Raw genomic sequence first — 576,716 nt, forward strand, 5'->3', positions numbered from 1 at the left:
AAGCCGTTTTCTATTTATTGAGATTAAATCCTTTCAATACTTTCAGAATTAAATGACTATTAAGAAAGTTTTTATCATTTTAACACCAATGGCGTCGCTTCAACAATGCACTTACACAAAATGGGCAGGGCAACATTTAATCGTTACGTAATTAAATAAGGGACAGGGAAGGTACTTTCTTGCTACTAACAAAAACACATGCTACATTGGATACTGACGTATATATTTAACAAAAATTATAATTACACTACATATAGTTAAATTAATTACAGGCTGTGATCTATATGCGACCTTCAGCTAGGACGTCAGAACCAAGAAGCCAAAAGAGAAGTAGAGCACAAAGAAACAAAAGTTCTTTTCTTATATACTAAGAGACACAGATCATGCTTATTACAATTCTAGGAGCGCATATAGCGCTTAAATTGTCGCTGAATATCGATTACTAGATTTTATATTCCTTTTTTCAAGAAGCAATGCTACAAAAAGCCCTCTGGAATGCCATTTGCATAGTTACATTCAGTCTTGTAAATGGCATTCTATGGCACCATAATTCTGTGTATAATGTTTACGTTCAAACAGGTGATGATAGAAGTATTTGATTTAATCAGGGCATCAATAGATTTTAAGTTTCTCTGCGTCCAAACAGGTGACGACAGATATTTCAGTAGTTGTGGTAATACAGGTACTTTCTTACAGTTGCAGTTCTTATACGTAATTGATTTTTCTTTGAAGTTGAGTGCAGTCTTTTTACTATCTCTCCTCGGAATGGTGAGTTTTATGCTCCCCCATTCGGGTAAAAGCACTGGGAAACCGAGGGAAAACCAGGACAGAGCTATAAGACTGTACTCTGATCAAACATTTTAAGACATGAAACTGTCTGGCAGATTAAAACTGTGTGCCGGACGGAGACTCGAACTCGGGACCTTTGCCTTTCGCGGGCAAGTGCTGTACCTTCTGTAAAGTTTGGAAGGTAGGAGACGAGGTACTGGCAGAAGTAAAGCTGTGAGGACCGGCCGTCAGTCGTGCTTGGGTAGCTCAGTTGGTAGAGCACTTGCCCGCGAACGGCAAAGGTCCCGAGTTCGAGTCTCGGTCCGACACACAGTTTTAATCTACCAGAAAGTTTCATATCAGCGCACACTCCGATGCAGAGTGAAAATCTCATTCTATTTAAAGACATGGTATTTACATGGTCATTTTCTGTTCTTTAATGGTTTTGCAAAAATCAGAATGTTCATTAATAGGTTTGCAAAATCAGAATATTCATTGTTAATCTCCTTCCGAGGTGAGCTGGTGAGGTGGTGTGGGCATTGGCACCGGATTGCGACCCCGACAGCGCGTACTGCAGGTCGTGACGTCACCGAGTCGAACGATCAGCTGACGCGCGACAGCGACGTTGTCTTCCACCATCCTTGCAGGTGTTCACCGCCACCACTTCACAGCAAAATTTCATTAAATTCAAGAACAAAGGCAGTATCATCTCATTACAAATCATCCTGTAGATGGGGAAAACGCATGATTATTCATCCTGTCTTATTGTGTCATCCAGCATCAGTTTATGTCGGTTTACGTATGAATTAATCGTTTATTTATTAATACATACGAAGTCCACTGTATGACACTGTTTAAGTACAGTTCGTTACACTTTTTGTTGAAGTTTACATTTCAGTTTCGTATTGCTGTATGACACTATTCAAATGCACAGTTTGTCACACGTTAACCTTAGCTTCACACATTGTTGTGCCCCGTAGTAGGCTGTTTATACAGTTTCACTACTTCGGTCACACACCACACTGTTTCCAGTGTCACAAACAGGTCTTTCCGGACACGGTTGCTCAGATCAGCTGTTCTGTTCGCTTGTGCGGGCGGATTCCCGTTGTTGACTTCCACCGGTTCCTTCAAAAAATGGTTCAAATGGCTCTGAGCACTATGGGACTTAACATCTATGGTCATCAGTCCCCTAGAACTTAGAACTACTTAAGCCTAACTAACCTAAGGACAGCACACAACACCCAGCCATCACGAGGCAGAGAAAATCCCTGACCCCGCCGGGAATCGAACCCGGGAACCCGGGAGTGGGAAGCCAGAACGCTACCGCACGACCACGAGATGCGGGCCCGGTTCCTTCACTCAAATCAGATGGATCTGAGCACTATGGGACTTAACATCTGAGGGCATCAGTACCCCAGAACTTAGAACTACTTAAACATAACTAACCTAAGGACATCACACACATCCATGCCCGAGGCAGGATTCGAAGCAGCAGCGCGGTTCCGAACTGAAGCGCCTAGAACCGCTTGGCTACATCGGCCGGCGGTTCCTTAATTGATTTGCAGACGTCCGTTTAAATCAGCTGTGTCTCGACTGCTTTAAATAACGTCCTTGTCCGAAACACACTTTTTAGTTCGCCACGGTCTGTAAACTATTCACTTCATTAAAACTTTAGTAAAACCAAAGTCTCTGGCGTTGTACCGTTCATATTGTTTCATGAACACTGTTCATCATTATAGTTCCCATGAATGACGTTGTTTTTGGTCACACTGAATACAGTTTATTGACACAACGTTCATTTGGGTCTATGCATACACAGTCACTGTTCTTTACAGTCTTTTGTGGTACATTAAACTCTTTACGAAAAATTTAGCATTTTGTCTACATCACGAAATACTCACACAATGCATTCGTATGCACATTATAACTTATTACAATGTACATTAGGTTGATAGCATAAGTACCTTCCTGTTACTTTTGCTTGGCCAATTAGACCATTTCTTGGACTTTTCGACACTGGTCTGGTTTTTACAATAACTGAGTTTGTTACATATTAGGATATATATTTACATGTACACTGAATACAGAACTTCTGAATATGTCCCTGCTTCCGTGATTTTTTTTTATCACTGTACTTGACAGTTCAGTTCACTCAAAACGTGATTGTAACTTAGTGACATTTTATCTTTATAAATTCGATAGATAAAACTACCTAGATTCTACCTATTGTTCTCTTTAGTGGATTCATAGCTTGTACAGTTAAGTGTATTACGCTCACGACCAATTAATAAATTCTATAGTCTCTTTAAAAAGGCTAGATATACCATTGCATTTGTCATTAAATATTTCCAAGAAATTCTGTTATGACATTAAGTGCATAAAACTTTTGATATATACTAGCAAAAAAACTTTTATTTTGATCATCAAGTGAAAATTCATTAATGAAATGAAACATTCTTAAACTTAAACTCACATCTATTAGATGTATACAAATAATTCATAAATTTTTAATTTGTGGTTCAGTTATTCCCCATTCTAGCATCTTACGTATTTCTCGTTTTACTGCCTCCTTTTTCGATCATGGAACGGAGTAAGTAGCATCACAAAATGTTTTGGGTAGTATCACATCTGTGTTGTACGTATAACCTCTGATGACCCCTGGTCTCTCTCAGAGAATACCTCTATATGTTCCGTTATTAGTTGAGATAACTGTAATTGTTGCTCTGGTGTCAGATATGTGGATTCCTTTACATTATCATTTACTGATTGACAGGGCGCTGTGGTACTAACATTCTCTCTACTGTGATGGTTATAATTTTGCCCCCAAAAACACTGCTGCATATGCAGTATTTTTGGCAGGTTACACTTTACTTTGACGTTGTGACAATATTTGCCATGTACAGCTTTAGTGAGCAACAATTCCAGTTGCTCTCTTGCTTCTCCATTCTCTAAACTGCAAATAGCTTGAGAGAGGTCCACATAGGCATTCCTTTCTCTCTAAAACTCCCAACCCAGAAAACAGACATCTCTCAATCCCTTTACAACTAGGGACGTGCAATTAAATGCTCCATTTCCCATAAATACGTCCACATGTACCTCGCTCTTAACTACCTGTACCAATGGCACCTGACACTTTGCAATTTTGAACTGGCAGCACTGACACTTTATGTAAATGGCACAACTTCTTATAGAAATCATAACTCATCACATTAACAGTGGCTCCTGTATCAATTACGATATTGACAGGTATACTAAGAACTTTAGCTTGAATCATAGCCTGTATCAACTCATTATCTACTTGGTTACATCTCTTATTCTCTCTTAAAAGTTCCTCCTACATTCCAACACCATCGTTATATCTTAACACATTGACTATATCCTGTTTCTCCTTACCTTTTTTTGTGAGTTCTCCCCCTGTCCCACTGCCAGCGATGGAGAGCTAATTGCGGCCGTCTTAGTTTGTCGAATCAGTTGATGTAGGTCGATTGTCATTTGTCACATCAAGTATTCTCACACTTTGATTCTGGTTATGCCAAGCTGGGATGTTTGAAGTACCTGCTTGACCGTGTTCGTTCCTATTATTATTATTGTTAGAGTATATTTTGGGGTTATTCTGATTATCCTGTCTTGGATACCAGGGCATTGCAAACCTATTCTTTCCCTGTGGTCCTGCGTCTCGCATTGGCTGTTGATTGCCACCTCTTGGGCCAAACCTTTCCTCATATCTTCGTTTTCGTCTGTATTGAGGTGAACTGTTTCCCCAAGCCTGTCTAATGTTATTAGCTTCGTCATCATTCGGATGGTTGTTAAATGACTGATTTCGATTCATAGGATTACCAATGTGGGTTGGGTTGGGTTGTTTGCGGGAAGAGACCAAACAGCGAGGTCATCGGTCTCATTGGATTAGGGAAGGATGGGGAAGGAAGTCGGCCGTGCCCTTTCAAAGGAACCATCCCGGCATTTGCCTGGAGCGATTAAGGGAAATCACGGACAACCTAAATCAGGATGGCCGAACGCGGGATTGAACCGTCGTCTTCCCGAATGCGAGTCCAGTGTGCTAGCCACTGCGCCACCTCGCTCGGTGATTACCCTTGTGGTTTCGCCCATTAGAACAATTGTCATAGTTATTCCAACTATTTTGCCTATTATTATTCTTTTCTTTATACTCATAACCATTTCCATTGCTACTTTGAAACTTTAAGTCTTCCTGGGCCAAGTCTATTGAATCCAAGACAAACAAGAAGTTATCCAAATCATTGTCTGGTACACGGATTAGTTTTTCTCTAATACTGGGTGGAAGTCTGGATTTTAATAGTCTGATCACATCGCGATTTGAGATCGGTTCGTCCCAGTATCGTGTTTTGTTAATATATTTCTCGAAATACTTTCTTAAGCTTCCTTGTTTAGGACTATATGCCTCTGGACTGTATACTTCTTTTCTAAGTCTTTCTTGGATACAAGGTGACCAGTATTTGTTTATAAATGCTTTCTCAAACTGTTCACAGGTGTAGCTAGTTTCAGCTGCATCTTTTGCCCATAGAGCAGTATCTCCTTCTATGTGCGAAACATAAACTGTATCTTTTGTTTCTCGGTCCATGCTCTGGGCAGTATATTTCGAAAACTCTTTATGACTACTGCAGGGTGAATGTTTTTCTTATCGGTGGAAAAGGTTTGAAACTGGCGGTGTTTGATTAAACTCTCCACCATCATTATTGAAGATACGGTAGGCACAGCCCCCGCACCATTCAGTAATTCACTGTTAGGACCACACGTCCTTGCCTGTACCTCACAAAGTGTGTTATAGGTGGCAGCCAACGGCGGATTATCATGTGAAACATGAGAAGCAGGTATATAACTGTCCTCCTTTCTCGTGTTGTTTACCCTTTCCTGTTGTGTCTGATTAGTTGGACCAGTTGAGTGAACTGCGCGAATAGCGTGTGTCACTTCTGTCTGCATTTTCTCATCTATTTGTTTCTCTTTGTCATCTATCCACTTTTTTTACTTTTTCTACGACCTTTTTAGTGTGTTCTGCTAAGCAAATCTGTATTTTTCCTTCATTTCCTATGTCTTTGTTTTCTACCCTTTCCGTTAAATTTTAGATATCATCCTTCATACTATTTTGCTCTATCTGCAGATTTTGTTTATCTGTGGTTAAACTAGCTCCCAAATTTGGCAATTCTGGGTACACTTGTTTTAAGCTGGCTATGTCTGCTTTCAGCACTTAGAAACTTTAAGTTGTTCATATATTCTGTTTTCCCTCTCTTTTTCAGTTTCTTCTCTCTCTCTTTCTCTCCTCCTGCTGTCTCTCCCTTTCTAACCATATTCTTTCCCTCTCTTTATCTCTCTCCTCGTGTTGTCTCCACATCTCTAACTGTATTCTTTCCCTCTCTTTATCTCTCTCCTCCTGCTGTTTCTGGAAATGATTTAGTTTCATTAAAATAGCAGATACGGCGTCGTAACTCAGCGCGGCGCACTTAACTTGTTGCTTAGTTGCAGGCGCGGCAGTTTCACTTGCAACCGTTTGCAACACACTGCCATAAGCGCTACGCTCTCTCTCTGCGTGCTGATTTGCAGTTTCTGTTTCATGATTAGTAATATTGTCTTTCTATGTGAGGTAGTCCCATGGGAATTTCCTCTAATTCATTATGACTATCCTCTCGTGAATCTGCTTCTATATCGATCTCTCTCTCTCTCTTAATCTTGCTACGTAATCTTATGGATTCTGAATGAGACATTATTTTAGCAGAACTATCTACACACGGTAATCACCAAAAAAAAAATAGTAATAATACAATCTACAATTTCTAATTCTACGCAAAATCTACAACATGTATAAATTTCCTTGCCTACTGGAATTACTATTTGCCAAACACTACCACGCGGTACAAACCATGAATACTGGCACACAACACGACACACGAAAGCAAGAGATATTTTCAGAAGCCCTCACCTCCACTTTTATTGTCGGTTCCAATCTTATTCAAATCAAGAGTGGGTTCAAGGTCTTCAGTTTCTCTTAACATCGAAAGTACTAATCCTTGTGCACATGAAACAAATTACATATACAAGCATTAATTTTATTATCTTAAAAATATATTCTTTACAGATATATAAATTTTCTGGAACATCGAGCCCCACGGTAGGCGCCAGTTATCGCGTAACTTTCTGAAAAGTGAATGAAATGAATTATTGTGTTAAATTTGGAATAAATGTTTTGTTAAAAAATCTTTTACGTGCGTTAAAAGCCAAGAGCTGTTGCCAGAAATATCATACGTATTATAGCATGAGGACATCCGTCTTACATTGGATAAAAAAAAATCTTTCTTTGATGTTACGTGATAAGCAAATTAAACACAATACTCAATTAACTATTTATTTTTCTCTGTTAGGCTTGGTGCTCCAGTATAGCCGCCTATGTGCAATTGCAGCATATGCAATTGCAATAACTGTTTTTAATAAAACTGTACCTCTGGCCTAAAATGAAATGAAAAATATTATAAGACCCCATTTTCTATTTATTGAGATTAAATCCTTTCAATACTTTCAGAATTAAATGAATATTAAGAAAGTTTTTATCAATTTAACACCAATGGCGTCGCTTCAACAATGCACTTACACAAAATGGGCAGGGCAACATTTAATCGTTACGTAATTAAATAAGGGACAGGGAAGGTACTTTCTTGCTACTAACAAAAACACATGCTACATTGGATACTGACATATATATTTAACAAAAATTATAAATGCACTACATATAGTTAAATTAATTATGGACTGTGATCTATATGCGACCTTCAGCTAGGATGTCAGAACCAAGTAGACGAAAGAGAAGCAGAGCACAAAGAAACAAAAGTTCTTTTCTTATATTCTAAGAGACAATGATCATGCTTATTACAATCTTAGGAGCGCATATAGCGCTTTCAATGTCACTGAATATCGATTACTAGATCTTATATTCCTTTTTTCAAGAAGCAATGCTATACCCTCTTCCCTCCCACCACCCCTCCCAAAGAAAATGGAGGGAAGTTCAAATTTTCGCGGGACAAGGTCGTTGCGCTACCTCCACTAACCTAAGAAAGTGGCGGGTAAAGTTTGGCTGGAAAATAGTCAGTTGGGGTGTCTCCACTAACCTAAGCCATCTTACCAACACCATCCTTGGAATTGGCGGGAAAAGGACTCAGCCTGTGCTGGGTTGCTGGATAGGATGGACGTAGGGCTTCATTTTGCATGCATTGTTTATTTAAACAATTTGAGTTGTCATAGGCAGTAGCTCCATCCAGTGTGGTCACCATGAGGTTCGAAGTGCAGTTGACCTAGTACACAGTACTGCCACCAGAGGGCACTGTCGTCTCATGGCGGTCTGGGGAAAATGGCGGGAAAAGGACTTAGTCTGTGTCCAGCTGCTGGAGAGAGGATGGAGTGTACTTTATCTATTTGCAGTGGGAAGCTGGAACAATTTATTTAGGGTCAGATTTGATGTAGTTTATTTATTACACTGGTACAAAACGCCCACCCTGACTTGGTTGGGGTCGCAATAAATAGCCTACAGACCTGCAAACCACTGGTAAATTACCGAAATAATGCAGTACATTGATGTATAGACATGAAAACAACTCATAAATTGTCAAAATAATGTATGTAAAACGCTCTGCAAACACTCTCACTAATTATAAACTGTCAAAATTATGCATTGCACAGCATATATGCCTGCATGCTGCTCGTAAATCACCGAAATAATGCAGTACATTGATGTACAGACACGCAAACAACTAGTAAATTGTCAAAATAATGCATGTATAACGCTCTGCAAATACACTCACCAATTATAAACTGTCAAAATAATCCATTGCACAGCATGCATACCTGCATACTGCTCGTAAATCACTGAAATAATGCAGTACATTGATGTACAGACACGCAAACAACTAGTAAATTGTCAAAATAATGCATGTATAACGCTCTGCAAACACACTCACTAATTATATATTGTCAAAATAATGCATTGCACAGCCCACAGACACGTTCACAAAGTAATACAACAAACACGTGTACTATGCACAAAATTCGCAAACTATTCATGTATAAGGCTCTGCAAACATGCTTAAACAGCCGAAATAATTCAGTGCACAAACACTCACTGTATGTAAAAACGCTTTCGCACTGTCGTTAAGAAATTCGACTGCAATGTGTCAGTGAACTGTTCCCTACAGAGTTCCAAGGCAGAATGATGACTGGATGCATTCTTCCTAGCGATCCCAATGGGACAGCCCATCACACATGTGAGACACCTCTGGTTGCACACGTGTTTACCTAGCCACAGTGGCTGATGCATAGCTTTCATAGTTATGGCTCACCCTCGCATGCGCAGCTAAAAGGTTGTCAGTGTTATACTGACATCACATGTCAGTAAATAAGAGTTAAGTCTCCCTCTCGGAAATCGTAAACTGCCACAGAAGTAGTTAACGGTCGCTCTTGTTAATGTAGAAGCTTTCGTGATGTCTCAGCTTTTCCACATGGACAAAAATATCCCAGAATACCACAGGATGCATTCTTCCTAGCGATCCTAACGGGACAGGCTGTCCCACATACGAGATGCCTCTAGTCATGCACGTGTTTACGTACCCAGCTTGGTTGACGCACCGCCGCAAGATGTTCGCGTAGCGTGGCTGGGAATTTTCCGTGTCCTACAGCTATTGGTCTGGAGATGTCTAATGCCACAATGGCAGGTGAGGGACAGCATGCCAGAGATGGATGTTCTGCTTCAACTTGTCCCTCAGAACTTTCCATAGATAACTTGCCCCCATCTTGTTCGAACCAGTCTGTAGAGGCTCCTATGTCCCAGCACAAAGGATGTCTTGTGAATGAATGGAACTTTCCGATTGACTCTTACTGAATTTACATGCCAAACTGCTCCTGCTGCTGGTGTGGGAGCAGTCAGCCATTCTTTTTCTGCAGATGAGGCTTTCAGCATCAAAACTATTTTGTACAGATCGCCACATTGCACTGACAGTTAAACCCTGCAAATATGGTCTACAGATCGTCAAATACTTGCTCAATTACACTGCTCTGCCACTGACAATGGAAGCTTGAATATTACAGCTATGTATCACCATGTTCCATATCGATGTAGAAAACACACAATTCGTATCCTGCGTCATACAAAATCTCCACTTCTGCATCCTGAATATAGCTATCGACCACCAGACCCTCGTACATACACCGTGAAGACAGACAGCATAAGCAGATGCACTGTATATACGCCTTGCAGCACTAGATATTGCCCGCGAGGTCAGGCGGTCATCCACCACAGCCGACCATCAAAAGTCATCCGCCCCCGCATGCACACTGGCCTGATGCATGACCAGAGGACTCCCAGCAGACCGAGGTCACTCTCCGAACTGCTGTAGAAAGGCTGGGTCGGTTCCCTTCGATGCAAAGGTTATACTGATCCTGGCGCTGACCTGCTTCCTTGCCTGCTTTCTACATTCATCTTCAGACTCTGGGATTACAAGATGTATTTTCACACGGTTTGCCAGAATATCATACTATTTATGCGACACTTTTCGATACCAAACACATAGCAATATCACTTACATAGCAGTATAGCTCACGCAACATAATTCTGAAGATATAGATTGGAAATTATTTCTCTAGAAACCCGAAACTTTAACAAGGTGGAGCGTGCTGTAAATCACTGAGTAACTAGAGACTTATCCCGTCTGCGAAGATCTTACGTGAAAACTCGAAAACAATAGCAGAAACTGATATTTCCACCCGCGACTACCAATGCCAGTGATACAACAGATTTCAGACCATCCCTATAATTTACAACGTCACTTAAGGTACTTCTCATGTCTAGAGAACCAGCAAATGTGTCTTCCACCAGTCATTCACTTGCTAGATGTCCAAACCAAGTGGGAAAGTACTCACATCACATACGAACGTCAGCTGATTTTATCAATAGACTGGGGGCTCTTCGTCTTAGCAGTGTAGACCTTCTAGTAAGTTTTGATGTGGTCTCACTTTTTACAAAAGTTCCTCTTGCGGATTCTTTGACACTGATTGGTAACATGTTTCCTGTTGATATCACTGCTTTGTTTAGGCACTCTCTTTCCTCAACTTATTTTATGTTTAATCAAGAATATTTTGAACTGTTTGACGGTGTCGCCATGGGTAGCCCCCTATCTGCCTTGGTGGCCAACATTTTTTATGGAGGATTTTGAGGAGAGAGCTGCCCTGAAACCAACAGTTTTTTGGCGATATGTGGATGATACTTTCGTAGTGTGGCCTCGTGGAGAAGACAAATTAATGGAGTTTCTACATCACCTCAACTCCATTCATAGCAACATCCGGTTCACCATGGAAATAGAGAAAGATGGTTGTTTGCCTTTCTTGGATGTCCTGGTTCGAAGGAAGAATGATGGTTCTCTAGAGCATTCAGTTTATTAGAAGCCCACTCATACTGATTTGTACCTGCAAGCATCGAGCTGCCATCACCTGTCGCAAACCATGAGTGTGCTTAAAACACTTGTTCATAGAGGTCATACTATCTCAGATCTAGATAGCTTACCTCAAGAACTCGCCTATCTAAAGACAGTATTCAGTGAAAATGGGTATTCTATCAGGCAGATCAACAGGCCACTAACAATTAAAACTAAGAAGCAGGTAGTGGATAAAGAGGAGAACATGCTGGAACAATCTTTAGCTTTTCTTCCTTTCGTTGGCAACACTGCGTTTAAAATAGCAAGAATCCTCCGAAAAATTCAGGCCAAAGTGGTTTTCCGCCCATCATCAAAGATTGCGGACCTTGTGGGATCAGTAAAGGAGAATCTGTTACTACGAAAGGCCAGAATTTACAAGATACTGTGCCAATGTGGTATGGCTGACATAGGTCAAACCACACACACTATGAAAGAACGCTGCACTGAACATCAAAGTTACACCCACCTTTTGCAGCCAAGCAAGTCTGCTATTGCTGAACATTGTATTTCCACTGGACCTTCAATGGAGTATGAGAAAACAATGATTTTGTCCACAGCGACATCTTTCTGGGACTCCATTATTAAAGAATCCGTAGAAATACGCCTGACAGAAAATCTGTTGAATCGTGACAGCGGCTTCCAGCTGAACAGTGCTTGGAACCCCATCATCTCCACGATTTGCTCAAGTCGAAGACGGCAGAGTGCACCGACGGCCGTGGCAAACAGCAACGCAGAGGGCGACTGAGTTCCGCTATTCCACCAGCGACGGCGCTGCCGATGGGCAGTGTGATCCACCTATCAAGTTTTGGACACATGCGCAGAATAGTTACAGCGCGCTTTATATTGTGGAATGATGGACGTTTTCACCAGTCTGCGACGGATCACCTGAAGATGACTGGCAGGTGCCCAGTTGAAATACCGTGCAGGGTATTGAACAACGACCGGCTGCAAGTCCGAAATTTGTTTGAACAGTAAATTAGCCAGGATAATTTTAAAATTCACACCACAATCGATGTTCTCTCAACCAACCAAAGGTGGGAAATGTGCGGAAGCAGTAAGCCTGACAATTTTCATAGGAGAGAATAATGATGCAGCGCAAACACATGCCCATATTGAATGTTCTCAAATTTTCACTGAGAACACATGCGATCACGAAAGCTGTCCAACACATAGAAAGTATTGGTTCACTATTCATTTGTCTAGAGGGCGACACAGTTAAGTCAGCTACATTCCTGTACCCCTTCTGGTCTTTCCAATTGGACGGCTCCTGCCGTTAGCTAGAAACGTCAATCATTCCCGCCACAGGCCACTGCCACCAGGTACTGCTTGCACACCAGACAGAATCGTCCTGGACAATTGGCCACATGTGTTTTATCGCTGTACTTACAACTAAATGTTACGACGCAGTCTCAATTGGACGACATTCGACAATGATCAAAGTATCGGAAATAACGCTTGCTGATGGCAGTGGCTCTGGAAATAGAAATATCTGTACCAGTCTTATGACCTGACATATTTTTCCAAGTAAAAAAAAAAATAAATCTTCCATTCCCTTTGCGGCTATCACAGTATTCCACGTCAAATCAAATTCAAATGGTTCAAATGGCTCTAAGCACTGTGGGACTTAACATCTGAGGTCATCAGTCCCCTAGACTTACAACTACTTAGTCCGCAACTCGTGGTCGTGCGGTAGCGTTCTCGCTTCCCACGCCCGGGTTCCCGGGTTCGATTCCCGGCGGGGTCAGGGATTTTCTCTGCCTCGTGATGACTAGGTGTTGTGTGCTGTCCTTAGGTTAGTTAGGTTTAAGTAATTCTAAGTTCTAGGGGACTGATGACCATAGATGTTAAGTCCCGTAGTGCTCAGTGCCATTTGAACCATTTGAACTTACAACTACTTAAACCTAACTAACCTAAGGACATCACACACAGCCATGTCCGAGGCGGGATTCGAACCTGCGACCATAGCAACAGAGCAGCTCTGGACTGAAGCGCATAGAACCGCTTGGTCACAGCGGCCGGCCATGTCAAAACCATACCTTCTTTACGAATGGACATAGTCATTTTCTTTGCATATGCCGGAACGCACACACACATACTTTATAAGCCTGATGCTCAAGGTGAACCTATCACGCATCCCCTACTACTAAGTATAATACTTCGTCAATAACTGTTTGCTGCCGATAAGAAACAATACTAAGGGAAAATCAGCGATGGATGGACGTGTCTCATAAGTTTCTGTGTCATAGAAACAGTGGAGTAATCGTCTTCCAAGCCGCCAGATGTTAAAAACACGATCGTAACGACCATATTACAATCAGATTCGGTCTTGGTTCCACAATTGCTCACAAGTATCACTAACGAAATCCATATTAAAAACTATACAAGCCTTATAAATCGAGGTATGGCATTACCTCTGAATGAAGTGCTTTTTCCAGACTGCTACCATGACACTGAAATTAATATAGACGGCGATCGCTGGAGTGTGTATTATCGGACCAACTGCGCAGTTACACATTGCCGACAGTGTAAGCTCGTAATAAAATCATCGAACTTAGAAAGTGATTAGGCTAAGGAACATGGTATGAAGCCGGTATTTGCAACTCTCTCACGCCGCCACTAGATATTTCTCCAGTATTTGTAATGCATTCTGTCTTGATGCCACGTCAGAGGTTCTACGATATATCCACTTGGTTATAGGCGATGGTTGATTGAGAAGGATCACAAATCGTAGATGGTGTGCTGAGTGAGGTCGTAAGAAATGTACACAGGCTTTTCAGATCTCTAGTGCTACGCTTTCTGGTAGAAATGCAGTCTGCGATTTGGAATCAAGTCTTTCCATTCAAGCACATTGGATCCTATAGAGAAGTCTTTCAATGATTACGGCCAATAGTGAATCATATTTCTAACACTCTCATGAAACGAGTCACCTTTTTTCGAACCTATCTGCTACAGTAAAATTTTGGGTAGTTGCTTTGCATCTTGCAATTGCCCTCAGACTTTGGACTGCCAACACTGCTGCTTTGTACATATGATCGTTCCAATTTAAGTCGGAACCGAGCAGAAGTCGGAGAAAGCTATGTCTACCACATTCTACAGCCAGTGTAGAAACAGGCTAAGCTGAGTTAGTAAGACAGGACCGTGTTTTGACCATTCGATGGAAATGGGAACATGTTGTAGCACCATCAACTGTGTACTACGTGTAAGGGTGGCGCCAAACGAAGCCCACTCCTGTAACACGAAGTGGTATAAAGACAGTACGAACAACGCCTGTACTGTAGGAGGAGGTTGACCATATCCCGCAGACTATACTGTCAGTCGCAAGAGAGGCTCTCTATTTTGTTGTTTGAAACATTGTTTTTTTTTCTGCTGTAACACGCTTTGTACACTGCCATACATTTTGTTTTTTCCGCCACGACTTTGAGGTCTGTGTCAGGTTGTAAACTGGCATTAACGCATTCTGATCCTTTGCCTCTCAAAGGAAATTAGACATCGGACATTGTAAATCATGTTGTTGCTGCTGCTACCACAAAACACACACACACACACACACACACACAGACACTGGATGATTTTACATAAAAGACAGTCACAACATAAGGAAACTGGAAGAGTCTTGAGGCGTTGTGGAGCGTCTCCAAACTGCTGTCTCAAGATGATTGGCAGCCTCTACATTTAAACTCATCTGTCACAGCGATGGGATAGCTATGGCTCAGTGTTCTATTTCGACTAATTCCTCACACTGCAGTCATGAACACGATCACTGTTTTGGTGCTAGCCATCCCCAGTAGGTGTTGCCCCTCCACCAAGACTCTTTCCCCATCTCAAACAAGCGATGTCAGTCAATCATTGCATGGTAATGGATGGGTGGCATGGAGAAGACATCGTCGATGTACTGTAATGATAAGCATTACAGTTGATAGTGTGAACAATTTTGTAGTAATTTCTACACTGACCAATGATGTGACAGCAAGCTTCCCAATTTCAGTATCATCGCTAAACCACCCCTCCTTTACTCTGCGAGGACCATTGCTAATGCAGATAGACGACTGTGCAGTATGTCCATTCACTGTTAATTCTCGAACATATACATCATCAAAGTATACCAGGCAGTGATCTACATATTTCTAGCATCTCGAGCATAGTGCATAATTTACGATCATTCTCTATGCGAATGGGAGTCACATGGCATTCTCGCATTCTTAGGATAAAGTTAGAGACTGAGAGATCCTCTCGCACTGTCTTTGGTCAATCCGCCCTGCAGCACCGTTACCGATTTAATATGCAGCTGACCAGAAGTAGACTGCTACATTCCGTGTGAATGAATGAAGCTTGCCAAGTCCATAACTACTGTTCTGCACCCATCCAAGTGCACAAGAGTTCTCCAGATGCGCGTATGTCGAGGCGGTTAGCACCCCTTATAAGCTTGTGGTAGTAGATTTGAAAGTATTGTGATGTAATAACAGATCGTTAAGAAGGACGAGAAACGGGTGGTTTTTATGCATGATGGAGCTCCAGAAGAATGGAGTTTGAAGCATTTTACATAAATCAACTACGCTTTCAATTCTAAAGTATTTTTCTAGTGTCTGGGATCAGTACCAGGAAGGTATTGGTAAGAGATAACAAAAGACAGGTACTCCTAAGGCTGCACGGTTCTGCACTTAAAACAGGCTATAATGTTAGATCACTTCAGCTTCCGACCAATTAGTCGTGTGGAATGCAACACTATCAATATTCCAATGTAAGAAATATATTTCCAGCACATGACACACATCCTTCTTGCAGGTTTCTCTACGATAAACTATGGTAACAAACTATAAAATGAAAAAAGCTACTTCCTTGAAACATCGATTATGTGTGATACATGCACAATATAGGTTTTCAGATGTAAAGCATCCACTGTTCACAACCGATCACAGTTCAGAGATTATACTATGCCTGCATCAGTCCTATATATCACGATTGTACACAGAGATGTTTTATGTCTCAAAAATATATGATGTATCCCGTGTGCAGACTCAAGGGACAAGTGGAAATTTATACCAAGGTCAGCTTTTGAATTAAGGTCTCCTGCTCACTAGGCAAATGCGCTAACCACTACCCCATCCTGGCGCAGCGGCTTTGTGCAACTGGCCAAACTATCCTAGCGCACTTCCCTCCTCAATCCAATTTCCCATTCACGTCACAGCCCACTTGGTATTCCCCCTAAGATCAAACAGCGTTGCAGAGGCTTTCCAACTGTGTTGGAATAGCATAAGACGAAATGGGGGAACCTTCCTGAAATCAAGGTGTAGGGGCTTCAACCATTTAATTAATCTTTGGCTGTGTTGAAATTTTATGTAATCTCTATTTTGTTTAAGTTATCTTTTTGGATTTTTTCTTTAAATAACAAGTATTCGATTAAATTAACTGCATTATTACAAATCGGTAACAGTCACCTAAATCCTGAAAATAAATTTCAATCTAATCATCAGAAATAAAATTATTATAATTTTATAAAATGTATCCCACTCATTGCGAATTCAGTAGATTGTATAGTAGCAGACAAAAGTGCATAATAGAGATAGATCTTTCTTTTTTATTTCTATGTACCTCCTCATTCCAAAATAAATAACGAGATGAGAAATCTTCATTGTTAGTACTATAAATCTTACAACCCATAGTAAATGAAATCATTACTTTTACATAATCATGTGTATCATGTCAAACACATATAAATTTCTATTGTATGGGAATTTGCTAGCCCATTGAATATTTCCGACTTATTGCAGCTTTCTACCCTCTGTTACCTTGTCAAATACAGTTTGGCAGCCAGCTTCAGTCATCATCCATGTGTGAAATGGACTGAGACAATAAGATCCATTGGCACCTATACTACTCAACTTGGCCCTTGAAAAAATATGCTGTGACACTGGACAAATCAGAGAGATGGAGATGGCGAGAGCAGACACAATCCTGGCATTTGCGGATGATGTTGTGATTCTTGATGACACCCTGGAACAAGTACGCTTTGATGCTTCCCAATTTCTCCTCAATGTGAAGAAAACTCAGCTGATGGGAAATGATGATAAAACAAAATACCTCTTTTTATACCACTGTAAACCTCTTCGCCCTACCATTGCTTTTGATGGGCAAACCCTTAAATAAGTGCAAGAATTCAAGCACCTGGGATCCATACTAATGAAAGTGAAGTGACAAAAGAAGTGCATAAACGAATAATAAATGCTAATAGTGTGTTATGTAACGAGAACAGTTTATTCAAGTCACGACTAACACCACAGAAGAAAAAGATCTAGCTGTTCATAAAACTAGTATGGCTGGTACTTTTATATGCTTGTGAAATTTGGGTGACATCAGCAACAACTGAAGAAACAAGCTCTGCCTTCTAGAGTAAAATACTTCAAAGATCAACAGACCCTTCAACAATAATATGGGAGGTAAATGGGAATGGGGAACGAAAGAAAACCTGTACCAGTGGTTTGTAAAGCCACACATTGACTGACTATTAGAGGAGAAGAGTTTACAGTGATTTAGCCACGTATTTCGAGCTGATGGATCCCTCCCATACCGAGTCCTTCATTCTCAACCAGCTGGAAAACACCCAAGAGGATTTTTCAGGAATCAATGGAAGGATCGAGTGTTAACAGTCCTTAACCAAATGAAGCCAACAGCGGTGGAAGTGAAGCTAGAGACCGACAACAGTGGACTACCTTTTGAAGTAGATAACTCCTCATTGTGACTTTTGTAATGTGTACTTTTATAATTTTTTATAGTGTGATGTATTCTTTAGTTTATACTGTGTTCATTTTTTTTTATTTTTCTGCTGTAGGTTTTAAGGACCTGTCAAAGCAATAAAGGGTTATTATAATGACCATAAAGTATGCCAGAGATTGAATCATGTACTTTGTTAAAGGGTTTTTTCCACCTTCAGATAGATTTCACTCAATAGAAGTGCTTTAGTTAATACAGTAGCAGGCATTTCCCCTCGACTACAGGTACTTAACATCGTCGCCTCTTTTTATACATTGTCCAATAAAACGATCTTTACCTTCACCGCAAGACATTGTGCTCTGATTGTCATGAAAACCAATTACAGGATTTTGATGCTTATTATTTAACAGTTCTTCTGTCAGCTGTCTCAGACAGATTGCCTCTTTGGTTGCAGAATTTAAAGCTGAATATTCATCTTCAGTAGTTGATGCAACAGCATCCTTCAGTTTCTTGCTCTTCCAGGAAACTATATTTTCCCTCAACAGAAAAGCAGTCGCATATGGTGACAACCCAATAGTTAAAACATCTACGAAATTCGAGTCAAGAAAACCAGTTACATGCAGATCTTTAAAAACCTGTTGGTTAGACACAAAGTCATATTTCATAGTACCCTTGGTATAACAATGGTCTAAGCATACTGGCATGGTCAAGCCAGATGGGGTATTTATGGCAATGTCAGCATATTTGGAAAAATTGCACATGATGCGGAATGTGCGACGTAATTGAAAAACATCAGTCCCTTTCTGTCTATGTTGGTTTGTTAAGAGGCGCCTTGTTTGTTTGTGGAAGTGTTGCATTCATCACAAAAATTACGCAAAATGTTGGTAACTGGTACACACTGTTCAGGTACATGTGAGTAATTGCTGAAACCACTGGCACTGCACAAGAAAATGTCACTTTCACATTTAACCAAAAGCTCTTGCTGCTTATGTGAAGGACTGAATTCAACATTGTGTGAGTGACTCCCTTGTATACACTTGTCTCGGGCACTAAGTTCGTAACATGGCTCCATTGGTGTTGAAAGTCGGAGAATGTAGAATAATCCATATCTGGTAGTATCGTTCGATGCAGGTTCACCGGTGACGAATAGACATAGGTTCAGATGCATCAGGTTAAATAATGGAGAGCGTGAGGTGGAAATATGGTTTTAATGTGTTTGTTTCTAGTTACACAGTGGTCTAGAGCACGCTCCACGTAGCTAAGGTTTCGGGTCCATAGAGAAATAGTTTCCAGATCTTCGGAATCCTCCCCCCCCCCCCCCCCAAGAACCATAGCCATAGTACACAAGATACCCCCACCCCACCCCCCACCCATCCCCTCCATGAACCATAGACCTTGCCGTTGGTGGCGAGGCTTGCGTGCCTCAGCGATACAGATAGCCGTACCGTAGGTGCAACCACAACGGAGGGGTATCTGTTGAGAGGCCAGACAAACGTGTGGTTCCTGAAGAGGGGCAGCAGCCTTTTCAGTAGTTGCAGGAGCAACAGCCTGGATGATTGACTGATCTGGCCTTGTAACACTAACCAAAACGGCTTTGCTGTGCTGGTACTGCCAACGGCTGAAAGCAAGGGGAAACTACGGCCGTAACTTTTTCCCGATGGCATGCACCTTTACTGTATGGTTAAAAGATGATGGCGTCCTCTTAGGTAAAATATTCCGGAGGTAAAATAGTCCCCCATTCGGATCTCCGGGCGGGGACTACTCAAGAGGACGTCGTTATCAGGAGAAAGAAAACTGGCGTTCTACGGATCGGAGCGTGGAATGTCTGATCCCTTAATCGAGAAGGTAGGTTAGAAAATTTAAAAAGGGAAATGGATAGGTTAAAGTTAGATATAGTGGGAATTAGCGAAGATCGGTGGCAGGAGGAACAAGACTTCTGGTCAGGTGAATACAGGGTTATAAATACAAAATCAAATAGGGGTAATGCAGGAGCAGCTTTAATAATGAGTAGGAAAATAGGAGTGCAGGTAACCTACTTCAAACAGCATACTGAACGCATTATTGTGGCCAAGATAGACACGAAGCCGACGTCTACTACAGTAGTACAAGTTTCTATGCCAACTAGCTCTGCAGATGAGGAAAAAACTGAAGAAATGTACGATGAGATGAAAGAAATTATTCAGGTGGTGAAGGGAGACGAAAATTTAATAGTCATGGGTGACTGGAATTCAAGAGTAGAAAAAGGAAGAGAAGGAAACGTAGTAGGTGAATATGGATTGGGGCTAAGAAATGGAAGAGGAAGCCGCCTGGCAGAATTTTGCACAGAGCATAACGTAATCATAGCTAACACTTGGTTCAAGAATCATGAAAGAACGTTGTATACATGGAAGAGGCCTGAAGATCCTGACAGGTTTCAGATAGATTATATAATGGAAAGAGAGAGATTTAGGAACCAGGTTTTAAATTGTAAGGCATTTCCAGGGGCAGATGTGGACTCTGACCACAATCTATTGGTTATGAACTGTAGATTAAAACTGAAGAAACTGCAAAATGATGGGAATTTAAGGAGATGGGACCTGGACAAACTGAAAGAACCAGAGGTTGTACAGAGTTTCAGGGAGATCATAAGGGAACGACAGGAATGGTGGAAAGAAATACAGTAGAAGAAGAATGGGTAGCTTTGAGGAATGAAATAGTGAAGGTAGCAGAGGATCAAGTAGGTAAAAAGACGAGGGCTAGTAGAAATCCTTGGGTAACAGAAGAGATACTTAATTTAATTGATGAAAGGAGAAAACACAAAAATGCAGTAAGTGAAGCAGGCAAAAAGGAATACAAACGTCTCAAAAATGAGATTGACAGGAAGTGCAAAATGGCTAAGCAGGGATGGCTAGAGGACAAATGTAAGGATGTAGAGGCTTATCCCACGAGGGGTAAGATAGATACTGCCTACAAGAAAATTAAAGAGACCTTTGGAGGAAAGAGAACCACTTGCATGAATATCAAGAGCTTTGATGGAATCCCGGTTCTAAGCAAAGAAGGGAAAGCAGAAAGGTGGAAGGAGTATATAGAGGGTCTATACAGGGGCGATGTTGTTGAGAACATGGAAGAGGATGTAGATGAAGATGAAATGGGAGATATGATCCTGCGTGAAGAGTTTGATAGAGCACTGAAAGACCTAAGTCGAAACAAGGCCCTGAGAGTAGACAACATTCCATTAGAACTACTCCAGCCTTGGGAGAGCCAGTTCTGACAAAACTCTACCATCTGGTGAGCATTATGTATGAGACAGGCGAAATTCCCTCCGACTTCAAGACTGGATGAGGTATCGAATATATTGCTTCCCCCTACTTATACCTCCCGAGGAGATCACGAATGTAAAATTAGAGAGATTAGAGCGCGCACGGAGGCTTTCAGACAGTCGTTCTTCCCGCGAACCATACGCGACTGGAACAGGAAAGGGAGGTAATGACAGTGGCACGTAAAGTGCCCTCCGCCACACACCGTTGGGTGGCTTGCGGAGTATCAATGTAGATGTAGATGTAGATGTAGAAATATAATAATTACAATCCCAAAGAAAGCAGGTGTTGGCAGATGTGAAAATTACCGAACTATCAGTTTAGTAAGTCACAGCTGCAAAATACTAACGCGAATTCTTTACAGACGAATGGAAAAACTGGTAGAAGCCGACCTCGGGAAAGATCAGTTTGGATTCCGGAGAAATGTTGGAACACGTGAGGCAATACTGACCCTACGACTTATCTTAGAGGAAAGATTAAGGAAAGGCAAACCTACGTTTCTAGCATTTGTAGACTTAGAGAAAGCTTTTGACAAAGTCGACTAGAATACTCTCTTTCAAATTCTGAAGGTGGCAGGGGTAAAATACGGGGAGCGAAAGGCTATTTACAATTTGTATATAAACCAAATGGCAGTTATAAGAGTTGAGGGACATGAAAGGGAAGCAGTGGTTGGGAAGGGAATGAGACAGGGTTGTAACCTCTCCCCGATGCTATTCAATCTGTATATTGAGCAAGCAGTAAAGGAAACAAAAGAAAAGTTCGGAGTAGGTACTAAAATCCATGGGGAAGAAATAAAAACTTTGAGGTTTGCAGATGACATTGTAATTCTGTCAGAAACAGCAAAGGACTTGGAAGAGCAGTTGACCGGAATGTACAGTGTCTTGAAAGGAAGGTATAAAATGAACATCAACAAAAGCAAAACAAGGATAATGGAATGTGGTTGAATTAAGTCGGTTGATGCTGAGGGAATTAGATTAGAAAATGAGACACTTAAAGTAGTAAAGCAGTTTTGCTATTTGTGGAGCAAAATAACTCATGATGGTCGAAGTAGAGAGGATATAAATTGTAGACTGGCAATGGCAAGGAAAGCGTTTCTGAAGAAGACAAATTTGTTAACATCGAGTATTGATTTAAGTGTCAGGAAGTCGTGTCTGAAAGTATTTGTATGGAGTGTAGCCATGTATGGGAGTGAAACGTGGACGATAAATAGTTTATACAAGAAGATAATAGAAGCTTTCGAAATGTGGTGCTCCAGAAGAATGCTGAAGATTAAATGGGTAGATCACATAACTAATGAGGAGGTATTGAACAGAATTGGGGAGACGAGTAGTTTGTGGCACAACTTGACTAGAAGAAGGGATCGGTTGGTAGGACATGTTCTGAGGCATCAAGGGATCACCAATTTAGTATTGGAGGGCAGTGTGGAGGGTAAAAATCGTAAGGGAGACAAAGAGATGAGTACACTATGCAGATTCAGAAGGATGTAGGTTGCAGTAGGTACTGGGAGATGAAGAAGCTTGCCCAGGATAGAGTAGCATAGAGAGCTGCACCAAACGAGTCTCAGGACTGAAGACCACAACAACAACAACAATTGTATTGTAAAGTTATTGTGGCTTACATTGTGTAAAAGGTGTATATATTGCATTGTAAAATTAGAATGGTTTATGTTATGGCATGACTAGAGAAGATGACTGTGTGTCCTATCGTGAGGGACGCATAGATTGAGGAGGCTGATAACGACGAGGTTATGAGTGAGAGTTTTTAAGTGGAAAATTATATTCGCTATAAATACCGAAGTACAGTCGTCAAGAGGAGAGATCACCTGTACATTGGTTGGTGTCAGAATAGCAGCAATAGTAATATTTAATTGTAGTTACAGTGGTAAATATGTTCCTGGCTTGCAATATTCTTGCGAGTCTGATATGTATTTGATAATGTTGAGACAATTTTGAAGGTTTATCAGTGAATGCAATTTAGCGATCTGTGTAATATAACGGCTGAAAGCACCAGAAAGAATAGGTGCTGAGTCACCACACAGCGTGGCGGGAGCCACGTTGGGGCGGCTACGCATGGCTGAACGCGTGACGTATGTTCCGTTAGATGGAAGCAGGCTGCGCTATTCTGCCATCCACGGTAAAGACAATGCTGGCCTGAGGTATCTCGAGTATGGGGCTGTGCCTTGAAGTTCTGTGACGTGGGTATAAGGGAAACTGTATAGACACAACTTTCGCCTGTGTTTGGGAACAGCTCGCGGATGCGCTCCTGACCGATCACGTCAGGATGTGTGGCTAGGTGAACACATATTTGGATAGGAATTTCTCAGAAATGAAGTATGAAAGAGATGTGGCCGCCTCATGCCTAGCGCAGCCCGAGTAATTTTAGCATAATTCTCGCCCCTACATACCACCATCTGGGATGAGGTCATAGGAGGGATGACAGTGCGATCTGATGGCAGTAATGTGCACTATGTCAGTTGGACAGTAAATCTCCTGGTGGAGACACCGCCTGCAAAATAAAGACTTGTGTTCAGATCTGTTTTCCCACCTTTTCGCCCCACCATCTTGGATGACGTCATGCGCTGTGCACGTTAGTACAGGTTAGTGCACGTTAGTGCACATTAGTAGACGTTAACCCGCCAACATGAGCCGGTAAGGGGGCGTGGTGCTGGGTTGAGGATCGTGGTGGAGACCTTAACTATTTGATTCCAAGTCCAGGTGGGTGTGGCGCTGATGAAAATTGATTCCAAGGCCTAGGTTCTATGAAGTCGAATCATGTGACTAATACAGTAGCCAATAGTAGTGCAACATTCTAGGGGTGGGGGGTGCTAGGTCATGAATGAACACGGCGCTGATAGTGGGAAAATGTGGAATTTCTCATTTGATCATTGAATATTGAAATTGTAAATTGACTTATTGAATATGATAAAAATTGAAATGGAATTAAGTACTTAGGTAATTGATAGGTTAGATGAGTGATGTTGGTGTGACTTGTGTTCAGTAAAATTCGTTAGCATATTTACAGAAGACTATGTCCGGAGCGAGTATAACGGTGCGAGCTTTAGGCTGTGATGTAAGCGGTCGCTCGTTCACAGGCTGCTGACGCAGCACTTGTCCAGTTGTAACGTGCGTGAGAGAGAGAGCACACGATCTTGTGTCATCACACGACTTCACGGTAGCGTCCTCTGGTGGCCATGATATGAACTAAGTCAGTTGGGCTCTGGAGCTTGTGGTGAACACACTGGGTATGGCCATCTTGTTAACGCTACTTGCGTCATCACCTGACGTCAGGGTGGCGTCCTCTGGTGGCGACGATATGAACTAAGCCAGTTGGAGTTCAGACCCAAAGGAGAACACACCTGCTTGAAATTGGTTAAATAATAAAGACAAGTACTTTCTTCCCGCCATTTTCTTTGCTTAGTAGAGATAACAGGGGTGTGGTGCATTATCCAGCTGGAATTTGAATTTCGCATCATTTTTCGGGGGGGGGGGGGGGGGGGGGGGGGGAGCGGCATGTCAATTTCCCGCCAAAATTCAAACTTCACGCCAAAATCTGCCATCTAGATTGACCTTATCGTCCCCATATTGTTTAACGTCATCGCCGCCATCTTGGATGATGTCATCGCCGCCATCTAGGATAACGGTACTTTGTCGCCATACACAGGTTGTTCCACTACTAATAGCCACTTGCTGGAAGAGCTCCACCTTGGGTGTGTTGGGCATGTACAAGCAATAAAACAGTGGGCTGAGGACTGACCCCTGGGGCATCCCAGCATATACCTCACATTTTTGTAAGAAAATGCAGGCGCCCATGTAATGTCAAGACTACATGTAAGAAAAGTTTGTACATGAGGCTGTCATGTTGCACAGAATATAATGCTCTGGAGACGTCTAAGAACACCGCCCCAAGGTACTTGCAATGCCCCAGGGCTCCCACGGCCTGTACCAGTAACCTCAGCAGCTGATATGTTGAGTGAGTGGCCCCTCCTAAAGCCGAAGTGCCTGTGTGAGATGAAGGCATCTGCAGTGACATGTTGAGGGAGACAACTGAGGTAAAGCCTCTGAAACACTTTAGATTGGGGGGGGGGGGGGGGCGGGAGCTGGCTGATCAAAGTGGTTCAAATGGCTCTAAGTACTGTGGGACTTAACTGCTGAGGTCATCAGTCCCCTAGAACTTAGAACTACTTAAACCTACCTAACCTAAGGACATCACACACATCCGTGCCCGAGGCAGGATTCAAACCTGCGACCACAGCGGTCGCGCGTTTCCAGACTGAAGCACCTAGAACCGCTCGGCCACTCCGGCCAGCGCTGGCTGATCAGCCATTAGTTCTTGTGTCAAGTGAGGATCCTTATTGCCCTGTGGGATGGCTACCACTTCTGCATGTTTCCACATGGAAGGGTAGGGGCTGGACTACAGGACACTATTGAAGAATGCAGCCAGTGTGTGATGAACATCAGGAGACTTGCTGGTTCTGGGGTTGCCATTCCGACTCCTCCTCCATGACAGGCTTGATCATATCATCTTCGTCCATGGCTGTCAGGAACCCAGGCAGCCATTCCTTCACCAGATAGATTTGTTCTTGGTTGACCATGTCTGACATCAGTATAAGATTGTCTGGAATGGCATCAGTCAAGGCACTAGCCTTGCCATTGGTTTGCAATACCATTGCCGGATGATGGGTAAGCTACAATTGGTAGAAGACCTGATTCTTCCATGTGATGGCCTCCAGGGTGTTGTGGTTTGCTGCTGTGAGGTCATGCGATCTTGGTCGGTGTCTGACTGTGGGTGGTGGCTGCATCCACCACTAGCATTGTATGCTGGGTGAGATGGAAAACACTCCATGCCACCTTTAACTGGTGGGTTTGCCTCTCGTCATATCTAGGGTCAAATTCGAAATACGTAGCAGTTCTCTCATCCTTTTGATTAGATAATGTAAGTAATATGATGCACCCCACTGTAATTTTTACAAATTTGTTATAAGGCAAATCAATACTTCAGTATAATAATCACCAGTGATCAGTGAAATTTCAGTAAATGATTTAAATGGATAAGATAAATTAGCAGAAAAATATCAAATTCTAGATTTAGCGTACAAGATCCATACAGGATGTTTTTTTAACATTCAAATATGGGAAATCTCATATGACACAGGGCGGTTGGCGTTACTGGTTCAATTATTTGGACAGTGTGGTAGGTGCCACACATGTTTTAACCGAGAACTGAACTTTAACATTTTAGACTAGATAGGCTGCTATACCTCCTATCATCAAAACGATCTAATAATACTGGTAATGATGGTACCTGGCCTTGCATTTTCCTGCAGGAAATAAACGTAAGTCTTTCCATTAGTTGTTAGTTCTCTGAAGTTTGCAGCTCGTGGTCTAGTGGTTAGTGTTGCTTCACTAGATCATTGGAGTCTCAGGTTCGATTCTCAGGTGGGTTAGAGATTTTATTCACTTGACGCCTGGGTACTGAGTTGTCATCATTTCATCATCGTTATTAAAAGTAATAATTCTTTTTAATGGCATTGATCAAAAAAGATATGTAAGTGTCGCACGATACTTCATTCTTGTTTTGGAGAATTGAGACAGGGACACATTTGTCTATAATTATGTGTATATAAATCCAAGATATTATGAACACTTGGAGAGCCTCGAAGTACTTTTTACACTGATGTAAATGTAGACGTAAATGTTATGGTATTTTTGGCTGGTGTATCGCACAGAGTCGGTTCAGTTGCCTGTCTAAAAGGGTATGTTTCGTCAGCGCTTATTTGCACCTTTATTTGCGGATATATGTGAGAGTTGTGTCGTGTGTATCTTTTTACAGGGTAGATGAGTGTATTGAATGCATACATAGTATAGTATATTTCTTTTGGATCATGTTGATGATGAGAGATTGGTTAGCGGAGAGTGCTAGCACATTGCCTACTCGTTTCGAATTGCACCAAGGGGGCCGCCGAACTTAACGTCCCCATCCAACGTATGGGTCGCGATCAACAGTATCACATGCCATCACTTCATGATACACTGCAGAGAGATTAGAAATTTAATGCAGGACATTGGCGCAAAGACGGGTGATCGGAAACTTTACTCCATTACCTCTTCTCCCCTTGCTGGCTAAATACTGGCAACAAAACTTACCCCACCAGTATTCGATCCGTCTTACCTCTGGGTCGACCACCACCTCACAGGCTTGCGTTAACGACCTCGACTACACTCATGCTACTGGTAATCAGATACCCGTTCTTCACATCATTTGCGTGCTTTCTATGGAAATTGTAAGTAACGATTTCATGTTCCACATTTCCAAGATTTGTCTGTTTGTATGTCTGTAAGCTGTTCATTTAATTATTGCTAAACACAACAGTGGCTTAAATTCAATGACAATGTACGTATTAATCTTTGTTGTTATTCATACTGAAAGTGAAGCTCAAATTTAACGAGACAGCAAATTTATTTGCATACTATAGGCCCATTACACATACTACCAGAGTTTAATTAAATATTAGTCTATAGTACAAAAGGAGTTATTCAGAGGAAAAATTTAGATTAGATTTAACATTCCCTTTGTAATGTGTCAGACACTTTATATTATTGGGGAAATGATCAAAGATATTTGCGGATGCCTACTGAATTCCTGTCTGACGTACTGACAGCGTCAGTGGTGAGTAACGAAGGTACTTGTTCCTTGTAATATTGAGGCTGTGGATATTACTGTTCTTCTTAAGCCGCGATCGATTATTTATGAAGTATTTCACTAGCAAATTCACATGCTGTGAAGATGAAGTCAGAACGCCTAACTGCTTGAAGAGTAGGTTACAAGGTGACTGTGGGTGAACACCACATACTTTTCCTACTGTTCACTTTTGTGTGATGAATATTTTATTACTAAGTGGTTATTTACAAATGAAGAATTATGTTAAAGGCATTATTGAGTGGAAACATTTTAAATATGTAGTGATGTTGTTAGTGTTTCTTATGGATCTAGCAATTATGTAAAGAACAAAACTTGCTAACCTTAGCTGATCGAAAAACTTCGTAAAATGTTTCTTCCAGTTTTCCAGATCAAATTTTCGTCAAAATATACACCAGAAAATTTGGGAAGTTGTGCCTTATTCGTGACTTCTGTTCATGTGCCCCATTAATTGTTGATGTTAATCTACTTTTTGTACAGCATGGAATACGTTACGGAATGGTCACCTCCCAGAGAACAATAAATAAATTCTCTAAAAAATATTATTATCAATTTCATCTGATGTTGCCACTCTACATGGCCATTTAAGGAAAGTACCAACTCTTTTGCATATATATTGCATGTTGCTCATTCACCCATGTGCAGAACAGGATTGGACCCAACACTAAACCCCATAGGCTTCCACTCATGTTTCCTCTCCAACCAACTGATATTTTCTCACCTTACTGAATCGCGTTAAGTTACTCAACATAATGCTGATTGAAGGTCTATTCTGATGATGTTGAAGACTTCGTTATTGCTGCAACTATGAAAAATGAGGTTCAGTGCAATTCAGTGACGAACCACACAGTCACACTAATTCGTCCGCCTCAGCATGTTGAGCTGTGTATCAAGTGTTGTACACCTGTGCTTGCATAGTGACAAGGTGCTACGTACTTCACCTGTGCACACAGACATCCCTTTTGCCCGCAGAACAGCTTCTGGGGATAGGAAAAGTCAGTGGAACAACATGCTTCACGTTTTTTCGGCGTGAGTGATTAGTGGTGTGCTTTTGGCGGTTCTGCCGAGTTGTTGTTTCTGCTTTATGCTCAATATTTACAGGCCAACAGGAAAGGTTGGAGCCCACGCAACGAGTACACATAACAGCAAAACTCTCAGCATCTAAAGAAGACAGTTTGTCTGGAAACAACAACTCGCCAGAACACCAGGGCCCATTAATGTACTTCAAATTTCTGAATACTTGACGTATTGTCAAGTGAAGAACATCCGCAACTACTGAATTATTATTTACTTTATTGTTGCATTTATTTTCACTATGATTACCAGATTAGTTCTTTTACGGTATCTGATCAAAACTATCCAAACATCCATGTAATGTGTAACTGACCACTAGACTTCATAGGTTGGGGGGGAGGGAGTTGAGGGCGTGGGAAGGGGGGTGAAGGGGGGGGGGGCAGTACAACGGCTGAATTACTTAAAACTTGCACCGCGAACATTGTGGAAATGGGAAATGCTATTGGTGTGCTGTTTTCACAGAAGGGATGGGTAGTGAGGGGCTCGTTAGCAAGTATAATTTTTGTAGAATGAAACTTTCACTCTACAGCGGAGTGTGCGCTGATATGAAACTTCCTGGCAGATTAAAACTGTGTGCCGGACTGAGACTCGAACTCGGGACCTTTGCCTTTCGTGGGCAAGTGCTCTGCCAACTGAGCTACCCAAGCACGACTCACGCCCCGTCCTCACAGGTTTGCAGGAGAGCTTCTGTAAAATTTGGAATGTGGGAGACGAGGTACTGGCAGAAGTAAAGCTGTGAGGACAGGGCGTGAGTCGTGCTTGGGTAGCTCAGATGGTAGAGCACTTGCCCGCGAAAGGCAAAGGTCCCGAGTTCGAGTCTCGGTCCGGCACACAGTTTTAATCTGCCAGGAAGTTTTATAATTTTTGTGCTAACATATACTTTTCAGTTGAAACAATACCCACTGACACTAACAGATTAAAAGTAGCATAAATTAGAATGTCAGTGGTGTTTCTTGTGAGATTCTACTGCGAGTCGTTTACGAGATATCGTACGTATTTTGCAAATTCTCCACACCGATACTATCTTGTACCATTGAACCTGCGTAGTTGTTAGGTACTATGTTGTTATACAGTGTGCTTCTGTGTTCCTTGAGTTCACTGCGACTTGCTAATCAGTGTATGACAGTCCAAGTGGTAGATCGTGAGTGGTCGCTGGAATGTGCCAATTCAGAAAAAGCCGACATGCTCATGGTGTATACGGAGTGTAGGAAGAACACAGTTCGTCCTTGTAGAGTCTATGTGGCAAGATATCCCAACAGATGTCAACCATCTCGCCTATGATTTATCAACCGCTTCAACCAGTTACGTGAATGTGATAGTGGGACCTAGACAACGTAACAGAATGAAACAAGTGACGACAGAGGAGTGGGAAATTAATATTCTTCCTGCTGTTATAGTTGACTCCCACGTTAGGTCCTGCGCAATCGCACGAGGAAGTGGCGTGAATCAGCCAAGTATCCTATGCACTCTCCATCGACATAGGTTCCATTCCCACCACATCTCTTTTCATGAAGAGCTGCATGGAAACGATTATGAGAATCGTGTTAACTTCTGTATATGGGCATTAAGACAGGATACTTTATATGTGTCATGCGTCTGGTTTAGTGACGAAGCCACATTTTCGAGTACCAATCATGACCAGTTAAACTGCGGAAACATACATTACTGGTCTGTTGACAATTGCCGTTTACTTCATCAGGTGGAACGTCAGCATCCATGGAGTGTAAACGTGTGGTGTGGGTAGTGAATCGTCAGCTCATGGGTCCATCTGTCACAGACAGAACACTAAACGCGCACAAATATCGCAGCCTCACAACAGATTGTCTTCCACGGATCCTAGAAGACGTTTCTCTGCAGGCTAGGAGGAATCTGTGATCCAACATAATGGCTAGCCAGCCCATAGTGCATAAAGTAATACAGCATGTCTTCCCGACTTGTTTCCAAATCGTTGGGTTGGATGCATAGGACGTACCTTGGCTGGCCCATTCCCCGGATTTAACGCCTGTAGAATTTTTCTGTGGGAAAAACTGAAAGACGCTGCCTACACGGACATGTCAGCTGCAACTGATGATATGCAACGGTGTATGACTGCAGGCTGCTTTGACATCTCTGCTGAAATGCTAGCACAAGTGCAGCAGTGGTTCCAGTCTAGGCTGGAAAACTGAATCACCACAGCTGGTGGTCAATTTGAACACATCCTGTGATGGTCAGTTGTCTCGTTACTGGTCACAAATTCACATAACTAGTATATGGAGTTGTATTATTCTTTAGCATGTGCTACCACAGGTATTGTACAAGTGTCAGTGTGAGAATTTTTCAAAACGACTCGCACTAAAATCCTATACCAAACACCACTGGTATTCTAATTAATCCTACTTTCAGTTTCTTAACGCCAAGGCATTGTTCCATTTGAAAAAGTGTTCAAAAATGGTTCAAATGGCTCTAAGCACTATGGGACTTAACATCGGAGGTCATCAGTCCCCTGGACTTAGAACTACTTAAACCTAACTAACCTAAGGACATCACACACACCCATGCCCGAGGCAGGATTCGAATCTGCGACCGTAGCAGCAGCATGGTTCCGGACTGAAGCGCCTAGAACCGCTCGGTCACAAGGCCGGCTAAAAAAGTGTGTGTTTGCACAAAAAGTACACTTTCTAATTAGTGTCACAAACTGTATATTGGCTAACATACAAGCCCCTGACCACCATTCCATTCTGAGAAAAGCGCGCATCTATAGCACTTCCCATTCGGCAATATATGCAGTTCAAATTTTTCGTGATTCACCCTGCATAAGATGGCGCGAGGTATTGGGTTGTCCATCGAAAAGTGATAATAGCAGAATTGGTTTGTGAGAAGAGCTCAGTGACTTCGAGCAATGACTACTCATCAGATGTCACCTGAGTAACAAATTTATCCTTCTAAAGCTGCTAAAAGGCGCTGCTGGTGACTGGACTGTGAAATGGAAACGCGAGAGAACAACCACTGCTAAACCAAAATCAATCAGACCTCATACACTGACGAACAGGGACTGTCTAGCGTCTTGGAGAGTGAGTGTAAAACATCGCATAAAATCAGCGGAAGGAATCACTTGCGAGTTCCGAATTGCTACCAGCAGTCCAGCAGTGCAATTACTGTATGTAGGGAGTTAAAAATAATGGGGTACAGTGGTCGAGCAACTCCTCATATGCCACACATTTTCACACGGATTCCAAACCACTGTGAATCTCGGCATTTTTCACAACAACAGACATTGACAGAGTTGAAAGAAGTGAAAGTCACAGATTACAAACCTAGAATTGCGCATTGAGACATTTGGATTTGTAGTCTGGACAGACAACTGTAAACGTGTGGTTTGGATTGATGAGTCATTCTATACCCTGTGGCAATCTGATGGGAGGGTTTGGGTTTGTCGAATGCCTGGGGAACAATAAAAAGAGACCACGTACTCGTGTAGTGCCAACAATGAAATACAGAGCAAGTGTTGTTACAATGTGGTGGTGTTTTTCGTGATTTTACAGCTTTTTGTCGCATACAATGAAGGAGTTGTATCAGTATGACAGTGTTCAATGTCGTAAAGCTGTATCTGTAAAGCACTGGTGTGTCGACAGTAACATTCCTGAAATGGACTGGTCTGCCCACAGTCCCGACCTACACCGAATGGAATACCTTTGGGACTAGTACCCAGCACCCAGCATTACTACCTTCCCTGGTTTACCATAGATTGTGAAGAACAGCCAAACATTCTAATAGTCAATGTTTTAACAGTTAAATACATAATCTCATGAGCCATCAGTAGAGTTTGACACAGCACTGTCAGCAACGTGATGAAAATCTCTCACTGTCACCATAGAATTCAAAACAACTGTACTGATTCGCTATGAAAATGGCAACAACCATGTCCAGAACGTATCAAAAGGTTTAAGATCTATGAAACTTTTGCTAAAACGAATATTCCATATGGCGAATGTAGAATAAATAATAATGCCAAGGTGCAGTAGTGAGACAGTCGACTCGCGTTTGAGATGTTGGCAGTTTCAAATCCACAGCCCGCCATCCAAATGTCCGTTTTCTGAGTTTCTCTGAATCATGCAAGACAAATTCTGGTGTGGTTCATAAGAGTAGACCATGCCCGAATTCCTTCGACATCGTTCCCCAATCCGAGTTTGTGCTCAGTCGCTAATGATAACGTCGATGACGGGCTGTTAAACACGAATCTTTCCTCTTCCTTTCCAATGTAATAGCCATACCCTGAAGTAATTATGGCTTGCAATCTGAAACAGTCTACCTCGACTATCCCAGTTTACTGAGAACGCAAATCAAAAAGAAAAGGAAAGCAGTCAACAATCCGAAGATTGATTTGAACAACACAGTCCTTTATTAGGCTGGTCCTGTTGGAAGTGGTATGCCTTTGCCTTCCTCTAACCTTTGAACTGACTTACACAGCCAGTTATAGGGATCCTACAGTTTCACACGGATTCCGAACCACGGTGAATCTCGGCATTTTTTACATCAACAAACACTGCCAGAGGTGAAAGAATTGAAAGTCACAGATCAAAAACCTAGAATTTCGCATTGAGACATCTGTATTTGTAGTCTGACATATTACCACCTCCCCCCCTTTTTTTTAAACCACTGTCACTGAGTTATCGAGCCACTGCAGCCTAGCAAGCTGCAAAACACTCACCAAATGCTCACATTACATATACAGTAAAAGCGTATCTCTACAGTGACTGTTGTGCTGAAAACACGCTTTTACGAAGGCAACGAGGTGGCTCTAAGAGCACTGTAACTCAGTTTATATTGTTCTCAGATTTGTACTGCTCATTTAGAGACTGGAGCATCGCCATGGGGTAAGGAAGACTATTACCATTCGAAAGGGTCTAAGATCTCATGTATCAACGATCAACTAACAGAGAAACTAGTTACGCACGTTACGAAACAGATAAAACAATAGCAGTTTACGAAACAAGACTCGGTAGTTGTTATCATAACTATCAGGCTAGCCATGGTGACATGAGTAGCGAATCTCGATAAATAAGAATTACTCGGATTGTTTAAGTATAATTTATTTTAGTAAAACTTTCACTACAATGCAATGGAATGCAAGGTTCTTAACTAGCAGTAGAGATACACTGTAGGAGGAACTGCACCAAAGAAAGATATAGTTGCGGTAATAGCGAAAATTTTGGCATTTGAAGATACACTATCATGATAGAAGATAGAAAGATGGAAAGGGAAGTGTAGCTTTGATGATCCAAACAGTTGTTCTATGTAAAGAGTGGATAATAAAGTTTGATTTCGTTTAAAGCACTCACGCATTATCTGGTTGAATTAGGATTGCAAGCATCACTGCAGTTTCGCTGTAGTGTTCTCCCAGGACGGAAATATGGCTCGATGAATCGTTCGTTCTTTTGAGCCATTTCGAACTCCAATTGTACGCGATTTTAATGGCTGTAGTACATTGTGAGACTGTGAATAAGTGACAAGATGGATGAGTCCATGTTGGAAATAATGAGAGAAATTCTTCTTCTTCTTCAGTAGCGCTACAGCCCTTGGTGAGCCTTGGCTTCTTCAACAACATTCCTCCCCACTTCTCGGTTATTTGCTGCTCTTTTCCACCCCCTGACTCCTATGTTGGTGATATCCATTATTACCTAGTCGATCCATCTTCTTCTAGGTCTCCCTTTTCGCCTAACTGAATGGATCATACCTTTCATAATTTTCTTTGGAGTTCTATCCTGTGCCATTCTGTCCAAGTGTCCTAGCCATCGTATTCGCTGTGATTTCACAAATTTTACTATGTCCCTGCCTTGTATTAACTCTTGTAATTCAGCATTGCAGCGTGTTCTCCAGCCTTCTTCCTCCCTTATTGGCCAATAGATTTTGCGTAGTATTTTCCGCTCAATGCGTCTTAGTGCATTTTTATCGCGTTCTGTCAACGTCCATACCTCTGAGCCGTATGTGATAACTGGGCGGACTAGGAAATTATATATTACGAGTTTAGTTTTTCTTGCAACAAGGCTATTTTTGAACAGCTGCATATTTGCAAAGTAAGCTCTGTTTCCTGCTTGTATTCTTTCCCTTATAGTCTTTCCAATACTGTTATCATTTGTTATTAGGGCTCCCAAGTAGTTAAAAGAGGACGCTCCATTGAAGCATTTCCCATTGATGTTTAGGTTTTTAGGGGTTCTCCTGGCCTCAGATTGTGACATTACCATATATTTTGTTTTGTTTTCATTTACTATGAGGCCAATTTTTAAGGCTTCTGTTTCCATGGCCCGGTATGTTTCTAGGAGTGTATTAGTATTTCTTCCTACCATAGCAATGTCATCAGCGTATGCACATATCTGGCTAGTTTTCATAAATATGGTGCCTCTTTTGTTGATTTTATTTACTACACTATGCAGGGCTATATTGAATAGGACAGTGGAGAGACTATCCCCTTGCTTCACACCTTTATTAAAGTCAAAGCTTTCACTTGTTCTGCTAAGGACTTTTACTTTTGCTCTCGTCTCTGTCATTGTCATTCTCATTAGTCTTATTAATTTAGCACATATACCAACTTCTTTCAGTACTCTGTATAGTTCTTGCCGATTTAATGAGAGAAATTAACCAATTCATTCCCAATGATGGGTCGCCGATAACGTTACCAATTCCTAACAGACAGGGGTCTTTTCGTCACGTGGTCCAGGGACAGCGTCTTTGAGCTTTGGCAGTACATACTCTAGCAGATCAAAGGTATGAGAATGACCATTACTGTGTCTTCTCATAATACTACCTCTTGGCAGCACCTGTGGCAGTGGAGATGACTAGCAGTGACTTCTCCCTTGCATCAGGTCACAGCATTGCTCGAAGTCTAACTCAGGACCGGAAACAGGGGAGCAGTGGAGGGTTGCTGGCGGATTCCAGCAGTGGTGAGTGCTCCCGTTGAGACGGCGGCAGAGTGGTGCCTGCCAGGGTGTGAACAGTCTTGCAGGGCGCTCGGATCACAGCCCAACTATGGCAGTAGCAGCGGTGACATAGTTGTGCTATACACTACAAGGCTATCTCATTAGAGCGCATGGTACTGTGCGTGTCCCTGCAGTGCCGACGATGACCCACTTCGTTGGAGTCGGTTTTAAATGCTTCATGAAAGGGACTGCATTTCTGAGTCACTGGGTAAAACTCTGGCATAGGATCGGTGACGAACGTCTGTCAACTGTCACGTGGCATTGTGTCAGACTGCAAAGATTTCCTGGAGATTGGTCAATGTTATAGGTCATTAGCACCCAGAAGCGGCAGTGTGAAAGCAGCAGCTTCTGGCGAGTTGCTGAAATGGCAGGGGCTTCGACCCTGCGGCTGTCAATGCTTGGTCCCAGCTTTCTGTCCATGGCTCTGGAAGTATCTATTCTGCTACAACACACTAAAATTGAAATGAAACAGAGAAGACTAGGCTGTTGTGCAACATAAAAAATAATCAAAAACCAAAACTCACAATTCCTAGATCCCAAGCAATGCTTAAATTGTGAGTAAAATTCGTCATTAAAGGCAGCCAAAGACTTCCAGTATGAGTCAACCTCATTCTGCCAACGGCTTTGCCAAAGAGAGAGGATGGACAGAGGTGCATGGCACCCTCTTGTTCTTAGTATGGGAAACTACCCAAAAAGGTGGGAAACATCAGCAATGATCAACAACATGAAGGTGTAGAAGGCAATGGGAGCCACTGCATTGAAGCTACGTAATGTGTATATGCAGGACATCCTCTAAGACGACAAAAGTCACGGGACATCTCCTAATATGGTGTAGAGCCTTCTTTCGCCCAACGTGGTGCAGCAACACGATGTGGCGTGGACTCAGTAAGTCGTTGGAAGTCCTCTGCATAAATACTGAGCCATGCTGCCTCTATAGCCCTCCAACATTTCGAATGTGTAGAAGGTGCACAGGATTTTGAGCACGAACTGACCTCTCGATTATGTTCCATAAATGTTTGAAGGGATTCATGTTGGGCAGCCTGGATGGCCAAATCATTTGCTCGAACTGCCGAGAATGTTCTTCAAACCAATTGTGAACAATTGTGGCCCGCTGACATGGCGTAATGTCATCCATAAAAATTCCATCATTGTTTGGGAGTATGAAGCGGCTGAATGGCTACACACGATCTCCAAATATCCGAACATAACCAAGACCCAGTCCATTCCATGTAAGCACAGCCCACACTATTCTGGATGCACAATCAGCTTACACAGCGCCTTGCTGACGACTCGGATCCATTGCTTCGTGGTGTCTGCGCCACACTGGAGTCCTAACACCAGCTCTTACCAACTAAAATTGGGATTCAGTTGACCAGGCCACAGTTTTCCAGTCGTCTAGCGTCAACTGACACGGTCACGAGCGCAAGAGAGGCGCTGCAAGCGATGTCATGCTGTTAGCAAGGGCACTTTGCCGCCATAGCCCATTAACGCCACAATTCACCACACTGTCCTGATGGATACATTCATCTTAAGTCCCACACTGATTTCTACGGTTATTTCACGCAGTGTTGCTCGTCTGTCAGCATTGACAACTCTACATAAACTCCGCTACTCTCAGTCGTTAAATGGTGATAGGTAATGCCTGGAATTTGGTATTCTCAGAAAAATCTTGACACTGTTGCTCTCAGAGTACTGAAGTCCCTAATGATCTCCAAAAAGGAATGTCCCATGCAGCTAGCTCCAACTACCATTCTACGTTCAAGGTCTGTTAATTCCGGCCGTGCAGCCACAATCACGTCGGAAACCTTTTCACAAGAATATCTAAGTACAAGTTACAGCTCCGCCAATGAACTACCCCTTTCTACCTGTATATGTGCATATCGCTGTCCCATGACTTTTGTCACCTCAGTGTATAGCTTGTAATAGAAAAATATGTCATGATGACCTCTCCATTTGCGAAAGATTTCCTGTTAGCCCCCTTTCGGTTCTCCAGGAGGGGACTGCCAAGGGAGAGGTGACCAGCAGAAAGCCGCGCAGAGTGGCCGCGCGGGGTGAGGCGCTGTGTGACGGACTGCGCGGCCCCTCCCGCCGGAGGTTCGAGTCCTCTTTCCGGCATGGGTGTTTACGCTGTTCTTAGTATAAGTTAGTTTAACTAGTGTGTAAGTCTAGCGACCGAACACCTCAGCAGTTTGGTCGCTTAGGAATTTACACACATTTCAAGATTTCGTGACCATGAGAAAAAGATCGAATAATCAACGAAAGGGTTACATTTTATGGGTCGGAGCGAGGACTATATGTAGTCCAAACGTGCCAGAGAAGTTAGAAAAAGTGAAAAAGGAAATGCAAAGGTTCAGTCTAAATATATTTGGAGTCAGTGTAGTCAGACGGACAGTAGATAAGGATTTCCGTCCAGATGAGTCTAGGCCAATATCAACAACAGCAAAAAATGGTGTAGTGGGAGAAGGATTCTTTTCGAGTAGGAAAGTATAGCAGTGACTGAACAGTTCGTGACAGGTTCATTCTCCTCAGAATCAACAGCAAACCAACATCAGCAACAATATTTCCGGTATATATGCTGACGTTAGAATCAGAAGATGAAAAGATAGGATATATGAAGACATTGGACGGGTTACTCGCTATGTAACGGAAAATGAAAGTCTAATAATCATTTACTCTGTAAGAGTGGAAGGAACAGCATGTTGCTATACATGTTTTCAGTGGTATAATTTATGACAGTTCCTGTTCTTCCGCTCGTTTAGTACTGCGTCTTATTTTTATTATTGCGATTGGTGACCAAATAGTTTTTCTAAGCTCATTATCAAAAAATTATAAATGGACATTATAAATACTTGTTGTAATTTTGTGAGTGTGCTATTCTGCACAGTCCAGTCACATTAAAGTGACCAGCTGTCAACAGTTTGAATAACCACCTTTTTGAGTCCAGAGTACTGCAATATGTGCACGAAGAGAGTCAATGAGGTTCTGGAGGGTATCGACATAGATGTGGAGCCATGCCAACTACAGTTCCATATTCAACTGCGATAGGTTTCTCGTATGGGGACCCATGGCTTGAACAGCCCGAGCGAGGTGGTCCCACATATTCTCGATTGTGTTTAAATTCAGGGAGTTTGGTGGCCACGGAAATGTGGTACATTCATCCTCATGCTCTTAGAAACATGAACTTAGCCCGATGGCCTTTGTGACATGATACATTCTCCTGCTGGTAGATGCTGTTGTCCTGAGAAAAAAATTTCATGTAATGATGGATATGGTCCCAAAGAATAGATGCATACTGTGACTTCCAGAATAACGAGATCACCCAGGGAATTCCACGAAAATATTCCCCAGACCATAATGCTTCCTCCTCCATCCTGGACCCTTCTGACTATTGTTGCAGGGCTTTTGCTTTCACATATTTCACTCCGTAGAAGCCAACGGCCATCTGGGTAATGCAACATCAAACGCACTCACTGAATAGGCCATCTGTCACCAGTCACTGAAAGTGGAGTTGCGATACTGGCGTGTAAACTCCAGCCTTCGTTGCCGATGAACAGCAGGTTGTAAGATGCTCTCTATATTTTTTCTGTCTGTAATTTAGCCCAACTTTACATAAGCTAATACCAACTGAACTGTAATTGATCTGAATGCAGTTTGTCTTTGTATTAAATGCGCAACGGAAGTAAAGAATTATTTCACCCTAATCGAAATTTCCACTTATCTCGCCTCCTGACAACATTGTTGCAGGTTTCTCGTAATCACAACAGCAGACAGCAAGCACGCAGCACCTAAGCTGGATTTCTGTTTCTAAATACACATTCAAACTGTTGCATGTGGCAATGCATAATGGTAAACAGTGGAGTAGGGAGAGTAACTATTCCTATGAAATTATATTCCAAGATAAAGATTTTAGAATGAAATATATACATTCAAAAAGACAGAGTAAAACTTCGCGTGGTCTTCACGCATAACATTGATCTGAACAATACTATGCTTAACCAAGTGAACAATGATTTAAAATGGGTACAATGTTAACAGAGAAGTTCTATAAAAATCAAACAGCTTAATCAATTAATATGTTAATCCATGATTCAGGGAAGGGGATGAATTTTTTCTAAGTTAACTAGCTCATAATAATCATTCTGATAAATTTGGTGCGCAGTGCAGCAGTCGCACCTCAACATCTTCTCTTAAAAAACAACCACATTATTCAAAATTTATATTCCTTTCAACTTTCATTATCTACATCATATTCATCCTTGCCTTGCTTTCTTCATCTAACAGACACAATCAAAAGTGCACACAGCACTATTAAATACATCCATCTACCACACTTCAACTCAGAATTTATCACACTGTGCAGAGGCAAAGATGTTTCCACGACAAGACCAAAGATTGTTTAACAGTAACGTAACTTGCTCCCTTTGATGTGCACATCAATGACACACAAAAGCAAAACGACATGACCACCTTAAATATCCTCCACCTTCCCCCAGTAGAACTTTGTACAAGGGTCAGTTCAGATACGAATGTAACGAGGAAAAAATTCTAAACACTATGGATAGGAACAAACAAAATACACTAGAAATAAAAAGAGAAAAATAGTTGTACAAGAATATGAGTTAAACAACCATAAGTAAAAAATTTGTACTGAATTCAGGAAAATGTGAATAGTTATCAACAGAATTCACCACTGGTTCAATTTTTTATGATGTCTATGGGAACATTCTGCAAAGGGCTATTTTGAAAGCTTATATGTCATATTTTGTATTGTATTGGTGATCTACACTGTTTTTGTAACACACAGAAAGTAGGTCAGAGTGTCTCTACTACACAGGGCCTACATTTCTGAAGCCCAGTTACATATGACACTATTAATTTGCGTGATGAAAGTAGGTAGAAGAGTGTCCTTGTCACAAATGACCAAATTTTATTTAGCTCATTGCAATAATGCCACTGTTGTGAGAAGTTATTTGAAAGCACACTCAATGAGACTAAGCATAGTTCTCAGCTGACAACCTCACACATGCATAAAAAGTAAAAGGTCATAGAATCTGCTTGGAGGACACTGTAGATCCATTGATAACTCCAAAGCCATCTTGCAGTACCAATGAGGTCCCTATGAAAGTTAGTCACAGGTTGTATCAGTGGAGTATGCCAACATGTGGCACACAAAGTTTCAATATATAATCCTAGATGTATTTCTTCTGCCTTGGCAGGTCTCAATCATTTGTGGTGAATTTACAATTTGTTACACTTACAGTATACAATTACTTATATTAAGACAGCAATACTAAAGTTTTACATCATTGTATATATGGAATGCACATATTGTGTGATAGTAACAACTGATTCATTTGTCTATATAAAAAAAACTTAGAAAAAATAGCATAATGGTTTTACAATAATGAAGTACACAAACATCAGACAAGCAAATCATGTGAAATAATGTGCAGCAATGGGTATGATAATAAACAATTATTATTTGTGTAGAAAATGACCCACAGAAAGTTCTAAATCTATTGGATTAAGTATGTATGCATAAAATACGGTAAAAATACACAAAAGTATAGGCAGTAAGATAGAAAGAGACACATTCGGAGAGTGATCACACACAAGAAATAAACATATAAGGATAGTGGTCACACACACACACAGATATGGAGAATATAAATATATAATGAGGAAAAACGTAGGTTAAGGAGTAACCAAAGTTCACATCAAAGAATACGTCATGCAGTCAATCAAACATCAGTTTATTACTATACCTACATGGTCCATATTTAGCATGCTACCTACTTATATTTCATTCGTGCACCTTTCAATCCTTTTGCCCATAATTTCATCAAACTTTCAACAAATATCACTATTTACTTTATTCTTTACTTCTTTCTGTCATACATTTCATATATTTTCCTAAGTTCATATTATTTAGCTTCATTGCCCCACCTTACCATTTGTCATCTTTGCTCTACCTAGCCATTTCTCATCTTTGCCCTACCTAATCATTTCTCATATTTGCCAAACATAACTATTTATCATATTTGTCCTACCTAATTATTTCATCCCACATTTCTTTGTAACCATTTCTTTGCTCATGTGCTTATGTGTATGTTGCACAACTTCCTTTCTTACCTTTTCCTCTTTGCTTCCTCTTTATACATCTTTAATTACTTCTTACCCATCTTTCGTGCCTTCTGAGAGCTTCCTACAGTACTGACTTCACATAATTATTATACTATTAGTGCATCCTATAGTAACATTTTATACAAAGAATATGTATTATAAGGAAACTCAGTACATAAGTGTGAAAGAGTAATACAACCTGAAAATTCCTTCAGCTAAAGCAATGCATGTTATTAATGTTATATAATCTGTAAATACGAGTACAAGAAGACCGTTACTCTGCAATGTCACATATGGTAGCAGAAAAACAGATATAAATGAATCTTATCTTACACCATGGCAAAAAGCGTAAAGCTGAAAAGAAAAGAAATCATCTTTAATGTTCCTTATACTTCCTGCATATTATTTGTCCATGTCACACCTCGTGAGTGATGAATTTGATCTTCACTTCTCAAAGAATTAAAATTTTCCAAACACCTAGACTATTATGACGTCATTTATACGTATGTAAAGTTGATCTGTTAGACAAAGAAAAGGCAGATCTGTTCTACAGAATTCAGTAGAAGTTAAATTTTGAGTGCGTGTTTCTATAAACAAATCAGAAAAATCAATGTCATTCATTAGCATAAACAAAAAATAGACACTACCACATAGACAAGTCACAAAAAATTCCATGAGGTACCATCAACAAAAAGAGTGTGTCACAGTACAGATGGCAATCAATGCTGAACCACATCTTTGCAAAATATTTTCCGTGCACAAATGAAAACTAAAATACACACTTCCAGAATTGTTGTAAAGGGTAACTGTTACATGTCGTGTTGCTCCAGTGGCAAAAAATTACAGTACATGTTCAGTAAAAGGATTAAATAATTTGCATCAGACAATATGAACTCAAGGAAATAGTAACTGTGTTGCGTTAAGTCACGTTACCTTCGTCCAGTGACATCCTTTCAAAAACTTACCTTTTATGCTTACAAACACGAAATGCATTCACATGGCATAAAAATTGATTCTGCCAAGAAACAGGATGCCTATGTCCTAACCATTACTCACTCACTCTTTCTCTTCATTAATCGTCATAATCACTGCCTCATTCTATTACAGTATGCATCATAAATCTCATAACTGTCATCTCATGTACCTGACCAACAAAAAATGTTATTACTGTATTACAACATTAATCATATTCGCTGCCTTCATCTCAATATAAATTTCCTGCTCTGTTTTTGTCCTAATTTCCATATAAAATACATTTCATAGCTATAATCGCAAATATCACAGTTCAGTAAACACACCGTCACTGCCTCACAATAGTTCCTGAAAAACTTCTTACATAGAAGTACTTATCACTCTTCTTCCCAGACAATTACCATTCTAACAGTCTGTATATCTCATCAAAAGTGGAGGAAAGTGTTAAATGTCTCTGTACTACCATCACAGTGTGCAGCCAAAAATATTTCTCAAGTGAACAACATAATGCTGGTAGCCTGTGTAACCTTCCCGAACTGGTTTAAAAAATACTGTAAACGATCATTTTATTAGAAATTGTATGTTCTTATTGAGCTTCTAGATGAAATTTCGGAGTTCGTAGCAGTTTGCCTAGCGTACGCGTCATGGCAGCAAATCGCTCAGTTGTTGCCCTATAATGAAGTTTGTTGTTCGACGATAGCCGCCCGCTTCATTTTGAAACGTCACCTGCCGCGCGGCGGGAGTCGTTTTGGCATACGGTGCCAATTAGCAATGTTTATCGCTAACTGTTGCTCTTCGCTGTGACACCAGAAATATTTTAGAAACAGGTGACATGTAGGTCATCATCTGCGTACAACTTAAGTGTATAGGATTGTTCTATACATCGTTTGATGTGCGAAACGTGATGAAATCCCTTCCTCTTATTTGTCCGAATCGTACCAGTCTCCACGGCATTCTCACGTACAATTCAACGACTCCTATACGGTACATTATGTGCAAGAAAGAATTTGTGACTAAGATGCTTGCTTGTAGAAGATAAAGGGTGAGATTCAACCAGAATTTCCTGTCCACCCTTTAGCCTTTTCATGTTGACTTGTCCCTGATTTCTTTCTGGTTTCTGCAACATTTTAAATGTTGTTTAACGCTGTATCTACTACATCCATATGTTGTAATTTTTTTGAAGCTGGAAATGGTATTAACTCCCTCATATAATCTGGCGATTGCTGATTTTTGAGTATAAGTAACGTAGATAAGGATGTAGAACGTGTGGTAAATCATTGAGAACCTCTTAGAATGTGTTTCTCCCGATTTTGGTATTGATGATGACAATATATTCTGCACAGTTTGTTAATATCTCGCATAATACGTTCTGAAGGATTGGACTGAGGCCAATAGAGTGAAATAAAATCAGGTGTAACTTTGTGACGTCGTAAAGTACGTTACCAAAGATTTGAGCGAAATTGTGGACCGTTGTGGAAAATGACTTTGTCAATGTGACAATCTTCTCGTAGAAAACTGACTAAGGCTTTGGATACTGTTTTGGCAGTAACATGTCGTAAAGGAGTGAATAAAACGAATTTTGAACCTAAATCAACAGCAACAAAAATGCATGAGAATCAACTGAGTGATCTGACAAGAAGTGGTAACTGGTCTACTGAAGCCAAGACTCTTAGTTTAAAAGGAATTGTAGGAAATAATGATGCTCGATGTGTATTGGTTGGTGGTTTGGCGTTCTGACACAATTTCATTTTGCTAAAACTTACTGTATTCTTTTCTGCGTGCTACTAAAGTAACAAGTGGTGCAGATTTTGTGAAAGCATTTTCTCGTACCGGAGTGAGCATAGTTGAGAGGTGTATACCAGATAAGCTTATCTACAAAATCATTGGGTATGCACACAACCCAAATAGAGTCACTGACTGCACATCTTTTGAAAAGAATGTTCTTAGGTATCAAATAAAATTGTCGTATTGCAGTGCTTGTTTTATCATACAATTTACATTGTACATCTTTCTAGATGGGTCGTTATCCAGTTCATGTGCTATGTCTCGCAAAGAAGAGGAGATAAAGTTCTCAATGACTACCTTTCGTATATACAGCAAACTGAATGTGTCTCCGTAAAATTTCCCAGCGTTATAATTAGTTGTATTCATATAGGGTCTCCAGCCGGAACATCTCGTCCTCTAGACGCAATATTTCGGCGATCCACATGGCCGCCACCTTCAGGTGAGTAGGCCATCGCACTATCTCACCGGAACTGAAATCAAACACGCCAAGGCAACTCCTTCATACACCGACCGTGGGTCGGGCCCTCTGGCGACAGGCACAACAGCTCAACGGTGGTGAAAGCTTGCGGAAACGACAAATCGAATTCAGACACTAGAGACAGTTTTTGAAGGCCGAGACAAGGACCGTTGTTTTTTAGCTTCAAGCAGAACAGGGTTCAAACTATCGCTTAAAGTATTCCCCTCCGTTTGTAATATTGTCACATAATCGGATTTCAATGGCTTCTTTCACCACACAACCCCAATCCGCGAAGCTGGGGCAACCACTTGTGTCTGATCGTATAACATTTTATATCCTTCCGTAAGGCATAGTTCCGCCACTGCAGATTTTTCTGGCTAAGTAAATGCGTGTGGCGATGATGCTCCACGCAGCGACCCTCGTTTGTCCAATTCAGACTTTCCAGCAATTGCAGGGAATCTTGTAGATTCTGGGCTTTCTCAAGCCCAAATCATCCTTCACTGAGTCCAACAGGGCTCTCGTCCTAGCTGGCGGACGGAATACACTTTCAGTAATAAGTTTCTTTAAAATTCGACCATCTTCCGTTGGTTCCGGCCAAGGTCCAGTCTGCAGAGCACGACAGATCTGATGGCCAGTATAGCCATTCTGTTTGAATACAGTTTTTAGGTGATCCAGTTCCTGTGTCAAACTATCTGCATCTGACATGGCGTAAGCTCTTTTTACTAAGCTATGTAGAACCCTGCTGCGTTGGTACCATGGGTGACAACTTCATGCTTGAAGATATTGGTCCGTATCATGGGTTTCGATAAACACTGCCTCCTAATGTCCCATCATCGCTCCTGTAGACCAAGACATCAAAAAATATAAGTTTTTCATCCTTTTCAACTTCCATCGTGAACTTAATATTGGGATGCAGGCGATTGAAATGATCTAGGAAACGATCTAGAGCATCCCTCCCATGTGGTCATACCATAAAGCTAGTTGGTTTTAAGAATGCCATCTTCAGCGCCATGTGCTCAAAATCTTCCATAAACAAATTGCCGACTATGGGAGATAATGGACTCCCTATAGCCACTCCGTTAGTTTGTTCAAAGTATTTGTCATTAAATAAGTGGATGTCAGCACTGGGCGACAAAGATTAGTTATTTCTTCGTCCAATTTTTCACCAATTAACTGCAAAGAATCTTCAAGAGGAACTCTGGTAAGCAGAGACACAAGAAAAAAACTAACGGGCAAATTTGAGGGACTGAGACACAAAGACTTCAAACGCTGAATAAAAACCAGAGAATTGGAAATATGATGTTCACATTTTCCGTCATGGGGACTGTGAATGGACGCTAAAGTAGGAGCGCCCAAATTGCTAACAATAGGCCGAAGAGGAACTCCTTGCTTGTGTACTTTAGGCAAACCGTATAATCTCGGCGGGACTGTAGCACCAGATCGAAGTTTTTTAAGAACATCGTCAGATAATGAACTCTTCTTCAAAAGAGAAAGCGCCTTTCGTTTTATATGTTCAGTTGGATCGTTCTTAAATCTTCGGTATGCCGACTCTGCAAGCAAAAGGTCCGCTTTATCCACAGTGAAGCACCTAGGCATTGCCCTTATCTGCTGGAAGAATTCATAAATCCTGGTCCTCTCTGATGAAGCAGATTTTGGCTCTTTCAAGCGAGGAGACGTTACATCGTGGTGTGTGGCACCCGACGCAACCTGTGAGAGACATCTTGCCTGACCTCATCAGCTACATCGTCAGGAAACCTGGTCACCACTTGATCAACGGCGGGAATTAATTCCGTAATGGGAACATTCGTGGGTGTGGGGCCAAATTCAATCCCTTTTCCGGTACTGCCAGCGTAGTATCGTCCAGTTGTTTGGTTGTGAGACTGATCACAACATGGCGATGGGTGTCATCATCCGTTATTGTAGACTGAGAAGAAAGTCATTGAAACTTCGAAGATTGCCTACCGAGTGCGTTTGCATGGACCCAGGACGAACTGTGAACCCAATCTCAGTAGGCAGCAGACAGTAACGCCGAAACTTACAAATGCAAATAAAATAATTCCTTGGATGCGAAATCCGGTTGTCTACGAGTCATACGAATGAGCTCCCTTACTGAGATAAAACCAGCACGATTCTTAATGTTCTTGGTGATTCTTGTTCCAATGTAATCAACAATCCTGGCGAATTTAGGTATTATACCTTCACTCCGGCATCGCAGCAGATAAGCGAGGGCTCTCAGCAACTTCCCCTTCTTCTTACGAAGTTTATCAAACTTCCTTACAAATTCAAACATCTCCTCCCCGTAAAGGCTCTTGAATTGGATCCGTAAACTTTCCCAAGTCTCCAGCAGAAACATCTCGTTCTCTGGACACCATTTTTTTACCGATCCACCTGGCCGCCATCTTCATGTGAGTAGGCCGTCGCACTATCTCGCCGGAACTGAAATCAAACACGCCAAGGCGGCTCTTTCATACACCGACCTTGGATCTCCCCGCGCGTGCGCGAACGTAATTGCCCTCTAGCGACATGCACAGCAGCGCACCGGCGGGGAAAGATAGCGGAAACGATAAATCGATATCAAACACTATTGACAGTTTTTGAAGACAGAGACAAGGACCGTTGTTTCTTAACGTCAAACAGAACAGGGTTCCAACTCTTACTTAAAGGATACCCAATATCTCTGTTTATAATATTGTCAGGGAGCCAGATTTCAATGCTTCTTTCACAGTCCCAGTACCGCGACACTGGGGCTACGACTTGCGGTCCCATCGTATGACATTTTATGTCCTTCCGTAAGACAATGTTCCGCCACCGCAGATATTTATGGCTGAAATAAACGCGTGTGGCGATGATGCTCCATGCAGCGATCCTGTACCTTATGAATCATTTGTCCAATATAGCTTTTCCACCAATGGCAATATCAGACTGTGTCCATGCTACCGCAGTCAGTAGGCAATCTTCGAAGTTTCAACGGCTTTCTTCTGAGCCTACAATAACGGATGATGACACAACCAAACATCTGGACAATGCTATGCTGGCAGTACTGGAAAAGGGATTGAATTTGGCCCCTACACTCACGAATGTTCCCATTACGGAATTCATTTCCGCCATTCAACAAGTGGTGTCCAGATTTCCCGACGATCTAGCTGATGAGGTTAGGCAAGAGGTCTTTCATAAGTAGGGTCGGGTGGCACACACCACGACGTAACATCTCCTCGCTTGAAAGAGCTGCTATCCGTTCCGTCAGAGACCAGGATTTACGAATTCTTCCAGCAGACAAGGGTCATGCAATGGTTCTTCATTGTGAATAAAATGGATCTTTTGCTTGCAGACTCGGCATACCGAAGATTCAAGAATGATCCAACTGAACGTATAAAACGAAAGGCGCTTTCAATTTTGAAGAAGAGTTCATTACCTGACGATGTTCTTAAAAAATTTCGACCTGGTGCTGCAGTCCCGCCGAGAGTATACGGTTTGCCTGAAGTACACAGGAAATGAGTTCCTCTTCGGCCTATTGTCAGGAATCTGGGAGCTCCTACTTACAACTTAGCCAAGTATTTAGCTTTTATTCTTTGTCCCCCTGTCGGAAAATGTGAATATTATGTTTCCAACTCTCTGGATTTTATTAAGTTTTTGAAGTGTTTGTGTCTCAGTCCCCTGGATTTGCTCGTTAGTTTTAATATTGTGTACCGAGTGAGGTGCCGCCGTGGTTGTTAGCACATTGTACTCTCATTTGAGAGGACGACGGTTCAAACCTGTCTCCAGCCATCCTGATTTAGGTTTTCCGTGATTTCCCTAAGTCGTTTCAAGTAAAAGCCGGGATGGTTCCTTTGAAAGAGCACGGCCGGCTTCCTTCCCCATCCTCCCCTAATCCGAGCTTGTGCTCCGTCTCTAATGACCTCGTTGTCGACGGGACGTTAAAAACTATTCTCCTCATATTGATGTTGTATCTCTGCTTACCAGAGTTCCTCCTGAAGATTCTTTGCAGTTAATTGGTGAAAAATTGGACGAAGAAACTATTACTCTTTGTCGTCATGTTGACATCGACGTATTTTTTATTAAATTTCGAATACTTTGAACAAACTGATGGTGTGGCTATGGGGAGTCCATTATCGCCTACAGTCGTCAGTGTGTCTATGGAAGATTTTGAGGACATAGTGCTGAAGACGGCGTTCTTTGAACCAACTTGCTTCTGGAGACACGTCGACGATACGTTTGTGGTATGGTCACATGGGAGGAATACTGTAGATCGTTTCCTATATCATTTTAATAATACAGATTGGACCTTCGCGGGAACCAACGGAAGATACAAGGCATTCCTACCTTTTGCGGGGAGCATATCTTCAAAAATAGGTAGAATATTAAAGAACTTTAATATATACCCTTTCACTGCGCATTTACTCTCGGCGGCTCCCGCTCTGTGCGTGTCATTTTCACCCGGTGCGTATAGATACGACTGTAGCAGTCTACCGTTATTATTGAGATAAAAATGAGACGCAAAATCCAGTATTGTCGGTGTAAATTGTATCCTTTTTTTAAATCTTTGTTCAGATAGTCTTATTTTGTTCAAAAAAGGTGATTTATTAGGAGAAAAAAATATTACATTAGTAATACTTCAAAGTGTGGTATTTCTCGAAACAAAAATTCAACCATAAAGGCATATTACATTTTACACAGATGTATCTTGTGTCACTTCGTTTATCATGTTTTGCATATACAATACACCTTCTCTGGGCGGCCTTCTTCTTTGAAGTTCCTGGGATTAGAGAGATAAAGTGGCACTCCGTTAGGCGTAAGGGATTGTCACCATCAGCCGATCTCCTTCCACGACGTCCCTCTGTTTGCGGTTGGTGGTGAATCTCTAGGATTTCCTTGATAAGTTTCTGTTTAAAATCAGATACTGAAATATTTCGTCCCGTTTGAGTTTTATATAATGCATGCGCATTGAGCAGAGACAGATCCACCAAATGAAAAAAAATTCTTCTTTATACCATTTTACAGTTTTTCGTACACATTCTACTGAACTTAGCATCATGTCGCTCCTGTCGACGGCCCCCATATTTTCAGTGTGGCTTACGATGCAAGCTGGTTTTGTTTTTGGTTCTGTCAATTTTGTCAGTCGCTGTAATTTCGCTTGTATGAAGAGTTGATAGCATCCTAACTTCCCGCTTGTCCTGCCACTTCAGAGCAAGAAGTTTATCTGTTGACATAAACTCGATCTCGCCTTTCCTAAGTTTTTTTGATAAAGCAGGCATGCCTTTGCGGTTTGTTCTCACAGTTCCACAGGCATTAGTCACTCTGTCATGCAAATAAGAAAATAACGTTGGGCTAGTGTACCAATTGTCAACATATAATGTATGACCTTTACCAAGGTAACGTTCAAGTAAAGTGAGAACAATGCTTTCAGGTATTCTAACATTTACACCAAAGTCAGTTTCTTTTTTTATGTCTGTTGCTGCACCCACATAAATAATAAAGTCAAGAATATAACCAGTTTCACAATCACATAACACAAAAAATTTTACACCAAATCTGTGGCGTTTGGAAGGAATGTTCTGCTTGAAGAAGACACGACCTTTGAAGAGAACTAAACTTTCTTCAATGCACAATTTTTTAAAAGGATAGAAAGCACCTGGAAATACTTTTCTTAAGTGATCCACAATTCGACGTAATTTCCATATTTTGTCATCTCCAGGGTCCTTACTGTTTTCAGCAAAATGTAACATTCTAAGTAACAGAAGATATCTATCTCTCGGCATGATTTGCGCAAACATTGGAGTAGACTCATTGGTCCAATAATTGTTTATTTCATTTTTTCTCACTTGAGCCATCAGAAAATTTACAGCAAGGAAACAGTAAACTTCGTCACTGTTTGTGTTTTTCCAACGTCGCAGTCTTGATTTTTCACTGGCATCATTGCAAAGGTGTTCATAATATAAATCACATTACTCAGCTATGTAACTCACAATTTCTTGGCTAAAAAAACTTGGAAGCAGTCGTATACAGTACACAAGTCATCTAAATTGACGATTTTGCAACCGGAACCACTGTTATCGAAATTATACACTTTAGGGTCAAAATCAGAGTCTTTCCATCTAAAATCAACTGTTTTGTGTCTCTTAGGAGATCTTTCAGGCATACGCTCAGGCTCTTCTTTGGGATCGGAGAAAGAATCGACGATAATATCAAAATCTGGATCTGCATTTATGGTTCAACGTTTGTTGGTTCACAAATATTTTTTATATTTGTGGTGACAGATTTATCTGCCAGCTCGTCGTCGTCATTATCTGTCCACCCATAATCAGCTGGATTTGGCATGATGATGTCCTCGTCGTCACTTTGGTTTAGAATACTTAGCAGCTCATCGTCTGTAAACGGACGGTAATTTCGCATCATTTTATTCGGTAACGCGGAAACGGCCGCACACAAACTAGGTAATATAGCGATACTAATGAACTCAGCAGAAAGATAATTCAGCATTCAATAGTCGTTCAGGTATTTCCTAGTATTCCAACAATTAAACTGCATACTTGCGCAACAATTACATCCGACTCGCTAGCCCGATTGTCGGCGTTATACGTAACTATACGACTGTACCAGGGAACCACTGTCAGCATTTTTTATAGCAAATAGTATATATACGTCTGGAGCACTGAAACGATTAGCGTATATTTACGGCTGGAGCAGTGAAAGGTTTAAAAGTGTATTCCGTCCGCCAGCTAAGACGAGAGCCCTGTTGGGCTCAGTGAAGGACGATTTGGGTTTGAGAAAGCCCGGAATCTACAAGATAGTGAAACGGCCTGCTCACTTAAAGATGGCAGTCAGGTGTATTTCCGAAACATTGTGTCCAGAAGATGACATATTCCAGCTGGAGACCCGGTACGGATACCATTAATTATTACGCCGTGAAAGTTTACGGAGCCACATTACGAGCCTCTAGGGGAGAGGAGATGTTTGAACTTAAAGGAAACTTTGATAAACTTCGTAAGAAGAAGGGGAAGTTGCTGAGTGCCCTCGCTGATATGCTGCGATGGCGGAATGAAGGAATAACACCTAAATTTGCCAGAATTGTTCGTTACATTGGGACAAGAATAGCCAACCACATTAAGAAGCGTGCTGGTTTTGCCTTAGTAAGGCAACGCATTAGTTTTACACGTTGACAACAGGATGTCGCATCCAAGGATTTATTTTATTTGCATTTGTAATTTTAGGCGTTGCTGACTGCTGCATCCTGGGATTGGATTGACAGTACATCCTGGACAATATCAGACTGGGTCCATGCAAACGGGGTCAGTAGGCATTCTTCGAAGTTTCAGAGGCTTTCTTCTCAGTCTAATGTAACGGATTATGACACCCATGGACAGGTTGTGATCTATCTCACAACCAAACAACTGGACTGGAAAAGATTGAATTTGACCCCACACCCATTACGGAATTAATTCCCGCCGTTGAGCAAGTGGTGTCCAGGTTTCCCGACGATGTAGCTGATGAGGTCAGGCAAGAGGTCTCTCATACGCTGCGTCAGGTGCCACCCATCTCGACGTAACTTCTCCTCGCTTGGAAGAGCCACGATCGGTCCATCAGAGAAGACTTGGCTTTAGGAATTCTTCCAGCAGACAAGGGCAATGCAATGGTTCTTCATTGTGGATAAAATGGATCTTTTGCTTCCAGACTCGATATACCGTAGATTGAAGAATGATCCAACTGTACATATAAAAGGCAAGGCCCTTTCACTTTTGAAAAGGGGTCGTTATTTGACCCCTTTCTTTAAAAACTTCGACCTGGTGCTGCAGTCCCGCCGATATTATAAGGTTTGCCTAAGGTACACAAGCAACGAGTTCCTCTTCGGCCTATTGTTAGAAATTTGGGCTCCATCCTGCGTACAACTTAGCCAACTATTCAGCGTCCATTCTCAGTCTCCCTGTCGGAAAATGTGAACACCATATTTCCTATTCTCTGGTTTTTATTCGGCGTTTGAAGTCTTTGTGTCTCAGTCCCTGGATTTGCTCGTTAGTTTTGATGTTGTACCTCTGCTTACCTGAGTTCCTCTTCAAGATTCTTAGCAGTTAATTGGTGAAAAATTGGATGAAGAAACAACTAAGCTTTGTCGCCATGTGTTGACATCGACATGACAAATACTTTGAACAAACTGACGGAATGGCTACAGGGAGTCCATTATCTTCCATAGTCGGCAATTTGTTTATGGAAGATTTTGAGGACATGACACTGAAGACGGCATTCTTATAACCAACTTACTTTATGGTATCTTTTTGATGCAATAATTTACCAACAGCCGTATGATTTGTAGAAGTTTATTTCATTTTATGAACTTCTGTGTGCTACCAGTTTTGGCATTACATTGATGCCATCTTCAGGCCCCATTCGTCATAGTCGTAAAATTGCTATACACGGAAGGAGCCATATAAGTGGATCCGTGAATCAATCGTCCTGCAACAGCTCTTTGTAGCCAGGCGACATCCGTACTGGGTCTCCAGCTGGAATATCTCCTCCTCTGGACACAATGTTTCGGAAATCCACCTGGCCGCCATCTTTAAGTGAGCACGCCATCGCACTATCACGCCAGAACTAAAATCCTGAAATGAGACACGCCACGGCGGCTCCTTTATGTCTCAGTCTGTGTCGCCTGGCCACCAAGAGCTGTTGCAAGACGATTGATTCACGGATCTAGTTATATGGCTTCTCTGCAGTCCAGGAATGGGGGTGTTGGTTGCTGGTACTGGGTTCTACTAGGTCTGCAGTAAGAGGTGCTTGTGTAGCTGTTGCACATGATAAATGGTGTCTATAAAAATTAACCATTCCTTGGGCCCAGGCTTCAGTTGTATTGAGTCTATCTCATCCTGTAGGGGAGCAATTCTCCCCCCCCCCACCCCCCCCCTCCCACATAAAAAGGCAAGACTAAATGTCCTAGGAATTGTGGCAGAGTATGCAGTTGTGTTCATTGATCGCCAAATGATATTTTTTGAGTCTGCTGAAATCGTAAAAGATTTTTGTGCTCCACTAATGTTTTCAAAAACATAAGCACACCAACATAATAAGCAAAACAGAAAAATCAATGGAGTACTTTGTCAAAAAAGTGCTGCCACATTTGAGTGTCGTTCTTGAGGCAGAATGGCATAGGTAAGTATTCAAACAGTCTGAAAGGAATGGTGATAGTGACTTTAGGTATGTCTATGGATTCCACTAGAATCTGGTGGTATGCTTTCTTGAAGTCAATCACGTTGAACACCATTGTCCCTGTTAACACACTAATGAAATCTTGTATTTTTGGCACTGGGTAACAGTTTTGGAGGGTACATGAATTTAACACATGGTCCCCGAGGTCCATCTTTCTTTTTTATGAGGCATAAGGACGACACTCAAGGGCTGTTTGAATGATGGATTACTCAGGGCCTGTTTGAGAGCATTTTTCCACACAAGTGACTCAGCATTTGGTGCTGCCATCACCCTCCCCTCCTCCTTTTCTCTTGTACACTTTCATCTGTCAGTTTTTGTTATTAATCGCGATATACATTGTATAAAAGTCTTGCGCTTACCAGCCCCTAGCACTCCTCTCCACTTGGCATCACAAGTAGTGGCTTGTGTTGCTTAAGCCTTAAGCCAGCCCTGGGATACTCCCCTGTTTAATAAGTTGTCAATCTCTTTCTTGGCTGCTGTATACTTAACAAGTACGAGTCTATGAGGCTTCAAAGTGACAACAGGATTGGGCATAGTCTGAATGTGGTGCTAAGTATTGTCCACAATGGTGCCAGCAGGTGGACATTGTCCATTAACAGGTATAATTGGTGACTTGCTCAAGTTATACCAATAAAGCCTAACCTAATGTATAACCTTCATCAACTTTGGGTGGAGTTACGATGGCAGTCTGCTGCTTGGGCATACACAACAAAATTGTTTTAGATTCATGTATAAGTAACTATTCTTTGTTGTAGACTAATGCTGTTACTGTAGAACCATCTGTTCTGGAACCAATGACGTAAATCTGAAGTTGAAATGACATACTCCACTACAATCTGCAAACTGATGAAAAGGAGTTAGGGCTTAGCCCTATGTGAAGGGATTATCTGACTTCTGTTGTATGCGTTACATCAGCTGTTATACTATTGTAAAAAACAAAAAGGTTCTAGATTCTACGGTTCAACCTGTATAAGGTCAGCGAAAATGCAGGTTTTCATCCCAGTTGCCATCAGACAGCTGACCATCACAGAGTTTCAGCACCATCCTCATATAGAGCACAGCTCCTGGTTGTGACAACAGTATCACATAAATTGCTATATATTGTACTGTATGCTTAGTAGAGTCATGTAGGCATCAATTTGGCCTAATGCCATTATCATATAGTTCACAATGTTGGTCCATACTTTGCTTTCATTAGCATCTTTTATGTCACATCAATAAAATTAATCAAATTGTTTCAGACGTAGATGTAGAAACAGTTGTTTTCTAGAACACAATTTTGGGAATTTTTCAGAGAACTTTCTACCAAGACCAGTTTTCTGGGTGGTAACATTTTTCGTCCTTATTATGAAACTGCCCTACAATCTGTGATCTTCTGTTCAAAATAGCTTTTAAGAACTACAGTTCATGACAATGTATCACAGCTGACTGACAAAAAGGATATTCAGTTTTTGATGGTGAATTAAAGATGAACTGGTATTAAATTTCTTCAGAAACCATCTTATATCTCCCATGACTGCCACAAAGTAGAGGGACCGATGACCTGGCAGTTTGGTCCCTTCCTCTCCCCCCTCTTTAAAGCAACGAACCAACCACAAAGTACAAATTATGCACATCTATCATTTTGTTCATCACCTTTTTTGGCCCCTTGGTTTGTTTTCAAGGCAGCTTGCAATGTGAATTAGTTGCTATTAGCAATCCATCTCAAAGTCTCCTGAGTGTATTGCATTTCCTATTGCTGCTAGTTGCTTGAGCATTGCAACTAAACTGTGCAAAAGAGGATAATTTCTTTTAAAAAATTCATATAGATGTTCAACATTACAGGCCTATGTTATGCCTTCTTGTTAAACATACAAACATTACATAACTACAAAATTTTATGTCCAATTTGTTATTTTATGGCATACACAAACCATCTTTGGATGTAATCGAATCATACTTAAGTAACAGGAGACAGTTTGATCAATTAAAAATGGATGCTCCTCACTGAAGGAAGTTCGGACTGGAGTGCCTCAGGGCTCGGTCCTAGGTCCTTTTCTGTTCATCATTGCAATTAATGACTTACCTTACCATGTAGGAACAAATTCAATTGTGTGTTATGCAGATGATACAACATTGCTCAATACACAACATGACAACAGAACTGCATCAGGCAACACAGGAAAAACTAGAACTAGTAATGGATTGGTTTTCTTCTAATGAACTCCTGTGAATGAACTCCCGACCTGGTACAGAAGCAAATAACCAGAGCCACATCCTCATCTCCTCAAACCCGGAACCTTCCACAGAAGAACCCCAAAAGTGCCCCACTTGTGACAGGATACTTTCCGGGACTGGATCAGATTCTGAATGTGGCTCTCCAGCAGGGATACGACTTCCTCAAATCCTGCCCCGAAATGAGATCCATCCTTCATGAAATCCTCCCCACTCCACCAAGAGTGTCTTTCCGCCGTCCACCTAACCTTCGCAACCTCTTAGTTCATCCCTATGAAATCCCCAAACTACCTTCCCTACCCTCTGGCTCCTACCCCTGTAACCGCCCCCGGTGTAAAACCTGTCCCATGCACCCTCCCACCACCACCTATTCCAGTCCTGTAACCCGGAAGGTGTACACAATCAAAGGCAGAGCCACGTGTGAAAGCACCCACGTGATTTACCAACTGACCTGCCTACACTGTGAAGCGTTCTATGTGGGAATGACCAGCAACAAACTGTCCATTCGCATGAATGGACACAGGCAGACAGTGTTTGTTGGTAATGAGGATCACCCTGTGGCTAAACATGCCTTGGTGCACGGCCAGCACATCTTGGCACAGTGTTACACTGTCCGGGTTATCTGGATACTTCCCACTAACACCAACCTGTCAGAACTCCAGAGATGGGAACTTGCCCTTCAGCATATCCTTTCTTCTCGCTATCCGCCAGGCCTCAATCTCCGCTAATTCCTAATTTCAATTTGCCGCCGCTCATACCTCACCTGTCTTTCAACTTCATCTTTGCCTCTGTACATCCGCCCCGACTGACATCTCTGCCCAAACTCTTTGCCTTTACAAATGTCTGCTTGTGTCTGTGTATGTGTGGATGGATGTGTGTGTGTGTGCGAGTGTATACCTGTCCTTTTTTCCCCCTAAGGTAAGTCTTTCCGCTCCCGGGATTGGAATGACTCCTTACCCTCTCCCTTAAAACCCATATCCTTTTGTCTTTCCTTCTCCTTCCCTCTTTCCTGACGAGGCAACCATTGGTTGCGAAAGCTAGAATTTTGTGTGTATGTTTGTGTTTGTTAGTGTGTCTATCGACCTGCCAGCGCTTTTGTTTGGTAAGTTTCATCATCTTTCTTTTTAGATATATAGAACTCCTGTGTAATCCGGATAAAACACAAGAACTAATTTTGGGTTTAACTACAGCTGTTGAAAGCAAATCAATAAAATTGTTAGGATTCCACATTGATTCAAAATTAAACTGGGAGGAACACATCAGCCACATCTGCAAGAGAACAGCAAGAGTGTATTATCTCATCTGGAGACTGACAGATGTAGTCACTGATGAGTATCTAAAGGTGGTATATTTTGGCCTATTTCAGTCACACATTTCCTACGGCATATTGTTATGGGGACATTCTTGCTTTGTCAGTGAAATTCTGAAAATTAAAAAAAAAGTAATCAGAATAATGAGCAAAGCTAAGCCCAAGGAACACTGCCACCCCCTCTTTATCAAGCACATGATATTAACTGTTGTGAATCCATACATCTACACAGCACTGCTTTATGTCAAAAGCAACTTAAACGAGTTTGAGACCAGAGAGAACATACATCCCCACAACACCAGAGGCAAACTGGACTTCGACATACCAAGACACAGACTCACAAAGACTGCAAACTCACACAAAATAATGAGTTTAAAACTCTTCAATAAACTTCCAGCATCTGCTCGGTCACTGACCAGTAATATTTTCAAACGTAAGGTTTATGACTGATTACTCAAACACCCATTTTATAAGATAACAGAATATTTTGAAATAATTGTAAAAACTTTACTGTAAAGTTATTGTTAATTACATATTTAATGTTCAGACCTATTCCGCTGTAAGTGGTCAATGGAGAATAAACTAAATACTGAATACTTAACAAATAAACCATACGTCAGCCAATAATTTTGTTGTTTCACTACTAATTTCTGCTATAGAAATAACTTCTTGTTCAGATCAGTTATAATGTATGGCATTTAAGCAAGCTTGAACTGGATAGTTGAGTATTGTAAGTTAGTAGCCTTCTACTACAGAAAAAGTGTTTGTGAATAATCATATAGTCAGCAATAATGATACACTCATAAAGTAATGGGTTTGCATTTTATTGAATAAAAAATAAACTGTAAAAATAACTGCTGCTTTCTCTATTCTTTACACTCAAAATTAAGTCACTAGCAAATAACATTTGTACCTGCGTGCACACTTAAAGGAAATATGAAAAATTTGTGCCAAAACAGCTGAAGGGAGTAACCACATTTAAAGTACATGCCTTCTTCATAAAACAATAAAAACACCGTCACACACACACACACACACACACACACACACACACACACACACACACACAAAACACGACAGATTTGTTATACAAAGAAGGGGAAAAGAACACCATTAAAGCTTTTACATGCACACATCAAATGCTTTTCAGTTACAAATTTTCTTCAGTGTTCCTGAACTTCCATTGGTCAGTCTTTTCCATATCTTAAAAATGATCAATTCCATATTCATATCCAAGCCATTATCTTAAATTTTTAAGTTTTATTCAACTCATGTCTTTATGTTTCTCATGATTTTGTATAAAAATTACAGAGAAAAGAAATGTACATCTATAAACAACATACTGCCCACATAAGAAGTAATATCCAAGGAAGGCACTTCCTACTTCTGCATACATCAAAACATAAAACATACTGCCATTATGACAATGAAGCTTGATAACTATTTCTTCTCTTCGGTCAATAGGTTCTAAAATAAAAAAAATCCAACCATTCTTCCATTAAAGAGACTACTGTTTGAAGCACGTCGTACAGGAGGAGAGTAAAAATGGCTTTGTTTGTTTCATTGAGGACTACAGAATGCTGCTTATTTGTATGGTTTTATAAAAAAAAATAAAGTGAAGAGGCAGTCATGTTAATATCGCAAAACTGACAAACAAAATAATTTTGTAAACAAAATTTCTCTTGTGATCAAATCATTAAGAAATTTCTGTGGATTACTGGTATCTAAATATTAAGGTATACTGTACAAAATGAGACAGTTACAACAGTTCACATTTTCCTAATAATAAAGTTAAATCAACAGGATTGGCAGTGGAAAATAACAACTAACATTTTCATATTTTTCTACTCATTTTAAAAAGGGTAGTAGTTATTTATTAAACATCTGAGAGTGGTATGTCATTCTGACTGTGATACGACCTCTTTCATTAAATTAAATTTCACTGTAATTAATGAAATATCATTTCCAGCTTGTTATGAAAATATAAATTAATTAAGACTCAAAAAATGCTATTACATTAAGAACAATGATGGAACAAACAGAGGGGAGAAGGAACATTAAGAAGACAGAAAAAAATTAGTGTGTGAAACAGATGCTGTTGAATTGTCAGCTCACAGTGAAGTCTATTTCTACACAAAATAATGGGTTAAAAGTTTTCTATTTTCAGTATTTTTCCTGCATTGTTTTATAGTATACCAAAATTTAACATCTAGTCTTAACGCTCTGCAGTTTTATCACATTGCAATTGCACCATTATAAAAATGACTGACATAATTATTTTAAAGAAAACGTTTCTGGAATGTAAATTTTTCAGTCATAATTTCTACTTTATACAGCTATTTTGATTTTCATACTGCCATTTTAGTTTGCAGTAATAAAAATAAAAGTAAATGAATAATTATATATTCTTCGAACTTCTGAGCCTAAATGAAATATGTATAAAGTACATAAAATTGTGTGCCAGTCCGTAACTTTAAACTGAAACTTTATATGTTCTGTGAGAACACTGTACATTACAGTTGGTTTGTTATGTGGGTTTGGATATCTGACTGCCAGTTGATGTGAGTTTTGCTCACAGAAGGCAGGGATTTAAGTTTGAGTTCTAATACAGAATACAGCGTCAGCTTCACACGAGCTTGTATTGAAGTACACATCCTGCTGCACAAAAGAAGTTTCATTGTATGTTTCTCATGATTTAAGTCACTTACAAGCTTTTACTCAACTCATACAAGACATCCATTGCATAACACCTTTCTTTTACATCTTTATAGAGTTATAAACATTCAGTCTTTGTCTGAAACCCAACCTCATTCTGTCTTTAATGACCATGTTTTGCCTTGGTCCTTTTAAAATGTGCACTGTAAGCCCTCATACGTCTATGAGTTTATGAATTTTACTATACTCTGAACACATTAGTTTCCATCAGAGAAACAACCTGATATGTAAAATAAGTTTCTGGTGTTGATTTCTGTTAAAAATATTTTGGTTAGATATTTTAAAAAATTATTTTTTACCAATAGGAATCCATATATTCTTAAAACTGACATATATTACAACAAATGTAGCATGTCTATAACTTCAGTCATTTTACATTCATGTTCCTGTCCTTCACTGAAGGAATAAAACACTTATACTTGACCTCACACTCAGTCCGTGTTGATGGTAACACTTAACACACTTTTCACATTATTTTAAAGTACAAAATAAACTATGTATCAACTTCAGTTTCTGTGTAAGAGCAGCAATTCTGATTCAGCTTTTGAGGAACTTCATCCTGTAGTAGGTAATGTTTGCTGAACTTTGATTTCTCTTTCCTTCATGCAGTTTAACCTTTTAAACGAGAAATGTTTTCTAGAATCTTATCTTTCCATTATTTATTTGTGAGAACACATCCTCTGTGAGAAGCTCATATGTCCCATTGGAAGAGAGGTAATACAATCTATCTTTGATGTTTGTAGGATCAAAGCCTTCATCCTGAAGATCTTTTTTCTTCAGTTTATAGGTACCTGAAAAATATTAAAGGAATTTAATATGAGTGAGCCACTTCAGCTTTGGATGTGTATTTAAAACTATTGAAATATATAAAAACAGAAAATGTAAGTGGCAGTAAAACAGTTATGCCAAAAATAAGAATTAAATATCGGATTTTTTAAAATAAGAATATGCTTCTGTAAACTTGAAGAGAAGGTTGTATCGAATAATAAAAGTTGTATTTAAAAAATAACTGAGTTGGGGAAGTTATTAAAGAAAGCAAGTAAGAAGGAGATTATAGAAGTAGTGGAGAACTGTTTAACTTAATATGACAAATGAATTTTACATGGTTTAGTGGCTAGTATCATATGACAGTCTTAGTAGCTAGTATCATATGATGGTGTGAAAATAAATGGAAAGGAAAAAATATGAGTATTTGCAGTTGTTCCATATTAATTACTCAGTGGACATAGAACAACTAAAATATGTTGAGATCTTCACTCTCAGGAGTTTCAATTTGGCTGATATTTTACCTAGACTATCCTAATTAGAATGAGTTATAACTAAAGTAAATTAACTTTTTTACTATAAGATGATATGAAATAGCAGGTACTACTAAATAGGGCTTAGTAGAGGAAGGAGTAGAGGAAGTGTGAATTTTTTTAGGAGGATCTGTAGATTGAAACACTTCAGACATGATGCAATCTGGCAAATGCTCTCGTTGTATGGTATAATGTCAGTCTGTTGAAACTGAACAACAGGGCAGTGCATTTGTGGAGCTTCATTTGTACTCAGTTTCATGTGCAAAAGTGTCCGACATTATTATGGCTGCATGATGGGAATTAACAGACTTTGAAGCAGTCTGGTAGTTGGAGGTAGATGCATGGGACATTCCATTTTGAAAATTGTTAGGGAATTCAAAATTCCAAGATCCACAGTGTCAAGAGTGCATTACCTCTCACCACACACAGCACAGCAGCCAGCGGCCTGCACTTAACAACCGAGAATAACAGTGTCAGTGTAGAGTTGTTGGTGCTGTCAGAATCAATGCTGTGTGAAATAACTGCAAAAATTGATGTGGGATGTATGACGAATGTATCTGTTAGGACAGTGCAGAGAAATTTGTTGTTAATGGACTATGGCAGCACATGACCAATGCAAGTGCCTCTGCTAATAGCCTGACATCACCTGCAGCACCTGTGTTTGTAGCACATTCTGGACAACTTGAGTGAATAATTTGCCCACACACATCTATGGGACGTAATTGAGAGGTCAGTTCATACTCAAAATGCTGCACCGGAAACACTTTTGCAATTATGGACAACTACAGAGGCAGCACATTTCTGCAGAGGACTCCCAGTGACTTGTGTAGTCTGTGCCACGAGGTTGCTGCACTATGCTGAGCAAAAAGGGGTCTGACATGAAGTTAGTAGGTATCCCATGACTTTTGTCACCTCAGTGTATATCTCTCGCAGGAACTTTAAACACTTTTCTCTGTGCAGGAACACGTAAAGGAACTGTTGCTCAAGATCTTGATATGATGGTGCAAAGATTGGAAACTTACTTTGAATATTCAGAAATATAAAACTGCACACTTCAGAAAACGGTAAACCAAACAAATTGATTCATATTCTAATACCTGTAAACAGCAATGCACTGAAGAAGTCAGTCTAAGAAATTTACCTGTTTCACCAACATAATCACAAAAGAACTGTTAACTGTATCCGAATCAGTTTGTAATGCTTCTGTCAATTCTTTATTTATGTTTAATGCATTTCCTACAGTGTGAGAGGCTATATATTTCTACACAGTACTTATGATCCTTGAGCAAGGTGATGCAGTGATTAAGACAACTAAGCTATATCACAACCTTCCTTGGTGTGCTAATGACTAAGCATCAGATACTCTCAACCAAGTCTTAAGTCAGACATATAAAAGAATCAAGGCACTGGCACAATGTCAAATATTATTGTATCTATGTACAAAAGGATGAAGAGTGTCATCCACTACTCTGCAGATGAGATACAGAAGCAGATAATCACACATAAATCTCAACCTTCAACTGATCTCGCCCCATATACTCCATAAACAGATCCCCAATGTCTTTTCTTCTCATAACTGCAACAAATCTTCTTTCTATGAACCAGCCAATGATGAGTATTGGATTGAAGAGTTTCCATCAAATATTTTGCCAAGACTGATGAATCATTGTAGGAACCCAATGGATAACAATATTTTCATTCCCCAAAGTGACGGTCCATCATTCACTGAAACTATGAAATATCATGGTCTCCTTATGTCCCTATTGATTTGAAACAGATTCACCAACAATGGCACAAAAATGTTATTGCTGTTCTTCGCAGTGAACATGCAGTTGTAGCTGCCACAAACAGAAGATGTGCTTCGTTGGTGCTGTACAACTTTGAAGAAGATAAATTGACATGCAGCATTCTTCTTTGGCATGCCACTGAAGAAATTGTCACATATTCAATTAAGTGAAAAAAAGAAAAAAAAAATCAGTGCAGTTTGTACAATTATTTACATGGGTACGCCGACTTAGGAATTTTTTATTTGTGGGAGACTGCGTTAGCCAGACAAATCTGATTCAAGGTTCTAACATTCTACTGTTCATGTTGTTTTCACATACATTACACTGATTGGGTCAGTACTCATGTGCATCATGATATATGGTGTATTTTCAAACATTTTTGAATGCTGTGAAAAATGTACCACAGCTTTTAAACTTGACTTGCACATTTTAGGCAGTTTGGCTACTGTATTCTCATTCAGAACTAATTGTTCCATGATTTCATTATATGTTGACAAGAAAACATGTATATTTTTGAAACCTGTCAATATAATGTAAAAAATTTTTGGAAGTTACCATAGTCGGATCCACAAATGATGGCGTCTTGCACATGTCGAGGCATGAATATGGAGTTAGAAAGCTCAGACATACCAATTATGGGAGACAATGTAAAAGCAAAGAGCCTGCAAGCATAAAAGTATGTCAATATGCCTTACTTTGAACAAGGAAACAGCTACAGCACTTTATTCTATGAAGAAAATGAGAAGCCACTCAAGTGTAACAATGGTCAGCAAATGGGTCATACCACATCCAATGCAGTTCATGGTCAAGTACAAAGGAAAGAAGATATGAAGCAAATTGCCCAGGAAGAGAACTGCTAATCAAAGTAAGGCACTCTCCATTTATTACTCTTTTGCAGTAACGAGTAAAAGCTAACCAGAATTAATATTTTATGGTGTTACTATTTATTACTCTTTTGCAGTAATGAGTAAAGGCTAACCAGAATGGATATTCTATGATGTTACTATTAAGACACATATGGATATATCTACTGTGGATGGCTCTAAGTTACAATGTCAGCTTGCTAGGAAAGTTTATCGCAATGGAATTTTAAACAGAGAACCAGAAAGTGTGGTGGTGGTGGTTGTTGTTTGGATGTTTAAGGGGGACTAAACAGCTAAGGTCATCAGTCCCCCCATAGAAAGTGTTATGGCACATGATGTTTACTACGTAAAATACGTTGCAACTAACTTGTTATCTGTAAGTGAAATAGCCAAGAAAGGCAACAGAGTAACCTTTGGTAGAAATGGAGTAACAATAGTTAACCAGTATGGGAAAACTGCAGTAATGGTGACAAGTGAAAGGGAAATTTTCAAGTCAGATACTGTTTAAGACATAGATAAAGTTGCAAGCTATTCTTTATACTCTCCAAAAGGTTCCTTATGGCACAGAATAATTGAGCACCTAAACAGAAAAGGCATATCATTATTAAAAGACATGTGACAGGAATGAGATATGCTGAAAGAATACGAGAGATGCTGAGTGAAACATGTTTCGTTGTCAAGACAGCAATGTGTGAAAACTTCAGTGACTATCATAGCAGAATATTCTACAAAACCCAAAGAAATTCTGGTTATACGAAAACACTGTTAGTGGCACCAAAGTTAGTGTCCAGTCCCTAGCGAATGAGACAGGAACTGAAATTGATGGTAGCAAAGCAAAATCTGAAATACTTAACTCTGTTTTAAAATGTTCCTTTACAAAGGAAAACCCAGCATCAATTTAATCCATGTACCACTGAAAAGTTGAATGAAATAAGTATTAGTGTCAGTGGTGTTGAGAAACAGCTGAAATCATTAAAGTTGAACAAAGCACCAGGGCCTGGTGGACTCCCTATCAGATTCTATACTGAATTTGTGGCTAAGTTAGCCTCTTGTCTAACTACAATCTGGTAATTCTCTCTGCTAGTTGCAACAACTCTCCATCCAGTCTAGATAATAACAGCAGCATGAAACCCAGGAGTATCAGTGTAATATCCAAAGACATATGCTCCTAGTGATTAACTGCCGAAGCATTCACATTTAAGTGCTAGAGTTTGAAGCACTCCTGAAAGGTTGTGAAACTAACATAGTACCAGGTACAGAAAGTTGGTTACAACCTGAAATTGACAGTAGTGAGAATTTTGGGGAAAATTCAAGCAAGTGGAGAAAGATTGGGAAGTGTAGATGTTGAATTTGTCAAAGTAGACAAGGAACTCACACCGACCAAGACACACACCGCACGTGAGCTTGTTTGGACATGACTCAATGTCTAGGGTGATCGAAAATTGTAAGGGGATCCTTCTAACAACTTCCAGACTTGCTTCCTTATGTAACCAAAAACCTCAGTTCACTTGTATGAAAATTCCTTAACCATATTGTAGTTATCAGAGGAGACTTTAGCCATTTAACTATTAATTGGGATAATTACAGGTTTTATTTAACAGTGGGCATGCCAAGACATCCTGTGAAAATTATTTGAACACACAGTTCAGAACCCCACTCATGATGGAAATGTGTTGGGTCTAATGGCAACAAATAGACCAGTCCTCTTTTAGGAAGTCCACATCAAAACTGGTATTTGTGACCATAAGGCAGCTATAGCAACAATGAATATTGAAGTACACAGGCCAGCTACAACAGGCAGGGAGATCTGTATGCTCAGTAAACTAGACAAAGAAGTTGTAGTGTCATATCTCAATGAAGAACGTGAAACATTTAGCTCAGGAAAGGAGTATGTAGATGAACTATGGCTCAAGTGTAAAAGAACAGTTGATGATGCACTGGCTAGATATGTAACCAGTGCAACAGTTCATGATGGCAAAGAATTGGTATTAAAAAGAATGCAGGAGTATAGGTAGAGAGATACTGAGTGAAATGCGTTTGGCTATCAAGAGAGCAATATGTGAAACTTTTAAACACTACCATAGCAGAATAGTTCTGAATGATCTGTCTCAAAACACAAAGTAAGTCTGGTCATGTGTAAAAGATGTTAGTGGCACCAAAGTTAGTGTCCAGATACTCACAGAAGAGACCAGAATTGAAATTATGGATAGCAAAACAAAAGCAGAAATGGTTAACTCTGTTTTAAAATGATCCTTTATAAAGGAAAATGCAGGAGCATTGCCAAATTTAATTCTCATATCACTGAAAGGAGGCTTGAAATATATATTAGAGTCAGTGGCATTGACAACATCTGAAATCACTAAACTGAACCAAGCCCCAGAGTCCCATGAAATCCCTATCAGATTCTATACCCAACTTGCAGCTTAGTTCCCCACTCTGTTAACTACACTCCTGGAAATGGAAAGAAGAACACATTGACACCGGTGTGTCAGACCCACCATACTTGCTCCGGACACTGCGAGAGGGCTGTACAAGCAATGATCACACGCACGGCACAGCGGACACACCAGGAACCGCGGTGTTGGCCGTCGAATGGCGCTAGCTGCGCAGCATTTGTGCACCGCCGCCGTCAGTGTCAGCCAGTTTGCCATGGCATACGGAGCTCCATCACAGTCTTTAACACTGGTAGCATGCCGCGACAGTGTGGACGTGAACCGTATGTGCAGTTGACGGACTTTGAGCGAGGGCGTATAGTGGGCATGCGGGAGGCCGGGTGGACGTACCGCCGAATTGCTCAACACGTGGGGCATGAGGTCTCCACAGTACATCGATGTTGTCGCCAGTGGTCGGCGGAAGGTGCACGTGCCCGTCGACCTGGGACCGGACCGCAGCGACGCACGGATGCACACCAAGACCGTAGGATCCTACGCAGTGCCGTAGGGGACCGCACCGCCACTTCCCAGCAAATTAGGGACACTGTTGCTCCTGGGGTATCGGCGAGGACCATTCGCAACCGTCTCCATGAAGCTGGGCTACGGTCCCGCACACCGTTAGGCCGTCTTCCGCTCACGCCCCAACATCGTGCAGCCCGCCTCCAGTGGTGTCGCGACAGGTGTGAATGGAGGGACGAATGGAGACGTGTCGTCTTCAGCGATGAGAGTCGCTTCTGCCTTTGTGCCAATGATGGTCGTATGCGTGTTTGGCGCCGTGCAGGTGAGCGCCACAATCAGGACTGCATACGACCGAGGCACACAGGGCCAACACCCGGCATCATGGTGTGGGGAGCGATCTCCTACACTGGCCGTACACCACTGGTGATCGTCGAGGGGACACTGAATAGTGCACGGTACATCCAAACCGTCATCGAACCCATCATTCTACCATTCCTAGACCGGCAAGGGAACTTGCTGTTCCAACAGGACAATGCACGTCCGCATGTATCCCGTGCCACCCAACGTGCTCTAGAAGGTGTAAGTCAACTACCCTGGCCAGCAAGATCTCCAGATCTGTCCCCCATTGAGCATGTTTGGGACTGGATGAAGCGTCGTCTCACGCGGTCTGCACGTCCAGCACGAACGCTGGTCCAACTGAGGCGCCAGGTGGAAATGGCATGGCAAGCCGTTCCACAGGACTACATCCAGCATCTCTACGATCGTCTCCATGGGAGAATAGCAGCCTGCATTGCTGCGAAATGTGAATATACACTGTACTAGTGCCGACATTGTGCATGCTCTGTTGCCTGTGTCTATGTGCCTGTGGTTCTGTCAGTGTGATCATGTGATGTATCTGACCCCAGGAATGTGTCAATAAAGTTTCCCCTTCCTGGGACAATGAATTCACGGTGTTCTTATTTCAATTTCCAGGAGTGTATAATCTATCATAAATCCTTCGAACAAACAATGGTGCCCTGTAGCTGGAAAAAAGCACAGGTCACACCTTTGTATGAGAAGGTTAGCAGAAGTGATCCAAGAACTACCACCCAATATCCTTGAGATCCACTTGCAGAATCTTAGAACATATTCTAAACTCAAACAAAATGAAGCATCACAAACAGAATGACCTCCTCTATACCAACCAACATGGATTTCAGAAACACAAATTATGTGAGACATAACTAGCACTTTTCTCACATGACATACTGAAAGCCATGGATCAATGCAGTCAGTTAGATGCAGTACTTCTAGATTTGTGAATGCATTTGACTCAGTACCACACCAATGCTTATTATCAAATGTACAGTTGCACAGGGTATCAAGCAAAATTTACTCGAACAGTCCATGGGTATACTGCTGGTTCATAGTGTCTAACGGGCACAATATTTTGGGGATAAGACATGTTGCCATCATCAGGTGCGCTGACGAACTAAGCTCCTGAGGGTGGGCGGCTGATTTAAATCCCCTCCCCCCATGGGCCGCTCTCATCACCTTCCACGCCCGCACGCCGGCAGTCGCACAGATGTGGGCATCGGAGTCTGTCGTAGCATCCAACCTGGTCGCCAGTTCGTACTTCTTGCTAGGAGTCGACGTGGTTTCACTATTCACCAGGGTGCATCTCGAGAGTCAGTCGAGCTTATTGGGCAGAAATTTGACGAGAAGACCACCGTACTCTTTAGGCATGTCTTGACCTCAACGTATTTTCTGTTTAATGTGGAATACTATGAGCAAACAGATGGAGTCGCAATGGGTAGCCCACTCTCGCCGGTGGTCGCAAATTTGTACATGGAGTACTTTGAGGAGGAAGCCTTGGCATCATCCAATTGGAAACCTACTTGTTCCTTCAGTTATGTCGATGACACATTCGTCATCTAGCCCCATGGTAGGGACAAGCTCCTGTATTTCCTTACACAACTAAACTCCATACATCCAAAAATCAAATTCACTATGGAGACTCAAGCAGAAGGAAGATTACCATTCCTGAACGTCATGGTCAAGAGAAGAGCTGATGGTACCCTGAGCCACGGTGTGTATGGGAAGAAAACCCACACTAACCTGTACCTGCATGCAGACAGCTGCCACCACCCTTCTCAGAGGATTGGAGTACTAAAAACACTAGTACACAGGGTGCGCAGCATCTCAGATGCAAAGAATCTGCCCCGGGAATTCTAGCACCTCTAAACCATGTTCCGAAAAAACGGGTACTTGGAATGGCAGATTAGATGCGCTCTCTGTCCCACCACCACAGCACAACCTGTGGAGATGGATGAAGTCACGGAAGAAGACATAGCCACTACCTTTATTCCATACAATGGCACACTATCAGTGAAAATCGGCTGTATATTAAAGAAACATCGAGTTAAAACTGTCTTTTACCCACCCAATAAAACACAGGCATTACTGGGAAGTGTGAAAGATGACCTTGGTTTGAGGAAGGCTGGCATAAACCAAATTCCCTGTGAGTGTGGGAAGACTTATATTGGACAAACAGTACGCACCATCGCAGATCGTTGCCGAGAACATCAAAGGCACACTTGACTGAAATATCCAAATAAGTCGGTGGTAGCAGAGCACTGTTTGTCTGAGAAACACAAGATGGATTATGAGCATACCAAGATCCTGGCTCAGACCTCTCAATATTGGGACAGTGTTATAAGGGAGGCTATCGAAATTCACACCAGGGAAGATCTTATCAACCGAGATTGCGGCTACAATCTCAGCAAGGCTTGGGACCCAGCATTGAATGTAATTAAGACGACTCCTAGCAAGAAGTACAAACTGGCGACCAGGGCGGACGTAGCAAGCACATTGACGCTATGACAGATTCCGACGCCCACATCTTCGCGACCACCGGCATGCGGGTGCAGACGGCGAAGGGAATGGCCTGCGGGGGGGAGGGGATTTAAATTGGCCACCCGCCCTCAGGAGCTCAGTTTGTCAGTGCACCTGACGATGGCGACATGTCTGATCACCAAAATATTGTGCCCGCTGGACACTATGAACCAGCAGTATAACCGTGGACTGTTCAAGCAACAAATACACCGGTAGAAACTGAAGAATCACAAGCAAAATTTGTCACTGGATTGACGATTTCTTTGTAGGGACAGTGTAGCAAGCTATCTCAAATAGTGTGTCATCGACAGATGTAGAGAGAACTTTGGATGTATCTCGGGAAAGTGTGTTGGGTCCCTTGCTATTCATTTCGCAGACAACACTGATAGTACCCTTAGACTTTTCACAAATGATGCAGGTATCTATACTGAAGTACAGTCTGAAAGAAACTGCACAAAACTGGCAACTTGCTATAGGTGTTCAGAAATGTAAAATGTATTAAAAAAAAAAAAAATTGGTATCCTGTGACAATAATATCAATGTGTCAAAGTTGGAAACTGACACAAATATCTGGGTGTAACATTTTCAGAGGTTGTTAGATGGAATAGTCATGTAGGGTCAGTTGTGGGTGAAGCAGATGGCAGACTTCAGTTTATCAGTAGGAGATGGGGCAAATCTTGGGAGACACACTCAGTCACAGAGGAGATTGCTTACAAATCACTCGTGCGTCCCATCTCAGAATATTTCTCAAGTGTGTAGGACCCTTACCAAATAGGACTAACAGGAGATACAGAATGTATATTGAGAAGGGCAGGCTTCCTTGTCACAAGTTTGTGATCAGGGGTATAGTGTCACAGAGATGCTGAAGAAAATGAACTGGCAGACCCTTGAATATAGATGTAAGCTATCATGAGAAAGCCTACTTACAAAGTTTCAAGAACCGGCTTTAACATATGATTCCAGCAATGCCTATGTGTCACTTCCATAGGGATTGTGAGGACTAGATGGGATTAATCACAACACGAACAGAGGCACTGAAACAATCCTCCTTCCCCTGCGCCATATGTGAGTGGAATGTGAAAAGGCCCTAATAACTGGCACAATAGGGTGTACCCTCTGCCATGCATTTCACAGGGGTTTACAGAGTGTGTTTATAGGTGTAGATGGGTGGTGATTTTTTAAACTAAACTTAGCGCTACAAGAAGTGAGCCATAATATAGATGGCTTCTATCCCTCACTAGCTACAAAACAAACATTATGATTTGCATCTCTATCAAACAATATTTGCTTAGTGGGGGTCAAAGTGTTCAGGACACGGTGAGTCAGGCTGCTCAGGTAACTCAACACACTACATAACAGGCTGAACAAGAAGAACTCTGCACAGCTAGTCACATAAGCTGAAAACAATCTAGTGCTGAAGACGAACTGTAGAAAGCACATTTTTTTTTCCCTGTCACAAAGCCTTCTGTCTTTCAGTACTGAGGGAAATATTTCACTAGTCTCAATATCCTTCACATGTCTTCCCCCTCTCATGCTGCTGTAATCGTCCTCTTCCTTCTGTCCCACCTGCAAGAATTTGCCACAACAACCACTCAGCTGTCACGGGGCAGAGGGGAGGAGGAGGGGGGGGGGGGGGTGTCATGTGTGACTGTCCTTTCAGTCACTTGCAGATGAATGGTTGACTGTCTTTATTTTATGTTTTGTTTTATCATCCTGGAAATTTTTTACCTATAACAAAATAACTAATTTAAATGACAATAACTTTGCAATTTGATGTAGCAATAAATGTGTAACTTACCTGTCATGTCAACCTTCTTCAGAATTCTGAGAAAAATAGGTCGAGCATAAGATGGCAGAGACTGTTTCAAGCCTTCAGCAAATGCTTTTAGGTCTAAGGTGCTATCTTCATCTAAAATGGCTACCATTCCTGCTCTGCCTTCCATCCCTGGCACCTACAATGTGTTACACTTATTGTTAGTATAGTAGATACACACACACACACACACACACACACACACACACACACACACACACACACACACACACACACACACAAGGAGCAGTCATGAAACTATAAATTAAGTTAGAATGAAATATTTCACTTATTCACTAATTCATCCATCATTTTCTATAGATTCCATCATGAAGAAGAGCCAACAGGAATGTGAAATACATGGAGTTAAGCAGCTGTTACAAACTGCACTAATAATTAACTTTGTCAATCCAATTATACAGGGTGATTCAAAAAGAATACCACAACTTTAAAAATGTGTATTTAATGAAAGAAACATAATATAACCTTCTGTTATACATCACTACAAAGAGTATTTAAAAAGGTTTTTTTTCACTCAAAAACAAGTTCAGAGATGTTCAATATGGCCCCCTCCAGACACACGAGCAATATCAACCTGATACTCCAACTCGTTCCACACACTCTGTAGCATATCAGGCGTAACAGTTTGGATAGCTGCTGTTATTTCTCATTTCAAATCATCAATGGTGGCTGGGAGAGGTGGCCAAAACACCATATCCTTAACATACCCCCATAAGAAAAAATCGCAGGGGGTAAGATCAGGGCTTCTTGGAGGCCAGTGATGAAGTGCTCTGTCACGGGCTGCCCCGCGGATTCTCAGTGCCCCATACACAGACATTGTGATGGTTGACTTTCCCGTTAGTGTGGAAAGTTGCTTCATCACTAAACACAATCTTTGAAATGAAAGATTCATCTGTTTCCATTTGAGCAAGGATAAAATCACAGAAATCAATTCTTTTAATCTTATCAGCTGCAGACAGTGCTTGAACCAATTTCAGGCGATAAGGTTTCATAACTAAGCTTTTTTGTAGGACTCTCCATACAGTTGATTGTGGAATTTGCAGCTCTGTGCTAGCTCTGCGAGTCGATTTTCCTGGGCTGTGAACAAATGCTTGCTGGATGCGTGCTACATTTTCATCACTCATTCTCGGCCGTCCAGAACTTTTCCCTTTGCACAAACACCCATTCTCTGTAAACTGTTTATACCAACGTTTAATACACCACCTATCAGGAGGTTTAACACCATACTTCGTTCGAAATGCATGCTGAACAACTGTCGTCGATTCACTTCTGCCGTACTCAATAACACAAAAAGCTTTCTGTTGAGCGGTCGCCATCTTAGCATCAACTGACGCTGACGCCTAGTCAACAGCGCCTCAAGCGAACAAATGTACAACTAAATGAAACTTTATAGCTCCCTTAATTCACCGACAGATAGTGCTTAGCTCTGCCTTTTGTCGTTGCAGAGTTTTAAATTCCTAAAGTTGTGCTATTCTTTTTGAATCACCCTGTATCATGTTTCTTGTAAAATCTTACTTTAGTATTATTGAAAGAAGGTTAATTTACCTGGACTCCATAAACAACAGAATCCCTGTAGTTAGCAACATTACTAATAACAGCTTCTACTTCTGTTGTTGAAACATTTTCACCCTTCCAGCGGAATGTATCTCCTGTTCGATCCTTGAAAAATAAATTGCCCCATTTGTCTGCTACAAGAACATCACCTGAAAATATAATATTTGTAAAACTATACAAATTAATCTTTTAATATTCCCTATCTTTATTGAATTATAGTATGAGGGAGTATATTATAAATGCTATACATACACCTTAAGATTGGTACAACAAATGTATGTGGTTATGGAGATAAGAAAACAGATAATGGAATTACAACAGAAAACGATTTTGTTGTGGAGAAAATTGTGGTAAAATGAAATAGAAAATGGTAGATGATGTGACTAAAATTCCAAAATAGCTATTTATAGCTACTGTAATATCATACTGCTAGATGAATTTTCAGTTTGTGACCTGTTCTTTCATCATAAACACATTTTAAAAATGTGTGTTGCTTGAATACAAAATGCATTGTTCTACTAACAAAATTTGCAAATTTCAACCCATTGCCTGCATCTCATTGATGAATGGCACATAGACATCTGCAACCACAGGTCTAATGGTACTTGCTTATTGATCCTTCAAATTTGTGATGTTATAATTAATCATTATTTTGCTGCTGTTGTTGTCACCTATTTTTGCTGCTTCCTGCCTCTTGGTACTTCATAACCTCTTATGTCCCTTTCACTTTTCACTTCCCTCCCTACCCCCCCCCCCCCCCCCCCCCCCCCCACACACACACACACACACACATACAATTTCCATCCCTCTCATCTGATCCAGCCACTGCAACCAAGATGGGGGAGGGGAGATAAAAAGAGTGTGTGTGTGTGTGTGTGTGTGTGTGTGAGAGAGAGAGAGAGAGAGAGAGAGAGAGAGAGAGAGAGAGAGAGAGAGAGAGAGAGAGACAAGAAATGGATATTGACATTTTGTGTCCTGTTAATTGCACAGTTACGCTGTGCCCATCACTCAGCTGCAGCTACCTGTCCTATTTTTGTATGATACTGCATATACACTAAATTTTTGTGGGGTACAGCTCAACTTTCATGTGCTCAGAAAACATGTTAACTTGTAAATAGCAAAATATGTCAGTTCTTAGCTTAAAGGCAAGCAAATTCATGCAACCTCCTGAAGGGCTTTGTTTAGTAGAGCACTGAGATGCTGAAACTAATTTTTAAATTGAGTGTGTTACTGTATTGGGTTATTATTATCAGAAACTGGAGATTTATAGAGAAGCAGAAGTTAAATGAAGTAAATGAATATGAGGTGAGTTGTAAATGAGGCATTTAACAATTGGAAAGGAATTTTTATCCACAGAACTATTAATAAACTGTCAGAAGTCCCACTCATGAACAAATTGGTTAAAAAATGAATCCCACTGTTGAGTTGACTTTGATGAGACTACTATCAAAGGGAGAACATTAAAACTGAGGCTAAAAAGTAAGTTTTTTCATAAACTTATAAAGGAGAAACTCTTGATGTCATGTGATTGTAATGGAAGAAGGAGAATGAGAAAGAGGAGGTGAAATAATAGCAGCTCAGAAGAACTTAAACATAATAACTTCTATTTCTGATGAGGCTTGTAGGAATTGCACAACTTATTTAAATAAGCCACAGAATTCTTGTAACCCTGCAGTGCAAATGTCCACTTCAGTGGGTAGCCTTTGGTGTTGTGAATCACTTCTGAGGCTGCAAATGCCCACAGGGCACAGCAGCAGTAGTGTGTGTCCACTGGAGTGGACTTAATGCTGTTGCAGCCTCAGGACTGATTAAAAATGCCAAAGATGTGCCATTAACAGCTGTCTATTGTAGTGGACATGTGCACTGCAGATTTGATATATGATTTACATTTGATAACTTTTTTTTTTTAAGCTGGAACATACTTTTCCAGAATGAAAACTAATTCCAGAAAAAAAGGAAGGAAGGAAAGGAGGGGTGGGGGGGGGGGGGGTGAATAAAATATTAAATATAAAGTCCTAACACTGAGATCATTACAGCTAGAGAGCAAATCAAAATGGGCCAAGATAGTGAAGAAAACTGGTCAACTACAATCTCAAAAGAATCAGTGTGCCATTTGTTTTAATTGATTATGGGAAAGCACAGAGAATCTAAAACTAGATGGACAGAGAGGGATTTTTAACCTTAGCCATTTCAGATGCAAGTCTAGTGCTTCAAAAACAATGACTGTGTGGAGCTTGGCTTATTCTCATTTAGAATACAGGTATGTGATACCTAACAAAAACGAAAACTTATTAATTTCTAGAAACTATTTTATACTTTTCTATACTATCTTTTAATAAAAAATAATTCATTATATTTGCACCCGAATCAACAATTTCCATCCACACAGGATTCATTGTTGTGTTTCTCAGCTGGACTCTGTTTGTACCTCATGCAATATGACTTATGCTATTAATAATACACAAAAGGGTAAGCAGATAAAGTTGGCATTAAAGACTATTGCAGGCTATATAACCGTTTATGAAGAGGCGGCATCTCACTATAAAAGATGCAGAATCTGAGACACACAAGAAATTAGCTGTTGGTCATGCGACTGAGGACTGACTCCTCTATTTAAATAAATGGGTCCAAAGAGAGAAAAAGATGGTACTTGGGTACAGCATCTGCTGGACTACATTAGCAAAATATCTTTAAGTAGCTATCTGTGTCATACTGAGAAAGAAAAATATAATTTTGGTTAACGTCAAGGCTGCTGAGACTTTAATGATTGTCCATTTAAAAAAAATCTTAATAGGCAACTGAAATCTTATCTTCAAAACTGCTCATCTATCTACAATCCTTCAGGTTGGAATGAATGAAGAGATCAATGAAGTTCTCAGAAGAGTAGTGAGAGTCTAGATGGGTTTGTTCATACAGCACAACAGCTTTTCAAGTATACCCAACAACTCACAATAATTAATCATGTTAAGAACTACTCATCAAATTCTACAATGTCTTCATAACAATCTACAAATACTTTACCAAGGATCTGTCTTCTTCTATATACACAAATGTCATTTAAAATATCACACTTAGACTTGATATAGTCACTGTCATCAACTGAATTGATGAAATGATGATTTTAAAAATTAATTTCAAGATGGGTTTGAGTAAAACAGTTCACTGAGTGAAAATGTGAGAGTCCAGCATCTCCTCTCCTTCCACAGCCTTGGTAGACCTTATTCAAAAAGTGAAATAAATTTGGCTATCAAACAAAATCTGCTGCCACAGAAGATTTACTTTTAATTTAGAGACTTAATGAGTGCTACTCGTTTTACTAATAATGGGGTAAGGGCATTTTTTTTTCTAGGGGGAAGGGGGAAGAGTGGGAATGTAACATTCCAATGATTCATTGCCACTGTAGGCAGCTAACATACAATTTCAGTTTGCTTTACGCGGTGCATAGTGTAAGATGGTTTAGAATAAAATTAAAATGGTTTTAAGCTGTACTAACCAGAAATTCCTTAAGAGAAAAAGAAACTTTAAATTCCTTAAGAGAAACAGAAACTTGAGAAGTATGTCACATTCAGATTTTCTGACTTCTAATTTCATCTGCATTCTGCAACTTAATATATGTCTAATTTCAGCCTACTGCCTCACATTTGCCCTAGGCAACACTTACGTCATTCTTAAGAATTTATTTCTACTGTTTCAAGCAATGCCAGATTCTAAACAGTTAAGTTAGTTTTTCCTTGAGTGTAACTGGCACCCCTATTACATTCTAATTGTAAATGCATAATTTTTTATTATTTTTATTCAGTATAAGTTAAAATTTTGCTTTTATTACCTGATATAAATGCAGAATCTCCTTTTCGCAGTACATTGTGTATCACTTTCTTCTGTGAAGCTGCTTTGTCCACATAGCCAAGAAATGCTCTTGATGGGTCATTATGAATTATTTTACCTACGAACACACCTGGTTCTCCTGAAACATGTCATTTTACTATAAGATAAGTGTGCATCTCAGCTTTAAATCTCTTTGATGCTAAATTCTTTGCTGTTACTACTACTAGGAAAAAAGTGCACACAGAATGTGGTCAGAAGATGCACAACCGGCTGGGCAAGCATGTGGAGCAGGTTAGTGGTGGGGTTGTGGGCAGGCTGTTAATGTGTTGTTGGGGAGATGCCATGTTCTGGATGGGAAGTACCATTCTAAATTGTAGCCTACATTCATAATTTTCTTAAATATTAAGTGGAGCCCCTGCTCGCCCACACTTTTATGGTAACCACCCAAAAAGATCTAATGTCACCTCTTCTTTGGTTATTATCTAAATGTAATTCTGCTCAAAATCAAACAAACACAGTGACTTATTTTTGGCTGACTTATGCACGATCTGTAATTTTAACATTAACATGATGAGTGGTAAATTGTAAGTAAAACCTGCTTTTCTCTTGTCACTGTGTTAAAATTTGCTTCTTTTGGCAAAACACACCCAGGATTACATGATGCCACCTCACTAACTTGTTGTGCAAATGCACTTGCAATAGAATCCTGAAACAGTGGTTTATCAAGTTTATTTAGTGATGAAGTGAGGAAAAGTAGGCCAATAGATTATGAAAAAGCACACCCTCGGTACAATAATAAACATGTAACGTCTTCATTTATGCGCCTCCAAAATCCCAGCAATTCTTGTTTGACCAGCTATCAGTGACACTTGAAAACTTTATTGTTTCATCAAATCTCAAAATTTTTATGAGATATGAGGAATGCTATGGATATTTCACTTGGCACACATGATTGAAAATGAATGCACTACATAAAATCAATTTTCTCAAGATTGGTAACAGAAAGATACCTCCACCCAAGTAAAAAAAAGAAGAAGAAAAGTCTATATGTTAGCTAAATTTCATATGCAGCAACGTATGATGCTACATGCACCAAATCCAAAATCATAGCATCCCCTGTTTTTCACTGCGAACTTTTTCAGATTTTGTGCAGAGTCTTACTTAAATGCAAATACCACAATAACTATGACCAGCAGTAACGAAATGATGGTCACTTCATCATGAAGCTCCATGTAAAGCTGTAAGCAATGCAAAAATGCATTTTTTTCCCCAGGTAGTTTCTGTAAAATCATTTCAGAAAGATTTTATTGCGTGTGCCATGATTCTATCACACGGCGTGTTGCCAACCAGCCAAAAGCAGGCAAACAATTGCTGTCTCTCCTTACAAATAAATGAATGAACTCACCCAGTGCATCAGACAAAAATTTGTCTCTGTACACAGGCAACCATATCCGACATGGATTATACTACTACTACTACTACTACTACTACTACTACTACTACTACCTACTATTACTACATTACATACATTTATCAGTTTCTGATTATATTGTAAGTCGCTTATCAGAATCATATATAATGGTCAAATACCTGGTCCACATTCTATGCAGAGGCCCTTTGCATTTCGAATTGGTTCTCCAGTTGCTGGATCCACTTTTATAATGGATAAAGGATATACAGATGGGATGATTCTTGAGACAAAACCAATTGCACCAACAGTGTTGTCAATGTTCACTGTTGGAAAGCGAAATTCATTATACCATCTTTCAGATATGTGATATACAGAGGATGTATAAAAAAATTGTAGAAACTCTATATATTGTTAAATGAATGATTAAGAAGGCTTAAAAATTTTGTATCTTTAGTGTGTAATTTTCAATAATTTAATTTCATCCTTTATAATTTTCTTTGATATACTCACCAATATTAGCATTTCCTTCTGTTGCTCCATAAAATTCAGCCACTCTAGGAATATTAAATCTTTTAACAAATTCTTTCCATATTTGTGGCCTCAGACCATTCCCAAATATCAGTCTTATTGTATGATCTTTGTCCTGTTGCTTTGGTGGCACAGCTAAAATATAGCGACACATTTCACCTATGTACTGCCCCACCTACAACATTCAAAATTGATAAAACCCAAATGAGCCTGTGGTTGACTAAGTATACTTAAGTACATTAAATGTATTCACAATTGTGAATGTGGACAAGCAATCAGCTGTGGAATGGAATGATGGCAGTAAAAATTGTCTCGAATCCGGATTTCCCACTTATTGAGAGCAGTCATCTTACCATTAGGCTATCTGCACATGACTCACAGATAGACCAGAACATCCATGTGTGTGCAGTCTGCATTCATCCGTTACACATATTACTCTACAGGTGACGCATTTTATTTGATACTCGCTTGCCCGGTGTTGGCAGATAGATATGATACTGCAGTGCCACTGTTACTCCACATTACATTCATGTCCAAAGGAACAGGCACTGCAGTGACTACAGCCAGTATGAAATACATTAAATGTATTTACAATTGCAAGTATGGACAACCATCAGCTGTACAGTGGAATGATGGCAATGAAAATTTGTGCCGGACTGGGAATTTGTGCTGGACTGGGACTCAAACCCGAATGTCCCGATTGTAACACCTATGGAACTGCTGCTGCACAGCAACACAGGAATCCTCACTTTAAAAAAATGCCTCAACAACAAACGGGCAATGCTCAACCAACTACTGCTCCATGGCTACTGAAAATCTCCATGTGTAGGCTCTGAAACACACCTGTTCCAACCACCCCATCCCCCACTCGCTCAACCGTGTCGTGGCAAAAGCCATCAGATCATATTGCTGCTCGCTGTATGTTTTATGCAAAAATTCCCAATAAGAATCCGAATCATGTGAATACTGGCATGCATCACTTTAGACTAAGTTTGTCCCAGAGGCTTGCAATAGTAACCATCGTCAATGAAACTTAAAATTTTAACTTCCATTTAGGACTAAAACATGTGATTCTGCAAGGATCTACACGTCAGAATGTTTGATATTTACAGGGTGTTTCACAATTCTTGTTACACACTTCCAGACGTTGTAGAGGGGGACTTAGCAGATCAAGTTTTACATAGGAACCCATGTCCATAAACATCATCCAACAATACAACAGAGGTTAAAATTATAGGCAATGGTGCCTGTAAATGAATGTATGTATGTATATATACAGGGTGATTCTATGATGGTGTTACAAGCTTTCCAGCATGATGGAGAAGGATAAATGTATCAGTTTGAGGCAAGGGCCCCTGTACCAGAAACAAATGAGTCAAAAGTTACAAGCAAAAACCATTCTGATACCTCTGACAGTGCAATACATGTACTGGTGCTGTTGTTATTAAGAATGTAGGGTAGGCGACTTTCAGAGGTGATAGTATGGACCAAAATAAGGAAAAAATGTCAAGTAAACATGGGCTCTAAAATGCATACCTGAGGAGCCATGAGCACTTGTTCAATAGAGCTGTGTTCCACAGTAGTTAAGATGAACAAGTGCTCATAGCTCCTCTGGTATGCATTCTAGAGCCCATGTTCACTTGACATTTTTTCCTTATTTTGGTCCATACTATCACCTCTGAAAGCTGCCTATTCTACAGTCTTAATAACAACAGTACCAGTACATGTATTGCACTGTCAGAGGTATCAGAATGGTTTTTGCTTATAACTTTCGACTCATTTGTTTCTGGTACAGGGGCCCTTGCCTCAAACTGATACATTTATCCTTCTTCATTATCCAAGAAATTTTGTAACATCATTACAGAATCATCCTGTTTATATACATACCTTTACTGGTGTAGATGTCTACAACTTTGATGCTCTGTAGAGTCGGATAATGTTTCCAGACATGGATTGCTGTGTAAAACTTGATCTACTAAATCCCCTCTACAACCTCTGTAAATGCATAACATGAATTGTGAAACACCCTGTATATGGTCATGTCTTGTGTAGCCAAGAGACTAGTACTTGCACTTCATCGAACTGACTGATCCATTAATGTCAAACAGCAAGGAGATAAGACAAACATTTACTCTCCGCATTGATCAACATAAACAACCATTCTAAAGGTTTTAAGACACTAAATGGCTAAGAATAACCTAATACACCATGTGGTTTGATGTGTTAAATTGCACATCCTTAACACAAACCACAAATTTTGTAAAAGGCCTAGCAGATATCTCATTACAACTTCCACTTTTAAGTTTCTATGCTTTCTATAGTTTTCTGTACATTCAGGTTATGAGAAATAATCTCTTGGTCTATCAAACAGTAATTTCATTAATTATGTTTCTCTTATCTACTTTTTGATACATCTTAAAGCATTTTCAGTAATTTTATAAACATACCGTGCACTTGTATTTCTTCACATCAGAAAAGTATGCCGAGGCAGAGAATTTTTTACGTATGACAACAGTGCACCCATATAGAAGTGCCTGGCCAATGGTCATCACACCTCCTGCAGTATGGTATAATGGAAGAGGTGTGTAGAAACGGTCTGAGTTTTTAAATCCAGCAAGCCAACTAATAGCAGCAGCAATGAACTCAAATCTGAAAAATATAATTTATGGTTAACTTACATTTATTATAAGATAGCAGAGTACAAGAAAAGTATGTTTGTTTGGAAACAAAATGTTTTTATTCATATCAGAAATAGACTACTCACAAAATTCACATGTTGTTTTATTCCTGTAACATCTCTATCTTTCAGTGTGCAGCTATTTTTCCCCCTCATGATAAGCAGGACATGAGGATTCAACATCCTGTCAGTGACAAGGTCATTAGAAATGAAGTGCAAGCTCTGACTACGGAAGGAAACTGAAATTTAAGTTATTTAGGGAAATCATGGGAAGCCATAATCTGGATTCTGAGTATGAGGAGTCCAGTGTCTTCACCATTGGTCTCCCCCCCCCCCCCTCCCCCCACCACCCTCCCCCACCTTTATGTTCATTAAGAGTAGAATACAATCAAAATAGAAAATCCCACTACCAAGCCCAGAGAACTATGCAATTCTGATTGGCTGCATTGTCATCCTCTGCCTTGTGGCATCATCTGGATGCAGTTGGGAGGGCATGGGATTAGCACATTGCTCTCTCATCCATTGTCAGTTTTCCAGACCATGGAGCCACCACACATTTATAAAACTCCTGAGTTGGCTTCACAAGGTAGAGCACCTCATTATATTGAAGTTTATGAAAGATAAAATGACATTGTCAGGATAAAGATAGACAAGAAATGTGAGAAACTAAAGGAAATAGTTTCGAATGTGGGAATACAAAAAAAATATACTCCAAAACTCAGGCCAGAAGAGATAGTGTATGTATCTTCCCATTGTTCCTGTTTCAGAAACAGATTAGGTTAAAGTCCTCTTCAGTATCAGTAAAATTAATCTTAGGATGCAACCACAGATACACTTCATCTAAGTGTCTGTACTGGAAAAGCAATCCCATTGAATTATTTTCCATACTGTAGGCTCAAGATATTAATCATATAACAAGTTCACATCATTAATGTTTTACAGTTGTTGCTGCCGAGTGAGATCATTCTTTTTAATAACACAGGAAAGGAAGCTAAAGTAATTTATGCTATGATGCATATGAACTGCATAAGCCGAGCTTGGAGACACGTTGTCAAATAACAGCAGTGAGATTCTTTCAAACTTAAATTTATAACTTCAGAGACATTTTACTACCAGCAGCACATAACATAAAGATGATTTTGCTCACAAAAAAGCATGTACACAATTCAGCATATTGTTAGGTTCATTTTATTCAACTGTGTTCATGTTCTTTACCTTAAGTTAATATGAAAATGATTTTGCATGTAATTCAACTATTTACCTTGCATGGCTTATAACAGCAGCTTTGGGTAGTCCAGTAGTGCCTGAGGTGTAAATGTACAGGAGGGGATCATCATAGGCTGGCTTGTCTACCACAGTGGTTGGTGCGGGTGAGGCTGCCGCCAGCAGCTGAGGGAGGTCTTTCTCCCCAAGTGCAGCAGATATGTCACTGCTAGCTGAACCAGTGTACCACTGGTAAAGCTGCACACTGGCTGGCAAACTCTCTTTTATGTCTTTAATTGCTAGAAAATAAAACGGTACTTCTAAATTATAACAATCTAGTGGATGGTATCAACACACAATTTCAATAATTTGAAGCATGGAAACTCTAGATACTAATCATGGATAATTTAACTCATTTATAGCTACATCCACTCATACATCTACACTCTGTGAGCCACTTTATGGTGCATGTATGAAGGTACTTTATATCAATATTATTGATTACCTGTTCTATACCTTTTTTGTATTGAGTGAGGGAAAAATGATTACCTATATGCCTATGCGAAGACCCTTATATCTGATATATATGATGATGACAACATTATGATTGTACAGTCTACTTTAATTACAGATTCTCTAAATCCACCCGGCAGGATTTAACAACACTACATTGTCTTTCTTACAAGTATTTCGAGTTAAGTTCCTCAAAACACCTGTTACGCTTTTGTAAGGGCCATACTGATATGTTATCTTCCTAATAGGGGGCCTCTGAATTCATTCCATGTCTGTTCCCATGCCTATTTCATAACGAGTGAAAACACTGGGATAACAGTCTAGAATTAAGAAATTTTTGCAACTTATTAGAACTTAAACAAATTTTACCTTACATAAGAGTGAAAAGTAATAGTCTAAATTACAATTTCCTTTCTTTCTATTGGTGAGGACCAGTTTTGGTTATCATTAACCATGATCTGACCCAAATTAAACCATCCAGACTACATGAGGAGTTGCTGCTCAGAGCCACTGCAAACCACCAAAAGATATCCACTCTCAACTGTTAGTGATAGATACCTTTCAGCATTACACAGTGGCTCTGACTGGGTAAATTAATTTTAGTCAGATGTTGTTTATGATAAATAAAACCAGTAACCACCAATAGAAAGAAAATAAATTATATTTTAGACTGTTACTTTTTATTCTTACTCAAGAATCGATCATACTAGTATCTTGTATGTGATTACCTACAGACATGGATTGCACTTTCCCAAAACCCTTCCAAGAAATTTAAGTCTTACATTCACCTTCCCTAAAACTGGTTTTATACAGAAATTAGAAGTATTTGACATGAAATCATCCAATTTGTTCAAAACAAAGCTACCTTAATTAAATTTCTATTTTATGCACTTCGGAAATGCACAGAAATTACATACGTAGTAAAAACAAATAAGAGAAATGTTTTCCATACATCAGACAATAAATCGTTTTCTCAGTCACATCTTTCTCTGTACTCTAAGAGCCCTTTATGGTCTGCATCTCTTAGATGGGTATATTTATTACGCTACAAGTTCATTTAATTTAATTTTAATCAACTCTTCTCAGTCTTTTATTGATATTTTTTAGCTTTAGTTATTTAGCTTTGGTACAAAACCATAACATCCATACCTGGTGCAAGTTCCCTCTGAAATATGACTGCTGTACAGTTTGAAGCCTTTATTGAATGTACCAATGGATACTGGCGCAAGTTGAAGTTTATGAGAGGTGCAATAACACCTAATTTTGAGAGGCCCAGCCACAGACAGACAAATTCTGGTCTGTTTTCTAGGAAGATGGCAACTGCATCGCCCTTCTTGAATCCAAGACTTGCAAATACACTTGCTACACGATTGCTGTATTCTTCCACCTGAAAGAAATTCAGAATGTGACCTTCTAAATAATATGCAAAGTCTCAAAATGATTAAACAGATGATCCTTTTCAAGTATGTACTCTATGAAACACGAAATTGTCACCCTTAACTCAAAAATACAAACTGTACAGTGGAAAGATGGATCATATCATATCAGAATATTTTCATAGCCACAACGAAATGAAAATTCTGTAATGGAACCTTCATCTTTCATGAAGGAAACTTCCTCTCAGAGCTAAAACCTAGGGAAAAGAAAATATATAAAAATGCAATAAAGGTGTTCTGAAAAGTGACAAATTAATCATGAATGTTGTCACTGTTATCTTATATAAATGGCATTTACTTTTCTTGTAAAATAAAAATTGAAAAATATAGAAATCTTAATTTTTCTGATAGACCTTCATAGTAACTGACAATGAGAGAGAGAGAGAGAGAGAGAGAGAGAGAGAGAGAGAGAGAGAGTGTTGCAATGTGAGGAAAGAAACCTGTGAAAAAAGGGACAGAAGAAAAAAATTGCGCTAGATGTGAACAACATGCTAATGATAGCTCAGTAGAGCTGAGAAATATTGAAACACTTCTCATGAAGCACTTTTTTCCCTGTTTTGCACTTGGATAAAATTTGAGAAAACATAATATTGCCCGTATCCTCATATGAGAACTAGGACTATTTTTAAACATGGAAAAAAGTGTAAATGTTGTCTTTTGTAAACTAGTCCATGGCATTGTGTAAATGTGTGTTGTTCTTATACATCAGTTATTAAATTGCTCAATATATCCCAGTCATTTCCATAGTCAAAGACAAATGTGATTCAATATGTAAGGTAACAAAGAGCTCTCATTGGTGTATAAATATCTCATATGAATTAAATTCCATGTCTAGATAGAATAGAGAATCAAATCTTTCAAATAGCACTGATAGTCAGAGGTAGTTGTGGCATTATACTTCAAAATACAGTTTCAAGATGTAGGCATTGACAGAGACATGGTTAGAGATTGAAGTGTGAGATGCAATAAGACTTTTGCATGTAAAAAAAATTTGCCAGCTCTAATTAAGCATCAATTCGTGGAAGCTTGCAGAGAATTTAAAGCCCGAAAAACAGTTGTGGTCTGGTCCCAGGAATTTGATAAAAGCAGAACAGATGTCCAAGACAAGTAAAACCATGTTGAAGGGTTGATTGAAGCTGACCATCATATTCATACAAGGTTCACTGCACACAAATTCGACATTGGCGGTGTAATGGATATCATATATAACACACTGGACTGCTGAGAGACATGGCAATAACTGTCAGACAAGAATAAAGCCAATCAAATGGTGTTATTGCTTCAGCACTTAATATGGTATGAGGGACAGGATGTTTCGTTCCTGAACTCTGTCATCACAGGGATGACATACGGGTGCAATGCATGACACTTAAGATGAAGCATGCATCAGTGTCATGGAGACATCTTACTCCTCAACCCCCATAAGAACTTCTAACCAGTCCACATAGGAAGTAAGGCTACAATGTTTTGGAACATGCAGAGTATGCTACTGGTCGATTTCCTCACCCATGGACAGACTGTTAATGATGTCAGTTATTGTGCCACGTTAGAACAGTTGCAGAAGGCATTTCAGAGAAAATAACCAAGATTACTTTGAAAAAGGTGTTGCATTGTTAAACAACAGCACATGGGTGCATGCCTTAGATACAAGTGATTTAGTGTGACATTTCTGACTGACTGTATTGGAACTCACTTTGTACATCCCTGATCTTGCATCAAGTGATTTTCGTTTCTTTGGATTATTAAAGAAGCACCTAGCCTGTCAGCTCATCAGAAGCAGACATTCGAAAGGCTGTAGTTTAGTAGCTTCTAGATCTGGATGCTGATTGCTTTTATGCCAGTTCCAACAGATTGATTTTCCAGTGGGGCGAGTGCTTACACTTTGTACATCCCTGATCTTGCATCAAGTGATTTTCGTTTCTTTGGATTATTAAAGAAGCACCTAGCCTGTCAGCTCATCAGAAGCAGACATTCAAAAGGCTGTAGTTTAGTAGCTTCTAGATCTGGATGCTGATTGCTTTTATGCCAGTTCCAACAGATTGATTTTCCAGTGGGGCGAGTGCTTAGACAATCCTGGTGACTATGAGCAATTTATTACGTATTAGTGCTTTAATAACTTTGTGTATCTCTCTGATTTCCTGAATAAACTTTTTCTCACAGCACTATTGTTGTTTAACTTTTGATCCACCATCATATTTCACTCCTGAAAATATCACACAGTATAACAGCTTAAAACCAGTCTGTTAAGGGGGACAATTCCACATGCTTTCAGAATGAGAGCATGCCATACCTAGCACATCTAGTTTATTTTTCAGATCACATTCTCAGAAATTTTTCATTGTTTCAAATTTGCAAAATAAGAGCTACTGCATGCATAAAATATAATTATGATTCACAAATCTAAACTACCATACTTGTGTGTACTACCACATCATTCAACAATTACAATAAGCTATTTCTTTTGTTGTCATGAGTGTTGATTTATTCATTAATTCTAGTATTTTGGATTGACATTTCGACAATTATTTGTGGAAATAATGAACTAGAGGAACTGGTTTTGTGGCAAATAAGACAGTCAATTTTAAATCTCACAGAACTTCTGTGAAACAATGAAAGCTATTACATTCAGAGGATTGCTTTGTGAAAGAAAAAATTGTAAAGATGCAAATGATTTTTCAAGCATGAAATTAAGATGGCATTATTTATTTTTCACAAATGATCATCATGGTCATAGTGTGGAATGTTTACAATCCCTTATTTAACATCTTGCCATTTCAATTATTTGCTTGTTTGATATATTTGTATATTATTTTTAATTATAATTGAAATAGTATTCTAATTATGTATAAGTGTAATATGACTAGCATACTGTACACAAATTTATTCCATGGAAACAATTACAACTTGAACACAGTATTTAAATAACATTCAGCGGGAACTAATTATGTTCACAAAGAGCCGTAGCAATACACATATAAAACTGAGGTCAAGTGTAGCTCAGCTAGCCTTAAATAGACTGGGGCTTGCGACGATATAATAATGCTGCAAGCGTGACCTTTTGAAAGTATGCAGGTATGTCACTGTGTTTCTCCTCTCTTAGGGAGATCGCAGAGCCTTAAAACATCCTCCTTGTTCTCTGGGTGTTCTGGTTAAGGTGTTGTGCTGCAATGGGAGCATACGGTATGAAGCAGTTTGGCTGCAGACACATTCTGTGTCCACCTTCCAGTATAAAAAACCAATGGCAATACTGGCTATGCCGGGACTGTTTCCATATTGACCTCGGGCATCAGGTCTGGTGATGGGGCTCGGAGTGCTGATGATACTGGTATCAGCGGTCGCTCAGGAACGGGTGGTGGAACCCCATTAGTTGCAGACTTTGTCTGGCAGTGACAGCTGGAATCCATTTAGGGCAACATCTGAAACTGTGTGTGGTGGCTGCATGGATTGATGTCCATTTGGAAGATGCAGGAGGTGTATCACTGTCCTCAGATGGCGTTTTGTTGAGTGGCTCCACCGTGAAATGGTATGAGTAGAGAAACTGATCTACAGTAATGTCAGATGAACAATTGGCAACATACTTTAAATTTCAATTTTGAACATTTTCTTTGGGTAATCTACCTCACCATTAGATTGTTGATGGAAGGGCAGCTCCAGGATGTGACAGATACCACAGGAATCGCAAAATACTGCAAGCTCTTACAATGAAAATTGTGAACCATTATTGGACCCTAACATCGTGGGCAAGCCTTTGAGTGAAAAAATTCTGAGCAAGGGTGGAATGATGGCAGCTGCGGATGTGGAAACACAACAAGCAACATGCAACGACCAATGGCCAATAAGCGTTGAGAAAGGTGCCATTGAAATGTGACGGCCTCAGTCAAGGAGACAATGATGCCTGCGGACCTGCTTGGTACATTGCACGCTGTGAACAGGAGGCATCCATGTGGTTAATGCCACCAAATAAGCCATGCCGAAACAAGTGACAATGGGCCAACACTTTTGTGCATGACACACCCCAAAGATCTGCACATAATAAACAGAATGTCTAAAAGCTAAACACTGTACACAACAGTGAATTGATGTCAAAATGTGTAATAATTATGGGTGTTGTGTGTTTGTGTGTATGTGTGTGTGTGTGTGTGTGTGTGTGGGGGGGGGGGGGGGGGGGGGTGTTTGTTGGACACACAAGAAGGTGGTGAATATGGCCAACCATGTTCTACAAATGTTATGATCTTCTGCAAAATGGGATCTGAAGCTGCAGCCTTCGCAATCTGTGTGTTAGCTACAGGAAAACCATTACCTGCCTGCTGTGCGGTGACATCAATGTGGAAACAAAGCAATTCCTCCTGATAAAATCCTAGGTCTGGACTGATCAGCAGGCGGGAAAAGGTTTGGGATTTGCGTATTGATTCATAGGGTGGAAATGAATCTCGTAGTTGTAATGCAAAAGCAAAAGAGCTGCATGTTGAATGTGATGTGCCACTTTATTTGGTAAAAATATGGAACAACTGAATTAGGAAGTCAATAATTTGTGAATGGTGGCAGGGTGGAATTTAGTAACATAGGGAAAAATGTGGAATTTCTTCACAGCAAAGCTTCCTTTTCTATCTGAGAGTACCTAGTTTTAGCAGGAGTCAGTGGTTTTGAGGCATAAACAATAGGCTGCTTGGAGCCGTTGGGATGTCTGTGAGTTAGTATTGCCCCAATCCCATACTATGAAGCGTCCATTATGAGGACCAAGTGAAGGCTTGGTTTAAATGTCATTCAGCATGGCACAGACTGCAACATGGTCTTAAACGTGGAAAACACAGTTTCTCAAGCTGAAAATCAGCAAAACTGAGTCCGTTTGTGCAGCAAGGCATGTAATATCTGCCAATTGTCACTGCCTCATGCAAAAATTTATGGTAGTAGGTGACTCTGCCTAGAACAACCTGAAGTTCTTTGACTGATATAGGGCATGGAAACAACACAATAGCAGAAACATGTTGATGCAGGGGTTTGAGAACCCTGTAAGAAATTTCAAACCCAAGATAAATGATAGAAGGTTGAAAAAATTGACATTTTTCTAAATTACACTTCATCCTGGATGCTTGAAGGACGGAAAAAAGGAATACTGAGATTTTGTAAATGTCCCTTAGCGGAGGCATTGGACACTACAATGTCACTGAAATAGCTTGCACAACCTGGCACAGATGCTCTAAGTTGTTCCAAAAAACAGTAGTGCTGCTGACTGCAAAAGGCAACTGCAAGTATTGGTACAGTCGAAAAAGTATATTGACAACTAACATACAATGTGACTCTGTATCTAAAGGGAGTTGTAAATAGGCACCGACAAATCAATTTTTGAGAAATATTGACCACCTAATAACTTTGCAAAGTGTTCACCCTGGCGCGATACTGGATATGTATCTGCTATAGACTGTGCATTAACAGAAACTTTTAAAATCCCTGAAGAGGCATAACTGGCCTGACATTTTCTTTACTATAACTAAGAGGGTAGGCCATTCACTTGATGCAATAGGCCAAACGATGCTAGACACCGTAAGGCTGTGTAATTCATCATAGACGTAATCTCTGAGTATCACTGGAACCGAATGGGCCTGGAAGAAACAAGGCCAAGCAGAAGGCTTCATCATAACGTGTGCCTGAAAATTGTTGGCAAATCCCAATCCAAGAGAGAAGACAGCAGAAAACTCAGAACATAATGCATCTAATGGTGTGTACGGCACTTGTCCAAATACTTCATCTGAAGTGGTAAAACCAAACAACCTAAAAGGATCTAATCCAAAAAGATTCTTTGTGCATACAATATCTGCAACAAGAAATTTAAGTGACTGGACTACTGACTTGTGGGTCACTCGGGCAGAGAATTGGTTGTGAAGAGGAATGCTATGTTTATTGTAATTTACTAACTTTCGTGACACAGGGAGAAGCAGAGGGGAGCCTAAGTCTATATAAGCTTGTGAATTTAAAAAGGTTACCATAGTTCCTGTATCCACTTGTATGTGCAGAACTTGATGAAAAACCGTAACATCAATGAAAAGTTTGTTTGGTGCTGCAGAAATAGCTCGTACAATATTTATGCCCATATCCACATCCAGATTATTGTGCTGAATTTTTGCATTACAAACAGAAGCAGTGTAACCTTTTTGTTGTAATTATGATATATAACACAGTATTTTGGGCAGTCTGGGCCCTCAAGGTTAATGAAACAGTAACAGCAGGACAGTAGTGTGGAATGTGTACATTGCTGTTTACTGGTCTGTTTACTTCGTTAATGTGGCTGCTGCCTCGATGCTGCGATTGTGTACAGATCGTTGCGACCATGTCTTCCCCCTCCAAACTATCTAAAGCTGGTGTGGAGAAGAGGGTCTGATTGCTGATACCTCACACCATGACTCAATTTGGTTAACTGCAGCTCGCGACATCTCGATTGACTGTGAAATAGCCTAAAACCTCTGAGATGGATGGATTTTCACACTGCAGGGCACACACACACACCTCATGAGCCAGACTTAAATGAATGATTACATCTCTCATCATCTAATCAGCATAGGGCTCTTTATGTGCATTGGACACAAAATGACAATGGTGCGTAACCACTAGAATTCAGCCACCCCTGCCCGATAGGGTTGATGTGGTTGCGTCCTACAGTGATAAAACTCAACCCGGGATGCAATAACATTTATTTTGAAAGAAGTTCACATATTTGGTCAGACATTAAAGAAGACAGATCCTGCAAAGAGGAGAGTTGACATAGGACTTTATGCATTCTTGGCAATATCCATTAAAGGAACAATCATGGCATAAAAGAGTGTCATTGATCCCAAAACCTTGAAAGTGCTGCTGTAGACATTTTTCATGCGTGTCCCATTCCTCAACAGATGCCCCATATATAGAAAAGGGAGGCAGGAAAACCGTGGTTGCTGGGGAGGGCAAAACAGCAGGTGACACAGACTGAGGTGCATGCTGACTAGACAAAACAGAGGCATCTGCAATTGATGGCACAATGCTGTGGCAAATGGTTCTTGCAGTTCGACCAACTGACATTAAAATGTCCTCTGTAACTCCATCAGCCATCGTGAGAATAAACAGAGGACCAATCAGTGTAGAAATTTGCACAGAAAACAGGACCACACTTGTCACCAATTGTGTTGTAATTAGGCACAAGCACAACAAGACCAGCAGACTGGACACAACTTTATTCCACGGGATCATTAACAACTTGAACACAGTATTTATGTAACATTCAGCAGGAACTAACTCACACACTTAACTATGTTGTCACCTGCCACTCATTAACAGACTAAAGTATAAAATGGAACCAACAATGAGATAACAAGATAAGAATGCAGTGCAAGGGTTAGCACCAGACTGAAGCTCTTGAGTTAGTCCATGAGATGTATTGGCTTATCTCTTTGGGTAAAGTACCATCATCATATAAGGCCAGGAACTGCATTCCGCTTACAGCAAATGATTCTTGCATTGCGACCAACCGACATTAAAATGTCCTCCGCAACTCCATCAGCCATCATGAGAATAAACAGAGGACCAATCAGAGTAGAAATTTGCACAGAAACCCATAACATTTGAATAAAATTTTCAAATTACCTGACAGGTTCAGTTTTTATGTAGTTTATATGTGTCTCCCATCTTTCTTAGTTTAGTACCAGTAATGAGTAATGTTAATTTGAGTTCCCTGCATCCAAATTGTTGCATCAATAGTTCCAGATCTAATATTAATATTTATTACTATTGACAGTTTGTAGTACCTGGCCAAATGTCCATTCCTCATCTTCAAACAGCAGGCAAGGCTTGTTTGGGTGCTTCTTGGCATGCTGCTGGAAAATTTCCCCAATCGATATGTTCTTCTTCATATGACTACGCACTTGCAGCTTCAAACAGATGAATCTTGTCAAGGCTCTGGAAGGAAAAATGTACTATTTGTGCTATTCATGTAATATCATGCATATGACCGGTAGACTATGATGCTAGTTACCAAAATATGTCAGTAACTGTTGTAAGATTACGGTGTATTATTAATTTTTACTTATGGGCCGTCTGACAGCAACTGAATAAAACACAATTTTAGTGCCATACGCGTTTCGCCTTTATTTTCTGCAAGGCATCATCAGTGGCAGGTTGCGTGGACAATTTCCTACATATTACGCTCCTGTTGCATTTTTGGTGTTGTTGTTCTTCTTATGAACGCCATTTTGCGGTTTTTTTCCCATTCCACAACACTATGCACTGAACGCTTGTTTGCAATGCTTTAAAACAAGCGTTCAGTGCATAGTGTTGTGGAATGGGGAAAAAAACTGCAAAATGGCGTTCATAAGAAGAACAACAACACCAAAAATGCAACAGGAGCGTAATATGTAGGAAATTGTCCACGCAACCTGCCACTGATGATGCCTTGCAGAAAATAAAGGCGAAACGCGTATGGCACTAAAATTGTGTTTTATTCAGTTGCTGTCAGATGGCCCATAAGTAAAAATTATTAATATACCATAATATTACACGCAACTGAGGAAGACAGGACTATAAAAGTTGTTGTAAGATGTTGGTATTTATATACACTATGTATCTGTATTTGAACTATTTATTTTCATTTCATTGTGATGGCAGATTTTATATCATTAATCAGGTCATTGCTGGATGAATAAATAAATTACACAAAAATGAAAATTACCAAAATCACTATTTTAGGATGAGTCTGACAGTCGATGGATAAACAAGAGAAGTAAGTATTAGATTGAAAAAATTGGAGATAAGTATTTTTGTGTCTCCTGTTTTCGCAATTGGAACAATGTGCAAGGGAATTGAAACTTAACAGAATGCACTGTAGAGGTGCATACTGTTATTTGAAGAAAGGAAAAAGGGACAAGGACAGTAACAAAGATAAAGAGATAGAGGATCTATGACAGTATCAATACAGTAAAATACAATATGCTATTTTTGCCCACTCAAAGAGCTTGAAAATTATCTCCTATTGAAAGTACTACACTGTGAACCATGCTGCTTTTCATACATGTGCCCTGTAAGTAGCACGTACTTTATTGGTTCACCATGGAGCTTATTTTGCTTTCACTTGCTGCTATCTCAATAAATTGTCTTATGAAGGCAATGCAGCTACAGACAGTATTCTTTCTGGAAAAGTAAATTATACTCTGTAATATTTATTATGAAGTAACATGTACAGTATGCCAGCAAACAAACTTAGAGGTAGAGTCTACCAAGGTGTTTCTGAACCTTACTTAACAGTATGAAATTACAATATGGAGAAACTAACAGCAATACCAAAAAATAATTTTTGTAACAATAAAAAATTAGGATTAAAAAAACTTACTCATGCATAACTGCCTTGCAAAATACAAAAATTTATAAACATTTCCATCTCTGTACATGACAGAATAATAGTTCTTTTAATAATAAGGTAATACGTTACAAGTAATAACATCCATTCAAATGACAAATGTAAAGCTAAGCCGTGAAGTATACCACACAAATAGAGTTGTTAATAAAGGTCCTTCATATGCAAGTGTTCATCTTGTAAAGTACCTTCCAAAGATGCTTATGCATAATGGCATGAAAGAGAAGATATTCCAAAAAATTTTGAGGACTGAAACTTCTTTGTAGATTTAAACAGTGAGCTACCCCTGGATTCAAACACAAATTCAAATTGACACTGACTGAAAAAGCCTATGAACTTATAATCCCAGATGTTTTATATATGATTGAGATTAAATGATTTTGTGGGACAGCCAAGCTGGGATGGGGTGCTTGAGCAACATATGGGTGCAGCCCTGTGAACACAGCCTCCGTCATCTTGAAAGGTGGGAATGTCCTCAACATACTTACCATGACTGCACAGAAGGTGGTTTGTTAATGGAGAATGCTGAAATAAATATCCTGGTTCTTGTTCATGGTAATCCAAAGGTATGGCCTAAAGTCATGGTACCAAAAACAGCCCAAAAATATCACATAACCACCACTGTCCTGAACTCCACACACTTTGGGTTAAACACCTCATTGGGTCATTGGTGACCCTGATCTCTTGGATCATTTGAACACAGGCAAAAACTGCTCCTCTTTGGACAAAATTAGCCTCCAGTCTGCTACTGTCGAGTTTCTACATTGTGCGGCCCATTGGAGGCAGTGCAGCTTCACCTGCTGCTGCAAGCAATGGCCATTTGCAAGATAATTGACTCGAAATGTTCATTGCATGCAGTTTCCTTCACAATGTTTGCCTGGAAACTGGCCAAGACAGGCCTGCATTTACTGATGGCAGCAATTCCTGTTGCATTTGAAAATGATTGTCAATGATCAGACTCAAAACTCATCTCTGTCGTGTGTCAGTTAGGATATTTTTACAATTCCTGTTCTTATGCTGTGTTCAATTGCTGTGAGTGATACACCATTTCTTGTAGAGCTGTTGGACAGCGTGCTGATAAAAAAAAATCAGGCTAGTTCATTCACAGTGACAATGGGCACAATAAAATATAACAGTTCTTTCTGCCACCAAGTTAGGTGGTGCATTGGTCAGCACACTGGACTTAGATTCAAGAGGACAACAGTTCAAAATCACACTGGTCATTCAGATTTAGATTTTCCATGATTTCTCTAAATTGCTTCAAGCAAATGTTGGGATGGTTCCAGTGAAAGGGCAAACTGATTTCTTTCCTCATCCATCAACAATCCGAGCTTGTGATCCATCCCTATTGACCTCGAGTTAATAGGATATTAAACCCTAACCTTCCCTTCTTCCTGCATGTCTATGACCACCAGGGAACTGAAACCTGGATTATCACATTTGTAATGTAGCATTTAGCCACAGAGCCACAATTTGAGTATGTATTGTGCAAAGTTCAAAATATGCTGAAAGAGAGCAAATTGCAACAATGAAGGAATGAATGTAGAGTAATGGAATTTCTGAAATATATTTGTACAGGTAACATATTTAACCGTCACAAGATCACAGGTTAATCTAAGCAAGAAATAAGCCATTGCAAATGTGAAATGCTAGTAAAATAATAACTGGTGTAACTGCCAGAATGTTGAATGCAAACATGCATACATTGTAAATGTGATGGATGTTAGTTTGTGGGAGGGAGTTGCGTATGTGTTGTACTTGGTCAGTCAATACAGGGACAATTAATGCCCGTTCTGGATGATGCTAGAGTTGTTGTCTGATGATGATGATGATGTCCCATATGTGTTAAGCTGGAGACAGAGCTGGTCATCGATCAGCCCAAGGTGACATGCCGGCATTCTGTAGAGCATGTTGGATTCTAACAGCGGTATGTGGGCAAGCGTTATCCAGTTAGGAGAGCCCCTGTGTTATACTCTTCATGAATGCTAGCACAACAGGTCGAATAACAAGACTGATGTACAAATTTGCAGTCGGATTGTGTGGGATAACCACGAGAGTTCTCCTGGTGTTGTACAAAACTGTAACCCAGACCTCAACTCCAGGTGTAGGTCCAGAGTGCCTAGCATGCAGAAAGGTTCGTTGCAGCCCCTCAACTGGTCACTTTCTAATCAACACATGGCCATCACTGGCACTGAGGCAGAACAGCTTTCATCAGAAAACACAACAGACCTCCACCCTGCCCTCTCGTGAGTTCTCGCTTGACACCACTTAAGTCACAAATGACGGAGGTTTCGGGTCAGTGGAATGTGCACTATAGGGTGTCTGGCTCAGAGCTGTCTTTGAAGTATTAACCAATTTGTAACAGTTTGTTGTGTCACTATGGGACGAATTACTGTTCAAATTGCCACTGCAGATGCAGTACAGTGATCCAGAGCCACGCACTGAACACGATAGTCTTCCCCTTCAGTTGTGTCTTGTGGCCATCCAGAGCCCAGTCTTCTTGCGACTATACATTCTCATGATCACCGCTACCAGTAATCGTGTACAGTGGCTACATTCCTGCCAAGTCTTTCTGCAATATCGCAGAAGGAATGTCCAGCTTCTTTTAGCCCCATTACGTGATCTCATTCAAACTGTGTGAGGTGTTGTTAATAGTGTCTTTGTCACTTTAAAAGCGTTCTTGACTAACGTCAACTCACATCGTAAAATCTCAAAGACAACTGACGCTCACAACCATTACAGCATGTATTTAAGCCAAATCCGGTTTGTGCTACTAGCGCACTTTTATGCAACTGGTGTGAAATTCGAGTAGACATCATCTTTTAGACACAAAAAGAGGCCTACCAATTTTCGTTTATGTTAGACAACTCCTTCTTGGTGTTACAATTTTTTTCTCGTCAGTGCATTTGCAACTGTAGCAGAGTAGGCGAAAGAAGTTCACAACTCGTAGCGTTGTTGCCAGCTTTCTACTCCTCAATGTGAATGGCTGTGCACAGATGTCTCTACAGCTGCGACAACACTGTAGTCAGGCAATCATTGTAGGCAAAACCACCCCCCTCCCCATCTCCGGGTGATTCGAGCCAAGGCACATTCTCGACTCCGCCTCTTCAAACTCCTTTCTGACCGCACATGGGGTCTGGACCCCTACATCATCCCCGACACTTACAAAACCCTCATCCGCCTCATCCTCTGTTATGCCCATCCCGCCTGGATCTCCGACCCTCCCACCTACTATAAGTCCCTCCAAATCCTCGAGTGCTACATGCTCTGACTCGCCTATCGCATCCGTCTCCCATGCGCCAGGCGGATTCTATATGACTTGATTCCCTTCCCGCACCTTCTCCTTTTCCTCAAACAGGTACGGATCCTTTACACCTCCTGCAAGCTCGACCCGCTTGTCTCGCCCATCCCAGCCTGCTGCCGCACCTGTATTCTTGCACCTCACCTGCTCTCCATCTTCACACCCTCTCCCAAGGTGGCTTCTGCCAAGTCCCCCTCCCTGATGATGTCCTTGTCCCGTCCATTTACCCCTCCTACCAGCTCTGACTCTCCCCTCCCATTCCCCCCTTTTTCCCCCAGGGCTCCCTCTCTCCCTTCTCACCTTCCTTCCTCCCCCCTTCTCTCCCACGTTTCCCGCTCCCACTCCTCTCCCCGGGTTTCCAATGGCTCCCCTCTCTCCACGCCCCTGCTCTTCCTTCTTTCTCCCACTGGCTCCATCCCCTCCTTCCCGCCCTCCTACCTCTCCCTTTGACTTGGAGGCCCCCCCCCCCCTTCGTCAGTGCGAGTGCTTCGCCGACGATCGTCGCCCGTGTTTTCTGTGCGTCAGTGTCTCTCCGTTTGTGTACAGTGTCTTCATCAGTGTTTTCTACTGCGTTCACGTCTCCACGTGGATGTCTACGTCTGTTCAACTGGTGCCCCTGTTCACGTACAGTGCCTTCCGTCGAACGACTTCTGCTTTCTTGTACAGTGTTCATCATGTGTTTACCATGTTTTTTTTACGTTTTCTATGTCTTCCGTGTATGTATGTTGTGTCTTTTGGCCGAAGAGTGGCGTATGTAGGCCGCTGCTGGCCCGCGTCAGCTGAGGAATGAAATGACAATGAAGGAAAAAAAAACACTGTAGTGTTGACATTGGGAACCATGTAAAAGCGCATTATATGATGCGTTCAGGTAGAAGTGCGAAGCAGCCGCGCCAAGCCCATTGAAACTGTCAAGGAGCTTCTCTCGCCGACTTTACTATCGGATCGAAACCTGTGCTACTGAGAGGAGTATTTGAAAAATAAGACTACTGACTTGATGTCCCTGGGCGCCGTAAGCGCGGCGACGTAGAGCCAGTGGAAGCCGCCGCTGGCCGCCAGGTAGGCGACGGCGGCGACCAGCACGAGCTGCACCAGGTTGATGGGGCCGAGCAGCAGCCAGACGGCGGCCGCGCACGCGCACGCCGCCGCGCCCACCACCAGCATCACGGCCGCCAGCCGACACGCGCGCCCCCGCCGCCCCGCGCAACACCCACCGCCTTCCAAGTCCCGCTCCTGCTGCAACAATGCGGCGCCTCATCGCACTCCGCTTCTGCCTAATCGTCGGAGGAAAAGCTGTTATTTTCATATTATTTTAGGGTGACCAGATGCAATTGTTTAAAAAGGACAAACAGCTTCAAAAAGGAGGACAAAGGAAGAAAAAAGAGGACACATCAAACGGGTCAACTGCAGATGAGGATACCACCGGTCAGCTTTGGACAAGTCACGTGACTGCCGGGAATTCCCGGTAAAACTAGTAGTTAATTGTTACTGATGGTCAGGTGGTGGTTAACTGAGCAATATAAAAAAAAAAATTTAAAAATTTGATAGTGGTGACAGTGTGGAGTCAATTGCTTTGTTATGTCAACAACACGGAATTGTTTACAAAGCGAAAAACGTAAGACCATTCACCTCCCTTCATTCGACGCACCGCTACCAACATCTACAGTTCAAGAAACAGCTGACGACATGTAAACTGTACTTTAACCTCCCGAGTACAAATAAATTGAATGACTATGAAACAATGAAATAAAACCATGACAGTTAATCTCTCGAGTTATTTCTTACCTTTGTTGGCCACTGAGACGTATGTTCCAGCTCCACATATCTTCCATTCTGCTTCAAATTAATTTCTCCCCTTCTTGAAAGCCGGATATTTGCAGGAAAGGACATTAGAAAATGTACACTTTCGTTTACGCATAGCCAAATATTTTACGTAACTCATTCGGTTAAAAATTACAATAAAAAATCACATGTGCACTACAGGAAGTCAAGCCAATACAAAGCAAAGATACGAAACGAAAGTTTTAAATAATCGATATTTGCATTCACTTATAGGTCGATCAACGATAACATAGACGATCCTGGTGAAACATACTAACACCGCCTTCGTGCGTGTTTATCACGAAGGCTGTGCCAATAGTTAAAGTATTTAAGAAAAGAGCAGTAGAACGGGATGAATTGTAAATTTAACTGTGTTACGCTCAACTTTGCGAAAAAGCCGGACACTGTAAAAATCCGCCCGGACCCCGGACAAAGAGCTAAAAAGGAGGAAGAGACGCACGTTTAGTTACAGGTTCATTTAGTAAGTGCGAAGCTTCACAGAGCTGCAAAGCCAACTCTAGTGACAGGTGCTGCAAGAGAGGCGTTCTGCATCACAGTGTGATTTGCTGTTAAAGTTCCAACCCTGACGTTCTTCGAGGAGTCAGCCAGTATATTGCTTTCTCCCAAGTATGTCCCGGAAAAAGATCAACAAGATAAAATTCGAGCTAACACGGAGGCTTACCAGCAATCGTTCTCTCCGCCAACCATACGCGACTGGAACAGGAAACTGGGAAGGCACACTGGTACACAAAGCACCCTCCGCCACGGAGTACAGGTGTAGATGTAAAACAATGGCAAGAAAGGGGTACGATAATAGTCTTTGTTCTCCACAGCAAAATTGCAACTACAAGTTCCTTTTAACACTACAGTTGTATAAAATCATCCAGTCTTTATATCAGCTGGTTTACGTTCCCTCTTTACTGACTTCTGTTTTGTGATTTCTCTCTTAATGTATACAATTCAGCGCAAATCATAGCATTTTCAAGAAACCAAAGTCGCAAATTATGATAACTATACACACACTAGTATAAGAGAGATCGCCGGCCGGAGTGGCCGTGCGGTTCTAGGCGCTACAGTCTGGAACCGAGCGACCGCTACGGTCGGAGGTTCGAATCCTGCCTCGGGCATGGATGTGTGTGATGTCCTTAGGTTAGTTAGGTTTAATTAGTTCTAAGTTCTAGGCGACTGATGACCTCATAAGTTAAGTCGCATAGTGCTCAGAGCCATTTTTAAAAGAGATCCAGTTCAAATGGTTCAGATGGCTCTGAGCACTATGGGACTTAACTTCTGAGGTCATCAGTCCCCTAGAACTTAGAACTACTGAAACCTAACTAACCTAAGGACATCACACACATCCATGCCCGAGGCAGGATTCGAACCTGCGTCCGTAGCAGCCCCGCGGTTCCGGACTGCAGCGCTAGAACCGCACGGCCACCGCGGCTGGCAGAGATCCAGTATGATGGGATAACAGTGCCGGAAGAAATTTTGTTGAAAAGGAAGCAAAATTCCTTGGCGTCAGTGGTGTCGAGAAACAGCTGATATCGTTAAAATTGGACAAATGTCCAGAGCCCTATGGAATCCGTACCACACACTATACTGAATTTGCGGCTAATTTAGCGCCTCTCCTAACTATACTCTATCGTAGATCCTTCGAACAAAATACTATGCAATTTTTTTTGGAAAAAAGCGCAAGTCCCATCCGTCTACAAAAACGATAGTGGAAGTGACCCACAAAACGACCGTGCAATATCTTTGACATTGATTTGTTGCAGAATCCTAGAACATATTCTGTGCTCTGCTACATGCCAAACAGCATGGATTCCGAACACATCTATCATGTGAAGCGCAACTCACACTTTTGTCACGTGACATGCTGAAAGCCATTGATTAAGGCAGTCAGATAGATGCAGTGTTCCTTGATATCCGAAAATCATTTAACTCAGAACCATTTCTAGTCTTATTTTCAAAAGCACGATCACATGGAGTATCAATTGACAATTGTGACTGGATCAAGGACTTCTTGGTAGGGAGGACACAGCATGTTATCTTGGATGGAGAATTATCTTCATATGTAGAAGTAACTTCTGGGAAGTGTGTTGGGACCCTTGCAGTTCACGTTGTATATTAATGAGATTGCGGACAATATTAATAGTAACCTCAGGCTTTTTGCAGACAATGCAGTTATATGTAATGAAGTAAGGTTGAAAGAAGCTGCAAAAATACAAGCTGTACATGAAGTCCGGGAACATTTTCAATTATTTATTGCACAAGAACTAAACATTGTACAGATGTCATACATACTGCATTTTGAAGAGAAACTCAGAAAGTTTTATTTACAAACATTCGATATGTGAACCATGAGTGACCCGGCAGACGTCAATACGGTAATCGAATTCTTGCCATGCCCGTCCCAGCATGGCATCGTCGACTGTGGCAATCGCTTCCCGTATTCTCTCCCGGAGCTCTGCTACATCACGCGTTAGAAGCGGTACGCACACCAGTTCTTTAACGTGTCCCCACAGAAAAAAGTCACACGGAGTGAGATCTGGTGATCGGGGAGGCCTTTTCATGAAACAGCTGTCCCCTCCTGTAGCACGGCCGATCCATCGATGCGGCAGCTCCGTGTTCAGGTACCCACGAACTTCACGATGAGAACGGGGCGGAGCCCCATCCTGCTGAAAGATGAACGGAGAGTCCGATTGCATTTGAGGCATCAGCCATTGCCGCAACATGTCCAAGTAGGAATATCCAGTGACAGGGTTCTCGGTGAAGAAGAATGGCCCGTACAGTTTTCGACGTGACAAGGCACAAAAAACATTTACCTTTCGGGAACCACGCTCAAATTCAATGCATTCGTGTGGATGCTTTGTACCCCAGATTCGACAATTATGCCTGTTCACTTTCCCATTAGTGTGAAAAGTGGCTTCGTCGCTAAAACTTAAGCGATCAAGAATGCCATCCCCATCCTGATTCAGTTGTAGCAAGTGTGAACAAAACTCAAAACTCTTGTCTTTGGCGTCGTCATTGAGCTTCTGCACTAGCTCCAATTTGAATGGTTTCATAGACAGCTTCTGTCGCAGGACTTTCCACATTGTTATTGGAGCCATTTCGAGTTCATGGGATACACGACGCACAGACTTCTTTGGGCTCCTTATGGATGTCTCGTACTCGCTCCGCATTCGCTTCACTCACACTGGGACGTCCGCTTGTCTTTGCCGGGCATAAGCAACCCGTCGTAACGAATTTGCTGTGCCAGTTGCAAATGGCCTTCCTTGTTGGTGGCTTCTTGCCGTACTTGGTTTTAAACATCCGCCGTGCGGTTTGAGGTGCCGTGCCACGGATTGCGCGGCCCCTTCCGCCGGAGGTTCGAGTCCTCCCTCGGGCGTGTGTGTGTGTGTGTGTGTGTGTGTGTGTGTGTGTGTGTTCTTAGCATAAGTTAGTTTAAGTAGTGTGTAAGTCTAGGGACCGATGACCTCGGCAGTTTGGTCCCTTAGGAATTTACACATATTTGAACAATTTTTTTCTAAATATCCGTTGAAGAGCTGTAGCACACGTGTTTTTGTCGAATTCAAAACACACAGAAAGGTCGCTCCGCACCTGAACTCGCCTTGTTTGCGGCTAGCGCTGACTATCGAAAAACTACCAAACTTCACTGTGGCGGTATACACGGAAAAAAAACTTTCAGGGTTTCTCTTCAAAATGACATATATATGATATCTGTACAATGTTTAGTTCTTGTGCAATAAATAATTGAAAGTGTTCCTATACTTTATGTAAATCCTGTATTCAGTCAGATCTTGATCAGATTTAAAAGTGGTGCAAAGATCTTCAGAATAGTAAAATTTTGCGCTTCACAAAGCAAAAAACTTTGTATCCTATAACTATAATATCAGTGGGTTACAGTTGGAATCGGCCAGCTCATACAAATACCCGGGTGTAATACTTTGTAAGGATATAAAATGGAATGATCGACATAGGCTCAGTAGTGGGTAAAGCAAGCGTAAACTTCAGTTTATTGGTAAAATGCAGGGGAAGCGCAATCAGTCTACAAAGGATATCGCTTACAAATCATTCGTGTTACCAATTCTAGAACTCTACTCAAATGGGTGGGACCTGTACCAAATAGGGCTAACAGGAGATATTGAATGTACATAGAGAAGGGCACCACGAATGGTCACAGGTTTGTTTGACCTGTGGGAGAGTGTCACAGAGATGCTGAAGAAACTGGACTGACAGGTTCTTGAAGATAGCTATAAACTTTCCCGAGAAATGCCACTAACAGAGTTTCATGAACCAGCTTTAAATGATGATTCTAGGAATATACGGCAATCCTCTACGTATAGCTGACATAGGCATCGTGAGGACAAGATTAGATTAATCACGGCACCCTCAGAGCCATTCAGTCGTTCTTCCCGCGCTTCGTACATTAATGGAACGGGAATAGCTCCTAATAACTTGTACAATGATTTGCAGAATATAGCTGTAGATGTAGATGTCTTGCAATGATATGGACTTTCTGCTTATCTACTTCCCTTATCAGTCCTATTTGGTACGGATCCCAGCCTGACGTCGGCCGCGGTGGCCTAGCGGTTCTAGGCGCTTCAGTCCGGAACCGCGCTGCTGCTACGGTCGCAGGTTCGAATCCTGCCTCGGGCATGGATGTGTGTGATGTCCTTAGGTTAGTTAGGTTTAAGCAGTTCTAAGTCTAGGGGACTGATAACCTCAGATGTCAATTCCCATAGTGCTTAGAGCCATTTGAACCATTTGAACCCAGCCTGACGAGCAACACTCAAGTATTGATCGAACGAGTGTTTTGTAAACTACTTCCTTTGGTGATGGACTAAATTACCTGAGAATTCTTGCAATGAATTTCAGTCTGGCATCTGCCTACCCGCGATTAATTTAATATGGTCATTCCACATCAAACTGTCCTGTATGCGTACTCCTACATATTTTATGACGGTAACAGCTTCCCGTGATTGTTCTGTACTTGTGTGATCATACAACAAAGGATCTTCTGTCTATACATTCGCAGTATTATACATTTGCTTATGTTGAGCGACAACGCCCCTCCTTGCACCAAGCATCAGTCATCTGGAGATCTTCCGCATTTCGGTACAGTTTTCTAACGTAACGACTTCTCTATGTACGACAGTAAGATACGCTAATAGCGTCGTGAAACTTCCGATGTTATCTGCTAGGTCATTTATACAGGGTGTTACCAAAAGGTACGGCCAAACTTTCAGGTAACATTCCTCGCACACAAAGAAAGAAAATATGTTATGTGGACATGTGTCCGGGAACGCTTACTTTCCATGTTCGAGCTCATTTTATTACTTCTCTTCAAATCACATTAATCGTGGAACGGAAACACACAGCAACAGAACGTACCAGCATGACTTCAAACACTTTGTTACAGGAAATGTTCAAAATGTCCTCCGTTAGCGAGGATACATGCATCCACCCTCCGTCGCATGGAATCCCTGATGCGCTGATGCAGCCCTGGAGAATGACGTATTGTATCACAGCCGTCCACAATACGAGCACGAAGAGTCTCTACATTTGGTACCGGGGTTGCGTAGACAAGAGCTTTCAAATGCCCCCATAAATGAAAGTCAAGAGGGTTGAGGTCAGGAGACCGTGGAGGCCATGGAATTGGTCCGCCTCTACCAATCCACCGTTGACCGAATCTGTTGTTGAGAAGCGTACGAACACTTCGACTGAAATGTGCAGGAGCTCCATCGTGCATGAACCACATGTTGTGTCGTACTTGTAAAGGCACATGTTCTAGCAGCACAGGTAGAGTATCCCGTATGAAATCATGGCGGTGAATAGAGGAAGTACAGTACATACTGACGAAACTAAAATGGGCTCTAACATGGAAATTAAGCGTTTCCGGACACATGTCCACATAACATCTTTTCTTTATTTGTGTGTGAGAAATGTTTCCTGAAAGTTTGGCAGTACCTTTTTGTAACACCCTGTATATACTGTATATACGAGGTGTATCAAAAGGTACGCTACAACCTCACTGCGTTATAGCATCCAAACAAATAAAGATTTTCACACCATGTATGGCTTATGTGACAAAATTTTGTTTCTGTTTGTTCCGGGTTGTCGCGAGTGAAGCATAATGACAACGGTTCAAGGAAAGGCTCAGTGTGTGGAATGGTTTATTCAGACCAGATAGGGCGCTTAAGTTCACGAGAATTTGCGAACACGGTGTAGGAAGCTCCCACTCTCGCGGACGTCGATACGCCTGTGGTACTGGGATTGTATGCAGCCAGGAAGCGTTTGGTGTGAAGCATCATGCTGGACGTCCTGGAAAAAGTGAAGCCGATGCAGAACGGATATGACTGGCTTTTCAACGTTCACCGCGGACGTCTGGTCAGAGGGCGTGACTGCTGGTGATATCCGTGTCTGTGTACCACATGTAGACCGTATCACCATAGCAGTTTGCTATTTTACGTCCGCATTAATTTTTACACGTCTATACATGCGAAGTTACTAAGCGTCCGAATAGGATGTACCGCTTCAAATCCCGCCGATGTAAGACATTTTTATCGCGAGTGATTGCCGTCATTCAAATCTTATAAATAGTGTTATCTCAACACTGTGAAAGAGGGTCAATAAACATTAAGCTGAATCAGCGAACAGAGAGCGTGACGACTTCACTACAAGACGGCCTTATCTGCTTGCCAACCGATTATAATTTTAATCATTAAGGTTTATGTGAAACAAAGAACTACGTCGATTTTCCAAAAACTAACAAAGCGAAAATTTGCAGTTTTTCATTTCTAGATTTGCCGATTCTTGACCCAGAGTAACCGTTCTCCCCATTGCAAGACGGATGTTTCTATGAGCGTGAGAATTTAGTTACATTCTGCATGAAAATGAAATGATCGTATGGCATTATTGGCCGGGAGGCCCCATGCGGGGAAGTTCGGCCGCCGTATTGCAAGTCCTTTTTAGTTGACGCCACTTCGGCGACCTGCGCGTCAATGATGATGAAATAATGATGGACACACAGCACCCTGTCCCCTGCAGGGAATCGAACCAGGGCCCCCTGCGCCATAGGTGGAAACGCTACCGGTACGCTATGGAGGCGGACTACGTTCTGCATACTCAGGATGGAAGAATGAAACATTGTTCACAGTATTGATCATGCAGCTGCGGAGTGTGCGGTGTGTTTGTGATGGGCAGAATCGAGATCAATGAATCTTCAATCATGCTCTAGAGAACCAAAAGGAATTGAATAGGTATCCGAGAGCGTTTATTAGAAGAACCAACAACTATTCTTGTTCTAGTTTCCAGTGCTGCCGTTACCAAGCGATCCAAAACGTGAAACAAATAAGAGAGAGAGAGAGAGAGAGAGAGAGAGAGACAAAGGAAGAGAGAGAGAGAGAGAGAGAGAGAGAGAGAGAGAGAGAGAGAGTTGACGTATGGACATATCCGAAAGAAAACTCACCAGTGTTAGTGAAAAAACGATCTGCTAGACCGCCGTTGACACTAATAAACCGTCGCAATACCTCGTCAAAAATTCGTCACATCAGAATATTTTTAAAAGATGAAGAGGAGCTTCATTTACACCTGCACTCTGCGCTGCACAAGCTGTCGTTGTGAAAGCTCTGGTGGTCCCCTGCGCAATGCGTCCACGCGCTGTAGTCGACCGGAAGAGAGGCCCTAGTCGCTTAGCAAACAATGTTCTGACTGACCGACCGACCTGCTGGGAAAATACTTATCGCTTTTACTTCAAGCTTCCTCTTTAACTTCGAAAACCCGCACTAGCTCGCTTGTTTTCGACTGCGCAAATAGAGCAATCTCTTCAAACGTGACAAATACCCGTAACTTATAGCACGTAGTGTTGATAATTTATCTTCAGCGACTATTTTTGTTGTGAAGAACTGAACGGGAAAGTTTGGAAGGTAACCTCCCACAATAAGGCGTTGTAGTTTTACTATTAATTATTTCAATGCATACGATTTTTTACGTATTTCAGCTAAAAAGTAGCCTACATTCCCATTCTATGGGCCCGATCAAAAATACGCATTTGTCGCTTTGATGTGTACGAAGGCTCCACATGTCAAAAGCTCTCTCTCTCTCTCTCTCTCTCTCTCTCTCTCTCTCTCTCTCTCTCTCTCTCTCTCCTAACACACTTTTCCAATTTGTACTGTTTCCTCATGTAAATTTACCTGTCTCCTATTTATTTTAGAATATTCTTCGAGTTACGGAAATAGTAAAGCAAGCGTCCTTGATGGCAAAACGTCTATTCTCTCTACCTGCGAACAGAATCACTTTTGGTGGTCACCAGCTTCTGTTTTCATTGTGGTGGCCATTTCGATTCTTTCGATTTTTTTATAAACATTTGCTATCCCCCGTGAGCACAACCCTACGCTAAGGTCAAAAACCAGCCACATGACGTAATTATATTCGTCGTCGTAGTCGTCGTCGCCCGCCACAGTGGTGGTGGTGGTGGTGGTGGTGGTGGTAGTAGTAGTAGTAGTAGTAGTAGTAGTAGTAGTAACTCATTTTATATGCACAACGTATTGTCAACCATGAAGAGAATCCATAAGAACGTCAGATTAAATGTTAGATACAGCCCGAAGGTCCTGGTCTTGCTAGGTAAAATAAATACATTTATAAAACAAATAAAATGGACAAAGATTCAGCAAGTGTGAACTCTGCAATACCGAGATAACTAGAGGAAAAGAATATTTTTCTTTGTAGAAAGCCATTTACCGCATGGCACAGACACAATATCACTTTGATGGTCTCCCATAATGCTATGCTAGGAAACGTTTGCACGATTATGTATATTCTTAGGAATTCCTCTGTATTCCTAGGGCGCTTGAAATATTTATCACGGTATTTCAGACCATTTTATCTCTCCCGTTATCAACGGCAACAGTCACTGCACTTGAGCTAATCTCACAAAACGCCCTTACTTCTATATACGCGTATGCAAGCACTAAAGGGGCTGAGTTAGCGCACGATACAGTAAACGGAAGGAGCTAAAAGAAGAAAATGAACGTTACTGCGATAGAGCAATTATTATCAGTGCCCGTTTTCAAAGTCAGCTCCTTTTCCGTCTGAAATGAGTCACGAGAGTGCAGGAATAAGACAGCGCTGTAGAGGGCCAAATTCAGTGTGACACAAATTCAGAGAAGAAAATTATCAGGAATAGAGCCATTAAGTATACAAAGAACATAGACTAAATATATGATTAGAATATTCAAAGCAAAATGAAAGAGACAGTAGCAGCGTACCTCTTTATACATTTGTGGTTGCTGGTTTACGGATTGTGGTTATATGCTACTCTCCACCTACTGGTTGGTTGGGAGCTTGACGGACTAAACATAAAAATGAGAAAAGCTTGTTTTACTCTGACCTGGCAAAAGTCATGGAATAGTGGTATGCAATTATACAGATGACGGTACTATCGCGCACAAAAGGTATTATGAAAAAGGGCAGTGCATTGGCGGAGCTGTCATTTCTACTCAGATGATTCAAGTGAAAAGGTTTCGGCCGCACGACGGAGATTGTAGATTCTGAACGCGGAATAATACTTGGAGCTAGACACATAGGACATTACATTTCGCAAATCGTTACGGAATTTGATATTCCGAGATCCACAGTGTTGAGTGTGTATCGAGAATACCGGATTTCAACCGTTATTTCTCACAACGGACAATGCTATGGCAGACCACCTTCAGTTAACAACTGTGAGCAGCGGCTTTTGCTTAGCGCTATTGGTGCTGACAGACCAGCAACACTGCCGAAATAACAGCAGAAACCGCTGTGGAACGTACGATAAATATGTCCTTTACGACAGTGCAGCGAAATTTGGCGTTAATGGGCGATGGCAGCGGACGACCGAGGCGAGTGTCTTTGTTAACAGTGTGATATCGCTCGCAACGCCTCTCCTAGATTCGCGGCCGTATCAGGTCGACCATGGACGACTGGAAAACTGTAGCCTAGTCAGATGAGTCCCAATTTCCGTTGGTAAGAGCTGGTAGTATGGTTCGTGCGTAGCTCCAAGCCTTGGACCCAGGTTGCCAGCAAGGTACTGCCCCTTTGCAATCTAGTGGTGGCTCCATAGTGGACTGGTTCTTGGTCGAACTGAGCACATCATTGACTGGAAAACTGATATGTTCGACGATCATTTGCAGCCATTCATGGACTTCATGTCCCCAAACAACGAAGCAATTTTTATGGACGACAGTGCGCATGTAACCGGGCCACAATTGTTCGCAATTGATTTGAAGAACATTCTCGACAGTTTGAGCCAATGGTTTTGCCATCCAGATCGTCCGGCGTGAATCGAGGGGTCCATTCGTGGAAAAAATCCTGCACTGACAACACTTCTGCAATTACGGAAGCAGCGTGGCTCAGCATTTCTGCAGAGGAATACCAGTGACCTGATAAGTCAAATGGTTCAAATGGCTCTAAGCACTATGGGACTTAACAGCTGTGGTCATCAGTCCCCTAGAACTTAGAACTACTTAAACCTAACTAACTTAAGGACATCACACACATCCATGCCCGAGGCAGGATTCGAACCTGCGACCTGATAAGTCCATGCCTCGTCCAACTGCTGCACAACGTCGGGGAAAAAGGAGCTCCGACACTATATTAGGAGGTCCTAGGGGTGGGAAACTACCCCTAAAGGCGTAAGAATCAGCAATGATCGACGGCATGAGGATGCAGAAGGCAATGGAAACCACTGCATTAAAGACACATAACGTCTATCTACAGGACATGTGGCCTGTAATTGTAAAAGAAGTGTCAGGATGATCTCTCCATTGGCAAAAGATTCCGGAATAGTCCCACACTCGGATCTCCGGGAGGGGAGTGCCAAGGGGGAGGTTACCATGAGAAAAAGCTTGAAAGGATAACGTTCTACGAGTCGGGGCGTGGAATGTCAGAAGATTGAATGTGGCAGGGAAGCTAGAAAATCTGAAAAGAGAAATGAAAAGGCTCAATCTAGATATAGTAGTGTTCAGTGAAGCGAAATGGAAAGAAGACAAGGATTTCTCGTCAGACGAGTACATGGTAATATCAACAGCAGCCGAAAAGTGGTGTAACGGGAGTAGGATTCGTTATCAATAGGAAGGTAGGGCAGAGAGTGTGTTAGAGAGTGTGTTACTGTGAACAGTTCAGTGATAGTATTGTTCTTATCAGAATCGACCGCAGATCAACACCGACAACGATAGTCCAGGTATACATGCTGACGTCGCAAGTTGAAATTGAAGAGATAGAGAAAATGTATGGGGATATTGAAAGGGTAATACAGTATTTAAAGAGAGATGAAAATCTAATAGTCATGGGGGACTGGAATGCAGTTGTACGGGAAGGAGTAGAAGAAAAGTTTACTGGAGAATATGGGCTTGGGACAAGGAATGAGAGAGGAGAAAGACTAATTGAGTTCTGCAACAAATTTCAGCTTGTAATAGCGAATGCTCTGTTCAAGAACCACAAGAGGAGGAGGTATACTTGGGAAAGGCCGGGTGATACGGTAAGATTTCAATTCATCATGATCAGACAGAGATTCCGAAATCAGATAGTGGATTGTAAGGCATATCTAGGAGCAGACATAGAATCAGATCACAATATAGTAGTGATGAAGAGTAGGCTGAAGTTTAGGACATTGGCCAGGAAAAATCATTTTGCAAACAAGTGGGATACGGAAGTACTAAGGAATGACGAGATACGCTTGAACTTCTCTAAGGCTATAGATACAGCAGTAAGGAATAGCTCAGTAGGCAGTACAGTTGAAGATGAATGGACATCTCAAAAAAGGGCCATCACGGATATTGGAAAGAAAAACATTGGTACAAAGAAGGTAACTGCGAAGAAACCATGGGTAACAGAAGAAATACTTCAGTTGTTCGATGAAAGGAGGAAGTACAAAAATGTTCCGGAAAACTCAGGAGTACAGAAATGCAAGCCGCTGAGGAATGAAATAAATAGGAAGTGCAGGGAAGCTACGACGAAACGGCTGCATGAAAAATGTGAAGAAATCGAAAAAGAAATGATTGTCGGAAGGACAGACTCAGCATACAGGAAAGTCAAAACAAGCATCGTTGACATTAAAATCAAGGATGGTAACATTACGAGCGCAACGGGAATTCTACTGTTAAATGCAGAGGAGAGAGAGCGGATAGGTGGGAAGAATATATCGAAGGCCTCTATGAGGGGGAAAATTTGTCTGGTGTGGTAGAAGAGAAAAATAGGAGTCGATTTAGAAGATACAGGGGTTGCAATATTAGAATCAGAATCTAAAAGATCTTTGGAGGACTTAAGATCAAACAAGGCAGAAGATATAGATAACATTCCATCAGAATTTTTAAAATAATTGAGTGAAGTGGCAACAAAACGACTATTCACGTTAGTGTGTAGAATGTATGAGTCTGGCGACATACCATCTGACTTTCGGGAAAATATCATCCACACAATTCCGAGGCCTGCAAGAGCTGACAAGTGCGAGAATTATCGCACAATCAGCTTAACAGCTCATGCATCCAACTTGCTGACAACAGTAATATACACAAGAACAGAAAAGAAAATTGAGGATGTGCTAGTGACGATCAGTTTTGCTTTAGAAAAGTAAAGGCATGAGAGAGGCAATTATGAAGTTGCGGTTGATATGGAATCAAGACTAAAGAAAAATCAAGACACGTTCATATGATTTGTCGACCTGGGAAAAGCGTTCGACAATAAGGTTCAAGCTGTTCGACTTTCTGAAGAAAACAGGGGTAAGCTATAAGAAGAGACGAGTAATATTCAACGTGTGCGAGAGGCAATAGGGAATAATAAGAATGGAAGACCAAGAACGAAGTGGTCGAATAAGAAGGGTTTAAGACAGCGATGTAGTCTTTCGCCCCAATTTTTCAGTAGTTACATCAAAGAAGCAATAACGGAAATAAAAGTTCAAGAGTGGAACTGAAATTAAAAGTGAAAGGATATCAATTAAGATTCGCTGGTAACACTGCTGTCCTCAGTGAAAGTGAAGAAGAATTCCAGGAGCTGCTGAATGGAATGAACAGTACGTAACATGGATTCAGAGTAAATCGAAGAAAGACGAAGGTAAAGAGAAGTAGCAGAAATGAGAACAGCGAGAAACTTAACATCAGGAGTGATTATCACAAAGTAGATGAAGTTAAGGAATTCTGCTACCTAGGCAGTAAAATAACCAATGGCGGACGGAGCAAGGGGGACATCAAAAGCAGACTAGCAATGGCAAGAAGGGCTTCCTAGTCAAGAGAAATCTACTAGTATCAAACATAAGCCCTAACTTGAGGAAGAAATTTCTGAGAATGTATGTCTGGAGTATAGTATGGTATAGTGGTGAAACATGGACTGTGAGAAAACTGGAACAGAAGAGAATCGATGCGTTTGAAATATGGTGCTACAGACGTATATTGAAAATCAGATGGACTGACAAGGTAAGGAATGAGTAGATTCTGTGCAGAATCAGAGAGGAAAGGAGTATGTGGAAAACTCTGATAAGAAGAAGGGACAGGATGACAGAACATCTGTTAAGACATGAGGGAATGACTTCCGTGGTACAGCCGGCCGCGGTGGTCTAGCGGTTCAGGCGCTCAGTCCGGAACCGCGGGACTGCTACGGTCGCAGGTTCGAATCCTGCCTCGGGCATGGATGTGTGTGATGTCCTTAGGTTAGTTAGGTTTAAGTAGTTCTAAGTTCTAGGGGATTGATGACCACAGATGTTCAGTCCCATAGTGCTCAGAGCCATTTTTGACTTCCGTGGTACTGGAGGGAGCTGTGGAGGGCAAAAACTGTAGAGGACGACAGAAATTGGAATACATCCAGCAAATAGTTGAGGACGTAGGTTGCAAGTGCTACTCTGGGATGAAGAGGTTAGCACAAAAGAGGAATTCGTGGCGGACCGCATCAAACCAGTCAGAAGATTGATGACTCAAAAAAAAAAAAAAAAAAAAAAAAAAAGTCCCATGATCAGTGTATTGAATGATTATTTCAATTTTAAATTCTAACTAACAGCAAAAATCACAATAAAATTAAAAAAAGACAAATGTCGAAAAAATACCATATTATTAATAATGTTTTGCGGAGCACAGTTTGGGAAATCCAGGTCTAGAGTCCCAAGAGACACTGAATACAGCGGGAAGCGTCCTTCCCAGAACCGTCGCACCACCGATCCGATATAGTCGAAGTGTTAAAAATGGGAATGTAATCCACTCTCTCCGAGGAACATAAGCTGTTTAGATGTTCTTCCATCAAGAGCTAGCATCAACTATAAGGTATCCTTAACGGCTTGACTTCCTCGGAGTGCTATTTGAAGGGGCACTCCTAAAACAGTGAAACAGGATGCGTTCGAAAAAGTGACTATCTGAATCTAAAAGTAATAAGAAAAACAGTAAAAAAGGAATGATCAGGTCGGCTGGAGCCGCGCGGGACTAGCCGAGCGGTCTAAGGCACTGCAGTCATGGACTGTGCGGCTGGTCCCGGCGGAGGTTCGAGTCCTCCCTTGGGCATGGGTGTGTGTGTGTGTTTGTCCTTAGTATCATTTAGGTTAAGTAGTGTGTAAGCTTAGGGACTGATGACCTTAGCAGTTAAGTCCCATAAGATTTCACACACATTTGAACATTTTTTTTTTTTTTTTTTTTTTTTTAGGTCGGCTGGTGGTGGACGTAGGGTCGAGGATTTCCGGGTAACACATCCCTAACAATTGTTTTAATTACGGCAAAACCACTTCGTAGTTTAGTGATGGAAGCGATTTCTCCAAATACATTTTCGATGTAACCTACGAAGAACGTAGGCTTAGTGTCAGGAAGGAGCCTTCGGAAGTCCGCGCACAAATGAGAAACTCAGAGGAGTAAGTTTCTGCAGCTCGCTTGATTTTGCTTTTCGCCCATGGCGTGGCGAAAGAGGAACAGTTTTTGGTGTCATGAACATTCAGGTCTGTCTGGAGATACTGCCGGAGTGTCACGTCCACTGTCTGATAAGCGGAGTCTTTTCACTATATCCGCCACGATGCCGTCCACTCCATTTGGCTGCGCTTCCTATGGGTGCGACCAGCCGTTGGGCGGAGTTCCTGTGCCATCAAAAGGACGGGCCTCTACTCCCCAACCCCGCACATGGACTGGCTACTAAGCTGGTATTCCCTGCATGGTCAGCACTTTTGTTAAAAGAAAAAAAAGTGAGTTAGCCGAAATGTGTGCTGTAAAACAGCGATCTTTATTTTAAAAAAAACACTGGAAAAATCGAATCTATTTTCTGTAAACGGGCCATGTTATCGATAAGGAATGTGTCCTATGGGTCAAGTCAGAGAAAAGATGCAGTCAGAGAGTAAGGAGTAAGACTGTAGCACACGAAAGAAGGAAGTACTGCAATGACGCGGGTCTGCATCACGCCTCGCACGTACACACAAAGTGTTGTGTGCACCCTAAGGGATTGGCCACTGGTAATGCATATACGAGATTAGGAAACGATATCATTTATTAAAATTATATTTAGGTATTTTTTATATAACTTGTGGCATAATTTCTTAATTGATCCAGCATATTACTCATTATTTTACTGAAATCCCTATATTGCGATTTGGAAACAGTAGTGTGGGTAGGCTATAAAACATTGCTTGAGACTATGAAACATCGTTTATGTTTGACAGCTGACATCACATTTAGCTTTATGCTTCATAAACTTGGGGCTACATGCATTTACTGCTACGTTAAACAGACGCTAATGGTTAAAGGCTGAATGATAATCACATCATCATCATGTCCAAACGTTCGCTATTTCATCGCCGGTAGTTCTATTGGGAAAAATGTTCAACAACATTTACATTTTTATCTTAAAGCGCATTATATGAGACATGTCCAGCTGCCCGCCAGAACTTGACTGCCTTCGCTTGCTAGGATCAGCTTCGGTGATACACTATTACTGAAATGAGCCTCTTCTTAGGCGATGTTTCGATTCCCGCATTATTTAAAGGGGAATCCTAAACCTACGTAGCCTAACAGTTCACTTAGATGTAAACATCATTATTATTACTATTACTAGGTTATTATTATTGTAATTATTAAATATCACGAATTAAAAATGCTAACATATTACTACAGTCTTAAGACATTTCAAACAGCAAGTTACTTTTGGAGGAAACCAAAATTGCCCCCATACAGATAATTAATTGTGCTGATTTAGCTGACAGCTTTGAAACTTGTGTTTTCCAAAGAAAAAATTAAATTAAGGATGTCTGAATTCAAAAGTTTAAGGAACATATGTGGATCCATATGAGAAAGCAATACTAATGACTGGAAAATACTAAATTACGAAGGCGTTTATAATGTACACAGATAAACAGATATAAAAGCAAAAATTAAAGTCAAAAAACTGCAATGGCGACAGCGCATATTATCAGAGCGCTACCAAACAGGTTCATTAAGAGACTGACAGAACTCTCTAGAAGGCATCCTCTTTGATTACGGCGTAAAAATTACCTTGACGATATTGAAAGCGATCTGCGAAAACTAAGACAGTATAGATCTGGAAAATTTTATAGATCTGGAAAATTACTTGTGGGGAAAGAGCAGAGTGGCTCAGTATTGCCCACTCTGCAGAGAAGACGCTCCGTGGGTTGTAAATAACAACAGTGGAAAGATAGGCTCGCTAATATTGGGTTGCGACAGCTGATTTATATTACTAGCGCGTGTTAGATCGCGTGCATGCGTAATCGCTTGCTACACATAGTCGTGTATCTGCACGCGTCGTTTAATGGAACAGCCCCTTTAGTAATAAGCCCTATAAAATGATGCCCTACGACAATTTTATGCATGTGAGTTCAATTAAAAAATAAAGCTTTGGCTTTGAATGCGTCCTCCGCACCATGGATAATGGTTGTGTCGGATCATGCTTAATATGGTGCTACGTAATGTTTATTCATTGCGTCACTGGAACTTTGTTACCAAATGTTACATAAATAATGAAAATAAAAAAGATGTTACTTGTTCTGTCTTTCACTTTATTTTTATTTCTTTAGACTGGGTTCGAATAACATATAATAAAAAAAGGATATTTTAAATTTCAGTATTAACTTTCTATCTGGAACGCAAAATTTTTGGTATTTTATTATTATCTCAAGACAGGTAGAAATTTTTTATCTTGCAATGAAAATATAGGGATGCATGTCGGAAGGCGCACTAGTCATTCCCTCTGCCTTTTTATGTTTAATTTAGATGCTGCATTATTCTTTAAAACAAAATTCTTAACATTTTTGTAATGTAAAATGATTGTTTTTATGTCATACGAATGTTATCAATAACATAGTAAACTCATAGGCAACAATATATGAATGTGCATATGTACAAAGGGCGTTCAAAAAGTTTTGCACAGTCGTCTCTAATTTTTTTATTTTTTGATGGAGGAGAATGAAATTTTTTGTGGAAATACTTGGAACAGGTAGCTGTAAGTTGGTATACAAAAGTATTTTCTTTTATTTACAGGTGAGCCAATAATGGACCGTGAAGTAGATGTCAGGTTGCGACAATGGTCGGCGATGGAGTTCCTCTTCAAGACCGGCGATGACTCTACCACATCGATTCACAGGAAGTTGCTCCATTTATGGTGAGGACACAATGGATCGTAGCAGCATCCAGCGGTAGTTGCAGAGGTTTAATGAAGGTGATTTCTATCTACTGGACAATCCACGATGCGGTAGACCATCGACGGCAGTGAGTGATATGAATGAGGAAACCATTGGAACCTGGCTCCACAATTAACCGGGCCCATAATTGTTTGTCATTGGACAAGCTGCGATGTGTCATCGAGACCCATCAGACTACACCATGACAATGCCAAACCCCATACAGCCTAATGACACAAGAGAAAATCAGGAAGATAGTTTGGAAAATTGTTCCTCATGCACCTTACAGTCCGGACTTGGCTCCGTCTGACTTTTACCTCTTTGGTCGTCTGAAGGCCCACCTGCGCGGTAAAACATTTGATACTGAGAAAGACCTTATTTCCTGTGTCAAGTGATGTTGTAAAAGTTAATCCCCAGTATTTTCCCAAAGTGCATTTACGTCATGGAAAGATTGTTGGGCCAGATGCATCACAGCTGATGGAGGCTACATTGAGTAAGCTCAAAGTATAGCTAAATGTTCCAAGTATGTTCACAAAAAATTTCATTCGCCTCCTGCAATAAATAAAAAAATTAGAGACGACTGTGCAAAACTTTTTGAACGCCCTTTGTATGAGGACGACACATACACTGACCACTATAAAATATATTTCTCAGTTTGGTTGTGTCGTTCAGGTGTAAGAGTGGACACATAGGCTGTCTTATCCATGAGAGTATTTATTGCTCATAGTCCGATTTTCTTGTACAAAGCTATTTGTGCCTTTTGCCACCATGTTGTACAACCAGTTACGGTTAATAACAAGGAATGTTTATAATCATATAAGTACTTGTAATATGGACATACATACTGCATGTAAATTTTCCTGTGCAACATGTACTTTCTAATTTTTAGATGTGTGGTTTCAGAATGAGGAGTCAGTCTAAAACCGGTAACCATTGCAGCAATAAATTGTATATTCATACAACTGAGATGGACAAAATAAAACTATAAAATTTTCATTAATTATACACTTGCGGGCATACCACCTCGAAGCGGCATGCCTCGAATCAACAAGCTGATTTTAACATACACGTTGAACATTTTCGTGTAGTGGAAAGTCCTCTGGATTCGAAAAGATAGAAATGTTCGTGTTTAACATCGTGTCTACTAGCAGGTCATCAGAGGTGAGAGGCTAGCCCAGACAGGGCAAAGAGATGCGCCAAGATCTGCCAGTGTCATGTCCGACGATCAATCCCAGAATTCGCCTAAAGTCTTGTCGGAAAATTTCGGAATTCCTACTGGAGGATGACTGAGCGGGATTCGAACCTCGTTCGTCCGGAGTGCGCGTCCGTTATCGTAAGCACCGCATCTCCTTCCCTCGGTCTGGATGAGAACCTTCTTGCTGCAGAAACTGTAAGATGAGTTGGAAACGTCAGCATCGCAACACCGCCTGGCTGTTTTTTTTCTGTTGCAGTTGTTTAATCCGCGTAAAATGACGTTCCAGGCTTCCAGGAATAGCGAAACGCCTGTAATTGGCAGATACGCGACTAGTCTCGGGCAGGCAGTAACTCTTCATCAGAGAGTTTTATCGGCGCGCGGACGACTGTCGCAGCCTAGAGCTGCACGGCTCTAGCGATCTGTCGCCCATCGAGCCTGGTCCACTTCAGGCGTACAAAAGTCAATTGGAGCGCGCACTTTGTCGTCACCGCGGTCGGCGAAGCAGTTACGGCTGTCGCCACGCTAACACGTTGCAACTCGGCTGTGGCGTGTGCGACGGCGCGCAGCCGCGGGTAGCCAGCTTCCCATTCAATAAACTCCGACAGAACAACGTGGTACAAGATTTGTCGCGTGTTTTTCTGTCATTCTATCGACGAATTATATCAAAAAAATTTGTTTTTGGAAGGAGACCACCTTGAGGAAAAAAACATCTCTTTCTTTTCATATATTACTTAAAGGACACCTTCCAACAACAAATTTATTTGTAAGCAAAAACGGACTGAAGAACTTCAACCTCAAGATGATTATCGATAGAATTGTTTAATGTGGGACTTACAATAAAGAATCGGTTGGTATCCTTTCGCTAAACCGTGAATCTGCAAAACAGTGTCACAAAAATGTTTCCCGAGACTGCATCTTGGGGCGTACCTACATTGCCCATCACAAGTATCCGGGCAGACCTATTGGATGTGGATTTGACCGCTAGACGTGACGAGAGACGGAGTCGCCTGTATAAAAGAAGGCGAGGAGTACCGTGTTGTCAGTAGAGGGGCAGTAACAGCAGAATGTTCGGTCAGATGAGCTCAGTGACGTAGAACGTAGACTAGTCACTGGATGTCTCCCCAAGTAACTAATGTATCAGGATCATCTGAACACGTGTAAAGCTGCCGTGACGACTACTGATAGTGTGATTGTGAAGTGAAAACCAGGCAGACCTCGTCCACTGATGAGCAGGGACCGTCAAGCATTGCGGAAGATGGTTTTAAAAGTCACGCGAAATCAGCGGAAGGAATCACTCCTGAGTTCTAAAATGCTACTGGCAGTCCAGCTAGAACAATGATAATGATGTTTGGTTTGTGGGGCACTCAACTACGCGGTCATCAGCGCCCGTACAAGGTCCCAAATTTTTCACAATCCATTTTTTTTTCACAATCCATCTAGCCACTATCACGAATGATAAGGAGGCGGCCGGAGTGGCCGAGCGGTTCTAGGCGCTACAGTCCGGAACCGAGCGACCGCTACGGTCGCAGGTTCGAATCCTGCCTCTGGCATGGATGTGTGTGCTGTCCTTAGGTTAGTTAGGTTTAAGTAGTTCTAAGTTCTAGGGGACTGATGACCACAGCAGTTAAGTCCCATAGTGCTCAGAGCCATTTGAACCATTTGAATGATGAGGATGATGATGAAATGATGAGGACAACACAAAATCGCAGTCCCCGGGCAGAGAAAAATCCCCAACCCGGCCGGGAATCGAGCACGGGGCCAGAGATAGCAGCTAGCACAACGCTAGGGAGTTGCGTAGGGAATTAAGGGGCACAGCACTCGAGCAGCTCCTCGTAAGCCCCATATTTCTATAGTCAATGCTAAGCGACGGCTGAGGTTACGGGAAGCGCGACGCCACTGGACAGTGGATAACTCGAAACGAGTGATATGGAGAGATGAATCGCGATATATCTGATGGCAATCCGATGGAAGGGTTGAGGCTTGGCTAATGCTTGGAGAACGTTGTCTACCATCTTGTGCAGTGCCAACATTGAAGTACAGAGGAACTGGTGTTACGGTCTGAGGTGTTCTTCCAGTCTGGGGTGTGGTCCCCTTATTGTACTTAAGAAACACTAAATGCAGAAGGATTTGCACACACTTTGCAACATTGTGTCGCATACACTAGAGAAGGAGTCGAGAGATGACTAGCCCTTGTATCAGCATTACAATGCACCCAGTCATAAAACAACATCTGTGGGGTTTGTGGACAATGACATTCCTGAAATGCATCTACCTTCCCAGAATCTCGACCTACATCCAACGGAACACCTTTGGGATGAGTTAGAAAGTCAAGTCCGTTCCATACGACAGTGTCCAACATCAGTATCTCCTATAGTTCATGCTCTTGAGCAAGAATGGACTGCCATTCCTCCACCGACATTCAGACACCTCGTTGAAAGTATCCCCAGCAGATGCCCAGCAACAGTTGTCCAGATGCCTTTGATCAGATGTGGCAGCTATTTCGAAGTGCAGGCATGATCTAGCTTTCATATTCCACCCACATACGTAAGTTGATTGTGGCTCGGTCACTCGGGGGTAAAAGTCAGACTACAAATTCAAGGGCTTGGTGACTAGACTTCTCCAGTTCCAGCATTTTTTTAGTCAGTTATTGCTTTCTTCATCTGTAGCAATGGTTTGTTACAGTGAAAAATGGTAGTGCACTGTGCCTCAGGCATAACTGACTTTGTAAGTTGGTTCAGGGATCAGTGGAAGGTTGGGGTATAGCATGTCCAACATGGACATGCCTAGTAAAGTACTGTAGTCCTAAACCATCTTCCGTACAGACGACAGCTTGACTTTTACCATCCAATGGAAATCTTGCCGTTGGTTTCAAAATGGTTCAAATGGCTCTGAGCACTATGGGACTTAACATCTGAGGTCATCACTCCCCTAGACTTAGAACTACTTAAACCTAACTAACCTAAGGACACCACACACCTCGATGCCCGAGGCAGGATTCCAATCTGCGACCGTAGCAGCAGTGCGGTTCCAGATTGAAGTGCCTAGAACCGCTCGGCCACAACGGCCGGCGCTGTTGTTTTCCAGCAATATAGATTAATTTGGTAACGTTTTCGTATTAAAGTGTGACCACAACATAAACGTTTTGTTTCGAACGCATCCAAGCAAGAGATGTCGAAGGGAGAAAGCTCTGAGTGACAGTAACAGGTGCAAAAGTCGTTAAATCAAAATGCCGTTGGTTCTATGAGGTACTCAAGAACAAAAAGAAACCCCAAACAATGCAGACGGGGTGAATTTAGCTGTAAGGATGGACAGTTTTCTGTTCAAAAAGGCGATAAGTAATATTCCTTTTGATACATGATCACGAGTTTTTAGGAACTCTGAGATTAGGTAATTTGCTGAACACAGCTTTCTCTGACACATTTTGATTAATGAAGGATCTTTAAAATTATGAATGTAGGCGAAGGGTCGTAATTACCATTATTACTTTTTTCAATTCAGACAAGCAGTCAAAATGGAGATCGTTAAAAAGAAAGGACTATTTATGAAAACGAATGAGGGAAGAATCAGGTGTTCTCGTGAAGTCTTTAAGAGAAGCTCCGGAAAACAAACATCGAGATGACCGGACGGAACTTTGAGCCCCGTCGCTTCCAAATACGACTCCGCTTCCAATAACGCTCCACTTGCTGCGTCTTAATGCGGAGATAAATAATTTTTCATGTCCGGGAAATTAATTTTGATGCCGCCGCCTATTCCCCATAGCCAATGACTATGTTACGCTCTTCTACCCTAAGACTTCGTTTCATTTACGTCCAGATTTCCCACTGGTCGAACAGCGTAGAGAAAGAAAAGAAAAAATGCGTTCTGAACAAATTTTATTTAGACGTCTAGGGAAGGGGGATACTATCAAAAGCAATCCGAAGGTTGTGTCAGTGCTATGATGGATGCATTAAAAATGACATGGAAGTCACAGGCTGTGTGGTGACTACTTTATTTAATGAAGCGTTTCGATTTCTACATTTCCATCAGATTAACAAAGGGTAAGGAGAACACGTCATACATAGGTATGGAGTCATTATCTTATCCATAAAGTTCGCATTGTCTTATAGATAAGAAACATGACTCCATACCTAAGTAAGATGTGTTCCCCTTAACCTTGGTTAATCTGACGATGGCGTATAAATCGAAGCGCGTCATTAAAGTGAGTAGTCACCACACAACCTGTGACTTCCACGTATTTTTATGGCATCCATTACAGCACTGATACAGCCTTCAAATTACGTATAAATAGGTGCATACATCTTACGTGACTTCACGTCACACCCCTGTTACTATCAAAACTGTCAGCATATTTCACATTATTATTGTTGTTGTTGTTATTAAACACTGCAATTCAGAATGACAGTGTCACCGATAAATTTGAAATAAAAAGCAAGACACAGCTTTATCTAATCACTATTAGATATATCAGGGCTATTCAGTGGCATAAAACGCCTAATTAAAACCGCCGCAGTACACATAAAGTCGTAGGACGAAAGAGCATGTTTTGTGATGTGGCAGATATGGTAATCTGAAGGTAAGATTAGATCAGACACACGGTTCGTTTCACAGACCATTAGTGAGGAGATCCACGTGCACGCGGAAAATTTTAGAAAAACATGAAATTGCATTCATGGTTATGCAACCAGAATTAACATTAATGAAATTAAATGAATGAAATCAATGAAATGCTGTGGCATGAAATGAAATCAGTGAAATAGGTTCAGAAATGTTGAAGCTGTAATGTAATTAATGTCCAGTCAAATAAAATGTTTCTGCTGCTATCCCCTAATACTCGGTAGTAAAACCTCTCGTCTGCCGAAGTAAGAGAGAAAGAATCGGGGTCAAAAAATTCATTGTCGAACTTGTGTGTGTGTGTGTGTGTGTGTGTGTGTGTGTGTGTGTGTGTGTGTGTGTGTGTGTGTGTGTGCGCGCGCGCGCGCGCATCCATTGAAAACAAAATTGAAACTCACTACTTTAATAATGATAATGGAAAAATTCATAATGCATTCTTATACGGAATCTTGTAGCAATATGCTCTATTCGGGATGATTTTCAAAGGTAGAAAACATTTAGTGTAAATCAGTTCTTTCACTAATAGTAGTGCGCTATTTGTATCTTGACCTCCTGCCATCTTTACTCAAAATTTTTTGTGATTGGTATATACACTGCTGGACAAAAAATTACAACATCCGTTAAGAGTTTTCCAACTGACTCAAAATTTCTTGTACAAACAGTGCATTTGGAGCACATGGAATGATTACACTTTAGTGTAGCGAGAGTTATGTCGCGCGAGTCACATGTCGTCCCATCATACCCCATACATGCTCGATTGAAGGCAAGTAAAACGATCATTTTGGTCAGGGGCAGTGTGTGGGCAAGCGTTGTCTCGTTGGAGTAGTACATCCCTTTCTGTTGCAAGAACGGCATAAGAGCTGGTCTAACAACATTCTGCATGAATGGAGTGTTCGTCAGCATTTCCTCTACGAACACCAAAGGTCAATGAGAACTGTAGCTCAGACCATAAGGCCTGGGGCGCGTCTCAGACGTAGGCACTGTTCGGGACAGCACTCACCGAGTGTACGTCGTACTAGCGAACGACCATGACTTGCATGGAAACAGAATCTGCTTTACAACTGAAGACCACGATGCGCCATTACACCCTCCTAGTGATCCCCTGACAGCAACAGTCGAGCCGTACGCCTCGATGCTATGACGCTGATGGGTGAGGGACTAGAGGTGTGCGGGCCCGAAGTGCCACTGCTAATAACTGCTTGGCAACAGGTCACGCTGACACTTGTTGATCTCATTTGCTCGTATCTGTGTTGTGGAGCCTGTATGATCTGCCAAAGATGCCCTTACAATACGACGGTCTTGTGTTCCGTGGACGTCCAGAACCTCGTCTACGAATGTGAGTACGCTAACGTGTCCACTGTTGCCAGCATCGCTGCACAGCTGACATGCCACATCCATATTGTGTGGAAATTTTAAGAAACAATATTGCCTCGCGTGTTCCTAAAGTTCTTCAAAATCCAAACTGATCTTCCCCGAGGTCGGCGTCTAGCATTTTTTCCATTTTTTGTAAAGAATTCTTGTTAGCATTTTGTAACCATGATTTATTAAACTGATAGTTCGGTAATTTTCACACCTGTCAGCAACTCCTTTCTTGGAATTATTACATTCTTCTTGAAACCTGAGGGTATTTCTCCTGTGTCAAATATTTTGCACACCAGATGGAAGTGTTTTGTCATGGCTGGCTCTCCCAAAGCTATGGGTAGTTCTGACGGAATGTCGCCTACTCCCAGGGCCTTGTTCCGACTTGGGTCCCTCAGTGTCCGCCCGGCTAGCCGCGCTATCTAACGCGCTGCTTCTCGAGCGGGAAGGCGTGACGGTCTCCGGTATGAAGCCGCCCGACGGATTAGTGTCGAGGTCCGGTCTGCCGGCCAGCATGTGGATGCTTTTTAAGGCGGTTTTCCATCTACCTCTGCGAATGCGGGATGGTTCCCCTTATTCGCCCTCAGTTCACCATGTCGGCGACTGCTGCGCAAACACCGTTTCCACGTATGCGTACACCATAATTATTCTACCAAGCAAACATTTTGGGTTACACTCGTCTGGTACGAGACGTTCCAGAGAGGGTCCACTGAGGGCTGAACCGCACAGTAACCCTGGGTTCGGTGCGGAGCGGCTATGGGGTGGGTGGACTACTGTGGCCTGTTGTTGGGTTGTGAACCACTGAGGGCTATGGGGGACGAAGCCTCTCCGTCGTTCTAGGTACCCGGTTTAATACATACATACATACATACATACATGCATGCATACATACATACATACATGCATAGGTTCCTCAGTGCTCTGTCAAATTCTTCTCTCTCATCTCACTGTCTACGTCATCTTTAGTTTCTATAATATTGTATTCAAGTTCATCTCATTAGTATAGACTCTCTAAATACTCCACCCAACTTTCAGCTTTCCCTTCTTTGATTAGGACTAGTTTTTGGCTTCTTTAGCTTTCCTGTAGGTGGTATGTATCTTTTCCGTAGTGAAATAAGGTTCTAAATCCTTACATTTGTCCTCTAGCCACTCCTGTTTAGCGCACCATATTATCTAACACGATTTTTTGTTACACGCAAGCTACTGCAGTAATTCGTCGACCGACATTGGGTAATCTCCCTATTTTAACGCTGCAGTTACTGCGAAGTCTCACAAACGATATCGTTTACGCGTATACCTTTCGGTACTGTCATAGATTAGAATTTATTTCATTATCCCTTCCAAAGGTTACAGACGGACACAGTCGTCCCTTCTATTGCCACGTTCGGTATCCCATTCCGGCACTTACTGTTCCAGTTCCAGTGCCTTGGAGGTGGTATGATAACTACGTGCTGCTCGAATACTAGTATCTATTGCCATAGGCAAAGGATTAAACCAGCTATTATTAATACTGCTTTGTCGTCCGTATGAGATCAAGCAGTACTATCGCTTTCTGATTATTTACAAAAGTAATGGCATTCAAAACTAACCGATTCCATAAAACACTCGCCTGGCGTTTAATCCTGTGGGATTATTTTAACATCCCTATGCTCACTTTGTAAAGTGCAATAAGCAGTTTAGACCATGTATATTCTCAAATTTACGATCTTATTTGAAATGTTTTAAACTCCGACTGTATAGTAGTGTATGTCGTGCTAACACAAATAATCCCTGTGATTAAAACACAAATTTCATAAAATTACTGTACTACAAAAAAATAAATTTTTGTTTATGTGAATATATATTATCATAATTGTTCTATTGTGTTGATGAGTGAATTTCATTTTCTGTAAATTATTTCTGATTTAGTGTTCTGTGTTTCGATATTAGTATGACTATATCTTTACTGGTGTACTTTGGAAAGATGTTAACTGGGGGCGAATTGTGTTGTGTGGTCTGGAAGGAAGGACGGAGGGAGGGATGCAAAAGTTTTTCTGTTGTACTCAGTTATTGGACTAACTGTAAAATTCGAGTTGCGTTCAAATGGAATGTATTTCGCTGAGTGAACATTGTAATTGATGGCAGCAAGGCATCTAGGATTATTAAATATGAAAATTACATACGAATCAGTTTCTCGTCCATGTTATTCAAGAAACACGTAGACCTATTAGGTTTCCAGACCTACAAGACAGTCTGGGTTCCAGACAGAAGAAATTTAAGCAATGGATTGAAGGAGATAAGTATTTTTCTTTAAAACTACCACTAGACCCGACCAATATTTTTTACTCCATGAACATTTATAACAATTAACGGTCATCGAATTGTGCGTAACAAAGGGGTCATTAAAACTTGCCGGCAGATAAAATTAGTGGATGTTATTAACAAGTACTCATAATATCTCTGCCTTTCTCAGACTCCAGTCTAGCTGATAAAGAGACCATAATTCATGGCATTGCCCCTCTGCTCACTAATCGCCATTCCCGACAATCAGCTATGATTATCTATCTCCCCATATTTCTTAGCTCTCTCTCGCCCTAACAGTTGCTTATTTTGTATAAAGAGAAACTAAACTATCTTTCTTGCTGCTGCATCCTTGGGACTAACAACGAACGAACCAAAGCGCTTCACTACAAGTCCCATTAGACTCTTGCTCCTTAAAGCTTTAGAAAGTTCGCAACCCGGTCGCTGTGACCGAGCGCTTCTAGGCGCTTCAGTCCGGAACCACGCGGCTGCTACGGTCGCATGTTCGAATCCTGCCTGGGGCATGGATGTGTGTGATGTCCTTAGGTTAGTTAGGTTTAGGTAGTTATATGTCTAGGGGACTGATGACCTCAGATGTTAAGTCCCATAGTGCTTGAGCCATTTGAAGTATTTTGAAAGTTCGCTACAGCAATCATGGTATTTACAGTAAGAGCTGAAATCATCGGACCTGATGCAACTTTACCCTGTAGCCACTCAAAACACTGGGTTAGGACCTACTATATCGAAGTTTCCACTGACATCCCTGGAAACACTGCTGGTTAGTCCTGATGCCCTGGCCAATAGGAAAATCGCCCATGAGCTTATTAGCACAGCTCTCCAAGTAAGCTCAACTGACGTCGCATCTGGAGCAAATTTCCCACTAGCTGACGAGTGTCCCATCCCTTGCTCTAAACACAGTAACCCATTCCTCAGGCGGGAAATTCCACCTGCGTAGCGCTGTAATCAGCCACGTGGCTGTAATTGCCGCAATCTGTACTCTCACTCTTAATTGATTTGAAGCCTATAAAATAAAATTACTTATCACTGTTTTACTCTCCTACCAACGTGCTAATTTATGTGCCACAGACCCTTTCAAGTGACAGCAGGACCGCTACAGTATTGGCGTATAATCGACCGAAATAGCACACATGCGATCATAAAGCGGTGAGGAGAGTAAATTTGTAATATGTTGACAGAAATTTGAAAAATGATACATAGACTAATACTGTTTTCGAATACTCAGTGGTCCATCTTCCTTTTCGAAAAATGGGTTTCTTTTGAAAAATAGAGGTAGCATGTATGTCCAGAAAAGTCTCAACAATAAGTAGCATAACCCTTGCTTCAACGATTTTAGTGATTATCTTATTTTTTAAAACAATGGTAAAGAAAGATATTATTAACTATTATTCGTATTTTTAAAAATCCGACTAAAAGAGTGTAACTTTTGTCACCAACTGAATTTGTTACATAAAGCTGATTTTCGAAGAATTAGTGGCTTATAACAGAAGAGTCTAAATGAAGGTACATGCAGAGAGATGTGGAATACAGAACGGTTCAATACTTGTATTTCACGCATGTATTTCCAAGTAATCATTATACTTATGTATCACACATCATTGTATAATTTCCGAAACTAGATGACGCGCAGCCATGTAACCAGTGTTTAGAAGTCACCGTGCTGGTTCTGCCTGTTTTCAAATGATCAAAACATCTCAGATACCCTGGAGGTATTCACCCGGTTGATAATTACGCCCATTTAATGGGGGAAACAAAAGGTAAGCGACAGCAAAGTTTTTGCGCATGATTATGTTCGCTTCACAGACGTGAAGGTATAATAAGCGAGAGATATCGTGACGTCAAAAACGTGAAGCTGACGTCCGCCATGTTAGTTGCCCCATACATTAGTTTCTAATGGAGGCGTTTCGATGAAAATGGCCACCTTTCGTCATTTAGGGGTGTACTAATCATTTTAATTGTAGTCTAAAGTGTAAAGGAATGATTCAAATGGCTCTGAACACTATAGGACTTAACTTCTAAGGTCGTCAATCCCCTAGAACTTAGAACTACTTAAACCTAACTAACCTAAAGACATCACATACATCCATGTCGGTCGAACCTGCGACCGTAGCGGTCGATCGGTTCCAGACTGTAGCGCCTAGAACCGCTCGGCTACACCGGCCGGCTGTAAAGGAATCACGTTTCATTCATACAAGGACTCGTTCAATCTATATGCTCTTTTATACACACGACTTTTGGTTTTGCTGTTTTCTTTTCCTGTCATGGTTTTATTTCTGTCATTTGACTTTAGATTCCCCATAAATTCAACTCTAAAAGTTCTCTAGGTGAACACTGGAAGAAGGAAAGAGTGGAAATGGACCGAACACAGCAAAATATATTGACAGCAATTTTTGTGGAAGAGGACATAGGCCGAACATCAGTTTTGTCAGTCCATATTGAGGAGCGCGCTGGATTACGAAAGTAGGCTTTTCACACCGCATACTTTCCTTCTTGTTGTTCGAAATATATAATAAAAATCAAGTTACATTAATGAGTCGAATTGCGTCGCATTACTTGATCGAATATGTTTTTAAGATCATAAAAACGTCTGATAAAGCCTTCCTGCGACGCTGTGTTATTCTCGACAGAAATTAAGAACAAGAAGCTATTATAAATATTAGCCTGCTAATGTTCTGGAGAACCTGACATGGCGGCACCAGCTGCAAAGCAACGTACGGTGTAAGTCTGTTGCGCAATCTCCATTATTATAACTCCTTGTTCACAGAATTAATTACTAACCAATTATTTCTTACTTTCGCTAATTCCTATCTCATCGTGTATAAACATTTTGTACAGCTGACGTGTGCGTTACAGTTTGAAATTATCCAGCACGTTGAGTAAAGATCAGTGCTTCTGTTAGCGGAACTGGTTCTGCACTGATACTGCGAAAGACACCTGAGGGCCATCTGCAGGTTCATTGCCAAGGTGGAAGCAGATAGCACCATTTCTTTACGTAACAGTAAAAACAGAGTATTCAAAAAAGTGACGCAACCTTATGGAACAATGTTTCTTTTTTGTTCAAGTATGATTCTTATGTAATTAAGGAAAAGTTTTCATTGTAACTGAATGCAACAATCCAGTTATATCAGCTTCTTTTATTCCCACTAAAATATTAGATTAAAACGAAAGAGGGTGTATGAAAGAAGGACCTTTTAGTAACAATAAGTGATAGAAAAAGGGAAACAAGCTCGGAAATTCATATTATCTATCTATGTTTTAAAATGATAAGGAATACCACTCAATCCATGATAATAAGATTGCAGCACTGCATTGATACCGATGGTCATCACTTCGAACTCCTTCTGTAAATGCCACGTTTTTTACCTTCGTTAACCTTCAAAGACCTTACTGTTACACATCACTAGATTCGTCTCGATAGCGGCTATCAGAAAATAAGAACCAAACTGTAGCATCCCATTAAAAAAAACCAAAGTTGACCTTCATATCTCTGAAGCGACCCCACCAAGCAACAAAAAACTAACGTCATATTATGGCCCCCGTTGTCCTATGCAACTTTTGTCACACAAACTTTTCAGCTCCTATCATACTTTCGGGGCTATTCTTGGTGGCAATAGTTAGTGACTCGCCCCGTACAATTGGACATATATTTTATTACGAGCATTATCACTTGGGATCAAGGCTATCTATTGCATTCAGAAACGTGTAGAGGAACTGCCACACACTACATTCCATATCCCAGTTATGTCGAGACACGGGAAGCTTTCACAGTAAAGTATGGTAAAGAATCATCAAACAAGTTCACTACCAGGCGGCTGCACGACAATTTTCAGAAGACAGAAAATCCGGTAGATGCAGCTAGAAGTGGTCAACCGACAGTGACAACACCAGAAAAGTTGACTAACATACGAACTTCATATTCTTCGATTCGCACAACATCTGTGATGACGTCTGTCTAGCCACTGACAGTGCCCACGTTACTTTGGCCAAGTGTTTAAAGCTTATATGTACAGAACTGGTAATGTTGATGAAATGCTTGAGGAAGAATATGGAATATGTTTATCATTCTGTCAGTGTTTCATGTCGTCTTTAACTCTATGATTGGTTCTGATGTTACAAAGGATAATTCAATCCTGTTTGATACGTGAACAGACAGAATTTACGAATTTGGCTTATGGAAAATCCACATCAGCTGTACGAGTTCTCTCGGCAAAAACATAGGTTGTTCGGTGTGCACTGTCATGCAAACGATTCTTCATCACAAGCTGTCATGACAACATGAAGAGTAAGCACCACATTCAAATTATGGAACTATGTCTGAAGACCTGCCGCGCGGGATTAGCTGAGCGGTCTGGGGCGCTGCAGTTCGAGTCCTCCCTCGGGCATGAGTGTGTGTGTTTGTCCTTAGGATAATTTAGGTTAAGTAGTGTGTAAGCTTAGGGACTGATGACCTTGGCAGTTAAGTCCCATAAGATTTCACACACATTTTTTTCTGAAGACCTGCTACAATACAAGTGATTCCAGCAGGTCAAAGCTGTGGCTCATACAGCTAACACCATGACTTTCTTGGAGCAGTTTTTTAGTGGCCAACCGATTCCTAAGGGGCAGAGGTTCACTCCGTCTCTTGGTTTACTTCCATTGGACATTTTTGTGGGATTAGCTCATGGGTGCTGTTTCTAAAATTCATCCACACACTGTTCCTGAGCTGTAGAAAGAATGTGAACGATTCATTGCTCCAGTTCTTCAACAAACGTCACTATATATATACACTCCTGGAAATTGAAATAAGAACACCGTGAATTCATTGTCCCAGGAAGGGGAAACTTTATTGACACATTCCTGGGGTCAGATACATCACATGATCACACTGACAGAGCCACAGGCACATAGACACAGGCAACAGAGCATGCACAATGTCGGCACTAGTACAGTGTATATCCACCTTTCGCAGCAATGCAGGCTGCTATTCTCCCATGGAGACGATCGTAGAGATGCTGGATGTAGTCCTGTGGAACGGCTTGCCATGCCATTTCCACCTGGCGCCTCAGTTGGACCAGCGTTCGTGCTGGACGTGCAGACCGCGTGAGACGACGCTTCATCCAGTCCCAAACATGCTCAATGGGGGACAGATCCGGAGACCTTGCTGGCCAGGGTAGTTGACTTACACCTTCTAGAGCACGTTGGGTGGCACGGGATACATGCGGACGTGCATTGTCCTGTTGGAACAGCAAGTTCCCTTGCCGGTCTAGGAATGGTAGAACGATGGGTTCGAAGACGGTTTGGATGTACCGTGCACTATTCAGTGTCCCCTCGAGGATCACCAGTGGTGTACGGCCAGTGTAGGAGATCGCTCCCCACACCATGATGCCGGGTGTTGGCCCTGTGTGCCTCGGTCGTATGCAGTCCTGATTGTGGCGCTCACCTGCACGGCGCCAAACACGCATACGACCATCATTGGCACCAAGGCAGAAGCGACTCTCATCGCTGAAGACGACACGTCTCCATTCGTCCCTCCATTCACGCCTGTCGTGACACCACTGGAGGCGGGCTGCACGATGTTGGTGCGTGAGCGGAAGACGGCCTAACGGTGTGCGGGACCGTAGCCCAGCTTCATGGAGACGGTTGCGAATGGTCCTCGCCGATACCCCAGGAGCAACAGTGTCCCTAATTTGCTGGGAAGTGGCGGTGCGGTCCCCTATGGCACTGCGTAGGATCCTACGGTCTTGGCGTGCATCCGTGCGTCGCTGCGGTCCGGTCCCAGGTCGACGGGCACGTGCACCTTCCGCCGACCACTGGCGACAACATCGATGTACTGTGGAGACCTCACGCCCCACGTGTTGAGCAATTCGGCGGTACGTCCACCCGGCCTCCCGCATGCCCACTATACGCCCTCGCTCAAAGTCCGTCAACTGCACATACGGTTCACGTCCACGCCGTCGCGGCATGCTACCAGTGTTAAAGACTGCGATGGAGCTCCGTATGCCACGGCAAACTGGCTGACACTGACGGCGGCGGTGCACAAATGCTGCGCAGCTAGCGCCATTCGACGGCCAACACCGCGGTTCCTGGTGTGTCCGCTGTGCCGTGCGTGTGATCATTGCTTGTACAGCCCTCTCGCAGTGTCCGGAGCAAGTATGGTGGGTCTGACACACCGGTGTCAATGTGTTCTTTTTTCCATTTCCAGGAGTGTATATATATATATATATATATATATATATATATATATGAGCTTTCCAGGAATGCCTCTGCCTATAGATTGCAGAGAAGCCTTGCTACGAGCACTATATGGTTGGTTATCTGTGGCCGAGGAGGGAGTGAAACAGCGTCGGCTTCTGCGAAGTCTCAATCACCAGTCTGCCTGTGAACGAGGAGGTGAACGTCCAGTCTGCTAGAGTTGCTCGGCGAGCAAATAGTCTGTGTACAGGAGTTTCGGATGGACGACCGCTGAGGTAGAGGGCAGTCCCGAGCTACAGGTACATCGAGTGCAGTGCTGTCTGCCTGCCCGCCACTTGTCGCTACAGTGTACAAAGAAAGGCGCCCGGATTACTTCGCATTCCATAAGGATGGATGCGAAAGTGATGGGATAATGTTAGCATGGCTCCCTGCTGTGGTTCCAAGAAGATGGATAACAGCCACGCCAGTAATCGCCGGAGCGATGACATTGTCTGCTTGTTGTGTTTCATCGTGCATTCTGCTCTGAGAGGCTATTTAGTCTTTGTTCCGCTTTACTGTTGTGGGATGGCGTAGCAGTGTGACAGTTACGTATGGTGTGCTTCCTTAGTGTTTGAGGTGGTTGGGTTGTTTGGGTGAGGAGACCAGACAGCGAGATCATCGGTCTCGTCGGATTAGGGAAGGACGGGGAAGGAAGTCGGCCGTGCCGTTTCAAAGGAACCATCCCGGCATTTGCCTGGAGTGATTTAGGGAAATGACTGTAAACCTAAATCAGGATGGCCGGACGCGGAATTGAACCGTCGTCCTCCCGAATGCGAGTCCAGTGTGCTAACCACTGCGCCACCCTCCCTCACGGTATTTGCGGCTCATAATATGAACTCGCTCAAAAGGGATTGCCACATTCGCTATATAAACGCTGGACGGATAAACGGTTTGCACTTTGAAAACACTTCCTTAACCATTGTACACCAATCTGCAGGTTTCATTCTCAACGTCAGTTTTAAAGGGTGCTTGCACCTCACTCATTTTATCCTGCATCCATTGCAGTAGTTCAGAGTTTTGCTCTGTAACATATTTTGCATTGTATATGCTGTTCTTCTCATGGTTTTTTTAATGTTTTTATGTTTTCCAATTTTTAAATTTTCTTGTCAGCTTTCTGCAAATTATGCAGTGACTCCATCCATCAAAAAAAAGCTTTGGCTCGGATAATTGACAATTATTGCACTAACAGCTCTGTTTATAACCATGGAGCAAGATCTTGACTGATCAGTCCCTTTTGAGCGAGTTCATATTATGAGCCGCAAATACCGTGAGGGAGGGTGGCGCAGTGGTCAGCAGACTGAACTCGCATTCGGGAGGACGACGGTTCAATCCCACGTCCGGCCATCCTGATTTAGGTTTACAGTGATTTCCCTAAATCGCTCCAGGCAAATGCCGGGGTGGTTCCTTTGAAAGGACACGGCCGACTTCCTTCCCCATTCTTCCCTAATCCGCTGAGACCGATGACCTCGCTGTCTGGTCTCCTCCCCCAAAACAACCCAACCCGTGAGGGATTATACATACAGCTCGTTCTGACTGTCCGTTTTCGGCCAGAAATAGTCTCTACGAATGCACAAAATTATCCCATAATGTGATAACAGGAACAGCTGTCATCATCAAATTTATCGTAGTTTTTTTGAAATTCACATAGTCCCAACTGCTCACAGTAAAGGGGTAACATCACTGCAGAATTTAAAAAAAAACATTTTTATTGGCTTAAAAGATGCTTTGAAACTTCTAAATTATGAGGCAAAAAGTCTTAATACTGAAAAAAAAATTGTTTTATGGAATTTCGAGCTCCAACTGTAGCCCCTCGGATGATTCGAAACGGCCTACCTGCGCCAACTCGATACCCCCCGTAGTGTCTGGGTACAGTTAGCAGCATTTCACAATAATAATACGTTAGCTTGGCATCATCAAAACATCAGTACGTGAACGTAAGAGAGAATTCTTTCGCTTCGAATCTTGATTTTTGTGTGCAGAACAGACTTTTGGTAGTGTATTAATCGTGTCTTCTAGTAGACAAAATGGTTCAAATGGCTCTGAGCACCATGGGACTTAACTGCTGAGGTCATCAGTCCCCTAGAACTTAGAACTACTTAAACCTAACTAACCTAAGGACATCACACACATCCATGCCCGAGGCAGGATTCGAACCTGCGACCGTAGCGGTCGCGCGGTTCCAGACGGAAGCGCCTAGAACCGCTCGGCCTCACCGGCCGGCTATAGTATACAGTTTTGTCTTACAAGTAAGAATCAGTAGTAAGAAAGTAGGCCCGGGCAGAAAAGGTACCGTATCAAACGCAGCATCGAAGTTGTATGTGATCAGAGCGTGCAAAAAATAGATATGAGACTGAGAGCAGTTCAGAAGAAGTCAGTGCCTCTGCTACGAAATTGGAAGGCAGTGACCAGGATTTTGATATGAATTACGGATTGAGCTATAGCATTAAAATATTCTTACCTTTTCTTCTCTCTCTCTCTCTCTCTCTCTCTCTCTCTCTCTCTCTCTCTCTCTCTCTCAACACGTAAAATGCAAAACGTGCAATGCAAACATGTTGCAAGGACGAAGAATTAATACTTGCACAAACTGCCCAGAAGTTGTTATACCAAGCAGTAAGTTTATGCGGAACGCATATGAAATCAACCGCCGTCGAATCGTCCTAGCAATGCGCCGTCTTGAAGTAGGCTAAACGGAATTGTGAAGGTTTTTTGCGTGCATGCAATTGCCACAGTTGGCGTTTCAGTCGTTCTGCGATAAACTAGTGGAAATGATTTCGATCGCAATGGCATTAGTACGACAGACTGGTCCTAGAGTAGCAGATTAATGGTAAGAGTTTTCTGAAAGTAGAATTTTGTCATTGGTTCATTTCTAAAAACGCATTTCGAAACTTGAGATACGTTTTTCTCTAAACATGAATTATCAAAACGGCACACAGTATAGCTACAACAATTTTATTGAAAGTTTAAATGCGACTTTGAAACGTTTCAAAGTGAACCGCAGAGGAGATTTTCGATTAGTTACTTTAAACAGTAGTTATTAACAAATAACTGTCCTTTTGTTGTTGAAAATCGAACGACTTTATTCAAACACTCGCCAATTACGGATAAATCAATATGTCTAAAATCCCGTACGTGTATCACTATCTACACTCATGTAGATTACATAGATTTTTTCCTTTTTCCGGATTCAAATTGTCACCAGTCACAGTGTGTGCCGCAGATTGACACTATATAATTCAACATGCCTCGGGAGAAGTCCCGCAGTGTCGGAATTTTGTAATATTTTCCGACAAATTTTTTTTGTAATGTACATAAATATATGCTCAATAATTACCCCGCGTTGTATTTCTGTGTCACCTTTCCTTCCGCCCAAACAAAATTCTCAAGAAAATGCTTTATTTTAGGCCGTTACAGTGGTGTTACCCCCTAACGACAATATGCAGATATTTGAGTTCTAGTACAGCGAAGGTGTGAGGCGAAGGTGGGACAACAGTGCCGTTACGGGCAGCGAAGGAAAAAATCTGCTGAAACACACAATCTGAGCGAAGTCCTCCCACCGCTGTACTCGCAATGCTGCGGCTGCAAGGATGTGAGTCAGGCGCCAGCCAGCAATTTGCACTGCACGCACACAGCGGCGCCTGCAAACTAATGCTGATTCACTCGCTCCGACAAAGCTGCAGCCGTCAGCTACTGGACGCCGCTCCCTGCTTACCATTTTATCGCTACAGAACGCTTGAGTTGTACGGATCACAATACAGCTGCCAGTATCGCTGTCAGTTTCCCGCAGTGCGTTGGATCATCTACCTCGTCGCTTTTGGACTAGTTACGCTTTACCAAAGCCACAGTTCGACTGTTTTAGTGATGAACATAAATAACGCAGTAAATGGTAGAATTGCCGGTAGTACTGGTAGCACTGGGAGGAAAAGAAAGGCACATAGATGAATGTGCATTAGAGAAGTTGAGAGCCGACGACTTATCTTTGTCGTTTGTTTCTTTTGCACATAATTAGAACCGCACATCCTTCAGCGTTAGTTCATTTTATACGGTTACAAAATATAACTGCATTTTATAAGCAATAAAAATTAGTTGATCGCGCAGCTTCTGCGCTATTACGTAAACAGATCAATTACTTCCGACCCAAGTACTGTGTACATGCACAAATATGAAAATCTATGGCCGGCCGCTGGTAGCCGCGTGGTTCTAGACGCTTCAGTCTGGAACCGCGCGACCGCTGCGGTCGCAGGTTCGAATCCTGCCTCGGGCATGGATGTGTGTGATGTCCTTAGGTTAGTTAGGTTTAAGTTGTTCTAAGTTCTAGGGGACTCATGACCTGAGATGTTAAGTCCCATAGTGCTCAGAGCCATTTGAACCATTTGAGCCATAAAAATCTATGTAACTTGTTATTCTGTGCTCAACAGAACATTCATCATTATGATCAAAGGTGAACTGCGGATGTAGATTACATTGTGTGCTGATAGGTCTGCTGATATTCATGAGAGAATATATCACATCCTTGACAGAAAAAAGTCACTATAAATAAGTAAACAGTGCTACAATAATTCGTGTATACAAAAGAAAATATTGTTAGAATTGCTCCACCTACGAATGAAATGTGATTCCTTTAAACGAACGGATCGAGTAGTATGCCCGTAAACAAAGCAATCTGGCATTTTCGATGAAAAAACTACGTCTCTACACTATCAAAGCATCCAACAGGTCGAAACTGCGCACGAGCACGTCAGAGTGACGTCACGGGGAAGTATCACCGCGGTGAACTATGGGGGTATGAATGTGGTGAAAGTAATGTTTTGGGCTAGTTAAGATGGCGGACATCGACGTCAAGTTTTTTAAACTACATGGCTGCGCTCATAAAAGATTAATTACATGTGCTAATATCACTGGTTGTCTTAGCAACGGACGACAGTTACATGTTGAGCTGCGAAAAATACGTTATTGTTTGAGGTTATGAGCAAATTTATTTATCGCAATTAATGCGCGCTACTCCTATTAAACAAGAAACTGCTCGGATGAAGTATTTCTTCGGAAGACACGACGGTGATATCGACTCAATCAGTATTGGTGGAACAGTTTGCAACTTTCTCGTAACGTTAAGGCTTTATTTAGCAGGATAATCTTATTAGCCAGTGCGAAGACTAGCAAGCCGCTAAGAACATTGAAAGATCGAATTGGTCAACATATAGCATCATCGTTGATAATACAATTGCGAAAGTATTGTTATTAGGGAATTACATGATCAGGTCGGTTATCAGTATAAAGAAATATTGTGTGAATATCGATCTACTGTAATTGGAAGTTCGAAACAAAGTTGCCAGAATACAAGTCTGCAGAACTTTGGTCATAGATGCGCGATTGTTTCTTTGATTCTTTCTACTGACACTTAGCATTTAATTGTATGGTTCAGCTGATGAAAGCTGAATGTGGTGTGTGATAGTTATTCATTTCATTTTTAAATTATGATACTTCCTTCTATGGACCGTATTTTTCTCTTTGATAATGTGTTTCGAAGAGAGGATGAATACAGAGATTTAGTGGAGGAAATAACTGAAAAATTTTCGGAAACAGCTGCACCTCACCCTAATGCGGCTCGTCGACTTACTGAGAAACTAACTTGATATCCCGGCATTTCTCAGGTATTCATTTTGCCAAGCTTTTTTTTGTTTGAGACAGAAACAAACAATTAACTGTTTGTAGTATAATATAGAAAAAATTTCATTTCCATGTGTTCGTAAACACGTTCGAAATTATGAAACTGTCGTACGTAGAAATACTCATAACGTACAAATGTATAAGTACAGCTGCTTCGCGTGTCTACAATGCGATTTTGCAAACGTCTGTATGGTAACGGCTCTACATAGCTCTATAGACTGTTATTGTTTGCGCCTACAGTAATTTGTGTTTCGTAGACGGAAGCTGTCAAAAGCGCTGCCAGGTGTCAGGAATTTTCTTAAATTGACTCAACTGTAGGAGTATCTTACTAGTAAAGAATGAACGTATTAAAACCTCATAATGCAGTATTTTTTGACGCTTAACCGTGTTTATGACGTCATTTCTCTTTAACTATGCATCGTACAACGATGTCTGTGTTGGTACATTCAGCGGCATATGTCCCTACTGTCTGCGAGGAGGTTTAGTAGCAGATAAGTAGTAAATTTAAACGTCATGCATGGTGCGGCAGTTCTTCACGCATCTCAATATTTGACTTCATATCTCCTGAACTAAGGTAGGTAGGTGGTTCTTACCCCGACAGTGGTTATTGCCCGACAGTAAGGGATACGTGTAGCAAAATCACTGCGCAAGTTGGCATAAGAAAAAGATATCGAACTTGCATCGCTCATAAAGCAGTCGCGCAAACACTGAAGCTGTTCCTGCGTATAGCATCAGTGTAAGAACTAAAAGATGCAGATCATGAAAAGCAAATACACTACTGCAAATGTTCATCATTTGGATTTGCAGTTCCTTGTGTTTTCCGTGTTTGCAGTTAAAATTGTTGGATTTAAGGTCTGCCAGTTATGCAAAACACCGTTTTTTCCAAGTTCCCAAACATGTTCAGCACCTCTGTGCCATTATCAGTGGGTTTCTGTTTTATTTAACCTGTAATGTGAATGCTTTTACTAAATAATTACAAAATTATGGGAATAGATACTGTAACTGCACAGCACCTTTCCGAAAACCCTGCAGCACTCTTCAACTCGAGCTGTTTCCCGCCACGACATCGAAAATTTACTTCCTATGGATACTGGAAAACATCTGCCGTTATGAGAGAATCACTCTTCCTTCAGTCAGCACAGTAGGCCTAGTTCACAAGCTATTTTGGTGGACTATGGACTGGCCCACCACCTCCTGGCTTAACAAAGCCAACTTTTCCCAGGATACCGGAAACCGATTCTGGTGTCCATAGTAACCATGAAGGCAACCCACTGATGCGGCCTTGAAGTGATGTGTTACACATTACGCCAAGCTCACACCAATGTCACCAGTGGCTGACAAATTTCGGTGCAAATCGACCTTTTGAGCTTCACTCGAAAGGTCGATTTACACCGAAATTGAGCTGTTATAAGCTTTTCAGATTCAGCAATCTATTTTAATATTTCAAATTACTGTAGGGTAAAGAGTAGTAAAGTAGCATCTTGAACTTTTGTAATCCTGTCGTCCTCAGTTGCGTATAATATTATGGCACATTGATAATTATTACTTTGGGGACGTCTAACCACAACAGAATAAGAAACATATTTTGTGCCAATAGTCGATACGCCTTCATTCGTCGCAAAGAATCCTTAGTGGCCTGGTATACGCACATATATTTTTGTTTACACTATTTAGTTTACATTTAGTACGTTTTATTTATAGGTTATAAACAGGTCTAGCACTTTTGCTATGATGTAGTAATAATTTAAAGTTCTGCTCACAGATTCTGCTCTTCTTCCTCTTCTTCTTCTTCTTCTTCTTCTTCTCCTCTTCCTCCTAATAATTGCGGTTTTAAAATTCGTTGTTTACACATTAAGACATTAGGCACTGAATGGTTTGATGTTATTGCCAATCACTGAATGTGTGTATGTGCGTTTAAAAACAAACACACACACACACACACACACACACACACACACACACACACACACACACACACACACACACACACAGAGCGAGAGAGAGAGAGAGAGAGAGAGAGAGAGAGAGAGAGAGAGAGAGAAGACGTAACAGACACACGTTCAGTATTTTGCAGTAACATTCAACAGTTGATAACACAACGTATCGAAAAGTGTTTTCAATTCCAAATGCTGTGAAATGTAAAAAACGGACTTTCAAATGACAATTACAGAAGAACAACTATAACAAAGGAACAAGAATAAATTATGTCGATCAATATCTACGAAATCTTTGAGGAGAACTTTAAATTATTAATATAACATAGGAAAACAAAGCGCTCGACCTGTTTGTAGCCTATATCTACAACGTCGTAAACATAAACTAAATAGCAGAAACAAAAATACGTACATATTCCAGGCCAACGATGATCTCTCGTAAAACCTAAAGGCGAAACGAGTATGACACAAAAATTCTTTTATTCAGTTGTGATTAGACTGTTCCAAAGTAATAATTAACGTACTGCAAAACAGTAAAGTGGTTGCTCATGGATGGTCGAAGGTATTTAACGCCAAGACCAAGGTATTTGTGGGTGGCTTGTCCCGTCTGGTTCGCCTGAGACACTATCCGGAACGAAAGCGTGCCGTCTTGGCGATTGCTTGCCGGTTTCTCTTCTCTGGAGGCATTCGGTGGCCAAGTGGCCGATGCTCACCAGGGCTTCCTGGGTTGTTCGGGAATCATTCTGCTCGTGACGCGGAATATGGCGCCTCATGTTATCAGAGTGACCTGCTGAGCCTACCCTCTGTTTTATTCTGAGGCACATATTGTCGATAAAGGCAGATTTCCCTACATCTTCAAAAGGCTAAAAGGCTTAAATGTAACGTATTGCTGCCTGAAAGCACCCTGAACGGTGTACTGCAAATTTTATGGTCAGTTTGTAAACACTGATTATTTTTGATTTCCCGATAAATAATGAAGTGGTAAGGTAGAGCCAGATTAATATCCTATTAGTCGCTCATATTTTACAATTTTCCTAAATCGCTAAAGGTTAATTCTGGTAAAATCCTCTGGAGACGCGAGGGCCGATTTCCTTGTCTCTTTTTGTCCAGTTCGAGTATGCGATGAGTTATAATAACCTTGTCATCGACAATGGAACATTACATTACAATATACTTCCTTTTTGGTGATGCGTTACATTGCTATGTCCTTCTCAAAAATAGTTTACAGTAATTCGGTTTATTACATGCTACAATGCCGCAGTGTGCTTAAAATAATCTATGTCACACATCACTCTCCTAAATAATAAATTACCTACAGAAACGTTCATTGAAATTTAAGAGTTGAACAAAAGACTAATCATAAAGAAAAAGCCTTATTTAAGCCCAAATATGATAAATACTAAGACAATACTACTTGTGGAAATTTATACAATGCGAAGGAAGCATGTAAACGTCTCATTTAAAGCAGAGGTTTGTGTTCTGGCCAGACGCCGAATATACTCATTAGCCTTCACAGCCGCAGGAGCTGCCAGAGACCTTCCAGAGCTGGAGATTGTCTTACGTGCGTCAGTAATGTCGCCAATTAACGCGGTGACCGGGCCTTGTAGCGGACGACAGCATAAAACATCACATGGAGAACAACTGTACTGAAAGCTGCCTTCCACTCATTCCCATCCATGCGAAACGATCTCTCCTCTTCTCGCCCCATCCTTCCGCCTGCCAACTAGACAGCGAAACACTTAGCAAAAAATGTAACGCAATATATTTGTGCAAAAAGACGCCTGGACTGACAATTGACATGCAGCAAACTCTTTACAACATTACTCTTAAACTCAGGTGTTAGACTTTCCCCGACATTCAGGCCATTATACAGCTTCGCACCGATCGTATCACACGACCTAAAAGCCATCTTTTTGGGGGGATGGCTTACCACTCTCTTAAATGATGCGCCCTTTGTATTTTCAAGAAAACCTAGGAAATCTGTAACATCTTTTACATGAATTTGATCGCAGGGCCGTGAAAGGTCTAAAAAAATTCTCTTCCAGAAAACTAACAAACACCCCCGCGAAAAGTTTTCCTACCATTCCCTCCAAATCTTTCAATGACATGAACGCCTTTTAGCAGTACATTTCCTTTTCCCAATTGTATAGTTTACCATCTCAAAACCCCCAAATCCTCAGATACCTAGAATACGTATCTGTCTGCATCTCCAACGAACTTCAATCCCAACACTCCGTTGTTTCCTTTTATCCTTGGGAACTCCAGTGTGACTTGTCTAAAACCATCTTCCACGTTTCTTCTACAAACTCTCAACATAAATATTTACATGGATACTCTGCAAATCACATTTAAGTGCCCCGCAGAGGGTTCATCGAACCACCTTCACAATTCTCTATTATTCCGCTGTCGTATAGCGTGCGGAAAGAATGAACACCCATATCTTTCCGTACGAACTCTGATTTCCCTTATTTTATCGTGGTGAACGTTCCTCCCTATGCAGGTCGGTGTCAACAAAATATTTTCGCATTCGGAGGAGAAAGGTGGTGATTGGAATTTTGTGAGAAGATTCCGTTCGCAACGAAAAACGCCTTTCTTTTAATGATTTCCAGTCCAAATCCTGTATCATTTATGTGGCACTCTCTCCCATATTTCGCGATAATACAAAACGTGCTGCTCTTCTTTGAACTTTTTCGATGTACTCCGCAAGTCCTATCTGGCAAGGGTCCCACATCGTGCAGCAGTATTCTAAAAGAGGACAGTCAAGCGTAGGTAGGCAGTCTCTTTAATAGATCTGTTACATTTTCTAAGTGTCCTGTCAATAAAACGAAGTCTTTGGTTAGCCTTCCCCATAACATTTTCTGTGTGTTCATTCCAATTTAAATTGTTCGTAATTGTAATTCGTAAGTATTTAGTTGAATTTACGATCTTAAGATTTGACTGATATATCGTGTAACCGAGGTTTCACGGATTCCTTGTAGCACTCATGTGGATGACCTCACGTTTTTCATTATTTACGGTCAAATGCCAAATTTCGCACCATTTAGATATCTTCTCTAAATCGTTTTCCAATTGGTTTTGATCTTCTGATGAGTATACTAGACGATAAAGGACATCATCATCTGCAAACAACCTAAGACGGCTGCTCAGATAGTCTCCTAAATCGTTTATTAAGACAAGGAACAGCAGAGGGAATATAACGCTACCTCGGAGAACGCCAGAAATCACTTCCGTTTTACTCGATGACTTTCCATTAGTTAGTACCAACTGTGAACTCTCTGACAGGTAATCAAGAATACAGTCAGATAGCTGCGGCGGTATCCCATAAGCACGCAATTTCGCTACAAGCCGCTTATGTGGTACGGCGTCAAAAGTCTTCTGGAAATCTGGAAGTATGGAATCAACTTGAAATCCCGAATCAATAGCACCCAACACTTCATGCGAGTAAAGAGCTACTTTAGTTGTGATTCATAAGTACGATGCTTTCTAAATCCGTGTTGACCGTGTGTCAATAGACCTTTCTCTTCGAGGTAATTCATAATGTTCGAACACAATACAGGGTGTATCAAAAAGAATCATCCGATTTAAGGAAAAAACATAACTAATGTGTTATTTGAGATATGTGCGCGGACAATGCACTGTTGGAAAGAGAAGACTTGAGTTTTACATGGTTCCCGCTAGGTAGCAACTATGTGCGCCCACTTCAGTTCTAGTAAAAATGGTGTCGGTACAACAAAGCGTTTTGTTCAAATGGCTCTGAGCACTATGCGACTTAACTTCTGAGGTCATCAGTCGCCTAGAACTTAGAACTAATTAAACCTAACTAACGTAAGGACATCGCACACATCCATACCCGAGGCAGGTTTCGAACCTGCGACCGTAGCGGTCGCTCGGCTCCAGACTGTAGCGCCTAGAACCGCACGGCCACAAAGCGTTTGTCTTCTACGTTTTACGCAGTGCGTCTCAATAATAACTGTTCAGCGTGACTTTCGTACTAGGTATGGTGTGGATCTCCTACAGCACAGAATGTTAGCCGATGGCATGAACAATTCCGAGAACAGGTTGTTCGTGTAAAGGCAAATCGCCGGGCCGTCCCCGAGTGACTGACACACGCGTCGTACGCATCCGCCGTTGTTACAAAAGGAGGCCGCAGAAATCCGTTTGCCGTACAGCTCGACAGCTCAACAAGCTACCGATGTCCGTCAGGCGTGTGGTGCGTCGACGGTTACACATGAAACCGTACGAAGTTAAGCTACTGCAAGCTCTTCGTGAAGGTGACAAACAACATCGTGTGGCGTTCTGTAGTTTCATTCTTGGAAGGTGGAGGATGGCAGTTTTCTTCCACGCTTAGTGTTTAGTGACGAGGCAACATGACATTTAAATAGAAAAGTGAACCGTCATAATGTGAGAATATGGGGTACGGAACAACCACATCTACTTGTACAACATGAGAGGGACTCTCCATAATTTAACGTTTTTTGTGTAGTTTCACAGGTAAAGGTGTATGATCCATTTTTCATTGCCGAGAAAACACTGTTACAGGAAGCACATATCTCGATATACTTGAGAACAATCTTTTCCCACAGTTGGAGACTGATTCAAACTACTTCATTTACTAACAGGATAGGGCACCGTCACATTGGCATCTGGAAGTGCGGAATTTTTAAATCAAAGGATTACTGAACGATGGATCGGTCGCACTGGATCAAATGATTCAGTCTTACGTTACTGGCCTCCGAGGTCATCGGCCCTGACTGTGTTATTATTTCTTGTGGGGGTTTATAAGAGACTGTTTATGTGCCTCCGTTACCAACAAGAAAGAATGAACTGAGACATCGCATAACAGCAGCTGTGAAAGCTGTAACCCAAGACATCTCGCTGCAGTGTGGGAACAATTTGAATACCACTTTGATATATGCCGTGCATCTCAAGGGGGGCGTATTGAACACCTATGAAAAGGTATGGAAGAAAGATTTTTGAGTTTACATTCATCAAAAACAAATTCATTGTACATGTTTCTCAGTTTCAGGAATATAGACGTGCCAAATCGGATGATACTTTTTGGTACACCCTGTATACGTTCCAAAATCCTGCTGCATATCAACCTTAATGATGTGGGAATGTAATTTAGTATATTACTCTCCAGCTCGTGGTCGTGCGGTAGCGTTCTCGCTTCCCGCGCCCGGGTTACCGTGTTCGATTCCCGGCGAGGTCAGGGATTTTCTCTGCCTCGTGATGACTGGGTGTTGTGTGATGTCCTTAGGTTGGTTAGGTCTAAGTAGTTCTAAGTTCCAGGGTACTGATGACCATAGATGTTAAGTCCCATAGTGCTCAGAGCCATTTGAACCATTTGAACTCCTACCTTTCTTGAATGGTAGTGTGACCTGTGCAACTTTCCAGCATCTAAGTAAGGATCTTTTGTCCGGTGAGCCGTTGTATATGATTGTTAAGTATGGAGCTATTGTATCAGCATACTCTGAAAGGAGCCTAACTGGTATACAGACTGTGCTGTAAGACTTGCTTTTGTTAACTGATTTCAGTTGCTTCTCTAGTCAGAGGACCACTACTTCTAAGCTACTCATGTTGGCAGCTGTTCTTGATTCGAATTCTGGAATATTTACTTCATCTTCTTTGGTGAAGGAATTTCGGCAGACTGTTCAGTAACTGTGCTTTGACATCACTGTCATCTATAGTATTTGCATTGCTATTGCGCAAAGAAGCATTGATTGTATCTTGCCGCTAGCATACTTAACATACGACCAAAATTTCTTTAGATTTTCTGCTAGGTTTCGAGACAGTTTCGTTGCGGAAAGTGTTGTAAGTATTTTGCATTGAAGGCCGCGGTAAATTCGGAGCTCTGTAAAAGATTGCTTTCGTTTAAATTTGTCATGCTTTTTTCGTTGTTTCTGCAACAGACTTCTGACCCGTTTGGTGTACTGTGGGGGATCAGCTCCGTCGTGTCTTAATTTATTTGGTATAAATCTCTCAGTTGCTGTCGACACCACTTCAGTGAATTCAAGCCACATCTGATCTACATTTACATTGTTAATTTGGAAGGAGTGGAGATTGTCTCTCAGGAAGGCGTGAAGTGAATTTTATCTGCCTTTTTGAATAGGTATTTTTTTCGTTTATTTTTGAATAATTTGGGTTTTACAATATTCAGTTCCGCTACGACAACCCTGTTTTCCATAACACCTGTACCCATTTTGATGCTCGTTCTTAGCTCAGGATTATTCGTTGCTAAGAGTCAAGTGTGTTTTCACAACCGTTTGCTATTCGCGTGGACTCATGAACTAACTACTCGAAATAATTTTCAAAGAATGCGTTTAGCACAATTTCAAATGATGTTTTATGGGTACCTCCGAATTTAAACATGTATTTTCGCCAACATATCGAGGATGAATTAAAGTCACCACCAACTATCATTGTTTAATCGGGTACGTGTATAAAATTAAACTCAACCTTTCTTTGAACCTTTCACCAATTGGATATCTGAGTTGGGAGTTCGGTAAAAGGATCAAATTTCCTTCAGTGTAATTTGTATCCTCTTTCTCTCAAAGACTATAAAAACCATCTCTGAAATCTACTCACTCTGTTAACCATAATGTACGCAGTCCATCTCATGTCAAATGAAGCTTCTTTCTCTGTCCGTGCTTACGTGGAAACCTACAGATTGAACATTTACGTGTCATCAATCGCTCCTCCCCTCCACCCTTCCTAGACACACACACACACACTCCTTCGTCTCTGTCATATTATGTTCTTCTATACTGCCATCCAGATGCCTTACCTACAATTATCAGGAGACCTGGCCAGAATGATACCAAAATGTCACAGAAGTTCACAAAACAGCAGTATCACGCCGGACACCCCATCGTAACAATATTACTTTATAAAATTTTGTTTGTGTGTGTGTACACTGTTTAATCAACGGCTGATGACTGGGAGGCCAATACGAGGTATATAAATACCAAAGTAAAAAAATTCCATTCCGCGTCTTTGGAAAGGAGAACTATAATGATACCGATCTATGTATGTTCGCAGGATGTAGTGTTCTCCTTTCGTGTGCTATACTTGTAATTTGTTACGTAATGACGTTGGTGCCGGCCGGAGTGGCCGAGCGGTTCTAGGCGCTACAGTCTGGAACCCGCGACCGCTACGGTCGCAGGTTCGAATCCTGCCTCGGGCATGGATGTGTGTGATGTCCTTAGGTTAGTTAGGTTTAAGTAGTTTTAAGTTCTAGGGGGACTGATGACCTCAGAAGTTAAGTCCCATGGTGCTCAGAGCCATTTTGAACCAATGACGTTAGTCACTCCAGGTGAGACCTACGAGAAAGACAGGCCGCGGCTAGTACGTCACGAAGGTAGTCCTGTGCTCGCTCGCTCGCTCAATTCAGCAGATAAACTACGTTTCTAAACCTTTAACTCTTAACTAGGCGTGTCCGTACAAACGAAAACGGAATCTTCTACTGGAATCCGCTATTATGGAATCTTACTGTTATTATTCCTATAATGATGGGAAGTCCATGGGCCTACTTATAATTTGTTACGGCTGTACTGGCATACAATAAAATAAAATCTTGTTGAAATGATTATCAATTTCATAAGGCACCACTTCTAGCATGTAATGAGTACTGTTAAGCAGAAGAGACTAAATGCTATAAACAAGCCATTATACCATTATATCGAGTATTGGTCCAAAATTAAATTTTCCTGTGGTATCGTTAATCAGTAAGACTTCATAATAGCAGATTCTAGTGGAAGATGCAGTTCTCGTTAGTACTTGCACGCCCAGCTGCGAATTAACAGGTTTAGAAACGCATTTGTGTCTGCTGAGCTGAGCGAGCGAGCGAGTTCAGGACTACCTTCGTGACGTACGCGCCGCGGCCTGTCTTTCTCGTGGGCCTCGCTCCAGGACACAAAACTGTACAAGTTTTATGTTAGGATTCGTCTGAAATGCTGCTCTGTGTATCTTATTCATGACGGGTAAACAAAGCTCGACGTGTACTGAACATAATAATGACAGAACGATTGTATGTGATCAGGATGAGCAACGGCCGCTGTGTTATGCAATGGGTGTGAAGTACACAGCACTGAGCACCGCAGACAGACCATAGGTGGTAGAGGGGGGAATGTTGTTAGCTACATCATAGAATATCATGTAGTACTGTTTCACTGTGACCCACACTGAGAGGACGAGTGCCGAAGAGAACTGGACGCGGCAAGTAAAGTGATCATTCGCAGAATGAGACACCACCGCAACAGCACGACAGACACATGCACGTGGCAGTGACTGACCGTAAAACTTAATTTCTAGTGTTGGCACAATTTCGGAACACTTGTACAGGTGTTTCCTCGCAGACAGGCTGTCTCTGCTGTGTCATGGACAGCTTGCATATATCCCAAAGCTCAGTATCCAACGTTAAATCAAAAACCATTCTGGATATAATGTGCTTACCAGTACAGGAAGTGGTACGCTAAAAGGAAAAAACTAGTACTTCCTGGCGAGTTAAATTTGATAACACTTCCCTGACAACTGTACAGAAAGGTGTGCTCTATTCTCCGTGTTTCGATTTTAATCGGCTTCCAGCAGAACTGAAAATCTAGTATGTACAACCCTACATTTTCAAACTTAAGTTTGAAGTTTCCTTGTAGCACACTCCATTTATTCTGAGCAGGGCTTTTTCGCCATAGTTTACCGCTTTTCAATGATCGAGGTATTTGTTTAAAATATTACTAATCTCTTGCTTTCGTATTTTTTAATTTTTTGTCAGTGGTCTGTCGATTATCTAGGAATTCGTTCCATGAACAACTTACATTCACATAGATACTGTGGAACTAAGAAGAAATATAAAAACCAATCAACTCTGACCTTAATTTCGATTTCAAGTGAAATGCTATTGAGATGAATGCCATGTGGCAGAGTGGATTAGACTGTCTCGCAACCGAAAGAGACCTGATGCAACGGTGTCGGTACCAATGGGTACCTGTAAGAAGTACGTAGCTTCGCATTGCAGTTGCTGGCATTATCTTGTATTTCAACAGAGCCGTGTTCATCAGCATGCTGCGTGGACTGCACAAGACTTCTCTTTGCGACAACCATCGATCCGCCCGTTTGATTGGCATGCTTGTCATTGAATGTGTTTCAAACTACATGTTTCGCCAGCTCTCCACTTATGCGCCTCCAATAGCCAACATAGGTAAACTTCGGACGCTGATAGAAGCTACTTGAAATTCTATGGCTCAGGTACATGTTAAAAGCCTGATTCGACCATATGGCCTGCAGACGCTCTTATTGCATTGTGTGGCTGCTTTATCAAACACTGGGTTTTGACTCATCGCTACGTATTATAAATTAAAGCCCCCCAGCTTGGGTTTTTCTGTATGTGAAGGCTAATCTCAGGAACTACTGCAGAGATTTTGGTTTCCAGTAATGAATACGAGGCATGTCCAAAAAGTAAATACCGTTTTGGGAAAGCTGATAAAAACATTGTTTCAAACGAAAATTTATATTTACAAGAAAGAACATACTTTAAGACAATTTTTCTACATAGTTGCCTCCATTGGTCAGACATTTGTCATAGCGGGAAACCAACTTTTCAATGTCCTCTTCATAGGAAGATACCGCCAGTGAAGACAGCCACCGCTGAACACCGTTTTCTGAGTTGTCATCGCTGTCAAAGCACCTTCCTCCAAAATCGCACTTGAAGTTCAAGAACAAGTGGTGGTCAGAAGTGCGAGATCAGTGCTGCAACGGCACTGAATGCTCAGTCAATACAGTCATGACAATGCTGGTCCCCATTCTGCTGGTGTCACACAACACCTTATTCAGCAATTCGGTTGGGTGCAGTTCGATCACCCGCCGCACAGCCCCGAACTCGCACGTTCTGACCACCACTTGTTCTTGAACTTGAAGCGTGATTTCGGAGGAAGGCGCTTTGACAGCGACGACACAAAAAACGGTGTTGGGCTGTGGCTGTCTTCACTGGCGATATCTTTCTATGAAAAGGGCATATGGTTCAAATGGCTCTGAGCACTATGGGACTTAACATCTGAGGGCATCAGTCCCCTAGAACTTAGAACTACTTAAACCGAACTAACCTAAGGACATCACACACATCCATGTCCGAGGCAGGATTCGAACCTGCGACCGTAGCGGTCGCGCGGTTCCCGACTGAAGCGCCTAGAACCGCTCGGCCAATTCGGCCGGCGAAAAGGGCATAGATAAGTTTGGTTCCCCACTATGACAAATGTCTGAACAATGTTGGCACTATGTAGAAAAATAGTTTTAAGATATCCTCTTTCTTGTAAAAAATAAATTTCGGTTTGAAAAAGTGTTTTATAAGCTTTTTCCCAAAACGGTACCTACTTCTCGGACTCATCTCGTACACTGATTAAAAATGGCGGTTCGTGTATATAATTTGTAAATATACGAGCAAACTGGTTGTGAACTCTGATGATTTTTGTCGGTTAAATCGTGTCTCCCGAGAACATCCTCGAGTGCGCTGCCTAAGTCGTTTGTTATACTAAATTTTGGAGTTAATGCCCAGTTATCGAACGTTGTTTTCTGAATTTTCATCATAACTCTATGCAGTAGCATGTAAACAAAATTACCGCCACGCCAGAGATGTCGTAGATAGCGCTACCTAAGCGAAGCTGGGGCGGGTAATGAATATCTGACACTATGTGGTACATGAAATGTGTTCGCAGTTGCAATGTGAACAACCGTCAGCTGTATAATGAAATGACGACACTGAAAATTTGTGGCGGCCCGGAATTCGAAAGCTAGTATCCCGCTTATCGCGAGCGGTCGTCTAACCATTAGGCTCCACGGCCAGACCCTAATTTCCATTTGTCGCTAGCCATGTGTCACAGCCTGCTCTCTTAACATTCATTACGCGTATTCCAGTGCAGGGGAGATATTATAACAAAGTCGCTTGCCTGGTGTCGGCGAATAACATTACAGTGTCTGTGTTGTTCTCGAATACAGTCGGAGGACTAGAAATGAACATACTGAGCATCGTGTAAGACACACCAAGAACTAACAAATAAACTAATCTCTATTACACGACCGAAAGTTTAGAAGTTCATGAAAATTTCCAGTTCATCTGAAAATCACACACACACACACACAGTTTTTCTGAGCTGTTACGTCAACTCTTGGAGGTGTTTTCGTGCGCTGGCAGTCCTGGAGCGAGTGTGCAATGGGCGTGGTGCAGAGGGCGGGACAGCTGGCCGGCTGCGTCGGCGGCGGAGCGACCTGTGCGGAGGCCGTGGTCCGCCCACGCAGAGCGGGCGGCATCTCGTCCCGTCTGGAGCCAATCAATAAGAAGAACCGACACTCACCTCTCGTCAACACGGCTCGAGGGCTCCGACCGACCCCCGAGGCTGTTGCCCACAGCTCGAGCCGAGCACTCTGGCATCAACGTCATCTGTTATTACGCTGCCTGAGCGCATTAGAACGATTCTCTCCGTTAAAAAGCATCGTTTCTTTAACATCAGATATGGAAATTAAGGTTGCATAATCGGTGACAAACTGAAAACGTGTCCAGTGTTAGCCAGTGATAGTAGACAAGTGCTTTTTCTCCAGGGTCTTTTGCCAGCCATTCAGTACCTCAGTAGTTTCCACTGCTGTTAAGTCGTGGACAGAAGTTGTCAATACAGCCTCATCACGATTTTGCGAAAGAGATTATAAACAGAAGCAAAACTTTTAGGACGAGTACAGTATACTGCTGATCTGACGGAATTTGGAACTCATTCTTCCAGAATAAGAGTCCAGTACCTTAACCCCTTCAGCCTGAAGAATTATAAGCGCAGTCGACTCTCATGAGGAATAAAACTAATACCGTGCAACACGGCCTCAAGCCTTGATGACGAACTTAACTTGGAGAGGAAGAGTTCTTCAGCTATGCCGTATCTAGTTGAAGCGCTCGTTGATGGTTAGACCCCGTATAGTTATCGACTTGTGGGGATGCTGATTGCTACGTTTAACCCACTGTTCAAAAACGCTCCACACGTTTTCTTTTGGATTATTCCTAGAGCACAAGAGGGGGAAAATGTTACATTATATATGAAGATGATATCGGTGACCACGCAGTTTGTTAAAAAAAATGGCTCTGAGCATTATGGGACTTAACATCTGAGGTCATAAGTCCCCTAGAACTACTTAAACCTAACTAACCTAAAGACATCACACACATCCATGCCCGAGGCAGGATTCGAACCTGCGACCGTAGCAGTCGCGCGGTTCCGGACTGAGCGCCTAGAACCGCTAGACCACCGCGGCCGGCGCAGTTTGTTAGAATGAACTTACAATGAAATTAAAATTAAATAAATACCCTTAGCTGCATACAGGCATTGATATAAGTCAACGGGGACAGCTGAAAGTGTGTGCCTCGTCCGGGTCTCGAACAGATACCATCTTCATATATATATATATATATATATATATATATATATATATATATATATATATATATATATATATATATAGTTAAGGCTCACCAGCCATTTGACCATCTTCTTCTGTGCGAATGTACAAACAGTGCCCGAACACTTACGGGAATCGGCAGTAAAGCCGAGAGTAATGAGTATGATGGGCAGGGGCACTATGAATATAGTGCGGGACAATAAGTTGAGAATGTGGGTCTCACGGGAGGCGTGCCAGAGATAAGTCCCTGCAGCTGCACTGTCCTCTGCCTTCTCGGTGGCTCAGATGGAGCCGGCACGGTAACTCAGCATGTTCGGTCAAAGAGCTGGTCGGCCTCTGTAATACAAAACTGAGTGGAAGGGTCAACAAAACGAGCTTGAACGGATGTCATGTGATGTCCGCAACGACCAAACACACCGATAAAAAAAAAAAGAATGGATAGAGCGTCTGCCATGTAAACAGGAGATACCGGGTTCGAGTCCCGGTCGGGGCACACATTTTCAACTGTCCCCGTTGACTTATATAAACGCCTGTATGCAGCTAAGGGTATTCATTTCATTGTGAAATGTTACATTGTCACTAAACCATCGTAAATTTTGCTCCTCCGAATGTTATTCAAAGGAAGTCATACTTTATAGGTTATGCATTATTCGGTTACAATTATTGCATGTCCAGTGGTATGCTACAAGTGAAGTAGGTAAAAAATGTTCTGTTCTATAGCCTGCAACAACAATTTTACTGCTGAAAGTGATATTGGAAAAGCAATCATCATTTATAATAAATTATTATAATTATTATAACTTCAATAGTATTTTACACACACAGTGAGTAGAGAGTCTTCTTATTTAGGGAGTAATTACAATCGAAGCAAGACCTCGCTCTGTCTTCCACAGCTACGCCGGGATTCTTCTTCCTATTCGTCATGTTCCTCCTTTGCTACTTTAAAGTCTGGGTAAACATCAGTGTCATCTGTACATAACATTATCTTCAAGAAAATCTCTCTCTCTCTTCACCAAATCGTCGGTTGCCTGCGTCCTTATCAGCTTCTTCAAGCAAGTCATCCAGCATGACAGTGTCAAAATCAAACTCAGCACCTTCTGTATTGTGCTAATTTCACTACCAAAAGACGAGATTAAAACTCTCTTCTGTGACTGTTTTATATTTCACCTAAGATGACACACTAAGATAAATTATGAGCGATAAAACAAATATGTCCATTATTCGACAACAGATACACTATTATTAAATATCTATGTATACTGATAATAAATCTACAAAACCGTCGTGTCTGTCTGTCTCTCTTTGACCACGCTAATCTCCAAAAATACTAGACGAATTTTCGTGGGGTTTTCCCCAGTAACGAGATCATAGTCTGGGACGCCGTTTAGGTTCAATTGATCAACATCTGATCACGAAAAAAATATTCATACATATAACAAAAATATATGTATGTATCACATCGCCCTCTCAACCACTGGACCGATTCCAACCAAAGTTGGTACCAAATGTCACTTACTGTCTGAAAAGAATCGCAGTGTGTGGGTGAGAACCACCTCCCTATCAAAGGGTGGAGGTAGGAGTGAAAAAGAAGTGTAGACAACGACGCGCGAATACCCATATTTTATTCAAACAGTATTTGAGAACGAGAGGACTTAGACACTTGCAACAAACTTTACACATAATTTCAAACCGTCATGAAATTTTTTCTCACTGACAACCCCCCCCCCCCCCCCCCACAAAATGAAGAAAGAAAAAGTATGTCTCTTACTGCATTTTCGCTGTTCATTTAGTAAAACTGTCGCATCAAATCTGACGTCATTACGTTTAAATTTATTGTTTCTTTGCCACTAAATCTATCTGCAACACATTTAGCAGGGTGTATGCTGCTGAAGGTACCTACAAAATTACCCTACTGGCCAATAAAATTGCTACACCATGAAGAAATGCAGATGATAAACGGGTATTCATTGGACAAGTATATTATACTAGAACTGACATGTGATTACATTTTCACGCAATTTCGGTGCATAGATCCTGAGAAATCAGTATCCAGAACAACCACCTCTGGCCGTAATAACGGCCTTGATACGCCTGGGAATTGAGTCAAACAGAGCTTGGATGGCATGCACAGGTACAGCTGCCCATGCAGCTTCAACACGATACCACAGTTTATCAAGAGTAGTGACTGGCGTATTGCGACGAGCCAGTTGCTCAGCCACCACTGACCAGACGTTTTCAATTGGTGAGAGATCTGGAGAATGTGCTGGCCAGGGCAGCAGCCGAACATTTTCTGATCCAGAAAGGCCAGTACAGGACCTACAACATGCGGTCGTGCATTAACCTGCTGAAATGTAGCTTTTCGCAGGGATCGAATGAAGGGTAGAACCACGGGTCGTAACACATCTGAAATGTAACGTTCACTGTTCAAAGTGCCGTCAATGCGAACAAGAGGTGACCGAGACGTGTAACAATGGCACCCCATACCATCACGCCGGGTGATACGCCAGTATGGCGATGATGAATACACGCTTCCAGTGTGCGTTCACCGCGATGTCGCCAAACACGGATGCGACCATCATGATACTGTGAACAGAACCTGGATTCATCCGAAAAAATGACGTTTTGCCATTCGTGTACCCAGGTTCGTCGTTGAGTACACCATCGCAGGCGCTCCTGCCTGTGATGCAGCGTCAAGGGTAACGCTGCCATGGTCTCCGAGCTGATAGGCCCTGCTGCTGCAAACGTCGTCGAACTGTTCGTGCAGATGGTTGACTCACGGATCGAGACGTGGCTGCGCGATCCGTTACAGCCATGCGGATAAGATGCCTGTCATCTCGACTGCTAGTGATACAAGGCCGTTGGGATCCAGCACAGCGTTCCGTATTACCCCCCTGAACCCACCAGTTCCATATTCTGCTAACAGTCATTGGATCTCGACCAACGCGAGCAGCAATATCGCCATACGATAAACCGCAATCGCGATAGGCTACAATCCCACCTTTATCAAAGACGGAAACGTGATGGTACGCATTTCTCCTCCTTACACGAAGCATCACAACAACGTTTCACGAGGCAACGCCGGTCAACTGCTGTTTGTGTATGAGAAATCGGTTGGAAAATTTCCTCATGTCAGCACGTTGTAGGTGTCGCCACCGGCGCCAACCTTGTGTGAATGCTCTGAAAAGCTAATCATTTGCATATCACAGCATCTTCTTCCTGTCAGTTAAATTTCGCGTCTCGTCATCTTCGTGGTGTAGCAATTTTAATGGCCAGTAGTGTATATCATTGTGAGATATCAGGACAGAGATACTGCAGCAATTGCGTCCCGGTAACCATAACAGAACGTACGTATTTAGCATTTCTCCATGATACGACAGAGAACACTTTTCCTAACGACTAATCTTTTCAGACGAATCGACGTTTCATCTATCCGGTAAAGTAAGCCGCCATATTGTAAGAATCTGGGGGTCATAAAATCATGGCGTCGTCGAAGACGAAAGAGGCTCACCGAAAGCGAATGTGTTTTGTGCCGTTTCTGTTCTGAAAGTTTATGGAACTTTCTTTTTTGCGGAGGAAACTGACAGGAATGTCATACCTGGACATGATACAACATTGGTTGTTCATTAAACTTCACGAAAGTTCGAATGATTACATTTTCAGAGTACAGAAACAACATTAGGCTATGACTAACCCAATCTCTGCCACATTCGTTGCCGCCAGGAGAGCTAATCCACGAGATCTTATAAGTGTTTGGAAAAGAGAATAGATGCCCTGTCGAACTGAAGTTATAAACATCTCATTTTTACCTTGATGTGTGGCGTTATCGTAACAATACCATCCCAAAACGTTGGGCTGGAAGAGCTGGACAGCAAGATCTTGTTCATTGCTTTTGGTTCAAATGGCTCTGAGCACTACGGGACTTAACATCTGAGGTCATCAGTCCCCTAGAACTTAGAACTACTTAAACCTAACTAATCTAAGGGCAGCACACACATCCATGCCCGAGGCAGGATTCGAACCTGCGACCGGAGCGGTCGCTCGGCTCCAGACTGTAGCGCCTAGAACCGCACGGCCACTACGGTCGGCATTGCTTTTGGCCTACCGGGTCACCAGACATGGGGAACATACAAGGCATTCTGAGACACCTACTCTTCAAGAGCTGAGAAATCGAACTGTTAAAGTTGTCGATTCAGTAAACTGATCTTTTGTTCGTGTGTGGAATGAAATGGACTACCGTTCCGATGTTTCTCGAGCAACACATGGCGCTGATGTTGAGTGTACGGTGTAATGTTTGTGCGAACACAAAAGTTTGAACCTTCTTCTATCCAGTGACATGCGCAATTTGTTTCTATCTTTCGTAGTTTTGTCTGTAATAAACAAGTGAAATCTATTCTTTCGTTTTGAAACACTTTGTACTTTACCCGACAAATTAACGGGTGGTGGTTGGGAACGATACCCTTGTAGAAAGACGGACCACCTCCCCTTGAACTCCTCACACAGCACTACCTAACGCAAACAGTAAACAGGTGATGGATAACTTGAGGTGATCCACTAGTAAGGCCTCCCCACTGTCGTAACCTTAGCATTTCACACTTCTGCCTATGGGTACATTTAAAGATTACTGTACTCCACACCTGATAATTAAGTGCACACGTCACAGGTGCATGTGTTCCACTCACGTAACCAAAGTAGAAGACAACCAGATGTGTTCGAACGCGACTGTGGTTTTTCGATAAGGAAACTGAAGAATGTGTAAGGATGAGTGGTGACAACATTCAGCGCCTCCTGTAGTGTAGACACACTCTGTCCCAGGGTAGAATTAGCATACTTCATCAAGTATTTGTTTCCAGTCGTATGTATCTAGGTTTTTTCCCTTATTTAGACCTTTATATCTTCTGTAAGAAAGTACAATACATTTGTTCCAACATCCTTTATAATATCGTGCTTATAGGTAAATTGTGTTCGTATGTAGCTCTATACATGCAAAATCTCTTCGCAATAAAACACATGCCGCTCGAAACTTCCTGACGGTTTAAAAAGGTGGCGGACAGATACTTTGATCCAGTCTCTGTCCTTTTGTTGGAAAGACTAACTGATCCATCCAGGATCAACTCTCAACCCATGTTTATAGCTTCAGTTCGCCAACATATCTATTCTCTTTTCCAAACATTTATAAGCTCTCGTGGATTAGCTCTCCTGGTGCAACGAATGTGGCAGAGAGTGGTTTAGTCATATCCTAATGGTTGTTTCTTTACTCTGTGTTTCATTTTGCCTTCAGACACCACTCCATAACATTCTTGTTTTGGACGGGAGTATGCCCGAAAAAATACTCCGCAAAAAAGAAACAAAAATTATGGGAATACTAAGAGTTATAACACAATTATCAGTTATATCTCCATCGAAGATTTTCTTCAGAATTTAACACCATCACTGAGGAAAAGTTCTCTGGGAGGCCTTCGACTTACGATTTTCAAATGAGGAAACGTGACAGTGTTCCCGTGCTAAATCGAGTGAATCAAACGCAGGGAGCACAACTGCTGTATTGTTCGCAGTGATAAAGCTTCGAATCAGAAGCACCAAATGTGCGGAGACATTGTAGTTCAGCACTGAGCAATAGTACGTTAGAAGTTTCAAGTGCTATCTCTCTTAATCGTCGCGTCACTCCAGAGGTGTTTTATTCTCTGTTTGACATTGACGAACGTACGTATGATGGTCAGTATTAAAGTCAAAGATGGTCTAAGTCACTAAATCCTTTCAGATATTTAGTAGGCGTTGGTTATGCGCTGTTTTTCCGTCTTGCTATGACTGTGCTGTCACATCATATTCGAATATCCAAGTTCCATTACCTGTAATATTTACGAGAAATTAACTATCCTGATCCAAAACTCCTTGACTGGTGTCAGCTCGCACTTATCTTTGTTCATCGTCACAAATTTTGTGCTATCTTAATGTTCCAGCAAGTATAACAATGATTCCTTCACTTCCGCATAAGACTGTATTAAGCAGAAATTTCATTTCGATTTCTGCCTCAGCTTCACGTTAGGAAACAGAAACCCATCTCTGTCAAAGAGTCTTCGTTATCATCCACTCATATTCTCGCTCCCACGTATGGAAACAGTGTTGCCCAACAGCTTAAACGATGAGACGTCAGCGGAATGTCATGCACGAAACGGTAAACAGCATCTGAAGAATGCCACTACGCGTTGGCATTAAGTAGAATGTTCATTTACCATGCGTTGGAGCAACAATTCAAAAATTCAGTTTCGCTTGGACAGACATAGTATGCGACTGTCTGGTAGCCAATCCAGCCACTGATGTGAGTGGACATGAGTTTTAATGCAATATCACAAGCAAAGAACACAATTAATTGGTACGTAGTAAACTTATATACTCTAATGTGCCCGTGTTATCTTCAAACAGTGCGGTACTAATTTATCGTTATTGCTGTTAACTGCACATCATACAAGCCTCATGCTTTTGAGGGAGTTGCTTCGTGACACGTATTTGCTATGAGGAACAATGCATAGAGAGTGAATGTTAGCTATACCGATATTTTTTCTATTCCATAATCACAAGGTAAAGTATGGAGGGATGAAATGTTTCTTAAATGAAGAGGCTAACAGTGTTGTAATGGAGTACTGTGGAGCTTTAGGAATAACCGCTACAGTGAAGGAAGAAAAAATTAGAATCTCGCTGGATGAAATGCGCTGAGCTGACTTGAGACTATGCTGACAAATATTTTTCTGCTTGTTTTAGCAAATATACGTTATTTGCTTTTTACCAATCTAATCACTCCACCCTCGTAAAATAAGGCTTCATTACTTTTCTCTCCTTCAAAGTAATGTTCCACAAAGTTAATACGCCACTTCCTGAGGTAACAATTCGCTACATCACACCCAACACAACGTGAGTGTGGAATGGATGCAGAAAATGGTTAAGTGCAATTAATAAGATTTAAAAGCCGGGACGTACGCGTGATCAGGTGTTGGGTACCTCCAACAGAAGATTCAGTAAGGTCAAAAAGCATATGTAAAAAAAGTTCAGAATACTATATTTTCACATGTCTAATGTACTCGTATAGAGGTTGAACGGGAACTCAACTGACAAAATTTCAGAGGTTGTTCAGGGATATATCGTGAGTCTTTTAGTATAAGGGACTCGTGCTCTCCTGTGGCTCGTTACACGGAACTTGCATTTAGTCTGATTTCTTAACCTCATTAATCTTTGTACCTGAATTGCGCTGAATATATCTGCCACAACAGTGCAAATACCGACGGCATGCGCTGTGTATCGCGTTTGGAAACAAATTAGTTTCATTCACTCACAGTACCTGCTGTTGGAACTATACTGTCCACCTTACTCTTCGCCCTCAAGCTTGCACACACTACTGCTCGATTCTGTCTCGGGTTTGTCTTTCTGCGGATTTAGTTGTATCTTAACAGTGATGCACAGCAGTGTGAATGAGTTTACTGAAGGAAGATATGCATCTTGTTTATGCTGAATGCAACTTTATTCATTGTGTGGCACATGGCAGCAGCACTCATATAATTATAAATAGAATAATAAACAAGAATACGAAAGTGCAACACATATGAAAGAAGATAAGGGACTTAAGGAGTATTACATAACAGAGTTAAGATATATAGCATGTGACAATATTTGTCGATTACACGTCGATCTCCAGATCTTATATGCAGTTCACAGCAAGAGGTGTGGCTTTTATAAAGTCCTCGGCTGGCCCACCATAATTTATTACAGTGCTCTCTTGTATGACATGGTCCAGAGTATGCTCAGATGCTCCACTGTCACAACTATTTGTAGTGCGACGTGTAACATTCATCTGTCATTATATCCGGCCATCTCACATTTAAAATACGCTGGAGACAGCGGTTGATAAAAACTTGGAGCTGGTTTTTGATGTGGTTAGTTACCCTTGAAGTTTCGTAACCATACAACAGAACAGCCTTCACATTGCTATTGGAAAGCCGGAGTTTAGTCTTCTTTGAGATGTTCCCATTTCTTCAAACAGGGTGAAGTTGTACAAACGCACCATTTGCTTTGCGGATGCGACTACGGACGTCCTCTTCAGCGCCTCCTTCCGAGACAGAGGAAGGATTGGATCTGTTCTACGTCCTCTCCATTAATGGCCAATCTTGTAGTGATGATCGAATCTATCAGCATTTTTTTGGTTTTGCGAACATTTATCTTGAGGCCTGCAACTTCTGCCTCTCTCTGTAACCTGGCCAGTTTCTCTTCGATGTCTCGATATCGTTGTGCCATTAAGCAGATGTCGTCTCCGAAATCTAGATCCTCGAACCTATCCCGCATCCCCCATTGCACACCTCTCTTCCGTCCTCCTGTCACTCTCTTCATCACGTGTTCCGACACCAACAGAAACAGTGTTGACGAAAGAATACTCCCTTGTCGTACTTCTGAATTAACTTGGAAAGGCTCTGTTAGTTCTCCATTATGTAGTAATTGGCATTCATAGTCTTCATACAATTCCTTGATTATGTTAATAATCTTCGTTGAAATGCCATGTTTTGCAAGTGTATCCCACATGACTCTTCGATTGACAGAGTCGAAAGCCTTTTCAAAGACAACGAAGGTAAGGTATAGGGTGTGTTGCCATGCCGCAATTTGTTCCAGAATAATTCTGAGAGTATTGATAAGGTCCAAATAGCTTCGATGTTATCTAAAACCCACCTGCTCTCTCCTCAGTTGTGCTTCCACAAAATCCTTAATGCGGTTTAAAGTGATCCTCGAAAGTAGTCGGTACTAACAACAGGGTATTGCCCCGCTAGTTGTTGCAGTTAGCAATATCTCCTTTTTTTGGATGTTTTCACGATAATACCTTGTTTCCAATCTGTTAGCAGTTTCTCCTTTCTCCATATCTTCTCTAAGAGGATGTACAATAACTCGACAGTGGTGTCCAGGTCTGTTTTCAGCATCTCAGATGTTGTATTATCTGGTCCTGGTGCCTTCCCATTCTTGATCTGCTTCAGCCCTGTCCGAATCTCTGCTTTCGTGGGTGCATTTACACCAATACTGGGACTAATATCATTGTATTCCGTTTGTTCTTGCTCTTCTACCTCACCGCCAAGATCTCTATTTAGAACTTCGTTAAACTGTTCCTTCCACCTACGTGATTGTCCTTCATGTGCAGTTAGTATCTCCCCTTATTCCTTACTGGTCACTTCCTCCGGAAGCTTTTTTTGAGAGCATTTTAGTGATATCGTATAGTTCTTTCACATCCCCCTTCCGCATTGCCTGTTCTGCCCTACCAGCCTGTTCATCTATCTATCTTCTGTGGTCTCTTCTAAAGCTCCTTTTCACTTCCTTATCTGCTGCTCTTTAATCAGCTTGTGCCTGTGCTTTTTGTTGCCTGGTCATGCTCTGGTTTACTCTTCCCTTGGTCTCCTTTCTGTGGGTGATCTGCCGGCCGGAGTGGCCGAGCGGTTCTAGGCGCTTCAGTCTGGAACCGCGCGACCGCTACGGTCGCAGGTTCGAATCCTGCCTCGGGCATGGATGTGTGTGATGTCCTTGGGTTAGTTAGGTTTAGGTAGTTCTAAGTTCTAGGGGACTGATGACCTCAGAAGTTAAGTCCCATAGTGCTCAGAGCCATTTGAACCATTTGTGGGTGATCTTCTTCCAGGTATATTCCGACAACCAACCTCGCCGCAGGCAATTTTTAAAGCCAAGTTGTCTCTCATTCACTTGCACACAAGTATTCTTAACTTCTGTCCACATTTCGTCCATGTCCTTACCCTCCGTCTTCTCCAGCTCCAGCGCTTGGTATCTATTCGGAATTCCAGCAGGAACCCTTCAGCTATCTGTGGATCTTTCAGTTTACCTACTTCGAATCTTCTATTCCTTGGCTCGAATTTGTTTCTGGGAAGCCACAATCTTCATTAGGAAACTGGCAGTAACAAGATGGTGGTTGCTACTTGCGTCTGCTCCTCTTCTGTTCCGCACATCTTACAGGCTCCTCCTGAACTTCCTGTCTACTGCGATGTGGTCAATTTGATTTTCTGTAATATGATGTGGGGGATACCCATGTTATCTTATGACATCTCCGATGAGGAAACTCCCTCCTATTACAACGTCATGTTGCGCAGAAGTCATTAAATCTTTCCCCATCTGCTCCAACCATTATTGTTATCTCTACCCTTGGCATTTATGTCTCCCATAACAATGAGGATATCTTTCTTGCTCACTTTCCGTACAGTCTCTCGTTACAGGTAATAGAACTCCTCTTTCTTCTCAATCTCTGATGTCTCTGTGGGGGCATAGCATTGGATGAGCGTTACGTTTCGGACCTTCATCTTAAATCTGGCAGTCAGATCCTTCTGGTCTCCATTCTAGAAGCCTCTTCTTTGCTGCCTTGGTCAACAATAGCCCACCTCCAGTCCCGTGTTCTTCTTCCGCTTCACACTCTGAGCATAAAAACGTAATTACATCCTATGTTTGCATTTCACCATACTCTGGCCAACTCACTTCACTCAATCCCAGGATAACAAGCTTTTACTTATTCATTTCTCTGGTTACTTGTTTCAGCATGCTACTCTCCCTCAAGGTTCGTATATTCCAAAAGCCAATTTTCGTTTTCCTTTTCGTGCCAAAGGTCGTCACCAGTTTATCCATCTGGTTTTGTATTCACGTCTCGGTTTCTGTAATCATGACTTAAGAAGGGCGGGTGACTGGCCCACCGCTTCCGATTGCCTTGGTGGGGCTGTCACCTTATCGCCCAGGTACTGACGATTCACCAGATGTTCGGCATATAGGCTTGGCATTTCCTCCGCACCCCTGTACGTGGTTTAATCGGCAGCATCGGTTAAGTGGGGAAATGGAAAGGAAAAGAAAAAGGATGGGCTAGGGGTAGGAAAAGGATAGGTTTTCGATAGGTCGCTGTGCGACACACTTGGTCTGGCTCCTTCCCCTTTGTCCTGTCCGGCATGGTTAACCCCGCTGGTGGCTACGCTGCCACCGACATAGCCCTCCAGATCCAGAGGACGCAAACCTCCCTACTCGCACGGACTGTGCTACGTTAAGGCGGTGTCCCCTGAGGAGGTTCACCCTGTGTAGCATATTCTAATTATGTGTTACAAACATTGAAGATCCTTCTAAAAGTGATGAAGTTGGACGCTGGTCGTTGATATGTAAAGGTTTTAATACAAAGTACGGACTTCAAATAGTACTAAGAAAACGCAGTTATGTCTCTGTTAGCAGGTAAGTCGGTGATGTTGTCAGTATGCGCTGCTCGGCTTTTTCTTGTACAGATCTGGGGTGGAAAGTTCGTTGTACTATTCCAGTGGTGAGGACGACAGTATCGGGAAGAGGCCTTCTCCGCTGTGGAGTGACAGAGGAGAAAGGACACACAGCTCGTGGCGCGGGTCAAGAATCGAGCCGACCTGCTGGCAAACTGGTTTGACGAGCTCGGCTTGCTGCCCCCCTTTCTGGTTTTCTATTAAGGCAGCTCACTTGGACGCTATTGCGTTTCTCATTGACAGCAAGGTCAGGTGTGGAGGTAGAGGAGTTATTTCCGCATTAAGGAATCCTGGCTCTTGAAGCAGGGAAGTTCTTGATTCAGTGGGGTGTGCGGACTTTGTATAGAAGTAGTTCGTGTCGCTCGCTCCATGACCGAGACTTCACTGCCATTCATTCAACGTACGCTGGTTGGGGCAGAGTACAGTACAGTAGGGTAGGGTGGGGTAGGGTAGCCGTGCCGGCGCAGGGGAACGCGGGAGCCAATTACCGTGTGGGGTGGCAAGTCGGTCCGACGATCTTCTCGCGGCGATATGGCGGAAGGTCGTCTGCTGCACGCCAATTCAGCGACGAAGAAAACAGCACACAACTGCCCGAATGAAAGGCGAGCGCTACAAACAGCTGAACTGTCTGCTTTCTTATTAGAAGCCTTTAAGCCGACCCCCTCTATAAACGACGGTATTTTTAAGGAACGGAAATAAACTTCCATAAGACCAATGCATCTTTATCCCCTTTAAAATGACCAGCCCTTTTCCCAACCACTCTTTAACTAACCATGTTCTTAAAGACGACCACAAACAATCATAGAAGAGGGAATTCCAAGGGGTGTGTCACCGTAAGGTTTCTTGTCGACAATGTGACGCAACAATCTCTAAAATTTCGTTGTCGTTTGTACTTCTGATGACACTGTTCTCATTTTTCCTCTGTAGTGAACAGTCATGGCTACTTCAAATGATGTCTTTCACTAGAACAACGAATTTCTCTTATTAGGGAGGGAGAGAGAGAGAGAGAGAGAGAGAGAGAGAGAGAGAGAGAGAGAGAGAGAGTGAAAAACGAAATTCTCAGCGTCAGTTAGTGAGTGAGTTTCACTGTGGTAAAATTCAAATACACAATACAATTGCAAATCGCGGCAGGTATGGTAAGGAATTGGAAGGAAGTATCAACAAAAATTCAAAGAAAAGACGTTGGCAATTATTTGAAGACGTTAATAATACTGGTTTAGAATGGTTTAATAGAGTATGTGCCAAAGGACTGCCTATTAGTGGAGCGATGCTACAAGAAAAAGCTCTGAAATTTGCTTCTGATCTTGGAATTCCTAATTTCAATGCAAGCAACGCCTGGTTGGACCGGTTTCGTGTTCGACACAGTATAGTTTTCCGAGCAATCTGCGAAGAAAGTGCAGAAGCTAATCAAGATGATGTATCCGACTGGAAGTCGAGACTTGGTGTAATTACAAGTGGTTGTTGTGATAGTGACATCTACAACTTGAATGAAACTGGTCTATTTTTTAAGATTTTCCGGAAAAAACACTAACTATGAAGGGTAATCAGTGCAAAGGCGGAAAAATGGCGAACAAACATTAACAATCGATCTTTGTGTAACGTCTGCGGTGTAAAAGAACCACTATTGATACATACAGCAAATCGTCGACCGTGCTTCAAAAACAATTACAGTAATGGAAATAAGTATTCATACAGTACAGAGTGGAAAAGTAAACTGCCTTTATTGACAATACGAAACCAAAAACACTAATTGGATGTGCACTATACGCATTTGCCAGTCGCCAATGCAACTATGCTGGTATATAGAACGATAATGAACAAGCCTTTACAAAACAACAAACAAAAACGTCTGCCAAGTTCTCTACTGCGCTGGGAATTAAGTATTCATACACCAACAGGAAATGACACTCACAACAAAGCCAGAACATGTTTAATACTTCCTATGCATACCCTTCCGATGTAGTACTTCTCGCAACCTCCGTGGCATGGAATGAACCAATTTACTTGTAGTTTCCGACGTGATACCTTCCCATTCTCGAAGGAGAGCCTCTTTTTAAAGAGGCCTTACTACGGATGTCGTGTTTTCTCACTCGTGTTTCCAGCTCACTCCACAAGTGTTCGATGGGATTCATGTCCGGACTCTGAGCTGGTGGTTTAAGAGTGTGTGGAGTGTTGTAGAGCAACCATAGCCGGACAGTTTGCGCCGTATGTTTGGGATCATTGTCCTGTTGGAAGTAATAATTTCTAGGAATTTGTAGGTTCTGTTTGAAAATGTTCATATACACAAATCTGTCCATGGTACCTTCCATAAACATTAATTTTCCGACACCGGAGGCTGACATACAGCCCCATACCATCACTCCACCACCTCCGTGCTTCACCGTGGGTTGAATGTTGTTTCGGTCGAGGTCTGTACTCGGTCTTCTCCAGACCAAGATCCTACCATAATTGTGCACGATATTAAATTTGCTTTCATCTCTAAACAATACAGTATCCCAGAAGTCTGCTGTCTTGGAGACATGCTGTTTCGCGAATTCCATCCGCCACTTCCTGTTCTTTTTGCTGATGTAGGGCTTTTGTCTCGGGACCCTGGCTCTGTAGCCCGAACGATTGAGAATGGTGCGAACTGATCTTGGAGTGATGACCTTTCGGAAGTGGTCATGTACATATGCGGATAGTGCCGACGCTGTCGTTTTCGGGTTTTTCTTGATAATTCTTAGTAGCATTCTGGTCTCTCTTGTTGTAAGCTTCTGTGGACGACCGTGTCGTTCACTGTTTATTACTACATGTCTGTCCTTATATCGTTTAATGATAGATTGTACGGTCGCTCGGTTTCGTCCTAAGATGTTCACAATTTCGGCATACGACTTGCGTTTAAGATATCGGGCGACAACGATGTTTCGTTCCTCAATGGTAGTTTCCTTCCCCGTGTGGCCCATTCTGCTGTTCCACAGTACCCACGTCCGACGTGCTGTTGCTTCACGGCCGCCACACGACTACACAAGTGTGGCATGCACTCCGGGGCTGCGTCAGCCGTTTGCTTGGTTGAAAGTAGTCCTCTGTGTGAATACATTTTGCCCTGTCGTAGACCGTGCTGAGTGTAACATATTTTATTTTCTCAGAATAGATTCATGGCATACGGGAAGCTTCATTACCAAGAACATGGTTATCTGACGCTACATCGTCGTACTTACTCGTATCGGCGCTGTGAGTAATTTACTATCCCAACACACCGTCGTAGTTTGTCACCACCTACTGTACGAATACTTATTTCCATGACCGTATATTTCCTTGTTTGGTCCCTCTTCGCGTGAAAATAAAAATACGTGGATGACGTGTGAAATTTTTCGTTCTTGGCTGAAAACTTAAATTGAAACATTAACATCAGGAACGTAAAATCATACTTTTCGTAGGTAATGCTCCGTGTCGTGCAGTAAAAAATTATCGAACGTGGAAATATTTTTTTTCCTGCCAACACAACATCGTGTGTTCAGTTTCTTGTCCAAGGAGTAATCCGGTCTTTTAAATTAAATTACCGAAAGAAGCTTCTGCGTTTCATAGTTGCGGAAATGGACAACGCCACATCCGTGTGCGACCGTATGTGATGCTGTCAGCTGGATTAAAAGTACAAGGAATTAAGTGAAAAATGAAACAATTAGAAAACGCTTCAGTAATTCTGGTTTTCAGTCTTCACAAAATGTGAATGCTGGAGAAGAAGAAGGTGGCGGCGATTAATCAATAAACATCCACAGTCACCTGTGCGATACTGCCAGTCCGGATCCGCGCGACTGCTACGGTCGCAGGTTCGAATCCTGCCTCGGACATGGATGTGTGTGATGTCCTTAGGTTAGTTAGGTTTAAGTAGTTCTAAGTTCTAGGGGATTGATGACCTCAGATGTTAAGTCCCATAGTGTTCAGAGCCATTTGAATAAAGCCATTGCATCTGTCCAGACCAGTACTCGCCACAAAGGAAGAGAGAGAAAAAAATTATTCCTTTAATTCTGATCATAGATTTGAACTCCATATAAAATTCTGAGTAAACTGATATCTAACTTCGACTAGTCGAATAATTAACAATTCATCAAACTTGATAATTGAATTAATACGATAAATTAACTATCCCAAGTCCACAGATACTACAGTGTTTTGTCTATTGGGGGCCATTGCTTAGAGGGGCAGGATAATTTTAGCACTCCCCATTTAATTAATACAGAAAACGCCCTAAACGGCGAAATCTGTCTTACTGTTCTGGCCGTAGTTTCAAGTCGTCCTTCAAGACACGCGGAGGCGGAGGCACACACGGTTTGAGCCTGTAAATAACCTGGAGCGCAACTGTCCAGGCATTTCCGTTGCAGTTTCTAGAGGAGTCAACATCGCGAAGTTCAGTGTACGGCAGTTACCGCCGTATGACTAGTGCTTCTCATTGCCCTGGGAACTACATAGGTTTAGTCCTCTGGGACTCGTGATGTTTATGAAGCACTCCACAATTACGATGGTTGCGACTGCAATACTGGTACGGTGGCCGATGCGCCATGCGATGAGTTCATTCGTTTATTCGGAAGGGGAGGCCGAAAGGGTGTGAAACGTTTCGGCTGGTCGGCGATGACAGAAGCGAGGCGCACGCCCTGTAATCTTTCTCAAACGATTTCACGGGAACTATTCGGTAAAAAAAAAAAAATCTTTTTTGCTTTTCTTATAGCTTTTTGTCAGGTTCACGACGGCGTGGCAATCATTTCATTAAAGGATCATATTTATTATGATATTTTCGTGGAAGTAAGGTGCTGCGCGAAATTCGCGAAAGTTTGTAATGAAAAATAGAGGTCGCTATGATTTTGCGTTTGTGCATATTATGTAATATGTTGCAGCATATGAAATTTAGCTAACATACTGAATTTTTCTTTAGACTTGGCTGAAGTTCTCTATCTGTCACCAATCTCGAGAAAATTGATTTGACATAGCACACTCATTTGCGATCGCGCCGCGCCAGCGATAAAGCCCGAGTGTAATATCCACAACATTCCTCATATTTCATAAACGGTTTGTTATATCGAAATTAGGTTTTGGCAAATAATAGCACGCTAAGAGGAGAGTATTTTGTAATATTGTTACTATGCAAAACTTATAACCATGTTATTCCACTAACTACAGACTTTTTCGATGAAAGAATCGAATTTTTAAGGCCATCGGTAACTGGTGAAACGAGAAACGCTATGGGTTTTGGAACAACATAAGTGAACACAAAACATGTTTATTTTGTACCACCGGATCGCTACATTGTGTACCGTGATTCGTCACTGCACACAACGTTTTTGCACGGTTCAGTCGTCCAAAGTTTACGCTCCTTACACCAAGAGAGGCGTCGTTGGGCATTTACTCGCGTGATGGGTGGCTTATGAGCAGCCGCTCGACCATGAAATTTAAGTTTTCTCACCTCCCGCCTAGCTGTCATAATACTTGCAGTGGATCCTAATACAGTTTGGAATTCCTGTGTGATGGTTTGGATAGATGTCTGCCTATTACACATTAAGAACCTCTCCAGCCCTCGGCAGTCTCTGTCAATCAAAAGACGCGGTCGGCCTGTACGCTTTTGTGCTGTACGTGTCCCTTAACGTTTCCACTTCACTATCACAGCGGAAGTAGTGGACCTAGGGATGTTTAGGAGTGTGTAAATATCGCGTGCAGACGTATGACACAAGTGACACCAAATCACTTGATCACGTTCGAAGTCCGTGAGTTCTGCGGAGCGCCCCATTCTGCTGTCTCACGATGTCTAATGACTACTGAGATCCCTGATATGGTGCACGTGGCAGCACAACGCACCTAATATGAAAAACGTATATTTGTGCGGGTGTCCGATTATTTTTGATCATATAGTGTACAGTCAGTATGTAACAATTTATGAATACTTTTAACAGGGCTACCTCTGAATTTGGGTGTTTATTTCTGAATATGTGTTTCGCTGGCCGGCCGGGATGGCCGAGTGGTTCTGGGCGCTACAGTCTGGAGCCGCGCGACCGCTACGGTCGCAGGTTCGAATCCTGCCTCGGGCATGGATGTGTGTGATGTCCTTAGGTTAGTTAGGTTTAAGTAGTTCTGAGTTCTAGGGGACTGATGACCTCAGAAGTTAAGTCCCATAGTGCTCAGAGCCATTTTTTTTTGTGTTTCGCTAGATCACCCCGACTTTCAATGTCTGTGGCTTCCTTAGTGTCCCTTTTGTAAACCAGTTTCTACACTTTGATCACCCTTTAAGATCACCCCTTCAGAGGACCAGTTTCTCACAAAAATTCTAGTGGTTAGGTTAAACAGATTTAACTGTATATATATATATATATATATATATAGTGTGTATGTGTTTCCACATCTCATCCTAAATTACTGCATCAATTGGAACCAATCTTGGTACACATGTTACTTAGTATTATCTGGAAATAAAAATTGTGGGGGGGGGGGGAGGGGAGGGGGGGGTAGGGTGGGTAAGAACCACCAACCCTGTACTGGAGGTTCATTCTTATTGAATTTCACTACTTGTTATTAAATTAGAATGTTAATTAACTGCTACTGGTGTGATTCTCAGTTTTTAATCAAAGTAACAAATTTCATTTTTAATTACTAATCGAATGAACAAGTTAGCATTCAGAAAAAATATAAATTTGGTAAATTTGGTGCATTCGGGTATCAGTATCTTCAAAGTAGATTTTACCAGTGTTTTTGGCAATTACATCATCCTTTTTTAGGGAACTTAGGTCCAATCACTGCCCTTCAAGTCCTGTAAGTACGAAAAAAATCGAAATCCACATAATCCCCTTCTTCCATTCCGCGCCTATCGTCTACATTTAGGTTTTCCATGGTTTCCCTAAACCCGTTCAGTGAAACATCGGGCTGGTGAAAGGACACGACCGATTTCCTGCCCCTTCCTTGTGCTATCCGGGATTAAGCTCTGTCTGTAATAGCTATGGTTGAATGGAGGTTAACACTACTCTGCTTTCTTTATCTTCCTGACTGGACAAGGAGAGCGGAAGCACAAATTAAAGTAGATTTTTTTGAGGGGCCCGCGAGACAGTCGTCCTTATTGATTCATTATTGGTTTGCAAAACCATAGATACCTGTATAAGTTGACAAGACAGGGAAATTTCACCCTCCGCTTTTTAAATACGAAAATATCCTTTTAGCACCCAAACCCTTCCATGAGACTGCCGCAGGGCACAGCCTGACTCATCACACCAAATCACTCGTTTCCAGTCAGCCACTGTCCAGTGGCGTCAGCCGCGCGGTGTAGCTGCGCGGTCTTGGGCGTCTTGTCATGGTCCGCGGGGTTCCGCCCGTCGGAGGTTCGACTCCTTCCTCGCGCATGGGTGTATGTGTGTGTTGTCCTTAGCGTAAGTTAGATTAAGTAGTGCGTAAGCTTAGGGACCGATGACCTCAGCAGTTTGGTCCCACAAGACTTTACCACAAATTTCCAATTTCCAGTGACGTCGCTCTTTACACCACCTCAAGCGTCGCTTGGTCCTGACTACAGAAATGTGTGGCTTATGAGAAGCTGCTCGACAGTTGTATCTTGTTATTTTTACCTTTTTAAGCGCAGTCATGCGGTAGCTAGACTACTAGCAGCACTTTAGAACGCAGTAGTTATTTCTTTCACTGATTTCACGCGTTTTTTTTTACATCAACCATCCGCCAGGCTCACTGGTCCCTGTCCGTCAGTACACGTCTGCCTGATGTTGCTTTGGCTGTGGTTATTCGTTCGCGTTTCCATTTCGCAACACGTCACCAAGAAGGATTGAAATGTCACTGACGAATTTGTTACTCAGGTGACGTCGACTGACTAGTTCGCGTTCGAAGTCACTGACACTCCTGACTGACCCATTCTGCTGTTAACGCTTCCCTACTGGCACAGGCTGTCAGGATACTTTTGATCATATAGTGTATATAAGAGTTAGAATATAACTATCCTATTATTGACAGTGTGGCCATTAGCTTGTAAATCAGCCCCGGTTTATTCAGAAGAGGCAGCCCGCTATTCGCTTGAAGTTATTTAAGGAAACAATAGTAATCTAAACTCTTGATTGCGAGAGAGGGAACTGAACTTTGGTTATCTCGATGAAGAGTCTAGAGCCTTAACCACTGCACTACATCTCTTGTTTGCTCCAACAGGGGCACTACTTCTTGGCGTAACTGGTTTCTCAAGGTGGCCAACAGGTCATACAGTATTCCGCTTAAAATTCATTTCCATTTTATTTATGTTTCAAGAGGGTGATCAGTTTCGTAAGAACTTTATCTACGCTGTATGAAGAAGACCGCCAGCTTTTCCGCTGTGGTTACTTAATCACATCCCATGCTCGCCAGCACTGAACATTGTGGTCGGTTGCATCATGAGTTTTATCTTTTTTCCCGTCAGGGCATATTAGTCCCTCTCAGTTGGATAACCTTTCGCCGTTCCACGTCAAGGTTCATGGCTATTTTTCTGAAGCACAAATACGGAAGTTGAACGATCTTAATATATCTTTGTGAGGCACTGATGTGTTTGTTCTTTAAATCGTTTATGCACTGTAGTTTTGTTCGCTTATCTCCGACTTTTGGCGCAATTTTACGAATTAAAGCACTCCGTCTTCAGGCCACGAGTGGCCTACCGGGACCATCCGACCGCCGTGTCATCCTCAGTGGAGGAAGCGGATAGGAGTGGCGTGGGGTCAGCACACCGCTCTCCCGGTCGTTATGGTGGTATTCTTGACCGAAGCCGCTACTATTCGGTCGAGAAGCTCCTCATTTGGCATCACGTGGCTGAGTGCACCCCGAAAAATGGCAACAACACATGGCAGCCTGGATGGTCACCCATCCAAGTGCCGATCACGCCCGACAGCGCTTAACTTCGGTGATCTCACTGGAATCGGTGTAGCTACTGCAGCAAGGCCATTGCCAATTTTACAAACTAATGGGACATTTTAATACTACGTTGTTCTACAGATCCTCGCTCTGTGTCTCACATCTCCAGTGTTACGTTAAAACATACTATGAGGAACTGTACTGCCTTGTCATTAATTCGAGACAGAAGATTTTGAATCATTTTCATACGTGGTCCGCGGGATGTGTACAGTGCTCAGGTAGCGTACATTTCTTCTTCTCGGAACCAAGGTAAAGCTCCCTAATTTGCAGTTCTGTTTCAATGACCCCGTTTTAATAAATGTTACATATACATGTCAGGAACAATACATATGTCCAATATCAGCACTCTCATAGCATGTCAAATATGTCTGACGGAGGTATACTCTAGTTACATGTACGACGTCTCAAGGCAGTCTTAACATATTTATTTTACTTCAAAATACTTTCGTAACCTCGTGTAGTATTTGTTTTTCACTGTTCAGATTCGTTGTGCCTAAATAAATTTGTTCAAACTGAAGACATTTACGGTTTACATGCATATTTGTTTCATCTTTTAGTTATTTAACGAATTACTGATCTATTTGCCGTTTAGTGAAAAAAAAATACAAGCTTACCGAATATCGCCGGCCGGTGTGGCCGTGCGGTTCTAGGCGCTTCAGTCTGGAACCGCGTGACCGCGACGGTCGCAGGTTCGAATCCTGCCTCGGGCATGGATGTGTGTGGTGTCCTTAGGTTAGTTAGGTTTAAGTAGTTCTAAGTTCTAGGGGACTGATGACCACAGATGTTAAGTCCCATAGTGCTCAGAGCCATCTGAACCATTTTTTTTACCGAATATCGGAGCAGATTTGCGACTGGACCCAAGAAAAGGGGTTAACTGACACAAAAAGAGGACCCGTTCCAACAGGAAGAAGAAGATGATGATGATGACGATGAAAAAGACGGGCTACTTGTGCTCATTAGACTGTTGTACCATGAAGTCCTAAGTGACGAATAGCCTTTCCTGGTCGGAGGTAAAATAATGTCAGTTTTAACGTTTGAGCCAGTATCATCAAATTACGTCGTCGTTGCGCAGAATAACGGGTTTTCCACAGCGTTGGGAACAGAAGAGGAGGGGGAGGAGGAGGTGGCAGCTTTAAGAGCGGCGGCAGGTGGGCGGTGGCCGGCAGCCAGTCTGGAGGAATGCGGCCCGCGCCGGCGACGCATCGCGTTTGTAAACACTGCGCTAATTACGCATCGCCACTCGCTCCGATGACGATGCAACTCGCGGAGAAAGCGCATACAGCAGCGACGCAATTAAGGCCGGGGGCATTTCGCGAGTGTCAGCATTCTTCACAGCAGTGGCAGACTTCTGACTGCTCGAGCAACGCCTATATGTTACCGGCACTTCGTGAAATTTCATTATTCCGTAGAATACCTAGGTAATGTATAGAATGCCTGATGGTTTTAGTCAAACTATGAAACATAAGTTTTTGTGAAAACGTTACGTACTTTTCCTAGCTGCACTATACAATTCCTAGGCATTATACGGAATGATCAGTACCATTTACCCAAAGTGTTAAAAGAGCTCAAATTTGAAGGCGTTATTATTTATACGCATTTGAAACTAAAAGAATAAAACTAAGAAAGCACAGGATATTCTTACCGGAAAGCAATGAAAGCAGAACTGAGATTGAAGTACTTTTTACAGTAAGTATTCATTTTCTTCTTAAAAAAAACTTAACATTTTGTCAATTTGATCTTGCACGTTTAATACATTTCACGACTTGAAGAAGAATGCAGACAAAAATGCTGTTACCGGTAAAACACAAAGCAGGACTGGCATGACCTACCTGTTGCAGCAGAGAAGTCTAGACTGACATTTTGAATTGCACTTTATTTTCTTTTTGACGTCCTTGGCCGCTTGCTGTAGACTGAGAAGTAGCTCCAGATTGTAGAGATATTTTGTCGGCAGGAACGTCTTCAGTTCTTATTAAGTTCTTTCGACATACTGTGAATTTTGATCTTGCATAGAGCCGCCTCAAGATTCCTCCTGCAGTTCCAGGTCGGTAAAAGCCATCTTCCGCCACGGTCGTAACAACAGCCAATAGATCGCGAGAGTCACCCCGCCCTTTGTCGACTTCGAGAATCGGAATGCACACAGTGGCACTCAAAGGCACAGGAGGAATTTTTTTTTGTCAGAATACCTTTTCTTTTTCTTTCTTTTGCCTAATCTCTAGGTTCAATTTCGATTCCGTTTTACTTTGAGTAGTTTTCTCAATATTGAACCAGACACGCATAAAATCCTAACCCCATAACCTTCTACTTCGGCGCAGTCTTCGTCTTTGGGAGAATGTCCACAAATGGCACGAACGTTTCAGTCACACTTTTGACATGAATGAGCAGTGCTGAGATCGAAAGACTTGCAATCGGCGAACGGTCTACCCGACAGGAGGCCCTAGTCACACGACATTTACATTTTAACACGTTCTGTTGCTTCTACAGTAGTTTATTGGTTGCTGACACTGAACTAAAGATGAATTCCTGAGCGGGAGTCCTAATACGTTCTTCAACAAGGTTGTGGCCGATTTCGTTTGGCCATCGTTGCCTCACTGATTCAGCAGCAGCCTTTCTCAGATGAAGTCGCTGCGACGGGTCGTTTAAGAAAAACAGAAAATCGAAAAAAAAATGGCAAGTGGCAATGTGTAAAAGACAACTGTTTTACAGTCCATGAACTATTCGTCGATCGAACAGAGGAGAGACTATGAAATCAACAAGCCAAGGAACATATTTCGAAATATGTTCCTTGTTAGCTCATGTGTACTGTTCAATTAAGTACTTCTCAGAAATATTATCTATCTACATCTACATTGATACTCCGCAAGCCACCCAACGGTGTGTGGCGGAGGGCACTTTACGTGCCACTGTCATTACCTCCCTTTCCTGTTCCAGTCGCGTATGGTTCGCGGGAAAAACGACTGTCTGAAAGCCTCCGTGCGTGCTCTAATCTCTCTAATTTTACATTCGTGATCTCCTCGGGAGGTATAAGTAGGGGGAAGCAATATATTCGATACCTCATCCAGAAACGCACCCTTTCGAAACCTGGCGAGCAAGCTACACCGCGATGCAGAGCGCCTCTCTTGCAGAGTCTGCCACTTGAGATTATTAAACATCTCCGTAACGCTATCACGGTTACCAAATAACCCTGTGACGAAACGCGCCGCTCTTCTTTGGATCTTCTCTATCTCCTCCGTCAGACCGATCTGGTACAGATCCCACACTGATGAGCAATACTCAAGTATAGGTCGAACGAGTGTTTTGTAAGCCACCTCCTTTGTTGATGGACTACATTTTCTAAGCACTCTCCCAATGAATCTCAACCTGGTACCCGCCTTACCAACAATTAATTTTATATGATCATTCCACTTCAAATCGTTCCGCACGCATACTCCCAGATATTTTACAGAAGTAACTGCTACCAGTGTTTGTTCCGCTATCATATAATCATACAATAAAGGATCCTTCTTTCTATGTATTCGCAATACATTACATTTGTCTATGTTAAGGGTCAGTTGCCACTCCCTGCACCAAGTGCCTATCCGCTGCAGATCTTCCTGCATTTCGCTACAATTTTCTAATGCTGCAACTTCTCTGTATACTACAGCATCATCCGCGAAAAGCCGCATGGAACTTCCGACACTATCTACTAAGTCATTTACATATATTGTGAAAAGCAATGGTCCCATAACACTCCCCTGTGGCACGCCAGAGGTTACTTTAACGTCTGTAGACGTCTCTCCATTGATAACAACATGCTGTGTTCTGTTTGCTAAAAACTCTTCAATCCAGCCACATAGCTGGTGTGATATTCCGTAGGCTCTTACTTTGTTTATCAGGCGACAGTGCGGAACTGTATCGAACGCCTTCCGGAAGTCAAGAAAAATAGCATCTACCTGGGAGCCTGTATCTAATATTTTCTGGGTCTCATGAACAAATAAGGCGAGTTGGGTCTCACACGATCGCTGTTTCCGGAATCCATGTTGATTCCTACATAGTAGATTCTGGGTTTCCAGAAATGACATGATACGCGAGCAAAAAACATGTTCTAAAATTCTACAAGAGATCGACGTAAGAGATATAGGTCTATAGTTTTGCGCATCTGCTCGACGACCCTTCTTGAAGACTGGGACTATTTGCGCTCTTTTCCAATCGTTTGGAACCCTCCGTTCCTCTAGAGACTTGCGGTACACGGCTGTTAGAAGGGGGGCAAGTTCTTTCGCGTACTCTGTGTAGAATCGAATTGGTATCCCGTCAGGTCCAGTGGACTTTCCTCTACTGAGTGATTCCAGTTGCTTTTCTATTCCTTGGACACTTATTTCGATGTCAGCCATTTTTTCGTTTGTGCGAGGATTTAGAGAAGGAACTGCAGTGCGGTCTTCCTCTGTGAAACAGCTTTGGAAAAAAGGTGTTTAGTATTTCAGCTTTACGCGAGTCATCCTCTGTTTCAATGCCATCATCATCCCGTAGTGTCTGGATATGCTGTTTCGAGCCACTTACTGATTTAACGTAAGACCAGAACTTCCTAGGATTTTCTGTCAAGTCGGTACATAGAATTTTACTTTCGAATTCAATGAACGCTTCACGCATAGCCCTCCTTACGCTAACTTTGAAATCGTTTAGCTTCTGTTTGTCTGAGAGGTTTTGGCTGCGTTTAAACTTGGAGTGGAACTCTCTTTGCTTTCGCAGTAGTTTCCTAACTTTGTTGTTGTACCACGGTGGGTTTTTCCCGTCCCTCAAAGTTTTACTCGGCACGTACCTGTCTAAAACGCATTTTACGATTGCCTTGAACTTTTTCCATAAACACTCAACATTGTCAGTGTCGGAACATAAATTTTCGTTTTGATCTGTTAGGTAGTCTGAAATCTGCCTTCTATTACTCTTGCTAAACAGATAAACCTTCCTCCCTTTTTTTATATTCCTATTAACTTCCATATTCAGGGATGCTGCACGTTTCGAAAGGCTATGCCGTCGTCTTCGGTGGCAGTTTTCTAATATTTTAGTTTTGCTAAAGATTTTTTGTGTAAGAACTTTATTCCAGAAGTTTCAACTATTGTAATCAGATGAAACGAAATGCAAACTTTCAAAGAAGTTGAAAACAATCACTCATCTAAAAGTTGCGAATTTCCCAGGGCAGGGAGGCAGTATCAAAGGAGTAAATTATAGCCACAGTGGATCATTTTCACTGTTTATTATAGCAGACGCGTATTTTTCTTAAAAGCTGTGAAAATGAAGCCACACACACACACACACACACACACACACACACAGCCTTTTCAGTGAAACTTTACAATTTTGATTCGAAATACGTATTTTATCGAAATTTTATGCTCTCGTTAATTGACAACATGTGAAAAATAGTGGCACATATTTTTAAGAATGACATAAATTTCTAAAGAAACTGCAATGATTCATTTCCGTTTTTAAATGTGATAATATGTTTTTATTTCTTTGAGATCACAAGTATGTTTCTAATTTTTCATACAAATTCGCACGTTTTATTCTGACGAAGTACGTACTTTTTCTGTCACAAGCCTGCAAACCTGTGTTACGGAAATAGCGAAGGGCTGAACAGGTCCATAGCAACTTACGTGTGACAACCCAAGCACCTGTTGTCAGAGATTACTTTAGCGGTGATGAACACCGTGATCGTTGAACAGGCAGACCAAACTTCTGGTATGATGTATGATTTTTCTATGACATGGCTAGGAAATAGTCTCCGCTCTGCTACAGCGTACGACGTACTTTGCAAAACTAAACGAAACATAAAAGGCGGCAACTACTAACTAGCTTACCAGTATATGCATATTTCACTACTTCACACGCGGACAACCACAAACGGAACGTAGCTTTGTGTTACCTGGAAGAGACTGCTCTTTCTGAAGTAGCTTGGAGGCCATCTCCGTACTGTGCGTTTTATCTAGCTTGCTCGGTACAGCTCCGCTTTAGAAACAGTGTCATCTTTATGGAAACAAGAATATTATGGAACAAGTTATTATTCAATCCAGCGCAGCTGAAAATTGAACATGAAACATTTTCGTTCGGGGCATTTGTGTAAGTAAAGACAAATGATACAAATACGCATAAGGATGTAATAAATAGCTTAAGACGAAGGACTTAAAAAGCGAACGAAATCCTGATCATGCGGGCAAAAGAATTTCATGGAAATTAAGCATGTGTCCTGTTTTGGCATCCTGTTTGCGGCTAGGTTATTAGAAACTCAGCAGAAACTCGGCTTACAACAGGATGACGATTAGACAATGGGAGCGTACCGGGATTCGGCTGCTGTGACTTGCAGTAATTAGGAAAACACTGAACGAGATAGTCAAGGTGTATTTGAATTCAGCTTCTTCCGGAACATGTCCACATGATAGTAGGAACAATAACTATATTGGAAAGCACTGAAAGTACCTGTCCGATTGTACAAGAGCTCCTTTTCCACATATTCCTTTCCTCTCCGATTCTGTGCAGAACCTCCTATTCCTTACGTTATCAGTCTACCCAATTTTCAGCATTCGTCTGTGGTACATCTCAGATGTTCGGTTCTCTTCTGGTCCGGTTTTCCCACAGCCCATGTTTCACTACCATACACTATGAATGGAAACCAAAGGTCTTTATCAAGACCTCACCTTGTGATTGTATCAATCAACATAGAAGGATTGTCTGTTGCCAAAGAAGAACTCCTGCAACATATTGCCAAGGAACCTAGGTGTGATATTTTATGTATACAAGAAACCCATCGAGATGACACCATGAGAAGACCAAAAATCCTTGGGATGAAACTGGCAGTTGAGCGACCCCATAGACAATATGGCAGTGCTATCTTTGTGAGGAACGATATAGCTGTTCTCTCTACCTCACTTACAGAATTCAACAATATTGAAATACTGTCTGTAGAACTGAATGGTTGTATTGTGTCGTCAATTTACAAACCCCCAGGAGCAGATTTCCAATTTTCACCTACAGACAACTACACCAATCAACAAGCTCACTTTATTGTTGGAGATTTCAATAGTCATAGCAATGTTTGGGGTTATGCTGAGGACGACAGTAATGGTGAAGCAGTTTTGACTTGGGCTGATACCAACCATCTTAATCTTGTCCATGATAATAAACTCCCACCATCTTTTAACAGTGGGCGTTGGAAACGTGGGTATAACCCCGACTTAATTTTTGTTAGCGAGAACATAGCTCACCAATGCAGAAAAACTGTTCTAAATCCGATACCAAATACTCAACACCGCCCCATAGGCTGCCAAGTGTTTGCAGCCATTACTCCTAGAATCACATCATTCCGAAGGCGATACAATTTCAAGAAAGCAGACTGGCAGAAGTTTGCTGATCTCCTTGACTCAGAAGTTTCACGCATAGAACCCTCAGTTTCCAACTATGATGAGTTTGTAGAAGCCGTGAAAAGATGCTCAAGACTCTCAACTCCCAGAGGCTGTCGAGTTAACTACATACCTGGCTTGACAGAAGAATCCGTGAAGCATCTACATAACTATATCCAACTTTTCAATGATAATCCTTACAGCATTGAAACCTTAACTGCTGGCCAAAATTTATCCTCAGCCTTAGCCAAATCCAAAAAAGAACGATGGATAGAGCTACTCGAGAACCTTGATATGTCTAAAAGCAGTCAGAAAGCCTGGCAGTTGCTGCGACGCCTGAACAACGACCCTGTCCACAATCATGGCCATGCAAACATTGCACCAGATCAAATTGCTCATCATCTAGTTCAGAATGGAAGGGTCAATTGTTCTAAAGATAGAACAAAACTCAAAAGAGAACCTGAACGTGAAAACAACCATATATCAAATGACTTCATCTTACAAGAACTCAGAACCGCAATTCAGAAATGCAAAAATGGTAAAGCGCCTGGTCTAGACGACCTAATGATTGAGCAAATTAAACATTTTGGTCCCATCACGGAAAGATGGCTTCTGCAATTCTATAATGGTTGTCTGAAGCGGAAACAGATCCCTGCCATCTGGAGGAAAACTAAAGTTATTCCCTTACTAAAACCTGGAAAGGGTGCAGCTGATCCCAAGAACTACCGACCGATTTCGCTCCTTTGCCATTTGTATAAAATCTATGAAAGAATGTTGCTAAATAGACTCACTCCCATTGTTGAAAAACAACTCATACCTCAACAAGCAGGTTTCCGACCTGGAAAGAATTGTACAGCACAAGTCCTTAATCTGACTGAACATATTGAAGAGGGATATGAAAAAGGATACATTTCCGGGGCTGTCTTCGTGGATCTCACAGCAGCATATGACACCATTCAACATCGACAATTATTGCACAAAGTCTACTACATCACTAGAGACATTAATTTCACCAGAACTGTGCAGACACTTTTGGAAAACCGGCGATTCTATGTGGAGTTCCAAGGAAGAAAGAGTAGATGGAGAAGTCAAAGGAATGGCTTGCCTCAGGGTAGTGTCCTTTCCCCCATATTGTTCAACATATTTACAAATGACCAGCCTCAACCTTCTCTTACAAAGAGTTTCATCTATGCAGATGATCTTGCCTTAGTCACACAAGCCAGAGATTTTGACACAGTAGAAAACCAGCTTACTGTTGCTCTCAAGGACCTATCTGAGTACTACAGAGTCAATAACTTAAGACCGAACCCTGCTAAAACTCAAGTTTGTGCTTTCCACCTACGCAATCGAGAGGCCTATAGAAAACTTACAGTGTTTTGGGAAGATCAAGAGCTTGAACATTGTTTCTACCCCAAATATCTGGGTGTCACCTTAGATCGAACGTTGACCTACAGAAAACACTGCACTAACACCAAGCAGAAAGTTGCTGCTCGTAACAACATCCTGCGGAAGCTCACTGGCAGCGTTTGGGGTGCAGATCCCAAACTACTAAGAACATCAGCCTTGGCCTTGTGTTATTCCGCAGCTGAATACGCATGTCCTGTATGGTACAAGTCATCTCATGCAAAGCAGGTTGATGTGGCCCTGAACGAAACCTGCAGGACAGTAACGGGATGCCTCAAAGCTACACCTATTGATAAACTCCATAAACTAGCAGGTATTGCTCCTCCAGACATAAGGCGTGAAGTCGCAGCCAAACTTGAGAGACATAAAGCAGATCATAACACCGATCACCTGCTACATGGATACCAGCTACCAATTAGTAGACTCAAATCTAGGAGGAGCTTCATGAGAACTACTACACCCCTCACCGGTCGGACTGGAGCAGCCAGACTATCTCAGTGGACAGCAAAATCTGACAGTAACGATTGGATGACTCCTTCTGAGACCCTTCCTCCTGGTGGAAATCAAGTCTGGACAGTGTGGAAGTCTCTAAATCGGCTCAGGAGTGGCGTCGGACGAACTAAGGACAATCTGTTTAAATGGGGCTTCATGAAGGAATCTTCCACCTTGTGTGACTGCGGAGAAGAACAGACAACCAAACATTTAATTAACTGTCCTAGATGTCCTGTATCATGTTCCACACAAGAGCTTGTTGATGTTTCAGACAATGCTGCTGCCGTTGCACAATTTTGGGCTAATACCGTTTAGTTTGTTCTTTTATGATTTGACCTGATTTGTTATATTGTATATATTGTAAATATTGTTGTAATGTTTTTGACTCGAAATAAATACTACCATACAAGTCCAGTGCTAGTCTGTTTTTGATGTCCTCCTTGCTCCGTTCGTCGTTGCTTATTTTGCTGCCTAGGTAGCAAATTCCTTAACTTCATCTACTTCGTGACTGTCAGTCCTGATGTTAAGTTTCTCGCTATTCTTATTACTGCTACTTCTCATTACTTTCGTCTTTTTCTATTTACTCTCAATCCTTGTTATGTACTTATTAGGCTGTTCATTCCTTTCAGCAGATCCTGGAATTCTTCATTTTCACTGAGGCCAGCAACGTCATCAGCGAATCTTATCGTTGATATTCTCTCACCTTTAATTTTAGTCCCACTCTTGAACATTTCTTTTATTTCCATCAAGGCTTCTTCAATGTATAGATTGAACAATAGGGGCGAAAGACTACATCCCTGTTTTACACACTTCTTATCCGATTTCTTCGTTCTTGGTCTTCCATTCTTATTACTCCCTCTTGGCTCTTGTACATGTTATATATTACTCGTCTCTCCTTATAGCTCACCGCTATTTTCCTCATAGTTTCGAACATCTTGCACCTTTTGATATTCTAGAACGTTTTTTCCAGGTCGACAGATTCTATGACAGTGTCTGGATTTTTCTTTAGTCTTGGTTCCATTATCAGCCGCGACGTCAGAACTGCCTCTCTGCTGCCTTTACCTTTCCTAAAGGCAAACTGATCATTATGTTCCATTTAGGTAAGCAAAAAAAAAAAAAAAAGGGGGGTCACTTCCTGATTTTAAACTATGGCAGATAAATGGAGCGCGTTAAGTTCGAATAAGAGCACCCGTGGCTGCTCAATTAGCACGCAGGCGCAGGAGACGCTGCCTGCTTATTGGCCAGAATCTCGCCTTGTGTAAAACGAGCTTTGGGCCTACCATGAGCAGGAAGCCGACGCCAAAAGCGAGGGGTGGTGTCACGTCAACAGCTAAAAGCATTAATTATCGAAAAATCAATCTCCAATGGTTGTGGTCGCCGAGTATTGGAGAGACTGTCCTTAAATGTAGAGATACGTGGAAAGTTGAGTACGAATTCAGTCAGCATCTCAAACTGCTCTGTCAATCACAGTGCGAAGCAATCTATGCGAATCCAAACCGAAGCAGAAAACAAAGTCTAAATTTCTGATCACCGGAAATAATATGATAGCATGATCCTACCAGGCCCGAGGTTGTGTAATACAAAACAGTGGTTGGAGGTAAGTACATTGTGCCAAAAACACGATTTTTTGTGTATGGTAGACACCCAAAGAAGCTATTCGTCACGAAGGGTGAAGCGTAGTTCCATGATTTTACGATTGTTCTGTTTCCGTTCTTTGACTAAGAATGGCACATGTTTTTGGAGGCTCAAGCGTAAGTTATTGTACAGACATTATTTCAAAAGAGACAAATCCAAGTGCGATTCCAGCCAAGTGAATTCGTATGAAACACTACAGCTGCATACACATCCCAAGGCGAGGCGTGTTACTATGTAAAGTATACGTTCACAGATAAGTTCAGCAGCTTGCTGTTTACGTTATTTTGTTAGCTGACAACCAAAAGAAGTAAAGAGCGCGTCGACAGTAAAGGGGACAGATCATGCTCCCAGAAAGAAAAGTTTCAGTACCGGCGTTATACTGAGTTGCATGAATGTGCTGTGAAATAGCTGATGCTTCAATATTGTGCATAACTGTATGCAAGGTTGATAGCTAGACGTGAGTAATACTTACGAAAGAAAATTATGTGTAAAAGGACGCCGGATGTGAACGACATAATATACTGGCAGGAACTGATTTTTTTTTCCGGAAAAGTAAAGCATCAGCTGTGACATACAGATTAACAGTTTGCACGGTAAATCGGCTGTGGTACAATATTGACGGTGCAGTGCTATCGCAAAAAGCAGTGTTTAACTGACCAACCTTCTCTCTCCGTAGCTCCCTTGGCACTCAACGGCTGTCATCCGCGAATGTATCGGCAGAAAACAGCTGTGATGTCACAGATGGCGAGGAGCCTGACAGTACTACAGAGAGCGAGAAGCAAAAACGAAGATAAATCCTGTTTCTAGCTATTCCTGCAGCAACTTGGCAGTCATTTATTCACGTAGCGAGTACCGGAACGAATCCTGTTTGTAACTCATCCTCCCCCTTCCGCTCCCTCCCTCCCCCTCCCTTCCTCTGTCTGTCTGTCTGTCTGTCTGTCTGTGTGTGTGTGTGTGTGTGTGTGTGTGTGTGTGTGTGTAGTTATCTAACTACAACACTAGCGAGTATCTGGTCAATTTCAGGGCGGATAATCGCATGTACATTTTACTCCTCCACTGCTAACTTAAGTAATGCACTGCATTATTAATAGGATAAAATTCCTCTGAATACATTTCACCAATCTTATATATTATTTTTAAGCCTCTGAAGAATATTTTGAGTCTTAGTAAGGAATTAGCAATCAGTTGCCACGTCAGCCAGATCTTTCCCTTTCATCAGCAGTGTTAGTGGTTTTATAGTGTTTACAACTTGGACTATGGCATGTTTCTGTGCCTAATACTACATCTTCTATCGCGGGGGACGTCCTTAGAGGCTGTAAAGACGGAGTTAGTTAATTTTAGAACGTAAACTTGATTAAGTGGCGGAAAGTTAATTAACTTCGGATGTATAACCTGAGGATGTCTCCCACAGAAGGGGGAAATGTTAGGCGCAGCAAGATCCTGCATATTCCTTACTGTTTTTGGTTTCTCGGTAGAATCAGAGAGAGTGATCGCTCGATTGAAGAAAATGACGCAGGAGGCAGTGTCCTCGTTGAAGCAGTTTTCCTGGTACTTGTATTAAGGTCGCCAGACCAGTACTGGAAATGGCTTTCTGGAGCACGCTCGCGTTGCCTTAGCGTCGCGACATCTGACGCGGTTGCAGCAGGGTCTACGTAAGTAATCAGTGAAGCGAAAAAAAAGCTCGAGTTCCTGTTCGTAAGAAACGAGAGCAAAACAGCTAGTCTCAACGGTGTAACTGACGACCAGCGTTTTGGATGAAGTTACCTCTCAATGCCATGTAATGCTGGAGTGTGTAGAACTAATGTCTGGCGGCAGGACAGACCATGCGCCTGCCTAGATCGACAGACGTCTCCGCTTGTTGCATAAGTACTGAATTATTCGAATAGTTAGTCACTGTGTAATCAAAGGACTTAATGCGCAACACATTTCTTTCTGCTGTACAAGAGATATCTGCGTGGTACAAATATGCTTACAGAGTAAGGTTTCCGTTCTGGGCGAAAACTGCAAGACCATGCCAATCAGAGTTACCAAAACAAAAAGCAATCGCAGAGAGGAGGGTAAGCTATGAAGAGGTGGTGGAAAACAAGCAACACTTTGTTGTTGAGTAGGAGTACCATCAAACAAACAATACTTCCTTTTAGCCACACTCAAGTCGAAGCACAGAGACCAGTTTCAGAATTGTTTGGCTGTAGCAGCTTGGCTGGAAAGCCACTCCAGTCATCTACGGAGAACTATCGTTTAATTTTTACAATTCTTTTCGTTGAAGTGAACTATACATGCGCGAAAGAATGCGCAATGTATCCTTCGCTGTACATACACACGCAGCTTTATACTTGGCACGAATTTCATTGGTGATCGACGAAACATTTCGGCTGAAAACTGTATGCAATGTCTTTCATCAAATGATAACTCTTGAATATCAGGCGTTGAAGCTTCACAGTCGTATCACAGATTTATCTTTCGTATGCTCAAGTGCGTTTTCCACTAATTATCAACTTGATTCGATAAGAACGGTGTGAGGTGCAAGCTAAACACTCGTGAACTCGTACGGGGTACCAAGAACACCTTCAGCAACTGCAGCTGGCGCGCTACTGCGTAAAGAAACAACAAATGCATCGCTGTAAGACACTGGCGGGTGTGATGCGAGAAATACTTCAGCCGTTCGTAACCAGCTCGTTGGCGTGTAGTGCTGTTGTTCCACCAGGCAAAACGGGTCACGACACCGGTTCCCAGTAGCGATAGGAGTTACGTAGGCCAACTTACATTTCACCGAACTGTACTCTCGACTTTCGAGGCGGTAGTTCATCACACTGTATGCAGTAAAATCGTGGCCTCAAGTTCACATGCTCACCAGTTTGTGAAAAAAAGACATACACACACGTGCTACACAGTTATTCGACAAACACATGCTGACAGCATCTTACTTACAAAGTGCTGAAAACAGTAAACAATTGCAAGAGTGACTAGGTAAACTTGCTGGTAAGAGTAGAGCACGGAAGCAATAAGTGGGTTACACTACAATTGATACAGACGCAGTCAGGTCGACAAATGAGTGAGTATTCGGCGGAGAGAGGTTAAAGGTTGACGTTGCCTACCTGCCTGCCTGAGTGCGGCTCGGCTTCCGCACAACGCTTGCTTCGGGTCGCTCCTCGGTGCACTTCGTGAACAAACTGCCGCAGCCGCTCGTCGCCGAGGTGACGCCGCAGCACGCGAACCCTCTGGCGGTAGCCGCAGGAACTAATCCACGCTCCCAGAATTACTCCGTTCCCCACTTCAGCGGAGAAAGTGCGGGAACGGACCGATATCTCCAGCCTGAGTTTTTAAAGGATGTTTACCGCTTCCCGCGCGCATAAATTTTCTCTTGACATTTCTCTTCCATTTCCAGTTATCCTATGGTGTTTTCTGCTTTTAGGTAGAGGTATTGCTGCAACTCTGGGATAAGTGGCTAGTATCCGGCCACGACACAATTATCCGTATGATAAAGAAGTAGGTAGGTGTGATATAAATGTACAAATGCCGGCCGGTGTGGCCGAGCGGTTCTAGGCACTTCAGTCTGGAACCGCGCGACCGCTACGGTCGCAGGTTCGAAACCTGCCTCGGGCATGGATGTGTGTGATGTCTTTAGGTTAGTTAGGTTTAAGTAGTTCTAAGTTCTAGGAGACTGATGACCTCAGATGTTAAGTCCCATAGTGCTCAGAGCCCAAAAATGTACAAATGAATAAATGATTGCAATTTCAGAAAAAATCGATGAATTACTCAAGAAAGAGCTTCCCAAATTGGGCTAGTCAGTAACGCGTTCTTCCACCTCTAGCTCTTATGCAAGTAGCTACTCAGCTTGGCATTGATTGACAGAGTTGCTGGATGTCCTCTTGAGGGATATCGTACTGTTCAAGTGACTTGTTAGTTCGTCAGAATCCCGAGCTGGTTCGAGGGCCCTACCCATAATGCTCCAAACGTTCTCATTTGGCGAAAGATCCGGTGAACTTGCTGGCAAAGGTAGGGTTTGGCAAGCACGAAGAGAAGCGATATAATCTTTCACGGGTGGGCACTATCTTGCTGGAATATAAGCCCAAGATGGCTTGCCGTGAAGGGCATCTAAACGGGGCGTAGAATATCGCTGTGCTGTAAGGGCGCCGCAGACGACAACGAAAGCAGCCCTGCTATCTGAATTGGTTGCCTAGACCATCGCTCCTGTTTGTCGGGCATTGTGGCGGCGACATTCCGGCTGGTATCACACCGCTGTCCGGGGCGCCTCCTTACAAATTCTCGTTGGTCTTCGGAACTTAGTTTGAAGCGGGGCTCTTCACCGAAGACAATTCTAGTCAATGAGATTCCAGGCCGGATGTAACAGACACCGTGGCAAACGGGCTTGGTGTACAGAGGTCAATGGTAGTCGGCGCAAGTGGCGCCGTGAGCTCAGTTTCCTGTCTGTGAGCCGCGTATTAATGCGCCTTGTGGTCACCGAAGTACGTATTGCACGTCGGATCGACGATAATGATGATGGTTCAAAATGGTTCAAATGGCTCTGAGCACTATGGGACAACATAGAACTTAGAACTACTTAAACCTAACTAACCTAAGGACATCACACACATCCATGCCCGAGGCAGCATTCGAAACTGCGACCGTAGCGGTCACGCGGTTCCAGACTGAAGCGCCTAGAACCGCACGGCCACACCGGCCGGCGATAACGATGAATCCCGTGCTCTGAGTGCCTTTCTAACGATTACTCGGTCCTCACGTTCTGTCGTCTGTCTAGGTCGAGTGCTTCCTTGTTGACTGAGTTTGGCCACCGTTCTCCCATGCCTTCCAACATCGTCGAATGGTGGCATCGCTCCTATTCAGATGTCCAGCGATTCGCCGATTATTCCAGCCGCCCTATTTGAGTTCAACTACACGTCCTGTCCCAGATGCTGATATCTGCGTGTTTGTTTGCACGTCTCTCTGCGCGGCACAGTTACTCTCCAGCTGAATACAGTAATGAAATTCGCGAAGACTTTATGGCCTGATATTGACACCCTGCTTACTATCCTTGCCAGTTACGAGGTGAAACTGCACCGCAGCGCCACATATTCATGCATGAGTAGCCAAAGTTTACAGTTTTGCATTTTCTATCGTTACCAATATTAATATCAATTTGTGACAGATTTACATAACTCCTTTTTCGTGGTGCGTCTTTTTTTTTTTTTTTGGTAGATTTAAAATAAGACGATCATTCTTTCTTCTACAAAAAGGTAAGTCGGAAGTCAGTCCGCCGATGAATTTCTTCTAATTGATGTCCGTGAGCTTCAGAAAAGATTTCGTTGTTCCGTGATAAATGCCAAACACTCCCATCTGCCTGATTTCTGCTATGGTCTAAATTTTTCTCTACGTGAAAGTACCGCGGTTACTTTTCATCACAGCCATGAGCTATAAACTTTGGGCCTAAAAATATTTGTAAATCACGATCCTGCAGGATATCCATTTTATTTAACTATTTATCTACAGATCTGAATGCAAATAAATTCTGTTTCAAATGGTTCAAATGGCTCTGAGCACTATGGGACTCAACTGCTGTGGTCATCAGTCCCCTAGAACTTAGAACTACTTAAACCTAACTAACCTAAGGACATCACACACACCCATGCCCGAGGCAGGATTCGAACCTGCGACCGTAGCAGTCGCACGGTTCCGGACTGCGCGCCTAGAACCGCGAGACCACCGCGGCCGGCTTAAATTCTGTTTTTTTTTCCCGCTCACTTATGGTAATCACTAGTACAGATCTGCTTTCATTGAACGGCAAATAATAACTGAAATCAGACAAGAGCACCCTTCAACGATCCTTATGATAATGGCAATACGTTCCTTTGTCCTTGTCTCTGCTCGTCATTATAACACTGCGCCAGAGAAATCGTCTGGTTCGAGAGCTATCTCTGTATGAACATTGATGCTTTAACTAGTACGTCCCATACCCAGAACACTAAATGATTAATGATTACATACGGTATACCGGTCTTCCGCGCACTCTGACACGTAGCACATAACGAAGTTGGAGTGTGGCGAATTGATCTAGAATCTGTCTTCACATTTTCTTAGTTTACTTATCGACCCTGATGTAAACAAATTCTCGGAACGGGTATCTGCCAAAATTCCTGTTCCTCCTTGGTATTTAGAAGGGCACTCCCTATTTTCGAAGACAAGGAAACGCATTCTCCAGTCTATGACAGCCGAGAATCCAACATGCTATTACTTTTTTAGGGAACAGTGTGACGTAGTGTATGTGTCATATTACGGGAAAACTACTGCTGCGTTTTAGCTGCAAGAACAAGCACTTTTTCTGTCTATTCAAATGCGCGTAAGACATTCTGCCTTGAGGAAAACTGCAACCACTGCGCATAAAGAGCCAAACAATCGTCAACCCGAGATAGATTTCACCACTACAGCGCTTTGAAATGCATGGTAACGTTCCGTATGTTAAGGCGCTGTCTTTTCCTCTGGCATAAAAGTCGGCTCAACCAATCAGTTACAGAACGATCTGCAGTTTAATGTCGAATCCGAACCATGTCGTAATTGTATTTTCTTCGCTTTTATGAGATAATAGCAGAAATGGGCACTCACATTACCGGATTCGTAATCTGATAACGTGAACTGCTATCAAGGTTTGAGTTCAGCAGCCGTACTGAAGCAACGGAATGAATTTAGAAAAATTTTGTAGCAGTTTTTGAATCTGGCAGGTATGCACGACTGAGTTGTCGAAAAATGATACAGGTTAGGTGGGTAGGTCGAGTAACTAAGAGGTGCCGCATCGGATGGGGTGGGAGGAGAGAGAACTGTGTTGTAAAACTAGGTTAAAAGGAGAGAGAGCTTGATAGAACACTTCCTGAGTCAACAAGAAACTGTTAATTTGGCCAAGGCTTGCCTACAGTACACAGTTTCAAGTGGACTTAGTTTGAAGTAGTTACTCAGAAATGAAGAGGCTTGCAGAAGACAGACTAGAGTGCTGCATCAGACCACAGCAACTAGGTGAATTTCGTTTCTTCATTAGTACAGTGTTCGCTCAGTTCTTTTATTTATTTTGCTGATAAGCTAAGCGAATATCATGAAATAAAAAAAATGGCTCTGAGCACTATGGGACTCAACATCTATGGTCATCAGTCCCCTAGAACTTAGAACTACTTAAGCCTAACTAACCTAAGGACATCACATACATCCATGCCCGAGGCAGGATGCGAACCTGCGACCGTAGCGGTCACACGGTTCCAGACTGACGCGCCTAGAACCGCACGGCCACACCGGCCGGCATCATGAAATCAGTCCGGGTTTATTAGCAGTAGTAATATTATTGCTGAATCATTCATGAGTGGAAATCCGTTTGCGTAGCACACACTAAGACAACCAAAAACGACGCGCCACGGATAAGTTGTGCAAACTCAACACAAACTGATATTCATATAGGTATCGACGGAAAACACAAAATCGTAAAGTTTGGCCGCCGCTGGATGAATGTGTGAGGCTGCAGTGCAATTTCACCGCACAGCTGGCGAGGATAGTAAACAGGAGACATGTCGATACCAGGTCACAGAGTCATTGTGAATGACATTCCGAGTACTCAGCTGGACAATAACTGCGCCTCGCAGACAAGCGCGTGAACAATATACGCGGATGTCAGCATTTGAGAGAGGACATGTAGTTTGGCTCAAACAAGCCGGTTGGAGTAGTTGGCAAACCGCTCTACATTTGAACAGGAGCGATGACAACATTATACTATGTTGGCAGGATTGGGTGAACCATGGCCAAACACAGCGTTCACAAGGAAGGGCTCGACCTAGAGAGCCGACAGAATGAGAGGACCGAGCGATGGTCAGCGGAGAGACCCTCACAGTCCCGTATTCATCATCATCATTAATCCGACGCGCATCTGGTGCTTCAGTGACGGCAAGGACCGTTAATAGCCGACTCACATAAAGGGCGCTAAGCTCATGGTGGTCATGACTTCTCCACAGCAGCCGGCCGCGGTGGTCTAGCGGTTCTAGGCGCGCAGTCCGGAACCGCGCGACTGCTACGGTCGCAGGTTCGAATCCTGCCTCGGGCATGGATGTGTGTGATGTCCTTAGGTTAGTTAGGTTTAAGTAGTTCTAAGTTCTAGGGGACTGATGACCACAGTAGTTAAGTCCCATAGTGCTCAGAGCCATTTGAACCATTTTTTTCTGCACAGCAACAAGCCCATTTGCAGTGTTGTTGGCTACATTCGGCCTGGAATCACATTAACGGGAATAGAATTGTCTTCAGTGACGAATCCGCCCTCGAAATGAGCCCCGATGAGCAGTCGGGACGTATCTGGAGATGCCCCAGACAGGGGTTGTTACCAGCCTGACTGTCGGCTACCACACTACCCGACAAACAGGTGTGATTGTCTCGGCAGCCACTTCATTTGATAGCAGAACCGCTTTGGTTTCATCTGTGGCGCTTTACTGTACAACGGTACATCGACGATATTCCACGACCCGTTTTGTTGCCCTGCACGGCAATCCATCCTGGGCTTACATTCTAGCAAGATAGTGCCCGACCACACACGAGTTTCCACAGGTTGTCCTCGTGCTTACCGAACCTTACCTTGGCCGGAAAGGTCGTCAGATCTCTCCCAGTTAGGCAAGACCTTCCAACCGGCTTAGGATTTTGACAATGAAAAGCGCTAATTGGACAGAATTTGGCACGATATCCCTCAGTAGTGCATCCAATAATTCTGTCAATCAGTGTCAAGCCGAATAACTACTGCCACAAGGGGCAGAGGTGGATGAAGGCGTTATTGACTTGCTGAGTTTTTGAGACTCTTTCTCTTTAATAAATCATCTAATTTTTTTCTAAACTTGTAATCATTTGTTTATCTGTTCACGTACATCACATCTGCCGATTTCCGTCCCATTCGGACGATTCATTTGTGATGCGTCCTTTTTTTGTCATAGAGTGCATTTTTGCTAGGCCTTACAGTTATCGTTATTTGTCGGGAATCTGCTAGTAAATTACCTCGCAGCAACTCCTTCTTGTCCCTGATCTTACTTCCCATCCCTCTCCCTCCTTCTCTGTATGTAATGACAATTTGTTGTTTTTTATTTATTTATTTTTGGTTTCATTACCATACAGCTAACTTTAAGTTACACACATTATCAACAACAGTCAGTTTTGTTTAGTATGTTGTTCAGCATTTAAATCCATTTATAACAGAAGGGGTACAATTTTTATAAAATTCGTATGCATACTCTACGATTATCTATGTAAAAAAATTAAATTCAGTTACAACAAAAGGAATATTATTTTCAACTAAAAGGCTTTTATAGATACACCACAACTAACACGTCCGGCCGCGCGGAGTGGCCGCGTGGTTTGAGGCGCCATGTAACGGAGTGCGCGGGCCCTCCCGCCGGAGATTCGAGTCCTCACTCGGGCATGGGTGTGAGTGCTGTTCTTAGCGTAGGTTAGTTTAAGTAGTGTGCAAGTCTAGGGACCGATGACCTCAGCAGTTTCGTACCTTTGGAACTCACAAACATTTGAACTTTAATACGTCCGATTTCTCTTCTCGTACGCTGGATCCTCGAGGCAGTGCGGATCTTCGTCTCGGCTCTGTTCCCTCGGAGAGGCCGCTCTCGCAAATGGCCTCGCGTTGCCGGTGCCGGCCTCCTCCTGCTTTTAACTGAACGACGATAAAAAAAATCTGCTAGGCTTTTGTAATTTCGTATATATTTTTCTTCTTTCCTCCGTATTTTGATTTTTCTCCACACTTCGCTTGACATCCGTTTTTTTTCTTTTTTTTCCTTTTTTAAAGGGGAATATAACGAAACTATAGAGCTAGATATTTGTCTTCAGTTGAGAATATCAATAATGTAATATGGGAAAATCTCTTTGCAATAATACCGGCTTGGTAGGTGCTTCACTTCAGGCGCCAACATATGGCGAGTGGCAACTGCATGGACATTGTAGGGTTCTGAAATGACAACATTTCCGCCATTGATCGTAATAATTGTTTATCTTTCACTGTTGGCCAGTTTCGATTATTATGCCATAGTCACACGATAGTTGACGTGTATGAAAACAAGCGACAATGCTGTCCAGCCACCAGCACATGATGGACAAACATAATACTTACGACAAATAGTAATGTGACAGGGAAGCGGGCGGAGGTGATTGGTTTACGGCGTACTAAACACGATCCGATGAAATTACTAGCGAATTTTGCAGGGGATCATGAACAGCGTGGCTACCCTGCAGTCTCCCCTCATCGGTAAAACTACTTAAACTACGGTGTAGGAATTCCTACTGGAGGAGTACGTTCGTCCTATCCTACCCTTTCGGAGTGAATACTCTGGAGGGGACAGTATCAGACGAATATCTGCTGATGCTGTGGCATGTTATATGAATGTTTTAATTACTATGGAATGGATCATTTTAAGGTGAGTGTACCTCGAATCAGAATGACTACATCAGTATGCTGAAGAACCAGGTCGTCCATATTATGAGGACTGGAACATTATCCGTTCTGTTTTCTCAAACGATAATTCTCGCATGTGCAAAGTTAAACCTGTGAGTATACGACATGATCAACATTTGGAAGCAATAATTATTGTCATTATTATCATTGTCTGCATCAATTACAACAAAAATTCTTATGTATGTTTAAGCGAAAAAATACATATGTGCAACTACTTACGTACTACAAACATTCAACGGCCCAGACTACGCACGAAGGTCGGAAGACCCAGTGCAGTGGAGCATCTCGTTGGACGCTTCAGGCAGACTTTTAATACGCCAAGGAAAGCCATATACGGTGTGGCTCATTATCTGAATATGGACAGTCACATGTATTGCCAGTGGAAAAGCCCTACTTGAACGTGTGGTATTTTCACATACCTTCTCCAGTCCGGAACCTATTAAGCTGTATCCACACCTCCCAAGGACGACGAAAACCTGGAACTTTGTCGGATTGTCAGTAAGTTTGTGGTTCTGCGTTTCCGTGGCTTTCTGCTTGCGTTTCCATTCAATATTCCGGCTAAACCAAGTGGAGAGAATTTGGGCTTGTTCTATATATGCTGGTCCTCTGTATTTGAAGCATTTCCTAGGTAACGAGCTTAAATCTTCGTGAAGAGGGATTGATTCATCTGCAGAAAATGGCCAGCAAAGATTATAGACAGCCACCTTTAGGCGAAAGCGAGCTGGACGGATGTTCGATAGTATCGGCAGACGGCACGTACATGTAGATCTGACTGTACCACGAATGGTTCTCCTCAACTTTCTTCACATGAGTGCTGCGGTACCAGACTGGCGCGCAATATTCTTCAGGGAGCGTGAGCGGAGAACTGATGTATTTGCTCACCGTGCATGCACTACCTGGCAGCTGCCTCACCGGGTTCACTCGTGTTTGAACCTGCATGGTACCCCAAGGACCTGTGTTTAAACCAAACGGGAAACATACAACTTACATTGGAAGGAGCACATAGAAAATGTTGTGAGGCAGGCTAACCAAACACGGCGTTTTATTGGCAGGACACCCAGAAAATGTAACAGATCTACTAAAGAGACTGCCTACTATGCATGCCCATCGTCTTTTAGCATACAGCTGCGCGGGATGGCATCTTTATCAGATAGGACTGACGAAGTACACGGAAAAGGTTCAAAGAAGGGCAGCACGTTTTGTATTATTGCGAAATTCTCTTCTCCCTAATTCTATTCAATACATCCTCATTAGCTACGTGATCTACCCATCTAATCTACAGCATTCAACTGTCGCATCACATTTCGATAGCTTCTATACTTTTCTTGTCCAAACTATTTATCGTCCACGTTTCACTTCCATACAAGGCTACATTCCATACAAATACTTTCAGAAACGACTTCCTGACACCTAAATCTATACTCGATGTTAACAAATTTCTCTTCTTCAGAAACGCTTTCCTTGCCATTGCCAGTCTACATTTTATATCCTCTCTACTTCGACCATCATCAGTTATTTTGCTCCCCAAGTAGCAAGACTCCTTTACTACTTTAAGTGTCATTACGTAATCTAATTCCCTCAGCGTCACTCGACTTAATTTGACTACATTCCATTATCCTCGTTTTGCTTTTGTTGGTGTTCATCTTACATCCTCCTTTCAAGACAGTGTTCATTCCGTGCATCTGCTCTTCCAAATTCTTTGCTGTCTCTGACAGAATTACAATGTCATCTGCGAACCTCAAAGTTTTTAGAAAAACATACATAATGTCTGCGGGGATACCGCAATCACTTTTTATACACTGTTACTTATAATCCGTTTCGACAACGAATATGTTTATTCACATGACCGGTTTCGCTCCTCTAGAACCATCTTCAGATAGTGAAGACAGCAGAGGACCAAGTAGATAAAAAGACGAGGGCTAGTAGAAATCCTTGGGTAACAGAAGAAGTATTGAATTTAATTGATGAAAGGAGAAAATATAAAAATACAGTAAATGAAGCAGGCCAAAAGGAATACAAACGTCTCAAAAATGAGATCGACAGGAAGTGCAAAATGGGTAAGCAGGGATGGCTAGAGGACAAATGTAAGGATGTAGAGGCCTATCTCACTAGGGGTAAGATTGATACTGCCTAGAAGAAAATTAAAGAGACCTTTGGAGAAAAGAGAACCACTTGCATGAATATCAAGAGCTCAGATGGAAACTCAGTTATAAGCAAAGAAGGGAAAGCAGAAAAGTGGGAGTATATAGAGGGTCTATACAAGGGCGATGTACTTGAGGACAATCTTATGGAAATGGATGAGGCTGTAGATGAAGACGAAATGGGAGATATGATACTGCGTGAAGAGTTTGACAGAGCACTGAAAGACCTGAGTCGGAACAAGGCCCCGGGAGTAGACAACATTCCATTAGAACTACTGACAGCCTTGGGGGAGCCAGCCCTGACAAAACTCTACCATCTGGTGAGCAAGATGTATGAGACAGGCGAAATACCCTCAGACTTCAAGAAGAATATAATAATTCCAATCCCAAAGGAGGCAGATGTTGGCAGATATGAAAATTACCGAACTATCAGTTTAATAAGCCACGGCTGCAAAATACCAACACGAATTCTTTACAGCCTATTGGAAAAACTGGTAGAAGCCGACCTCGGGGAAGATCGGTTTGGATTCCTTAGAAATATTGGAACACGCGAGGCAATGCTGACCCTACGACTTATCTTAGGAGATAGATTAAGGAAAGGCAAACCTACGTTTCTAGCGTTTGTAGACTTAGAGAAAGCTTTCGACAATGTTGACAGGAATACTCTCTTTCAAATTCTGAAGGTGGCAGGGGCAAAATACAGGGAGCGAAAGGCTATTTACAATTTGTACAGAAACCAAATGGCAGTTATGAGAGTCGAGGGGCATGAAAGGGAAGCAGTGGTTGAGAAGGGAGTGAGACAGGGTTGTAGCCTATCCCCGATGTTATTCAATCTGTATATTGAGCAAGCAGTAAAGGAAACAAAAGAAAAATTCGGAGTAGTTATTAAAATCCATGGAGAAGAAATAAAGATTTTGAGAACTGTTACTTATACTCCGTCTTGATTGCAAAAATGTTGATTTACATGACCGGTTTCGGTTCCTCTAGAACCATCTTCAGATCTGCAATTTTGGGTTACAGGAGTAACCCTTCCGTCCTGCGTCACAACATGTGAAGGTTGCTGAGTGTGGACGGGTTACTCCTGTAAATTGCAGATCTGAAGATGGTTCTAGAGGAACCGAAACCGGTCATGTGAATAAACATTTTTGCAATCAAGACGGATTATAAGTAACAGTTGATAAAAAGTGATTGCGGTATCCCTGCAGACATTATGTCTGTTTTTCCAAAAACTTTGAGGTTCGCCGATGACATTGTAATTGTCAGAGACAGTAAATTGACTTGGAAGAGCAGATGCACGGAATGGACAGTGTCTTGAAAAGAGGATATAAGATGAACATCAGCAATAGCAAAACGAGGATAATGGAATGTAGTCAAATTAAGTTGGGTGACGCTGAGGGAATTAGATTACGAAATAAGACACTTAAAGTAGTAAATGAGTGTTGCTATTTGGGGAGCAAAATAACTGATGATGGTCGAAGTAGAGAGGATACAAAATGTAGACTGACAATGGCAAGAAAAGCTTTCTGAAGAAGAGAAATTTGTTAACATCGAGTATAGATTTAAGTGTCAGGAAGTCGTTTCTGAAAGTATTTGTATGGAATCTATCGAAGTGAAACGTGGACGATAAATAGTTTGGACAAGAAGAGAATAGAAGCTTTCGAAATGTGGTGCTACAGAAGAATGCTGAAGATTAGATAGGTAGATCAGATAACTAATGAGGAGGTTTTGAATAGAATTGGGGAGAAGAGGAGTTTGTGGCACAACTTGACTAGAAGAAGGGATCGGTTGGTAGGACATGTTCTGAGGCACCAAGGGATCACCAATTTAGTATTGGAGGGCAGCGTGGAGGGTAAAAATCGTAGATGGAGACCATGAGGTGGATACACTAAGCAGATTCAGAAGGTTGCAGTAGGTACTGGGAGTTGAAGAAGCTTGTACAGGATAGAGTAGCATGGAGAGCAGCATCAAACCAGTCTCTGGACTGAAGATTACAACAACCGCTTACTGTAGCAGAGTAATAATATAGCAGATAGACTACTAAATACAGTACCGACAAGATTTTTTCGATTGCCATGCTTTTAAATTTCAATCGAATATTTGTTCGTAGGTATACAATATTTGTACCGTGGAACATGTTTTCATATTTGGATAAAAAGTGTAATTTTCCAGCCGGCCGCGGTGGTCTAGCGGTTCTAGGCGCGCAGTCCGGAACCGCGCGACTGCTACGGTCGCAGGTTCGAATCCTGCCTCGGACATGGATGTGTGTGATGTCCTTAGGTTAGTTACGTTTAAGTAGTTCTAAGTTCTAGGGGACTGATGACCACAGTAGTTAAGTCCCATAGTGCTCAGTGCCATTTGAACCAATTTTTTTGTAATTTTCCAGAGTAATCTCCGTAATTTCAGAATAAGTCTGTAGCTCATAAAAAGTGAATGGAACATTGTAAACTGGAATAACAAAGTGTATAAAACTTATTTTAGAACTAGGTGAGAATGTTTGAAAAGTGTACCAATGTACAGCACACTACCATGCACGTTTCTGCTTTGGAGCCAGCATCTATTTTGAGATCTATTAAGATGCTTCTTCGAAGAAATCGATATATTGTTAATGGTTTTTTAATAAATTCGAAAAAATTTAACGTCTACAGAAATAAAATAGTGATTACTGCAAATAATATTTACTCTTGGAACTGAAAAAAAACCAATGTAAATGACAATGGCATCAACTTACTAATGCACGTGAACTGTAACGTGATAAATCAATTTGGATGCTGAAGAACGACAATGTTAGCAAAGCAAATAAAGACAGTCACTGCCTCTCTTAATTCTAACATCATATCAAATTTTTCTTGCACACAGTACGCTTCTTATAATTTACGTAATTCTTGAAGAGAAAACCAAAGAGTCTAAAATGATATGACAGAAATGAATAAACAATTCATATATATTGTGACTGTGTGGTACTCAGTTAAAATCTCATAGTAATTTACGAATACTGGGACGTGCTGGCACTTAGACGAAAACGCTTGTGCAGGGCACTAAGGCCGCGTCCGTGAAATCGCTCCGCGTGCGCATCCTTGTAGCTACTGCAAACCGCAAACCCGAAATCGGAGGAGATAATCACCTAGCGTGTCCTTAGTGTACATCTCGCGAAGTAGTTAAATAAGACAATGGGCGCAGAATGTTAATTATGCGAAGAGCTACTTAAGACAGTGATGAAAATTCTTTCCTTTGCGAAGAATTACCTTCTCATAAACGTTTTCCTGAGTGTTATGCTCTGGTGCTTTCTTCCCAAACGATTACTCACATCTTCTTGGGAAGATCGTTGCTAGAGACAACCGCTTCCGAAACACCAAGCGATCTTCGATTATTTCAGAAACTGAATTATAATTCATGGTGAAAGAATATCGACGATAAGTTTCGCTGATGACATTGCTATCCTGAGTGAAAGTGAAGAAGAATTACATGATGTGCTAAACGGAACGAACAATCTAATAAGTACAGAATATAGATTGAGAGTAAATTGAAGGAAGACGAAAGTATGAGAAGTAGCGGAAATGAAAACAGCGAGAAACTTATCAGGATTGATGGTCAAGAAGTAGATGAAGTTAAGGAATTCTGCTACCTAGGGAGTAAAATAACCAATGGCGGACGGAGCAAGAAGGACATCAAAAGAAGACTAGCACTACCAAAAAGGACATTCCTGGCCAAGAGAAGTTTACTAGTATCAAACATAGGCCTTAACTTGAGGAAGAAATTTCTGAGAATGTACGTTTGGAGCACAGCATTGTATAGTAGTGAAACATGGACTGTGGGGAAAATCAGAACAGAAGAGAATCGAAGCATTTGATATGTGGTGCTATAACAGATGTTGAAAATTCGGTGGACTGATAAGATAACAAATGAGGAGGTTCTGCGTAGAATCAGAGAGGAAATGAACATATGGAAAACACCGACAAGGAGGAGGGACAGGATGATAGGCCATTTATTTAGATATCAGGGAATGACTTCCATCGTACTAGAGGGAGCTGCAGAGGGCAAGAACTGTAGAGGAAGACAGAGATTGGAACACATCCAGCAAATAATTGAGGACGAAGGTTGCAAGTGCTACTCTGAGACGAAGAGGTTAGCACAGGAGAGGAATTCGTGGCGGGCCGCATCAAACCAGTCAGAAGACTGATGACTCAAAAAAAATAAAAATAAAAAATACGATTCTTGTTAAAAGATTAGACAGACATATTCTAGAACTTGTTAAAGGTTAAAACCACGATTCCGCTGTGACTGTAAGCCTTTATCGAAAATTAAAATTTTTGGATGCCTTACGTCCTGGTAGTTTTGACCTTAAGAGACTATTTTCAAGTGGCGTGATACAGAGGTTGGACGAAAATATGAAAACACAGCGAGAACTGCATGCTTCAACATAAATGTAGATGCTAGCCAAGCTTGCAGGTTGTGTTTGACCACGAATGGCACCTGTACAGTGCCGTCAATTTGTTGCAGGTGTTAGTCGGGGTCAGAAAAGTGTTCTTTGAGCTGCGTGTGCATTGTGTCGGAACTAAGTTGATCTGAAGGTGTGGTTCAAATGGCTCTGAGCACTATGGGACTTAACTTCTTTGGTCATCAGTCCCCTAGAACTTAGAACTACTTAAACCTAACTAACCTAAGGACATCACACACACCCATGACCGAGGCAGGTTTCGAACCTGCGACCGTAGCAGTCGCGCGGTTCCGGACTGAGCGCCTTAACCGCGAGACCACCGCGGCCGGCGAAGGTGTGCAAACTACTGGTGCTCGTATGGTAGGTGCTTAATTAACAAAGGAAGCCGAAGTGTTTTTGTTGTAAGAGGCATCGTATCAAAGATCTATACCGGGTACAGAGAAAACGGAGAAACGGCATCCGCCAACAAGTGAAACTGCCCGTCGCACTCTCCTCAAATTTAGTGGGAAGGTAACTCAGTAGATACTCCATCAAAAAGTGAACACAGTTCACCATAAGAACGGGAAGAAGGTGTACTGAACTGTGAAAGAAAGATGCAAAATAGAAACAGTGAAAGGTTCAAGTTCAAGACGTGCAACAACGAGCAAATTTGCGTAGCCCCGGTGTTGTGGTTATGTGGTTACGGTGTTGGCCTTCAGATCTCCCTCGTGTCAATTTTTTTTCACAAACTTATGAACTCTCCGTCCAGTCATTGACTTGTCTGTTCGCTGTATTCAGATCTGTGTCTGTGTCGTGACGTAAAGTCCGTCTGCAGCAGCGATGTGTAAGGAAGTGACCTCCAGACGTACATACATCCTATTTGTTCTGCACGAGTACCACAAGTTAAGACTCTTGCGTTCCGTTTTGGAAGTTTTGACTCTTGAATTCCTTTATTGTAACATAGTTCACGCCCGTTGACATTTTAATTTTTCATTTTGCGAGAAGTCTATGTGGCATCTCGCCTGCTCTTATTATTCATCACATGCGACGGTAATGTTCTTACCACAAGACTCATATTCTGTAACCAATGTATAGTATGACAACTGCGGAGACTACAGAAGGAGAACACATGCGTCAACGAACGGGCGGGAGGTTCATAATTTTGTGAAAGAAAAAAAAAAGAAAAAAAATTGATAAACGAGGATCTTCCCCTTGGCAGTCCAACACCGTAACCACATAACCACGGCACTGTGGCTACTCAAATTTCTTCGACGTTGCAGATCTTAAGCTTGGACCGTTCACGGTTTCTCTTTTGCTTCTTATTTCACAATTCACTACACCTCCTTCCTGTTTTATACGCTTGATCTGTGTTCAGTTTTTGACGGGCTATCCACTGGGTCATTTTACCACTAAATGGCTCTGAGCACTATGGGACTTAACTTCTGAGGTCATCAGTCCCCTAGAACTTAGAACTACTTAAACCTAACTAACCAAAGGACATCACACACACCCATGCCCGAGGCAGGATTCGAACCTGCGACCGTAGCGGTCGCGCGATTCCAGACTGTAGCGCCCATAACCGCTCGGTCACACCGGCCGGCCCCACTAAATCTGAAGGGGGTGCAATGGGTAGTTTCCCTTGTAAGACACGACGCGGACCGATGTGTGTACTGAGAGATCGTGACAGGCGGTCATTGGTGAGGACTGTGACGAAAAGTAAGAGGACGACAGGTGTGAAAGACTCTGGGGAACTGAATGTCGCACTCGCGAACCTTGTCAGTACCAAAACAAGACGAAGGGAGTTCCACAAGCAGGTAATTGACGAGGACCTGGAATTCCAAACTATCCAGCCTGTACACCAAACTGGTAGTGGCGTAAAAGGAAGATTCAGGATGATGATTATTACTTTCGTGGATGGCATTGCTATTCTCAGTGGAAGGAAGGTAGAACTTGAGCATCTGTTGAATGGAACGAACAGAGCAATCAGCACAGAGTGCGGATTGAGAGGAAACCGAAGGAGGATGAAAATGATGAGGAATAACATAAATGAGATTACCAAACTTGGGGACTACGAAGTAGACTACGTGAAGGAATCTTGCTACCTTGGAAGCAATCGAACATATGACGGAGGAAGACAGGACGACATAGAGAACTGACTAGCACAAACAAAGAGGACATTTCTGCATAAAAAATGATTAAGAGTATGAAACATCAGTCTTAATTTGAGTGAGGAATTACCTTAATTTAAGTGAGAAATTACTGCAGATGTTCTTTCGGAGTACAGTACTGTATGGAGGTGAATCATGGCGTGTGTGAAAACCAGAAAAGTAGACGATCGAGGTGTCTGAGATGTGTTATGCAAGGGTGTTGAAAACTGGGTGGAGAGATTTGGAAACGAGTAGGATCGCCGCCGAATCGACGAGGAGGTGAACATGTGGAAGACACTGACAAGGAGAAGGGACAGGTTGATAGTATGTGAGCTAAAGACGACGAGGAACAACTCTCAAGGAACTTGAGGGTTTTTTATAGGATAAAAACAGCGAGTACGTTTGGTGCAACTGCTGCTCTGACTAGGCGAGCGCCCCTACCCGTCATCACCGATTTCCTCCAGAGTCATGGTATGTGCAGATCTTTGGCAGAAATGATAGTGGCAGAAGTGGAAGCTCCAGATGGCCAAGCGTTTAGAAAAAAGCGTTTTTGGCGCGGGTCGCGCGGGGCATGAACCATTTATGTTAGCGCTGTTTCCAGGCAGCGGTTGGCACAGCGGAGGAAATACCGAACAATAAGTCGAAGTTCGCGGTGTGGAGTCTCTGTGAGCCAACCGGTTTCTTAAAAATTGGTTCAAATGGCTCTAAGCACTATGGGACTCAACATCTGAGGTCATCAGTCCCATATACTTAGAACTATTTAAACCTAAGTAACCTAAGGACATCACACACATCCATGCCCGAGACAGGATTCCAACCTGCGACCGTAGCAGCCGCGTGGTTCCGGACTGAAGCGCCTAGAACCGCTCGGCCACAGCGGCGGGTCCGGTTTCTTAAATTTCAATTTTTACGTTACTTACACTGCAAATAAACCGAAATAATTCTCAGCATATTGCATGTATTAAACAAATAAAAGTAAGTAAACAATGTGGGTGCCGCTATAACTCATAAACGAGTCCATGTACGATCAAGGGAGTTATATGGAGTGGTAGCCCTCTATCTCCCGTTCATGTAGAAGGTTCCCTTTTTTCCCTGAAGGGCGTGCTTTTGAAGATATAAAGACCGAGGTTGAAAACACCGTTTCAGTTGTAAATTTCCTTTATTATCACAACCAGTTTCGGGCTCTCATAAGCCCATCCTCAGATGTCGCAACTGTGCTGTGGCCCCCGAGCGCCGCGGTAGTCGTGTACTAGGCGCGGTGTGCTACATACGAGCGCAGGGAGTCTCACTGTTCTGCGCTCATAGGTAGCACAGTGAGCCTAGTACAAGTTCACCGTGGCACTCTAGGGCCACAGCACAGTTGGTACACCTGTGGATGGGCTAATGAGAGCCCGAAGGTGGTCGTGATAATAAAGGAAATTTATAACTGAAGCAGTTCTTTCAACCGCTGGTACAATGCTCATTTGCGGATGTTCTTCCAACAGGATTGTTTGAAGATATAAAGGCTGGTTTCGCCCTCTAGAAATTTTTAAACCATTCCAAAATGTTTCACAATGCTCAGGGATGTTCTGGATTAGTGGGGAACATCCCAGAACATCGCAGATCATTGTTCAAAAATGGCTCTGAGCACTATGGGACTTAACTGTTGTGGTCATCAGTCCCCTAGAACTTAGAACTAATTAAACCTAACTAACCTAAGGACATCACACACATGCATGCCCGAGGCAGGATTCGAACCTGCGACCGTAGCGGTCACGCGGTTCCAGACTGTAGCGCTTAGAGCCGCTCGGCCACTGCGGCCGGCGCAGATCATTGTGAAACATTCCAGAACACTCTCGAACTTTGTGGAATGTTCTGGAACATTGTCGACCATTCGAAGCCTTTTTGGTACGTTCTGGAATTCGCCACTGGTGGGGCAATCCATTCGTATGGATATATAAAGCAAGACCCGTCGTGGGTTCGAACGCCAGATTTGTTACTAGTGACTCAGGGAGGAACCGTAAAAGTAGTGCAGTGAGTAAATAAAAACAAACAGTGAAGTGTGAGTAGTCAAGTGGTACAGTGACTGCATATAAATCGAAAATAAAGTGTGTAAAGTGTCCTTAGTGTATTTGTTGATAAAAAGTAGATTTGAGTTACATTTGACAAAGTGCAAACGAAGAAGAGTAGGAGATTTTGCCAGTTCTGAAGCAAATCGGCGAAAACAAAAATAATCGGTTTTTCGCTAAATAGACGAAGCACGTTTAAGTTCCCAACGAACGAGAATGGAACACCGTGAGAAGCAGGGAAACCGAAGAATAACGAGATGAAGGGATTAAAGAATCACGTATTACAACACAATCTTAAAATCAAAGACTGCGAACTTAAGGCAGCCATGAAAATATCACCCTACGAGAAGCGCGGACGGGGACAAGTAAAACAGTACAACCTAACAAATGAAGCATTCCACTGTGAACTGACAAATGAATACAACAAATAGAAACACGTCGTAATCGGAAAAATAGATAACATGTGCCAGATTTACAACGTGAAAATGTTCAGTAGAGAAACACCAGAACTGTGTTGCAAGAACAGAATAATTCGGTTACCGCTACTGGAAGCACATCCGCAGGAATTTTTTCTCTTATACTATACAGTTTATCCTTTTATTCCAACTACCACAGAATCTCATTTCAACTCCCTGAGCGAAGCCGGATGCCCCAGCTAGTATTTTCATGAAAGGCATGAAAAAGAAAGGGAAGTGCAAAATATAGGATTGTCGTCATTAGTTCATCAAAATCTCGGAATCTTATAACAGCCTTATACAAAAATTTGCTGACTGATGTGCTGAAGCACTACATGCAAGAAGGATAAATTTCTTCCCTTAATTGACTCGCGGGGAGGACAAACAAATCTACAATTATTCGACGAGATTTTTCAAGATGGAGGATTGTCTCTCCGAATGCACTCTGCTGGTGCAAATCAGCGATGTCTGTTTTTATAGTCGAGTCAAGAACTTCATCAGAAAACTTCAAAACTGCTCTTATTTCCTCGGGTGAGAATAAGAAATCACTTTCAGGAAAGACTGCATCAACATACAGTCTGCTGTAAACACCAGCTTTCCTCGCCATTACTTGGCGGCATGTTGCGTGACGCGTGGTTTACTACCATACTGTGCGATAAGAGAGAACCTTTTATGAATGTAAGCCAAGTTCGTTCTTCTATAGAAATCCTTTCTTGGAAATTCATTTGCAATCCCAATTTTTTTCCTTTTCTTTTCACGTGATATTTTGCGATAACCGTGTGTTAGGAGAATTGTTTCACAGCACGTGGATAGTTTAACTCCGAGGAATTTTGTAGTGTTTACTTTGTTCGTAAAATACGCTTCAGCTTGCAATACAGCAAACAACATCGACCTTATGAATGGTCATTCCTCGGTCAAGAAACAATGAAAAAACGAATCTCTGTGGTCCCATGCGAGAGGTGGTGATATAAATTCTTACCGTGTGTAGTCCCACATGTAGCCGTCATCACGCTGTCTTTGTGTGCCGTTCACAGAGTGACAGCGAATCGATGTTGATGAGTTATTCTCGGAGTTGAAGAAGAAACCGAGTAGTAAGGATCCGTGTAGTAGGGGTCATGTTGATCATCCATGGTGGCTTACCTGAAACAATAGGAGATAAAGCTGCACTAGGTTACGTTGTATGGCACCAAATCGTACACTTGTAAAATATATTTTCTAATGCTTATTATTACTGAGATACAATGCATCGTAAATCATATTTTTTCCGAACTTTGGTAATGTTGCTAAATGAAATATAACGCTGACAAAACTAGAGAAAAAATGTCTTATTATTTGATTGCAGCTTTATGTGCAAACTTCTGTACTTTGCCACATGGGTTGGTCGTTAGTCGTGGGCAGACAGTTACGGAGCGTCATAGCGGAAGAAACTAGAAAATATCAGATGTCGGAAAATGACTGGATGGTTTCCATTCATTGAGAATTACGAAATGTATAAAGCATGCTTGACATAAGACTGTAGGCAAGACTCAGAGAAGTATTGTTGAGTACTGCTCAAGTATTTTTCTTACCAATCCAACTAAAGGAAGAAATATAAGGAATTCAGAGACTTATGCTAGAATTGTAACCGGCTTTTTAGTTCGTACTCAGAACAACGGAGGTGATCAGACAACCGTGTAAAACTACACTACTGGCCATTAAAATTGCTACACCACGAAGATGACGTACTACGGACGGGAAATTTAACCGACAGGAAGAAGATGCTGTGATATGCAAATGATTAGCTTTTCGGAGCAGTCACACAAGGTTGGCGCCGGTGAAGACAGCTACAACGTGCTGACATGAGGACAGTTTCCAACCGATTTCTCATACACAAACAGCAGTTCACCGGCGTTGCCTGGTGAAACGTTGTTGTGATGCCTCGTGTAAAGAGGAGAAATGCGTACCATCACGTTTCTGTCTTTGATAAAGGTCGGATTGTAGCCTATCGCGATTGCGGTTTATCGTACCGCGACATTGCTCCTCGCGTTGGTCGAGATCCAATGACTGTTAGCAGAATATAGAATCGGTGGTATCAGGAGGGTAATACGGAACGCCGTGCTGGATCCAAACGACCTCGTATCACTAGCAGTCAAGATGACAGGTATCTTATCCGCATGGCTGTAACAGATCGTGCAGCCACGTCTCGATCCCTGAGTCAACAGGCGGGGACATTTGCAGCAGCATGGACTATTAGCTCGGAGATCATGGCTGCGGTTATCCTTGACGCTGCATCACAGACAGGAGCGCCTGCGATAGTGTACTAAAGGACGAACCTGGGTGCACGAATGGCAAAACGTCATTTTTTCGGATGAATGCAGGTTCTGTTTACAGCATCATGATGGTCGCATCCGTGTTTGGCGACATCGCGCTGAACGCAAATTGGAAGCGTGTATTCGTCATCGCCATACTGGCGTATCACGCGGCGTGATGGTATGGGGTGCCATTGGTTACACGTCTCTGTCACCTCTTGTTCGCATTGATGGCACTTTGAACAGTGGGCGTTACATTTCAGATGTGTTACTACCCGTGGCTCTACCCTTCATTCGATCCCTGCGAAACCCTACATTTCAGCAGGATAATGCACGACCTCATGTTGCAGGTCCTGTACGGGCCTTTCTGGATACAAAAACTGTTCGACTGCTGCCCTGGCCAGCACATTCTCCAGATCTCTCACCAATTGAAAACGTGTGTTCAATTGTGGCCGAGCAACTGGCTCGTCACAATACGCCAGTTACTACTCTTGATGAACTGTGGTATCATGTTGAAGCTGCATGGGCAGCTGTACCTGTACACGCCATCGAAGCTCTGTTTGACTCAATTCCCAGGCGTATCAAGGCTGTTATTACGGCCAGAGGTGGTTGTTCTGGGTACTGATTTCTCAGGATCTATGCACCCAAATTGCGTGAAAATGTAATCAAATATCAGTTCTAGTATAATATATTTGTCCAATGAATACCCGTTTATCATCTGCATTTCCTCTTGGTGTAGCAATTTGAATGACCAGTAATGTAGTTACAGAGAAAATCGATGCCATGCTAATATTCGTTAGATGAATCCCAAGGAAATGTAATTCACCGATGAAGGAAGTTGCCTACAAAGTACTCGTTCGACCGAATCTAGAGTATTGTCCTCCGTTTGGGACTCTTACCAAGTTGAGTTAGTAGAAGAGATAGAGAAGACCAAGCGAAGACTGGCGCGTTTCGTCGGCGCGTCTCTTACTAAGCTGGACAGCTTTACGGAGACATTTAAAAAACTCCGGTGAGAGACGCTACGAGAGTCACGTTGTGCGTTACGGAGAGTTTAACTGTTAAAATTCTGAGATCGTATGCTCCAAGAACAGCCGATCAACTTACAACTTCCTCCCACATACTAGAGGCGTTCAATAAGTAATGCAACAAATTTTTTTTTCTCGGCCACTTTCGGTTGAAAAAATGCAGAATTTGTTGTAGGACATTGTGGAAATTTACGCTTCAACCCTTATAGTTTCATGAAGTTCCGATAGATGGGGGCGAAATACGTTGCCTTCAAAATGGCGTCTGTAAGGGAGGTGCGTTCCAAGCAGAGAGCTGTCACAGAGTTTCTTTTGGCGGAAAGCCAGAGAATTGGAGATATCCAAAGGCGCTTGCAAAATGTCTACGGAGACCTGATAATGAATAAAAGCACGGTGAATCGTTCGGCGAGGCGTTTGTCATCACTGCAACGAGGTCGTGCAAATCTGTCCGACATCCAGCATACTCCCAGGAAATTGAAGAACTTCAGCGTGTTCGTCGCCACAAAAATGCGAACGAACGTCTCCTTCTCCATGACAACGCAAGGCCTTACGCAAGTCTGCGCGCCCGAGCGAGGGTCACAAAACTTTATCGGACTGTTCTTCCTCATCCACCGTACAACTCGGACCTCGCATCTTCCATCTGTTTAGCCTAATGGCGGATGCTCTCCACGAAAGCAGTACGTGGACGATGGTGACGTTATTCATGCAATAAGACGTTGACCAGTAGAGTCGTACCATGCGGGAATACAGTAAGATGGCACCAGGCTGTTGCACTGAACAGGGATTATGTTGAAAAACAGGATTTTGTAGCCAGATGAGTGGGGAATAATATGGTGTACTGGAATCCTGAATAAAACCAGCCTGATTTCAGAAAAAATATATTGCATTACTTACTGAATTCCCCTTGAACGCCGGCCGGTGTGGCCGAGCGGTTCTAGGCGCTTCAGTCTGGAACCGCGTGACCGCTACGGTCGCAGGTTCGAATCCTGCCTCGGGCATGGATGTGTGTGATGTCCTTAGGTTAGTTAGGTTTAATTAGTACTAAGTTCTAGGCGACTGATGACCTCAGCAGTTAAGTCGCGTAGTGCTCAGAGCCATTTGAACCACCTGAACCCCTTGAACGACTCTCGAAATACCACGATGAGAAAACCGGTGTGATTAGAGTTCATACGGAAGCTTGCTGGCGATCATCAGCAAAAGGAACAGGGCTGGAAGAAAATGACAGTGGTAGCAGAAGTACCATGCACGGTAAGGTGGTTTGCGAAAGAAGTATAGATGCACGGCTAGAGATTTAGGTTCAAATGGTTCAAATGGCTCTGAGCACTATGCGACTTAACTTCTGAGGTCATCAGTCGCCTAGAACTTAGAACTAATTAAACCTAACTAACCTAAGGACATCACACACAACCATGCCCGAGGCAGGATTCGAACCTGCGACCGTAGCGGTCGCTCGGTTCCAGACTGTAGCGCCTAGAACCGCACGGCCACTCCAGCCGGCTAGAGATTTATATTGGACTCGATGGAAGGAAGGCAACGATCTTGTTGCTAAATGCTGTTGATCTAATTTAAAGAACAACTGTTTCAGATGGACTACGAAACCGTTCGAGTATCTCCATCGTGTTCAAATAACTAACGGGAAAGCAAGCGGTTGACGTCTTCGACAACTGCCAATATTCCGATAGGTGAGCACCCCGCCATCTTCAAGGCACAAATGCTTTTGAATTCCCGTAAGTTGTGTGAAAAGTTTAAACCTCGAAAGAAAATCAAGTTTCATACCTCTGCCGCATATTTATAACCACCACCATAAGGACAGGTAAGAGCCATTGATGCAGCTACAAAGGGATGCAAACGGCGATTTTAAAGAACCAGCTTTCACAGGAAGCGATGTTAAAGTTGAAAACTTTTCTACAGTGATGTCTGATTTGGAAGGTCGCTGATTTTGGCCATCGTCGCATCGAATTAGAGAAACCATGGAAAACTAAACCTGAATGACCGGTCGAGGATCTTAACGCCGACCAAGTTTCGACACAGTTCTAAATTATTCTATCGCTACCATCGCATATTCTGTCAAAGGACTATAAGGACAAAACAAGAGTGCTTAGAGAGCACATCGAAGTGCTCAGTCATTCGTTTTTCCTGCGCCATGTTTAGAAGTTGACAGAATAGGGCGGCACAGATAACAGCAGAAAGTACTTTGAACTGTAGAGTTGACAGTGTTTAGAAGCTCATCAAAGGTATCGGGATATCCGTACGTAATGCGAAATTGACGTTTAGATGTCACGAGAGCAGACCCGCCAATGTAAAAGCAGAGGGAGTACCGTGTTGTCAGCAGAGAAGTAGAAAAAGCAGAATGGGTCGGTCAGGAGAGCTCACTGATTTCGAAGGTGGACCAGAAATTGGATGTCACTTGAAGAACAAATCCATTGGGAAAATTTGAACCCATCTAAATGCACCCAGTCGACTGCTGGCGAGGTGATTGTGAAAGCCGCCGATGTGGCCGAGCAGTTCTAGGCGCTACAGTCTGGAACCGCGAGACCGCTACGGTCGCAGGTTCGAATCCTGCCTCGGGCATGGATGTGTGTGATGTCCTTAGGTTAGTTAGGTTTAAGTAGTTATAAGCTCTAGCGGACTGATGACCTCAGATTGTTAAGTCCCATAGTGCTCAGAGCCATCTGAACCATTTTTTGATTGTGAAGAGGAAACGCGAAGGAACAACCACAGCTAAACAGAGACCAGGCAGACATCATATAGTGACAGACAGCGACTGATGAGCATTGCGGAAGATGGATTTAAAAAATCAAATGAAACCAGCAGAAAGAATTACTCGCGAGTTCTAAAATACTATCAGCAGTCCAGATAGCACAATGACTGTGCGTAGGGGTTAAAGAGAATGGGGTACAACGATCGAGCAGCTCCTCATAAGCCACACATTTCTGTAGTCACAGCTGAATGACGCACGAGTTGGTGTAAAGAGCGACTCCTTGGGGCAGTGGATGAGTGGAAACGAGTGATTTGGAATGATGAACTGAGCTGTACCTGGGTTTGGCGAATGCCGGGAACGTTACCTGCCATTAAGTATAGAGCCAACAGTAAAGCAGCGGTGTTACGCTATAAGGTGGTTATGATGTCGTCTCCATATTGCGTTTACAATAATAGTAATTTGGAAGGTTATGGACACAGCTTACAGCGTTGTGTACTGTGTACGGTAGATGCAAAGCTCGGAGGTGACGACTTTATCAGCATGACAATGCAGCCTGCTATTAAGCAGCATCTGTGTGGCTACGGCCTGTGGGTCATTTTTGAAATGGATTTGCCTGCCCAGAGACCCTACCTGAACTCAATGGAACATGTAACTACGTAAGCTTCCACGATCGATGTCATGTTGATTAAAATTCTTCTGGATGTTGTATCACGTCATTTGTAAGTGGGCTGCTTCTGTGTTGGCAGCGCTGTGTAGCGCTTTGCATTGGATCTCTGACTGCGCTTTCTTTGTAAGAGACTCTGTGGCTAGTTGGACTCGTTGTTCGAAGTTAATCGCCAGTAGTTTTGGGCAGTTCGAAGTTAGTCGACAGCAGTGATGGAAGTACTGTTGGGCAGTTGGGGGTGAACAGCCAGCAGTGATGGATGTTAGATGTGAGAATTTAGCATTGATGGAGGGTAGAGGTCTGAAGGGTTAGCGTAGGCTAACGATCTGTACATGTTCGACCTGGAGATTGAATATTATTCATGATTATATACCTTTCTGCTAGATGACAATGACGATTTATATTCGTGTCTGAACTGGACGTCACATTATTCAGGTAAAAAAATACATTATTTGGTTTACAACAAAATCTTTCCTTTGCTAACCACATGCATATTAATAGTTACTAGCTTTAGTAGTTAAAATCTTTTATTTAGCTGGCAGTATTGACGCTCGCTGTATTGCAGAAGTTCGCGTAATGAAGATTTTTTTGAGGTAAGTGCTTACTGAAATGAATGGGTTATTGTGAAGATTTCTTTTTAGTCAGGGCCATTCTTTTGAGTTAATTTGGTAGCAGCCAGATATACTGTTGTATATTGAGAGTAATTAATGAATAAGAAAAGTTTGAGTTCTGTTTGCCAGGGCAAATTCAGTAAGTCAGTGTTGTAAGGATAAAGACTAGCAAAGTGACACTTGCATTCAATTTCACTCAGCATTTTAAGCAAATATTTTATTAAGAAGTTTCACATTGTATAAAATACTTTAACTATAAACTTTAAACCAACTTTTGGATTGATTTGAGACGGCATTCCTCTTGCCCTGGTGAAGGCCGTTGTAGTAAGTTCGAAACGTTGGTTTTAAGTTTGTAGTTAAAGTGTTTTATACCATGATGCGGTACAATACTCAGTAGAATTTTAGTCACCATTGGGAAACCTTTGCCTACGTTCCAGACCCCGCGTCCAACAACATTTTTTTTTCTCTTGGGGAAGAATGGGCTGCTATTCCTCCACAGACATTTAGACACAACTTTGACACTGTTCACATCAGAGTTCAAGCCGTCATAAAGGCTTCAGTTGGACACACCCCTTACTCATATTATTGTGCCCTAAAAATGTCCGAATACTTTCGATCAGAAAATGTATGCGAATTTGAATGCAACGGAGTAGTTAATAACAGTAGGATCCGATCTATCATACACTGCATATTGACTTCATCGAACGAGGTGGTGCATTGGTAAGACAGGGGTCTAGTATTCGATAGAACAAAGATACAGATCCACATCCGGCCATCTAGATTTAGATTCTCCGGAAATTCACTAAATCGTCTAAGGCGAATACCTGCATGTTTTCCTCACGTTCTTGCTATCTGAGGTTGAGTTCTGTCACCAATAATATCGCGTCGACAGGATCTTAGGCCCTAATCTTCCTTCCTTTTGCAGTGACTTCATGAGAACCTATGCAGATACTTGCATATGTGTTTGCTGGGATGCACCAGAATCTCCTACACAACTTATTGGTTCATCATGCACAGTTCAAACGATTACGTCTTTGTACATCATATGTAGGGAGGTGTCCATGAGAATTTATTTAAGCGACTACTGATATGGCTAGCAAAGCATAGACAGTATCTCCTCTGCATTTTTTCGAAGTACATCGAGTGAAACTGGTCCGCACGGCACTCGGGACGCGATAGAAAGAAAGCAAGAAAGAAAAAAAAAACATCCTTAAGTACACTGACCGCTGTATGCCCAGTTTACGTAACACTAGCTGCGAAACGGTATTAGAAAGTAAAACGTGAGGCTGATCTCACTGTCAAATGAGCGACGGTTCGGTCGTTACTCTCTCTCTCTCTCTCTCTCTCTCTCTCTCTCACTCACTCACACACACACACACACACACACACACACACACACACACCACACACACAAATGTGAGATGTGATAAGACTTCACGACTCAGAGATTGTTGAGAACGGTACTCCGCTCTCCTCATAAAGGTTCGCTAGAAACTTTAAACTGATGTAAACAAGACAGGATTAAGGGAACACTGAAGCCTCCCTCTTGCTACATTTTACTGTTTCTGCATTGGCAAAGATTTCTTTGCATGGATCAGACATGAGTAAGGGATCGTTAGCAGAGTAAACACGGTTCATACAAAATCTGACTCTGTTGCCTCAAAAGAAATCGTGTCTCTTTCCTCGACGTATTCAGAGTGAAAACTGAATGACAAGTTTACTTTGAAAGGTTCACATTTAATACCATTGAAATGAAATTCAGTGATCGTACGGGGAAGTTCGGTCGCCGAGTTGCAAATATAACAGTTGATGCCACATTGGCCGACTTGCGAGTCGATGATGATGAGGACAACACAACACCCAATCCCCGAGCGGGGAAAATCTCCGACGCGGCCAGGAATCGAACCCGGACCCTGCTACGTGGCAGTCAGACGCCCTGACCAATCGGATAAGGAGGCGGGCAGTTAATACCATTAATTGCTTTACTGAGTTCCTAACAATGGTTAGATCCAATGGTGCCCATATGAGCAGTTAAATTTGGTTCCACTTCCATACTGAATCTGCCATTGCTGTATTGCTTTTCCAAATTTAAAAATTCACGATAGTTCAAGTAATTATTAGGGGTAGTAAAATGAAAACGAGACAAACTGAGGCTGAAGGATCTGTCTAAGTAGACTGTTTATTATTTGAAAAGTAGTTGCCGTCGCCATAACTGTTAATACATTTCTCCCACTGTGAGACAAGACGCTTAACGCCTTCATGGAAAAATGTTCGCGGTTGGCTACGGAACCATGATTATATGCAGGTGTGCACCTCTTCATCCGTATCGACAGCCATGAATGTGTTTTTTGAGGGCTCCAAAATATATAGAAATCGCAAGGGGAGTGACCGAGACTGGGTGGAGGATGTGTAAGGGCTTCCCAGAGAAACTTCGGCAGCGTTATGAGAACATCCTTGGCAACATGTGGGCGGGCATTTTGTTAGCAGGTTGTTTCGATTACGCTGCCGTAGTTTCGCTGCGAGTTCCTTACACATCCTCCATACGCTCCCGATATCTCCCTGTTTTTGGAGCACTGAAGGCGGACATTCGTGGCCGTCGATTTGCTTCGGGCGAAGTGGTGCACGTCTGGGTACAATCATGTTTCCTTTGGGAACCGTTAGCAATATTTCCATGAAGACATTGACAGTCTTGTCTCACAATAGGGTAAATATGGGATTTAACAGATACTGCGATTACTTTTGAAATAATTAACAGTTAACTTACTTTTTCCATCTGTCTCTTCCTCATTTAAATGCCTCTTATATGCAGCCCGTCAACAGATGCTACTGAATGGGAATACGATACTGATTTGTCCACTGAGTTCATGTGTAATGAGAATAAATCATACTTTATCTGTGGTTGTGAACACTGTCTTTTAAAAACGATTTTTTTTGTTCGGGAATCATATTTTTTTACATAACATCCTGTCATTCTGAGAAAGTTATCTATAACTAACTGGCAACTGTTATTATCAAATTTATAAACTTACGGATTTCTACAATAAGACCTTTATTCCGTCCTCACTTGTCCCTATAACATAAGCGCTTGTTTAACATAATTATTTTTGTTTTAAGTCATCCCGTGTAAGGGTTTTATTAATTTCACAATTTGTCAACTCATTTGATTTCCAATGTTCTTCTATAAATTTTGTTACAGTGGTCAAAGTAAATGTTAGATATTGCATCATTGCCAATCAGGAAAAAAACTGATTTTGTTCTATCAGATATAGTCATAAGAAAATGAATAGAAAGAACATAAGCACATTTCCACTTGATAAACGCAAAAAAAACAAAAGCTTACAAAAACTCCATTGCAAACAACTACTATTTGTTCTCGCTGTCATCGTGTGTAACAAATTATTTATGAATCAATTGGCCCTCCTTATAATTGGAGATACTTTCGAGCGCAGTTAGGAATACTCCTTACCAAATCGTCCAGCTAAGTCCGTGGCATATTGTCTGATTCCTCCATAGCGGCCTCAGTGATCCCCTATAAGGTATGGTGGGACAGGACGATTGCAGACCACTTGTTTTAACATGGTCCTTGCATTCTCAATGAGAGCGGGAGAATATGGAGACTATTCCATCCGACGGACTCTATGCTTCACTAGAAAGGCGATCACAAGATGCTTCCCATTGCTGTCTAGTCCACAAAGAGTGATTTTGTGTAAGTGTGAGACGAGCCCCTCTCCTAACCCGATTTAGAGGGGGAGCCTTGCGATGTCTTCTGGCACACTATCTCTGCTCATGACGCCTGTTTTGTATCGCCTGTGTTGACCCCTGCACTCCTGTATTTGTTTGGAACTGACACCGTGGACGTGCAGTATTGTTTTGAGGGTTTCTGCCTGCTGTTATACCCAAATATCGGTACTGTATACCTAATGTTTTTCTTCCGTGACCACTTCTGTCGCGAGCCTCCACTGATCATGTCGTTAGAAATTTGTTCCAGATCTGGACGCGTCACTTTGACTCATAGCGACATTCGCTGTGACGTCCAACTGTCTCGCTCTCTGTTTCATTGGAAGGACTTTAAAGAGTCCCCGCTCCTACGCTATTTTTGTCCTAACCACCCTGAAGCAACAGACTTCTTAAGTAATAGAACCCAGTACGTTGTCCTCGATGGTGAGTGTTCATCGGAGGTGAGGGTATCATCTGGAGTGCCCCAGGGAAGTGTGGTAGGTCCGCCGTTGTTTCCATGTACATAAATGATATTTTGGATAGGGTAGATAGCAATGTGCGGCTGTTTGCTGATGATGCTGTGGTGTACGGGAAGGTGTCGTCGTTGAGTGACTGTAGGAGGATACAAGATGACTTGGACAGGATTTGTGATTGGTGTAAAGAATGGCAGCTAACTCTAAATATAGATAAATGTAAATTAATGCAGATGAATAGGAAAAAGAATCCTTAGTCTTCGGTTCATTGGTAGAATTTTGGGAAGATGTGGTTCATCTGTAAAGGAGACCGCTTATAAAACACTAATACAATCAATTGTTGAGTACTGCTTGAGCGTTTAGGATCCCTATCAGGTCGGATTGAGGGAGGACATAGAAGCAATTCAGAGGCGGGCTGCTAGATTTGTTACTGGTAGGTTTGATCATCACGCTAGTGTTACGGAAATGCTTCAGGAACTCGGGTGGGAGTCTCTAGAGGAAAGGAGGCGTTCTTTTCGTGAATCGCTACTGAGGAAATTTAGAGAACCAGCATTTGAGGCTGACTGCAGTACAATTTTACTGCCGCCAACTTACATTTCGCGGAAAGACCACAAAGATGAGATAAGAGAGATTAGGGCTCGTACAGAGGCATATAGGCAGTCATTTTTCACTCGTTCTGTTTGGGAGTGGAACAGGGTGAGAAGATGCTAGTTGTGGTACGAGGTACCCTCCGCCACGCACCGTATGGTGGATTGCGGAGTATGTATGTAGATGTAGAACTCTCGTACTGACACACATCAACTATTCGAATGTTTACAGGTAACACAGTTGCCACAGACTCCACATACTGCCCCCTCACGGTAGAAATGTGAACTGTTTGCCCCAGACTTCCGTTGCAAACAAACCAATGTATTGATGTCGTAACGTGTTCCTAGATCACAACGTTCATTATTAAAGTTTCGGCAATATGCAGCATTTATTTTGACCAATGTGCTTTGTACTCGACTAATTTGAGAGCATCCTCTTTTTCCTGCAGAGGGAAAGAGGATCAAGTAATCTACAGACTTCTTTCTGAGTACTGAGCGCTGTTTGAAAACAGCGTATTCATGTTGCCGAAAAAATATTCCCCGTGAATGAAAGTAATTTATCTCACCTCTCTGTCTTTGGGTGTATTTCATCTTTATCAACAACAGAATTTCTCAGCGGCATCTTTGGCTGAACGTTTTAATAAATATTACGACACCAATCTACATTTACATTCATACTTGTACAAACCACTCTGTGAAGCACTGAGGAGCATACGTACTTTCCATTGTAGCACGCATTTTGGTCTTTTCCATTTCGATTATAGTACGCCGGTAGACTGTCTCCTTTAACTACTACTGTGCGACTCAAATCTGATATTCATGGTCCCTACGCGAGTGATGCTGGAAAGGCTGCAGGATATTCGTTACTTCTATATCTGATAGGAGTTCTTGAATTTTTGCACGTAAGCTGTCGCCGAATAGCTGGCGTTATCTTCAAGAGTCTGTCAGCTCTTATTTCTCAGCTCTCCGTTCCGCTTTCCTGAGAGTCACTCTGTCCTCACTTGTTTACGCTCAATATATTCTGTCAACCCTGTTTAAATGGGTCTCACACACCTGAGAAATATTCTAGGTTTGTTAGTAATAGTGTTTTGTAGGTATCTCCTTTGTCGACTGACTGCATTTTTCTAGTCTCCTACCAATAAACCGAAGTCCGCCTCCATATCTACCTATGGAATCATTTCATTTCATATCGCCGCAAATTATTACAGCGAGGTATTTTTATGAGCTGACTTATTCCAGCTGACGTTGTAGTCAGAGCACACAACTTTTTCCCGGTTTGTGAAGTGTGCTATTTTACATCTTTGAACATTTAAATCAAATTACGAATCTTCGCACAACTTCTAAATATTAGCATGGTCTTAGTGGATATTTGGGTAGCTTTTAGCAGATCGTATTTTGTTGTAGATAATTGCTTCATCTTCCAAAAATTTGAGGTTAACAGTGTAGCGTACCAAAAGTTTCTTTAGATGGGGGTGAACAAACGCATTTACTGATTCGTCTTTTAGCAAAACCGTTAAGAACACATGCATATCGATAGTGTGGGAAGGTGTTTTAGGTAACCAGCGTTATGATGTTCTTCAAAGAGAAACAACTCATTAATACTAATATGGAGCTAATTTCATAAGTCCGTTCTTGAAAACAATTACGTTGCTTTAATTTTTAAATAGACATCATTTATTTGGGAAGACATTGGTCCTGCTTTTTTTGATACCATTTACGAAAAGGAGTAGGCTGCGCTATCAATCGGCCAGAGAGAAACCTTTGGTTACAAACACTGTGGCCGGCCGGTGTGGCCGTGCGGTTCTAAGCGCTTCAGCGTGACCGCTACGGTCGCAGGTTCGAATCCTGCCTTGGGCATGAATGTGTGTGATGTCCTTAGCTTAGTTAGGTTTAAGTAGTTCTAAGTTCTAGGGGACTGATGACCTTAGATGTTGAGTCCCATAGTGCTCAGAGCCAGAGCTAAACACTGTGCATCACATCTTAATGAAAAAAAAAGAAAAACATAATTTTCTTTGAAAAATAAGAAAGTTTTTATTTTGTGTTAGACTAAAAAAATTTACGTAAATATCCAAATGTAGTTTTGCTTTCGACTGTTCGAAAAACAAATTCTTTCATGACATCCATAAGATTAATTTTTCCAGCCCTCTCTTGATGAACATGAAGAGGAGTAGATGGATGTATCTCGACTGAGTCATTGTTGATCTGAGGCAAACTTTAAGCTGTCTCAAGGCGCTAAATGATCTCTCAGAGGACGCTGACGATACTGGAAACGTCAGAAACAGAGTTATGAGGAGGATAACGTTCTCAAAGTTTTGTTTAACCCTACCAGGTTCAGCAATAAGTTTTATTCCAATAGAGGATACATTACATGGTTGTATACCAGTCATAATGGTTCGCAGCATTTCGAGCTGTGCATGAAGCCTGCCCAGGTTAAAGTCTGTTGTATGTACTCCAAGCAATTCTTTCAAATGTCGTGTAGATGAAGGACGTGTTCGGGAGGACGTAATAAGTATCTCTTCAAGATGTGACAGTCACATTAAATCCTCTTGCTTGAACCTTCGATCAGTCTCACTCAGAAGGAGATCAAGAATTTCAAACAAATCTTTCCTAAATTTTCGTTCTTGAGACAATTCTTTAGGAACAGACGATGTTTCTGTGTGTTGCAATTTCGCTGGTGTTTTTCTTGGCTTTGAGATATTTGAGTCTTTCGTATTTAGGTTTTTATAAAAATCTTTGGCTTTCTCTAAAAGCATATAAAATGCTTCCTTTTTCCTAAGATTTGCAAGAGCTACTTTTAGAACCTGTACAGAATGTTTCACTCCGGCTGCATTAAAATTTGGATCCTGTAGAGATCTGGCCAGGTCCTCACACTTCAGTTGCTACTGTTATATAAAAAATAGTTTCAAACTTTTCGAGCAGTTTCGCATAGCTCCACAGGACTGACCTTGTTTCGTCTCTAACTAAGCTTGGTGCAGTCAATATTTGCGTCACTGTTTTCTGGACCCGCTCATAGTTTTCCCTGAAACGTGTCAAAGATTTTACACTTACAGCCCATCGGGTTGGACACACTGGAATCAGTCGTTCAGCTTTTGGGTTTGTATTAGACTCGTTGACACCAGATCGTAGCACATCTGCATACACGTTTTTCCTTTTTGCGGATTCTGGAATTATATTTGAGACGTCCTTCCACAGTTAACAGTACATCGCACAATTAATTACCGTTTCCTGAAACTTCCTGTAATACCAGATCCAAACAATGATTGTGGCAATGGATGTAACAACTCTGTGGCTGGTCTTGAAGGAGGATTTTCTTCACGCGTTTGTACCGCCCAGACATATTAGCTGCACCATCGAAACAGTGGGCGCGCAGGAACTCAATTTCTGGTGACAGTCTTACAAGGACGTCTTTAATGGTAGATGCCAGCGTTTGCGTCTTGGAGTTCGGTGGACTGTATAAACCCAGAAAAAATTCATTCATTTCGAGCGTCTCAGAGTCATCACAACGTACACAAAGGGTCCTGCCAGCCAAGTCCGTCGCTGAAATACAGAGAACGCAAATATCGTTTTCTGCGTACGAGTGATTTTCTCTATGGCCGTGTTAAGCAGCATATTAAAATTTCTTGTCAGAAGCTACTGTATATTTTTACTCGCTGCTGTTTCTGCGACAAGTTTTATTGTAAAATTGACTTACATTGTAGCATTACACTTTTACTCTCATAAGCTAACGATTGGCATTAATATAATTCCACGTTATGATAGAAAACAGCTTATATTTATGTGTAGTGACTTGTCACGCTGCACTCTGCACGGCGTGCAGAAACTTGTCGTGTGCGGCGTATTATCAATACATAAAATCCATTTACTTGTCACTGGAAAGATACAGCTTTCCTACCACGATAAAAAATTACTTTCGTACGTTAGCTTCAGTTGCTACGCCGCAACACATGACCTAAGTGTACAAAACCTGAAATAGCCAGTGAGATCATTCTTCACCGCAAATTTTTCAAATAACGTCCAATGAGTTATGGTACTTCATTTATAAACATTGTAAAAACTATGACCACTTCACTGTCAAGCATGAATTTTCGGCTATAATATATCAATTTTTTATGAAACTACTTGAGAAACGTTGCACTGCGAAAAGAAAAACCCACGCAAATCCAAAACCAGTATCTCCTTAATTTTTGTGTGCAATAATAAAACGTTTACCGAATAAACTAATTTCAGAAAAGGCTATAGCTTTGCCTAATTTACATAAAACTGTTATCCAAATGACAAAATTCGGTTTCCGCTTCGGTCCTTTTGTGTTGCAGGGCGAGAAAGATTTTCCACAAACAATCCGCAACAATAATACCACGACTTTGAGCCGGGGATAACGAATTGCGAAGAGTCAGGATAATAAATCAGAGCGTACTAGACTTCAGGATAAAATTATCTATAGTGCCATAGTAAACTGAGGTCTGTTTTTAGTGTGAAAGATATTATCTAAGCAATAATTGCCACGACTGATTGAATCATTGGTTAACTAATATCGCAGCTCTGACTATGAGAAATGTGGCCTCTAAACAAAGCAGCGTGTGTCAAATCATGAATGTATTATGGATTCCTATGATACATAAATGGAGAATATTTGTAACTAGTCAAATTAATTAAAATTTTCATGCTGAAATGTGAATTCAGTGCGTGTCACGAACTATGAACTTCATAACAACTTGCTATATAATAATGTTTCGGAACATACGTCTCACTTTTCTCACCCTGCAACAGCAGTAGACTTTCTGCTGCCGTGAAATAAAAGGATGATCTGAGTATACTGTCAGAATGCCTAATTTCACGACAAACTGCCACGGGTTATGGAGGAATTTTCTTGCAGTGCTACACCTAATTCAAACACATGTGTCCAAATGCCTGTTTTCTTGCAACTTACAAGAATTATTCCATCTTAGTTCTCATACTATGTTACATGTGCGTAGGTTGCACCTTTCTGTACGAGTGTAACTTATTTCGTTACATAGTGATCATCGACACCTTTGTTGATTTAGCCTCTACTTGCTTTGTTATAGTGATAGGGAATGCTTATTCATCGACCGTTGTTAATTATTTGTGGAACATTTCTTCGTTTTTTCCTGCATGAATCCTTAGAGCTGACCTGTTTGGCACTGATACGGATAGTCAAGCGAGTTCTGAGTATTTCAGTGTAGATCCAGGCACTGTCTTGACGCTTTTGCATTGAGATTTGGTGCCCCTCTTTAACACAAAAGCATTTCCATTGTATCGGAAATAACTGACATCTTATTGCAGATACCCCCTTCCCATAAAAGTCTCACTGAGAAGTGTGGGAATATATTTACATTTACGTTCTTTAATGGACTACTGAGAACAATCAGTGTTGAGACAGGAGGTTTATGACAAACAAATGACATAAAATAATAACATACCTTTCACCACAAAGGTTAACTCATATCAACTCGAAACTACAAATCAAACGTGTGTTTTTTTTATTTCTGTATAGAAAACTGGAGAAAAATCACTGGCTACACTGTACACGTTTCACGTTCGTTACCAGAGCAGCAATGCATTGCGATGTAGCTACGACGTGAAGGCATAGTGGTCGTGAAGGGAGGGTAAAGGAGGAGTGTTAGAATACTGCCTCTCCTCACATTTGGGATCAAAAAGTTTTGCATCACCTGCGGATCTGAGAACTTCTGTGGACTTACATTCAAGGGGAACCGACCAGTAAGTAATGAGGGTGGTGGCAATACTTGTTTTGAACAGTATTATTACGCAGGTGCAGAGGATAACTTATAAAAACGTAAAGGGACAGTACAACTAATTTTTTACAGTCAACGTTTCTGCCCTTAAGTCTGGCGTTCCTCTCCCAAACTCGGCGCACTGGCCACTGTGTAGTTCGTCTACACGACATAGCCGGCCCCGAGCACCCAGTCAGTCTCAGCTACTGTTTGAAAGTGCTATGCAGAATTTGTTACATTTGCATACAATCACAGACTGAAAAATGGGACGAAGGGAGAGGGCAGAATGTAGTAGGTGTTATAATATGCTTCAGTCAAAAGCGAAAATCGCTGCCAACAAAAATACTGATCTCATATTTCTTGACGGAAGCATAATTTATTCACTGGCTCTGCCTATAAATAAAATAAAACTCCACGTGAATGTGGTGGAGTGTGTGTGTGTGTGTGGGGGGGGGGGGGGGGGGGGGAGGGAGAAACCGTATCTCGCCCACCTTCCCCCAGAGTTTGAAATGGAAGGGGGGAGGGGGGGCGACTGCCCCTCCTGCCCCCCCCCCCCCCCCCCCCCCCACGGTTGATACGCACTTGTGTTAACATGTTCTGTCAGTAATTTTTTGCGTCCAAACACGCTTCTCTGGGGCACTCGTGAAGTTACGACTGCATCTGTCGTTGAAATGCTGCATTCTCTCTGCCAAGCAGTCCCCAGTGCAGTCAAATATCTGTTTACTACGCCATGTGATCGTATTTTCATTGACAAGCATTCGTGCGGTGCTGAGTTAAATGCTACATTAATTTCTTTAGCTACGGGTTTCAAGATGGATGTGAAAAGAACGCTATAAGTCTGTCGGTAAACTGAAGAGCGAGCGAGCGAGTCCCCACTCTGCCTACCCTGCTACGTCACAAGGTGCTTCTACAGGCTGTTTCACAACGTAGTGCCGGCCTTGCTGGGGCGCGCACTTTAAATCCGTCGCGACGCCGTGTACAGATACGTCTCGTTTTTTTTTCTATAATTAAAACAAACACGACAGCTTCTTCGAAACACAACATTACAGAGTAAATAATATTAACATAAGAATGGAAGTCAGGATTCTATTACAAACATAGAAACGAGTGCCTGGTCATGTGAATGTATGTTTCTCTATTGCTATTCGTAAGACCCCATATAGTGCAATCAATCTGTAGAATTTAAGGCTTGTTCTTACTTCGTGTTTCTACTAAAAGGTTGAAGTTTTCTTTGAAGGGCTGCATTGGAAGTTAACAATTCTTGCAACACGAGGAGTGTTTAAAAAGTAACCAGAAATTTATAATTTCGTGTGTTGTATTAGTCCGATTTGCACAACGTTTTTGTCACTGTCTTCGTAAACATGTCTGAAAAGTATCTGTATAGTGTTATGCATACTGGGCATTTATTGTTGGCTGTCAAAAAAACTACATGTGTTTTGGTAGTACCAACGATTATTTGTGTTGTATATAAATAGACTAGATAATCTGTATTAAATTTTGTTATAAGAATAGAATAAAGTGTATCAAATTTCTAGAAATGTTGAATATTGCTTTTGATGAATCTGCTTTTAAGTAAAACAAGAGCATACAAGTGATAAAACCATTTCAAAGCAGGCCTTAAAGGACAGCGGTTTTACAAGTATGGATGAGATAAAAATGCACGGTTAAGGGACCTATAAACTATCCCGAGGAAACAGTTCCTAAAGTGTTTCGGGAATTGGAAAAGGCGCTGGCATAAGTGTTTAGTATGTAATGGGGAATATTTTGAAGAGGATAACATTGCTGTAGATTAACAAGTAAAGTTCTTACCAAAAAATAGAAATTCATATATGAAAGCACCTCGTATGTCAAGCTTGTTACTTAGAAGTCCAAAATAGGTATACGAGGGTTGTTTTATAAGTAAGGGCCGTTCGCGCGTGTAGTCCCGTAGTTCGCGCGGACGCCGCAACAAGCCACCGCGCCACTTGCCGGCGTCCTTCCCGTTCACACTGATGCACGTTGCAGCTCTGTAGCTGATGTGTACGCTTCGCTGTGCTACTTTATAATGTGTACGATTATTGAATCGCCCGCCGCGTGTGAGATACAGTCAGTGATACGTTTTTTGACCGCGAGAAGCCTATCAGCTGCAGAAATTCATCGTCAGTTAACAGAAGTTTATGGCTTGAATGCAATGAGTGAAGGTAAAGTGCGTCAATGGGTTAGAGAGTTTAAAAATGGCCGTCAAAACGTCCACGACGAAGAACGCTCAGGCCGGACCTCTGTGATCACTGATGATTTGGCAACTGTGTTCTGGGACCGGCGCGGTGTTTTGCTAGTGGACTTTATGCCACGAGGAACGACAGTCAACTCAGATGCCTACTGTGCAACTCTAAAGAAGCTCCGCAGAGCAATTCAAAACAAAAGGCGCGGCATGCTGACAAAAGGAGTTTTGCTCCTGCACGATAACGCTAGGCCTCACACCTCTCAAAAGACTCGGGATTTGATTGATTCTTTTGGCTGGGAAGTTTTGGGCCATGCACCATACAGCCCCGACCTTGCTCCTAGCGATTTTCACCTTTTCCAGTACCTGAGACACCATCTTGGCGGGCAGCGCTTCAATGACGACGATGAAGTGAAAGCGGCCGTGAACTCTTGGCTGTCGGAGCAGGCGGCCGAATTCTTTGAAGAGGGAATTAAAAACTTAGTTGTACAGTATGACAAGTGCTTAAATAAACATGGCAACTATGTAGAAAAATAGGTAAAAGTGTGTAGAATCAGAAAATAAAAGTTTTTTTACAAAAGTATTCGTATCTTTTTTTAAAAATAAAAACGGCCCTTACTTAAAAAACAACCCTCTTACATGTTTCGAAAGAAATTTCAGCAGTGTTTAGAATAGCTATTGCACATATGTTTTAAGCAATATGTCTTAGAATCAGGTGGATAGTAACCGAGATAAAGTTTTAATGGCAGAATACATTAAAATGTTGCTGTTCCTTGAGCATCAATGATTTTACGTGATTGAATCACGTTCTACTAGCGAAAAGTTAATTGATTTTACCATGAAGTTCTCAAACTATTCCTGATTTTGTAGAACTAGTGATAAAGATATTTATTGCTTTGGACCACATTTGATTGTATTTTTCTTGGAAAACTGTTTCACACTTTTACTGCCATGTAGTACATTTCTACCGAAAGAAACTTTATAATGTATGAGCTTGAAAGGATGCACAAGGTACTTTTTAAAAAATTATTCATTGCCTGTTTACATATGGCACATCGTGTTTTGGAGGCCATCATCAACATTGTCACTGTCGTTACCGTCGTCGTCGTCATCACCAATTTCTAAATTAATAACTATGGCGTCTATTATGTCTTCAATAACCCCATCCTTAACCCAGTACCCTCTTTCAAGTTTCTCCACGTGGAGGCAGTATGCACTCCAGTCTTCTTGAGTTATCGTTTCAAAACCTGCAACAATTGGGACAAGCGTTTGTATACGCTTTCCTTCTGTTACTGCAAAATTTAGTTCGGAATAAAAAATTGAAGCTCAAAAAATGGCAACATACCTTCTTTCACCAACTGCAGCAACTTCGTCATGCAAATATCTCCAAGAATATTTCTTCCTCTGACGAAATTCTTGAGTTTTGCCCACGCCATTTCAGTTGGATTTAAGTCACAGTTGTATGTTGGAAGTCGCAGCACAGTGTGTCCATGAGCTTCAAGTATTTTATTAATTTCAAATACTTTGTCTTCCGACTTGTGTTGTTTAATGAAATCAAATAATTTTGTTTTCCTCATTGACAAATCAGCTTCCACCTTATTTTTTTTTAATAACCATTAAATCATTTCGCTTTTATTTGAGGACCTAGTTGGAGCTTTGTTATGCTCCTTGTGATATGAAGCGTTATCCATAACAATAACACAGTTCGGTGGCAGATTCGGAATTACTTTAGTCGATATCCAATTCGAAAAATTTTCGTAGTTCATTTGCCCATGGTAGCCACCTGTTGCACATCCCACTTTACAATTCAACTGTGGGTTGGGTAAGAACCCATCTTTTGATCCAATATTGACCACTATAATCCTACTGCTTCCGCTAACATTGACCATAATTCCATCAACGCCAGGGGGGCCCTGCCATTTTCTGTAAGTAATGTTGTTGTCCACCCAAGTTTCATCGATATAAAAGAATTTTCTGCCTAGCTCCCGTAATTTCCTCACTTGGATCAGGTACTTATATCGCCAGTCAATTATATCTGTTCTTTCTACCAGAATCTTTCGTCTACTTATAGATCATTTCCAGGTAAATCCCATTACACGAAGTGTCTTCTGTAAAACGTCTTTCTGCCAAGGAAAATGTGTTTTTTGTTTCACAGCAGTAAGTAATTTCCGTAATGTCGGCACTATTTTTTGGTTTATGTAAAAGTCCTCCATCGTTTGTCGAACGACCGATTTTGTGAAACTGTCTAAAACGATGGGTTTCCTCCCAAAATTATTAGTTTTCTTTCTCGGCGATTCCAGTAAACCATGCGGCTTATTTTCGCGTTCCTTCCTTACGCGTCCTATTGTGGCGAGGCTGACATTTGCATAAATTGCAGTCCTTTGATTGGGATTGGTAATATTAGCCAACAGTTCTTTTTGTGTCGCCTCCTTAACTCACGCTCTAATAACGTTAGAGACGACCGAACGCTCGTTACTCCGAAAATACCTCCTTTTCTTCGTATTCTGCACATTTTCTTGCAATGCAGGGCGATTATCCACCACTTCCGAAGTATATCAGTGAGTACACAAAGTTAACTGACTGACACTGACAACTAAGATCCCACGAACAGAAACGACGTATATCACTGCACGCCGATCTAGACGGCTAGACAGGTAACGGGCAACTGATTTTGGGTTCCCCTGTGGGCCAGTGACAGGGTTCTTCCGGGAATGGCCACTTCCCCACCAAAAGCGCTGCTCGCTCTTGAGTTTACAGACAGACTAGTTGGACCCCGCATGGCGGATATTTTACGGTGCAGGAGAATTGAAGCTGTACGTTAAGGATGACTTCTGTCGACTAACTAATGACCATTGTATCACTGCAAAAAACAATAGAAAAACAAAAAATTCCCAGATATATTTCTATTACACTAAAAGAATTTACACCACGTTTCTTTCTAACGCAAGGCAGATTTGGCGTGGAGAGTTACGTTCATTTTGGAAACAAAAAGCTGATATTTATCTTAATCCAAGTTCATTTGTCGAAGCTAATTTGCTTGTGAACTATATGGCTCAATACTAATGGAAAGGCAAAGCACGCGACTAAATCGAGCTTCGTTCAATCGAAATTTAATTAATTAACGTCCATGCCATGGCGTAAATGCAGCATTAATTAGTTCGATATATAGGAATTAACATTTAACAAGGCGGATATCTGTTATAATGAGGTACTCGTAGCAGGAACATTGTTTCGCTGAATAAATGAACGAACTGTGCACTGCCGCTGCTGCAGATGTCAATAACGTGCTGCCATCTACCGCTCATAGCGTCAACAGCGATGAGTTCGCGCGCATGCGTTTTTCGCGCTCGATTTAAGTTACGGAGCTGAATGGTTTTTCGACGGCGAACTACTTAATTTTTTTAGGGAAGTAAACGCATTAAAGTAATTTGATTACTTTCCATTCACAATTCAAAAATAATGTGACAGGAGACTGCACACTGCATCACGTTGGCAAAGAGTGGTTCACAAGTTCTTATGCAGTCGGTCATTTGTTCTCTACGAAGAGGTTACGTCCTCCTCGTATCTTCTCTGCACAACCACCGGTTGATACCAATGAGAACTTTAGTGATTCACGTGATGCATCTGTGGTAGAACAATATGTATAGATCGGGAGGTTCTTCAATATCCCGTTAACTGTTTTCCTTTATCATGAGTCCAGAAGAAATGATAATAACAACGGTTCTTGGCTTAGATTACGGAAAACTATGTCTTGATCACATGTTACTTTATTAAAACTGATTATCGGTTTCGGCTTTACAACCACTGTCAGATCTAAAAATGACAAAATATCAACAAAAGCGCATCAATAGATTCAGAAATAAGAAGATGGACACTAAAACTGTGAATAAAACGAACAAGTTAGCTAAAAGTGACAACTGCGGCATGTAGGCGCATAAAATTACATAAAAGAACAAATATAAGTAGTGTATATTTATGGATTAACTAAAGTTTACAGTTTATGGTGCTAGTAATAGACCAGTTAGAAACAATTGAAAGTATATTTATATAATATAGAAAATAAAATTATAATGTAGATTAGAAGGTATAAAACAGATTGTTTTATACATTTCTAAAATGTGGCATGTTGTTGCTGTCGTCTTCAGTCCAGAGACTGGTTTGATGCAGCTCTCCATGCTACTCTATCCTGTGCAAGCTTCTTCATCTCCCAGTACCTACTGCAACCGACATCCTTCTTAATCTGTTTAGTGTATTCATCTCTTGGTCTCCCTCTACACTTCAGCATTCTTCTGTAGCATCGCATTTCGAAAGCTTCTGTTCTCTTCTAGTCTAAACTATTTATCGTCCATGGTTCACTCCATACAAATACTTTCAGAAACGACTTCTTGACACTTAAGTCTATACTCGATGTTAACAAATTTCTCTTCTTCAGAAATGCTTTCCTTGCCATAGCCAGTCTACATTTTATATCCTCTCTACTTCGACCATAATCAGTTATTTTGCTCGCAAAATAGCAAAACTCCTTTACTAATTTAAGTGTCTCATTTGCTAATCTAATTCCATCAGCATCACCCGACTTAATTCGAGTGCATTCAATTATCCTCGTTTTGCTTTTGTTGATGTTCATCTCATATCCTCATTTCAAGACACTGTCCATTCCATTCAACTGCTCTTCCAAGTCCTGCTGTCTCTGACAGAATTACAATGTCATCAGCGAACCTCAAAGTTTTTATTTCTTCTCCATGGATTTTAATACCTACTTGTTTCCCTTACTGCATGCTCAACATACAGATTGAATAACATCGGGGAGAGGCTACAACCCTATCTAACTTCCTTCCCAACCACTGCTTCCCTTTCATGCCCCTCGACTCTTGTAACTGCCATCTGGTTTCTGTACAAATTGTAAATAGCCTCTCGCTCCCTGTATTTTACCCCTGCCACCTTTAGAATTTGAAAGAAAGTTTTCCAGTCAACATTGTCAAAAGCTTTCTCTAAGTCTACAAATGCTAGAAACGTAGGTTTGCCTTTTCTTAATCTAACTTCTAAGATAAGTCGTAGGATCAGTATTGCCTCACGTGTAGCAACATTTCTATGGAATCCAAACTGGTCTTCCCCTAGGTCGGCGTCTACCAGTTTTTCCATTCGTCTGTAAAGAATTCGTGTTAGTATTTTGCAGCAGTGATAGTTCGGTAATTTTCACATCTGTCAACACCTGCTTTCTTTGGGATTGGAATTATTATATTCTTCTTGAAGTCTGAGGGTATTTCGCCTGTCTCATACATCTTGCTCACCAGATGGTAGAGTTTTGTTAGGCCTGGCTCTCCCAAGGCTGTCAGTAGTTCTAATGGAATGTTGTCTACTCCCAGGGCCTTGTTTCGCCTTAAGTCTTTCAGTGCATGGTCAAACTCTTCACGCAGTATCATATCTCTTATTTCATCTTCATCTACATTCTCTTCCATTTCAATAATAATGTCCTCAAGAACATCGCCCTTGTATAGACCCTCTATATGCTCCTTCCACCTTTCTGCTTTCCCTTCTTTGCTTAGAACTGGGTTTCCATCTGAGCCCTTGATATTCATGCAAGTGGCTCTCTTCTCTCCAAAGGTCTCTTTAATTTTCCTGTAGGCAGTATCTATCTTACCCCTAGTGAGATAAGCTTCTACATCCTTACATTTATCCTCTAGCCAACCCTGCTTAGCCATTTTGCACTTCCTGTCGATCTCATTTTTGAGACGTTTGTATTCCTTTTTGCCTGCTTCATTTACTGCATTTTTATATTTTCTCCTTTCATCAATTAAATTCAATATCTCTTCTGTTACCCAAGGATTTCTACTAGCCCTCGTCTTTTTACCTACTCGATCCTCTGCTACCTTCACCATTTCGTTTCTCAAAGCTACCCATTCTTCTTCTACTGTATTTCTTTCCCTCATTCTTGTCAATCGTTCCATAATGCTCTCACTGAAGCTCTCTACAACCTCTGGTTCTTTCAGTTTATCCAGGTCCCATCTCCTCAAATTCCCACCTTTTTGCAGTTTCTTCAGTTTTAATCTACAGTTCATAACCAATAGATTGTGGTCAGAGTCCACATCTGCCCCTGAAAATGTCTTACAATTTAAAACCTGGTTCCTGAATCTCTGTCTTACCATTATGTAATCTATCTGATACCTTCTATTATCTCCAGGCTTCTTCCATGTATTCAACCTTCTTTCATGATTCTTGAACCAAGTGTTAGGTATGATTAAGTTGTGCTCTCTGCAAAATTCTACCAGGCGGCTTCCTCCTTCATTTCTTCCTCCCAATCCATATTCATCTACTACGTTTCCGTCTCTCCCTTTGCCTACTATCGAATTCCGGTCACCCATGACTATTAAAGTTTCGTCTCCCTCCACTATCTGAATAATTTCTTTTATCTCATCATACATTTCATCAATCTCTTCGTCATCTGCAGAGCTAGTTGGCATATAAACTTGTACTACTGTAGTAGGCGTGGGCTTCGTATCTATCTTGGCCAGAATAATGCGTTCACTATGCTGTTTGTAGTAGCTTACCCGCATTCCTATTTTCCTATTCATTATTAAACCTGCTCTTGCATAACCCCTATTTGATTTTGTATTTATCACCCTGTATTCACCTGACCAGAATACCTTTTTCCTCCTGCCACCGAACTTCACTAAGTCCCACTATATCTTACTTTAATCGATCCATTTCCCTTTTTAAATTTTCTAACCTACCTGCCCGATTAAGGGATCTGACGTTCCACGCTCCGACCCGTAGAACGCCAATTTTCTTTCTGCTGATAACAACGTCCTCCTGAGTAGTCCTCGCCCGGAGATCCGAATGGGGGACTATTTTACCTCCGGAGTATTTTATCCAAGAGGACGCCATCATCATTTAACCATAATGTAAAGCTGTATTCCCTCGGTAAAAATTACGGCTGTAGTTTCCCCTTGCTTTTAGCCGTTCGCGGCACCAGCACAGAAAGGCCGTTTTGGTTAGTGTTACAAGGCCAGATCAGTCAATCATCCAGACTGTTGCCCCTGCAACTACTGAAAAGGCTGCTGCCCCTCATGAGGAACCACACGTTTATCTGGCCTCTTGTGGTTGCACATACGGTACGGCTATATGTGTCGCTTCCCACCAGCGGCAAGGTCCAAGGTCCATGGTTCATGGGGGGAGGGGGGGGGGAAATGTGGCATAATGTATATATTTAAAAAATAATTACGAAATTTAATACACGTAAGACCTCCGACGTGATTGCAGCATATCTTGTTATCTCCCCATTGTTATTGTTGGAGGGGGTATTATTCCCTGCGTCCATAGATTTTTTCCAGTTTTTTTTTCATTTTCTCGTATAGTGTCTCAGCTATATGATCACGGTAGTTGTTATTAGTCGTGATTTGTTTTACAACTGCTGTTTCTTTGTTGGTTGTGCTTTCTAGCTTCAGCAGTCTTCGACTTCTATTAATTGTGGCTCTAAAGTAAAAGTATGCCATTTTATACTGTCATGGGTGGCATGAATTTGCTTGCGTTAATAGTAATATATGTAAAGGGCGGCTTTCTATAGACCCTGAATATGTGTTCCCTGTTATGCTTAGTTATTGCCGCGTCAAGGAAGTTAATTTGTACATTTACTTCGGTAACAACGGTAAATTCAGTGTTTGGGTGCGTGGGAAACATTTCTGGCTACTACTTCCACGTCTTCGGTATTAGCTCTGTACGATAAAACAGAGTCGTGATGTACACTAAAAGACAAAACAGAAAAAAAACTACGTTCCACGAAAGTATTAAGGAACTTGGTCACAAATTCATGTTCATACAGTTATCTACGGAAAATGCAAATTTCTACACTTTAGCGGCCGATGGATGAACGAGGCCTCGTGTATAAATATGTGGCGCTGCTGCGCAGTTTCACCGCGCAGCTGGCAGCAATTAGTTAACAGGGGACGTGTCGCTACCACGGAATAAAGTCGTTGTGAATATCATTCCGTGAACACAGTTGAGCAAATAATTACATTTGCAGCAGTTACTTCATGAGCCCACGCAAATAATAAACGGCTGTGAAAACACGCTTGACCTCTTAGCAATGAATAATCATGAGCTAATAACGAGCATCAAAACGAATACACGGATTAGTGAACACAAAGAATACAAGGATTAGTGAGCAAAGGGTTGTCGCAGCGAGGCTGAATATTGCAACCTTCAAATCTTCCAAAAATAAACAAAAAATATACCTTTTCAAGAAAGAAGATAAAATTCACTTGGCGCCTTCCTGAGAGACAATCTCCACTCCTTCAAAATTAACATTGTAAGTGTAGAGCAGATGTTGCTTGAATTCAAAGAAATAGTAACGACAGCAACTGGGAGATTTATACCAAACAATTTAACAAGTGACGGAGTTGATCCCCCGTAGTACACAAAACGGGACAGAACATTGTTGCATAAACAACGAAAAAAGCACGCCAAATTTAAACGAACGCAATCTTTCACAGAAACTCCAAATTTAGCGCGGACTTCAATGCGAAATGCTCATAACACTTTCCACAACGAAATCTTGTCTCGAAACCTGGCAGAAAATCCAAAGAGATTCTGGTCTTATGTACAGAATACTAGCGGCAAGACACAATCAATGCTTCTCTGCGCCATAGCAATAGAAATACTATCGATGACAGTGCTTTCAAAACAGAGTCACGAAACATAGCCTTCCGAAATTCCTTCGCCAAAGAAGACGAAGTAAATGTTCCAGAATTCGAATCAAGAACAGCTGCCAACATGAGTCACTTAGGAGTAGATATCCTCGGAGTAGTGAAGCAACTTAAATCACTTGCATACAGTCCAGACTGTATACAAGTTAGGTTCCTTTAAGAGTATGCCGATTAGAGATGGGCAAACTCGTTCATCTTTGGGAACTAGTTCACTGCTGATCGTTTTTTTTTGAGAACCGTTCATTTTTACTCGTTCACCGTTCATTTGTGCTTGGTGCATGTTTCTTATTAAAAACTGAAAACTAGTAGTGTAGGTGACTGAAGGATGGAGGGCACCAAGAGGGGGCACTTGCTTCCCTCCTGGAGTATAGAGTTTTTATTCATTACAGAATTCTTACACACTTTTAGAAGTAATGTCTGTGATTCTGCAAAACCTCTCGTTTAGTCAACTGTAGCGTTGTGTGGCTGATCGCAGGGAAATAATATAGGGTGGCGCACGGAAAACCGGCCCCGAGTACAGACTGCTCGACAATTACCGACGATGTGTTGCTCGTTACGAGCAGATACAACAAACAGATAAACATGTAATAATTAGGCAGCTAAGAAATAACAAGCTAATGCAAGCAACAATGGCGAAACAATCGATGACGATGTGTAGAGAGCTGGAGAAGAGAACATGAAAATCTCACGCGACGCGCATGGGCTATAGCACATGTAATCTTGTAAACCTGTTGGTGGCCGTTTCCCAACTTAATAGACCACAAGTGTCTCGTATAAAATTCTTCGTTTCGACTTCCACTACATAGCTATGCTACGTTGTAAACAATAATCGTTTACACCCTATATATACACTCCTGGAAATTGAAATAAGAACACCGTGAATTCATTGTCCCAGGAAGGGGAAACTTTATTGACACATTCCTGGGGTCAGATACATCACATGATCACACTGACAGAACCACAGGCACATAGACACAGGCAACAGAGCATGCACAATGTCGGCACTAGTACAGTGTATATCCACCTTTCGCAGCAATGCAGGTTGCTATTCTCCCATGGAGACGATCGTAGAGATGCTGGATGTAGTCCTGTGGAACGGCTTGCCATGCCATTTCCACCTGGCGCCTCAGTTGGACCAGCGTTCGTGCTGGACGTGCAGACCGCGTGAGACGACGCTTCATCCAGTCCCAAACATGCTCAATGGGGGACAGATCCGGAGATCTTGCTGGCCAGGGTAGTTGACTTACACCTTCTAGAGCACGTTGGGTGGCACGGGATACATGCGGACGTGCATTGTCCTGTTGGAACAGCAAGTTCCCTTGCCGGTCTAGGAATGGTAGAACGATGGGTTCGATGACGGTTTGGATGTACCGTGCACTATTCAGTGTCCCCTCGACGATCACCAGTGGTGTACGGCCAGTGTAGGAGATCGCTCCCCACACCATGATGCCGGGTGTTGGCCCTGTGTGCCTCAGTCGTATGCAGTCCTGATTGTGGCGCTCACCTGCACGGCGCCAAACACGCATACGACCATCATTGGCACCAAGGCAGAAGCGCCTCTCATCGCTGAAGACGACACGTCTCCATTCGTCCCTCCATTCACGCCTGTCGCGACACCACTGGAGGCGGGCTGCACGATGTTGGGGCGTGAGCGGAAGACCGCCTAATGGTGTGCGGGACCGTAGCCCAGCTTCATGGAGACGGTTGCGAATGGTCCTCGCCGATACCCCAGGAGCAACAGTGTCCCAAATTTGCTGGGAAGTGGCGGTGCGGTCCCCTACGGCACTGCGTAGGATCCTACGGTCTTGGCGTGCATCCGTGCGTCGCTGCGGTCCGGTCCCAGGTCGACGGGCACGTGCACCTTCCGCCGACCACTGGCGACAACATCGATGTACTGTGGAGACCTCACGCCCCACGTGTTGAGCAATTCGGCGGTACGTCCACCCGGCCTCCCGCATGCCCACTATACGCCCTCGCTCAAAGTCCGTCAACTGCACATACGGTTCACGTCCACGCTGTCGCGGCATGCTACCAGTGTTAAAGACTGCGATGGAGCTCCGTATGCCACGGCAAACTGGCTGACACTGACGGCGGCGGTGCACAAATGCTGCGCAGCTAGCGCCATTCGACGGCCAACACCGCGGTTCCTGGTGTGTCCGCTGTGCCGTGCGTGTGATCATTGCTTGTACAGCCCTCTCGCAGTGTCCGGAGCAAGTATGGTGGGTCTGACACACCGGTGTCAATGTGTTCTTTTTTCCATTTCCAGGAGTGTACTTTACGTTGTCTCTGAGTTCGTAGGCGAAGTAGACTTTATGGAAGTATAAAATAAAATGTTGTTTTCTCATCATACTTGCGTCACACGCTTGGTAAAAATTAGGTTTTTATGTTGCATTATTAAAGTTAATGCAGTAATAATAATAATAATAATAATTAAGTTCGCAGTAATAAAGTTTTTGGTTTGAAAGCTCCTTCTGAACAAATGTTTTTGAGATAATAAGTAAATACGATTTTATGGCAATCTATGTCTTTTCAAATGGAGAAGCACCGCTTTTCCTACTGAGCAAAAATGACCCACAACCCACTTTTTTTTTCCAAAGAAACCAAACTAGCAGGAAACAACCACACTTCAAAATGATTAGAGCCTTCCTAAATACAATGTTTTGTATATGAAAAATACACGAAAATCGTTTTATATGAGTTTTCTTACACTAAAAATTAAGCAAATTATTGAAAGTTAGTTGCTAAATCAAGTCGATGAAACCAAAAAAAAAAAAAAAAAAATAAAAATATGAATAACAAAAAAAACTTGCCTTGTTATAAGTATGTCTTCTGCTGTTCATCAATATAATGAAGTGAGCTGATATGCCCTTTTGTTACATACAACGTAATTTTTATGTAATTTACGTAACTATAAAATACTTTTTGATTACCGGTCGTGGACGCTGAATAGCCAGACCCAAGTGCAGAACAGTTTGGAAAACATGTAAAATGGGCGAGCGCAGTGAACGAAACGAACTAACTAGGAGCAGTCGGCAGTGGAACTGAGACAGGTGGTCATGCGAAGAACGACGAGTGCGGCCAGGGAGACCGAGACGAGCACGCGACCGCGACTGGAACGAGAACTGCCCAAGTGACCGCCGCGACCGAAGTGAACTAGTGAACTATGGACCGATCGTTCCCCGTTCCCGGGAACTATAAGTAGGCCGCCGCGACCGAAGTGAACTATGAACCGATCGTTCCTTGGAATTCGTTCCTCGGTCCTTTCGTTCATCTTGGTGAACCGTTCCTTTGCACCCGTTCGTTCGCGAACTACCCATCTCTAATGCCGATGCAATAGCTCCATACTTAACAACCACATACAACCGCTCGCTCGTCGAAAGATCCGTACCCATAAACTGGAAAGTTATACAGGTCACACCAGTATTCAAGAAATGTAGTCGGAGTAATCTACTAAATTACAGGCCCATATCATTAACGTCGATATGCAGCAGGATTTGGAAAATATACTGTGTTCGAACATTATGAATTATCTCAAAGAGAATGGTTTATTGACACGCAGTGATCACGGATTTAGAAAACATCGTTCTTGTGAAACACAACTAGCTCTTTGCTCACATGAAGTGTTGAGTGCTATTGACACGGGATTTCAAATTGATTATATATTTACAGCTTTGCAGAAGGTTTTCGACTCTGTACCACAAAAACGGCTTGTAGTGAAATTTTGTGCTTGTGGAATATCGCTTCAGTTATGTGACTGGACTCGTGATTTCTTGTCATATATGTCAGTTCGTAGTAATTGACTGAAAGCCGTCGAGTAACACAGAAGTGATTTCTGGCGTTTCTGCTGTTTCTTATCTATATAAACGATTTACAAAACAATCTGAGCAGCCGTCTTAGGTTGTTTGCAGATGTTGCTGTCCTTTATCGTCTTGTAAAGTCATCAGAAGATAAAAAAAAAATTTCAAAACGATTCAGAAAAGATATCTGTATGGTGTGAGAATTGGCAATTGATCCTAAATAATCAAAAGTGTGAGGCCTACCACATGAGTGCTAAAAGGAATCCGTTAATCGGTTACACGATAAGTGATTCAAATCTATAGGCCGTAAATTCAATTAAATAGCTAGGACTTACAATTACAAACAAATTGGAGAGAATACAAAAAGTGTTGTGCGAAAGGCAAACCAAAGACTGCGTTTTATTGGCAGAACACTTAGAAAATGTATAAAAGTTCTTCTATAGAGACTATCTACGCTTGACCGCCCTTTTTTGAAGTACTGCTGCGCGGTCTGGGATCCTTACCAGATTGGATTAAAGGAGTACATCGAGAAAGTTCAAAGACCAGCAGCACGATTTGCATTATCACGAAATAGGGAAGAGAGTGTCACTGACATGATTCAGGATGTGGGGTGGACATCATTAAAACAAAGACGTTTCTCGTTGCGACGGAATCTTCTCATGAAATTTCAGTGACCAACTTTCTCCTCCGATTGCAAAAATATTTTGTTGACATCGACGTATATAGGGAGAAACGATCATCATAATAAAATAAGGGAAATCAGAATTCGGACGGAAAAATATAGGTGTTAGTTTTTTCTGCCCGCTGTTCGAGATTGGAATAACAGAGAATTATTGTGAAGATGGTTCGAGGAACCCTCTGCCAGGCACTTAAGTGTGATTAGCAGAGCATACATGCAGATATAGATATGTTCCTCGCTGACAGGCGTGTGAACAATACACGGAGATATCAACATTGTCAGAGGACAAGCAGTTGGGCTCAAAGAAGCCGGTCGGAGTAACCGGCGAATCGTTCGACATTTGAATAGGAGCGGTGCCACTATTCGATCATGTTGGCAGGAATGGTTGAAGCGTGGCTGAACACGGCGTCAAGAAAGAAGCGGCCGACCTAGAGAGAATCAGACACCTGTGCCTAGGAGAAAACATGGGATGATGTAAGGAGCCAAAATAAGTTAATCACTAAAAACAAACACACGCAATTTTAAACATTAGAAATGTTTCTGACCACATTAGACTGGCATGTAAACAAAACCAAAATTGTTACAATAATGACTGATGATGCTTCTAAATAGTGCAATATGCGTTTGGTCCAAACATGAGGGCAACTTTTTTTGCAAGATCAGATACTCGCAAAATTAAAACCACAGCGAAAATCGGAAAGAGGCTTTGTGCAGATGCGTTGCGCAATATCTCTAGTATGCCCATCGATTGCGTCACGTCACAGTTTCCATATCAGAGTACAAGTGAGCACGTGAGCATGTCTAGAACAATAGTCTCCCGCCAAGAGTGCAACGCGTGTTGTCATTCGGTTTCTTCACACTGATGAATTTCGCCTGATTTAATGCAGTCCACATGTCATGCGTGACAGCAAAGAGCGGCAATGGTGCAGGGTGTTGAAGCAGGCCGGCCGGTGTGGCCGTGCGGTTCTAGGCGCTTCAGTCTGGACCCGCGTGACCGCTACGGTCGCAGGTTCGAATCCTGCCTCGGGCATGGATGTGTGTGATGTTCTTAGGTTAGTTAGGTTTAAGTAGTTCTAATTTCTAGGGGACTGATGACCACAGATGTTAAGTCCCATAGTGCTCAGAGCCATTTGAACCATTTTGTTGAAGCAGGACATGCAGAGTTTGATGCTGCAGGCGGTCAAGGAAGGAAGTGATTGTCAACCGATAATCACTATCAGCGAGTGGATCATGCGATTGAAGAAAATCGTCTACGAAGGGCAATTCAAAGAAAGCGAAGAGGAATATTGTCATCAAATATCTGCGACATTTCGCGGCCCTGTCAGCAACTGTATAAACATTAATTTTAATAATGAACAGCCTCAGTTGCACCGTTTACCTAGAAATTTACCTAGATTTCAGTCGGGATAACGCAACCTTCTGCAGAATAACAGTATCTATCGTTTGTCCATAGTGGATATCGTCAAGCTAAAGCTACAAATTCATAAATTATCGTCAGAATGTAAAACTTATCTGGCACTGCCTCGGCTCCACTTCGCGACCGCGATGCGGCAGCCACGAGTGCTGTACTGGAGTTCCAGTACAGCACTTTGACGATAATATATGGATTTGTAGTTTTAGCTTGACGATGTCCACTATGGACAAACGAGAGATACTGTTATTCTGCAGAAAGATGGGTTATCCCGACTGAAACCTAGGTAAATTTCTAGATAACGGTGCAACTGAGGCTGTTCATTATTAAAATTAAAATTAATATTGTCATCCCTCATTCTCCTTCTTGGTGAAAATGCTCGGACGCACTTTGCAGCTGCAACAACGACGCTCTTGCAGCGTTTTCGATGGGAAGTGTTTGGTCATCCATCATACAGCACTGACTTGCCTCCCTCTGATTTTCATCTCTTTGCTGACTTGAAGCGCTGTCTTTGGAGACAACATTTTGACACAGACAACGAGCTGCAGATCATCATAGGGAACTGGTGGAAAGCACAGGCAGCTGCCTTCTATGACGACGGCATTCGTAAGGTGGTACAGCTTGTAATCGTTCTTTATTTACGAGACCATTACGGCACTCCAACCCAAGTTCTCCATACCAGTAATATCGTACTATTTTTCTGCGAAGTAACAGACATATTTTTGTGACAATATTCACATTTGGTTTTATAATGTATAGGTACTCTGATGTATCGGTATAGTATAGTGATACGGTCCTCGTGTGTATTCATTTCTGTGAGACTGTCACAATCATTGACTTGCTTGTAACCGTTTTGGCGCGAATGCGCACAGAGCAGTCTTTGTTTCACTTTGCAGAAATTAAGTTGTTATTTTTGTAAAAGAACAGTCAAGTCTTGTGTTTGGTTAAAGTGGAAATTAAATATATGAAGATTGATACAAAACTGTTTTCGTGATGATGTGACAATTAAGAAGTATATGTGAATTTACAAGAAGTTTAATAAAATGTGGATCGTGATCACCAAGTCAAAAATTATTCCTACCATACCACTGTTCTGATCTGGGATTGTTTGATCATTAAGAATTTCCTGAAAAACGCATTTGTTAGGTTTTCAAATATTGCTAAAATACAGATCTGGACCTTCTAGCAGTCAAAGTGGGGTCACCCTAGAATCAACAAAAAATGGCTCTGAGCACTATGGGACTCAACTGCTGTGGTCATAAATCCCCTAGAACTTAGAACTACTTAAACCTAACTAACCTAAGGACATCACACACATCCATGCCCGAGGCAGGATTCGAACCTGCGACCGTAGCGGTCGTGCGGTTCCAGACTGTAGCGCCTTTAACCTCTCAGCCACTCCGGCCGGCTAGAATCAACAAGATGAGCCATAACAACTTCGACGAAATCTACGTGGGAATCCATTCAAGATAAGTGCCAAAATTAATGACTTTTTTACAGTGACTTCATTATTTCCATTCTGACGATACCATCCACAGTCAATAACTTTGTTGTTGTCCGATAAAGTGAACATATGCTGCGTGAGCATCATTATTAATCTGATTTCTAACCTACTTTGCAAGTGGTGTACTGTTAGAAGCTCCATGACGGATGTCTTAAGTCGGAGCGGCTACTATGTAGAGAAGTAGCTGGAAGGTGTAGCTACAAGTTGCAAATAAAACGTCTGTGATTTTCACCGTGGTTTCTCATTTCGCGAACGATATGACCTTGAAAAAAAAAATACAGTTGCAAAATACGGCACGTTGTTGGTGAAAACTGCGACTGAAGAAGAGAGGCATCGGAAACAAAATGACAACGTGTAATCAGAAAATATTTCGAAAAAATATTGGAAGTTTTGTCGGCGGAGCTCGTATTCGTCCTGTGTATTTTTGTGGTGATCTCACCGCGCCTGCAGCGAAAGGGGGGACTTGCAGCGGCCACCAGCTGCGGGCCAGCAAGTAAGTGTGTCGGTGAAGCCAGAGGCACGCCGGCGTTCCCGTTGCTGGAGTGCGCTCCTCTGGGTGACCGGGTCCCGGCACACTTGTGCGCCCGCTCTGCTAACGGTTCCTCCCATCACGTTGCGACGCCGGCCACTGCACCCTGCACCTACACTACACATCCACGCTTTCTTTGCCGTTTTTAACTCCATACCTGAGTAGTGAGCCCGGGTTCGATTCCCCGCCGGTTGGAGACTCCGCTCGGGGACTGTGTGTTGTGTTGTCGCCTTCATTATCATTTCATCCTCATCGACACGTAAGGCGCCAAGTGGCACCAGGTGACCGTGTATCCGACGGGAAGTCCTAGCCACAAGCACATTTCATTTCAGTTGCCGCTTCACGGCCTCATTCAGTGCAAGCCTCACGTCGTCCACCAGCACAGCACCATAAGTTCCCTTCACTTCTACTTCTAACGTCTCTCTGTAACTCCTACTCCTATCCTCGTCAGCGCCAGCGCGAGACGACGATAATGTTCCCCTGTTCGTCCTAGAAAGTTACGCACGCTGTCATGCCAGCAAATACGATATGCTCAGGATTTTCAAGCAGCAAACTGGCACCTCCATTTCTATTCTGTGAACGCAGGAAATCGATGTAAAAAGCGGGAAAGTACTACTGCTTATATGTATTATCGTAATTGTTGTGCTCTTCAATTCGAAGACTGTCTTGATGCTGTTTTGCACGACAGTTTATTCTGTGCAGCTCTCTTCATCTCAGCATAACTGCCGCAATCTAAATCCATTTGATTCTGCTTCCCATATTCTAGCCTTGGTCTCCCTCTGCAATGCTTCCCCTTCCTCAGCCCGCCATCCCCCAGTATACACTTCCACCCAGTGCTAAACTGACGAATCTTTGATACCTCAGGACGTGTCCTAGCAACGGATCCCCTCTTTTAGACAGACTGTGGCATACGTTTCTCCTTTCCCCAGTTCGAATCAGTACCTTCTAATTAGTCATCCTACCTACCCATCTAATGTTCAGCAATATTCTGTAGCACCACATTCCAAAATCTTCAATTCTCGCCTTGTCTGAATTATGTATTGTCTACGTTTCACTTCGATACAAAGCTACACTGTTGACAAATACGTTCAGAAAACATTTCCTAACCTTTACATTTATATTAAATGTTAACAAATTTATCTTTTTCAGGTGTATTTTTCTTGCTTCTCCAGTCAGTATTTTATACCCTCTCTACTTCGACCATAGTCGCTGGTCAATTACCAAAGTTTATCTGCTGCCTTCAGTCTCTCATTTCCTAGCCCAGTTGCATCACTATTGTTCGGTGTAATTCCACTACATTCCACTACCCTCGGTTTACTCTTGTTGATATTTTATCTTACAATATCTTTTCTATTCGTTCCGTTCAGCTTTTTCTCCAAGTCCGCTGCCGCCTTTCACATAATTACAACGTCAAAATTTTACTTTATTCTGCTGGAACGTTAATGTCCTTTACAAGTTTATCAATGGGTTCTTGCACAGCTTGCTCACTTTACACATTGCGAATACGCTACAACCGTGTCTCACGCCCTTCTCAACTACTGCTTCCCTTTCATGTTTTCGACTCTTGCAATTGCAGCGAAGTTTCTGTGCAAGTTGTAGATAATCTTTCTCTCCCTGTATTTTATCCCTATTGCCTTCGCAAGTTCAGAGAGTGCATCCCACTCCAATTAGATTGTTTCAAGATGATGCTGTCGTTTTCCGTCAAGTAGTCAGAAGATTGTAACAAATTTTAAAATGATTCAAACAAGATGTCTGCAATCTGCGAAAAGCTGCAATTGACTGAAAACAATAAAACTGTGTGAGCCCTCCAAAAAAGAACTAAAAAAATTTCGTTGAATTACGGTTACACATATATATATAAAGTCTCCCAATGCAGATAAATTACGAACTACTTAAACTGTAACCATCATATAGAAACTGTGAGAAAGCAGAACCAAAGACTGTGTTCTATTGGCAGAACACTTAGAAGATGCAACAAATATACTAAAGAGACTGCCTACACTAGACTTGTCCTCTCCTGGAGTGTTGCTGCGCGGTATGGGACCTTAAAAGACAGGACTGGTGGAGTACATCGAAAAAGTTCAAAGAAGGGCAGCGCATTTTCTATTATCGCCAAACAGGGAAGCGAGTGTCACGGATATGATAAGCGGGTTGGTGTAGCACTCATTAAAACAAAGACGTTTTATGTTGCGGCGAGATATTTTTAAGAACTGTCGGTCGTCAACTTTCTCCTCTGAATGCCAAACATTTTTGTGCGTCCATTACATTAATAAACTAAGAAAAATTAGTCATCACACAGAAAGGTATGGATCCTCATTTTTCCCATGTGCTATTAGAATGTGCGTCAAGAAATAATCGAAAGTAGTTCTGTAAAGACACTACGAAACATTTAAGTGTAGATTGCCTTAGGGACCATTCTAAAATGAGACAAAGAAGCTACACGAGTTGGAAATGGAAAACCAAAAACACAACATATTAACATGCCTAATGCGGTGCAGGAAACCCTTTGGCATTCAAAATAGCTTCTGGTCATCTCAGAGTGGATAAAAACAGGTACTGCGTGCTTTTCAACGGAATATTATATCATTCTTCCTACAAAAAAGGGGCAATTCAGGTGTTGATGATGGAGGTGGAAGCGATTACGGACCTTCTCTCCCAAGTAGACCACAAAGGATCAATATTATTCAGATGTGGTGACTGTGGTGGCCAGGGGAGATGCGACAATTCGTCCTCGTACTCGCAAAACCAGTCCTGGAGGATGCGCGCTGTGTAACAGGAGCCCTGTCCTATCGGAACACAGCATCACTACTGGGGAACAAAAGCTGTATTATGGGAGGGAGCTGATCAGCCAAAATGGTCATATAATTCTTGGCAGTAATGCGATCTTACAGGCTAGCCGTGGGTCCTAAGGAATACAATGATATGGCTGCCCTAAACGTCACCCAACATCCGCCATGTTTCATTTTTGGGACGCAAACTCGGTGTGAAGTTGGAAACAATGTGCAGCGAGACACATCCGACCAAATAACTTACTTCCATTGGTTCACAGTCCAGGTTTTATGGCTTCGGCACCATGTTTTCCTGTTACGGGCATTTGCATCAAAAATGGTTCAAATGGCTCTAAGCACTATGGGACTTAACATCTGAGGACATCAGTCCCCTAGAACTTAGAATTACTTAAACCTAACTAACCTAAGGACATCACACATATCCATGCCCGAGGCAGGATTCGAGCCTGCGACCGTAGCGGTCGCGCGGTTCAGGACTGAAGCGCCAAGAACCGCTCGGCCACAAAGGCCGGCGGCATTTGCATCACTGAGTGGTATTGGATTTCCAGCTCGCCCTGCAAATTCCTGCTTATGGAGCTCCATTCGTGTCACTTTTGTGCTGACAAGTTCTGCAGTGACTTTTGCACCAGTCGTCCCCTTATTTTTCGTCACAATCCTCTTCAATGACCGTCTTTTACGATCATTCAACACATACTTTCGTCCGCGTTTTGACTTGGCGGGCGATTTCTTTTTTTCGCTTTTCCTATAAGCGGTATAAACTTTCGATAAGATGCTTCTTGAAACACCAAACACTTCGACTCCCTTGGTTATCGAAGCACCCGCCATACGCGCATCAGCAATGTGCCCACTTTCGAATCCACTTTGCTCTGACATATGGTACTCAGAACTACAGAGAACACTATGCTGCCCACGACCGACATTTACAACGTATTGAGGACACTGCAGACTTGCCGTTCGTGGTGAAATACAATGGCACAACCAGCAGGCTCGGCTAGCATCTGCATTCATTTCGAGAACGCGTTTCTCATGATGTTTTCACATTTTTGTGCAATCCATGAGTATTTAGTCATTAGTGAATAGATAAAATTCCCCAAGCGGCGATCAGTTGACCTCAGGTAGTTTTCAGTGTTCGCGGAGCACGCAGGCATGGGGTTTTGGGATGGCGTAATTTGTCGAAGGGATTACTGTGACGCCTATATTTCCGTTTGTGAGGAATAGGCTTTTGTTGTAGTGACCTGAGGTTGTTAGGCGTTATTCATTCAAAAGCGTAATCAGCGTACGGAGGGACCACAAGAAGCTCCCTTAACGAACAGTCTCTGTCATTGGAGTCATTATTTCCGAGATGTAGACATTAAATGATTTTCACGGCTAGCTATTCCAACAGACTTCCCTTGGACACTCCTGGAGCTTCGGCATTTGTCATGAGTCTCCACTCCCTACCAACCAATCTTCAACTCACGTATTTGATATTTTGAAAAGTTGGCTTCAGACGATCCAGTTTTAATCACATTCAGTAACTTTGTGGCCCTTTGGGATCGAAAGTTTTGGTTCAGGAACGGGGAGTTAGGATGTAATCGCAACTTTCTGACTTTATAATACTAAATGCGAAACATTTTCTAATGTTATGCAAAACTGCATTTATTTGGTCAAGAATCGGCTTTCGGCTTTTAGGCCAGCGTCATGTGACAAATGAACGTCACAAAAGCACATAAATGATGTACGACGGACACAGGTATCAATCGTACAAAAGATACAGAATGTACAAAAATGATGACACGTAGTGTGTTCACATAGGGAAGTAGTCTTTTTTTTTTTACTTCAGGTGGTCACGAAATTCTGTCAACCTTTTGTTGTGACATGGCCAGGTGAGCAGACCTAATAGCCAACTGGGAGAGATATTTGTTGCAGTAACGGACTTTACGAGGCTTTTTAAAAAGAACATAAACCATATTGTTTCCATGAACAACAATATTTGATCTGACTGTTCGACTTCACACTTTCGAACTATTATCCTGAGACTTTACTTCCCAGAGAGTCTAATGAAAGGAAGCAAAGGAGGAAATATTCTCGGGATATATTTTTTTCAAGATTTGGCCGGATCAGGAATCTCTCCGGACTGAAACTAGAACAGCTAAAACGATTTTATCAGTGTTGTAGGGGTTGTAACCAATTAACCTTGTCTCGAACGTTAAAATTAGACTGAGAAACCTTGTAAAAACGATTTCAATAGTACTGGAGCATAGGAGATGGATCATGGTTCGCCTCTTAAAACGTTTCCTAATCCTGCACGACTCCGACTGACGCATGCGGACGGCCTAGCGGTTGTTCGCAGGTTTCGCGACGAAGAACAACGTAACGAACTATGTGAAAACTACACAGACTTTCCACAAAGGACTCGTGCACATAATTGAAGTCATTGTGTAAGTTCGTTTTGACATAGGAAACGTTACCTACGATAATACTAAAAACGAAAAATAGAAACTGACCGTATTGAACCCTTTTAACTAACTGTAGGACATAGACGATTACAGTGCATCCTTGCAACCCCGCCCGCTAACACGGACTGTACGAAATGAGTTTTCATACTTTCGCAGGCCGAAAATATAGCCATGGTATTCTACTTACTACCTTCCACTTCCTAGTGCCACGGCAAAAAAAGCTGTGCGCTGTGAACCACAGACGTTTTGTTATAGTATTTGCTTCCAAATAGCGTATGACTCAGTACCATACTAACACTTGATAAAGGAAGTCCAATCATATGTGGTATAAAATGAAATTTGTGTGTGCGTTAAGGATTTATTGGTACGTTATGTTGAATAAAGCAGACCGATGTGGCCGAGAGGTTGTAGGCGCTTCAGTCTGGAACCGCGCGATGCTACGGTCGCAGGTTCGAATCCTGCCTCGGGCATGGATGTGTGTGATGTCCTTAGGTTAGTTAGGTTTAAGTAGTTCTAAGTCTAGGAGACTGATGACCTCAGATGTTAAGTCTCATCAGAGCCATTTGAACCATCTTGAATAAAGAGTCACGACAGATGTTGACGCTCCAGGCATGCCTCACGGAAGTCTCTTGAGGCATGTTGCGGTTCATGTTGTACCTTAACGGGAATATGAAAAGGAATAATTACTTTTGAAAACATTGCTGGAGAAAGTCAGCAATCAAAACATAATATTTGAAATTAACTATAAAAAAGTCTAGACCACATAGGCACCTTTATTATAAGGTGAGTTTCGATTATCATATGATCATCTTCAGACCTTCAGAACTGTAATATGATACAGGATTGCTAGCTCATTACTATCAACAGGTATATGTTATAGATGGTTCAAATGGCTCTGAGCACTACGGGACTTAACTTCTTAGGTCATCAGTCCCCTAGAACTTAGAACTACTTAAACCTAACTAACCTAAGGACAACACACACATCCATGCCCGAGGCAGGATTCGAACCTGTGACCGTAGCGGTCGCGCGGTTCCAGACTGTAGCGCCTAGAATCGCTCGGCCACCCCGGCCGGCGGTTTATGTTATATATCCATGCGTACGTTAACGGATACTACGTATCTATATCCTGCTGCTGCTTCATTTATCGAAGTTTGTGGCCCCTTCAATGGAAACAACCCGAGATCACTGTCTACCATCGCCATAGTAACCAACTACTCCGTATATCTGCTGGACATCACCTCCGATACTCGCCGCCATCTCTTTGGAAATCGCCCTGCTGCTACATCTTTGGAACGGCGTCTACCATCACCGTAGAGACCAACAACATTGTAATTATGTTTCCAGCGTGCCACTAGAGGGCACCTTATACACAACGAATTTGATGTTTGTTTCCCTTTCAAAGTTTGTAGTATATTTATTTGAGTGCTAAAAGGAACTCGGTAAACTTCGGTTACACGATAAATCAGTCTAATCTAAAAGCCGTAAATTCAACTAAATACCTAGGTATTACAATTACGAACAACTTAAATTGGAAGGAACACATAGAAAACGTTGTGGGGGAGGCTAACCAAAGACTGCGTTTTATTGGCAAGACACTTGGAAAATGTAACAGACCTACTAAGGAGACTGCCTACACTACGCTTATCTGTCCTCTTTTAGAATACTGCTGCGCGGTGTGGGATCCTTACCAGATAGGACTGACGGAGTACATCGAAAAAGTTCAAAGACAGGCAGCACGTTTTGCATTATCGCGAAATATGGGAGAAAGTGTCACAGTAATGATACAGGATTTGGGCTGGAAATCGTTAAAAGAAAGGTGTTTTTCGTTGCGACGGAATCTTCTCACGAAATTCCAATCACCAACTTTCTCCTCCGAATGCGAAAATATTTTGTTGACATCGACCTACATAGGGAGGAACGATCACCACGATAAAATAAGAAAAATCAGAGCTCGTACGGAAAGATGTAGGTGTTCATTCTTTCCGCGCGCTATACGAGATTGGAATAATAGAGAATTGTGAAGGTAGTTGGTGAACCCTCTGGCAGGTACTTGAATGTGATTTGCAGAGTATCCATGTAGATGTAGATGTAGATGTAGACAGCAGCTGCATTAACAAGCTGTTTCTTCTTTATTCTAAAATTTTTCTACGTAATTTTGACGTCTATTTAGTAATAGGTAAATATTTTTGTATATAATACTTTCGACTTACACCTGTTTTATATATATGATGTCTGTTCTTTCGGAAATACCTGTTTGTCCAACGCTAGACGTCATGCTGTCAGCTGTAGGCGGAGTCTCCAGTATTTAAGAAACAGCAGCTGCTCTCTGCAGCAATTGATTTTCGTCATTCAGCGGCTCCTGCTCCGTGTACAGCCATTGTCCATCAATATGGACATATGTATGTTATGTAATTTTATAGCTAATTTTAAGTTGTTTTCACGTATTCCTCTAATTTGCGTCCTGAATCATATTACAGTTTTGAAGGTCTGAGGATGACCATATGATACAAACCGGTCATCTTATAATAAAAGGGTCTTTGCGATGTAGACAGTTTTATAATTAATTTCGTATGAAAAGGAATGATCACTTAGGCTCTATGGTAGGTAAAGCAGATGATAGTCTTCCATTCAGTAGTAAGATACTGAGAAAATGCAGGTGTTTACAGAGCAGATTGCTTACAAAACACTCGTTCGACCCATCCTAGAATATTGCTCAAGTATGTGGGACCCGTACCATATAGTCTAGGGGATACTGGAGGTATAAAAACAAGGGAAAGCCAAACGGTCAGAGGTTTGTTTGACACTCAGGAGAGCGTCCAGAGAAACGCCGAAAAATCTGAGATGTTGGGCTCTTGAACACAGACGTCAACCAATATTAAGTGGACGCTAGGAATGTTCTACAGTCTCCTGCGTATCACTCCCATTGGTGCCGCGAATACAGGATCAGGTTAATTAGCGCGCACAAAGGCAATTAAGTGTTTTTCCGCGCTCTATACATGACTTCATGGGGAAGAAGCGCTAATAAGTGATACAATAGGAAGTACTTCTGCAATACATTTCGCAGTGGTTTCCAGAGTATGTATGAAGATGTAAATTTAATTACTATTATCTAAAGATTACTTATAAGAGAAATACAGGCAGTGAGTATCAGGTTTTGTGCAAGGCAACTGTCAGAAGACTTTTTCAGGAAGGAAACAATTAGGCCGTTTAGGTTTCGAAGATTGCGGTGCTGATGTCAAAATTTCTTCTGATGACGTATCATCCTGCGTTAGATGGATGCAAGAACTGTGTCCGATAATGCATTTATGCGCACGCTATAAATTTTCACGGTTTACTGTTGACATAGTAATTGGACGGCGTGTATGTATACAAGCACATAAACTTTGTGGCAGCAGTACAACTTACATCAGTGATAACCGGAATTACTGGTTGAATAATAGAATCTGAGTATACCCCGCTGGCGACTGCAGCAACAGTTGACAAGGTCGAGGTCAAAATTATTTGCTTAAGAATGAGTTTGTAACTAGGGGGAACGAGGCATTTTAATGCCTAAGATGTATCGATTATGCGTCGCAATTACTTCCTCCGGTGAGAGTAGAAAAAAGCTGCCTGCACCTCCTCTACAAAGCCTGTTGCGACCGACAGCAGGAGCACGCACTAGCAGCAAGCCGCCGTACGGGACGAGGGGACAAATTCTCAGTTTTGCAGCGAAATACTTCGCTTTTAGGTCAAAACTGCTATTACGTTTCGAGACAGTATCCACAAAAACTTTACATAAGGGAAAATTACTGCATAATCAGTCTTGTATAATAAGTGTCAAAAATGTCTAAAAGAGTACTGAAGAATGCAAGGGAAAATTGAAAGCAGATTAAGAGAGAACCTGTGTCGTTTTAGAAGTAGGGCAATCGAGAATCAAATTTTACTCTGCTGCCAAAGAAGTGGGCTGATTTAGGAAAAACAAGGAAGCTTGATAATCTTCAATGAAACTGGATACGCAGATGCTATGAAGTGTTTAATTGAATCATTTTTACTTTACTGGTTGTGTGGCTGTACAGTTTCGGTCCTGTACCCTTATCAAGTAACTAAAACGGAGGCAACATACGTCAGTCACTTAAAAGCTAAACACAAAAACAAGTCAGATCACAAAAGAGGCCAGGAAAATATAACACTTCACAAAAAAATTCATCGATGATACATTATGCCTTCACGTTCTTTCACAGTCAGCACAGATCTTATGGTCGCACAATTTTATGATAATTATGGCACATGCACTCCTAGGCACAACGGTGGACAATCTCTAAAAACACGCAGGAGCAGAGACCTTTATGGCATAATGTGCCGTTGATGCATTTTTTGTGGATTAAGTTATATTTTTCTTAGAATATTTTATGATTAGACCCGCTTTTGTGTTCAGTTTTCAAGTGATTGATAATGCACTGAACATATGGCGCTTCCGTTTGACAAGGGCGTCCTGGAAAGTAATATCTCCGAATTTTTTATTCTGTTCTCAATATTGGTTGAAGTATTACATGTCGTGCACATTACTCTGTCGACTTTTCCGCTTTGCTGACGCAAGTTGCAACTATCTGCCACTGAACGGTTCCGAATTGTATTGTGTAACGTAACTATGTCGGTGAGTGAGAAACACCGTACTGTTATCGACTTTCTAACCGCAGAAAACATGCCTCCAATTGAATGAAAGCTCTGTATGGTGATGATTGTATCAAAATCAGCAATATACGACGTTGGAATGTTCGTGCTCGAAGACAAGAAAACATCAATGGAGTTTTACCACATAAGATAACGGACGCCAAAAATTTCAAGACAATGCTATCAGCAAGCAAACTCGTGCTCACAGTGTTATGGGATGTTCAGAGTGTGGTTCATTTGGAATTCATGCCTACAGGCACCACCATAAACTCTGGAAGGTACTGAGAGACCCCCAAAAACAAAGTACGAATTCGAAGAAATCGTCCACACTTGGAACACCCTCTTCTTCGGCATGAAAGTGCCAGACCACACACGAGTTCACTGTCGCAGATCATCGTCCATACAGTGCCAACTTGGCCCCATACGATTTTCCTCTGTTTTCAAACCTTAAATAACACTTTTGAGGACTTCACTTTGATAGTGATGAAGTGGCGCAAGCTCCATCAACAAAGTCAAACATACTACAGTGACGGTATCAACAAACTGGTCTCTCGTTGGAAGAAATGTGTTCGTATCCAGGGTGACTATGTTGAGAAATAAATATGTAGACACGAAGAATAAAGATGTAGAATTTTAATACAGTTTGTTTTGTTTCAAGAGCTTTAAGAGTTTTCACACAAAAAATTTGTAGGCATTACCTTTCAGCACGCTTTCACAGATACTTGATAATGGTCTAAGACTGAAACTGTACAATCGTACAACCAGTAAAGGAAGAATGACAGCCTTAGGAGGCACTAAATCAATAAAAAAAGCTCGCATTCCATTGTATTCGTACATTTAAAGAGAATTTTAATAGTGTGAATCGAAATAAATGTTTTCTATTTGTAAGGCATTAACCGTAGAGACATAAAGGGAACCCAGTGTCTTCACGGGAAGCAGAATGGAGAAGCCCTTCACTGCCAGAATGGTACACGAAGCCAAAATGAGAAAATGTATAAGACATATGTGCTCATTGTCTTTACTATTTCAATTGTGTAGTGAACAGACAATGAGGAAAGTTAATGACAATTTCTATGTGGGAATTGTTTGTCGGCCGGTCCGAGTGACCGAGCGGTTCTAGGCGCTACAGTCTGGAACAGCGCGACCGCTACGATCGCAGGTTCGAATCCTACCTCGGGCATGGATGTGTGTGATGTCCTTAGGTTACTTAGGTATAAGTGGTTCTAAGTTCTAGGGGACTGAAGACCTCAGCATTTAAGTCCCATAGTGCTCAGAGCCATTTGAACCAATTGTCGGTCACGGACAGAAAATCAGACTGACGTGATTCTGCTGATGACATAATAGTGATTACCCAAAGTGAAAATGAAACGTTAGCTAGTAGCTATGACGTACAAAGAGAAAAGTTAAGGTAATGGTGTGCGCATCAACTGGACATGATGGGTGGCCAAATAACAAGCTCTTCAAGTCTTTATTTGTCTGGCCATAGCGTCCACAGCTGCTTCAAAATTGTTAAAGGTGTTTAAATCCGTCCGTGCAACTACTAGATAATGTTTATTTATACCACAAATAGTGACCTACCTCGGCTTTGCAGCTTTGCACAGGTGGCACTAAGTATCTAGCGGACAACTTGTCTGGCATAGTGGTAATTGCCGGCCGGTGTGGCCGAGCGGTTCTAGGTGTTTCAGTCTGGAACCGCGTGACCGCTACGGTCGCAGGTTCGAATCCTGTCTTGGGCATGGATGTGTGTGATGTCCTTAGGTTAGTTAGGTTTAAGTAGTTCTAAGTTCTAGGGGACTGACGAGCTCAGAAGTTAAATCCCATAGTGCTCAGAGCCATTTGAACCATAGTGGTAATTGTGTGCTATATTTTCTGTGTGACCTTAACGCCCCTAAAACATTATACCAAAAAATGTATTCTTGACAGTTTAGTAGTTATCTGATGCGTCCTGCATCGCAGGTCATTTATAACTTGGCGTCAGTTCCCATCGGTTACCCGGTAGTGGAAGCTTTTCCCGGCTTACAAGTTAGTGCTGCAGTCAGGTGACTTTAGCGATTCAACGGAGTTCTGCCATTCACAGCTAGATGGCAATGGTATCATTTTCACAGCAGCAAGGGATTCTAATTGATCACTGTTCATCCAGTTTGCACGAAACCTTTATAAATTACATGCACAAACCTTCCATGTAAATCAGTCTGTCTTTTAGTGAAAACCGTATCGCAATCCCTACAGTAATTCCTGAGATTAGCCCAAACATACAGACAGAAACTGTGGCGGGCGACTTTAACTTATACAAGCATAGACAGAGATAAATGGACATGCTTTATTGATACACAACATCCTCAGTGGTCTGCTGTGGAACATAGTAAACAATTTTAGCTTGCTTTCTAGATTTAAAAACATTTCGTTACAAAAGGTTCTGAGGTGCGATTTTTAGTTACGGTATTTTGTGTCCGATTTTCACTTACATCAGGAATTGATGTCTGCTTGCAGATTTTTGAGATTTTGCTTCGTTTCAGTAGTGTTGGTTGCCTAATCTCAGGTTCGTTTTCAATATTACACAGATTCTGACATAAAATACGTCACAATATAGCACCACTGGTGTTTGTCTTGCGTACACCTATTTAAAAGTGTCTCTTTGCATATTTGTATGTGTAATGTTGCCAACGTAACCATTAGTTTTTGATTTCACTTGGTCTAGAAATGTTCTCTTGATCTGCGGTTTTGTCGTATGTGTTTTATATTGATAAAACGAAATGCTTATGGTGATATATATAGCACCACTGGTGTTTGTCTTGCGTACACCTGTTTAAAAGTGTCTCTTTGCATATTTGTATGTATAATGTTGCCAACGTAACCATTAGTTTTTGATTTCACTTGGTCTAGAAATGTTCTCTTGATCTGCGGTTTTGTCGTATGTGTTTTATATTGATAAAACGAAATGCTTATGGTGATAGCTTTTGTAGTAGCTTGGACATACATATTTAAATACCTTTAATAAAACTCTTGAGGGTTTGGACAATTTCTCCTACCTCGAAGTAGATTAGACGAAGGAGGAATGTGTAAGAAAGATGTGTAACAGCGAGGACTGCGTAAGGCAAAAGGAATGCAAAAAAGAAGCGGCTGCTAATTTCCAGAAATATAAACCTTGAGACAAAAAGTTTAATGAAAAGCCGTGATTGAAGGTCAGATCTATATGGGAGCAAAACGTGGACTATGGAGAAGTTAAAAATGAAACGATCAGAAGTCTCTGAACTGTGGTATTACAAGAGGCTGCACCAGACAAAATGAATCAATCGACTAAGGATCGAAGATGACCTGCAGTGAGTGAACAACAAAATAATACTAAATAAAGCAACATATTAAATCAAACGTAAAAAATAGTTGAGCACATATTACGACATGAATCACAGATGAAAACTGTTGGTGAAAGGAAAAAAAAATCACAGGGACAAGCCTAGACACGAACACACGAGATCAATCTTATGGCTGACAACTGAAACAGTAACCCGTACTTCGTCCAACGAATTTCAACAGTACATCACTTTTTTGGCGAGCGACTTGGGAAGCTCTTCAGATACGCACTTACAGCAACCATATACTATTCTCTAGACCGAAAACGATTTATTTTTCTCTAGTTTTACCATTTCTCTGTTTCTTTTTTCATTGTATCTTCGTATGCATATCTTTCTCCAGATGAAGAATGACCTCGTTTTCCTCCCGCAACTCGAGCCTCTTCTCACCAAATGTTTCATCCAGTTGGCTATAAAGGATTGATCGACGATAACTGTTTTACATTTGCTATGTAATCGATAAGACGAACCACTTTTCCATCCTATAAATCACTGAACTCACATTAAGACACAATGGAATTAAATTCATTAGCTGCCAATGGGTATTGATTTATATCAGTGGAGCAATATGGAAATCTGTGGTAGACCCGAATTCGAACCCGAGTCTGCGGCTTTCTAGGCAGATGTACTGACCACTATGCCATCTGGACACAGTGGCAACTACAACCGTACGGACTACTCTAGCACGCTGCTTTTCAGACCAGAATTCTCTACGTAAACCACACACTACTCATGTAGTGTGCCTGCTCGTTAGTCTCATTACTCATGGCATCTCGCCGATTCCTGTAAGAGTTCCAGCCTGATGTGCATCTGCACTGAAGGGATCATTGACCGTCATCGCCTTTGTTATATATGTGGTTTCTTTTCTTTTGGACATGTATGAACCACATACATAACAAAGGCGATGACGGTCAATGATCCCTTCAGTGCAGATGCACGTCAGGATGGAACTCTTACAATGCCGCGAGTAATGAGGCTAACGATCAGGGGCACTGGATATATAAACTCCACCTTTTACTCTGGCATAACTATAGCGGCGGTCTTTCGAGTGGATCATCTGCAAGAAAAAACGGCCACGTTTAACTTAACTTTTCAACTGGTGAAAAATTGGAGTGGACATCTACTTTAACAAACTTTTGGTGAATTTCTGTTGGCAGTACACAGACCAAATGAAATAAGTTTATGAAGACACGTTATCCAGTTGACCCATTTGAACGAAACACATACACAGTGACTAATTTAAAAACTCATATAAACGAAAATGATTCACAGATCGAGATGACTCCTTATTAACTAATTACGCAACATATACCAGCACATCAAAGATAAAATTTCAACGATATCGATGCCGTCTCTGTGCCAGACTGGAGACTCTTTAACTCGTACTTGTCCAGTGCAGCGACATTTTATAATAACCAGATGAAACAGTTGTCGCAGCTGTTGCTTGACGGTCAAGGCCATTAAAGCTGTAGCGGTAGTATGGTAGAAGAAAGTGGCCGGAGCCTTTTCAGGAAAGATCTGTGTATTCGCGTCAACTGGTTTAGTTAAATTACAGGAAACTTAAATTAGAGTACAGTGCTTTAACCAATGCGACATTCAAAGTGGCGATGGAAATGCAGAGTGTTAAATCTTTGTCTTTGAGCAATCCTTGATGAATTATACGGTAACGAGTTTCAAGTACATATGAATGAAAATAAAATCTCGAAATGTGTCTCGACTGGTAAAGTAAATCAGTACTTTATTAGTTGCTCGTAGCAGGAGTGATCATTCTTAATGCAAAGTAACCTGGCATGCTCCGAGTCAGCTCTTAGGCTTTCCCGCTGACAGTATACAGTCCAATTTCAGAGGTTGTTGGTACTTTAGTATAAATGACTCGTGGTCTCTGGTGTCTCCTTACGGAGTAATTGCAAGTAGTTTGATTTCTTAGCTCCGTTTATCTTTGTATGAGTATAGAATGAAAATGTTCATGGTATGCAGTGTGTGTCTCGTTTGGAAACAGACATGATTGATTAATTCACGGTACTTGGTGTTGGCAAAAGCGCTGCTGATGGACGACGCGCTATAGTGGGAAGAAACGCGCATTTCAGTGTGACACACTGCGAATAGCTGACAGCAGACTAAGTGAACAGCTCTGTAAAGTGACTGAACGGTTCCTTCCGTCAGCGGTAGCGTGTGCGTGTGAAGATGGCCTTCTGTAAGACTTACGTGGTCTTGTACCACAACCGGTTCACAGGCTCCCCATCCGGCCGATGAATGCGGGCATCGTAATGTATCCTCCCGAGTCTGGGCCACAAGACAGCGGAGCAGTTGCTAGATACTTCCAGGGACGACGGTCATATGAGAGTGTGGTTGCACAGAGGGGGTGGTGGTCGAAGGAAGTTTTGGGGGGGGGGGGGGGAGGAGGGAGAGCGGTCTCGTCTGACAGGTTCCGTTGTTGTAGAGTCAGATGCGAAAGAATAACAACTCCGCACAATGAAGACTACTCTCCCCATATCTGCATCTCGTGCCACTTCAGTGCACTCGCAGTGCTTTGCAAACACTGTACTTCGAATTTCTGTTACAGTCTTTTAGGATAAAATATCGGCCTCGCCGAGTGGCCGCGCGGTTTGAGGCGTCACGTCACGGACTGCGCGGCCCCTCCTGCCTGTTCTTAGCACAAGTTAGTTTAAGTAGTGTGTAAGTCTAGGGACCAATGACCAAAGCTGTTTGGTCTCTTAGGAATTCACACACATTTGAACATTTTTGATAAAATATGTTGTGGTCTTGAGTCTGGAGTTACCCTGTTGCAAGACGTCATCGCCATCGTGAAAGACAAAGCGTGAAGGGATGCAGGTGGTCGACAATAATTTTCACGTAGTTCACAGCTTTTATGGCCCCATGGAAGCCCCCCCATCGTATAATACCAGCCCCTACGGAATGCGTCCGTCGCAAGGTTTACATTGCGAGCAGCCGTTCGGCTGCGTGACGGCGGACACGACCATCGCTCTGGTGTAACAAGAAACGTGATTCGTCGAATCAGGTGACATGTATACGTTGATACACAGTCCAACCTTAATGATCCCATGCCTGTGCCCGTGCACGTGGAGGTCACTGAATGAACGTGGGAACATGTATGCTGTGAAGTCTCTTGTTCAACAATGTAAGCTAAACGCGGTGCTTCAAAACACTTGCGCCTGCACCACCATGGTACTCTGTCATCAGATCTGCCACAGTTTGCCGCCTATCCTGTTTTACAGAACGGGCAACTCTCTATCCTCAACGCTGTGTGATGGTGCGTGGATGTCCAACGCTCTGTCGCCTTGTCGTGGTTTCACCGCCGTTGAGACCACTTTACACAGACGCTCACAAAAGTTGCTCGGGAACAGCTGACCAACTTCTCCGTTTCCGAAATACTCTTTCCCAGGCACGAGGCCATAAAAATCCGCCCTTTGTAAAAATAATTTTTTGTAATGTGGTATCTCACTTGCGGCGCATATCGTCGCCAGAATGATGAGCCTTTCGTCTCTGTTCCGGTTATGTAATTTCTTTACAGTATCACGTGATCACAACACCACAAGGCGGCATTCTATCTCGCGGTGGGCAGCAGTGTATTTTAATATACAGAATGACCCAGAAATGTTGCGACAAACTTCGAGGGATTGTAGTGGGAATTTTGAGGATATTAGCTCGTGTCCGGAAACGTCATCCACCAAAACTACAGAGCGCCGAAGTTGCCTTCTACTGGGCCACACCTTCGTCAGTGAGCGTGACTTTCCGTAGCCAGCATCGACAGACTTTAGCAAAAGAGTTCTGGAGTGTTCTCTGGAACTTCGTTGCTGCTCCAGGGAGGGAGGGCAGTCTTTCTGAGAAATATGTTTAACGGCTTGCAGGAAACAACCCGCTCTTGAGTCCTTTGTCCATCTGTGACTGATTTCCGCAGACCGGAGACAGTATATCACTGCCACCAGATGGATCTGTTTGTCGAATATCAGCCACAGGATAGAACAGTGCAGAGAGGAAGGGATGAGGGGTGGTAGGAGGGAGGTAAGACTGGCTCTTAAGCTGGTTAGTCCATGACTGTACACAGTCAACTGCCACCCCTCTCTCCTGATGCGATCTTTTGTGTTCTGTTTTTGCGGTAGTTTTGTTACTACAATGATTTTTTTTTCAATTCCAGAAACATGTGTTGCATCATGACCCATTGTTTATGAGTGCTTGTTTCTTCATGACAATTTCGATATGTAATTAGAACAGCTGGCCGGAGTGGCGGAGCGGTTCTAGGCGCTACAGTCTGGAACCGCGAGACCGCTACGTTCGCAGGTTCTAATCCTGCCTCGGGTATGGATGTGTGTGATGTCCTTAGGTTAGTTAGGTTTAAGTAGTTCTAAGTTCTAGGGGACTGATGACCTCAGAAGTTGAGTCCCATAGTGCTCAGAGCCATTTTTTTTTTGTAATTAGAACAGTGAAGCATTTTCATTCAGTTGTGATAGCGTATGTTGGCTGTCCTACACTTCAGTGATGGTTTGCTGCCCTATCCCTTCTTACTATGTATCAGTGTAGAAGTTACTCGACAGCTGTACTGAGTTATGTCTGCTACTTGGCAGCTATACCGAGGTGACCCCTCGGAGGCAGTGGAAGAGAGCACTGTTCATTTAAATTTCGAACATCAGGGCTGCAGTGTGTTTGTTTAATAATGCAGCAGGAGGCGTCTCTAGCAAACTCTGACGTCAAACAGTGAGACACTCACACAGTTGGTAATAAGGGATGGCGATGGGTGCACGAAGTCATCTCCAGCACTGTGGATTGACTGGCCATTTCATAAACGCAAACAGCTGCAGTACAGGCAATAGTCTTTACGAATTATGGAATGCATCTTTAGTCCATCTTGATGCATCACCACTACTTTCTGAAAAATATTCCCGCTACGCTCATCCATTATGACTTCCTTCCATTCCTCATGTATGATGCCACAGACACAGTCCTCAGCTGTATGCTTACTTATTAAACTCATCTCCGTCCAACACCAACATCTCTTCGGTTCAACACATTTCCCACCAAAAATATAGTACCTTCCACTCCAGCCTTTTTCCGGCCAATTCACAACTTGTAGGTGAAGGGTTCGTTCATTTTACGTAGAGCTACTATCTATTTTGAGTATGTCTGCTACTAGTTCTGAGCGGTATTGTGGATTTCTTTTCAGCAGCATAACACCAGTTGTATGACATTGTCAATTTTTGAGCTGTATTGCGATTTTAGACGCTCTTTGTGTAGCGTTATGCATATAGATTTGCAATTAGGATGTACATTTATCATTAGTTTCATAATTAGGAAATACTTCAGTATCCCACCCAAAATTAATAAAGTACACTAACTTGACCATCCTTTCCCGCTGATGGACAGAGACTGACCATTTCACAGTGTAGGGGGAGTGCACGTGGGCTATCCAAACACAGGGACCGAGGTTCGAGAACCAGAAAAGGCACCGACCTTTTCATTTTCCCGCCAATTCGCGGGTATAGGGTGGAGATGGGATTTCAGCACAACCTTGGGACAAAGAAATTCCCGCCATTTTTGAAATTAGCACACGTTTTTGAAATTCCCACCAAAATTCGAAGTTCTGGCCAGTTGGGAAGTGGGGAGGGGGAGGGGAGGGAAGAGGAGAGAGGAGGGGAGTAGGTAGGGAAGTGCTAATTTGCATAATTAAATTTATTGATTTACATAATTAAATTGTGACGTTGTCACATCTACACTACAGTCTTGTATCAGGCTGGGGGAGGGGGAGGAAATTTGACTGCAATGCATACTGCACTCGTATTGGCTTTACTTTCCTGCTACAGTCTACCTCGTTGTTGCGATACCTTTCGTCACTGACCGACGTGGCTGTAGCTCCTAATCAGGGATACTTGTACTACTAATGCGCTCTCTATGGTCACAATATTTTATTTCTGTTCAGTCCAACGAGTTTCGTTGCTACAACTCCATTCTCAAGGATTATATTGATGTTTTTCGGACGTTGCATCTGCTTCTGTTTATCACCTTCATTTAGCGACGAAAGTTTCATCTTCAACGTTGGTGAGGCACTTTCACATTTGCTCTTACACTTCAAATGACCTGAAGTGTAAGAGCAAACGTGAAAGTGTCTCAATAACGTTGAAGACGAAACTTTCGTCGCTAAATGAAGGTGATAAACAGAAGCAGATGCAACGTCCGAAAAACATCAAACCAAATGAATGTGGTAAACTGCAGCAACTGTCACACAAGAAATGTCAATGGACTCCTTGAAAATGTAGTTGTAGCTCGAAATGTATTAGAAGTAAACAGACATTTCAATAAATGTACGGCCGAGTAGGTCCTGTAAAACTTTATTCTGCCGCAGCTATATAGTTACATATGTACAAGCAAGCGGATTTGATATGTGGCACTTCTCCCAGCCCTGAAACACAATTTAGTTTGGGGCTAGACTATGTCCTGCATTATACCAGCCCCACTTGCTTCTACAGTATTAACTGTACAAGATGTCCCAGAAATGTTGCGACAAACTTCGAGGGGTTGTAGAGGATGTGTTAAGGAACAAATCGAGGATAGAAACCCGTGTCTGGAAACGTCATCTAATGACGCTATAGGGCGTCGATGTTACAGGCGACGGCGACGGCCACGTAGGCCACCCCTTCAGCAGCAAACATGACTTTGTACACCGCGGAACGTCTCGCAATATTTTCTGTTATCCAGCAATAGCGACTGATCGCCACGATCGCCACTGGAGAGGATGGAAGTAGCTTCTGCGTAGACCGGGCTTATCTCCTATGAATGCGATGCTCTCTTGCCTCGATGGATGTCGGTTTTGGACATGGGTTTGCACCCGCAGTTTATTTTTCTCCTCCAAAATCTCCAATTTTTTTAGCGTATGCAGGGGGAAAATAAACTGAAGATTGAAACCCGTGTCCGAACCCGTTATCCACCAAGACAACAGAGCATCACCCTTATAGGAGACAAGGCCCGTCTACGCAGCAGCCAGCCCCCCATTTTCCATTGGCGATAGTGGCAATCAGTCGTGATCACTGAATAATAAACAACATTGTGAGACCAGTTTAAAATTTGAAAGGATCAAGTATATTCTATCAGGTGGCGCAGTGGTTAGCACACTGGACTCGCATTCGGGAGGACGACGGTTCAATCCCGCGTCCGGCCGTCCTGATTTAGGTTTTCCGTGATTTCCCTAAATCACTCCAGGCAAATGCCGGGATGGTTCCTTTCAAAGGGCACGGCCGACTTCCTTCCCCGTCCTTCCCTAATCCGATGAGACCGATGCCCTCGCTGTTTGGTCTCTTCCCCCAAACAATTCAATCCAATCCAATCTTCTATCGACGCATTTTTCCGTTTTGTGCGATTGTGATGGACATTGCCTTTAGGAAAACTGTCTCGCACATAACAAAGGTCGACATTTCCACAGTGCGAAACAAGAGAAGTGAGACATTTTGTTTCGTGTCCAAAAGACGACAGGTGTCTAGCTTACCGCAAAACAGCGTCGCACAACTCTTTATGTAGTGGGGACCAGAAGTTTTTTCTTATCTTCCATGCATCATTATCATCACCATACCTAGTTTCCAAAACGTGGGAGTAATATCTGTGCTGACTGTGACGAGAGTCAAATGGAAGTGAGAGGAGAAGAGGAAGACGTACGCAGTATTTGAAAACAAAGCTCGTATTTAGGTTGACTGCGATAACGTCTGTATTGGCTATGCGGAAGCTGAACAAAGATTAAAATGACACGGAAATACAGTTCTTGATAAATGTTTTCTGTTCTTATCCTTTCCTTCTGAGTAATTGTGGTTATTTATAACTCACACCACGAATCCAACAAGAACTAAGCCTGCAGTAAGAAGTGAATGCATCTCAAAACCAGCTGTCATGCTTGAAATATAAGAATTTTGACGTCCGTCACCGATTAATGACGTATATTGCTTCCGCCTTGCGTCAACTATACGCTATACGGGTCTGAAGCAGGAAGCGTGTGTGAGTCCGACGCGCGTTGCGTGCAAACGGCTGCATTATGTGGAGACCCAGTAAACTGTCTCTCTCGTCCTAAGTTATTGACCGCAGTTCGCAGACAATGGCATCTGATGTGTACTCAGCAAAGTACACTGTTACAGCGCAACACCAAAGAGAAATTATCACAGGCCATAAAATGCGCGACTTTACAAGACTAATGGCTATAGAAACTGTTAAAACCTCAGTCAATTATTATTGGCATATGACTAGTATTTTCTAGCATTGTAGTTAAGACATTTGACTCATAGTTTGGAACACGGGTTTTAAATCTGAATGAGGTTTTAAATCTGAATGAGGTTTAGATGACTTCGGTAAATCAAGGGAGGCGAAAGCCAGAAGATATCCTCTGAAAGCGTTACGACCGCTTCCTTCTCTTCTTGAGTGGCACTCCGTCCGTTATGCCTTCTACGCCAACGAGACGTTATACCCTAACCTTCCCTTTCTTTCTTCCGAGCTATTGTGTCGCCTTCCTTTCGTGAAGCTATCATATTATAAAAGCATTTGTGAATTCGTATGTATTGAATGTCAGAATGCTTCAATTAGAGTTTCCATTTGATGGTAATATTCTGTTGGGGGATATTGATGGGGTCGTCTCCGAAGAGACCTTATTTCGTAGAGAACTTATTTCGTACGATATGTAAAGTTAATAGTCCGGCCAGGGAAGAACCGTTAATTCCCTTGATCTGAAGAAGATTTCCGCAATCCAGGCAATATGTTATGTGGTGTTACGTGTTATCACTTTGAGAGGCTGAGTGTATCAGGCAGAGGGTGTGGCTCTGATCTGGGAAATTTCGCAGAGGTAATATTTGGTGTTAAGGGCTATGGATACACGTTAACCATTCGTGCAGAATATATATGCAGTGACAATACTATAGTGCCAATACTCGCCTATCGCACGAATAGCCATAATTTAAGGGAGGCCTTCCCCACAATGTAGCCGTGATCAGTCCGCACACCATTGTTTGTGTTTACAATCCGAAGACTCATTGTAGCCTGATGTGTGGGATCATGTTTCAGTATTCATTTTTACAAAAGCAGCAACAAAAGGGCTTTGTGCCATTGTTGGAGGACAAACACAGGCAGACTGTTCAGCTGCCTGATAGAAAAGAATTCTTCCTTTGTGCATGATGCTACGTATTCCTCCACACCACTTTCTAGTTAAGCCCCAGAAAATAAAAATTTCTTGCTCCACTGCAAGTCGGATCAGATCTCTCTGGATCAATTGCCGCAACACTAGCGTTTGTTAACGACTTCAGCTGTAGATTCGGATAAACAAACAGCAGATGTGATTCTACAAGATCATCATTCTTTTCTCTGCACGTCAGATATTAGGTCTTTTCCTATTAAGATGCTGATCTCTTCTTTGGCCTTCACATTCTGATTTGGCTTACGGATTACAGTTTCTAACTTTGTAAGGTTTGCCACAGTTCATTCTGTTAGAGATATTCACTCCGTTATTTCATGTGTTAAATACGTTTCGTTCCTTTCCATTTTCTTGTTTCTTCATCTCTCTACTCTAATGTAGCTTTTCACAGCTGTTAAGATCTCATTTTAGCTTGCTTTCATGTAGCTTGTAAAATATCCCCAACCCACTTTCGTAGAGTAGCACGGAGACACCTACTACTTTATAAAACTTCACTGATGTTCCTTTTTTGCTTCTTACTTCTTAAGTAGCTGTATATTGTTCACATATGTTCCCAAATTTTGCTGGTTTGTTCTCTATATTTTTGGCATACTCTTATGTGATGGCACAGTTCAGGCAGTTCTAGCACTGTATTATCCACCACTGATTTAATTGTTATGGAGTTCCTTCCTATAAAAGACATTGGTTTAGTTTACTTTGTGAGTATAATGATACTGTAGTCTTTGGCTAAGTTATTTGGAAGAAGATAAATTCCGTTTGCTGGTCATTCTCTTTCTCCATTAAAATTGTGACATCTTCGAGGCTATCTGAATTAAAATTACTAATAATGACTGCCAATAATTGTAGACCGTCACAAAAAGCAAACACCAAATGGTGGAGGCTGTAGATACCAGCACAACGTTTACTGTCATGACGACAGCTTCCAAACACACGGTGTCCAGTGTGTAGACACCTTCCACACACTATAGTAGTAAAAACTATTTTCTTGAGATACACATTTAGTACACAAGTCACCATGTATTGAAAATAGACACTAACTTGAGTGCCACGTGACTCTCAGTATTAAGAGCCAAATTAACACGGATTTAGATCGAAGCAGTAAGTCGAGCAGTACCTCAGAAAAGGTAGCAATAGTCTTTTTCATTTTTTGTGGACTCCTGACTACTTTTAGTTTACTTAATACTATCGCGAAAAAACAGACTGTGGGAAAGTTGTTTGGTAATTTTAAGCTAAATTATTGATTTATTACAATTAGTCATTTGTGACGCTATTTCCGAGTATTGTAATGCTGAGCCTATATTCACCCAAACTTCTCACTAAAACAGTCCCAGTTTGCCAGACGTGATGGTACGCTTCATCTCCAGGAAGATCTAGATACGTAACGTGATGCTCAGACCACAAGGTGGACGCGCAGACACTTTTAAGACGACAGCGGCATGTTTCAGTCTGCAGACACCTTATACACGCTATGCGAATTCTTAAACACGGGAGCAGCAACGAAACCTGCTCCGGACTACGAAAAATCATGACAAGTGTAGCTGAAGTCCTGGTCTTCCTAAATATTTCTTAATAAACTGGAAATCATTAGTGGAATGTATAGTTACAATTTCAAGAATAACTTAATATTATCGCTCTTGGTCCATTGTAGAATTTTCGTTTTCATTTTGGTCTTAACTTCAGTTGTTTTTTCTTTATTATGCTTTCCAAAAATTCTGAAATAATTTCAATTTACTTGATAGTCGGTACTCTCTAGTACTTAATTACATTTATCGCAGACCTTTTATTTCAGTGCTAAATGTCCTAATTATTTTCAGTGACAGGTCAATCTACGACACGTAAAGGGGAAAACTCGCTACGAGAGTGGCAATAGCTTTCAGCATGAAAAAATGTTCAGTATGCTACAAAACTGTTGCTGCTCCAGCCATGTAGAAAATTTTAAAAACTCTAGAAATTGGTACAACCCATTTATTTACAAAGACAGGTGCCTTTCTTCTATGGCTTAGTCAGCACGTGCCTGGGTTAAGGTACCAAGTTACAGACTAATTTAATTAGACTCCAGAATTTTATTTTTTCCACTGTTGGCCAATTTCGGCTATTATGACATTTTCAGTTGGTAGTTGACGTGCAGGAGGACAAGTCACAAAGCTGCCCAGCCACCAGCATATGGCGGGCAAACATAAGACTGTTGACACATAGTCATGCACACAGTTGATATAAAAACAGTTTAACAGTAGCGTTCTCGCTTCTGCTATTACTTTTAAACTGATTTTATATAAATTCTACCCATTAATGTTTATAAGTTTTATGTTGCCCGCCATACACTGGTGGCTGCACAGCTTGTTGGCTTATACTCATGCAAGTCAACTACCATATGAAAATGTCATAGTAGCCTAAATTGACCGATAGTGGAAAAGAGAGATAATTTCAGTCGATGGAAAATGTTGCCACTTCAGAAATATTGTACGACTGAGGCACCTGCCTGAGCGAAAGTAATGCAGAATTATTGTTAGCTTTGACTTTGATAGTGTATTAGTAATGTACTCATATCTTGTACCATTATAAAAACAATCGCTGTAAGTATTGTAGTTAAGAGTATGTGATACCACGTTTAGATTACAGAATCTTTGATTTAAGGTAACCACAATGCTGTAGTAATACAGTTTCTTACAGAATATTTGCTTTTTTTCTTAAAAAATGCAGTAGTAGTATACAGTATTTGTTTGCAATGTGATCCTAAAAATTGGATATGAATACAAAATAAAATAAGTGCGAAAATAGGAGTATGTAAAACATGTACCAAAGAAAAATGCAAATCAGCACAAATATGAGAATATTTCAGTTTTCTACAGGAACCGGTTAACAAAAATTAACATTTTCAGTAAGTGCTTCACCAATTGACCTCAAACCTGGTTCGCTTATATTCGTGTACACAATGTCTGTAGAGCTACTGACAGCAAGATTGGAGCAGCTCGTCACGTTGTATTATCCTCCATGCCAACTGCCCTCCGACTGGCTAGCCTTTAGCCGTGATCAACGTATTTCGCTGGAGAGTGCCTACAGGACAGGCTAATGCAAGAATGATGGTGCCGCGATGCCTTCCGACAATAGAAGCTCAAAGACGTAATGCGAAGCAGTTCACATGTATGTGTTTGTGGCTTCCAGTAAGTGTAGATCGAATCTGACATTTGTGCATATTTCGTGTTGCTTTATGCTGCCAGCACCGGTCGCTGGACTATCAGACTTCACCCGTTTGTCTTATTTGCTTATTCGTTCTTTTGGCTCTTTTGTAGTTTAACTAGAGCGGTGGTGCAGCTGTAAAACACGGGACTAGCACTCAAATGTACAGTGGTTTAAACCCCACCGAACTTCGCAGATTCCTCTGAAAAGTATACGATCCATTTCCTTCTGTGCCCCATTGCAGTCTGAGCGTGTGCACGCTCTCTTATGAGTTCGTCATCAACGGGACGTAAAACATACATCTTCATTCTTCCCGTCGAGCATTTTCCCGTTTATTAGTATGTTTAAAGCTAGCTAACGTGCATCCATGCTGTGTCCATCAATTTCTCTTAACGGCACGTGGCCATTATTAAGACATATAAATATTGAAATTTGATCCTTAACAGGACCCTTATTCACTGTCTTCGAAAAAGACATAGCATTTTGATTGTAATTGCTTCTGAAAGTAGCAGAGCAGAAGTCTTTCCGCGCTGCTAGTAGAGAGTCTGGTGCGGTGGACCATTGGTTGTCTCTGAATAGAATGACGTATCCCATAGCCTGATCACAGATTGCCCTGCTGTTGTTTATTATTTGATCATGTATGTTAGTGACTTTTATTGGTGTCTGTTTACTGTGTGGTTGCCCTCGCCCACTTCCATTATCAGTGTGGGGAAGGCGAGGGGAGAGAGCAGAAGTTACAGAAAGGATGTAACAACGTGCGTGCAGTTGTATGAATCAATGCCGAGTGAGACAGTCCAGTGGTGACATATACGGGAGGCGTGACATTGGAATACTGTTAAGCCATCCCGACTCAGAATTTCCGCGGTTGCCCTAATTCAGTTTAGGTGAATGTCAGTTGATTTCTTCATCAAAAACGCGTCATTATTACCGGACAGCTAGTTCTCAGTCTCCAATGACCGAGACCTCTGTGAGACATTCCTTCTTCCCTTCCAGTTTACCATGCCCAACTCGGCTCATCTAGCCAGCCGTTACTGGAATACAGCACACTTCATTCTACAAGGATGACCAATCCGTTCGTGTCATTCTTATTTGGAGCACGTGATCTTTATTCTGTTCTTCCTTATGTTTCTCATGTATGTACACAATAGATAGGACAAAAAAGCGTGGCTGATGAACAGGAGATAAGGGAGCTGCCGCAAATCCACAGGCAAACTGAGGAAAGGAACTGATCCCGAATTTTTTTCTTTCCTAGTGTTAGTTCCTCTACGCTGCAGGGTCTCGTCAAGTTTTGAGCCGTCGGTCATTCTGGATCTGATATTTATTTTATTTGTTTTGCTATATGGAACATCACTTCATTTTAGGGAAGAAGCGAAGTGGCAGCGGGTTATGACGCGAGAGTCGTATTCGGGTGATAAAAAAAGGATCAAGCAGGCCGCTTGCATCTTCCTTTCTTCAACTAAAAAGACATTTCACTGTTGACCCGAAATCGAAGTAAAAGTCTTTCAGTGGCGTCACTGGATGCAGTAGGGAGGGGCATGTGGTCAGTACACCGTTCTCGTGATCGTTGTCGGGTTTCTTGACCTTCGAACCACTTCTACTCAGTCGAATAGCTCCTCAGGTGACCTCAAGATCTTACTGCACGTCAAGCAAGTGCTTCTACGAAGAAAAAAATCCCTAGTAGTACCGGGAATCGAACTCAGGTCCTCCCCACAACAGACAGCTGCGCTGACCACTGATTACAGAGGGGGACTGTATTCGGGAGGAGAAGGTTGAAATCTTCTTCCGGTCATTCTGATTAGAGTTCCCCGTACTTCGTTAAATCAAACAAAGTGACTTCCAAGGGTAGTTCCTTAAAGAGGTCAAGGCAGCTAACATCTTCCTTTCTTCAACTAAAAAGACATTTCTCTGTTAACCCGAAATCGACAAGACGTTAAGCTTTGGTCTTCATTAACATAAGGTAGGAAAGAATCCACTTCCTCATTTGACTGTTTACACTGTGTTTTACATAATAATGCAAGTAATAAAAGTATTTGGTATCAGCTGCATTCTTGCCTTACTGTGCTAAAGACAGTTTTAATGAAGCTTATATGTACCTGAAAATGGTATGTAAAAGAATTATGTTCGGTATCACTGATTGCAAAGAAGCCAGGTGCGGACATGTGTGAATAATACGGAATCATTAGTTTAATAAGTCATCGTCGCAATATATTGAGATGAATTATTGACAGAAGAATGGGAAAACTGCTAGACGCCGACTTTGGGCAAGATCAGTTTGGATTCCGGAGAAATAGACGAACACATGAGTCAATATTGATCCTGCGACCTATCTAGAAGATAGGTTGAAGAAAGGCAAATACACATTTATAGCATTTTTAAACCTAGAGAAAGCTTTTCACAGTATTGACTGGAATACACTCTTTGAAATTTCGAACGTAGCAGGGAGCGAAACGCTATTTACAACTTGTACTGCTAAAAGAGTTGAAGGACATGAAAGCAAAGCCTTACCAGAGAATGGAGTGAGATGGGTTTATTCAATCTGTACACTGAGGAAGCAGTAAAGGAAGCCATGGAGAAATTTGGAAAGTGAGTTAAACTTCATGTAGGAGAAATGAAAGTTTGAGGTTTGCCGATGATATTGTAATTCTGTCAGAGATGACAAAGGACTCGGAAGAACAGTTGAAGGAAATTAATGGTGTTTTGAAAAGAGATCATAAAATGAACATCAACAAAAGTTAAACAAGGGCAATGGAGCGTAATAGATTTAAATCAAGCGATGCTACGGGAATTAGATTAGGAAATGGGGCAGTAAAAGTAATAAAACAGTTTCGCTATTTGAGCAGTCAAAGTAAATGATGAGCGCTGAAGTAGGGAAGTTATAGCCTAAGATGCAGACTGGCAATAGCAAGAAAAAAAAGATAAATTTGTTTACATCTGATATAAATTTAAGTGTTAGGAAGTCATTTGCCGGATGGTATTTGTAGTGTAGCCTTGCAAGGAAGTGAAACATGGACGACAGGCAGTTCAGACAAGAAGAAAATAGAAGCCTTTGAAATGTGGTGCTGTAGAAGAATGCTGAAGATGAGATCAGTAATCCAGTGACAAATGAGGAGGTATTGAGTCAAGCCGGGAAATAAAGAAATTAATGCCACAACTTGACTCAAAGAAGGAATCGGTTCACAGGAGGCATGCAGAGGCATGAAGTTCGTAGTCTCGTTCTCCGATCCGCTGGCGACAGCGTACAAATTGTCGTCGCTCATTTCGTTGCTAGTCAGATATACGTACAATACTGTAATATATTAAATCTGTGTTGTTTGAAACTTTGCCGGCGCAAGAATATAACATTGTCCTCGCTCTCAGGCGCTATGTCTGACGGTGTAGCTGAACTGCTACATTACGACGTGGTACTTGCTCGTTATCGTCAGGCATTTATGTCGACTGTTCTTGGGAGTCACTAGCAGGACGCTAATTGTCACTGCGAAAGACGTCAAGTAACCGTCTTTAATTCCAATGACAGCGCACTTTTACATCAGTACTGTTTACCGCTTTATCCTTTTCCTTTATCGGAATGATATTCCCTGCATTCTGCCGTATTGTAACATGACTACCGACTTCTTGACTCTTGAGCATTTTTATTACTTATGGATAGAGAAGGTTGGGTCATTTACTGGTTACCGCATGAACTAAGTTACATAATAAATGTTACTACATAATTTTCCTTTATGGATTCGTGTACAGTGCAACTACATTTTAACCTAAATAGGATCTTTACATGTTTTGTTCTTGTACATCTACAGATGTAGGTCCTGTCCCCGAAGATGTAGCTCTAAAGTTATGAAACTACTTGGTTCATAAACAAATATTTATCATACAGCTCAAGCGGTGTTTTTCATTATGATAATCGTATTTCTTGAAACTTGCCGCAGTGTTAGTGAGTGATTCATAAATATTACCGTTACATGGTAAGGGCAATTGGTTAAAATCAACGGTTGCGTAGCACGATCTAAATACAGAAATCCAGGGCATGGAAATTTATAGGAATACGAAATGGAATGATCCCACAGGCTCAGTCATAGGTAAACCAAGAGACATATATCGATTCTTTTCTAGAATACTACGGAAATGCAACCAGCCTACAAAAGAGATTGCTTACGAAATACTCGTGCGACCAATACATGAAAATTGCTCAAGTGTGTAGGACTATCAGTCGATACTGAAGGTATACAAAAAAGGGCTGCACGAATGGTCCCAGGTTATTTTATCCCATGGGCGAGTGTCGCGGAGATGAAGAAAAAAACTGAGCTGGCAGATGCTTGAAGGTAGACATCAAATATCCAGAGAAAGCCTAAGTACAGAGAACCAGCATAAGTGATGATTCTATAAATTACTACAACCTGCCATTTATCGTTCCCGAAGGGATTCCTAGCCAAGATTATACCAATAACAGAAGCGTTTAACATCTTTACGCCGGGGAAGCGAACTGTTTTTCTCGCTGTGGGGCGGCGGTCCTGTTCAATTGCCCTATCTACTATTTTAATATACCAACCTTCCATTTGAAACAAAAACGAAAGATCACATGACATAATTGTACAATAAATTGATCACATGTTATGTGCTATCTCGTTTGTTCAGACAGCTGTCTCAGTGAAGGATCATACGAAATTGTGTTCAGATCTGCACCTTGCACCTAGGTGATAGCTAATTCATCACACGTTATTGTATTGCCGGTAGCATAACTGGTGGACTCGAGCGTGAACCACCGGTGTAACACGCCGGCGTGAACGTGTTAAGCAAACATTCTTCCCGCACCATACGTGAATGGAATTGGAAGAAGCTCTAATAATTGCTACAGTGAGAGGTAACGTCTGCCATACACTTCACACTTTGGATTAAAAATACATACATGTCCTCGCTAATGCTTTCTCCTCCTGACAAATTATTTTCAAACCAGATGAACGTATACGCGTAAGTGATAGTTTAACTAACAGAAACTCAGCTGAGCCACCTAAAAGCATGAAGACTGTAGAATACGACACAAGTAGAGAACTAAGAAGCCACTAACTGACGCCTTCTGATTCGGCTACTCGCGCGAAGGCGTATTTCACATACTTTCTCCAGACTGTGCTGTTACCGGGCGCCGGAAATTAAAGACATTTGCATGTCGCATGCAAACTCGTGTTTCGCCACAACTGTTGACACCCTGCTGAAGTCTTACACCAACAGTCAATATTACTGTGTGAATATGCCAAGGAAGTGCTTCATAGAAATAACGCTGGACTTTTGCAACACAGTCGGACTCAGCACCGGAGATCCTCACAGTAAACTAAATTTCGTAAAGTGTTGTGGAGAACAGGGATTTGTAGCTCACGTCGTGTTCGAGCATTTTCTTGTTTGATTATAATTTCCACGCTTTCCACGTTCCACAGATCTGTAGAGGGTGTACGGCAAGGCGTCAATTACAAGCTTATTGGAAGTAATGGAAGACTAAAATTTTTTAAGTTGTATCAGAGCCATAAAACATGGTTATAAGTATGATAAAATTGTAGTCATGATAGGTAATCCTCTACTGAAAGATTTCAAGGGACTTATCGTTGCCGGCCGAGGTGGCCGAGCGGTTCTAGGCGCTACAGTCTGGAACCGCGCGACCGCTACGGTAGCAGGTTCGAATCCTGCCTCGGGCATGGATGTGTGTGATGTCCTTAGGTTAGTTAGGTTTAAGTAGTTCTAAGTTCTAGGGGACTGATGACCTCAGAAGGTAAGTCCCATAGTGCTCAGAGCCATTTGAACCATTTTTGAACCTATCGTTATACAGGGTTTGGGCTGACTCTAAATACACATTGTAAAAACAAAATTGCAAATATCTGCCGAAAAATCAGAGAAAATGGGCATGACAGCTATTAGGAGGGACATCCGGTACATAAAAGATAAGGCCTTTGAAACAAGAACGTAAAATTGCAAAATAAGAGCCTGAGGGTAGCAAATAAACCAACTGATTTGTAACGAGGATGAAGAAGACGTAAGTTACATGTTCAGAAAATCAGTGGAGGGATACGATGAGATGGGTACGGAGATCAATGTTGGAAAAAGGCGCAGCGTATTGTCGTAGCAGCGGAAGGCCATATATTAAAAAGCGAGAATGGAGTTATTAGGAATATAACCTCATGTAAGAACTTGGGCGTGGAAGGAATGATAAAGTTCTGCAGAATGCAATACGGCAATAACAGATCATAATTAAGCAACTGGATCGAGTATTATGAAAAGACCGTATCTCCAAAGTTGGAGAAAAGCTACTGTGCAAGTTTGTGAGAAAAGCGGTGTGTCAGATGGGTTAGAAGTGTGAACATGGACAGAGAAAATGAGACACCAGGCAGTAGAGATCATGTCTTGGAGAAGGTGTGGCAAAATCAAAATAATGAACAGGGAAAGGATGAAAACATTTAGGAAATGGTAAACATAAATAAAACATCGGTACAGAGGACGGAAAGGGAACAGCTAGAAAGGTATGCCCAAATGAAGCGTACGGAATAGAATAACTCTGGTAGTGTAGGTACGAAGATCTCCAGGAAACCGAACGAGAGAGACAGAGTTAGGAAAGATTAGAAGGCAGAAATTGTAGAGGGAATGCAGGAAAGACAGTTGACAGAAGGTTTTTGTAGAGTTAAAAGAGTGAAACTGGGTTCTGTTACACGGCCAACGGTGCTGTAAAACAACCACTGCAATAATAAGTATGGGATTCACTGAACCACGCAACGAAAATACGTGTACGTGCGAGCCTACGTGACTGTGAGGTGAGGTGAGGTGAGGCATGATTCGCAACGCAACGAGGAGAGCGGGACAGTGGTGTGTGGTGAGTGCGAGACACTCGTTGCTACGCCCATTTTGGCGCCACTCTCATGTGTTATTCAAAGCACACAGCCGTGCAGGCGGGACGTCCAGCGACATTTACAGCGTCGAACGACACTTAAGTATCAGGGTTTCACGTTTTCCTAGTGATTTTTTGAGCGTTGAAGCTTGCTCGACAATCAATACATGCACTCTGTATTTTTACTACATCATCATTTGACATATTTATCTCATTTTAATTTAGCGTTAGCTGTTCCACCTTATTTAATTTTGATCATAACGTATTAACTTCTTTACTAATTAGTTCTTAGTTGTTTCTAAACGACAGTTAATGTTGATAATTTTAGCATGGTTTGAGACGACAGTCATGTACTTTTTAAGTCAAAGCTCTGCCGTTTGACTGTATAGATTTCATTAAGGTATCTATACGGATTTCTATAGATACCTGTGTAGTCAAACGGTGGAACATTCGTTTAAAAAGACTTTCAATTTGCTTGTTTGTTTCTTTTAGGGTACAATGTTGTTAAATTTTGTAATAATGTGAAATTACTGGAGGAGCATAAAACTGTTTTCAAATATAAGCAACAATTTACAGATTTCTAGCATGCTGGGATGTTGAAGTATCAGAAACTCATGATACTATTTCCAGATGACAAACAGCCAAAATTGAAAAACAGTTCTTTTTATTACTTGATGATGACTAGTTTCGGGTTTTTATTCAGAACCCATCCTGTGAAACATCAGGCAACCAATCAGAATTAAAATAACAAAAAAAAAGAAAAAAATCATGACAATTGTTATCCAAAGGAGTACAGTGCAAGAGATCATGAAAACAGCGTCACGATCACTTGCATTGTACTCCTTTGGATAAAAATTGTCATGATTTTTTACTATGTGGAGTAATATTTATTCTGCGTGTATTATTTATTCTGAGGGGATGCCTACTGTTTCACAGGATGACTTGAGAATGGGTTAGGAATAAAAACGCGAAACTACTCATCATCCAGTAATAAAAAGAGCTATTTTAAAACTTTGGCTGTTTTTCATATTGAAATAAGCAATAATGGTTATATGCCGTATAATACAGTTGGTGGGGAAGTCTATGTCTCCAGTAGCCTAAATCTGAAATGTGTTCTTTATTTCCACCTATTTGGTTAAAAGGTATATTTAAGTAGTAAAAAAAGCAATATTTGGTGTTGCGTGTACGTTCAAAATTTAAGACAGTTCGTGCATGTTACAAACTTACATTAGTATATATCTACCACGCCACAAGGCCGTGATAAAGCTCACACGAAAGAAATCGTTAGTATTATGAGGTTTGGCAGTGATAGTGATTCAAAGTGATTCAGATGTATGTATGAGAATACAGTATCAATAGTGCAGCCCTGAGAAAGAAATAGCAACCATTTCCACCGTGTCGAATTTCATTGTTGTTTTTGTTGTTGTGGTCTTCAGTCCTGAGACTGGTTTGTTGCAGCTCTCCATGCTACTCTATCCTGTGCAAGCCTCTTCATCTCCCATCGAATTTCATATTGTGCTGAAACATTTCGACAGTGCCATGGGGGAAGGAGCAGCCTGGACCCGAGCTTCTGGTATATATCGAAGTGTAGTATAAAGCTATAATTAAACCAGCCGGACCACTTAGAATGTTCATGTGTATTCAGTATCAGTATTGGCTGAAGTGATTCCATAATAATCGATTTTTCAGTGTTAACTTTTTATGTTTTTTCATTTTTTTTCATGTTACTCGTCACTACAGCTACATCGTCCAGTACGTAAGTTAGCGTATACAGGGTGTTACAAAAAAGTACGGCCAAACTTTCAGGAAACATTCCTCACACACAAAGAAAGAAAATATGTTATGTGGACATGTGTCCGGAAACGCTTACTTTCCATGATAGATCTCATTTTATTACTTCTCTTCAAATCACATTAATCTTGGAATGGAAACACACAGCAACAGAACGTACCAGCGTGACTTCAAACACTTTGTTACAGGAAATGTTCAAAATGTCCTCCGTTAGCGAGGATACATGCATCCACCCTCCGTCGCATGGAATCCCTGATGCGCTGATGCAGCCCTGGAGAGTGGCGTATTGTATCACAGCCGTCCACAATACGAGCACGAAGAGTCTCTACATTTGGTACCGGGGTTGCGTAGACAAGAGCTTTCAAATGACCCCATAAATGAAAGTCAAGAGGGTTGAGGTCAGGAGAGCGTGGAGGCCATGGAATTGGTCCGCCTCTACCAATCCATCGGTCACCGAATCTGTTGTTGAGAAGCGTACGAACACTTCGACTGAAATGTGCAGGAGCTCCATCGTGCATGAACCACATGTTGTGTCGTACTTGTAAAGGCACATGTTCTAGCAGCACAGGAAGAGTATCCCGTATGAAATCATGATAACGTGCTCCATTGAGCGTAGATGGAAGAACATGGGGCCCAATTAAGACATCACCAACAATGCCTGCCCAGACGTTCACAGAAAATCTGTGTTGATGACGTGATTGCACAATTGCGTGCGGATTCTCGTCAGCCCACACATGTTAGTTGTGAAAATTTACAATTTGATCACGTTGGAATGAAGCCTCATCCGTAAAGAGAACATTTGCGCTGAAATGAGGATTGACACATTGTTGGATGAACCATTCGCAGAAGTGTATCCGTGGAGGCCAATCTGCTGCTGATAGTGCCTGCACACGCTGTACATGGTACGGAAACAACAGGTTCTCCCGTAGCACTCTCCATACAGTGACGTGGTCAACGTTACCTTGTACAGCAGCAACTTCTCTGACGCTGACATTAGGGTTATCGTCAACTGCACGAAGAATTGCCTCGTCCATTGCAGGTGTCCTCGTAGTTCTAGGTCTCCTCCAGTCGCGAGTCATAGGCTGGAATGTTCCGTGCTCCCTAAGACGCCGATCAATTGCTTCGAACGTCTTCCTGTCGGGGCACCTTCGTTCTGGAAATCTGCCTTGATACAAACGTACCGCACCATGGCTATTGCCCCGTGCTAATACATACATCAAATGGTAATCTGCCAACTCCGCATTTGTAAACATTGCACTGATTGCAAAACCATGTTCGTGATGAACACTGACCTGTTGATGCTACGTACTGATGTGCTTGATGCTAGTACTGTAGAGCAATGAGTCGCATGTCAACACAAGCACCGAAGTCAACATTACCTTCCTTCAATTTGGCCAAATGGCGGTGAATCGAGGAAGTACAGTACACACTGACGAAACTAAAATGAGCTGTAACACGGAAATTAAGCGTTTTCGGACACATGTCCACATAACATCTTTTCTTTATTTGTGTGTGAGGAATGTTTCCTGAAAGTTTGGCCGTACCTTTTTGTAACACCCTGCAGACTCTTAAGTGCCGGCCGAAGTGGCCGTGCGGTTAAAGGCGCTGCAGTCTGGAACCGCAAGACCACTACGGTCGCAGGTTCGAATCCTGCCTCGGGCATGGATGTTTGTGATGTCCTTAGGTTACTTAGGTTTAAGTAGTTATAAGTTCTAGGGGACTTATGACCTAAGATGTTGAGTCCCATAGTGCTCAGAGCCAGCCACTCTTAAGTGAAGTGCAGACTGGGACTCAAATCATTGCTAATCTAAACGAGTACCCATTTTGATCTCTTGAAAACATAACACATAGTGGACACCACATGAGAACATTTGTATCTTTGAAAACTCTATATTATTTTTGAAAAACTCTTTTGAGTAATTTTGGAAATAACTTTCAGACACACTTTGAAATGTTTTCATAACGTCTCGATTAAATAGTTCACATAAATTCCATTACAAAGTAGCAGAAGAGATTAAGACATTCACTTAGGCTTACACACTGACATTTAATTTTTCTCATTCCATTCCAGAGTGACAAATAACGGTACGAACCACACTCCCCATGTCAAGCACAGTGCACTGCGGAATGTGTACGGTATTTGGATATATGTATCCGAAAAGTGGGTTGTCGTCCCTCTAATCATAGAATTAAGCTACGCGCTGGTCATCATCGTCGGTAGCGTTCTCATGTGTTCTGGCACAAGGTCGCATGCAACGAGCGGCTCAACCCTGACGTCAGCGGTTAGGTACAGTTCACGATATCTTTACCGAAGGTGGTGCTCGATGTGCTTACCGCCATAAAATATGGAAATTTGTGGTAAATTCCTATGGGACGAAACTGCTGAGGTCATCGGTTCCTAGGCTTGCACTACTTAAACAGAGTTACGAAAAGGACAACAACAAACACACCCATGACCGATGGAGGACTCGAACCTCAGACAGTGGGCGGCGGGGGGGGGGGGGGGGGGGGAGCCGCGTGAACCGTGGCAAGGCGCCCAAGACAGCGCGGCTACCTCGCTCCACCATAGAAATTTGACGTTAGTACCCTTGCGGACCAGTCTACGCCAATAAGCTACTTTAGGCGTTGCACGATTAAGCGTCCGGACATGGCAAATGTAAGATGTTAACGACGTTTGCAGTATTCAGGATTGGTTGGTGACCGCGGCCGTCATTCCGCGTGCTGTCAATACACAGGATCGTCCAGCAGGGAAAGCAGACACGATTACGCGCTATAGTGTGTACCATCGTGAAGGGATGCCATCATTCTAACGTATTTTCTATTTTTGGTAGTTTCTGAGCAGATGTTACTAAAATAATAGATAGTTACTTTTATTTTCTGTTTCCCATTTTTATATTGTGTTCTAAAATGTCGAATCCAACTTCAGTGTAGTCCATGTAGACAGATATTGGAATTTACATTCTTTTTCAATGTGTGCACAAGCATATAATTACAAGCAATCATTTGTTTCTTTGTGTTCACGTGGAATATAACCGATACTAAAGTAAGCAAGATTGGAGAAACCGACAGATTTCTAAGAAGCATAGGGGTAAAAAAAATGTCATAGGTACCTGGAGGTGCTCCATTTCATTGATGGAAGAGGGAAAGTAGCTTAGACCGTTTAGGCAGAAAACCAAAGGAAGTAAAATGAAACACAAGCAGACTCTTCAAGAGAAAAATGCGAAGAAACTCGTCCTGAAGAAATGACGCAGGCTCTAGAAAGATCAAATGTGGCTGAAGAGAAATTAAAAGCAAGATCATTTAACAGAGAGCAAATTGTAAAAGATTATTAAACACAGACAAAGTAGCTAATACAGAGTAAGCTGGTGCAATGAGAAAATTTTGCTTAGCGGTTTGGTAGAGGATAACGACGACACTGACATGGGAAAGAAATGGACAAAAACGAAAAAAAAATGACAAGCTCCTACAAGCGTCGAAAAATTCAGAAAAATGACCATAAAGGAAACAGTTCGGAGCCAAACATGAAGCAGATTGCAGAATATGTAGGGTACACGATACAGCTGATCCTCTCGCTACTTACGATACAGGGAGATGAGGTTGACCCAGTCGAATGCGCGCGGCGGGTTAAAGATTGTTGTTCCGGTGGACTGGCTGCCTTTGGTTTTTAGGTGATTTTCGACTCTCGTTTAGGCAAATTGCGGGCTAGCCCCCAATCTCCTTTTCAGAAAACACGATACACAAACAGCTAAAATACGGTAACACATGTAACATAGTCTACACGATTCACAACCAGGTGGCACATATGGCTTCCCTCCCTCTGGTTAACTGATAACTGTGTCGACGGGAAATGCATACGGGCACAAAGTTAAAACAAAATAAAATGTGGAAACAGAGGACCCAGTTGTACGACGCGATGAAGCTAGGAAAGAGGGAGGGAGCGGGAGAGAGAGGGAGAGGGAGAGGGAGCCCGTGAACGGATATTAACACCTCCACCCCCACCCATCCCCAAAGAAAAAATTCGAACTCCGACTGCGTTCGTATGTGAAAAGTTCAACATACAAAGTAGACTTGTCAGTTTGACGCCAATACGGAGTATGGTTAGCTGAGCGACAATGCGGCACATGTGTGATGCTATTAATGGTGATATGTGTGAAAGCCATAGAACAGAATACCACTCTTCTTCCTGTACTTACAGTGTGATATCTGTGAAGTCTAGAGAATAGAATACCATTCAGCTTGCTATCCTCAGGCAGTGCAACGCTGAATAGTTTATTGTCTATCACCAGGTGAGCTCTAAGTGGTCTTACGTTGTTCATCTGTAGGTGAGGTCGTCACGTACTACACTGTGATGAAGAAGCTGATAAGTATCGAGGATATCATCTTCGTAGGCACGTGTGAAATGGACTTGTATGCGTCCTTCTAAAGACAGATATTCGGTCCACCGAAGGCACACCTTTCACCGATTAGTGAATAACAACGCGATTCTTTCCACATTAAAACTTTCTGCATTTACTTTTCAAGCTAAATTGGTGATTATAACAGTCTCCCAGTGACCTGCTGCTCATTGTACGTGTGGATGTGTACACTGAGCCTTCATCAAGCAGCCGAGTCATGCACACCTGGCTGTTTGTTTCGCATGCATGGTACGCGTGTCATCTTAATTATGCAAACCGTATACCACTTGTTTCCAATAGCTTTAAGCCGTATTTGGAGTGCGGGTGTGCTTTCTGTTCAAGTGATTCACAGCAAACTGAAATTGAAATTTGTGGTAAGGACTATAGGACCAAACTGCTAAGGTCATCCCGTTCTAAGCGCTTCAGTTTGGAACCGCGTGACCGCTACGGTCGCAGGTTCGAATCCTGCCTCGGGCATGGATGTGTGTGATGCCCTTAGGTTAGTTAGGTTTAAGTAGTTCTAAGTTCTAGGGGACTGATGACCTCAGTGGTTAAGTCCCATAGTGCTCAGAGCCATTTGCTAAGGTCATCGGTCCCTAGCCTTACGCACTACTAACTTAAACTAACTTACGCTAAGGACAACACACACACCCAAACCCGAGGGAGGACTCGAACCTCCGATGGGGGGAGCCGCGCGAACGGTGACAAGACGCCCAAGACCGCACGGCTAGCCCGCGCGCCGATTCGCAGCAAATTTCACTCACTGCCACGTGTCGCAGGCCATGATCATAATGATTGGACCTTTAGTTAGCACATTCTGAGAAGAAAGAGATACGAACTTTTAATTGTTTTCCAACTGTCTTGAAGTTCTGCATGCAGTCTGCCAATGATCACCCATCACATTCCATCAGGTAAAATCATATCTCGACGACACTCGATCGAGGTGACTGTTCCAATTGTGTTTTCTCACTGACGAGCATAATATGCAACCTAATTTTCTAAAGTTGAGGTGCCCCCTCCTACTTACAGATGAGAGAAATGAATTGGAACGCCGCCGGTTTGTCTGTAATGTTTTTGTGCAAGCTTCACTCTTAACAATAATTTCAGCTTTACTATGCATTCCTTTACGTTTCTCCAAATTATTAATACTTTTATAAATTTATACTCTTCGCATATTTATGTAAAGGGTTCAGCCACCGATGGACTACGATTACACAGTTGCCTTATCTTCTTGAGCTAGTTTTTCTTTTCGCTAGCATTCCTTCTTTCTTTGACTCACTTTCGATCACTCTTTGTGCTCTTCTTGTTTTGTCATCGGCTAGATTCATCGTGCCTGCTGATTTTGCTCTAAATTCTTATTTACTCATCCCACATTTCCCTAGATACTGACGGTTTTCGTAAGGCAACGAGACAGCAAAGTTCTGCTAGAAAACAGCAGTGTCAAGCCGTTCTTTGGGCGGACAAATACGATCTGACCGGAGGGCGTCTGATCATCCAGAGAAAGCTGACCCCTAGGCCGGCACGTTCCAGTAACGGTGAGACGTTTTTAGGTTCCGTCCCTCAGTCGGTAAAAACAGGACCCTTATAGCATCACTTTGTTGTCCATATATCTATCTGTCCGTCCGGCTGTTAAAAACGTTTTTTCTCAGCAAGGGATAGGTACATCAAATTGATGCTAGGGTCTAAGATCCCTTGACGATGTAAATAGTTAAAACTTTTAAGTCAATGCAATCGAAAGATACGACCATTTATGTCACATGGTTTGATATTCTCAAACTCACTCATCAAAACCTGTAGGATACTACCTGATGACCTAAAAACATGTAATTTGGCAAGAAGCAAGGTTTCACAGCACGAAAAAGAAAAAAAAAACAAAATTGTTAATTTGTAACTATATCACACGAAAAAATTTTTGCCATTTGCTATCAGACTGTCTTACTCCCTGTCCGTCTGTTAAGACCTCTTTTTCTAGGCAACAGGTAGACGTATCAACTTGAAATGTGTGTCTCTTACCGAGGACTATGGTTCCTTGGCGCTGTAAAACTTTAAAGCTTCCAAGTCAATGAAATCAAAAGATACGGCCATTTACGTCACATATTTTGATACTCGCAAACTCAGTCATTAAAATCAATAGAGTGCTTCCCGTTGATGTAGCGTCATGAAATTCGGAAAGAAGCAACGTATCACAGTACGAATAATATAAAAAATCAGAAAACTGTTAACCTGTAATGAGTTCATGCGAGAAAAACATTTTGTTGTCGTTTGTTATCCGACTTGAGAGCTGAAATTAAAACATTATCGAAAGACTTGGAATCGCTGCGACCTATACCTTGGGAGTATCGATGTCGATAACGGACAATAATCGTCGAGATTTTCATTTCCAGGATGGATGTTCTGTCTACATACATAATTAAGTCTGTACTGAACCCTCAGTGTGCGAATCCTACTCGCACTTGGCCAATTTGTTTTTCCCTCGAAGGAGTCGTTACAGAACGTTCGGTACCTCCACCCCCAACCACCGTTCTCGGACTCGGAATAAGGGAGATTTCGAGTGAAAAGAGAACCGTGGAAAAGAACATGGTGTGAAATAAAGCGAAGCAAAGCTCCGCATTCTGGCCAGATCGACGCCGTGTCATCCTTACCAGCGGCGTCTTTTAGTTGCAGCATGTAGGCACTTAGGTCAGCACACTGCTCTCACAGCCGTTATCGGTTTCCTTGACCTTGGAGCCACTACTTCTCATTAGCTTCACAACTGGCATCAAAAGGCTGAAAGCACGATGCAGGCGCCAGCCCTCTGCAGCCGCTGTAGAATACCTCATCACTGTCTGCGTTCTGAGAGAGCATCGGCGTGTCCCAGGTGCTACACGTCATGGGTGCTATATGTGACTGGCGAAGTACGGCGGAGGATGAGTAAAGATTCCATGGAGGTACGGTAGGACATAGATGAGTATCTAGGCTTAGGAAATATAGCCTGTTGCTATTTATTTACCGGTTTTAATATTTGTGCAACGGCAGTGCCTCAAAGGTGATACTGATTCTCGTCAGAATACCAAAGTCTACGTTGTCGGGCTCGGCTAGCGTTTCGATGGGTGACCGTCCGACTCAACCGAGCGCTGTTGGCAAGCGAGGTGTACTCAGCTCTTGCAAGGACAATAGAGGAGCAACATGACTGAGAAGTAGCTGCTTCGTTCACGAGAACTGACAACGGCTGGCGGAGCGGTGTGTTGACCACGTGCCCCTCCATATCCGCATCCAGTGACGCTTATCTGCTGAGGATGACACGGCAGTCGATCGGTACCGTTGGGCCTTCCGAGGCCTGTTCGGACGGAGTTTAATATTTGTCAGTATGTGGCAATAAATTTGTTGAAATTAAATGCCAATGAACGTTCACTGCGCCTCGTGGTATGGAAGTATCATCGAAACTTGTAACATCCTCCAGTTGATAATGTATGCTGTTAGGAGAGCAATAGAAGTTACTCCTTTCTTTTCTAGGAATGAAGCCCAGTGTCGACACTGCTATATAATATTTACATTATTACTGTCACATTTCAGAGTTACCTTATGAATTGCAACAGGACATTAGTAAAATTGTGATGTTACATGCTGTGGGGAAAGATGGAAATGAAATACAGGTGCTAAGGTGAAGAAGGAGATGGTACGGTGAAAGCCAATACTTAACCAACAACAAAATTCGCACAACACCACAACTTCCTTCATCCCTAGGAGTTACGCTTTTCTGTTCTACTGGTATCTATCTTATTTTCAACCTTTTCTCGCTTCATTCTTTTAATACATCTACCCTTCATCGAAACAATGGTCCCGTAACATCAGTTTTGAACTACATTATCCAGTGAAACGTCTGTCTGAAAATTAAATGCGTTTGCGTATTACGTGCCTGAGGCAGAAATGGTCATTCACTTTGTCGTTTGGTGTTTGTGTGGTAAGCAGCCTAAACATTATGCATATCTTGGCGGAAAGTCAAGTCCATAATCCTTAACATGGTGCATAATTACGAACCTCACCTTTCTATCTATAGTGTAAGTAGGCTGGTTAAGTTTTCTATGTTAGTAACGCCACGTAGCGCTCTGTATGAAAATCACTGGTTGTACTGTGTGCAGTCTGTGGCTGGTTGGCATTGTTGTAATATTCGCTATTGTAGTGTTGGGCAGTTGGATGTGAACAGCGCGTAGCGTTGCGCAGTTGGAGGTGAGCCGCCAGCAGTGGTGTGCACGTTCAGTTTCGCTCAGCTGTCTGAAAACCAAATAACGTAAGGGGTTTACCAGCACAGTAATTCATTAATTTTTCCAGGGGGAGGTTTCATAGTATTACGTGCCTGAGGCAGAAATGGTCATTCACTTTGTCGTTTGCTGTTTGTGTGGTAAGCAGCCTAAACATTATGCATATCCTTGTGGAAAGTCAAGTCCATAATCCTTAACATGGTGCACAATTACGAACCTCCCCTTTCTATATATATATATATATATATATATATATATATATATATATATATATATAAAACTTATTATTAAGGTAAATACATTGTTTGTTCTCTATCAAAATCTTTCATTTGCTAACTATGCCTATCAGTAGTTAGTGCCTTCAGTAGTTAGAATCTTTTATTTAGCTGGCAGTATTGGCGCTCGCTGTATTGCAGTAGTATGAGTAACGAAGATTTTTGTGAGGTAAGTGATTCGTGAAAGGTATAGGTTATTGTTAGTCAGGGCCATTCTCTTGTAGGGATTATTGAAAGTCAGATTGCGTTGTGCTAAAAATATTGTGTGTCAGTTTATTGATGATCTGAATAAGTAAAGAGAGAAATGTCTGTGCACGTTCAGTTTCGCTCAGCTGTCTGAAAACCAAATAACGTAAGGGGTTTACTAGCACAGTAATTCATTAATTTTTCTAAGGGGAGGTTTCATAGTATTACGTGCCTGAGGCAGAAATGGTCATTCACTTTGTCGTTTGCTGTTTGTGTGGTAAGCAGCCTAAACATTATGCATATCCTTGTGGAAAATCAAGTCCATAATCCTTAACATGGTGCACAATTACAAACCTCCCCTTTCTATCTATAGCTTCGCAAAGCATTGCAAGCTTCGAGCAGAACCTTCATTAAGTTACATGACAGGCATTGTAGACGGAGGTTACAGGTAGTGCACCGAAAAAAAAAAGAAAAAGAGAGAAACCAGCGAATGACGTCTGCAAAGTCTGGAGCGTCCACCTTGAGACTCAGCGGCTGACGTAAGACAAGGACTAACTTGGAATGTAAAACAACTGGACTGTGTGGTTGCTTCATCCAGTTGTCGCACACGAGCAGGATGCAGCCGGTCACTTGTTGCATAACTCATTGTGACGGGAGTGACGGGAGTGACCTCTGGGAGAAGAGCGTGCGACAGTGTGTAGGACTGCTGCTCGTGCCGAGGCGCCACGGCGCTTATGCTCTGAGCACAGTGTCCACCATTCCAATATTTCCTGTGAGTCAGGCAATACATGGGCCTTCCTGCATTTGTGCAGGGTTCGAAAACATGGTTTTATCCCATCGACAGAAGAAAAGCAATATTTCTTTTTTTAATATAGACTATCTGAACAAAAGCAAATGGGCACATCTACGTTGTGCGAAACTGACCACTAGATGTCACGAGAAGCGACACCCGGGAGCATAAATGGAGGCAGGGAGCATTGTGTTGTTAGAAGAGAATCAGAAAAACCAGAATGGCTCGGTCAGCAGTGCTCAGTGACTTCGAACGGGGCTTAGTCACTGGATGTTATAGCGTTTCTCTGTCTTAATCACACGTCTAATACTGATGCGTTGCTAAACAATATTATTTTTGAGCTGCTGTGTAATGCTTATGATGCAGAGTTTGCATAGCGTAATGTCATTTTATTAAAGCACAGTAAATAAAATACGGCGATGATACTTTCTGGCAGATTAAAACTGTGTGCCGGACCGAGACTCGAACTCGGGACCTTTGCCTTCTGCGGGCAAGTGCTCTACCAACTTTTTTTTATTACAGAGGGCAGCTGACCCTCTGACCGAACACGCTGAGATACCGTTCCGGCTCCTATTAAACTTTTCACTCGAGGGAAGACTTGAACCGAGGACCTCTCGTTCCGCAGCTGCTCACGCTAACCACGGGACCACGGCGCTCCTGAGCCACTGAGCTACCCAAGGACGACTCACGCCCCTCCTCACAGCTTCACTTCCGCCAGTACCTCGTCTCCTACCTTCCAAACCTTACAGAATCTCTCCTGCGAACCTTGCAAACGTCCCGAGTTCGAGTCTCGGTCCGGCAGGAAGTTTCATATCAGCGCACACTCCGCTGCAGAGTGAAAATCTCATTCTGGAAAATACGGCGATGTTATATCAATCGTTCTTTCAAATGAATATTACTTCGTAACAAAAAACTGTTCTTTGACTGCTTTTTAATTATCTTCCTTCTCTTTCTGGACACCGATTAGCATAGATGTAAAGTAACTGTACTGTGTACTTTTTCAATAATAACGTTGCATTTAATCTCATACCATTTTTATTTCAGTAACTAAGTAACCTGTCATCCCCTCATATTAACTGAATTATGGAAGTGCTTTTTGGCTGTTTCAGCTGCTTTCGGGGCGGTACTGCGTTGAGGGAAGTACGTGTGGTGACGTCACGATAAAGCACCATTATCGCTCTGTCGTTAGCTGTTCGTCTATTGAAGAGCGAACCTGCATTTTCGTGACGAAGTCCAATAATCTCTACAGAATATTTTCTACATCTACATCTACATACATACTCCGCAATCCACCATACGGTGCGTGGCGGAGGATACCTCGTACCACAACTACCATCTTCTCTTCCTGTTCCACTCCCAAATAGAACGAGGGAAAAATGACTGCCTATATGCCTCTGTACGAGCCCTAATCTCTCTTATCTTATCTTTGTGGTCTGTCCGCGAAATATAAGTTGGCGGCAGTAAAATTTTACTGCAGTCAGCCTCAAATGCTGGTTCTCTAAATTTCCTCAGTAGCGATTCGCGAAAAGAACGCTTCCTTTCCTCTAGAGACTCCCATCCGAGTTCCTGAAGCATTTCCGTAACACTAGCGTGATGATCAAACCTACCAGTAACAAATCTAGCAGCCCCGCCTCTGAATTGCTTCTATGTCCTCCCTCAATCCGACCTGATACGGATCCCAAACGCTCGAGCAGTACTCGAGAATAGGTCGTATTAGTGTTTTATAAGCGGTCTCCTTTACAGATGAACCACATCTTCCCAAAATTCTACCAATGAACCGAAGACGACTATCCGCCTTCCCCACAACTGCCGTTACATGCTTGTCCCACTTCATATCGTTCTGCAATGTTACGCCCAAATATTTAATCGACGTGACTACACTACTAATGGAGTATTCAAACATTACGGGATTCTTTTTCCTATTCATCTGCATTAATTCACATTTATCCATATTTAGAGTTAGCTGCCATTCTTTACACCAATCACAAATCCTGTTAAAGTCATCTTGTATCCTCCTACATTCACAGTGCATCAAGCACACAAACGATCAACATCAAACTTTGCCCTTTCATTTTTTTTTTTTTTTTGGAACCAAAAATATCGAAAAATAATTTATCAGTAAACTTAAGAAATCAAATTCATGAAAATATCTCAATGAATGCAGAATGTAAAGAAATTTCATGCTATAGATGTTGAAGTGGATCCTATCGCTCAATACATTAAAATTTATCGATACATTAAAAACTAAGTAGTAGCACGGAAGGAAACACTTCAGTAGGGATATTTCAAACCTTCTAAAGTTGCCCAAGTCTACTGTGGGTCATGTGATTGTGGAGAGGAACACGAAGGAACAACCAAAGCTAAACCCCGTTCAAGCAGACCTCATGTTCTGACCAACAGGGACCGTCGAGTACTGCGAAGGGTGGCTATACAAAAGTTGCACGAAATCAGTGGAAGGAATCATTCGTGAGTCGCAAAGTGCTGTCAGAAGTCCAGCTACCTCAGTCTCTATCGCACGGAGTTAAAAAGAATGGGGTGCAATGTTCGAGCAGCTCATCGTATTTCTTCAGTCAATGCTAAGCTTCGCTTGACGTGGAGTAAAGAGCAACAGTGGATGACTGGAATGGAGTGATTTGGAGTGATGACTTATGCTGTGCACTGGAGCAATCAGACCGAAGGGTTTGGCTTTGGCGACTGCTTAGAGGAAGTTGCCTGCCATCGTGTATAGTGCCTGCAGTGAAGCACGGAGGAGATTGCGTTATGATATGAGGGTGTTTCTCGTGCTTTCGGTGTGCTCCCTTTATTGTGCATAAGAAAAAGTTAAATACGGAAGGATATGAACAGATTTTACAATATTTTGTACCGTATACGGTAGAGGAACAGTTTGGAGATGATGATTGTTTGTATTAGCATGGGAGCCACAGCGAAATTCGGACGCAGCATCCGTCATGTGGCGCATGCGCGGAACTCCAAACACCCTGCCGTGAGCAGTCTGCAAGCAACGCGATCGTCAATGCACAACTTTCAAACGAGGACACCATACAGACTGCTACATTTCGGACATCAGTAGTCGCTACTCGTGAGCAATGACAAACAGAAACCACATGACGAGGCCAAGCAGTTGCCTCGAGGAGATAGTATTAGATACGCAAACGCGATCCAGTGCCAACCTCGAAAGCTATGCACTATCTGATCACAAGTAAAGCACAAATCAAATCAAGTTTTGTGAATGACCTTGTCTTTTTATCTACTTGATCCTCTTCCGTATTAACTGTTTCATCTTTGACAGCTATTGATTCGTCTTCTGTTGTATCCTTTTATCCTGTTTCAGTCAGTTGTTGCCTAATGCTCCTTCTGAAACTCTCATCTAACTCTGATTATTTAAGTTTATCCAGATCTTTGAGTACTATGTCTGGTTCATTTCTATATACCTTATTTGTACTAGTATGTATTTCAACATGTTTATGACAGTTTATCAATCTGTGTACAGTTTAGAGACGTCAACTATTATCTGTATAGCGTGTTTGTACAATATATTTAGGTCAGTCAATCAATGGGTTAAGGGATTTATTTTCGTATCAAATGGTTCAAATGGCTCTGAGCACTACGGGACTCAACTGATGAGGTCATTAGTCCCCTAGAACTTAGAACTAGTTAAACCTAACTAACCTAAGGACATCACAAACATCCATGCCCGAGGTAGGATTAGAACCTGCGACCGTAGCGGTCTTGCGGTTCCAGACTGCAGCGCCTTTAACCGCACGGCCACTTCGGCCGGCTATTTTCGTATCTACACAGTCTAAAACATTCATCACATCATTATCTAATATAGCTTTGTATTGTACCCATATCAAACCGGAGCAGTACAGTTTGTGTTCTTAGTATGGATGCTCGATCTTCAAATCGTCACATATCATTTGAAATAAGTCTTCCTTCCACTAACATCTCTCGCTGATGTCTTTAGTCTTAAGTTGTCTGGGGATGGTCGAGAAACCCGAAAGAAATTTCACAAGAAACGATAAGGTTAGTACTATTGTGGAAAATTAACACAGTGTGATTCAGTTTTTAAAGTAAGTTGTACTTTATGAGTGGGAGGTTTTTCACCATTTCTATAAATGTTCAGGGCAGGTGTTGCGTGATTACTCCTAAAATGTAAAAGGAGGGCAGCTGTCGTGGAACGCAGCCTCATAAGTGGCCATATATAATGGCGTGACAAAAGTCATTCTGGACAATCCGAGAGAATAATTTGGCCACCCATCGAACATTTATGGGGCGTAATCGAGAGGTCAGTCCGTGCACAAAATACTGCACCTGCAACACTTCCGCAATTATGACAGGCTATATGGGGAAAAGGCTCAATATTTCTGCCTTGAACTTCCAACGACTTGTTGAATCCATGCCACGTAGAGTTGCTGCACTACGCACGAATGCAAACAGTCTCCAAGGATCTCGGTATACTGAATTCCCTAACGATTTCAGAAATGGAATGTCCCATGCATCTGTCTCCAACTACCATTCCGCTTTAATGGACTTCATGCTCCCAAACAACAACGGAATTTTTGTGGATGACAATGTGCCATGTTCAGCTACTGCGTTGTCCGTGGTGAGAGGCGATGTGGTATTCTCGATACACTCTTGACACTGTGGACCTTGGAATTTTGAGTTTCCGAAATGGAATGTCCCATGTGTCTAGCTCCAATTGCCATTCTGCGTTGAAAGTCTGGTAATTCCCATCGCGTAGCCGTAATCACATCGGAAACCTTTGCATACGAATCACCTGATTACAAATGACAGCTCCGCCAATTAACTTCCCTTCTATACCTTCTGTACGCTACACTACCGCCATCTGTATATGTGCATATCACTACCACATGACTTTCGCCACCTCATTGTAATATTGTGTGACATCTGTAAAAAGCGGCTCACGCCTTGCGCTAAGCGCTATGGGAATTTGATGGAGGTAACGGAGATCTCACTGAATTCCGACAGTAACAGAAGTTGGGTTTTTCTTCGAGTTTTATTTTACAGGTCCGTCTTGGTCACATAAATTTTTACATTTCACTGTGACCGTTTTCGGCTACTGCATAGTAAGAGCACTTACTGTGCACCTACATGTTTAGTTTGACGTTGATACTACATCAGCATATTTTATTATCTGAAGATGGCAAAAGCCGAAACTGGTGATAGTGAAATGTAAAAATTTATGTGATCAAGGCGGACCTGTAAAATGAAGTGCCAAAAATATGATCACGGACTCATTTTCAGACTTCATGTCTTCAATTGATAACTTGCTTCGAGTGCCGCACAGGATGCTGGTGGAAGAACAGCGACGGAGGGGGCAATGAAAACTTGAGACTTATGCTAGAAGTGCCATCGGTTCTCACCTTGTCGTCGCTATTGCTGGCACCTAGGTGGACGGAGACGTGGCTGGCCACTGTTAGTTATTCGCCATTCAGACTTGTCGTGATAACCCTTACGAGCTGCTACTGGAGTACATCTCCCAAAGACGAAGAGACACGACCATGACCTGGTTTAACAAGGAACGGATCCATCCGACTAGGCGACACGTTTCCCACGGTCGACGGTCAAATGTCGATGATCACGAGTGCCCACTGAAGCCCTTGTTGATGATGCCGTCAACATGTGAACACATCGGGTTCGTCTGCTGCGGAGCACCATGTTCAACAATTAGGCGTGGAACTGTATGCTACGCACCAGCACTGCGCTCTGTCGGCAGATCGACCATGGATGCTTCACAGAGCTGGAAAGCCACCGATCTCCACGTTGTGTGGTGAGACGTGGAGGGCTAACACCTTGTCGCCTACTCATCTTTCCACCGTCCGTTAACCACTTTCCATAGATGATCACTACAACAGCACCCGAACAGCCGACCAGCTTCGCCGTTTCAGAGATACTCGTTCGTAGACGCTGCGCTATAACAGCCTACCCTTTGCCAAAGTCGCTTATGACAGTGGATTTCCGTATTTGCGACGCGTATCGTCGCTGCAGTGGTTCCTCTATTCGTCTCTGCTTCATTTATATTCTTTCACTATCGAACCCGGAAGTACTTAGCAATTGCTAAATATGTATGGAAATTGAATTATGTCGTAATTCCCATCTCACCTTCTCTCTGTCCATCTCCTCGTCCCTCCTCTCTTTGTTCATCTCATCCTCCTCCTCCTCCTCCATCTCTCATTTTCTCCCCCTTCTCTATTCACCTCTCTGACTCTTGAGTCTCGTTTATTGGTGTTGCAAAGGGAAACTCGACTGAAAATCGAAGGTGCTTAAGGTGAATGGGTAAATTGGCATGGATCATTGGTAAGGGGGCATGAGAGAGACGTCTTCAGCTCTTGGATCTGTGAGTATATTAGCATCAACGACAGTATTTGGCATGGTTATCATCTGACGGATAGGATTACAAAGTTTCGTATAGTTCAGATTTCGCAGTAGTATTCTAATCATAAGCCGATCAGCCATAAATCCAACTTACCTGTTATCAGTGAAAAGCAACTACGAGGAATAAAACAAATCAACACATTGTTGTGTAAGCAAATTTTGTTCAAAATCATAAATAATGTGTGTGTTTGTGTGTAAGAAAAACAATTTGCCTAATGGTGTTAATGTCCTGATATAGTTACAATTATCTGTGAGAAAGAAAAGTAAACCACACATCCACACAGCACAACATTTTTTTCTTGCACATTGTTTTAACAGAAAATCTGCATAGCGTTTTTTTTTTTGTTTGAAAATATGTGTAGACTATGTCCGTCTGAATGTTTATTAGAGTTCTGAGGAGAAATCTTATGTAACTCGATCGAGAACTTTCCGAGACTTTTACCTACAACGTTTGCGTATTGTAGCTTACATACATTTACGTACTATACGTATTTGGAAAATATATGATCTATGCTGGTCCAAATTATATTACAGTATCGTGTGGAAATTTGAAGTAAGTCGATCAAAAATTTTTCGAGATTTTTGATGACAACGTTTCCCCTTTATATTAAAAAAAAATATGTAGCCCATCTCAGCCCAGAAGCTTTTTAGAGTACAGTGTAAAATTTTGAAATAACTCAGTGAATAACATTTCGAGTTATTTGCTACAAATCTTTCCCATAGCCTATATCCACCCGAACGTTTATTAAAGTAACGTGTAAAAAATCTGAAGTAGCTCGACCAAGGACTTTTCGAGATTTTTGGTAACAACATTAAACTACGCCGTCTTGATATTATATTGATAGTAGTCTAAATTAGGATGTCACTTGTCCGCACCCTTTCGCTGAGTGGTCAGCGCTGCCGAATGCCACACCAAGGGGCCCGAGTTCGATTCCCTGCTGGGGTAGGAGATTTTCTCCGCTCAAAGACTGGGTCTTGTGTTGTTCTCATCATTATTTCATCCCCATCTCTGACGCGCAAGTCGCCCAGTGTGGCTTCGAATGCAAAAAGTACTTGCCCTCGGCGGTCGAACTTCCCCGAATCGGCGACTCCCGACCCACAATGACGTATGCTTATTTCCATTTCCGTACCGTGTCACTTGCCTACAGCGGCATCAGTCGACGTTCAATTTCACGGTGGGCAATGGTCATAAGATTTTGGCTCACTAGTTTATGTTCTACTACTGTTAAGACTAAGAGTAATGGTACTGGCAATGTTGGGCTACAATAACTTGATAACACTGTGGATGTTTTCGGAAGAAAGCTGCGACCAGCCACATATTATGGCACCATTGAAAGATACTATGTTTCAAAACGCGTTTCTCTTCTAAATAATCGTATTACCGTTATAAACTAGGAAAGGAAAAAAAATACCGTAACACCAGCAGTAAGCATATCTAAGGATGTCAAAGTTAGAGGGGCTCAATATTAGTCATGTACGGAAGCAGTAACACGAGGGTAGTGTTGTTGACAGGCCGGATATCGACCTTTTATTTTTGAAACAGCCTCAGCTGCACAGGATGCTTTCTTTTTACGATGACATTCACTTCCCCGCGACACAAGAAACTGTAGTTTTTTTTTTTTTTTTTAACATGCTGGGAAATGAGTGAACCTAACGACATGTTACGAGAACCGTTTCCGTTAGCCAAGGTCGCTAAAGCACGGTAGTGCTGAGACGCTCGACTCAGAAGTAACCGATTCCACGCCTAGACATGATGGCTCAAAAAATTCTTCTCGACAGCATTTGGCTGTCAAGAATGGGAGAGGAGACGGTTTACAATTACCGATCACTGACCTGTGCGCATACGTCCTTGATTAAATCTCAGGCCTGCTCCCATTGGTCCGCAGCTCGTGGTCGTGCGGTAGTGTTCTCGCTTCCCACGCCCGGGTTCCCGGGTTCGATTCCCGGCAGGGTCAGGGATTTTCTTTGCCTCGTGATGACTGGGTGTTGTGTGCTGTCCTTAGGTTAGTTAGGTTTAAGTAGTTCCGAGTTCTAAGGGACTGATGACCATAGATGTTAAGTCTCATAGTGCTCACAAGGGAACCTCCCCATCGCACCCCCCTCAGATTTAGTTATAAGTTGGCACAGTGGATAGGCCTTGAAAAACTGAACACAGATCAATCGAGAAAACAGGAAGAAGATGTGTGGAACTATTAAAAAAATAAGCAAAATATACAAATTGAGTAGTCCATGCGCAAGATAAGCAACATCAAGGAGATTGTGAACTCAGGAGCGCTGTTGTCCCGTGGTTATCGTGAGTAGCTGCGGAATGAGAGGTCCTTGGTTCATGTCTTCCTTCGGCTGAAAATTTTACTTTCTTTATTTTCGCAAAGTTATGATCTGTCCGTTCGTTCATTGACGTCTCTGTTCACTGTAATAAGTTTAATGTCTGTGTTTTGCGACCGCACCGCAAAACCGTGCGATTAGTAGACGAAAGGACGTGCCTCTCCGATGGGAACCGAAAATATTTGATCGCAAGGTCATAGGTCAACCGATTCCTCCACAGGAAAACACGTCTGATATATTCTATACGACACTGGTGACGGCATGTGCGTCACATGACAGGAATATGTTGTCGACCCACCTAACTTGTACACTTAGCGAATGGGTAAAAAGATTCGTCTACCTTGCCCGATTTAGGTTTTCTTGTGGGTGTGATAATCACTCCCAAAAAAGTAATGAAAACATAAGAGTTTGTCACATAAACTGAAAATAAAAAATTAAACTTTTCACTGGAGGCAAGATTTGAACCTAGGACCTTTCGTTCCGAAGCTGCTCTCGCTAACCACGGGACCACGGCGCTCCTGAACTGACATTGTCCTTGATGTTGCATATCTTCGCGTGGACTACTCAGTTTGTATATTTTACTTATTTTTTTCATAGTTCCACACAACTTCTTCCTGTTTTCTCGATTGATCTGTGTTCAGTTTTTCAAGGTCTATCCACTGTGCCAACTTATAACTAAATCTGAGGGGAGTGCGATGGGGAGGTTTCCTTGTCAGAACCATTTTTTTTGCTCCCATTGTCTCCTGGCACTACTGATGATAAACAGCCAATATGGTTGGTTTGTTAACTATAGCTATAGAGAAGGTCTACTAGGAAGAAAGAGGTACTAAGATTTAAATTTCAATCAATGGAAAGATCGTAGAAATGGAGCATGATCTCGGATAGGACAGAGATAGGAAAGACAACCAGCCGAATGTTTTTCAGAAGAATCCACTGACAAATGTTCAAATGTGTGTGAAATCTTATGGGACTTAACTGCTAAGGTCATCAGTCCTTAAGTTTACACACTACTTAACCTAAATTATCCTAAGGACAAACACACACACCCATGCCCGAGGGAGGACTCAAACCTCCGCCGGGACCAGCCGCACAGCCATGAGTACAGCGCCTGAGACCGCTCGGCTAATCCCGGGCGGCAATCCACTGACATTTTCCCTAAATGGAAACCATGGAAACCATAAATATTGCGCTAATGTTATTTCACAAGAAATGTCACTCAGTTCGCTTTCACCGACTCGGAGATCATGAATAGATTCACTCTATTACCTGTCTTTCCTCAAAGGTTTGAAACGAAACGATCATGTGTCATCAGGCGTGACTACTTCGGGGCGACCCTGTGGACATTTCTCATAGGGACATTTCAGATGATCATCATCCAAGTCCCTCTTTGTTTGCAACAAATTTCTTTTCAAGAGCCGACGAACCCAACAAGTAATACTGTTTTTGAATTCCACTCGTCTGATTAGGTTAACAGAGGTTCTTTTGACATTGCTGTGCTCTCTATGATCTGTCTCGTTCTGATGTGTGTTCCGATTTATATTAGTTCGACAGTGAGTGACATTTATTTGTGTACCTGGCCAGTGTAAACAACGTACCGAAACTGCTGAAGCATTCGAAATACTTTATTTCGCTTCACTGAGCTGCCAACAACTTACCATGAATAGATATTGCTGAACTGTACCTCGATATATACAGGTATTCGACCACTGCACGGCAGCATAGTTGGGTGGCAAATTGATCGTCTATGGTTGCTTACCTGAAACAACAGGAAACAAAAATTAGGTATAGGATAGATGATGAACGACAAAAGCTTCTAAAATATTTTTAATATGAATGTATTTTTGTTATAATAATTATATTACAGCATTATAACACCTAAGGCCGTTAAAAATAAATGTATGATAAAACTTGATCAAAAAATGTATCAGTTAATAGGACACGTCCAGTGGCATCAACGAATCGTAAATTAGATAATGAAAGGAAGTGTGTAGGGGAGGGGGACGGGTGGGAGATGGGGGGTTACAATTTGTAGAGTCTTGGTCTTACCCCATGTCTTCATGCGGTCGCCATGTTATGCTGGATGTGGCAATACTAGTGATATAGGGCGGCAAAATACCTTTCCTGTGCCCCCTCCCCCGTCATCCCCGGAACATAATTTTTGTACCCAATCTGTCTACGTCTAATGTTATCCCATGTGAAAGTGTGAGAAAGTTTTCTAAGAGTTTATGAATCAGACGGAATCTGAGTACCAGCCCGCTGTTCACCTACTCGGGTCAGGCGGATTCGATCTGGGCTGCGCAGCTTCCCAAATCCCGGGAACGTCATGCTAATGCGCGCATCTACACGGGCGGGCCAAGGCTTGAATACAGTAAGGAGGTTCAAATGGAAGAGGCTTGCATGTGATAGACTAGCGAGGAGACCTGTATCAAAAGAAGACAACAACAACAACCTGTCATTGTAGTGAAGTACTCAGAACTTCCGTGGCGTCTATACCCAGCGTAGTAGGCAAATTTTAACAGTGTAACTGAAGAGTAGAGATATTTCTATAACAACATTTATTTATATTTTTCTGCATAAATGATAATACAAATTTATCACCATAAGAGATAAGGGATTTAAAATTAAAAGTGCCAGACGAAAGTTCTCTTCGTTACTTCAACTCATAAATTAATTAAATTATAAATTGCTTAGCAAAATTTTATACCATTAAGTAATAAGCATTATAGGCTTTTAACTCGAAAACTGTTCTAAAATACAGGCAGTTATCACAAAAATTTTCCCTCATAGCACCAGCACTAGAGGGCCTAGGGCTCTAAAGATCCTAAATACGGACCTGATTTGTGGGGCCTCTACCTAATAACTTCAGGAAGCATTTATTAACACCAGAAAAGAAACAAAAGTTTGCTAATTTCCACCAATACAGTATAATGGGATAGTGATGTGCACATGAACGGATGGCGGTAGTATAGCGTGCACGAGGTATAAAAAGGCAGTGCGTTGGCGGAGTTGTCATTTGAACTGAGATGATTCATATGAAATTGTGTCCTACGTGACTATGACCGCACTGCGGAGTTAAGAGACTTTGAATGCGGAATGGTAGTTGGAGCCAGACGCATGGAATACTCCATTTCGGAAATCGTTGGGGAAGTCCGTATTCCGAGATCCAGAGTGTCAGGAGTGTGCCGAGAATACCAAATTTCAGGGATTACCTCTCACCACGAACAACGCAGTGGCCAACGGCCTTCGTTTAACAACCGAGAGCGACGGCGTTTTCGTAGTGTTGCCAGTGCTAACAGACTAGCAGACTCAGAAATCAATGTGGGACGTGCGACGAACGTATCGGTTAGGACAGTGCAGTGAAGTTTGGCGTTATTGGGCTATGGCAGCAGACGACCGACACGAGTGCCTTTGCTAACAGCACGACACCACCTCCAGCACCTCTCCTGGGCTCGTGACCATATTGGTTTGGACCCTAGACAACTGAAAAACCCGATTTCTGTTGGCAAGAACTTATGGTAGCTTTAGAGTGTAGCGGAGGCCACAAGAAGCCACGGATCCAACAAACCACTGTGCAAGAGAGTCTTGCACGTTAGTCTGGGAGAAGAGCCGACAGGTAACTATTGCTGCAAGCGACTGATTTATGTCCCGCCTCACGTACCGTAGCGGCTATTGATGTGGTCCTTGGCACTCCTCATGTGGCACCGACCACTATCAAGCGACGACTAATTGCGCTGTCAACAGTGGTTACAGTGGGATAAACGTGATGCGTTGTCTCCATAGACTTAATTATACGTCTCTGAAGAAACGCAGTCTCGGAATATACGACGGAAGACTGAATTTTCCGTCGGTGCTAGGCAAGACATGACTGCAGTATTAAACATGAGACAGTTTCGTAATGTTTAGCAAAATTATATTTATTCGGTCACGAAACAGTTTCTGGCTGCTTAGCTCATCATCGTGTGACAGCTATGGATAACTGAACTATATGCTCAAAAGTATCCGGACTTCCCTATGTAATGCGGAATTGATCAATAGATACCACGAGTGGAGGACCTCCAGATAAAAGGAGGCGAAGAATGATGTGTTGTCAGTAGAGAAAAAGTGACAGCGAAATGGTTCCGCCAATAGAGAACAGTGACTTCGAATGTGGACTAGTCATTAGATGTCACCTGAGTAAGAAATCCATGAGGCCTATTTCAGTACTTCCACAGTTGCTCTAGTCGACTGTTGATGTAATTGTCCGCGAACATTGCGAAGGGTGGATCAAAAAAATCGCATGACATCAGCGAAAGGAATCAGTCTGTGTTCCCGAGTGCCACCAGCAGCCCAGCTAGCACAATGACTGTGCGTAAGCAGTTAAAAAGAATGCGATGCAATGGTCGTGCAGCCCCTCATAGGCTACATATTTCTGTAGTTGACGCTAAGCGACACTTGCGATGGTCTAAAGAGTTACGCCATTCAATAGTGGATGATTGGAAACGTGTGATTTGGAATGATTAATCATATATAGAGTGGCAGCTGTTGTGTAAGTGCACATGAGCACGTGAACAATGTAACTTTTGACACCTTCCGGATTTATTGGTTATGTTTCTTTGAACCCTGTTAAACATTATGTAGATGCGATAATCTGAAATACGCGGCACTAAGTCTACTGTGCTGTGCAACATTGCTCCTTCAGACTCGGTGAAATTTGGCATCCGGGTCGTGAGCACACCTTCAGTTGGGCACATTTAAGGAGATTCTGCGCATGCGCAACTGGGATGACGTAATATACATACGGATTTGATAAGCAATGTGCCGGTTTGCAGCGTGCACTGCTAGCCCTTAGCATTCAACTAAAGTTTGTCATTGTGACCAGGTGGCAGCACACTGCAGCACACTTTTATCCACATTCACTTGGCATAAATCCCGCTAGGTGGTAGCACACTCCACAAATATGCCAATTCACTCACTATATAGTAAAATTAGATCGGTCATCAGTATATGTTGTAGTTATACTGATAAAAAACCTATTTTGTGGAATTCTGAATGAGATATAGTACACTAAGTTTTGATCCTTATGGCTCTCAGCGCCTCATTTGTACTCTAGTCAAGTGACCTTATTGGTACATAGACCTACTTGAATTTAATAATTTCCACAAACGGAAGTTTGTGTTTGAAGATGGTCGTCTACTGCACAGGAATCAGCGTTCCTGTACAATGTTAACTGAACTCTGTTGAACATGTATTAAGCGCTAACAGAAAAGAAAATAACCCACGCCCGTGTTCCCGGGTTCGATTCCCGGCGGTGTCATGGATTTTCTCTGCCTCGTGATGACTGGGTGTTGTGTGATGTCCTTAGGTTAGTTAGGTTTAAGTAGTTCTAAGTTCTAGGGGACTGATGACCATAGATGTTAAATCCCATAGTGCTCAGAGCCATTTGAACCAAAGTAGGGCCTCCAACACCAGATCCGTTTCTCTGAGAAAGTGACGAAATCAAATGAGCGTGACTACAAGCGAACATTTAACAAACAAGTGTATAACAAGCACAGACTTTCAGAGACCTCACCAAAATTCAGCAGCATTCAAGCAGTCATAAAGATGAAAGTTGGACGTACCCTATATCAAATGTCCACTTATACGGGCCCAGATACTTTTGACTAGATAGTCTATATGTTGGTCGGTCAGGCAGGGCTGTGGTAATTAGGCTATAAACGTGAGAGAAGCCGGAGTTTAACAAAGACATATTCAACATTTGTCAAACATTTTTTAATGGAAAACTACCCATCTGATGTAGACTGTCAAGTTTTACATTCTGTGAAGAAAAACAAAAAAACTAAGCATGCAGGAAAGCCCGCCAGGCTGGTCGCGATGTCTAACGCGCTGCTTCCCGAGCGGGAAGGCGTGCCCGTCCCCGGCACGATTACGCGCGGCGGATTAGTGTCGAGGTCCGGTGTGCCGGCCAGTCTGTGGATCTACATCGGCGAATGCGGGCTGACTCCTCTTATTGCGCCTCAGCTACACTATGTCGGCGATTGCTGCGCAAACACCGTTTCCACGTACGCGTGCACAATAATTACTCTACCACGCATACATTTGGTGTTACACTCGTCTGGTATGAGACGGGGGTCCACTGGGGGCCGAACCGCACAGTGACCCTGGGTTCGGTGTGGGGCGGCGGTGGGATGGGTGGACTGCTGTGGCCTGTTGTGCGGTTGTGAACCACTGTGGGCTACGGCGGGACGAAGCCTCTCCGTCGTTTTTAGGTACCCGGTTTAATACAATACAAGCATAGAAGAAATACTTAAACTCAACGTAAAATACCAACTTGGTATTAAAAGAACAAACTCAATTTCCTTCCCCCCTACCCCCTTCCCTGTTATTTAAGTTTTATTTACACAAATGTTATATTATAACTGTAAATTCAACTTTATTTTTCACTGATTTCGATATAACAGCAATCACATAAAAATTTAATTTTTAATTTTTGTTAAATGCTTCTGTTCTGATATAAGAAAAGTAAAGCTTTCCTTTGTAAAGATTCTAAAAGTCTCCTCCATTGTATCTTCTATGTAAAGAATGGCTATGTAAGTCGCACGTCATTTTACCTGTGTTTGCGACATTGTTATCACCTGACGATGGCCTAAGAAGCCAAAAGCCGGTTCGTGACCAAATAGACACAATTTTGTAGAATACCAGGAAAATGTTTTCTATTGAATATCATTTTAATTGTCTTACAGAACCGGCCACCATATTTCTTCTGTAATTTACAAATATTCGTCAACTGTAATACTACAAAATGTGTTTCTGTAATGCTACAAACGTTATGGATTGCTAATGCACTGTTCCCTATATCCTATTGCGTACTGAGGACATGAAAATTTAGAATTCTGCATAGCCTTCAGAATATGCGTTATACTGAAAATTAAACTGGTGGCTCTTTGCACATCAAGGAGTTCTTATCGCGTAACCATCAGTAGCCGAGCTTTAGTTCGCACCAGATGCCCACTGGAGATCGTAACTTCGTTTTAATCGCTTGAGACATCTATAAGCAAGAGATATGAAGACATTCCTTCATATTCGAGTAAACAGCTACTCAAAGCGGGGAAGATGAATTGTAAAATGTAGAGATAAGAAAAGATACCTCTCATAAAATATCTATGGAAGTTCAAGGACGTGTTCGGTAGGTCACTGTCTATAGATAAGTCAGTTAATGAACACAAAGCTAAGACAAAGTAAAACTCTGATAACGAATCAGTTAAACAGCTTTACGTAGATACGAGCTCTATCTGGAAAATCCTGCCAGGTACGAGCTGAGATGCGAATGACGAATGAGATTCTCATTTTACCGCAGAAAAGGTTATGACTTTATGAGTGTTCAGAGGCAACAGTGGAGCGAAAATTCTGAACATCTTACAGCGTATGGCGAAGAGAAACTGAAAGAAAAGGTTCGATCACATCCTCTCTTTAAAAAAAAATAAGCTGTCACAATAAATTTCCTGTTCTATCTGCCGCCGGACTGTTGAGAGATGCTGTGGTGATACAGTTTTCACATCGTGTTATATGCTTTCCTCTGGCAGTAACCTAGGAACACGTGCGACTGTTTTCCATCTACAGTACGACAGGCAACAAAGAAGTTATTGAACATCAGATAACGAAGATGTTTATGAATGACCCCTTACGTCTACCTAGGTAGTAGTATGGCACGACGTACTTTCAGAGGATGCTATTAAATTAGTCGCTCTCTAAAACCTCTTAGACAGCATTACGGAAAATAATTTCACTGATGCACAGAGTGAACCAAATTGGTGCACTCAGGCACCATACTGATATTATTTACATTGTAACGGTACAAAAATTTTTGATAAAATTTCTTCCCGTGCATACTTTCGTTAGAAAATGGATGTCAAAGAAAGACAATTTCGGTAATCGTAAATAGGAGGGCGTGCTAAGAACTAATGCCTTCGAATTTTTTATGGAAAAGTTTTAAACTTCTTTTTTTTTTAAATCATAAACGTTATTAACATTCTACACCTTTAATCTTCGCGTCTACATATTTGAAGCCTCTGTAGCTAGAGGGTTCTGGGTTGTAGTGTGTAACCTGGCGATGTGTAACGTAACTATGTCAGTGCCAGAGAAACAGCGGCACACACTATATTGAGAAATAAGTATACAGACATAAAGAATAAAGATGTCGAATGTTAATAAACCTTTATTTTATCTGAAAAGCTTTAAGAGATTGCACATAAATAATTCGGAGGCATTACTTTTCAGTACGTCCTCGCACATTTTAAATCTCCGGCTTTGTTTCTCCTAGTAAGATGAATGTATGCAGGAAAAGTTCTCAGAAAATTATGCTTGAAGCTGATTACTCCTGTTTAAAAATATGCTGGTACATGAGTGAAAGTTTAGCTTGCGTGGTAGTGGCGTTTCATTGGTTAACATTACTCTGAAAGCAGTAAATAAAATAGAATTAAAAGCGATCAATTGCCCTGTGGTACGATCAAAATGTTCAAATGTGCGTGAAATCGTATAGGACTTAACTGCTAAGGTCATCAGGCCCTAAGCTTACACACTACTTAACCTAAATTATCCTAAGGACAAACACAAACATCCATGCCCGAGGGAGGACTCGAACCTCCGCCGGGACCAGCCGCACAGTCCATGACTGCAGCCCCTAGACCGCTTGGCTAATCCCGCGCGGCTGTGGTACGATCAATTCTTAACTAAGGAATGAAGTGTTTTTTAAGTTAAAAAGCACCAATAGTTATAATTATTCTATCATTCCATGCGGAGAAGGTGGCAAAAAAATCCGGTAGCTTCCCTGACTGATTCAATCACGCAACTTCAATATTAATAGTTCGTAACGTTTTATTTTAGAGAATGGGATAAGAAAAACTACCGGAAGCCCCAGAGGTGTGAATCCAGACACGTGGGATAGCCTGATTTTTTTTTTCTAAATTGTCGTTCTTCGTGACCAAATTGAAATTGCGTGGCGATTTAGCGAAAACTTCTGGTTTGTTTGGATTTTACGTTTGCGTAGATGTCCCTGTGAACCTAAGAAATTCTTTCAATGAGTAAGTAATTATACAAGGAGCGACCAAAAAGTTTGTGTCTGAGGGCGTTGCTGCAACGTATATGAACGTAGCAAGACTCCAATGAAGGTACATAGCCACCGACGTGTAGGCAGTGATTAGCGTGGCATTCTGTAAGGTTACGCGTATTTAGGCGAGCTAACCGGCCGCCCAGTAATGGTACGACGTAAGATGAATTTGTTGTAAGCAGAACGCAAGCGGGCCCAGGGCTCAGAGCGCTCAGTAGCTGTTCCGGTTTCCGCCACTGTAGGCGAGCCAGGTGCAAGGACGTCAGCAAAGGACCGCATTTGGTTTAATTCCAGTCCGGGAATTTTGCTCCACCGGCGGTCGCTTAGGAGGATGGACAATGTTCCAGGAAATGGCGGACTGTCAGACAACCTTAAGGATGGCTAAATTACAGTTCTTTAATATTCGACAACAGCTCGTCAAATGTTAATGCAAATCTGAGTACATCGGCGATCCCAGAAAAATAAAGTGCATCCAATAACACAACAATATCTCAATATCCTTAAAACTACAGAAGTTAATACCTCGCAGCGAATAAACATTTTCACAATGCCCCAGTGAATTAACAACTTTTAGTCACTTCATGTGATTTCAACAAACATTATCTCTGAAAGCTACGTATCTGTATCTGTTTTATTTCTCGATTTACAGAGTCTTTTACATGCTTTTCATTACGCAAGTGTGTGTCAGAATATTGTATTCTCTACATTTACACAGCAAATGAACACAGCATCAGTACTTCACATTTTGTCACACTTGCGTTTTTATTTAATGAACAGTTTACTATTTTGCCTGTAACTTTATACAGACGTTGATTGCAGGTGTTATCAGAAAAGTCTGCAAATTTAAAAGTGGTTAGCCGGACGTGTTAGCGGATACCAAAGTTGAAAAGAGAACTAAAAGACGCTTCTGTCAAGAAGGCGTAAATAATTGTTTAAATGATATTTAGCTATAATCTGTAGTCATTCAACGTGAGCACACTTGCGCAAGAGTACTAGCTAACTTATTTATGAACCAACTATTACTTGCGTTTATTGTAAATGGTCTTAATGTAACCAAATGCTTATAACATTTGTGTTTAAATATTATGATAAGTTAGTTTAGTGCGGGAAAGTGGTCAAGATGAGTGAAATCATGTCTAGCAAGCAAGAACGATGTATTTTTGGCGGGAACGGTCTTCGGCCAATGGAAAAGCAGGCAGTAGCGGAACACTATGGGAGTCGAGTGGAGACTGGGTCTTTTCGAGTAAGAAGCTCAAGGGGGCGATTCTGGACACTTTTAAATGTGTTCTGCAAGGAGGCAGACCTGCATGTGGTAACACATAGTATTCGATCGTAGTGATGTTTGTTTGTGGGTTGTGAATGGCTCCTCCATACTTTAACTTTTACATTTCGAGAGGTCTGAATGCGCTCCAGCGTAAGACTCTTGACTTATTCCCCTTGAGTTAAGGAAATGAGGATAGACAGAGTATGAGTTGTATCGTGTGTGATAACTTGTAAACCATCGTGTTGAACCCTGAATTGCCGGCCGCGGTGGTCGAGCGGTTCTAGGCGCTCCAGTTCGGAACCGCGCTGCTGCTACGGTCGCAGGTTCGAAACCTGCCTCGGGCATGGATGTCTGCGATGTCCTTAGGTTTAAGTAGTTCTAAGTCTAGGGGACTGATGACCTCAGATGTTGAGTCCCATAGTGCTCAGAGGCATTTGCACCATTTTTGAACTCAGTTTTGAGCTGGTGAACATTTATTGTACTGTGATTACAAAATGGACTTAGTTTTAACGTATCATTGATGACTATTTAGTTAGGGGATTTTGCTACCATTCTCGAAACACTCTCATGTAAATTTACCACATTTGATAAGGGTATTTTCTGTCTGTATTTCAACTGAATATCGTAGGACCAAGTCCCATTTGTGTGAGATGTGCTTTCTCGAATAAACATTATTCAACACAATTCTTGCCATATTTACCGATTATAGACGTTACAATAGAACAGTTTTTATTAAATTATTCATTTCTCTTTTATTTGATATTTCTGTGTATTTTATTAACTCGCAGTTCTAGTCAACGCATAGACTATTTCACTGGAGGATCGCAGCTACAGGTTAATATTTGCAGGTAATTAGCTGCTGACCGTGAAAGCAGATGCCTGCGGCTCGACCCTATGGTTACATCAAGCTATTCTTTTTAAACAGGGCTGTGCATACCCCAAGGACCTAAAGTAACCGCAGGTAAAGACGCAACTGCTTGACTCATATGTGATGCTGTCCAGGAGAGCAGTAACTGTTAGGTATCGTCGCAATTCGTGTCTTGCCGACGTACGGGCGGTAAGTACGGAAATGTGGACAATGGCGACTTTATTACCAGTGCGTCCAAACAGGGTTAACGTGCTGTTATTCTTTCCTAGGCTACCGAGGAACAAACACCCGTACACTTCCATAGGAGAATGAAGAATATTTATGGGGCAGCATGTCTGTCAGAAACCACATTGTGGGTGAAGGGAGCTGCTGTTTTATGATAACGCATGTCGTAACACAGAGGTTACGCCATCTCAATTAAGGAGAAACTCGAACAAGCGCCCTATAGTCCTGATCTCTCCCACACGATTTTCACGCCTTCCGTCCCTTAAAAGAGGACATGGAGGGTCGACGATTACTGTCTGACTAGGATGTGCAGCAGACAGATGTGGACTTTTTCACACAGTAGGAGACGGTATTTAGCCAAACCGGTATCTTCAGCGTGTTGCGTCGGCGGCATGACTGACCCAGTGCTCATGGTGATCTTGCCTTATGGCATACCGATTCTGGACTGTGTGGTTCGAGAGCCATGGGCATTGCCTATACGGGAACAAAATTTCGACCCAGACGATAAACGAAATAAGGAACTTAAAGCTATTGTTCTACTGAAAATGATCATTTACGCCCGAGACAAAGCACTTCCCGCTAAATTCAGTTAAAAAAGAAAAATAAAATTTTGCAGAAACATAGCATATGGTTAGCGCAAATCAAACAGCGTTAGTTCTGTGCCGGATGTACCCAAAACAAACAACTGACTCATACGGGCTGTATTACGCTGCAAAACGTGGAGGATATGTTTTGGGAGGTGGTTTCGAGCACTTTTGTCAACATTGGGCGTTTATCGTTTTCTTTTAAACAAGGTGTAAGTCACAGTCTTCGGTACCTCTGTTGATGTTTAAGTGCTGCAGTAGCGTGGATGGCTTGAACAGATGTGCGTGTTTGCATAAAGCTTTAACACGCTTCTGCTGGGTAGGTGGGGCGGAGGCTGTTATGTCAATAGGACTGCAAGTGCCTCACCTTTAGGTTTACAACTGAGTTACCGTGCACGTTTTTCCAAGCGATTTATTGTTGTGTTTGGATGGTGTAGAAACATGGCAGCTGCGTAACAGTTCCGAGCTCGTTCGACGCAGCACTTTACGCAGACTTCCGTTTGCGCTGGATGTAAGAGGCGAGGAAAATTAATCCGTACTGCTATATAAAGACAAGCCGGTGTTCAGCGTTGTTACCAAAAATCTCCAAAAGTTCTTGGCCGATTAACTGAAAAATTTTACTCAATGCTCTAACAATCGTATATACCGGGTGATCAAAAAGCCAGTGTAAATTTGAAAACTGCATAAATCACGGAATAATGTAGATAGAGAGGTACAAATTGACACACATGCTTGGAATGACATAGGGGTTCATTAGAACCAAAAAAATACAAAAGTTCAAAAAATTACCGACAGATGGCGCTTCATATGATCAGAATAGCAATAATTAGCATAACAAAGTAAGACAAAGCAAAGATGATGTTCTTTACAGGAAATGCTCAATATGTCCACCATCATTCCTCAACAATAGCTGTAGTCGAGGAATAATGTTGTGAACAGCACTGTAAAGCATGTCCAGAGCTATGGTGAGGCATTGGCGTAGGATGTTGTCTTTCAGCATCCCTAGAGATGTCGGTCGATCATGATACACTTGCGACTTCGGTAACCCCAAAGCCAATAATCGCACGGCCTGGGGACTTGGGAGCCCAAGCATGACGAAAGTGGCGGCTGAGCACACGATCATCACCAAACGACGTGCGCGAGAGATCTTTCACGCGTCTAGCAATATGGGGTGGAACGCCATCCTGCATAAACATCGTACGTTCCATCAGGTGTTTATCAGCCAGGCTGGGGATGATGCGATTCCGTAACGTATCGGCGTACACCTCACTCGTCACGGTAGCTGTTACAAAACCAGAATCACGCATTTTCTCGAAGAAAAAAGACCCGATAACGGTAGATGTGGTAAATCCAACCCATACCGTGACTTTCTCGTCGTGCAATGGCGTTTCCAGGACAGTTCTAGGATTTTCGGTAGCCCAAATTCTGCAGTTGTGGGCGTTGACAGGCCCTCGGAGCGTGAAATGAGCTTCGTCGGTCCACAACACGTTACTCAACCAATCGTCATCTTCCGTCATCTTTTGAAACGCCCACACCGCAAATGCCCTGCGCTTCACTAAATCGCCAGGTAACACTTCATGATGCCGATGGATTTTGTATGGATAGCATCGGAGGGTACGTCTAAGTGCCAACCAAGCAGTAGTGTATGGAATGCCGGTGCGACGTGCGACTGCACGAGCGCTGACTTCCCCGTGCATAGACGAATCCTCTACAGTCTCCATTTCTTCCTGAACTGTCTCAGCAGCATTACGCCTTGTGCTCGGTCGGCCACTACGGGGTCTATCGTCTAAACAACCTGTGGCTTCGAACTTCGAAATCATTCTCGCCACAGCTGCATTTGTCAACGGACCTTTACCCGTTCGAATCCACTTCCTATGGCGATAGGATCGTAATGCTGAACTAGCACATTCCCCATTCTGATAATACATCTTCACTAAAAGCGCCTTTTCAGGTAACGTCAACATGCTGCGACTGCTGGCGCATCTGATTCTCTCTCTCATTACAGCTTCTTTTATACACGATTGTCATGCGCAGTCACTGACGTTTTGCTGGCCAGCGCTATCTATCGGACATTTTTTGAACTTGGTTTTTTTTTTTTGTTCTAATAAAACCTCATGTCATTCCAAGCATGTGTGTCAATTTTTACCTCTCTATCTACATTATTCCGTGGTTCATTAAGTTTTCAAATTTATACTGACTTTTTGATCACCCGGTATATATTCGAACGATTATTACAGCATAGAGTAAAAAATTATATATATATATATATATATATATATATATATATATATATATATATATATATATATATATATATATATATATTGCAAGAATCAAAATACTGTGCCATGAAAATGTGCAGTTTCGTTTCCTTTGTCGCAGTCCATTTTAACTACGGTAACAGGGAATTTAAGCTCTTAGACATATTGTTTCTCTCTTATACATTATGTATATTCTTTCTCCTTATACATAATTTTAAAAAAACTGTTTACACGACAATGTGCTATTGTTTTTCTTTCCCCGCATTCGGTTTTAACAGAAAACGGGAAAGATGTATTTATGGCTTTCGGCTTATTATTAGGATATTACTGTGGAATCAGAAAAGTCTAAAACTTTGTGATCCTGTATGTTCGCAGATTAGAACTATGCGGAATACTGTCATTGAAGCTACTACTCTCACACATCTAGCAGCAGGAGAGGCCTCTCATACCTCCGTATACCAATGATCCTAATCGATTTACCCATTCATTTTAAGCGACGTCAATTCCCAATCAAGGTATCGTTTGCAATGGCAGTAAACAAGGCTCAAGTTTACAAAGAGGGGAGAAGAGGAGATGGATAAGTAGGGGGGGGGGGGAGGAAGAAAATGGGCAAAGAAGCGGACAAAGAGGAGATGGATAGAGAGAGGCGGGGGGAAATGGGTGGAGAGAGATAGGGACTGTACGAGGTGATGGATACAGAGAGAGGCAGCCAGAAAGGGAGGAAGCAGGTTATGGATGCAGAGACGGGAAGGAAGAGCTGAACGAAGAGAGGAGACAGGAGGAGATGGACAGAGACAGCGAGGAGAAGAAGATTTGGATGTATTTCCAATTCCCACATATATTTAGCAAGCATTGCCATGTTTGCTAGTTCTAAGGAGATCATTTCGAAAATTTCTGCACACTATATGATAGAATTGAAGAAAATAGTTTATTTTACAAAATTCCTTTACATGCCTACAATACAGGTTGATTCAAAAAGAATAGCACAACTTTAGGAATTTAAAACTCTGGAATGACAAAAGGCAGAGCTAAGCACTATCTGTCGGCGAATTAAGGGAGCTATAAAGTTTCATTTAGTTGTACATTTGTTCGCTTGAAGCGCTGTTGACTAGGCGTCAGCGTCAGTTGATGCTAAGATGGGGACCGCTCAACAGAAAGCTTTTTGTGTTATTGAGTACGGCAGAAGTGAATCGACGACAGTTGTTCAGCGTGCATTTCGAACGAAGTATGGTGTTAAACCTCCTGATAGGTGGTGTATTAAACGTTGATATAAACAGTTTACAGAGAATGGGTGTTTGTGCAAAGGGAAAAGTTCTGGACGGCCGAGAACGAGTGATGAAAATGTAGCACGCATCCAGATTTTTTCTTATGGGGGTATGTTAAGGATATGGTGTTTCGGCCACCTCTCCCAGCCACCATTGATGATTTGAAACGAGAAATAACAGCAGCTATCCAAACTGTTACGCCTGATATGCTACAGAGAGTGTGGAACGAGTTGGAGTATCGGGTTGATATTGCTCGAGTGTCTGGAGGGGGCCATATTGAACATCTCTGAACTTGTTTTTGAGTGAAAAAAAACCTTTTTAAATACTCTTTGTAATGATGTATAACAGAAGGTTATATCATGTTTCTTTCATTAAATACACATTTTTAAAGTTGTGGTATTCTTTTTGAATCACCCTGTATAATCTCCATTCTTGCTTATGACAGCTCCCCAACGTTTTGATAACTTCTGTATTTCAGAAAAGAAACACCTTCAGTGTTGAGATTTCTGTTTACTCGGGGTGACCTCACAGGGAGCTTCATCTATTGCATGGAAACGTTTTCCACGGAGTTGTTCCTCCAACTTGCGAAACAAATCAAACTCTGGTGGGCTCACATCAGGACTGTTTGGTAGTTGGGGAACTACTTCCCAGCGTTTGTCTCACTGGCAGGACAGTATGCTGTCTTGCATTATCGTGCAAAGTAGGGACACGAGCTGCAAGTGTGTCGGGTCTTTTGTGAAGAATTTTCGGGCGAAAAATATTTTGCAAAAACAGCTTGTAGTACGCACCTTTTACAGACGTCCTCTGGGGCACTCTATTCCTTAGCTATGACTCCATACAAGTCGTACGCAAAGATCGTCATCAGTTTCACCTTTGACTGTTAGCGGTAGAATTTTTTCGGGACTACGGAGTCGTAACTTTTCTATTGTGACGATTGAGGCTTGCATACAGGTTTCATCAAATGCAAAAATCTTTTTCAGGAACTTTTCTCCTTCTGGTCATAACGTTGAAGCAATTCTTCTGCTCTTCACTCAGATCTTGTGCAACCCAGCTGGCAGCAACTTTTCTCATCTCTAAATTTTCAGTTACGATTGAGTAAAATGAAGTGACATACATTACGGCCTCACATGGGGCAATTTTATCACATGTTATTGGTCGATTCTTTGTCAAAATGTCATTAACAATAACCTGAGAGGCGTACTCTGTTGCAGTTGGTGAAGTTTCACTTCTTGAGTTGTCCTCAGTGCTTACCCGACGTTCACGGAAACGAGCAGACCACCGTGGTGTTGTGCTACGATCCACCACGCTACTCCCACTCACGTCTCTCAAAGAGTTGCAAATTTCCGTTGGGTTATTTCCCAGTAGGTATTCGATTTTCGTGTAGAAATGCTGGTCACTACGTGTAATCCAACCTGATTCAGTTTGCTCCATTTTAATATTGAATTACACACGATACAGCCACGCGAACCGACAAACACATATACGACTGTTACACCTAAAGTCTCGCGTCACAACTGACATGCATTTCAATTTGATAAACCACCGTAACGGTCGCGCATGCACAATGTGCATGTCAATATTGTTTGTGTCGTGTCCAATCCTGTTTTGAATGCGCAAATAACTGCATAGTGTCGCTTCACTTCATAGCATTATGTAAGATTATAAAGATCTGCAACGTACCATCAGAAATGCTGCACCAGTAGCTATTAAGTCACTTTTCAGTATTATTACTCTAACATCGACTCGAAACCGGTTCTTAGCCTTTCAAAGATGGAGATCGTTAAATTTTGGGCTAATTGTGTAAAAAATTCATTCTGAATGTTCTGAATATGGTTAGATAAATGGATTCAAATAGCGGGGAAATTCCGTTTAGTGCACTTGGAGTTAATTTGAAGTAACGAATGGAGCTGTGTTGCAAGATTTTGTAGTACAGTCTTCCTATGTTGGCCACAGTTACGTTACTGGCAAACTGATAATTTACACTACTGGCCATTAAAATTGCTACACCAAGAAGAAATGCAGATGATAAACGGATATTCATTGGACAAATATATTAACCTAGAACTGACATGTGACAACATTTTCACGCAATTTCGGTGCATAGATCCTGAGAAATCAGTACACAGAACAACCACCTCTGGCCGTAATAACGGCCTTGATACGCCTGGACATTGATTCAAACAGAGCTTGGAAGGGCGTGTACAGGTACAGCTGCCCATGCAGCTTCAACTCGATACCACAGTTCATCAAGAGTAGTGGCTGGCGTATTGTGACGAGCCAGTTGCTCGGCCACCATTGACCAGACGTTTTGAATTGGTGAGAGATCTGGAGAATGTGCTGGCCAGGGCAGCAGTCGAACATTTTCTGTATCCACAAAGCCCCTTCAGGACGTGCAACATGCGGTCGTGCATTATCCTGCTGAAATGTAGGGTTTCGCAGGGGTCGAATGAAGGGTAGAGCCATGGGTCGTGACACATCTTAAATGTAACGTCCACTGTTCAAAGTGCCGTCAATGCGAACGAGAGGTGACCTAGACGTGTAACCAATGGCACCCCATACCATCACGCAGTGTGATACGCCGGCCGGGGTGGCCGAGCGGCTCTAGGCGCTACAATCTGGAACCGCGCGACCGCTATGGTAGCAGGTTCGAATCCTGCCTCGGGCATGGATGTGTGTGATGTCCTTAGGTCAGTTAGGCTTAAGTAGTTCTAAGTTCTAGGGGACTGATGACCTCAGAAGTTAAGTCCCATAGTGCTCAGAGCCATTTGAACCATCTGAACAGGGTGATACGCCAGTATGGCGATGACGAATGTGCGTTCATCGCGATGTCGCTAAACACGGATGCGACCATCATGATGCTGTAAACAGAACCTGGATTCATGCGAAAAATGACGTTGTGCCATTCGTGTACCCAGGTTCGTCATTGAGTACACTATCGCAGGCGCTCCTGTATCTGATGCAGCGTCAAGGTTAACCGCAGCCATGGTCTCCGAGCTGATAGTCCATGCTGCTGCAAACGTCGTCGAACTGTTCGTGCAGATGGTTGTTGTCTTGCAAACTTCCCCATCTGTTGACTCAGGGATCGAGACGTGGCTGCACGATCCGTTACATCCATGCGGATAAAATACCTATCATCTCGACTGCTAGTGATACGAGGCCGTTGGGATCCAGCACGGCGTTCCGTATTACCCTTCTGAACCCACCGATTCCATATTCTGCTAACAGTCATTGGAACTCGCCCAACTCGAGCTGCAATGTCTCGATATGATAAGCCGCAATCGCGATAGGCTACAATCCGACCTTTATCAAAGTCGGAATCGTGATGGTACGCATTCCTCCTCCTTACACGAGGCATCACAACAACGTTTCACCTGGCAACGCCGGTCAACTGCTGTTTGTGTATGAGAAATCGGTTGGAAACTTTCCTCATGTCAGCACGTTGTAGATGTCGCCACCGGCGCCAACCTTGTGTGAATGTTCTGAAAAGCTGATCATTTGCATATCACAGCATCTTCTTCCTGTCGGTTAAATTTCGCGTCTGTAGTACGTCATCTTCGTGGTGCAGCAAACTGAATGGCCATTAGGGTATATAATGGAGATACATCGAACACCTGCACTAAATCGTCTTTCGTTGGACAGATGTATGAGGGATATCCAGAAAATAAGTATCACACACTGCCAAAAGCGGCAGACCTTGGGTAGCAAAAGGCGAGTGTGCACGTGAGAAAGATGCTGGCAGTAGCAGCTTAATGTACTCGTAAAAGTTTACACTGTCAGATTGCTCGCGCGGAAGCGCCATTGTAGTAGCTCAAAATGGTGGCTGTAATTGCCGGCTGTGATTCATCGTCCTGCCAAATGCGAGGTTGGGTCTACGGTGTCGTTTTAGAGTGCATGTCAGACGACCTTTTGCATACGAGTACAGAATTCGGTAGTCGCTTCCCGCTGATGTACCGGACCTGGAAGTGCCAACGGGCAGTATAGAGGAAGAGGCGCGGTATGCTCCAGTACAGGTATCGATACATTACAAAGCTCACCTGAAGCACAATGCAATTCCGGCAGGCGTTACGCTGATATTTCTTTGACCACCCCTCAGAGTTTCATCTATTCTTACACCTGAAGATATTCCTGCCCCATCACTGGTTACACCGTGACGAATGGTGCAACAGGTGTCACACTCTAGTTCCAATGCCAGACGACAGGATTCCATGGCAAAATAAGAAGTAACATGTTCCCACAACAGGGCAAGTGCCTCATTTCCGTGAATGAATATTGCAATGAGTAGCTGAGTGTTTGACGTGACTGTTACAATAATTGTTTTTCAGACACTTGCGTTTCATTTTTGTTTACAGCCCTAGGAAATCTTACTTTTTGGGTTAAATTATCAATATGCATCTGAAAAACACGTCGAAAGAGAACCACCGAGAAGGAATGCAGGAACAGGCGGAAAATTGTTTCTGTTTCCTTCTTTGTTACTCGATTGTAGGCTAGTGCAATTTATTTAGATGTTTGATAACATTAAATACATGCCAAGCCAAGAAAAGACACATCATCTATGATATGTTATCAAATAGGCGGTAGAACGCCCTCTTCGGGGTTTCTAGTCAACAATATCAAGTGACGCTTTGTTCCTACAATATCCACTGAAAATTATCAATCAGAACGTTTCTTGTGAAATCCATTTAAGATGTTGTTAGGTACAATTCTGCAGGCACAAACGCATTGTTTTCCATGTGTTATTTGCCGATGTGTTCAGATAAACAGTGAAATACTTATTCCACTATCGACCCACTCAAAGTAATTAGGTCTTTGAGTTTGGGTCATGTGAACGTTAGATTTAGTTGTTCGGTCAAGTCGTCGGCACACGGAACGTGCTTTTGAACGTCAACGTTGAGCGTGCCGAGTTCAATGTGGTGTTGAGCGTTCAGAAACGACGCGACGTGTGTATGCGCTACATATGCCTCTACGTGGTATACCCTACTGCATCGCTCTCCAGCGGCGGTTGTCGGCTGTCTCTGGCTCACAAATCACACTATTTACAAAAGGACGGGCGTAAAGCTCCTGTGTTAGCTCTATTAAAACGCGCATTTCCTCCTTTTCCAATTGCTAGTAATGTTGTTCTGTATGTAGTACACATAAATAAAAAACTTCAATATCTGTGAGCACTGATATATGTACATAACATCGCATATCATAGAATATACATTTATTAAGTTAATGAGGGAATATCAGAACCTGTTATAAAATGCGGATGTTCGCGAAAAACTATTGGGATCCAGTGAGACGCGAATCAGCAACAAAGCAGCTGTTAACGTACAAATCCATGACACTACTCATTGTTCTACACTGATCACAACTGAGCCATTTCCTTACTTTGCATGTTACTATCTCCTGAAAGCTTTAACCGTAGGTGTGTTGCTAACTGACATTTAATTATAACGAATTGTACTAAGAATAACGCGTTTTTGATGGGTGATCATTGTGCCGTTGCCTTGAAATGGCATAACCTCGTAATACGCAAATTAAAGTAATTATTTAACCACGAATATGACTTATCCCGTCATTTTATTGCAACAAGTCATACAATTAACGATGGTTTTTCGTGGTCCTCGATTTGATGGTGCTCAGAAACAGCATTTATACACATGGGCTTCAACTGAAAGACAATGTGGCGTCTCGTGACGCTGTACTCAAGACACTGTGGCGCATGTTGTGTTGGTGGCGTTCTCCCGTCTCACTGGTCTACGTTCGAACGCACGTTCAGAATGTCTGACGTGCTAAGTATTAAACTTCTTCGCAGATTAAAACTGTGTGTCGGACCGAGACTCGAACTCGGGACCTTTGCCTTTCGCGGGCAAGTGCTCTACCAACTGAGCTACCCAAGCACGACTCACGCCCCGTCCTCACACCTTTACTTCCGCCAGTACCTCGTCTCCTACCTTCCAAACTTTCTGCGAGCTTCTGTAAAGTCTGGAAGGTAGGAGACGAGGTACTGGCGGAAGTAAAGCTGTGAGGACAGTGCGTGAGTCGCGCTTGGATAGCTCAGTTGGTAGAGCACTTACCCGCGAAAGGCAAAGGTCCCGAGTTCGAGTCTCGGTCGGGCACACAGTTTTAATCTGCCAGGAAGTTTCATATCAGCGCACACTCTACTGCGGAGTGGAAATCTCATTCTGGAAACATCCCCCAGGTTGTGGCTAAGCCATGTCTCCGCAATATCCTTTCTTTCAGGACTGCTAGTTCTGCAGGGTTTGCAGGAGAGCTTCTGTAAAATTTGGAAGGTAGGAGGCGAGGTACTGGCGGAAGTAAAGCTGTGAGGACGGGGCGTGAGTCGTGCTTGGGTAGCTCAGTCGGTAGAGCACTTGCCTGCGAAAGGCAAAGGTCCCGAGTTCGAGTCTCAGTCCGGCACACAGTTTTAATCTGCCGGGAAGTTTCATATCAGCGCACACTCCGCTGAAGAGTGAAATTCTCATTCTGTGCTAGGTATTGCTCTTCACGTTCGGAAAGACTCCCCAACACGCTATTCCACGCTGTGACGCCAGAGACTTGGCACGCTCAACGTTCGAATGCGCGGTCCGTATGCCGACGGCCTAAGGTTGGTCAGTGTCGTCACGTCAGCTTCCGCTGGGGCCACGTGCTGCCCAACACGCAGCGTGTACTGGAGAATGTTAGCAAAAGTTTCCGCACCATTACGCATACCGTGAAATGTCCTTCAGCTTAATCCACGTTTCAGCGGACGAGAATATAAATTCGCGATTACTTTCCATACTGTCTTGCAGCCATACAACATTTGACATGCAATCAGTTGAAAAGTTGTTCAGGTGTTTTGTGGTGTCAGTATGTTTTGTACGTATGATGATCTTTTTTGCTAATGATAGCGAGTCATAGAATTCATAATAAGGCCAAATTACCGTCTGTGATCTACGTGACGGTTGGTTGATCAAGTTGTGTGCAGGCTCATGCGGGTATCTTAGCATCCTCTTTCTTTTACATTATGCTTCATCTTTGTTTTACGCTGTTGTTTATTCATGCATTTGCTGCAGTTTGAACTGTTTACAAGTCTGTTGCGTTCTTCAGATTTTATCTCAAGTAGCACGCGACCACGTGTTTGATTGTGAAGCTTCCACTATTAATCACGTGACTGATAGTTTCAAACCAAAATACAATATTCAGCACATCCCATCCGTCGCTCCCGAAGATTGCAGTTACTCTCCTTGTTGCAGCACATTAGGCCAAATTGATTTCACGCCTTAATTTCAGCTTTTAATGCAGAAAAAGTCCACATGTTATAGAGCAGGACAACAGAGCCATTGCGCTGCGTAAATTTTCATCGACTAATCGTGTTAATTCACTTCAGGGCTAATTTCAGTAATACTAATCGCCTCCATAGCCGAGTGGACAGTTTGCCTGCGGCGGTGAAGCAGTGCGGACGGAACTGTTTGCGTACTTGCCGTGGCGTGTGCCTCGCGGTTGTTTACTTTCATAGCGGTATTCGCGCGTGTTACGATGAACCATAGAATGTCAAACTCTTGCCGTAAAACCACATTGAAGTTTATATTTTCGAACGAATATGAGCGACCAAAAGCACTCCCCATCGAACAATTCTGACCTGACGAAGTGAAGATCCCCGTTCAGAAAATCGGAATTCACCGGTCCATCGTGGTTCCCATCAAGCTAACAAACGGCGCAGCTTGTGACAAGATCTTAGCACGGTCGAAACACGGCCTCAAATTCCGAACGGCCACGCCGGCCAACTAATTGGTGAAAATGCTGGCCTGGGATTATGCACGGTCCGTATCTTCGAACTTCTGGAACAGTACACAGTTATGTATCAGAGAAATGGGCACATTTCACTACATATCCAGTTTTGAATGGAATGTTGCAAGTATGCATTGAGCTAAAGAAACATACACTATCCTACCTCTTCATTGACGGCTACCGGGAAAAAGCCATACACGGTGGTAGTCAAAGACCAATTCTAGATGTGGCAAAGGAGGACACGTGCGAAACGACTGCCTCCAAAGCAGAATTACGCAGCTGCGGGACAAAAACGCTTCTCCCCTTCTGGCTACGACATCCCTTCCACACATCTAAGAGGCGGCACTGAGACCCAGTGCCCTCCAGACGCCTGCACAGCAACTTCCACAAGATATCAGACATCAGACGAGACGAAGTAGACTATCTACAAGAGCGACCGGCCTCTAGCCTGAAGGAGCCAGTGCCGGATGAAGTTGCTGACAGAAGTGAAGTTGATACGTATCTCGATGCCAGGGTTGTGCGTGCAGCCACTTTCGTTCCTGAACGTCGTGACTCAATACCGTCGCCTGACTCGGAACGACAACTCCGCAAACACAGATCACGAAAACGTCTCAAGAAGAGGAGGGAGACCGCGACAGCAAAGTCGTGCTTCTCGAATGAACCCTTCGCACGACTACCAGAAGAAGTCGTTCACGTAGTTGCTGGTACTCATCATCATCACGGACAGGACAATTTACTAAGAGAAGCAGAACACAGTAACGCCCTGGAGACACCGACTCACGTCGCCAGCGTGGACACTTGACGACAATGGCGCTTCTTGCATCAGCGATGATCGCATCTGACTGCCTGTTTCGTGGGCGGGCGACGTTCTCCCTGAAACCCGACCAGGCGAAGAAATACCACAGGCCACCCCAGTGAACCAGGAGTGATCAATAGAGAGACAGTGCCTAAGACATGACGACATTCGTTCTTACTGACATGAACGGGCATAATTGCCAAATCAGTTTAAATATGATCGGCACTTACGTTAAATTTAAGATGACGTTGACATTGCCATCTTCTAAGTGCCAAGAGAAGAGACCAGGACCGAATTTCATGGTTATAATGCATACGTCACCCCAGCTGCTGACGGAGATAGTGGAGCTGCGATTATCCTGAGCGATGACGTTGCAGTAGAGGACGTCACTTATTTCCAGTCAACACGAGGGCTACCACTAACTGTACACGGCACAGACCAACGACGAGGGCGCTCTCAGTTTTATTCTGAAACAATCACCCCGCTTTTTCTGGGACTATATGAACACATCATTGTCGGCGGAGATTTCAACTGTGTTGTTGTCAGGAAGGACCCATATACAAATTTTACCACCTATCCCAAAACTAGTACGTCGATTCAGTCTCATAGAAACCTGGGAAGTGGCGCACGGCGAGGGCCTAGGATATAAATACGTCACTAGCCACTCAGGCAGTCGATTGGATCGCATGTACATGAATACCCCGCTCGCTTCAGATGTCCTGAACGCGGAAAGATGGCCTTGGCCTTCTCAAACCGTAGTGTTTATATGTGCCTGATCAATCTCCGACGTCAAACAACACGGCGCAGTCGGGGTCAGTGGAAACTTAACGTTGCCTGTTTATTGCAAGTAGAATGTTTACGAATGGTCACGTCAGGTCGAGGTTCAACCTACCAAGGCTAAGATTTTGGCCCTTACTCGGCGCAGATTGTCAGGCATAATTGTCCGAGTGCGATGCCAAGAGAAACGCCCTCAAATCCTCAGTTCATCATGTAATTGCATACCTCAGACGCTGTCGACAAGCGCTGATCCATTATTTAGATTTACCTGACGGACGACTGCCGGTTTGACAGGCAGACATCACAACAGCCTTCGAAACTCACTATCTTCACTTCTATCGTGAGGTAGACCGTAACGTTGTGGCACTTACAAAAAAAAAAAATGGCTCTGAGCACTATGGGACTTAACATCTATGGTCATCAGTCCCCTAGAACTTAGAACTACTTAAACCTAACTAACCTAAGGACAGCACACAACACCCAGCCATCACGAGGCAGAGAAAATCCCTGACCCCGCCGGGAATCGAACCCGGGAACCCGGGCGTGGGAAGCGAGAATGCTACCGCACGACCACGAGATGCAGGCTGTGGCACTTACAGACATACCACAGAGGATCCATAGTATCCTTAATGGCCAAGCGGTGGTCTCTCTTTTAGTAAACATCTCCATTGAAGACACTGATGAACTCGCCAAGGGGGCCATCAAACGATCGCCAGGAGCAGACGGACTGCCATTAGAATTTTATAGGACTTTTAAAGACTTAATACTGCCGTGATGAAGGGAAATGTACCAGGAACTGCTGTCACCTGCGACACCGCAACCACCGGAATTTTTGTAAGGTCTAATTATTCGATACCCAAATCCTCCGAAGGCACGCAACTTGAAAGCTATCGGCCACTTTACCCAGCTAAGATTTTAAGATTTTTACGCGCCTCCTCGCGATGTTTCGCAGAGTCCTGTACCAGGTCTGTCTACCGAGCAGAAGTCCTTGGACAGAGATGCTAAATACAATCAACGATATGTGATTAAAGCGACGTCATCGCTATTGCAAGCGTGTCTACTGGAGAGAGCCACGATTTCATTCGATTTCGATCAGGCTTTCGATCGCGGGAACCACATCTTTCTTACGAAGGTGATGGAATGGATGGCTTTCCCATTTGCCTTCATTTTTGCCATCATGCACCTACTTCGTGACACTTAATAGAGGGTGACGATCAATGTTTGGAAACTTCAAGAAAGAGGGTGGCACCGTAACAGACGAAAACATAGTAGTCAGACTGCAGAAGAAGGAAGAAGATGAAGAAGAATTCGTCAGAAGTATTACTGGATTTGCACTGTTTACCAATCACCGTATTAAAGCTACTCCTCAGTAGTCACGGTAATGAAGGGGAAATTCTTCAGGAATGTTAATTAAAAAATAAATATCAAATGGCATAGGTGGCTTGGCATTCCCTTAAGTATTCAACCATCTACGTCGTTAATATTTACCGCATGCTCACTGACTGGACACCAGAGAAATTCAAAATGAATATAGAGGTTACAAAGAGTTATAAGTATTTAACCCATAATGAAATACTTTTAAGAAAAACAGACAAGGGAAAAAGAAGTTCATAATTTTTACAGATATTCTCTTTGAAGTCACACGCATGAGTACTCATGTGTTTGGAAACCTGGCAGCGTTAATGCAGTATATTATGGGTGATGTGGTGAGGTTGAAAACTGAAATCAATACCTTACTGTTGGGCAACGTCGTCTCTTTCATGAGTATCTTCACAGAATAGTTTCACAGAATCTCTTGAAATTAATATTTTAGGTTATTTCGTAATTAAGATTAGCACTGCAATACAATAACATTTCATAATGTAAAGTCGTTTCGTTGTATTGTTCTTAAACTAAATGAACATCCTGGACTTCTGTACACATTGCAGAGACCGCTCACCGTGGGATCCATGGAATGTAACTAATGTAGCAAAATGTAAGGTGTCCTGGCGTTTGACAGCCGTTTAGCTATGACCTTACATTGGCGTGCCAGAATCCACGAACTACCTGGAAATTTCACCCACACGCGACGAGACAAACGCAAATTGTTTTCCAGGAAGAAAATACAACCCACAAGTGGACATGTTGCAGCAGTAAAAACAGCGCACGTCAAGGAAAATGTGGCCGCCGACATTCTTCATAGTCAGCACTGGCCGGCCCCTTCTTACTACTTACACGCCACTCGAAGAGACACGATTCCGATCACGTGATATATATCTTCACTTGGATCTCGCAGAATATTTGGGAAGAAGAAAATGATAAAATGGTGTCTAGGAAACCACCACGTTGGGCTATTCCTCGTAGGCTCTTCGTATCAAGTGGCACAAGAAATAATTGTTTCCTGTACGTTACCACTTCTGGAACATACCTTCGAGAACATACCTTCACTGAAGAGTCAAGCAGTATATTGCTCCCTCCTACGTATATCTCGCGAAGAGACCATGAGGATAAAATCAGAGAGATTAGAGCCCACACAAAAGCATACCGACAATCCTTCTTTCCACGAACAATACGAGACTGGAACAGAAGGGAGAACCGATAGAGGTACTCAAGGTACTCTCCGCCACACACCGTCAGGTGGCTTGCGGAGCATGGATGTAGATGTAGATAGAACTAAACTTGCCTTCAGATGGGGCACGCTGTTCTGCAAGTGCTATCACAAATTTAGTCATAAATGCTTTCTCTGAATGAACATCGTAGTTAAGAGCCAATTTTTCATAATCCCCATCAGTCACACCGAAGCAAAGGATAAAAATCGTGTTTCGCAGGAACCAAAGTGATGCCTTACGAGCAACCACAACAGTCGTTTTAAAATTGTTTGCTCGCCTATAGCAGTGAATAGTGGTTTTTTTTTCGGACCTCTACCACGCCCATTTCAGAAACACGCATTTTATAACGTAAGTGCTCTTTTTTTGTCTTATTGCAAATTAACAATGTAATCATGCGCTACACCCCTTTCTGACTGAAAACAGACACTACCGCTCCATGTGTGTGAAGCCCGTAACTAGTGCGCAATTTAAAACATCACTGGCGGACTAGGCCTTTGGCCTGCGGCGACTGCTAGGCGCTTCGAGGGGCGACCTGTGACGGCGGGAAATGAGACCAGCCTGTCGCCAAAGCCTCCAGCCGTTATTACTAGTCGATGAATCCGTTACGAATTCTTTATTTGGCCTCACAAGGGCCGAGTGGAAAAAATCTGAGGAAGTACCGGTAATTGAATCCGGGTCCTTTCGCACCGAAGGCAGCGCCGCTAATAATTTTTTGTTTCTTTCTTTTTTTGTTTTTCCCACTTATCGCGAGTGGTCGCATTACTATTTTTTATTTTTGGTTTTATTTTTATTTCAATTTTTCACAGAATACGGTTAACTAAGGAGACAGTTTTGTGTGAGTCTTTTATTTTTTTGTTGTACAATCTGAAAAGAATAACAAAAGGTTCCTTTATTTAACATGGGAAACAGCAAAAAACTAACTCCAAGATGCTTCTGATGTGCAGATACAAAGCGGCGACCGCTCGTTTTGAAGACGCCAGTTAGGGACATGCCTCAGAAAGGCAATGCCGAGCCTTCCGTGGTCAGGAGACTAGAACTGTACCTGCCAACCCCGCAAGCGGTGACTATTCCAACGGCGGGGCTGGTTGGAAGAAATGATCCCTAATCAGTTAGCAAAAGTAGACTGGTATTTGACGTGTCGTTTTTATGTGGTTTAGTGTTATCAAAAACGTACAAAAATCGATCACGTTCTTGGGTCCATTTCTAAAAAGATAAAGGCTGACCATACCACTTATCCAGTTGACCTCGTGTATCTTTGATGGTGGGAAATACGTCTCGTCCGGGTAGAGGAGCATATTGCGGATGATAATGTGCGTTGGCACCCGAAGACAAAGGGCCAGCATCTGCTGGACGAGGAACCATACGTCCGCCATACGTCCGCCGCCACACCGCAGAGGGTGTTGTCTACCAGAGCAATGGCATGACGTCCGTCGTATTTACCGTTAACAACGATGTACCAGTTGGCACTAGTTTCCGTGGTGAAGTATGGTTGATTAATTGCGCACCACACCACCGGCTACCTAATCTTTGGCTGACGTCCTTCGACAGTGCTCCAGGGGTGATTCCGCATTTAAAAAAAATAAAAATAAAAAATAAAAACATAAAAAGAAAAAAATAGTCGGAGCCCCAGTACGAGGAAAAACTCCATGGATATAACTGCATTCAAGAAGAAAAAACTTGATGCCTGACGGCGCCTGTGTAATGTCGGTCAGGGCGATCGGTGGTTAACATGTTCTAGGTGCGACTTCGTCGAACAATACTCCAGTGATACTGTTGAGGCTGTGATTCCGTAACTTCACGATTTTACATACGTAAAGAGCTGTCGTGAGCGCGTAGACATTGACCAGAGCGAGACCCCGCTTTGCTTAGCTGACCTTTAATATGTGACCAGTACTGACGAAGTAACCAAACGAACTTCCAGCATGTTGGAACAGCTTGGGTCAGCAACTTCTGTTAATCAGTAGTACGAAAAACCAGTGCAAGTTGCAAATTTTTACTTTTTGTTCATTCTATGACTAGTTTCGGACCGAGAACCGTTTTCAAATCAACATTACATAGTCGAAAATGGCATGCCCGAATATGTAAAAAATGTGCAATGAATATTTACAGTGTATATAGATACCTGGGCTCTACTCCCAGTCTGCCCCAAATTTTCATGTGTTATTAATAAAACGAATAGCTGACGTCAACACATATTCGCAGTTTGCGAACGCATCTCGTAAAAGCTACAATGTAATTTATCTAAGACTTTTGCCCCTCTCAGGTCAAATGCAGTCAACTGAGAATTTCCTTTTCCTTATGTCATTACATTTTTTACTGGCCTCACCTCTTCCCAGCTTGTGATTATCTTTCATCCCTACATACGTAATACGCTTAACATCTTTGAGTGCATGCTGCGTGGACTGTCCAATCCATTCAACGATTCTTGAACGGCACTCTCTCTTTCGACCATAAATGCTTCTCTTGGTTAATTTTTCTGAACTGCACTGCTTCTCTCATTTTCTGAGCAGGAGCCACTGCCGCAATGTACATTCGTAGAATTAGTTTCAGCGAAGGTTAACCGACAAGTAACAGTTCCCGCAGTGAGAAGACCAGTAGTCTGATTAGTCAGTGTGAGAAGCGACTAAGAGCCACATCTCTCTTCCATTATCTGCTATCCTTCCCCATAAGCGCGGAACGTAGCCCCTAACTGCTTCTTCATTACGACCCTCATTTTGACGCAGAGTCGCATGCTTGGGAAACACCAGTGGTATGCCCCTGATGTCAGGGTCGTTCAGGTGACGTGGTCAACAAGTAACGGCCTTCAAATGGCATTGGAGAGTGTTCGCAAAAAGTATTTTACTCAGTGGCCCAACAAATTTGTAGCCCGTAAGGTTAGCTTCTACAATTTTTTTGCCGTTCGTGACTAGACTAAAGTACAAAAGACTTCGAACAACTTGAAATGTGATGACTTGTACTCCGCTTCGATTCCGTGGTCGAAGTGGCCATGTAGGAAGCGATTAGCAGCGCGACAGCACAAAGGTTAGTCCTGTACGGCATAGAAGAGTCGTGTGGAAAATCCGCGACCCAGCCAATGGCATAAGCCAAAAGGATCGACGTCGAGGGCAGCAGAACTTCACGTTTCTATCTGAAACTCCTACCATTGCTAGATGAAGTGTTGCGTACACTGGTCCGCTTCGTAATTATGATTCGCTTTGTAACCATTCTTTGGCATTATTTCGAATCTAATATAATCTGACTATAGATTCGCTCTCGACTGTGGTACTTCTGGTGTAATTTTTGGCTAAGGTAGCGTAGACCTGTCGTGCCTTGAACTTTGTGTGTCACAATTCATTAGAAACTATGGAGTCTAATAGAGAAAAAATGGCGTCTAGTCCAATTGACAAATACTTTAAGCATGTTCAGATAAATGTTCCTTGAAACAGTTTAACGAACAAAAATTGACGTGTACTTTTTCCTCGGCACAAATATCATGCTTCTTCCAACTGTCGATGCCATCTGCGAATGTAGTTGACATTTGGAGGTGCTTGATTGTATCGCAGGCGAAATATTCTCGGTCCTGTGATGACATTACGCAGAAATGATATCCATTGCTCCACAGTCCATGTTTTATGGCTTCGGCACGACGTTTTCCTGTTACAGGCACTTTCATCACTCACGACTAGTTCGGGAGGTTCAGCTCTGCTTGCAGTTCCCTGCGTATGGAGTTCCCTTTTGTTGCTTTGGTGTCAACAGGTTTCGCAAGTGCAATACTCAGTTCTGCAATGATTTATGCTGCTGTCGTCCTCTTTATTGTTCGTCACAAGCCTCTTCAATAAGCGTCTGTCGCTATCAGCACAACACACACAGTCTCATCCGTGTTGTAACTTGCCGGTTGATGTTTTTTCGCTTTCCCTGTATGCGATATAAATCTTCGATACACTGCCTCTGGAAAAACCAAACACTTCCGCAAACATGATTACAGAAACACCCACCACTCGAGCACCACAAATTTGCCCGCGTCGGATGCACTCACGAACACACAGAACACTGTTTAGACCACGACTGACAGTTGCAACGGTCTGACGACATTGTGCAGGTAGCTTTCCTGGCCAAATACAACAGTGCAACCAGCAGGCTTGGTTAACAACTTTATTTATGTTCAAGCACGCATTTCTCTCTGCGTGTCCATATTTTTGTCCACCCACTGTATGCTTGTGTTCGTCATGAACGTAAATGAAAGGTGTGGATGAAGCCACTAGCACAATGCATACTTTACTCCTCTTCGATAGCAAGAAGATAGCTGGCAAATTGAATCTCTCCATCTGACGGATAAATCGCTATCAACAGCGTCACATGCTGTCACCCCATGGGACACAAAGAAAAGGCTAGGAGATCAGGAATTTTTCACTATTAGTTCCCCTCCCTTTCTTAGCTAAATTCTTACAACGAAAGTATCTTCTAGCACTACAAAATGATGTGCTCCTGTGTTAGTGAATATCTCTATGCTCTCTACACGAATTCCTCCATGTAGCTTATACATTCAGTACTACCAAAGTGCTGCAACACAAATTTCAGTTCTGACTGATCAGTTGCTATACCAGGAAAGTATCTGTACCTAATTTCTAACGGTTTACTGTGTAAGAATAACTCCCTTCTACTCATCTCGTGACAAGTCTCGACGAAGGGATTAATGGCTTCCTCGAAATGTAGTATTTCTATTCGAGAGCGAGGTAAAAGCCTATATGAGGGCGTCCATTGTGTCATTGAATTTCTGCTAAGATGGCACCTGCTGCCACATGCTGAATCGAGTTCTGGATATTTTAAATAATTTTCTCTATTGTTCGCTTTAGTTTTATTAGCTACCGTGCTCTACAGGAATAGAGACGCGAGAGGAACTTTTTTCTGTCCTAAGGTTTGCATAGTCCTGCGTGCCAAACACTGCCAGTTTGTTAGGCGTGATAATCCTGAACACACCGTCACGGATAAGAGTGACATAACTGAGGTAATACTTGTTACCGACTTTATTATACGATAATTGGTGTTGTCCTGCTATCGTGTGGCCTAAACCGAATTTCTATGATACAGATTTGCAGCCCTTGTTGATAATTCCGGAGTGGGAAACTTCCTGGCGGATAAAAACTATGTGGTGGACCGGAACTCGAACCCAGTATCTTATCTTTCGCAGACAACTCTGTTACCGATTGAGATGTCCAGACACGACTGATGCTATGCTGTTACAGCTTAAACATAAAGCATAGACTTCGCAAGAAAAGACTTAAAGTGTGTAATGAAAGAAAACTTCTCGATTTGATGGCTGGACAACCCTTCAGGGTCTGTGGGCCAACAATAAGGTACTATAAAGTTTATTGCAGTCAGTGCACACAAAGTCGTTTAGAGCGTCAGTGAAATGTTGACCACTGGCACGTTTTGACGCAACCATCCGCCAAGCAGTATTTATGGTCTGTTGATGTTGATTAGATAGCCGAAACCGGTGTAGCCACTAAACAATTTTGTGAGCGCTGAAATAAAGTTTATAGTTAAAAGTAATAACATAGTACGACTTTACTGACAGCAGAAGCCGTACAGTACTTTGCACTGGAGGAACCATTCCGTACCGAATGTTTTATTTCCGGTACGTAAGCAACGCTGCCTGCGGAATAGAAATCGGTAACGGTCCTTAAAAATCTCATCCCATAACAATGGAGCATTCGTAGTCATGACAGAGCTTATTCTATCTGGTACAAGATCGTAGATAATAGAGAAAATCTCTTGCTGATACCTTCTTTGTGACTACAGACACTGGGTGTAGAGGGAATAAAATTAAGTGCATATGACAGCACGCGCCAATCGATGTACTCCTATGGAGTATCGGAGGGAAGAGCGACTGATGTTAATGTTGCGCTGACGTCAATATCACTAGGGACGTGGCAGAAGCTCCGTCAGGACAACGCAAGGTGGTCCGTTGGTTAGGGCTGTGGACTACTCCAGTAACCCTGATGTTGATTTAGTTTCCCAAAAGTTTCCCAAAATCACTTCGATCGAATGTTTCCCTTCATCCCTGTCCATTATCAACTCGTAGGTCGTCTCTAATCACCCCGATGCCGACGGGATACTGATCTAGAATTTTTCGTTATTTCTGGCTCGTTTGGCTGAAGCTCTAGGAGGAAGTGGCCAGGGTCCCTATTTTGGGAATCGGCCCAGCATTTGGCCAGAATTAATTTAGCAACCACGTACAATGGAAATCTGGACGACTGAAGTGGAATTGGATTCCCATTCCTCACTTTATGAATTCACTGTCTTGATCACTGCTTCGCTTCGTACACTTGTTCGTGTGCTTTTACACGCAGTAAAAACTTATTTTTAGGAAAGTAATTCAAAGGGTTCAAATGGCTCTGAGCACTATGGGACGTAACATCTGAGGTCATAAGTTCCCTAGAACTTTGAACTACTTAAACCTAACCAACCTAAGGACATCACACACATCCATGCCTGGCAGGATTCGAACCTGCGACCGTAGCGGTCGCGCGGTTCCAGACTGAAGCGCCTAGAACCGCTCGGCCACACCGGCCGGCCCTAAGAAGGTGGATTTACATTATTTTGAGTCAGTAAATGATGAGCAGTGTTCTAGCCCATTGCCCTCAGATCGTTCCTCGTACACAAAGATCTGGATCACGATAAAGACAGAGAACAATGTTATGTTATTTAGACATTATTAAAACACCACCCGCACTAACCCACTGAATCACTGATATCGTAAGCTCATTAAAGGTTTGGCACGACAGGACAAACAAGAAGATGTAAATATGACATGAATATTTGATTTTCTTCTTCAGAATACACACCTAGTAAAGGTGAAATGACATATAGTTGTTCTATATTAAGAATATTTACATAATTTATCTGTAACTTTTTGTGGTCAGATTCCAGTAATAACATAGTGCCACGATCCTTTCTTATGTTGTGCGAATGCTTTTGTGGCAGATATGAATATTCCTAGCTGTGGCAAATTATTGTTTTGTCTTTGTCACGCATAGATAATGAACACTCCAGCAGTTTGTTCTGTTTGTAAAGCGAAGGACTCGGCCAAGCACAAGCAACAAGATTTCCGTGTAAGCTGTGTGCCGTGATCAAAGTCTGCTGCCTGCTAAAATACATACGTACTGGTTACCATCTGGAAGTGTGCGTCGAGCAATTTCTTCTGTTACTTAAGTAGTACTTAGTGAAACTCATTCCAGAATTTCCAGGATAAATTTTCATCTGCAGTTTTGTGTGTGCTGTTATGAAGCTGTTATATTACTTTATTATTGTCTGACAAGTTTCCAACAGCCTTCGTTTTTAATGTTTAGTGGCTGCTGCCTTTGTTGCGGAAGGAGCCGTGTTCGATTCCTGGAATCTTCTCAATCTTTTTCTGTGGTAGGGAGGTCTGGTATGGTGTTCACTCAGGCCTTGAGGGCAAATGAGGAGCCGCCTGAATAAAGAAGCAGCGACATCATCAGGATTCATCTACTGCAGTAACGGCTGGAGGGATTGGCGTCATGCTGATCGTATATTCGACGATCATAGATCTCTCCTCGGAGGCAGTAGTTGACCAGTCCGAACAGGCCTAATCCGTGAGTGGTCTTTGCTTATTTTCTATTTCGAACACAGTCGATTCATTACCTGCAATACCTGGTGCTGAGAACAAATACCGTTATCAAGTATACATAATATCCAGTAACGAACGTACAAAACAAAACTTTCCTTACACATGTACAAAATTTTCTAAATAGTCTCTTATTTGACAAAAAAATAACGTGTATCTTTTGCATCGATATTTGTTCTTCTCACTAGCAATCGCAGATGATGTCATGCACCTTCACCTACTTCGTTAGTAATACAGGCTGTTTGGAAATTCTCGTTACAAACTTCTAGGACTTATACAAGAGGGTGAGTACAGGAACCCATGTCCGGAAACATACCGTTTCCGTACTACAACGGTTTCAGTCCAGATGTGTAACGCATGCACGTCTGCGAAGGGAAAGAGAAAAATCTGAGATGCTTGTCCTGGTAACAAATAAGTAAATGAAAATGAGCGTTTGGTGTCATTGGCCGGGAGGCCCCTCACGGGGCAGGTCCGGCCGCCTTGGTGCAGGTCTTATTACATTCGGCGCCACATTGGGCGACCTGCGAGCCGGATGGGGATGAAATGATGATAAAGGCAACACAACACCCAGTCCCTGAGCGGAGAAAATCTCCGACCCAGTCTGGAATCGAACCCGGGCCCGCAGGACGGCAATCCGTCACGCTGACCACTCAGTTTTCGGGGCGGAGAGCAATAAGCTAGACAGGATAGGTGTACAATGTTTGTAACAACTTTAATGGTCGCCACATCGAGCTGCTATTGTTGTTCTGTACGTACAGTATGCTGAGTTCTTTTTGATTTTGGAATAATGTAAGCACATAATGTTTGAGAGTTAGTACAAAAAAATGTGCTTAACTGATGAATGAGTGTTTCGTTATGTTTCCTTACGAATTGTCGCCTAAGAATTGTTCTGCATCACGCCTACTTCAATTCATCAAGCAGAAGTGGATAAGTTAAACATCTGAATTGAAATCGTCGTAGAACGGAAACGGTACGTTTCCTGACACGATTCGTATTCAGAATATTAATCACTACCCACTATAAGTTCTAGAAGTTTGTAAGGCAATTTCCGAAGACCCTGTATAGCTCGCAGCTCTGATTGAACCTATCAAGATTTTATTTTCAATACATGAAAAGTGCTGAGCATGGAGTTTTTAAGGCGCTTCTGTTACACCACATACTCGTGGTGGTTTAGCGAAGCAATATAAAACATGAATCAATAGGACTTTAATAGAGTTTGAACCCAGTTGGCCCTACATACTTCAGTACGTCAGCCGTAGCACCGCGAAACGTATTTTAACGGTGTTGCCTACAACCGGACGATTTTCTAAAATAAAGTGTGATTCCTCTCTCTACTAAGAGTTGATGGCAACTGCAATCACATCATTTCATTTGTGTGCATCATTGTATTATAACTCAAAGAGCTATTTACCTATGAGGGTAACGTCGCATTTGTATTTCGACATCGTGAGCCGAGCCTTCAGCGCCAGACACCAGAACTACGCGAGAACATGAAGCTGTTCTCGGTGCAATTCGTCGGGTGTCTCAGGGAGAAATTTCTCCAGCAGTGTCTGCGTACGCCTCAATACCAGTAGTTAAACAAGCCTGGCTTACTTGTTTGAGAGGATGCCATGCGATAAAAAAGAAAAAATATGTTCAGTGAAAGTCCACGCAGAATAAACCAAGGGAGTTACACTAGCTGCAAACATTGTCTGAAGAGTAGCTCGAGTGACTGTCACGACAGTTCCGTGTCGGCCTCAAGCAAGCAAGCATTAGCATAGAAATAAAAGTAAATAGAGATTATGTAACTTCTAGAAAGATACTTCGCATCTGGTTGCGTGCCCGAGAGCCTTAAGGATTTGGCTCTTGCGTCGAGACTGTCGCAGTCAGCGAATATATTCTGAATTATTTCGTATAGCTGTGGATCATCGACAATGTCTGTTCTTTCAGACATGCAAGTAAGAAGTGCATAGCGTTAAGTTATCTTAACTGTTCCATTTTAACGGCCCACCTCTCTCTGAGACGTTTTCACTTTGCGTCTTTCTCAGATGGTTTGGAGGAGGTCTAATTTTGGCATGCGATTTGCCTCCACTCTAATCTTGTTCATACCATTTTTTCGATATTCATTAATTCTGGTTCTTACAAAGAAAACGTTATTACATAATAACTTAGTGGGAGAATCTTGTGCGTTTGTCTGTATACATCCTCGTCACACGCGACTGGATACCGCAGTGCTGGCCAGTCGAGTTTGCACCTTAGTGACATCGCTATTAGAATGTTTTGATAAATAAATAAAAAATAACAGGACCTGCGCATTTGTGGGATTAAATGTGACACGGTTCCCAGACTATAAAGCAATTAGCTCTTATTTCTACCTGGTAAGTGTCCCAGATTAACGATCAATACTTAATATTCCGTAGAACAAATTTTTGAAAATTACTGTGCTGTGCATGGCGGAAAGAACATCGTATCAGTATGACCAACTTTCTATCCCATTCCACGAAGGAGAAAGGACTGCTTTTATGCATCTGTACGTGCCTCACTCTGTATTACCTTATTCTCTTGACCGCTAAGCGAGATATGCCGTGCAGTCTTATTCGATTACAAGTTCTCTAAATTCGCGCAACTCGGTTTCGCGACGACCATGTCGTCTTCCTTCCTAGGATATCCAAGTTATGTTCCCTGCGGGCTATACCGACCTGTCAAGAATACAGCAACGCGTTTCTGAATTTCTTCTGTGTCTGTCGTGACTATTTGATAAGGCACTCCAAACAAGGACTGGTCACAGTAGCGTCTTGTCTGTGATTTCCTATACAGGTGCAGCGCACTTTCCCACGACCTTGTCAACAAATCGAAGTCTTCCATCTGCATTCCCAAACACTGATTTTAAATGAACGCCCCATTTCATATCACTTCTTAGGATTACTCCTAGATATTTAAACGTCCAACCTTGTGCGTAATTATTTGTAAGAATCATCCAGACTTCCGCAGGCCCACAATACGACTTCTATGAAGTTTAGTTAGTTCTATTGGGTGCAGTCGTTAGTGGCGTCCAGGCACGGTGCAACATTTGTGAACACACTTCCACACTCTAAACAATTAGTCACTCGTTGAGCTTGTCAAATACGGTTCTTTTGGTTCAAAATGGCTCTGAGCACTATGGGACTAAACATCTATGGTCATCAGTCCCCTAGAACTTAGAACTACTTAAACCTAACTAACCTAAGGACAACACACAACACCCAGTCATCACGAGGCAGAGAAAATCCCTGACCCCGCCGGGAATCGAACCCGGGAACCCGGGCGCGGGAAGCGAGAACGCTACCGCACGACCACGAGCTGCGGACACGGTTCTTTTGGGCCCAGCGTTTTCGTGCACAGTGGATGGTTCCTACTTTAGACAAATCAAGGTGCTATGAGTCATTGGTAACGCTATCCTCTACCAACGCCTTTATGGTAGTATAGTGATCCTTCCTGGTGCTTTAAGTGGATATTGTATATAAAATTACGTGAAATTTGCCATTTTCTGTTTTCTGTTCCATAATATTCTTATGACCCTGTTCAGTATTTTAGTACACTATACACTAAAAACAGATAATTTTAAGGCTTTCAGACAATATTTTTGAATTTGTCATGCAACGAACTGTTGTCGGCACCTGCCAGAGGTGAACGTACAGTCTATAAGGCTGCGAAATGCCTTGTTTTGATGCCACTATTGCGCCCCAGAAGTAGGCCTTAGAAATAAACAAATCTGTCTTTTCTTTCTTGCACTAATTTGTGTGAAAGTTGTATGCTAGTCAGTGATTATTGTAGTGTACTTACACTGATAAGCCAAAACATTATAACCACCTGCTTGTCCGTCTTTGGAACGAAATACATTGCTGATTCTGCGTATCAGGGATCCGACAGTTTGTTGGTAGCTTTATGGAGGTATGTGTCATCAGATGTCGAAACACAGGTCGTGTAATTCGCATAAATAACGGGTCGTTAATCTGCGAACGCGGTACGGCGCCCGACAGTCATCCAGATGAGTTCCATAGGATTTACATCAGCCGAATTTGGTCGCCGAGACATCAACCTGCGTTCGCTAAAATGCTCCTCAGACCACTCCAGCACAATTCTGACACCACGACGCGAACAATTTATTACACTGCTGAAAGATGACTTCGCCGTCGGAGAAATCAAGCTTGAAAGGTGGTTTGCAGCTGCCTGCGTGTATTCCATTACTACCACAGGCCCCAGGCGATTACTACCACAGATCCCAGGCGAGCGCAGGAGAATGTCTCCCATAGCATATAATACTGCTCCCACCAGCCTGTGACATTTCGAGCCGCCGGGTGTTTGTGAAGACGACCACTGACCTAGTGTAGCAAAAATGTGATTCTCCCGAAGAGTCGTTTCTATTGAACGACGGTTGAATCCCGATGATCCCGTGCCCACTGCAATCGTAAATGACGATGTCGTTGGGTCAACATGCGAACGCGTGTGGGTGGTCAGGAGCGGAGCTCCATGTACGACATTGTACGATGCTTGTACGTGCACATGCATTGTGCTCTTTCGGCAGAGATGCCACATCTACCCTACTTTATGGAGCAAATAAGACTTCGATCCCCCGTTCTGTGAAGAGTAGTGGAAGTCCAACCATTTAGCGCTTAGTGGTAGTTTCACTGTCTTTCTACGTCTTTCGGTAGATGCTCACGACAGTACCACGTGAAGAATCAACCAGCTTCGCCATTTCGAGATAGTCGTTCACATGCTCTGAATAATAATAATCTGCAGTTTGTCAAGGCTGCTTATCTCAATGGATTTTTTCATTTACTGCCTGTATCTTCATTGGAGTGGTCCCCTGTCAATGCCTGTTCCACTTACATACTTCTGTTACCACGCCACGTAGCCGCAACGACACCTGGCGGCATCCAGCGTCACTGCGGGCAGTGGTCACAATCATTTGGCTGATCATTGTACATATATTGCTCTTCTATACGTAAGTATGACTAAGTTTAGAAGTATGATTAAAAAAACGCAGATTTGGGAATAGCAGTTATGTCAGATCTGAATTTGCGTCTAAAGTTGTAAAAAAACGCGTATGCAGACAGCGAAGGAAGTGTAAATAACCAGAATAACGTGTCTGAAGTGACGACGTCCTCTAATGCTTGATGTCAGTACAGGGAAGCTGAATTTTCTGCAGACCTTCAGCAGTAATGCTGACAATCAAACCTGTATTGAAAAATTTGGTAAATCCGTAGCTACTGACCAAAAGTTGATGTGGAAAGACCCAGAATTTGAACGAATCCTCCAATAACATTGTGAGTGAGGTGCTGTGTGTCTAAAAATGTTTTTGTTGGCCTCATGACTAAAGCTAGCAATGTCTGATGCTGTAGTAGCTTCTTATGGTGGGACGAAGGTTCTGGAGAAGGTAGGGGTGAGATTAGATCAGAACACAACTAGTCTGAGAGAAATGGATGTGCTTCGTGTAGACCAAGAGTTTTTGCTGCTCAGCAAATGATGAAAGAAGCAAAATAGAAAGGAAGGAGGCAAGATTGGGTGATTGTGATACTGAAGAGGACACTAATAATGGACTAGGGCAATTCTAGTGCATGGAAGAGTCTCAAATGTAAGACTGGATAATAGTTTGTAATTAAAAAAATTTGAACCTCAATATCTCGAAACTACCTTTTTGGCTATAAATGACCCATTACCTCAAAGAGTACACAAGGTAGAAATACGAAATTTTTACAATATGCCGAGAATAAGATTCAACACATATGGAACTAGAAAAATAATAGTTCTCATGTTCTTCAGTTTCACGTTTATTCGTTTACAAAATTCTGCCAGAAAAATTAAGTTTGTGAAAGATATCATAACATGATACAATTTTTGCAATAATTCTAGTTCACCATACCTACAAATGTACATTCATTAATTGTGAACATTGAAAGCTGGTCTCTTAAAAACTTTCCAACATACGGGATAATAAAATTTGATTGTTTGATACTGGCAACATACAGGATACAATCTCTCCTTAAAAATGTTCATTTTCTTTTTCTACACTGTGTTCAAGTTATGTGCTCTTCTGCAGCTGAAAGTAAAGTATTGTTTCCCAGACAACGTTCCATCATTAGATTGGAGGCTTCAGTTTCCCAAGCGATTTTCGTACTCAAAAATCTACCCTCTCCTTCCCCTTCTCCCCCCCCCCCTCTCCGCCTTCTCAGGGAAATCGCTGACACTTGCCATGGGCTGACGGTCGAGCCAGAAGTAGGTCGTTGGTATCCTGGTGGTGGTAGATATTTTAGACAACGATATTTGTGCTGCACTGACAAGAAGTGGGTATACTGAAGGGTCGTAAAAAGTAGAGGCGCAAGTTTCTCTATGACCACACTATATTCGCCATTATCTTGGATTTATCACGTAATGTTTAATGAGCTTGGGTGTGTGACACTGTATATGGAGATCCGTCCATTGGATTGGGTCGCTAAGCTCTGCAGCCCATTTAGTGCCATTCGAGAAGAAAAGATTATGTGGAGACTTCAGGTTTCAGCCTCTTGCTTTCTTTCGTACCCACAATCATCTTTGGCAAATGGTTCAAATGGCTCTGAGCACTATGGGACTTAACTTCTGAGGTCATCAGTCCCCTAGAACTTAGAACTACTTAAACCTAACTAACCTAAGGACATCACACACACCCATGCCCGAGGCAGGATTCGAACCTGCGACCGTAGCGGTCGCGCGGTTCCAGACTGTAGCGCCTAGAACTGCTCGGCCACCCCGGTCGGCCATCTTTGGCAGTACGTCACTATATTATAGAAGCAACCATCACTGTCAATCAAACAACATACATACGGTCGTCATGCATTACATGACAACTAAATTGGTTCGACTTAACTGCTAGTGACACAAGGTGTATAGCCGGCCGGAGTGGCCGAGCGGTTCTAGGCGCTACAGTCTGGAACTGCGCGACCGCTACGGTCGCAGGTTCGAATCCTGAATCGGGCATGGATGTGTGTGATGTCCTTAGGTAAGTTAGGTTTAAGTAGTTCTAAGTTCTAGGGGACTGATGACCTCAGAAGTAAAGTCCCATAGTGCTCAGAGCCATTTGACACAAGGTGTCTAAGAGTTACACCAGTTACTTTAAAGAAAAACGTTGGCTACTGGCTGGAGTTCTACTATAGGAAATCATCTCTTGATTGTTCATGCAGGCACGTGGATATCATTATATCTTAAATATTCGTTTTACCAGATGTACTACGAGTCGCGTAGGAATAAGATCAATACAAAGTCGAGAGAGTGTGGTATGGCTTCAGGCCAACGCGTTTATAACATCTCTCTCTCTCCCTCTTCCTCGCCGTCCGAACAGCCTCGGAAGGCCCAACAGTACCGACCGTCCGCCGTGTCATCCTTAGCTGTTAGGCGCCACTGGATGCGGATATGGAGAGGCATGTAATCAGCATACCGCTTTCCAGGTCGTTTTGTATTATAGCTACTTGCACTAAATTCCGAAGCATCGCGGTCTATAGGACTCTAGGTACACATTCATTTGTCGGAAAGGGAAATTGTAGCCGGCTGCTGCTTTGGTGCATCTCTCGAGGAACAATTCTGGCTGCCATTCTCATTCGGTCCCTTTCATTACGTGTAACTAGGAATAAACTAAGCAGTACACGTAATTCGTGTCATTTTCGAAGAGCAGGGCAAAAAGGAATCTAGCCCCCTTCTCACAGAAATCTCTCCAACCATCAGATTGTTGGAATACGTAATATCTTTCACTCTTCTCCCTGACGACAGGCTCTCAATGAATTTCATCGCACAGCTAGCAATAACAGGAAGCTGCGAAAATAAACAGGTCATATTCGGAGATGGATCTCTCACAACATGATTTTGTGAGGCTATCAACAAGGTCACCGTGCTCGCTCACATTTGTTTCTGTAGAGAGTGCCCCATCCCAGACAACAATCGGAAAATGTTTTTGTGAGTTTGAATGAGTTAGGCTGTCATCTAAAGTGGATCTGCACTCAGAACAATGGATAACAAGACGAAAAAATGTGGCAGAAAGCTCGGATATTACGTCGTTAGATTTCGGGAAGTTGTGATGCATTGGACTTAAAGACCTCAGAACGATTCATCGTGTTGCCTAAGACCAAAGCCAAGATCAGAGAACTGCAATTTGCTTTGGTTAAAGAGACAGCAGCGTGTCACCTCAGTGTGCTGAGTGACTTTCAGCCTTTTGCTGGTGGTTCCAAAGAGCACAAAAATTCACAATATTAAAAGAATGTGGCACTCACCTGTTGAATATAGTCTTCGTTATTCATTCTGTAGCAAGACTCAGCAAAGCCCTGAGATAGCCGTCTCCAATATATCAACATATTTAGCCCGCCATACGATAACGTCGGTAGAAGGCAACGGCTTACTTAATTTTCATAGCGCCTTGGCCGATGCCAATGTAACGATTCTGCATTGTCGCCATATACAACACTGTGAACTTTATGTTCAGTCAACAATATAATGTGACTCTTCACAAAGCAAGTAGCTAGAGGCGCTTCCATGCACGGGGAGTCTTCTGTGTTGCAGCCATCAGGTCGCCGTGAACTTTTAATGAGGCACTGCTGGACCTGGTCGTTTCAGCCAAGGCGAACGTGGTTCCATGCCCTTTAACGCCTTTGTAGTAGCCACTTGCCTGTCACCAACTCGGTTCAGCCCGAAGTCATACTAAAATGTCTTTAGCTGACCGTACCACGGAATAGAAGGTATTTTGAAGTCAAATAAAGTATTGATTGATAATGACTTGCATAGTTAAGGTTCCACTGTAACGACAGGTATTCATTATCACCAGCGGTATTCCATTTTATTTGTTCGTCATACAGCGGCCAAACAAATTTCACGAAAAATACAATACACCATGCGCAACTAGGTACCATTAAAACCGTTGAAATTCCATATAACGTAACTTCTCGCTACGGATGCGCTATTTCTGACGCTGTCTCAGGCTCTATTCAAATATTAATCGAATTAGCAGAATAATACACGGTGTATCAAAACGAATCATCCGGTGTAAAAAAATCATAACTATTATGTTATTTGAGATATGTGCGTGAACAACGTATTGTAGGAAAGGGCAAACACTCGAGTTTGACTTGGTTCCCGCTAGGTAGCAGCAGTGAGCGCCCACTTCAGTTCTAGTAAAAATAGTGTAGGGGCAACATAATGCGTTTTGTGTTCTACATTTTGCGCAGTGCGGGTCAGTAATAAGTATTTCACAAGGAGTCCGCAGAAATTCGTTTGCCGTGCAACTCGACAGCTCAACATATCCCCGGTGTCCGTTTGGCGTGTGTTGCGTCGACGTTTACACATGAAACCATACAAAATTCAGCTACGGCAAGCTCTTTGTAAAGGCGACAAACAATAACGCATGGAATTTTGTAATTCCGCTCTTGGCAAGATGAGGATGGCAGTTTTCTTCCACGCTTAGCGTTTAGTGACGGGGCAACATTCCATTTAAATGGAAAGGTGAACCGTCATAATGTGAGAACATGGGGTACGGGACAACCACATGAAGTTGTACAACATGAGATGGACTCTTTTCACGGGAAAAGGTGTATGGTCGATTTTCCTTTGCCGAGGGCATATCTCGATATCCCTGAGAACTTTCTTTTCTCACAGTTGGAGACCGATTCGAACGACTTCATTTACCAACAGCATGGGGCACCGCCACACTGGCGTCTGGAAGTGCAGGAATTTTTAAATCAAAATATTAGTGAACGATCGATCGGTCGCACTGGACCAAATTACTCAACCTTATATTACCTGTCTCCGAGATCACCGGACCTGACTATGTGATTATTTCATGTGGGGGTATATAAAAGACTGTTTATGTGCCTCCGTTACCAACAACAATGAATAAACTGAGACATTGCATAACAGCAGCTGTGGAAGCTGTAACTCAAGATATGCTCATTGCAGTGTGGGAACGATTTGAATATCATATTGACATATACCGTGCATCTCAAAGGGGGCATACTGAACACCTATGAAAAGGTCTGAAAAAACTTTTTGCGTTTCCCGTTCATCAAGAAACAAAATTCATTGTGTATGTTTATTAGTTTCAGAAATATAGACGTGCCAAATCGGATGATTCTTTTTGATACTCCTGTATTTTTCCACGATTACACAGCATACAACAAAGTATAGTTCTGAGAGCAGGACCAGTTGTAACAATGCTTCTCAATAGTCCATTGTTGTCGCTCAGCGAAATACTTTGCCTATTCTTTCAACAGCTAGATATTATAGTCCACGACTGGTGTCATATTTAATAAAATCCTTCTGGGTGTTTGGCTGCGCCATTCCGAAACATGAAAACAACTAGAAAACAGACGTTCGAGCGTCTAGTTTACTAGTCCTGAAGAAAATCGCTGCAAAAACGGTCGAAATGTCGATTTTATAGCACTTTTTCTGTTTCAAAATGAAGCACCCACCGTCAAACGAGACTCCTCGTGACAGAATACGAAATGCGAAATTAATTGATAATTTAAACTTATGTGTAAAGGTTCACGGCACTTACGGTATGCGACTAGAGAGTTCTTCTTTTATGAATGGGCGCTATCGCTAGTAATCTTTCATTTTCTTTTAATTCTTATGGACTAAACACTCGTGAAATGTGTTTATTTGCGCAATAAATTATACCGGTGAAGGTCTAACCGATGAACCATGGTAAAATCCAGGTACAAGGAAGTTCATAAATAGTCGAAAGAAGATCATAAAAAGTGGAGAATCAGAAGTGTCAACCGGAGAGTAAAAAAGAGTGATATTGCTGTTAGTTATTAAAGGATAGTAGGGGTACACAGTGCTGTTTAATCAACGACCAGAGCACCACACCTTGGACTCTAGTAATTTTGGTAGACCACATGGCATCTCAGGTGGATGGTGATCTAAACTGACGAAGGAATTCCTTTTGTTGCCGGACATGCCTCTTCAGATGAGGAATACGGAGTGCTCTTAAAAGGCGATGAATCTTCCATAAATACTAGGCCCAGGTACAGAAAACTGAATAAAACCCAAAATTGACAGTAGCGAGATTTTTGGAGAAAATTGCAGGTATCTGGAAGGTACAGTCTAGAGAGAAATAGAAGAGGTATATTTGTCGCAGTAGACAAGAAACTCAGATCTACCAAGATAGAAACTGAAGCTGCATTTGTGATTGTTTGGACCAGACCCAGTATCAGCGACGAGCATAAACCACCCCTAAAGTAATCGAAAATTTGAAGAAAACATTAGTTCGCTAGTACCAAAGTACCCCAGTGATACACTAATCATCGAAAAAACTTCAATAATAAGGATAGTAAGTGTGGGGGAACTTAAGCAACCCGATAGTTCCCACCAGCGCCGTAAAGTAATCAAAATTTTTTTCATTGTATCTGCAGTCGGACAGCCAGAAGGATGTTGAAGTGAGAATGGCAAAGTGTAATACAAACTGTGTGTATGAAATATGTTAATGATGTGTGTGTGTGTGTGTGTGTGTGTGTTTGTGTGTGAGACAGAGAGAGAGAGAGAGAGAGAGAGAGAGAGAGAGAGAGGGAGAGAGGGCGAGCGAAACAGACTCTTAGAAGTGAGGAGATATGAATATCAACGTCAATTTTTTATTGTACTTCTATGTACTTAAGACAGAAATTAATTTCTATGTTACACTTACGGGCGTCCGCTAAAATTTATTCAAGAAGGGGCAAAATTCTAATATTGCCATGTTTAATATAATTGATTCGTTGAGTTTGAAAACGTGTCCTACGCCAAGATTTAATCTTGAGAGGAAGTATACAAAAGTATTTGTATCTCAAAAGATTGGTAATTACTTTTCAAGTAGATTGCTTTCGTACCTAAAAGGTATGCTAGTTTTAGTAGTGTATGCATTCTCTTCACATTGTTAATATGCACGTTCAACAATCTGAGATTATTGTATATCGTCATAGATTACATCCAGGGTAGCCAATGATCGATAAAATACGGGTAGAATATTTTCACAAAACTGTTATCGTGGTTCAAAGTTAGATTGACACTGAAGTTAAAAACTGAAAAATAAAGCTTCAGAACGATTGAAAAAATCCTTCTGAATATCGATAAAAATAATCAACAAAAATGCCAATTTAATTTGAAGAAGTGGGGAAGCAGCGAGTAACTTTATAAGCTATTTATTCAACTTTGATGACATCTGTAAGATTTTGTTTGCTTAAGTCCCTTCACTAACAATCACACTAATGGACCTATTGACTAGATTTCATGTTTCCTGTTTTATTGCTGTCTGGCATAACTGAAGTTGAATGAAATGTGTACTGTGAAAGCTACATTTTTTGCGTTGGTTGGACGAATGACTGGACGAATGAGGGAAATCTTCCAGAATCAACCTCCATTTACCCGGTAGAGCCGACCTTTTATCTGCATAAGACTTAATAGGGGGAGTTATCGTCTCTTCTCTAGACTTTTTCACACTACTGTGCTGCAAAATACTAACGCGAATTCTTTACAGACGAATGGAAAAACTGACAGAAGCCGACCTCGGGGAAGATCAGTTTGGATTCCGTAGAAATGTTGGAACACGTGAAGCAATACTGACCCTACGATTTATCTTAGAAGAAAGATTAAGGAAAGGTAAACCAATGTTTCTAGCACTTGTAGACTTTGAGAAAGCCTTTGACGATGTTCATTGGAATACCCTCTTTCAAATTCTGCAGGTAGCAGGGGTAAAATACAAAGACCGAAAGGCTATTTACAATTTGTACAGCAGGCAGATGGCAGTTATAAGAGTCGAAGGGAATGAAAGGGAAGCAGTGGTTGGGAAGGGAGTGAGACAGGGTTGTAGCTTATCCCCGATTTATTCAATCTGTATATTGAGCAAGCAATAAAGGAAACAAAAGAAAAGTTCGGAGTAGGTATTAAAATCCATGGAGAAGAAATAAAAATGTTGAGGTTCGCCGATGACATTGTAATTCTGTCAGAGACAGCAAAGGACTTGGAAGAGCAGTTGAACGGAATGGACAGTGTCTTGAAAGGAGGGTATAAGTTGAACATCAACAAAAGCAAAACGAGGATAATGGAATGTAGTCGAATTAAGTCGGGTGATGCTGAGGGAATTAGATTAGGAAATGAGACACTTAAAGTAGTAAAGGAGTTTTGCTATTTGGGGAGCAAAATAACTGATGATGGTCGAAGTAGAGAGGATATAAAATGTAGACTGGCAATGGCAAGGAAAACGTTTCTGAAGAAGAAAAATTTGTTTAATCGAGTATAGATTTAAATGTCATGAAGTCGTTTCTGAAAGTATTTGTATGGAGTGTAGCCATGTATGGAAGTGAAACGTGGACGATAAATAGCTTAGACAAGAAGAGAGTAGAAGCTTTCGAAATGTGGTGCTACAGAAGAATGCTGAAGATTAGATGGGTAGATCACAAACTAATGAGGAGGTATTGGATAGAATTGGGGAGAAGAGGAGTTTGTGGCACAACTTGACTAGAAGAAGAGTTCGGATGGTAGGACATGTTCTGAGACATCGAGGGATCACCAATTTAGTATTGGAGGGCAGCGTGGAGGGTAAAAATCGTTGAGGGAGACCATGAGATGAATACACTAAGCAGATTCAGAAGGATGTAGGCTGCAGTATGTACTGGGAGATGAAGAAGCTTGCACAGGATAGAGTAGCATGGAGAGCTGCATCAAACCAGTCTCAGGACTGAAGACCACAACAACAACAACTGTACTGTCAGACCGACTGGACAGGATAGTCCGTATCTCTGTGACTGCATTTGGCTCTGTGTAGTATCCCATAAAGTTTGAGAAGGTTCCAATCCCTAGAGAGCACGCCTTATTGACGTGGAAATTTTCTACAATTTTTTCTCTCTTCTTTCGACCAAGGTATTTAGTTCCTAAGGTTAAGTCTGAAAGTGCACATCTGCAGTACAGTACAGTATGGCCGTGTTATTCAGAAAATACTACACTAGCTCTGTGATGTAGAAACAAAGCCGGCCGGAGTGGCCGAGCGTTTCTAGGCGCTACAGTCGGGAACCGCGCGACCGCTACGGTCGCAGGTTCGAATCCTGCCTCGGGCATGGATGTGTGTGATGTCCTTAGGTTAGTTAGGTTTGAGTAGTTCTAAGTTCTAGGGTACTGATGACCTCAGAAGTTAAGTCCCATAGTGCTCAGAGCCATTTTGTAGAAACAAAAGTACAGTCAGTAAGTTATCACAGGTCTTGTTCGTCCACAGTAGCCGGTAGACTACTGTTGTGATTCCGTTGTGCATCAGTCTTTATGGGATCTGGGGACGGACGAAAAGCTTCTCGTCCAGGCCGTGATGGCCCTAGAGATATCGACAGGCCGCCGTGTCATCCCCTGCCCTGCAGCATCATGCGGATGGGGTGTGGAGGGCATGGTGGTAGCAGCCCGGCCGTTTTACCGACTTAGGAGACCATGGAATCGCTGCTACTGTCAAGCCCCTGGTGGTTATAATGAAAGTGCAGCACCTCACGGAGGACCACTATGGGCTGTAATCATCGTGTGGCAGCGAAACTTCGTAGATATGCTAATGTGTTAATGCGAAACCGGTTTATACTGGAACATAATTGGTTCCAATTTTAGCCACCAGGTGCAAATGTGGCGCTGTACAACATTTGTTGACGTTCCCGGTAGTCATACTGAATCAATTGTGTGAGGAGCAGTTAGTAATAACATCAGCTGGCCACACATTAACGCATTAGAATATCTGCCTTACCCGCACTGGGCCTCTGTGAGTAGTTGCACTTTAAATATAATCGCCCAGTAGCTCCTCAGTTGTCATCACAAGGCTGATTGCACCATGCAAAAGTCATTCTAGCAAGGACATTATCGTCGGGAATACCAGCAATCGAACCTGTGCCCTCCGCATAGCAGCCATCTGCGCTGACCTCTAAGCTACGGACATGTGCTGCTGTCATGTTTATGTTGTTCCGGGAATTAGCTGTGGAATCCGCGAGACAGGAAATCTACATTACAATAAGGGCTGCATGAAGAAGTGATCGAGCGAGGTGGCGCAGTGGGTAGCACACTAGACTCGAATTCGGGAGGACGACGGTTCAATCCCGCGTCCGGCAATCCTGATTTAGGTTTTCCGTGATTCCCCTAAGTCGCCACAGACACATGCCGTGATGGTTCCTTTGAAAGGGCACGGCCGACTTCCTTCCCCGTCCTTCGCTAATCCGATGAGACCGATGACTTCGCAGTTTGGTCTCTTCCCCCAAACAACCACACCGAACCGAAGTGACAAGAGAGCAGATTGACACTGTTTCGCCACAATGCTGTAAGGTTTCAAATCCGTCTTGACTGCAGAAGAGCGCCGAAATCGTCGCTGCATCTACAGCTCGAGATAAGTTCCCGTGAACAGCGTAACAACGAAAATATCCAAGATACATAGTGATTGCTGAAGTTACGGTATTATCCGTCGGGCTCAGCGATTTTGTAAATGTCTATATGGCAACGCCTCTTGATAGGTCTGTAGACGGCTATCGTTTTCGCCTACAGCCGTTTGCACTACGCAGTTAAGCTGTCAAAACCGCTGTCAGGCGTCAGGCATTACCTTAACTTGACTTTACTATACGGGGGTCTTAGTAGTAAAGAATAAGTGTATTACCAGCTCATGCATGATGCGGCAGCTTTGTCGCATTTCAGTGTCTATGACGTCATATCTCCTATGCGCCATACAGTGACATAATTTTGTAACTACACTACTGGCCATTAAAATTGCTACACCAAGAAGAAATGCAGATGATAAACGGATATTCATTGGACAAATATATTATACTTGAACTGACATGTCATTACATTTTCACACAATTTGGGTGCATAGATCCTGAGAAATCAGTACCCAGAACAACCACCTCTGGCCGTAATAACGGGCTTGATACGCCTGGGCATTGAGTCAAACAGAGCTTGGATGGCGTGTACAGGTACAGCTGCCCATACAGCTTCAACACGATACCACAGTCCATCAAGAGTAGTGACTGGCGTATTGTGACGAGCCAGTTGCTCGGCCACCATTGACCAGACGTTTTCAGTTGGTGAGAGAACTGGAGAATGTGTTGGCCAGGGCAGCAGTCGAACATTTTCTGTATCCAGAAAGGCCCGTACAGGACCTGCAAAATGCGGTCGTGCATTATCCTGCTGAAATGTAGGGTTTCGCAGGGATCGAATGAAGGGTAGAACCACGGGTCGTAACACGTCTGAAATGTAACGTGCAGTGTCCAAATTGCCGTCAATGCGAGCAAGAGGTGACCGAGACGTGTAACCAATGGCACCCCATACCATCACGTCGGGTGATACGCCAGTATGGCGATGACGAATACACGCTTCCAGTGTGCGTTCACCGCGATGTCGCCAAACACGGATGGGAACATCATGATGCTGTAAACAGAAACTGGATTCACCCGAAAAAATGACGTTTTGCCATTCGTCCACCCAGGTACGTCGTTGAGTACACCATCGCAGGCGCTCCTGTCTGTGATGCAGCGTCAAGGGTAACCGCAGCCATGGTCTGCGAGCTGATAGTCCATGCTGCTGCAAACATCGTCCAACTGTTCGTGCAGATGGTTGTTGTCTTGCAAACGTCTCCATCTATTGACTCAGGGATCGAGGCGCGGCTGCACGATCCGTTACAGCCATGCGGATAAGATGCCTGTCATCTCGACTGCTAGTGATACGAGGCCGTTGGGATCCAGCACGGCATTACGTATTATCCTCCTGAACCCACCGATTCCATATTCTGCTAACAGTCATTGGGTCTCGACCAACGCGAGCAGCAATGTCGCGATACGATAATCCGCAATCGCGATAGGCTACAATCCGACCTTTATCAAATTCGGAAACGTGATGGTACGCATTTCTCCTTCTTACAAGAGGCATCACAATAACATTTCACCAGGCAACGCCGGTCAACTGCTTTTTGTGTACGAGAAATCGGTTGGAAACTTTCCTCATGTCAGCACGTTGTAGGTGTCGCCACTGGCGTCAACCTTGTGTGAATGCTCAGAAAAGCTAATCATTTGCATATCACAGCATCTTCCTCATGTCGGTTAAACTTCGCGTCTGTAGCATGTCATCTTCGTGGTGTAGCAATTTAATGGGCAGTAGTGTAGATTCAGCGAGATATATGGATACTCTCTGCAAAATCTGTTGCGATTAGAGTTAGTAGAAAAGAAGTAATAAATTTAAACCTCATCAACGATGAGTGTTTATGACGTCATGTCTCCTGAACCATACGTGGTAGCCTGATAAACCTGTAAGGTGCATTTAGCGGTACATGTGGATACTGCCTGCGAAATTTATTGCGAAAAGACTAAGTGGCACAGAAGTAATACATGTAAAACTCATGCATGATGCGGCAGTTTTTCGCGCGTCTCATTGTTTATGACGTCGTACCTCCTGAAATATGATAAGTCGTTCTCAGCCCCCCAGCGGTTGTTGCCAGACAGTAAGAGGTATATGTACAAATTTGACTGAAATCAGTGCAGAGGTTTAGGAGATGTGGAACACACACACACAAACACACACACACACACACACACACACACACACACACAAATACACACACACAATCTTTATATGTATCTGATTTCTTCATACGAGTGTGCAAATGATGAAAGGATAAATAAATATTATTGTTATTATTAACATGAAAACAGACACTGAATGAGGACGTTTTAGAAGAACGCCACCAGTAGCAGGTCCGTGGTTTGCGGCCGCCGCTAGCGCTTTCGGTCCCTGCAGCCTTGGTGCGCAAATGGCAGCGTGACGAAAGCCAGACGCCACTCCTCCCTTGACGTTATCAGATTTTCTTAATCTTCCCATAACTGCCTTGTTTTTGTCGGCGGAGATAAAATACAAAAGAATGATGATTTAAATCTCCGAGAGAGACTTCAAGTAACAGGGACTTGGTTCCTCGCTGATCGTGTTCCTTCTTCTGAGAACTCATATGAAGTTTTTACTGTTACATCAATTCGAGTCTACAAGTTGCCTGAGTTCTTTTACGCTTAACTTCATAGACTACACAATAATTCAAAGTAATTACAATTATTGCCAGTTACCAAGATGGGCTGTGGTCTGATATAATCTATTCTCTGTATACTTCCACATTTTGTAATAATCTTATGCATCACACATGTAATAATGTTTTAGATAGACAGTATGGTCACCAGACGTCAATAAAAATGAAAAACATAAAAACAGATCACACGATAAATGCAATTTTAACAGATGACAAAATTTTGACAGTATTTCTCCATTCAAAGCTGGCTGAAGCCAGAGATAAATTCTGCCGAAATTTTTACAAAGGTACAGACGGTGTTTAGAAAGGATAGATTGCATGCAACCGGTGGTGGAGTGTTCGTCGCTGTTAGTAGTAGTTTATCCTGTAGTGAAGTAGAAGTGGATAGTTCCTGAGAGTTATTATGGGTGGAGGTTACACTCAACAACCGAGCTAGGTTAATAATTGGCTCCTTTTACCGACCTCCCGACTCAGCAGCATTAGTGGCAGAACAACTGAGGGAAAATTTGGAATACATTTCACATAAATTTTCTCAGCATGTTATAGTCTTAGGTGGAGATTTCAATTTACCAGATATAGACTGGGACACTCAGATGTTTAGGACGGGTGGCAGGGACAGAGCATCGAGTGACATTATACTGAGTGCACTATCCGAAAATTATCTCGAGCAATTAAACAGAGAACCGACTCGTGGAGATAACATCTTGGACCTACTGATAACAAACTGACCCGAACTTTTCGACTCTGTATGTGCAGAACAGGGAATCAGTGATCATAAGGCCGTTGCAGCATCCCTGGATATGGAAGTTAATAGGAATATAAAAAAAGGGAGGAAGGTTTATCTGTTTAGAAAGAGTAATAGAAGGCAGATTTCAGACTACCTAACAGATAAAAACGAAAATTTCTATTCCGACACTGACAATGTTGAGTGTTTATGGAAAAAGTTCAAGGCAATCGTAAAATGCGTTTTAGACAGGTACGTGCCGAGTAAAACTGTGAGGGACGGGAAAAACACACCGTGGTACAACAACAAAGTTAGGAAACTACTGCGAAAGCAAAGAGAGCTTTACTCCAAGTTTAAACGCAGCTATGCGTGAAGCGTTCAGTGAATTCGAAAGTAAAATTCTATGTACCGACTTGACAGAAAATCCTAGGAAGTTCTGGTCTTACGTTAAATCAGTAAGTGGCTCGAAACAGCATATCCAGACACTCCGGGATGATGATGACATTGAAACAGGGGATGACACGCGTAAAGCTGAAATACTAAACACCTTTTTCCAAAGCTGTTTCACAGAGGAAGACCGCACTGCAGTTCCTTCTCCAAATCCTCGCACAAACGAAAAAATGGCTGACATCGAAATAAGTGTCCAAGGAATAGAAAAGCAACTGGAATCACTCAACAGAGGAAAGTCCACTGGACCTGACGGGATACCAGTTCGATTCTACACAGAGTACGCGAAAGAACTTGCCCCCTTCTAACAGCCGTGTACCGCAAGTCTCTAGAGGAACGGAAGGTTCCAAATGATTGGAAAAGAGCACAGGTAGTCCCAGTCTTCAAGAAGGGTCGTCGAGCAGATGTGCAAAACTATAGACCTATATCTCTGACGTCGATCTGTTGTAGAATTTTAGAACATGTTTTTTGCTCGAGTATCATGTCGTTTTTGGAAACCCAGAATCTATTATGTAGGAATCAACATGGATTCCGGAAACAGCGATCGTGTGAGACCCAACTCGCTTTATTTGTTCATGAGACCCAGAAAATATTAGATACAGGCTCCCAGGTAGATGCTATTTTTCTTGACTTCCGGAAGGCGTTCGATGCAGTTCCGCACTGTCGCCTGATAAACAAAGTAAGAGCCTACGGAATATCAGACCAGCTGTGTGGCTGGATTGAAGAGTTTTTAGCAAACAGAACACAGTATGTTGTTATCAATGGAGAGACGTCTACAGACGTTAAAGTAACCTCTGGCGTGCCACAGGGGAGTGTTATGGGACCATTGCTTTTCACAATATATATAAATGACCTAGTAGATAGTGTCGGAAGTTCCATGCGGCTTTTCGCGGATGATGCTGTAGTATACATAGAAGTTGCAGCATTAGAAAATTGTAGCGAAATGCAGGAAGATCTGCAGCGGATAGGCACTTGGTGCAGGGAGTGGCAACTGACCCTTAACATAGACAAATGTAATGTATTGCGAATACATAGAAAGAAGGATCCTTTATTGTATGATTATATGATAGCGGAACAAACACTGGTAGCAGTTACTTCTGTAAAATATCTGGGAGTATGCGTGCGAAACGATTTGAAGTGGAATGATCATATAAAATTAATTGTTCGTAAGGCGGGTACCAGGTTGAGATTCATTGGGAGAGTCCTTAGAAAATGTAGTCCATCAACAAAGGAGGTGGCTTACAAAACACTCGTTCGACCTATACTTGAGTATTGCTCATCAGTGTGGGATCCGTACCAGATCGGGTTGACGGAGGAGATAGAGAAGATCCAAAGAAGAGCGGCGCGTTTCGTCACAGGGTTATTTGGTAACCGTGATAGCGTTACGGAGATGTTTAACAAACTCAAGTGGCAGACTCTGCAAGAGAGGCGCTCTGCATCGCGGTGTAGCGTGCTCGCCAGGTTTCGAGAGGGTGCGTTTCTGGATGAGGCATCGAATATATTGCTTCCCCCTACTTATACCTCCCGAGGAGATCACGAATGTAAAATTAGAGAGATTAGAGCGCGTACGGAGACTTTCAGACAGTCGTTCTTCCCGCGAACCATACGCGACTGGAACAGGAAAGGGAGGTAATGACAGTGGCACGTAAAGCGCCCTCCGCCACACACCGTTGGGTGGCTTGCGGAGTATAAATGTAGATGTAGATGTAGGTTCTCATTAAACATTTTACGAGAGGAAGTTTCCCATCATTGTTAGGAGAATTTCAGGATCTCTTCAGTAAGTTATACTTCCAGTATGAATTTTTCACTCTGCAGTGGAGTGTGCGCTGATATGAAACCTCCTGACATTAAAACTGCGTGCCGGACTGTGCCTCGACCCTCATCTATCCAAGCACGACTCACGACCCGCCCTCACAGCTTTAAAGAAACTCATCTCTGTCTCTCATACTTATAGAAGTTCTCCTGCGAAACTTGCTCGTTTAGTACTACAGGTCCCAGTTTCGAATCCTTGTCCGAATCACAGTGTTAATCAGCCAGAAAGTTTCAATTTATATTTTTTCTGCTTCACGAACCCTTCGTCTACTGAAACTAAGCATTCCGAACGCATAGCACTGTAACAGACTTAGGGCATAATCTCTCCTAAATCGGATGTAGAATTAAAGATATTCCACATAATTTGGGATTTAATTTCAACAAAACTTTTATTGATGATGAGTGAAAAGATTCACTTTTATCTGGTTTGTCACTTCCAAAATCAAAGAGAGAAAACGTTGTGTCACATTGTTGGCTGGCAGATCACGAGAGGTTATTCGGATGCCTAATAGGAAAAGTCTTTCTTCCCCCGCACACATTGGCTCTTCCTCATATGGTGACTGAGAGTTGTATCTTAAGCGATGTTGTTGGGTGTAGTTGACTATCAAAGTGGGTGTATAGTGTAGTGACATATCTGTGCTGTGTGGTAATGAGGAAAGGGAAGGGTGAAACCCAGTACCGGCACACACCTTACTCCACTCGAATAGCACCGAAGGAGTCCCCGAGCTCAAAGCCCTCATCCGACGGATGGTCTCCATCAACAGTGTCACATGTCCTCACTGCATGAGACACCGCGAAGAGATTTGGAGCCTTATCTAGGTCACTGGTGCAAAGTGTGTTGTTAAAGAACTTCACGCCATCGCATCTCCTTCCTTACCGACCAAATACTGGTGGTAAACATTTCTTCCACCTCCAGGATTCGAATCGATCTTCAGTAAGCAAAACTGACAATGCAGATTCGAGAAAAATTTCCCTGAATTACATTAACGTTGCAAACGCACTCCTCATAACAGTGCTGTGCACTGTTCGTGGGGCTTATATTCAATCCTTATGATTATGGAAGGTACCCACTCCTCATTTGTATGATTACGAGATTTTACTTATCATATCCGAACTCACACCCTTCTCCATCCAGCCTGGGAATCGAGAATCTCTACGATTTTTGCGTTATCGATATTGCTACTGACGAGAAACTGCGCCCGGGTATTCCAAGAGTGTATCAAAATCTCTACAGTAGTTTGGGACGTGGCTGCGTGGTCAGCAACCGTTTGCAAAGAGTAAAATTACCAGTAATAGCAGCCCTCGGTCGCAAAAAAGGGGAGTCTTGACCCAGGTTTCGCCACTGCTATCAGACTGATGCTACCGTAGCTCGACGCATGTGAGCAGCCCATAGTGGTATGATGAATGCGATGTTTGTTCAAACGTCAAAAATATATTTTTTGTGTGATATAATTACAGTTTAACAAATTTCAGATTTTTTCCTTTGTCTTTACTGTGAAACCTTATTTCCTGCGGAATTTCATGACTCTAGGTCAACGGAAAGTAAACTATGAGTTTTGATCAGCGAGTTTTCGAGTTTCAAAAATGTGACATAAATGAGTATACCTTCTGATTGAATTGGTTTATAAGCTTAGAATTTTTTCACCGCCAAGAAACCACAGACCTTAAAGCGTGACATAAATTTGAACGTCGGGCATCTACCGATTCGTGACAAAAAGCGTTCTTAATCGTCGTACAGACAGACATACAGACAGGCAGATAGATGCGCGGACAACAAAGCGATTCTTTAAGGGTTCCATTTTTACAATTTGAGGCACGGAACCCTAAAAAGTATATGTACATCCGGCACAAGCTGTTTTGGACCGGAAGGTCAATGTCCTGCTACGGATCATTTCCTTGCCGTAGTATCAACACTGAAATGGACGTCACTTGCAGAATGCCTTGTTTCAAAATAGCAAGCAAAAATGATAGTGGTTGTGATTTTCCAGATGACATTATGTAAGAATGGAGTAAATATTTTTGTTAAATACTTGTAATTCAGGAATTAGTTCACATTTGGAACAGCCATTTCTTTATGGCGCTCATTGTAATTGCAAATTCTTACGTCGGTGTCTATAACTTCAGCACGTCATATTCTAGAGACTATAGAGTACTCACACTGGTGACATAAAAGGTAAACGAGATTGATGGTCGGAACTAGAAATGTGTATGAAGTAATTTCAAGAGCGTACCTGCGCTGTTGCTGGGTTCATGTGCCTCCTCTTCTGGGACACGGACACACGAAGCTCAGATCGGCTAAAGTTTCCCCTCTTGTGAAACTATGTCCATCTTCGTAGAAGCCACTGCTGTGCGAATGTAACAACGTAGCAAGGTAATACACAGGTACTATTGAAAGTTCGTTTAGAACATCTTGTGCTGTATCTTGACACTAACTGCCAGCACTTCAGAGTTTAGTTTTCAAACACATGATTACGGCATCAACTACAGTATCTTATCAGCGTCAAAAATTCGATTACTGTCCGAAAGTTTTGCATTCGAGGCTATCGTTATCATCACGTAACGGGACACTTATCAAGTACTGTGGAAATTGCAGTAGAGCTTAGCAGTACGTTAAAAGTGTTGGTGTTATAGTGCGAAACGTCTATGGTTTCAGCACAAGGCTACGGACGTATGAATAGTAACAGCATTGACGTCACCGGGAACGACAAGTTACACACCACATATGAGCGTCTTCTACGTTTGGAGGAATTTTGAAGCTGTTTAAATGTTCTCACGCCGTTGGAGTATGCGTTATGAAGATCTGCTACCTAGTACTGTAGAATACTGGGATTGCAATGATCGATACTGTTACACACTGATTTTGGGATGCACGGTAGTGTAAACAGGGAGACATTGCGCTCTTTTAGTGTAATTTACTTACTCGTTTGTGGGACGAAAAGTGCATAAGACTCAGCCATTAAGAAATAAATATTTCTTAAAATAAATAGTGAAGGTATTTAATGTATTCATCTAAGAATAATATTTTATTTTTTAATGAAGAAGGGAAGTAATTTAACCTATTCAGATGAGAATATGATTCACCAAGAATTGTCGCTGAACGGATGGCGGCGAAGTGTTATCGATCAAAACGTTTAGTTCGATGGAAGTAGGACCTGCCAATCACTCGTAAGTATGACATATTTTTATCCATTACTGCTAAAACAAATACTCGTATACGAGTGTCTTCAGTTACTTCTGGTTACTACTGGTGTGTTTCCCTTTCGACGATTTTAAAGAGGGCTGATGCAAGAATGTACAGTGTATTGAAATTTTACTCCATCTCCCTCTCGCACTGAAACGTTTCAGGTTTAATGAATGACGGCGTTAACCTCCATCCTGCATACGGATCACCTTTCTTCAGTAATGCACCCTGTAGCCTCCAAACATAATCCTTACCAACTCACATTATACCGTCTATAACTCTATTTCTCGTGCCCGCGTGCGCGCAAACAAACAAAATGGCTCTGAGCACTATGGGACCTAACATCTGTGGTCATCAGTCCCCTAGAACTTAGAACTACTTAAACCTAACTAACCTACAGACATCACACACATCCATGCCCGAGGCAGGATTCGAACCTGCGACCGTAGCAGTCGCGCGGTTCCGGACTGAAGCGCCTAGAACCGCTAGACCACCCGCAAACAAACAAAACACACACACACACACTATTTTGGTTTTCCATGGCTTTCCTAAACTTAATAAGGTGGCTACAGGGATGGTACTTAAAACAAGGCCACGGCCGAATTACTTCGACAACTGTGTTACACCGATGAGTTGGAACATTATGACCAGCTGCTCACAGCGTGTTGGTCCATCTTTGGAACGCAATTCAGCAGCAAAACTGTGTGGCGTGGATTCGGTAAGTACTTGGTAAGTTTCTGGAGATATGTGGCACCGGATGCCTGCGCACAGGTCACGCAGTTCCATTAAATTATGGGCCGGTGGTTTGTGAGAGAGGATGTGGCGCGCAACAGCGTGCCAGACATGTTGCATCCGGCTCAGATCAGGCAAATCTGGTTGCCAAGACAGCATCTTGAGTTCACTATCACGTTCCTCAAACCACTGAAGCACGTTTGTCGCCTTTTGACACGACATGTATACTGCTGGAAGAAGCCACCACCGTCAGGGAAGCATTTATCTTCAAGCCTGGGAAGCATCTATCTTCAAGCATGACGAGTTGCAGCTACTCCGTACTAATATTCATGTAGTACATAACTCTGGATTACTACCACTGGTCCCATGGGGCGTGGTGCATTTTTCTAGCAGCCGTTCGCCTGGATGACGGCGCATCCACACACGACCATCGACTTCATGTAACAAGAAACGTTTCTGTTGATCCAAGGTCCAGTCTTTACGATCCAGTTCCTACTGCAATCGTAACTGACGAAGTAATTTGGCCGGCATGGGTATACGTAGAGATATCTGTTGCTGGGCACCATATTCAACAACGTTCGCTAAACGGTGTGCTCCACCTGCACCTGCTATGTACTGCGTTATCATATCTGCCACAGATCACCTGCTATTCTGTTTTACAGATTGAGCAAGCCTCCAGCCTTTCTGTGATGAGACTTGGACGTCCAGGACGTTGAGCCTTCTCGTGGTTTCACCTTCCTTCAACCACTTTCCGCAGATGCTCACGGCAGTAGGATGTGAAGAACCTACCAGCTTTATTCCCAGGCCCGTGCCGTAATCACCCACCCTTTTTCGAAGTTGCTTGTGACACGGGTTTTCCTCATTTACGTCTTGTATCGTCGCTAGAATTATTCAGCATTCGTCTCTGCAATTCTTTTCTCTCTCTCGCTCCATATATATATATATATATATATATATATATATATATATACCTCGTAGTGTCCCTCTCTATGTGCATTCTAATTTCAGGAACTAGTACAGGGATTTTGATCCGGTTTTCACTAATAGGTACACCGATCCACGCAGAAAGGCGATCTAATCCGGAAAAAAAAGGGCCGCAGCGCGTTTGGCTATGTAAGGTTGCAGGACTGAATCCTGGCTGGCTCAGTTTTTGTCATTTTGCCTTGTAACCTATCATTCACGTCTCAATTATCTGGGGATTCACCAGAAACGAAATGTGGCTCGGATTCCACGTTACACTGTAAGTCCCCATTTCCTGTTTTAATAATGGTTAGGGACATCCACGTCGCCTAGTTGACATACAGGTGACTGCAGTCGTTTCAAACCAACTGCCTAGCGAAGAAACATGCGAGTCCAAAACTTGTACTTCTCAATTATTTATTCGTAGGTTGAAACGCAGTATGGGATGCAGTTTGACTTCGTTACACATAAAGTTGTGCAGCAGCGCAGCAAATGACTCAACATTAGGCTTCCTACTTTGCTCGAATCAAACTTAGGTGCGAACATGATTCTCTGCTTGGTCAGGTGAAAGACATTATTTGTCTGGAAACTCAAAATATACAGAATACTTCTAAATAAGTGGAGACTGGCTAAAAAGAGATGTAAGCATTTTAAAGATCATAAAAACGTTAGTACAGTCTTCTTGGTTGGAATTCAGAAATTTCTTGCGGAGATGGATATAAAAGATTTCAGAATACTTCTACAAATAGTTCAAGGACGCGTTTTGAAACGTAACTACAATTTCATATTGCCAATTTCTGCTTCCCTCAGTTGCCAGTCATAAGTCACACTCGTAATTCACTGAAAATTTGTCAAACAATAGCAATGAGTTATTCGACTATGAAGGAGTGTCGTAACAAATATGACCAATAACGAAAAGATAACCACTTCATCAACAAGGTGTAATGTCAGACGCACAATCTGAAATAATCAAATATTTTCATCCTATACTTTCCCTGTAATCGTTTGAGAACAACTGTCTAGAGAAAGAACATGGGGACCCAAAATACGTGGTTTATTTTTTATGCTTCAAGTAAAACGTTTTCCGCGAAAGTACTTCAGCTATTTTGCTTTGTTTACAAACAATACGTTCTTTCAGCAGCGCAGCAGATTACTCTGCTTTTAGCTTTCCGCTTTCTTGAATCAAACCTACACGTGGACACAATTCTTTGCGTGGTACGGCGAAGAAGTCTGCCATAAAGAGTCCACGGCAAAGAATTGTGGCAGTGAGTCTCACCAGTGCATCAGATTGCGTGCTAAGCTTCACAAGAGGAGTGCTGCAACACGAGATAAACGTGAAGGTCATGTGTGTTTTTTCTTATTTCTTCTGCTATTTGTACCATGTAAGCCAGCCTTCGCTACATTTTGAATCACTCACTCACTCACACACACACACACACACACACACACACACACACACACACACACACAATGATTCGCGTACCATATTTACATTTGTTGTAAACTTATTACTCACATCACGATGTGCTCCCATGGTTGCCATGAAATGTCAATCCAAACACCAATTCAATATGGAACACACAACATTCATGCCTCCAGACAACTTTCCTGGTGTGCGCTGCTTGCATCACATACGTTACATTAAAGTGATGATATTGACTAACTTAATAATGATCTCTAAATTTTATCCAAGGCCCCAAACACTACGCCAGTCAAGTCGTCTGGCCATAGATTCTTAACGCTATCAGTGCGAAGCCGGGCCAGACCGCTAGTACTTTATACTTTCCTTTAAACGTCACGTGCCCACAATGCTATCAGGCGACATTTTGCCTTGCGGACGGGAGCGTTCATAATGTTTTTGCTTATCATTGTAGTCCTCTGTCTGTAAAGACCGAAGGACCGTGAAATTCTTAAACTTAGTTCCTTTCTCCAACGTCAACACATCTTCATTTCGCTTGCGTGTCTTTTTTAACGTGCATCACCGCTTGTTCGTCAATTTTAAGAAATTGAAGTTCTTCCATCACCAGTATGTGCTACTGGTTGCACAATGGAGCTGCCTCAGTAAGCTGCAGCCTGGAATGAGGAACACAGACCCGTTGGCTGCGAAAACCAGTGGCGCAACTTTCTCTGTCAGCTGCTGTGTAATAGCAAGCACCCTACCGCTGTACCGTACAGAGTGTCTTCCTGCCGCTAACGAAGACAAAAGTGCTTATTGCTTCATTTTTAGTTTCAAACACTGCAAAATGTGGAAAATAACCTGTTCCGCTGGAATGATAATAGAGTGATCCAAATGAAAACTTAAATTACTTATTATTATGCACTGCTGTAATATAGATAAAATACAGGTATATCATTTTTCAGCTTAAAACGAAACGGTCCAATTCGCGTGTCGAAACCTGCCTTGAAAATGTTTATACAGGAAGAATACTTCTAAAAAAAAAAAAAAAAAAAAACACTGGCAAAATTTTAGCTGCTAAGATGCACAGCAAATATTTATAAAAAAGTTTAAAATTACAAAATTCGTAGCCCTGTAGGCGGCGGGAGAAATGGACACCCCTACTTTGGAGCTGTAGCATCTGCACATGCGCAACGAGCCAGGCACATAGCCTAGGTCGCGGTACATTTGTAAACAGTAAACACCATGTAACCCGATAGAGATAAAACTAAATTAATATCCATTGCGTTTTCGTAATATATGTCTGCTAATAGCATCGGTCTTTATGTTCCAGAGATACACAGTAAAGTGGAATCCAGTTTACGTTCTCAATCTTTCAAACAATGTGGTTTCCAGTCGAAATCATCTAGTCTCCTGAAGACCTCCATATGTGTTGTATGCTAGTTAATTTCTTAGACATTTATTCGAATAACGTGGGCACTTCGTTAGAAACTGTGAAAACTTAAGAAGAAATAGGAAATAACTCTGACAATTCCAAATGGCTCTGAGCACTATGCGACTTAACTTCTGAGGTCATCAGTCGCCTAGAAGTTAGAACTAATTAAACCTAACTAACCTAATGACATCACACACATCCATGCCCGAGGCAGGATTCGAACCTGCGACCGTAGCGGTCACGCGGTTCCAGACTGAAGCGCCTTTAACCTCACGGCCACACCGGTCGGCTTGAAAATTCCACACAGTGGCTTTTATGATGACATTTCTGCCAATAAGTGTGTGGAACAAGAATACTTTCCCAGTCCAAAGAAAAAATGTAGTACAATAGCTTTCAGTGACAAATGAAAGGCTGTGAATTTTTGGTTAAAAGGAGGAGGGGAAAAACACTAGGTTAAGCAGTGTTCAAGGCTACTTTCACTTCATAAACTTGGAACGTGAACTGTATAGATGGAAGAAAGAGATACACGAAATAATAAATATGTGCCAAATTGAAAGTCGCAGAACTGTGAAAGAAAAACTGTTCGGAGCAGGTTCAAGGAACCTTACAGAATAGGAAGTCGCAAAATTACAAATTTTACTTCGAGTAATCGTATAGAGGACTAGTCATTAATAGACGATACTATAGAGAAATTCGTAGCTCACCTAAAGAGAAAGCTTGCTGTTGTCCCTGCAACTGCGATGTATAATCCTGATCAGCCAGATTTCATGAAAGAACTGCGTACACACAGCACTTTATCATTTTTGGGTGAAAAAAATCGGAGTCGGTTGTGCAATCGATGAATACTACGACGCTATTCGTATACAATAACGCCAGTTATGAGTTGATTGCTGTTTCTGCTGGTTTATACCTTTCTTCAAGAACTTCAAGGAAAACTAGGGCCAAAAACAAAGAAAAGGACTGTTTAGTTGCAAAAGTCTTGTAATCGACTTTCAAAAACCTGAAAAATAGGGAAGGATAATTATCAGCATTTCATTCGAAACATCTACCATTTTCAGAAAATAATTCATTGCTTGGGTTGGACTCTTGGTCTGTACATAACGATATATATGTATTAGAGGAGGTCGATGAAAAGACTGCTGATACAACGCGACTTCCACCCAGAGCTACTAGTGTGGTTCAACCTCTCGATAAAGAGTTTTATCGACAGCGGAGAGCATTTTCAAGAAATTGTCGGACAACGTAATTTCCGATAGTTGTTTGTCATTTTATGTTTATCAGCGGAAAAGCATTTTTAAACTTCAGTCATTTTTCCATTGTCATTTGGCATCACCACATTTTACGAATTTGATCAAGTGTGTTTGGTACGGATCACAATATGCAAAACAATGGCCACGGCCACTTCTTACTCCTTCCCAGTTCTGTCTAAATAAAACCTAATTACTGTGAAGTGCCTGAATGCATTTTTCTTTTGTGCGGTGTGCCTAGTGCAAGGAAAATATTTTTTTGTCACTCAATACAAACTTCGTATTTTTGTGACGATTATAGAGAATAAACAAGGAATTGTTGCATTGTTAGCCAAATGTATAATATTTATAAATTATATAAGAACTGCATTGGCATTGTTATAAAATGAAGTATTTGCAAGAATTATTTCGTTTCAACAAATTAAAGTCCTGATTGATGTCTGTCGTCCGTAATGTGACATCAGACGGTGGAATGATTTTATTTCTCTGCTAGTCACCTTTGTAAGGAATACATCTGCAACGCTTTAGCTGTCGATCTGAAGTGGAAGCTATTCAAGAAATTAGTGAAAAGATACATTTTTTTTGGTACAATTCAAGCCTGATTTTCACCGGAATGAGCGCGGGTGAGCAAGCATCAGCGAACGAGAATCTCGTCTGATGTCAACGGCAGGCAAATGCGAACTAACTTCGATAGATTGTGTTAGATTTGCATACGCTTGTGTTCCACTGTTGTCTGTCCTTTAGCAAAGCATCCAAGGAAGTTCGCGTCCTGGCGACTCTGCACATCGTTGAGAGCTGAAGGCTACTTAAGAAGCAGATTGAAAAACGAATGGTCTGCCCGGGATTCGATCCTGAGACCTCTCGGTTTTCAGTCAAGAGCTTTACTACATTTTTTTCTTGGCATTTGGTCTGGGCGGACGTCATATGACACTCCTGCAAGTCCGTCGTTGAATACTTCACTCAGTTTCCGTTTTATTGCAGAGAACAAGCAGCCCTCTGACCGAACATGCTAAGCTTACGTGCCGGGACCGCTAGACCACGTGGTCCGACAACCAGACTGTAAATGCTTGCATTTCTTCAGAATAACGAAAGGTTCTTAGGAAATGTTCGTTACCCTCTATTTTAAACGCTTCTACACAGAGATACAAGTGAACGGTAGTGAACACTGGCGAGTTTTCTGCGAGTGCTCATTCGCTTGTGTTCGCTTACATTCCCTCCGGGATGAACCAGGCTTTAGTTACTCAAAATTGACGTATTTATGCTACGCGACACTATGCGCTCTTTTCACAGCTGCTTCTTCTCATTCGCCGAATCGCGCACTCGGCAGGCAGAGCTGTACAAACCGTTGTTACAAGCGGTTCTGCGTGCGGCACAAATAAGTTATTTCAACATTTTCTTTAAAATACTTCAGAGCGTTTTAGCAGCTAAAATTTTGGCAGTGCATTTCTTTCGGTGCGTTCCTCCTGTGTAAAAATATTCAGAAGAGGCTTAAACATGTCGGGCTGGAGTATTTCCTTGTTAGTCCCCATGACGAATAGTACTGGAATTCTACCGCTTCCGAAGTGCATGGATACCTCCCGAAAAGAATTATTTTCGTTGTGGATACAGCGACTCGTGCGCCGACTTTTTCACCTTTTCATCACTGTGGGTCTTGTTTGGTACTAAACGTGCCCCACTCCCTCACGTTACTTGCTGCAGACAACGGCAAGGCCTGCTTTACTCTTGCTTGTATCCAGTACTGCTCGATCCAGTCTCTGGCTTGTTCTTTACTGATGAATAATCAGCCGATATGCACCTCGCGTATGGGATAACTGAATGCAATGGAAAAGCGGCACGACGACGCAACGCTCAGCTGTCCCGCAGCGACGGCAACCTCATCACAGTAGAAAGAAATTATAATTATATTAATACCTTCAGCTGCCAAAGGGCGTTGATATATATAAACGAGGACAGGTGAAAATGTGTACCCCGACCGGGGCTCGAACCCAGGATCTACTGCTTACATGGCAGACGCTCTATCCATCTGAGCCAGCGAGGGCACGGAGGAGAGCGCGACTGCAGGGACTATCTCGCGTACGCCTCCCGCGAGACCCACATTCTCACCTCGTATGTCCACACACTACATTCGTAGTGTCCCACCACAACACATCTCATCACTCGTGGAAGACATTCTTACCAAGTTCCGTAAGAGTTCGTGGACTATGTGTGCATCCGCACAGAAGAAGAAGGTCATGGCCGGTGTTGCCAGAACTATATACTTATATGGATATGGTGTCTGTTCTTTCGGACATGTCCGAATCATCACAGTAGTTCTGCATCTGTACATAGGCGCCCACGAATAATCGGTTTCTCTTGTGTTACTACGTTTTGGTGATTGCGCATTAGAGGCTTTTGCACTTTTGTGAAAGTATTTTCACAGAAACAAAGATCATTCTGGTAACAAAGGCGAATTAATCATAATTACAGTATTACTCCTTAACGAGCCACCGGAGACTACAAGTTCGTTGTACCAATAACACTCAGAAAAAATCGCTGAACAACCTCCGAAATTTTGTCGATGGAGTTCTGGTTCACACTGTATATACAATTTTTGTATCCCTATTTCAGGCTGAGTCAGTGAATATATTGAAAAATGATTTGCACGCGAACAGAACTGATAATCGGTGAGAATCCGCGATTTTTATCTTTATCCATTGAATCATGTTGAATTTCCGGTTTGCGAAACGTACAAATGGTCATTTTATTCATAAGACACTTCGTAAAACTGACGTACTGCTTGAGTGACGCCATGAGGGCGATCGGCGGAACACAACAATAAAAGAAGACGCACGAGCTGAGTGTGGGCACTTGTCGGCGATCTTGCAGAACTCTCAGTGATTTAGGCTGTTTACACAGAGTGACGAGAACAACAGTTTCAAATGGTTGGATTCTAATAAATAGTGTGGTGGTAACGTTGACGACACGGTATTGAAGAGGAGCAATATGTTTTCATTTTGTGCTGAATAATAATGAACAAACAGCAAGCAAAGGTTTGTTTGTTACTTATTATTTTAAAACCATCTCAAACATTGTATGAAACCGCAGACCCGAAACCTTAGACAGATCAACGACTACAAGTAAGTATATGCTCGTGAGTTGCGAATCTGAAAATATGTCAATGGAGGCTCGCATTTTATGCCAACATGATAAACGTTGGTGGGGCACAGCTGGAATCACTGTAGAGTGAAGTACAGAGAGCGCTTTTTGTACTGTATAAAACGACCGTAGAACAGATTCATACATAAAGTCATATTAGGACTTCGCGTTCCGTTAACATGTACGTAATTACAGACGCAATAGTGACACAGTTGGACAGGGTGTGGTGGGAAACAGATAGAGGCCGTCTTGGAAGAAGAATCCTGAAATTACCTCGACTGAGTAACGGAAACAATGGAAAAATCACTACACCCACGAGGGCATCTGAATTCTGCTCATCCCAGTGTGAGTCCAATGTCGTAATCACTGTGAGTTTTCACTTCATCCATCTACCAATAAGAATCGGCGGAGCGCAGATGACGATCAGTAGCAGAGAGGATCGAACGGCGTCGTTGTTTCGGCGTCGACGAAGCGGTATAATTCAAATGTAGTAGTAAGTAGACGTTACCGACATTTACGTTCTCATCTGACTGATGCATATCACTCGGCGGTTTCTAACGTCTTCGATCATTAAGATATGGCGCAGACGTTTGCGATTCAGCCGAGGCCGTTGGCGCATATTCTAGTGATCTGAATACGTATAGTCTCCCCCCGCCTCAGAGCAGTAGCAGTTGCCGGTGAAACTTTTCTGCCTTCGGGATGCAACCCTTCTACAACAATTTCGAAAATCACTGAGTTGTGCTGAGTTATCAGAGAGGAATGTTTAAACAAATCCTGAAAAGAGTCGTTTTATTAAAATATTTGTTCCTGCAACTTCCCAGAATCATCATATTTAAGAAAAATGATTGAGTTAATACTTTCTGACGTGTCACACTGAGATAAAAATTTATAGAATGGAATGTAGGAACCATAAATGTGTGAATGCACGAACGCTCAGTATTGTCTCAGTCAGTAATCATAAATTAGTTTTCGACAAGACGTAACTCCATTCGAACCTATGCCTTTGTAAATAGTGAAGTTCCGTTCTTTCTTGCTTCCCTTTTAATTGTTTCAGTAATACGTCCACAAAATCGTGTTCAAAAATTTTTAACCGTTTCCGTAAACAATTATCTTGGATTAATGAACTGTTCCGTTGGTTCCTCGTAGAATATTTTACATATTTTGAATGAAAAAACCCACGATGCCGGTCTAACATCCTACAACATTTATTATTTTACGTATACGTTTTACCATGTAGTTCATTATTTTTCGTGCTACATATTTTGTCTATGCCAAATAATTTTTCACCGCATTTTTACTGGAATAATACCTCTCATTTTAGTCCTAAATCAAGGTAATCGCGTGAGATATTCTGTAGATGCACTACTTTAAAATCTTTGATCCTACAGAAATTGCACAGCCTTGCATATTTATCTCTGTGCCTGCGATGGCTTAACAGCAGAAAGCCCGTTCGTAAAGGAAGGAATAACTATTTAGAATATTACACCCGTGTCGTGTGTTTTTTTTTTTTCAAACTGAATTAACTTCGATTTAATTCATTAATGCTAACTGACTTACTAAGTTGCCGGATATTATGTAATTGCCGTAATTTTTATGGATTTACGCGCGATGTTCGGTAAGTAGCAGGTAAAAACTTGTACTTCCTCGATTAACTTCTTTTGGTTGAGATTCACAGTCATATAGAATTTTTTAAAGGACGTCATATTCGCGTTTACTGTAGAAATGATTTATGTCACTGTTGCAGTTTCGGCCTTTGGGTCTTTGTCAAGAGTTACTACAAAAGACTTTGCTTCAGCACTCGCCAGACTTTTAAAATCATCCGACATGTATACATATCATCGGCAAAAGTAGGCCTATTCATTGTAGAAATACAGACATTTCGTCGTCAAAAACAGGCCTTTTCACTACTGAAATTCAGTACGTTACTCTATTTCTATAGTGAAAAGGCTTATTTTTCACGATGACATGTATACATGTCGGAGGATTTTAAAGTCTGGCATGTGATGAAGCAAAATCTGAAAATGGCCCGGAGAACGAAACTGCAAAAGCGAAATAAATAAATTCTACAGTCAACGGCGAATACAACGTCATTTACAAAATTTTATCAGCTTGTTTGATTAGGACCCGCTGTCGACCAAAATGATATTTTTCTCGTGCTATGTTATGGCAGTATGTCTAATGGGACTACAATAAAACTGCCTGAATGTTTCGTAACAAAGAAGCGTATCTCATAAATTATGCTAGTCAGTAGACTTGTATAATTATTACTGTTTCGGGATTTTGAAATAACCGATTTCCGAAGAACAACGGTCACCTCCGGTAATTACTCTTCATTACATTTGTGTATTACTGTCCTTGTCTAATTTTCTTATAGAACTTTACGTTAGTATCTACACACGTCAAAAAAAGTTTAGCATCACCCCGGTTCCCCGATCACCTAAAGATAGACGTTGACTGTGGGTATTGCATCACAGACACAGTCCATTTAACTGTTTAGAGATGTCACTAAACCCGCCCAAAGATGTAAACAACCATGCATGAGCAGCGCCCATTAGACGGAGGGGATGCGACAGCCGATCAGTTCCATTCATTCCAGCAGGAACGAGGTACATGGGTCGGGATATCTGTAGTTTAACCATGCCTAGACGGTCAATATCGCAGTTCGATCGCGTCCGCATTGTTACTTTGTGCCAGAAAGGGCTCTCAACAAGGGAAGTGTTCAGGCGTCTCGGAGTGAACCAAAGCGATATTGTTCGGACGTGGAGGAGATACAGAGAGACCGGAACTGTCGATGACATGCCTCGCTCCGGCCGCCCAAGGGCTACTACTGCAATGGATGACCGCTTCATGAGGATTATGGCTCGGAGGAACCCTGACAGCAGCGCCATAATATGAATAATGCTTATCGTGGACTCACGCCATGTTACGATTCAAACTGTGCGCAATAGGCTGCATGATGCGCAACTTCACTCCCGACGTCCATGGCGAGGTCCATTTTTGCAACCGCGACTCCATGCAGCGTGGTACAGATGGGCCCAACAACATGCCGAATGGACCGCTCAGGACTGGCATCAAGTTCTCTTAACCGAAGAGTGTCGCATATCCCTTCAACCACACAATCGTCGGAGACGTGTTTGGAGGCAACCCGGTCAGGCTGAACGCCTCAGACACACTGTCCAGCGAGTGCAGCAAGGTGGAGGTTCCCTGCTGGTTTGGTGTGGCACTATGTGGGGCCGACGTACTCCGCTGGTGGTCATGAAAGGCGCCGCAACGGCTGTGCGATACGTGATGGACATTGTCCGACCGATAATGCAACCATAGCGGCAGCATATTGGCGAGGCATTCGTCTTCATGGACGATAATTCGCTCCCGCATCGTGCACGTCTTGTGAATGACTTCCTTCAGGATAACGACATCGTTCGATTAGAGTGACCAGCGTGTTCTCCAGACATGAATCCTATCGAACATGCCTGGGATCGATTGAAAAGGGCTGTTTATGGATGACGTGACCCACCAACCACTCTGGGGGATCTACGCCGAATCGACGTTGAGGAGTCGGACAATCTGGGCCAACAGTGCCTTGATGAACTTGTGGATAGTATGCCACGACGATTACAGGCATGCATCAATGCAAGAGGACGTGCACTGGGTGTTAGAGGTACCGGTGTGTACAACAATCTGAACCACCACCTCTGAAGGTCTCGCTGTGTGGTGGTACAAAATGCAATGTGTGGTTTTCATGGGCAATTATAAGGGGGAAAATGATGTTTATGTTGATCTCTATTCCAATTTTCTGTATAGGTTCCGGAACTCTCTGAACCGAGGTGATGCAATACCTTTTTTTGATGTGTGTATTTAAGTCAAACGCTTAGGTAATGAGAAGCCTGAAAAATATCAGAAAGGACGCATTTGTTTTTTTAATTAGAATACGTGGAACAAAACTCGTGTTTCTGAAAAGTCTTAGCATGAGACAGCAGCTAAAAACGCCTAAATCACAGCGTATAATATGTATTGGTTGTTACATAAACAAATATAATTTATGTAATAACGAACTCTAAACTTGTTATAAATATTAGATGTACCTTTGCTCACAAGAATATATTTCGCTATGTGTCACAAACTATTTACGTTACGTCGTTTTACATGCACTCATCAGCCGGAATATTATGTCCATGCGAATCATCTAGAATAATTATTACAGCGAAACGAGACAAGCGGAAAGAAACAACGAACCTACCAAAGATTTTCTGTGACGATACTAACTCGCACCTTTTCTTTCCTCGACTGAAATGTTACTACCACAACTTCTTCACAATTCTAAGTTTTATCTAGCCTGCATAGATTGTTCACTGACTATGCTTACGTGGTCAGCATTATGAAATGCTGCAGCAGCCATTCTAATAACGAATCTAGGTGTCTTGTTTATTTTCCCCTCTCATTCGCACGTCGCTTTCAAAACTTTGAGTTTTCTTTCAGTAAAAGCGAGAGAATAAAGGTCAACAAAGCTGTAAAGTTAAGCCAGCGTTCAAACAGATTGAGAAGACGGAAGGTCTTATCAGAGATCGTAGCTCGCCGCCACCTCTTCTGTCGTATTGGTTTCTTTAAGCGCCGACCGTAAATACTATCACCCTTTCCCCGTCGCTAGTGCACCCATACAAAACGAGATGGGTATCTAAATTACATTTGTGCATTTTGTATTACTCTGAATGCAGTTACTCCTAGGACGTTTTCGGTATTTCGCAATCTAAATGCAAAGTTGTTCTAAATACATAAACACGTACATCTCCAGTCTTTTTTTTTCCCGGGAAGCACAACACGGCTTGGATCTGCCCTTGCTGGGAGGCATAGCCTTACACCACACTTGACGGGGACCAAAATTGCTTTTCTCCGTGACTGCTCAATGCAAATAGATATCTCTGACATCCGTAAACTAGAGTACTGGTGGAAAGACATTGTCAGTATCTTTCTGTTACATATGGCGACATAGACATCCTGTAAGAAGGACTGATTACCTTACATACAATAAAAAAGTAGTGAAAAATTTAAAAATTTGCAAACCTAAGACATTAAAACGCAGTAGTGAAGTCACAAGGCCCCTACTCAAGCGAAATCGTACCGCTGAATTACAAAAACAATAAATAACAGGTTTTAGAGAAACGAATTGTGAAGAAAATTTTGGGTCCTAAAAGACGCACAGGAGCCATGTAATTAAGAAGTAATGATGAAATTCGTCAAACGATACAAAAAGTTACAGAAGAATAAGAAAAGAAGAGTGACTTCTTTCGGGTTTTTATGGAGAAAGAATAACAGTGAGCTAACAAACAGTATTTTCGGGAAAAGAAATTAACAACAAGCTATATCCGACAAATAAAAATACGACTATATTTAGAAACAAAAAAGAGGAAGGAACAGCAGGAAGAACGGTTTTAGAAGGGAAGTCCCAAAATTAGACAAATTAAAAGTTACTAGAGGTACTAAAACAGCTGTTAAGTTGTCTAGAGAAATAACAGACGTAATCAGACATGTTGATCCCTCGTCTGCGAACGCCGATGAATTAAAGAGCGAGTTCAAACAAATTTATTTCCAAGCACCTTATTCGTAACCGGCTTGTTCAGTAATTACTAAAGGCCTGCTGAGGTGTCATAGATCTTAATTAGGAATGTTTGGGAGTCAGAGGACAGTTTTCTTATGATACGCAAGTTTAAATGACCACATTATTAATATTTGCAGTCGTTTTGTTTCAGTTGCTACTTCAATTTACGTGCCTCCGTAGTCGAGGCCGCTAAACGTACGTCAGCGCGGTTGTGCTCGACTCGGTGATAAGCCGGTTCGAATCCTGGTGGTGGATGAAATTTTCACTGCCACCACTTGGCCGCCTAGAGGAGGAGAGGTGGTGGTGTACAGTTCCTGATCACCGGTCTTTGCGTTAATGTCCTGATTCCAACCACAAAGCTCGCCAGAGAGACAATGTTGAAGGTTAGGGATGTGAAGCTCGGCGGAACCCTTGGTGCTATTCGTGATGAATAAGCTACACTGTGTGATCAAAAGTATCCGCCCCCTCCCCCCCCAAAAAAAACATACGTTTTCCATGTTAGGTGTATTGTGCTGCCACCTACTGCCACGTACTCTGTATCAGCGACCTCAGTAGTCATTAGACATCGTGGGAAAGCAGAATGGGGCGCCCCGCGGAACTCACGGATTTCAAACGTGGTCGGGTGATTGGGTGTCACTTGTGACATACGTCTGTATGCGAGAATTCCACACCGCTAAACATCCGTAGGTACACTGTTTCCGATGTGTTACTGAAGTGGAAACGTGAAGGGACGCGTACAGCCGCCCACAGTTGAAGAGGATCGTAATGTGTAATAGGCAGAAATCTATCCATACCATCACACAGGAATTTCAAACTGCATCAGGATTCACTGCAAGTCCTATGACAGTTAGGTGGGAGGTGAGAAAACTTGGATTTCATGATCGAGCGGCTGCTCACAAGCCACACATCACGCCGGTAACGCCAAACGACGCCTCACTTGGTGTAAGGAGCGTAAACATTGGATGATTGAACAGAGGAAAAACGTTGTGTGGAGTCACGAATCACGGTAGACAGTGTGGCGATCCGATGGCAGAGTGTGGGTATGGCGAATGACCGGTGAACGTCATCTTCCACATCTTCCAACGTGTGTAGTGCCAACAGTAAAATTCGGATGCGGTGGTGTCATGGTGTGGTCGTGTTTTTCATGGAGGAGGCTTGCACTCCTTGTTGTTTTGCGTGGAACTATTACAGCACAGGCCTACATTGACGTTTCAAGCACCTTCTTGCTTCCCACTGTTGAAGAGCATTTGGGGGATGGCGATTGCATCTTTCAACACGATCGAGCACCTGTTCGTAACGCACGGCCTTTGACGGAGTGGTTACATGACAATAACATCCCTGTAATGGACTGGCCTGGAGAGAATTCTGACCTAAATCCTACAGAATGCCTTTGGGATGTTTTGGAATGTCGATTTCGTGTTAGGCCTCACAGACCGACATCGATACCTCTCCTCAGTGCAGCACTCCGTGAATAATGGGCTGTCATTCCCCAAGAAACCTTCCAGCACCTGATTGAACGTATGCCTGCGAGAGTGGAAGCTGTCATCAACGGTAAGGGTGGGCAAACGCCATATTGAATTCTAGCATTACCGATGGAGGGCATCACGAACTTGTAAGTTCAAAATGGTTCAAATGGCTCTGAGCACTATGGGACTTAACATCTGAGGTCATCAGTCCCCTAGAACTTAGAACTACTTAAAGCTAACTAACCTACGGACATCACACACATCCATGCCCGAGGCAGGATTCGAACCTGCGACCGTAGCTGTCGCGCGGTTCCAGACTGAAGCGCCTAGAACCGCTCGGCCACACCGGCCGGCAACTTGTAAGTCATTTTCAGCCAGGTGTGCGGATACTTCTGATCACATAGTGTATATTTCACGCGTACTTGTACACATATTTGACCTGTATGTATAGGAAATTTCGTCTTGCAGTTTTCACACAGCTCAATGTTTATGACGTCATAACTATGTGTCTAGTACGATATAATTTTTCTGGTACATTTAGTTTTATATATTCCTACTGTCTGTAAAATTTGTTGCGAGTATAGTTAACAGTAAAGAAGTAATAAATTAAAATGTCATGCTTCGTCGGCAGTTTTATTACGTGAACAGCGAAAATGTAGTACGCGATAAGCTTTTTTTTCCTTTCATCATTTCGTGAGGAAGAAGGGGGGGGGGGGGGAGGGGGGTGTCAGTGAGACAAAGTTTCGTGAAGGTTTGAATTATGTGTAAAGCTTGTTGCATGTCTCTAGGTGCTCTCATTCACAACAGTGGATGACTAAAGTATAGGTATTGGCGTCGTGGGCTACACCTTTACCCCCAGCCTAAACTCCTTTGCAGGTAGGCGGTTCGTAGCCCGACAGCGATAATTTTCAGACTGTAAATGACATACATTTATCTGTACATCCATTTTTATAATTCGTATGGCTTCTTTTCTTTCCATGTTTCCGTATGTTCTTGTGAGCAAGGTCACGTACTGTGTGTAACAGGAAGGATTATGTCTGGTTAACTGTAAAAGTGCGACATACTTGTCAGCAGGAAACCAGTACTGTATGCATGTAATACCTACAGATGAAGCAATGGACACATGAAAATGATATAAAATGGAAAACCCGTATATGTGAAACATATTTTGTTAAAAAAAAATAGCCACTCATTTGCAGAAGACGTATTTGATCTTATCTAACATTTCGCTTGGGGACCACAAGGATCACTTAAGAGAGCTTAGTGAGTATGCGGAGGCATAAAGACATTATTTTTTCTCGTGCTGCGTTTACCAGTGTAACAGGAAAGGGAGAACAACTAACACAATAATATGGCTTGCGGAATATTATGAAGATTTAGATGTTGCTTCTAATATCTTTCAGGGCAAACTTCTCAGAAGGATAAACAAAAAATTATTGAGTCGCTTTGTTCCCGTGTTGCTTCTCTTGCTGTTTTCCCGTGTCGGGTTGAGAAGCAATTCGGGTGTAGGGCGGGAAGCACGCGAGCTGACGCATCACGTCAACAGATGACAATCACACCTCTGTGGAGCGGAAGGGAGGGAAGCCGGAGGCATTCACGAGACGGAAATCGTGCGGACAATTCTAGTTACGCAACAGTCCGCGAGCGCGTGTGTATGTGTGGGCGAACACTCGCTGTGCGCGAAGAGGCGCTGCAACAGAAAGAACCTGCCCAGGCCGGCCAGCGGACGTCGACACCGGTGCCTCGGTGTCTGCTTTCACCGCCGCCGACCCACTATCGCTACGCACGCAGGCTCCCATCCCAGGAACCGAGTGCGCGGGGTGTGAACACACCGATGGACACCGGAATGGCTACACTAACAATAAAGCCAGCTATATTTGAGTCGGTGTAAGGCGATCCCTGACAGTTGCTGTGGGCAACCAATGACGTAACGAGATTCTGTAAACGGCTCTATGGCAACGCCTCAAGTGTTGTGACAGCTTTTTTGACGGTTAGCGTTTCGCTGTTGAAAGCTGGCAACAGCGCTGCGAGCTGTCAAGGATCTTCATACACTTTCTCGATTACCCCTTTCGTGGGCAAAATTATTGAACAATTTTTTTAATGAATGGAGAGCAGATAGTAGTTAACAGATAGGTATATTTATCATACAGAATATCAAATTTGCTCCATCTGTGAAAGTGAGGTCACACAACAAGGTGGGAAGTATTCTTCCCACTGCCCTTCCTTGGAGTTAAATGACAAAAACAACTTTTTCAATATATGTCATATTTATTTGATAAATTTACTTCTCTTGTTACAATGATTGTTCACAATTACTTGCCATGAAATTTTCTGAAACATGGGTCCATGCAAAGTGGTATTTGACAATATGTACAAACAAGCGAGTGCTCTTTTCCGCAGCATTGGTACTACAATGACGGCACGTCCAGTAGGTTTCTCCTAAAATGGGTTGATGCTCCCCTACAGCCACATGACGAAAATCTTCAGGTACTTTACCCCTTCTTGCCATAAAGACAGGTTTTTGTCCACGCCTTTTTGGGATGAGAAGCCAGCGATCGATTGTCTGGCTAGATGAATCCTGTATGTGAGCTGATCATGCTGTCCACTTTCTCTTTTACTTATTTTCCACAGGATAAAACTGTTCACTGCAGCAACGTCCACCAGGAAATAAAATATTCTGTGCCACAAGTTTTCAGAACGTCTGCCAATAGCATACCTTTCTCGTAATCGATCAAACTTATTGACACCACCCATTATTTTGTTGTGTTCTGCCACAACTTCAGGACAAGAAATCTCTGTATTAGTACCATCCTTGTTTTTCCTTTTCACTGTTGCTGTTTCTCATGGGTCATGAATTGAGGACAGGAAAGTGACTGGACGGTTATCCATCCATTTTACTGCAGAAATGGCTCCTTTTGTTTCAAACTGGAATTCTCCTCGTTCCAATTTTACGTTTTCCTTCATAAATTTGGGTAAATCGGAAGTATTTACCTTATACTATAGCTTTGAGGAAAAAATCACAAAATGTTACGCAAACAGCACTGGAATGCTCCTCTACAGAGCAACACTCAGCTATACAATGCCTCTGCGCGAAGGTACACCAAAAACGGCGGAAATACTGTTCACTAGGTGGTAGCACCGTACAGAGGTGGGAACTGTGAATCCCACGGGACTAGGAGCGAGTTCATTGTAGTGGGAAGCATGTTTCCCACGGCTCACGAAAGGGTTATAGACTGGATTTTAATAATTATGAGGGAATAAACACAGAGAAAATTCTGAAATACTGGATCCGATCTTCCCAAACTTTTTCGCCTCGGAAGATTGTAATGCGGTTCCTCCCTGCAACCAACGCATGAACGCAGAAACGGCGCATACTGAAATAAGGAATAGCGAAACAGAAAAACAACTACAAACGCTTAATAGTGGAAAGGCGTCTGTACCATATGCGATACCTGTAAGATTCTAAACAGATTATTCGAAAAAACTTGCTCCCCTTCTAGCAGTAGCCTGTCGTAATAACTGGAGCAACTACGGGAACCTACTGACTGGGAAAAAAGCATATAATTCCCGTTTTCAAGAAGGGCCATATGACAATGTACGTAATTATAGGCCTATGTCACTGACGTCAGTGTGTTGTAGAATTATGATGTTTTATGCTCACGTATAACAACATTTATGCAGAATGAAATCCATCTCCCAAATCTTTGTAAGTTTTCTAGCACTGTTGACAATTTCATTGATTTTTTTTAGTTTTCTACAGGAATCCGTTGGAGTGAATTCGACATTGCTTTAAGAACAATATAGGGACGAAATGCATATCGTAATTCCGAAAATTAAACTTTGTACGATCGTGCTGCAACAGTGATTTTGTATGTCCATTGTTTCGTAGTCAGTTGCGGCCATATTTGGTGATTTGGTTTAACCTAGACACCACAAATAGAAATCTTGAAAACACGGCTCGCTTTGTTCGTCCATGATATTCAGAGTGCAACAGAGATCGGCGTCCAGATTTAGACCGTGTTCCTTGACTTCAGGAACCCATTTGATACAGTTTCGAACGGAATTTTACTGGAAAAAAATAAGACGTTATCGAGTAGGCTGTAGGTCCAGATCTGTAATTGGATTCAGAACTTACTTGCAGGTAGAATTCAACCCGTCCCTCTCAACAGGTTCAAATGGCTCTAAGCACTATGGGACTTACCAGCTGAGGACATCAGTCACCTAGACTTAGAACTAACTAAACCTAACTAACCTAAGGACATCACACACATCCATGGCCGAGGCAGGATTCGAACCTGTGACCGTAGCAGCAGCGTGGTTCCGGACTGAAGCGCCTAGGTCCGCTCGGCCACTCGCACCAGAAAAATATCGACAAATGTAAAGATAATTTCAGGAGTATTCCAAGGAACTATGACAGCGCCGTTACTATGTACAATATACACTGGTGTCCAAATTAAAGCAACAAGCCACTATCTCCCCGTCATGTGTTTAGTTCACGATATAATCATACAAAATGTCAACAGATGTCCGTATAATCGTGTCCTGCACGGAAAATGGCATTCTGGTCAACGGACTACAATGCCAACGATGGCGTCAGGGTACCTATCAAACGGGATAGTGTTTGCCGGGTAGTCCCACAACTAGAATCGCTTTGTACACAGTCACAGATGGTGCAGTATAGCACATAGAGGACGCCTACCATGCTCTCTGTTCGTGGAAGGCCATGGGAAGAATAGACGCAGGAGAGTCGCAAACTGATGTGGCCCGATGGCTTAATGTGACAGTTCTGTTGTTTTACGTTTTTGGTGACAGTTTGGAGAGATCGAAGTTATCCCGAAGACCAGGTCGGGGCCGACCACGTTTAACATCAGAAAGAGAGAACCGCTATTTGGCTGTAAGAGCACGGCGGTACAGCCTTAGTACTGCACGGCAACTGGCATCTGACCTCGCAGCATCTGCTGAACGTGTTGTGGCGAGGCAAACGGTGTACAAAAGCCTTCGGCAGAGTGGCCTTTGTTGTCGGAGCCCTGCTGTATGTGTATCTCTGACGCGTCTTCACTGAAGGGGGAACGTCTAGAGCGGATCCGTCAACATGCCACCTGGTTGGTTGAACAGTGACGCAATATCCTTTACACAGATGAGTCGCGATTTGGTCTGGACTGTGGTTCTCGACGGATTCGCATCTGGAGGGAACGTGAAACACGATTTCGGGACCGGATTTAGGATGATCCCCAATGGTGTGAGCGGGGATTATGTTGACCACTCGAACACCTCTTCATGAAATTGTACGGTTAAATCGACAAGGTTTAACTGCTGTCAGGTATCGTGGCGAGTTCTTGGGACCTCATGTGCAGTTGTTGCGAGCTGCTGTGGGCCTAGACTTTGTACTGTTGGACGATAATGCTCGATGTCCGCAGCTCGTGGTCTCGCGGACACCTTCTCGCTTCCCGAGCACGGGATCCCGGGTTCGATTCCCGAAGGGGTCAGGGATTTTCACCTGCCTCGAAATGACTGGGTGTTGTCCTCATCATTTCACCATCATTCATGTAAGTGGCGAGATTGGACTGAGCAAAAGGTTGGGAATTTGTACCGGCGCTGATAACAGCGCAGTTGAGCGCCCCACAAACCAAACATCATCACCATCAATAATGCTAGACCTCGTAGAGCACGGGTGGTTTATGTTTTCCTGGAAATGGAAAATATTGGACGCACGGCGTGGCCTGCTCGCTCTCCATATTTTAATTCTATAGAGCACGTCTGGGATGCACTACGGACTAGGGACACGAGAAGCATCACGGCAGCATCCACCAACCACTCTCCAAGACCTGCGAGCAGCGCTGCAGGAAGAATGGGCGTTACTGCTTCCACATGAGATTGATGATATCATTGACAGCATGCGCCGTCGTTTGTCCGGCCTGTATTGTTGCCACAGGTGGTCACATCCTATACTGAGCACATTAACCAGTTGCTGGAATCCATTCAGTTGGAAAAAACGAAGAACGTTTTCGTCTACCGTTATGCATGTTGCAGTTGTTTACGTTCTGTATTCTTTATATTGTTTCTACTTTACTATCAACTGATCACACTATTTTGTGACAAACTAAACGCAGTCTTGCAAATTTCCGTTTGTTTCTTTAATTTTGGACGCCAGTGTATATAAGGTGATTAAGCTGCTCCTACCAATGGATTTTATGCAAGCCGCAACACCTTCAGGTGCCACGAGCAATATTTTCATGTTCTCTCCCTAGCTACGTGCAAATTGTTAGTCTTACAGAAAAAATGAACAGGATGTTTATGTAGGAAATTTAATGTAATTAAATTTTGTACTGGGACTCGTTTCCGCTAGAGGCCGTAACTTTCGAATTATTCAAGAAAAACGTACAAAAGTGACCTACAAACACGTTTTCTTTTCTTAACTCGAAAAACTGGGCCTCCATCAAAAATATATCCCAGTACAAGATTTAAGTACATTAAATTTACTACAAAAAGGAGTCGTTCTTTTTTTCTGTAGGGCAAATAGTTTGCGCGTAGCGACCTAGAGAATATGACAATCTCTTGTGTGGTTTTTGAAGACATTGTGGGTTGCATAAAACCCATAGGCAGAGGCATCTAATCTCACCCTTTATGTATAAAAGATACCGTGAATAACTTCTGAAGCTCCATGAGGCTATTCGTAGATTATACGAGTGTGAGTAAATTAAAACCTTAAATTTGTAATAACAACTCGAAATTTCGCGCCGTTATCCTGTAAGTTGGTAAGCGTGCTACAAACAGCGTGCAGAATGGCCTGTAGGTGGCAGCATAGTGCAGATGCACACATACCGTCGCAGTATCAGTATAAAGGTGGGCGCTCCACTTGCGACTTGCACCAGGAAAGAACAGCGTTCTGTTATTCGGTTTTTGCGTGGTGAAGGTGTGAAACCTATTGAAATTCATAGACGAATGAAGGTTCAGTACGGTGATGTATGTTTGTCACAGTAGCAAGTCTACGAATGGAGTAGGAAGTTCGCAAATGGTGTGACTTCAGTGGAAGATGCTCCTCGTCCAGGTCAGGTACAACGAGTTGTGAATCCACAGAACATTGCAGCAGTTGGAGCCATAGTGAAGGAAAACCGCCGAGTAACACTGAATGACAATGCAGCATGTTTACAGATTAGTCATGGGTCAGCACACCACATTTATGGATGACGTGCTCCAGTTTCACAAAGTGTCTGCAAGATGGGTGCCACGGCAGCTGACTCCTGAAATGCGAGACCGACGTGTTGATGCTTGTGAAGAACTTCTTCAGCGCTTTGAACGAGATGGTGATGGCTTCCTTGCAAGAATCGTTACTGGGGACGAAACCTCGGTTCACTTCCACCAACCGAAAACGAAGAGAACGAGTAAGGAATGGCGCCATTCCTCATCACCAAAACCAAAGAAGTTTCGAACAGAACCATCAGCAGGAAAGGTTATCCTGACTCTCTTTTGGGACGAGAAAGGAGTCATTTTGGAGCATTACATGTTTAGAGGGACCACTGTCACCATTGCATCATACATAGATCTCCTAAAAAATCATCTGTCGTCTGCAATCAAATCAAAGGGACGTGGATTGCTGTCAGCAGGTGTTCTTTTGCAACATGACAATGCAAGGCCCCACACTGCCCGTACAACAGTTGCAACAATCACAGACCTGCATTTTGAGTGTCTTCCTCGTCCACCATACTCGCCAGTCCTTGCCCCAAGTGATTTCCATATGTCTGGACCACTCAAAGACGGAATGGGAGGAAAGAAGTTCCGTTCTGATGAAGAGGTATGCCACGCGGTGCAAGATAGGTTGCGCGGACTACGAAAAGAATTTTTTTCTAAAGAAATTTATGCACTTTGTAAGCGCTGGAGGGCTTGCATTGAGCGTGGGGGAGATTATGTTGAAAAGTGATACAGCTTTGTACCACTTCTGCACAATAAATAATATTTTAAAAAATATTTAAGGTTTTCATTTGATTCACCCTCGTACTTATTGTCTATAAAATGGTAACGACGCGAAAGGCTGTAGCGAATGTACCGAACTGCAAGAAGACCTGCAGAGGATTAATGACTGGTGCAGGGTTTGAACGTAAATAATGTAACATACATTGTATTACGCAAAAAAAAGAAAAAAATGGTTCAAATGGCTCTGAGCACTATGGGACTTAACTGCTGTGGTCATCAGTCCCCTAGAACTTAGAACTACTTAAACCTAACTAACCTAAGGACATCACATACACCCATACCCGAGGCAGGATTCGAACCTGCGACCGTAGCGGTCGTGCGGTTCCAGACTGTAGCGCTTAGAATAGCTAGGCCACTCCGGTCGGCTATTACGCAAAAATAAAGAAACAACCGCAACTGTACATTTAGACTATTGGTGAGGTTTTGGTTGTTTTGAGGAAGGAGACCAGACAGCGATGTCATCGGTCTCATCGGATTAGGGAAGGACGAGGAAGGAAGTCGGCCCTGCCCTTTCAAAGGAACCATCCCGGCATTTGCCTCGAGCGATTTAGGGAAATCACGGAAAACCTAAATCAGTCGCAGTCGCGCTATTCATCTGTGTCCTCTGTGGCTCAGGTTAGGAAAAACTAACGCTTGCACAATTAGCAATGGGATGTACTTCAAATTTTGTTTTCATATCTATAAATACTTTTCTTTAGGGTGCCGGAGGTGGTCCCACTTTGACTTTGTTGTTATTTTGTGCTGCATGGTAGGACGGCAGTGAGGTTCCTTCCAGGACAGTTATAATGTGTAAGGACGTACTATGTTTATTTTGTGAATAATAAAGGTTTCTCCTACCTTCTTTAAAAAAATAAAATAAATAAAAAACCCTCACTCCTGACATTTCTTTTCTCTGTTAAAAAAGTGGTTAGCAAAAAAATGGAAGAAGGCGAAAGGCAAAGGTCCCGAGTTCGAGTCTCGGTAAAAAAAAAATGGATAGAGCGTCTGCCATGTAAGCAGGAGATCGCAGGTTCGAGTCGCGGTCGGGGCACACATTTTCAACTGTCCCCATCGAGGTATATCAACAACACCTGGCGGCAGCTGAGGGTTTCATTTAATTATCATTAAATCAGGATGGACGTACGCGGGATTGAACCGACGTCCTCCCGAATGCGAGTCCAGAGTGCTAACCACTGCCACCTCGGTCGGTACTACGGGTGAAAAATCGCTGGAAGCAGTAACTATTGTAGATAGGTAGAATTAACCATTCAGAACGAGCTAAACTGGAATGACCACACAAGGCAAATAGTAGGAAAAAGTAGATGCCAGATAGAGATTCATAACAAGAATATTAAGGCAATTTGATACATGTACGAAAACAGTTGTTCAATCGATTATTGACTGCTTATCAGTTTGGGATATTTACTAGGTTGCGAAAGAGCAGTGCTTTTCGTCACGGGATCGTTTACTCAACGCGAGAGCGTTACCGAGATGCTCAACAAACTCGAGTAAAAGACGCTACAAGAGAGGCGCTGTGCATCATGCAGTGTTTTACTATAGCGATTCCGGGAAGAGTCAAGCAACATATTACTTCCTTTCATACACCTCTCGCGAAATGGCCACAACGAGAAAATCCGAGCTAATACGGAGGTTTACCGACAATCATTCTGCCCACACGTCATTCGCAAAACGATCAAGGAGGAAGGGATCAGCATTTGCAGACAGCCCGAAGGGCTGTCGTAGAGTATAGTATATATGAGGCAGCCCCATTTCAGCGGCATTCTCCTCGGGGTACGAACAACCAATATTTTGTTCGCAGGAGTCATCAACTAGTGTTGCCGATTGCGCGCGTCTGCTACGAGACAGAACCTTAATAATTTCTGATTCACGATAGCCGTTTAATATTGGAATAACGACGGTATGGAGCACGTCAATTCGGAGAGCAATATACCGCTGGTACCCCTTCTAGGTGTAAACACATTGCACTCACGGTCTAAGCTTGAACTGATCCTCCGAGGCATGTTCACTGAACAGTGCACAGAAGCCACCCCAAACAACAAATTTTCTCAAAGCAGTTGCACATTACTGACAACTGATTCAGTTGGGAAGGGTGTCACAAATCCCAGAACTGTTATAACTGGTCGTTGATGTCCTGGATAAAGGCACTGGGATGAAGTTGAAGTCGGAACGGTTCCCACATATGTTCCATAGGGAACAGATCTGGGGGTTTTGCTGGCGACGGGAGTACCTCAAAATGACACAGACAATCCATAGAAACACGTACCCTGTAAGGACAAGAAACGTTCTGTTGGGAAATAGCACCACGATACTGTCGCAGGAGAGGGAACACGTGACAACGCAGGATGTCCGTGACGTAACGTTGTGGCGTCAGAGTTCACTCAATCACTACCAGCCACGGCACTAAGTTAAACCCGATGTCTCCCCACTGCAGGACACCAGAGATAACACCGCCGAAGTGAAGCAGCCAGAAGACGCGTGGTCGGGTGTAAATATAACTTCGTATTCGTACACTTCTTCGGTGGGCGCTAAATCACTAGTGTCCCAGTTCTCTGTGACTGGTAGAAGGGCCAACAAGGTGCGTTAGCGTTGTTCGTGTTCAGCGTTGTTAGTCGGCCAGTGTGGCCGAGCGGTTCCAGGCGCTTCAGTCTGGAACCGCGCGACCGCTACGGTCGCAGGTTCGAATCCTGCCTGGGGCATGGATGTGTGTGATGTCCTTAGCTTAGTTAGGTTTAAGTAGTTCTAAGTTCTAGGGGACTGATGACCTCAGAAGTCCCATAGTGCTCAGAGCCATTTGAACCATTTTGAAGAACACGAAAATCCCGCGGGGTCAGCAAATGACAGAATTTAAGTGGAGCCTCATTGCGGGTCTCCATTTGGCTGCCTGGTCGAATAGTGCAGTATCCAGATTTGTTCGGCTTTCTAACGAGACAGTGGCCAGATGTTGGACTGCATGGGAACGTGAGAGCAGACCTACTCGTCGTCAAGGATCCACTTGACCATATCTGACCACTACAGGAAAGGCTTTCCGTTCTTTGCACCGAGCACGTATTTGTACCTGACGTCCGAGAATAAGTAATGGACTGACTGAAGAATTCTACGTTACCCCACACCATTTTCGGGGAGTAGCACAGCAGCCAGACTAGGGAAATACCGTCCCATGCTTTGACTGCCGTTAACACTAAAACAAAATCAGCTGCCTTTCAATTGGTGCCCTGACCGGGAAGCATGGACTGCTGGCGAGTGGCATCGCATTGCTTTCACGGTTGAATCGCGGATCTGCATTACCTTCGATGACGGGAAACCATCTGGTATGACTTCGGGTCGCGTCTGGTAGTGACTGAATGAACTCTGGCGACGCAATAGTACGCCACGGTTATCCTTCTCTGTCACGTTACCTCTCATGCGATAGTATTGTGGTCCCATTTTCCGACAGGACAATGGTACGTGTCTCTCTGACATATCTGTGTGACTCTGAGATACTCCCGTCGCCAGCAAGAGCCCCAGATTTGTCCCCTAGAGAACATTTGCGCGACCAGCCCGGACGGCAACTTCCCCCCAGCGCCAATATTCAGGGTATCAGGGACCAGTTACAGTGTTTGAGGGCCAGCTTGTCAGCGGCTTTGTGACACCCTTCCCAACCGCATCGGTGCAAACAAACAGGCCATAGACTGTGTAGCGTCATACGACAAGTGAGCTCCAACTGATAAGTTCTTTGTAAATTTGACTCGATTTTGTTATCAACGACATAACATCGCATACCATCTCAGCTCGTGAAGTTTCATTTCGTTTGCTCGTCCATTTCTGGGTGCTTCAGGTAGTCATTTTTTTACATATACCAATTTGTAAATTTTTTGCCACGTTTCAGTATGTAATGTGAAAACCGTGGGCCTCGAAAATGACAACGAAGATAACAAACAGGATGTTGAATAAGACAAGACCAAAAGGGACCGCCCTTCCGCTAAGAAAAAAATAACACAGTCTGATTTTCCCTTATACATACTATACTGTACGCTCGCATAGCCACAGTCTGCAGACGTATGTTCACAATTGTAGTGCTAAGCGGACACTGATAATTTTGAAAGCACACTTCGATTTTAAATAGGGCAAATTAGTACGTGTAGTTCAGAGAGTTTCTCGCTATTATAGTTCCTAAATCAGTTGTATGAAGCATGTAAACATCACTTTTCGGACGAATGCTTTTCAGTTACGTGTTGTTGTTATGGTCTTCAGTCCAAAGACTGATTTGACGCAGATTTCCAACCTATTCTGTCCTGCGCATGCCTCATCTTCCACGAATTACCATGGTAACTTAACATCTCTTTGACTCCGCTTACTTTACGCATCTCTTAATCTTCCTATACGATTTTTGCCTCGCACACTTCCCGCAAATGCTAAATTGCTGATCCCTGGAAGTCTCAGACTGTCATATCAACCAATCCCTTCTGCTAGACAGGTTGTGCCATAAATTTCTTTTCTGTCCAATTCCATTCAGTACCTACTCATTAGTTATGTGATCTACCCATCTTTAGCATTCTTCTGCAGCACCACATGCCAAAAGTTTCTGTTCTCCTCTCTGAGCCACAAGCCATACAAATACTTTCAGATAAGACCTCCTGACGCTTACCTCTGTATTCGATGTTAACAAATTTCTCTTCTTCAGAAACGCTTTTCTTGCCATTGGCAGTCTACATTTTTTATCCTCCCTACTTCGACCTTCATCAGTTATTTTGCTGCCCAAATAGCAAAACTCATCTACTACTTTAAGTGTCTCATTTCCTAGTTTAATTCCCTCAGCATCATCTGATTTAATTCGACTACATTCCATTATCCTCGTTTTGCTTTTGTTAATGTTCATCTTATATCCTCCTTTGAAGACAGTGTCCATTCCGTTTAACTGCCCTTCCAAGTCCTTTGCTGTCTATAACAGAATTACAATCTCGCCGGCAAACCTCAACATTTTTTTATTTCTTCTTCCTGAACCTTAATTCCTCCTACAAGTTTTTCTTTTGTTTCCTTTACTGCTTGCTCAATATACATATTGAATAACATCGCGGATAGGCCACAACACCATCTCATTCCCTTCTCAGCCACTGCTTCCCTTTTATGCCCCTCCACACTTATAACTGCCGTCCAGTTTCTGTACAAGTTGTAAATAGCCCTCCGCTCCATGTATTTTACTCCTTCTATCTTCAGAATTTCACAGTATTCCATGCATCTTTTTGAAAAGTTTTCTCTAAGTCTACAAATGTTGTAAACGTAGGTATAAATTTCCTTAATCTATCTTCAAAGATAAGTCGTAGGGTAAATATTGTCTCACGTGTTTCCACATTTCTCTGGAATCGAAACTGATCTTCCCTAAGATCCGATTCTACCAGTTCTTCATTCTTCTATAAAGAATTCGTGTTAGCGTTTTGCAACCATGACGTATTCCTCTGAATTGGTTCAAATGGCTCTGAACACTATGGGACTTAACTTCTGAGGTCATCAGTCCCCTAGAACTTAGAACTACTTAAACCTAACTAACCTAAGGACACCACGCACATCCATGCCCGAGGCAGGATTCGAACCTGCGACCGTAGCGGTCGCGCTGTTCCAGACTTTAGCGCCTAGAACCGCTCGGCTACCCCGGCCGGCTCCTCTGAATTCCTTGGAAGTTTCGCTAAAGCGGTGTATCAAACTCTGGTCGACAAAAATTATTGTTATTGTTATATTTAAACATTTTATACATTCTACTGTTGTAGTACTAAAATCATAGCCATTGTGTAATACTAAAAGTGAGTGTAACGCCAAGTTACATTGTGGGGGGATGGACGGGGAAGAGGGACAGAGTCAGTAACAGTCATTTCCCCATTTCCCCCGCTACCAGAACCAGATCCATAACAGATCAGAATGCATTAGGTCTTTTGTGAACGTATAAAAATTAAGAAGGGTTTTATATGATGTTTCAGTTTTACTAAAGTGCTAGAACCAAAGTTGGTTGCTCATATCGCTCAGTTGACGTGAAATATCGATCGCTCTTTCCCGGAGAGCACAAACGGTCCCCACGGCCTGGCGGCCAGCAGGGGCCTACGTGAGAGACCGGGCACGCACGAACGTATGTCGTGGCCGGTGACGTCAGTATGGGAGGCGAGCGCCGGCAGTCGCTGACCGCCGACCGTGCGTCGTATACACTATTATAGTGCTTCGCACGTCTGCGGTGCTACGGCGCCTTGCCACCGACGTCAGAGCGGTAATAACTGGTTGTAGGTCGTTACCACAGAACTCAATAAACGTCCTTGCACTGACACTGACATTACTGTGTGATTCAAACCGGGCGTAAAAGGCAATTATCGTAATCGTGTCTGGCCATAAGAGCGAGTGCATTCGGTGGCATTGCCATTGTTTTCTTTCTAATCTATTACAACGGACACTGCCAGCTGTTATCTGATGACCTTCTTTGCGTTTGTTACCCACATTGATGAGGAAAGAATCGCAACATTGTGTGTTCGCAGTTGTGCGAAAAAAATGGTTCAAATGGCTCTGAGCAGTATGGGACTTAACAACTGAGGTCATCAGTCCCCTAGAACTTAGAACTACTTAAACCTAACTAACCTAAGGACATCACACACATCCATAACCGAGGCAGGATTCGAACCTGCGACCCTAGCAGTCACGCGGTTCCGGATTGAAGCGCCTAGAACCTCTCGGCCACCGCGGCCGGCAGTTGTGCTACATAAAGCAATGTTGGTAGGTGTGTTCTACATTTGAAAGATGGTGTCTATTCAGGTTTCGCGCCAGTCGCGTAAGAGTAGCGCCACTACGAGGACACAAATCAGGTTTGCTTTAAATACGTTCTGTAACGGTTGTGAGTGTTAGTTACCTTTGAGATTGGACGTGATGAGCTGATGTTAGTCAAGAATGTCTTTAAGGCGAGAATGAAGCCATTATCAAAACCTCACTGAGTTTGAACGAGGTCGTGTAATAGGGGTACGAGAAGTTGGATGATCCTTCTGCGATATTGCAGGAATATTGGCAGCGGTGATCACGAGAATGTACGGCACAAGAAGGCCAGATTCCTGACGGCCACGAGGCATTACCGAGAGGGAAGACCATCGTGTTCGGCGTATGGCTCTGGTGCATCATATTGCATCTGCAGCTGCAATTTGAGCAGCAGTTGGCACTTTGGCACCACAGTGATAGAACGAACTGTTACAAACCAGTTATTTCAAGGATAGCTCCGAGATAGACGCCCTGTAGTTACATTCCACTGACCCTAAATCACCGCCGTCTGCTACTTCGGTGATGTGAAGGGAGAGCATATTGAAGGGCAAGGTGGAGGTCAATTGTGCCTATTGACGAAAGCTGGTTCTGCCTCGGTGCCATTTTTGGTTGTGTGTTTGTAGGAGCAGGCCAAAAGAGGGCCTGCAACCAACCTCTCTACGTGGTAGACACATTGGACCAATATCAGGAGTTAGGTTTGGGATACGATTTTGTATGAGAGCAGGAGCACTCTCTAGCGCACGCAGTCTGACTGGAAACTTGTACGTCAGTCTGGTGATTCGACCTGTTGTGCTGTCATTCATGAACACCATTGCAGGGGATGTTTTCCAACAAGATAACACTGGCCCACACACCGCTGGCTGCTGTAACCCAACATGCTGTACAGAGTGCCGACATGTTGCTTTGTCCTGCTCGACCCCCAGATCTGCCTCCAGTCGAGCACATACGGGACATCATCGGACGACGACTCCAGCGTCATCGACAAATGGCATTCACCGTTCCTGTATTGACCGACCAAGTACAACAGACATGGAACTCCGTTCCACAAACTGACATCCGGCACCTGTATAACACAATCAAAGCACGTTTGCATGTTTTCATTCAATATTATGGCCGTTACATCGGTTATTAATGAACCAGCATTTCACATCTGCATATCTCCCGCTTACATTAACCTGTGAATTTGTAATGTTGTAGACATTACATATCTAGCGGTAACAGGCCCTGTAGACTACACACAAACTGCATCCATTCCCTTCGTTTCCTGCTCGGTTCAACCAGATGTCTCCAATCTCCTAGGCTGCCATGTCCTTCGTCGGGTCGTCCATCCAGTGCTGCCTTGGTTGTCCTATGGGCGTCTGGTATTTGGTTTCCCTTTAAATGCTTTCATCGCCTGTCTTGCGTCTGGTATACTGGATATATGGCTTACTCGCTGGATTCTTTTGCTCTTGCAGTGTTAGTCACTTGAATATGTTCTTCCCCGTCTTCCGGCCACAAGTGGCCCATATGGACCATCCGACCGCCGTGTCATCCCCAGATGAGTCTGTGGATAGGAGGCACGTGTGGTCACCACACCGCTCTCACTTGAGTATGTTACCTAGATAAATTTATTCCCGAAGTTTCCTTACCCTACATTAATAATTTTTGGTCTTGTGATTTTTTTCCCGTCAGTGTAGAAACATCTGCTGAGTTCTAACCAATGCTTTGACTTCTGGCAAGTGCTTCCGAGTCGAGTGATTTTTTCCGGCCCTCCATCACGGTTTCAAATGTTATATAGCGTACGAAAGAAAACTGTCTACTGATCGACATGTTACACCAAGAACTGTAGCAGCATTGGTCAAAGTAATTAGCTGACAAGCAAATCAGAAAAGAGCGGTTAAAAAAATCATTCTGGCACCGTATTCAGGACGAATTGTCTCTGTGCAGCGGTCTATGCGCTGCTTTGAAACTTCCTGTCAGGTAAAAACTGTGTGCTACACAGGGACTCGAACCTTGGACCATTGCCTTTGGCGGGCTGTAGCTCTACCGACTGAATTATTCAGGCACGATTTCGACCTGGACTCCCAGTTTTGCTTCCGCTAAAGGTAGGAGAGAGGCAGAGTTAGAAAGCACAGAAAAATACTGGCGGAACTAAATCTTTGGCGGTGGGTATTGAACTGTGCCTGGAAAACTGAGTCGTTAGAGCTATTGTCTGCGAAAGGCTTCTGGGTACTTTCCCCAAACTTATTCTTCATCTTCAGCATGTTTCAATGGACTGCTGGATATAGGTTTCTTCCACATGTTTCCATTCTCTTCTATTTTGACCCACCAGGTACCATCGTGTTCCAGCCGCCAGCTTCACGTCATCGAGCCATCTCCTTCGGGGTCTTCCAATGACTGTCTTGTGGAGCCAGTCTCAAATGCACGATTCTAGGGACCCATTGCTGTGATCCTGTTGAACTACCTATCCGACCGATTGCCACTTCAGGCTTGCAATTCTCTTAAGCACTTCTGTTACCTTTATTCTCCTTCTAATATCCTCTGATCGAATCCTATGCCTCAGGATGACTCCTAGAATACGTCGCTTCATGGCTCGTTGTGTGCGCTTTAGATGATGAGTACTTGCCTTAGTCAGAGTCAGATTTTCCAAGCTTTAGACTGTAAATGGTAGCATGCACATATTATATATCTTAGACGTCACGTTGTTTGGGACATCCTTGCCGATCAGGATAAATTTTTGTTTTTGGAACGCTGACTAGCCCAGTCCTACTCTGCGAGTAACTTTGCGTTTTGATCGTTTTCCCTGATTTAATTTCGTGGCCAGTGCTGATGTATTCATCAACAGCTTCTATAGACTGGTTTCCGATTGTAAGTGGTTGGTTGTCTGAGCTTCGTATTTTTATTTTATTGATGTTCATTTCCAAGCTAATCTTTGCAGAGGCCAGTTGTAGTTCTGGGACCATATTCTTCAGTTCTTCTAGATCTTTACTTGTGAGCATAAGGTTATCGGTAAAGCGCAGATTGTTCAGATGTGAACTGCTGACTTTTATTCCTTTGTTATTGCAGTCCAACAGACTGGGGTAGCGGCTCTGGTTGCTAATCAAAACGTCATCGTTTCCAGCTTCGAAACCCGCCATCGTTTAAATTTTGGTTAATAATCGGCATTCGTGGCATAAGAAGTCAGCCTCATTCTGCCAACGGCCTTGTCAAAGAGGACGAAGGAGTGGCCGGAGGTTCAGGGCACTCTCGTGTCCTTGGGGCGGGAAACTGCCCCTAAAGACGGAACAATCAGCAATGATGAACGACATTAGAACGTAGAAGGCAATGGAAACCACTGAATTAAGGAAACGTTACGTGTATCCATGGGACATTTGGCCTCTAATTGAAAAAGTCATGATGACTCCCCGTTGGTAAAAGATTCGGGAATAGTCCCCCATTCGGATATCAGGGAGGGGAGTACCAAGGGGGAGGTGACCTTGAGAAACAGATTAAATAAACAACAAAAGGATAACGCTTCACGAGTCGGGAGGTGGACTGTCAGAAGCTTGAATGTGGTAGGGTAGCTAGAAAATCTGAAAAAGAAAATGCAAAGGCTCAATACAGATGTAGTAGGGGTCAGTGAAGTGAAATGGAAAGAATACAAGGATTTCTGGTCAGATGAGTATAGGGTAGTATCAACAGCAGCAGAAAATGATATAGTGAGAGTAGGATTCGTTATAAATAGGAAGTTAGAGTAGAGAATGTGTTACTGTGAACAGTTTAGTGATAGTTCTGTTGTTATCAGAATCGACATCAAACCAAAACCGACAACGATAGTTCAGGTATACATGCCGACGTCGCAGACTGAAGATGAAGAGGCAGAGAAAGTGTATGAGGATATTGAAAGAGTGACATAGTACGTGAAGAGAGATGAAAATCTAATAGTCATGGAGGACTGGAATGCAGTGGTAGGGGAACGAGCAGAAGAGAGGGTTACAGGAGAATATGGGCTTGGGACAAGGAATAAGAGAGGAGAAAGACTAATTGAGTTCTGCAATAAATTTCAGCTAGTAATAGCGAATGCTCTGTTCAAGATGCACAAGAAGAGGAGGTATACTTGGGAAAGGCCGGATCATACGAGAAGATTTCAGTTAGATTACGTCATGGTCAGACAGAGATTCTGAATTGTAAGGCATATCCAGGAGCAGATATAGACTTGAATTTCTCTAAGTCTATAGATACAGCAATAAGGAATCACTCAGAAGCAGAACAGCTGAAGAGAAACGGATATCTCTAAAAAAGGGCCATCACAGAAGATGAAAGAAAAACATAGGTACAAAGAAGGTAATTCGGAAGAAAGCATGGGTAACAAAAGAAATACTTCAGTTGATCGATAAAAGAATGAAGTACAAAAATGTTGAGGAAAATTCAGGAATACAGAAGTACAAGTCACTGAGGAATGAAATAAATAGTAAATGCAGGGAAGCTAAAACGAAATGGCTGCATGAAAAATGTGAAGAAAACGAAAAAGAAATGATTGACTGAAGTACTGACTCAACATATAGAAAAGTCAAAACAATTTTCTGTGAAATTACAAGCAGGGGTGGTAACGTTAAGAGTGCAACAGGTATTCCATTGTTAAACGCAGCGGAGAGAGCGGATAGGTGGAAAGAGTACACTGTGGCCTCCATGAAGGGGAAGATTTGTCTGACGTGATAGAAGAAGAAACAGGAGTCGATTTAGAAGAAATAGGGGATCCAGTGTTAGAATCAGAATTTAAGAGAGCTTTGGAGGACTTACGATCAAATAAGGCAGAAGGAATAGATAACATTCCAGCAGATTTTCTAAAATCATTGGGGTAAGTGGCAACAAAACGACTATTCACGTTGGTGTGTAGAATGTATGAGTCTGACAATACCATCTGAGTTTCGGAAAAATATCATCCACACTGCTTGGAAGACTGGAAGAGGTGACAAGTCCGACAATTATCGCACAATCAGCTTAAAAGCTCATGCATCGAAGTTGCTGGCAAGCACAGTATGCAGAAGAATGGAAAAGAAAATTGACGATTTGTTAGATGACGATCAGTTTGGCTTTAGAAAAGATAAAGGCAACAGAGAGGCAATTCCGACGCTGCGGTTAGTAACGGAAGCAAGACTAAAGATAAATCAACACACTTTCATAAGATTTGTCGATGCGGAAAAAGTGTTCGACATAGTAAAACGCCGGCCGCGGTGGCCGTGCGGTTCTGGCGCTGCAGTCCGGAACCGCGGGACTGCTACGGTCGCAGGTTCGAATCCTGCCTCGGGCATGGGTGTGTGTGATGTCCTTAGGTTAGTTAGGTTTAGGTAGTTCTAAGTTCTAGGGGACTTATGACCTAAGATGTTGAGTCCCATAGTGCTCAGAGCCATTTGAACCATAGTAAAACCGGTGTGAGATGTTCGAAATTCTGAGAAAAGTAGGGCTAAGCTATATGGACAGACGGCTAATACACAATATGCACAAGAGCCAAGAGGGAATAACAACAGTGGACGACCAAAAACGGAGTGCTCGCAGACAGGTTCAAATGGTTCAAATGGCTCTGAGCACTATGGGACTTAACATCTGTGGTCATCAGTCCCCTAGAACTTAGACCTACTTAAACCTGACTAACCTAAGGACATCACACACATCCATGCCCGAGGCAGGATTCGAACCTGCGACCGTAGCAGTCGCGCGGTTCCGGACTGAGCGCCTAGAACCGCTAGACCACCGCGGCCGGCTCGCAGACAGGCATGTAGTCTTTTGCCCTTACTGTGCAGTCTGTACATCGAAGAAGCAATGATGGAAATAAAACAAAGGTTCAGGAGTGGAATTAAAATTAAAGGTGAAACGACGCTGATGAAATTGCTATCCTGAGTGAAAGTGAAGAAGAATCACATGATCTGCTGAATGAAATGAACAGTCTAATAAGTGCAGAATATGGTCTGAGAGTGAACTGAAGAAGGACAAAAGTAATGAGAAGTAGCAGAAATGAGAACAGCGAGAAACTTAACATCAGGATTGATGATCACGAAGTAGATGAAGTTAAGGAATTCTGCTACCTAGACAGCAAAATAAACAGTGACGGACTAGTGCTGGCAAAAAGGGCATTCCTGGCCAAGGGAAGTCTACTAGTATCAAACATTGGCCTTAAGTTGAGGAAGCATTGTACGGCAGTGAAGCATGAACTGTGGGAAAATCGGAACAGAATGGAATCGAAGGATTTGAGATCTGGTGCTACAAATGAATGTTGAAGATTAGGTGGATTGATAAAGTAAGGATGAAGAGGTTCTTCGCAGAAGCGGAGAGGAAAGTAATATGTGGAAAAAAATGACAAGGAGAAGGGACGGAATGATAGGACGTTGTTTAGTCATCAGGGAATGACTTCCATGGGACTAGAAGGAGCTGTAGAGAGCAGAAACTATAGAGGAAGACAGAGATTGGAATTCAGCAGCAAACAACTGAGGACGTAAGTTGCAAGTGCTACTCTGAGATGAAGGGGCGCATAAAACTAACCAGAAGAGTGATGACTCAAAAAGAAAGAGTCAAGTCCAGTGATTTGAATACCTCTTCTAATGCAAGGGTGAACAGTTTCAGGGAGATGGTGTCGCCTTGGCGAACTTCTTTGCCGATTGGGATCTTATTGGTGATGAAGTCTTCATCCATTCTGTCATTGTTCATTGTTGCCTGTTCGTAGATGCAGCTCAGGAACTTTGTATATCTTGAATTTATTGTGGCATCTTCAAGGGTATTAATCATTTCCCAAATCTGCACTGAGTCGAAAGTTTTCCGATAATCTATAAAGGCAAGACGAATCCTGATGTTATAGCCAGTTGTTTTATCGAGAAGAAGGTGGATAGAAAAGCCTTTCAGAAATCCTTTTTGCTCAACAGGTTGAAATAAATCCATTAGCTTGAGGCATTTTGTTATTATTTTAGTCAGTAGTTTGTGAAGATGTGATAAACTGGGAGATAATCCTCCTAGTTGACGTTATAAGCCGTTTTGAAGAGTAGTACCACTTCAGTATTTTTCCATTTTTGGGGTGCTCTTCCAGAGTTGATGCATTTGCCGGTTAGTTCGCTCACCGCTTCCAACAGGCTGCATCCAACTAGTTTCAGGTTTCGTTTGTTATCACATCCTCCCAGTTTATTCCGATATGAATTGTTTTTATGCAACTTCATCCTTTTTCGAATTGTACTACCTATTGTCAATTCGAATCGTTGTCAGGTTACATCAAATACATTCTTTCTGCAGCAATGAGAACGACTTCTTAAAACCGAGATCCTTTGCACCTAAGAACCTGAGATGTCTTATTATACTGCAACGCCAACTAAAGTGAGGTTTGGTGCCTAGTTTCCGAAACTTTAACGTGTTCCAGCCAAACGTGACACCAATTATACCAGTTTTAGTTATTTTTTCCAGAACGTGTATTGCGGTTTCGCTGAATTCATTCCAAGTGGCCCACATACTTCATTCTAAATTACTCAAATGTATTTTAGCCCACACAAAGTTCATTTTCTTATTACGTTAATCTAAAATAAACATGTCTGAAAGAAGAAGTTTTTCTCTTCCGTACTAAGCTTTCTTCGCACTGCATGGCATCGTACCAGAATGTGGTTTTTAACATAATGTGAGCCATATTTGTTTCTACTTCAATCAACGTTTGCCCTAAACATAGAAAGCCTCTATACTGCTAGACTGCCTCAAGGCCTTATGATACACATTTCCACAGACTTGTCAGCCACCAGGTCTTTGTCCTCTTTCGACATATATATGGTGTGACGAAACTGCTGGTAAAATTTACAGATATATCGTAATATTAGAGGTTGACGAATGAGTGTTATTAACTTTTACACAACTGGCATTGCGAGCCACTAACCGATTTATTTGAAGCTGCCTCACAAACATACGACGACTTTTCCTCTATTGGACTTGTGCTCTGTTTCGTGACTGGTATATATTTCTCAATTCTTAATTTCTCCTGAATCTCCTTTCAGTTTCGTTTGTTTATTTTGCTGCTCCCACCAAAAAATGGTTCAAATGGCTCTGAGCACTATGGGACTTAACTCTGAGGTCATCAGTCCCCTAGAACTTAGAACTACTTAAGCCTAACCAACCTAAGGACATCACACACATCCATGCCCGAGGCAGGATTCGAACCTGCGGCCGTAGCGGTCTCACGGTTCCAGACTGTAGCGCCTAGAACCGCTCGGCCACCTCGGCCGGCTGCTGCTCGCACCGTCATGATAAATGAACTGCAGTGAAACTCCATAGGCAAACGTATACCTGGCTAGTCACTTTGTCGTCCGCAGCTCGTGGTCGCGCGGTAGGATTCTCGCTTCCCACGCCCGGGTTCCGGGGTTCGATTCCCGGCGGGGTCAGTGATTTTCTCTGCCTCGTGATGACTGGGTGTTGTGTGATGTCCTTAGGTTAGTTAGGTTTAAGTAGTTCTAAGTTCTAGGGGACAGATGACCATCGATGTTAAGTCCCATAGTGCTCAGAGCCATTTGAACCATTTAGTCACCTTGTCAGGTGCTGCAGGCTGAGCGGGTCCCGTCAAGCTTGCCGGGCTAGTGGAAACGCAGGCTGGCCTGCTTCAACCTCTGTGCTTCGGTACACATCAGTGGGCGATTTGCAGGGGGGGATGGGGGGTATTTCCCCCCTCTGCATCAGACCATCCCCTCCTCTGATTTTAGTTTATGCATCCCAACCTGGGATGTTTATTTCCCACGCACTGTAGTAAAACTTCACATATAATTTAAATTTGTGGAGCCGAACACTGAAAGTTTTTAATACAGTCTTACTATTAATACTATTAATATGTTTGCTTATTAATTTTGAAAAAGTGTTATGTAGTAGGTAAGCATTTCAAAACATTTAGAACTAAACGACAAGACGACGCACGCCACATTTCCGTAGCATGCCACAATGTTGCAAGACGTCGCCCCAGCGTAAACGAGGCTTTAGAGCCAGGTCTGTATTGTATGGTGGATGTGATGTGTTGCGTACGAAACTAAAACCTGCAATCAGATCCAAACGTCGTGAAAAACAGTGATGAGGTGTCATCCTGCAGCATGATAACGCTCGCCCACATTCTGCCAAACGGACAGCTGACGCAATAAAGGAGTTGAGATTCGAGGTGCTGGAACATCCACACTACAGTCCAGACCTGGCTCCAAGCGATTTTCACATGTTTGGACCCTTAACGGAAGCACTACAGAGAAGAAGATTTGAAAGTGATGAAGACGTCATTGCTGCAGTGCAAAAGCGGTTACAGATGCAACCGATAAACGTATTTTCTGATGAAATAAAAAAAACTCGTAAAACGTCGGGAAAACTCATTGACATATTTATTATATTTTGGTACTGACAACAATATTTATAATAGTATAAAAAACTGAACAATATTTCACGCAGCTGCATTTTCTTTGGAACCACTGACTGCACAGTTTGCAAAAAGTGTCAGAATACAGACAACAATCACATAAGTGTTTTATGACTCTAATTTTCTTCCCTGATGCTGATCTGTGAAAAAGACAAGTAATTTGTTTTACTTCAAGAAAAATATTTAAAAATGTAGCTCAAGTATCAACGACATCATCATCATGTTATCAATTTTTCAGGAAATAGTAGGCAAGGAGGTAGAGGAGGTCATCCTAAATATCTGTACCAATTTTTGTGACTTTAAAATCAGTCATTTAGGAGAAAAGTGTACCTGAATTATGAAAATTCAAGTTTTCGGTAAATCGTAAAAGAAGATTTACAGATTTATTTACTTACACTATGCTCGTTTACAACATTGCAGCTGGATACTCTGGTTGTCCTCCTGTTTCCTTATCTTCTATACTCTTTCTCTTCATTCTTTTCTTTATCATTGACGCCTTGGTAGCAGCTTCTGCAGCAGTCTCTGCTTTGCTTACCCGCCACTTATCAAAAGCAGTTAGAGCTGAAGCGATATTCCTTCCCATCTGGATGTTCAATTTCTTCATAACATTGATCCTTGAAATTGCACCATCATTGAATGTTATTATTGCATCCATTACACCGGTCTTCAGCACTGTCAGCCCAACAATTATAGTTTTGGGTATTCTCCCTCATATACAGCTGTTGAAGCTTTTATTTGCATTCTGAGAGGGACCATGAATACATTTCGGAAGTTGACTTTTATTTGCCAGAGCTCTTTATATACTCCTAATTGCCTCCATCACAGCGACTGGTAAGGAATGCTTGTACGTATGTTGTACGCCTGTAGATTGCTCAACCAGTAATTGCACCACGAATTTTCCCCTTTTGAACGCAAATCATACTGCAGGGTTTCATCTGTTGGCACTCTGTGAAATCATGTTGCCCAAACAGCTTGTCTCATATTCTTCAAATCTTCTACATTACTACTCTTTGCTAGTCATAATATTGAGTCAAGGAATCAATTTCACTTTTTGTAAGGACCTGGGCCACCTATGTGTCTTCCGTCTGAGAGTTTTTTCCACTGAAATCTTTACATAATTTTCTCAGCCAAGCTCCCATTCATTTTTCTATATACCGAACACATTCAAGCTTTTCTATAAGAGTGTCCCCTTGTGGCCTGTCATTAACAACAGTAATGTGTCCTTTACAATCTCCATTCCCAAGGTTGCCTACATTCCTCACACCACGACTGACCTATGATCTTCTAAAAATGTTTAGAACTCCTTTCGTTTCCCTTTTTCCACTTGGGCCATCAAAGTTCTTTACACAAACAGGAGTGCCAACAAATATACTTGAGCAGCGCTGGCAGTGCTTTGTTAGATAATCATAAACTAGTATCCTACCAGTTTCAATAAATGTGGCAGTTACAGTCCCATTCAGAGAAGTATGACCTGTCTTCTGCCAAGATCCATCAAATGCTGCTACAATATTTTGGTGGGAGCAGCAAAATAAACAAACGAAACTGGAAGGAGATTCAGGAGAAATTAAGAATTGAGGAATATATATCAGTCACGAAACAGAGCACAAGTCCAATAGAGGAAAAGTTGTCGTATGTTTGTGAGGCAGCTTCAAATAAATCGGTTAGTGGCTCGCAATGCCAGTTGTGTAAAAGTTAATAACACTCATTCGTCAACATCGAATATTACGATATATCTGTAAATTTTACCAGCAGTTTCGTCACACCATATATATGTCGAAAGAGGACAAAGACCTGGTTGCTGACAAGTCTGTGGAAATGTGTACAATAAGGCCTTGAGGCAGTCTAGCAGTATACAGGGAGGTTACGTAGAAAACTAACGCATGTTTCAGTTTTCTATCACCAGAATAAGTACAGCTTTTCACAAATGTGCCTTTACTTTTTGAATTCGCCTCGTATACCTGTATGTAGATGATTTTGTAAATAAGCTTTACCTATAATGTACTTTTAAAGATATAACAAGGGATGGCTTTTCCGATAGTGCTTACGCGTGAATCGTGAGTTTCGGCATTAACATCTATTTATAAATAACTGTTTAACCATGGGTAACGCCACGGTCCAAGCTAGTAACATATATAATTATACTAACCCCCTAAGACATCCCCCCCCCCCCCAACTGGTAAAAGCACAAATCGAACACTGGTACACATGCACTCTTGTGTTTCCGTTGCGGCAGGTTGAGCTGCATTAACGGTTGCGGCGGAGATAGGGGCAGGCAGGCTGGAAGGAGAATTTGTACACCTCTGCTCCTTGCCAAGTCAAACGAGATCGGCCCCAGCTAACGAGCCAGTCCCTGCAGTTTAATTTCAGCCACTGAACCAGGATTGCCAACCGGGACCGCCGGTCCAGGACAGCTTCGCTTGCATCGTCGCCACGAGCAACCAGCCAGACGACGACGAGCTTCCGCCCGAGGATTCCGGCGCGCTGACTTCGTCTCTGCTGGATCACTGACAACATCCTGGACCACATCGCCTTGGAATCCTCTACAAGCCACTAGCCATCTGCAATGAGTCACCGCTTACTGACCTTGGCCTCTGAGGACTCGGGCACCAGGATTTGGTATCCACCAGCTCACTGACTTTTGTGACTATGACTTTCGGTCAGCCGTCCACACTGTGGCTCGTTTGCACTTAGAAATTGTACTGTGCAAACGCTACACTAACTGTGATCTATTTCGGAGATGTTACTCTCCCACTTGTCACTTTGTCATCCACTTCTAGATACAATTATTGAGAATATAAAAAAATATTTGTTTTACGTCTCGCTGGTGCCTTATCTCGCTGAGTGGGCCCTCATCAGGACTCTTCAGTTTCGAAACACATTGTTCAGCGCACATGGTTGAACATGAAGCTCCGTAACAGACGACTCTACGTTTAACCGTCTTGACTCAAAAAAATGGTTCAAATGTCTCTGAGCACTATGAGACTTAACATCTGAGGTCATCAGTCCCCTAGAACTTAGAACTACTTAAACCTAACTTACCTAAGGACATCACACACATCTATGCCGGAGGCAGGATTCGAACCTGCGACCGGAGCGGTCACGCGTTTCCACACTGTAGCGCCTAGAACCGCTCGGCCACCCTGGCCGGCGCCTTGATTCAACATCATCAGTTGTTACTGCAGTAGGCACGGCGTCACAAGATTTACATCGATGGAAACGTGTCGCCTGATCGTGTGAACCAAGTTTATTCTTGCACTAGATCGATGATCGTGTCTGGATACGTCATCATCTAGTGAAAGGGCACTCGAAACTTAAGCCATACCAAGGATGCAGAGTGACGGGTGAAGTGTTGCGCTATGTATGACATTTACTTGGGTTTCCACGGGACGTCGAATCCAAACCACCATGAGAGCTGTGAACTACGTGAATCTTATTGGGGACCACCTGCATTCCTTCATGCTCGGCTTATATCAGCAGAATAACTGTCCCTGTCAAGAGGCCAGAATCGTGTTGTAGTGATTTGAGAAGCATATTAGTGAACTCTTGATGATGGCCTGGGCACCAGTTTCAGCTGATCTGAACTCAATGGAATATTTCGGGGACACTATCAGGTGTCGGCTCCGCATCCACAAAATGCTGGAATTACGTGACCTGGGCGTAGACATCTGGTGCCACATACCTGTGGCAAGTAACCAAGGACGTCTAATACTTTCCACGAAGCTTAAATCCATGCATATTGTAAACGCGGATAAATTTATATGTGTATGTTCCACAGCTATTCCTAAACTACTGGACCGATTACAACCAAACTTTGAACACATATCCCTTACTCTCGGGCAACAATCACTGAATGGGTAAGTTCAAGAGAGATGACGTGATAAACAATGAGATGGGTCAAAAATCCCGCATCCTGCGTGACGTTTAAATTTATTCCTTCTTTGCTACTAAACCTATTCGCAGTACATTTCGCAAATAGTATCTCAATGTGTCGCTAAATGCACCTACAATATTATATCTTGGTACCACGCATAATTCAGAAGATATGACGTCATAAACACTTACATGCTTAAAAAAATGCCGATTTGGGCATAGCGTTCAAATTTAATACTTCTTCCCTACACACTCTATTCGTGACGTATTTCGCAGACGGTATCCAAGGAGCTAGACTCAAGTAGGGGAGAAGGAGGTGTATAGGGGGAGGGGGACGGGGAGAACGAAATAAACAGAAAAGGGAAAGAGGGTGAGATGGAGAGTGGGGGGAGGAGGAGGTGGACAGACAGAGTGAGAATGAGGAGATGGCCAGAAGGAGAATGCGGAAATGGACTAACAGGATGGAACGTATGTCAGCTAATAATGAATAAACAAGTAGTGTGTTGGATATATATCGTCGTCACTAGAGCGCTTGGCACTGTATCTCCTCAGAGCAACTGACTGTTGATTTTTGTTGTATTCTCGTGGTGTCATCCTGAGATTCCATGCTTCGTACGTCATAAATTTTTGGTCATCAGAGATCAGCCATATTTTTCTGTTGCTCTAAACGTAAAGAGAGCGTTGTCGCGTACACCATTTACCTGTATAAAGCGTAAGCTCTGTTCTGCGTCTATACATGGTTTACCTGCTCATTTTTGACGAAAAGGTGGAACTCAATATCCTATGTCTTTGAATGGATGTGGGAAACCATAAAAACCAAACTGTTCGATGTACCAACAACTTTTAATTCGGTGTGGATTCGTTCTGGACTTGAGACACCGCCCTTGCTTTTTAAAACAGGACCAGGTTGACTACGACTGCATGTAAAGCGAAGCGTTCTTTTTACGTTGTTGTAGAAGGTGTCAGGAGAAGGGAAAGAGGAAAACTTGGTGCCTGCACACACCCTCTCCTTTTCGAAAGCAGAAATGACGCAGCGAGTTGTTGAATCCCCAACGGTTATGCACAGTGTCTCTTGGAGTAAAATCTGAGAACTTACCCAGGGCCTCTGAACGCTATGATGATCAGGAGCTGTGTACTGCCACTACCAGTTCTTCCTTCACAAGCGAAACTCCCGAGGTGAAAAATCTCCCTGATGCTGAGATGTAAAACATCTTCGTTTGTAAAAGGGGTGATGGGAACACTGCCGCTTAATGGCCTAGTAGACGGTTGTCTCGAGATGTGGCAAGTGAACAAGTCAATCACAACTTGCCACAGATATGACGCTTGACCATATGGCGCAAAAAAATATGAAAAATTTGGTTCCCGACTTCATCACAACCCAAGTGTGCTCACCAGCTGGGTGTCCGTGACAGGATGGGAACGCAGGTGGCGATCACGCAGGCATCCTTCAAGAGGCCCAGCAGGTTAGGTTTGGCTGGCCTCCTGGCAGCAAACTTCTGGAACCGCTGGCCAGTCGCGAAGTATTACGCGATTCGCACACCAGTCACTAGAACGGCGGCCTGTAGATGGGCAACTACGTTCTGTTTTGGTAGAGGTAAGGCTTCGGAACGCAGCCTGGTGGGGCCGAGCTGAAACTTTTCACTTGGTAGTCGTTGTTCGCATGAGACCTTGCACGGGGCTAGCGAGCCCAGAACGAACGGTGCTGTGGCGATGGGCTGCTAGCAGCCGTGGAGATAGCACTATTAAAATTCAAAGTTACACTGCCTGACAAGAAATGGTGAAGCACTGAATATGGGAGGAGGAAACGAAATGTAACTTCACATATTGAGAGGGCGTGTGATGTTACTGCTGTTATTAAAAATCGAGCCATATTTATATATAACTTCTGGCCTGGATGCCAGCACTGATTCGGTTTTGAAGGGTCATAAAGCCGTTGTATCCACTCCTGAGGCAGCTGGGCCACACCTATTGTAACTGGCCGTTGATATCATGGATAGTATCACTGGGACAGAGTTGATATCCGATCTGGTTCCACACACGTTCCATCAGGGACATATCTGGGGAACTCACTGGCCATGGGAGTACCTCAGCACCACGTAGATAGTTCTTAGAGACACGTGACATGCAAGGAAGAGCATTATCCTGCTGAAAAGTGGCACCACAGTACTGTCGCATGAGAGGTAACACTTGAGTACGCAGGATTACCGTAACATGTCAGGTGTAACACCACTGTGCCTGTCCGAAGCACGGGAAGAATGGGACCTCTTACCATGTCGCCGCCATATTCGTCGACGGGGTCATCCTGGGTTGTGCAGAACCATGATTCATCTCTGAACACAATGCGAGCTATCCAGCACTGCTCCCAGGTTCCCGGTAACGGCAGACCCCCGAAGGGAGCCGTTTGTGTTGTGGTGTTGACAGCACCCTGCGCGTGGGACATCAATTCCCTAATCCCACTGTTGCTAGTCTGCGACCAGTGGCTGGCAGGCATAGATGTGAAGCCGTCACGAAGAGCTTAGTGCACAATGCGGCGATCGTCCCTAATGCGGGTCAGACTTTGTCGCCAGGAACCATGACAGCGAGGACGCCTGCTTTCATATTCCCTTGCCGTCCAACATCAGGCCTCTGTCACACTCGCATGCCATACAAATCTGGATGTTGCACGATTCGACCAGTTGGCCAAATGGAGGCTCACAATGAAGCTCCTTTCAATCTTTGTGATGTGCCGATAAGGCTGTAAGGCTGTCTCAGACGAGTGCTCTGCATCTCCGTGTTCGTTACAGTGGTTACTCAACATATGACGTTGTTTACGGCCCTTAAATGTCGTCCTCGGTCTGGCAATAATTCTAAAAAACAACAAAATTACTCAGTCTTGTGGCCGTTCTACACAAGAAATTGCAACTCTTAATTATTTACTACCCGTGTACACAGTTACATAGACATCCAACCAAAGTGTATGATCAACAGCGAAAGTCAGAGGTGGCTGCGCAAATTCCGAGGCTACTTCTACGTCCACACTCATATTCTGAAAACAACTGTCAAACGCATGGCATGAGGTGTTTTCCATCACACCATTTATCAGGGATTCTTCACGTTCCATTCACGAACAGTGCGCGGAAGGAATGACTACTTGGCGCTCCTGTGCGCCCTGTAATTAGTGTAATCGTCTCTTGGCGATCCTTATGGCAACGATATGTAGGGGTTTGTAGTTATTCCTAGATTCGCCTCTTAAAGTTGGTTTTCGAAACCTACTCCGTAGGCTTTCATCGGATAGCTTGTGTCTAGCTTCAACGACTTATAGGACTACGGAAGATTTTTTTTTATACATGAAGGATTCCAATCCTCCATACCACTCCTACACACTGAACGACCAGAGTTGAAGCGGATGTGGCCCTGTTATACAATATTCTGTCCAATTTTATGAAATATACAGATTGTATCATAAGCAGTAGCGAAAAAGGTCAAGCGTGAAATTATGCGATATTTGACGCGAAAACGTTCGAATAAACTTTGCTACTCAAACGAGCCGTTTGCGAGATAATTATAAATGTGTGGTTACTGTTATGACTTCCTTTATACGCTGTGTGGTTCTCTGGTGGATACAGGAGCGAGGAACAGATGTTGTTCATGAACAGAGAATTCAGATATTAATTTATTCTACATCTAATATCAACTGGCAATGGCAAGGAAAGCGTTTCTGAAGAAGAGAAATTTGTTGACATCGAGTATAGATTTAAGTGTCAGGAAGTCGTGTCTGAAAGTATTTTTATGGAGTGTAGTCATGTATGGAAGTGAAACATGGACGATAAATAATTTGGATAAGAAGAGAATAGAAGCTTTCGAAATGTGGTGCTACAGAGGAATGCTGAAGTTTAGATGGGTAGATCACATAACTAATGAGGAGGTATTGCATAGAATTGGAGAGAAGAGGAGTTTGTGGCACAACTTGACTAGAAGAAGGGATCGGTTGGTAGGACATGTTCTGAGGCTTCAAGGGATCACCAATTTAGTATTGGAGGGCAGCATGGAGGGTAAAAATCGTAGAGAGAGACCAAGAGGTGAGTACACTAAGTAGATTCAGAAGGATGTAGGCTGTAGTACGTACTGGGAGATGAAGCAGCTTGCACAGGATAGAGTAGCATGGAGAGCTGCATCAAACCAGTCCCAGGACTGAAGAGCACAACAACAAAACTAATATCAAATGGTAAAATGATATATAACTTTGTTGCTGAAGTTGCAGCGTCAATTGCTAGCGGTAGATTTGAATGTAGTAATGTATACAGTTGAAAAAGGTTTATAAATCTGCACTCTTCAATAGAATGTCCATTCAGAAGATACCCAGCCCTGGCCACTATGAAAGTTTGTAAATGTTATTCAGCTGGCAAACACAGAAAATGTGGTCAGAGTACCAAAGTTCTAACTTAAGTACAACCGTTGCTGGAGCTCCGGACAGGGAATGCTTGCATCTCACTGGCAACGGCGTTATCGTGTGTGACAACGCTTCCGTGCCACGGTGCAGCCTGTGCGGGGCGCGGCGGCGTAATTGGCGGCGCGCGAATTGAACGTGCGGTCAACCGGAGGGCAGCCGATACCACAGTTACGAGCCACGTGATACAGTCGACCATGTTAGAAGGAGGGGCTTTGTGAGATATTCTGAATAAGACGGGGTGCCCAGGTAGTTATTTTTTGTTCTTAAAAGTCTGTATAATGGTGCAAACATAGTGATAGAAACCAATGAAGGACTGAGTAAACCAATAAATGTCAGCAAGGGCCTACATCAGGGTCGTTGTCTGTCACACATATTGTTTAATGTTTATATTGACAACATCCTACGAGAATGGATGGATTGGCATTAAGGTTTAAAACAGTACATGAGTGAAATCTAAGCGCTCTTTTATTTGAGGATGACCAAGTAATCTTTGTCAGAACAGAAGTTTAACTGCAGCTCCTGGTACATAGACTTGCCCAAATTGCCAATAAACATAATTTGATGAACTCCACAGGCAAGACCAAAGTAATGGCGTTTTGTGAAAAACATCCTATAAGAAAGAAAGTTGTGGTAAGGTCTTATGGAACCAAACTGCTGAGATCATCGGTCCCTAAGCTTACACACTATTTAATCTAACTTAAACTAACTAACGCTAAGGACCAAACACACGCCCATGCCCCAGCGAGGACTCGAACCTCCGACGGAGCGAGCCGCGCGATCTCTGACAAGGCGCCCCAGACCACACGGTTACCACGCGCGGCATTATATAAGAACTACGATTGTCACTGACAGAAAAATAACAGTCGTTTCAAGTGTCTAGGCTGTGATATACGATAGAAGAATTGAAGATGAGGAAAAACCGAGTAAGTACGGACTAATATGAGAAACAATAAGAAGGACATTAAAGTTCGTTAAGAAACTTCAGTGAAGTTTTATAGAAGAAAGGCAGTCCCTATTTTAATATATTTCAGAGAAGCAGTACTTAATCTAAGCTGTAAAAAAAGAACAACAATAACAAATACAAGCAAGAGAAACCGGATTTTTAAGATCAGTATAGGGGTTTACAGGATAGGACACAATACGGAGTGAATATATTCGTCAGGAACTAAACGTATTTGTCTTGATTGGCAAAATAACAGACTGCAGGAAAAAACTGGAAAATCATGTGGATGCTTTGGAGGAAAACAGACTATTGAGACTGGCAAGACCCTACGTACCACTGGCTAGAAGAGACGTCGATCGACCGAGCAAAATATGGAAGGCGCCCGGAACGGCTCAAAGGCCCAACCCTTAAAGGAAAGACGAAGACGAAGAAGAAGGTCATGATACAAATTTATTTGAAACGTAAGCTTTTCGACTGAGTTCCCTGCTAACTGTACTCAAATTTCACCCATCGCCTAACTTAACAAGAAATACAAGACTGCTTCAGCACGTTACATGTTACGATATTACATACGGTGGAGCATTGTCTCAGATAATTGTTAATTTAATGCGACATCTAATGCGCTACCATGATCCAAGATAGATAGATGGTGTAGCGCATATACCTTCGCTGATGTTCCATCTGTCGTTCCCGTGTGCAGATACACTACTGCACTCGCCTTTGCATATAGTCATGAAATGTTTGAAACACCTACGGATCATCTCGTAAAGCTTGACAATACTGATGATACGCTGCTCCAGTTCTTCAACAGCATCAATGAGGTGACGTAAGACAGAGCATTGAGGCCAGTTGGTCTTGAAGGAGCAGGTATATGCCCTACATCACCTATCCATCTTGTATCATATTAGCGCCATAGATGTCGCGTTAAATTAACAGCCAAATATGCCAGTGCCCCATCATGCATGTACTACATTCGTCAAAATTTCGCACTGGGAACATTCTCAAGCATACCGAAAGGTTCCAGAGTAGAAACCGAAATTATCCTCCACCACCAAGTTTTCTTGGAAGAATTTGTGATTCAATGAGACGAAAAATTAGTACCCCCAAACACACATCCAATAAGAAACGCTGCTGATGTGGTAACGCAGGAACAGCTGTGGATTTATGTCAGATTTGAGGGGAATTGGACGGGGACTTCATCGAACAGTTAATTTTGTTGGTACAGGAAAATATGTGGAACTCTTCAAAGCAAGTGTTTAAAGACAACTACAACATATAATCTATGGGAAAGGTGTAAAGATGAAACTAAACGAGTTGTTATATTATTACAGAGTAAAGACTCCAACAGGTATGGTAAAATTTCTAGTAGAATTAGGAAAATCATTGCACCATACATTAGTTCTGCAGTCATCTTGCAATGTGTTTGTTAGGTGAGGTTCGCTGCAGAAAGGGAGCAAGCACAGAAAATGCTATTTTTTCATTTGTAAGCAGTAATTATTTTCTTTGATTTAACAAAAGCATTTGCGTGCACCATACAATACCGTTGCATTAGATGAAACCTTACGGGATCAAGAAAAAAGCTCAAAACGCTTCACTTCACATGTGGTAAGTAGGAAACAGTATGTTTTCTTTCAGTATCAACAAACAGGGAAGAGGTTTGAACCTGACAGGCGCCATGTAAAGTTGTGGGGATCATAGGGTTGTATTCTGGCGCTTTGTTTTTCTTCATATATATCAATGATCTACCACTAAACATGAAACATGAATCAAAAATATTTCTCTTTGAAAATGACGGAAGAGTTATTGTGAAAAACGTGGAACATAATATAAATGATGTTCGAAGTATGTTGTAGGATACTCAGTAACATCAGCACGTGGCTTTCAGAGAACAGATTAACGCCTGACTGTAACAAAACGCAACACATACAGTCTGTTAGACGGAACTTTTGTAAACGCTCAGTATTGTCAGAAGATGATCAGTCAATGAAGCTGATCATTTTAAATTCTTAGGAAGCTTTTCTTGGAAGTATAACGCTCTATACTTTGTGCTGAAACTGAATGCTGCTATGTTGACTATAAGAATGACCTTCACTGTCTCTGATACAGAAACACAAAGACTTGTTTACTCTACTTACATTCACTCTATTATTTGGTACAGTGTTATATTTCGGGGAACTCTGTGCATTTACCAAGAATATCCATAGCACAGAAACGGGCATCCAGACTAATCTACGATGTCAGTTGGCAAACTTCGAATAGGTGTGTCAGAACTCAAACCATACCGTCACTGTACGTTTATTCAGTCATAGGATTTGTTGTTGACAATGTTGACTCATGCAGAAGAAACTGTAACATCCGTTTAATGAACACTCGACAGAAATTCTATACGCTTGGATAATATTTCCTTAAGCACTGAACGGAAAAGTGTGCACTATTCAGCAGGTTTCATTTTCAGTATGTTTCCAGCAAAACTGGGAAGTATACAAATTCAGATTGAAAGGTCATCGGCAGTGGGAGTAGTAACAGGAACTGCATCGCTAGAGGAGCCTCTCTTAGCTTTCGGCGGCAACATAGGATAAAGTTGAGTTTACTGACGTGACTGAACAAGAGGAATCTCTATGTAGTGCTGTAAGTCCTAATGAATCTAGCGATGAAGATGAAAGCGACGATAATATGCGGTCTGTCGCATGTACCGGGTGATCAAAAAGTCAGTGTAAATTTGAAAACTTAATAAACCACGGAATAATGTAGATAGAGAGGTACAAATTGACACACAGGCTTGGAATGACATGGGGTTTTATTAGAACAAAAAAAACAAATTCACAAAATGTCCGACAGATGGCGCTGGACCGCAAAACTGCTACCGTGACGGGTGAGAGGTACGCCGACATGTTACAGAATCGCATCATCCCCATCCCCACCTGCTGGAACGTACGATGTTTATGCAGGATGGTGCTCCACCCCATATTGCTAGACGCGTGAAAGATCTCTTGCGCGCGTCGTTTGGTGATGATCATGTGCTCAGCCGCCACTTTCGTCATGCTTGGCTTCCCAGGTCCCCAGACCTCAGTCCGTGCGATTACTGAGTTTGGGGTTACCTGAAGTCGCAAGTGTATCGTGATCGACCGACATCTCTAGGGATGCTGAAAGACAACATCCGACGCCAATGCCTCACCATAGCTCTGGACATGCTTTACAGTGCTGTTCACAACATTATTCCTCGACTACAGCTATTGTTGAGGAATGATGGTGGACATATTGAGCATTTCCTGTAAAGAACATCATCTTTGCTTTGTCTTACTTCGTTAAGCTAATTATTGCTATTCTGATCATATGAAGCGCCATCTGTCGGACATTTTTTGAACTTTTCTATTTTTTTTGGTTCTAATAAAACCCCATGTCATTCCAAGCATGTGTGTCAATTTGTACTTCTCTATCTATATTATTCCGTGATTTATTCAGTTTTCAAATTTATACTGACTTTTTGATCACCCGGTACTTTGTCCGCCAACGGGGATTCACACTTCCTGGACATTCTCAGTCAACCCATCTTTTTTTGCCGACTTCCATATTGGCGAAATTGTAACCACAACAAATGAGTAAACAATAGAGACAATACAGAGGGTGACATCACTAACAAAAGATTGAAGGCCACTCATAGGAACATGATTCATTAAAAAAGTATTTCTTGGCGTAGTACTGAAGAAGGCTCTCTTTTCACGGACATTATTTGGTAACACTTTTAGCCAAGATTGTCTAAACGGAATCCCATTTTTCTCACGTCTCTGTCGCCCACTAAGCCTATTTACAATAAAAGTAAACAGCAACTGTGAAGAACACGTCTGCTAAAGACTAAGAGTGCCAACGGTTAATGTATGGAAGAATGCCATAACTATTGCGATGGAGGGAACAAAGTAAAATACAAATAGCACAAACGATATTTCTGAGATATGTGAAAAGTTAGTCAACTGAAGGGACACTCAGCATGATGACATTTCTGAGAAACCGAGAATAGAAGCATTAATAAAACACATTGGAACTTAAGGAAAAGCAGATGGAACTTATCGAAAGAATTCCAACCAAATCTAAGTATAATAAATGTAAGAACAGGAGAGCCAACAGACATTCCCTGGATTGACGGAAAATCTCAGAGAAGCATCTAAGAACTTAACCTTTTGTTGGCCAAGAGGTCCTTATAAACGAAGCACTAGCTCAAAAAGGCAAGGAATCATCTGGGCAGTTGCATGCTGTGGGCGGAGAAACAGCGGAAAATCTTAATCAGAAAGGAGCTACGGAGATTTGAGTTACACTCAAGTATCCTAACCAGTGGGCCACCTCGTTCGGTAACTCTGTTGCAGTTTCGTACAAACTGACACGAAACTTACAGATTTTGGAGGAAATGTTTCTTTGTGGTTTACGTAGATATAGTATGCAACCAGTCGCTTTTTGAATCTGATACGATTTATTGTACCATTAATAAGTTTTGGAGCCACTGTAGGCTCATCACCACATTAAGGTTTTACGGCGACATTACGAGCATTTAGTGCAGGTTGATGCTAAGTTCGTGGTGATTGCTCTGCCTTGTGGTATCCATGACAAATTAATTCCGATTATAACATTTTAGCCAACTTACACACACACACACACACACACACACACACACACATATGCACGCTCTCGCACTGGGAAACCAATTTCAGCTAAATACTGTACTTTATCTTTTCGTCTCAGAATATTGTAACAAATGCTTTGAATCAACACATTATGTAACATATATTAAAGTGGTACGCACTATAAAATTTCATCAAGTAAAAATCACAAAATGACAGTATGATGCTCATTTAAATAACATATGTATACTTCATATAGAACCTGTAGTCAAAGTACGTTAAAGGAACATGATATTCCGTCGGTGTCTAAGGATGCAGTGTTTTTAGAATAAGTTTCCTTAGGTTAAAGTGTGCGCACAGTAATTTACACTACACAATACTGTTTTCCATAAAGTAATGAAGTAATATATAGATCATCATATTGCTCTAATGTCAGTTCATTTACACAGCGTTCTAGCTGTAGAATAATCGTTAACATATTCAGAGCCTTTATCAAACCAACTTATACCTCTCCTCGATTCAGTCAGTATTTTTTTTAAAAAAAGTCCAACCTTTCTTCATTTCAGTGTCAATAATTGTGTATTTCTATATATTCACAAGCGATTTGTAAATTTTCTTGTAGCTTGTTCCAACCAATGGAATGAAACATTTTCGCACTCAGAATAGTTTTTTTTTGTCTGTTTGTATCGGCCCATTCTATAAACTGTGGAACAAATTTCACGTGTTTAAATTCGTGTGTTGCTTACTGAAAATCATTTTATGCAATGGTTTAGTGTTGGAGGCATCAGAGAAGGTCTTTCGTTATCGGAAGTTATTGTCATTTCTTGATGTTGATGCACTTCTTTCCGTGTTCTAATAAGGAGACAGTTCTTTAGCGATAAATATACAACTGTGACGACTTTCCATGAAAGCATCAGCGTGAGACAGGAGCGAAAGGATAGTGTTTCTAATGGCAGACTAAACAGATGGACTTTCCGTAGCGTAATATTTTTCGGAATGCGAGACCCACGCTCCCTCAGCTTTCGAGGAAGTGCCCCTGTACCTGTTGCCACCCGCCTACCATCAGGAAGCGTCTCATTTCTCGGTAGTTGTATTCCTATATCCACATTGCAGCTTTAAAAACCGTCGGATTTTCATCACAGGAATAGCGCTTTCTGTCGGAATTCATTTTCCAGATCAACGATACACCGCGCTTTCTACGAAAAGTGTTTCTCGTAGTGTGAAAAATGTAGCGGAAGAAAGAACCTGATATACCGACAATCGTTATTCGTAAATCGACGATCTCCGGTACTCAGTCTGAAGCGGCGTGATGAAAGCGAGGCAAATTTGTAAAATACACGCGGGCAAGGAAACACAGAGAAACTATCCTGACTCCGTGACCGGCGAAACGCCACGAGGTTGTCGTTCCGGTTTGCAAGACAGACAGAAGTCAGTGTACCGTAGTATAAGGCTGCATAGTTGGGTAAGGTGACGTCCTTGCGCACAGACACTTCTGCAGCCTCGTAAGATGTCGGCACGGTCTCTCTTTAGTGATAGCGCAATTCTCGGCGCATTCTGTCTTCCACTGTACACTTGTCCTTCAGCATGAATAAACGGATTTGACGATATACGTTTTTATAGTTATAATATTTTGAGCGTCTGAATGCTCATATCTCTGTTTTATCGTCGATGGTTGTTGATGCTTTTCGTTTCCTCTTCCAGTCGCAAATGGCGCACATGAAGAACAACTGCTGATAAGGATCCGCACATTTGGTGCCTTAAATGGGCAGCTATAAAAGTAAAAAGCTACTTATGTACGTCAGAAAATTCCCAGCATTGTGCACGTTAGTTATAAAGTCTATAAATATTATACAGTATGTGAAAGATAAACTGTCAAAGTTCTTTTTACAATGTTTATGTGTTCTGTGTCGAACCTCCTTCACATTGCACACATCCAATCGGTAGTTCAGTTTACGGTCATAACTGACCCATCACATCAGGAGTAACGGTAAGAACAGCTGCTGTAACGCGGAGTCGCAAGTCTTCAAGGATCTGCGTTAGAGGTCCAACATAAAAGCTGTCCCTCAGACGCAAAAAAATCTCAAGGCACTAAGTTTGGCGAACGTGCAGGCTATTCGAATAGCGCGACGTCAGCAGTCGAGACACAGTCTGTCCAGCGACGTGGCAACGCCTCATTCGAGTAATCTTTGTAAATTGTGTAAATGTGGAGGGTAGCCATCTGATTGAAAGATGAAAGCCCTGCTGTCAGATTCAAGTTTGTGACATGAGCTACAACTTTAGCATATCGAGATATGTGATATCATTGACAGTTCTCTCAGCGAATAAGAAAGATCCTTATACAGTCTTGGTGGACACGGCTCAGAACATGTTAAATATCTTGAAATCCTGGACGTGTTGCATATGCTTTCTCTGTCCGCACCATTTTTGTATTGCCTAGGTTGACTTTTCCCGAAAAACGATAAGTGGATTCTTCACTGAAGATTAATTAGCTTGCGAAGTCGTCAATTTCAAGAAGGTTGAGCGTATCAACTCGGAACTGCAGACGGCGCAATTTGTCGTCAGGAGCTACGGCGTGCAAGAGCTGCGGTTTGTACGGTTTCACCTTTAATAGCTTACGAAGGATTTTCACACTGTTGCCTGAGAGGTTCTGCTCTACCTCAATAAGTACCTGTAGACTTTGTGGGACTTCGCAACATCACGTGCCTCAAATGGTCCACTGCCTTCCGACACGCTAGGTCTGCCCGATCGTTCTGCGCCGCACAGACAGCAGTCCTCCTCGAACTTTTATACCACCTCACCACGCCGGCCACGGAAATCTCTTTGTACACTTACTACCAATTGCCAACGGGCAAATTCTAGCACACAAAATTCATTCTGTTCCTGATTCGTCACAATCTTCAGCAAGTACAGTCGGCGGCGCCCAAGTCGACGGTTTTCCAAACGAATTTGCCGGCACCATGTCTTTCATGTACTGTATCATTCGTTACGTTAACCATTTACCTATATGAGTTACTTGAATGTTTCATGGATTTTACAGTTGCCCTTTACGGTAAACCGCATCGCGATATATTTACTCTTTCTGAGTGTACGAGTATTTTGGGTGGCCTACCCTCCACCATATAAATATGAGCTACTGGATAATGTCGGATACTCTACGAGCCAATCGGCAAATGATACTGTCTTATATAGAAAAGTCGCTTCGCTAGAAGATTGTAGCAGAATGCAGGTAGATCTTCAGAGGAGTGACGCTTGGCGCCGGGGTTGGCAGTTGACTCTCCACATAAACAAACGTAACGTACTGCGCTTAAATAGGTGGAAAGACTCGTTGTTGTGTGACTACATGTTTGTCCAACAGTCACTGGAAGCAGCCACATCCATTAAGAGGGGACGTCTGAGAAAATGCATGGGTACCAGTAACCTAAAGTAACTTTTATTGTGTGAGAGATAATTGAGCCAAATTTAGCATATTTTGTCATCATGTTATTGGATGTAATCTGGATTTTTTCATTTTTTGTCAAATAATTTACTAGGGCGTTGGTGGATACATTTATGACACATACTATCATTTTAGGGACATTTTCTCTAAGATTACATTACTTATTACTTTCAAAATGTGATATGTTTTTTTTTTTTTGTAGTTGTTGTTGTTGTTGTGGTCTTCAGTCCTGAGACTGGTTTGATGCAGCTCTCCATGCTACTCTATCCTGTGCAAGCTTTTTCATCTCCCAGTACCTACTGCAACCTACATCCTTCTGAATCTGCTTAGTGTATTCATCTCTTGGTCTCCCTCTACGATTTTTACCCTCCACGCTGCCCTCCAATACTAAATTGGTGATCCCTTGATGCCTCAGAACATGCCCTACTAACCGATCCCTTCTTCTGGTCAAGTTGTGCCACAAACTTCTCTTCTCCCCAATCCTATTCAATACTTCCTCTTTAGTTATGTGATCTACCCATCTAATCTTCAGCATTCTTCTGTAGCACCACATTTCGAAAGCTTCTATTCTCTTCTTGTCCAAACTATTTATCGTCCATGTTTCACTTCCATACATGGCTACACTCCATACGAATACTTTCAGAAATGACTTCCTGACACTTAAATCAATACTGGATGTTAACAAATTTCTCTTCTTCAGAAACGCTTTCCTTGCCATTGCCAGCCTACATTTTATATCCTCTCTACTTCGACCATCATCAGTTATTTTGCTCCCCAAATAGCAAAACTCCTTTACTACTTTAAGTGCCTCATTTCCTAATCTAATTCCCTCAGCATCACCCGACTTAATTAGACTACATTCCATTATCCTTGTTTTGCTTTTGTTGATGTTCATCTTATATCCTCCTTTCAAGACACTGTCCATTCCATTCAACTGCTCTTCCAAGTCCTTTGCTGTCTCTGACAGAATTACAATGTCATCGGCGAACCTCAAAGTTTTAATTTCTTCTCCATGAATTTTAATACCTACTCCGAATTTTTCTTTTGTTTCCTTTACTGCTTGCTCAATATACAGATTGAACAACATCGGGGAGAGGCTACAACCCTGTCTTACTCCCTTTCCAACCACTGCTTCCCTTTCATGTCCCTCGACTCTTATAACTGCCATCTGGTTTCTGTACAAATTGTAAATAGCCTTTCGCTCCCTGTATTTTACCCCTGCCACCTTTAGAATTTGAAAGAGAGTATTCCAGTCAACATTGTCAAAAGCTTTCTCTAAGTCTACAAATGCTAGAAACGTAGGTTTGCCTTTCCTTAATCTTTCTTCTAAGATAAGTCGTAAGGTCAGTATTGCCTCACGTGTTCCAGTGTTTCTACGGAATCCAAACTGATCTTCCCCGAGGTTGGCTTCTACTAGTTTTTCCATTCGTCTGTAAAGAATTCGTGTTAGTATTTTGCAGCTGTGACTTATTAAGCTGATAGTTCGGTAATTTTCACATCTGTCAACACCTGCTTTCTTTGGGATTGGAATTATTATATTCTTCTTGAAGTCTGAGGGTATTTCGCCTGTTTCATACATCTTGCTCACCAGATGGTAGAGTTTTGTATAGACCCTCTATATACTCCTTCCACCTTTCTGCTTTCCCTTCTTTGCTTAGAACTGGGTTTCCATCTGAACTCTTGATATTCATACAAGTCGTTCTCTTATCTCCAAAGGTCTCTTTAATTTTCCTGTAGGCGGTATCTATCTTACCCCTAGTGAGATAGGCCTCTACATCCTTACATTTGTCCTCTAGCCATCCCTGCTTAGCCATTTTGCACTTCCTGTCGATCTCATTTTTGAGACGTTTGTATTCCTTTTTGCCTGTTTCACTTACTGCATTTTTATATTTTCTCCTTTCATCAATTAAATTCAATATTTCTTCTGTTACCCAAGGATTTCTACTAGCCCTCGTCTTTTTACCTACTTGATTCTCTGCTGCCTTCACTACTTCATCCCTCAAAGCTACCCATTCTTCTTCTACTGTATTTCTTTCCCCCATTCCTGTCAATTGCTCCCTTATGCTCTCCCTGAATCTCTGTACAACCTCTGGTTCTTTTAGTTTATCCAGGTCCCATCTCCTTAAATTCCCACCTTTTTGCAGTTTCTTCAGTTTTAATCTACAGGTCATAACCAATAGATTGTGGTCAGAGTCCACATCTGCCCCTGAAAATGTCTTACAATTTAAAACCTGGTTCCTAAATCTCTGTCTTACCATTATATAATCTATCTGATACCTTTTAGTATCTCCAGGATTCTTCCATGTATACAACCTTCTTTCATGATTCTTGAACCAAGTGTTAGGTATGATTAAGTTGTGCTCTGTGCAAAATTCTACCAGGCGGCTTCCTCCTTCATTTCTTCCTCCCAATCCATATTCATCTACTACGTTTCCGTCTCTCCCTTTGCCTACTATCGAATTCCGGTCACCCATGACTATTAAAGTTTCGTCTCCCTCCACTATCTGAATAATTTCTTTTATCTCATCATACATTTCATCAATCTCTTCGTCATCTGCAGAGCTAGTTGGCATATAAACTTGTACTACTGTAGTAGGTGTGGGCTTCGTATCTATCTTGGCCACAATAATGCGTTCACTATGCTGTTTGTAGTAGCTTACCCGCATTCCTTTTTTCCTATTCATTATTAAACCTACTCCTGCATTACCCCTATTTGATTTTGTGTTTATAACCCTGTAGTCACCTGACCAGAAGTCTTGTTCCTCCTGCCACCGAACTTCACTAATTCCCACTATATCTAACTTCAACCTATCCATTTCCCTTTTTAAATTTTCTAACCTACCTGTCCGATTAAGGGATCTGACATTCCACGCTCCGATCCGTAGAACGCCAGTTTTCTTTCTCCTGATAACGACATCCTCTTGAGTAGTCCCCGCCCGGAGATCCGAAGGGGGGACTATTTTACCTCCGGAATATTTTACCCAAGAGGACGCCATCATCATGTAATCATACAGTAAAGCTGCATGCCCTCGGGAAAAATTACGGCTGTAGTTTCCCCTTGCTTTCAGCCGTTCGCAGTACCAGTACAGCAAGGTCGTTTTGGTTATTGTTACAAGGCCACATCAGTCAATCATCCAGACTATTGCCCTTGCAACTACTGAAAAGGCTGCTGCCCCTCTTCAGGAACCACACGTTTGTCTGGCATCTCAACAGATACCCCTCCGTTGTGGTTGCACCTACGGTACGGCTATCTGTATCGCTGAGGCACGCAAGCCTCCCCACCAACGGCAAGGTCCATGGTTCATGGGGGGGTTTTTGTAGTTATGTAAACAAATATGCGTACTAGTTTTTCAATATCAGTCTTATATCCCTCATAACATTTTTTTTAAATTTAAGTGTATGATACTTAGGAATTTTTATTTCATAAAAGTTTAAGTAAACTTGACAGTGATGCAATTTGAAAAATTTTGTATCACAAACACTGTACCAAATTTCACCTTCTTCTCGGAATTTGTTCAGCAGATAACGTTCCTTTCTTTTTTTGGCTCTTAGTCTTCTGACTGGTTTGATGCGGCCCGCCACGAATTCCTCTCTTGTGTCAATCTCTTCATCTCAGAGTACCACTTGCAAATTACGTCCTCAATTAGGTTTGATGTATTCAAATCTCTGGCTTCCTATACAGTTTTTGTTCTCTACAGCTCCATCTAGCATCATGGAAGTCATTCCCTCATGTCGTAACAAATTTCCTATCATCCTGTCCCTTCTCTTTATCACTGTTTTCCACACATTCCTTTGCTCTCCGATTCTGCGCAAAACCCTCCTCATTCCTTACCTTATCAGTCTACCTAATTTTCAACATTCGTCTGCAGCACCACATCTGAAATGCTTCGATTCTCTTCTGTTCCTCGTGATGACTGGGTGTTGTGTGATGTCCTTAGGTTAGTTAGGTTTAAGTAGTTCTAAGTTCTAGGGGACTGATGACCATAGATGTTAAGTCCCATAGTCCTCAGAGCCATTTGAACCATTTTCTTCTGTTCCTGTTTTCACATGTTTCACTACCATACAATTCTGTACTCCAGACGTACATATTCAGAAATTTCCTTGTCAAATTAAGACGTAAGTTTGATACTAGTAGACTTGCTAGTCTGCTTTTGATGTCCTCCTTGCTCCGTTCGTCATTGGTTATTCTGCTGCCTTAACTTCATCTACTTCGTGACCATCAATCCTGATGTTAAGTTTCTGGCTGTGCTCATTTATGCTACTTCTCATTACATTCGTCTTTCTTCGATTTACTCTCAATACATATTCTGTACTCATAAGATTGTTCATTCAATTCAGCAGATCATGTAATTCTTCTTCTTTTTCATTCAGGATAGCAATGTCATCAGCGAATCGTATCAGTGATATCCTTTCACCTTGAGTCTTAATTCCACTCCTGAATCTTTCTTTTATCTCCATCATTGCCTCTTTGATGTACAGATTGTGCAATAGGGGCGAAAGGCTACATCCATGTCTTACACCCTTTTTAATCCGAGCTCTTCGTTCTTGGTCGTCCACTCTTATTATTCCCTCTTGGCTCTTGTACATAATGTATATCATCCGTGTCTCCCTGTAGCTTACCCTTGTTTTCCCAGAATTTCGAACATCTTGCACCATTTTACATTGTCGAGCGCTTTTTCCAGGTCGGTAAATCCTATGAACCTGTCTTGAGTTTTCTTTAGTCTTGCTTCCAACTATCAACCGCAACGATCGAATTGCCTCTCTCGTGCCCTTACCTTTTCTAAAGCCAAACTAATCGTCATCTAGCACATCTTCAATTTTCCTTTCCACTCTCCTCTATATTATTCTTGTCAGAAACTTGGATGCATGACTTGTTAAGGTGATTGTGCGATAATTCTCGCACTTGTCAGCTCGTGTAGTCTTCGGAATAGTGTGGATGATATTTTTCCGAATATCAGATGGTATGTCGCCAGACTCATACATTCCACACACCAATGTGAATAGTCATTTAGTTGCCACTTCCCCCAATGATTTTAGAAATTCTGATGGAATGTTATCCATCCCTTCTGCCTTATTCAATCTTAAGTCCTCCAACACTCTTTTAAATTCTGATTCTAATACTGGATCGCCTATATCTTCTAAATCGACTCCTGTTTCTTCTTCTATCACATCAAACAAATCTTCCCCCTCATAGAGGCTTTCGATGTATTCTTTCCACCTATCCGCTCTCTCCTCTGCATTTAACAGTGGTTCCCGTTGCACTCGTAATGTTACCACCCTTGCTTTTAATGTCACCGAAGGCTGTTTTGACTTCCCTGTATGCTGAGTCTGTCCTTCCGACAATCATTTCTTTTTCGATTTCTTCACATTTTTCATGCAACCATTTCGTCTTAGTTTCCCTGCAATTCCTATTTATTTCATTCCCCAGCGAAGTGTATTTGTGTATTCCTGAGTTTCCCGTAACATTTTTGTACTTCCTCCTTTTATCGATCAACTGAAATATTTCTTCTGGTACCCATGTTTTCTTCGCAGTTACCTTCTTGTACCTATGTTTTTCAACTTTTGTGATGGCCCTTTTTAGAGATGTCCATTCCTCTTCAACTGTACTGCCTATTGCTCCTTATTGCTCTATCTATAGCGTATCTTGTCATTCCTTAGTATTTCTGTATCCCATTTCTTTGCCTATTGATTCTTCCTGACTAGTGTCTTAAACTTCAGCCTACTCTTCATCACTACTATATTGTAATCTGAGTCTATATCTGATCCTGGGTACGCCTTACAATCCAGTGTCTGATTTCGAAATCTCTGTCTGACCATGATGTAATCTAACTGAAATCTTCCTGTATCATCCAGCCTTTTCCAAGTATACCTCCTTCTCTTGTGATTCTTGAACAGAGTGTTCGCTATTACCAGCTGAATTTTATTACAGAACTCAATTAGTCTTTCTCCTCTCTCATTCTTTGCGTCTAGTCCATATTCTCCAGTAACTTTTTCTCCACCTCCTTCCCCAACAACTGCATTCCAGTCCCCAATGACTATTAGATTTTCGTCTCCCTTTACGTACTGTGTTACCCTTTCAATATCCTCATATACGTCCTCTGTCTCTTCATCTTCAGCTTGCGGAGCCGGCATGTATACCTAGACTATCGTTGTAGGTTTTAGTTTGCTGTCGATTCTGGTAACAACAACCCTATCACTGAACTGTTCACAGAAACACACTCTTTGCCCTACCTACATATTCATGACGAATCCTACTCCCGTTATACCATTTTCTGCTGCTATTGATATCACCCTATGCTCATCTGACCAAGAATGCTTGCCGTCTTTCCATTTCACTCCACTGACCCCTACTATATCTAGATTGAACCTTTGCATATCTCTTTTCAGATTTTCTAGCTTCTTCACCACGTTGAACCTTCTGACATTCCACGCCCTGACTCGTAGAACGGTATGCTTTCGTTGATCGTTCAATCTTTTTCTCATGGTCGCCTCCCCCTTGGCATTCCCCTACCGGACTATTTCGGAATCCTTTGCCAATGGAGAGATCATCAAGACATTTTTTTTTTCAATTGCAGGCGACATGTCCTGAGGCTACGCGTTACATGTCTTTAATGCAGTGGTTTCCATTGCCTTCTATATCCTAATGCTGTTGATCATTGCTGATTCTTCCGCCTATAGGGGCAGTTTCCTACCCCAAGCACAAGAGAGTGCCTTGAATCTTTGTCCGCTCCTCCGCCCTCTTTGACATGGCCGTTGGCAGAACGAGGGTGACTTCTTATACCGGAAGTCTTCGGTCGCCAATGCCGATTATTAATCAAAATTTATGCAGTGGTGGGTTTCTAACCCGGGACCAAGGACGTTTTGATTACTAATCAAAGACATTACCCGCTTTTTTTAAATCTCATTTTGTTCGTTAGTGATCGGCGCGGACGTCCCGTTATGCTTTTTTTTTTTAAGTACATCGTTCATCCATTAACTCAGTGTTTTTATTACAGCCGGCGTCCCCAGACCACGGCTGGTTCCTTTCACATTGAAAAATGAAAGTTGCAAGAAATTTAGAAAAAAAGTTTGTTAGGATTTATGCCAAGAACAAGCGCTTTATTGTTGGCCATAATCATACATTTGGTCTTTTTGGTCTTCACGTAGTTCTTTTTTTCTAGTCTGATCCTTCTGGACTGCCCTTTGGACAATATCCTTCCCTGACATTTCACAAACAGCCAATCTTTCTCAGTGAAGCAACAAGCCTCGAATCATAGTCTCGTAAGGATTCTGATTCTTGCTGCTACGTGCGGTTCTAGGCGCTACAGTCTGGAGCCGAGCGACCGCTACGGTCGCAGGTTCGAATCCTGCCTCGGGCATGGATGTGTGTGATGTCCTTAGGTTAGTTAGGTTTAATTAGTTCTAAGTTCTGATGACCTCAGAAGTTAAGTCGCATAGTGTTCAGAGCCATTTTTTTTTTTTTTTTTTTTTTTTTTTTTTTTTTTTTTTTTTTTTGCTGCTACGTTTTCATCATTGAACAGCAGGCAAACGTCACATGAGGAAATTTTAACAATAGTAGATCAGCGAAACGTTGTCTTTGGAAGTCTCTTTTAAATGAGATTGTTAAAACTGTTCTTGGGGGTTTGCGTTCAACTACGTGTGCATTTTTTTATTAAATCGAAATTAATCGCATCGTAAATGGGCTCACAGCCTTCTGAACTCTTCAGATGTCTTCTCTGATGGATGGCAGGAAATTATAAAATATCGTAAACACAGACAGAATCCTGTAGAAAATGGGGCGTGGCACTGTGCATTCGTTTAAGCAAAATGGCTTTTACAACTTTTGTAACACGAATTAAACTCTGAAAATTTGAGCCAATATTTCTAACATATTACAGAACTATCTAACGGCAAAAAAATTTTCAATATTTTTGATAAATTTTACATAGATCGTCCCTTCTATATCTGGGAGTATGCACAGAGAGCGATTCTAAGTAAGCAGCCAGGCACAACTAATCCTATGGGAGGCACATGCCAGACAGGTTCATTGCAACATTCTCCAGGAAAGTATCCGACCCAACGAGGACCGTTCCTCGTTCGCCTGATATTTGAGTATTGCTCCACTTAACCAGGTAGCATTGATAGAGTAACTAAAAAAAATCTGAAGAAGAGCAACTATTCTCTTAATGAGTTGGTGTAGTAAGCACAAAAGTGTCACTGTCGTGCTCATGTATCTAAAGTGGCAGACGTTACAGGAGAGGCGTTGTACTTCAGGTTATGGTTTATTGTTAAACTTCCGAAAGAAAAGGTACCTAAAAAATCAGCAACATATTGCCTGTTGCACATAATTCGCAAAAAGATCATGATGATATAATTATAGAGATCACATCTAATGCTAGAGTTTGCAACAGTCTTTGTTCCCAACACCATCCATCATTTGCGACTGGAAAAGGGGCAGTGCAGAGTGACAGTGATAGACGGAGTACCCTCTACCTCATATCCTAAGCTGACCGGTGATGCATTAACGTACTCGTAGATGGAGATGTGTGAAGAGTATCACTAGGGTCTTAGAAATTGTAAGCGTTACAAAATCAAAAGAATCTAGTTCACAGCGCACGTAACAATATTTGCGATTGTGAAGTGTGCCAGCTTGGTGCTTTGGAACCACGCCCCTGCATTCACCAGATAACCTGCTAGTTATGGAGGAAGATGGGGAGAAGGACGAATGGAAGACGGTTACTGCTCTCTGTACTCGTACAATAAGGTGGACAAAGCAATATGCAGCGTATTTTACACTTTTTCTCGTATATAGAGCATTGTCTAAGTGGAAGGGCACCTCATACACCAGGAATGCTCTCGGGATGCAACGAGGGGCGAGGTTTCTTTTCCACCTATGAATTACAGCCTGACACTCACTGAACTACCTAAGCAAGAAGTGTACTCATTTTCCTTAGTCATACATGCGAGTATCCCAGGACTAGAGTCATTAGCATGTAGCATTCATCACACTGCGCTGAAGGTGAAAGTGGATGCGTCCTTGGCGGTTGCCAACCTATTCCCAATAAGCGGCTACTTTGCGAACACTGCAAAAAGTGATTGCCAGCCGAAACTTCGCGTTACGGCTTGCACCCAACGTTGTAGGCACCCTCTGAAATCGCTCTGAGCGTTGACTATTCAAAAGGTACGGAATAAAACATTTACCCGCATCGTTCTATGCCTAATCAGAATCAGTAGTTTTACTTCGGTGAGATTGGACAGTCTGAAGAGAATGGTGAGACAGCGAAATTGCAAGGTCGAAAAAATAATACATAAAAAATGACAACCGAAAGAAATAAACGCTAAGTGCATGTGAATATTCTCGAAATGCATAATACTTTCACTTCGACGCTATCCGGTAATTACTGACGTGTAAAACAGCTGCATTTTATCACGATTATTCTGCTCATTGACATGCAGACATGGAGAAAAACTAGAAACGAATCGAATCTGAGTGCCTAATTAACAACTGTTAAACTGCTAGACTGTAATACACTGATGAAAAAAAGAACCTCAACAGCAAGAAAGAGTTGTGCGACATAAACTGTAAGTAGGCTGTTCAGGTTTTTATATTGGTAACGCCACGTAGCGCTCTGTATGAAAATCACTGGCTGTGCTGTGTGCAGTCTGTGGCTGGGTGGCATTGTTGGAATAGCCGCTATTGTAGTGTTGGGCAGTTGGATATGAGCAGTGCGTAGCGTTGCGCAGTTGGAGGTGAGCCGCCAGCAGTCGTGGATGTGGGGAGAGAGATGGCGGAGTTTTGAGAGCAGATGATCTGGACGTGTGTCCATCAGAGACAGTAAATTTGTAAGACTGGATGTCATGAACTGATATATTGTGACTTTTGAACATTATTAAGGTAAATACATTGATTGTTCTTTATCAAAATCTTTCATTTGCTAACTGTGCCTATCAGTAGTTAGTGACTTCAGTAGTTAGAATCTTTTATTTAGCTGGCAGTATTGGCGCTCGCTGTATTTCAGTAGTTCCAGTAATGAAGATTTTTGTGAGGTGAGTGATTCATGAAAGGTATAGGTTATTGTTAGTCAGGGCCATTCTTTTGCAGGGATTATTGAAAGTCAGATTGTGTTGCGCTAAAAATATTGTGTGTCAGTTTAGTGATGATCAGAATAAGTAAAGAGAGAAATGTCTGAGTACATTCAGTTTTACTCAGCTGTTTGAAAATCAAATAACGTAAGGGGTTTATCAGCACAGTAATTCACTGATTTTTCTAAGGGGACGTTTCAAAACGAACGTTGGTAAGCCTTTCTGCATCTTAAAGGTCTAACGGTCGTGAGCGTTAGTTACTGTTGAGATTGGTCCTGGTGAGTTGATGTTAGTCAAGACGTGATGACTGGGTGTTGTATGATGTGCTTAGGTTAGTTAGGTTTAAGTAGTTCTAAGTTCTAGGGGACTGATGACCATAGATGTTAAGTCCCATAGTGCTCAGAGCCATTTGAACCATTTTTTTGTTAGTGAAAAACACATTTAAGACGACAAAGACGCCGTTATCAAAACCTCACTGAGAGTGAACGAGGTCGCGTAACAGGGCTACGAGAAAGTGGATGTTCTTTTTGTGATACTGCAGAAAGATTTGAGAGAAAAGTAGCCACTGTGCATGATGGCTGGTAACGGTTTTCACGAGAATGTACGGTCGCAAGCAGACCGGGCTTCGTAGGGCCACGTGACACTACCGAGAGGGAAGACCATCGTGTTTGGCGTGGGGTCTGGCGTACTGTACAACATCAGCAGCAGCAATCTGAGCAGCACGTGTAACCACAGTGGCACAACGAACTGTTACAAACCGGGTACTTCAAGAACTGCTCCGAGCCAGACGCTCAGTAGTGTGCATTCCACGGACCCCAAACCACCGCCAATTGCTGCTTCGGTGGTGTTAAGTGAGAGGTCATTGGAGGGCAGAGAGGAGGAATGTTGCGTTTTCCGATGAAAACTGGTTCTGCCTTGGTGCCAGTGATTGCTGTGGGTAGGAGGAGGCCAATTGAGGGCCTGCAACCAACTTGCCTGCGTGCTAGAGACACCTACACCTGGAGTTATGGTCTGGGGTGCAATTTTGCATGACAGCAAGAGCAAGAGCACGAACCACGACTGTAAATTTTTACGTCAGTCTGGTGATACGTGCTGCTATTCATGAAGAGCATTCCATGGGGTTTCCCAACAGGATAAAGCTACCACATACGAGGGTTATTCGGAAAGTAAGGAACGATCGGTCGCGATATGGAAACCACAGTGAAAATCCGATGAAGTTTTGCACAGGGGTGTTGGGCAGGTTCTCTAGCGTGCCTTGTCGATCATCTTACGTCGTTATTTTTAGTTCTGAGCTCACAGGGAGCACATAAAGATACCTAGAACAATAGTGTCTCCCGCCAAGTATGAGGGCCTGGTGAGAAATTTCGCCTGAAGCTATGCAGCCAACATTACATAACTGTCATGCGTTTTTTTCTTCAAGACAATTCTCAGCCGCATTCTGCGGGGGCAATGAAGATGCTCCTGCATCGTTTTCAATTGGAAATGTTTGATTACCCACAATACAGCCCGTAATTGTCCCCCTTTGAGTTTCATCTCTGCTTGCATGAACCTCTGGCTATGAAGACGGCATTTTGGCACAGACAACGAACTGTAGGCCAGCGTAGAGAATTTGCGGAAAGCACTGGCGGCTGCCGTCTATAACGAGGATATTCTAAAGTAGTTACAACGCTACAACAAACGTCTAAGTCGAATCGGCTGGAAGTTGTAGCTAACTGTTTCAAATAAAACTGTTTTGATTTGCACTGTGGTTTCCATTTCGCGACTTACTTTCCGAATAGCCCTCGTAGATAGTGTCCGACCGGACATTCGGCTTCGGCTTCGACCACCTTCAGCCATCTTCGACCAAACATCCCACCTTCGACTAAACTTTCGTCTTCTGCCAAAATATGTCGAACTTTTGGCTGAAACCGAAGGTTTCTAACGAGCGCCGAAAGAACGCCACATGCGCAATTGACACCCGACAGTTAACCTGCAACAGTCGCGAAGCTTTCACATACTTGGAGCGGACTGTAGTACACAGTGTTGCGTCGGTCGGCCGCCATCGCCACTACACACAAGTTCGTATGCGAATTAGATTATCTGCTTTGGTGTTTTGCCATACGATTGCGAAATTTTTTGTTTGACCGAGTTTGTGAAAGCACATAAAAAATAAAAATGTATTAAGCTGTTTTCAACGGTATTTCAAGCGTGATTTATTTTTTAATACCTGTTCTTAATGTTATGGTTTTAGGGACAAGTGTCACCATACTTTGTAAAGTTTTTCTGGTTCGCTGAGTTCCCTCAGTTCTTGGAGCTCGTCGGCAGAACCCGGAATGTTCCGTAGCTCTGTAAATAGGCACTGCTGCCAAGGAACGTGATTTGTAGTGTGCGACATTATAATGAACACAAGTTCAGTGCGCAGTAGACATGTGGTGACTGCGATTGACTTGTTAATGATTATATCGGTTCTGAGTATTAAAATAATTATTTACACGGTTTTCAGCAGAATTTACTTCTTCTATATTTCATATTCGTTGGTATAAGATTAGACTCTGCACTTACTTTGCGCGACATTTTTTTAAAAAGGTTCAATGCTCCGAAAGCACTCTGCCTAATCTCTACCAGAAAGTATACAGATCAGTACTCTAAATGCTACCACTTTTCGCGTGGCCGGCGCTCGTTGTTCGCAATTGACATTCGCCGGTCTTCAAGATACATCGCACGCAGAGCGACACGTACTAACGCACAAAAACTCCATAATTACTCTTTTTCATTTACAGTTCCTTAGTTGTTTTTCAATTTAAGGTCAAAGTGATTTATGTCTTGCCGTTAGCCCTGACACCAAGGAAAGAATGATTTGCGGCGCTTTATGGAATTATAATTTTTGATTTATTGCGATATATGTTCATCACTGTTCTGCAATCGTCAGTAGGCACTATATTCTATTTAATTTTTGAAAATGAATGCATTTTTATGTACTGGCTGGTTAAAATATTCTTCTTGTGTCCCTTTACATTTACGTCTTGGAAGGTTAGTATCTCGGGTATTTGTTCTCTTTAGAGATGCAGGGCTTTAACTCCTAATACGAAACGTCATCTGCAAACTAACGAAAAAATTTTAAGTTTTAAACCAAAGAGCACCTATTTAGATAGAAGACGGCTTGTATTTGACAAATGTTGCACATTCTACTGCTGTATATACTTGAAGAACCAAAATACGAAGTTCTGTTTTTCTTCATCTTTAGAGCCTTATATGTTAAAGATGGTAGATGCTCGGATGTTACACCTTTTATTCAGTCAGATCGTTTGAGCAGTATGTGAAATGGCGTATTTGTTCGCCTCATACATTTTCTTTTTGAAAAAAAATTGGGTATTTTGTTTCAGCATCGCTGGCTGCTGTTTGTGAGAACGAACAATAAATTCACTAGAAGTGCAGGCAGTTCCTGGCACAAAGGGCAGTCCGGAAAAGTAATAACAATAAAAAGTGATATTATTAATAATAATAAATTAACTTTTCAAATCTCCGAGAAAGTTGTAATTTTAGACAAGTTGAAATAGCGCACAAGGTTTTCTGCTTTTTGTTCTAGTAAGAACAACTTCGCCGTTGCGAATTGTCTCGCCTTTATTAATCTGTATTTTAGAGTAAAACTTGCTAAAAAAAGTTGTGGAATATCAATCTCGTAGACCACATTCACTGAAGAGAGGCGAACATACGATAGCCCGTAGCAAGGCATCTCAGACCGTTAGGCTACCCCGCCCTTCTATGAGTTTTTCCAAGTGTAATCGTACAAGTACTTTTTTGAGTAATTAAATATTATAATTGTATCTTTATTTCTGACAGGTTGCAAGATAATTTTAATCATCTCGTTAAGTTCTTTATATTATATTTTAAAAAGTCACAGTTCTTATTCACATTTTTCGAATCTTGAACGTAATTTCTTAGTGCTATTAAATCTTCGGCTTCGGCCGAAGGTTAGGATGATAGCCGATTAATGAGCTTCTGCTTCGGCCAGAAATCAATCTTCGGTCGGATACTACCCATATACTGCTGCTGTAACCTAACATGCTGTGCAGAATGTTCACTACATGTCAACACTCGACCAAGTGCAACAGGCGTGGAACCTCACCCCACAATCTGACATCTGGCACCTGCACTACAGAATGCATTTACGTTTACATGCTTGCATTCAACATCCTGGTGGTTACAACGGTTATTGAAATGAAATGAAATGTCGTGTGGCTAGGGCCTCCTGTCGGATAGACCGGTCGCCTGGTGCAAGTCTTTTTAGTTGACGCCATTTCGGCAACTTGCGCGTCGATGGGGATGAGATGATGATGATGAGGACAACACAACATCCAGCATCCAGACCCCGAGCGGAGAAAATCTCCGACCCAGCCGGGAACCGAACCTGGGCCCCTTTGCACGGCGTTCCGTCGCGTTGACTACGCAGCTATCGGGGCGGATTCAACCGTTATTAATGTACCAGCATTTTGCATTTGCAATGACTTGTCTTGCGCTAACGTTAACCTGTAATCTTGCAACGTTAATTACTTAAATCTGTTACCGACACAAATGTACTCCCTGACGGAAAAAAATAATTGATGCAGAGTAATGAAATTTATTTGAATGCAGATAATTTTGATGTACATTTAGTAATATTTTAGTTTTTTAACTGTCTTTTTTCCTGGAATCAGCAAAGCTATGTACAAATGGATAAAAAGCACATTTTAACATCACGTGGCCATTCATAAGATAAAACGAACACAATCACTTTATTTCTACCTAAAAATTTTTATTATCGATCAAAAATTGAATGGAACAAGCCCCCTGTTTCGACTTATCAACATAACACGCAGTTAAAATTAAAATAAATTTGCAAATACGTGAAAACAGTGGACCTAACCGCATGGAAAGCCGCGCATGTTAGCACGCCGCTGCCGCAATTCGGCAGGCGCGGCGGCCCTGGATCGAGTCTACCCGGCGACCTGACGGCGGGTGCTGGTGTGCCGACCAGCCTTGATGGTTTTAGGCTGTTTCCCACATCCCAGTAGGTGAATAGCGGGTTAATACCCAAGTCCTGCATCACAAGATTCACAAAAATTTCGGAAGCGTTCGCGCTCTTTCACATGGGACAACACTAGACGCAGATGGGTAGGGTTCACAAATTCCGTCTCGTTGGTGAAACAGGTGGCGGTAGGCAGGGCATCATACCACCTTCTACGACTATCATTGTCAAATCCAAACATTAATGCGCCGACCCCGTGTAGATACAAAGTAAAGGCCAGAGAAAGGAAGAAAGAAGAAGAAGATCAAAAGAGTCGAACCCTTACAACTGGCCGGAGGAAAGGGATTCTCTGTACAACCAATTTTGCCGAAATGTAAGCCCGGGATGGCTTGCTATTAAGGCCAACAAAACAGGGCGTAGAATATCGGCGCCGTACTGTTGTCCCTTAAGGGTGTTGCAGATGACAACCAAAGGGATTTTGCTATGAAATGGAATGCCAGCCCCGACCATATCTCCTGGCTGTTGGGCCGTATGGCAGGAAACAGTACCACCACTGTCCGGGCTGTCTCCAGACATGTCTTCACTGGTCATCGGGGTTCAGTTAGGAGCGGGACTTACCACTGAAGACAATTCTACTCCAGTCAATGAAATTCGAGGCCGAAGACGTGTCTGGAGATATCCCAGACAGCTGTGGGATACCAATCTCACTGTCGCCCGCCATATGACCCGAGAACCAGGAGTGATGGTCTGACGTGTCATTTCTTTTCATAGCAGGACTCCTTCGGTCGTCATCCGTGGCACCCTCACTGCACAGCGGTACGTCGACGGAATTCTACGCCCCGTTTTGTTGCCCGTAACGGCAAGCCAACCTGTGCTTACATTTCAACAACATAATGCCCGCCCGCACACGTCAAAAGTTTCTGCTGCTTGTCTTCGTGATTGCCAAATTCTACCTTTGCCAGCAATGTCGCCGGATCTCTCCCCACTTGCGGACATCTGGAGCATAAAGCGCAGGGTCCTCCAACCAAATCGGGATTTTGACGATGTAACGCGCCAGTCGGACAGAATTTGGCACCATATCTCCCGCGAGGGCATCCAACAACTCTGATAAATAATGCCAATTGTATAAGGGCCAGAAGTGGACTAACCCATTATTGACTTGCTCAATTTGTGAAGCTCTTTCTCTGAATAAATCATCCAATTCTCCTGAAACTGCAATCATTTATTTGTGTGTACATGTGCATCACATGTACCGATTTCCGTCACATTCGAGTAATTCCTTTCTGTTGCGTTTTTTTATTTTGTTTGTTTTTATTTTTTATCTTAGAATGTATTAGTCACCCACTAAATCTGCACATATGTCTCTCTGGAGCGTTGTAGATGGTGCTGAATTGATGCTATGCATCCTGTGACCCTCGACTGCTGACGTAAGGCATGGCGTTGAAGTGGTGTGTATGCGCTAGTCGGGTGTATGGTGGGTCTACTTGGAGATGTCACCTAATGGCTGGACGAAACTATCGCATTTGTACCTGCCCAAGACAACACCGTAAATAAAGTTGCCTGAATTTTTGGTCGACCAAGGATACTGATGAAGTGTTTACAAGGGATGTTGTACAATTCTCAGCGTAAGAGCAGCAGTCGTTAAATGATTGTAACCTACAGGGACCGGACTTTCAATGAAGATCGATTTGAAACCAGACAGTAGTTGGTATTGTCAATGTATCCAGGCCTATCTCAACCATTTTCCGAGCGAACATAGCGAAAAGGTCTCCATGCAGTGGACATTTGGAGTCGGGTATATCGCAGAAGACCAGTGCTCAGAGTGGCACGTAGAGCTACTCGTCTTCAGCGGACCAAACGACGCAGAAACTGAACAGTAGCTGCGAGAGGTAGTGTGCAGTATGGTTCATGTAGCTTAGCCTCAGTGACGAGGAGTTGCCTTCCCCTCTACATCTTCATGACACCCCCGTCATCCAAGATGCCAACACCCGTTTTCACGATCTTGGTTTGATGAACACTCAAGCAGCCTATCATAACTCCACTGGACTGCTAAACCTCCCGATCTTAATACTACACGATTCATATGCGACTATTTCGAAAAGCGGGTGAAGCACAGCAATCAACATTCCAGCAATTCTGAGATACTTAATCATCAGTGACTTCAGCTCCATATAGCATACTGGAAGATACTTGTTGGCTCCCTTCGTCGCCGAAGTGGGCCTGACCAATTTTTATCCTGTGCCCTTATGTTGTCTGACTGCTATCGGGTATTTTTCCTTGATTTTGTACTTCCGCAAGTCTAAGAGGACAAAATAAACGTTCTCGTATGAAATACTATAAGAGAGACGCTCCACCGTACAGAGTCCACTGCAAATAAAGCTCTTCCTGAACCGACGCACGTTTATACAGTAGTGTTTTGCAGCAAGAATCGCCCACTGGCCTTTCTGAGAAGTAGATTTACTTCTAATCTATTGCTATAAAACGGCCTTTACATTTCCGTGTGACGTAATTACTATCGTATGCTAACAGTCTCACGTACTTTCACTGACTATAAGTGATTCCAGGTGGCATCGTGCGCTGTTAGAACTGTAGGTTTAGTAGAGGGGCCATTTGAAAAAGCTTCCAGCTCTTCCTAATAGCTTCTCGCACGCCTGTGTCGCTAATGGTCACTCATTAATACACAGCGAATTTCCACTGCTCCAGCAGTAATAGCTGTACCGCGTCCCCAGCAACAGGCGTTAGCTGTCTGAGACATAACAGAGCACGCAGAATCGCTGAAGCCATCTGTACTGCAGTCTCCATTTCGAAGAATACATTATGGTAACCAACAGCGGTATTTATGCGCGGGAAATATCGGCACTAGGTGCTTACTTTGAGTTGGATAACTCTGCGCGTCAACGTTAGAACACGGAAGCAACCGATACACACTTTATTATATGGCTTTTCTGAAGTTGCAATCAGCTATTGCAACTTAGCAATTTAATTGGACTGTGTGCAGAATTAGAGCAGGAAACTATGTTTAAATATTTGCGCAGTTTACTGCAAAGGAGATGCATCCGCTTACTTTTGCTCAAGAGAAATTTCTTATGCTAAGCGTCCGCTTTGACCAGTAACGTCACTTCTTGATGCACATTTTGAATTGCATTATTTTACTGCGCCATTTGTTTTCGTTGATTTCGAAAGAAACTATATTTTCGATCTCTGCTGTGCAAGAGAAACAAAATACTGTCCCTTCAGTACTAGAGGAAATTATAATACTCAGTCGATTTATCAGTCTATTTGTCTTTACTGTGTACATATTTTTTAATTCGTACAATTTATCGTGCTAATTGTAGAACCTTTTTGCGGCGATCGATTTGCAATCTTTGCGATAAATAGTTGAAGTTGTTCTGCGATAAATATTTCGATTTATTACTGATACATACCGCGTATCCCAGTCTCCATTTGAGCTACGTAGCGAAAGTCTCATTTTCCATTAGCTTATATTTTTTTACGATACTTTTTATTTTTAGTTTGTACTGTGTATCGAGATACCCACCACAGCTTTAGAGCTGTTTTTATTATACTCGTTTCGTTTTCTAATAATTAAAGTAGTTCTTGTGATAACCATTTCGATTTACTATTGAAAAATATATATTATATATTCTAAAAAGCGTATCATAGTCTCCACTTGAGTTTCTGACATTAGCCAAGATTTATTCACGATAAACAATCTTTAGTTCGTACTGTGTGTCATGATGGACCAAAACTGTGTTTTTCATGTTACGTCATGTCGCTAATAATATCACGTTATAGTCGCCATGTTGTGTATTTCGTTTGACTTATGTTCACTACGTGACTGGCCAAAGCCTACTGTTAGCATCGCAATTTCCGCTTTCTCGCAGACATCTAATTTAAAATGGGAAGCTAACGATTCAACTAAATTTTTTCCGTTAGTTTATGTATATATAGTAAGATGGGAGTAACAGGTTCGTTGGGGTGGAGGGGGGGGGAGTCGGAGAGGGGGTTTGATTTGGTTGTATTACTATACACCTATCCTTAGAACATTTAAATAATTTGTATGAAACATTTATCACTTGCAAGCTACGTTTCTGGCGCAAAAGTGAAAATAAGTCGCTCCCAAGTCGATTCGTACATCACTCAACGAATAAATGCTACTTTTTTAATCGACTACAAGTGAAAATTCACACATTCACGAAAAAAGTGAAGACAAAAAATAAAGGTTATGAAAAGAAGCTTATCCGAAGTCTAGTCTGTTTCAAACTCGCTATTCATTTCGCCTTTTTCCAATCGAACTGAGTGATGTAGTTCGCTGATTAAGACAATGAAGTGTCGAGAAGCTGAACGTTCTGTATCTACGTCTAGCCCTAATGGCTTAGGCTTCCCGTGATGCGCTTAAAAGGAGAAACAGGTCAGGTCCTACAACATGTCCTCTGCAGTGCCAATGAAGCCTGTTGCATACGTACACACGGGCCAGGGTGCAAGCGAGTTCTTGTGAGCAAACGCAGCCTGAACAAACTGTTCCTTGATAAATAAAACACGGCCTTTTGCAGGCGTGCCTTAAAGTGTAATATGGCGTCCTTTACTGTCTCAGTTAGCTCTCCGAGTCCAGTGGTCGTCCTAGTGTCAAGCGTTTTATTTCCAACCTTTCCTATTGCGACTGGACAAAAACATCTTGCTGAACCACAGATTAACATAAATTAAAATTTTTTTTGTAAATATAGGTACACATATTGTACAACTGTGCTCAAATCAACTTTGTCTAAACTGATAGCACTGTTTCAACGTTAGCGTAATAGTGGGAGTAGCGGGTGAGTTTTGCCGTTTTTGTGGCGAAATAACTGATGATGGCGGAAGTAGAGAGACTATAAATGGCGGACTGGCAATAGCAAGAAAAGCATTTCTGAAAAAGATAAATTTGTTAGTATATAATATAAATTTAAATATTGGGGAGTCTTTTTTGAAGATATTCGTGTGGAGTGTAGCGTTACCTGGAAGGGAAACGTGGTTGCTGTCGTTCATTAGATGATGTCTGACTGGCTTTGATTCGGCTGTGATTGTTCCTTGACGTTTTCACTTGGGCGTCTTTAGAAGGGTTAGTATCTTCCCGATGGATTTGTTCAAAGTCACTGAGCTCTGTTGGCCGACGCACTTTGCAATTTTCACTACTGACCACACGACACTTCTCGGCTACTTTCATACTGGTGGGTCCGCCTCTAGTGACATCTAGTGGTCAGTTCCGAGTTACATACGAGTGTCCGTATACTTTTGATCAGACAGTGTGTGTTTCGGAAAAGTGCTGACAGTAAAGGACGGGACACTGATAATCCAAACTGAAGCACCTTGAGATAACCGACTTAACTAACTTACTTGTGCCCCTTGACAGAATCACGGCATAATAGTCGGTCTTCAGTAGCGCTACCTTCCAGTGTGTTATTTCATGCAACAACAAGAGAGCTTTCGTTGAAAGTAGCAAAGCAGGAGAGAATCACGACTGCCTGTTTAGAAAATTAGATGCTTAGTTTCGCTATGTGGGCGGCCACGTTCCGCAGGAGGCTTTTGCCAGAGAAAGCGACCTCAATGCGAATGCGGCGACCTGCGGCTCCCAGCGAAGGACTGTCATCCGCAACGAAAGGTGCCACCGAATCTTCAGGGGCGCCCTTACTAACAGTAAGTACTGTACAGAATCGATTATTCAAACTACTGGGGGACACAGGTGTCATGAAACCTGGGCTGTTCGGATATATTTTTATTTTCCAATTTATCAATAAAAACTACATATATTTATAATAACATGAATCTCTTCCGTTAATACGAAGGCAAGGACAGTAGGAATGCATATAGTGTAGCCTACTAAACAAAAAATATGTAATAAATATGCATTTTGCATGTGCAGTACATAAGTATAGAATTAATGCTGGAAATACACTCCTGGAAATTGAAATAAGAACACCGTGAATTCATTGTCCCAGGAAGGGGAAACTTTATTGACACATTCCTGGGGTCAGATACATCACATGATCACACTGACAGAACCACAGGCACATAGACACAGGCAACAGAGCATGCACAATGTCGGCACTAGTACAGTGTATATCCACCTTTCGCAGCAATGCAGGCTGCTATTCTCCCATGGAGACGATCGTAGAGATGCTGGATGTAGTCCTGTGGAACGGCTTGCCATGCCATTTCCACCTGGCGCCTCAGTTGGACCAGCGTTCGTGCTGGACGTGCAGACCGCGTGAGACGACGCTTCATCCAGTCCCAAACATGCTCAATGGGGGACAGATCCGGAGATCTTGCTGGCCAGGGTAGCTGACTTACACCTTCTAGAGCACGTTGGGTGGCACGGGATACATGCGGACGTGCATTGTCCTGTTGGAACAGCAAGTTCCCTTGCCGGTCTAGGAATGGTAGAACGATGGGTTCGATGACGGTTTGGATGTACCGTGCACTATTCAGTGTCCCCTCGACGATCACCAGTGGTGTACGGCCAGTGTAGGAGATCGCTCCCCACACCATGATGCCGGGTGTTGGCCCTGTGTGCCTCGGTCGTATGCAGTCCTGATTGTGGCGCTCACCTGCACGGCGCCAAACACGCATACGACCATCATTGGCACCAAGGCAGAAGCGACTCTCATCGCTGAAGACGACACGTCTCCATTCGTCCCTCCATTCACACCTGTCGCGACACCACTGGAGGCGGGCTGCACGATGTTGGGGTGTGAGCGGAAGACGGCCTAACGGTGTGCGGGACCGTAGCCCAGCTTCATGGAGACGGTTGCAAATGGTCCTCGTCGATACCCCAGGAGCAACAGTGTCCCTAATTTGCAGGGAAGTGGCGGTGCGGTCCCCTACGGCACTGCGTAGGATCCTACGGTCTTGGCGTGCATCCGTGCGTCGCTGCGGTCCGGTCCCAGGTCGACGGGCACGTGCACCTTCCGCCGACCACTGGCGACAACATCGATGTACTGTGGAGACCTCACGCCCCACGTGTTGAGCAATTCGGCGGTACGTCCACCCGGCCTCCCGCATGCCCACTATACGCCCTCGCTCAGAGTCCGTCAACTGCACATACGGTTCACGTCCACGCTGTCGCGGCATGCTACCAGTGTTAAAGACTGCGATGGAGCTCAGTATGCCACGGCAAACTGGCTGACACTGACGGCGGCGGTGCACAAATGCTGCGCAGCTAGCGCCATTCGACGGCCAACACCGCGGTTCCTGGTGTGTCCGCTGTGCCGTGCGTGTGATCATTGCTTGTACAGCCCTCTCGCAGTGTCCGGAGCAAGTATGGTGGGTCTGACACACCGGTGTCAATGTGTTCTTTTTTCCATTTCCAGGAGTGTAGTATTTAATTTTGGCCTGTCTAAGCAAGCCAACCCGCTTACGAGCAACTAAGCCACTCACTTTTTCCAAGGGAGACTTCTGACACTAGTCTTTTTCGTTTTGAGCTTCAAACCAACGCAAGGCAATATCTAAACCTGCAATTGCTTCAGACGGAGTCATTAAACACACATAAAAATACAAGGGTTGGAACTTAAATCCAGGGAGTATGGTGGATTGTACAGTAATTCCCAATCCCATCGACCGAACAGAGCAGCCACAGCTTGGGCTGTATGCGCCAGCGCATTGTCCTGCAAATTGATGGGTGGGTTGCGCAGAAAGTGTCGGCGCTTCTTTAGCAAAGACCGTCCATTCACAGTATTACTGTTCGTTTTTGGAGCATCACCTGCGACCAGCTGTGCCGTCCACCGTACTTCCCGGACGTAAGTCCTTGTGACTTTGATTTGATTCCGAAGATGAAGGAACCACTTCGTGGCATTCGCTCCAGAACTGCTCCAGAGATTCGACAGGCAGTAGACTGCTTCATTCGCACCACCAACAGAACAGGTTCTGCTAACGGTATACTACGCCTTCCACATCGCTGGTAACGGGTTCACCGCAAAGCTGGTGACTACTTTAAAGGACAGTAACAAGTGCAAACATGTAACTTTTTGTATCGGTTACGAATAAATAGTTGCCACTATTTAAGTTTCAACCCTCGTAGTTTTGCATCACCCTGGTTCCCAGAACTCCTAAAGTTAAACGTTGACTGTGGATATTGTATCACAGACACAGTCCCTTTGACTGTTCAGAGGTGTCACTAAACCCGCCCAAAAGATGTAAACAACTATGGATGAGCAGTGCCTATTAGACGGAGGGGGTCCGACAGCCGATCAGTTCCAGTAATTCCACCAGGAAGGAGATACACGGCTCGTGTTGTATGTAGTTCAACCTTGCCTAGACGGTCAATACCGCGTTTCGATCGCGTCTGCAATGTTACTTTCTGCCAGGAAGGGCTCTCAACAAGGTAAGTGTCCAGGCGTCTCTAGTGTACCACAAGGATGTTGTTCGGATATGGAGGAGATACAGAGAGACAGGAACTGTCGATGACATGCCTCGCTCAGGCCGCCCAAGGGCTACTACTGCAGTGGATGACCGCTACCTACGGATTACGGCTCGGAGGAACGCTGACAGCGACGCCACCATGTTGAAAAATGCTTTTCGTGCAGCCACAGGACGTCGTGTTACGACTCAAACTGTGCGCAATAGGCTGCATGATGCACAACTTCACTCCCGACGTACATGGCGAGGTCCATCTTTGCAACCACGACACCATGCAGCGCGGTACAGATGGTACCAACAACATGCCGAATGGACCGCTCAAGACTGGCATCACGTTCTCTTCACGTATGAGTATCGCATATGCATTCAACCAGACAATCGTCGGAGACGTGTTTGGAGGCAACTCGGTCAGGCTAAATGCCTTATGTATACTGCCCAGCGAGTGCAGCAAGGTGGAGGTTCCCTACTGTTTTGAGTTGGCATTATGTGGAGCCGATGATGATGATGATGATGATGTTTGGTTAGTGGGGCGCTCAACTGCGTGGTTATCAGCGCCCGTACAATTACCCAATCTTTGCTCAGTCCAATTTCGCCACTTTCCTGGATGATGATGAAATGATGAGGACAACACAAACACCCAGTCATCTCGAGGCAGGTGAAAATCCCTGACCCCGCCGGGAATCGAACCCGGGACCCCGTGCTCGGGAAGCGAGAACGCTACCGCGAGACCACGAGCGGCCTGACATGTGGAGCCGAGGTACGCCGCTGGTGGTCATGGAAGGCGCCGTAACGGCTGTACGATACGTGAATGTTATCTTCCGACCGATAGTGCAACCATATCGGCAGCATATTGGCGAGGCATTCGTCTTCATGGACGGCAATTCGCCGCCCCATCGTGCACATCTTGTGAATGATTCCTTCAGGATAACGACATCGCTCGACTAGAGTGGCCAGCATGTTCTCCAGACATGAACGCTATCAACATGCCTGGGATGTTTATGGACGACGTGACCCACCAACCACTCTGAGGATTCTACACCGAATCGCCGTTGAGGAGTGGGACAATCTGGACCAACAGTGCCTTTTTTTAAATATCCTTGTCTGTCGATTTACGAACTTTGTATTCATCAGATAGCTTGGTTGCAGATTCACCTTCCTCTGAACTTCAATAATCTCGTATTTATCTGTCATAGAAAGGATAACATGTTTATGTTTAGGGTTTTATATCGCAGTCTGCTTTACGCAGCAAAGTTGACACAAATGATTGTAACATAGCGTAAAAGTTACTATTTAGGGACAACCGGTAACTGTGGAGGTGGCCATGGGTGGAGGGGGGAGTGGGGGGGGGGGGGCTGCTTACGCGAGCGGGTAACAGTTCGGTTAAGCTGTCGTTCAGTCGGCCGGCGTTCGGATAATCGACACTCTACTGTACCTGTGCCATGGAACGTAGCGACAGCTATAATCTACGGGATATTGTGCTTATCCTAATGGATACTGAATAGAAGAAAATAAAAGTCACATCTGGAGATACACAGGGAGGTCATTAGTTGGAAAAGGCATCCACCCTTTACCCGATCATTCAGAGTGCCAGTTGTTATTGGACGAGGATTGGAAGATATAGACCACGACCTCTCTGGAGGAACCATACTGGTATTGGTCTACAATGACCTAAGGGAATCCCTGAAGCCCCAATTCTGCTCTGCTTGCGCTAGTTTGCGATACATGGAGATATAGATAGACCCGCATCGAATCCGAGTGACGGGTAAACAAAACAGGTTGGCACATCGACCAGTCTGAGTGTGCTTCGTAGGAGCTTTTCGACACTCGTACTAAGCAAGTGCCGAGTTGTCCTCGAGTTCCACCTCAGAGAATGCGCCGCGCAGGATTAGCCAAGCGGTCTGAGGCGCTGCAGTCATGGACTGTGCGGCTGGTCCCGGCGGAGGTTCGAGTCCTCCCTCGGGCATGGGTGTGTGTGTTTGTCCTTAGGTTAGTTTAGGTTAAATAGTGTGTAAGCTTAGGGACTGATGACCTTAGTAGTTAAGTCCCATAACATTTCACACATTTTTTCAGAGAACGCGATACACAAACAGTTAAAGTACGATAACCAAACAAACCAAATTTTACATAACTCACGGGTAGACGGCGGGACGTTGCTCCCATAGCTTACCTTGATGACTGCGGCGTCAGAATGGTAATCCGGCCACGAAGTTAAATAATAAAATTTGCCAAATCCTGAAGAAGCGATCACCATATTAGACGGGATCAGTGCTAGGGAAGAGACAGACAGGAAGAAAGAAAGAAAGACAGGCTAGCAGGCAGGCAGATAAGTCAGCATCACCGGGCGGGATCTACATCTATATACATATTACACAAGTCAACATACGGTGCATGGCGGAGGGTACCACTCATTCCCTTTCCTGTTCCACTTGCAAATAGGGCGAGGGGAAAACTACTGCCTCTACGCTTCCGTACGACCTCTGACTTCTCTTACCTTGTCTTCGCGATCATTACACGTGATGTATGATGGCGGCAGTCTATCGCAAATACAGATTCTCCAAACTTACTAGACAAAATGTTAAACGTCTTGTTTATCGAGGGAGTCTTATTTGAGTTTGAGGAGCATTTCCACAATACTCGCATGTTAATCTAACCTGCCGGTAACATATCTAGAAGCACGCCTCCAAGTTGCTTCTATGTCTTCAGCTAGTGTTTATTTATTTGTCGGTTCATTCTTTAGATAAACTTCGGCGCGTAAGGCACAGTTTTAATCTGTCTAGCGTGTTAAGGTAAAATCTTGTAAAACTAACTCTCCAGTGAGATAAATGATACATGAGTATAAAGCACATGTGATGAATATTTACTGTTATGTTCCGGTGAGCTTTACACACTATATACATGTGGCTGCAATACAAAATGCTGATTTTGTAACTGTGAAATAGCATCTCTGGAATTCGTATTTTATAGCTTTAACTTGTAGTATTGCAGTTTAGGAAACCCTTGTTCATGTATATGTACATGACGACAAAAACGAAAGCAACGCATTCCACCACTTCTCGGGTTACACGTTTATTTCTGTAAGCTTTAGAAGAGAGCTGGTGGCACTTGAAATCCCTCTTCGGCATATGCTGTATTGCATTTGACTTTAAACTTTTCTCACAAGTCCTAAGTTTGGTAAGTGAGTTTTTTCTTTTATCGACTTATGTGTGTATATAGCACTTCTCATTCATATGTTATTCTTAGTCTTAATTATGTGATGTGACATTCGCAGCAGCGGAAACATGCCAATAATGTCATAAATAAAAAATCCCGTTCAGGTGTGTAGACGATATCACTGGCAAAAGTTGACAATCACCTCTGACTCATTTCAGGAAGTACTTTCATTATTAATACAGGTTCAGATCTAACGTTTATTTAGGAATCAGTTTGTCATGTATTAAGAGCATATGTATTTTTATTAGCGTGGAATCTGTACGCACACACACCCATTTATGTCATTTAATTCTGCATCTGCGTAGGACACACAGTAACGATACGTTAACAGCTTACACTTATACCTAAGGCAGGATTAGACTCCCACATTGCCTTTACGAGACATTTACGGAGGCCGGCGGAAAGGGAAGTTGGAGTGTGCACATAGAATTGTTTCATCTCCTGTCCACGAACACTACAGACGCAGCAAGCACTCGCACGCGACTTAAAATCCGTTTTTCCATAACCCGATTTCGCCTTACCGCTTCCGTCTGGTCATGTAGGCACTATAGTATCGATTCTGGAAATACGAGCTGGCTGTCGGATTTTAGTTCACACAGTCGATTTTCGCTGCGTGTAAACCTCTACAGCATTTCAGTCGTGATTGAGAAGCCAAGTTACTACTTGCTTTTGGCTATTGGAGGCGAAACTATATAGTGTAGAATGAAGTACAAGAAGAAGTTATTTGTTTCCTTTATTTAATTGAATAGGAGCACATTTTTTATGTTTATTAGATGTAGGGGGACACATAGCTGTTCGGCAACAACCCTATATACTACACAACTGGCTAAACCGTGTATTATCTTTAACTCAATGGCTGGTGATAAAGCATTCGCTAATTGTGTGTACAGAAAGAAGAACGTGTCTTCTTTCGTTTGTAAATGTTGGAGTACATTAGTGTTCCAGCAATCATCACTTTGCACTTTTCTTCTCAGCGTTCGTGATCTAGGTGTTAACTAACCTGCCTCCCATTATATTTATGCTGATTATATATTGAAATAGTTTTGATTGCAGCGATCGGGCGTGGATAAGCTATGGTTAACAGTGTGAGCACGGTTCATACGAAGCCTGACCGTGTTGCCAAAAAGAAATAGTTGTCCTTTTCTTTACGCATCCGAAAGTTCTTCAATTTTAGGTGAAAAAGATTGCTTTGAAAGGAAAATAGTTCATAACGTTTACTTCGTTTATTGAGTTCGTAACTGCCTCCGCAGCCGACGTCGCTAGTGCAAGCTTGTGCGCTGGCGCTCGATCGGAGGTAAGCCGGTTCGAATCCCGGTGGTGGAAAAATTTTCACAGCTGGTATTTGGCGGACATGGGAAGGAGAGGTGATGGCCTTAAGTTCCTGATCATCAGACTTTGCGCCAACGTCTTGGATTAAATTGCAAGTCTCTCCGCAGTGTCTCATGAAGTGAGAGCATGCGACTCTGTTGATGAAGATCCGTCCGTCCGAAAGCGACGTTAAACTGGGAGGCGCTCTTGGTGCTTTTAGACAGGAGAAAGCTGTGTGCCGGCACCAGGTGCGTTCTCTCCCCTCCTTTCATCCATAACAACACACACCCAACACTACACTGTAGAAGCACTCATCACAGAAAACCACACGACACAGATATACATTTGACACTTTGTAACAGGACGGAGGGAGACAAAAACCAGCTCCACTAGGACCTTGCCTAGAACCACGATGCAACATTCTTGTATCTGTTTCCCTGAGCTCATTCACCTTGTATGGGATTATTTTGGCTTTTGATTGAGTTCATAAGTTACACACTTCCTAATAATAGCTAGACCCAACCATGCTCATAATAGCAGCTACACTGAAATCTGCCATTGCTATATTGCTTGTCGAACTTAAAATATCCTCTGTAACAATTCACGGAGGCTTAATAATTGTTAAATGATAACATAACTTACCCCAGATGCCACTAAGAATGACGATATTGATTTACCTACTTATTTCGCGTGTAATTACGCGCAACCTCCGCGAATAAACCGATTAATCACTCACTTTCGGCCTACAATTCGACATCTGAAGACTGTTCATAATTATATGTTCCGTGCGGCTCGACTACACAAAATCGTTCTGCGCGAATCCAAAACGACTGTCTTCGCTTCGCATAAAGGCACATGGTTCAAATGGCTCTGAGCACTATGGAACTCAACATCTGTGGTCATCAGTCCCCTAGAACTTAGAACTACTTAAACCTAACTAACCTAAGGACATCACACACATCCATGCCCGAGGCAGGATTCGAACCTGCGACCGTAGCAGTCTCGCGGTTCCGGACTGAGCGTCTAGAACCGCTAGACCACCGCGGCCGGCAAAAAGCACATGAACGTAGCGCTTGGACATTGCTGAACGAAACAGCTAGAAACTGCCTCCCTCCGGAAAAGGCGAGCCCAACTCCGAATGTTCCAGAATACCAGCGGCATATAAGGCTACGTCACACTACTGCCAACAGTAATGTTCCTTACAAGGAGGGCGTAATAACAGTTTCGCACGTGTGTTAATTGATGTGAATAACATCGTTAAACATACCTTCTTGAATGATCTCCACCTCGTCATTCTCATGAGTTCACTGACACCTATACGGAATCATACTCTCTTTTATTTAAATTATGAAGTTACTGATAACGCAAATTCATCGTGCTTATGAAATCGGCACAGAAAATTTATGGGCACCAGCCGCGTAAAACACACGACGCTCCGAAAACCGATGTTTGATTCGCATTGCAAAATCGATTTAGGTCAAGTATGTAATCACCACAACGAATATTGTTTTCGAAATTTAGTTTTAGTTTACTACAAGTAATGCCGCATGTGAAGGTAGCCGCTGCCGCGCTTGTCAAGAGTAGGGACGTTGTGTAGTTAGAAAATAGAAGTGTTTCAATACTTATGTTATCGGTAAGGTTACTGCATATTCGATTATTTCATAGTATTATGAATAAAACCAGAGTAGCTGTATTACAGACTTCAAATGTTGTTGGGGACATGACTAGATAGTGGGAATTAAGATGTGTGGAGTATCTGTGAGCTATAATTTGCAGAACTGGAAGTGCAGCAGTGGTGACTACATACACCTATATGTCAAAACATGATGACCACTGCCCACCGCGACGCTGTATGGCGCCTGGTGGCGCTGTGGTCACGTGACTTTCGCCGTATCAAAAGTACACTACCGGCCATTAAAATTGCTACACCACGAAGATGACGGGCTACAGACGCGAAATTTAACCGACAGGAAGAAGATGCTGTGATATGCAAATGATTAGCTTTTCAGAGCATTCACACAAGGTTGGCACCGGTGGCGACACCTACAACGTGCTGACATGAGGAAAGTTTCCAGCCGATTTCTCATACACAAACAACAGTTGACTGGCGTTGCCTGGTGAAAAGTTGTTGTGATGCCTCGTGTCAGGAGGAGAAATGTGTACCATCACGTTTCCGACTTTGATAAAGGTCGGATTGTAGCCTGTCGCGATTGTGGTTTATCGTATCGCGACATTGCTGCTCGCGTTGGTCGAGATCCAATGACTGTTAGCAGAATATGGAATCGGTGGGTTCAGGTGGGTAATACGGAACCCCGTGCTGGATCCCAACGGCCTCGTATCACTAGCAGTCGAGATGACAGGCATCTTATCCGCATGGCTGTAACGGATCGTGCAGCCGCGTCTCGATCCCTGAGTCAACAGATGGGGACGTTTGCAAGACGACAACCATCTGCACGAACAGTTCGACGACGTTTGCAACAGCATGGACTATCTGTTGGAGACCATGGCTGCGGTTACCCTTGACGCTGCATCACAGACAGGAGCGCCTGCGCTGGTGTACGAGGTGCATTCAAGTTGTAAGGCCTTCAATTTTTTTTCTAATTAACCACTCACCCGAAATCGATGAAACTGGTGTTACTTCTCGACGTAATCGCCTTGCAGACGTACACATTTTTCCCAACGCTGACGCCATGATTCCATGGCAGCGGCGAAGGCTTCTTTAGGAGTCTGTTTTGACCACTGGAAAATCGCTGAGGCAATAGCAGCACAGCTGGTGAATGTGCGGCCACGGAGAGTGTCTTTCATGGTTGGAAAAAGCCAAAAGTCACTAGGAGCCAGGTCAGGTGAGTAGGGAGCATGAGGAATCACTTCAAAGTTGTTATCACGAAGTAACTGTTGCGTAACGTTAGCTCGATGTGCGGGTGCGTTGTCTTGGTGAAACAGCACACGCGCAGCCCTTCACGGACGTTTTTGTTGCAGTGCAGGAAGGAATTTGTTCTTCAAAACATTTTCGTAGGATGCACCTGTTACCGTAGTGCCCTTTGGAACGCAATGGGTAAGGATTACGCCCTCGCTGTCCCAGAACATGGACACCATCATTTTTTCAGCACTGGCGGTTACCCGAAATTTTTTTGGTGGCGGTGAATCTGTGTGCTTCCATTGAGCTGACTGGCGCTTTGTGTCTGGATTGAAAAATGGCATCCACGTCTCATCCATTGTCACAACCGACGAAAAGAAAGTCCCATTCATGCTGTCGTTGCGCGTCAACATTGCTTGGCAACATGCCACTCGGGCAGCCATGTCGTCGTCCGTCAGCATTCGTGGCACCCACCTGGATGACACTTTTCGCATTTTCAGGTCGTCATGCAGGATTGTGTGCACAGAACCCACAGAAATGCCAACTCTGGAGGCGATCTGTTCAACAGTCATTCGGCGATCCCCCAAAACAATTCTCTCCACTTTCTCGATCATGTCATCAGATCGGCTTGTGCGAGCCCGAGGTTGTTTTGGTTTGTTGTCACACGATGTTCTGCCTTCATTAAACTGTCGCACTCACGAACGCATTTTCGACACATCCATAACTCCATCACCACATGTCTCCTTCAACTGTCGATGAATTTCAGTTGGTTTCACACCACGCAAATTCAGAAAACGAATGATTGCACGCTGTTCAAGTAAGGAAAACGTCGCCATTTTAAGTATTTAAAACAGTTCTCATTCTAACCGCTGGCGGTAAAATTCCATCTGCCGTACGGTGCTGCCATCTCTGGGACGTATTGACAATGAACGCGGCCTCATTTTAAAACAATGCGCATGTTTCTATCTCTTTCCAGTCCAGAGAAAAAAAAATCAGAGGCCTTAGAACTTGAATGCACCTCGTACTCAACGACGAACCTGGGTGCACGAATGGCAAAACGTCATTTTTTCGGATGAATCCATGTTCTGTTTGCCAGCCGGTGTGGCCATGCGGTTCTAGGCGCTTCAGTCTGGAACCGCGTGATCGATACGGTCGCAGGTTCGAATCCTGCCTCGGGCATGGATGTGTGTGATGTCCTTAGGTTAGTTAGGTTTAATTAGTTCTAAGTTCTAGGCGACTGATGACCTCAGAAGTTAAGTCGCATAGTGCTCAGAGCCATTTGAACCATTTTTTGAGCCAGGTTCTGTTTACAGCACCATGATGGTCCCATCCGTGTTAGGCGACATCGCGGTGAACGCACATTGGAAGCGTGTATTCGTCATCGCCATACTGGCGTATCACACTGCATGATGGTATGGGGTGCCATTGGTTACACGTCTCGGTCACCTCTTCTTCACATTGACGGCGCTTTGAACAGGGGCGTTACATTCCAGATGTGCTACGACCCGTGGCTTTACCCTTCTTTCGATTCCTGCGAAACCCTACATTTCAGCAGGATAATGCACGACCGCATGTTGCAGGTCCTGTACTGGCCTTTCTGGATACAGAAAATGTTCGACTGCTGCCCTGGCCAGCACATTCTCCAGATCTCTCACCAATTGAAAACGACTGGTCAATGGTGGGCGAGCAACTGGCTCGTCACAATACGCCAGTCACTACTCTTGATGAACTGTGGTATCGTGTTGAAGCTGCATGGGCAGCTGTACCTGTACACGCCATCCAAGCTCTGTTTGACTCAATGCCCAGGCGTATCAAGGCCGTTGTTACGGCCAGAGGTGGTTGTTGTGGGTACTGATTGCTCAGGATCTATGCACCCAACTTGCTTGAAAATGTAATGACATGTCAGTTCAAGTATAATATATTTGTCCAATGAATACCCTTTTATCATCTGCATTTCTTCTTGGTGTAGCAATTTTAATGGCCAGTAGTGTACATGAGCGGAGCAGACACGGACGGTGATCACCATACCGAAGATATGGGCTGCAAATGGGTAAATCCATTTATATAAGCGACTTTGACGAAGGGCAGATTATTATTACACAGAGCCTGTGAACGAGTTTCTCGAAAACGGCGAAGCTCGCTGAATGTTGACGTGCTACCGTCGTGATTATTTACGGAAAGAGATAGACGGCGGCTGTGGCCGAGCGGTTCTAGGCGCTTCAGTCCAGAACCGCGCTGCTGCTACGGTCACAGGTTCGAAACCTGCCTCGGGCACGGATATGTGTGATGTCCTTAGGTTAGTTAGGTTTAAGCAGTTCTAAGTCTAGGGGACTGATGACTTCCGATGTTAAGTCGCATAGTGCTTGGAGCCATTTGAACCATTTTGAACGGAATGAGATAAAAGGGGAATGAAATTACTACTAAGCGATAAATGGTTGGACTTCCACGACTGTTCACAGAATGTGGGGTTCAGAGGCTTGTCTGCGTGGTAAAATAGGATAGATGGTAATCTGTGGCATCTTTGCCGAACGAGCACAATGCTGGCGCATGCACAGCGTTCATTGTACGTTGTTGAACATGGAGCTCCGCAGCGAACCCCCCCTACGTGTTCACACGTTGATCCAATGACATCGTCAGTTACGGTTGTAGTGGACATGGGACCATAGAGATTCGACCGTCGATCAATGGAAACGTGTCGACTCTTTGGGTGACAACATTTTTGCTTAGCTGGGTCGATGGTCATCTCCACAAACGCCGTCATTGAGGTGAATGTCACCTCGAAAGGTGCAGCGCACCACTGACACAGGCTGGTGGGAGCAGTATTCCGCTGTGGGAGACATTCTCTCTCGCTTGCGTGGAACCTGTGATAGTAATCGAAGACACGCTGACAGCTGAGAACCACCTGCATCCCTTCATGCTTGATGCCTTCCCTGATGGCGGTGTCATTTTTCAGCGGTATAATTGTCCGTGTCTTGGTGCCAGAACAGTGTTACAGTGGTTTGAGAAGCATTATAGTGAATTCATGTTGATGTCTCGGCAACCAAATTCGTCTGATATGATTCCTATGTAACCCACCTGGGTGGCTATTGGGCGCTACCACCGTGTTCGGAAATCGGCGGCCCGTCATTTACGGGAATTGCATGACCTGTGCGTGCACGTCTGATATGTCCAAAAAGCTACCAACAAACTGTCGGATCCTTGATACGCAGGATCAGCGATGTATTTCGTTACAAAGACGGACAAACAAGCTATTAAGCTGATGGTCATCATGTTTTGCCTCATCAGTGTACATGTGTAATCTATAATGAACATATGAGATTCCAACAACGTATACCAATAATATTCTGTATGCAGCCACCTTGGAAAAGTGGTTCAGCTACCTAAATATAAGTGAATTTAATGTAGGTAAAATAAAAAGTTAATACTAGTATGCAGTGGATCAGGTGTATGGCAGAGTATTGTTTTTCTGACTGACTGCCTGTTCGGTACAAATTTTGCAACTGACTTCTAATTTCTCGATGAGCTAGAGTCTTTAAACTTTCGACATAGCTCAGAATTGGTTGACAACGCAGTAATAACTCGCTTTCTTGTGTGGTGTGTGACAGGCGGTACTTCGTGTATTACTGCTGCTTCCCCCTGTTTCCTGTTCGAGTCGCGAATGTGTCGCGTTAGAACGATTGCTAGTAAGTCATCGTGGAGCTTCATTCTCTCTGACTTTTGCCTTCATGGTCTTTTCACGGACAAACGTAGGAAGAAGCTGGAGAGAAACTGAAATAAATTTGAAATTTACCGAATGAATCTATTGTAATCTCATTATATGTTTGAAATAGCTTGTAAAATTTCACAAAACTAATCAGCTGAATATGACGATTTAAATCAGTTTAAATCAGAAACTTCGTAATATAACACGTTTTTGAAACGGCCTAAGATGGATAAAACCATTTCTCCTATCCTCATATAGATTACTAACCCCATACTGTTAGTCCTTAGAATGCGCGCTTGTGAATTTTAAATAATTATGACAAAACTCGTAAAACTTAAAACGAAAAACACTGTGGAGGAGGAGGAGGATATTGGTGTTTAACGTCCCGTCTACAGCGAGGTCATTAGAGACGGAGCACAAGCTCGGATTAGGGAAGGATGGGGGCCGTGCCCTTTCAAAGGAACCATTCCGGCATTTGCCTGGAGTGATCTAGGGAAATCACGGAAAACCTAAATCAGGATGGCCGGACGCGGGATTGAACCGTCGTCCTCCCGAATGCGAATCCAGTGTGCTAACAACTGCGCCACCTCACTCGGTGAAAAACACTGTGCATGCAATTGATAATAGTAAGAAGTCCAGAGAATAGCTGTCATTGAGGTAAATCACACACCAGTTCATATGGTTAGTAAGTTAGGTGAACTAGTTACGCGTCTCTCATCTACTGCATGCGACCCACGTTTTTTGTTTTAAATTTTGCAAGTATTGTTATAGTTATTAAAACTCAAAAGCCAAATTTTCAGGACTATCGGTATGGGGTTAGGAATCTGTATGGGGCTAGGAGAAATTATTTCATACTTTTAGTCAGTTTTAAAAAGGTGTTGTGTGAAAAAGTTTTCTATTTCAATAATTATTTTGTGATGCACTTGAAAATGGGCCATGGCCTCGTTAGTAGAGCGAAATAAAACGTTTTAAAATACATCTCTGTGGAAGTATGGCTACCCTCACTGTTGATATCGATACTATCCTTCCGATATTATTTAGTTGCCGAAATAATTTTAGGTACTGGTATACTCGATGAACCGAACTCCATCGACAAAATTGCGGCAGTTGTTCAGGAATATTTTCTGAGTATTTTGGTATCAGAAACTCGTAGTTTCTGTTGGCACTTCACACAGTAGTCGCATTTCGTTTGATTTCTTACCCCATTTTATCTCTGTATCTATACTGCACTGAAAATACTTGCAGAGCGGAGCAAAAGTCGACGATATGTGCTGTGTGACTTGTTCGGGAACAAAATTGTTCAAATTGCTCTGAGCAATATGGGACTTAACTGCTGTGGTCATCATTCCCCTAGAACTTAGAACTACTTAAACCTAACTAACCTAAAGACATCACACACATCCATGCCGAGGCAGGATTCGAACCTACGACCGTAGCGCCTAGAACCACTTGGCCACATAGGCCGGCAACAAAATTGTTCCATTCACTCACGGTACTTGGTGTTGACAATGTTAGTGCCTACGTTACTCTCCGCCCTCAAGCTTAGATTTAGTACTACTCGTATCTGTCTCGAGTTTTACTTTTCCGGCAGTATTGATGGAACGTTACCAGTGGTGCAATGGAGAACTGGAACACTGCCACCTGAACTATTCCCAAAGGGACGGTAACCGCAACATAGGACAATTGTTGCTACATTACTCTTCACTTTTCGTTGTACGTTTTCGAGACTGTGTAGGCCAATTCCTAGCTTTTTCGCTGCTACGAAGGTATTTTAAAAGAAACGGAGATAACTGGCGTAAATAGGCGAATAAATAATAAACACATTATTAGTCGATTAATGTACCGATAGTACTGCAGATGCGTCAGAGACGGACAAGGGCTCGGAAGAGCAACTGAATGGAATGGGTAGCGTCCTGAAAAGAGGTTTCAATGGACATTCATAAAAGTAAAATACAGATAAAGGAACATAGTTGATTTGAAACAAGCATGCTGAGCTAGTTGGGTTGGGAGATTAGACGCTAACAGTAGTAGAGGGGTTTTGTTGTTTGGGCAGTAAAATTATTGACGATTGTCGAAATAGAAAGGATATAAAATACAGACAGACAAAGGTGAGGAAAGCTTTTGTAAAAAAGAGAGACTTCTTAACAACTAATGGTTCAAATGGTTCTGAGCACTATAGGACTTAACGTCTAAGGTCATCAGTCCCCTAGAACTTAGAACTACTTAAACCTAACTAACCTAAGGACATCACACACATCCATGCCCGACGCAGGATTCGAACCTGCGACCGTAGCGGTCGCGCGGTTAAGAACTAATGTAAATTTAAATTTTAGGAAGTGTTTTCAGAAGTTTTTTTTTGGAGATTACGAGTCCGTTAGACGATAATCGCTGAAAATATCCCCGAAAAAAATCTCCAAAATGTTATCGGTGAAGTTCTGGAGCGAAAAATCGTACCGAATGCGGTGTCGGAAAGTCCCTAGGCAGGAGGACTCACCTGTGGTTGTGGCGGCTGCTTGACGTTGCCGTTGCGGACGTCGTCCTCGTGCGGAGCCGTCATGCTGGCGTGTGCCGCGGTGCTCCACTTGCCGGCTACCTGTAGCGGTAACAACGGCGGGGCTTCCGGCACGCTGCGCCCCCGTAAGCAGAGCACTGCCGTACGGGTGAAGTGTGCGGCCGCTCTTTCCGGTGGGGAACTGAAGCGTGCGGCACGCAGCCGAGACCGCCAGGCACGCAGTCGCCGTCGCTTGTGGCACTCGCGCCGTGCAGACCGCTGGCGTCCGGAGGACTGGCCGTGGCTGCGGCGGCGGCGCGCAGGCTCTCGCCCGCCTCCCCCCCCCCCCCCCCCCCCGCCCGCTTTCATTACCACCCCCCTGCCATCCCTGGCAACCCGTGGCTGCGTGTGATTTATAATCGACGCTCCGGTATGCACGCTACTGCAGACACCGCTCTCCTCACCACTCAACAATACCGGGGTAAACATTTGAGATACAGTGTTTCCTGCGAGGAATGGTCAGTATCAGGGATATGATAGTAACCATCATTCGAAGCAAAAAAGTCTCGTAAACATGGCCTCTAAAATGCGTACCTTAAGAGCTAGAGCACTTCTTTATCTTCGATACTATGCCACAGAAACCGGTATAGGCATGCGTATTCAAGTACAGAGATATACAGAGTGAAAAGTGAAGCTTCCTGGCAGATTAATACTGTGTGCCGGACCGAGACTCGAACTCGGGACCTTTGCCTTTCGCTGGCAAGTGCGCAGGAGAGCTTCTGCAAAGTTTGGAAGGTAGGAGACACGGTACTGGCAGAAGTAAAGCTGTGAGGACGGGGCGTGAGTCGTGCTTGGGTAGCTCAGTTGGATGCCGACACGGTAGCTCAACGTGTTCGGTCAGAGGGTTAGCGGCCCTCTGTAATAAAAAAAACTGAGTGACTGGATCAATAATGAAATTCAACGGCCGTCAGGGGACGTCAGCCACGAACAATTACAACGAACTATAACGAACAAAATGAGATTACAAAAAAAAAAAAAAAAAAAAAGGTTGGTAGAGCACTTGCCCGCGAAAGGCAAAGGTCCCGAGTTCGAGTCTCGGTCCGGCACTCAGTTTTAATCTGCCAGGAAGTTTCATATCAGCGCACACTCTGCTGCAGAGTGAAAATCTCATTCTGTAGGGTGAAAAGTATTTAAACCGACAAACTCTGGGAGGTTGTAGGGGACATCAAAACAAATATTTTTCCCTGATGTCATTTCTTCCTATGAGGATTATTTAAACCAGTGGAGGCCGTATTACGCTCTTCAGTTGTTAGAGGGCGTATTACGCTCTTCAGTTGTAGGCAACTGCTGTCCACCAGAGTAGTAGTGCATTGTCTCTGTTTACAAATGGAGCGATACACCTGGAGTGAGTACACTGATATGGTTGGTGCGTACTGCGTAGCTCACCACAACGGACGAACTGCACAGCGGGTTTATCAACAACAATCGCCTATCCCGCATCATACGACCTTTGATGCTGTGTACCAACGTCTGCGTGAGACCGGATCATTTAGCAGATTACCTGGAAAGGGACGCCGTCGCACGGTAAGAACGCTGCAATTTGAGGAAGCTATCTTGCAGCATGTGGAGCGGGATCCTTCAATCAGCACTCGTGCAGTTGCACGTAACATGGGGACGAATCAGACGAATGCAAGAACAGTCCTTCGAGAGCAGTTGTTACGTCCATTTCACTTACAGCGTGTCCACAACCTGGAACCAGTTGATTATCCACCCAGAGCACAGTTTTCGCAGTGGTACCTGGAACAGTGTGAAATGCATCCTACATTTCCATCCTCTGTATTGTTTACCGATGAAGCAACGTTCGGGTGTGATGGAGTCTTCAACATGCACAATTCGCATGTTTGGAGTGAGGATAACCCACATGCACAGTTACTAGCGCTCATCAAGTGCGGTTCTTCGTTAATGTGTGGGTCGGTGTTGATGGAGACTGTTTAATTGGGCCGTATCTGCTACCTAGGCCATTAAACGGCAGGCACTATTATAATTTTCGCGCCAGAGCATTGCTAGAATTGCTGGAACACGTCCCGCTCCCTACAAGAAGACGCATGTGGTTCCAACATGACGGGACGCCGGCACATTTCAGTCGTCGTGTGCGTCGATTCCTGGACAGACGGTTCCCAGAAATGTGGATTGGCAGAGGGGTCCTGTACCATGGCCTGCTCGATCCCCAAATACGTCCCCTCTGGACTTTTTTTGTGTGGGGAGAGATGCGCAACCTTGTTTACGCAATTTCTGTTGCATCAGAAGAGGATCTGTTTGCCCGGATAGTAGGAGCAGCAGAAACAATTCAAAATAGTCCTGGGATTTTTGCCCGTGTCAGGCAGAACATGATACGACGGTGTAACCTTTGTTTACGTATCAATGGAGACATTTTTGAAAATCTATTGTCATTGAAATTGGATTGCGTTTATGTGTTGTCTCTTGGTCGTAAAAAAATGGAAAAGTGTTTGTTGGTTTAATTAATTTGCTGCCAGAGAAATCTTCCTTTACATCCTTTAAATACTACTCATAGGAAAAAACGACATTAGGGAAAAATATTTGTTTTGATGTCCCCTACAACCTCCCAGAGTTTGTCGGTTTAAATACTTTTCACCCTGTATGAACAGGCATAATACGGCGATGCGGTGGCAACGCCTATACATGACAATAAGTGGCGCAGTTGCTATATCTTGTCACCGATCACAGGTTGTCAAGATTTAAGTGAGTTTGAACGTGTTACAGTCGGCGCACGAGCGATGGGACGCAGCATCTCCGAGGTAGTGATGAAGTGGGCATTTTCCCGTACGACCATTTCACGAGTGTACCGTCAATATCAGGAATCCGGTAAAACATCAAATCTCCGACTTCGCTGCCGCCGCAAAAGCATCCTGCAAGAACGGGGCCAACGACGACTCAAGAGAATCGTTCAACGTGACAGAAGTGCAACCATTCCGGAAATTGCTGCAGATTCAGTGCTGCGATATCAACAAGTGTCAGTATGGGCTTCCGGTACCAAAGGCCCACTTGTATACCCTTGGTGACTGCACGACACAGAGCTTTACACATCGCCGGGGCCCGTCAACACCGACAGTCGACTGTTGATCACTGGGAACATGCTGCCTGGTCGGTCGAGTCTCGTTTCAAATTGTATCGAGCGGCTGGACGTATACCGGTATGGAGACAACCTCATGAATCCGTAGGCCCTGCATGTCAGCAGGGGACTGTTCAAGGTGGTGGAGGCTCTGCAATGGTGTGGGGCGTGTGCAGTTGGAGTGGTATGGGACCCCTGATACGTCTAGTTACCACTCTGACGCGTGACACGGGCGTAAGCATCCTATATGATCACCTGCATACATTGTGAATTCCGACGGACTTGGGCAATTCCAGTAGGACAGTGCGACACCTCATACGTCCAGCATTGCTACAGAGTGGCACCAGAAACCCTCTTCTGTCTTTAAAGACTTCCACTGGTCACCAAACTCCCCAGACATGAATAATATTGATCACATATGAGATGTCTTGCAACGTGCTGTTCAGAAGAGCTCTCCACCCCCTCGTATCCTTACGGATTTATGGACAGCACTGCAGGATTCATGATGTCTGTTCCCTCCAGCACTACTTCAGACATTAGTCGAGTCCATGCCACGTCGTGGTGCGGCACTTCTGCGTGCTCGCGGGGGCCCTACACGGTATTACGCAGGTGTACCAGTTTCTTTGGCTCTTTAGTGTATACAGGCGTTGCTGACCATGGTGCTGTATTCTGCATGTTTACATATCTCTGTATTTGAATACTCATGTCTATACCCGTTTCTTTGGATCTTCACCGTATAAGCACTTGTTCAGTATAAGTCGTGTGTTTCACGGTAGCATAGGTGAACAACTGCTCGTAGGTCTTGAGGCATGCACTTTAGAGCGAGTGCTTACTGTACATATTTTTCTTGTTTTCATCCATACTCTCACCTCTCAAAAGATGGAAAGCAAAGAGCTTGCAGCAGAAGAGATTTGTATCACAGTATCAGAAGCGAAGAAGTGCTCACAGAACTCCGGGTATACATTTTAGAGCCCGCGTTTAATAGACTTTTTTCCTTGTGATATCCTTGAATATCGACCGTATTTCCTGGAAGTCCTGTATAACTTCATAATCGATTACAGAAGCAAAATCGATCGTGACACCTTGCGGCAGACTCTTCGACACTAACCTAAATGATATTATTTGAATTATATTCTTTTGTGTATAAGACATGTTTATAACAACGGCACAACATCGCTGCTTGCTTGCTGATTCCATAGATATCATACAGTCCAGCTGAAATTGTGTTGTAGGATTCGGGCAAGATATCCGTGTTTAGAATGTGAATTCTACGTCCTATATTTAGCTACCATTAACTGAGGATCTATAACAACTAAAGATCATATTAGGATAATAGTTTCAATGAGGGACATACTCATTTGGCTAATTCCAAAATTGTCTCGCGTATAAATGGAAGCAGTTGTCATTCAATATTGAAATTAAATTAAAAGGCTGAACTAATGCCAGATCACAATTTTTTGTTTTGTACATACAACTGTAACGAAAAGGCATCGGGTGAATTAATATTAATAAAATAATAATTATGATATTAAATTCTCCATTACTTCGGAAATATTAGACACGCGACATTTAATACTAGTTTTGGAATCAGCAAAAAAGATGCCTATAAGATGAGACATTTTACACATCATTTCGTAGTCGTTTTAAATTTCGCAAAAATTACATTTCTTTTATTTTGTCAAGATGGCAGAACGTGTTGTCGAAAAAGTAGTTGACTCAAGTAGGTACGATTGGTAGAATAACACAAATTAAAACAGCACTTACCAAGAGGTAGCTTATGACATACATATTTTTACTTCGTTTTTTGTAACCTCATATCCTCAAACTGGTGGGGAGAGGTATGCCTTAAAAAAAATAAAATAAAAATAAAAAAAAAATAAAAGTTGTAAGATACCAAAAGGCAGTTCAGAGTGAGTTCATATTGAAGGAAGATTGTTGTGACCGACAAGAGTTGTATTTTCGTGAATGTCTTCCAGACGTAGGTTGCGAACAGTGGGGGAAAAAAATCTACGGCTATTGTTATTGTGAAATTTTATTGCGAACTGTGTTTTCGAAATAAATATAGTAACATGAGTACATGATTATGACCTATTAATATTTGTATAGTACAAGTCAACCATGGGATCAGGCACCTGAAATAGACTGCAGTCTGTTTAATTCATCATTTTTTATTAATCATATCCATAAGTCGGATTTGTGGTGATGGTCGAATAGGGGCTCATAATTTTATTTTTTATTGACCTCAAGCATAGAAAACGCCACAACTGGGAACTCCAGAGCTATAAATTAACAATCTCTGGCCAAAAAACAAAAATCGTGGCTTTGAAACGCCAAATCCATCAAAACTGTAATAAACGACCAGAAAACAGAGAGTTAATGAATTCAGCTTCTTGAGAAATACCATCTCCTTCACAGACAAAAAACACATTGCAAAAAACTGTAAGATTAACATATATCAACGGAACCATGAATAGAAAACTGAATACAGAAGTGTGGAAAGAAATTCTAATAAAATTCTACAAAACATTGGCGATACCGTCTATACTGTGTGACACTGAGGCTTGGGCAATAATACCTGGATATGAAGAAAGACTACAAGCTGTGTAAATTAAGGTTTTAGCAAAAGTAGCTGGCTATAGACTGTATGATAAGGTCAGGACCACAACAATCAGTGGCGGACTAGGACTTTAGAGCATAAATGAACAGAAGTACCGAAACGAATGGAGAGATCATGTCACAAGAATGAATCAAAACAGGATGTCTGAAATACTAAAGAATTATCGATCAATATGGAAGAAATTAAAAAGGGCATAAATAAAGAGGTGGAGGGATCAAATAGTAACTAACCACCAACAAAGAACGCAGTGAACGAGAGTACGTAAAGGCAAATGCCGAAGAGTTGAAGAAAGAAGAAAAAGAAGAAGAAGTAGGAGACTGACGGATATGAAAAAAGTTCCAGCATGAAGCACTAGTCTAACATTTATCAAAATTTCCGGAGATGTTCGTGACACAACAGCTATTAAATTACTAAACTTTCATTCGATAAGGAACTAATGTCCATTATCATCATTAGTATGTGATGTGGCTGTTACGAACACAAATACACTCTTGTACTCGTGACATGGAAGATGATGGCCTCCGAATGTCACCTTGAGGAATTTCTCGCAATGCTTGAAACACTTGCTCAGGTCATGAAGATTACCATCTGGAAGCTAAAGTGACAATATACATCTTTACATAGCATCTAGTCTTGCTCTACGGATAAGAAATGAGGGAACTGCTCAGACCAGTCGATGATACGCATGTTCGTCGAGGCATTTGTGGTGTGAAATGCAATATGAGGTCTTGCCTTATCCTGCTGGAATATGCCATTTGCTTATATTGGTCATAAGGGATATGACAGCAGGATTTATCATTCTGGCCATATACTGGTGAGTATGCAGTTTCTCTTCAGCAACTGTCAAATCAATAATTTTGTCATTACTTTGGCTCTCCTACAAGACATCAACTTGGAAACCTGCAACATGCGTTCCACGGCTGGCCATGCTTCAGGCGTCGTTTGCCGCAACAGACCCAAGCCCCCTCATGCCAAACACGGATTCGTGTCAAATGTGGGAAAATGTTCCTAACAACAACAGCCACAACAACAATAACATACTGCTTTGATGTTCACAAAGTCTCTGGCAGCCGTCACGAGAGGCACACTGTTTTCCTACACCATGTGACTTGCCGCCAGCAGTTCGCGCCGTATCCGTGAACAGCAACGGTATTTGGGTTAGCGCTCAACCACGAATCGGACCCCCCGCAAATTTTATAAGTGCCTCCAGATCCTCGAGCGCCATGCACTCTCCCTGCTTCGCCTTCCGTATACACCTCCCGTCCCCCTCGCGGATCCTTTACCTGATTCCTTTCCCCATGTGCTCCTTTTCCTCGAACATAACTGCGTTCTCTACACCTCCCGCTGACTTGATCCCCCTCATCCCCTGGTTGCTCCTCTCCTCTCCAACCCCCAACCTCTGCTGCGCCTTCACTATTGTGTCTCTCCTACCCTGCGCCTCTACACCCTTCATCTCCTTTCCCAAAGTGGCTTCCATCGCCTCCCCCTCCCGGATGATGCCCTCTCTCCCTCCATTTATCCCTCCCATCAACTCTGATTCTCATCTCACCCTCCCTGCCCCTGTCCTTTTTCCGGGATCCCTCTCCCCCCCGTTCCATCCTGTTTTTTCCCCACCTACCCTCTCTCTGACTCCCTTCTCTCCCTCGGGTCCTTTTGCTCTCCCCTCCACATGCCTTGCCCTCTCCTTCTCGCCTCCGCCCAGCCCCCGATTTTTCTATGTTCCCTCCCTCCATCGGCTCCCCCTTTTTCCTTTTTATTTAGTTATTTTAGATTGACACTCTAATGTTATATATTTTAACTAACTCCTTAAATTATCTTAGATAATCACTCGATAAATAAATTTACTAAAGTTCTTTCAATTACAGTAGGCATGAATCTGTGGTTTGCTCCACAAATTTCTGAACATTGACCGAAAAATGGTCCAGGCTGGTATATTGTGAATGTTCTCCTTCCCCCCTTTTCCCCCTCCCCTTTGCCGCCATGTCGCCTCACTAGTGCTGTTTTTTAAGTGAGTGTTCAGTGTTGTGCGTCCCCTGTCAGTGTTGCGAACAGCCACCATACTGTTGCTCGTTGTGTTTTTACCTTGTGCGAACAGAAACCAGACTGTCGCCGTGTTTTTTAATTGTGCCTGTCTATTTATGTTTTAATCAGTATCGCCGACCGTTTATTTTTATATTTTCTTCGCATCTTTTTCTCCATGTCTCAGTTTTTAAGTCACCACTTTATCGCCTGCTTTTATTGTTCTCATATATCCTCTTTCTGTTTTTTAACTTTTCTGTAGGCTGCAGAGCGGCGTATTGTGCTGCTGCCAGCGCGCCCCCCTCTGAGGGGACTCGAAATCCAATAAAGAAGGAGAAGAAAAAAATACGGATCGGTAGTTCGGTCTCAGCTATCAAACTAGTGATTCTTTCAAATTTTCTGGACAAGGCGCCTGCTGTATCCACAGTCCTTCAATCAGAACTCTCGCCAGGAACCACTTGTGGACAGTCGCTGTGCAGTACCTAACTTTTAATCTCTATCAAGCTTAGGACAGTGCTCTGTCGAGCTCAGAGTAGTGACTTTCGCCTTACGCCAAGTTAGTACTGGTTTTCTTACTGTCTTAAGTAAATTCCAAGAGGACCTAAACTTGAATTTTTTTGTTACTCATTTTGTTCTTCGGTCAGTCGTCTAACCATTATTTGCATTCCTTGTTGCGAATTAAAAAAACACCTCATTTTCATCTGTAAATAACTTACTCAAAGAAGAAGCTTTTATTTATGGAGGAGGTTGCGTTCAATAGGTGATGCAACACATTTTTTTTCTCGGCCACTTTCGGTTGGAAAAATGCAGAATTTGCCGTGAGGCATCGTGGAATATTCCCGAGGCAGCTCCTACAGTCCCACCAACTTCCAGTTGGGGTAGTGCTATGTAGCCTTCAAAATGGGATCTGTAACGGAGGCGCTTTGCGAGCACAGAGCTCTCATTGAGTTTCTTTGGCGAGAAACCAGAACATAGCAGATATTCATAAAGGTCAACGAAGGACCTTCTGTGCAGAATTTCTCGCGCGTTACAAGGCTGATCGCCACAGTTGTTAGTCGAACATCTTCACAGGCCGTGAAACATGGTTCATCACTTCGAACCGGAGTGGTGCTACACCACCTCTCCTTCGAAGAGAAATTTGAAAGCTGCACCATCAGCTGGTAAAGCATGGCGACCCTCTTCTGGTACTCTGAAGGGGTCGGTCTGTTTGATGTGCTCCATCATGGTGCAACGATCAACTCTGAAGTTTATTGTGCTACCCTCAGGAAACTGAAAGAACGACTTCAGCGTCTTCGTCGCCATGAAAATGAAAATCAACTTCTACTTCTCCATCACAACTCAAGGCCTCACACAGGTTTGCGTACCTGAGAGACATTGGACTGTTCTTTATCGTTGACTCTAAGGCCCGGATCTCGCACCTTACAAGTTCCATTTGTTTGGCTTAGTGAAGGATGCACTCCGCGGGAAGCAGTAAGTGAATGGTTGGGAGATTATTAATGCAGCAAGACGTTGGCTCCGACGTCGACCAGTAGAGGGGTACCATGTGGAAATGCAGGTCCACCCAACAAGGCCGTCGCATTGAACGGAGATTGAAAAATAGGGTTTTGTAGCCAAAAGAGTGGGGAATAATATTGTGTATTGAAATCCTGAATAAAACCAACATGCTTTCAGAAAAAAATGTGTAGCTTTACTAATTAAACGTCCCTCGTACTTATTAATAATCTTGTTCTGCGTTGTTTACCTGTGTGGAGTTCTCACTGTGCCTCCACTGGCACAAAACACATCAGTCATGTCAACTAGTTTGCAACGCCGTGATTCCAGTAGGTGCAGAGGTATGAGTCTCGAGAATCGAGACACGTTGGTGCCGATCCAACAAGAACCAGAATTGTGACTCGTTCATGAACATTGAAAATTCACTCAGTGTCCCGGTTAATCCTGGCTCTGCGCCATGCATGTCTATGTTGACTTTGCGGAGCCCAGCGGATGTGCCAGCAGCAGCAAGAATTTCTGTCGATACAAAGAATTTAGTTCAGTTTTTTTTTTACTAAGGTGCTTTTACGAAGATGTAAATTGTATCTGTGTGTTTAATTGTGTTTATAACACCCCCCTTCCTCTCCGGGTGGTAGGCTAATAAAAGAATTACCGTCTCGCTAATGGTTTGATATTAATCTGAGATAAGGTGATCCGAAGAGAAAGTACTACCCAGAATAAGCCAGGTGCTGTCATAACTTGATTAGTATTGTGCGATTTCAGCCCCGATAGCTGAATGGTCAGCGTGACGGACTGCCGTCCTAAGGGGCCCGGATTGGATTCCCGGCTGGGTCGGGGATTTTCTCTGCTCAGGGACTGGGTGTTGTGTAGTCTTCGTCGTCATTTCATCCCCATTCGGCGCGCAGGTCGCCCAATGTGGCGTCCAACGTAATAAGACCTGCACCAAGGCGGCCGGACCTGCCCCGTAAGGGGCCTCCCGGCCAATGACGCCAAATGCTCACTTCCATTTCCATTGTGCGATTTACTTTGCGCAATAACGATCGACGGATATAAAAAATGTGCGAAATAATAAGGAAACTAGCTAGTGGAGTTTTAGTCCGCAATGATGAATTAATTTTGACTTTGTTTGGAAATTACTGTAATTGAACGGTGGCCAGCTCACTTAATGTGAGCGAAATCAGTGAAAACTCTTGACTTTGAAATTAAATCACGTTATTATTGTAGCATATTGGCAGGCGTGGACAGTCGCAAAGGCACTGACTCGCGCTCATTATCAAAACACAATGATCACCCAGAAAAATTTCAGCCATGGACAAAAGCAAACTTGCAACTACTTCTTAAAATTGATTACTGGTTCTTTACACTAACAGTTATGTAACAACTGAACTGAGTTTCTCACTGTAATGCTAATTGCTATTAAACTGTTTTGCAAAAGGTAAACTTTTTGTAAAGAAAAATTTTAGTGTTTAAATTGCCTGTTCTACAATAATAACTGGTTTTTGAAATGGTTACGGAGTTAGCTACTTTGACTTATTGTTACGTAAATTGCTTCTCATACAAAATTGTCTGAACACGAAGTATTGTTAAATATACTGCTCTGTCAAATTATTTGTCAATAATCAGCACTTAATTACCAAGTCCAAAAAAACTGTTTTGTTTACTTTCATTTAAACTATTATTCAATTCGATTAACTTCACTCTTCTTATCATTTACTTTCAGTTCATTAATGATACACTCGGTTACTTATGGATACGGAGAGGATCCTGTCAGGTACTTGTTGCTGAGGATTACACATCTCAACACACGTAAGTTGCTGAAGTATTTTTTACTGAACGATTCGCAACCAACACTGGCAAGCCTTTTACAATTATAAATAACAAACTGGTCGGGTGAAACTTCATAGCGGTGCGGCGAGGTCCATTATACCACGACAATGTACGGCCACAGATTCTTCACCACAATAAACTTTGGCGCCCCAGTGCTCTTCTTAAACACTGGTTAACCTTGGTGCTTTGCGCTGTGCGCAGTTACTTCTCCACATTATGGCAGGCCATGCTGTACGTGGGATCTTGCAGTGAAACAAGTCTCTTTTTCTCTCGCAGCTGAATTCCTCCTTTGACTCCAATTCGCTCCCTCGCTACAAGTAAATTAGGTAAAATGGAGGCAAAATTTATAAAGTTTCGAAACTTTGGGAAAACACTCTTAGGGGATGACGAAGTAAAATACAGAAAAGTTCCCTCCCCTATCGGGGGAGCTTTCCCCTCCTCCATCCCTTAATGTGATTTATTTTCCTTTTTCCAAACTTTACGAAAAACGATTCATTTAACGAAGTTATCTATATGACAGAAAATATTTCTGATGAAATTCTACTCAGAGAAGGTGAAACGCATGTTTAAGCAAGGTAATTAGTTTATGAGTGCTAAAATTTGTAGGTAAAAAAGTGTAATTTCTTTTGAAACAGACTTTTATTTATATGGAACAATTTAGCTTCATAGTCTTTTACTTTAGATTTATGCAACTTAAATTATTGGAATGAAAATCATTTTTCATGAAAATTAAGAATTACTGTAAAACTAATCAACAATTTTTTTTGTTGTAACATATTTACAATAATACGTACAGCATGTAGGCAATGAAAATACCACAATATCTCTCAACCAAATAAATTCCTGTAAATATTTTTTTTACATAAAACCATCATCCAAATCTTCTATCAAATCGCTGCGAGGCACATTAGTGCACCTTCGTCCACGACAGATTTTGCACATTGTTGTGCAATGTAGGTCAGCCTTCACACATCCGCACTTTCTTGCGCAGCCTTGACTGCAGCCGCATGAAATCAGTAGCAGTATTTTCTCTGAAGCAGGTGGTCGTTTCATGTGAATCGGGCAGAGGGATGAGTCTGGTTCCCTCGAGTCCCAGTTTCTGGGATCCAAGTTGTTCCCCAGCCATAGCTGGACTAGTAGGTAAACGCGGTAAGAGTGGAGGCGTCCTGCATCAGTAGCGGGTGGCAAACGAGAGAGTATGACAGCGTTGTTTGGCTGACCCACAAGTACATTAAAACATTTAAATCTGTTGGCATTTATCATCACGTCTCTCTACTGTTTTTGTGTAGAGCGACAGTTTAAATTTGTCTTCTGCTTTCGCAATGGTATCAGGAGAGGAAGCAGGATCGTTGAATATCTGTGGAATATTATGATGTTGGGGATACCGGTTGAATAGTTGGAAAGCTTGCAGCTTTCCTTTCCCAAACAAGGCTGAAGTGCTGTCGCAAGCACTTACTACATGAAGAAACTGTATTCAATTCTCTTGCATTCGTGAGCGAGTGAGGAGTTAATCTTTAGGACTGTAACACCTTGTTCTGATGCTACCTGTACCTTCCTTCATCAGGATTATGTCTGTGTCGTCTGGAGCAAGAGTGATAAGCAGCACAAGAAGATCTACATGCTGACCCACTATAATCACTTGCTGGTAAAATTTTGAGGCGTTTATTGCTTTTGCAACAATTTCAACATCTGTATCGTTATCCGCAATCCTGGTTTCAATATCAAAACTGTCTAGTTTTTGCACAAGCTGTGTAATAAACATTTCCCTATTGCTGAGGCTGCTAAGACAGGCAGACTGTGAGTCAACGCATAACGTCTCGTGATGAGAGAAAATTTCTCGTGAGGTCCGCTTCATCGTTCGCCTTTGGCGTTCAACAGTTTTTACGCTCAGAGAGCTTTCTGAATATCCGTCTAATACAATAGCATCATCTTCATAATGTCTCTGAATATAGGCTTTACAGTTTTATAAATGTCACCAACAGTTCCGTTCTCGGGCCACACGACATGGTGGATAAGAAACCCTCTAACAAAGAACTTCGAGTCATTATCGTCAATATTCCTTTAAGGTACTTGATTGAAACCATTGTACAGCGAAGAATTTTTTGTTTTCCTCGTCAATGCACTGCTGTCTAACAGATACACTGGTACGCTTGATAGTTCGTATGTAAAGCAATCCTCTAAATCATCAGGTGAATGAAACGTGCACTCTGAAATAACTGAGTTGTATCTACTTCAGTTATATTTTTTTCAGACCTAACAGTTCACAAGCATATCGTCCCAACCATGCTGGAACGCTTAAGCTTCAGAGAACCAAATTGTGGCGGGACAGTAACTATTGTTCGAAGAGCTTCTTCACCAACAGTCACAGCTTTGTAGCTGTTTACTTCCCGAGAAGCTACTAATCCAGATCCTAATGAATACAATTGTTCCTTATAAGCAAATGGAATGTGTTGTTGCAACCATAGCTGAAATCTTCTGCGAATTTTCTCGTCACTTTCTGTCCTGCCACTCCTCAGTTCGACATGTTGATCACTCGAAATCGAATGTAAATTGCAGAATTGTTCCATAGCTTCACATAATAATGGTATACGGAAAATCCGTCGGTTCAACACACTATCGGTGAAACCTCTACCGTATGAAACACCTCCAACACTCTTCAGGTTCTTCATAAGCTTTTGTTCTAACGTCATGTCGGTCCATACTCCACACCAATATTTATCAGAGCGTCGAACTGAGAAGAAGCTGTCCTTGGTGAATTTATTGAACCCCGCGGGTTTCATGGTTTCTTTCAGTTTTTCCATATACTGGAGGTAAAAATGACACGTCTTAGCATAAGGAAAGTGTCCACTTGCATGGAATATTGGGAGCACAGCTCTCACAAATTCTATATGGAGTTCCCAATTCCCCATACGCTCTATTTGTATGAAATACAGTGCCAAGATAACAAGCTGAATGTATCCATAACTGGGAAGTTTTCCCTCTTTGCTTAATATCATGCATTGTGTTGACAAATTTATTTTTCAGCTTTCTAATCACTTGATCGTTTTCCAAATCGCCGAAAGATGCACAGTTTCCACTCATATCAGGAATACAGTATTTAATATGTTGCCTCTCCTGCTCCATGACTGCCATTTCCTCCAGTAATATGATGGAAAGAGCACACATGACTTCAGAGTGAGCTTGAATTGTCTTCGTGTATGCACGACCAGAAAGTATATGGAGAACAGAAGCTGCAGCATATACCGTCTCCAAAAGTTGAGACAGTCCACTGTCTCTTATTAAGAATCCTATTGCTCCTAGAAAAGATATTATCAAGTTAAAGCCTCCTAATCCAACAACTACATTAGTGAATAGCTCATTTCATCCATTAGCCTCCACTGCAACTATATCTTTAGCTTTCATGTAGAGTGGTTGATCAAACGTCACGATACGTGGTTGCTGTGTGGTCTTCTTACTCTTCGTGATCACTTAAGTTGAAGCAGTTAAAATAGTGCTATAATCTGTGGTCGGGTTGTTGATGATTGGAAGCGCTAATACATTTGATTGCGTGTAAGGTTCTACAGTTGTGACTTTCTCCGTAAAACCTTGCCATGCAGGAATAGAAAGCTGTGAAAAATTTCCCATCATCCAAGTAAAACTGTGATTGGTAGGCATTATTGGTTTAGTGGATGATTGTTCTGAGTAGACATTTTGTAGAATAATTTCTTTAATCCCAACTTTATTCTGGCTTCGGGATGTGTGCAGACTTATTTTTTGGGCACTTGCCATTTCAGTTGAACTCGGCATGACATAGTTTCGTTACTTTCTGATATTCTATTACTCTCCCTGGAGTCACACACCTGATTCCATCCATAGCATGGAATGTACCTATACCCGTCATTGTTGTAATATTGAAGTCAGCATTATCGAAAACGAACTGTGAGAACGAATCATTTGAAGTATTTGGTTTCCAGAACAGAATGGCAGCAGCCTGAAATAAAGTCACAGTGCTATATGAAGAGCAGAAACCCATTTTCAAGACAATTTCAACAATGTTTTTCGGTACCACTTTACGAAACAAGTACACTGCAAGACCAAGTTGCAGTGGGGAGATAAATGAACGAGGTCTGGTAGCTGACACAATCGCATGGGATACCGCTGTACATTTTTTTTCTTAAAGGGGCTGTTCGCTACCTTTCTTTTCTGACAAAACCACACCCTTTACAAATTCGTGTAGTGTCAGGAACCATAACTTCAGCATTCTCTGTCAAGTCATAGGTTTCTGGATAATCGGCAATACTGTAAGGGATCATTCTTACATCTTCAGGATGATACCTGCTGCTGCTTCTACTAATCTCGTTCATATTTTTCATTAACAGCTCGTTCATTGTACCATTGATTCAAAATTTTGTGGCCACTGCCACGAAAACATACAAGTGGGGGCTTTTTGGCATTGTGGCAAACAAGACCTCATCACCGAAGCGTTCAGTCACTTTATTTTTCAAATTTTTTGTAGTCATTGCCTCTCCTTCTGGGAGACATTCATTAACTTTCTGCAACAAATTAAGCAGTGAAAATTGACATTCCTCTGAATTACCTATAAATTTGCATAGTTTTTCAAAACCGGCATCAAAGTTGGTATCTTGAGGGCGGGCTCTTTTTCGAACAGAGGAGGAGTTCGACACTAATTTAGCATAGCAAGCTTGATGATAACGGGCTTCTGCAGCTACTAAACACAAAACACTGTTGATGCGTTTCTCTGCTTTCTCAAACAGCGTATATTTCACAGTGAAAGAGCGAACTTCAAACACTCCACGGCGTTTGTGGAGCGTTTTTTTTGTTTTCGCCTCTATGTCACTTTTCAGCAGATAACGAAACATTCTTTTTTGAAATTGAATGAGTAAGAGCAAGAGGATCTCAAACTTTTATCATCTGCGTGTGCAACATTTTGATTAATTAGTTTCCTTATATTACGTTCCTTCATATATTCACGTCGACATACCTCATGCACTTCAATCAGTCCAGCGTTCTGTAGAAGATTATGAGCCCCATCCTTCCGTTCCTTGCTGACGCGTGTCAGACTTTCATAGCCCTTCGTCACTGTTGATGTCTCTCCTTCCGAAACAGATTTACCACAAATAAAACAGGTGGTAGAATCCAGCATTGTTGTTTTCTCAGTCCAGACAACAGAAATGAGACTAAGAAGAAGTACGTCATAACATCACAAACTGATGAATACTGTCACAAAAACAGAACTCTCTGGCACTACTTCGAAGTTCACAACATTAACTCAACTAAATTGGATACTGGGTAGGAAGAAACGGCAGCAAAAATAGTGGTAGGGAAGCGCTGAGTAAATGGGAAGGGGAACTTGACGTTTTCATTGTTGGGACGTACTCCTCATTTCAGTTCTGATCGCAAAAGAAAAATCATCAAATAGAATATAGAGGCTACGAAATATTTCCATACACTTAATTACGCTTTTCAGTTAAATACTTTGCTAAGCAACAAAAACTGCAAACTATTACGTTAACAGAAATGTATTCTAATTGTTATACAACAAATACTATTCGTATAAATGAAAAGATGCACAAGATCTTTTTCGTGTACAATTTTGCGAGGAATATATTTGCTAATAAGAGTTCTATTCGAAAAATGAGCATTATGCATATAAATTTAAAATATGGTAGAAACTGACTTTTGGAGGGGATAAAAGGGGGACGCTCCCACTCCCTACGAAGGTGAACTTTCCTGTTTCTTATTACTATACCCCGTATGAGTATTATCCTGAAGTTTCAAAACTTTATAAATTTTTCCTCCATTTGCTGATTTTCTTACTAATTTGCTGGGGTATGCGCCCAGCGACAGAATGACAATAATAATAACCTCTTTGGTTTACATCACGATATTTCCTCACTTGGCCAGTGCGTCTGCTATAGTTCTTTTCATTCTCTTTCATTGGTTGTTTTGCACACAGGAAATTATTAAAACATATATAAATGACAATAATACACACAACATATTTACACACTTCATTTAAATCATCATCATCACCCTGGACAGTTTTTAGCCACTGGCTGGGTCTGTCGGGAACACAAGCCTCTCCATCGTGTTCTGTCTTTCCACCATTCCCCCTCTTCCACCTTCGTCCAGTTCTCTCCTCTTCTCATCACACATTCCTTCACTCCCTTCACCCATCTATCTCTTGGTCTTCCTCTGGGCCTCTTCCCCTCCAGTTGCAGATCAAACATCCTCTTTGGAATTCTTCCCTCATCCATTCTCTTCATGTGTCCATACCACTGCAGTCTTGATTTTTCTATCCTGTCCTGTACTGGTTCCTCCTTTAGTCTTTCCCTCACATAACACATTTCGCAATCTGTCTCGTCTTGTTACACCCAACCTGCTCCTCTGGAACTTCATTTCACTAGCCTGTATTCTACTTTTGTCGCTTTTGTGCATTACCCATGTCTCACTTCCGTATGCCAATATGGGGACAAAGTAGGTTCGGTATATAATTCCCTTGGATTTCTGTGGCACCTCCTTGCTCCAAATAAGCCCCCTAATGCATTTGTAGAACTGCCCTGCTTTTATGCACCTTTCATTTATTTCCATTGCGTTTCCCCGCTTACTTTCAATCACGCTTCCCAGGTACTTGAAGTTCTCTACCACTTGTAGTTTTTCCCCTCCACAAGTTATATCCACATTTGGCCTATTTTCTTCCTTGTTGTGACAATTATTTCACTTTTCTTTGCAGAGAAATGCATTCCATATTGTGCTGCCGTTGCCTCCCATGCATATAACTGCTCTTGCACCTCCTTCTCGCAATTTCCCCATAACATCAGGTCATCGGCAAAAAGCATTGCTTTCATTTTATGATCTCCAATTGCATCTGATACTTGCTGTAGGATTTCATCCATAACAATAATAAACAATAAAGGCGAAAGTGCACTTCCCTGTCGCAGCCCATTTTCCGGCTTGAACCATGCAGTACGTTCCCTCCCCACGTTCACACAACTCTCACTTCCCTCATACATTTTTCTGACTTTTCGTGTTATCTCTTCATCTATCCCTTTTGCGTTCAGCACATCCCAGAGCTTGTCCCTACAGATACTGTCATACGCCTTCTCAATATCTAAAAAGGCCATGATTAAGTCCTTCCCGTACTCATAGTGCCTTTCCTGCAGTTGCCTTACCGCAAATATGAGGTCCGTTGTTGATCTTCCCGGTCTGAAACCGTACTGCTCCTCTTGCAGTCTACTTTCAATACTGCTTCTTATTCTCTTCTCCAGGATCTTTTCATAGATTTTTCCACAGTGGCATAGCAGGGTATTCCTCTGTAGTTCTCACATCTCCTTTTATCCCCTTTCGTGAAGATCGGGACTATAATTCCTTTCTTCCAATCCTCAGGAATTCTGTTCTCCTTCCACACCACCCTCAGCACTCTGTATAGCCACTGGGTTCCTACTTCTCGTGCTGCTCGTATCATATCCACTGTTACTTCGTCCCAACCTGGTGCCTTGCCCCCTTTCATCCTCTTTATGGCTTCTTCCACTTCATTCCAAGTTAGATCATCAATTTCCCCACTATTATAATCGTCTGCTGCCTTAGGCTCTCTATCGCTGTTAGTTACCCGCTTGGCGGCATTCAACAGATCTTCAAAGTACTCCTTCCAAATCTTTTTGAGCTCATGCATTTCCTCCACAACTCTTCCATTATTATCCATGATCCTCAGGCACTCGCTTCTGTCGTTCCTCTTATTTCTTACCATGGTGTAAAGTACTTTTTTGTTCCCTTCACTGTCCTCTTCTAACATTCTTGTCCATTTTTCCATCAACTTCTTCTTCTCCGCCCTTACTATGGTCTGTGCCGCTTTCTTGCTTTCCTTATATTTTACCCTAGCTTCCTCTGTTCGGGTCTGGAACCATTCTCTGAAGGCTTTGTTCTTTCGAAGTACTGCCTCTTTACATATGTTGTTCCACCATGGGGTTTCCCTGCTTCTCCTCTTTGTGCTAGTTCTTCCGCACACAGTCTCAGCTGCCTCAACTAGAGCCCTCTTAAAATCTCCCCATTCTTCTTCCACTGTTCTCTGATCTTCCTTTGGCAGCTTCTTCCTGATTAGTGTCTGGTACTGGGTCCTCCGTTCATCCTCTTTCAGCATCCATGTCTACAACCTTTTCTCCTGTATATCTGTTGCCCTCCTATCTTTTTTCTCTCTCAGGGTGGCTACCAACAGCCGATGGTCACTGTCGAAGGCCTCAGATGGAATGACCTTATCATCTGTGAGGCTGCTCATCATCTGCCTATCCACTAGTACATAGTCACTACTGAAGTTTGGGACCAGTCCCCACTGTACCAAGTTATTTTGTGACTACTTCTCTTCTTGTACCAGGAATTTGCGATCGCCAGCCCATTCCTCTTGCAGAATTGCAGCAACAATTTTCCTTCTCTATTTCGGTTCCCCCAGCCCTCTGGTCCCATTATCTCCTCGAATCCTTTCCTGTCTGTGCCAACATGTGCATTGAGGTCCCCTATTATAATCTGATTTCCTCCATTTAGCTGCTTTTGCATGTCCTTTTTTGTACACCCCACCTGTGGGGCATATGCTTGGATGATTTCAATGCTTTTTCCTTTCACCCGTACTCTGGCTTTTATCATTCGATCATTGATACCTTCCACCTCCTCCTGCAGACCCTCTCTGACCACTATTGCCACTCCATTTCTTCCCCTCTCATCCCCTATCCAGTACAGTTTACATCCTTTACTTAGTGGTTTTTCACCAACTCCTCTCCACCTAGTCTCAGCAAGTCCCAAGATGCCCAATTTCCTCCTTTCCATCATGTCTACAATTTCTTCTAACTTCCCAGTTAGAGTCCTTACGTTTAAGGTGCCCAGTCGTAAACCATCTCGTAATCCTTTTCCATTGCTTGGTCGGTTTCCTTTAAATCCTTTCCGTGATCCGAGGCATGTTCCCTTTTTAAAAGCAGTTGATTTATCCACTACTGGCTTGCTAGGCCTATCGCAGATTCACCAGAGCCCCGTTAGCCTTCACGTTTCAGGGTTCCCATAGGGCCTTCTCAGCTACCGTAGCGGTCCTGGAGCACACGAAGTCCCCGCTGTACATCGCCCCTATAGGCAGTCCCCTACTTTGTGCCGTTGCCCATCTCCCACGACTCGGACGAGGGGTTGGACTTATGGGAGACTTCATTTAAATGCACATAGTTAATGAAACAGGAAAAAATTAACATGTTGTGTTCCATGTTGACTAGTGTATAGTAACTTATTCTACCTTTTCACGTAATTTTAGTGCATTGCCATTGTATGAGCTAACTTTTGTGTGTAGTAAAAACTAGACGTAGCATAGGAGTAGTACTTAAAGTACGTCCAGCGATTGCTTGGGTTAGTCTTATATTCTTTGCAGTACAAAAGAATGTAAGTTAATGTTGGTTAGAAACTGCGCGTGGTGTGTACAGATGCTGGGGGAATTGGCCACGGCCTGTAAACAGCTGGAAGCTGTGTTGGCCAGGGTCGACAGGCTGCAGGCAGCTGCCTTGGGCTGCGGTGGCGCTGGGGCGCCTGAGACGAACGCTTTTTCACCTCTGGAGGCTACATTGTCGTCTGGGATCTCTCATGATAAAATACCTTCTGATTCGCTCTTTCTGGTCGGTCGACGCTTATCTGATGGTGAATGGCGAACATTTGGTGGAGATTTCAACTTACTAGCTATAGATTGCGAGACTCAAATGAGTAAGGCGAGTGGTAGGGACAGAAAATCATGTGAAATTGCTCTAAATGCCTTATCCGCAGTTAACCAGAAAACTAACTAACGAAAAGAATTTACTAGATCTCTTTCTGGTCGGTCGACGCTTATCTGATGGTGAATGGCGAACATTTGGTGGAGATTTCAACTTACTAGCTATAGATTGCGAGACTCAAATGAGTAAGGCGAGTGGTAGGGACAGAAAATCATGTGAAATTGCTCTAAATGCCTTATCCGCAGTTAACCAGAAAACTAACTAACGAAAAGAATTTACTAGATCTCTGGGTCACCAAAAGCCTCGAACATTTCGACTCAGCGTAGATCAGAGAATCAGTGATCGTAGAACCGTTGCAGCATCATATCGTAAACAGATGTTGCATATCCATACATACAATAAAAATTGATGTGTGTGTGTGTTCCACATCTCCTCCTAAATACTGGACCGATTTCAACCAAATTTGGTACCTTAATGTCAGGCAACAATCGCTGTGGAGATAAAACCCACATACCTATCAAAGAGTTGGGGGTGGGGATGAAAAAGAAACATAACCCGCGATGCTTGAATTACCAGACTTTATTCACCCAATGTTTGAGGATGAGAGCACTTGGCGACTTGCAACAGACTACACACATAATTCCAGACCTTTATGAAATTTTTTCTGGTAGACAACCTCTACACAATGGTGAAAGGAAAAAAGTTTATCTGTTATTAGTTTTCCGCTGTCCGAACACTAAAAGTACTGCACGAGGCGTGACATTATTATTTATTTCTTTTACAACTGTCTTCGAGACACATTTTGCAGACAGTAATCACATATACCACTGAATGTAACTACAAAATTATATCATTATGCGACACACAATTAAGGAGGTATGATGTCATAAACATTACGCACAGGGCCAGAAGTGGCAAGGTACGGGCATTGAGACACAGCTGTAAATAAATGCCCGGGAAACGACGTGTTTTCTGCTAGTTGCAAATAAAAAGGCAGAAAGACGCATTATTGTCTGACTACACGATTGTAGAACAATCACTGGAAGCAGTCACATGCATAAATCACCTAGGTGTATGTGTACATAGTGATTTAAAGTTTAACGTCCACATAAAACTAATGCCAAGTAAGGCAGATGCCAGAAAGATACATTGGAAAAATCTTTAGGAAATACAGTCCACCCATAAGGAGTAGCTTACAAAACCTTCGTTCCACCAAATCTTTGATATTACTCTTCAGTCTGTGATCCTTACCAGATAGTATTGATAGAGGAAAAAGAGAAGATCGAAAGACGATCAGCGCTTACAAATTCATAGCATCACGGAGATACTCAGTCAACTTCAGTGGCAGACGCTGCTGAAGAGGCGTTCAGCATGACGATGTCGTCATCTGTTAAAGTTCCAAGAGCGTACGTTCTTAGAAAAGTCAACCAATATATTACTTTCTCATACGTATACCTCATGCAAAGTCTATGAAGGTAAAATTACAGAAGTTCGAGCTCACGGGGAGGCTTGCCAAGAATCGCTCTTTCTGCGAACCACTCGCAGCCGGGACAGGAGATGGTTGAGCCGCCTGGTCCACGTCTATTAATTTGACGCCACTTCGCCGACGCGCGCGTCGATGACGATGAAGTGAGTGGAAGTGACGGTGGCACAAAAAGTACCCTCCGCCATACACCATAGAGGTAGGTACTGCCTGTGGTGAAGTGTCAGCGGTAAACGACGATTGGCAGCTCTACATCTCAAGCCTGCTTCCAGTAATCTGATCTCGAGAATCTGTGATGAGACTGGTTCTGTAATCTCTGGCCGGACTTCAGCTGTTGTTAACCGTCTATTCGTCAGAGCCAACCGATTAATAAAGAGCACAAGTGAAAGTTATGGAGGTTCGGATTGAAAGTGAAGAGCTAGTTACGTAATAAAAGTTGGAGTGGGTCCAAATCGACATTAATTGCACTCGTAAAAATGTTATGCTAACTAAAATTACTATGTTCCAATATGTTGTAATTAGTTGATTAACATGATTTACACGACACCTTTTGTCTCAGCGGGGTGGTGTGAAGTGTGACATGACACTTTTATGAAATGACTTGTCCCTCTTCCAAGCTTCCACGACGACGAAAGATGTTCGTGACGTTTAGTTGTGAGTATCACGACGTTCCACTGGTGAAGAGATTACTGTGATACGTGCAGATCGTATTGAACTCATCACGTCTACAAGGCGGGATAGCGAGCGAGCATTTTCGTCTGCTGTGCGGAGCCGATTGTTCCTTGAACCTGTGTAGAGCACAAGGAGGAAAAGAGAGAGATGGTTCAAATGGCTCTGAGCGCTATGGGACTTAACTTCTGTGGTCATCAGTCCCCTAGAACTTAGAACTACTTAAACCTAACTATCCTAAGGACATCACACACATCCATGCCCGAGGCAGGATTCGAACCTGCGACCGTAGCAGTCCCGCGGTTCCGGACTGCGCGCCTAGAACCACGAGACCACCGCGGCCGGCTAAAAAAAAGAGAGAGAGATCATGGCTACAATGGATGCCGTGACAAATGACTGACGAACTGGCTTGTGTAGACATAATTTTCTATCTTGTCCAAGCAATATAATAATTTTAAAAAATCTGTCACTCCGCTTTGTATACAAGATTGTTTCTGTAAGAGAAAGTGTGAATACAGATGGTTTAAAATTCAGGCGTTTACGTCATTCAAGCGGCTTGGAAGACAATTAACACTCTCTTTCAGCACCCGTCCATGCACAAGTAGACGAAGTCAACTGAAGACCGCTGTAACACGGTTGCGTGGAACTGACTAGCAGTACCCTCCTAGCAAGCGTCAAGGAAAACGACCGAGAGATTTTTAAAAAATGAATCTACTAGCATCTAACACCACACACACAGAGACTGTAACATTGATGCCATAGTAAGAAACTGTCGGCGTTGCATTTCACCATCGAGTTAGTGTTGCTTGGAGTATCGCAATCGAATCCTTCATTAACACGTGCAACTACTTGTTATTATTCGTATTACTGATAGTTCGTTAGACTATTGCACTGATGCGTAATTACCTTGCAATTTTTTTTAAGAAAAACAGTTTTCACTTTTTATCTTTTTAGCACAAGGAGGGATATTTAAATATCAAAGCACGAAGTTTCTTAGCACTCAAGGAAAGTGGAAAAGGCAAGCAAAAATGCTTTTTATATAAAGTACGTTTTGCTCAAAAGATTTATATTGGACCCCTGAGACATATCAGAATTTATGAGTGTGTGATACGTGTTGCTTGAAACTAAATTTCTTAAAATGGTTTTTGATTTTTACTAACACAATCGAACACACATTGTGGATTCTATTGTAACTGTAATTTTCATGACGATTTGTCCCTGGTGTAATAGACTCTATGGCTTCTTAGCTGCAAAGGATTATTGTATTGCTTTTGCTTTTTCTATCGAATATTGCCTTCATTTTCGGCTTCCAGAATCGCTTGTGTTGCCTTGAGAAAAGCATCAGTCATTTGAAAGCTAGACATATTACTTCACTTATCTTTCGAAATCGATATAATTTGGTGAATGATGCAACGTGATTGCATTCACTGGGACCAATTGAGTTAGAGACAAATAGGAAGGACGAAGAAAGATTAGCGTGTAACGTCCCATCAGTGATGAGGCCTGTACAGATGTAGCCCAGGCTCAGAGTAGGGAAGGATGGCGAAGCAAATCGTTTGTAGCTTTGTAAGGAAACGAGACGGCAACAATTTGCAATAATGTTACGAAGTTGGCGTCAATCTTGCAGGCTGTGAGACAGTGTGGAAAAGAAATTGAAGTGCTAAGATAATGCAGGACCTGATACTGAGAAGCCAGTGCATAACCAACTGCCGTATTCAAGTAACCCCACACCCTTTCTTAACGAATCATATCGGCATTTGCCTTAAAGAATTTACAGAAACCACAGAAAACCAAAACCTGATTTGCTGAAGGGATACTTGAACCGCTGTTTTCACAAAAGAAGTCCACTATCTTAACCACTGGACCACCTTGTTCGGTAATAGCTACGTAGGAGGCTGCGGAACCTGTTTGCTTGCTGGGCCCGTCAACGTGTCGTCGCATGGATTTCAGGAGTCATCGAAAGCGTTGGGCATCCATCACGACCGCAACAGACGTAGGATCTTCGAAACTGCGTGCAAACTACGAATTTCTCTGTAGGTGTGACGTCCTAGTTGTGTTCGATAGAACAGTGCTGGCTAGGAGCCCTCCCTGTGGCCGCGAAATGCTTCTCAAACATTGACACTTTTCGAGTGCAACTGGTAATGTGTCGCCTTGGTAAAGTTTCAGCTTAGTCCTAGATGCTGCAGATGAACGTATGGAGGCACATGATCGGTTCTTGGATTTTGTACTGTTAGCAGGTGAGGGACGATGGTCTGATGTGTCAATTTCATCCCAAGTAAACAATCCTCGTAGGGAAATGCCTCCATTGTCTGCCTCATCAGTGCCCCATAGGCAACAGTCATGCTTCACTACATGTTCTTCCCACTGTATATACGAGACAATTCAAAAAATAAATTACACATGTGGTTTCACGGACAACAAGAGTGGCGCCTGTTACCACCATTGCTTTTAATTTCGCCGAAGGTTGTTTTGAATATTATGGACAGTGAGTCAGTCCTCCCGACGATGGTTTCTTTTCCGGTTTCTTCACATCTTTCCTGCAGCCATTTCGCTTTCGCTCACTTGCACTTCCTATTTATTTCAGTCCTAATGGATTTATATTGCTGTATTCATGTCTTTCCCTGTACACTTTTGTACTTTCTTTTTCGCCGATCAGTGGAAGTACTTCTTCTGTTAACCAAGGTTTCTTCGCAGTTACCTTCTTAATCCCTTCCTAATGTCTTTCCAGTATTTTTTATTGCCCTTTTTTGAGATGCGCACTTCTCTTCAACAGAACTACCTACGCTGGTATTCCTTATTGCAGTATCAACATTCTTAGCGAACATCAAAAGCGTCTCATTATTCCCTAGTGCTTCAGTATCTCTCTTCCTTTCACACTGATTCTTCCGGAAGATTCTCTTAAACTTCAATCTAGTCTTTATCATTAATAACTCTTCATCGCAGTGTGATTCAGCACCTGGTTACGTCAAACAATACAATGTCTCATTTCGGAACCTCTGTCTGACCATGATGTAATCTAGGTGCAATCTTGCCGTGTATCAGGGTCTTTTCCAGGTATGCCTCCTCTACTTGTGGTTCTTGAACACAGTATTCGGTATTACTCTCACTATACCGCTGCCTCATTCGTTCTATACTGTATTATGGCAGTATTTTGTAGGAAAATGCCCCAAAGTGCAAAGTTTTTCAAAAAGAATGACCTGATTTTGGACGGTAATAATTATGAAACATGGGACGTGCCGGCTAGGAAATGTGTGTTGTTTGAATGGGAATGGCCTAGAGCTTCAGAAAATCGCTTTTATATGTCAGCCAATGCGTCTTTTCACTTTGTAGTCAGTCAGAAGTAGATAGCGTCCGCTCAAGAGAAGGCGGACTTTTTCTAGCGAAGAGTAAGTGATTTTCGTTCGGCGTGCTTCTTATCGGTCTTTTGGCATTTATACGCCTGCATTTGAAAACATTCGTCGTTGGTATCGCCAGTTTGAAGAGACAGATTGCTTGCGCAAAGGTACAGTCCAGGTCGACCTCGCACTTCTTTTTTGAGGAAAACGCAGTGACTGGAATGAACTATCCTTAAATGCTGCAGAACTGGATTTTTCCACAACTTCAGGAGGACTCCGATGAATTCATTTTCCAACAGGATGGAGCTCCGCCACAACAACGCACGTCAGTTTATCAATGACACTCTGCCTCAATGCCGGATAAGGCGTAAAGGACCCCGAGACATTGCCCTGCATTCTTGGCCTCAAAAATCGACAGACATGACTCCATGCGATTTTTTCTTATGTGAAGGAAAGCGTGTTCATCTCCCCTTTACCTTGTGGTGTAGAAGAAATTAAGAACAGAGTAACACCTACCATGACTTCTCTAAAAGCAGATACATCGTGTAAAGTTTTTGACGAATTTTGCTATCATCTAGTTGTCGTTCGTGCTGTTAGACACGTAGAGGATTTGTAATAGCCTAGCTAAAACTTTAAGATTTTATGAGTATTTTAAAATTCGTCCCATGTTTGTGTCAATAAATAAGGAGTTTTAAAATCAGGTCATTCCTCTGAAACACTCTGTATACTATTAACAAAACTGACATCCTGCAACATTGTGGTATTAGAATTTGTGTAGGCACTAAGAAAACCACTCCGATAAATGTACTCCTGACAGAAGCAAAGACATGTCGTTGAAAATTCGTAAGCATCTCTCAGTTCAGCAATTTGTGTAACGAGCAGTCAAATGGAAATGCCACAGACGGAAGAAAGTATGTGAACTGCTTCTTATTTCAAAGGTAATCGCCGTAACAGTTAATACATTTATTCCGCTGTGAGACAGGATGGTCAATGCCTTCATGGAAAAATGTTTTCGGTTGCCTATGGGACCATTATTGTACCGAGGCGTGCGTCTCTCCGTCCGAAGCAAATCAATGGCCACAAATGTCTTTCTTCAGGGCTTCAAAAATATGGAAGTCACATGGGGAGGGATCGGGACTGTGTGAAGGCTGTGTAAGGGCTTCCCAGCGAAACTACTTAAACATTCTTGAAACAACCTTGGCAACACGTTGGCCCGCCCACGTCTTCCATGGAGTCCCGATCTCTCCCCATGTGATTTCCACATTTTTGGCGCCCTGGAGTAAGACATTCGTGGTCGTCAGTTTGCTTGGAATGAAGAGGTGCGCGTCTACTTACAATTATGGTTCAGTAGACAACCGCAAATATATTTGCGTGATGGCACTGACTCGCAGTGCGATAAATGTATTACTTCGCTGTATTACATTACTGAATGATATGAGACCTCTGATGTCCAGACTAGAGTAAGAAATCCTCTGCTACATACCATCTACACTGTACATCAATCAAGGTGCTTCTCCACTTCTACCACCGTTGAATTAAACTTCATTCAGCACATGTTGAAGAAGTGCTTGACAACTATTTCAATATACACTGTCAGACCTACGTCGAGTGAAGGAGCAGGATTTCATACTCGTGCCCTACACTGGAAACAAGCTTCCTCTTGAAATGAGCAGCTTTACGGCTCAGATTCTCGCAATAAGAGAGGCATTGAGATGCGCCCTGCACAATTTCAATGACAATCTGATAATAACAGATTCACAGAGCCTCCTCGAAAAACTAGACCACTGAAACTGGAAACTCAAGACGAACCATTACCTCTTCGATGTGTAAGAACTAATTTATTAATGTATCAAACGATACAACACACTTCAACTGCTCTGGGTCAAAGGGCATTCCGGAATCAGAGACAATGAGACTATTTATCGATTAGCAAAGAGTAGCATCACAGAAAGAATACCTTCCTTTGTATGCACACCTTATGCAGACTTTGTACCCACTGCAACTAATCGGGCATTTGAAGATTGGTAGCGATTCTGGGAAAACTCTCAGATCAACAACAATACATTTCCAAATAAACGTCGTATTCAAAATTAAAACTTTAACGATAAGGTATAACATCACTCATAAAAATGCGAAATGAAAATTGGCGTTATCATGCAGTTCTTTACAGTATCAAAGCTTTAACCTCTCCATATTGCAAAGACGTAGCAGATATAAATCACCTACTACTCAGCTGTTCCCGCTACACCGGTCAGAAGGCCAAAATCAATAAGGAAATCGTCAGATGGGAATTCCCCTGCCCACAAGTGTCACGACACTTGCGCCACTGCCAAAAATCTATATCCACATAGCATCTTACTTTCAAGGGATGGACATTCATTCCTCTCTAAATTCTGAGACAGAGACAATGTGCCCCAACAACTGCACTACTGGACCGGCTCCAAAGGTATACAAAAGCAGGGACTAGAAGAATAAGAAACCGTATGCAGTCATTTTATAATTAGTTAGTTGTGTACAGAGTTCATCTCTTTCCCGATTAATTATTTAACAAGTAAACGTCCTGTTTTAAAAAAATCGAACCGTCATGTATATAACAGCTTCAAACGTCCCATTATTTTACTAATGAGTTAACGAGTAAAATATTGGACGTTAAGCTTGTAAGCGAGAAAAAGTTTAGATAAGATTTGAAATTATGCTCGAATTTCGTTGAAAGTCACCAAGTGCTAACATTATGAAACACTGGATGAATATAGTCAGGGACATCTGCGACCGATTTTAAGCAAATGTATGTTTTTCACGCATCTAAACGTTTATGACGTTATATCTCCTGAACTGTTTGTCGTACAATGAAACAATTTTGCAAATACATCCGGTGGTATTCGTGGATACTGTCTGCAATACAGTCGGTAGTAAAAAAGTAGTAAATTAAAATGTCATACCTGATGTTGAAGTTTTACTACATAAACAGCGGAAATATAGTAAACGATAACTTTTTCCTTTCAGAGAGTGCGGCAAGAAAAAGTTTCGTAAAAGTTTGAAATTATAAGTTAAGTTTATTGTAAGTCGCTAAGTACCTTCATTCTCAAATACTGGATGAATAAATTCCGGGTATTTGCGTGTGCCGACAGTTACGCTGGCTCAAGACAAATACACAGTTTCTCGCTGTTGTATTTCTCTTATTGTGCTAAAGTTTTAACATAAGGTTATCATACCTCTTAATGCGTAGATTATAATAGCAATTTAAATTTTTATATTCTATCAACAATCAAGTGAAATATCAAAAGTCTAATTTTTATTATGTAAATTGAAGGTGGAGGGGGGAGAAATGAAAGGAAGGATATCAGCTGCACCGGGACTTTATGTGAAATCAGCAGCGACGAATAAAAATTTGGTACCAGACCGGGACTCGAACATAGGACCTGCTGCGTACTAGGCAGTTGCGTGAACCACTACGCCATCCGGACACAGTGTTTATCGCACATGCGCGGAGTATCTCGGCACGCCCCCTCCCCCCCTCCGACCGACTCAAATTCGCACCAAGCGCCACCTATCCGCAGCTCCCGTCCATGTTCGCTATGCTCGCTAATTATAATTTCCGCCAGAGGTCGAACGAAACGTGCATCCGTTCTGAAGACTGGAGTCATTTACCCATCGAAGCGAATCAGTTATATGAATGCATGTTGTCTGTTCTTTCGAACATTTCCATTTGTTGCCCCTGGAAGCTGTTAGGTTGGCAACCTTCAAATAATATTGATTTCCGCGTTATTCGCTTAGTAATATAGGTTCAAATGGTTCAAATGGCTCTGAGCACTATGGGACTTAACATCTGAGGTCATCAGTCCCCTAGAACTTAGAACTACTTAAACCTAACTAACCTAAGGACAGCACACACATCCATGCCCGAGGCAGGATTCGAACCTGCGACCGTAGCGGTCGCGCGGTTCTAAACTGAAGCGCCTAGAACCGCTAGGTCACCTCGGCCGGCAGTAATATAGGTAATATAGGTTCCAGTGATGAACCCTATTAAACCCATTCCAGTGAAAAATGATTGCCAATTATCAGCATGGTGAGAACAAGAATAAGAGGTTTTAGACGTTTATGTTACTTGTGGTGGTAATACGACATTAAGAATTAGTGAGATGTACCCGCTATTAACATAACAGATTGAAACAATTAAATTACTGCTCTCAGAATGTGGAGTACATTTCATCTCAGTGTCCAAGATACATCTCACAATTAATAAAATTTTGAAAACTTACCTGCAGATATTTCACAGAATTGAATCATATACTTTCTAGAACAGCGAAGAAAGCATTGGTGGTAAGCGGATTAGACTTACTAAAGAGCATTATGGGAGGCCTCAGATGTAATGTACGTTATTCCCACGGAGGAGCAGCACAGATGAGAGAGGGTGATATTCCATATTACCTGAATATTGCATAATACTCGAATCACCGAGAGGAGTATCACAGTGGTTAGCACACTGAACTCGCATTCAGGAGGACGACGGTTCAAATCAGCGTCGAGCCATCCTAATAGAGGTTTTACGTGATTTCTTCGAAAGGGCATGACCGCTTTCCTTCTCCATACTTCCGTAATCCGAGCTTGTACTCCGTCTCTAATTACCGCGTTATCGACGGGACGTTAAACACGAATCACCTCCTCCTTATCCAACATTTGAATCTGCCATCACCACATTCCAAACGTTCAGTAAGGGTGTTCCTGCACACAGTCTAATCGTTGCGCACTGTCGCATGCGGTGAATAGAGGCCACACCTGGAACCGTTACTTATTTACCTTAGAGCAAGTAATGTGTTCCAGAATAAATGGTTGCTTGCCGGTTTTTATTGGTGTTGTTGTGTGTTGTTGGATTGCTTGGTGATTAGCTGCACTGTGACCGATTTATCCTCTGACAAACCGTAAAATTCGCTTGCCACGACATACTGGCAATCGTAATGCCTAGAGCCTGGACGGCAACGGAGACAGAATGTCCCAGCTTGCGATCACCATCGACATGGCCGCCGTCAAATGGACTAATTTCCTACGTATTGCCCATTCCTCATCCATCTGTCAAGGTGATTACCAGCACTGGGTCTGACGACGTCCCATGTAAGTGAAACATCTGACTAACCGCTCGCCAGCCGGCCGCTGTGGGCGAGAGGTTCTAGGCGCTTCAATCCGGAACCGTGATGCTGCTACGGTCGCAGGTTCGAATCCTGCCTCGGGCATGGATGTGTGTGATGTCCTTAGGTTAGTTAGGCTTAAGTAGTTCTAAGTTCTAGGGGACTAATGACCTCAGATGTTAAGTCCCATTGTGCTTAGAGCCATCTGAACCATTTTTTAACTTCTCGCCGTGGCAGTAATTCCAACGCAGCAGCTATCTTTAATCTAATTGCCCATGAATATCAAAGATAATCGAACGAGTGAATGTTACAAGAGTTATTTAAATTAAAACCATAAATGTGGAATAATATTGTGTGAAGTTTTTGTAGTTGGCTGTAGTTGTTCTTGTCTTTCGACAAACAGTCAACAATTATCTGTCTCTTATAGCGTCACTGAGAGGGATGCAGTGTCAGTGCAACGATCATCGTGCCATTGTCTGCTTGCACAGTGATGGGGCAGCGATCTGTGAGCAGTGAAGTTGTTAAACCTATGGAGATGCATTGCAGAACGAAAGTACAGTAAGCTGATTCGTTTGTGTCCCTGCAACAATGTACGAGTGGTACAAGAAGTTTAAAAGAGACGTGACTGCTGTGGAAGACTCTCCGCCCCGGGCCAGGCACTACACGTAGTGACCAATGAAAACACTGCCGCAGTGGAAGAGCTTGTGAAGGAAAGGAGCATGTCATTGAAAACGAATTAACCATCTTCTTGGATATTAGTTTTGGTTTAGCACGCAATATCGTAAATGAAGTGCTACGTTTCAATAGTGTCCGCAAGCTGGGTGCCATTTTGTTGACTGCTAAATTCAGAGATCGCCTGCATCGATATCTGTGACAATCTTTTGCCTCGTTTCTAGGTATAATGTAATAGATTTCTGAACAGAATTGTTACAGGAGATGAAAACGTGAGTACATTACCACCAAACTGAAACGAAAAATTCTTCGCCAAAACAAAAAACGAAACAAATGCGCACTTAACCATTGACAGGAAAAGTCTTCTTCGCTCTCCTTTGGACCGCAAAAGGGGCGGTTTTGGAGCATTTCATGTAAAGCGGGTTAAGAGTGACCAGTATTCATACTCAATTCAGCTGCCAAATCACCTTCGCCCTGTAGTCAGTAGTAAACGACGTGGACTTATGGCTGCTGGTGTTTCGCTGAAACACGACGGTGGTCGTCGCCATACTGTCCGTTCAGTCCTAACAGCAGTACAGGACATGATATCTGAATGTCTCAGGCACTACTAACCAAAGCCCTCCCCCCCCCCCCTTCCCCTTAGTGACATTCATGTGTTGGCACGGCTCAAAGAAGCGAAGAAGAGCTGAAAACGACGGTGCATGAACGGCTTCATTCACAACCAAACGAATTTTTCCCACGAGATGTCCATGTACTTGTGTCCATGTACTTCCGAAGCGGTTGGATGTGTACACCACATGTCATGGTAACTATGTCGAAAAAATGTATGCACCTGTAATTTTTCTGGTTCAAAAATGCCTCTGAGCACTATGGGACTCAACATCGGAGGTCATCAGTCCCCTAGAACTTAGAACTACTTAAACCTAACCAACCTAACGACATCACACACATCCATGCCCGAGGCAGGAGTCGAACCTGCGACCGTAGCAGTTGCGCGGTTCCGGACTGTAGCGCCTAGAACCGCTCGGCCACCACGGCCGGCTGTAATTTTTCTGAATCACCTCATTTATTTAACGATGAAAAATTAAGGGTTTCGTTCGAATCACCCTCATAGATGCTCTCTGTATACGTTTGTTGAAAATAGGTGATGAATACTTCATGGGTTTTTTTTTGGAGGGGGGGGGGGTGGGAGATAAAATGTTACCACTGCAATACTTGGATTTAGCAGCTATTCAGGGAGCTGCATTTCAAGAGAGTCGCTTAGCACGCAAGCCATTCGAGAACATCACACACTGGGAACATTTGCGGAATGCAGCATGCGGAGTATGAAAGGGGCTGTCAGTAGCTAAGCCGGAAAACCGTTTCAGCCACATTGCAGTGTATGCTTTTTCTAGCCGTGTCTCGTATGTTGGTGAGATGCCAGAAGCCTTAAGATATGCCATGATTTTTATCATATCCGCCTCACTGCATAGTACATAGCACACATAGACTAGTAAAAAAATGGTTCAAATGGCTCTGAGCACTATGGCACTTAACTGCTGTGGTCATCAGTCCCCTAAACCTTAGAACTACTTAAACCTAACCAACCCAAGGACATCACACACATCCATGCCCGAGGCAGGACTCGAACCTGCGACCGTAGCGGTCACGCGGCTCCAGACATAGACTAGTCCCAACATATTTTTCGCATAGTCTTCTACAGCTACGAACGCAGGCTCAGACGATCATAGCATTCACTTTCTTCTCATGTCGATTGCCGGATTAAGAGTCGATACCAAGTCTCTTACCTATCGTTCGGCGCTTGCAGCGTTAACAGCGTCTGGGAAGCAGAGACAACACGACGGAAAAAATAAACGTCAACCCAACAAACACAGGCAGTAAAGCAATGCAAACAGTCAAGCACAGTGAGCCATCCAGAATGCCAGCCCATCCACGTCATCCACACTAGGTGGCATATTATTTGTGAAGAAGCTGGTACTAGGTTTCAGGCAAACACAGAGTATGTAAACGTTTGCCAAGGTCGGCTTCGTACCTGGAAAAACAGCCCGTGAGAAATGTGTTCAAGCAGCGTAGTGGTACAAAATTCGCTCTCGATCGTGAAACACGTAATTTTGCACAATCCATCTCCTACGCAGTTTCATGCAAAACACTTTACAGCCGACAAATATTTCTCAGGAAAAAAAAAATTTCTGCACGCGCGAATAGAAAATAAAGTGGAACTGAACTAGACGGTGCAACAGGTAAATTAGCTCTACACCAGCCTCCGTGACAGTGGGACTGCATGACTCCAGTCTCCGTGGTGGTAGGATCGCCAATCAAGCAAAAACGGAATGAACAAAGTTAGTAGACGTGAACCGCAACGTCAAAGGAACATAGCGATTCCACAGCAGATCCTTCGCCATCCTTGGTTTTGTAATTAGACGCTTTCGAGATGAGAAACTGTTACTATTGGCGGACTAAAAGCATGTCACATGAATACAAATGCGGCCGGGGAGGCCGAGCGGTTCTAGGCGCTACAGTCTGGAACCGCGCGACCGCTACGGTCGCAGGTTCGAATCCTGCCTTGGGCATGGATGTATGTGATGTCTTTAGGTTAGTTAGGTTTAAGTAGTTCTAAGTTCTAGGGGACTGATGACCTCAGAAGTTAAGTCCCATAGTGCTCAGAGCCACATGAACCATGAATACAAATCAAACGGCCGGCCGAGGTGGCCGAGCGGTTCTAGGCGCTACAGTCTGGAACCGCGCGACCGTTACGGTCGCAGGTTCGAATCTTACCTCGGGCATGGATGTGTGTGATGTCCTTAGGTTAGTTAGGTTTAAGTAGTTCTAAGTTCTAGGGGACTGATGACCTCAGAAGTTAAGTCCCATAGTGCTCAGTTTTGAACAAATCAAACGAGATATGTATTAAAATTAAGTCTCTCTCCAAGCTGTATCTCTGCCTCACTGCCGATGACATTGGACATGCAGTGACGGAAAAAAATCGCAACATCAAAAACTAATTAATGCAGAATAATGATATTTCGGGAATATATTTTCCTAGGTAGCATATTCAAGAGTTAACTTTGAAAGATCACAGGTTAATGTAAAGCGAGGGATAAGCCGTTGCAGATGCTGCTACACTAACAGCTGGTGTACATGTCAGAATGCTGAATGCAAGCATACAAACGTGCATGCATTTTATTGTGCAGGTGGTGGATGTATGGTTGAGGGATGGAGTTCCATGTCTATTGCACTTGGTCTTTCAACACAGGGACGGTTAATACTATTTATTGATGGGATGCATTTGTCGTCTGATGTCCCATATGTGCTCTATTGAAGACCGATGTGGTGACTGAGCAGGTAGCCTGTCGACACTCTGTAGAGGATGTTGGATTACAATAGTGGTATGTGCGCAAGCGTTATTCTGTTGGACAACACCCCGTGGAGTGCTGTTCATGAATGGCAGCACAACAAGTCGAATCAAAAGACAGATGTGCAAATTTGGAGTCAGTTTCCTTGGGATAACCTCAAGCTTGCTCCTGCTTTCATTCTAAATCGCAGCCCAGATCGTAACACCTGGTGTAGGTCCAGTGTGTCAACCAGGCCTCATCCTAAGCAACACACTGAGAGGTGTCATGAGCCCCCTCTCATATTTCTATCTTACGATTCTCCTCTCTAATTGCATGCAGTGGAAAGTTGCTATTCCTTCACACGCGGACTTCCCACGCAGCGTCTCTCGTCACCCGGGTGGTCCGGTGACAGGCAGGCTCTGCTGACTTTGAAAGGGTGTGAGGGAGTCGAGTGAATGCTTTCCAGACGCCGACATTGTCAAAAGACACGCCCGGAGGGGCTTGAAGTAGCGGCTGGGCTAGAGGTTCCGTTACTTCGCAGAAACTTAGCGAAAACACTTTCTGGCGGGCTACCAGCGAGGCGTGGGAATGACTTGTGTACCCAGGCAGTTGTGGCGGGAAAATTCCCGCGCTTTCTGCAAAATAATAACTATGATTGGCTTGCTCAGGGCAGAGCTCCGTGACGTAGCAAAATCAGCGCAGAAATTGGCGCCAAGAATCTCCATTGGTGGAATGGTAGTGCTCCGGCAATGGAGTGGAATTTTCCGCCGGTTTTCGAGTTGCTGATTGGAACGTTTAACCACGGCCACTGTCGTGGGGGCGGGAATGTTCTGTGTTCGGCATGTACGGGTGCTCTGGGGTAGTCGGCTCTCGCCTTTCGGTCGAGGACGTCGAAGCAACCAGCCATCACCTCCGGTACGCCAGATCGTGTTCTGGCAGTTAAGAAGACAGTTTGGTAATGTATGTCCGCAGATAGGGATTTTCCTAGGTGATAATCAGAGCTCAGCAGAGCGCGCCTGTTCATCTTTTTCTAACTTTGTTCTGTCTTGAGTAGCAGCAATTAATGTTGGGTTAGCTGTGTGTCTCTCTTAAGATTTAAGTGGCAAGGAATTGGCTCCACATACCACTTCGTCATAAACCTCACAATCTAGTTTAGGGACAACTTCACCTTCACAGCGTTTGTTTGAGTATCCAATTTGAGCCAATTTGATGTATTATAAATGTTTCGTGTGTTTTTGTTTATTATTTTGTGTTTAGTCTTAATAAATCATATTGTTATTTTGGACAGAACTTTCATTCTGTTAATCGGTAGAGCAACCCATTATTTCTCACTAAGTTAATGAAACCTTCCTTTATTTAACTTATTTATCAAATTAAATTATTGCAGGTGCCAAACTCTTTTCTACTCCACTTGCAGGGTTGATTACAGTCAGTTCGCGTATATTTTTTAATCCATGTGCAACAGCAAAAGTCGGAGTTAGAATAGGGGGGGCTTAGAGCATCATTTACATATGTAGATTCTAGAAGAATTTAGTGTTAAATACACTGCTTGCCCCGGCACCTCGCAACACGCCCATCACTGGCACCGAGGCAGAACCAGATTTCAACAGAAAACACAACAGATTTCTACTCTGTCCTCCAACGAGCGCTCGCTTGACACCATTTGCGAAATGGCGGTCGTGTGGGGTCAGTGTAAAATGCACGCTACGTGGCATCTGACACGGAGCTGTCCTTGAAGTAACCGATTTGTAACAGTTCGTTGTGTCACTGTGAAACCAAGTGCTGATCAAATTGCTGCTGCAGATGCAGTGGGATGCGCCATAGCCATACGCCGAACACGATTGTCTTCCCTCTCGGTAACGCCACGTGGCCGTGCGGAGTCCTGTCATCTTGCGACCGCACATTCCCGTGGCCAACGCTACCAGCAATACTGTACAGGTGTTACATTACTGGCAAGTGTTTCTGCAGTATCGCGGAAGGAACATTCAGCTTCTCGTAGCCCTATTACACGACATGGTGCAAACTCAATGACGTGTTGATAATGGCCTTAAAGGCAGTTTGACTAACATCAAATCACCATTTCCAATCTCAACTAATGCTCTCGACCGCTACAGCGTGTATTTAAAGCAAAGCCTGATTTGCATCCAAATAGCGGCGCTATTAGCGCCACTCTTATGCAACTGCCGTGATATCTGAATACACATCATCTTTCGGATACAGAAGCACGCCTACGAACTTTCGTTTACGTCGCACAACTTCTTCTTGGTGTTGTGTTTTTTTTCCATCAGTACATACTACTAGATAAATACAGTCAACGAAGAACAGTTACACTATACAATATTTTAAAAATTAAGGACTATTTTTGTTTTAGAGTAGCTCTTAGTTCCATGAATAGGTCCGTTGCCAGACATATCTGCAGTTTCATCCGTCTCTGTAAAAAGGAACTTTAAAATTTGAGGACTTTTCTTATGTTTTATTACGTATAAGTGTAATAAGATCTTATGTTAAAATTTCGCTGCTTTCATTGTAATAGTGCAGTCAGACTAATATACTTTGTTGACTACTTATTTCTTTCAATTATGCTTTCTATTTTGTAATGAAGTCAGACCAATGTATTGTTTGTATCATAATGTGAAATAATTGTATCTGGTGAAATGGGCTCTGCCTGAAACCAAATTAAATGAAAAAATAGATCTGTGTGATGAACATTCACCGCTATACCAGTGTACACTCGTAGATCATTCCGTAGGTAGCGTTTGAATCCACAGGACTACTGTGGTCAATAAACCGATAAGACAAAAACTACGAACGGACTGTGTGTCGACGTGTTCTGGCGAAATGTTAGCGTGCTGACTGCTGGAAGCACTCACGTAATAGTTAACCCTTTAGATCCGGTTGCAACAGATAACCGCTGTAACAGTTATGCACAGTGTGATACCACAAATGTTAATTTCTGAGATGTACAGAATTCCTCCGTCATAAACTGACGGAATTTCCTCTCTTTGCCAAACTGTCGTGTAACTGCATCCCAAGAACTATCATTCTCATTTCCGTGATTAAGCCACGTCACATTTTTTAGGGTCGGCGTTCAGATTTTTACCCAGGCATTCGCATTAAGATATCCCGAGGTTTCTGTATATGGCGAATACCATGGCGGTTCTCTCCATAAAGCTGTGATAAATCTGTTGTCCCATTCAAATCCATCTGCGCTGTGTCTCATCGATATCGACGGATGTTCAATTGTATCCTCCTCCTTTTCTTTCATCTAATTGCCCTTTCCCTTTTTCGAAGACAGGCTGCATGTCTGACGTGTTCGAACGTACAGGCCTCTTCTCGTGAAGTAACTTAGAGAAACAATTGATACACCAAATTAGGACAGTCGCACAAGTACTTACGCACCGCTATTCCCGTATACGTGTGAATCAGCGGCTTAAGCAACACGTTACCCATAATACACATACCAGAATTCAGTGTTTGTCAAATGTGGCCTCTAATCCAACGTTTGTCTAACACAGCCTCTTAATCTTTTCGCATTTATGAAGTGAGTAAGGAGTAGTCGGGTAACTGTGCTCAGTGAGTAATGGTACGCATTCTGTATTTGAAGCTCGCGGTAAATAGGACGACTTCTGAGTATTGCTTCTCTCTTCTCATTCCTACAAATAACAAACAGAAATACCTGTAGAAACAGACGCCATTTGAGGTGTGTAATGCGTGAGTGTGAAGCAAATGACAGAGGCCAGTTGCTTGGTATTTTCTGTAGTTGGGAAATAAGAAGATAAGACTCTAGTTATTATAGACCTACGTTTAGGTCAGTTTGTTATTAAAACCTGTAATTCATCGTATTACTGCGTGGGTTTACTTTCTAACAGTTTAACAAAAATAATCTTTCGCGTTAGTATGTAATAGCAGAATGGGGTAAAGGGGCTTCGAAAGAGACCAGGTGCGCAGCCTCTTGAAAAAGAAGTTGGAAGAAGCCAAAATTAAGCAGAAATGAGTAATCGAAAAGAAACAGACTGCGCTCAAGCACAAGAATGGAAAGCTGTACTTGGGTGCTTTACTAAGCAGCCGGTAAAGATGGAAATGAAAACCGGAAATAAGGAAGAAACACCCGAACCAACAGATGTATCGGTCTTTTGCAGAATTTATGATGACGGCAACGGCGATGATTACGATAATTGCTCCACTGGAGCTTTGTAATCACTGCGTACTAAAGAACTTAATTAATTATGTTATATCCGTTCAGAAGTACGTAAAAATAAAAACTGTGGTGCAGGTGTGTTAGGTACTCTGCTTGGAATAATGCTGCATGTACTGGAGGAGGCACACCGAGACTGTGACGACTGCTTATCCAAGAAACGAACATTCTAAAAGCGTTGAAATGTGAAAATGAAAGTGATTATACATTTTATGTTACTGTTTCAACAGATTTTAGAATTCTAATTTCTTAACACAAACTGGCAGATAATTTACGTGACTGTTACTTTCACTCACGTATATTTAAGATAAGTTTCCCTTCGCAAATGCACAAATTCCCAACCACTGTGGATGATTACCCAATGGGGTAGAGAATCTTACGCAATCGTTTCTTTGTTAAATTTGTTTTTAAATTTCATAGTTTTCTTCTTTATATTTAAATTGATTTAGTATAGTAAAAGTAGAGAAACTACAGTAATCTTACATACAGATGGTTTTAGGCTACTTATTATGAATGTCAAAATAATATTTTTTTCTTAACTGCGCACTATTCCTCAACATTCCCTAACCGTTACGGACCAAGACGTGTCTTCACGTAGAACTGTTAGTCTTCTACGTCACATAATCTGAACTTCAAGTGCAGTCGAACTTAAGTGTATGGGCATTTATGTATTTATTCATTTATGTATTTACTGGTTACTGTTTTCATATGACAAGCGCACTAGAAGCAACTTCAGGCCTTGTTTCAGTTGCAATTGTTATTAATACGATCCACAGTACATTAATAAAATTGCCTCTCCTTCTTTCACAACTAGACTGCCTGACAAAACAAGAAAAGTGAAGCCCCCAGAAAGGGAACAGGAACCAAATGAAACTTCACGGGTTGAGAGGGTATGTTACGTTAATGCAGTGATTACAAAATCTACCACAATATACAAAAATCGTGGCAGTATGAGCGATTTATCAGTGTGAGGTTGCGCACTCTCTGGCCTGGATGCACGCATTAATTCGACTGGGAAGGGTATCGTACATCCCTTACATCATCTCCTGAGGCAAGCTGACTCACATCTGTTATAACTGGTCCTTAATACCCTGGATACTGGCAATGGGACAGAGAAGTCTAGACAAAAAAGTTCTGAAAATATCTGGAATTCAATTCAGCTCTGTTGTGACACTCAAACTAAGTGCGTGCTCCATACATTCATGCAATATATGTACGCTTTTATTGAATTTAATGGACGCTCAGTCGATGGAAATGAACTAATTAATACATTGTGACGAAATATATTTCAAAAATTATTTTCCAAGACTGTGCTACTCAGCGGAAGAATCTCAAGTGTATTGAGAGTCGGTGATTCGAGTTTATGCGCTGTAGTGAGATGTTCATAGACATGAAAGGAAGAGAGATGATGATTCTCGGGCCGAGCGGTTCTAGGCGCTACAGTCTGGAACCGCGAGACCACTACGGTCGCAGGTTCGAATCCTGTCTCGGGCATGGATGTGTGTGATGTCCTTAGGTTAGTTAGGTTTAAGTAGTTCTAAGTTCTACCGGACTGATGACCTCAGAAGTTAAGTCCCATGGTGCTCAGAGCCATTTGAATCATTTTTGATGATTCCCGGTGGCGTAAATACACTGAAGAAACAAAGAAACTGGTACACCTGCCTAATATCGATTAGGCCCCCGCAAGCACGCAGAAGAGCACAACACAACGTGGCATGGACTCCACAAATGTCTGAAGTAGTGCTGGAGGAAACTGACACAATGAGCCCTGCACGGCTGTCCATAAATCCGTAAGAGTACGAGGGGATGGAGATCTCTTTCGAACAGCACCTTGGAAGGCATCCCAGATATGCTCAATAATGTTCGTGTCTGGGGAGTTTGGTGGCCAGTGGAAGTGTTTAAACTTAGAAGAGTGTTCCTGGGGACCCTCTGTAGCACTTCTGGACGTGTGGGGTGCCGCATTGTCCTGCTGAAATTACCCAAGTCCGTCGAAATGCACAATGGAAATGAATGGGAGCAGGTCATCAGAATGCTTACGTACGTGTCACCTGTCAGAGTCGTATCTAAACGTATCAGGGGTCCCATATCACTCCAGCTGCACACGCCCCACACCATTACAGAGCCTCCACCAACTTGAACAGCCCCTGCAGACATCCAGGGCTCATGGACTCGTGAGGTTGCCGCCATACCCGTACACGCCCATCCGCTCGATAAAATTTGAAGCGAGACTCATCTGACCAGGCACCATGTTTCCAGTCATCAACAGTCCAATGTCGGTGTTGACGGGCCTTCGCGAGGCGTAAAGCTTTGTGTCGTGCAGTCATCAAGGGAACACGAGTGGGCCTTCGGCCTCGAAAGCCCTTATCGGTGATGTTTCGTTGAGTGGTTCGCACGCTGACACTTGTTGATGGCCCAGGATTGAAATCTGCAGTAATTTGCGGAAGGGTTTTATTACTGTCACGATGAACGTTTCTCTTCGATATTCGTTGGTCCCGTCCTTGCAGGATCTTTTTCCGGCCGCGGCGTTGTCGGAGATTTGATGTTTTACTGGATTCCTGATATTCACGGTACACTCGTGAAATGGTCGTATGGGAAAAATCCCCACTTCATCACTGCGTCGGAGATGCTGTGTCGCATCCCTCGTGCGCCGACTATAACACCAGGTTCAAACTCACTTAAATCTTGATAACCTGCCATTGTAGCAGCAGTAACCGATTAACAACTGCGTCAGACACTTGTTATCTTATAAAGGCGTTTTCGAACGCAGCGCCGAATTCTACCTGTTTACGTATCTCTGTATTTGAATACGCATGCCTATACCAGTTTCTTTGGCGCTACAGTGTATTCTCTACTGCTCGTGTAGCACCATACCGACCCCCTTCTCTTCCCTCGCCTTCTTTCCCCCACCGCGAGCACAGCATTCGTAACCGAAGCACTCCATGAGACACTGCTAAGACTTGGGCATAATCTTGCACTCAGTAACTTGCCGGCGACATGCAGTCGATGAAAATTTCTTCTTGATTCTTGCTTTTATCCCTGGGCAGAGCACCATCGTTTTAATGTGTGATAGTGATACTAGTTGTGAATTGGGTTGTGACGCCATACATTTAAACGATTCACAGTTACCAAATTCCATAGTCAAGGTCACTAAAGCGCAATATGAGTTAGGATGTGGGCCGCTCGGGGAAGGGCGAGTTGTCGAATTCCGGTTCCTGACAACAGCTGCACATACGTTGGTGTGCGTTCGTGAGACACGAAGCAGTTATACTTAAAACACAACATTTACAAGATACAAAACGTCCTCAATGGTTTCCTCAATAAAGGAAAAGAAAAACCCAATTTAGGTGGATGAATTTCTACTGAACATCCCAGCAAACAACGCCATTCGACAGTAACATTCTTGCAGCTTACACGAATTGGAGGAAGTCAGTGAGCAGGTATCCCAATGTAACCTGAAGAAAAAGTAAAGTAAAGAGTAAAGTCGTATGGTATTGTTAGCTGGGGGACTCCGTCTAGACAGAAAAGGTTTTGTTCTTCCGCGCACAATGGTCCATTTCTTTGCGGATGTGTGAGGGTGGTATATTAATGTAATGGCTACGTGTATAGTGTGATGTTATGTTTGTGTTGTGTGAAGATGATGATGAGAGAAGGGGGAGGGTGAAACCCGATATCGGCACAAACGTTACTCCTGTCGAGTAGCACCCAGAGGACGTCCACATACGACGTACGGGTCACCATCAACAGGGTCAGATGCCCTCCGCTCGTAAGACACCACGGAGACGTTTGGTATTTAATCCAGCACATTGGTGCAATGTTGGTGATCAGGAACGATACGCCACCGCCTCCGCTCTCCATGCCAAACAAACATCAGCAGTGAAAACACACCTTCGAGTTCTTAGCGACCCTGGCTGCAGGGCGGACATGGAACCTGAAGATTTCTCGCAATGCCATCAAGGTTAAGTTTTTTTTATGTTTTGTGATATTTTTCACGCAGTGGTAGAGCGCGCTGTTCGTGCAATGTAGAGTCGGGGACTTTTCAGCCAAATGACGAGCTGGTAGTGGCGCAGAGGGAGTCTCAATTGGGAGTGTTTGGAAGCGGGTTTCCGACTCCGGCATTTACATTACAGCCAAGGGAAACCTCCCGAAAATCTTCGACAGACTGGGGGTGAGAACTATTCTAAATTTAATTCTGGAACGATATGTCCCTACACAATGAAATGTAACAAATAAATAAGGAGACAGTCAGTTTAATGTCAGGTACTGTAGGAACATTGAAAACTAGAATGAGTGCAGACGCTGATAGAAAGCAGCCCGCCAGACTTACGGAGGGCTTGGAGAGAAACAACAGCCCCTTGTAAAAAGATGGAAGGTACGCGACATGGCTCATTCCACCGGGGTAATGCTCGTTTCACAAAAATTCCGGCAAACGTGACGTCATTTTGACGTCACGCGCAAAATCGACGACTGCATGGTCGGCTATCGACTTTGTGACAAGGAAGAATATGAATATTATTGCTCCTCGATTCACTCGCAGAAATTTAAGCTGTCCTCTTAGGTTCCTGGCTACGGCCTTGCCGCAGTGGATACACCGGTTCCCGTGAGATCACCGAAGTTAAGCGCTGTTGGGCATGGCCGGCACTTGGATGAGTGACCATCCAGCCGCCATGCGCTGTTGCCATTTTTCGGGGTGCACTCAGCCTCGTGATGCCAATTGAGGAACTACTCGACCGAATAGTAGCGGCTTCGGTCAAGAATACCATCATAACGACCGGGAGAGCGGTGTACTGACCCCACGCCCCTCCTATCCGCATCCTCCGAAGAGGATGACACGGCGGTCGGATGGTCCCGGTAGGCCACTCGTGGCCTGAAGACGGAGTACCCTTAAGTTCCTGCCTTACCACATAATCGGAAATCGCTAATTGTTTATTTCATCCTTATTTCTCACATCATACTGAATGTAAGTAACATCCAGTACTGCAGAACATACTCGTATTACTTTCATAAGAAAGTAACAGAACGTGTTAACAACACTCACATGAAAAAACAAAAAATTGTCTGTAACTGGATGCGAACCAATAACTTTCGACGCCAGAACCTACGACGTTATTCATTGCGCTAGCACTTGACCATATTAAGTGATATTTAACGATAATGGTGATGTGTTTGTGATAAATTTTCAGTGATCGTGTGTTTCCTTCTTAAGCTGTATATTATTTATGATAACAACTCACTCCTAGGAGAGCACTCTTATATGAAGGCATTAACCGTCGGTAAATCATTATATGACATTTTATTATAGCAATAATTATAGTAAATAATTATAGTAAATTATTCCTCCCTCAGGGAGTCACACCTAGTGATACGTGGCTGGCGACCACGGGGCCCCGATCTGAGTCGTGGCATTGCTTCCACTTACTTATGCCAGGCTCCTCACTTTAACCTTTCCTATCTGGCCATCCTCGGCCAGCTCTTGTTCTTTTCCGACCCTGACGCTATTAGGTTTCGAGGGCTAGGGGTCTTTCATGTTCCAACCTATACTTCTCATGCAGCGCCTAACCCGGAGCGGGTGGCTGCAAAAGGCGTCTGTATTCCATGTTAGGGGCGGCCTCCAGAACTGCGGAAGGCAACGGAATACCACCGCAGATTATCTTCCCTGCATAATGCAGTCTCCATTTTATGCACAAAAATGGCTTCCTCTCATGTTAAATCAGTGTCCGGAGTTAAAATAGTCCCCCATTCGGATCTCCGGGGGGGAGGGGGGGACAACTTGAAAGGAGGCAAAAAATCAAAACGAGAATAGGTACCTGGAATATCAGAACTCTGCTACAAGCAGGAAAACTAGAAAACCTTAAAAGAGAGATGGAAAAGAATCATATGGACCTCGTAGGAGTTGCTGAGGTAAGATGGAATGGACATGGAGAGTTGCTGTCAGATGAATATTCTACTACTCAGGAGGAGAAGTAAAAGGAATTAATGGAGTAGGAATGATTATGACAAAGGAATTGGCTAAATGTGTGGAATATGTAGACTATGCAAATGACCGGGTTATTGGTGTAAGGCTGAAAGGAGCACAAAAAGATTTACTGATTGTCCAGGTATATATGCCAACTTCAGAACGTGATGACCAAATTGTAGAGGAAACGTACAATTTAATTGAGAGAATAATGGACGAAAATAAAAAAGGCTGCAAAATAGTAATGGGAGACTGGAACGCCATTGTGGGAGAAGGGAAAGAGGGAAATATAGTAGGCAGTCATGGTCTCGGAAAGAGAAATGACAGAGGTGAATGGTTAATTGACTTCTGCAGGCAGCTGATAGCGGCAAACACATGGTTCAAGAACCACAAGAGGAGGCTCTATACTTGGAAATCACCAGGGGATAAATACAGAAACCAAATCGATTTTATACTGGTAGAAGAAAGATACAGGAATGGAATCAAGAAGGTGCACACATTACCAGGTGCAGATATTAATAGTGACCACAACTTACTTATGGCAGAAATAGAAATAAGAATGAAAAAACTGAAGAAGGCGACTATGGTGAAGAAGTGGGATTTAGAGAAGATAAGTTCCAACAAAGAACAAATTACAGAAATGCTGTCTCGGGAGTTTCTAAACACATTACGAGACAAAGAAGCACCTGATAATGCCAACGAGTACTGGAATATGCTGAAAGAAGGAATCATTAAAGCAGGACAGCAAAATATAGGATATGTAAAAGGGGAAAGGTAAAAAAAACCATGGGTCACACAAGAAATGATTTCCAAGATGGAGGAGAGAAGAAAGTTGAAAAACAAGAACACTGAAGATGCAAGAAAGATATACCGAAGGTTAAATAATGAATTGCGAAGAGAAACAGAGCAGGCTAGGAAAAAATGGCTAAAAGAGGAATGTGATGAAATTGAAGAACTGGACAGGAAGGGAAGATACGACTTGCTATACAAAAGAGTAAAGACTATGACATAACAAAACAGAGAAGGAAATGCTACTATGGAAATTTTGAGTAAAGACGAAGAGGTAGTGTACAAAGATCGTGACGATGTCCTCCAGAGATGGGAAGAATATATAAAAGAACTATATGACACAAATAGCAAACCAGACACTCTGGAACTTGAATCACACAACTGTGTAATTGATGACGAGAAAGGACCGACCATCATAATGGAAGAAGTCAAGTCTGCCATAGCTGCAATGAAAAATGGCAAAGCGGTAGGTACAGATACAATACCGGGAGAAATACTAAAATGCTTGAACCACGATGGAATAAGAGAAATATTGAGGTTATGTAATAAAATATATGACAGTGGTGAATGGCCTGAGGACTTTGTGACAACAGTAATGATCCCATTACCGAAAAAACAAGGACCAAGAAATGCAGCGAGCACAGGACAATCAGCCTCATTTCACATGCAGCCAAAGTGATGTTAAGAATAATTAATAAAAGACTTGAAAAAGTAATGGAGGAGAATCTTGGCGAAGAGCAGTTTGGCTTTAGACGGAATACGGGCACCAGAGATGCAATAGGGCTCCTACGAATGTTGGGAGAAAGGTTTAGTGAAAAAGGAAGAGACCTATATATGTGCTTCATCGATCTAGAAAAGGCATTTGACAGTGTGGTTTGGGACAAGCTGGCGACTATAATGAGGGTAAAGAGAGTGGACTGGAAAACCAGGAGACTTATAAACTCATTATATCTTAATCAAAAAGTTTCAGTTAAAAAGAGAGGAGAAAGTACAAACTGGATCAGACTAGGAAAAGGAGTTAGACAAGTATGCTGTTTATCACCTACTCTTTTCAACCTCTACTTGGAAAATATGATTGACCAATGCTCATTAGATGACAAAGGAGTAGAAATTGGAGGAAGAAGAGTAGGGTGTTTGAGGTTTGCTGATGACAGTATTTGGTGGACACCATTGCAACTTACGGAAAAAAATATGGAATGAAAATTAACACAAATAAAACAAAAGTATTGGCACTAGGAGGAAATAAGGAAATAAAAATTATGCTGAATGGAGTAATACTAGAACAGGTGCAAAATTTTAAGTATCTTGGAAGCAGGATAGACACTGACTGGAAGTGCACCACAGAAATTAAAACAAGGATAGCAATGGCAAAAGAAAAGGAGAATCTTCTGCAGCGGTCTGGACAGATAACTCAGAAAGAGACTCATAAAATGTCGTATGGAGTGTTCTTCTACATGGCGCTGAAACGTGGACTATGAGGAAAAAAGAAAGAGAAAGGCTGGAGGCTTTTGAGATCTGGACATGGCGGAAGATGGAAAGAATAAGTTGGATGGACAGAGTAAAAAATGAAGAGGTACTGAGAAGAGTGGGAGAGAAAAGACAGTTACTAGATGTAATAAAGAGAAGGAAAAGAAATTGTATTGGGCATATATTAAGAAAGAATGATGGACTGATAGAAAGGAAGAGATTCCAGATACTGGATGGCATGATGGACGGTACAACATACAGCAGCCTTAAGAAGGAAGCAATGGATCGCAGAAAATGGAGAGGCAAAGGACCTGCTAATATAGCAGATAACTGATGATGATTCCAAGAGTGATATCTTTTTGTATCGAATGCTAACGAAAGGCGACAGCCGATCCTGCGGCCGTCGATATTTTGTATGACGTCACGCTTGCGGGAATTGTTAAACGAGGGTTACCCAATTCCGCCGACGGGATGATACCAGGCCTCCAGTGTTGCCAATGGCAATAGTCCATCCCACATTGCGTGTCTAAAATACTGGAGTCCGACAGAAAACGGATTCAAGGAATCACAGCTGCGCGATTAAATTGTGTATGTCCTGCTTACTATAAACCAGTGGCTGTTCAACTGCGACCCGTTGTTCCCATGCGGCCCGAATCAAGAGTTCGTTCGACCTGCGGTTCGAAGACGCATTTAGCACACACAACCTAATCCGAAAACGTGAACTACCCTTATGAGCTTCTTAAGAGTGTAGTTTTCCTGTTCAGTAACGAACAAGAATACTTAAGAGAGACAGTAGTATTTTAACATGTGAGATTAGTGAAGTTGGTCGCTTACCTCAGGGGTGGAGGGGTAAGTACCTCGGCCATTGCGGGACTGGAGGATGTAAGAGGGGGATGCTTTACAGCTTGTCTTCCAGAACTGACAATTCACGGACCATCGCACCAATCAGCTGCTATGGTGTAAATTTTGACACGTATGTAACAGACATCTTCAAATGCGGTATCTATTTCTAGCAAGGAATATGGTATTACATTATGGCTGCTGTAATGAAACATAATGAGTAGAAGATAAATGACATTCAATACATTTAGTAAACATTTCTTATCGTGTCTCGTATTGCGAAATGCATTTGATGTAACTATATTGCATAATGCATTTAGATGTAACTACAGTAACTGTCATTAATCATTTAATCGCTCACACAGGCAACCCAGCAGCACTTCGTCAGGAAATTACAGTGTCACGACTTTGTGGTTGCTGAGGATGGCAGCAGTCTGAAACAGAAAACAGCAGACACGAAGTTTTCCGAACGGTGCCGACTTCTGACGATCAGTAGCTGGGAGCCGTCAGTCAACTAATCGCGCCTTTACTGTAGTTCGTCTGTTGGGGGCCCGTAACATTCTGACCTGCTCAGTTTCAGATGGTTCAAATGGCTCTAAGCACCATGGGACATAACATCTGAGGTTATCAGTCCCCTAGAGTTAGAACTGCTTAAACCTAACTAACCTAAGGACATCACACACACATCCATGCCGAAGGCATGATTCGAGCCTGTATTTTTGGATCGAATGCTAACGAAAGGCGACAGCCGATCCTGCGGCCGTCGATATTTTGTGTGACGTCACGCTTGCGGGAATTGTTAAACGAGCGTTACCCAATTTCGCCGACGGGATGATACCAGGCCTCCAGTGTTGCCACTACAGCAGTGTGGTTCCGGACTGAAGCGCCTGGAACTGCTCGGTCACAGCGGACGGCTACTTACTTAGACCACCAATTAATATTAAGGTCAGTATTAAAATGTTCAAGACATGTTAGCAAAAGGAGTTTGTCTCCCATCAAGCCATTTGGGGAGATTAATTGTTTTTCAAAGCCGCTATTGCTAAAGACGATATTAAAAGCTAAAGTAGCATGCAGTCACTGATTAGGTGGCCCAAACCATTCGTTTTGTGGAAACTATACCACAGGAAAACGACACTTCTTCCTGGCACCTCGTGAGCGGCGGAATAGCAAGACTTCGTATTGACAGTTGTGATTTGGTACATAGGTTTGAATACAGTGAGGCACAACATTGGTGAGATGTTCATATCGACTACCGAGTTGGTTTTCGCTGTCTTGAGACAGTTTGAGGCCTAGCCGTTTCAGTATAATAGTCTTATCCTGACTTAACTTTTTTTATTCTGTGTTGAGATTCGGTGACGACCTTGACGTTTTTATTAGTTGTTGCTCATTTCGTTGCACATGCTGTGTGCAGAGTGTCGGGTGAATTCGTTGTGCGACAGCGTACAGAGGTGAAGGTATAGACGGGGAGCAGCTGTGCCTTAACATTATAAAACAGATCTCGGTCCGCTGGATTCCGCACGCTATGGAATCTGCACTCACTACCCGAATACAGCAACAGATTTTCAGACTCCTAAACGCCACGCGCAGCTTATACAGTAGCACCAGAAAAAAATGAAAGCCTCCTGAATCTTAAAGGTTATTTGTTTATGGGTAAGCAGAGTAAAGACAATGGCTAGCTCGACAGGTGCAAGGTACACATGTCACTATCGACCGTAGACTATGCGAACGACCTTCAATCGCTGACGCATCATCTTTTCTGAAAGGTTTTCTTTTCTTTACTTTTACGACTGCGATTTTGATATCGCGCAGAAGACAAACACGGTGTTTTGTGGCTCTGTGTGAATGCTCATAACCACCCCATACAGCAGTCGATGTGTTCCGTGTTTGGTACAGTATGTTCGTTTCCTGCCAGTCGCCTTCCTTACTGACGCAATGCACACGTGGTCCCCCAGGTGCCGGACTATTGCACTTCTAGCGAGAGTGCAAGCAAGCGATAGTGCGCGTCACCGGTAGCTCTCGTTAACTGCGTGGGGAGACAGTCGATCTGTCGCCTGCCTTCGCGAGGCTACCTCCACGCGTGTTCTGCCGAACTCAAGGCCGCTGGCGGTGCGTGCCACGGGGCACGCGCCTCTGACGTCACTACAGCCAGTATTTTGCGGCTTACGTGTGAGGCGGGGGCGCTCTGATGACGCTACTACCGTGCGAAAACTGTAAAATCAGAGCTTCTCCTCGCGGTCACGTCGTTACGATTCACTGCCCGCGGCATTTTATTCAACGGTGCCGACATTTTACCTTCTTCGACTACTGAACGGAAAGGAGTCTTCAGGTGCAAACGTAACTTCGGTCGTGTTCCAGGGCGGTATTATAGGGTCATTACTTTCGCAGTATATGTAAATGATTTAGTAGATAACGTCGGAATTTGAATGAGGTATTTCGCGGGTTATGCTGTTGTATGCATAGAGATCGCGACGCTGGAAAACTATAGCGAAATGTTGGAAGCTCTGAAGAGAATCGGCGATTGGTGCATAGAGCGATCATTGACTCTCAACATAAACAAATGTAACGTACTGCGTTTACATACACGTAAAGATGCTTCACTGTATGTTTACACAACTGCAGAACCATCACTGGAAGCAGTTACGCCCACAAATTACACTACTGGCCATTAAAATTGCTACACCAAGAAGATATGCAGATGATAAACGGGTATTCATTGGACAGATATATTATACTAGAACTGACATGTAATTACATTTCCACGCAATTTTGGTGCATAGATCCAGAGAAATCAGTACCCAGAACAACCAACTCTGGCCGTAATAACGGCCTTGATATGCCTGGGCATTGAGCCAAACAGAGCTTGGATGCGTGTAAAGGAACAGCTGCCCATGCAGCTTCAACACGATACCACAGTTCATCAAGAGTAGTGACTGGCGTATTGTGATGAGCCAGTTGCTCGGCCACCATTGACCAGACATTTTCAGTTGGTGGGAGATCTGGAGAATGTGCTGACCGGGGCAGCACTCTAACATTTTCTGTATCCAGAAAGGCCCGTACAGGACCTGCAACATGCGGTCGTCCATTATCCTGCTGAAATGCAGGGTTTCGCAGGGATCGAATGAACGGTAGAGCTACGGGTCGTAACACATCTGAAATGTAACGTCCACTGTTCAAAGTGCCGTCAATGCGAACAAGAGGTGACCGAGATGTGTAACCAATGGCACCCCATAACATCACGCCGGGTGATACGCCAGTATCACGATGGCGAATACACGTTTCCAATGTGCGATCACCGCGATGTCGCCAAACACGGATGCGACCATCATGATGCTGTAAACAGAACCTGGATTCATCCGAAAAAATGACGTTTTGCCATTCGTGCACTCAGGTTCGTCGTTGAGTACACTATCGCAGGCGCTCCTGTGTGTGATGCAGCGTCAAGGATAACCGCAGCCATGGTCTCCGAGCTGATAGTCCATGCTGCTGCAAACGTCGCAGAACTGTTCGTGCAGATGGTTGTTGTCTTGCAAACATCCTCATCTGTTGACCCAGGGATCGAGACGTGGCTGCACGATCCGTTACAGCCATGCGGATAAGATGCCTGTCATTTCGACTGCTAGTGATACGAGGCCGCTGGGATCCAGCACTGCGTTCCGAATTACCCTCCCGAACTCACCGATTCCATATTCTGCTAACAGTCATTGGATCTCGACCAACGCGAGCAGCAATGTCGCGATACGATAAACCGCAATCGCTATAGGCTACAATCCGACCTTTATCAATGTCGGAAACGTGATGGTACGCATTTCTCCTCCTTACACGAGGCATGTCAACAACGTTTCACCAGACACCAACGTTTCACCAGGCAATGCCGGTCAACTGCTGTTTGTGTATGAGGAATCGGCTGGAAACTTTCCTCATGTCAGCACGTTGTAGGTGTCGCCACCGGCGCCAACCTTGTGTGAATGCTCTGAAAAGCTAATCATTTGCATATCACAGCATCTTCTTCCTGTCGATTAAATTTCGCGCCTGCAGCACGTCATCTTCGTGGTGTAGCTATTTTAATGGCCAGTAGTGTACATTGACGGAAAGAAAATCACACCTCCAAGAAAGAGTTGTGCGAAAGTTGGTAGGAGGTTTCCTACATCTGAAAGATGATGTCTATTCAAATTTCGTACCAGTCACAGAGTCAGTAGCGCCACTATGAGGATGCAAACTAGGTTTGCTTTAAATACACGTTGTAACGGTGGTGACTGTTAGTTACCTTTCAGACTGGACGTGGTGAGTCGATGTTAGTCAAGAAGGCCTTCAAGGCGACAAGGACGCCATTATCAACAACCCATTGAAACTGAACGAGGTAGAGTAATAGGGCTACGAGAAGCTGGATGTTCCTTCGGCGATATTGCAGAAACACTTGACAGGAATGTAATTACTGTATATGATTGCTGGCAGCGGTGACCATGAGAATGTACAGTCGCAAGAATACCGGGCTCCGAACGCACTCTGGCGGTTATACTGATTATTAATGCACGAGCGTTACATATATGCTATGGCTTATCTTGCTCTACATTAACCTGTGGTCTTGCAAGGTGAATCACTTAAATGCGTTTCTTAGACAAAGGATTTTCTGAAATTTCACTACTCTACATTGATTATTTTTTAGTGCTGCGGTTTTTTTCCATCAGTGTATCTAGCAGTATATGTATGGAGTGATTTGAAGTAGAATGAAGTAGTATGGAGTGATTTGAAGTAGAATGACTACATAAAATTAAACGCTTGTATGGCAGATGCCAGACTGAGACTCATTGAAAAAAAAATGGTTCAAAGGGCTCTAAGCACTATGGGACTTAACATCTATGGTCATCAGTCCCCTAGAACTTAGAACTACTTAAACCTAACTAACCTAAGGACAGCACACAACACCCAGCCATCACAACGCAGAGAAAATCCCTGACCCCGCCGGGAATCGAACCCGGGAACCCGGGCGTGGGAAGCGAGAACGCTACCGCACGACCACGAGATGCGGGCACTAATTGAAAGAACCCGCAGGAAATGTAGTCCATCATCAAAGCAGGTAGCTTACAAAACACGAGTCCGACTAATACTTGGCTATTGCTCGTCAGTATGGGATCCGTTCCAGGTAGAAATGATAGTGGTAATACATTGAAGTGCCAAAGAAACCGGTGTAGGCATGCGTATTCAAATACAGAGATATGTAAACAAGCAGAATGCGGCGCTGTGATCGGAAACGCCTATATGAGACAAGTGTCTGGCGCAGTTGTTAGATCGATTAGGGCTGCTACAACGGCAGGTTATGAAGATTAGAGTGAGTTGGAACGTGGCGCTATAGTCGGCGCACGAGCGATGGGATACAGCATCTCTGAGGTAGAGATAAAGTGGGGATTTTCCCGTACGACCATTTCACGAGTGTACCGTGAATATCAGCAATCAGGTAAAACATCAATTCTCCAACATCGTTGCAGCCGGAAAAACCTTCTGCAATGGTGTGGAGCGAGTTCAGTTGGAGTGATAGGGGACTCTTGATATGTCTAGATACGACTAAAAATGGTTCAAATGGCTCTGAGCACTATGGGACTTAACTGCTGAAGTCATCAGTCCCCTAGAACTTAGAACTACTGAAACCTAACTAACCTAAGGACATCACACACATCCATGCCCGAGGCAGGATTCGAATCTGCGACCGTAGCGGTCGCGCGGTTCCAGACTATAGCGCCTAGAACCGATCGGCCACTTCGGCTGGCTAGATACGACTCTGATAGGTGATACGTGCGTAAGCATCCTGTCTGATCACCTGAATCCATTCATGTCCACTGTGTATTCCGACGGACTTGGACAATTCCAGCAGAACAATGCGACACATCATACGTACAGAATTGCTACAGAGTGTCTCCATGAACACTCTTCTGAGTTTAAACGCTTCCGCTGGCCACCGAACTCACCGGACATGAACATTATTGAGCATACCTGGGATGCCTTGCAACGTGCTGTTCGAAAAGATCTCCCCCCCCCCCTCGTACTCTTGCGAATTTATGGGGAGTCCTGCAGGACTACGGAGTCAGTTCCCTCCAGTATCACTGCAGACATTAGTCGAGACCATGCCACGTCGTATTGCGCACTTCTGAGTGCTCGCGGGGCTCTGCACGATATTTGGCAGGTGTACCAGTTTCTTTGGCTCTTCAGTGCAGGTAACATCCAAAGAAGAACAAAACCTTCCGCTACATGTTTACTTAGTAAGCGCGAAATCCTTACCGAGATGCTCAGCCAACTCCAGGGGTAAATGCTGCAAGAGAGCCGTCCTGCATCACGGTATAGTGTGGTATAGTGTACTATTAAATTTCCGAGAGCCTACGTTCCTAGAAGAGTCAACCAATATGTTGCTTCCCCGTGAAAAGACCACGAGGATAAAATTAGAGAGAGCTTAGCCTACATGTAGGCTTACCACCAGTCGTTCTGCCAGCGAGGCATACGCGACTGGAACAGGAAAAGGGGGAAGTGACGGTGGTACACAAAGTTCCCTCCGCCACACACCGTAGGGCGGCTTGCGGAGTATAGACGTAAATGTAGATTTACGCCCTGTAAACCACTGTGAAGTGCGCAACAAGTGATACTTCGTATGGTAGCAGTTGTCAGCGATTCTTCCCGTTCCTCTTATGTATGAAACTCGAGGAGAATGATTGCTTAAGCACCTCTGTGAACGCTGTGTTGAAGACTGGAAATAGGAAACGCTGAAATGTGAAAATTTCATATTTTCCCGCTGAATGTGGTATGGCTAATAACTTCATTTCATGTATGAAACTAGAGATGAATGTCTGCTGTAGAATCTCTGTGCGCGCTGTAATTGAAGGCTGGAAATGGGAAGTGCTGAAATGCCAAAATTCGTAAATCGCCAAGTGTGGTATCTCTAATAACTTGGGATAAGTTGAAAGTAGCTAACAAGCCTCCCCTTAGTTCAAAATACCTTCACTAAATTGATCCGTCTGCAAGTTCATTTGTTCATGACATGAGGAATGCTGAATGTGTCTAGCGTGTCTGGTCCCGATGGTAAAAATGTTATAACCTGCTTCTCGCCCACTTTCTTACAAGCAACAAGCAGTAGTACATTTCACTTCATTTCAGTTATTTACGGTGCGAATCTTTTGTGTCCATCGTTTCACGATGAAAAAAAAGACAAGATTAGAAAAATGAAGAAGAATACTGAGCTAAGAATTCAAGGCAAGCCGTATGTAACACACTAAGGAAGAGCTGTTGCTCAGAAAAAATAGCCACAACGCGATGGAAACTGAAATCATTAGAATTTAACTGCATATTGTGCAGCATAATGAAATATGACAAAATATAGTGTAATTTTGAAATTCAAACTGAATAATCTCCCCAGCCTAACAAATAGTCCTCGTCTTTGGCTGGTTCAAATGGCTCTGAGCACTATGGGACTCAACTGCTGAGGTCATTAGTCCCCTAGAACTTAGAACTAGTTAAACCTAACTAACCTAAGGACATGACAAACATCCATGCCCGAGGCAGGATTCGAACCTGCGACCGTAGCGGTCTTGCGGTTCCAGACTGCAGCGCCTTTAACCGCACGGCCACTTCGGCCGGCTCCTCGTCTTTAATTAGCTATTGTATTAACTGCTGAAAAAGAATTCTCTATTAGTCACGGTCGATTTTCTTCAAGTGAAATATATGGAACGTTATTTTTCGTTGACTCAGTGATGTCAATTTTGTATTAGTTTTTACTGCACATTCGGTGTTTCTTTGAAAGTGAAACACGGCACTTACATTTTAATCTAGTTTTTCATTTTTCTATTTTTTAAAATTTTAAACTCATTTCACTTTTTCCTACAAACATTGCAAATGATGTACTATTATAATTTGCTTTCCTTATAACGAAATGAATATGTCACAGTTTTCTCCTGTTTTATTATATTCTGAAATTTCGCACTTTCAGCGTTTCTCATCTCCAGTCTACAGTTAGTACGATTTTGTCTTCGTGTTCTCTGTAGCAGCGATACGTAGGGGTTGTAGTATTTTCCTAGACTCCTTACCTAAAGCTGTTTCTTGAAACGTTGGAAGTAGGCCTTCATGGGATAGCTGCGTTTGTCTTCAAGCTCTGCCATCTCGGTTTCTTCAGCATCTCCGTGAGATTCTGCCGTAAGTCGAACGAACCTATGACCATTCAAGCTACCTTTCTCCATACACATTCAGTATCCCCTGTTAGTCCTATTTGGTACGAGTCCCACACACTTGAGCATTAATCTAGAGTGTTTTGTAAACTGCATTCGTTCTGCACTAATTCCGTTTCCTACTATCTACAAATGAACCGATGTTTGTTACCTGCTTTACCCATGACCACCTACAAATGGTCGTTGACTGATATCTTTGCATATATTTGCACCACTTTGAAATCTTATGAATATCTAACTGAATATTTGTACAGATTTCTTCGGACAGAACTTAATTAGTGATAACCGCATCATTTGCAAAAAAGTGTGCAATTATTATTAATATCGTCTGCAACGTCACTAATATACAGTTGAACTCAAAGGAGACAAACATACTTTCCTGCAGTACGCCTTAATTTACTTCCTATGTGTGTCGACGACTCTTCAGCCAGGACAACGTGCTGAGTCTCCCAGCGAAGTGGTGCGGTGGTTAACACATTGGACTCGTATTCGGGAGGACGACGGTTTAAATCTCCGTCCGGCCACACTGATTTACGTTTCCCGTGATTCTGCTAAACAGCTTCAGGCAAATGCCGGGACGATTCTTTCGCAGAAGGGCACGGCCAATTCTCTTCCCCGTAATTTCATAATCAGAACTTTCGCTCCGTTTCTTTATGAGTGCTCTGACGACGGGGTTCTAAACACTTATCTTCTTCGTTTATTTTCAGTCCCGTCATAAAATTTCGCTTGATACCGAAAGAGATTTTACGTTCGATAATAAGCGTATATGTGGTGCTGAGTCAAATTTTTCTCGGAAGTCAAGAAAAACTGCTGCTACCTGACTGTCTTGATCCATGGGTTTCAGTGCGTGCTCAGAAAAGCGCGAACTGGGTTTCGCATGACAGATGTCTTAGAGATAAACGCTTTTTAGTACGAAGAAGGTCATTATGTTCGGGAGATATCTCATTACCTTTGAGCTTAGAATATTATCTTCCTGCCTTGGAAAGGGCCTGAACGTTTATAAACCAACAACAGCGATGCTAAATGGTACTTGGCTGCCAAAATTCCTCAGTTTGGCTAAATGAGCGCGTGTTCGGACGAATGTAAATGTAGTTCAGAAATTTTTAACTACACAATGTGAGCACATTTACTGTTTTATTCTACAAAAATATTTTTACAAGATTAATAATAGGTTAGTGGTGGCTTGTTATTTCTCCTACAGCTATGTAGGAACGGTGTATAACTTAATTAGGTTACAATGAGGCAGGATATTATTCCAAAGCCATGCAGAACCTAGCAGTAGTAATTGTTATGGAACTTCACGTACATCAACTCACACAGCACTCTATCAAACAACACCGATATAGATTGATTTGCACGAACTGAACAAATCGAGTTTTCTTGTAGATGATTACTAAAATGATTAGCACCACATGTGGACGCTGGACAAGAAGTGCAATAGCAAGTCCCCTTCCCCAGCTGGTGTTGGTGCAGGGATACCTATATCTACTCTTCCCTGCCTTCTTTTATTTTCTTCTTAACTCATACCATAAATTTTAATTTCTTACTTGCAAATTCCTGGCCAGCCGGAATGGCCGTGCGGTTCTAGGCGCTACAGTCTGCAACCGAGCGACCGCAGGTTCGAATCCTGCCTCGGGCATGGATGTGTGTGATGTCCGTAGGTTAGTTAGGTTTAATTAGTTCTAAGTTCTAGGCGACTGATGACCTCAGAAGTTAAGTCGCATAGTGCTCAGAGCCATTTGAACAGTTTGCAAATTCCTGTATTTTCAGACAAGAAATAAGCGTAATTGCAGTAAGTAAATAAAAGATAACACCGGAGTGCAGACGAAAGATCTGCAAGCAGCCCCACCTCCATGTGGTGCTGCATGGGCAACAGTGCCCCTGGCCTCAACTGCGTAGCACAATTTTGCTGGCCGGCCGATGTCACCGAGCGGTTCTAGGCGCTACAGTCCGGAAACGCGCGCGGCTGCTACGGTCGCAGGATCGAATCCTGCCTCGGGCATGGATGTGTGTGATGTCCTTAGGTTTAAGTAGTTCTACGTCTAGGGGACTGATGACCTCAGATGTCCCATAGTGCTTAGAGCCATTTTTTGAACAATTTTGCTGAGCGGTGGTGGCTATGGGTACTGGCTAAGAGGTCTATGGGGAGGACTATGGTCTGTATAAAATAATAAGATGGCAGGCCCTAGTAGTCATAATGCAGCTTGGAAAAAAAAGTACATTTAATAATCGGTTATGGCCATCAAAATTAACGTTGATAGTTATTGCATGAACAACTCTGTCCATGGCCATGGAACAATATCAAAAACGAACTTAGTTTTACATCTACATTTATATCTGCAACTGTACTCCTCAAGCGGAGGGTACTTTGTGTACTACTGTTACTTCCCCTCTTTCCTTGCTCCAGTCGCGAATGTTTTATGGGATGATTGATTGCTGGTGAGCCTCCGTGTGGGCTCGAATCCCTTTAATTTTATCTTCATGGTTTTTTCACGAGATTTCCGTACGAGGGAGTGATATATTTGTTGATTCTTGTAGGAACGTACGCTCTCGGAACTTTTAACAGTAAACCACACCGTGATGCAGAACCCCTCTCTTGCAGCGTATGCAATTGCAGTTGGTCGATAATCTCTGTGATGTTTTCATGCTTACTAAGTGAATCTGTAACTTTTACCAGGAAATATTAACATAAAACCCAAAACAGCATTTTCTACGAAGGCGTGCAATTGTATAATAAACAGTCCAAGGAGTTTAAAGAGATTACTGACATCAACATATTTAAAAAGACAATTAAATTTGCCTGTTAAGCAATATGAAATGATAATTAAATGGACACCCTAGCTGCAAACAGGCGTTGATGTACTTCATTGGGGACATGTTGAAAATGTGTGCCCCGACCGGGACTCGAACCCGGGATCTCCTGCTGATGGCAGACGCTCTGTCCATCTTCTTTTTTCCATTTTGTTAGTTATTGATCCTTGTGTTCGGTCGTTGCGGACGTCGCAAGACATCCTCTTCCAGTTCGGTGGTTGATCCTTCCACTCAGTTTTTTATTACAGAGGTCAACCGGCTCTCTGCTCGAACACGCTGAGCTACCGTGCCGGCAGCAGGATGAAATTATGATGAAAGACACACAACACCATCTCGAGGCAGAGAAAATCCCTTATCCCGCCGGGAATCGAACCCGGGACCGCGTGCGCGGGAAGCGAGAACGCTACGGCAAGACCACGAGCCGCGGATATCCATCTGAGCCACCGAGGGCACAGAGGAGAGTGCGTCTGCAGGGACTTATCCCTTGCACGCTCCCCGTGAGACCCACATTCCCAACATGTCCACACCACTACATTCGTATTGTGCCTAATAGATGTTTGCCCATCATACTCATTGCTCGTGGCAGATTAGTCTATCAAGTCCCGTACGAGTTCGGGCATAGAGTGTGCGTTCGCACAAGAAGGTCAATGGCCGGGAAGCCATATTTTAACTATATGTGACGGTAGTATCTGTTCCCGAAAGAACAGCCTGTTTGCAGCTAGGGTGTCCATTTAATTATCATTTCATTTCTAGAAAAGCTGCATGGTCGTCAACGGTAACTGCTCTTTCGGGAATAGATACTACCGTCAAATATATGTTAAGCAATACATTTTGTGCAGTGAAGGATTATTTAGATAACACAGAATAGGGGTTTGGTAAAATATGTAACTCAAGGAAATAATAATAATAATAATAGCCCATGTGGGGTTGTTAGTACCCCCATCGGGCGCCTCCCCGGGTGGCTATAGGGGAAAGCCTTCTAGATATAGGTGGTACTGGGAAAATGAAACATCCAGGGCGGACTAAAAACTAGCATCACAAACATACTGGCGTCTGTTTGGCATCCGACCACCACTGGTCAGCGTTCCTTTAGTTGAGGCGGCTGCACTAAAGTCTTCTCGAACTCAAAAATCGAGTCGTACACATGTGATCTCAGTCGAGATCGCAACAAACACTGAAATTCAACTTGAACGCATGATGGAAAAGACGATCATTGAATCACTACAGCAGGCGCCAATCGATAGACGACTCACCCGATCATCGAATTCTGGCGGATCAGGGACACCATGCGGGAAGGAATAGGAGCTCCTCAAGAACTCTTAACACTCTCAAGGCTAAAAATAAGAATTTTATTGGTTCAATTAATGTGAACACTCTTACCAAAACAGGCAAATTAAAACATCTCACCAACATCCTGGAAAAATTTGACATAATAATTACCGCACTCCAAGAGATCAAATTTACTGACGAAGGACACTTCAACACACAAAAATTATAATCTACAACAGCAAACATGCCGTAAAAGTTAGATACAAACTACCACTCCTTGGAACCGGATTTGTCCTACACAACTCAGCACCCGACACTGTGATCGACTTCACCTCTCCCATTGAAAGAAACTCATTACTGTCAGTAACATCAGCTAATGAAGCTTACACACTAATCAATGTACATGCTCTTACAAATCAACATAACGAAACCGTTCCTGAAGCTGTGAATAATTTCTGGAAAACTCTAGAAGAAGAAGCCAACAAAATACCAAGGCATCATGTGAAAATCCTATTGGGCGATTTTAACGCACCGCCAGGAAAAGAGAGAAAATTCAGAGATACAACAGGAGCTTATACCAAACACAAACGTACCAACAAGAACGGCGAGCAGATAATTAACTTCTGCGGGAACTTTGCACTTAAAGTTGTGAACGCACAATTTCAAAAACTTACACACAAGCTAAACACATGGAGATCGCCCAATCTGAGGCAGGGCGAACACCAAACTGATCACGTCGTGATTTCCAAGAAAAATACGAAAGAAATTCTAAACGTCAGACCTCGCAAAGGCTCTTTTGAATCAGACCATCATCTCCTACAAATAAAGAGCAATTTTCAACCCAGTAGAAAGAAAAAAAGTCCACCCAAAAACATGAAGCTAGATCCGAAATACCTGAAACTCAGCGAAGAACAAATCATCAAACAAATTAATCAGGAAAAATCGACAGACTGGAAGAAACTAACAAGGAAAATTCAGGAAAGCATTGAACTAGGACAATCCCATCACACCAGAAGACACCGCTGGTGGAACACCGTCTGCGATCAGGCAATAGACAACCGAAAAACAGCCTGGAAAAAATTCAACAGCCACAAAACCGAGGAAAACTGGGACAACTTCCTTAGAACTCGGAAACAGACAGCTAAGGCGATTCGAAAAGAAAAACGAGGATATGACAACAATAGACTCCAAGAAATCCAACAGGATTTTAATAAAAATAATACAAGAAATTTCTACAAGACTTTTAGAAGATACCCACAGGGATACCAAGCACCCAGTCTGTGCTTCAAAAGACCCGACAGCCCGTTGGAAACAAACTCAAAAAACAACTGCAAAATATTAGGCCAGTATTTCTGCTCCCTTCTTAACTGTGAACCACCACAGGAAAATCTTGACTTCACATCCCCGGCATTCACACACCCGGACTCAAGAGCCCCAGATCTCGCAGAAATTACGGCGATAATCAAGCAGTTCAAGAACAACAAAGCACCAGGAGAAGATGAGATTATCGCAGGACTCTGGAAGCTGATCGATCCCACACTGACACAGAAACTTCATCACCTAATCTCAGACATATGGAAGACGGAGGAAATATCGGAAGACTGGAAATGCGCTCTGATCCATCCGTTGCATAAAAAGAGTGACAAGACCGACATCAACTACAGAGGAATCTCCCTCCTCCCAGTGGCGTACAAAATCTTCTCCAAAGCACTTCTAAACAGAACACAACCCCAGGCGAATCCACTACTTTGTGAATTCAGAAAAGGGCGATCATGTGTGGAATAGATCTGGAACCTAAAGGCGATATTACAAATGAGAAGATGCAGCAATACAGTAATTACAGGAAAGCTCACGGCTCAATAGACCGCGAAACCCTCTTTAAAACCATGGAAGAATTCGGAATCGATCGAAAGACCCGGAAAATCATAGAACACACACTTACAAGAACAACTTCCAAAGTGAAAATCATGAGTAAGATATCGGAACCATTTGAAATTAGAACTGGAGTACGGCAGTTGTTCTAGAAAAGTTCATCAGAGAATGGGAATCTCATGCAAAAGGTGTCCAAATTGGTATCAGAAAAGAAAACCGTACTAAAGTAAAATGCCTTGCTTTCGCGGACGATATTTCGATTATCACAACCAACGAGACAGAAGTGATTCACGCAGTTGAAAAACTACATGAAATTGTCCAGAAAACTGGATTGCAAATTTCGTATGAATAAACCCAGTATACGGAAAGAAGGCCAGAAAATAAGACACCGGTAATCACGAAACAAGGTAACATCACACAGGTCAGCCACTTTAAATATCTTGGCGAAACTATACAGTCACTCAGGACTAAACAGAATCGCCAATGAACAAAGGATCAGCAAGCTGCAAAAGGCATATATATATATATATATATATATATATTAACATGAGTCTACTACAACAAGAAATGTATTTTGATAGACGCAAAATTGAGACATTACAAAACTGTGAGTCTTCCAGAAGCAACATACGCAGCTGAAACAAAGGTAATTGGCGGTCACTCCAAAATAAGGGAAGTAGAAAAACAGGAACGAAAAATTCTTAGTGAGATTTATGGAACAATCAACAAAAACGGCATTTGAACGAAGAGACCTCGCAACGAACTCTGTCAAAAGACCAACACAATAACCGAAGAAATCAGAAAACGCCGAGCAAAGTTCTACCCACATATCTACAGGATGGAGAACACCAAACAGCAAAGAAACTACTCGACATCATAACAAAGAGTAAATGCAGCAGGAGTGGCTAAAGGAGGTCCAGAGGGACATGCAACAGATCAACATAGAAAATCTCGAAGACCGCAACGAGTGCTGGAGTAAAATCGTGAATATTTTTCAACGTCGTGCAAATAACAACGCAACAACCCGGTAAAAAGTGATCAGACGAACGGAAGAGGGTGTGGTAGTGATATTTTTCACGTATTTGCGGGATTTCAGAAATTATAGACTATGATAAAAGTGCAGTGGAACAGACCAAGGATGCAGAGCTACGACAGCTGTTAAACGACCCGTAGCCGGCCGCGATGGTCGTGCGGTTCTAGGCGCTACAGTCCGGAACCGCGGGACTGCTACGGTCGCAGGTTCGAATCCTGCCTCGGGCATGGATGTGTGTGATGTCCTTAGGTTAGTTAGGTTTAAGTAGTTCTAAGTTATAGGGGACTGATGACCTAAGATGTTAAGTCCCATAGTGCTCAGAGCCATTTGAACCATTTGAAACGACCCGTCTACAGGTCTGAAGTTCGAGCAAATTCTGGTGCCTAACTCCAAGCGGAAGCTGTGGTGCGACTTTTCTCAAGGCAGACCGAGACCATTCATTTCAGAAATATTGCGCAAGACGGCATTCGACAGTGTCCACACACTATCGCACCCAGGAGCCAACGCTACAATCAAGCTGCTGTCAGACCGCTATGTGTGGCCTTCTATGAAAAGAGACGCGCGCCTTTGGGTACGTTCCTGCATTCCTTGTCAACAAAGTAAAGTAGGACGACATGTGCGTGCTGATATTGGAGATTTTCAAGGTACCTCTGCTAGATTCGCACAAGTTCATGTGGACCTGGTTGGACCTCTCCCACAGTCAGAGGGTTACAGATATTTGTTTACGGCCATAGATAGGTGCACAAGATGGGCAGAAGCAACTCCAATAGTCGATATTTCAGCCGAAACTACTGCTAAGACGTTTCTGTGTACGTGGGTTGCCCGTTTTGGATGCCCCCTTCATGTCACAAGTGACCAAGGACGTCAGTTCGAATCTACGTTATCCCTCGAGCTATCCAAAATGTGCGGTTTCCAACGCCACCACACGACTGCCTATCACCCTGCCAGTAATGGTATGGTCGAACGATGGCACAGAACACTCAAAGCAGCATTGATGTGTCATCAAGAGAGATGGACGGAAGCATTACCATTAGTGTTGTTAGGCCTGCGGACAGCTCACAAACCCGATATTGGTGCATCAGTTGCCGAGATGGTTCACGGCGAGCCGCTACGGATTCCTGCAGATTATTTAGTACCAACCTCACTACCTGGATCAGAGGGCCTCACACACTGGGTGCAGCAGCTAAAACGTCACTGCACAAATATACGTTGCCCGCCACCTTCTCGCCATGGCAACCGTAAGGTGTTTGTACACAAAGACTTTTACAATTGCTCTCACGTAGTGTTGCGAACAGACTCAGTCAAATCGCCTTTACAACCTCCATATACGGACCCATTTCAGGTGCTGAGTAGAAATAAGCATACCGTGGACATAATGTACAACGGTGTTCCGACAAAGGTATCGATTGAACGCGTCAAGCCAGCATGGGTTTTACCCTCTCCGACCTCTGACACCACGCCTGTGCATCAACACATGATGGACGCAGAGCATACCGAAACACCGCTCAGTACATCGTCCGAGACAGGTGAATCACCACCACAAACAACAACGTCACCGCCCCCGAGACACTCGACGCACACCAGAGCTGGACGTCGAATAAAATTCAAGTATCAAGATATCCGTGGGGCTCCGTACTTTAAGAGGGGGGCTGTGTGGCAGTGATATTTTTCATGTCTGGTGCAAAGTGATATCAAAAGTGCGCAAGAGTTTCTTTTTTTTGGTCATGTGTTGTTTTTTATCTTTGCCGTAAGACTAATAGAATCTCCTAGTTTTTGTTACTTCTCTGTTGTTTCTTTTTAGTTTCTTCTCATTGTGAGTTTTCACGAATAAATATTTTTTCGTTAACTCATTATACCGGACGGCTATGCAATTATTTGTTGTAGGCAAGTCGCTTACAAGAGAACATTCTGTGAGGATAAAGAATTTCTGGAAGAGGAAGAGGGAAAACATCCAAAAATAAAATCGTAAATCATGTTTAATCGCTAAAGGGGAATAATGGGTTAAATAATAATAATAATAAACATCTTTGTTGTTTCATACCATTCATTCGCTGTATAACGCTTTTTTCTGGACGGTCTTATTACAAAGATCTGTAGTGGATAATACAGACGTCTTATTCTACTTTTGAGCTCAACACGTCAATCATTATGGACGAATTTTACAGGCAACCAAATACGGTACACAAAATGGGTAACTATTGTAATTACTGAGATATGATACAGCAAAAAATTTTAAAGGTCCGGATTGGTAGGTCTTCCTAACAATGACATTGAGAACTTGGTGCAAGCCAAGTGCACAATGACCGTGAAGAAGGAATCGGGCGCTGGAGGCGTCGTTAGCATCAGGTTTGAGCAGCAGGATGGGTTCGTAAACGGCGGGCTTTTCTCGAGTGCATTTGCGAGGAGCGATGTAACAGCATGCGAGTTTCTCGCAAGCGTGTCACACGTCGGATGTAATGAGTAGTGAAGAAAACTCTGACAACAGCTTATGCCACTACACAATTTGAATGAGCTGTCGCAAACTTCGCATATGGAGCGGTTCTGTACCAGTGAAGTCTCCGACCAACCACTCCACAAAATTAGGTTTGACGACAACAGCATTACAAGATGGTAAAGTTGACTCTTTAAGTGACCAGTAATTTAAATTGTAAATCCTCGGTAGTCTTTTGAAAACAGTAATTCCCCTATAATACAGTATTTTGTAGCAGTGTAGATCACGTGTGGTAGACTACATTATCATCCTGCACCATTATTATCTGGGATAGGATCCTCATCCCTAGATTCATACTGTCATGACCGATCATCATAAATACGAAACAGAATTTCATAGAAATACATCAAATTTTTTCTTCGGATAATTCATGGGTAAATACTAATAAATCAATTGCCCAGTGTGCACAATAACCGACTCTCAGCATAGGATTCTTTTATTTGAAAGTTATTTAAAATTTCTTCCATTTCATCATTGCGGCTGATACAACAACCAATGTAAGTTTTGAGATAAAAATACAGCCTTGGTTGCGGAGGTTTTAATTTTCAAATTCCAGTTACGTACTTCACCTGTGGTAGGTATCTTCAGATTATCTGCAGTGCGAGAAATTACTAAAATAGGTATAAGAAAACGTCCTTATCTCATCTTGTGAAAAAACGTTCTCAACAGGAAAAGTTTTTAGGCAAACTTACAGAAACTGGTTACGGCGCACGCAGTCCATAAAGTGATTACACGATGCGAATACTTCGGCAAAATGCAATCGGGGTATGAAAAAGTTAAAAATCACCAATACTTGTCAAGTGGGTTCCTGAAATGAATAGCAAAGGTGCAACATTGCAGAGAAAAAAATTTAATGTTTCATAAAATGGAAATAATTAGTTTCGAAAAAGGTGGCTATGCAGACCGTAAACGTAATACCGAAAAATCATTTAATTACTTTACTCGTTGCCACGCGTAAAGGACGCCGCACTAACTAGGTACAGATGCATAGCAGAGCTTCATGAAGCGGGAGCACAATATAAACCACATGAGCGGTCCCGCTGACAAACACAGAATGCGGAAAATTATGGTAATCGAGCACTTGCACTCGAGGCCAGATTACCATAATCGAGCTCTTGCTATCGAGATCTCCGTAGCCGCCTTTTTCAAATATAATTATTTTCATTGTTTTTACACCATATCAAGCGTCACTTCTCACGCACTAACAAACAGTGTGGCTTATGAGGGGCTGCTCGACCATTATACTCCATTCTTTTAAACTCCCGACGCACAGTAATTGTGCTAATGGACTTCTGGAAGCATTTCTGGAAATCACAAGTGATTCCATCTTTTACAACCACCCTCCAGAATGATCGACAGTCCCTATTCATCATTACTTGAGGTCTCCCCGGTCTCGAGTTAGCCGTGCTTGTCCCTTCGCGCCGGCCAGTGGGGCTGTGTGGTTCTAGGCGCTTCAGTCTGGAACCTGCGGTCGCAGGTTCGAATCCTGCCTGGGGCATGGATATGTGTGATGTTCTTAGGTTAGTTAGGTTTAAGTAGTTCTAAGTTCAAGGGGACTGATGACCACAGATGTTAAGTCCCATAGTGCTCAGAGCCATTTGAACCATTTTTTTGTTCCTTCGCGTTTCCACTTCTCAGTCACATCGTCAACAGTCAACTTGGACAGCTTTAGTAGGGTTGAAATGCTCCTCATGAATTTGTTAGTCAGATGTCATCCAGTGACCAGCCCACGTTCGAAGTCACTGAGCTGACACACTCCTGTTTCCGCTTCTCTGCTCACAACACAGCACTCCCCACCTCCTGTGTACCGAGCGAGGTGGCGCAGTGGTAGCACACTGGACTCACATTCGCGAGGACGACGGTTCAATCCCGCGTCCGGCCATCCTGATTTAGGTTTTCCGTGATTTCCCTAAATCGCTCCAGGCAAATGTTGGGATGGTTCCCTTGAAAGGGCACGGCCGACTTCCTTCCCCATCCTTCCCTTTTCCTCAGCCATCGTTTTTAGCTGTTACAGTTTTACCCTACTGTAGGATAAAATTAAGAATCCGGTTTGTATTGCGAAAAACACTGGCCACTATGGTCCCAAGAACTGAGACCGATGACCTCGCTGTTTGGTCTCTTCCCCCAAACCAACCCAACCCAACCTCCTGTTGCACTGGCGGTTACGCCTCTCGTGACATCTAGTGGTCATTTCCGCATTACGTAGAGGTGCTTGGGTACTTTTCCTCAGCCAGCGTTTTTAGCTGTTACAGTGTTACCCTACTGTAGGATAAAATTAAGAATCCGGTTTGTATTGCGAAAAACACTGGCCACTATGGTCCCAAGAACTGAAAGTGAATTCACTATTTTGATGCAAAGGATTAGCTTCCAACTAACATTTTGACTGCCGTTTTCTTTCTGGCGTCTCATCCATAGCATAAACTGACACACAAAATCAGTTGCATTCCTTTTTTAAAACAGTCCAAACATTGCCGAGAAATGAAAAAATATGTAATTCTGCGTCAGTCACAACCAATATTCGTTTCGATGTTATACCATAATCATCAGCTGAAAAGTATCCCTTAGATGTTTGCCTTTAGTGGCAAGCGTCGACGATTTCTTGCAGCAGCGTATGAGGTGGCCATGAGGTTATTGTGTCACTTACGCTGTTACTAATCTGAATTAACCGTAGTGTCGATAGACATTACGTAGCAAATAGTTTACGGCTATCTGAGGTTGCTACAGGGCAAAAGGAACAGTTTGCGTGTTGTATTTTGACGCGGAAAATCGCATATGGTTCCCACCGTAGACTGATCACACTATTATGGGAATTCAGATCCACCTAATATGCATACAACTGTTGCTTGTAAATGGCGAACCGTGTCTTAGCAGTTTTTCCCAACATCAGTGGGTTCCTTTATTCCGTTCTGTAAAATGGAAACATTCTTTAAGCAATATTTATTGTGACGAAGTTAGACCTAAAAGCAACCTGCCTGTTTTTATTATTATCTTATTACCTAGAGCTTTGCGTTTTTTAGGACTTTCTTTACACTCTTGCATAGCTTCTCATCGGCAACTAAACGGTAATTATAACAAGCACAACATGTTGTCGTTGCGTCGCAAAGAAGTAGCGTTTTCACCAAAGATTCTAAGACCAAATAACTTTAAATCTTTGGTGAAAAATGTAATTTCTTTTGGGAGAGTTGGTTACATTCAAATGCATTGCACACTCATGAATTTCGTTGGAATAAAGTTGTCAGATACGTTCCGGCCACGCTGGGCGTGGCTTTTAGGCGGTTTTCCACATTCCACTGAGTGAATCCCGGGCCGGTACACAAGTCCCGCTCATTTACACGATTCGAAAATATTTAGAAAACTTTCGCCCGCTTTCACATGAATGACACTACACGCAGACAGTTGGGGTGTACGCATTCCGACCCGGGAGGTAACGGGGTGGCGACAAGAAGAGCTTTTGGCCACCTCTTAAACTAACCATGCCAACTCCGTCACAACCATGCCGACCCTGCGCCGATTCGGAACAAGACAAAGAAGAATTTACGTTACATTAAACTATATTTAATAAGAAGTATCATTTATTACAAAAAATGGTTCAAATGGCTCTGAGCACTATGGGACTTAACATCTGAGGTCATCAGTCCCCCAGAACTTAGAACTACTTAAACCTAACTAACCTAAGGACATCACACACATCCATGCCCGAGGCAGGATTCGAATCTGCGACCGTAGCGGTCGCGCGGTTCCAGACTGAAGCGCCTAGAACTGCTTGGCCACTCCGGCCGGCTGTTACATCAAGTGCTAACTTTGTCCATGTTTCTCAGTAACTCCTTATGATCGTCCAAAGAAGATGCATCATCTGCGAACCATCTTCTAGTGCTGCTTTTCTCATAATCGTTAACGTACCGCTGTATTGAGAATATCAGAGTTTTTTCTACGCTTCCTTGGGTACACGCGACAGTACTTTGGCGTCCGTGAAACATTTACCGTCCAGTATTACGTCTTGGGCTGTGAGTCCATTTTAGTAACGGGAAAATCCGACCAGGTAAAACCGATATCAGTGTTTGAGTTCTGAAAACCCGGTATTTTTCAGTATTACGTTTGTTTTCGATTGTAACAAGTTTTTCGATTTGTTACTAATAATATTTTAAAAATAATAATTTTTTAAAAATCGGTAATATTTATTCGTAAAATTTCCATTGTCTTGAAATACTGGGTTACTATGCAAAATGGGAACACTGATCACTTCTATATCAATACCAACCCGTAAGTGTCGGTAGAGCATTGCTGAGATATGAACGTTAACAGCTGCCGTGTCGCGTGGACTACATAGTAAGCGTTTACGAGCAGTCTGTTAGATATGCCGCCACCTTGTTAAAAAGTGAATAAATGTATTTGGCTACAAACGGGATATTTAAATAATAGTTAAAAAAAGAAACCGGCAAACTTTACATAAAAACTTATTATTTTCCTATCATTTCTTTGGGATAATAAAAGGGAAAGGAAAATATAGTAATATATAAGGGGCGTTCAAAAAGAAACGAGCCGGAGGCATAATTACAGAAACCAGCACCTGTATGTTAGAAATCTTGACCCTGGCTGTTGAGACACTTGTCCCACTGTCACACAAGGAGGTGACTGGCTGTCTCATAAAATTCCCGGGGCTGCAATGTTAACCAGTTCCGCACGTACAGATGGACGTCGTCATCCGAGGTGAATCGTTTGCCCCTATGCCGACGTTCTTCTTTGACCAAGATGGCCCCCTTCTGATTCACTTCCTGCAGCACGGGACAACATTGAATGCCCAGAGTTACTCACAAACCGTAGCCACCCTTCGCCAAGCGATCAAATCAAAACGCCCAGGCAATCTGACCCGGTTGGTCATTCTGCTCCACGACAATGTAAAGCCTCATACGGCTAACACATTCACAGCACTCCTGCAGAAATTCAAATGGGAGGTTCTCGGCCACCCTCCATACAGTCCGGACCTCTCTCCCTGTGATTGCGCCAGTTTTGGTCCCCTTAAAAAGGCTCTGAGGAGCAAACGATTCACCTCGGACGACGACGTCTAGCTGTACGAGAGGAACAGGTTAGCGTCACAGCCCCGGGAATTTTATGGATCAGCCATTCACAGCCTTATGTCACAGTGGGACAAGTGTCTCAACAGTCAGTGTCAATACTTCTAACACACAGGTACTGGTTTCTGTAATTATGCCTCCAGCTCATTTCTTTTTGAACGCCCATTATATTAAAAACTTAACAATTCATTCATAGATTTAATGAAAATAGAAAGTAGCTGATGTGCTGTCTGTGTCTACATAATGTGCCTTAATTTGCTTGCAGCCGTTGGAAACGGACACTTAACAGTAAATATAAGAGTTCTCCAACCTCAGTTTTCACCGTTTACACCTTACTATTTGTAATGCCTAAGTAATGGTATGGTCCTAGATTACAATATGATTTTTAAGCGAAATTTCAACACACTAGAAACAATAAGAGAATTGTGCTGATTTTTTGTAGTATTCAATTCCTCATCACTTTTCGAGGAAAGCAGCGAATGACACAGTGACTAAGTTTCTCTTTTATATTCCTACGAGGGCAGTTCAATAAGTAATGCAACACATTTTTTTTCTCGGCCAATTTTGGTTGAAAAAACCGGAAATTTCTTGTGGAATATTTTCAAACATTCCCGCTTCCTCTCGTATAGTTTCATTGACTTCCGACAGGTGGCAGCGCTGTACGGAGCTGTTAAAATGGCGTCTGTAACGGATGTGCGTTGCAAACAACGGGCAGTGATCGAGTTTCTTTTGGCGGAAAACCAGGGCATCTCAGATATTCATAGGCGCTTGCAGAATGTCTACGGTGATCTGGCAGTGGACAAAAGCACGGTGAGTCGTTGGGCAAAGCGTGTGTCATCATCGCCGCAAGGTCAAGCAAGACTGTCTGATCTCCCGCGTGCGGGCCGGCCGTGCACAGCTGTGACTCCTGCAATGGCGGAGCGTGCGAACACACTCGTTCGAGATGATCGACGGATCACCATCAAACAACTCAGTGCTCAACTTGACATCTCTGTTGGTAGTGCTGTCACAATTGTTCACCAGTTGGGATATTCAAAGGTTGGTTCCCGCTGGGTCCCTCGTTGTCTAACCGAACACCATAAAGAGCAAAGGAGAACCATCTGTGCGGAATTGCTTGCTCGTCATGTGGCTGAGGGTGACAATTTCTTGTCAAAGATTGTTACAGGCGATGAAACATGGGTTCATCACTTCGAACCCGAAACAAAACGGCAATCAATGGAGTGGCGCCACACCCACTCCCCTACCAACAAAAAGTTTAAGGCCATACCCTCAGCCGGTAAAGTCACGGTTACAGTCTTCTGGAACGCTGAAGGGGTTATTCTGTTCGATGTCCTTCCCCATGGTCAAACGGTCAACTCTGAAGTGCATTGTGCTACTCTTCAGAAATTGAAGAAACGACTTCAGCGTGTTCGTAGGCACAAAAATCTGAACGAACTTCTCCTTCTTCTTCATGACAACGCAAGACCTCACACAAGTCTTCGCACCCGAGAGGAGCTCACAAAACTTCAGTGGACTGTTCTTCCTCATGCACCCTACAGCCCCGATCTCGCACCGTCGGATTTCCATATGTTTGGCCCAATGAAGGACGCAATCCGTGGGAGGCACTACGCGGATGATGAAGTTATTGATGCAGTACGACGTTGGCTCCGATATCGACCAGTGGAATGGTACCGTGCAGGCATACAGGCCCTCATTTCAAGGTGGCGTAAGGCCGTAGCATTGAATGGAGATTATGTTGAAAAATAGTGTTGTGTAGCTAAAAGATTGGGGAATAACCTGGTGTATTTCAATGCTGAATAAAACAACCCCTGTTTCAGAAAAAAAATGTGTTGCATTACTTATTGAACTGCCCTCGTATTTCACTTGATATTTTGATCCTACATATCTTGCAACGTAGCATGCCAAAGTCTGAGAATTTTTCAGTCTATGTTCAATGTCTATGTTTATTACTGGAAATAAGCAATAATTTGTTATTTCACGGTTGTTTTGAGCGGGTTTAACAGTTAGGTTAAGTTGGAGATGCAAAAAGAAAGTATAACCGGTTGGTTCAACGATAAGCACCATCTCTAGTTCATGTGATCTTCAGTCCAAGGCTGACGACTGGTGCAGCTCTCCACGCTAGTGTATCCTGTGCATCCTCTTCATCTCTACATTACTACTGAAACCTACTGAACCTACTTACTGAAGTCAACTACTGGTCTCCCTCTACAATTTTTACCCCCTATGCTTCACTTCATTATCAAAATGACAATTTGCTGACGCCTCAGGATGTGTCCTCTCAACCGACTCCTGCTTTTAGTCAAGTTGTGCCATAAATTTATTTTCTCCTGAGTTCGATTGAGTACCTCCTTTTTAACTACGCGATATATCCATCTAACATTCAGCGCTATTCTGGATCACCATCTTTCTAAAGCTTGCATTCTATTCTTGTCCGAACTGTACATCGTCCACTTTTACTTCCGTACAACGCTGTACTCCAGACAAAAGAGTCTTCACAATAGACTTCTAACATTTAAATTTACATTATGTGTGAAGAAATTTCTCTTTATTGGTGATTTTTTTCGTGATGTTGCCAGTCGGCATTTTGGATCCCCTCTACTTCGGCCGTCGTCAGTTATTTTGCTACCCAAAAAAAAAAGTTCAAATGTGTGTGAAATCTTATGTGACTTAACTGCTAAGGTCATCTGTCCCTAAGCTTTCACACTACTTAACCTAAATTATCCTAAGGACAAACACACACACACCCATGCCCGAGGGAGGACTCGAACCTCCGCCGGAACCATTGCTACCCAAATAGCAAAACTCATCTACTACTTTTAATGTGTCATTTTCTACTCTAATTCCCTCAAAATAACCTGATTTAATATGGCTACATTCCGTTACTCTTGTTGTATTTTTGTTAACGTTGATCTCGTTACCTGTTTCAAGACATCATCTGTTTCTTTCAACTCCTCTTCCAAATCATTGGCATCTCTGACAGAACTACACTGTCACCAGCAAACCTCAAAGTTTTTATTTGTTCCCAACGAACTTTAATTGCATTTTCATATTTCTCTTTGGTTTTGTTTAGCGCTTGCTCAGTGTATGGATTGAATAAAGTTTGGGATAGACTAAAAGCCTGTCCCACTCCCTTCTCAACTACGATTTCCAGTTCCCTCTCATGTCCTTCGGCTCTTATGACTGCAGTTTGGATGCTGTGTAAGTTAGAGATAACCTTTGGCGATGAAAAGATAGTGTATTGGCGTAGCTGGTAATGATATGTCTGAGGTGGCTGTCTGGAGAGAACTGATTCCTATCTGCTTTGCGGCTGGTTATATAGAAATTTTTGTAGTTCAGCAAGAGGTTGGGCTCTCAGCGGTTATGTGGCATAGTTACCGATGAGCGCAGCTAAACCGCTAAACTTACAAGCCACGGTCTCTACCATCGACATTTCTTCGTATATCTATGGCAAAGATATAAGGTTCCACAGCCCCATATATGCCAGTTTCCGTTGGAGCACTTTTCTTCATCTTGCATGTCTTGTTCCCAACGAACTTTAATTGCATTTTCATATTTCTCTTTGGTTTTGTTTAGCGCTTGCTCAGTGTATGGATTGAATAAAGTTTGGGATAGACTAAAAGCCTGTCCCACTCCCTTCTCAACTACGATTTCCAGTTCCCTCTCATGTCCTTCGACTCTTATGACTGCAGTTTGGATGCTGTGTAAGTTAGAGATAACCTTTGGCGATGAAAAGATAGTGTATTGGCGTAGCTGGTAATGATATGTCTGAGGTGGCTGTCTGGAGAGAACTGATTCCTATCTGCTTTGCGGCTGGTTATATAGAAATTTTTGTAGTTCAGCAAGAGGTTGGGCTCTCAGCGGTTATGTGGCATAGTTACCGATGAGCGCAGCTAAACCGCTAAACTTACAAGCCACGGTCTCTACCATCGACATTTCTTCGTATATCTATGGCAAAGATATAAGGTTCCACAGCCCCATATATGCCAGTTTCCGTTGGAGCACTTTTCTTCATCTTGCATGTCGTCTATGTGGCCTGACGTTTGGAGGTACTGGTTTTGATGCGACTGCTGGTAAATAGTGTGTACTTCGGGTTTACACTTATGCTAGTATTGATGCATCTTCCTTCTGTGGTGGTGACAAATGTTACGTGGTTGCTTCTGACATTTTAACGTCTAGGTGCACGAAAAACTACATTGGTACTAGCTGATGGGCTGGCTTCTGGGTGCAGTTATTATGATGGTGGTGGAATCCGTTCGACGGCGCATCTGGTCGATATGTCGCCAATCCATACCCGCCACGGTTTGTACAGCAGCCAGTGATGTTCTCTGGAATTTGATGGTGCCCAAATGTCCATTACGTCGACGCCGATACCCATGAACGAAGGTTGGATCTTTACGCTGAAGGTATGCTGGGCTTGTGGTGAAGGCTGTTGTTCGTCCAGCTGTATCAGGCGGAGTATTATCCTTGATTGCTATCCGTGAAGAAATTGTGCTGTGCTTTTTCCGTTGATGGATGTAGCATAGAACATACTTAAAAATTTGGTCACTGCTGTTCCCAGTTATTCTCCTGTTGGTCCAGGCTATGTGTGCATTGAACATATACGTCAGATGTCTTGCTGGACCACTGGAATGGAACGGATGGAAAGTGCCGTATGCCAGAGAGGGTACAGACGTTTGGAAAGGCTTGGGACCGAAATTGGGTTTCATTGCCCACGCATCAGTGGTGGCTTCTGCTGAGATGGAGGACATTTGTACCTCATAGCTACAGGAGACATGTAAAGGCATCCGTTACTACTATTCACATTAAACTAAGAACTAAACTCCGCGATCAGATCCTAATGATAACGTGAAGTGGATCGGCCGCCGTGTCATCCTCTACTTTATGGCGTCATGCCGATGCAGTAAAGTAGGGGCATCGAAACAGTACCCACTCTTACAACCTTTGTCGACTTTCAGAGCTTGGAGCCACTACGTCTCTCTCAAATTATCATCACGAGACAGTGCACCCCATTCCAGTACTGCTACCAAGGAAAGATCTGATGTAGCACTGGTAATTGAACCTGGGTCCTCCACATGAGAGTCAGATGCGCTGGTCACTGGGCTACACCACGGCGGATATATCTACATACAGGGTGATAATGATTGAACTACATGAAATACAATCGTCATAACTTCTGAACGTTTTGCGTTAGGACGTTCAAACTGCACAGTTGGCCCCGAGGGGCATGATGGGAATTAGTATGTGCATACGTATTTGGTTTAGTGACGAAGTCCACTTTAATTTGGATGGGTTCATCAATAAGTAAAATTGGCGCATTTGGAGGACTGAGAATTCACATTTCGCGATCGAAAAGTCTCTTCACCCTTAACAGTTGTGGTGTACTTCTGGCAGTACCTCGTCTCCTACCTTCCAAACTTTACAGAAGCTCTCCTGCAGTAGTTTATACCACGTAGAAGTAAAGCTGTGAGTAGCGGGCGTGAGTCGTGCTTCGGTAGCTCAGATGGTAGAGCACTTGCCCGCAAAAGGCAAAGGTCCCGAGTTCGAGTCTCGGTCGGGCACACAGTTTTAATCTGCCAGGAAGTTTCATATCAGCGCACACTCCGCTGCAGAGTGAAAATCTCATTCTGGTCTTTATCTGTCTCATCTGTTCTGTTTGCATCTGAAAGATCTGCTAGAGCAACTGATGGTTTGTCGTCTGCTTACAACTGATCTGTCGGGAGACATCTAATACCTCGCTTGAGCACTCTGGTACCCGGGATGAAGCTTGTGCATTGGCATGATGATAATATGTAGAGCGAAAAGATCTTATTACTAGTAATTATTGAGAAACAAAGATGACGCTTTAGGCATAGCTGTGCAGTGCTTGATAAGGCGATCATCTACATCTACACGATTACTCTGCAATTCACATTTAAGTGCTTGGCAGAGGGTTCATCGAACCACAATCATACTATCTCTCTACCATTACACTCCCGAACAGCGCGCGGGAAAAACGAACACCTAAACCTTTCTGTTCGAGCTCTGATTTCTCTTATTTTATTTTGATGATCATTCCTACCTATGTAGGTTGGGCTCAACAAAATATTTTCGCATTCGGAAGAGAAAGTTGGTGACTGAAATTTCGTAAACAGATCTCGCCGCGACGAAAAACGTCTTTGCTTTAATGACTTCCATCCCAATTCGCGTATCATATCTGCCACACTCTCTCCCCTATTACGTGATAATACAAAACGAGCTGCCCTTTTTTGCACCCTTTCGATGTCCTCCGTCAATCCCACCTGGTAAGGATCCCACACCGCGCAGCAATATTCTAACAGAGGATGAACGAGTGTAATGTAAGCTGTCTCTTTAGTGGACTTGTTGCATCTTCTAAGTGTCCTGCCAATGAAACGCAACCTTTGGGTCGCCTGCCCCACAATATTATCTATGTGGTCTTTCCAACTGAAGTTGTTCGTAATTTTAACACCCAGGTACTTAGTTGAATTGACAACCTTGAGAATTGTACTATTATCGAGTAATCGAATTCCAACGGATTTCTTTTGGAACTCATGTGGATCACCTCACACTTTTGGATATTTAGCGTCAACTGCCACCTGCCACACCATACAGCAATCTTTTCTAAATCGCTTTGCAACTGATACTGGTCTTCGGATGACCTTACTAGACGGTAAATTGCAGCATCATCTGCGAACAACCTAAGAAAACTGCTCAGATTGTCACTCAGGACATTTATATAGATCAGGAACAGCAGAAAAATGGTTCAAATGGCTCTGAGCACTATGGGACTTAACATCTATGGTCATCAGTCCCCTAGAACTTAACCTAACTAACCTAAGGACATCACACACATCCAAGCCCGAGGCAGGATTCGAACCTGCGACCGGAGCGGTCACGCGGTTCCAGACTGAAGCACCTTTAACCGCACGGCCACACTGGCCGGCAGGAACAGCAGAGATCCCAGGACACTTCCCTGGGGAACACCTGATATCACTTCAGTTTTACTCGATGATTTGCCGTCTGTTACTACAAATATTGCCAGCTAAGGTTTTTGGCCTGTGGGCAACTCAAATACTCTTCTGAGCAGATACCCATGGAAATTTGTATGCCACTGTACCATATATAACAGTGTTATTAAACGAATGTCATTTGCATGGACGGGTGCCCAGAATATGAAAAATCTCGAATATCATTATATTAAGGGAAAGACAACCGAAATCTTAGTTGGTTAATGCTCTAGCCAAAGTACAGGGAAAGCTTCAGTACCGTCATCTGAGAGACCACAAACAGTTAATAGGCATAAGTCGCCTGCAGTACAGTTTCAGGGAAAGGAAATCTACTGCCTACGCTATAAATCGCGCAGTGGACATTGGCAAAACTTTAGCCGATGAGTATGTAACAGGAATAATGATTGATATAGCTGAGGCGTTTGATAATTTATGGTGGCGTGCCTCATTCAAAAGACTGAAACACATGGACTGTTCTATGTGTCTTTATAACAACCTACGAGATGTGCTGTTTAAGATTTTCCCGACTTAGTAACTGCCTCAGTGGTTCACGGGCGTCGCGCCGGATAATGTTGTGGAAGCTGCACTAAATTTCGACGGCGCAGCTGCTCGTCACCTTCAGGTACTTACTGACGTGTTGCTACAATGGCTCGCCAATACGGGTATATACATTGACTCGCTAGAAGAGCGCAGACGCGAAAAGGGTTAGGGCTATAACGTCTTCGTAGAAGAATCATAGAGCGCTGCGACATCCAGTGCCCCCTGCCGTACAAACGCGCCATGGGCTTCTCATTCGCGACGCAGGAAAAGCCCGGTCGCAAATAGTTCCATAGTAGCTAACCTTTTTATGGAAGACTTCGAGGAAAAAGCACTTCAGTCAGTGGTGTTGAAACCTGAATGTTCCTGGACGACACTTTTGTAGTTTGGCCACACAGAGCAGCAACGCTTCCTGCATTTCTGGAACACCTTAACTCCCTCCATTTGCTTCACCATGGAAGTAGAGAAAAATTGAGACCTCCCGTTTCTTGATGTCTCGGTCCCCAGAAAAGAAGATGGTTTCTTGGGTCACAGTGTGTTTCGCAAACCGATTCACACTGACCTGTATCTACGAGTTACGAGTTGTCATCACCCATCTCAATGCAATGGTGTATTGCGGACTCTCGTTCATAGGGCTAGAATTATCTCTGATGCAGGGAGCTTATCAGAAGAGCTTAGTCATCTGGTCTCTGTATCTGTACAAAACGGGTACTCTGATAAACAGATCCGTAGTGCATTTAAACCTGCACCCACTCAAGTTCAAGAACATCCAGCAGAAACAGAGATCTCCAAATGGATGGTTTTTCTACCGTATGTTGCTGGTGTGTCCTTTTAAGATTGGCAGGCTGTTCAAAAAACATCAAATAAAATGCGTCTTCCACCCTCCAGCGCATGTGCAAACTGTACTGGTTTCTGTTAAGACGACCTAGGTCTAAGGAGACCAGGGATGTATAAAATCGAGTGCCAGTGTGGGAAATCATACATTGGCCAGACGTGTCGCACTCTTAAGGATAGATGTGCTGAACGCAGACGTCACACCAGACTGGGTCAGCCAGACAAGTCTTCTGTGGCTGAACACTGTGTTGACGCGGGAAACAGCATGAACTACGGAGAGACAATGATCCTTTCATCCGCTTCCACGTACTGGGACTCCACCATTATAGCAGCAGTCGAAAATCGTGTAAGTAACGACCTGATCCATAGAGACACGGGATTTCAACTCAGCAAGGCATGGGAACCAGCACTGGCGGTACTAAGGCATCGTCGGCCGCAGACGAACGAATCCAACACAGACAGGAAACCAAAGACCGCACACTTAAACTGGGCGCCAACACTCTGCCCGTAAGCGCGCTGAGCCGCCATTTGCGGCCGCGCTTTTCCCGCGTCGCGAATGAGAGAAGGCCGTGGCCCGTTTGTGCGGCAGGGGACACTGGATGCCGCCGCGCTCTATGATTCGTCTACAATGACGTTATAGCCTTAACCCTAGGCGCTTGCGCTCTTCTAACGAGTCAGCGTATACTATATTGGCGAGCCACTGCAGCAACACGTCAGTAAGTATCTGTTTGCAGGGCTCTGTTGTGGTCCAGAGTTCTGGGATGTTGCCACAGAGCCTGACTTACTACGGCGAGCACAGAGTAGTGTACTCCTGCGCCTGACAACATCGAGTGAGGTGCTGCTGGTTATGCTAGACTTGCTACCTCTGGATCTAGCCGTAAGAAAGAGAGGTGCACAATATTGCCTCAAAAAGGGCAAATATCATGGGGGAAAGGAGATACTGGGCACAAGGGCCACATCGAATAAGGAAATAAAGACTTGCATTGATAGAGAATGGCAAGAAATCTAGGACAGGGCAAAATGAGGGAGGAGAAGGTCCTGGCGGAGGTTCGAGTCCTCCCTTGGGCATGGGTGTGTGTGTTTGTCCTTAGGATAATTTAGGTTAAGTAGTGTGTAAACTTAGGGACTGATGACCTTCGCAGTTAAGTCCCATAAGATTTCACATACATTTGAACTTATTTTTTTTGAGGAGAAGTTACCACGTCCTTCCTAACATAAAAGAAAGATCAAAATGTCATACTTTTTTCCGGCCAAGGGAGCTATACACTACTTCTCGGGACATGGTCCATATCCCACATACTTACTAAAAATATGACACCACAGACACTTGTGAATGTGGAGCAATAGGCAGCCCAAACATCATTTGGGAACGTGCCATTCGTCAAGATGCTACAGACCAGGACAGTAACGTCTTTGGTAATACAGCAGTCTATAACATAATAATGAATGAGGAACTATGCCATGATCGAACTCACTGATAGCTAATATATCAGCTTAACAACTGCAAAACTGCATGGTTAAGAGTAAGAAGAGGCCACACAACATGACAACGAGCTGCACCACAACAGTATATTCATCTGCAATATCCTTCCGGTAGCAGTGAGGATAAGAGCCTTGGGGAGGATCAGGAAGGATTTACTGAGACCTTGATAGCCATTTCCCAATATCCACACCTTGAGAGACATAGTAGCGTCATAGCCCCTGTGAATCCTGACTTGTACCTTAGCATGGCGGGGGGGGGGGGGGGGGGGGCTAACTATCCAGGCAAATGAAATATCTGCTTTGGTTCTACATTACACAGCACTAACTAAACCGCGCTTCTCTGCAGTACTTCAAGGGGAAAATGGGTCACGCGTGGAGCTTGTGTTACACAGCGACTGAGAGCAGGGAACGCTTACTTACATGCGGGAAGTCTGTTCAAAACAGAAGCTGGCTTTCTCGCATCTGTTCAGTGGTGTGGCTATTGTGGTTGCATTCCAAGTGAACCGTCCGTAGTAATTGATTTAACCAAGTGCTCACTGCAGTTCTTTCAGATTACTCTATGCACGCACTTTTTCTGAATAACTTGTAGGCGTGATTCTGTTCGTCTCACTCTGCCTTTTCCCATAATATGTCCTTCAGCTTCTGGCTGAAATAATCAGCACATTTTCAGGTAGAATACTGGCCTCCAGCTTTGTAAAAGCTCTCAGGACGTTACTAAATTGTCTCCTTTGTCCGTTCTGTTTATTTTGATATCGTCCACATAATTAGAGCAGCTCCAGGGATCTCTGTGATATTGCTGGGGCGCTTGCCTTTGGTATTGGTGTAATCAAAATGGTGTATTGACGACCATGAATCTTGAAACTATGCATCAAGAGTAAAGAGGAGGTGTGCTTCAAAGAGGTCTGTATTTGAGTAGCAATGTCCATATGGAAGGTGTGAAAATTCTTCAGGCCGTTGTAGTGGGTAGGTATTTATTACAGCTTGGGTAATGGCTGTATCCTTGAAGTCGCCGCAGATGGAAAGCGCCACAGAACGTCCCGGACGGTGAGATGGTCGAGTTCGTCCCACACAGGCTTTCTGATGATATCATGTACTGTATAGGACTAGTACGTGCAAACTGTGAAATTGCTTCGGCAGAAAGAGTGGTATATGCTTTCGCATATCCTAAACTTTGTCTAAAGTGGGAAGAAAATTTGTTACAGGTGTTGCAGATTTCTTAGAAGGGAACAACGTGTCTATAATCATGAAACGGAATGCATTAAAAGAGTCCATGCCAATAATGTTTGGGATATCCTTATGGCTTACCACAGAAACCGTGGCGGCGGGTAACCGATTTGTATGGGTCCAGAGCCTAAAACTGGAATTGATGCTTGGCCATACACAAGCAAGTGTGTGGTACATGGTAGGAAATCTTGCTGTCACAGTAGAAACCGTGCAACATTTCGGCAGAGCTCACCACTGATATCATCAGAAAAAACGCATACATTGATCTTACTACTCGTGAAATGATTAAATCTTCTCCGGCCGCAATTCTCTTCGCTGTGAACGATTTTCCCGGGACCGAAATACTGAGATAACACGTGCGATTCATCTACTTTTTGTGACTGCGTGATTCAGTTTACTTTACGACTATATTTATAGCAAATGTGATGGCTACCATAGACTGCATGTATCTGTAAGTGAGGCTTTTACAGCCTGAGGCCAGAAACTGCCCATGATAGACAATGCATAGATACCGCTGAAGCGATTCAGTAAAAAGTCAAGTAATATGACAGCGTCAGAAACCGGTAGTATTGTGAACTGGTTGTTCGGTACTGATTCCCTGAATCACTTCAGGTGAATACTGGCACGGTTTCTTCAGAAAAGCTGCAGAGGATCTCTCTTTACATCCCAGTTCAAATGCGCTTGTTCTCTATCCTCACGAACAGTGTTGTCGATGAAACGTTGAACGCTAAATTCCTTTCTTCCTTTGACTGTCGATGTAAACTATCAAAGTGAATTTGAAAACAGGCAACATAAGCAGTTGCGCAACGAATTTGATCTAAACAACCAGACGTTTCTATATATCCACCAACTTGAGAAATATGTTCTGGGCCAAATGAAAAACTAGCAAGAAAATCAGTCACAAAAAGTAATGCCACATGACGACGTTCATGAAGAAAACAGATCCTGATGAGAAACATAGAAATTAGAACAAGTAGTAGAGAAATTTTCCAGAAGCCTGAAAGTCAATAAGGCTGAATTCATTTAGCAATTAAACAATGCGTTTTAATAGTTAAGCAAACAGAACCTGAATTAATAAAATGGTTCTGAGACAGTCTTATTTGTCTAAGATGTGTCTCGAATTTTTCTAGTAATTTCTGGTTTTGAGAGATACATATCAAGCTGTGGCAGTTTTAGATTGCTGCAGCTACTGCTTTACATTCCAACCCTATAACAAATATCATGACGCCAGCTGAAAGGTCTTCAAACCTCAGCCTCAGACTACGTTCGGCAAAGTTCCCAGAAAAGACGTATTGAGGACTAACGAAGCGATATTTTAAACCTCAAGTTTCCTTCTTGGTCATGAACTTAATTCGAGGGAAACTAGTGCCCATTAAGTAAAGCGAATGAACTTTTGACTGTAATATTAGCTGTCCACTGTTTCTAAAGCTGAAACTTTGTTAATCTAATGAAGACTTGAAGAACACATTACGTTGATAGATAATGTCCTTCAATGATAATGTAACAGTTTTTGGTTACTCCAACGCAAGAATTGCAGGTAGCATAGTACCTCCTGTTGAACAACACAGGAAAATAACAATGATAAAATGCGTTACAAAAATTCCACACAGTACTCTGAGACACATTCCACCATGCGTCTAGCAGCTTCATGCATATATAGAGTGATTATGTCTACTATGTTCAAGCTCTGGGGATTGATCGATGAGAGGATACGGAACAAAAACGGTCTAATGAACTTATGTCCGGAAATGCGTTGTTTCCATGCTGTAGTCCATTTATTCAGTCATACATTTTACAGAAACTGCGGTCTAATACGAGCTGTACCATCCAGCCACGGTTGCTGTATGCATGGTTTTCTCCTAGAGGGTGGTAGCTGACTCGCCTTCCGGTAGATGTGATACAACATTTTACACAGTAGTTCCGTAATCAAATAGAGAGCTTGCCGACATGGCGTTTACTTATGGAAAGGCAAATGGCAACGGGAGGCGGGCAGCTAGGTTGTATCAGTAGACCTATCCCCGCCGACAACAACCACAGCATTCAATGTTTGCAGCAGTGTTTCGCCGTTTACCTGAGACAGGGCCGTTTGAGCAAGCAGGAAACCATGAAGGACGTACCCGAAATATTCGGACACCAGACTTGGAGGAAAACGTGATTAACACTGTGGAAGGCGGTCACCGTATCAGTACCAGGCAGCTGGCCCGCCAGTACAGGGTAAGCCAGACGACCTTGTGGAACATTCTCCATGGCAATTGTTACTATCCTTATCACCTACAGCGTCTGCAGGGTTTACTAGCGATAGACTTTCCACATCGGGAGCAGTTTTGTTTTTTGGATGTATCTTCACCAGGCAACCACGATTCCGGGATTTGTATCATCTATCCTATTCACAGGTGAGGCCACCTTCAAGTGGAGTGGTATCTTCAACTTTCATAACACTCCTCTGTGGGATAGGATGTAGAACCCCCATTGGTATGCTGACAGTGAATCATCACTATCGGTGCAGCCGGAATGTGTGGGGCAAACGATTGGCGACCGTATTTAGGGACCAGTGTTCCTTCCAAGTCGCCTAACAGGCCGGAACTATCGGTGTTTATTGCCGGTGACTTTGCTTCCCCGGGTGAGAGAAGTTCCATTGATGATTCGAAGGGTTATGTGGCTGCTACTTGATGGTGCTCCAGCCCAACCGCCGTTAATGTCCGGATGCGTCTCAGTCGCGTCTTCCCTGGTCGATGGATGGGACGAGGGGGTCCCGTTGCATGGCCTGCTCGTTCACAGGATCTCAATCCGTGCGATTTCTGGTTATGGGGCCATCTCAGAAGTATCGTGTATGCAGAGCCCATTCCAGATATGGAGACAATGGAGCAGCGTATTCGTGCTGCTTTGACCCTGTTCGAATGCAATCTGGCCGACATGAACGTGTGAGACAGAAAATGCTATGGCGCGTACACGCATTCCTTGAGGCAAATGGAAACCATTTTCAGCACATGCTGTAACTGTGGCTGCATGACACAGCGTGTATTCGACCGCAATCTCTATAACAATGTATGATTGAATAAATGGTCCTTAACATGGAAACTATGCATTTCCGGACATAAGTCCATTAGACCTTTTTTTGTTCCGTATCCTCTCATCGATCAATCTCTAGGGTTTGTACACGTTAGAAAAAAAATCATCCAGTATTACTCTTGCAGGTGGATAAGAATTGAGGATAAGAAGACTATTTACAGTGTATGCAGTGTTAATGACCCACTGGACAACGTTGGAGATTCCGTCAGGTTATTTGTGGACGCTGCTGTTGTCCGTAGCGAGGTTACAACACCAGAAGCCTGCGGCAAGACCTGCAGAGGTTTAGCGGTTGCTGCAGGGGCTGAAGTTAACCCTGAACGGAAGTTATTCTAACTTATTGCGCATAAATAATTGAAGAGCTCTACTACTGTTCGATTACACTGTAAGAGGCGAAGCACTGGAATAGTAACTATCGCAAAATACCTAGGAGTGACCGTCCGGAAATACCAGACGCTTAATTGTGAAATGCAAAGTAATCGTGTAGATACAGATGTACAGGGGATGGACAAAAATATGGGAACACCAAAAACACAACACAGTACCGTGCCTAATACGTATGAAAACCGTTGGTATTCAAAACAACTTCCAGTCGTCTCGGAATGGATAAATACAGGTTCAATATGGTTTCAAATCCTATGCCATTCTTCCAGGAAAACTAGTGGCAAGGTTAGGCAATGATAATGGAGATGGACCGTGATCGCGCAGCCTTATCTCCAAAGTAGACCTCAAAAGCTCAATAATATTGAGATTTGGGGCCTGCGGTGACCAGTGGGTAAATTCATCTTTGTTCTCACAAAACCAGTCTTGCACGATGCGAGCTGTGTGAGGAAGGGTCCTGCCGCTTTGGAAGGGAGCATCACCACTGGGGAAACAAACATTGTCCCATGGGATGAATCTCATCAGCCAAAATGTCCACGTAATCGTTGTCAGTAATGCGACCTTGCAGAGTAACCACGGGGTCCATAGGATACCACAATATGGCTGCCGAAGTCATCACAGAACTCCCGCTATGTTTCACTCTTGGAACGTAAATTCGGCCGGAAGTTGTAAACAGTGTGAAACAAGACTCATCCGACCAAATGACATTCTTCCATTGCTCCATATTCCAGGTTTAATGACTTCGACAGGACGTTTTCCTATTATTGACATTTGCATCACTGATGTGTGGTTTCGGAATTCCATTTCGCACTGCAATTCTCTACTTCTGAGACACTCTTTGTGTTGTTTTGCGGTGGCAGGATTCGTGAGTGCGACATTCAGCTCTGCAGTGACCTTTGCAGCTGTCGTTCCCTAATTTTTCGTCACAATCCTCTTCAAAGACCGTCTGTTACGATCACTCAAAACGTCATTTGTGATTTAGCGTTTGATGTTTTTCCGCTTTCCCTGTACGCAGTATGAACCTTCGGTACGGTGCCTTTCGAAAAAGTAACCACGTCGGCTCCCATTGTTAGAGAAACACACCACCATACGAGCACCAACGATTTGGTCACGTTCTAATTCATTCAGTGCCGATATAATGCACTCACAACTACATAGAACACTGTTCTGACCGCAGCTGACACTTTCAACGTATTGAAGACATTGCACAGGTGCCGTTCGTACTCAAATACATCAGCGCAGCCTACAAACTTTCATACCATCTTTTTTTATGTTGCAGCATGCCTTTCTCGCGGTGTTTCCATGTCTTCGCCCAAACCACTCCCCCCCCCCCCCCCCTCCCGCCCCGTAATACATCCACGAAAGAAGTGGCTCGCAAAACACTCGTTCGATCGATTCGTGAGTATGTTCATTTCATTACACCACAGGGTCGTTTACTCAGTATGAGAGCGCTACGGAGATGCTCAAAAACCTCCAATGGCGGACGTTACAAGAGAGGCTTTGTACTCACAAAGAGGTTTAATGTTAAAATTTCGAGAACTTACGTTCCAGGAAGAATCAGCCAACTTATTACTTCCCCCACATGTCCCCTGAAATGATAACGACTAGAAGATCAGAGAAATTAGATGCCATACGTAGCTTTACGGACAATCATTTTTCCCATGCGCTATTCTTGAGTGGAAGAGGAAAGTGGGGAGCAGATACACTCGTATTAGAAGTACCCTGAACTGCTCACCGTAAAGTGGCTAGCTGAGTGTAAATATAGATAAGGTCTGTCAAGATTTCTCAAATCAAATATATAAAGCGATTTTAGCATTTCGTAGAGCCTCGGGATGAAAACTGTATGGACACAAGGGTTTTAACGCTGGATTGGAGAATTCCTCGTCACTGCCGATGTATTCATCAATCGTAATCAGGATGATGACCTCCATAATCTATGCCATCTTTCAAAAGTTCTTTTTGGCAATCCATCCGGCACCAAACGGCGATAATAACAGACTTCCCTGCGTAAAGATAGTAGTCAAAAATGGTTCAAATGGCTCTGAGCACTATGGGACTTAACTGCTCAGGTCATCAGTCCCCTAGAACTCAGAACTACTTAAACCTAACTAACCTAAGGACATCACACACATCCATGCCCGAGGCAGGATTCGAACCTGCGACGGTAGCGGTCGCGCGGTTCCAGACTGTAGCGCCTAGAACCGCTCGACCACTCCGGCCGGCGATAGTAGTCGTTTAACGCACTAATGTAATAACGGGCAGAAGGAAACGCGACGACAGGAAGAGCATACCTTCAGTCTCCAGTGAGGAACTAATGTCGACTGATAACGTTACGATGGACTCACAATGTCACTAAAACCCAGGGCGTAGCTGATTATGGCCAGAAAGTGAAACGCTTGTGTAACCGATTGATAATTACATGTGGGAGGTTGAGAAATCAGCTTTCAATTTGTCGCTTCGTCGAACGAATACATCGACGTCGTAGATGGTCATTTCTTCTTCAGATCTTTTACTGGCCGTCTGAATAACAGATTGAGCATCGACGAGAAACTTTAGCACATTTAATCGTAGCCAGAACATCAGCGGCAGCCACAAGGGGCAGTCATCTCTCTGTTCTGCGTGTGTTAGACATTTTAGGAGTAACGGCTACCAAGATCTGTTGGCACCTGGATTCAGGAGAAACTACTACAGTCAGCGTCAACCACGTTGGACTGCCTAGCTCAAAGAAACAAAGATGGGGGAGGGAGGGAGGGAGGTAGGTTTGGTGAGGGCGCTTGATTCACAGTGGATGTACGTGTCAAAGTATTCGTTAGTTCAATGCGGGAGATTATGCGAACAACCATGTCATCCAGAACTACATCATGCTATCAGACTCCCGGATGTCTAAATCTACATAATGACATTGAACAAAATGTTGGCTTGGATCTAGTGGCGCTCTCATTGATCAGCGGTCGGGACAAAAATGCATTGCTAATGCTTTCCACTAAACGGATGGTATGCGCACCTACCAACAGGCACGTTGTTCCATGCAACTTTTTTCCCACAAACTTTTCAGCTCCTATCGTACTTTCGGAGTATTCTTGGTGGCAATAGTTAGTGACTCACCCTGTATATCAGAGTATCTTTTCTTAATTGGCGGGAACGTGTTTACTCTCCACGCAGTCAGGGGGTAGCCGAGTTAAGTGTATCGGTCGAGCTCGCAGAGTCCTCGTGTACTGGAGTGAGTTGTGACATTATCTCCGGTGATGGGCTAGGCGTGGTAGATTTCGACACTACTCTATGCTGTGGCCGAGCGAGAAAGTACTTCTTGGCGCCTACCTACTTCCGGTGCGTTTCCTGCTGTCCAGCCCAAGTTGTTCACTCGGTGAAGCGCCTTGAGAAGCAAGTTAACATGACTGGATTAAGTTTGGAGCACGACAGTGAAGGCTATAAGTCCATTATTCCAGGACGATCAAAGAGGAAAATTTCTGGGCGAGAACTTTACGTTCAACTTGTTGCTGTCATCGCTTCGGATTCCACCCGAAATTTCACATTGAACATTTAGCTGCACAGGTTGTCATGGTTAATATTTTATTTATGCATTTATCAGTATCATTTGAATGTTAGTGTAAGTGATGGCAGTTACAAGTGTTAACGATATTGTCTCATTCTGTATCAGTAGCTAACTGGTGAGCTCCGTTTTTAATTTTTTTAAAATTTATTGCCTCAGATTGGGCCTTTCATAACTGTCGTTTTCCTTCAGTTTAGAAAAACAAAACGTAGTTTTAGCAGCACTTAACCACAACTACATTTTATTTATATTCTCTTGTAACCTTTTAAACGTCGTTAGAGCGTATCTGGCATATTAAGCTTTGGGTTATTTAATCAAATACTTTCGGCATCACCCGCGATTCTCTGTAGCCAGATCTTATTATGTGTTTAAACTTGTGTTTTAACAATGTAAATAGTTTTGTTAAAATTGTGTCTCTGTCACTCTGTTATAATTCTGCGTTATTTGATATCCTGATTAATTATTATTACTATTTCAGAACTGCGATGGGCTTGTTATGTCAACGACTGTGAATCTAATTATTTTCGACGCACATTACTCAAATTTTGCTGAAGTAAAACTTATTTAATGAAAACTAGTCATTGCTTATTAATTTCACAAATTTTGTGTAACAAATGAACTGCCTAAATGTTGTTATCTTATTAAATGTTGAGATTTTTTTTCAAGAAATCTTACGTTGAGAAATTTTATCGTTTTTGCAGAAGGCCAAACTAATAAAATTCTTTGCGCAAATTTCCTGGCATTACTCATGGTCAGACACCTTACCACTTAATACCTGCCTGCTCCCATCAAAAACGTTTTGCAAACAGAAATGAGCTGCTCTCTTTTACAGTCATTTAGTCCCCTCCCCTAAATCAACCAACAAATGTTTTCCAGTGAGGTGGACGGAAGGGATTCACGGTGTGTATGAACTAGGAAAGGAACTGATTCTTCAACGTATTCCATGCGAAATTTCGATAGTTCCTGGTGCCTTATTCGTTTCGGGTAGTGTCAATTACATGACAATAGAGGGGGTGTTGGTTTATTTGCGGCTGCCACACAACAAATAGCATGTTAGAAAACGTTTTGTACATCAGTAGATCATGTTAATTTGGATCATCTTCTTTCAATCTGTATCTTTGTTCAGTTGCTTTTCATCCTCACGCTCTGTTAGGATATGTTCGTCGTGCATGTACTTCTGTCCTGCAAACCGGTGGCAACTTCGAGCTAGGATTTCAAAGTTATCTTTTGCAACATCTGTTTTCTGTATTCCAATTTCTTCAACATCTCTATGCCTTCGTTGGATCCAGAGTATTTTGGCTTTCGAACTCCCAAGAGTATCTGGTGTGTCTATCTGCACTAGTCAGTTTCCTCTGCTAAAATATCTGGAAAGCATAGTCTTTATGTCCCTGATGGTGTCAGAGTTCCCACCGATCAGTATTTACAGGTCACTAGTCTCCCATATAAACCGTCTCCAGTTCTTCAAGTCCGTATTTCCCCTGAGAATCTTTCATTCCCCATATTTAAGCCTTCTAAGTAACACTGTTCCTTCAAAGATTCAGGATTTCTGCTGTTTACAAGGCTTCAGATGGCTTCAATAAGTGGCAAGATCTTAATTTTGCATTTATATAAAGATCCTTCTTATTCTAAACGTTCTTAGTGGGTTCTAATTTTAAGTTCACGTTGTTGAACGTTGTTCATATGTCGTCTTTTTTTGTAATGAAGAATTTCTATCCATTCCATTAAGTTCTGGTACAGAGAAGGTGGAATTTATTTCCGTTCTTCAGCCTGCCTGATGAAAGTTGTCGCTGTATTTTGGCTAAATTGATCTAGCACTCAATCTTTATTATTTTCATCATATACATCCCAGAGATGTTGGATGAGGTTCAGCAGGTTGAGCAGACGTTGTAACACTTGCATGGTGTGACATCTGCACGGAGTGGCACATGCTTGGGGCTCTTACCGAGCTTAACCGGCTTTTAGCAGCTACAGCCACACTAAGAAGCCTAGCAGTTCAGCACAGATGCTCGAGCGAGCTGGCTCGCGCTCACACCACAGCAGTGAGCAGCCACGTATCGCCTTGGGATGGCTCATTAAGGCGTTTCGTGGCAGATTTGCTTTTAGGACTGTTGTGTTAATGAGAACTGACAAATAAATGCAACTTCTCTCTTAATATTTTAATGATGCAAAGAACCTGGGGCGGCTAAGTAAGAAACATGGCATTTCTTACGACTGTTGCAGCCTCATGATGACTGCCACTTTAGGACGTAGTTTAAATTTGAAAAATTTATATTTAGTTATCATTTTGTTTAACCCTTAAACATAAAATTACAGAATGTAAATGAATATTATTACTTTTGCTTTTCACTAAAGGATCAATGTCTGGTGCCACCATTCGACTAATGCTAATTCGAAGACAAGCTCTTAAGTTGAAGTCTGCCAGTGAGCTTCTGTGGGTAGGTTTGGTTCTCTTCGTTGTGTAAAAAAGCAGCGTGTACATGTAAGTCTAAACGTCGGCATAATCGCAGCTGCAGACTTGTAAAGTCTACAAGATTAATATTGCTGTGAAACTAATCACGCAAACGTCACACAATAGGTGTGTAAGTTCTAGCTGTAGCCGGGTTTCCACACTGTCAAATAACCCGAAAATCAGTGAAACTGCGCAACCCCTTACAAGCTGAAAAGCAGTTTGGTAACGTGGTCTAACTGCAAACTCATTCATTAAATTTTTCTCCTGAAAACAAAAATGAATTTTCGTAGTGAAAATGTTGGGAAAATTATTGAGACGGTTATTTCTCTGCTCCCATATGACGAATACTTTCTTTTGACATATCGCTTAAAAAGCGAGCCTTTCTCTTTTTTCTTTTTTAATATTTATACATTGGCTTCTCGCCGTTCACGTTCCAAGTGTCTATAATCTTTGCATGGAATCTATTGCATGGTTGTTGTAAACTGAATTTTTTCGTTGCGTTCAAAGTTTTGAAGTGTATTGACTGAACACTAGTGTATCAAGACACCTTCGCATACAACAAATGTGTAGACTTGGTATCCTGCACTGATATATTGATGTTGACGTGTCTGACCACTTTCAAGGTCGTAACCTGACCATCATGCTACTTTTCATCCCTTTAAAAACAGCTACATCTAAGAAATGTTTGAAATATGCAGCATTGCAGTTGCCAACCAACCGTTGGAAATGAATTACTTTGCGTGTTGACTGTGTAAATATAAATTTAGGGAATACACTGAAGCCCTGTTCAGTACAGTCAGCAAGCTCCAAGGAAATAGGCGATAGCTTACAATCAGATATTCCTACCGCTGCACCTCCGCCGCGCGGGATTATCCGAGCGGTCCAAGGCGCTTCAGTCATGGACTGTGCGGCTGGTCCCGGCGGAGGTTCGAGTCCTCCCTCGGGCATGGGTGTGTGTGTTTGTCCTTAGGATAATTTAGGTTGAGTTGTGTAAGCTCAGGGACTGATGAACTTGGCAGTTGGGTCCCATAGGATTTCACACACATTTGAACGTTTTTTGCTGCACCTCCCCAAGAAGACTGAGTAAATTTTTATGAAGAAATTTCAAGACTGGTACGGGGACAGGGGGCTTTGTACAGGAAATGGGCTCTGGCAGCCACCCCCCCCCCCTCACCCTCCTACTTATGGAATACCCTGTGCACCACCTACAGTGTCCTGGGCTCCGTGCAAATGTCGACACATTCATTCTCTTGTATAAGTGTCAATCCGTGCAAGTGTCACAAACTCGTCGAGCAGACCAGTCCACAGAATCAACCAGATTGCATTCGGACAACTGTCACGTGGTCCATTGTATAATGATGCATTATCATGCTGCCACAGGAAATGTGACACTCCGAACTGTCATCTCAGTGTGGGAGGAGTGGTACTCTCTAAAACAGTATCAGGGATGTTTGTGCTGACTTTGCAGTCTCCTAATACTCATTGTCCATTACTAAACCAGAGTAAACACAATGAACCCATCACATAATTTCCATAATTTCTCTGCTGCGACCAGACAAGCAGGTAAATACCGTTCGCAAGGCACCTACTACATCAACTGACGTCCATCGTAATGCCAGACGATGTGCCGTGAGCTACCACTGCACTCGTTTCTCGCGTCAGTGGCTTCCGGGCACGATACTGAAAAAGGGCCACATAACCTATAGATGCATCGTCTTGGCTATCACCTCTGTATCTCAGCTCCAACTCTCAACAAGGTTGTCTGGAGACTGATTTTCCCTATCAAAGAATTTATTTAGCCTAAGAGTGCTGTTTCAAGACAACATCCAACGAGGATGCCTGTTAAAAAGATAAAACGAGTCTGGGTGTATAAATGAAAATTCATGTCCGGCATGCAAATAGGTGCTTTCTTGCTAACTAATACAATTTATATATAACTGCTGCTGTAAATCACGAGCACAAGAAACCTGTTCTTCTCTGTAATCGTTAATATGAAAGTTAGATTCAAAGAAGAATTTTTCTTACTACGCAAACGTGTTTCAGCACATTTGTGTCATCAGTAAGTTATCTTTATAAGAAAGATTATTATTGAAAGATTTTTGAAAACATTTACATGAGACTTTGATATAACAATAGTACAAAAATCAGTTGTAGCAATTAACATATGCGCGCGGCAATAAAGAACAATAATATTTTGCTTTTACCTTATACTGCATCGCTCAGGCACCGCCATCGTTCTCCACGACCGGCCTTGGTAATTCCATAACTCTATTGCTCTTCTCGAGCTACAAAACACCACTACTGGACTGCATTGTCCGAACTCCAGGACACAAGAGCTCTCTGCGAGCTATACAACTCGACAACTGCTGTCTATGAGCGACCTGACCCAATCGCCTGACTGCGATCTAGTACTCCTACTGCTGCCAACACTGCTCTCTGGTCTGCGATTCTATTGTAGCTTACATATCGCAGGCAGCGCGTGAGCAATCCATCGAAGTTACAGCTGCTCGAGTGCGCTACCAATAAATTCCTTAGTCATGGACCTCTTACAACCGGTTATATTAAACAAGAGCAAGATAATACTGGTTCCGAAAGTTTTCACTCTTCTTAAAACGGGCAACCCATATTCCATCTTCTGCTCTGGGTTCGGCTCATGTAAGTTTGTATGCCTACTGAAAGGTGCATGAAATATTTTCCGGGCCAGTGCTATCTTACCCAACCTGTACGTATTGAGAGTCTGGTAGTCACATCGATTTCTTTCAAGGACAGTCATCTCAGTATCCACTAAAAATCTTGTAATTTAGGAGAAGATGAGATGTTCATATATATATATAAGGTGTAAACATTTCACGACGTGGAAATCTTTGGGTGTGATATGCCTTTTGTCCACCAATGTCTCTCTGTAGCAGTTTGTTCGGCAAGTAAAACCTGCGCCAGTAGACGTAGTATGCAATACCAGCTGTCTTCTCCATTCATGTAGCACTAACTGCTGTACTGCACTTAAACACGCCACTCGTTTACTTGCAGCCGTTTCGTAGAGCACTAATACGCTAACGACATAATAATTTTTGTATAAGATGCTTTACATTTTCCTGAGTCGTTACTTTCTTTCCGAATTGGTGGAAACCGGTACCTCTTGTTGCTTATGATTATAATGCAAGTGTTCCATTGAATCAGGATACTGTGGAACGTATCTGGTATACCAGATAGAAGGGCCTACTACCCTACCTACTGACTAAATACAGGCACTGTGACGAAAAAAGATTGGACTGAACTGATACAATAAAGCGCTTGTGGCTCTATGTTTTGTACACTTATTTTCTTATTCACTAAAGGTGGTACATATAAGCTGAAGAAACTGTTACTATTTGAGAGATAATTGAACCAAATTTTGCAGGTATTTTCACTATTTTACTAGCTATAATCTGGCTTTTTTCGGTTCTCTTGTCACACAATTTGATCAGGACTTTGCTGGATACACTTAGAACACATACTATCAGACGAATAATATTTTCTGAAATGTTACTCTCTTCAGGAGCCAAGGAATTCAACGCACTGCATATTCTGTTTCAATGGACTTGTACTCAATAACATGGAAGCATCTTTCATTTTAGAATCATGCGAGTGTAGAATATATGCTGCTGACAGGGTAGAATACCAGATATTTGGCTAAAAGTGGAGAAATGTGACAGGAGAGAATGTAAAAATTATAGGAGCATCTGTTCGCTGGATACTGCCTATAAAATTCACACCAGAATAATTATTAATTTGTTTAAGGGCATAGCGAACACTAAAACCAGTGAACAGCAGACGGGGTTAGATAGGGCAGCTCTAAAATATATGCCATTTTTGTAGGGAAGCAAATGAGTGAGAAAGGAAGGGAATTCAATTTGGAAACTCGCATCGCCTTCATTGATTTCCAAAAGACATTTGTCAGCCCGAATAGAAATACAATCTGGGCATCTTTGATCAGAAAAGATCTATCTGATAATCTGTTAAGAGCAATACGAAGTCTATATCAAAACACTGTTGCGTTTATTGATACGAGGGAGCAACTAACAGCTCAAGTAAATAGAAATAAAGGAGTTGGGTAGCTGTCTCTCTCCCGCTATTTCCTCAGGCTGTCTCCTGCAATGACAGCTATTAGCAATACAGGCATGTCTGGCAGGTTGCTAAAGCCCCAGCCCACTGGCGACGCCGTCTTGTGAAGATCGAACGTCAACTTTCTTGACAACAACATCAACACATCGCTTTGTTGTTGAGGGAATCTGCTGCAGCCACCACGGAAACGTGCGCCGCTAGATTCAACGCGAGAGGCACCAGTCCCGCCACTAGTGGTGCAAGTACCACCGTTAACAGCCGTATAATCAGGGGCACTACTTTGCATCCGTGAATCACGTGCTCACGGAGCACCAAGCAAATATCCTTTCACTGGGCGTCTATTTTTTTAGGACACCGCCCGACCGCTATGCTGCCACTTCAGTTCACTGAGCCGACTGAGGATCAGCTCAACGTCTGTGCAACCATATCGTTTCCAGCAGTGATACCAACCTGGACATCGTGCCTCTACCGCCGCCACGAGCCACCAACCATCGTCAGGCGCCTCAACCTCGCCATCGTTGATCTCAATGACTCGGGGTGTCAGGACTTGGTATCAGCCTGTGTTTATATTGCTTAACGATTTTGCCTCTTTGTCACAAATTCTAAAATACTATTATTCTATATCAAATCTCGACGAAGAGAGCAATTCTTTGTGTTGCACTTATCTTGCATATTACCACACCTGTGGACTTTATTTGTGAATCACTTCGTTGATGTCTTTGGTTTTATGCCTACATGGGAATCTTGTCTTACATTATGCACCTTTCGATATCTACACTCCTGGAAATTGAAATAAGAACACCGTGAATTCATTGTCCCAGGAAGGGGAAACTTTATTGACACATTCCTGGGGTCAGATACATCACATGATCACACTGACAGAACCACAGGCACATAGACACAGGCAACAGAGCATGCACAATGTCGGCACTAGTACAGTGTATATCCACCTTTCGCAGCAATGCAGGCTGCTATTCTCCCATGGAGACGATCGTAGAGATGCTGGATGTAGTCCTGTGGAACGGCTTGCCATGCCATTTCCACCTGGCGCCTCAGTTGGACCAGCGTTCGTGCTGGACGTGCAGACCGCGTGAGACGACGCTTCATCCAGTCCCAAACATGCTCAATGGGGGACAGATCCGGAGATCTTGCTGGCCAGGGTAGCTGACTTACACCTTCTAGAGCACGTTGGGTGGCACGGGATACATGCGGACGTGCATTGTCCTGTTGGAACAGCAAGTTCCCTTGCCGGTCTAGGAATGGTAGAACGATGGGTTCGATGACGGTTTGGATGTACCGTGCACTATTCAGTGTCTCCTCGACGATCACCAGTGGTGTACGGCCAGTGTAGGAGATCGCTCCCCACACCATGATGCCGGGTGTTGGCCCTGTGTGCCTCGGTCGTATGCAGTCCTGATTGTGGCGCTCACCTGCACGGCGCCAAACACGCATACGACCATCATTGGCACCAAGGCAGAAGCGACTCTCATCGCTGAAGACGTCCCTCCATTCACGCCTGTCGCGACACCACTGGAGGCGGGCTGCACGATGTTGGGGCGTGAGCGGAAGACGGCCTAACGGTGTGCGGGACCGTAGCCCAGCTTCATGGAGACGGTTGCGAATGGTCCTCGCCGATACCCCAGGAGCAACAGTGTCCCTAATTTGCTGGGAAGTGGCGGTGCGGTCCCCTACGGCACTGCGTAGGATCCTACGGTCTTGGCGTGCATCCGTGCGTTGCTGCGGTCCGGTCCCAGGTCGACGGGCACGTGCACCTTCCGCCGACCACTGGCGACAACATCGATGTACTGTGGAGACCTCACGCCCCACGTGTTGAGCAATTCGGCGGTACGTCCACCCGGCCTCCCGCTTGCCCACTATACGCCCTCGCTCAAAGTCCGTCAACTGCACATACGGTTCACGTCCACGCTGTCGCGGCATGCTACCAGTGTTAAAGACTGCGATGGAGCTCCGTATGCCACGGCAAACTGGCTGACACTGACGGCGGCGGTGCACAAATGCTGCGCAGCTAGCGCCATTCGACGGCCAACACCGCAGTTCCTGGTGTGTCCGCTGTGCCGTGCGTGTGATCATTGCTTGTACAGCCCTCTCGCAGTGTCCGGAGCAAGTATGGTGGGTCTGACACACCGGTGTCAATGTGTTCTTTTTTCCATTTCCAGGAGTGTATATGGATGAGGTCATACACTATATGATCAAAAGTATCCGAACACATGGCTGAAAATGACTTACAAGTTCGTGGTGCCCTCCATCGGTAATGCTGGAATTCAGTATAGTGTTCGCCCACCCTTAGCCTTGATGACAGTTTCCACTCTCGTAGGCATACGTTCAGTCAGGTACTGGAAGATTTCTTCGTGAATGGCAGCCCATTCTTCACGGAATGCTGTACACAGGAGAGGTATCGATGTCGGTCCGTGAGGCCTGGCGCAAAGGCGGCGTTCCAAAACATCCAAAAGGTGTTCTATAGGACTGAGGTCAGGACTCTGTGCAAGCCAGTGCATTAAAGGGATGTTCTTGTCGTGTAACCACTCCGCCACAGGCCGTTCATTATGAACAGGTGCTTTATCGTGTTGAAAGATGCAGTCGCCATCCCCGAATTGCTCTTCAACAGTGGGAAGCAAGAAGGTGCTTGAAACATCAATGTAGCACTGTGATGTGACAGTTTCACGCAAAACAACAAGGGGTGCAAGCCCCTTCCATGAGAAACACGACCACACCATAGCATCACTGCTTCCAAATTTTATTGTTGGCACTACACACGCTGGCAGATGACGTTCACCGGGCATTCGCCTTCCCCGCACCCTGCGACTGGATCGCCACATTGCGTACCATGATTCGTCACTCCCCACAACGTTTTTCCACTATTCAATCGTCGTTTGGCATTTACCGGCCTGATGCGTGGCTTGTGAAAAGCGGCTCGGTCGTGAAATCCAAGTTTTCTCACCTCCCACCTACTGTCACAGTACTTGCAGTGGATCCTGATGCAGTTTGGAATTCCTGTGTGATGTTATGGACAGATGTCTGCCTATTACACATTGTAACCTTCTTCAACTGTCGGTGCTGTCTGTCAATCAACAGACGAGGTCGCCCTGTACGCTTTTGTGCTGTACGTGTTCCTGCACGTTCCACTTCACTATCACATAGGCAACAGCGAACCTAGGGATGTTTAGGAGTGTGGAAATCTCGCGTACAGACGAATGACCCTTGTGACACCCAATCACATGACCACGTTCGAAGTCCGTGAGTTCCGCGGAGCGCCCCATTCTGCTCTCTCACTATGTGTAATAACTACTGAGGTCGATGATATGGAGTATCTGGCAGTAGGTGGCAGCACAATGCACCTAATTTGAGAAAAGTATGTATTTTGGGGTGCCCGGATACTTTTGATCACGTAGTGTAGAAGAGGGAATTAAATTTTCAAGTGTACTACAGTGCTCTCACCGCTGTATGAATTAGGTAGCACTTTATATGCAGACATTGTTACTGTGCAACGGACAAAAGATAATTTACAAAGGGGCAATAAATTTTATGAAATATAGCAAACGAATTTGAACTGATAATATCACCAAATAAATAAAAAAATTATGGCGCTCCTCAGAAAACCACGATGAGATCCAAAACTGAGATAAGTGGCAAAATATTGGAGGAGGTATCAACCATTAGCTATCTTGGATGTGAAATGTCCCCAAGAATAGATCACGTCATGTAAATAAAACTTTGTTAATTTAAACATACCTGTGGAACAATTCCTAGAACTCTGAAATATAAAACCGGAAAGGAAACGAAATTGAAGCTTTGTAAAACAACGGTGGTGCCGCTAGTATTATGTGGAAGTGGGACGCTGGTAGTCTCGAGGAAAGACAGAATGAAAATTACGTCAGCTGAGACGGAATTTCTCAGGGCAGTTCAAACGATCAAATCTGTGTGAAATCCTAAGGGACCAAACTGCTGAGGTCATCGGTCCCTAGACTTACACACTACTTAAACTAACTTAAAGTAACTTACGCTTGCCGGCCACTGTGGTCGAGCGGTTCTAGGCGCTTCAATCCGGAACCACGCGGCTGCTACGGTCGCAGGTTCGAATCCTGCCTCGGGCATGGATGTGTGTGATGTCCTTAGGTTAGTTAGGTTTAAGTAGTTCTAAGTCTATGGGACTGATGACCTCAGATGTTAAGTTCCATAGTGCTTAGAGCCATTTGAATCATTTTAACTTACATATAGACTCATACCCGAGGGAGGACTCGAACCTCCGTCGGGAGAGCCTTATTGACAACTTGGGTCCACGGCTTCGTGGGTTCTGCGCTACGAGCCCTGCCATCAGCTCTTAGCAACTGAAATCGGGTCTCATATGACCAGACTACTGTTTTCCCGTAATATAGGGTCCACCCGATATGGTCACGAGCCCAGGAGGGGCGCTGCAGGTGATGTTGTGCTGTTAGAGAAGGAATCGCATCGGTCGTCTACTGCCAAAGCCAATTAACGCCTAGTTTCCCCATACTGTCCTAATGAATACGTTCGTCGTACGTCCAACAATGATTTCCGCGGTTATTTCTGTTAGCACTGAGAACTCTACGCAAACACCACTGGTCTTGGTTGTTAAGTCAAGGCCGTCGGCCACTGCATTGTCCGTGGTGAGAGGTAATGCCTGAAATTTGGTATTCTCGGCACACTCTTGACACTGTGGGTCTCGGAATACTGAATTCCTTAACGATTTCGGAAATGGAATGTCCCATACGTCGAGCTCCATCTATCATTCCGCGTTCAAAGTCTCTTAATTCCCGTGGTGCGGCCTTAGTCACGTCTGGGTCGTTCTCATATGAACCACCTGAGTACAAGTGACAGCTCCGCCATTGTACTACCCTTCAGTACCTTGCGTAAGCAATACTACCGCCATCTGTAGATATGCATATCGCTATCCCATGACTTGAAACTTCCTGGCATATTAAAACTGTGTGCCGGACAGAGACTCGAACTCGGGACCTTTGCCTTTCGCGGGCAAGTGCTCTGAAAGAAAGGATATTGCGGAGAGTTCTGCAAGGTTCGCAGGAGAGCTTCTGTAAAGTTTGGAAGGTAGGAGACGAGATACTGGCAGAAATAGAGCTGTGAGGACGGGGCGTGAGTCGTGCTTGGGTAGCTCAGTTGGTAGAGCACTTACCCGCGAAAGGCAAAGGCCCCGAGTTCGAGTTTCGGTCCGGCATACAGTTTTAATCTGCCAGGAAGATTCATATCAGCGCGCACTCCGCTGCAGAGTGAAAATCTCATTCTGGATCCCATGACTTGTCACCTCAGTGTGTGATCTACCTTGTTAATTCTGTGATACAAGGTAGTACGACTCTATGACTACAGGCTAGTAATCCGTGACTTATCGTCTCTGAATTGTAAATGAGATCACACGAGATAGGAGTACGCTATGCATAGCAGCTGTGGTCGCCAGTGTGATGGTGCAGGAAAAGGCCAGTTCGGATGTAATAAAATAAGGAAATCCACTAGATTACTGTCTCTGGACGCCGTCTGTAACGAAACTGGTCAGCGCTACACTCACTGATTAATAAACAAGGAATACTATTCTTCTATTTACCCAATACATTAATATTTCACATATAATTATTTGACGTCTATATGTGTAAGTAGCATGTTATGTTAATTATGTTTACATATGTATCAATACGAGTTGTAGAAATAAATCGCGTTTATATTATAATGGCTGTAATTCAAGATTATTGGGCATATCTCGTATTTCTTTATATAGTTTGATCTTTTTAAAATTTTGCGCTGTTAAAATACATTTGTAACTATTATTATTTTACGAGTATTGAAACATTTGTGAAAATTGGAAAAATGTACAACATGAATGAACAACCTACGTTCGCAGCTGAGGCCGCTAATGCACGCTTATACGGTGACGCTCGAGCCGGGGGGTAGACCCGTTCGAATCCTGGTGGTGGAAAAGTTTTACTGCCAACATTTGGTCGGCAAATGGACGAGAGGTGGTGGCGTAAAGTTCCTGGTTACCAGACTTCGCCCCAATGTCCTGGCTTAAGTAGCAAAGCTCCCCGCAGTGTTCATGAAGTGAGCGCATGGGGCACTGTTGATGGTGGTCCGTCTGATGGGGACTTTAAGCTTGGCGGCCCTCTTGATGCAGTTCGCGAGGAGCAGGCTGTGTGACGTCACAGAGTTTCATCCTCTTCTTTCTCTCATGATCGTCATAATCATCATCACCATCATACAACACACAAGCTTTGCACTGCACTCCACATTATATACATGCAGTATTACAAATAATGCAATGTAGAATGAGCCAAAAATGAACTTGAATGAAATCCTTTTTCTTCTTATTGATATTGTAGTGTGACGTTGATAACAAGTTTTAGCGGAGGAATTTATAACGCATTTGTATCTTAGCAAGCCTGCGTAATAGTGTGGCTAAGCAAGCGGAACAGAAAGATGTGCTAGTATGCAGTAATGCAGTTTCAGAAGTCGCGTGTTCAAGAAAGTGTGAGTAAATGGAAGCATGGCTAAAATCAGATGTTGAAGTTCATTTAAAAATCGCCAGTGCCGTAACTGGTGGACTGACTTAATCACTAGTTGTCGAAATCGTCGCTAATAAAAATTAAGAAAATAAAAAAATATTAAAATATATGTTACGCTTCCGGCTCTTGAATAATTATGAATCCATTGCAATAAACTCGCTATTTTGAACTCAGATGCAATTACAGCTACAATCTGCGTAAATTCCGTAATCGAGAACAATGCCGGCAGAAGCGTCACAAGACAAGAACATCCGTTTCAGAAGCCTCTGTCTGGCGCAGCAGGGCAGTGTGACTTACGTTCTAGTATGCACTTCTGTCATCATTCAGGAGCTCTTAAATGGAAATTTACAGTGACAGAACTGTGAATAACGAAGGTACAGTATGTCCTAATAACAATTACATCTTCTAAAGACGCCTTATACGCACCAGAGGAAAACCTTGACGTTCCTCTCATCGAAATTGTCATTCCAATATTCTCACTCTCACTTCAAAATCTCGTGAAGTGACAGAGGTGTATTTTCTCGGGCGCCAGTCCTGACAACACAGTAGAGAGATGGCTGGACACAAATTGCAGCATCCTGTGCGGGCGCACGGGGTACCAGCAACCTCCCGTCGTATAACAGCCAGTAACTCGCGGATTGCTAATGTTCACCAAAACCTGTTTTTCATATTGCATACCGTGTACATACAACACTTTCCGTCTTCTTCAACATTTTCTTATATGTGTGCATTAAGCATGTGAATGTTTCATCACTCCAACTTTCTCTTTTCCTTCCTGTCGAGCAGGGGCCGTTGGAATATGTTATCACTTCCGACATGGCTCTCAGTGTCACAGGCTGACTTTTAATTCATAACTTCTTTATACTCTATTCGCAACACATTTTACAGATCCTATGCACACATACTACTGTATTACCTGCAAAATTATTGCATTGTACAACACACAGTTAAAGAGATATAACGCCTATGGCTATGGTCCAGTGCCTGAGTGACAGTCGGCCTCGTCTCAAAAGTGTTAACACCAGTCCTAAAAGTTATTGGCCGTTGAATCACTGTCTTTCAATTACAAACAATGCTTCACGAAATAGCCGTATGAATGCATAGCGGCTTCTTGTCGCAAATGTAGTGATATACAGAAAAACTAAGTTTGATAAAATAATATAAGGAAATCCTATGAACTGAACCAAGTTAGTTGCTCTCTGACGTATCGCCATTCAGTGTAGAGATGAAGTTCTGTTAAGAATTTTCCTTTTGGAGGTGTTTGTCTCGATATTTTTTGGCGTAGCAGGCAAGTCTACCTTCTATACTAGAATTAACTTCTATCGTCATGCAAGAGCTGTGGAATAGAAGTGTTCAGTGATAGATTATGTTTTAATGTTTGGAGAGAGAGTTTTCGTCAAAAAAGGTGGAGAAAACTGTTACCTGTAAGGCCGAGAGCTGTTTCCATACCATTATGCTATGTTTATGTGGGAATTACGGTGAAATTTTCTGTTTCCTGTGTGCTATGCGCTGATGTTTTGTTAACTGAGAGTCTGTTCTACACTCAATCTTCGTTCAGTTTTCTGCCGTATGAGTATTCGAACACTAGCAAAAATAGTCAGGTAGAATGAACGTGAACTCGCTTTCGCCCATGCGCGAAGTTCACCAAGATCACAAATATGGCATTTCTTCTGCATAACAAGTCGTATTTAGATGTCTATGATGATGTATTTCTAGTTCTGGTTTTTCTTTTTATATATGTAAATGCTACACTGTCTATATAAATTTTATCTAGACTCTGATCTCATTTAAAGATTATCAGCCGTGACTCTGGATCAAAGTACAATGATTCGTACACATTTTATATCAAAACTGTCCCTGATTTTAACACACACTATGGACTGACTTTTGTTCTATTGTACAAGTAACTCGTTGATTTGGAATTTAGGCCAATTAAAACAAAGATCTCCTACAACGGAGCCAAATGATTTACCTCACACAAGAATAAAGTATGTAACGCGAGCATATACTGCTAATTTCCAGACACCGCTCAAAGTACTGTTCCAACTATCTCGTCTAAGCCTACCAGTATTAATATGAAGATAAGCGCTCCTACAGTAAGTGGTAACCTGCATATGGAGCCAATATAACTAACAGTTTAGAATATGAAGCTGCGATATGAGAGATAGACATAAACAAAACATGATAGCGACCGCCGCAGTGCGAAGTGACGTTACGCTATTATAGCCGTGCAGCGTTCTTAAACTTTCGAACACGACAGCCTCCAAATTTATATTAACGCCAGCCTCTGGGTGAAGGAAACTGATTTTCTCTACGTGATAAAAATAATAGTGACAGTCCAAACGATTTATTACGGTAGGATTTACAACTTTCGCCTGACTGAAAAGTACACTGACTGTAACAAAGAATATGACACGCTTAAGAGGCCTGTCTTGGAATGTCCAGTCGTACTTAAGTCAAGGTTGGACTGCAGTTACCCAGTTCATTTAGAAGCCTTACTTCTGGCCTCATAATACATTGTTTTACTTGTGTCACCTTCGTGAGAAGCATAACTGCACACTTTCTTTGTCAACAATAGCTTCTTAATTACCTTAATCAAGCCACTGAATTAAGTATTTAATTGCCAGTCGCTGTGGCCGAGCGGTTCTAGGCGCTTCAGTCCGGAACCGCACAACTGGTACGGTCGCAGTTTCGAATCCTGCCTCGGGTATGGATGTGTGTGATGTCCTTAGGTTAGTTAGGTTTAAGTAGTTCTAAGTTCTAGGGCACTGATGACCTCAGATGTTAAGTCCCATAGTGCTCAGAGCCATTTGAACCATTTGAACCAAGTATTTAATTGTGGAGCTGTCTAAGAAATTCTTGGGGGAAAATGTATCCACTATGAGTGTTATACAGCGTTTATAATAATTAATAGCTTAAACATATACAGTAGAAAGCACACTATACTAGAAACAAACAAAAAGGTTCAGTAAATATAGAATTACAAACGAACCGTTTATGAGATAATTGCGACTTTATGGTTACTAGCCAATACTGACATTCTGTGTAAACACCCCGTGCCGGCCCGTCGGTCGGTGATGTGGTCTTCGTTTACGTTTTTGAAATGTGGAGCTGAAAACTGAATGAATATGACTGTACAGTATACAGTCAGAATGCCACTCGTGTCAGTTGTTTGTCAGTTGTACGAGTATTGGTGGTAACGTGTAACATTATAGCAATAAGGAGTACGCTGGTATGCATTTATGCGTGGTAAGAGCTACGTCAATGTACGGGAGGCTGCACGCTTCTACCAAGAAGTAGTCCCTGCTAGAAGGCACCCCGAGAGTCGGACGTTTACAAGGTTGCATCAACGACTCCGAGAAACTGGGAGCTTTTCACACGCTGCGAGAGCCGGTAGGCGTGCTCGAATTACACCTGTGCTTGTAAATGTGGTGCTGGAAACAGTCGAACACTCTCCAGGAATCTCGACGAGTAGACTTGCTACACGAATTCCTGGAATGAGCCACAGCAGTGTTCGGAGAATAATGCACCGCAGTGCAGTGTATCCGTACAATATCCAAGGAGTTCAGTGTCTAAGTTAGGGGTCTTTAATTATCACAATTCTCACGTTTGGAGTCATCTAGGCTCCAATCCATAGGTTGTGCGTTAGTCTCCGCATCTGCGACGTTGCTCATTGAGTGTGTGGCTAGGGGTACTCGTTGAATGTTGAATGTCTTATTGGACCGTATATGTTACCAAATAAAGTAAATGGACGGAGTTACCTTCGGTTTTTGGCCTCATCTTGCAGGATTGCTCGAGGATGTTCCGTTGGAAGCAACGTCAGAGGATATGGTGCATGTATGATGGAGCACCGGCACATTTTGCTGCCATGTTAAAAGACATCTAAGGTGCCGATATGGCCAAAGATTGACTGGATAAGGAAGACTTGTACCGCGGCTTCCAAGGTCACTTGATCCGAACCTCATGGATTTCTGTGTTTGGGGCCACCTTAAAAATGTTATATGCTCCACTCCAGTTAACACCTTTGAAGAATTGGAGTAGGGACCCGTCTATACTTATCGAGAATTTAGAAACGATCTAGGCGTATTTCAAAGGATTGTGACTATGGGTACAGGCCCACATTTGGGGTACAAGGACGAAATTGCCAACATTTCCCTTTACTACGTGTATAGTCATGTAACCATTGTCGTGTTCATTCAAAAACATCTACATTTCTACCAAAGTATCTTTACTAACTTTTCTTAACGTTGTGAAGTATTATTACTTTTTCCTGATTGGGATGACGTTTACACAGCACCACGCCCTTGATATAAGATGATCTGTTCTTTCAGACAAGAAAGATACCATTGGTGATCTTACAGGTCTCGAAGAATGAAATCACAATGAAATCCGGACCATTAGATGATACAGGTGTTGATAAATATCAACGGGGAGAGTTGAAAATGTGTGCTCCGATCGGGACTCGAAACCGGGATCTCCTGCTTACATGGCAGACGTTCTACCCGACAGCTACCGAGGACAAACATGATAGTGCGACTGCAAGGACTTATCTCTGGCACGCTCCCCGTGAGACACACATTTCCATCTTACTGTTCACGCACTATACTTATAGTGCCCCTGCCAACTATACTCATTACTCGTGGCAGTCAATCTACAATGTACCGACAGCTCTCCCCAGTTGCATTTATGCTTTGAAAATGACAGGGCATGCAACTGTCGGAATAACAGTACTTACCAAGGATGTCACCTGGCTGTCTTCCCGATGGCTGAGTCGGATAGACCGTCTGCCATGTAACCAGGAGATCCCGTGTTCGAATCTTGGTCGGGGCACACATTTTCAACTGTCCCCGTTGATATTTACGAACGCCTGTTCTAACATTCTGCGTTGTGTCTGTTGTTCTATGTCGTGTCTCCCTATCACTTTCGCGCAACGACGCTCTGAGCGTGTTTTTTAGGGAATTGACTAGTTTGAACCTGGAACCTGTTGCTGGTAAGGAGACGCCAGACCACACATGACATGTAGAGTTCAGAAGAGTTAAGTGAGACTAGCGATGATATAACCGAATCCTTAATGATTTCAGCGTCAGCTCCACTGCACTCCCTATAAAAGAATCTTAATACTAACTGAATTTAGTGGAAGGGGTTCAAGGCTTTCCTATTTTTAGTTAGCTGGTAAAATAACGTCGAAAAAGCAGTTAAGTTTACCATTGGAAATTTTATTCTACTCACAAAACATTGTTTATAAATTGCGCTATTGATAAAAGGAAATGTTTTAATACAGGATGCTAAAAACTAACTGCGTTCAACAAAAATGTGAACAAATATTCCCTGAATGGGTTTCCAGGTTCTACAATGGATCGAAGGATGACCTATGCCAAATCACATCTATAATATAGGTTTAAATTAAGTTTCACAAAAGAGAAAACTATCAAAATGGTCTACAATGACCCTCAATTATCTTTAATTACTTATCTAACATGTCGTAAATTACAGTGGCTGATGTGGCTTCTCAATAATTATATAACAGAAAAATCATCGCGTTTCAGATTTTAACTTACGTAGCAAATGTGAATACCATGAGATTTAATTGACGATCGACACTAGTATTACGTAAAAAGGGGATGTATCAGATGAGACTTCTGCAGTTCTGAGTGAAGCCTTATGTGCTCAAAAATGCGGCATCACGTGCGTTCATTACCTTGTCAGTGTTCGTCTGGGGGCGGCGGCCGGCGGCCGGCGCAGCTCCATACAGCTCGCCGTCTCGGAAGCAACTCTCCCCTAACTTCTCCTTACTACAATTTACCGAAGTTGGTTGAAAAAAAAACTATCTGGCTGTGTTTTCATCTGACCAATCAGGGTCTCAATGTTAACCTTAAGCTCCGCCTACAAAAATTCTGTCTATACAATGAGAAACGTTATACTTTTCGTGGTGGGGCAATGTTTTTAAAGTTTGCAACGTAAGAGAGACGCGAAAAAGCCTCACGCTAAAACTTGCAGCTGGCGTGGCCCTTTTAGTGTTATCGTAAGATCTATACTGTTCTTCTGGAGGGCTCTATCTTTTAACATGGGGTGGGGCAATGTTTTTAACGTTTGCAACGTAACAGAGACGCGAAAAAGTCTCACGCTAAAACTTGCGGCTGGTGTGGCCCTTTTAGTGTTATTGTAAGATCTATACTGTTCTTCTGGAGGGCTCTAGCTTTTAACATGGGCTGGGGGGTGGTCCTGGTTGTTAGCTGGAACGTGGGTGTCCGTCCCTTATCGTAGGGCCTTCTAGCTTAACACGGTTCTGCTCTCGGCTTCTGTTCTCGTTCCTCCCCTCGGAACTGCGTCTGTCTCACGGTGGGAAGGTATGACACGCATTTAGGCATTCTTGTGTTAGTCTGTGGTATTCCATTTGCTCACTCGTTAGTCGTATTACTTTGGTTAATTTAATGTCACGATTTATTCGGAGCTATGTGACATATTACTGGATTTGCTTATCATGTCAGGGTCTTCATGGAAGGTGCTGGATTTGCCTGACACCTTACACTGTAAGCAGCTACTGGTCTGGATTTCATTGTAATTTCATTCTTAGAGAGCTGCAAGATCATCAATGGTATCTGTTCTTTCGGATATGTCCGAAAGAACAGATACCATCTTCATACAGATAAGGCTTACCGGCCAATGATCTTCTTCAATGTGGATGCACTCACATTGCTCAAACTCTAACGGGAATCGGTAGACTGACTGCCGCGAGTAATGAGTATAGTGGGCAGGGGCACTACAAATGTTGTGTGTGGACAGTAAGTTGGAAATGTGGGTCTCACAGGGAGCGTGTCAGAGATGCAATATGTGACCAAAAGTATCCGAACACCTGGTTAAAATGACTTACAAGTTCGTGGCGCCCTCCATCGGTAATGCTGGAATTCAATATGGTGTTGGCCCACCCTCTCGCAGGCATACGTTCAGTCAGGTGCTGGAAGGTTTCTTGGGGAATGGCACACCATTCTTCACGGAGTGCTGCACTGAGGAAAGGTATCGATGTCGATCGGTGAGGCCTGGCACGATGTCGACGTTCCAAAACATCCCAGATGTGTTCTCTAGGATTCAGGTTAGAATTCTGTGCAGACCAGCCATTACAGGGATATTATTGTCGCGTACCCACTCCGCCGCAGGCCGTAAATTATGAAAAGGTGCTAGATTTCGTTGATAGATGCAATAGCCATCCCCAAATTACTCTGCAACAGTGGGAAGCAAGAAGGTGCTTAAAACATCAGTGTAGCTCTGTACTGTGATACAGCCATGCAAAACAACAAGGGTGCAAGCCCCCTCCATGATAAACACGACCACATGATAACACCACCGCCTCCGAATTTTACTGTTGGCAGATGACATTCACCAGGCATTAGCCATACCCACATCCTGCCGTCGGATCGCCACATTGTGTACCGTGATTAGTCACTCCACACAACGTTTTTCCACTGTTCAATCGTCCAATATTTATGCTCCGTACACCAAGCGAGGCGTCGTTTGGCATTTACCGGTGTGATGTCTGGCTTATGAGCAGCCACTCGACCATGAAATCCACTTGCAGTGGACCCCGATGCACTTTGGAATTCCTGTGTGACGGTCGGGATAGATGTCTGCCTATTACACATTACGACCCTCCTCAACTGTCGGCAGTCTCTGTCAGTCAAAAGACGAGGTCGGCCTGTACGCTTTTGTGCTGTACGTGTCCCTTCACGTTTCCACTACACTATCACATCGGAAACAGTGGACCTAGGGATGTTTAGGAGTGTGGAAATCTCGCGTACAGACGCATGACACATGTGACACCCAGTCACCTGATCAGGTCCGAAGTCCATGAATTCTAGAGAGCGCCCCATTCTACTCTTTCACGATGTTTAATGACTACTGAGGTCGCCGGTATGGTGTACCTAGCAGTAGGTGGCAGCACAATGCACCTAATATGAAAAAAGTATGTTTTAGGGGGTGTCCGGATAATTTTGATCACATAGTGTAAGTCCCTGCAGTCGCACTATCCTCTGTGTCCTCGGGATGGCGGAGGTTCGAGTCCTCCCTCGGGCGTGGGTGTGTGTGTTCGTCCTTAGGTTAATTTAGGTTAAAGTAGTGTGTAAGCTTAGGGACTGATGACCTTAGCAGTTAAGTCCCATAAGATTTCACACACATTTGAACATTTTTTTTCCTCGATGGCTCAGTCGGATAGAGCGTCTGCCATGCAAGCCGGAGATCCTGGGCCCGAGTCCTGGTCGGGGCACACATTCTCAACTGTCCTCGTTGATACTTATCAACGCCTGTAAGCAGCTAATGGTCTGTATTTCATTGTAATTTCACACGTGATTAATGGCTGGTCATCGCTAAGTCGCAATTATCTGGCAAACTGTTCGTTTATGGACCTATGTTTACTGACACCTTTTGGCTCCTAGTGTAGTGCACTTTCAACTGTATTCTCCTGCACAATTAATTGTGATTCACCACGTATACGAATAGCATTGTGCTGGTTCGCCGCCACAGTTGGAGACCTGTCTTTCGCATTAAGCGAGTACGACAGCAGAAACATGTATGCCATTCCTAGTTCCATACGGACATTTTCTCTACATCTTCCACACATTTCACTCAGCAGTCATAACGTCCGGTAGGGAACATCATCTCATGCCATGGCAACAAAACCTTAAAAAAAAACTTTAGCATGTCTGCAATGTGTGTGTGCAAGGGAATCTCACGTCTTCGATTTTCTTAATGCTTGTAGCATTTGTGGGTTAGTGACGAGACATCAGTTCCAATTTCCTTAGCACTAAGCAATTCTGGAAATGAGAAAAACTTGAGAAAATGCCCTTGAAGATTTCCGAGCGCTGTTAAGTACAAATCACATCTAACATGGATGTACGATTTCTAACCAATTAATATCGTCTATGGTAGCTGGTGTATTTGATTAGCAACATAAACGAAGTGAATCGTGCGGATCGCTCTTTAAAATATTAATTTACATATATAGACTGTTTAGTAACAGTGGGTTATAAATTTATGACAATTCGTATCTGCCCACCTCCGGACGGTGGAGGGGTGGATGACCGGTGCACGAGACTTCAGCGGCGAGCAAGTCTGGCTCGATAGCGGCCGCCCAGCCTCGAGTCCGGCTCGAGACGTGTTCAAGACGTGTTCGAGATGCTGCTCATAGCAACGCAAATTCGCTGAACTGACTACCGTTGATTGCTGAAACGTTACATCGTTTGATTCACTATAGTGGACAGTTGATTGACGCCGTAGCGGGCGATTTTGCTTTGCTGCCATATTGTATTTGAATATAACGTTGATTTCAGTAAGAGGTACGTTGAAGTTTACTTTTGCGCGTATCTCAGAGCACTGGAATTTCAAAGCTGGTAGAACTGCAGGGTGTCCCAAAAGTAGTGTACCTATTCGAACAAAAGCTTATTTGTTTAATAATGGTGTTACAACTGAAATGTTCATAGCTATTTACAACCTATAACCAGAAGTTTATTTGAGAGAAAACATTATGCGTATGTTGACCACTCACGCTGTGGCAGTAACGAATCCGTAGCATAACATATTGCTGACTTTCTGCAGTGTCTCTTGTGAAAGGTTGCGGGTTGCTGTGCTAATGTTATCTGGTGGGTAAAGAGAAAATCAGTAGGAGCGGTATTACTGGATACAGTAAAAGCATTTGGCCGCGCCTGGCTAGATGGTTTCGGTTACAGATTTGACCAGATTATATGCCCAGAGCGTATAGTCTGAATTAATGACTCTTTTCTTTCGAGGCCGACTGTGGCAATGGTACCAGAAGGTTATGTCTTAGGCCCTGTCCAACACACAAACGACATCTGTAAACAGGTCGGCGGTGAGACAACACTCTACTCCGACACGGGTACAAAGAGTGGTCAGAAATGGTCTGAAAAACTTGTAATGGTGTTACAGGGTAGGTTGTGCTGAGAAATAATTGTTAAGAAAAAATCCGATACGTGGCGCTATTTCCGAGTTAATTAGCATTGAAGTTAGCCAATCAGGCCGCTGAGCGCGAAAATTCAAGCAGCCCGCCAGATGCAATTAGTGTCAGCTGTTCTCATGGCGTAGATGATAGCGCCCGAAACTGTTCAGCCTTTGGTTCGGGTTCGCTTCTTACTATCGTCTCATATCCAATAATTAAATAGCTGGAATCCAAACGAAGAAAACGTTTGACGACACCGGCTCTGGCGGGCCGGTTGAATTTGCGCGCACAACGCCCTGACTGATTAACTTCAATGCTAATTAAATCGGAAACGGCACAACGTATTGAATTTTTTTCTTAACAATTATTTCCCAGCACTCCTCCCCTGCAACACCCTTACAAGATTTCCAGACACTTTCTGAGCACCTGTTTAAAAGGGCTGTGGCAACCTTCTTCTCATACATCGCCATCAGAACTTGGACAAAATCACGTTTTGAAGGACAAAATTAAGCCGTCAAAATGCTAAGCTCTCAATTTCACGACCAAAAAATTAAAAAAAATCCCGGACCGCTAACTCTCTACTAGCGGCCGGGATTTGTTTTGGCGTGACTCGGTAACATATTTAGGCCAGGAAATTGAGTGACGTATTACCTAGAGCACACATAACACAAGCTGCGAACAAAGGTTGTGCACACGTATCTCGACTGTGCTTTCTCCTGAGAGGTGAAGAATTAACAGTGAAATGCAAACTCCCTCTCTGACGCCGGCTCATACTTCTAAACGTCTGATACGGCTCGCAAGTGTGGTTAATGGGGACAGACGCCATCCGTCTCCAAACTCTCAAATTAAAGCTTTCAGGATTGTCTCAGGTGCTGACAGATATGTCCCAAACACACACATTAGAGGTCCTTTAGGACAACCCATCGTTTGCAACTGCATGCAGAACGAATCAATAAAATTTTATGGGGCCATAACCAACATTTGCACAGAAACCAATTCCATAAACATTCGCCTTTTAGAACACACTAGCGAATTCTGAAGTTAGACGGTCATCGCACGATTACACTTCAAATACAGAGCCTCCCCGCGAGAGCTGCGAGTGTTCGTGGTTTATTCCTGTGGGCACTGTCCTTTATGAATCCCCAAAGAAAAAATAAGGAGCCGAGAGATCCGGCAATCTCGGCAGACAGCTATTGAAGAAGTGGCATGGTCTGTCGAGCGGTGTGGTAGGTATCACCGTCTTCCTCAATCCACAATTCATTATTTTTCATAGCTAATAACGGTCTTAGAAACGTGTTTAATATGTCAAGGTAACGTCCACCATCTAAAGTGTGAGTAATTCTTTAATTCCTTCTGCAGTTTCAAAAAGCAAAGAGTGAAACACATGATACGACGTTATACCACATCACATTGTAACACGTTGCTCCTGGAGAGTTCTTTTGTGGATAATTTCAAGGCATTCTGTGACCCTGATGCTGTAATTCTGTTTATTGACACAGCCACTGATGTCAAAATGAGCTTCATGGCTCATAATACGTTTCTTATCGAAATTAAGTTGTTCTGCCAATAAGAGAAATCAATTTACAAACCGCAGTTTTTCGCAGATCAGTAAGCCAATACTCTGTGGGAAATCTGAATTTTATACCGGTTTGTGTGTAGGTCAGTTGTTAAAATTCTTTGTAACTAGGATTTGGGTAAGCCAGGTTCCTGAAAAAGACGACTAAGTGACTTTTAGAGACGGCTTGTCATTAATATGGAGGCGTTGTCAATATTCGCTGCGTTCCGCGATGATTTTGGACGTTTTTAGGTTCTTTAAATGGCCCACACATATAAATAAATATTCGCGCCGTCTGCGTGCGACAAAGATGTCGCAGGGATGTATAATTATATCTCTGCTGACAAAAAGAATTGAAGAACAAAAATAGCAACTATTTCATGTATCTCATTTGTCTTTTTTCACCGATCTCGCTGTCTATCGGTCTTCTGAGCTAGTGCGAGAAAGAGCTATGTAATTAGATTTGTCTCAGTATTGTGTTAAGTAAAAGTTTTAATATGTGGGAGTCGCAAGTTTTTCATTCTACTACCGAGCTACTTGCTAATCTCCTTCTCCCGATGCGACGAGGACTTGCATTTAAAATTCAGCTCTTCGGAGAGGAAGTCAACTCGAAGAAAGAATAGCCGCCGCATCCACGCCTGCACTGTTGTAAGTCGTTGGTAAGAAAAGGTAAATCACCAAGCCGCACACTAAAACTACCGGTTAACATTTATTTAATGTTTTAGAACGCATCTACACCACCGCGCTTTTCTGGGCAGATAATTTTGGTACGGCTTTCCGATAATTGAGGCATATACCTCTCTCCCCATATCCAATATAAAGTCCACATCTGAGGTTATCGGCAATATTACCAGTGTTTGGAACCGATTCACGCTTCTTATTAAGTTCTGATGATGCTGTGCGAGCATTAAATTTTCTTTCGTGTGCCTGCCGTGCTTGCACAATACTTTGTCAATGTGTAAAGCAAAGTTAAATAATAGCAGGACGTCCTTTGTTACTACGCCTATTCATGATTAATTTGCTAGGTCACAGCAACAATTTGCAACAAAGCTTTCGAGTTTCAGTTTGAAATCCCTTTTTATCATATAACTCAAGTTCCAAATGCATATAGGCTAGTAATTTCTGTGCATGAAGATAAGTGGACCAAGAGATTTTCTTTCCCCGTTGTCAACAGTATTAGGTAGGTTAACACCGATTTATTGAAGCACATTAGTAGTGAAGTTAGGGGGTTCCTTGTACACGTTTGATATCAAATTGATGAGCAAATTAATTAAATTAATCAATTAATTACCCCCACCCCCACAACAAAGGACGTCATGGGTTTCCCCAGCCGGCACGTGTGTCCCGGCACCCTCCCGCTCCTCCACCTGCCCTATTGGCGGGATTTCCGAATTTTGGTAGGAAAGAATTTTTGCAGTAAATTCAAAAAATGGTGGTAATTTAAAAATGGCGGGAATTTTATGTACCAAGGCTTTTGAGACGTCCCCCCACTCCTTCCCCCACCTAGGAATTGGCGGGAAATTCAAAATGGCGGTGTCCTATCTGGGACTTGAACCCCAATACTTCTGGGCAAAAGGCCCAAGTGCACCCCTCATACACAATACAGGGAAACTGTCCAGATGAAGGATGGTTCAAATGGTTCAAATGGCTCTAAGCACCATGGGACTTAACATCTGAGGTCATCAGTCCCCTAGACTTAGAACTACTTAAACCTAACCAACCTAAGGACATCACAGACATCTGGTCACTGTGGCCGAGCGGTTCTAGGCGCTAGCCGGCACGGTAGCTCAGCGTGTTCGGTCAGAGGGTTAGCTACCCTCTGTAACAAAAAACTGAGTGAACAGATCAAAGGAGAACCTAAATGGATGTCATCTTACGTCCGCGCCGAACAAATTCAACAAACAATATGGAACAAAATGAGATAAAAAAAGAAAAAGAAAAAAGCGCTTCAGCCCGGAACCGCGCTGCTGCTAAGGTCGCAGGTTCGAATTCTGCCTCGGGCATGGTTGTGTGTGGTGTCCCTAGGTTAGTTAGGCTTAAGTAGTTCTAAGTCTAGGGGACTGATGACCTCAGATGTTAAGTCCCATAGTGCTTAGAGCCATTTGAACCATTTTTGAACATCCTGTATCAGACATACGCTTACCGGGACGAAGATGCGGGTAAAAAACTAGTTTTTTGATAAAACAACGTATTTTTATTTTTAGTTACTGATCGCATGAAAGTGCGAGTATTCTCAATATATTCAAATTTGGTGCAAAAATTATAACCACCAAATATAAAATAAAATATTCCGTTTCTTCTAAACATTGAACAGTGCAATTGATGTACATAAGTTTTTTTTGTTTAACAATAAGGTATTTCGCATATCTGCATCAAATTCTGGTTTATTTTCGCATGACTAGCAGTTAAAAGTAAAAATACGCTATTTTTACTAAAATTGAGATTCAATATTTGTTGACTGGCATTGCCGTTTGATAATAAATAATTTAAATAAAAGTAAGAAAAAGCTTGTACTAGAGATTACAAGGTTTTTACACTAGGAACTCACTTGCCAACGTCTATGTCTAAAAGTTAAAATGCGTGTACTTAGCACCGCTCGGAAATTTTTTAATCTCAAAAGATTATTTTTGCGAGTTTTTGTTTAATAAGTCTGTCTTTCTGCATTAGGAATTTGCATCTGGGCAATGACCTTCAAATCCTTAAGTACGAGGAAAATAAGACATAGGGGCAGTAACGTCTACATGTAATGTTCAAGGGAAGCAGCGAACGTCTACATGTTATGTTCAAGGAAGCAGTGAATGATAAATTAAGCCTTAAGAAACTGAGAAATTATTCTGCTGTGGTATAAAAAGATAATTAAATAATCACTATACTGTGGAGTAAAAACGGAATAAAGGCGTCTGTTTGAAAGTGTAATTCATTGCATATCTGTAAAACCAAATATGCTGCTGGGTAGCATTCAGAGTCGTTTTGCTTCATTCCGTGTATTGTAACATGCTTTGTTTCTCCTTGGCTTCCTGTCCACAAGACACTCGACGCTGCTCAAGCCTACTGAATTTCACGGTCGAGTGTCCTGCGAACTGTAATAATAATACCAAATAGTGATCGGCGAGTAGGGGATGTCGTCCATCATGACTGAAGCACTTATCAAAGTTGAAGTTTTATTCGAATCTGATGGCATAATTTTGTTGCTAAAATTCACTAACAGACTCCAACAACCGATAGAATAAACTAACATTGGGACTGCAGTCAGCTGTGCTTAGTGCACTCCTCCCAACCGATCATCATATAATGGAAATCCTACGTGTGGGTCATGTGTCAAATTTGTTGTAAGCAACAGTTATGGTCAATCTGCTTTCTCTAGCAGATACGTTTTCTGCAGTTAGCCAAACAGCAAACCAATCCACTTGGTCTAACCCTCAGGAATGCAACTCAAAAGTATCCTGTGTTACACCAAACTTTCAATTATTTTAGAATTTCTTACCACTTTCGGACTCTTAGTTTTCACAATACATTTTTCCTCGAAGGTTAGCTAAAAATTTTGTCAATATAAGTAAGAAAATAAACGCTTTTAGATAACGTTGTTTGAGGAAGTGTCGTATAGCCCCTCCTTTCCAACTGGCTTAGTAGGCACAAATCACTTCGTTCGGGGCACACTTTTTGGGGGGAGCCGCTGTTGCTCGAAGTACTTCGTCTGCATGACGTTTTCTAATGTTACTAAAAGTTCTTTTTAAAATGAAATCTGAAGTGAGTGGATGATATATCACTACTGAGACTTTGGATAGTATGACTGTCAATTAAATCTGAGTTACGTTTTAAAAAATAATGTTGTTGTTGTTTTTGTGCTCTTCAGTCCTGAGACTGGTTTGATGCAGCTCTCCATCCTACTCTATAATGTGCAAGTTTTTTCATCTCCCAGTACTTACTGCAACCTACATCCTTCTGAATTTGCTTAGTGTATTCATCTCTTGGTCTACCTCTACGATTTTTACCCTCCACGCTGCCCTCCAATGCTAAATTTGTGATCCCTTGATGCCTCAGAACATGTCCTACAAACCGGTCCCTTCCTGTTTGCAAGTTGTGCCACAAACGCCTCTACTCCCCAATTCTATTCAATACCTCAAAAATTAGTTATGTGATCTACCCATCTAATCTTCAGCTTTCTTCTGTAGCACCACATTTCAAAAGCTCCTGTTCTCTTCTTGTCCAAACTATTTATCGTCCAAGTTTCACTTCCATACATGGCTACACTCCATACAAATACTTTCAGAAATGACTTCTTAACACTTAAATCTATACTCGATGTTAACAAATTTCTCTTCTTCAGAAAAGCTTTCCTAGCCATTGCCAGTCTGCATTTTATATCCTTTCTACTTCGACCATCATCAGTTATTTTGCTCCCCAAATAGCAAAACTCATTTACTTATTTATGTGTCTCATTTCCTAATCTAATTCCCTCAGCATCACCCGACTTAATTCGAATACATTCTATTATCCTCGTTTTGCTTTTGTTGATGTTCATCTTACATCCTCCTTTTAAGACACTGTCCATTCCGTTCAATTGCTCTTCCAAGTCCTTTGCTGTCTCTGACAGAATTACAATGCCATCGGCGAACCTTAAAGTTTTTATTTCTTCTCCATGGATTTTAATACCTACTCCGAATACCTACTCAATGTACAGATTGCATAACATCGGGGAGAGGCTACAACCCTGTCTCACTCCCTTCCCAACCACTGCTTCCCTTTCATGTCCCTGGACTCTTATAACTGCCATCTGGTTTCTGTACAAATTGTAAATAGCCTTTCGCTCCCTGTATTTTACCCCTGCCACCTTTAGAATTTGAAAGAGAGTATTCCAGCCAACATTGTCAAAAGCTTTCTCTAAGTCTACAAATGCTAGAAACGTAGGTTTAACTTTCCTTAATCTTTCTTCTAAGATAAGTCGTAAGGTCAGTATTGCCTCACGTGTTCCAACATTTCTACGGAATCCAAACTGATCTTCCCCGAGGTCGGCTTCTACCAGTTTTTCCAATAGTCTGTAAAGAATTCGTGCTAGTATTTCGCAGCTGTGACTTATTAAACTGATAGTTCGGTAATTTTCACATCTGTCAACACCTGCTTTCTTTGGGATTAGAATTATTATATTCATCTTGAAGTCTGAGGGTATTTCACCTGTCTCATACATCTTGTTCACCAGATGGTAGAGTTTTGTCAGGACTGGCTCTCCCAAGGCCGTCAGTAGTTCTAATGGAATGTTGTCTACTCCCGGGGCCTTGTTTCGACTCAGGTCTTTCAGTGCTCTGTCAAACTCTTCACACAGTATCGTATCTCCCATTTCAGTTTCATCTACATCCTCTTCCATTCCCATAATATTGTCCTCAAGTACATCGCCCTTATGTAGACCCTCTATATACTCCCTCCACCTTTCTGCTTTCCCTTCTTTGCTTAGAACTGGATTTCCCTCTGAGCTATTGATATTCACGCAAGTGGTTCTCTTTTCTCCAAAGGTCTCTTTAATTTTCCTGTAGGCAGTATCTATCTTACCCCTCGTGAGATAAGCCTCTACATCCTTACGTTTGTCCTCTAGCCATCCCTGCTTAGCCATTTTGCACTTCCTGTCGATCTCATTTTTCAGACGTTTGTATTCCTTTTTGCCTGCTTCATTTACTGCATTTTTATATTTTCTCCTTTCATCAATTAAATTCAATATATCTTCTGTTACCCAAGGATTTCCACCAGCCCTCGTCTTTTTACCTACTTGATCCTCTGTTGCCTTCACTATTTCATTCCTCAGAGCTACCCATTCTTCTTATACTGTATTTCTTTCCCTCATTCCTGTCAATTGTTGCCTTAAGCTCTCCCTGAAACTCTGTACAACCTCTGGTTTAGTCAGTTTATCCAGGTCCAATCTCCTTAAATTTCCACCTTTTTGCAGTTTCTTCAGTTTTAATCTACAGTTCATAATCAATAGATTGTGGTCAGAGTCTACATCTGCCCCTGGAAATGTCTTACAATTTAAAACCTGGTTCCTAAATCTCTGTCTTACAATTATATAATCTATCTCATACCTTCTAGTATCTCCAGGTATCTTCCATGTATACAATCTTCTTTCATGATTCTTGAACCACGTGTTAGCTATGATTAAGTTGTGCTCTGTGCAAAATTCTACCAGGCGGCTTCCTCTTTCATTTCTTCCCCCCCAATCCATATTCATCTACTATGTTTCCTTGTCTCCCTTTTCCTACGCTCGAATTCCAGTCACCCATGACTATTAAATTTTCGTCTCCCTTCACTACCTAAATAATTTCTTTTATCTCATCATACATTTCATCAATTTCTTCATCATCTGCAGAGCTAGTTGGCATATAAACTTTTACTACTGTAGTAGGCGTGGGCTTCGTGTCTATCTTGGCCACAATAGTGCGTTCACTATGCTTTAAAAAAAATAATAATAAATGAAAATTAGAGATTTGGGATGCTGGCCCAACGGAAATCTATATATCTCGTCTTGCTAAATTGGCGCTATTTCTAACGCAATCGGTATCCTCTGTACCACCTGTCGTCTGCAGCTCACTCCGCTACTTACGTCACCTAATGCAGTCTCAACTAAATTGTGAAGTGAAGCTTTGAGTTGGATATTAAGCCACCTAAAGCCAGAAAAGTTGCAGTCTGCGGGACGGCAGCCGCATATCAGTATTTCCAGCTTTAATAGGAAGAACTCTCTGTGGGTGATATAGGGCATGTCTAACGTTGAACTGTCCGCGTTTCTCGAGCTCCTTCCATATTGAGGAGAGTCCTGCCGTTTGCCAGCACTTAACTGCCTGCTCTTCATCTTACGTGTCCCGGGGCAGTGCCTGTGCGCCGGAGGGAAGAGCAGATGTGTGCCACCACAGCCGTCACGCCGGTGAAAGGCGGCCGCGACCGGACGTACCCCGCTGCACTTCCTGGAGCACTGACACCGCCCTGCCCCCAGCCACCACTCTGACAAACAACAACAGCACTGAATGCTGTCCTTCCGGGTTTACAGCCGAGCTGTTTCTGTTCTGTGCACCCAGTCGTCGTCCCCTGATGCTGCGAGCTGTGCTGTTATGTATCGGCCGACTAGCTACCTCGACTCCAACTATACTGTCGTCAACTATGGTTGGTATCACGACGCTGTTTATAGCTCAGTTAGATGCCCACTACACGCTTCGTTGCTCTTTTGCTTTTCAGACTCAGCATTGATATTCCGTTAAGGCGCATCGTCTCAGTGTTTTCCAAGTCTGATAGATGTGATGGCCGGCGAAACCTTGAAAAAGCTGCCTGCCAGCCTCCAAGCCTTGTTTAAATTGAAATCTTCGTCCTCCTTTATGAGACCTTCGGACAGATTCATTTCGACAGGCGCCTAAATTATGCAGTCCCAGGTACTTGGCGCTTACAGGACGAAACTAGTCTCATCGTATTTCACTTCAAAACTATACCCGACAGCTGATTCCCTTAGTTGGTTTAGCTGGGCCGGTCGCTGATGTTCCTAACATCGCCGGCCGCGGTGGTCTAGCGGTTCTAGGCGCGCAGTCCGGAACCGCGCGACTGCTACGGTCGCGCGTTCGAATCCTGCCTCGGGCATGGATGTGTGTGATGTCCTTAGGTTAGTCAGGTTTAAGTAGTTCTAAGTTCTAGGGGACTGATGACCTCAGAAGTTAAGTCCCACAGTGCTCAGAGCCATTTGAACCATTTGGAAAATTTCAGGCTGCCAGTGCTTTGTATGTTATCAGCTCCCATTAATAATAATAATGTTTAGGCCCTACAGCAGTGCAGTAGCCAATACATGGTTACGGTTCTGCTGTGCTGTCAGTTACTACAGTATATTCATTATTGCAAAGTGAAAAACGAAGCAATTTCTTATCTACTGCGTGAACTATTTACAACTTGGAGAAGTCATTTTCATGAGATATTTAAGCATATGTGGTATATATAACTCAATTTTACTATCATACATGCACGGTACGAAGTACAATGTATGAGTTATATTGATAATCGTTAAGTTCTTTAAAAAGTATTTAGTTTCGTGACCGGAACACAATTGAACCCCTTTTGTTTTCACTCCTCAGAAAATTCAATTTCACCCCTCAGGGGCTAATTACCGCCATGTTGGAAAACATTGCTCTAGAAGAATGCAACGCAGTGGCTCGCTGCCTCATGGAAGCAACTGGAAACGCCGTGTCAGTCTAACAGTACGCAACCTCTCCACACGATCAATCTGTTACGAACAACAGTACGAATTCCCCAGAAACATGGTGCGCTAAGATAGTGAGCAAGAGATCGCTTGGATGATGATGATGATGATGATGTTTGGTTTGTGGGGCACTCAACTGCGCGGTTATCAGCGCCCGTACAAATTCCCAACCTTTCCTCAGTTGAAACTCGCCACTTTCATGAATGATGATGAAATGATGACGACAAGACAAACATCCAGTCATCTCGGGAACGCCTGGAATTAGACCTGACTCAGTGCTGTCTGGTTCTCTTCTGCAGCAACTGGGGGATTTGTGTGACGCCTGATCATGGCCGCAGACCGGTCTGGAGGCGGCTAAGTGGCCTTCCACTTGTCACACATGCAGTCTGTGAGGACGACGTACGTCGATCGATACGAGAACAGATGCGGCCTCTTTGAGGTGCGGCATCCAACAACGAGTCTCGCCGTTCCCTGTTTTGACTGTGTCAGAATGAGTGTAATTAAGCTGTGTGTAGATACACAGCTGGTCGCAAAAATGCGGTTGCAGGAAGCGTTCGAATGGTACCCGAGTTGTGTATTGAATTTCGTGATCGCCAATCGTAAGCTCACGACTAGTTCACTATCTCTTGAATGCATCTGAACATCTCTTTGAGATACGGAATTAACCACCACGTGTAACGAGTGGCGAACCCTTCAGTATAAAAGCAGGCAGGGAGTATTGTGAAGTCAGTAGAGATCAATAACAGCAGAATGGATCGGTAAAAAGTGCTTAGTTACTTCGATCGTGCACTAGTGACTTTACGTCACCTGGGTAACAAATCCATCAGGGCAATTGCAACCTTTGTAAAGCTGCCCAGGTCGACTACAAGTGATGTGACTGTGGAGTGGAAGTTCGTAGGGACAACCAGAGCCAAGCCAAGACATCATGTAGCGAGTGTTGTGGATGGTGGTTGTAAGAAATTCCATGAAACCAGCGGAAAGAATCATTCATCATTTCTGAAGTTCTACCACCACTCCAGCTAGAACAATGAGTGTGCGTAGAGAGTTAAAAAGTTTGGGGCACAATAGTGGAGCAGCTCGTCCTAACCCACACATTTCTGTGTTCGATGCTAAGTGACGCTCAATGCTGTGTAAATAGCGACGTCTTTGGGCACTGGGTGACTGCAAACTGGAAGTCTGGACTGATGTATCATGCTATACTCTGTGGCAATCCGATGGAATGGTTTGGTTTCGGTGAATTCCTAAAAAGCGTTGTCTGTCATATGTAGTGCCAACAGTGAAGTATGGAGAAGATGGTGTTACGATATGGCGTTATTCCTCGTGGTTACGGTGTCGTCCCGTTATTGCGCTTTAAAAAAACGCTAAATGCTGGAGGATATGAACATATTTCACAGAATTGCGTTCTGCATTCAGTAGAGGAAAAGTTCGGCAAAAGTGATTGTATCATCACGACACTGCACCATGTCATAAAGCAGCATCTGTGAAGCGTGGTTTGTGCACAGTATCATTCTCGAAATGGCCTGACCTGCCCAGAGGCCCGATCTGCACTCAGTGGATCGCCTTTGTAATGAGTTAAAACGGCGACTTCGCTCCACACGCCACCGTCCACCATGATTACCTTCACCGGTTTCGAGTCTTGAGAAATAACGGACATTCTGACACCTCACTGAAAGTGTGTGCAACAGTGTTCAAGCCTTTATAAAGGTGAAGGGTGAACACACTCTATATGTACGTCCGCTAATAGTTGTCCGGATACTTTTGATCAGACACTGTATTTACTGATTGCGACATAAATATTTTTTGTGTGAGATTTGAAATGAAATGACGTGGTGACCATCAGATTATCCTTTCACCCTTATTGTTTCTGAATTGTTAGTTACTTAAGTGGCGAAGTTTCAGTTGCGTGAGTGATAACTCGCAGGCTTGCTGGCCTCCTTGGCTTCTGTTGGAGCTTCCTCGTTCTCCTGAATTTACTGGTTCCGGTACCCAGTAGAATGATACTTACTTACCTTGCTTTTTGGTAGGAACACTTAGGTCGGTACGTTGTCGACTATTTTGTCTGCTGGGTATATTTATCGAAGGGTTTGGAAGAACACCAAAAAGTCAATCTCAGTTACATACGTGTTCCCTCAGCCACAATTCACACACTTCTAGCGCCTCGAGGACCGCATTCAGCTCTGCATTAGCGACTGACGAACTGTTTGGAAAGCCGATCCAGAAGACAAGGTCTTGATGAAACGACAGAACAGCCAACAGGTTCACCGTGTATGACGCTTCCATCAATGTAGACGAAGTTGTAATTGTATAACTGTATACAAATATTACACTACTGGCCATTAAAATTGCCACACCACGAAGATGACGTGCTACAGACGCGAAATTTAACCGACAGGAAGAAAATGCTGTGATATGCAAATGATTAGCTTTTCAGAGCATTCACACAAGGTTGGCGCCGGTGGCGACACCTACAACGTGCTGACATGAGGAAAGTTTCCAACCGATTTCTCATACACAAACAGCAGTTAACCGGCGATGCCTGGTGAAACGTTGTTGTGATGCCTCGTGTAAGGAGGAGAAATGCGTACCATCACGTTTCCGACTTTGATAAAGGTCGGATTTTAGCCTATCGCGATTGCGGTTTATCGTATCGCGACATTGCTGCTCGCGTTGGTCGAGATCCAATTACTGTTAGCTGAATATGGAATCGGTGGGTTCAGGAGGGTAATACGGAACGCCGTGCTGGAGCCCAACGGCCTCGTATCACTAGCAGTCGAGATGACAGGCATCTTATCCACATGGCTGTAGCGGACCGTGCAGCCACGTCTCGATCCCTGAGTCAACAGATGGGGACGTTTGCAAGACAACAACCATCTGCACGAACAGTTCGACGACGTTTGCAGCAGCATGGACTATCACCTCGGGCACCATGGCTGCGGTTACCCTTGACGCTGCATCAAAGACAGGAGCGCCTGCGATGGTGTACTCAACGACGAACCTGGGTGCACGAATGGCAAAACATAATTTTTTCGAAAGAATCCAGGTTTTGTTTAGGCCATACTGGCGTATCACCCGGCGTGATGGTATGGGGTGCCATTGGTGACACGTCTCGGTCACCTCTTGTTCTCATTGACGGCACTTTGAACAGTGGACGTTACATTTCAGGTATGTTACGACCCGTGGCTCTACCTTTCATTCGATCCCTGCCAAACCCTAGATTTCAGCAGGATAATGCACGACCGCATGTAGCAGGTCCTGTACGGGCCTTTATGGATACAGAAAATGTTCGACTGCTGCCCTGGCCAGCACATTCTCCAGCTCTCTCACCAACTGAAAACGTCTGGTCAATGGTGGCTGAGCAACTGGCTCGTCACAATACGCCAGTCACTACTCTTGATGAACTGTGGTATCGTGTTGAAGCTGCATGGGCAGCTGTACCTGTACACGCCATCCAAGCTCTGTTTGACTCAATGCCCAGGCGTATCAAGGCCGTTATTACGGCCAGAGGTGGTTGTTCTGGGTACTAATTTCTCAGGATCTATGCACCCAAATTGCGTGAAAATGTAATGACATGTCAGTTCAAGTATAATATATTTTTCCAATGAATACCCGTTTATCATCTGCATTTCTTCTTGGTGTAGCAATTTTAATGGCCAGTAGAGAAAAAAACATAGAATTAAAAAATAGTTTCTAAAAGACAGAAGCACCAAAAACCCCCATACAGGCTGACGATTATTAAAAAATCTTGCATAAGCTGGGCGAACATCAAAACGGTATGTCGCTTGTTTGTCGCCCCACGAGGATGTCTGCTGATGTAAAATGGCAGATAACCAACTTCAGATGATTTTGAAATATACAGTTACGAAATACATTGCAATTCCAGTTTTCAGGAACACCGACGAGGTAAGTCTGTGAATACTGAATGTCTGAAATCAGTAAACCCTGTGATTTTTAAAGAATCATACTCCCATGCATATAATAGTTTGAAACGTCTGAGCCGCGCGGGATTAGCCGAGCAGTCCAAGGCGCTGCAGTCATGGACTGTGCGGCTGGTCCCGGCGGAGGTTCGAGTCCTCCCTCGGGCAGGGTGTGTGTGTTTGTCCTTAGGATAATTTAGGTTAAGTAGGGTGTAAGCTTAGAGACTGATGACCTTAGCAGTTAAGTCCCATAAGATTTCACACACATCTGAACATTTTCAAACGTCTGATTAATTTACAAATACGTTAACGCGTTAAATATTTGTCTTTAGGCATGTAGGCCGTAAAAATTTCAGGAAAAGTTTGAAATTACATTAACGTTTATTAGAAGTCGCTAAGTGTTGTCATTATGAAACACTGGATGAATACAGTCTGGATAATTTCCGCTCCATTTTAAATAAAAGCTAGTTTATCACGCATCGCTATTTTATGGCGTCATGTCTCCTGAACTATGTCGCCAAATGAGACAATTTTGTAGGCACATTCAGTGATACATGCAGATTCTGTCTGCAAAGTGTATTTTTTTTTATTTTATTTGTTTATTTATTGTTCCGTGGGACCACATTAAGGAGAAGTCTCCACGGTCATGGAACGAGTCAATACATGAAATTATAACACGATTGTAGAAACAGATAAAATGAAATATAAGAAACATATTCAGGTGACACGTCGTTAGTTTAAATAAAGAAAATCAAGAAATGCAACACTGGAATTTGCTTAATGTTTTAGCTCTTCCAGGAGCTCCTCGACAGAATAGAAGGAGTGAGCCATGAGGAAACTCTTCAGTTTAGACTTAAAAGCGTTTGGGCTACTGCTAAGATTTTTGAGTTCTTGTGGTAGCTTATTGAAAATGGATGCAGCAGAATACTGCAATCCTTTCTGCACAAGAGTCAAGGAAGTGCATTCCACATGCAGATTTGATTTCTGCCTAGTGTTAACTGAGTGAAAGCTGCTAACTCTTGGGAATAAGCTAATATTGCTAACAGCAAACGAAATTAAAGAAAATATATACTGTGAGGGCAATGTTAGAATTCCCAGACTATTGAATAGGGGTCGACAAGCGGTTCTCGAACTTACACCACACATAGCTCGAACAGCCCGTTTTTGAGCCAAATCAGAAGAATTACCCCAAAAAATAATACCATATGACATAAGCGTATGAAAATATGCGAAGTAGACTACTTTTCGTGTTGAAATGTCACTTATTTCAGATACTGTTCTAATGGTAAATAAAGCAGCATTTAGTTTCTGAACAAGATCCTGAACATGGGCTTTCCACAACAGCTTACTATCTATCCGTACGCCTAGGAACTTGAACTGTTCCGTCTCGCTTATAACATGCCCATTCTGTCTGATCAAAATACCAATTCTTGTTGAATTGTGAGTTAGA

General features: G+C 42.7%; 1 protein-coding gene across 2 annotated transcripts; it reads right to left on the bottom strand.

Annotated features, from left to right (window-relative positions):
- Positions 1–58,871: 58,871 nt before the first annotated feature.
- On the bottom strand, positions 58,872–449,308 carry LOC124786139 (long-chain fatty acid transport protein 1-like). 2 transcript variants are annotated; one of them, XM_047254238.1, is made up of 12 exons: positions 449,051–449,308; positions 99,103–99,341; positions 93,210–93,360; positions 85,151–85,388; positions 83,547–83,787; positions 82,056–82,257; positions 79,591–79,783; positions 79,260–79,403; positions 77,671–77,808; positions 73,836–73,993; positions 72,255–72,408; positions 58,872–61,534 (listed from the first exon to the last, which is right to left on the bottom strand). In XM_047254238.1, exons 1-12 carry the CDS (start codon positions 449,111–449,113, stop codon positions 61,380–61,382), a joined length of 2,076 nt encoding a protein of 691 aa, XP_047110194.1. In that variant the 5' UTR covers positions 449,114–449,308; the 3' UTR covers positions 58,872–61,379. The 2 variants fall into 2 exon arrangements, with proteins under 2 accessions (XP_047110194.1, XP_047110195.1); XM_047254239.1 differs by lacking the exon at positions 449,051–449,308 and adding an exon at positions 187,387–187,469.
- Between the last annotated feature and the right edge of the window lie 127,408 nt (positions 449,309–576,716).

The sequence above is a fragment of the Schistocerca piceifrons genome, chromosome 1 (assembly GCF_021461385.2).
Source record: "Schistocerca piceifrons isolate TAMUIC-IGC-003096 chromosome 1, iqSchPice1.1, whole genome shotgun sequence".
Lineage (NCBI taxonomy): Eukaryota > Metazoa > Arthropoda > Insecta > Orthoptera > Acrididae > Schistocerca > Schistocerca piceifrons.

What these genes read in the sequence shown, in the direction of transcription:
- LOC124786139 (XM_047254238.1), bottom strand. Translation starts at nt 449,113, where the DNA reads ATGACGGCTCCGCACGAGGACGACGTCCGCAACGGCAACGTCAAGCAG. An exon ending in TCAGAGGGAACTTGCACCAG is followed by an intron (nt 83,788 to 85,150) that starts GTATGGATGTTA and finishes TTTATTTTCTAG; the next exon opens with CAATTAAAGACATAAAAGAG. An exon ending in CTGCATAGAATGTGGACCAG is followed by an intron (nt 77,809 to 79,259) that starts GTATTTGACCAT and finishes GACATGTTTCAG; the next exon opens with GAGAACCAGGTGTGTTCGTA.